The following is a 554,853-nucleotide window of genomic DNA, read 5'->3' on the forward strand; positions in this document are numbered from 1 at the left end:
TATCCACCTTGTCCCATTCATATGCAGATCCTGTTGCCATATGCAGATCCATCTGCCACTGTCTGAGAAACCACCTATGTTCAAACCTCTTAGAATCCTTAAGGGGTTTGATTTCATAGGTAAGGTCATCCAGCTTCTTAATACCTTGGAGACCCCCTTAACTTGTGTCCACGGTGACCATGGAAAGAGGAATCTCATCCAGGTAGCCAAGGTAATAACAGTCCATCTGCAAGCCTTCTTGTTCATCCTGAGTTGTCATCGGCAGATGTCAGGACCAAAAGACTCTCTTAGGCTGCAGTGGATAATGTGGATATGATGTTTGATGTTGACATGAGATGGCTTGTGCATAAGAAGAACCACCTGCATTTTGTACAAGTTCTCTGTGTTGACAGATTCCTTCAGTAATTGTTCCATTCTGCATTATCCACTGCACTCTCTTAGGCTGCAGTGGATAATGGACAGGTTATAGGAGAAACAGCCTGGTACCTGAATGCCCTTGCCTCTGTGCAGCTTCTTCCTGGCTGTCACCATCTCTGAAGAGATGTGGCACCTTGAGGGTCAGCCTTGAGAACACTCGACTGGAGCCAGCACTGACTGCCCAGGATTCAAGCAGCATGTAGGCTGCCCCCAGGGTGACCTGGCCATCTGCTCGGGGACATCTAATGAGAAGGATCCCAGAGTAGTCAGGTCTATACCATCTGCTATGGCTCCTTCCTACTAAGGAGAGAGTGACAGAGAAAAAGAGGTCCCTGGGTTGGTCTCCTAATGGGATTAGGTAACAGTTGGAGGGTCTGGATGTGAACTCAGCCAGCGGTGAGGTATGAGAGCGAGAGGGCTGGGGCCATAAATGCTACCATGGAACTGGCGGCTTACTGGGTCAGCATTTAGAGTAGGATTAATGTTTCCCCAGTGTCTGTAAGACCCTTCAGAGTCCACTGTCTGATGCTCTTTTAATTACCTGATTTTATTTTCCTTGCCCCAGCGGGTGAGAAGAGACGCTGCTCCTGACCTTGGGAGAGTCCCAGGGAGTATCCCCTCTGGTCCTTTTCTGCAGTTCTTCCCCAGGCTCTGGTAGGTTCTTCCATGCAAGTGCTGATTCCCTCTCAGCCGAAGACACAAGGGGCTTGTCTCTTGGTGCCCAATGTGAGCGAACACATATTTCAGATATTTTTAACCACTTTTGTACATAGTTCCACCCTTGGGTTGGGAAGATCCCCTGGAGAAGGGATTGGCTACCCACTCCAGTTTTCTTGCCTGGAGAATTCCATGGACAGAGCAGCCTGGTGGGCTACAGTCCATGGGGGTGTTGCAAAGAGCTGGACATGACTGAAGCGACTTAGCATGCAGCACTTCTGCTGGAGGAGGGGAGTGGTGGTCTTCCAGTTACTGAAAGTTTAACAGTCCATGGGGTCGCAATGAGTTGGTTACAGCTAAGCGACTCACGCTTTCCACCAATTAAACTGAATTTATCAGAGATGAACTTCCAAGGCAGGACATTTACTCCTTGCCTTCTGCCTGCTGTTTGTATTCCTCCCCATCCTAACTGGGCCTGCTCATCCCCAGTGGACTTAACACATTGGCTAATTTTCTTTACCCTGTGATAGTGTGAGCGTTAGACACGCTTTCAGTTCTACATTAGGGTTTTCACAGAGCATAGGAGGATAATTGACCCATAGAAATCTAATGATGTTTTCCTTTCCCCTTTGTTCTCTGCAGTCATAGGGTTTCACTGTAAGTGCCCACAGTTCTGCTCTCTCAGATGAACTCCCATTGACCTTTTGACTGTTAGTTCCATTCTTGTTATTTGTACGCTGTACAACACGATGTACCATGTTTTCCCTCTACTCACCATTTAATTGTGCATCCACATACAGCTTTTATTTGTGTGCTACTCGATCTTCCATCTTCTATCTGGGCCTATTTTTGTTTTACTGGAAAATAAACTTTCCTATGGTGCTGGCAACTGACAATGGACTCTGTTTTTTTCGTAAGGTCTTACATTAAAGTGCTTTTCTGAGCATGAACCACTGTTTAAGGCCCAATTATGTATGCATAGCACTATGGACTTGCACTAATTCCCCCTCAGAATCCAGAGGCCTCAGTCCCTTGAGGATGAGAAGTCTGACTTCACTGCATATCTTAACCCACTTGCAGAGAATCAGAGTTTTCTCTCAGAAATGGGGTGATGGGATGAGGCCATGTGTCTGTGACTTAGGGTTGTTCCCTCTTCCCAGGTATCTGGACTGAGGACCATGTTTTTCAGTGGCTTGAGGGAGAGGTGGTCTCCTTAGAGAAGCCAAGTACAAATTCCCAATTTCATGACAATATTCCCTGTGGTAGCTGTTCTTTCACTCAGGGAAGGGGCTAGAGGGCTCAGTGTGCCTGAACTAGGGCACACTCAGTACAGCCCAACCTCCAGTCCTGCAACAACGTCTTCAGGGACAGCCAAGAAGCAAGTGCTGTCACAGCTATGCAGTGTCAAGGCCAGGAATGCAGGCATGTACAACTGTGCCTAAGACACTGCAGTCCTAATGCATGACACAGACCTTACAGGGAGGGATATGTGGGCTGAGAGGAGTAGTCAGGGTCCCCTAGGAGATCTCAGACTCTACAGAGGGAGGTCAGGGCTATCAAACACAAGGCTGATCACAGGAGCAGGCATAGACGGAAGTTCAAGGCTGTTCCCTGTCAGGGCCTGGGCTTCCTCTCCTTATAAAAGTATCCCCAGCCCATTTCTGCCTCATGATTATGCTTAACTCAAAAACCTCTGAATTAGAAGGATGTGCTGCCATAGGAGGAAAACACTCTCCCATGCACAGAAGGCAGAGAGTCTCTTACTTCTGAACTGAAGTGAAAGTGAAAAGTGAAAGTCGCTCAGTTGTGTCCAACTCTTTGCGACCCCATGGACTATACAGTCCATGGAATTCTCCAGGCCAAAATACTGGAGTGGGTAGCCTTTCCCTTCTCCAGGGGATCTTCCCAACCCAGGGATCAAACCCAGGTTTCCCACATTGCAGGCAGATTCTTTACCAGCTGAGCTACAAGGGAAGCCCAAGAATACTGGAGTGGGTAGCCTATTCCCTTCTCCAGTGGATCTTCCCGACCCAGGAATTGAACCAGGGTCTCCTGCATTGCAGGTGGATTCTTTATCAACTGAGCTATCAGGGAAGCCCTACTTCCGAAGTAAGTCAGCTAAATCCATAGAAGAGACTCTTGGGCATCAACCAAGCTAGACAGCTCAGAGCATGAGCCGGCCAGCAAGCAGCACCTCACAGCACATGGTGGACGTCAGCCTGCACAGGCACCACACACCCCTAGCAGGAAAAAGACCCTGGTGGCGGTGGCTCTTGTCTTGATGCCACACCCATAGCACCAAGAGCAGCTGACACCAAGACAATGCAGAGAGACCCCCATCCCCACCCAAGCTCCACTGAGAAGTTGAGTCTGATGGTGTCCATACACACAGCAAGGGGCTCTGAGAAGCTGAGCACCTCTGCTGTTGAGGTATCTGTTGAGAGCAGGGCAGGCCTCTCAAGAACATCAGAAATGATGTACCATATTGACAAATTGAATAATAAAAACCATATGATCATTCAATAGATACAGCAAAGTTTTTGATGAAATTCAAAACCCATTTATGATAAAACTCTTCAGAAAGTGGAGATAGAGTGAATTTACCTCAACATATTAATAATAAAGGCCATATATAGCAAACCCACAGCAAACATCATTTGCAATAGTGAAAAACTGAAAGAATTTCCTTTAAGATCAGGAGCAAGCCAAGGATGTCCACTCTCAATACCTTTATTCAGTATAGTTTTGGAAGTCCTAGCCATGGCAGTCAGACAAGAAAAAGAAAGGAATCCAAATTGGAAAAGAAGGAAAAGTGTCACTGTTTGCAGATGACATGATACATACATAGATACTTACATGCAAAGATATTACCAGAAAGCTACTGGAGCTCATTAATTTCGGTAAAGATGTAGGCTACAAAGTTAATACACATAAATCTTTTGTATTCCTATACATTAACAACAAAAGATCAAAAATTGAAATCAAGGAAACAATCCCATTTACCATTGCAACAAAAAGAATAAAATACCTAGGAATAAGCTTACCTAAGGAGGCCAAAGATCTGTATTCAGAAAACTAAGATGCTGATGATAGAAATTAAAGATGACAAACAGATGGAGAGATAATACCGTGTTCTTGTATTAAAAGAATCAATATTGCAAAAATGACTATACTACCCAACACAATCTACAGTTTCAAAGCAATCCCTATCAAATCAATGGCATTTTTCACAGTTGTTTATTCACTAGGCTGTGTTAGAACAAAAATTTTGCAGTTTGTATGGAAATGCAAAAGACCCCATATAGTCAAAGCAATCTTGAGAAAGAAAAACAGGACTGGAGGAACCAGACTCTCTGACTTCAAACTATTACTACAAAGCAACAGTCATCAAGACGGTGTGGTACTGGAACAAAAACAGAAATATAGATCAATGGAATGTGATAGAAAGCTCAGAAATGAACCCACGCGCCTGTGGTCAATTAATCTAACAGTGGCAGGAAGACAATAGAGAAAAGACAGTCTCTTCAAAAAATGATACTGGGAAAACTGAACAGCTACATGTAAAAGATTGAAACTAGAATATTCCCTAATGAGTACACCAAAACAAACAAAATGAATTAAAAACCTAAATGTAAGGCTGGACACTAAAATTCTTAGAAGAAAACATAGGCAGAACACTGACACAAATGACAGCCGTATCTTTTTTGACCTACCTTCTGTTGTTCGGTTGCCCAGTTGTGTCTGACTCTTTGTGACCCCATGGACTGCCCAGCCAGCCCTCCCTGTCCCTCACCATCTCCCAGAGTTTGCTCAAGTTTATGTCCATTGCATCAGTGATGCCATCCAGCCATCTCATCCTCTGACCCTTCTTCTGCCCTCAGTCTTTCCCAGCATCAGGGACTTTTCCAATGAATTGGCTGTTCACACCAGATGACCAAAATATCCTAGAGCAATGCAAATAAAAACAAAAATAACTGGGATCTAATTAAACTTAAAAGCTTTTGTACTTCAAAGGAAACCATAAACAAAACAAAAAGACAACCCTCAGAATGGGGAAAAAAAAATTATGAATGAATCAACTGATAAGGGAATAATCTCCAAAATATACAGACAGCTCAAGTAGCTCAGTATCAAAAAGCAACCAAATCAAAAAATGGGCAGAAGATCTAAATAGACGTTTCTCCAAAGAAGACATACAGATGGCCAAAAACACATGAAAAGATGCTCAACATCACTAATGAGAATTGCAAATCAAAACTACAACCTCACACAAGTCAGAATGGCCATCACCGAAAAATCTACAAACAGTAATTGCTGGAGAGGTGTGGAGAGAAGGGAACTCTCCTATACTGTTGGTGGCATTGTAAATTAGTGTACCCACTATGTAGAACAGTGTGGAGGTTCCTTAAAAGACTAAAAATAGAGCTACCATAATGACCCAGCAATCCCACTCCTAGGTATATACCCAGAGAAAATCATAATCAAAGATAGATGCACCCCAGTATTTGTTGCAGTACTATTTACAATAGCCATCACAGGGGAGCAACCTAAATGTTCATTAACAGAGAAAGGGACAGAGTCTTAGAGAGTTCAATCTTCCAAGCCTGAACCAGGAAGAAATAGAAATTATGAACAGCACAATTACAAGCACTGAAATTGAAGCTGTGATAAAAAAAAAGCTCCGAAAAAACAAAAGCCCAGGACCAGATGGCTTCACAGGAGAATTCTATCAAACAATTAGAGAAGAGCTAATGCATATCCTTCTAAAACTCTCAAAAAAATTGCAGAGGAAGGAACACTTCCAAATTCATTCGACGAGGCCACCATCACCCTGAAACCAAAACCAGACAAAGACAACACAGGAAGGGAAAACTTCAGGCCAATATCACTGATGAACATAGATGCAAAAATCCTCAACAATATATTAGCAAACAGAATTCAGCAACACATTAAAAAGCTCATACACCATGATCAAGTTGGGTTTATCCTAGGGATGTAAGGATTCTTCAATATATGCAAGTCAATCAATGTGATACACCATATTAACAAATTGAAAGATTAAAAACATGATAATCTCATGAGATGCAGAAAAAACCTTTGACAAAATTCAGCACCCATTTATGATTAAAACTCTTCAAAAAAGCGGGCACAGAAGGAGCCTACCTCAACATAGTAAAGGCCATGTGTGATAAGCCTACAGCAAACATTATTCTCAGTGGTGAAAAACTGAAACATTCCCCCTAAGATCAGGAACAAGACAAGGGTGTCCACTTTCACCACTATTATTCAACATAGTTCCGGAAGTCCTAGCTACAGCAATCAGAGAAGAAAAAGAAATAAAGGGAATCCAGATTGGAAAAGAAGAAGTAAAGCTCTCACTGTTTGCAGATGACATGATACTGTACATAGAAAACCCTAAAGATACTATAGAAAATTACTAGAGCTAATCAGTGAATTTAGTAAAGTTGCAGGATACAAAATCAATACACAGAAATCACTTGTATTTCTATATGCTAACAATGAAAAATAGAAAAAGAAGTTAAGGAATCAATCCCATACACCATTGCAACAAAAAGAATAAAATATCTAGAAATAAACTTACTTAAGGAGACAAAAGAACTGTACACAGAAAATTATAAGACTGATGAAAGAAATCAAAGATGACATAAACAGATGATATTCCATGTTTGTGAGTAAGAAGAATCAATATTGTGAAAATGACTATACTACCAAACAATCTACAGATTCATTGTGCTCCCTGTCAAATTACTAATGGCATTTTTCACAGAACTAGAAAAAAAATTTTCACAATTCATATGGAAACACAAAAGACCCTGAATAGCCAAACCGGTCTTGAGAAAGAAGAATGGAGCTGGAGGCATCAACCTTCCTGACTTCAGACTCTACTATAAAGCTACAGTCATCAAGACAGTATGGCACTGGCATAAAAACAGAAATATAGACCAATGGAACAAGATAGAAAGCCCAGAAATAAACCCATGCACCTAAGGGCATCTTATTTTTGACAAAGGAGGCAAGAATATACAATGGGGGCAAAGAGAGCCTCTTCATTAAATGGTGCTGGGAAAATTGGACAGCTACATGTAAAAGAATGGAATTAAAACACTTCCTAACACCATACACAAAGATAAACTCAAAATGGATTAAAGACCTAAATATAAGACCAGAAACTATAAAACTTCAGTTCAATTGCTCAGTTGTGCCCAACTCTTTGTGACCCCATGGACTGTGGCATGCCAGGCTTCCCTGTCCATCACCAACTCCCGGAGCTTGCTCAAACTCATGTCCATCGAGTTAGTGATGCCATCCAACCATCTCATCCTCTGTCACCCCTGTCTCTTCCTGCCTTCAATCTTTCCCAGCATCACAAAACTCTTAGAGGAAAACATAGGCATAACACTCTATGACATAAATCAAAGCAAGATCCTCTATGACCCACCTCCTAGAGTAATGGAAATAAAAACAAAAGTAAATAAGTGGGACCTGATTAAACTCATAAGCTTTTGCACAGCAAAGGAAACTATAAGCAAGGTGAAAAGACAACCCTCAGAATGAGAGAAAATAATAGCAAATGAAACAACTAACAAAGGATTAATTTCCAAAATATACAAGCAGCTCATACAACTCGATACCAGAAAACAAACAATCCAATCAATAAGTGGGGAAAAGACCTAAACAGACATTTCTCCAAAGAAGACATACAGATGGCTAACAAATACATGAAAAGATGCTCAACATCGCTCATTATTAGAGCAATGCAAATCAAAACTACAATGAGATATCACCTCACACTGGTCAAAATGCCCATCATCAAAAAGTCTACAAACAAATGCTGGAGAGGATGTGGAGAAAAGGGAACACTCTTGCACTGTTGCTGGGAATGTCAATTGATACAGCCACTATGGAAGATAGTATGGAGATTCCTTTAAAAACTAGGAATAAAACCACCATACAACCCAGAAACCCCACTCCTAGGCATGTACCCTGAGGAAACCAAATTGAAAAAGGCACGTGTATCCCATTGTTCACTACAGCACTATTTACAATAGCTAGAACATGGAAGCAAGTATCGATAGTAGTCCATCGATAGATGAATGGATAAAGAAGTTGTGGTACACATACACAATGGAATATTACTCAGTCATAAAAAGGAATGCACTTGAGTCAGTTCTGATGAGGTGGATGAACCTAAAGCCTATTATACAGAGTGAAGTAAGTCAGAAAGAGAAAGATAAATATTGTATACTAATGCATATATATAGAATCTAGAAAAATGGTACTGAGGAATTTGTTTACAGGGCAGCAATGGAGAAACAGACATAGGGAATAGACTTATGGACATGGGGAGAGGGGAGGAGTGGGTGAGATGTATGGAAAGAGTAACATGGAAACTTACATTACCATATGTAAAATAGACAGCCAACGGGAATGTGCTGTATGGCTCAGGAAATTCAAACAGGGGCTCTGTATCAACCTAGAGGGGTGGGATGGGAGGGGGATGGGAGGGAGGGGATATATGTTTACCTATGGCTGATTCATGTTGAGGTTTGACAGAAAACAACAAAATTCTGTAAAGCAATTATCCTTCAATTAAATAATACATTTTAAAAAGATGTACATATATATACAATGGAATGGGGCTTCCCTCATAGCTCAGTCAGAAAAGAATCTGCCTGCAACTCAGGAGATCCAGGTTTAATTCCTGGGTTGGAAAGATGCCCTGGAGAAGGAAATGGCAAACTCACTCCAGTATTTTTGCCTGGAGAATCCTATGGACAGAAAAGTCTGACAGGTTACAATCCATGGGGTCACAAGAGTCGGACACGACTTAGCAACTAAACCACCACCACCCTGATGGAATATTACACAGTCATAAAAAAGAGCAAAGCAATGCTATTTGCAGCAACATGGGTGGACCCAGAGATTGTCAAACTGAGTGAAGTCAGACTCAGAAGGAGAAGATGATATCACTTATATATGGAACTGAAAAAAGGGTACAGATGAACTTACTTACACAACAGAAGTAGAGTCACATATATAAAAAACAAATTTATTGTTACCAGGGCATAAGGGGGGAGGAATAAATTGGGGGCTTGGAATGGACATATACATACTACTATATAAAAAATAGATGACTAATAAGAACCTACTGTACAGGGAACACTACCCAATACTCTGTAATGGACTATATGAGAATATAATCTTTAAAAAGACTAGATATATATGTATGTATGTATAACTGATTCACTTTGCTCTACACCTGAAACTAACACAGCACTGTAAATCAACTATGTGCCAGTAAAACTAAAAAAGAGAGAAGCAGTCAGTCATTATGTATCTCCTGATGGAGAAGACTTGTCACCCAAGAGGTAACCTACCCCAAACCATCTGGTCTTGCTGTGATCCAGATTTTGTGCCAACTTTCAGTTTGCAGTGAGAGTACACTCAATAGGTTCCCACAGGAAAAAATTTACAGCACAAAGAACCCATTTTCTCAACAAATAAATTGCAAAGAAACCTAATAGAGATGTAGATGCTACCTATGCAGGTAAGAGACAGGAAAAGAAAATAGTTAATGTAATTGACATATTCACAAAAAAATCACATGATCATCTCAATAGATTTTAAAAAATTATTTGACAAAATTCAACATTTATTCATGGAAAAAAAAACAACCAAAAACCACCTCTCAGCAAACTAGTAATAGAAGTGAGTTTCCCTAAACTATTGGGTATTTATAAAAACTCCACACCTAACCTCACACTTACTGTGAGACAGAGTGCTTTTTAAGATCAGAAACAAGGCAAGGAGCTCCTCTCACCACTCCTACTAAATTAAACATCATATTGGCAGTCCCAGTCTGTGCAATAGGCAAGAAAGAGAAATTAAAAGCCTAGATATTTGAAAGGAAAAGACATAAAATTCGTTGGCAGATGATGTTACCGAATGCAAGTTTAGTGTGCTTGACAGTGAGGCCAAACAAACCAAAACGTGGGAGTTTAGAACAGAGAAAGGTTTATGGCTGTGCTGAGTAAGGAGAACAGTTGGCTAAAGCCCCACAAACCCAGAACTCCTTGAAGGTTTTTATTGAAGTATTTTTAAAGCCCAGGTGAGGGAGGGGACTTTTTGCAAGGTTGAGGCCTGAGAAAACTCTTTTCACATAATGAAATATGGAGAAGACTGTGAAATTAACTTGGAGCATAGTTTCCCCCACTGTTAACAGGGAGGCCTGCATTTGCAGTCCTTGGTTGTGTCCATAGCACCTTGTTTTAATAAATAGGGAAACAATGGTATTTCAAGGCACTTAAAAGTTTTGGAGCTGAGATGCTACACCAAAATAGGATACTGCAGTCTGTATTTGCTAAAGATACCTAAATTCTTCAATGAAAGGACTTTGTTGTAATCCACAATCAATGGCATCCAATTTCCAGCAGTTGTAATACCCTCTGCAGTTCTCCACCATTTCTCTATAGTGTTCATTTGTTTCTTACTACCTTTAGAAGTCGTAAACATGGAAGAACTGAAAAATACAAAGCAGAAAACTTTCCACAATATTACCACCCAAGGCAACTACATTTTATTGTGTCTTATATCTTCTCCATGTTTTGAAGTTTCTGAAATTGGGATGCAAGTTATAATCAATGTGTACATTTAATTTGGTATTCCTTTTTCTTGAAAGTTGTTAAATCAGTGCTCAAACTTTATTTTCACCTGCCAAAAATATTCATTTTAAAGTTATTTCAAATAGTTTGGCTTTGAGTTCCGAAGTGCATGATACGAATTCATATTGATTCTTACTATGGTTTCAGTAGCAGGAAATAAAATGATGTGTTTCAAGTTTTACTTTCTCTGGAGAATATTTGAAACCACTTTCCTGCAACTTTTCTAAGAATACATTGCCTTCGACTAATTAATTTTTTTTTTAGTCTTTTAAAAGCAAGGTAGTTTTTTTTTTTTTTTAATGTATATTTATTTATTTTTGGTTGCTCTGGGCCTTCTTTGCTGTATGGGCTTTCTCTAGTTACAGCGAATGGGGGCTTTTCCTCGTTGTGGTGTTCCGGCTTTTCATCTCAGTGGCTTCTCTCCTTGTGGAGGACAGGCTCTATGCTAAGGGCTTCGGTTGTTGCCCCACGCAGGCTCAGGAGAGTGGTTCGCGGGCCCTCGAGTGTGTGGGCTTCAGTAGTTGTGACCCATGGACTTAGTTGCTCCACAGCATGTGGAATCTTCCAGACCAGGGATCAAACCCATGTTCCCTGCATAGGCAGGCAGGTTCTTATCTACTGTACCACCATGAAAGTCCTGACTAATTTAATTTGAAGTAAATTATTTTTAGGACAGGTTGGTGGCCGGCAAACCTATTTAATATTTTCTATTATTTAGAAGGGGGAGCTTCCCAGGTGACTTCATGAGTAAAGAATCTTCCTGCCAATGCAGGAGCCACAGGAGACGCAGGTTCAATCCCTAAGTTGGGAAGATCCCCTGGAGAAGGAAATGACAACCCACTCCAATATTCTTGCTGGGATAGTCCCATGGACAGAGGAGCCTGGCAGGCTACAGTCCATGGGGTCGCAGAGTCAAACACTACTGAAGTGACTAAGGACCCACATTATTTAAGGATATATTATTTTTATCTTCCACAGGAGCGAGTAATCGATGCCTACCCAGGTAATGGAGAGTGAAGGTAAATTTAGGTCCCACTGGAAAGTAGGACCTGGATGTCTCAGTTTATGACTTTGAACTCTTAATAACTCAGTAATACAGCTTTCTTACTGGCAAATATTCTAACGGTGAAATTAAGTGGTATTCTCGATCTCTCTATTTGAAAAAACAGTGATTATTTCCATTCAAGACCTGCTTTTCAGCTCTCCTACCTGTGCCGGCTCACGGTTTGTGCCGGCAGGTGGCGCTGTGTACAAAACAAAGCGACCACAGGGGCGATTCTCTCTCAACATGGAACCCGACCGTGAGAAATTTCTGGCTTTACTAGTTTATTTTTTACCTCACATTTCATAAGTCAGCATTACTTGCCATGTCTCTTATATGAATTTTTGTCTCTTGATACTCAAATCAGAAATATTACAACTGAGATAATATTTGTGTGATGTCTCATATGCAGAGCAGTTGTGCTTGGATTAATGGCTCACAGGCTGGCCCTGTTGGTTTGCATATATCAGTGTTTCCTACAAACATGCAAAAACGCACTATCTCTGGACACTCTATGCCCCAAACAGGGATATCTATGAATCCTGGTTTGTAACAGGATATTCCGTTGTCAGCTGACATACCCACAACTCCTTACCAAAGCTTAGCATTTGCTAGCATCCCACAGAGAAGAGCTAAAGCTCAGTAGGGAAATAGATTAAGTCGCATTCAGGAGCTGGGTTTCTAGCTCTCTTTCAGTCACCAGGTAACTTTAGGCAAGTCCTTTGACTCTGGACCTTCGTGTCTTGATGTATAATGTGAGGCAGTTGGCCTGCTTCACTTCTTGTGTCTTAACAAAAAATTATCGTATTACTGGATTCTATCATATTTGAGTTTTATTTAAAGTCTTCCTGAACTGAATAAAGTTTTAATGGAATTCCAAGTAAAACAAAAATCACCAGATAAACCACTGATAGATAAAATAGTTGCTCTATCCACATGCAGTAAGAGGAAAATAACTGCTGATTTTTATCTTTTGCATTGTTTAGCTAGCTTTGGAGGCCTGTCCTATATAATTGTTCCCGTTAATACAGAGTGGGAGCTTTCTTGAGTTTTTAATTCTTTTCTTGCTCTCTGAGTGCCTCAAAAAGAAGGCATGAGATGTGTGCTGTCTGGATGTGGGATGTTTATGTCTGGGTCACATTCATGTCTTTATTTTTCTTTAATGTCATCCCAAAAGGGAACAAGTATGATGATATTTCCCCCAAATTGTGCAAACCTAACATGGCTTTAAAGATCTGTATCTCTCTACTTTTTAATGCAGAATGTGGAACATATAATCTATAAATGTACAGTTGGTCGGTCAAACACTCTTCACCACCTCCACTCCATCCCCTGCCCCTGTTTCCTCTCCAAGGGCCTCACTTTCTTGACTCCACCCACTAATGCTCCTGCAGGTCCCCAGCTTGTCCTGCATTTGACATGGTTTGGCCAAGGTTCCAATCAGTATAGAGAAGTGATACCCAGTGAAGTGTTTGCAGAGATTAGACTCTGAAAATGTACAAACAAGTGAAAGGTCGAGGCCAGGAGTAGACAGGACACAGCCCCAGTGTAAGGAAAAGGAAATAGAACCAGTGAGATAAGTTAGCTCACCAGACTTTTATTTCCACGCTATAGATGTTCTCCAAAATATTTATAGTACATGGCCCATGCTTGTAGCTTTATTGCGTTGTCTGACCAAGCTAGCGATGATCGATTTAGACAGTTTGAAATGATTTCCTTGCTCCCCTAAATCAGTTCCTTGTTGGAAAGTGAAATAGATACCTAACAAGCATAATAAATTAATGAAAAGAAAACATATTAACATTTGTTGGCTCCTTACTATGTGCCAGTACAGCTCTTGGTCTGTACCTTCTCATCTAATGTTCACAGCCATCCTGGGAAGCAAGGGTTTGCTGTTCTGATTTTTTTGTCTGAGGAAAGTTTAAGTGCCAGACCCAGGAGGCAGTAATACAGAGAAAGGATGGCATCACTGCCTGTGGTCCCAGCCTCCCTCTTCCACTCCTCTGTTGGTGCTCACTCTGTACCAGCCAGCCTGGCCTCCACACTGTTCCTTAAACTCCCAGGCACACAGCTATCCAGGCCGTTTCCTTCCCTTCTCTGCCTGGAATACCCTTGCACAGCTGTTCATGTGGCTGACCCTCCATTGCCCTTAGAGCTTTGCTGAAACGGCACCTCGTATTGAAGTGTTCCATGCCTACCCCCACTTCCTGCCTATCTTGCTTAGTTTTCCCTCCTTAACTTTTACCACTAGCACAATATCTGTTTTGCTGATTTATTTTATCTGTTATTGTTCCCCTGTACCCAGAAGAGTGCCCGGCACATAGTTGTTGTACGATAACGTTTGTGGCGTGAATGAGTGAACACATGAACGAGTGCTTTCTCCACGATTCTGCCTCCTCACCTGCTGCTAGGGAGCAAAGCACGTTCCAGGGTTTTGCACATCCCACTGCAGGGAGCTTTGGTTTCATTCCTGCAGAGCACAGGTATCCCCTGCCATCCTGAAAGCAGATCACCCTTATGAAAACTGTAAGCTGAAATAGTGTAAAGTGAAGAAGTGGCTACCTTAGGACAGATCTTGCTAAGAGATGCACGAAATAAATGGAGATAAAGCATAGATGCTCACAGACACAGTTCAAAGTATGGCAGCTTGATGCTGAGATGCTGAGCATGGTGCCAGGAGGCAGCTCAGAGGTGCCCCTAGCCCTGCTTGGAGGGGGTGCTGCCCCCCAGTGGCTGCTACATACGAAGTCTGAATGCTGTTTTTGCCTCTCTGCTTTTTTGTTGAAGTAAAACTTCTCTTAGAATTTCTTTTGGTTAGCAAACATAGGTACTAATGTAGGTCTTTACTTTTAATTGGAGGATAATTGCTTTACAATGTTATGCTGGCTTCTGCCATACAACAATGAGAATCATTGTTATGGTCATAACCATATCTATATATCTATATATATATGTATATATCCACTCCCTCCTGAATATCCCTCCCACCCTAGGTCTTTCTTCAAAGAGATGTGGCATTAAGTAAATTTTTGAAAAGCAGGGGATGCCCATAACTTTATGTTAGAAAAATAATTCTTTGTTTCTGATCTCACTCTAAGAAGTGTTGGGACCTCCTCTGGTGGCCTGAGAAGCCTGGATAGGTGGGACTGGAGCCTGACTACGATGTTGGAAGACCCCGACCAGGAAGGCCCCTGCATAGCCAGCATGCCAGGTACTCAAGTGGGCATCCATCTGCTCTTCACAGTGGGAGTGACACAGTGGGGTGAAATAGCCACAAATATCTGACCTGCAGTACCGCCCAGGTTCTTGAATAAGCAGTAGGTTGTAAGGCCAGCAGCTGTCCCCTGTGTGTGTACGTACATGGTGCCAGAGCAACCCATTCTTTTCTCTGCTCCACATGCCTCTGCCCCGTCCCCTTCCACCTCCTTTAGCTGCACAAGCTTCTCCAAGCCCCTTGTTTGCCAGGCCACAGCTGGACACAGGGGCTTGGTTGCTCCACAGGAGCTTGTAGGCCAATGGGGATCGAAGACTGATTCACTAAGCAAAGTATTGTGATACAGAAACTCAGGGACACCTCTGGAGGGAGGAGAAGCAGACAGCTAAGATGAACCATTGAGAAGCTGCCAGGCAAGGCTTGTCCTGTCTTCTGAAACAAGGTTATCAGTGAATGTGCATTTTGAGTCATAACTACATTCTTTGCTAACTTTTTATATTCTACCTCTTAAAAACAATTAAGTTCTTTGCCCTGCATTCCTCAAACACTGTGTTTCTAGTTCTACATTTGTTGTATTATGTGCAATTACATGAGATGACATTGGAGAAACTTTAGAAAAAGATAAAAAGAGATCATTCTGATTTGGTACAAAGACTGAGGAGGTAGCTGCTATCTTTCTTAGAAGGCTGGCTAAACCTTTAGAATGTTTTCGCAAAGAAAATAAAGTTCTGACCTCTGATTTGGTACCTGAAGCGATCCAGAGCCCATTCATGGCTGATTATGATGCTCCAGGTTTAAATGTGTCCAGGCATCTTCATTTTTTTTTTTTTTTCTTTTTCTCGCAGCCCAGTGCTCTTAGAGGAATGAGCTAGCTCATAGGCAGTCTGGTCATTAAACAGCTAAAAGTTCCTCTTGATAGTCTATGTTAGGTAAGATGCTCCCTTTCTTTTTATTTCTAAAAATACATTAAGTTTAAAAGTCTGGGAAATACTTTGACAGGAAACCATAAGTTTATTCTAATCATCTCTGAAAGCCTGGCTTTGGTTTGAAAATGTCAACCCCCAGTGCTTGGAGAGTGTGAGCCTCTGCCCTCATTTCCTTTTCTGCCAGCTCTTTCCCGGACTCTTTTCCTGTCCTGACATTCTGCTGCAATTTCACTCAGTCCACTCTTGGCCTTTTGGAAACCTGACATTCTGTGCAAAACCAGGATATTTCAATCTCAATATTGTTGCTGTTCAGTCACTCTGTTGTGTCCAGCTCTTTGCAACCCCATGGACTGCAGCACACCAGGCTTCCTTGTCCTTTACTATCTCCCAGAGTTTGCTCAAATTCATATCCATTGAGTCTATGATGCCATCCAATCATCTCATCCTCTATCGCCCCCTTCTCTTCCTGCTGTCAATCTTTCCCAGCATCAGGGTCTTTTTCAGTGAGTCAGATCTTTGCATCAGATGGCCAAAATATTAGAACTTCAACTTCAGCATCAGTCCTTCCAATGAATAATCAGGATTGATTTCCTTTAGGATTGACTGGTTTGATCTCCTTGCAGTTCAAGGGACTCTCAAGAGACTCCTCCAGCACCTCAGTTCAAAAGCACCAATTCTTTGACACTCAGCCTTCTTTATGGTCCAACTCTCAAATTCATACATGACTACTGGAAAAACCACAGCTTTGATGAGACAGACTTCTTTGTTGACAAAGTGATGTCTGTGCTTTTTAGTACGCTGTCTAGGTTTGTCATAGCTTTTCTTCCAAGGAGCAAGCGTCTTTTAATTTCATAGCTGCAGTCACCATCCACAGTAATTTTGGAGCCCAAGAAAATAAAGTCTGCCACTGTTTATATTTTTTCCCCATCTATTTGCCATGAAGTGATGGGACTGGATGCATGATGTTAGTTTTTTGAATGTTCAGTTTTAAACCAGCTTTTTCACTCTCTTCTTTCACCTTCATCAAGAGGCTGTTTAGTTGGGGTAGCAGAGGGCCCTGTGTCAGAATGTGGATATGCCCACATGTGGCCAGGCTTGGAAAGCCCCAGATGCAAGGGAGATTCTGACATGTGCATCTAATTCTTCTTATTTATTAATTTATTTTTTTATTGAAGGATAATTGCTCTACAGAATTTTGTTGTTTTCTGTCAAACCTCAACATGAGTGAGCTATAGGTAAACATATACCCCCTCCCTTTTGAACCTCCCTCCCATCTCCCTCCCCTCCCCACCTCTCTAGGTCGATACAGAGCCCCTGTTTGAGTTTCCTGAGCCACACAGCAAATTCCCCTTGGCTATCTATTTTACATATGGTAATGTATGTTTCCATATTACTCTGTCCATACATCTCACCCTCTCCTCCTCTCTCCCGATGTCCATAAGTCCATTCTCTATGTCCATTTCTCCACTATAAATAAATTCTTCAGTAGCATTTTTCTAGATTCCGTATATATGTGTTAGAATACTATTTTTATTTTTCTCTTTCTCACGTCACTCTGTATAATAGGTTCTAGGTTCATTCACCTCATCAGAACTAACTCAAATGCATTCCTTTCTATGGCTGAGTGATATTTCATTGTGTATATGTACCACAACTTCTTTATCCATTCAGCTCTCAATAGACATTAGGTTGCTTCCATGTTCTAGCTATTGTAAATAGTGCTGCAGTGAATAATGGGATACACATGCCTTTTTCAATTTGGTTTCCTCAGGGTATATGCCTAGGAGTGGGATTGCTGGGTCATATGGTGGTTTTATTCCTAGTTTTTTAAGGAATCTCCATACTGTCTTCCCTAGTGGCTGTCTCAGTTTACATTCCCACCAACAGTGCAAGAGCTTCCCTTTTCTCCACACCTTCTCCGGCATTTGTTTGTAGACTTTTTCATGATGGGCATTTTGACCAGTGTGAGGTGATATCTCATTGTAGTTTTGATTTGCATTGCTCTAATATGAGTGAAGTTGAGCATCTATTCATGTGTTTGTTAGCCATCTGTATGTCTTCTTTAGAGAAATGTCTGTCTGGGTCTTTACCCCACTCTTTGATTGGATTGTTTGTTTTCTGGTATTGAGTTGTATGAGCTGCTTGTATATTTTGGAAATTAATCCTTTGTTAGTTGTTTCATTTGCTATTATTTTCTCTTGTTCTGAGGTTTGTCTTTTCACCTTGCTTATAGTTTCCTTTGCTGTGCACAAGCTTTTAAGTTTAATAAGGTTCGACTTGTTTACTTTTGTTTTATTTCCATTACTCTAGGAGGTGGGTCATAGAAGATATTGCTTTGATTTATGTCGAGTGTTCTGCCTATGTTTTCCTCTAAGAGTTTTATAGCTTCTGGTCTTACATTTAGGTCTTTAATCCATTTTGAGTTTATCTTTGTGTATGGTGTTAGTAAGTGTTCTAATTTCATTTTTTTACATGTAGCTGTCCAGTTTTCCCAGCACCATTTATTGAAGAGGCTGTCTTTGCCCCATTGTATATTCTGCCTCCTTTGTCAAAAATAAGGTACCCATAGGTGCATGGGTTTATTTCTGGGCTTTCTATCTTGTTCCATTGATATGTATTTCTGTTTTTGTGCCAGTACCATACTGTCTTGATGACTGTAGCTTTGTAGTATAGTCTGAAGTCAGGAAGGTTGATGCCTCCAGCTCCATTCTTCTTTCTCAAGACTGGTTTGGCTCTTTGTGAAGTGTGAAATTTTTTGTTCTAGTTCTGTGAAAAATGCCATTGGTAATTGGACAGGGATCACACTGAATCTGTAAATTCAATTTGGTAGTATAGTCATTTTCACAATAATCATTCTTCCTACTCAGGAACGTGGAATTTCTCTCATCTGTTTATGTCATCTTTGATTTCTTTCATCAGTGTCTTTTAATTTTCTGTGTACAGTTCTTTTGTCTCCTTAGGTAAGTTTATTCCTAGATATTAATTCTTTCTGTTGCAATGGTGAATGGGATTGATTCCTTAATTTCGCTTTCTGATTTTTCATTGTTAGTATATAGAAATGCAAGTGATTTCTGTGTGTTGATTTTGTATTCTGCAACTTTGCTAAATTCACTGATTAGCTCTAATAATTTTCCATAGTATCTTTAGGGTTTTCTATGTACAGTATCATGTCATCTGCAAACAGTGAGAGCTTTACTTCTTCTTTTCCAATCTGGATTCTTTTTATTTCTTTTTCTTCTCTGATTGCTGTAGCTAGGACTTCCGGAACTATGTTGAATAATAGTGGTGAAAGTGGACACCCTTGTCTTGTTCCTGATCTTAGGGGGAATGTTTCAGTTTTTCACCACTGAGAATAATGTTTGCTGTAGGCTTATCACACATGGCCTTTCCTATGTTGAGGTAGGCTCCTTCTGTGCCCGCTTTTTTGAAGAGTTTTAATCATAAATGGGTGCTGAATTTTGTCAAAGGTTTTTTCTGCATCTCTTGAGATTATCATATGGTTTTTATCTTTCAATTTGTTAATATGGTGTATCACATTGATTGACTTGCATATATTAAAGAATCCTTACATCCCTAGGATAAACCCAACTTGATCATGGTGTATGAGCTTTTTAACATGCTGCTGAATTCTGTTTACCAAAATTTTGTTGAGGATTTTTGCATCTATGTTCATAGGTGATACTGGCCTGTAGTTGTGATACTGGCCTTTTCTGTGTTGTCTTTGTCTGGTTTTGGTTTCAGGGTGATGGTGGCCTTGTCAAATGAGTTTGGAAGTGTTCCTTCCCCTGCAATTTTTTGAAAGAGTTTTAGGAGGATATGCACTAGCTCTTCTCTAAATATTTGATAGAATTCTCCTGTGAAGCCATCTGGTCCCGGGCTTTTGTTTTTTGGGAGAGTTTTGATCACAGTCTCAATTTCAGTGCTTGTAATTGTGCTGTTCATAATTTCCATTTCTTCCTGGTTCAGGCTTGGAAGATTGAACTTTTCTAAGAATCTGTCCATTTCTTCCAGGTTATCCATTTTATTGCCATATAGTTGTTCATAAAACTCTCTTATAATCCTTTGTATTTCTTCATTGTCTGTTGTAACCTCTCCTTTTTCATTTCTAATTTTATTGATTCTTCTTTCTTTTTTCCTTGATGAGTCTGACTAAAGGTTTAGCAATTTTGTTTATCTTCTCAGAGAAACAGCTTTCAGTTTTATTAATCTTTACTATTGTTTCTTTTATTTCTTTTTCATTTATTTCTGCTCGGATCTTTATGATTTCTTTCTTTCTACTAATTTTGGGGGTTTTTGTTCTTTTTTTCCAGTTGGTTTATGTGTAAAGTTAGGTTGTCTATTCAATGTTTTTCTTGTTTCTTGAGGTAGGATTGTATTGCTATAAACTTCCCTCTTAGAACTACTTTTGTTGCATCCTGTAGGTTTTGAGCTGTCATATTTTCATTGTCATTTGTTTCTAAAAACTTTTTGATTTCTTCAGTAACCTATTGGTTATTTAGAAACATGTTTTTTAATCTCCATGTGTCTGTGTTTCTTAGTTTTTTTCTTGTAATTGATATCTAGTCTCGTAGCATTGTAGTTGGAGAAGACGCTTGATATGGTTTCAGTTTTCTTAAATTTACTGAGGTTTGATCTGTGACCCAAGAGATGGTCTATCCTGGAAAATGTTCCATGTGCACTTGAGAATAAGGTGTATTCTTCTGCATTTGAATGGAATGTCCTGAAGATATAAATGAGATCCATCTCATCTAATGTGTCATTCAAGACTTGTATTTCCTTACTAATTTTCTGTTTTGATGATCTGTCCATTGGTGTGAGTGGGGTGTTAAAGTCTTATACTATTATTGTGTTACTGTCAGTTTCTCCTTTATGTCTGTTAGTGTTTGCCTTATGTATTGAGGAGCTCCTATGTTGGTTACATAGATATTTACAGTTGTTATGTCTTCCTCTTTGATGATCCCTTAATCATTATGTAGTGTCCTTCCTTATCTCTTGTAATCTTCTTTATTTTAAGGTCTATTTGTTCTGATATGAGGATTGCCACTCCAGCTTTCTTTTGCTTCCCATTTGCATGGAATATATTTTTCCATCCTCTCACTTTCAGTCTATAGGTGTCTTGAGGTCTGAAGTGGGTTTCTTATAGACAACATATATATGGGTCTTGTTTTTGTATCCATTCAGCCAGTCTGTGCCTTTTGGTTGGAGCATTTAATCCATTTAGATTTAAAGTAATTATTGATATATATGTTCCTATTGCCATTTTCTTAGTTGTTTGGGGTTGATTTTGTAGTTTTTTTCTTCTTTTGTATTTCTTGACTATGTAAGTCCCTTTAATATTTGTTGTAAAGCTGGTTTGGTGGTACTGAATTCTCTTAACTTTTGCTTGTCTGGAAAGTTTTTAATTTCCCCATCAATTTTGAGTGAGATCCTTGCCAGGTACAGTAGTCTTGGTTGTAGATTTTCCCTTTTAATACTTTCAATATATCCTGCCATTCACTTCCAGCCTGCAGAGTTTCTGCTGAAAGATCAGCTGTTAAGCATATGCGGTTTCCCTTGTATGTTACCTGTTGCTTCTCCCTTGCTGCTTTTAATATTCTTTCTTTGTGTTTAGTCTTTGTTAGTTTGATTAGTATGTGTCTTGGCATGTTTCTCCTTAGGTTTATCCTATATGGGACTCTTTGTGCCTCTTGGACTTGATTGACTATTTCCTTTTTCATGTTGGGGAAATTTTCAACTATAATCTCTTCAAAAATTTTCTCTACCCTTTTTCTCTTTTTCTTCAGGGACCCCTACAATACGAATTTGGTGCATTTGATATTGTCCCAGAGGTCTCTGAGATGATCCTCAGTTCTTCTCATTCTTTTTATTTTATTCTGCTCTTCAGAAGTTATTTCCACCATTTTATCTTCCAGCTCACTGATTCATTCTTCTGTTTCAGATATTCTGCTATTGATTCCTTCTAGAATATTTTTTAATTTCAGTAATTGTATTGTTTGTCTCTGTATGTTTATCTTTAATTCTTCTAGGTTTTTGTTAATTGATTCTTGCATTTTCCCCATTTTGTTTTCAAGGTTTTTGATCATCTTTACTATCATTATTCGGAATTCTTTTTCAGGTAGTTTGCCTATTTCCTCTTCATTTATTTGGACTTCTGTATTTCTAGTTTGTTCCTTCATTTGTGTAGTATTTCTCTACCTTTTCATTACTTTTTAAAAAAACTTATTGTGTTTGAGGTCTCCTCTTCCCAGACTTCAAGGTTGAATTCTTTCTTCCTTTTTGTTTCTGCCCTCCTAAGGTTGGTCCAGTGGTTTGTGTAAGTTTGTGTATAGGGTGAGATTTGTGCTGAGTTTTTGTTTGTTTGTTTGTTTTTCCTCTAAGGGCAAGTCTGAGTGAGGTGGTAATCCTGTCTGATGATGATTGGGTTTTTACTTTTGTTTTATTTGTTGTTCAGATGAGGCGTCCTGCACAGGGTGCTACTGGTGGTTGGGTCTTGTATTCAGATGGTTTCCTTTGTGTGAGTTCGCACTATTTGAAACTCCATAGGGTTAGTTCTCTGGTAGTCTAGTGTCTTGGAGTCAGTGCTCCCACTCCAAAGGCTCAGGGCTTGATCTCTGGTCAAGAACAAAGATTCCACAAGTGTTTTGTTATGGCATTAAGTGGGATTAAAACAAATATGCAAAAATGAGAAATCAAAGATGAACCCCAGACAAATGGAAGTTACAAAATCAGGCAAATAAGAATTAAAATAATGGAATATACACATATACATATACACCCATGAGCAAAGTCAAAACAGTCCAACAAAAATAAAGTACAGTGGATTGACCCGGCAAACAAAGGAAATAAAAAATTATATTTACCAGTTAAGAACGAAATTAACTAAAGCACAAACTGGAAAACAAAATTAAAGCAAGGTGTCAAGTGGTGAATAAAGCAATGAAAGCAAAGCTAACACATATGTTGAGAGGAAAGGAAGGAAAGAAAAGAAAGAAAGAACAGATATGCAAAGTTAAATAGAGGTAGATGAAGATTGATATACATTAAAGATTAACTGCAGGGGGAAGAGAACAGTAGAAAAAGCAAACAAAGGAATAAACGTAGAAAAGTAATAGGTTTAAAAAGTTAAAAATTAGAGTTAAAAAAAAGAGAAAAGAAAAAAAGAAAACCTCACAGAACTGCAAAAGCCCAACGTAGAGGCAGAGGTTTATAACAATAAAAAAATGTGACGGAGGGAAAAAAAAGCTCGAAAACTTAATTAGATTTCATAGTGCCAATGAAATTGACAACTACAGCAGAGTGGGGGTAAAGGGGGAAAAAAAGAAAAACAATCCAAAAGAATCTGCAGAACAAGCCAAAACATAATAATAGATGTTTTTCCTGAGTCACTGCTCTCAGAGTCCTTTCCCTCGCTGGGAGTCACCGTCCACCTCCCCTCCCTAGGATGCCCTCCAACACTGTGCTGATCTCTGGGCCTGCCGTGGGGGCAGCTCAGATTCTAACCTGGTCCTCCTCCTCTGTGTTCTTGCCTCCAATGTCCACAGCTGTCAGAACGAGTGTGTTTTCTTTTGTGGGAGCTCTCAGTGGCCTTTTATATATTCCATAGACAGAGTCTGCCTAGTTGATTGTGTGGATTTAGTCTGCAGCTTGTACAGCTGGTGGGAATGTTTTGGGCCTTCTTCCTTAGTCACACTGCCCCTGGGTTTCAATTGCGGTTTTATTTCCACCTCTGCATGTGGGTCGTCCACTGGGGTTTGCTCCTGAGGCTGCCCTGGAGGACTTGGGTTTGCCCCTGTGAGGGCCAGGTGTGGAGGTGGAGCAGCTGCTTGGGTCGCAGGGGTTCTGGCTGCATCAGATACGGAGGGGAGTCGGAGGCTAGGGCAGCAGGAAATACAGTGCTCTAAAAGGGTATGGCAACCGGTATTGGCCAATACGCTCCAATATTCTTGCCTGGAGAACCCCCCTCTCTGACAGAGAAGCCTGGCAGGCCACAGTCTACAGGACTGCAAAGAGCTGGACACTACCGGAGCCACCCTGTGCACACAGACACAAGACTCTTTTTGCCTGTGGCAGCTCTGCCCCAGTGAGAGTTGAGCGAGAAGGTGGCACACCTGCTTGGCTTGCGGGGACCCTGGCGGTGCCAAGTGTGCAGGGACACAGACTGCCTCCACCGCAGGAATTGTGGCCCTATCAGAGTCTTTTTTTGAGTCTCTTGTAGCTGGTGATCAGGAGGCCTATTTGGCCAGCCTTTCTCCATACCTCTGCCCATTCAGGCACTTAGAGGGCTCTGTTTCCTGGGGTCCTTCTCTGTTATTGGGGCGTCAGGCACATAAAGGGGCCCCTCTGACCGGGGTCCTACTGTGTAGGTCGTTGGATCAGTCACTTAAAGGAGCACCCTGGGTGGGGTCCTACTATGTAGTTCAGTGCATCAGGCATTAAATGGGCCAGCCTCTCTATTGTTCAGCTGCTGATGCTGGGGTGTGGGGAGAGAGAGACTATGATGATGGCTCCACCCCCTACGAGTGACTCAGCAGTATTGCCTTGCTTCCATGGCTGCCCAGCTTTCCTCCACGAGCATTTCCCATCATAGGCTCCTCCCTCACATCCCCTTGATCCGTCTCTCTGCAGTCAACAGCAGCCCTCACCTTGGGATTGCTCCACAATCCCTAAACTCCAGCTCCCAGTCGCTGCCCCTTCCGGGGGACCTGCGTGCCTGTCCTGGGTATGTGTGGCTGCGGCAAGGACTGTCTGATTCTCATGCCATTTAGGCTGCCACAGATCAGCTGTTTCACTCTCAGCCTTAAATGTTTCTTCTCTGACTCAGTTGCCCTGATGCGGGGATCAGACCCCTGCTTCAGTTCCCCCACCCGCGGAGGGCACGTCCAGTCCTACTAAGACTCCTGTTTTTCCCTCTAGTTCCTTCCTCTTACCCTGTTGTGCATGGTTCTATAAATTCTTTTCTGCTGGTCACGTACTCCTGTCCGCTCTCAGCTGGTGTTCTGCATGCACTTCTGTGTCTGAAGGTGTATTCCTGATGTATCCGTGGAGAGAGATGTGCTCCACATCCACCTGCTCTTCCACCATCTTGTTCTCTCCCTAATTCTTCTTTTTAATTAGTGGTTTTTCCTCACCTTCCCAGCCCATTTTCAGCGCTTGTTGAAGACTTTCTCTATATGTAGCCCTAAAGATGAAGGCCCTGAAGCCCTCCCTGTGATGGATCCAGAGATCCAAAGAATGACCTCCAGTGGCCCCAGGGGCTCCCAGGTGCAGAGCTCAGCCTGGGCAGCATGAGGTCAGTGTGATTCAGAGGGTCAGTTTTGTCCACACTTGTCCACTCGAGCATGGCTGCCTGAATGTAGCAGGTCTGCCTGGAGAGCAGCTTCCCAGGGCCAGAACAAGGTGAAATGACATGAAATGACAGTCACTTCCCCAGGGCCATGCGGTTAGGCCATGACGATAATAGAATGCAAACTCAGACCTGCCGTCTCTAAGTGTATGAGAAAGCACATGTCAGAAGTTCCTTCCAGATAGCTGGAAGGTCTGGAAGTTAACAGAACCTAAAGGACACTTGTTCTGTGCCAAGCAGGGTGTTGGCACAGCCACATTTTGTCCTCAAGCGCCTCTATGACGTAGGGCTAACCCCACCTCTGGCATCCATTGTGCAGATGAGGAACAGAGGCTCAAGCATGAATCACCACCCACGGTGCAGTCTCAGACTGCGGTTGGCCAGCCTGGCCCGTCCCACCTGGCTCGCTGTCCCTGTCACCACCTCCCTAGTATTATGCTAACACCAGTGGTAACGATTGTCCGAGACTGACAGGGAGCTCTCTGGCAGTTACAGCAATGCCTGCTTCTGAGTGGCACTAATGCTTCCCTGGTGGCTCAGAGGTTAAAGCGTCTGCCTGCAATGCGGGAGCCCCAGGTTCGATCCCCGAGTCGGGAAGATCCCCTGGAGAAGGAAATGGCAACCCACTCCAGTATTCTTTCCTGGAGAATCCCATGGATGGAGGAGCCATCCCATGGTTACAGTCCATGGGGTCGCAAAGAGTTGGACATGACTGAGCGACTTCACTCACTCAAGTACGGATGGATAGAAGGTAGCTTCTTTCTAACACTGGAGTCCCTTGCCAAAAACCAAAACGAATATTTTAGAGTCCTTGTGTCTAGATATGGGGTATATCTCCCCAAGTTGTACCTGTGGCACATGGAAGGCCTCCTTTCTCCAAGATTCCCTCTGTATGGCATCCGGGCAGGCAGAGAGGGACTGAACTGTTGGAGGGGTGGGAAGACACAGAAGGGCCATCTGTCCAGCCTTGTGAGCCCAAGAGTTGCATCCAGGGCATGTGTCTGGGGCCTGGGGCCTGGGGCTGGATGCTGCTAGGGCCTCTCTGACTTGCGCCACTTTGTAGCACTTTCATGCCCATAGCACGTGCGGCCCTCACTGGCCCCTGAGCCAGTGGTTGTATAGACCAGAGCACCAGGGCTGTGTCCACGTCCTTTAACCTCTGCAGCTGTCCAACCCAGCTCTTCTCAAGTGTGTCCCTATGTGCTGAGATGCTCCCCGCTGGGGGCCTCACCCCCGGTGGAGGCAGTCCCTATCTTCTGTGACTCAGTTCCTACTTCCAGAGATGAGTTCACTGGACACTTGGGCCTCTCATGGAACACAGGGGCTTCACCCAGGGCTAGGCGCCCTCCCCCAGACAGGCTTTGTGACTACCTGCAGCTGGGTCCTAGCTCAGGCTTCCATAATGAGATGCCATGATCTGTGGGACTTAAGCGGCAAACACTGATTTCCCACAGTTCTGGAGGTCTGAGATCATGGTGCTCATGAGAGCTCCCCTTCCGGCTTACAGATGGCCACCTTCTTGTGTCCTCATGTGGTGGAGACAGGGGTCTTTGGTGTCTCTTCCTCTTAGAAGAACACTAATGGCATCACTTGGACCTCACCCTTATGAACCCATTTGACCTTGATAACTTCCTAAGAGGGCCTGTCTCCAGAAACAGCCACCCTGGGGGCTATATGAGTTGAGGGGGGTGGGGGTACACACCTTTAACACAGTGAGTCTTGGTAAGATGGACTACCTTTGGTCTATATTTCAATTTTCTGCTACGAAGATCTAAGACCAGCTGACACTATAGGTCAAGCGTGTTTTGCCTTGGAAGTGAAGAGGAGAAATGCTGGGAGGTTTCAGGCTTTGCTGTTGTTCAGTCATTAAGTTCTGTCTGATTCTTTGCAACCCCATGGACTGCAGCATGCCAGGCCTCCCTCTCCCTTACCATCTGCCAGTTTGCTCAAGTTCATGTCCATTGAATTGGTGATGCCATCCAACCATCTCATCCTCTGTTGCCCCCTTCTCCTGCCCTCAATCTTTCCCACCATCAGGGTCTTTTCCAATGAGTTGGCTCTTCACATCAGGGGGCCAAAGTATTGGATCTTCAGCTTCAGCATCAGTCCAATGAATATTCAGGGTTGATTTCCTTTAGGTTTTTCAGGCTCTAGAGATAGTTGGATAATACAGTCCATGTTGGGGTCGTGAATGGAGCCTCAGAGCTGTGCATGTGCATGAACACAAGGGAGGGGAAAAACAGGAGAATGGGCTCTTCCTAGGTGATACACTCACCTCGGGCACCAAAAGTGTTCATCAAGATAAGGAATATTCTAGTGTAGTATAAAAAAATCAAAATTCATGCAAAAACTTCACAAGGGACAAAACATCAAAATTTTAAACCAAGACAGGATCAGTGCTACTGATTTTTCCTTTTGTGTCAGACTCCATTGTGGCTTAGCACAGGACTGCTTCTAATACCTTCACATTGACCACCCCAAGTGAACTTTTGTCTGATTACATTTGCAGCTTCTGATAGTGGGCCCACAGGGCACAGTGCATATGACTCCAAAAGAAGACAGGAAAGAATGTGTACAGTGCCTCCTATGTGCTTCATCTCCAAAAAAGTTCATGACCTAATCTGAGTTTGGGTGTGTAACTCTCTGAGAGCCATGAAGCACTTTGTAATGAGCTGAGGGTGCAGAGGCAAGAAGGTGAGGTGCAGGCAGGCAGGAAGGTTGTCTGCAGTAATCTAAGATTAGTGTTCACCATGTGGCTGTGGTCCACAGAATGCTTTCACACATGCTGTCTCCTTTCAGTCCGTCTTCTGTGGAGCAGTGACTACTCTCTTGTTCCAGTCACAGGGACGTGGTACCTAATACCTAGTTGGCACTCACTGCATGCACACTCTTTCTATGTTTTGAAATGAATATTAGTATATGCCAGCAATACTCCCCAGGGGGAGAAAAGGAAGAACCCCCAAAAGAGGATTTTTTAGCTTGAAAGTGTCAACTCAGAGGATCCACAGGAGCTCTGCAAGGCTGATTTTGTCTCAAAGAAGTTATTTCCCAATGTTAGTGAGCATCCTCTTCCTCCCATTTTTCTTCTGAATGAATGAATGCATTAATACATGAAGGCATGGATGAACGAGTAGCTCATCAATGGCAAGATAACCATAAATAGAACTTGGAAGAAATTCCTCATATAGGAGATTTTAGAGGTTTTTACTTGGCTAAGGAAACATAACATATATCTTATATTTCATATATTTCACAAATGTATGAAAACATTCTATTGAGCATCTTCAGAAAACACTGGGAGGGGCTGGCATGCAGGTCAGGAGACCTGATGGGCAGCTGTATGATGTTCACACTCCAGGGTTTGGATGATGTGAAGCATGAATGGTATTTCTCTTGGTCTGTCTAGCTAGAGCCTGCCCCACTGTTTTCCCCAGGCTAATCTGTGCCATACACTCTGCAGGGAACCAGTGTTGACCAACAGAGATAGCTCCTCTAGGTTTAGTTGTCAGAAGCCGTTGTTGACCCTGCACTAATTAATGAGGAAACAAAACATAGAGAAAACCTTGATCCTTTGCCCATGTAGATTTTAAAACATCCAGATTTCATTTTCTTTCTCTTTGACTTATAATCTTGGTGAGAATAGATGAGAGTATACACCCAAAAGTGCTTTACTAATGGACTTACTTGTAGAAAGGTGAGCAGTCTTGTAGAAGCCCCTGATGAGGTGGATGAGCATGGTAGGAATGGATGTGAAGGCGAGAGGCTGCGGGCGGACTGCATCTGCTATTTCTCCTGCAAAGCAGGTTCTGTTTGATCGTCTCGTTTATCTGAGCCACAGACTCCATGGATACAATTTAATTAGGAGTGCTTCTGGTTTTATGAGGATTAAGTTAAAAAAATTGTGTATGGAAAGAGTTGTTAACCTGAGGCCTCTTCTGTGCGTACAAAGGGAGGGGAGGGAGTCAACAGGCACTGAGAATTTTCCACGTCCTCCTCTGTGGTGACTGCTTTTTATAGCTCAGTGAATTCAGAGAAGGAAAGGACAAAGACAGAATGGGAAAAAATATTTACAAATCACATATCCAATGAAGGGAATCACATATCCAAAAACATAGAAGTTGCTATAACTCTATTTATATGCATATCTTCCTGTATGGACTGTGGATCATATCTTACTATGTTTGTTTCACCATTGCCTGAGTGTTGGTGGCTCACAGACTTGGAGCCACACAGATTCACAACGGAGCTAGGTGCACAGTGAAAGGGGAAGATGAATTTAGTGCTCCAGTGAAAAGTGCATGGGATTCCCCATCTCTGCAGCTCAGGAGAGATAGTCAGGAGATCAGGAGAGATAGTCAGGAGATCAGGAGAGATAGTCAGGAGATCAGGAGAGATAGTCAGGAGATCAGGAGAGATAGTCTGCAGCTCAGAGCAGTCACTGTCACACGGCCAAGTGGCACTGAGAGTGTTCCTTGGCAAAGGAGGGAACCAGGGTAGTCTGCTTCTCAGGCTCATCCCCAGCCCCTGCCTAGCCCTAATGAACAATCACTGGGGAAGGGCTCCCTCATGAAAAGATGAATTCCTTCATGTAGGATTGCTGTCGCATTCAACACCAATCACTGTTGGATCTGTGCAAACATTCTATAGGGAAAAGCAGTAATTAAAAATGACACAAAGAGGAAATGAAGATCAGACCTTTGAAAATTGTTGCCACATGGTCAAGTTATAATTAAGATGTTCACACACATGAATTTGTGGAAAAAAAAAATAGAGTTCTTTGAAATAAGACTGCAAAGCCTAGATGAAAGAGCTAAAAAATGAAAGAAAAGACAAAGAATAAGTTAACAGAGTTGAGAAAAGAAATGGAGAAAGGGAAGAAAAGAAAGACTAAAAAATGCTGGAAAAATAGGAGAGAGAGATTCACTGTAAAGAGAGTGAAGAATATCAATGACAAGCTTGAGACTGATCAGCAAAATTAGATTTTTTGAAAGTGTTCAAATTGATTTTAGGGAAAATAATACACATGGAAATCAGACAAAGAAGAATATGATTAATACAAAGGAAAAGAAAGGATAGTATTTTGCTCTACCCCCAAGAAAAAGTCCAGAATATTAAAAGAAAAAAATATCTAAAGATATAATTTAAGAAGACTTTCCTGAAATAAAGCTATAGATCTATATATTTTAAAAGGTATTTTATCCAAGGGAAGAAATGGATTCAAACCTATAAAAAACAGAAAAAATCTGGATTGTGCTGGACACGGTAGCTCTCAATGATCTCCCAGGAGCTGTTGTTCTACCGTATGGAGAAGGACAGTCTCAGCACATAGTTGCAGGGCTTGATAATCTGCGAGATATCACACACCCAGTTTTGCTTCTGCTCCTCACTCTCCTAGGTCTTGAGATCCTCTATCAGCTTGTCCTCCATGATGTTAGCACTGAGACCAAAGAGACCCTCCACCATCTTGAAGAAGTTGAGGTAACCCTCATGGTCGGCCACTGCCTCACAGTAGTATTGCCAGGTGGGCATTGGGCTGCCTGCAGGCCTTCCAACAGTACTGACAAGTTGACTGCTGACGAGCTCAGGGCAGTGGGCCAGGGGCAAAACAGCAGCAGTGCTTCACCCAGACAGCATGATAACTATACTCTGAACTGAATCCTGAATTTGTCTTGTTGGTCAAATGATTAAAATCTGCAGGAACTAAGACCCCCCCACCAGGTGGAGGATGGAATGAGGTTGACTCTCCTGACTTCAATCAATTAAAGCTTGGACACTGTTGATATATACCCCAATTCTATTCTGAGTTCACTGCTCAAGCCCCTTCGTGAACATGCATATATCCTTGGCGTAAAAATTCCCCACTTTTGCTGTTGGGGATACACTGCTTTGGGAAAGATCCCTAGGGTTCTCCTTATTTATTGTAAGAAATAGTAAATCCTTGCTTTCCGGCAAGGGGGGTAGGGGAGGAAAAAGAACAAATCCTAGTAAATTACTGGACTTAAAAAAATTCTGTTGACATCTAGATTCTTCCCCTTTCCCCAAAACTCGTTACTTCAAAGTGATTAAAAATTAATTTAAATTATTTATGAGTTTTTAATTATAGTTAAATCATTATAAACTGTTTAAATGTGCAATCCATAGAAAATTGGGTAAATCATAGGAGAAACATAAGTTTCATAGAATGAAAAACCTAATGTCTAATTGTGTAAAAGAAATTAGAAGAAAAAAATATAAGGTAAGTACCACTTCAGTTCAGTTCAGATCAGTTCAGTCGCTCAGTCATGTGCGACTCCTTACAACCCCATGAATCACAGCACGTCAGGCCTCCCTGTCCACCACCAGCTCCCGGAGCTTACTCAAACTCATGTCCATTGAGTCGGTGATGCCATCCAGCCATCTCATCCTCTGTCGTCCCCTTCTCCTCCTGCCCCCAATCTCTCCCAGCATCAGGGACTTTTCCAATGAGTCAACTCTTCGCATGAGGTGGCCAAAGTATTGGAGTTTCAGCTCCAGCATCAGTCCTTCCAATGAATACCCAGAACTGATCTCCTCTAGGATGGACTGGTTGGATCTCCTTGCAGTCCAAGGGACTCTCAAGAGTCTTCTCCAACACCACAGTTCAAAAGCATCAATTTTTCAGCGCTCAGCTTCCTTCACAGTCCAACTCTCACATCCATACATGACCACTGGAAAAACCACAGCCTTGACCAGACAGACCTTTGTTGGCAATGTAATGTCTCTGCTTTTCAATATGCTATCTAGGTTGGTCATAACTTTCCTTCCAAGGAGTAAGCATCTTTTAATTTCATGGCTGCAATCACCATCTGCAGTGATTTTGGAGCCCAAAAAATAACCAGTACTTTGTAAAATAATGAAAACCTTTTTTAATTTAGAGGGATGATTATTATGCATTTATCTTCACAGTATGAGGTTGATATTATTATTTCTGGATTATAGGATTAAAACAAAGGACAATGTGTATACTGCAAAATGGTGTTTAGAGGAAAATCTATGGCTATGTTATGGAGCAGCAACTAATGAAAGTAAACTAAGTATGTACTCAACTGAAATAGGCAGGAAAAAATATACACATGCACATGCACACACTCAAACTGGGTAAAACAGTGGGAAGGGCTGTGTAAAACTGAAAGCATATTTTCATATGTGGTGTTAAAGGATGTTCTAACTTTATTTTCTACATGTAGCTGTCTAGTTTTCCTAGCACCATTTATTGAAGAGACTGTTCTCCCTCTATCATATGATTTTGTCTCCTGTGTTGTAGATTAATTGACCATTGGTTCATGGATTCATCTCTTGCTGTTCTATCCTATTCCATTGATTTATATTTCTGTCTTTATACTATTACCATACTGTTTGGATGAATGTAGCTTTGTAGTATAGTCTGAAGTCAGGGAGCCTGATTTCTCCAGCTCCATTTTTCTTTCTCAAGATTGCTTTGGCTATTGTGTCTTTTGTGTCTCATACAAATTTTGAGATTTTTTTGCTCTAGTTCTGTGGGAAATGCCATTGGTAATTTGATAGGGATTACATTCAATCTGTAGATTGCCTTTTGACAATATTAATTCTGCCTTTCCAAAAACATGGTATATCATTCCATCTGTGTGTGTCGTCTTCAATTTTTTTCATCATCATCTTATAGTTTTCAGAGTGTGGGTCTTTTGCCTCCTTAGGTAGATTTATTTCTAGGTCCTTTATTCTTTTTGAGGTAATGGTAAATGGGATTATTTCTTTAATTTCTCTTTCTGATCTTTCATTGTTAATGTATAGAAATGAAAAAAAAATGCACAGATTTTGTGTATTAATTCTGTATCCTGCCATATTACCAAATTCATTGATGAGCTCTAAAAGTTTTCTGGTAGCATCTTTAGGGTTTTCTATGTATAGTATCATTTCATCTGCAAACAATGACAGTTTTACTTCTTCTTTGCCAATCTGGATTCCTTTTATTTCTTTATTCTTCCCTGATTGCTGTGACTAGGACTTCCACAACTGTGTTGACTAAAAGTGGTGAGCGGACATCCTTGAATTGTTCCTGATGTTAGAGAAAATGATTTCAGCTTTTCACTGTATAGTATGATGTTAGCTATCAGTTCAGTTCAGTCATTCAGTTGTGTCTGACTCTTTGCGACCCCACGGACTGCAGCACACCAGGCTTCCCTGTCCATCACCAACTCCCAGAGCTTGCTTAAACTCATGTCCATTGAGTTGGTGATGCCATCCAACCATCTCATCCTCTGTCATCCTTTTCTCCTTCCGCCTTCAGTCTTTCCCAGCATCAGGGTCACTTCCAGTGAGTCAGTTCTTTACATCAGATGGTTAAAATATTGGCACTTTAGCATCAGCATCAGTCCTTCCAATGAATATTCAGGGTTGATTTCTTTTAGGATTGACTAGTTTGAGCTCCTTGCAGTCCAAGGGACTCTCAAGAGTCTCCTCCAGCACCTCAGTTCAAAAGCACCAATTCTTTGACACTCAGCCTTCTTTATGGTCCAACCCTCACATCCATATATGACTACTGGAAGAACCATAGCTTTGGCTAAATGGACCTTTGTCTGCGAAGTAATGTCTCTACTTTTTAACATGCTGTCTATGTTTGTCACAGATTTCTTTGAAGGAGCAAATGTCTATTAATTTCATGGCTATGGTCACCATCTGCAGTGATTTTGGAACCCAAGAAAATAAAGTCTGTCACAGTTTCCATAGTTTCCCCATGTATTTGCCATGAAGTGATCTTGCCATAATCTTAGTTTCATGTGATCATGCCATGATCTTAGTTTTTTGAATGTTGAATTTTAAGCCAGCCTTTTCACTCTCCTCTTTCACCTTCATCAAGAGGCTGTTTAATTCCTCTTCGCTTTCTGCCACAAGGGTGGTGTCATCTGCATATCTTAAATTATTGATATTTCTCCCAGCAGGCTTGATTTCAGCTTGTGATTCATCCCGCTGGCATTTTGCATGAAGTACTCTGCATATAAGTTAAATAAGCAGGGTGACATTATACAGCCTTGACGTACTCCTTTCCCAATCTGGAACCAGTCTGTTGTTTCACGTCCAGTTCTAACTGTTGTTTCTTGACCTACATACAGATTTCCTAGAAGGCAGGTAAGGTGGTTTGGTATTCCCATCTCTTGAAGAACTTTTCAGAGTTTATTGTGAACCACAGTCAAAGGCTTTAGCATGTTCAATGAAGCAGAAGTAGATGTTTTTCTGGAATTCTCTTGCATTTGCTATGATCCAACAGATGTTGGCAATTTGATCTCTGGTTCCTCGCCTCTTCTAAATCCAGCTTGAACATCTGGAAGTTCTCAGTGGAATATCTGGATGTTAGCTATAGGTTTGTCATATATGACCTTTATTATATTGAGATATGTTCCTTCTGTGCCTACTTTCTGGAGGGTTTTTATCATAAATGGGTGCTGAATTTTGTCAAAAACTTTTCTGCATCTATTGAGATGATCATATGGCTTTTATTCTTCAATTTGTTGATGTGGTGTATCACACTGATTGGTTTGCAGATATTGCAAAATCCTTGCATCCCAGGATAAAGCCACTGGATCATAGTATATGGTCCTTTTAATGTGTTATTGGAGTCAGATTGCTAGTTTATTGTTGAGAATTTTTGTGTTCATCAGTGTTCATCAGTGATATTGGCCTATAATTTTTCTCTTTTTTTGTGATATGTCTGGTTTTACTTTCTGGGTGACGGTGGCTTCATAGAATGAGTTTGGGAGTATTCCTTCCTCTGTAATATTCCTTCCTTGTAATAGTTTCAGAAGAACAGATATTAATTCTTATCTAAATGTTTGATAGATAATCAATGAATATAGTAAAGTTGCAGGATATAAAATTAACACATAGAAATCCCTTGCATTCCTATACACTAACAATGAGAAAACAGAAAGCGAAATTAAGGAAACAATACCATTCACCATCGCAACAAAAAGAATAAAATACTTAGGAGTATATCTACCTAAAGAGACAAAAGACCTATACATAGAAAACTATAAAACACTGATGAAAGAAATCAAAGAAGACACAAACAGATGGAGAAACATACCGTGTTCATGGATTGGAAGAATCAATATTGTGAAAATGACTATACTACCCAAAGCAATCTATAGATTCAATGCAATCCCTATCAAGCCACCAATGGTATTCTTCACAGAACTAGAACAAATAATTTCACAATTTGTATGGAAATACAAAAAACCTCAAATAGCCAAAGTAACCTTGAGAAAGAAGAATGGAACTGGAGGAATCAACCTGCCTGACTTCAGATTCTACTACAAAGCCACAGTCATCAAGACAGTATGGTACTGGCCCAAAGACAGAAATATAGATCAATGGAACAAAATAGAAAGCCCAGAGATAAATCCACATACCTATGGATACCTTATCTTCGACAAAGGAGGCAAGGATATACAATGGAAAAAAGACAACCTCTTTAACAAGTGGTGCTGGGAAAACTGGTCAACCACTTGTAAAAGAATGAAACTAGAACACTTTCTAACACCATACACAAAAATAAACTCAAAATGGATTAAAGATCTAAATGTTAGACCAGAAACTATAAAACTCCTAGAGGAGAACATAGGCAAAACACTCTCTGACATGAATCACAGCAGGATCCTCTATGACCCACCTCCCAGAACATTGGAAATAAAAGCAAAAATAAACAAATGGGACCTAATGAAACTTAAAAGCTTTTGCACTACAAAGGAAACTATAAGCAAGGTGAAAAGACTGCCTTCAGAATGGGAGAAAATAATAGCAAATGAAGCAACAGACAAAGGGTTAATCTCAAAAATATACAAGCAACTCCTGAAGCTCAATTCCAGAAAAATAAATGACCCAATCAAAAAATGGGCCAAAGAACTAAACAGACATTTCTCCAAAGAAGAGATACACATGGCTAGCAAACACATGAAAAGATGCTCAACATCACTCATTATCAGAGAAATGCAAATCAAAACCACAATGAGATACCATTACACGCCAGTCAGGATGGCTGCTATCCAAAAGTCTACAAGCAATAAATGCTGGAGAGGGTGTGGAGAAAAGGGAACCCTCTTACACTGTTGGTGGGAATGCAAACTAGTACAGCTGCTATGGAGAACAGTGTAGAGATTTCTTAAAAAACTGGAAATAGAACTGCCATATGACCCAGCAATCCCACTCCTGGGCATACACACTGAGGAAACCAGATCTGAAAGAGACACGTGCATCCCAATGTTCATCGCAGCACTGTTTATAATAGCCAGTTCATGGAAGCAACCTAGATGCCCATCAGCAGATAAATTGATAAGGAAGCTGTGGTACATATACACCATGGAATATTACTCAGCCATTAAAAAGAATTCATGTGACTCAGTTCTAATGAGATGGATGAAACTGGAGCCCATTATACAGAGTGAAGTAAGCCAGAAAGATAAAGACCAATACAGTATACTAACACATATATATGGAATTTAGAAAGATGGTAATGATAACCCTATATGCAAAACAGAAAAAGAGACACAGATGTACAGAACAGACTTTTGGACTCTGTAGGAGAAGGCGAGGGTGGGATGTTTTGAGAGAACAGCATCGAAACATGTATATTATCAAGGGTGAAACAGATCACCAGCCCAGGTTGGATGCATGAGACAAGTGCTCAGGGCTGGTGCATTGGGAAGATCCAGAAGGATGGGGTGGGGAGGGAGGCGGGAGGGGGAATCGTGATGGGGAATACATGTAAATCCACTGCTGATTCATGTCAATGTATGGCAAAAACCACTACAATATTGTAAAGTAATTAGCCTCCAACTAATAAAAATAAATGGTAATATATATATGCTCATAAGCAACAATAAATAAATAAATAAATAAATGTTTGATAGAATTTGCTGGTAAAGTCATCTGGTCTTGGATTATCATTTGTTGGGAGAGTTTTGATCATGCTTTCAGTTTCAGTATTTGTGACTGGTCTGTTCATATTTTCTATTTCTTCCTGGTTCAGTCTTGAGAGATTATACCTTTGTAAGAATTGGCCATTTCATCCAGGTTGTCCACTTTATTGGCATATAGTTGCCATCTCCCAGAATAATGAAAATAAAAACAAAATAAACAAATAGAACCTAATTAAACTGAAATGCTTTTGAATTGCAAAGGAAACCATAAACAAAATGAACAGACAACCTTTGAAATAAGAAAAAATATTTGCAAATGATGTGAGGGACAAGGATTAATTTCCAGTTACAAACAGCTCATACAACTCAAAAAAAAAAAAGCAACCCAATCAAAAACTGGGCAGAAGGCCTAAACAGATATTCTGCCAAAGAAGACATACTTGGCCTCAAGGCCAAGAGGCACATGAAAAGATGTTAAACATTGCTAATTATTAGAGAATGGCAAATCAAAACTACAATGAAGTATTACTTCACGCTGGTCAGTATGGCCATCATCAAAAAACCTACAAACTGTAAATGCTGGAGAGGGTGAGGAGAAACGGGAACCCTCCTACACTGTTGGTGGGAATGCATCAATAAATTGATGCAGCTGCTAAAGAGAACAGTTTGGAGATTCCTTAAAAAACTAAAAATAAAGCTACCATGCCTGTGTGCATGCTCAGTGACTCAGTCATGTCCTACTCTTTGCAGCCTCATGGACTGTAGCCTGCCAGCCTCCTCTGTCCATGGGATTTCCCAGGCAATCCTGGAATGGGTTGCCATTTCCTACTCCAGGGGACCTTTCCAACCCAGGGATTGAAACTGCATCTCATGCATTGGCAGTCAGATTCTTTACCACTAAGTCACGGAAACCAGAGCCAACATATGATCCTGCAATCCCACTCCTGGGCATATATCTGGAGAAAAACTTGGTTCAAAAGTATACATGCACCCCAGTGTTCATTGCAGCACTGTTTACAATAGCCAAGACATGGAAGAAACCTAAATGTGCATCCACAGATGAATAAAGATGATATGATACATACATACAATGGAATATTACTTAGCCGTTAAAAAGAATGAAATAATGCCATTTACAGCAACATGTGTGGACCCAAAGATTATCATACTAAGTGAAGTTAAGTCAGAGAAAAACAAATATCATAAAATATCACTTATAGCAGAATATTTAAAAAATTATACAAATGAAGTTATTTACAAAAAAGAAATAGACTCACAGACTTAGAGAATGAACTTATGGTTACCAGGGGGTAAGGGCAGGGGAGAGGGATAGATTGGGAGTTTGGGATTGACATGTACATACTATGTTTAAAACAGATAACCAGTAAGGGCCTACTGCACAGCACAGGGACCTCTGCTCAATTATTTTGTAGTAACTTATATAAGAAAAGAATTTGAAAAAGAATAGATACACACACACACATATACATATATAACTGAATCACTTTACTTTTCACCTGAAACTAGCACAACATTGTTAATCAACTATACTCCAATGTAAAATAAAAACTTTTTAAAATTGAAAACATAATTTAATTATATAAACAGCATAAATGAATTAATCCAAGAGATAATGCTTTTAACAATTAAATAGACAGTTGTTGTTCAGTTGCTCAGTCTTGTCCAACTCTTTTCGATTCCATGAACTGGAGCATGCCAGGCTTCCCTGTCCTTCACTATTTCCTGGAGTTTACTCAAACTCATGTCCATAGAGTCAGTGATACCATCCAACTATCTTGTCCTCTGTCATCCCCTTCTTCTACTGCCTTCAAACTTTCCCACCATCAGGGTCTTTTCCAATGAGTTGGCTGTTTGCATCAGATGGCCAAAGTATTGGAGCTTCAATGTCAGCACCAGTCCTTCCAAGGAATATTCAGGGTTGATTTCCTTTAGGATTGACTAGTTTGATCTCCTTGCAGGCCAAGGAACTCTCAAGAGTCTCCTCCAGCACCACAGTTCAAAAGCATCAATTCTTTGGCACTATTAGCTAACCTATATTAGCTTGCTCCTTAGAAGAAAAGCTATGACAAACCTAGATAGCATATTAAAAAGCAGGGACATTACTTTGCCAACAAAGGTCTGTCTAGTCAAAGCTATGGTTTTTCCAGTAGTCATGTATGGATGTGAGAGTTGGACTATAAAGAAAGCTGAGCACTGAAGGATTGATGCTTTTGAACTATGGTGTTGGAGAAGACTCTTGAGAGTCCCTTGGACTGCAAGGAGACCCAACCTGTCCATCCTGAAGGAAATCAGTCCTGAATATTCATTGGAAGGACTTATGCTAAAGCTGAAACTCCAATACTTTGGCCACCTGATGCAAAGAACCAACTCATTGGAGAAGACCCTGATTCTGGGAAGAACTGAAGGTGGAAGAGACAGGGATGACAGAGGATGAGATGGTTGGATGGCATCACCTATGTGATGGACATGAGTTTGAGTAGGCTCCAGGAGTTGATGATGGACAGGGAAGCCTGTTATGCTGCAGGCTATGGGATCATAGAGTCGGACACAGCTGAGTGACTAAACTGAACTGAATATATAGGTTAGCTCTCTCTCTATATATGAGAAGGTAATGGCAACTCACCCCAATATTCTTGCCTGGAAAATCCCGTGGACCAAGAAGCCTGGCAGGCTACAGTCCATGAGGTCTCAAAGAGTTGGACATGACTAAGTGACTAAGCATAGATACATGGAAAAGCAAATATAGTAATATACAAAATAAAAATGAGAAAGAGAAAAACCTTTAAGGAAAGTAAATGAATCATAAAACATTTGGAAAGAGAACAGTGTCAATACTCCTATGTACCAAACTGCTTTTAATTAGAGATAGAAATTTTAAACAGTATTCAAAGTTCTGTCCCTCCAAATGCACCTCTGCCCAGATGGTTTCACAGATGAAATATCTGAAACTATTTATAAACATAGAATTTCAAAATACTCTATAAACTGTTCCAGTGCAGAGACAGAAAAATCTTCCACGTGTGTTTTTATGAGGTAGAGCAATATATTATTTTTAAAAAATGGACAAAAGTATCCCAAATTTAAAAACAGAATACAACTGCATAACAATACTACTCATTTTGATAACAAAAATTCTAAATAAAATATAGGCAAATGGAGTCCAGCATCAGAAAAAAGTAATATGTCACGATCATGTAAGTTTTAAACCAGCAACAGAAATGTTATAATATCAGAACGTGTATTAAACCACTTCATCAAAAATGGACAAAGCTATCATTTGATTTTCTTCATGACTATATTTGATAAAATTTAATATTCATTCATAACTTTTAAAACATACTCTTAATATAAAAGGAATTGATATAATTTTTAAAATAAAAGTCAGTGCTATGTCTTACAGTTTTGTTGTTGTTCAGTCACTCCATCATATCTGACTCTTTACACGCAATGGACTGCAGCATGCCAGCCTTCCCTGTTCTTCACCATCTCCCAGAGTTTGCTCAAACTCATGTCCATTGCCACCAAGTTAAGGACCAGGAGAGATTGTCAGTTCAAAAGTCCCATAATAGTACTTTTAAAGGGCTCATTCCTTAAAAGGGCTTGCCAAAGGTGGCACAGTGATAAAGAATATGCCTGCCAATGCAGGAGACACAGGAGATATGGGTTTGGTCCCTGGGTCAGGAAGATCCCCTGGAGTAGGAAATGGCAGCCTGCTCCACTTTTCTTGCCTGGAAAATTCCATGGACAGAGGAGCTTGGGGGGCTACAGTCTGCGGGGTCGCAAAGAGTCTGTACATGACTAAGAACATAAGCATGCATTCCTTAAAAGGGATTCATTATCTCATTACTGTAAACATACTTAACTTGTTTATAGACTTAATAACCTTTTCAACTGGAGGGAACTTCAATTTAAATGTATAATATGGTTGTAGTCTTTTATGTACACAGTACAGACTGTTGTGGGTCCTGCTATAATCATAACCTATAGTCTTTTAGACTAATTTTCTAAAGCTTAGAATGTAGTTTCACTCAAATGATGATGGAGGTTTGCAGTGGTTGTGTCTTTGCCCCTTCAACATACTGTTCTTGATGCAGGATATTTTCAGCAGCAATGTAATTACTAATCTACATTTTGTACCATTAAAAAAACGCAATTTTTTCTGGACCTATTGCTACATGAGACATTATCAAAGTATTTTCACAAAAGGCAGTATTGCCAGGGCCAGGCATCTCTCACCTGGCTCCCAGGTGTATCTATGTCTTGGGAACTCAAGTTTGTGCAACATGAGTTTAACTGGCCTTGACTGGGATAAAACTGGGAATGTACTTGGCATTGGAACAAGCCAAACAGGCTGGACTTCACAGAACAGACCCTCTTTTGTATGGTGCGATCTGAGGAAACAATCTGTTTGAATTTCCTAACTTGAGGGCAGTAATTTTTTCATCTTAACCATTAATAATTAAGATTTGTATCTTTATAGACTAGAAGGATTGGCTGCCTGGAGCTATCGATAACTGCCTACAGATCACATTGTTCTTTGTATTGTCTGAGTGACTCATTGCACTGAAATGCTGTGGGGCTGTCAGCCTCCCCCAGGACCCACTGGGCTGCTCCTCACTAGCCTGGCCCCCTGAATGGGCCCCGGCTCTTTCTAGCTGTGACAGTCTAGCTCAGGAAAGAAGTTCCACACCAGTCCGCATTTCTTACTGAGCAGAAGAACTTTGTACCCTGGGCAACTGCTTCCCAAATCCTCGATGCTCAGGTCTCAAAATCACTCTCCAGGCTCTCTGGGACTTACTGCTTTGTAGGAACTGGCTAGGCCCCTGAGAATGGCAGTGTGTTAGAGATGCCAGAGGTTTTCCCCCACCTCTTTCCCTCTTGATTTACTTTTATGACTCAGTTGTATGATTGAGTAAGGCAGGAAGAGCCAGAAGGTCAAGAACATTCTGACCTCAAGTTCCACAGTCTGCCTGAGTGATTTTTGGTCCTTTTTTTTTTTTTTAATTTTATTTTATGTTTTTTTAATTAGTTGGAGGCTAATTACTTCCCAACATTTTTTTTTTTTTTAATGTAGTTTCTTAGCACCCTCCTGCCGAGGTGGGCGGGGAGGGAAGTTGGGAACTTTTGTCTAGCTTTGGAAGATCTATGTTCACTTTCTACATCTGGGGTCCTTGTGACAGCCAGTGTGGGTTTACAGAGAGGGCTGGCTCATTCAGTGTCTGTAATTCCTGACTTCAGAAAGGCTTGTGTTGTGAGCCCTGTGGGCCAGTGATATTCATGATAAAGGAAGTCATCTGGAAGGTGGGTTTCCTTTCCATCTCTTCTCTTAACTTCTCCAGCTTGAGGGATATCTTGAAGAAGATTTTAGAAGACTTAGCTTTTTTATACATAATTTTATTTATTTATTTATTTATGACTGTGCTGGGTTTTCATTGCTGCGAGGGCTTTTCTCTAGTTGCAGCAAGTAGGGGCTACAGAAACTGCCTGTCAGGGAAATTTGGCACATTTCCCCTCGTATCCAGGAGTTTCTGTAATTATAGCTGGGTTCTGTCCACCCAACTTACTGAATCTGCAGTGCCGCACAGTATCTTCTAATTGATGATGCAAGATATCTGAATACACTAAACTTAAATCTTTGAGGAGAAAACAGGCTCATTAGGATTTATTCAAGGAGATACCAATTTAGCCTAAACATGCAGAAATGATGGATTCCCTAAGAGGCCGGCAGGTCTGCTGGCCAAACACCTGCGCAGTGAGATTCAGTTTTCAACACTGTCTAGGTAGACTGTGACAAGTGATTGACCTCTCCACATCTTAATGCCCTCCTCTGTGAAAGGAGGGTACTAGTACAGACTCTCCCAAGGGCCTCTGAGAGAAGTAAATGTCAGCACCTGCATACAGTAAGTGTTCTCTATGGGTTTAACACATGATTATCCAAACTGAATTTCAAGATTCAGTCACTCCAAGTATTTTTGTGCCAGACACAATCCGAGGGGCAGGGACTCAAGGATTTGAAAGTATGTCCACCAAGAAGACACGATTTTCCTGGAAGTTGGGAAATATTGATTTCTGGGGCATGGGCAAAGTTGTGGGCATCTTTTTTGCCCATTTGGATCTGCAGGACAGTGTGTATCTTCATGGGAAACTGAGTGGAGCCATTAATGATGAAAACATTGAATTAAAGTGAGGGTACCTAGGAAGAACGTACACCATAATTCCCAAGATTTTCTCAATATGTAAGAACCAGATTAGTCCTGGATTTTACTAAAAATGATCAGGTGGGTCTGATCCTGGTCTGCCCTTGCTACCTGAGTTCTGTCTCATCTCTTCACCATAGTGCTTCCCACAGAGCTTGGTACTCAGTAATTACGGAGTATAAATTGAGTACTGAGCAGGAAGAAGCCACTGGAATATGCATATGGATAGAAAGAAATCAAATAATAAAGTGAAAACAGCAGAATATTAACAGGTGATTCTGAGTGATCTTTGAAATCATTTGAAATTATTTCCAATGAAAAGTTTTTTAAAAGAAGCTATTATATTATTCAAGTAGAAAGATGACTAATAGAATTAGAGTTGTAGGATATGATTAATTTTAATGGTTCTTGTTGTTTTTCTGAGCTACGCTCTACATCTAAGTATATCTTGGACTTGTTCCCATGATGGATGTTACAAGAAATGCTAATTAAATTTAATAGAATTAATTATATATGATTTATAAATATTTAATAAATTAGAATTGGAAATAGCACCAGACAGAAATGTTGAAACAGACAGCCTTCTGAGATAAATTTTCTCTGCTTTCATGGATTGTATTAAGTCTGCCTGTGATAATTTCACAAGAAGGAACATTTTTGTAGCTGCTGATTCATTTCTTCTTGGCAGACAGAGCACCAACAAAGTTGAAATATTACTGTTAATCTCTTTTTATTTAGATGTGTGCTAGAAGAGTACTTAAGGCCCTATGGATATAAACCAGCACTTCTGTGTTACTACGAAGGCATAATTTATTTACTAGAACCAAATTACCTTGTAGTGAGGGGCAAAAAAGTGGAATTCTCAAAGTCTAAGCTGCATTCTCAGCTGACTTCTTTTTGAAGAAATTCTGTTTCAGCTTGGAGTCTTACCAACTATAATTATTTCCCCAGATGAAATACAATATTAATTTGCTAGGTCTATTGTAACAACATCCCACAGACATGTGCTGTCTTCCTGTTGTGGAGTTTCCAAGTACAAGATGGTGGTAAGGCAGGGCCAGGGCCCCTGAGGCACTCAGGAATGGTCAGTTCCTGGCCTCTCTCCTCATTTCCCACATCTCCTTGGCTTGTGGCAGCATAACTCCAATTTTTACGTGACGTCCTTGTGTGCACACCTGTGTCCAAACTGCCCTTTTTTTGTAAGGATGCACTTGCCTTGGGTTAGAGCTCACCCTCGTAACCTCACCTTAATTTGATCATCTATAAAATATGTCACACACACACAGGTACTGGGATTAGTACATGAGTATCTTGGGGAGAGACATAATTCAACCCACAACAAAGACATTTATGCTACTGCAGATAGTTGAAAATATAGGCTATATAGTTTTTAATTAACTCTAACTTTTTGAGAAATTTAATTCCACAGATCTGATCAAAGTAAAAGAAAATGCTCAAATAATTTCAAACTTTATATTGTATTTTATACAAATTTTGTATTTTACCCTGTGTAGATCTTCATTTAAGGAGGCTTTATTAGCATCTTAGTACATGTTGCTGGGGCTTCCCAGGTGGCAGTAATAGTAAAAAATCCACCTGCCAATGCAGGAGATGCTGGAGATGCCAGTTTGATCCCTGGGTTGGGAAGATCCCCGGAGGAGGAAATGGCAACCCCCTCCAGTATTCTTGACTGGAAAATCCCATGGACAGGGGAGCTTGGTGGACTACAGTCTGTGGGGTTGCAAACAGTCAGACACAAGTTAGTGACTGATCATGCAGGCACAAGTTGCTTATCATAAAATTTACAAAACCAATAGATCATCTGAGTTCTTTGAGAAAGATCAGTTAAAAACCAGAAATGAATTTTTTTTTAAATTGGAGGATAATTACTTTATATTGTTGTGTTGGTTTCTGCCATACAACAGTGTGAATCAGCTATATGTACACATGTATCCCTCCCTCTTGAGCCTCCTTCCCATCCCACCCCTCTAGGTCATCACAGAGCACCAAATTGAGTTCCCTATGCTATACAGCAGTTTCCCACTAGCTATCTATTTTACACATGGTAGTGTATATATGTCAATGCTACTCTTTCTATTCATTCAACCCTCTTCTTCCCCTTCTTTGTCCTCAAGTCTGTTCTCTACATCTGCATCTATTCCTACTCTGCAAATAAGTTCATCAGTACCATTGTTCTAGATTCCATGTATATGCAAGCTATTTTAAGCAGAATTTTTAAATAGGTGCATAATTGGACCTCCCCTAAAACCACTATGTGCTCCTAAGAGAGAGAACATAGTGATGCAGGAGGCCTCTGAGGTCAGAACTCCTCACTACCTCCTCCTCAGGTGAGCAACTCATCCCTGAGGGGTAAGATCATGTTAGAATCTCATAGGGACACCCTGGATCCATGTCACTGGACAATATTTTGAAAATGTAAAATTGAATTGAGTAAAAATTGAATCCATTTTCCTAGCGGATTGGACATGAGTGTCTGTCTTGGGTAAATTCTAAAGCAACAGTTCATAAATGGGTACTGCCACTTGTGTTGTCCCCAGTAACTCATCAGAAATCATGGAATTGATGGGTTTGGCCGTTCAGTAGTTTCAAGTGAGACCAAGGGGAGGAGAGGAGCAGATGCAGGAGGCTGGCTCTTGGTCAGAACCCACGCGCCCTTCCTGGTACCCCACTTGCTCTTTCTGGGTGGAAGAGAAAGAGTCCAAATCACAGCTAGCACCCATGGGTTTGCCACACCCAGGAAGGTTACCATCCACTGCTCTGTGTGGAGATTTATTTGATCAGATTGTCAGAATTCAAGTCAATGTAGAATAAGTTATGAAAATCTTCAGGACTAGGGGAACCCGTTCCAGGGTGGACCTTCTTCTCTTGGGTTCTCTCACTATTAAGTTTCTGTAGAGTGGAATTGGTTCAGTTCAGTTCAGTTGCTCAGTCGTGTCCGACTCTTTGTGACCCCATGGACTACAGCACGCCAGGCTTCGCTGTCCATCACCCACCTCCTGGAGCTTGCTCAAAATCATGTCCATCGAGTTGGTGATAACCATCCAACCATCTTGTCCTCTGTCCTTTTCCTCCTGCCTTCAGTCTTTCCCAGCATCAGGGTCTTTTCTAATGAGTCAGTTCTTTCCATCAGGTGGCCAAAGTATTGGAGCTTCAGCTTCAGCATCAGTCCTTCCAATGAATAGTCAGGACTGATTTCCTTTAGGGTTGACTGTTTTAATCTCCGTGCAGTCCAAGGGACTCTGAAGAGTCGTCTCCAATACCATAGTTCAAATAGCACTAAAATACTAGCCCTTGGCCTCAAACAACTAAAGACCTTAGAAAAGCTTTCTCTGCAGTTGGCTTGAGTTGAATCATTTTCCAGAGATTTGTGCTTGCCATGGCCTCTTTCTTGGAGTCTCTACTTTCATGAGTTACTGCATTTTTTTTAACCATCTCCTTGGCCACTGTTGTCAGGCAAGCAGCAAGGAAACTTGATTGTCAAAGTTCAGGAATGTGAGCTGACCTTTGAAAGACCTCAATAACACCAGTGCCCTGCAGAGGGTGAGCATTTTTCTTCAAATGCTGTGGATGACAAAAATTTGTAATTCTCACAGATAGCTGGTTTCTTGTGCAGAGGGGAGAGACTTGATGCTAGTGGAGAAGGCAGCAGTAGTGACAGTGGTTAGGACAGTATGGTAGGGGCAGAGGGAGAGACACCAGAAATAGACCCACCTCAAAGAGGCCAAGCTGATTTTTAACAAAGGTGCAATAGTAACTCAGTGGAGAAAGAATAGCCTTTTCAACAATGATACTGGCACAGTTGGACATCCAGAAGAAAAAGAAAAAGAAAGAAAGAACTTCAGCCTACACTTCACACCTTATATAAAAATTAATTGAATGGATCACAGACTTAAAAGAAAAAATGTAAAATGATAACATTTTTGAAAAAAAGAAAAACCAAAGGAAAAAATTAGCATGATCTATAGTTGGAAAAGGAAATGGCAACCCACTCCAGTACTCTTGCCTGGAAAATCCCATGGACGGAGAAGCCTGGTGGGCTACAGTCCATGGGGTAGCAAAGAATCGGACACGACTGAGTGAGTTCACTTTCACATAAAAGAAAAAATAGTTAAATTGAATCTCATAAAAATTTAAAACTTTTGTGCTGCAAATGACCCTACTAAGAGGTTGAAAGTACAGTCTACAGTCTGAAAAGAAACACTTGCCAACCACATATTCAACAAAGAACTAGTGTTTAACATGTATAAAGAACTCTCAGAATTCAACAGTAAAAATACAAATAATCCAGTTAGAAACTGGACCTCAAAATGAAAATAGACATTTCACTGAAGAGAATGTGAAGAACAAATAAACACATGAAAGGATGTGAACATCCCTAGCAATCTAAGGAAACGCAAGGTAAGACCACAATGATATATCACTACATACTCATAGAACTAGCTGAGCTAAAATAGTGTTACCGAACGCCAGCAAGGATCCTGAGACTGGATCACTTATCCCCCGCTGGTGAGGATGTAAAATGGTATGGCCACTCTGGGAAATGCTTTGGCAATTTTTTATAAAGTAAAACAGGAAAATATATGTCTCAGAAATGATACCTTTGATCACTTATCCCAAAGAAATGGAGACATGTTCACACAAAAACCTGTGCATGAATGTTCCTAGCAGCTTTATCTATAATACTCCTAAACTGGAAACCTCCCCAGTATCTTTTACTGATTGAACAGTTAAACAAGCTGCAGAACCTTCACACCATGGAACACTATGCAGGACTACTGATACAGGGAACAACCTGGGTGAGTCTCTAGAGAGAGATGCTGAGGGCAAAAGTCTAGCTTGAAAGGTTATTACATACCATATGATGGTGTTTATGTAACATTCTTGAAATGACAAAATTATAGAGATGGAGAGATTAGTGGAGGAGCTAATTAGGAGATTAGGGTGCAGCTATAATAGGGCAGCAGGAGGGATCTTTGTGATGGAGCACTCTGGATCTTGGCCATATCAAAGGTTGAGATATTGTCTTATAGTTGTTGTGCAAGATGTTACCACTGAGGAAATCTGGGTAAAGTGTACATGGTATATACTTATTAAAAACTCCAGTTATCTTGAAGTAAAAATTTTAATTTAAAAATAATTTCAGGTTGTTTTGGGGCTTCCCACATGGGGTTAGTGGTTAAGTACCCACCTGCCAATGTAGGAGACACAGTTCGATCCCTGGGTTGGGAAGGTCCCCTGAAGGAGGGCATAGAAACCCACTTTAGTATTCTTGCCTGAGAAATCTCATAGACAGAAGATCCTGGCAGGCTACAGTCCATGGGGTCGCAAAGAGTCAGACTAGACTGAAGTGACTTAGCACGTAGCCTGCACATAAGGTGTTGTAACATGCAAAATTAAAAGTATGAGCTACTTCCTCACACCTCCTTTCTCTAACCAGGCCCATGATATCCTTTTCCCCAATTATCTTTTAAGGATAAAAGTTCCAGAGCATGAAAGCATCTAAGATCCTCTGGGGGTGGACATCCTGAGTTGTTCTGATTTTCTCTCCCTAATGGGATCCAGGCCTGTCTTGGGCCCCACATCATCTGTTTCTACTTTCTTGTGTACCAGATAGGGGAGATTCTGTACCATAGTAGATTCTGTAGAGTAATTCTTGGAAGCTTAAAAATTCTGTATTTATCTGGAATCAAGGTAATATGTTTGTGTCAATAACCAAACATCTCCAGAAAGAACACCAGCAGGAAATGAGGGTGGAAGAAAGATCAGAAAATCAAGCCAAGTGGGAGAGATTCAGAAGCTCTGCCAGAGGCAAGGACCACCCTCTTGACATTATATCCCAGCTATCTGGCAACTTGCTCCTTTAAACATCATCACAGTTAGGCATATATTAGCCACGAAAAGCTCACCAGCATTTGAACAGCAGCATATCCCAGACTGAAATTGACCAAGGAAATGGAGTCTGTCAGGGACCAAGGAATCATGCTGTCCATGTGCACCACTTATAATTTGACCTCTTGACAGGGTTGGCTGACGGAATGTGTAGTTCCCTGACTTACTGGCAGGACATCTGCAGTCAGCAGTGTCTAATTTCTTCTCCCTCTGGATCCAGGTTTGCTGCCCTAGCCTAAAAAACAAATGGAAAAGTTAGTGTGCTGAGCAGGGCTAATTCTGGCATTCTTGAGACCAGACAACTTATTGAATTGAGGTAAGGCTATGAAAGAATGTATTTCCAGGGCTATTGAGATTCTCTCTCTACAGGACAAAATGTCTTAAGTTAGTTATAAATATAACAACCTGTTAGCTCAGTCGGTCACTTCCCTGGTCTCACTGGTAAAGAATCAGACTATCAATGCCGGAGATTCAAGTCTGATCCCTGGGTCAGGAAGATCCCCTCAAGAAGGAAATGGCAACCCACTCCAGTATTCTTGCCTGGGAAATCCCATGGACAGAGGAGCCTGGTAGGCTACAGTCCATAGGGTCACAAGAGTTGGACACAACTTAATGACTAAACAACAACAACAACATAACTCAGTCTCATTTTTGAAAAAGATATCATCACACCTGTTTATTCCATGGGCAAAATCCCTTCCAAAATAAACAGTCTAGCTTTGCATTCCAAGTAGATCTGGTTTAAGAGCAGAGTTGCCACTGAAGTTAGGAGGAGGTCTAGGTCCCAGCCTCCATAACATGCCATGTCAAGGACGACAGTCACGTAAGACAGACCATATAATCATGCCTCTGCCTCCACCATCCCTGTATTATGTCATCCTCCATGGTCCCCACATGACAGTGTCCCCACCCCCATCATCCTTACAGGATGTTGCCCCCCCATCCCATACAACCATGCCCCTTCTCAATATCCTCATTTAACTTTTCTTTGAGTTGCTTCACCTGCTTGGTGTGACCATTTTTGATTCTCCTGTTTGTATTCCTTGTGTCTCCCAGAATGATAAACAAGGGTCCAGGATGGGATGATTAGAAAAAACGATGTTCTGTGCTGGTTATTTGTGGCCTTTTTTTCCCCTAAACAAAAACTTGCAAGATCAGATAGAATGCATTTTGTAGATAAAAGTTGGATAACTATTGCTGAATTGCCCTCCATAAAGATTTTTCAATTTTATTTTCCCACCAGCAATGAGAGAGTTTCCCCTTCTTTTCAATGGTGATCTGTATTGGGGATTATCTTCTATATCTTGTTCAGTCTTATGTGATAACTAGTAGCTCATTGCTGGAATTCACATTGCCTTGATTATTAGTGACATTTAACATATTTTTTTATTTTTGTTTTGTTGTCCTTTTTTTTTTCCTTTAGTATATTGCTTGTTCATGTATTTGCAATATTTGCCTTTTGGTCTGATTTTAAGATATCTTTAATAGGTGTATTAAGCTGCTAAGGAGTTTCCCCCATGGCTCAGCAGGTAAAGAATCCACCTGCAATGCAGGAGATACAGGAAATGCAGGTTCGACCCCTGGATCCAGAAGGTCCCCTGGAGGAGGGCATGGCAACCCACTCCAGTATTCTCGCCTAGAGAATCCTATGGACAGAGGAGCCTGGCACACTCAGTCCATAGGGTTGCAAAGAGTCGGACACCCCTGAAGCAGCTGAGCACTCACAGCCTGCTAGGGGTGCTATTACTAAGTACAACAGATCGGGTGCCTTAAGTGACAGAAGTTTATTTTCTCACAATGCTGGAGGCTAGAAGTCAGAGATCAAGGTGTCATTTGGGTGAGTTTCTCCTGAGGCCTCTCTCCTTGGTTTGTAGACAGCTGTCTTCTCCCCGCATCCTCATGTCATCTTCCCTCTGTGTGTGTCTGAGTCCTGATCTCTTCATGTAAGAACACCGGTCAGACTGAATCAGGGTCCCACCCAGATGACCTCATTTTACCTTAATCCCCAACATATAAATCCTGAGCCCATGTCTGTCAGAATTTTAAGTATTCTATGTAGTCTATTTTTTGCCTTCTAAATTTATTTCTGTTGATAGCTAATACTAGGAAACTATTTTTTTATTGCTTGCCACATGCCAGGCACTAAGTTATTTACAAATATTAAGTAGTTAATCATCACACAGCCAGGTGAAGTAGGTTTTATTATTAACTTGTCCTGGGTCACACAACTAGGAGGTGGTGAAGCTAATATGTTTACCTGGGCAGTGTTTAACCAATATGCAATCCTGCCTCCCAGGGGAGAACCTTAGACATCCAGAGGTCTCAAACTTGCTTCCCTTTGGGGGTTGTATATTACGGAGCCTTTTCATCCCAGTAGCATGACACTGATTTATTTTTCCTTCTTCTATTTATATCACGTTGATTTGGAATTTGTTTAGGTCCAAGACTTTTTTTTTTTTTCTTATTAGCCATCAGTCATTGAGGACTTACAGTGGCCTGGTGCTGTGCTAGGGTACTTACAAACACTAATTTACTTAAGCCATACAATAACCAATTTTAGCAGACCTCCTGGTCATACACATGAGAAAAGATAAGTTTCCAGGAAGTTGTTAATTGTTCCAGTTCACATAACAAATCAATAGGAAACGGGTTAAAATCAAGATTTATCAGTCATCAGACTGTTACTCAGAGTCACCATTTCATTACTCAAAATCACCATTCTGACAGTGGAGATAGGATTCCAACTCTACAGTTTTCCCAAATGCTTCATTTGCCAGTTGTCCTTGAGCTATGTATTGTTATATTTGTTTATTAGTTTTACTGAATTGTCCTAAGTATCAAAAGACCAAATTTTATTTTGTGGAATTTCTAGTCTATCCATTCTATTTCTGCAAGAGATCACTTAAATAGAATAAATGCAATTCAGTGGACCAGGGTAGAATTCTGATATTTAAAGACTTTTTTTTTAAGAAAATAAAGCCTTCATTTTGTAAAGTTAAAAATTGAATCTTGCAAAATTAATAACTCATCTTCCCAAGTTAATAATTCCATGAGAAATGGTTATTCAAACTAAACCTTTGACGTCAGCTGGGCTGCTGTTTTAAATCCATTAAAAAACTTATATGCTCAGAGAAGAATTTACTAAGATTATGGAATTTAGAGTGTGTGCTCCTATTTTTTAATTCAAAATGGGTTTGAGAGGGAGCAGATGGATTGTGTGGAACATGCCCCTGGCATCCAGGGAAACGCATTCCATGCTGTGGGTCCAAGGAGACCAGGCTGCAGGCTGGGAGAGGCTGGAGTCAGGCAGAGCTGGGAGATCTTCAGCATCATCACTTATTGCACAGAACCCTGGGCAAGGCGCATGAGCACATTGCAGTAAAATTACCTTATGGGCAAAATGGGAGGAAAGTGAAACCTGTCTCAAAGAATTTTATGAGAATCCTTGATAATGCATGTAAAGCATACTGCACAGTGCCCGATGGCAAATGGCAGTTCTGCTGATTGAAGCTTGTTTGTTATTCTCTGTGTGCATTTACATGTTTGAGAATCAGAGGTCTCCAACAATAAAATTCATGATTGTTGTTGTTCAGTCGCCAAGTCGTCCCATTTTTACACGTATGAACTATGAAAGGGTATCCGGATGTGGGAGACCCCTGCATAAGCTGTGTTGCCTGGCGTGTGGCAGGTAAGATGTCTGTCCGTCACTGGAGAACACTCCTCCCTCCCCTGGTGGAGTCTCAAGATTCTGTGAAACCTATCTTCACCGAACGATGCTTTGTTTCATTCCATGGGTAGGAGTTGATAGACTTTCTTCACTGATTCATTCATTCCAAAACTATTTGTTGAGCCCCACTGTGTGCAAACATCTGTGAAAGACACAAGCATGATAAGACATGACCACTTTTCAAAGATACCTATTCTAGCAGGGGAAGCAAGAAACCAACAGACACCTTCAGGATGAGGCAGGGCAGGCCCAGCCCCAGAACAGGCAAGATAGACAGACTGCCACCTTGGCCGCAACGTGTGGCCCAGGTGAGTGCAGAGAAGTGTGCGCTGGAGGTGCACTGCTGGCTCTTCCTTGATGCTCTGCATAGCATGGAAGAGGAGGGTGATATATGTGTGGGGATCGAGGTGGTCTTAAAATTAAGAATGCTCCACTTTGACTTCTGGTTACCTAAGCCCACAGTGGTGTGATAATAGAAAAGATGACAGTGCCATGCATGGAAGCTTTTTCTCAACAAGGCCCCTGCTAGGCACTTTGTGTGAATACATTAATCTCTTATTGCTGCTGTAACAAATCACTGCAAACTAAGTGGCTTAAAAAGACAAATTTATTATCTCACAGTTCTGAAGGCCAGAAGTCTGAAAGGGGTCTCACTAGGCAGAAATTCAAAGTGGTGTCAGAGCCCCTGGGCACATGGGAGAAAGATCTGTTTGGGAAAATTTATCAGGAACCAATCACTGGGGGAGATGTAAAAGGAGCTTCCCAACACAATCTTGAGAAGCATCCATGTTATTGCACCAACAAGCTACATCTACCTCTACTGGTCTCAGTGGTTTTTAGTGATGGTTGTAAATAATTAGTTAGGCTGGCAGTTTTAGAACTTTGGCATAGGGCATGTTTTTGGCAGGTAGCATTGCATAGGGGTAGAAGGTACAGAGGCTGTAGGGTCAGAGGCCAAGTTCAGAGCCTTTCCTCCCCATCGTGTCAGTTTTGAACAACTCCAAGTTTCTAGGAGATGTGATTTCCTCGTTCGTAAAATGTGGACACCTCTCCTCCCTCCCCTGCTGGCAGAGGAAGCTGAATCCATTGTTTTTGTTGAATTTCTGGCTCACAGTTGGCCCTAGAGAAGTGTGAGCTGGTCTGCAACTTCTCTGTAGGACAAACACAATGAAAATGTTCTCACAGGGTGCTGGAGAAGGATTCGTGACCTTGTTGGTAGAATAGTGATTTGATGCTGATGAAATGCTGCATATGCAACCGTTGTGTTTTTCCACAAAGCTGTTGTGGTCCTAAGGCTCCTTGCAGTTCAGAGCCAGCTGGGAGGGCAGGGGAGCGGCCGGCCTCAGGGCCAGACGCACAGACCCTCTGAAGTTCTCTCTGTCCCCCCGCCCCTCTGAAAGTGCTATTCCCACAGGCGTTTCCCTACTTCTCTGAGAAACAGTGTTCTTTTCCTCAAAAGAGCCTTTCATTTCTTCCCATCCTGAATATCTAATTATTTTCTCACTGAACTCCCAGCTATGGGGGCCCTGCCAGGGTATTGCTTGGCAAGGCTAATTGGTTACTCTCACCTCCAGGCTTAGTATGCACCCTGACAGCCCTTGTTCCTTAACCTGGGGTCCTTTTCCATGTCACAGGCTGGGACCCTCACAGCAGTGTCAGCAGTTGGCCAGAAGGGAATCGGGAAACGGCATTTTCTGTGAATCTGACAGTGTAGTCACGTGAGAAAACTGGAAAAACAGCTTACAGGTTTACTTTTTGTTTTTATTGAAACGCTTTTAAGTGAAGTGGGTCAGACAAAGACAAATACTGTATGATTACACTTCTGTGTGGAGTCTTTAAGAAAGAAATTATAGCGACCAGACTGGTGGTTGTCAGACACAGGGAATAGGGGAGGGGGGTAGTCAAAATGGGTGAAGATGATCAAAAACTACAAATTTCCAGTTATTAAATATTAAATATGTCAGTCATGGGGATATAATGTTCAGCATAATGACATTAACAATACTTACTGTAAATTTGAAAGTTGCTAAGTGATCTTAAAAAATCTCATTATAGAAAAAAATTATGTCTATGTGAGGTGATGGATGTTAAATAGACTTATTGTGGTGACCATTTTGCAGTATATACAAATATCAAATCATATGTCATACACCTGAAACTAATATAATGTATCATGTCCATTATTTCTCAACAAATTAACTTTAATCATAGAAAAAAATGTCAGCACTTAATATTGCTAAAGGGAGTGAGTTCTATTTTTTCTTTTCTATTAATACTTGCTTCTCTCCATAAAAAGAAATGTTGAGATGGTGTATAAAGAAAACTGTAAGCCCTATAAGGTAATTAAGAAACTAGATTTGGAAATAAAAAGTCATAGAGGAGAAAGCAAATGACATCCAGGAGGAAAATAAATCACCGAAATCCAGCTGCTTTTGGCCATAATGAAGAGGAAACTCTATTGGAATATCTTTCAGCAGGAAACACTCCTCCAGCACTGATTTGAAAGAAGTTCCCTGGGTGGAACCTTGTGGAAGCAGCTCTGAGGACACATGGAACATCACTCAACTTGTCCTGTCAACTGTAGTGGACAATGGATAGTGCGTACTTTCTTGGCTTCAGTGCCTGCATGGCTTCCTGAGATGCCCCCCCCCCCACCCCCAGTGAAGGACAGAGCCTCATGTGCCAAACATTTTTGGTAGGTGTTCTTGCTCTTTTATTCAGAATGACACAGGGCATGTGGGTCCTCGGGTGCATCCACCTCTGTTCCGGACACAGGGCACTGACAGAAGACAAGTGCAAGCTGAGTAAACCGAATCGGCAGGACCAGCTGGGGTTCTGAAGGACAGAAGAAGAGTGGACTTGCTGGGCATCTAGTCCTGGAGCAGTCCAGCTCCCATAGGACACTAGACATAGTGCAACCCGAGAGATGGAGCCTGGAGCCCAGCTCCAGCCCCCTCCAGGAAGGAGGCAGAATGTAGCAGTACATTCCTGTGGGCCTAAGGAGGAAAGGGGCTGCACCACCAAGATCCATGGTTAACGACGAGGCTGAGTCTGAGATCCCTGCAGTGCCCCTGAGTGCAGCACCCCCAAAGCAGCGAGAAAAGAACTGGTTCTGCCTTGCCTGGGAACCCCAAAATCACCAGAGAGAGGTAGCTAAGAGAAAGGAAGAATAAACAAAACAAAACATCAACACAAAAACTTCCCACTCATAATCAGATGGTATTAAAAATTCAAAACACCTGAAGCCATCTGCAGCTAAAGAAAGGGAATAAAATCAACACTCAATACAAGAACTCATATATGTAAATATAAAACATGTTTGAAAAATAAGAAATTATGAAATAGAACTGTCATATATAAAATGCAAATGATTAAAAGCTTAGAAATTTAAGAAATTAAAAGTATAGCACTGACAGTAAAATAAAAAAAAGAGAGTTTAACTCTAGATTAGATACAGTTGAAGACAAAATGGTGAATTGAATACTATCATTTCTCCAGGGTCTAGCAGATTTAGCAAAGAGATTAAAACATATCAACAAGAGGTTCCAGGGATAGATTGTAGATTTCCCCCCTGCCAAAATAAGGAAGGGAGAAAATGGAAGTAAATCTACCTTGAAGATAAAACAACTGAGAAATTTTAAGCACTGAAGAAGCTCACAGGCCCTCAGATCAAAAGTGTTGTAAGCATCAAGCAGGCTGAATGACCGGGAGTCCACATGGTGAAACTTGGTACAGAAGCCTCACGTGTCACGGGTAAAGAGAAACGCTAAAAGCTACTGGAGAGATGAGAAAAGACAATGTACAACAGATGTCAACCAGACAACAGAGGACTTCTCATCGGGAAAAATAGAGGCCGGAGGCACTGGAGTGATATTTTCAAAGTGCCAAGGGAAAATTTTGATTACCCAGGACCCTCTGCCACATAAGCTAGCATCTAGGATGCAGTGAAGAGGAAGACATTTCAGACATATGAGAACTAGTCCAGTTTCCTACCCACAGAAACACACTAAAAGAATCATGAAAAGTTGCAGGTCAGTGAGAACAAAAGTGAATCCAGGCAGAAGTCATGGTATACAAGACCAAGGGTGAGGTCGGAACTTTATAGATTATATCAAAACTTAAATTGCTTATTGATTATACGTCTACAAATATGTGTTAACCATATGCAGTTATAGGTATATCTTGCTTCTTGACCCACATACAGGTTTCTCAGGAGACAGGTAAGGTGGTCTGGTATTCCCATCACTTTTTAAGAATTTCCACAGTTGGTTGTGATCCACACAGTCAAAAGTGTTCAATTCAATCACTCAGTGGTGTCCAACTCTTTGTGACCCCATGGACTGCAGCACATCAGGCCTCCCTGTCCATCACCAACTCCCAGAGCTTGCTCAAACTTATGTCCATTGAGTCGGTGATGCCATCCAACCATCTCATCCTCTGTCGTCCCCTTCTTCTCCCACCTTCAATCTTTCCCAGCATCAGGGTCTTTTCCAATGAGTCAATTCTTCACATCAGGTGGCCAAAGGTGTTAGCATAGTCAATAAAGCAAAAGTTTTTCTGGAATTCCCTTGCTTTCTCTAGGATCCAATGAATGTTGGCAATTTGGAACCAGTGTTGGAACCGATTTCTCTGGTTCCTCTGCCTTTTCTAAACCCAGCTTGTACATCTGGCAGTTCTTGGTTCACGTACTGCTGAAGCCTAGCTTGAAGGATTTTGAGCATTACCTTACTACTGTGTGAACTGAGTGCAACTGTGCAGCAGTTTGAATTTTCTTCTCATCGCCCTTCTTTGGGATTGGAGTGAAAACTGAGCTTTTCCAGTCCTATGGCCACTGCTGACTTTTCCAAATTTGCTGACACATTGAGTGCAGCACTTTAACAGCATCATCTTTTAAGATTTGAAATAGCTCAGCTAGAATTCAAAGCTAGAAACTAGCTTTGTTTGTAGTAATGCTTCCTAAGGCCGACTTGATTTCCCACTCCAGGATGTCTGGCTCTAGGTGAGTGACCACACCATCGTGGTTATCCAGATCATTAAGACCTTTCTCATTTAGTGCTTGTATGTATTCTTGCCACCTCTTCTTAATCTCTTCTGCTTCTGTTAGGTTCTTACTGTTTCTGTCCTTTATTGTGCCCATCCTGATTGAAATATTCCCTTGATATCTCCAGTTTTCTTGAAGAGATCTCTAGTCTTTCCCATTCAGTTGTTTTCCTCTATTTCTTTCCATTAGTCACTTAAGAAGACTTGTCTCTCTTTGCTATTTTCTGAGCCTCTTGATGAGGAAGAAAGAGGAGAGTGTAGAAGCTGGCTTACAACCCAATATTCAAAAAACTAAGAGCATGGCATCTGATCCCATAACTTCATAGCAAATAGAAGGGGGAAAAGTGGAAACAGAGACAGATTTTATTTTCTTGGGCTGCAAAATCACTGTGGACAGTGTCTGTAGCCGTGAAATTAAAAGATGCTTACTCCTTGGAAGGAAAGCTATGAAAAACCTAGACAGCATATTAAAAAGCAGAGATATCACTTTGCTGAGAAAGGTCCATATAGTCAAAGCTATGGTTTTTCCAGTAGTCAAGTATGGATGTGAGAATTGGATCATAAAGAAGACTGAGCACTGAATAATTGATGCTTTCAAATTGTGGTACTGGAGAAGACTCTTGGGAGTCCTTTGGACAGCAAGGAGATCAAACCAGTCAATCCCAAAGGAAATCAGTCCTGAATATTCATTGAAAGGACTGATGTTGAGGCTGAAGCTCCATTACTTTGGCCACCTGATGTGAAGAACTGACTTATTGGAAAAGACCTTGATACTGGAAAAGATTAAGGGCAGGAGGAGAAGAGGGCAACAGAGGATGAGATAGTTGGATAGAATAACCAGTTTGATGGATGTGAGTCTGAGCAAATCCCAGGAGATGGTGAAGGACAGGGAAGTCTGGTGTGCTGCAGTCCATGGGTCGCAAAGAGTCAGACACAACTTAGTGACTGAACAACAACTAAACAAGAATTATATGTTAATTGCCAAAGCAATCCTTAGGAAAAGAAGACAAAACAGAAGGAATAATCCTCCAAGACTTCAGACAATACTACAAGCTACAGTAACCAAAATACAATGGTACTGGGACAAAAACAGACATATGGATCAATGGAACAGAATATAGAGCCCAGAGATAAACCCACACACCAATGGACAATTAATCTTCCACAAAGGAGGCAAGAATATACAATGGGGAAAAAGATAGTCTCTTCAGCAAATGGTGTTGGAAAAGCTGGACAGCTACATGTGAATCAATGAAGTGAGAACACACCTTTACACCATATACAAACACAAACCAAAAGTGACTTAAAGATGAGTATAAGACTTGACACAAAGACTCCTAAAAGAGAACAGAGGCAAAACATTCTCTGACATAAATCATACCAATGTTTTCTTAGGTCAGTCTCTCAAAGCAATAGAAATATAAGCAAAAACCAAAAGGGGGTATCAAATCAAACTTACAAGCTTTTGCACAGCAAGGAAACCATAAACAAAATGGAAAGGCAATCTCTGGACTCGGAGAAAATATTTGCAAATTAAGCAACTGGCATGGGCTTAATTTCCAAAATACACAAACAGCTCTTAAAACTCAAAAAAAAAAAAAAAAAAAAACCCAAACAACTCAATCAGAAAATGGTCAGAAGACCTAAATAGATATTTCTTCAAAGAAGAGGTACAGATGGCAAATAGGCACATGAAAAGATGCTTGACATTACTAATTATTAGAGCAATTCAAATCAAAGCTACAATGAGGTTATCACCTTGCACTAATCAGAATGGCCATCATTTAAAAATCTATAAATAGCAAATGCTGGAGAAGCTGTGGGAAAAAGGGAACCCTCTTACATTGTTGGTGTGAATGTAAGTTAGTAGAATCATAATGAAAACAATATAGAGATTCCTCAAACACTAAAAATAGAGTTGCCATATGATTCAGAAATCTCACTCCTGGGCATATACCCAGACAAAACTATAATTTGAAAACATACATTCCCCCCAATGTTCATAACATTCCTATTTACAGTAGCCAAGACATGGAAACAACGTAGATGTCCACTGACAGATGAATGGACAAAGAAGATGTGGTGTACACACACACACACACACAAACACACACACATTTGTACATTCTAAGTCACTTCAGTCATATTCAACTCTTTGTGATTCTTTTGACTGTAGCCCGCCAAGTTCCTCTGTCCATGGGATTCTCCAGGCAAGAATACTGGGTTGAGTTGCCATGCCCTCCTCCAGGAGATCTTCCAGATCCAAGGATCAAACCTGTGTCTTTTGCTTCTCCTGCCTTGGCAGGTAGATTCTTTACTGCTGAGCCTCCAGGGAAGCCCACACCTATAATTAGAAAATGCAAAAGGAAAGATCCTATACCATATGTGTGTGTGTGAGCCATGAATAATTCCCAAATGATGAATATAAGAAAATAAATACATACCCTTTAGTTTTAAAAATTACTAAAAGTTATTGAAAGACATAAAGAAAACCTGAGTAAATGAGGATATTCACCTCAAATTAATGTATAAATACAATGAATTTCCAATCAAAATTCAAATATGATTTTATGTGGAACTTGACATTTGGCTATAAAACTGGAATGGAAAAATAAAGGCCAATAATAACTAAGGCAATTTTTATAAAGCTAGCAAAGTGGGAGGACTTAAATCTTAATTCAGTATGACTGTTACCAAAAACTGATTTTATTTTTCCCAGGTGGAACCTTTACACATTTATTCATTCATTCGGTTATCATATGTGTTTATTGCTTTACTCTGTACCATGCTCTGTTACTGGCTTTGAAAATAGATGAGTGGGACTTCCCTGGTGCTACATTGATAAGAATCGACCTGCCAATGCAGGGGACACGGGTTCCATCCCTGGTCTGGGAAAATTTCACATCCTGAGGAGCCATTAAACCCATGTGCCACAACTACTGAGCCCGTGCGCTAGAGCCAGGAAGTCACAGCTACGGAAGCCTCTGTTCTTAGAGCTTGTGTTCCGCAACAAGAGAAGACACCGCACTGAGAAGCCCATGCACCACAACTAGAGAGTAGTCCCTGCTCTTCGCAACTAGAGAAAGCCCGCATGCAGCAGCAAAGACCTAGCAGTGCAAAATAAATAATAAAAATAAAATTTTAAAAATAAATAATTTTTTAAAAAAAGAAATAGACGGGTGAAGAAAGCTAACAAAATTCCTTCCCCCGGGGCATTTACTTTCTAATAAGTGGAACATGCAATGAATGGAACATATGCTCTGACATTAAGTAGTGGTAAATGTTATGAAGAAAATAAAGTAAGTGGATATAAAAGGTTCTATTTTAGTAGAGTATGAATAGGGTAGGCCCTCTTTGATAAAGTGATATTTGATCAGAAGTCTGAAAGAGGTTAAAGCAAGCCATACAGTTATCTGGGAAAGAGAAATGGCAGGAAGAAGTGGCAAAGGCCTTGAGGTAGGAACAGAGTCAGCGTGTGAGGAATAGCAAGTCTGTGTCTGCAGCACAGTAAGAAAGAAAGAGAGAGACAGAGACAATCAGCAGACACCAAGAGACAGTGAGGGAGAGAAGGAGGAAATGAGATATGGTAAGCAGCCAGCAATCAGGTATCTTGAGAACATAGTGTAACTGTGAATTTTACTCTGAATTTGAGTAAGGAATAGCATGATCAAAAATATGTCTTTAAAAACATGACTCTGCTGTTCTCTCAACAAGAAGCTGTAGGGAAGCAAGATATGGAGGAAGAGAACTAATTAAGGAGGCCACAGAGTAATCCAAGCAAAAGTTGGGGGTGGTGTGGTGCTGAGTGGCAGTGGTGGTGGGGATGAGTAATGGCCGGCTGGGGAGGTCTGCTTAAGGCAGAGCTGTCAGGATTTGCTGACAGATTGGATATCAGCTACGAGAGTCCGAAAGCTCCATGGTTTTTAGCCTGAACAACTTGTTGAGCATGATGGAATGGATATTTTACCTGTCCGTGGGGAATCCACTAAATGGTGATCAGACAATTGGTTGTCTATATACGAAAGTAAATTAGATTCAACATCTCACACTACACAGAAGATTAAATTCCCCATGTGTTTAAGACCTAGATGAAAATAACAAAACTTTAATGTTTTTAAAAGAAGAAGAGGAAAAATATGGCTTTGTAGTAGGAAAGAATTTCTTAACATACAAAAACAAAATTTTAAAAATTAAACATAGATTTTTATTATTTAAAACTGTTTAACTCCAGCTTTACTGAGTTATAATTTACAAATAGAAATTATGTATATTTAAGGCGATGATTTGATATACATGTGCATAATGAAATGATTATCATAATAAAGCTAATTAACACATACATCACCTTACATAGTTATTTTGTTTGTGTGTGTGTGTGTGTGCGTGTGTGTAAAGAGAGGTTTTCCCAGGTGGCACAGTGGTAAGTAAAGAATCCACTTGCCAATGCAGAAGACTCGGTTTCAATCCCTTGGTTGGGAAGATCCCCTGGAGGAGGACAAGGCAACCCACTCCAATATTCTTGCTTGGGAAATCCCACGGAAGGAGAAATTAGTGGGCTACAGACCATGGGGTCACAAAGAATTGGACGCGACTTAGCAACTGAGCACACACGTAGTGAGAACAAAAGATCTACTCTCTTAGCAAATGTCAAGTATACAACACTACATTATTAATTATAGTCACCATGCTGTACATAGAGCTCCAGAAATTACTCATTTTTAACTAAAAGTTTCTGCCCTTTGACCAATATCTCCTATTCACTGTACTCCTGAGCCCCTGGTAACCACTATTTTCTCTGTTTCTGTGACTGAATTTTCTAGATTCCACACATAAGTGAGATCATACAGCGTTTGTCTTTTTGCCAATGGCTTATTTCACAGAATAATGTCCTCCAGTTTCATCCATGTTATTAAAAATGGCAGGATTTCCTTCTTTCTTATAGCTGAATAATGTTGCATTGTACCCGTGTCTCTGTGTGTGTGAGTGTGTGTGTGTGTGTGTGTGTGTGTGATATCACATTTTCTTTTTCCATTGACAGAAATTTAGGCTGTTTCTTATCTATTGTGAATAATGCTACAATGCACATGAGACTTTGGCTATCTCTTTGAGATAGTAATTTCATTTCTTTTTGATATATGCCCAGAAGTGAGTTTATTGGATTGTATGGTAGTTCTAGTTTTAATTTCTGGTAGTTTTCCATAATGGTTTCACAGATTTACATTTCCACCAACAATGCACAGGTGTTCCCCTTTTTCTATATCCTCGTCAACACTTGTTATCTCCTGTCTTTTTGATCAAAGTCTTTCTAACAGATGTGAGGTGATATCTCACTATGGTTTTAATTTACATTTCCCTGATGATGAATGATGCTGAGTATCTTTTCATATTCCTGTTGACCATATGTATAAGGAGTATGTCAAGGCTGTATACTGTCACCCTGCTTATTTAACTTATATGCAGAGCACATCATGAGAAATGCAGGGCTGGAGGAAGCACAAGCCGGAATCAAGATTGCCAGGAGAAATATCAATAACTGCAGATATGCAGATGACACCACCTTTTTGGCAGAAAGTGAAGAACTAAAGAGCCTCTTGATGAAACTGAAAGAGGAGAGTAAAAAAGTTGACTTAAAGCTCAACATTCAGAAAACAAAGATCTTGGCATCTGATCCCATCACTTCGTGGCAAATAGATGGGGAAACAGTGGAAACAGTGGCTGACTTTATTTTGGGGGGCTTCAAAATCACTGCAGATGGTGATTGCAGCCATGAAATTAAAAGACGCTTACTCCTTGGAAGGAAAGTTATGACCAACCTAGACAGCATATTAAAAAGCAGAGACATTACTTTGTCAACAAGGGTCCGTCTAGTCAAGGCTATGGTTTTTCCAGTAGTCATGGACAGATGTGAGAGTTGGACTATAAAGAAAGCTGAGTGCCAAAAAATTGATGCTTTTGAACTGTGGTGTTGGAGAAGACTCTTGAGAGTCCCTTGGACTGCACAGAGATTCAGCCAGTCCATCCTAAAGGAGATCAGTCCTGGTTGTTCAATGGAAGAACTGATGTTGAAGCTGAAACTCCAATACTTTGTCCACCTGATGTGAAGAGCTGACTCATTGGAAAAGACCCTGATGCTGGGAAAGATTGAGGGCAGGAGGAGAAGGGGCAATAGAGGATGAGACGGTTGGGTGGCATCACTGACTCAATGGACATGGGTTTGGGTGGACTACGGGAGTTGGTGATGGTCGGGGAGGCCTGGCGTGCTGCGGTTCATGGGGTCACAAAGAGTCGGACACGACTGAGCAATTGAACTGAACTGAGACTTTATTTAGAAAAATATCTGCTCGTTTTCCTTGCCCATTTTTAATTGTGTTGTTTTTAAGTGTTTTGCTATTTTGTATAAGTTTCTTATATATTTTAATATTAACCTCTTGTCAGATATATGATTTGCAAATATTTTCTCCCATTCCAAAGGTAGCCTTTTCATTTTGTCAAATCTCCCTTGCTGTGAAAAAGCTTTTGGAGTTGATAAGTTCCACTTGTTTGCTTGTGTGTTTGGTGTCAAATTCAAAACATCATTGCCAAGAACAATATCAAGCTTTATCCCTATGTTTTCTTCTAGGAATTTTAAAGTTTCAGGCATTACCTGAAAGCTTTAATCAATTTTGATTAATTTTTGTGAGTGGTGCAAGATAGGGGTCCAATGTCATTTTTCTGTATGTTGTTCCTGTTCAGTCAACTGGTATCCGACTCTTTGTGACCCCATGGACTGTAACATGCCAGGCTCCTCTGTCCTTTACTATTTCCCAGAGTTTGCTCAAATTCATGTCCATTGAGTCAGTGATGCTATCTAACCATCTCATCCTTAGGATTGAACCCATGTCTCCTGCGTCTCCTGCATTGAAGGTGGATTCTTTACTGCTGAGCCATTGGGGAAGCGTCTTCTGTATGTGGATATCCAGTTTTCCCAACATCATTTATTGAAAAGACTATTCTTTCTCATTGTATATTCTTGGTGCCCTTATCAAAGATTGTGTGTGTTAGTTGCTCAGCTGTGTCCAACTCTGCAACCCCCTGGACTGTAGCCCACCAGGCTCCTCTGTCCAAAAGATTCTCCAGCAAAGAGTATTGGAGTGGGTTGCCATTCCCTTCTCCCAGGGGTCTTCCTGACCCAGGGATCAAACCTAGGTCTCCTGCATTGCAGGCAAATTCTTTACCACCTGAGCAATCAGGGAAGCCCAGTTGATCGTGCATGCATCGGTTTATTTCTGAGCTCTCTATTCTGTTCCGCTGGTTCTGTAGTTATGCCAGTGCCATACTGTTTTGATTACTATAGCTTTGTAATATAGCTTGAGGTCAGGAAGTGTGATCCCTACAGCTTTGCTGTTTTTTCTTAAGATTAATTTGGCTGTTTGGAGTCTTTTGTGGTTCCATGCAATGGAATATTAAGATTTTTTTTTTTTTACTTCTATGAAAACTGCCATTAGAATTTTGATTGGAATTGTATTGCATCTGGAGATTACTTTGAGTAGTATGGACATCTTAACAATATTAGTTCTTTCAATAAAAGAACACTAGATATATTTCCATTTATTTGTGTCTTCTTCAGTTTGTTAAATCACTGTCTTGTTGTTTTCAGTTTACAGCTGTTTCACCCCCTTGGTTAAACTTATTACTGAGTATTTTATTCTTTTTGATGCTATTGTAAATGGATTTTTTTCTTAGTTTTTTTTCCCATATTTAAAACTTTAAAATTTTTCTCTGAAACAAAAATTTATACACCAAGTGAGAAGACAAGCAACAGAGTGGGGGGAGATACTATTAATACATATAGCTGGCAAAGAATTATATACAGGATGTACAAAGAATGCCTGTAAATCTACTTGAAAAAGCAAATCCACAAAAATAGGCAAAAGGCATGAAAAGGCAAAGGACAGGGAATAAAGTGCAAGATCGATGCTATAAATGAAAAGATGCTCAAAATCAAGGAAGCACATTAAAACAGCCTGCATTATCCTTCTATCACAATCAGCTTAGCACAACACAATGTGTGTTCTGACAACACAATGGTTAAAGTGTCTGACAACACAATGGTTTGACAGGAGATAAACAAGCAAGAAGATCCTTACATGCTACTGGTGATCATAGAGTCCCACAATCACTGTGAAAAATGATTTGGAGAGAAGCAAATTTTCTTCTCACACATGCTGTATAAGGAGAAAAATGGCATGCCTGTTGGTAGCTCTGTAAGAGCTGACACTTGGAAGCTTTGGGAGACGAAGTCCTCCCTGGGTTTCTGGTTCCCCTACATGACTTGCTGGCTATGCCAAAGAAACAAAGGCTTCACTGCACTTTACCCAGCCATCTTCAGGGCTATATTTGCAAGGGGGAACCTCAAAGAATGAGGGAACATTTCACCCCAGGACAAAGAGGCAGCTTGCCTACCGCCTGCCCCAAATCTTCAGGATCTCCAAGCTCAGTGGTCTTCTCCTATAACCCAACCCACTTCCTGTGCAGCTGACATCTGGCTCTCCACCTGTGGGTCTGGGGTGCTTAGGAAACCAGCGCAAGTATGCTAACACTCTGGTTACTGCTTTGTCTGTGAATAATGAAATCTCTCATTTCTGACCCAGGTATCTCATCTTTTCTACCAGCATCTAAGAGATTGCAGCAGCCTAACTTGTTAACTGCTAAGTGGGGTGAAGGGTTTCCCAGGTGGCACAGTGGTAAAGAATCCTGCCAATGCAGAAGATGAGGGTTCAATCCCTGGGTAGGGAAGATCCCCTGGAGTAGGACATGGCAACCCACTCCAGTATTCTTGCCAGGAAAATTCCATGGACAGAGGAGCCTGGTGGGACCCCATAATCCATTGGATTACAGAGTCGCATGTGACTGAGCGTGCACATGCACGCACACAAGTGGGGTGAAGCTTCAGACCCTTCACAGCTCTTGACAGAAGTCACTTAAATACCCGTCATCATCATGATTGAAGTGTACAATATGCTTGAAATGAAATGTTATACATTAGTTCAATTAAATGAGTTTTATCTGTCAGTATTATTACTGACAAAACATAAACATTGAGTGAAATAGTATGACAGAAGCACAAGATTGAGTGAAAAAAGCTCATTACTGAATGATGTATTCAGACAAAATTGCTTATGAATACCTTCATCTGTAGTAATAGTTTAGTAACATTCTGGGGAGGAAAACATTGATTTAAGGGCAGGGAGGTACAAAGGGGCTTCCATGGTCTCCGTATATCTTACTTCTTAGTGAAAACTGACACAAATATGGCACAATGTTAGAATTATGTAAGTGGCTCTTCTCTATATTTGAATAACATACATTCTCCATATTTGAAATGCTCCATACATTTATAATGCCACTGGTCATGGCATCAGTCTATTTCAGACCCACAGCACCTTTTCCTTCAAATATGAACATTGGTTCTCACAGTTCCAACAGAAATGTTTCAAAACATACTTATTTTTGTAGTGAAACTTCTCTCAAATTAAAACATGCCCCAACTCAGGATCCTTGGAAAAACATCACTTGTTCTGACTTGGAGGAAACCAGAGACACTTGTGCTTTAAAGAAAACCAGCCCCACCCCCACCCCCAAACCGTATGAAAGTCCTAAAGTGAAGGCAGAGATGAGTCCTTGCTGCTCCTTGACTGCACCTAATTACTCCATCTCTCTCCCAGGCCTTTGTCCCCGGCCTCCTGCTCTTATGGCCTGAATACAGAAAATGAACCCATGTGGACGTAGGTGCTGTGGACACAGGCTTTGATTTGGGAAAAAAGATGAACCACTCTGGGCTGTAACCTGATCTTTGCCCTTCTGCTGGTAAACAGTTGAAAGGCACTCAATACATCCTCCGCTTTTTAAAAGCAGAGCAGTGAATAAAAGGGCCGGAGGGTCCCGGCTTGAAAGGGGAACCATTCATCACCTTCAGGGGAAGTAGGGTCAGATTTATTCTCTGGTCCTCCCTCAACCGCGGCAGCCCAAGAAATATTCACCTTGTTTCGGTTAGCAGGCCAAGGGTCAGAGGTCAACAGGGCTGCTCCAGCCGGCCTGTGCAGTCCTGCAAACAGGCCACACAAGGAGATGCTGTTTAAAATCAGAATTCCTTTCACTCTGTGTAAGTTTCCAAAGCACGGGACAGTACTGAAGGGGCTGTTGGTCCTGCCTCTTGCTACATAGGACACCCGCAAGCTCAGATCAGAAGAAAAAAGGACATGTCCCTGGTCTGCCGGCTTCACATGGTCAACTTTCTCATGAAATTGTGGCTGGGCGCAGGCTTCTGCTACAAGATGTGAGTGGGCCGTTGGATGGAACATCGACTGGGAGATGAGAACCGGCATGACTATCACACGGTGGGTGGGAAGCAGGATGGGTGGTCAAACTGTGGCCAGCACTGAGATCTGATGTGTCCGGTGCGCCAGATTGCTCAGAATCAGCTGGCCTGATGGCCCGGGGACTCCCATCTGCAAGAGGATGAGAAAGCCATGCCCAGGCAGGTCCAGTCCTGAGGCTGGGCTGCGAGAGGCAGTGTCCTCAGTGGTTGTGAGGCCTTGTGGCACCTGGTGGGTCAGTGGCCACCGGCAGACTTGCGTCTTGGGCCCCAGGAGAGAGACCGGGCTTTAACTTAGACTCTGATCAGAACTCATAGCACTGGAACTGTGAAAGGGCAGCACCCAAGGACAGTGATGTACACAGAATAGAGCATGACAGCTGATTTGCTGAAGAAGGTCAGATAAGCAGAGAAAAACCTGACAGGCATTTTCTTGGTAACTGATGCTCAAGAGAAATTTCAGGAATAAGGCAGGCTCTGGAGGCCATTTGAATGGCCTCCTGCAATAGCACATGGGAGAAAACACATGAGAAATACGCATTTATGCATAAATCTTTATCAGTCTTCATTATTCTGTAGGAGGCAACCAAAGGCAAGACATTGCTGTGCCAAGTGGTATCGTCAGTTTTAAGATTCTTAGGACGCATTGCTGTATTGGTTTCCTAGGGCTGCCATAACACATGACCACAGCAGAACTGTTTAGGTCACAGTCTGGAGAGTGTAATCCAAGATCAAGGTGTTACCAGAGTGGCTCCTTCTGAGGCTGTGAGGGAGCTGTTCCAGGCTTCTCTTTGGCTTGTAGCCAGCCGTCTTCTTGCTGTGTCTCTTCACCTTCTCCTCCTTCTGTGTGCTTGCGTGCGTGCTCAGTCATGTCCAAGTGGGTTGTCATTTTCTCCTCCAGGGGATCTTCCCAACCCAGGGATTGAACCGTCATCTCTTGTGTCTCTGCATTGGTAGGCAGATTCTTTACCCCTGCACCACATGGAAAGCCCCCTCCTCCTGTGTATCTGTGTCCAAATTTCCCCTTTCTATAAAAGACCACTGGCTGGTTGATCCTTTCACAAAACGTAAGAGTGTGTCTCATTTCATACTGACAAGAATTGAAAAATGCACCAAGAAGGAGGAGAATCGGCTAGTTGAGTAAATAGATGAGCTGGTTCCAGCAGGATTCCTGCATCCTTGTCCACCTCAATGTAAGCATCCTCCCATTCAAATCCCAGCTCTGGCACTTTCTCAGTTCAGTCAGTTCAGTTGCTCAGTCGTGTCTGACTCTTTGCGACCCCATGGACTGCAGCATGCCAGGCTTCCCTGTCCATCACCAACTCCTAGAGCTTGCTCAAACTCATGTCCATCGAATCAGTGATGCCATCCAACTATCTCGTCCTCTGTCATCCTCTTCTCCTACCACCTTCAATCTTTCCCAGCATCAGGGTCTTTTCAAATGAGTCAGTTCTTCGCATCAGGTGGCCAAAGTATTGGAGTTTCAGCTTCAGCATGAGTCCTTCCAATGAATATTCAGGACTGATTTCCTTTAGGATGGACTGGTTTGATCTCCTTGCAGTACAAGGGACTCTCAAGAGTCTTCTCCAACACTGCAGTTCAAAAGCATCAGTTCTTCGGCACTCAGCTTTCTTTATAGTCCAACTCTCACATCCATACTTGACTACTGGAAAAACCATAGCTTTGATTAGACTGACCTTTGTTGACAAAGCAATGTCTCTGCTTTTTAATATGCTGTCTAGGTTGGTCATAGCTTTTCTTCTGGCACTTTCTACGTCTGATATTTTCCCAACCTCCTGAGGTCTTTGTTACCTAATAGGCAAAATGGAAATAATATTACCCTCCTCACTGGCTTTTCAAGGATTAAGTAGGATATTACAGTATCACACTGTGGTGTGTGATGGGTTCTTAGTGATGTCTGTGACTGATGCTCAAGCTCCCAAAGCCACTCTGCAAGGACCAGATCCTCCCTGTGAAGTAAACAAGTCATGCATCACTAAGCGAACCAGATGACCGGGAACATCAAGTTATTTATGTGGATTAACAGGTTTCTGCATGGAATAGGACTCTTCCTCTCATTACTAGTTTCATGTGTCAGTATTGAATCACACTGGGACATTCACGGACTTAAAATTCAATTACTTGTCATATTATTATTCAACCATTTCCTCCTTGGTAAATTTAATTTTTTCTCATTCTAATGAAGCTCCCTGGAAAAATCAAATCATAGCTTGTTTTAATGAGAATAATCAACCCATGATGGATGGAGCACAGAAAGGATGTGGGTTTGGAGGTCCCTAGCTAAGCTAATGATGGTGCCAGGTCTGTTTTATATTTGTCTTTGGTGAAAGGGTTGAGCTGTGTCCACTGCCCAAAACCTATTGTGGTCAGCCATGAACACTCATGGACCGAAAGGGTGAAACTGTAAAAGAATGCAAATAATAGTACCATTTTCTCAAAAACGATAGACAACTTTAACTCAATCATAACCTTCTATGTGTATATTCTCTAGAAATTAAGGGAAAAAAACATTTCTAGAATAATATATTCTATAATCAACTTATCCTCACGAAACAGATGATCTCAGATGACTCCATTCAAATTTTATTTTATTTATTTTTGGCTGTGCTGGGTCTTCATTGCTGCACGCGGGCTTTCTCTAGTTGCCGCGAGCGGGGACTGCTCTTCATCGCTCTGCACGGGCTTCTCATTGCAGTGAAATCCTCTTGTTGCAGAACACACTCTGTAGGCACCTGGGCTCTATAGTTGTGGCACACAGGCTTAGCTGTTCCTCAGCATGGGGGATCTTCCTGCATCAGGGACCAAACCTATGTTCCCTGCATTGGCAGGCAGATTCTCATTCATTGACCACCAGAGATGTCCCCATATACAGTTTTGAAGTGGGGTCTGATTCCTTTCCAGATGAAGTCTGAGTCTATCAACAACCTTCACTTTGTGGGTGTTGGTCACAGACAGGCAGACCCAGGCTGTCCCGCAAACTCTGGTGGAGCCCCACGTGGCAGCGGCACTGAGCGAGGTGTGTGTGATCCCGCCTCCCCAGCCGCTGAGCACCCCAGTCACCTGCAGCCCGGGTATGGCCCAGTGGGGTATGTTGACTCTGCCTGCTGCCAAGTGTCTGATCACAGAAAAGAGTTCCTCCCCAGTCGGTCAGTCCCTCAGGAGGCCCATCTCTCTCTCCGTCTGTCTCACAGACACACATGGACCTGCACACGTGCATGTATGCTTTGGGGGAGGATTAGGAAGAAGAGGCACATACACCTCCTCGTGGGTTGTGGAGAGAAGAGACAGATGTGAGGGTTGTGTGTGTATATGCATGTGACCACTTTTCTCACACTTTCTTAATTCCCTGGGTGATTTGCTTTAAGAAATTAACACTGATGAGATGCAGAAGTTTTATCATTATTGTTGTTTGTTGTTTTTGCTTTCCAACTATTGTATTTTGTTCTCAGGTGCAATAGAGATCCAATTGTTTGCTTGAATGAAGGAGAGGAAAAGGAGTAAGCAAGAGAAGAAAACAGTGGGGAACAAAAGAAACCTGATCCATTTCTGGGGAAAAAAAAATGTTATCCCTGCCTGCTATGAAAAGCTTGCATTCCAAGGGCAACTTACATTGAGATGAGAATGATGGTGAGTTTATCTCAATAACTGATGAGACAGCCAGCTAAAGGCTATGCCATCCTAGGCAGCTGAGATGCTTTGATAAGATGTAGGGGAGAAAGCCTGATTGGGAGAGAAAAGGATTCATTCTTGCAAGTAAGAGCACCGCTGGGCCTGGGAGCTGGAGGAGGGGAGCTGGGAGAAGAGGCAGGACACGTAGTGGGAAAAACATTTAGTAAACATGCTCTGTGTTCCAGGCACTCTAAAATGTATTATAAAACTTTCCAAGTTTTATAACAACTATAGAGTACATGAGGTTTTCTCTATTTTATGGAAGAAAAAGCTAAGGTTTTGAAAGGCTAGGTAATTTTCCCCAGAGTATTCCTAGTTTTTGGCACAACTATCCACTCAAAAACTGAAGCCAGAAACCTGGATTCCTCCTAGACACCCCCTTCCCCCAGCCCACCTTCTCCATCCAGACATTCAGTCAATGAACAGCCCCCTGGAGGTGACCTCCTAAAACTGTCCCACTGCCTTTCTCCTGTTGGCCACTATCTTGCTTCAGACACCTTGTTTTCCACTTGGATTTTTATGATAGTATCCCAGTGGTCTTCTTGCCCAGTTAGCTCTGCCGAGAATCAGGCTGTGCAAAGACTGCTGGGCTTCCCTGTTTGACTACTTGGAATAACTACTGTAAATTTCACTTTCAAAGAGATCTCATTCACCTCCATTCTTAAGAGGAAGCACGGTGGTCTCATTTCTAGTATATTTAGTATAGCCTTATGCACATGTCTGAAATCTCCATTTGCTCACCATCAAACTGAAACATGCTTTCCCGAAATCTAAAATAATTTAAAGTTTATTAAGCCAGGTTGGTTTTAATCTAGACATAAATCCTTAGCAACGAAGAACATTTTTGCTTTTTTATTTTTTTTTTAAAGAAAAGTTCTATTTTGTTTTACCTAAAACTTGGAAGACACACACATATTGATTCCTTTACAAGAATAAAGTAAATTTTAAGTCTACTTTAACTTTCCAACTTGTCATCCCCCAGCTAGAGCAGATATCTTTTCATAATGCATTTTCTGGGCCACAACCTACAGCAGAGACTGAAGCCAGGCAGGGCACAGTGTGAATGAATTATGGCATCAGCCTCCCAGGTCACATCTGCTTCCCATTCCATGAGCTCTGAATGGTGCTGTCTGTGTTCCTCAGACACTCTGCACCTAGAAGTTATCAATCACCCAGGAAGGAACAAACCCTAACATTCTCCTACTGCTTGGTGTTCTCAGCACTTGACAGGAAGCAGGACACAGAGCTTCATCTTTTGGAAGTATGGAAGAAATAAGTTTCTTTAAGCAGAAAATGTTGATGGTTTCATGACTATTCGGATGTGACTTTTGATCAACTCTTGCCTGCTCTGCCCTCTGTCTTGTATTTTATGGCTTCTCCATCTCCATCTCATTCTAGTGAGTATTTTACCACGCTCAAGGCATAATCCTTGTGTTTTACATCCCCATTTCGTTTTCTCCTCCTTTTGCCCACTTAGGTAGATATTGTTTGCTTGCTTCCCATGTGAGGCCACTGGGAGCCTGTGAGAGTGTCTATGCCTTGCCCATGGTCATGGATAGCAGGTGATGGAGCCAAGATCTTAGCGTGCTCCTTCCACTAAGCCATGCTGCTTTGAGGACTTAAGTCTCTGAAGCTCCTGAATATTCTTTCAGCACATCTAGAGCTGGGATGTATTTTTGAGATGAGATGGTTGCATTCCTTAATCTCCCTAGGGGGAAACTAAAGTTTTGAGGGACAGGCTGCTTCCAAGTTGAACAGACATAAGACTTGAAATCAGAGGTCCTCATTTGAATGCCCATTTTCCCAGATCTTGGTGATCTGGGCAAATCCTATAATCATCCTGAAGATCAGGTACTAATATAGAATTCACAGGAGTCAAGTGAAATCATCCTTTGAACAAGGAGGTCTTTAGTGTCTTTTTTTGGATGTGACTCCTGCCCAAGCGGGTCTTGTCTAGGGATAGAGGCAATTGGAAAGTAAATTTTAAAACATGCTATTAAAATTATTGCAAAACTCCTGGCACATAGTTGATTTTCCATAAGTGAGTTAACGTTGTTACTGGTTTAAGGTTTAACTATTGAAAACAAGACCATGACAGCAAAAGTGTAGAAGTGACTCTTAAAGGAGATGTAAGAGTTAAGACAGTCAAATGCAATGTGAAATCCTGTACTGGATTTTGGTTTGCAAATCTTTAAAAGATATTTTGTGGACAATTTAATAAACATTAAATTTCATAGGCATGATCATGGCTTTGTTGTTATATAGGAGAGTATCTTCGGTGAAGCATTTACTAGGGAAGGATCTGTCTGCCACCATAAGAAATAGTTCCATGGGCTTCCCTGGTGGATCAGACAGTAAAGAATCTGCCTGCAATGCAGGAGACCTGGGTTCTATCCCTAAGTTGGGAAGATACCCTGGAGAAGGGAATGGCAACCCATTCCAGTATTCTAGCCTGGAGAATTCCATGGACAGAGGATCCAGGCAGGCTACAGTCCATGGAGTCACAAGAGTCGGACACGACTGAGTGACTAACACATGCACACACACTCACATTAAAGAGACTGAGAAAGAAAGGGAGATGAACTCACTTTCACAGGAAACTAAAATGACATCCACCCCAACAAAGGTTCATGAACATTTAAAAAAGCCTTTTTTATTTTTCTTATTCTAAAGAAATAATCGTAGATAAGATATAACTTCTTTGCCAGTGGGTAGAAATCATGCACTACGTGAGATTGCATTCCAGAATCTGAACCTTGAACAGCAGTACTAAGAAGCTGAAAATGAGTCGAGCTGGACTCCAAGAAACTGTGTGGTTCTCTTGCACCTGCCCATCCAGCCCAGTGTCACAGCCTCCAGTCAAGCTTCTTCTATGTGCTGTGTACTCTGCTGTGCTTAGTCACTCAGTCATGTCCAACTCTTTGTGACCTCATCGACTATAGCCCATCAGGCTCCTCTGTCCATGGGAATTTTCCAAGCAAGAATACTAGAGTGCGTTGCCATGCCCTCTCCAGGGGATCTTCCCAACCCAGGGATTGAACCCATGTCTCCCTCGTTGCAGACAGATTCTTTACTGTCTGAGCCACCAGTGAAGCCCAGATTTCTTCTATAAATAAGCCTATTTCCCTGAGGGTGGCCAGGGTTGGCTCCTGTTCACAACCAAAGAAGCACAACAGATACAACAAAGAAGACATTGTTCAACTATAGATTAAAGGAGATTAAAGAGTAAACCTTCTTATCCCTTTCAATAGTCCCGTTACCCAGGATTTTAATTATAGGCTCATCTGAGTTTTTCTAAGCAATTAAACCAAAGTGTCCCTGCATATGCTGATATAAATCCACCATTCTGTCACTATCTAGAAGTAATAGTAGTAATGGCCAGCCTGCCCCTCCAATGGCCTGCTCCCAGTAGTTAAGCAGATCCCACACCAAAGAGGGAAAGTGCTCATCCAGATTGGTCTTGCCTGAGGTATCTCCATAATACCTCCCAGATCACCAACTTTGACTCACGCATGTGTCTGGTGGTCTCCACAAGTCTAGTCCACCGGCCAAGGGATTTGCTGCTGTTACCTTTAGTTGCCAAGACCCCAACACAGCATCTTGGCCTCAACAGAAATGCAAAAATAGTTATTAAATAAAAAAACAAATGAGCAAAAGAGTTGTAGCACCTGCAAAGATAGAACAAAACCAGTGGCATAATTCCAAATATATTATAGCCAATGACCATTAAAAGGGTATGCCAACAAACCTGAAACTTATATGGACAACTTTGTTGACAGAGGGAGTCCATAGAACTCACTTAATAGATAATCCAGTAGTTATTAAAGAATTAGGTCAATAACGAAACTTCAATGCAAAAAAAAAAAAATTGTGCAGTGTATGGAGAAGGTACTGTTATTTTTGTGTCAACAGTGGTTTGCAAAGTTTTGTGCTGGAGATTTCTCACTGAATGATACTCCACTGTTGTGGTAGTTGAAGTGTTGAAGTATTAACTTCAGCTGGGTAGACCAGTTGAGTTGATAGTGATCAAATAGAGACATTAATTGAAAACAATCAATGTTGAAGTTGACAGTGATCAAATAGAGACATTAAATGAGAGCAATCCACATTATTGGAGATTGTTATTTCTTAACTCTGTCTCTCCTCATCAAGGTCCATATTTCCATTATCATAGTTAAAGCATCACAATCTTTCTTTTGAATTTTTGCATTCTCATAACTTACCTCCTCTGTTCAGGTATTTCTACTTTCCATAGTTAATTTTTAAGAATGAAAATCTGGCTATTTGCATTCTTCTTAAAGCTCTCCTCCCCAGAACCTGGTTTTTCTATTTTATTGCCCCAGGTCCAGCCATACTAATCTTTTGCTGACTTGCCAGCATCACCCTCTCTCTGTGAGGGGCCCTTCGCACCTGCATGCATGTGATCCTGTACTAGCAGCTGGGATGCAGCATGAGCAAGTCCTGCCCCTTAGGCTGGGTGCTTTAGTAGGGAGAGACAAACAACAGACACAGAGCAAACAAACAGGGTATTTGGGGAACTCACGGATTTTACAAAGATAAGACAGGTAGTAGAATGGGGATTTCTTGAAGAGTAGCCTTAATAGTAGGATGAACAGACTTTTAGGGAAGATCTTAGTGATGATGAGGCAGCTGTGTAAGGATCCAGGGACGGAAGAAGAAAGGATGGTAGAGAGGAAATCTACTGGGTCCAGGGCAGACAGGTTCTTGTAATTGTGATGAGTGCTACAAGACTGGCATGGTGGGGAGCCATGAAGCAACAAGATGAGATTTGCCTTGGTGCCTCTGGGTTTGGGTGGAGCTTAGTCTATAGAAAGGCAAAGGTGGAGGCCGAGGGGATGACCAGGCATATTGCTATCATCCAAGCAAGAGCTGATGGCAGCTTACTGTGGCTTGACTTAAAGATATGTTGTGAAATCAAACTCAAAGGATGAGTTGGACATGGATGTGTAAGGAGGACAAAAGCTGATGTGATCCTTAAGTTATGGCATATTGGGAAAGCTGCACAGGAAAAATTGACAGTTCTCGTTGCCACAGCTATCTTCTTATTTCAAACTCAAGCAGAGATTCAGAGAGGTGGTTGGGTGACTGTGTGGGAAACTAGGAAGACAGGTCCAAGCCAAATAGATTTCTGACATTTGAAGACATGTTTCTTGTTGAGATAACCTGGGGGAGAGAGAGACAGTAGGAAATAAAAGCTGAGGGGGTAGAACAGCAGGTCAGACAGTAGTTTGAGAAGTCTGGGCAAACCTTGGTTCACTCCTACCACATTTCAAAAATCAGCTTAGAAACACTTCGCCTGGAAAGTGACAGCTGACTACAGGAGGCTGGAAGAACTGCCATCTCACCTACTCCTAAAGACTGTCCCCCACTTAGTAATAAAGACTTGCTTGCCTGCCCACCCACCCTGCCTGGAGGACCTGGGCTGTGGCTTCGGTACACAACACTTGTTTGACATCTGTCAATGAACAATCATGTCTGTCAGGCAAATCAGATAAAAGACTACAACATATGTGAAGAACTGTCAAAACTCAGTGGTAGGAAAACAAAGAACCCAACTAAAAAGTAATTGATAGACCTGGACTCTTCACCAAAGAGATCATTCAGGTGGCAAATGAGCACAGGAAAGATGTTCATCATCATTAGCTGTCAGGGAAATGCAAATTAAAACCAAAACGGGGACCACTATATCCCTGTTGGAATGGCTGAGATAAATACTGACAGTACCAAGTGCTGATGAGAATGCAGAACTGTAGATGGTTCTGTACCACTAGTGGGAATGCAAAATAATGGAGAAAACCTTCTGGAAAACAGTTTGGCACTTTTTCTTGTAAAGTTAGATATACACTTATCATATGAGCCAGCAATCCCACTGTTGGGTATTTGCTCTAAAGAAATGAAGACTTATATGAATGCAAAAGCCAGTGCAAATGTTTATAACAGCTTTATTCATAATTACCCAAAACTGGGAACCGGTCCTTTAACAGTTGAGTGGATGGAGCATTCAAACAAGGGAATGCTATCAGCAATAATAAGAAATGGACTAATGACAGGAGTAGAATGATGAGTCTGAAAGACATTATGCAAAGTGAAGGAAGCCAATCTGAATGGTATGATTCCACATATACAACACTCTGGAAAAGACAGAATTATAGTGACAGCACCGATCAGTGGTTGCCAAGAATTAGGGTTGGGGTGTGACTGTAAAGGAATAGTATGATGGCATTTGGGGGAATGACGGAATGGTTTTATATCCTGATTGTTGTGGTGCTCTGGTGTATAAATCTATACATATGTAAAAATTATAGAACTATATGCCAAAAAAGCTGATATTACTGTAGGTTAATTAAAGATGTATCATTTAAGTTTGGGGGTTTTTTAAAAATATTTTTGGCTGTGCCACATGGCCTGCAGAACTTCCCTGACCAGGGATTGAACCCATCCCACCTGCATTGGAAGTATGGAGTCTTAACCACTGAACCCTCAGGGAAGTTCTAAGATGCATCATTTAAAAATCATCATTTGCTGTACGAATGAATGGATGAAGTTTATTTGCAATCAGACTGACTTCTAGGATTTCCTAGTTACTTTGTCTTATTCTGACCAAAATGGGTGAACCTATTGGACTAGAAAGGAGAAATTTCCGAGGCAACCTATGGCATCAGTGTCTTCCTTTGATGTTAAACCACAAGACACAAGTTGATGTGTGTTGATGAGTCCAGAATTGTGGGGTTTTCTCAGGCCCTCGATACAGAGTTCTCTCTCCTGCAGGAAGACCTGAGTGGCTAGGACATAACAGTAATTGGACACAGCGGAGCTGGTCAGGTCCCCTGCAGGTGTGACTCTGGTTCTGAGATGGTGGGCAAAGCACTCCAGCCCTGACACCCGGCTTCCCTGCCCACAGAATGGATCGAAGCATTCTTAACTTACAAGGCGGTTGTGTGTGAAAGTGTTTTCCAAAGTGTGAATTGTCTGCAGCAAAGCAGAGGCTGTTGAGCATCCCATATCCACACACCTCTCGTTACCCTTACCAGCTCCTCTGGCAAAACATGGACAGGCCTCCCCTCCACTTGGACTGCCTCGTTGGGAGGCTGCCCTCATAGTCCCTGTAACCTGATTCCGTCTGTCAGGAAAGGCTGCGTCTGGGGGCTGGCACACTTCATTTGGGTTTGATTAACGAGGCTGCGGAGGGTCTTTGGGGCACAGCCGCTCAGATGCACACTTCTTTCCAGCACCAGATATGCCATTTATCTGTGTTTTCCTTTGGGGAAGAAGGAGGAAATGGGCTGTTAGTAAAAACACAGACTCACTTATTATAATAAATTATAGTGAAAAGTAAAATAAACATGACCCCACTCATAAAGGGTGAATCTGATCCAGAGAGAGCCTCAGGAAAGAGAAGATAACAAAGAAATAAGTAAAAGATACTTTCTCCTTGGTTGTTCCCTGGTACAGGCAGTGGTATTCACCACACGTTTAGGGGCACACAGGCTATTGTAGAGCAAGAGCGTCAACACTTAGGCCACCGAAATGCTACAGAAGTTTGATGTTTTTGTTGCATGAAGAGTTCATGCAAATTGTGGAAATCAACTCCCAATGGACAAGTGAGAGACAGATAATTCACCCCAGAGAAAAAGGAATTAGGGAACATATTAATACATGTGGGAAAATGTTCAACCTTACTGGTGATTAAAGAATGAAAATTAAGATAATGAGATATCTTTCATTGCCTATCAAGTTAACGAAAATGTCAAAATAAAATATGTAATGCTGGTAAAGTCAAGGAAACTTATGTAATGCTGATAGATGTATAAATTGATACAACTATTTTCAAAAGCAATGTGGTAACATGTATTAAGAACTATAAAAAACATGCATACCTTTTAGCCTGATGTTTATATCATTTAACCAGTAATCCATGTGAGTAAATCTGACCAAAAGAAAAACACTTAATGTATAAAAAGCATGGCCAAAAGAAGCAACTCTAAATACACCCGAAAAAATTATTTGTACAAAGTTATTCATCACAGTAAGTTTGGAAGTAAATTAAATATCCCTGAACTATTTTGCAAGCATCTGAAAAAATGGTGGCAAAGAGTTTTAAATAGCTTGTGGAGATATTTATGATATAATGTTGGATTATAAGGCAAGTTAGAAAGTTGTTTACATAGTACAACTTTAATTATACAAGCAATGCTTTATGGAGATCAAGACTCGAAGAAACTTGAACAAAACAGCAATAATGGTAATATTTTGAAAACTAGACATAACTTTTTAGTTCTAACCTGTTGGCCTATTTTTTTTTTTTTATGAAAATGTATTTTGGGGAGAAAACAAAGAAGGATTAAACATGAGCTCAGATCTTCCTAATCATCCATGGCTCATCTATCATTCATGAATGTATCTTAATCTTTCTTGAGCCTATTTATATGGTCAACCCCACGACCTCAGACTAATGAGTTCCTTACGATGTCACTGTTGTATAGAGCATGACTTCCTTTCCTACAGAGTCTATGTTTTAAGACTGTAAGGATGCACTTGGATCACATTGGATGTAGTAGCCGAATTGGGCAGCATCCATGATCCCAGCTGCCCAGAAACTTCTCTAGGTCCCAAGCACAGCTGGTAGAATGTCCCTTAGGGTAACCACTGCAGGTGTCTCGCAACATCCAGGAAGCCAAATATGTTTACAGTCTGCAGCCAGTGCTTCCCACATAGAGGAATCTTCCGTAGAGCCCACTCCACCTCTCCAAACGCCTCTGGTCTCTTGGTGCCTGGCCTGGCATTCGGAGAGGAACAGGACAAAGAACCAAGAGAGGGACCACCTCAGAGCAGTGCCCACGAGGAGCGGCCAGGCCTGAGCCCAGTTCAGGTGGAGTGCAAGCCCAGTGCAGGTACAGGAGCGCCTCTCTGCCCTTTTTTGGCCATGCCTCCTTTTGTTTCATGAATTTCTCTGACCGTGGCTGCACATTATGCTCTCCTCTTTGTGGTTTTCAGCTCTTCAGGATGCAAAATTACTGCCAAAAACCAAGAGAATTTCTTGACTAAACCATGAGCAAAAATATTTTAAATAAAGCATTTGCTCAGTCATGTTCATAGTGTCTCCACATAACAAATCTTGTGATCAGGGGACCCAGACTTGGCTCAGGACAGTGAGTCCAGGGACAAGGTTGATGGATGGATCAACTGGGAGCGACCCCTGACCTTTAGGGCCCAGCTACTTTGTTCCCTGTCAAACTACAGATGAGATTTAGGCATATACAAAATAAATCAGATTCAGTAACACTGAAAACAAAACCTTCCTGGTTGATGTTACTAAGAGCCATCAGATGCCAAAGAGAATAATCAGTTTCCTGGAGTGAATGTCTTTTTGTACTAAGTTGCCCAGTTCTTTCTTGACAAAGAAGAAAGTCAGATGGTCCTTAGAAGAAAATAAGGAGCCTGCGTGCTATGGGGACAGAGAAGAACCAAGAGCAAGGGTGTCATGGCTACAACCAACAAAGTGTTTGTGCTTTACTCAATCCTCAGAGAAACCGAGGTGGGTTCCCGTCCACCTTGCACAGGAAAAGAGCCCAGAGAAAAGTTGGGTAATGTCGCACAAGGTCACACAGCAAGCAAGTGCTGGAGCTGGAATCTCGGACAGGACCGAGTGTGGATGAGAGCTGAAACATTTGGGAAAAGCAGGGATTTCCCTGAAGAGAATCAGCCTGGGGCCCAGGGAGTCAGTACCAAACCGCAGAAGGGCAAGGGACTCGCTGAGCATTGATTTGGTTACAGGGTCAAAACAAGTCAGCGCCAAGGAGCGCGGGGCTGGGAGGAGCTGCACAGCTTCAGGGCTCCCCTCCTGCTACCCTGGAGCACCGGGCACGAATGGAGAGCTGGCCCTCCAGGACTCGAGTCACGTGACGCCACCTGGCCCCTCTCCTCTGTGGGCGTGTGACTTATCTCTGGGGACATCCCAAGCCAGGGACACCCATACAGCCGCCATCCCAGTCGGTGCATGGAGAATACATGCTGAGCAGAAACCCACAGCCTTCTTCTCTTGCTGACGCCAGCCCTCACACCAACCTCCCCATCACTGCAATGCTGCGATCCAGCCGGGGACCTGGCCATTACGTCCAGCCTCCATTCACCTGATTGGAACCATCTCCTGAGAACCACAGGGAGGGCTCAGAACCCATGAGCCTTTGCTCACTGTGTCTCTTCTAAGTGTTCCTATGTTTCAAAGGGGAAGGAAACTTCAACATGGGACAGCCTCTCCAGTTTTAGGTCTGGTTTGTGCGGCAGAGGCCATGGCCACAGGTCACTGCTCTTACCCACGGGGTATGTCTGCAGAGACATCTTTTAGGGCAAGGGATAGCACTGTCACTCTGGCCACTGTGCCAGGGCCACCCTGATCCTGTCACCAGGGTGCATCTTTAACCCCTGCTGACCAGGCTGACTGTTGTTTCTGGAGCCAAAAATATTATCACAAGGAGACAGGGAAGAGGCAAAGCAGTAAATGTGGAGCCTGTGAAAGGAGAACCCCACTCCGGGCAGGGAGAGTTTTCAAACCTCAGCACCTGGGTGTGGAGCCCCACCATCAGCTGCCTCAGTGAGGGGGCAGGCTTGGGGGGCCCAGCGAGGACTAGCACCTCTTCTCAGGAGTGGCTGAGGGTCCATGGGAGGCTGCTGCTTCTCTGAGACACAGAAGCCCCAGAACCAGCCATGCACAGGCACATCTGACAGCGAAAGGTGTTCTTAGCATTGCGGCTCTTGTCACGGAGAAAGCGACTATAAACTGAATGATTTCCTGTCCCTTTATGTCACCTCTGTCAGACACTAGGGAGAATGCCACTCTCTTGTTCCTGGCAGGGCCTGTGTCCTGTGGGACTTTCATGACCAAGTCACTATGCCAGGCATCTGGGAGCTTAGAAACTTTTCTGAGTCCAGACAGGAATCCATGTCCTTGAGGGGTTCCGTGTCTGGGGCTGGGAGAAAACCAGTAATATTAATCAGAGGAACAGGACATGGATTCCCTTTAGGAAGTGGGGATTAGCATGGAATGATGAAAACTGAGGGAGAAGAGACCCAGCAGTGTGTGGGGAGGGAAGGAAAGTTACAGGTTCACTAAGATGGTGAGAGAGGCCTCTGAGGCGAGGGCATTTCAGAGACTTAAAGGAGGCAGCCTGGGCAAAGCTGGTACTTTGGCCAGGGTCTCAGTGATCAGTACAGGCAGAGGCCCGAGGATCTGGGCAAATAGAAGACCACGCCACCAGAGAAGGCTGGAGAGGGGCAAGCTAAGGCAGGTGAAGCAGCAGGGCATGGATGGAAGGCTCAGGTGGGGGATTTTGGCTTTACTTGGTGAGTCAGGACCACTGCTCCATCTGATACTGGTTTTAAAAGGGCCTCTGACACACTTATGGTTACCAAAGAGGAGAGGGAGTGGGGAAGGGACAAATTAGGGGCATGGGATTAACAGGCTTCCCCGGTGGCTCTGATAGTAAAGAATCTGCCTGCAATGCAGGAGACCTGGCTTTGATCCTTGAGTCAGGAAGATCTCCTGGGGAAGGGAGTGGCACCCCACTCCAGTATTCTTGCCTGGAGAATTCCATGGACAAAGGCGCCTGGCGGGCTACAGTCCATGGGGTCACAAAGTTGGACATGACTGAGCGACTAACAGTTTCACTATATATAAAATAGGTAACCAACAAGGATTCACTGTACAGCACAGGGAATTAATATCTTGGAGTAACCTGTAATGGAATATAATCTGGAAAAAAAGCCGAATCACTTTGCTATGTATACCTAATGCAATAGTGTAAATCAACTGTACTTCATTCAATCAATCAATAAACGGAGCCTGTGAGCTGCTTATGGGGCACAGAGCGGAGCGGCGGCAGGAGACCCCAGAGAAAGCCATGAAAATGTGAGGGTGGGGGTGGTGGGAGTGACGTGGAAGGTACTGCAGTCCCTGTGATCTCCACCAGCTCAGTTGGGACAGGATGTTGCATTAGACAGAAATCAGGTTGAGAGTCAGACGCTCAAGTTCAGCGCTTGTTGTGAAAACCACCCAGTTTTGAGTGTATTGCTGGTATAGTGAGGTCTTTTGTTCAAAACTTTTAAAACACAGAGCCCCTTGGAAGAGGCATAAGACATCCCAGATGGAAGGAAGCTTCGGGGTCCTTCTGTCCACTTCTCACTTAGTAGATGAGGACAGTAAGACTCAGAGAGATGAACTGGTCCTTCTGAAGTCATACCAGTGAGTCGCAAATTTGAATTTGTATATGTGTCAGCTAGGGATGGAGGAGTGGTTGATAAGATGAAGATTCAGACCCTGTGGATCTCAAGTAGAGGGGGGCAAGTGATGCTGGGGGGTCTTTGGGATCAGGAGGACAGAGGGGGCCACACCTGAGTGGGAGACAGACCATCCCCATAGATACTGAGGATGTGATGGGGCCAGACCTGCTGCAAAGTAACTTCAAAGCTGTGAAGATCATCACAGAGTGCACCCCAAGTTCAGGGGATTGGGTTTGGACAAAAAAAAAAAAAAAAAACCCTTCTGTGGGCCCTGATGAGGCTGGGGATGGACGGTGTTCACAGCTGTAACCTCAGCATCTTTCCCAGGGCCTGGAGACCAGAAGGAGATGGGAACTGAGAGCAGTGGGATGAAGGAAAACTGAAAGGCTCTGGAGGTTTTGTATCTCCCTGGAGAAGGGAGGACTATCAGGCTCTCGCAGCGCCCAGGACCACTATGTGCCCACAGCGAGCAGCCCATCTGTCCTGCTGTGGGCAAAGAGCACACAGAGATGATGACCGAGCCCAAGGAGGCCTCTTACCCCAGGTGAAGCCAAGAGGGGAGCGGGTGGAGATTGAGGTCCCCCTGTAGGGAGGTCCGGCCTGTCTCCACCCTCTGACTGGGGACAAACTCGTTTCTTTGGGACCCAATTTGTTCCTGCTCACATCCTGTCTCACAGCCCTACAGAGCAGGGCTCACAGTCAGCACCCCCAACCCCCGAAGATAGCCCGAGTCTGATAGGCCCTGCTGGGGACGTTGTTTAAAGTGGCTGCACTGGTGCAGTGAAGCGGGGTCTCAGAAGAAATTGGGGGAAAGCCCCTCAATCTCTGCAGTCGGCAGAATAGTGGTCCCCAAAGATGTCCACATCCTAATCTCCAAACCTGGGACCTTTGTAGAAAGGCACTGTGTGCTTTAATCAGAAACAAGCAAATAAAAATACAGGAGACAGAAGCTACCAATATAAATGACACAGGGAACCAAGACACAGGTTGCCTTCCACCTTCCGTATATGGACTGTCCTTTTTTTTTCTTATGTAATTTAATTTGTTTATTTACTTTTGGCTCCGCTGGGTCTTCGTTGCTGTGTGCAGGCTTTAGTTGAGAGAGCAGGGGCAGCCCTCTAGTTGCAGTACTGAGATTCTCATTGCGGTGGCTTCTCTTGTTTCAGAGCACAGGCTCTAGGGTGTGTGGGGCTTCCGTAGTTCTGCTCCCGGGCTCTAGAGCACAAGCTCAGTAGTTGTGATGCACAGTCTTCATTGCTCTGTGGCACATGGGATATTCCTAGATCAGGGATGGAACCCAGTGGATTCTTTACCACTGAGTCACCAAGGAAGCCCTGTGCTGTCCCTTTTTCCATAGGAGCAGAATTGCTGTGTTAAATGGAGGAGAGCTGGCAAGGAGAGCTGCTGCCCTAACAGCCAGCTGCGCCACACAGCTCTGACCATGAGACACTAGGGGAATTTGCTGGGAGAAGTTTCTGGAATAGCTTCTTAAGACGTGAACAGAGCTTGGGGCCAGGCCCTTTAGCCTATTTTCCCTTCCTCCTGCTTTTGGACTGGAATGTGGATTTGAGAGCTGGGCCTCCAGCAGCCATTCTGACCCATGAGATCTTGGTAAGCCAGGAGGCAGCCGCTGCAGACAGAAAGCAGAGAAAGAGCGAAGGACCCCAAGCACTGAACCACATAGCTTCTTTGGATGCCCTGCCCCCAGACTGGTTCTATGAAAAAGAAGAAAATAAACTCTTACCTTGTCAAAATATTTTCTGGCCTCTGTTAACAGCAGCAAATTGTCATTCTAACTGATGTAGCTCACACTGGAAATAGCCTTCCACAAAAGTCTCTTAATAGGAAAACACTCAAGCTATATCCAGTGTGGCCTGTGTGATCCTGTAGTGAGGTCTGGGCCTCAGCAACCTCGGTGGGCCTTGCTTTCCTTGTCTGCAGGTTGGGCTCTTAGTGGGATTGAGTGGGAGGACAGTAGCAAAGCACGTAGAACTCTGTTTAAGATGTACTGAAAATAACCAGCTATTTATATCAGAAATGAGATGATTAATTCATGCTATGCTATATTCAGAAAGATAGAGTCGCCCTATACCAGAAATAGCAAAACATGAACAGGATGTACTAGAAATAATCTAGAAGCTCACAAGACACAAATGACTTGTCCCTGGACAGGCTGGCCTTGTGTTCACCTACCCCACCACCCAGCTCTGCCTTCTGACCATGCAGGCGTGGGAGAGCTTCCCACCCAGCAAGGCTGGCTAGCAGGGTCTGTGACTGTCAGCTTCCTCTGCATCTTGCTTTCTGGTCAGCCAGTGTCCTGGGCCCTCAGGGAGACGTGGCAGGGAGCCAAGTCCAGGGGAAGGCGTAAGGCCGGATGTTTCTTTTGCCACTAAGTGTCCTGTGTACATAGACCTCTGTCACCATTCAGATGCCCCGAGCCGAGGTGACAGGTGACAAAGCTCTCTGTCTCCAGCCCAGCCATCCTCCCTGGCATGAGGAAGGGTGTGGCTGCCATGGCTTGGGCAGACATGGGACTCAGAGCTCCTTCCCTTGGACCTACTCAGTGTTCACATCTCTGACAGAGTTGTTGTTATATAGTTAGTTCTTTAAGGATGAAAATTGGAGGTGGGGGGAGGAAAGAAAAGGATTGACAGAACCAAGTCAGAGGAAGGGCAAAGGGGTAGGAGAGGTTGGATGGAGTTGCCATATGCTTTGGGAATGACAGCCATGTAGAGGAGGGGTCACGACCTCTCAACACAGGCTGGGCCTCTGTGATTGCACCTGCTCTTATCTGCCATTCTGGCTGGAGAGGAGAGCATACCGTTCTGTGCCAGCCGGTTCCTTTGAAAGCATGAACAGCAGAGGAGGTGTACAAAGATGCTGAACCTCCACCTACTCTGAATCTCTGAACTTCTTTCTGGTTTTCCCACACATCTAATTTCTTGCAGTTTCTAATTTACAGAGACTGGACTTCAGGGCAGGATGAGGTCTTAGGCTTGCCTTGCCCACTCTGCCCCTATATAAGCTGCAGCAAATTCCTCAGTTCACATGAAAATTAGGTTTCAGGGTGCTGGTGAAAGTGGCCTCCACGAAGTCCGACATGATACGTGTGGACAGGAGAAAGCCCACAGGGACTGTTGGGAGGCCAGGTTCCAGGCCAAGAGTAAGAGGTGGATCCACCAGGAATGCAGTCATGAGCAGTGGCCTCCGGTGGGCCTCTCCAGACGTGCTGGGAGAGAGAGGAGGCAGGAGTCAGGAGGGAGTGCAACACACCAGGGAGAGGGTTTCTACGTGCTTCCTGTGGTGTCTGTGCTCCTGTGTGCAAATCCTGCTCCCTCAGTGATGAGCTGTGAGACCCAGCAGAAAGCACTGAACCCGCTCAACTATTTTTTTTCATTGAGATGTAATTGCCATTAACATTATATTAGTTTCATGTGGGGAACATAATGATTTGCTCTTGGTATATATTGTGAAATCATTTCAATGGAATGCTAGGTCACATCCCGTGAATAAGATCCTGCTGGGGATTTTGCTGGTGGTTCAGTGGTTAAGAATCCACCTCCCAACGCAGGGGACTCGGGCTCAATTCCTGTTCAGGGAACGAAGATCCCGTATGCCACGGGGCAGCTAAGCCTGGGCACCGAAACTACTGACCCTGTGCATCTGATCTAGAGGGTCCACATGCTACAGTGAAGAGCCCGCATGCCATAGCTAGACCCGACGCAGCCAAAAATAAAGTAAATAAATATTAAAAAAAAAATTTTTAAATATAGAAAAAAAGATCCTATTGAAACAACCATTTATGTTATTCCAGGTAAAAGGATAACTCACTAAATGACTTAAAATACTTAAAATGTTTAAATCCAGACAAAAACATAGGGCTTTACTTTTCTGGTATTATTTACATTTATTTTATTTGTTTATTTTTACTTGTAAATGTGCCTACTGGAAGATTTGAAATCACATATGTGGCTCACATTGAAGGTCAAGAGTTGTTGTTTTTGTTTAGTTGCTGAGTTGTAGACTGAGTAGCCTATTCCTTCTCCAGGGGATCTTCTCCTTTATCCGCTAAACTACCAGGGAAGCCCTTAAATTATATGTGTGACTCACATTTAAGGTTAAGAGTTGTTGTGTCCGACTCTTTGCCACTCCATAGACTGTATAGCCCACCAGGCTCCTCTGTCCATGATGTTCCCCAGGCAGGAATACTGGAGTGGGTTGCAATTTCCTCCTCCAGGGGATGTTCCCAGCCCACGATCAAACCCAGGTCTCCTACATTGGTACGCGGATTCTTTATTGCTGAGCCACCAGGGAAGCCCAGGGTTTTATTATTAACTTTCTGTATAGTCTTATTCAAAGATAAGCTGAGACATGTTAACATTTTTAAGAGTCTAAGCAAAAATCAATTTGAATTGGAAAGCGGTGGGGGAGCCGAATGGAGAGAAAGGGGAAGCACAAGGACCTGACTGATGGCTGCAGCTTGAGGCCCAGGTGGCCGTGTGTGGTTCGCTGTCCCTAGCATTTTGATTCATAACCTTGAGGCATTTACAGTTTAGATTTGAGGTTGCTGGCATAGCATCTCAGGCCATTGCCTCCTTGTTTACTTAATCAAGCAGCCCATTACTAAATGATCTCTGTTACTGATTAGCACCCATTCATAAAGCTGAATTCCTGACATTGCTCAGGTCAGTTGTAAAACTGCAGAAACATTAAGAATAGTTCAAGCATGTACTTTTGCTTTATATTAAACTGCAGAAACTGAATCATAGGTACATTGGGTGCTGACTAATATATTTCCATAAACTTATTTGTCTATATCACTGTATCTTTGGGAGGACATGATTCAACCCAAAACAGCATCCTCTGCAGGGTAGGCACATTATAACCAGCACAGAAGCCTCTGGGTTGTAATCTGTGAGGAGCCTCCAGAGCTCAAGGCCAGGAGGAGCGCTGACATTGCAGGAGCAGGTTGGTTCCCACTTAGGGTGTTTTTTCCCAGAGCAAGAGCAGCTTGGAAGTCAATGGTCCCTCATGTACAAGCTTCCCTACAGGAGATGTCTTTATTAGGAGCCCCACCTGGTTTGGGCTTCCCTGGTGGCTCAGATGGTAAAGAATCTGCCTGCAATGCCATAGACGTGGGTTCAATCCCTGGGTCGGGAAGATCCCCTGGAGGAGGAAATGGCAACCCACTCCAGTATTCTTGCCTGGAGAATTCCATGTACAGAGGAGCCTGACAGACTACAGTCCATGGGGTCGCAAAGAGTCAGACACAACTGAACGACTAATACTTCCACTTTCACTTTCCACCTGGTTTGTGGAAACAGCTGCAAGCACCTCTTGGCACGGCTGCCAATGGCTGAGAAGGCCCAGGGCTTGGGCGCCATTGTTGCTCCAGGGGTACCAGGGCCATTGGCAAAACAGCCTAGGGTGGGCCTGTGCTGATGAGAGGATGATGAAATACTCTCTAACACATTGGGAGACCTATTTGAAGGGACTGGAGGAAATCTCTGTGAATTATGAGTAGTGAGAGGCTGCCAAACAAAAAAATGGAACAGATGACCAAGATATTAAAATGGAAAACATGAGGAAAAAACTGGAAATATTCAGATTTCACTGCTCATAAAGAGGTAGAAGACAGAGTGCCATTGGGGCGCCTTGCTGATCCAGAGGGAGAACATGGGTGGGCCTTTCTACACAGGTCTGGGATGTGTGGGTAGAGGTGATGACTGCATATAGTAGACTCTTAGGCAAACTTTTTAAAAACAATTTATTTATTTATTTTTGTCTGTGCTTAGTCCTCGTTGCTGCTCAGGCTTTTCTCTAGTTGCAGAGAGTGGGGGCTACTCTCTAGTTGTGGTGTGCAGGTTTCTTAAAACAGTATCTTCTTTTGCTGTGGAGCACAGGCTCTAGGGTGCGTGGGCTTCAGTAGTTGCAGCTCCTAGGCACCAGAACACAGGCTCAATAGTTGTGGTTACATGGGCCCAGTTGCTCTGAGGCATGTGGGGTCCTCCTGGATCAGGGATCAAACCCATGTCTACTGCACTGGCAGGCAGACTCTTTGCCCCTGAGCTGCGGCCCCCCTCCCCATTTGGCTGTGCTTCTCCTTAGATTGTAAAGTACTTAATGCCTCTTGGTTCCAAGATTTAGGGACTAGTTGTCAGTTTCAGGGCAACAGAAAAGCTCTTATCATCATCCTACAACTATTATAAAAATCAACTTCAAACTTGGTGTAAGTCTGACAGTCATGCTAGTAACAAATCAAGGCTTTTAGCTGGGAATATTTCTGTTTTAAAAATAAAAGATTCATTAAAACTATCTCCCTGCAGGAAAATAAAAGGAAGAAACTGGCCTTAACTCCGAGTTTATGAAAATCTACCTGGAAAAAATTTGTTTGCAAAAATAAGTGCACCCACTTGAATAGCTATAATAATTATAGTAACAAAAAGACAATAACAAGTATTAGCAAGACTGTACAGAGATGGAAGATGTGTGTATTGCTGGTGGGATTGTAAAGCACAACAGCCACTGTGGAAAACAGTCTGGTAGTTCCTCAAAATGTTAAATATAGAATTACCATATGACCTAGCAATTCCATTCTGAGGTATACACCCAAGAGAACTGAAAACATATGCTCACCCAAAAACATTTACACGTTTAGCAGGATTACCCATAATAGGCAAAAAATGGAATCAACCCAAATGCCCATCAGTGGAAGAATGCAAAACAAATTGTGGCCCATCAGTGCAATCAAATATCATGCAGCCGTGAAAAGGAATGAAGGACTACCACTTGCTACACCATCAGTGAGCCTTGGAAACATTATGCTAAGTGAATGAAGCCAGATACCAGGGACCATATCCTGTATGATTCCATTTATATTAAAAACTCAGAATAGGCAAATCCACAGAGACAGTAAGTAGATTAGTGGTTGTTACGGTATGGAAAAGAATGAAAGGAATCACTACTAATGTGCCTACATTTTCATTGTGGGGTGATGAAGTATTGTGTATCATAGACAGATGAATGCTGAGGAGAATGAGTGTGCAGAAGCCCTCTGCTCACTAAAGCGGGGTAATCATATTCTAGTCTGTAGGAAGGTAAGCGCCTTCACCCTGGAGCATCTTTGTGAAATGAAGTGGACATGGCTCCAAGGGAAGAGAAAACCATAGCAATGCCAAATGTGAGACAGGCAAAGGTCCTGTACGTGGCTGGTGAAAGTTGCCATAACCACTTTGGAAAACTCTTGTGTAATGTCTACTAAATCTGAATATTGCACATACTTGAGCCCAGAAAATTTATTCCCAAGTGAAAGACCAAGAGAAATGCAAGCATCTGTACATCAGAAAGTACACATACAAATGCTGACATTGGCTTCATTTGTCACACCCAAAAATGAAGAAAAAGAAAACTACCATTAGCCACAGAACAGGCAGAACATGATATATTCATAAATGGGACATCAATTGATGAAATGAATGGATTGCTGCTTTGTGCAGTGATGTAGATGAGTCTCCCAGATGTGAGATCAACCCAGAGAAGCCTGGCAAAAGGCACACCTAGTGCATGAGCCCCATTATACAAATTATAAAGACAAGCAGAACTCATTGATGTCACTGGATTCAGGGTAATGGTTACCCCTGGGAAGTAGGAGAGAGCGTAACAAGAGGTAGGAGCCATGAGAGGACTCTGGGGTGCTGAGTGATGATGGTTATACATGTGTGTTTACATACAGTCTGTGACAATGCTTCAAACAGTATACTCATGACTGGTGTGTTTTTCTGTTTATTAAAATATAATTTTTAAGCTAAAATTTAAACTCTAAAGATAAGACGCTTGATAATGAAGTGCTTGGAACTGCAATAAACTTTGGTGAGTCTGGAGTTAATAGTGTTTTGAAAATAGCATAAAGTCCTAGGTTGCCCAGTCTCCCAAAATTCAAAAATTTCTTCTGTAAAACTTTTCATTTAGCCAAACTTTGAAAACTGAGACATTTCTAGTATCATAAATAGCTACAACCACATAAACAGAAAATTATGAGTCCTGTTTCAGCAGTCATTTTTAATCTTTTTAAAAACATTTTTAAAAGACCTGAGCACATCTGGATCTTCTAATCATAAACAACTCCTTTATAAAATGTCTTTAAAAAGCCCTTCTTCCTCAGGAATCAGATCTCTTTGTTGACTTTAACATTTGGAGAGAACATGTTAAGCTAAAATTTCTTAATGCATCCAGGTATTTGATTTTGTTTTATAGCCTCATATTTCTCTTTACTGGTTCTTGACTCCCCTTAGTTTTAATATGTTCACTTGTGTTAATGGTAGGTTTGTGTATGTGTGTGTATATGTGCATACATGTATGTTCATGTGGGGGGGGGGCGGAGAGAGGGAGAGGAGGTTTACAAAGCAATGGAGAGTGAAAGAATGAAAGAACTGGAATTAGAGAATTTTGTAGAGTGCTTTGAAGTCATTGTCTACAAAGTGTTGTATTAATATCAATCATTACTTTCAAACTATTCAACACAATTTTTTAGCTTACTTTTTAAGAGAAAGTCCTATAGGATTTTATTTTTTCACTACTTTTATACTTGCATATGTTGTTTGACTCTCTCAGCACATAAGCACTACTTCCTGCATTAGTCAAGAATTTCTGGATCCTGTGCTATAAACTGTTCCATGTATCCTTGGGCTTGGCTTGGGTGGACAGCCCCAAAAGTCTGGAAGAAAGTGACCCTGGTCTTAGCCTGATAGTCAAAGCATCGCTTCCCTCTCTGATCATTATACCTATAAGCAATCCTTTGACTCAAATTTAGCTCAGAATAGTTTCTTTTTTCATGTTAATATCGCTTATACCTCTTCCTCCTTTCTTTACTACTACAGTTCAATTGTTTAATGATATGATTAAATTTCAGTTCATTACTTTGAAACAAGTGCATGGCTTCTTGAGAAATGTTTAGTTTGTATCTTCTGTCATGTTCACCTTTGTGCCGTGTGTCCACTGCATGCTTCTCTCAGAACTCCATCCAGTGACTAAAACATCAACACACACACACACACACACATCAGGAGAATTAATTTTCTGGAAAGATAAAGTAGACACACATTTTTCTATTTTTTTCTGCTAAACACAACAAAACTCCCTCAGAATCATATATAAAACATAATAAGAAGATGCTGAAAGTAGACCAACTAGAGACCTCAGGACCAGAGGAATGACCTGGTGCTGTGTTCCCCTGAGTTTTCTTCTTGCTTCATATATCCTACACTGGGAGCTGAAGGAGATAGGTGCACATGAAAACAAAAACAAAAGTCTCCTCTTAAAAGCCAAAGGACTTGGAAAAAGCAAGACAAATTAGCAAGACAAAAAAAAAAAAAAAAAAACCCCAAACATTTAAAAGCAGCCACCATAGAAATGCTTCAAGGAACACACGTGAAAGAAATGAAAAAGGTAGGAAAAAGTGACTCAAATGACAGCAGCTTTCTTATCACAAACTATGGAGACCAGAAAAAAAATGGCACAATATTTTTGAAGTGTTGAAAGAAAGAAATATTGACCCAGAAAATAATGGAAAACTAAGAGACTTTATCAAAAACAGATCTACCTTATAATTATGGCTAAAGGAAGTTCTCTAAACAGAAATGGAAAAAATAAGAGGAAACATTGGAATTTCATGACGAAAGAAAGAAGAATGGAAAGAGTAAAAATACAGGTAACTGCAAAAGACTTTTTCTCTTGAGTTTTCTAAATTATGTGTGAGATTTAAAGGATAAATTACAACAGTAGCTAGTCTGGTTCTCAAACAAAATTATGTATGTGGCCCACATTATATTTTTCTTGAAGAATAGTGTTCTACATAGTAAAATGTGTAATAAATTGTTAAAGAACAACCAAAAATTAATGAGGAAAAGAGAAAATCCCAAGATCAAGATTCATGCCCCCAGTTGTTTTTGGTTTCCTAATCAGAACTGGTTAGCAGACACTTAGGTAAGGTAGGATATACTCAGCCCCTGGCCTACATCTCTCTATTTTTTCCAGAAAAGCATCATAGAAGAGGCTGTCAGCTGCTTTTATAGTCTGCAGTTACATCGTATACAATATGTCCTGTGTCAAATTGTCGCTCAAAAAGGGAGATAGGAATTTTCAGATTCTGATAGACTGTAGATGGCAATACCTAAATCATCTTCCCTTTTATTATTCCCATCCAAAGATATTCCTGATAAAGCATTAATAGCTCAGGAAACTGAAATTTCCAACCAGTAATCTATCAGAATAAAAGAGAATCCCCTCTAACTGAAGCATGAATAGAATCTGAAAAATAACTGCAGTGCTAAAGGGGAGACTCTGGGGGAGGTCTCACACCTTTTTACTGCACATCCTGCCTCTAACACCTGGGCTACGTCATGCAGAAATCCTGCTGTGTGCCCTGGGAGGTATGCAGGTTCAGACAGAGCTATGATCTGACTTCTTGGTGGTTCCTCCTTTTCAGCTCTCTTCCTCTCCCGCTGTTTCCAAGAGGAAATTTCCAGTATAACTCATGGGGCCTTACAATAATTCTTTAATGCAAAGAGCTTTTAAAAATTAAGTGTTTTCCACAATAAACTTTACCACTAAGGACATGTGTAGAAGGAAAGACAAGCAGCCATATAGAAAAATAGGAGAGGAAAGAGACACAGAGTATATTCATACCAGAGAAACTTTGATTCTGCCCATCTTTACCCCTGCATGTTTGTCCTATTTTAGGACATTATGGCAAGTTATAGTCAACCTCTTCAGAAATGAGTGACATTCGTTGCAGTAAGAACAGAAAAACAGGTTCATTACAAAAGCAGTAGAAATCTGGCTTCTGTGTTTAATGTCAAATAAGTTGATATTGCTTGCTTATTCTGAATATTGAGGAAATGTGAAATCTCCTTACACTTTTATAATAAGATTTCCTATTGCTACTCTATAAGCAGTCCAGCAGAGCTTTAATTTCCTTCTAATAGGACATTTAAGAATTTACCAGGTTGTGGAGAGTTCAAAAGTGGTCAGGCTTTCGATCAAGAATTCCTAATTCAAATCCTGTTTGCTACTGGCTAACACATGCTAATAAGGGGGTCATTACAGCTTTCCAAACCAGAACAGCACTGTGCAGGGTAATTGGCTTAGCCCTTCACCATCCGGCCGAATGCCTTCATTTGGCTCAGGGCTGCGGACGCGCCTGGCTGGATGTTAAATTGTGCACGAAAGAACAAACCCCTGCTTCGAAGCCCTGTGTTGGCTTTACGAGAGAGCAGCAGGGTTCTCTGGGAAAAAAAACAAAACAAAACCAGAACTGGGAAGCAGCTCTGGTGCCGGCCAGTCTGGTTGGAAATTACCAACCTCCTCGGTTGACTCCCTCCATCCTCCCCTTCTTCAGGTGCCCACAGTGGGGTCCCTGACCTCCACACTAACCTGCACTGAGGGCCACTGATTCTTTGGGGCTTGGTATTTTACCGTCTTCATCTCATCTGATCATCTCAACCAGCCTAGGAAGTAGTAGGACTGCCTCTTTACAGGTGAGAAACCTGAGGCAGAAACACAGGTAATGTGCCAGAGGACACCAGGTTTTGTATGGCACCATCCTCTTAACCAATGAGTGACACCATCTGTGCTTGACACTTTTTTCTAAAGCAACAGATGTTTGCACAGCTCTGAAGACTAGAAGTCCAAGATCATGGTGCCAGCAGGGTTGATCCTGGGGCGACCCCCTCTTCCTGGTTTGCAGAGGGCTTCCCAGATGGTGCTGGTGGTAAAGAATTAGCCTGCCAATGCAAGAGACATAAGAGATGCAGGTTCAATCCCTGGGTTGGGAAGATCCCCTGGAGAAGGAAATGGCAACCCACTCCAGTATTCTTGCCTGGAGAATCCCATGGACAGAGAAGCCTGGTGGGCTACCGTTCCTGAGTCAAAATGAGTCAGACATGACTGAAGTGACTTAGCACGCATGCTTTCTTAGCACACATCTCATCATGTCCTCACATGGCGAAGAGTAAGATCACCTCTCCGTGTTTCTTCTTATAAGGGTATTCAACACTCTCTTTTTATTTGACTCTTGAGTATTGTTGTTGCCATGTCTCAGATCCACCTGTAATGCCCACAGGTGATTCAGCAAAGGTAAATGTTCTGCAAGGAGCCAAATCAATGCTTGTGAAATACAGGCTTCCCTGCTCTGGATTAATCTACACTTAAAGTAGAGACGGTTCGGAAGAAACAGACTCTCAGGCTATACCTTATGAATTCCCACACTTGGTCTTCATAGTAGATAAACTTCTGATGAGAACTGGACAGTAATGGGCCCCTGGCTCTACTCCTGGATAAAGTGTGTTTTGCTGATTGAAGGCAGATTTATAAGCAGATTCATCATCTAGGAGGGGCTGAGTGGACATCCCTGATGGAAATGGACAGAAAGGGAAGCCTTCTCCTCTTGGCTGAGCAAGTCAAAGAAAGAATCTTTGACCCATGGGGGCTTCCTAATAATTATTTTCCAATCAAACAAAAACAGTTCTGTGTCAATGCAACAAACTATCAGCTGGGCTATCAGGATTTCTCTAGAGAAATAGAATCAGTAGGATATATGTATATACATATATATATACACATATACATATATATATATACATATACATATAATAGAGAAAGAGAGAGAGAGATGGAGAGAGATGGGGGAATTTGGAGGACCTGGTTCACATAGTCATGGAGTGTGGAGGAGAAGGGAAGCAAGTCTAAAATCTGCAGGGCAGGCCAGCAGGCTAGAGACACAGGGAAGCGTTGATGTGCCGTTCAAAGGCCGCCTGGAGGCAGAATTCCCTTTGCTCACAGGATCTCATTCTTTTTCTCTTAAGCCCTTCAACTGATGGGATGAGACACCCCTCCACCACCCCGCCTTTAAGAGGACCAACTGCTTTACTCAAAATCTACTGATGTAAAAATGCTTTGACAGTAGCATCTAGAATCATGTTTGATCAACTATCTGGGTACCACCATCCATAAAATTAGTCATTACACTCTCCAGTCTGAAGCAAATGTGTCCCCACAGTGACATTAAGGTGTCAGGCCCCAGGGGATTCAGAGTTTGGGGCTCCTTCAAGGGCAAATTTGTTCTTGAATTTCATTTTGCTTCATTGTTTCAGGTAGTCTGTGGGCAGGAGGGTGTCCTGGCAGCACTGATAAGGGGCTGCCTGGTACCCATGAGCATCACTGAGGTAGTGAGCTTGCTGCTTGCCTGAAGAATGGCCATCCTCCCTGCACTTTCTTCTTCCCAGTGGGATCCTCAGAGCTGGAGTGTTCGGACAATGTCAGATTCTGGAATCATGTTCAGGGATTCCCCCAGAGCCCCCTGTGGTTTGCCTGATGCCCTGGGTTGACACCCTGTATTCTCCCTTCTGACATTTACTTCTTTATCCTCTCTCTGCACGTTCTGAAGTAAACCCTGGGCAGATCTGGACGTGGATCCATTGTTCTCATAGACTAACAGGCTCCCTTTGTCTGTCACTGGATCAAAGGTAGGGGTAGGAAGGAAGGGTTGGGTTTTTTAAATAAACATGTGTGCGGAAGATCTTCACATACATTTTGCCTTGCTGGGAAGGCAAAGGTGATCTCCTCAGGAGATGGCTGAGCCAGGACACAGGAGCAGCTTGTCCCCCACAGGGACAGTGGCCTGGTGAAGTCACAGGGCCACACAAGATATTGCATACGTGAAAAATAAACTTTCGCAGTGTGAAGCTACTGAGATTTGGGAGATGTTTGTTACCACAGTAGAACCCAGCTCGGCCTGACTAATACATATGCTGGTGAAGACTGCATTCATGGCCAGGCTCCAGGCCTCAGGTTCCTCATGCACCAAAGGGAGGTGGGGAAAACTAAGTGAGGCTGTACCCGTGGAGAGCTTAGCATGGTGCTGACCCCACTCAGACAGATGCGTATTAGCCATTATTCCTCCAGAGTCCCAGCTCTGGGCAATCTGTCTCCAGTGGCCCCAGCACTTCCCTCAGGTCTGCATCCTGCTCGCCGTTACCATCTGTGCAGAGGGAGGGAAAGAGTGTAAGCTTGTAGTCCAGATGGGGGCCAGGTCTGCGGGGGGAGCCTCGGGAAGGCTGCAGCTGGCCAACTCCTGCACCAGCCCTAGCACTCCATGTGAATAACAAGGACCGTCAGCACTCGTCTTCATCTTTCCATAAATGCTCCACCAAATGAAAGAAAAGAATTTCAGGTTACTGGGGCCAGTATTTAATTATTGTGATTTATTAACACTAAGTACATAGAGCAGTGCCCTGGACATGACAGCCCTCATTCCCTAGCGAGTCTGGGAGTCTGGTTGGACTCCTGCCGCATCCTGCGCAATTCTTTTCATTATCATCATCCTGATTATTTACAGCAGTCCAGCCACTGGGGAGAAGGGCAATCGCTGTCAAGTTCACAGCAAGTTCAAGGCCTTGTGAGCAGCAAGGAAGATCAGAGGAGGCCTGGTGGTTGGGAAAGGGGGACCTGGTGCCCTGAGCATTGCCAGGAGCCGAGGCTCCACGGGCAGGAGGGGAAACGTGAAGTCGGAGACCTACGGACAGAAAGGTGGGCTGGCGTCACCCCTGCTCTCGGTCATCTCCTCCCCGCCCTTCCTCCTCACACTCAGATCTTGTGTTTATAGAACAGTTGTGTTCTGAGCACCCAAAAGGAACAAATCTCAAAATGTTGAGAACAGTGTAGGTGTTACAATTGTTTCTCTGTGAGGACTTGTCTGGTATCTCTTATCCACATGTTGTGAGGTAGTCCTCATTCTCACAACTCTAGAATTCCAGTATTATTTCCCATTTTATAGTCAAGAAAACTGTGACTCAGAAGCTTTGCCCAGTATCACAGAGCTTATAGGAGGCACAGAGAATCCATGTCTGTCTCACCATCTGTACTTCAGATAGTAGGTACTTCTTATTTGAACAGAATTTTGTTTGGTTTCTTTAGCTTTTGAAGCTTGTATCCTTCATCCCTGTCTTGAAGTGCCCGGAAAGAAAAAAAGTTTTTTTTTTTTTTTTAAGTATTTCAGTCCAAAATAGAGTGACTCAGGAGCAGGAAGAAGTCATGGTTTCTTCTAAGCCAGATAAGCAATTCTGTAAGAGCTTGAACATCTCAGCTGCTTTCCGCCCGCAGTTGTTTTCTTTTGAGAGTGGACTAATTGAGAAGGAGTTTTTTTTTAGGGAAATATAAACTTTGTAACTTGGGTTTTTAGGGCTAACTTATGGCTCCTGAATTCTAAGGAACTAGATGAAGGCCATTTCTGAATGAATGGAATTATGCTTATTGTCCCTGTGAATATCTAACACTGTCCAAGATATAACAGCTGACTCAGTGACACAAGAATAAAGGAAGACAAATATTGAAGGGAGGGGGTACAAAATATCCTAATACTTCCAGATAATATGATCGTCTATATGAAACATATTAGAGAAACAAGTAAAACTAATTAACCAATTAAGAGATTTCAGAGAGTAGTTGGTTACAATATAAATATCTGAAGATCAAAAACTTTTCCAGCACAGCCATTATCAGCAAGGAATAGCATTTTTTAAAAAGTACTTTAATTGCAATAGTAAGAAAAATAGAAATGCCTAGGATTAAACTTAAGGTTTACAGAGGGATATAAATGAATAATTTTATGAATAGAGAGCGATACAATAATCTGGGATTTTAAAAAATCAATACTGCAAAATAGGTAAGATAGTAAATGTTTTTCAGCTTTGTGAGCCATATGGTCTATGTCAGAAAGGCTCAATTTTACATTACAGCACAGAAACAGTACCAGAGGCAACATACATATGAATGAGCATGGCTTTGTGCCGATAAAACTTTATTTACTGAAACAGTCAGAGGGCCAATTTGGCACATGGGACAAAGTCTGCCAACCCCTGCTACAAATGATTATCTCTTTTCCTCTGGCAGAAAATTACAATGAGTATTCTGCTACTTCTAAACTATTCCCTCTTGAAATATTTCCTGAGGATAAATTCTTGGTATTTGGAATACTGGGCCAAGAAGAATAAAATATACTTATGGTTTTAGTTATAGATTACCACACTGCTCCTAAAATGCCCTCCAGAAATTTCAGGGCAACCAGTCTTAATGAGTGTAACCATTTCACACTAATATTACCACTATTGGAGAAATCTTCCTAACATTAAATTAATCAGTTTAAAATAGAACTTCTGCAATAATTATTGAGGGGCTTCCCTTGTGGTTCAGCTGGTAAAGAATCTGCCTGCAATGCAGGAGACCTGGATTCAATCCCTGGGTTAGGAAGATCCCCTAGAGAAGGGAAAGGCTACCCATTCCAGTATTATGGCCTAGAGAATTCCATTACTGAGAGGAAGTGTTTTTTTTCCTTTTGTATTTTTCAGAATTATCAGGTTATATACTTGGCACCCTTAGTCACTGAAATTGAAGAGGAAGCATTTTAAAGAGCAAATGTGCTTCAGTGTTTCTGTTGATATATGCAGTATGATCTATTTTGGGACCCATTAACCTCAAATATTTTAGTTCTTGTGTTATTTAAAGATGATCTTTTTATGTTTCCTTTAAAGGATTTACTTTGAAGACGTTAATTTAGCCAAGATGGGGCATTTGTAGTTTAGCTGCTATGAAGTTTATGAACATAATTGAAATCAGGATTCCCCGAGCAATGTTTCCTGGCAATTTCCAATGCACTTGGTAGATATTTTAGAGTGCCGCCCTTTCTAGACATTCTCATCCTTCCTGTAGTCCTCTGATGTGAAGGCCCTGCTCCCAGTGGAGATTAGATGAAAGAGCTGAGATGCAGTATGTGAGGAGACCAAGTATGTAGGACTTGCCCGTCATCACTGGGCTGTTTATAGCAGTTATGTTTAATACGAAGAATATTTTGATTGTCTCAGACCTGATTTTAAATGTAATTCTTTGCATTTTAAAAAATAATTTACTTATCTATTTCTTTAGGCTGTGCTGGGTCTTCGTTGCTGCACAGACTATTTCTCAAGTTGTGGCAAGCAAAGGCTACTCTCTAGTTGCGGTGCACGGCATTGTGGTGGCTTCTCTTGTTGTGGAGCACAGGCCCTAGGGTGCAAGGACTTCAGTAATTGCAGCACATGAGCTCAGTAGTTGCAGCTCCCAGGCTCCAGAGCACAGGCTCAGTAGTTGCGGCACTTGGGCCTCGCTACTCCACTGTATGTGGGATCGTCCCAGACCAGGGATCAAACGGTTGTCTCCTGCATTGGCAGGAGGGTTCTTTACCATTGAGCCAGCAGGGACGCCCCCTTGCATTTTATATTGATGTCAATCCTTAGGGATGAGGAATAGATTTCATTTTTCACTTGTCTGTGTCAAATGAATGGGTGCCTGGAAAGGGACCATCACAAAAATATGGTTGTGAAGTGACTGCAAGTTAGGGTTGAGACAAAGGCCAGCAGGAGTTACAATGTTAGAATGACCACAACACTCCTCCCCTGTGCAGTCCCTGCAGGAGCTCATTTTCCCTCAACAGCCAATGGGCTACTATTGTAAAAGCCATTTCTAAAATCCCTTTCAGCAGAGGCCCTTGGGAGTGCACCCAGCCGGAGGGGCTTCCTCCCTGGCTCAGCCTCAAGCCCGGTTACAACTAACATCTGAGAGGAGCCAGCTCCTTACAAGTCCTGTGATGGACAGTGTGTTACTGAGAGCCAGTTCATAGTGAGGATACTGGGGCATGAACACATATCCAGTCATGCAGCCAAAAAGACACTGGGCAGGGCTGTCCTGGGCCTGGAGCATCACACTCCTGGCATCAGGCTGTGAGCCACGAGCTGTGTGCATGGGAGGGAGTAGGGTCCCGGTCCCCAGCCCTGCATTCAGGCTGCACGATATCCCTTCTGCTTCCTGAGTTTTCCAGGACAGTCCTTCTTGCTCCCAGCCTTCTTGGAGGCTGAAAGCCACACAATCTCTTTTTTTTTTTTTTTCTAAGTTGCACTTCATTGTTTTATTGTTATTATTATTTTGGTTACTCTAGGTCTTCATTTTTGCAAGTGGGCTTTTCTCTAGTTGTGTGAATGGGGACTACTCTTAGTCGTGGTGCACGGGCTTCTCATTGTGGCGGCTTCTCTTGTGGAGCACAGGTCCTAGATGCAAGGGCTTCAGTCGTTGCACCACACAGGCTCAGCAGTTGTGGCTCCTGGGCCCTAGAGCTCAAGAGCTTTAGTAGTTGCAGCTCATGGTCTCTAGAGCTTGGGCTCAGTACTTGTGGCACACGGGCTGAGTCACTCTGCAGCATGTAAAAATCTTTCCCAGACCAGGGATCGAACCCGTGTCCCTGGCATTGACAGGCAGATTCTTATCAACTGTACCACCAGGAAAGTCCTGAACTGTGCTTTAAAAAAGCAAATAAACGACCTCTCATGAGGGGCCACAGTGTCTGCCTCATGAAGTTGTGACTGGTGGCACTGTCTGTCGATATGTGTGACATGGCTTTTGGTGCTGGAGACATTTTGACTCAGACCTCAGTTCTCAGTCTTGTCTCCCGGGATGTGGAGAGAGGACAGGTCTCTCCTGTGCTCACTGTACTTGCCTTCAAGATTCCCTCCCACCACTGTGAGCTGGTCTACACGCTATGGTGGCTGAAAAGTTTTGACACTGGCCACTGTGTGACCACAAAACCCACAGCAGCCCTCCTCCCATCCAGGGCCTCTGTCCAGGGGACCCTCTCCTCCCGTAGAGGAGGCCTGCTGCTCTGGGGAGGCTGCCCAGACGTTCAGGTCCCATAGGCCCAGGTCGTCTCTGTGTGGCCAGGGCTGAGAGGAACCAGCACCTCAGGCCAAGCTGTTTGGAGGCCCCCTGGCCTGAGAGTAGCCACCTGACCCTGAATTCAGGGAGTGATTTGACCCCAACACATCCATGGTTTGGATGGAGACCCAGTGTTTTGTTTGACCTTGACATGTTTCTCCAGATGCTGGGGTCTGGAGGTGGGGAGGTCCATCCCTGGCCCCTTGGGCTGCCCGCAGAGGCCTGGCCTGTGCCCCTCTGATCTATGGTGAGCTCTCACAGCGGCTGTCCACCCTGGCCACGTGGGAAAACTTCCAAGGAGGTTTTAAAACCTGATGAGCAAGCTGAAGGCCCACCTGCTTCCTCTGTCGTCACCCTGACCCTGGATATCAGTACTTTCAGGCTCCCCAGGTCCTGTGCTGGGTAGGAAGGGCTGGAAACCACTGACACCAGCAGATCTCCAACCACACTGAGGCCCTATCTGGGCTGCAAACTGGGTCATAGGAATAGTAAGAGCCCACTGACTTGTCGCTTCCGTCTCATGAGTGACACACATCCTTCCAAATATCCCCAAAGTGTTTCTCAGCTCTATTGAGGCAAGACCCTACCACCACACATGCTGGGCTGGGCATAGACTTGGGCAGAACGTGGGACTGTGAAACTGGTGGGGGCTGGTCACTGAGTGTGTGCCCAAATCTGTGTACAGGACTTGGGGAAGGACCCTGTCCACAGTGACTTAAGGCCTGGCCTCTCATCTCTGTGGGCTCAGCCTGAATTAGGACAGACCCCCATCTGTGCCCCGAATCTCATCTGATGTCTGTGGCTGCCTGTTGTACAGCTTACTGGGGGCAGCTGGCCCCTTGGAAGGCCAGCTCTCCAGGGTGCCCATCTGGATCACCCCTAGCAGAGAAGGAAGGAGAAGCAGGCTCATGGACAGGCTCAGGGTGACTTAACCTAAGCGTGGATGGAGCCAGGCCCAGCTGCAAGTTGGTACCTTTCTGTAAAGGATTTGTGTACTCCGCTCCTCCAGAGGCCTGTTTAGGCAGGAGGTGCAGTGAGAACAACATGTGAGCTCGGTGTGCTGAGTGGCCTGCATTCCCCTCCCCACCAACAACCCCCTCCCCCGGCCGCCCCACGCCTCCCCTCTCTCCTGGTGTCCCGATACCACTTCCTCCAGATCTTCCATGGCTTCCAGGGAACGTGGCTACATGCCCTCTACCTGCTCACCTTCTTCTCTGTGCCCACCTTTGAGACCTGAATTGTGTACCTCTTTATGAACCCTGCATATGGACCCTTCCCCTAAATGGTCCTTCGAGTCTACTTTTCACTTACTCCTACTTATTTGTGTCTGGACAGCCTGACCCTGTTGGACTCTGCATTGCTTGAGGCCAGTGCATCATTGAATTTGACTACTGCTCCATCCTGTCCCTCCAGCCAGGTTCCCGCCCCCAGTAGCTGGTGGCTGGATTAAGGAAGGAGTGAGGATGCCAGAGGTGAGGCAAAGGCCATCACTGTCCACAGACATGGATGTGCAGTACTGCCCTTGTGGGGGTCACTGGGGGAGCGCTCCTGGGCGTCTGACCCCAGGGAAGTGTAGGCAAAGGCCAGATCTGGCTCTCGGCTTCCAGTCTGGGCCGGAGGAGACTCAGGTCCCTGGCCCCAGGAGGGCTGGGCCAAACCAGAAAGGGGGTGGCCCAGGTGCGGGGTATGTGGTCCCCACGCAAGCCCTCACCGCATCACAGAGCAGCGGCAGAGTTTGTGTGCTGTAGTCCCCTCCACAGGACTTGTGACCATCAGGACTGCAAACAACCGTGCCCAGCTTTTTAAAAGTTGTAAGATTTTATCTTCCTGGTTTATTTGGGGGGGGGTGTAAATATTAAAAGAAACCAAGGATGATGTCCAAATATCATAGAGCCAAATGATGCCAGTGATGCAAAAATAAGTGAATGGAATTCTATGCAGAAAAAAAACACATAATCACCTATGAAATGTGTTTTTGGTTGAAGGTGCATTCTCTCTGCCTCCCTTAGCCTCATTTCATTATATGAAAAATTACGTATTTTTTTTAAACTTCTGTATATTTTCTATTATAATTGTTATAGATTTTCCATCTGACAATATCCATATTATTCCCCTGCTCTGCAGTTTCTTACAACCCTGTGCCTGGGCTTCTTTCTGGCAGTCAGCATATTTCACAGGAAAATCTTGAGCTCGGGTGCTCTCATATTTTAAACAGCCCTGATAGCCAGATTGTAATTAGGACTCAAGGAGACAGTGTACCAGTTTTGGCAGTACAGAGGCCCCAGAAGCAATGTTTCTGGGGGTGCCCCTGATTCCTTGATGAGGGGTCTTTTTCCCTGACCAGCTCTGTTCTGCTTTTCTTCTCTTGTAAAGCTATCTTTTCCAAGCCCTTTTTTCCCCTCCACCTTCTCCCTCCTCTAAGCTGTTATAGATACTTTCTAGGCACCTGCAGGGTAGCACTTATCTTTTTTCCTTGTCATCTTCTGGCTGCTGATCCTGTTCCCCAACCAGACACAGAATCCTGAGGGCAAAAGAGTTCCAAAGAAAACCTTTTCAGCATTTGACTCTAATGCATCATATGTGGCCTTTGGCCTGAGTTGATCCTTACTCCACTGTGCACCCCCACCACTAAGTGGTAGCCTGTTATTCTCTGTCACATTCAAGGCCATTGGCTGAGACCAAGGCTCCAGCTGAAGCCAAAACCATCCAAGCCAGTGTGTGCCCTTGACACTTCCTGGCTTTAGGAATTCTTTACAGTCAGAGGGCAGGTGATGGTCCACCAGGGGTACTTGGCCACAGCAGCTGCTCATCAGAAATACACTGGGCTCCTAGGTTCCTGGTTGGCACAGTCACTCAGACTTCTTCTAAAAGCCAGAAAAGGATGGCTAGATGGTTCTGGAGGCTGCCACTTCCCTTACCGGGTACCACTTTGGTCCTGAACTCTGTCTCAGCTTCCTGTTTGCCACCAGCTGAACTTGATTAAGAATATGTGGTTCATCTTGTTTGGTTGCCAAATCTTCTGTAGTCAATTCATGTACTAAATTGTATTCAGTCGGCCCAGGCAGGTATGAAAAAGTCCAGTCTAGTCCCCTCTCAGGCTGTGTTCTCTCCAGTGTGGTCTGACTTTAGCTTGATAAAGGGGATGGGGTCTCCTTTGTACCCACTGTTATGGAATGAACATTCAGAGGCTGAAGCCCTAGCCCTCAATGTGACTGTATTTGGAGACAGGGCCTTTAGAGAGACAATAAGTGTTAAAGTTAAGCCTCAACTGGTGTCATTATTAAAAGAAGAAGAGATATTGGAGCTCTCTCTGCATTCACAGAGCAAAGACCATGTGAAGATATAGCGAAAAGACAGGCGTCTATAAGCCAAGGAGAGAGGCCTCGGAAGAACCAACACTGCCAGCATCTTAATCTTAGACTTCTATCTTCCAGGACTGTAAGAGAATTGTTATTAAAGCCACCGATCTGCAGTATATTGTCATGGCAGTCCAAGAAATCTAAGAAGCATACCATGACCTTCTCCTCTACTTCCTGTATTCCTCATTCTTGCCTCTGGTTTCTCCAAGGAGGAGTTGGTGGAGGAAAAGAGACAAAGATTGAAAAGTCTTACTTTTAAGTGACTCAGTTAAGGCTTGAGCCCTTTGACCATGGCCATGTGTCATCTCTCAAGAGGCATTTTTGTGGATTCCTCGGAACCCTCTCCCACAATGGATGCTAACCAGCTATTTCCTGAGATGGGCAATGATCTCACCTCTGGTTCCAGGTCATCCATATTCATGTGTTTGCTCTGTGGACCTTGACTCTGTAGAGAGTTTATCAGTCAGGATGGTAAGCTGAATAGGTGAGCTGTGTAACAAACCCTAACATCTCAGTGTTGGGGTTAGACTGGACTTTTTAATACCTTGTTCCTGGACCCTTGTGGGTTACCTGGGTGCTCTGTTCTGTGTCATCCACAGGCCAGGTTCCAGGCTGAAAAAGCAGTCACCAACACCTCCTTGACAGCCATCACAACACAGAAAGAGACAAATCATTCGCTGGCCCTTAAAAGTTCTACCTGAAAGTGACCCACATCATTTATGTTCATATTTTAATAGTCAAAGCAAGTCACTTGGCCACATCCAACCTCAGTGGTATGGGACGGAGTGCAACCTCCTTGGTGCCCAGAAAGAGAGAAGTAGGTAAATGACCACTCTCTGGTCACATCTCTGCAATGGAATTCCAGAAAAACACCTACTTCTGCTTCATTGACTACACTAAAGCTTCTGGCTGTGTGGATCACAACAAACTATGGAAAATTTCTTAAAGAGATGGGAATACCAGACCACCTTACCTGCCTCCTGAGAAATCTTTATGCAGGTCAAGAAGCAGTAGTTAAAACTGGATGTGGAACTACTGACTGGTTCATAATTGGGAATGAAGTGTGACAAGGCTGTATATTTTCACCCTGCTTATTTAACGTCCATGTAGAGTACATCATGCAAAATGCTAAGCTGGATAAATCACAGGCTGGAATAAAGATTGCTGGGAAAAGTGCCAACCTCAAATATGCAGATCATACCACTCTAATGGCAGAAAGTGAAGAAGAACTAAAGAGCCTCTTGTTGAGAGTGAAAGAGGAGGGAAAGCTGGCATGAAACTCAATACTGAAAAACTAGATCATGGCATCCAGTCCCATCACTTTATGGCAAATAGAAGGAGGAAAAGTGGAAGCAGTGACAGATTTTCTTTTCTTGGGCTCCAAAATCACTGCTGCCATGAAATTAAGATGCTTGCTCTTTGGAAGGAAAACTATGACAAACTTAGATAGTGTATTAAAAAGCAGAGACATCAATTTGCTGACAAAGGTTCATATGCTCAAAGCTATGGTTTTTCCAGTAGTCATGTACAGATGTGAGAGTTGGACCATGATGAAGGCTGAGCACTGAAGAACAGATGCCTTTGAGCTGTGGTTCTGGAGAAGACTCTTGAGACTCCCTTGGACTGCAAGGAGATCAAACCAGTCAATCCTAAGGGAAATCAACCCTGAATATTCACTGGAAGGATTGATGCTGAAGCTGAAGTTCCAATACTTTTGGCTACCTGATGCGAAGAGCCGACTCATTGGAAAAGACCCTGATGCTGGGAAAGACTGAGGGCAAAAGTAGAAGGAGGTGGCAGAGGGTGAGATGGTAAGGTAGCTTCACTGACTCTATGGACATGAATTTGATCAAACTCTGGGAGATAGTAGAGGACAGAGGAACCTGGTGTGTTGCAGTTCATGAGGTCACAAAGAATTGGACATGACTTAGCAACTGAACAACAACTATCAAAATGGTTCAACCCTGACTCCGCATCTCACCCATGGAAACTCACACCTTCACCCCTCCACATATGTGAATGAACCATTCTCCAGCTACAATCTTCTCTTTAATGCTCCAGCCAGGCTCTCACCTTTAGATGTTTCCATGTGAGAATCAGATATGAGATCTTTTTTGCTCTCAATTCCTGGGGTCACCTGTCCAGCTCTCCCAGTGACTTGAACTGCCCCTCACCAAGCTGGTGGTTTGGAAGAGTGGAAAAATACCCCCACTTTCCCATGGAGGGAGACAAAATGTACAACACACCAATAAGTCTCTCCAAAATAATTTCTCCCGACTTTCTTATTTATCCTGGAAGAAGATGATAAGCTAAGAATCTCAAGACAGATCAAACAATACACAGTGTTTTTATCTACTGTATTCAACCTCCAGGAGTGTCTCTATAAGGAAAGTTTCATTTAGCATCCTATTATACACAGATTCTCAGACAGAAGGGATTGGAGTCCCCAACTCATCCCTTCCAGGAGGTTTCTAGAATCTTCGGATATATCTGAATCTTTGAATACTATCATCACCTCTATGAACAAATTCCAGGCTTAACATAACAGTCCTCTTCCCTAAGTAAGTAACATGCAAACATGCATACATCTAGGCATAAGTTAAAAACCTTGCTAGGCAGACAGCTGCCCCACCACATGAACTTTAGATTGCTTGGCTGGTCATTTGGAAGCTGGATTGATAGAAAATCTGGATGTAGAGTCATGAAAAGAAGATTGCAGTTATCCTAGCCAGAAAGTTTGGGGTCTGAATAAGATGAAAATAATGGAAACAGGAAAGTCCAGAGAGATGATGAAATGAACAGAATTTATTGATCTTTCTCATATTAAGTAAAAAGCTGCAACTTTATAAAAACATGTGAGTAAAGGCTAGAAGGTAATAACCATGATATAAAAGCCATAATGTTGAATGTTGATAGAATTTTGAGTCCTCTCACCCCAAGAAATCTTTTAAGTTGTTAGAGAACTTAAAAGTCAGGAATGTCTTCCAGGGGTTAAGGAAAAGAATCCATTTAAAGGAAGCCAAAGGTGTCCATAGACTCTGATAGCAGAGCTAAGCAGTTTACAATCCTTGGCTAATATATCTGGTTCCAAGTTTTCTGGTACTTAAAGCCAAAGGAGACCCCAGGTTACGCAGATTTAAATTTCTGACAACAGAAAACAGATGCCTCCAATTGTAGAGACTAAAAATTTCCTGGAAGGGAACTCACAGAAGGATTTATTACTACTTGTAGTAGGCAATACATTCCACCACAGTTTTATAAGAAATATTATTGAACTTCTTAGTACAAAACTCCATATGGGCAGAGGATGGGCCTGTGAACTCATTTCAATGACTTTTTCATGAGAAACTCGGCTCTGTGAATTCCGACACTCAGAGCCCAGAGGTGCAGGCAGATACCACCCCCATTAAACCCAGTCTCCCAGATTCAGCATCAGAGACCAGCTCTTGCCCATAGGAGAAAGGCCCAAGTCTGATCAGGGCACTTGCTTTAATCATCACATTAAGAAGCTTGGACTTTCCTAAATGAGACAGAGTACCATTGAACCAGTTTAATTAAAGAAAATAGGGTTGGATTTATGTTTCAGGAGTATCTCTGGTTGAATTATCCATTGTTAATTAGGGTAGGAGGGAGAGAACCCAGTTAAGCAGTTTTTTTAAAAAAGAGGTAAGACATAATGAGAATAGTCTGAACTAAGGCACAGCGTTGGGACAGAGAAGAGGGGATGGTTTTGAGAAATAAAATCAACAGAACAAAACAAGTGACTAATTGGATAAGTTGATGACAGAATCCAAGTAGACAAACAAGACTATTCTAGCCTAGGCTGCTGTGCTGCCTAAAATGAACACAGATTGTGTGAGGAGTGTGCACATGCAAAGCCAGTATATGTAGTTGATCCACTGAGGGAACCAGAAATGTGAAGATGCCTCAGGGACTCAGGTTCAGTAAAGAGACAGGGTTGGAAGTAAACTTTGGGGCGCAGGTGATCGGTAGGTGAGGGTTGCAACTTTGAGAGTTGATGAGATGACCCTGGGTGAGTGTGAGGCGGGAGAACACTTGTGGTGAGGACCAGCCTTGGGTGGTGGAGTGAGAGGTTGCAGAGGATAGACCAGAAAAGCAGGCATCGGCCAAAGTGGGGCCAGCATCCCAGACATCCAGCAGATTTGAGTGTCCACAGGGAGCAAACGCATCCCAGATGGTTCAGCTGCTGCTGCTGCTAAGTCGCAGCAGTTCTTTGTATCAGTTCTTTGAAATGGCTCGTTAAAAACACGTGTGTGTGCTCAGTTGTGCTCAGTTGTCCAGTTGTTACAACCCTGTGGATTGTAGCCCGCGAGGCCCTGTCCATGGACTTTTCCAAGAATACTGGAGTGGGTTGCCATTTCCTACTCCAGGGGATCTTCCTAACCCGGAATCGAACACTACTCTCTTGTGTCTGCATTGGCAGGCAGGTTCCTTACCACTGCACCACCTGGGAAGCCCTATTAAAAATATGGATGACTTTTTAAATGGTTTATTTCAAAAATAAAACTATGTGATGCCAAAATCTTCAAGATTTGAAATGAGAAATAAAATTGTATTCTAAGACTCAAGAACAAAGTCTTGCTTTCCTGTTTGCAAGCTTAATAGTAAAACACACTAAAAATATCCAAAGAAAAATAACTATAAAAAACAACACTCCACCCACCAACCTTCACTCTTTTTTAAAAAATAAGGAACAGCATTGTGGATTTTCTAAAAGTCATAAATTGTTTTTATATTTTTAAGTAATGCACTAACCACATGTTTAATATGAATAAAATATGACTAAAAAATTTTATGTGTTGCTCTTGGAAAATGCTGAATTTTCTACTTGTATCTAATATAAGCCAGTCCCTCTTTTAAAATAAGTTTCCAAAAAGATCATATTTAACTGTTAAAAGTTATATATCAAAGATAGAAGTGAGTAATTAAACCATTTGTCTTAAAAATAGTTCATGTCATAATAGCTCTGTATAAAACAGGATTAGAATCAAGTAAAGCTAGTTAATCTTCAAGCATTTTAAGATGGTATATAAAAAGCAAAATCCAGCTCTTCCCATCTGGCCTGCAGGCCTGAAGGACTGCTCAGGAAATCCTCATGCCAGGGGTCTGCATTAAGAATTCTTGGGTGTCAAGATCCTGGAATGTTCACACATTTTAAAAACCACCCTTCCCAAATGTTCAGTCTGAGAAAGGACTGATGACTTATGACTTATTTGGCAAGATACATCAAAGAAAAATGATTTTGATAATAGAGAGGTTAATATAGCTTTTTTAAAAATAGAAAGAGCATTTTAATTAGATTATTGCATCCCCCACATTTTGGTGGTTTGGAGCACATGAATGATAAGAGGAATCCCCTTGTCTAAGTTTCAATAATCAGAAAGTTCAGGTAAACAGACATTTCAGTGGTATTTGCAATTACTATTTAAGGAAGGGAGACAGGAAATGAACACTTGTTAAAATTCTACTGTGTCCAGAAACTTGTCTGGTTGCTCAATTAATTCTTAGAACAACTTTTCAGGGCAGGGATTATTATTCCTTTTTACCAGTGAAAAATAGCACACAGAGGGTTAAGATAAATTACCCACACTAACTGAAATATTTTAGTTCGATCCCTGCTCCAGAAAGATTCCACGTACTGTGGAGCAACTAAGCCTGTGCGCCACAACTACTGAACATGTGCTCTAGAGTTTGAGAAGCTAAAGTATGGAGCCCACGCGCCACGACTATCGAAGCCCTCGAACCCTAGAGCCTGTGCTCTGCAACAAGGGAAGCCACCGCAGTGAGAAGCCCAAGCACTGTAACGAAGAGTAACTCACAAGAAATCCTGTATACAACAATGAAGACTCAGCATAGCCCAAAACAAAATAAATAACTATTTTTTAAAAAGTGGCATATCTGTGCAAAGACATACACTACTGCCTTGAGGCTGTGTGAACCATATCAACAACATGGTGAATTCATCTGCCAAACAAAACTGAGCAAAAGACACCAGAAACACAATTATGCAAATGGAAAAGTTTATTAATACACAATTCAAAGCTAAGCTAAACTGAACTGCTAGGGACAGATATTTAGATGTGTGTTGTGCTCCGTCTCCTCAGCCATGTCTGACTCTTTGTGACCTCATGGATTGTAGCCCGCCAGGCTCCTCTGTCCGTGGGCTTTTCCCGGCAAGAATACTAGAGTAGGTTGTCATGCCCTCCTCCGGGGGATCTTCCCAAGCCAGGGATCGAACCCACATTTCTTACGTCTCCTGCATTGCAGGTGGATTCTTTACCCACTAAGCCACCTGGGAAGCCCACATACTTAGATAGTAGACTACAAAGAAAAGCAAGAGGATGAAGATCCCCAAATCAGGACAGTGGTCCCTGCTAGGGCAAAGCGGGGTGATCCACAAGGGACTGTCTCAGGGGCCTCCTGCCACAGGCAGGGCAACCACGTGGTAACTGTTGCTTAGATTACATTGAAAGTGTGTTGTATTTCACAATAAAGAGTTGGCAAAGCTCAAATACGTGTATATTTGATATATATGTGCAGATTTAGACATATACACACACTTCATAACATGTATCTTATATTTGCTTGTGAATATAAATGTTGCATCTGATTTTTTAACTTTTTGTCCTTTGACTTCAATACTTAGCAAAATAAACATTATTACAGTGAACTGAGGAGTTCACTTTACAAAGGAAGGAAAATCGGCCTGCCTTGGACTTGCCAGCTGGTTGTGGCTCAGGCTGGGCCATTGGAGGGGCAGAGAAGTGGGGGCAGACCAACATTCCAGAGGGGAATTTATGGCTTTGCCTGGACTAATAAAATGTGTGAGCTGCTTGCTCCAGGCCTAGGGCTCGCCTCTGTGAGCTGGGTTAGCTGAGGAATGCTCGGGTGTTTTGACAACCGTGAGAGCCCAGCGGGCGGAGGGGCTGCAGGACAGAGCCTCTCTGTGTGCTGGCCAGGCCCCAGGAGGCCCTTCTCACTGCTCCCCTTTTCTGACAGTGCTTAGACCTAAAAGCAGCCTCCTCCAGCTCTAAAACACCGGGACTCCTTTTCTGCTTAGAGGGAAGGCAATGACCTGTGCCAGTCCTAAAAGTACACGTTATTTCCTGCACGGCTCACGGCTCACCGGTTGCAGAAACCTTTCCTCCACCCTCCCTCTCTCGCAGGGTCACTTCAGCCTCTTCCCAGCACTGAGTTCAAGGCAGGACCTTGAACCCTGTGCAGCTCACCTGCTCTTTGAGCTCCTCAACCCAGAGCAACTTCTCTTGACAACGGCCCTGGCTCCACATGATGAGGTTACAAGGAGCTGTTCCAGCCTCCCTGAAACAGGACACCGACAGCAAATGCCTGGTGCTCTGGGCCAGCCTGTGACACCAAAGGGTGATCCCAGATGATGAGGTTAGAATACAGGACGTCCAGACCCTAACTGTCCTCCACAAAACACGTGCACACACTTTTCTAAGCTTGCCAGAGACCAAGCTGCTGCCCCTGGCGGCGTTTTAGTTTGAATTTTTTCAAGTTTAATTAATTTATTTTATTTTTGGCTGGACTGGATCTTCATTGTTACTTGGGCTTTTTCTTTAGTTGTGGCAAACAGGGGCTGCTCTCTACTTGCAGTGTGAGGGCATCTCTTGCTGTGGCTTCTCTTGTTGCAGAGCATGGGTTCTAGGCATGCAGGCTTCAGTTGTTGCAGCATGTAGGTTCAGAAGTTGGGACTCCTGGTCTCTAGAGCACCGGTTCAGTAGTTGTGGTGCACAGGTTTATTTGCTCCAGGGCATGTGGGTTCTTCCCAGACCAGGAATCGAACCTAGGTCTCCTGCATTGGCTTGCGGATTCTTTACCACTGAGCCACCAGGGAAACCCTGGTTTGATTTGAATTTTGAAGCACTTGAGTTTTTCAGCAATTGTTTCTCAAACTTTACCAATAATGAGCTTAATAAAATTGTCATTATTCAGCCCCAGGTTTTATAGTGGAGGCCAGGAGTTACAACATACTTAACAATGGTCTCTCTTAAATGCATGTCCTTATGCATCAACTGCCCAAAAGAAACAAATCAGTATATCTTCTCAAGTCTGCCATTTATTTTTATAAATTAAGCATAAAAAGCTGAGATCATTGCATTCTTATGCCAAAGTCTATTGACTTTAACTGGGGTTTAAATACTTTTGGAAGTTAAATCTTTAATCAAAGTGATTTCTTTGCTTTCTGAAAATAAAGAGAGAAATAAGGAGAATACGCTCTAATGTGTGAGCAACAACCAGCCCTCTGCCCAGAAATTTTCCAACATGCTGGACCCTGCACAAGTGGAGGGAGCAGGAACCTGGCTCCACGGAGGCCAGGAGGACAAGGACTGGTACAGTTACTGCTAAGAGTCACCATCTCCAGGCCTGCCTGCCTGTGTGTGCTCAGTTGTGTCTGACTCTTTGTGACCCTATGGACTGTAGTCCACAGAATTTTCCAAGCAAGAATACTGGAGTCATTGCCATTTTCTTCTCCAGGGGATCTTGCTGGCCCAGGGACCAAACCTGCATCTCCTGTGTCTCCTGCATTGCAGGTGGATTTTTACCAATGAGCCACTGGGGAAGCCCATCATCTCCAGGGTGTGGTTTAAAAGCAGGTGAGAGGAACACTTATAGTTCTTTCTTAAAAGAACAAGCTAACAAAGCTGAATCCAAGTTAAATTAACAGATTTCAAGAGAACCTTTCTCCCGCACCATTTAATCTGATGACACAGGTTGATGGTTTCTGATGTACTGACACTGGCATGCAAGACATCTTTAAACTATTAAGATGTTTTAACTCAAAAAGTCTTAAATGCCAGTCAGCTGTGTAAAGAACTGTGCATTCGAGGAGTCTCAACCCCTCTTTACCCAGAAGAGAGTTTGGATCAGGTGTGGACAGAGCCAGGTGAAGACATCTTCCTACCCTCCTTCCCTGGAATCAGACCCTGTGTTCATCAGCTGTGGTCACCACAGACAGGGTGGCCTAAGCAATAGACATTGATGTTTCATCATTCTGGAGGCTGGAAGGTCAAGATCAAGGTGCCAGCAGATTCTTTTCCTGCAAAAGCCCTCCTCCTGGCTGGCGTGACATGTTCTTGCTGTGTCCTCACATGGCACAGGGAGGGAGCTCTTGTGTCTCTTCTTGTAAAGACACTAATCCCATCATGAGAGCCCCACCCTCATGACCTCATCAAGCTCTAATCACTTCCCAAAGGCCTCATCTTCTAATATGATCACATTCAGGGTTAGCACTTCAGCAGATGAATCTGGGGACACATTGAGCCCATGGTAGAACCTAAGCATGACTGCCCAGGTTGCCCACCCCTCAAGACTCCACCCCACCTGTCCCTGAGTGCTTACCTGACTCAGTTGCTTCTGGGAAGGACAGAAGGTCTTACCTGCCCAAACAGGTGTTTTCTCCAGCATGGAGTTAATGTTTTATATCACAGTCATCAGTTCCTGACCAGTCTTCTCCACTATAATCAACAAGAACCCTGGTGCCCACTAGGTCCCCAGGACCCTCAGAGAGCTGATTCCACTCACCAAACCCCAACTCCATGGCCCATGGTGGTCCAGAGCCTTCTCACAGTTTCTGTGAGTTCCTGGGTATAATTCTTCATAGCTCTGCCCCATGCCCTGACCCACACGAACTCTCTCTTCTGACCTCATGTGGCTCTAGGAACAAAGTGGGGCTCAACATTGCTTTCACTGCAGTGTGTCCTGTATGTTTGCAGACCACATTGCTATTTACCTCGGAGCCGTCTACCTCTGACCACCTTCACCTCGCTGTCCCCACTTCCTCTCTGAGTATCTCCTCCCACTTGGAAAAAGTTGTTCTTTAGTGAAGACCAGTTCTGCCAATAGTCAGGCTTCTGGGTGTCTCAACTATGACCTTAAACAAGTTCAACCAGGAATTTTCTCCCAAAGGCTGTCTCCCTTTGAAGGACTCTCAGATCAGCTGCAAAGAGAATAAAAGGTGTTTCCATTTTATGTGTAAACTTTAGTCTTACTCCATCTTACCTCTTCTATTTTTCCACTTTTAGCTGAAGAATCATAAATATAAGAATTGTGTGTCACATGGAAAAGTGGAATGGCGAGAGCCCTGAAGGACTGAACCCAAGACCAGCGAGCTGACCACTGTTACCCCATAGGACCTTGGAAACACTCAGGCACAGAAATGACCAGCTGACCCTGCCAAGGGTTAGGGACTAGTTAACAAGGATGCCAAGCATGCCCCCTGCCCATTGGGACTAAGTCATTGATTAGAAATAGATTAAGGGCACCCAGTCCCTCCTTCCCCTTCCAATAAGCCATCACACTGCATTGTGCCTCTCTAGTATGGTACAAATGGACAAGAACACAGAAAAAAAGTCAGCTCCCTGTCCTCTGTGTCCTAACTAAGGTCTGCCACTACATAGCCCATGCTCAGGGCCCACCAGAAACCCAAGGGTGGGAAATTCATCAATGTATTACTGCACTAGCCACATGGGAGGAAAGAGAATGAAAAAAAGAGAGTGACCTGGTGAGACTGCACCATGGCAAGGCCTAGGGACACAGAAGGGCCAACAAGTCCCAGACCCATCTCCAGTTCTAGATGTGATTCATTTTTTCTACCATTATAAACTCTAATTTCAGTTCTCTCAAAAATGTACTTATCCATGAGCCCAAGCCCTAGAAGTGGAATCATGGCAAATTCTGTTAGCACAAATTCCGTCTCTCAGCATCTCATACGAGAGGCCAGGTACCTCTCTACTGCCTTCTAAATAGTCTCCAGTCATCCGTGACCACACATGCATCCTTAGTGACATCACTGACCACAGATCTGGTCAGCTTGGAGAGAGCCACAGTCTCACGTTGCAGGGTTCCCTGGAGGGCAGTAAGGATAGTCCCAAAGGCAAACCATGCAGGCGTTCCATCTCCACAAAGATCTGGAAAGTCTAGAAGTCAATCTGTGAATAAAGCCAGGGGCATTCTTCAGAGAAGAAAGAGCAGAAAGCCAGAAAATGGTAGGGCTTGCCACAGGTTGAACAACTGAGAAAAGACAGAGCCAGAATTCAACCTCAGGAGTTCTGAGACTAACTCCATGCTGCTGCTGCTGCTGCTGCTAAGTCGCTCAGTCGTGTCCAACTCTGTGGGACCCCATGGATGGCAGCCCACCAGGCTCCCCCGTCCCTGGGATTCTCCAGGCAAGAACACTGGAGTGGGTTGCCATTTCTTCTCCAATGCATGAAAGTGAAAAGTGAAAGTGAAGTCGCTCAGTCGTATCTGACTCGTAGCGACCCCATGGACTGCAGCCTACCAGGCTCCTCCATCCATGGGATTTTCCAGGCAAGAGTACTGGAGTGGGTTGCCATTGCTAACTCCATGAGTAACATTAAAATGTATATTATTAAGAAAAATATACATAGTATTAGCAACAAAAAATGAAATAGTTATAACATTTCATTACATTCTAACAAAAATGTAAAGTATCTAAATCAGGAAAATAAAAAAATTCAAAGAAGATCTGAATAGATGGAGAGGTAATCCATGTTTATGGATATGAAGACTTGATATTGTCAAGATGTCAGTTCTTCCCAATTTGATCTATAGATTCAATGAAGTTCCAATTTAAAAGGATGTCCCAGCAGTTATTTTATCAATGTTGACAAATTGATCCTAAAGTTTACATGAAAAGGCAAAACACCCAGAATAGCTAACACAATTAATGAAGGAAACAAAGTCGGAGGACTGACATCACTCAACTTCAAGATTTACTGTAGAACTACAGTAATCAAGACAGTGTGATCTTTATTGGTGAAAGAATGGCCAAAACAGTGAGACAAGATAGAAAGCACAAAAGTAGGCCCATATAAATATAGTCAACTGATCTTTGACAAGGAGCAAATGCAGTTTGGAGAAAGGATATTCTTTTCAACAAATGGTACTGGAACCACTGGACATCCATGTTTAAAAAAGAAAACAATTAAAAAAAAAAAAAAAACAACTAGACACAACCTTACACCTTTCACAAAAAATTAACTTGAAACATATCATAGACTTAAACAAAACACTATAAAACTCCTCAAAGATAACATAGAAAATCTATATGACCTTGGATTTAGCAATGACTTTTTAGACATGACACCCAAGATATGACACTTTGAAAAGAAAAACCAAAAAAAAAAACCTAATGAGTTGTACTTCATTAAAGTTTAAAACTTGTGCTGTGTGAAAGACTTTGTTAAAAGAATGAAAAGACAAGCCACAGATCATGAGAAAATATTTGCAAAATATATATCTGATAAAGGACTGATAACCAAAGTATACAAGTAACTCCATAAACTCAACAATAAGAAAATAACAACCCAACTGAAAATGAACAGATTTGAACAGATACCTCACTGAAGATTTGTAAATGGTTAGTAAGTATATAAAAAGATGTTCAGGGCTTCCCTGGTGGCTCAGTGTGAAGAATCCACCTGCCAATGTAGGAGACTCGAGTTTGATCCCTGGTCCGGGTGGATCCCATGTGCCGTGAAGCAACTAAATCCAGGCACCACAACTATTGAGCCTGTGGTCTAGAGCCTGGAAACTGCAACTACTGAAGCCCAAACATCCTAGAACTTTTGCTCTGCAAAAAGAGAAGCCACTGCAATGAGAAGCACCACAACTAGAGAGTAACCCCAACTCGCCACAACTAGAGAAAAGTGTGTGCAGCAACAAAGACCCAGAGCCAAAAATAAATAAACAAAAAAATTTATTTTAAAAAGATGCTCAACATCATATATCATCAGAGAATTGCAAACTAAAACAAGGCGATACCATTATACATCTATTAGAATGGCCAAAGGATGAAACACCAACACAACTGCTGATGAGGGTGTGGAGCAGCAGGAACTCTCTCTCATCGCTGGATGGAAAGTACAATGGTGTGGTCACTGTGGAGGACAGTTTGGCAGTTTTTTAGAGAACTAAACATACCGTGTGATCCAATAATCATGCTCCTAGGTGCTTACCCAAATAAGTTGAAAAGTCATGTGGAAACAAAAAGTTGCATGCAGATGTTTATAGCATAATTGCCAAAACTTAGATGCACCCTCTGTCTTTCAGTTAGTGACTAGATAAATAAACTGGGTGATACAACCAGAAAATGGAACATTATTCAGCCCCCAAAATAAATGCTACCAAGTCATGAAATGAAAAGGAAGAATCTTAAATGCATATTACTAAGTGAAAGAAGTCAATGTGAAAAGGCCTCACACTGTATGATTCCAACTATATGACATCCTGGAAAGGTGAAACTATGGAGAATAGAAAGTGAAAAGATCAGGGGTTGCCTGAAGGTGGAGAGAGGGAGGGATGAATAGAAGGAGGATACAGGGATTTGTATGGCAGTGAAAATATTCTGTACAACAGTAATAATGGATACATGTCATTATACATTTGTCCAGACCCACAGAATGTACGAAGTATAGCATGAACTGTAATATAAAGTGTGGGCTTTAGTTAATAATGTGCAGCGATCAGTTTCCCTGATAGACTGTCATTTCCTGAGGGCAAGATCTGGGTCCCCACTCCCTGTCCTCCGTACATGGACCTGTGGGTGTTCTCCATCTTAAACTTTCCTTTTAAGCCCATTTTTGGGCTTAAACCAAAAATGTGCATTTGAACCAAGTTGGCGTTGCCAGGGAGACCTGTCCTGATGAAGAAATGCCCTTTGAGGCATTGTAATGACCTGTTAGCAGCTCCTGTAGTCACAGCACTTTCTCCACTGCTGATTCTCACTGTGATAAGTGGGGCTGGGGCCCTGCTGACAGTTGTGATGACCCGGCCGGGCATTGGGTGGGGGAGATGTCCAGTCAGCACAGGGGGCTGCTTACAGCAACTGCAAACTAGCCTGGAGGTCTATGCAAGCAAATCTCCAATGAAGGGAAGCCCACCCCCTGAGCTTGGTGAGCAAGCACACACTCCCAGCCACTGGGATCATCTCCTGCCCTTCCGTGCTGTGTTCTGGGAGCTCCCCTCAAAGTCGGCACCAATTCTCCCAGCACTTTAGACAAGCACTGTTTGGTCCTGTCACCGGTGAATGGGTAGAGACTAACTGATGAGAGTCTTGAATCTCAGGAGACTCAAAGGCAACAGAGCCCTTTGTCCCCAGTGGGGTGGGAGGGGTTGGGATCACCCAGAGTGTCCGCTTCCCTGGAAAAGTGCAGCTTTGGTGTAATGGCCCCTTTGCCTCATCACCCTGAGAGGGCCCTCAGCACCCTGGGGAGGAGAGAGCAGAGCCTTGCCCCAGACCTCAGTTTCCCAATCTATACTCTGGGTTAACAACGTTCCTCTAGGCACTGCGAGACTGTCAGTCACACGTGTGGAAGCAGTCAGAATGTTCTGAAGCAATAGTGGAAATTTTTTGTTGTTTACTCACTCAGTCCTGTCCAACTCTTGTGACCCCATAGACTGTAGCCTGCCAGGCTACTCTGTCCCTGGGATTTCCCAGGCAAGAATACTGGAGTGGGTTGCCATTTCCTTCTGCAGGGGACCTTCCTGACCCAGGGATCGAATCTGAGTCTCCTGCATTGGCAGATGATTCTTTACCACTGAGCCACCAGGAAAGCCCTATAGTGGAAATTCCTGTCATTCAATCTTTAACTAAAAGTCACATAGACCTCACTCAACAGTTTTATTTTGCTAGTCAGGAATTTTAAATAGGCAAGTACGACCTCTAAGTCATCTGTGACTAATTTCCATTAAGACGGTTTCAGTAATTTGTGGAATTGCTACGTATTATCTGAAACAATTAGGCAAAAGCAGAGAGCAGAGGTGGGAAGGCCTGGGTTTCCATCTGTATTCTTCCCCTTTAGGAGTGAAGCAAAGCAAGTCACACTACTCAGGGCCTCAGTTTTCTCATCTGTAACTTGGGATGATTGAGCTTGCTCTGCGGGGTTGCAGTCAGAACAGCAATGTCTTTACCAGGGAGCCAAAGTGGAGCCTGAATAATGCTAAATTGATCAGCCAGCTGTTGCTTTTCCCAGTAATAAAAATGACTGATTAGGGGGGTGACTTTGCAGCCAAAATGATACGCAAACATCTGAAGCAAGTCTCTCAGGACATCATCATATCTTTGGTCGTTCTGAACCCTTGGAGAGTAAAGAAGTTCTATGAAGTCCTAAGAACCGTGTGGAGGTGTTCATTGAATCATAGAGCTGGAAGGGCGGTGGCTTCCACAATGCCTGAGTGCTTTAAAAACCCCTTTCTGAGGAAGGAAACTAATTCATTTGCCACAGTGTGTATCAATCAGGGCTCAGGTTGCAAGCAAAACAAATAAACTTTGGTAAACTCAAGGGCATTTATTCCTGCATCAGGTTACTCACAAAACCAAAAACAAGACTGGAGATCTAGGTTCGAAAACTGCACAGGATCAAGGGGCAACCAGGAAGCAGGCAGAACCCAGCTCCTAGCAGCACAAGCTGGAGGGAGAGGGGATGCCCCGGAGGTTTTCTGCCCTCCGCACACCCTCACTAAAACAGCTCTTCGCAACCCTCATTTCCTCCACAGTGTCTCTGTCTTTTTGCATTATTTAAGGAGTCTAGATCCATCCAGAGCTTTTAGTTTTCAAATGTTCAACTCTGCCAGTATTTTTCTTTACTTTTTCTGAGTTTCTTATCGCACTTACAAAGCCGCTTCCCCACTGATGTCATGTTTCTAAATCCCCTACAGTTTCTTCCATTAGTCTTGTGTGTTTTCAATATTTAATGTTTTCCTCTGGCATTTCCTTCTGAATGTGGTATGAGGTGGAGGTGTACTTTTATCCATCTTTTTTAGTAAATCCATTACACAGAATTCCCTAAACCCTTGGGCAGAAAACTCTGAGCACAGGACATATGTGGGAGGGACATTTAGCCCTTGTATGGCCAGTGCATTGAGAGGAATTAGGTACTAGTGTCAGCTACAACGGAAAAGGCAATGGCACCCCACTCCAGTACTCTTGCCTGGAAAATCCCATGGATGCAGGAGCCTGGTAGGCTGCAGTCCATGGGGTCGCTAAGGGTCAGACATGACTGAGTGACTTCACTTTCACTTTTCATCTTCATGTATTAGAGAAGGAAATGGCAACCCACTCCAGTATTCTTGCCTGGAGAATCCCAGGGACGGGGGAGCCTGGTGGGCTGCCGTCTATGGGGTCGCACAAAGTCAGACACGACTGAAGTGACTTAGCAGCAGCAGCAGTAAGCTACAAATTGGCACTTGCCATCTACCTCTACGAGGATTAAATCATGTGATGCTGCAGCTGCTGACTTTCAACACCCCTTGAAAGAAGCTCAGGGTGGAGATCAGAAAGGAGACACTCTGGGCTCTGGAAAAATTGACAGAACAGGTCTTCAGATAGTTAAATATTTTCAGAAATTGATTTTATGAGAGCAATTCTTGGATCTCCTCATATCTAGCTGCTACTGCTGCTAAGTCACTTCAGTCATGTCTGACTCTGTGCGACCCCATAGACAGCAGCCCACCAGGCTCCCCCGTCCCTGGGATTCTCCAAGCAAGAACACTGAAATGGGTTGCCATTTCCTTCTCCAATGCGTGAAAGTGAAAAGTGAAAGTGAAGTCGCTCAGTTGTGTCCAACTCTTAGCGACCCCGTGGACCGCAGCCTACCAGGCTCCTCTGTCTATGGGATTTTCCAGGCAAGAGTACTGGAGTGGGGTGCCATTGCCTTCTCTGCCTCATATCTAGAGAAGCACCAAAATCCTTCATGGTGACAACTGCTCCTTGTGATGAGTAGAAACCTTCTAGAAAAATATGTGCTTGATTGCATGTACCCCTGCTTCACCAAAATCACAAATATACTGACCTTTCCCCTACCTCTTTGGAGCAGTTTCTCAGAGCTATTTGAGGTGCTGTCTCCAGGGATATAGTCCTCATTTTTCCCCAAATAAAACTTAACTCACAATTCTCACACTGCATTTTCTCCCCACCAGGGGAATCTTAAATTACAATCTTTATTTGTAATTCACGTAGCACTTGCCATCAGGATGGTCAAAAACTTTCAGGCGATGCAGAAAAATATTGTTTCATGTTTTCAAGATATAATAAATAGCATTTAATTATTTCCCAGATGGAAAGGCTATACAATCAGTGTAGGGAATACACAGTCATTTCTTATATATCCAGTGAGTCTGAACTTCAGAAGAGGCCTTGAACCTTACTACTCAGAGTAGTCTGTGGATACTCAGCATCAGCGTCCCCAGGGAGAGGCAGATCTGGCTCAGTCTCATGTGTAGTCACTGTTCTTTTTCCCTGGGTCCTGGTGCATATAAGGTTTTATTTATGTCCTCCAATAGTGGCATCTTTGTTTCCCCCAGTTCTACGGAAGTTCTGTAATCAAATCCCCCTGACCTTCAAAGTCTGATTCCGTGGGATTCTCAGTCCCTCTGCCAGATGCCCAGGCTGAGAAGCCTGATGTGGGACCTAGAACCTTCACAACAATGTGAGAGCTTCTTTGGTACCACTCTTCTCCAGTTAGTAAGTCGCCCACCTGGCGGGTATGGGATTGGATTTCATCGTGATTGCACCCCTCCTACTGTCTCATGGCTTCTCCTTTGTCCTTGAATGTGGGGTATCGTTTTTGGTGGGTTCCAGTGTTCTCCTGTTGCTGGTTGTTCAACAGCTAGTTGCAATCTTGGTGCTATCACAGGAGAAGATAAGTGCATGTCCTTCTACTCCAGCATGTTGACGCTGTGCATATTTTTAAGTTGACATTAGAGAGCTGGCATGTAGCAGAGCAGAGAGGGGACAGAGGGAGTCACACACCCCACTCACAATGCTGGCTTCACCTCAACAGATGTGGCTCTCAGCCCATTCCCCAAATGAGTGGCCATGCTGTTTACTCCCAAACTGAGAAACCCTAGACAGTAAAGAGGGCCTTGAGCATTCACGACAGGACAGCTAGCATCCACGGAGACTCCGCCTGTCCCAGGCAAACCAGGATTGTGGCCTCTGAACACTTAGAGCCCTGAGTTAGAATTGCCTGTTCAAATGTAGTTTTCTGGGCCCCATGCCAGAGCTCCTGCCTCAGAATATCAGAGAGAGGGTCCTGAAAACCTGTGCTGATCAACTTCTTGGGAGCTCTAAAATACAGAAAAATCTAGGAGCGACTGTCTTGAGATGGCCAGTCCTCACATAGAAACCATGCATCTCGAACCCACCAAGGCCTCTAAGTAGGAGTTATTTCAGGAAGCCTTTTCTTTATTGCCTTAAAATGATGGTCATTTGGGAGAAGTTTCATGTTTAAGAATGCAAATTCAAAAAAAAAAAAAAAAAGAATGCAAATTCACCTTGAAAGAACACTGTGCCCAGGGATGTAGAAGACTATGTGAACTTGACTACGTTTCACTCTAAAAGAACAATTTCTAGTGTTGTGCCCTGGGATTTGAAAGCCTATGTGAACTTGACTACGTTTTCATTCCAATGTGATAACCTGATGGTTCTCTTTTGATGTCTGGAGTGAAGAAGAACTAGACAAGGTTGATCTGCGTTATCATCAGGCACAGTGGCAGTAGCCACAAAACAGCAGTCAGGCTGCCCTCATGGCAAGTCCCAGAAAACATGCCTGGCCTGAACGATGGAGGGTCTCTGTGAATGTTTCATTCTCTTGGTTTGGTCATCAGTCATCTCACCAGAGATGGCTCTTGCTCCTGACTCTTCCCTGGCCCCCTGGCCATGGGAGACCCTCTGAGCCCAGCTGCCCTGGAGGCTCCTGGCCCTGATTGCACTAGCAGGTTCTTACACCCACCCCTGGCCAATCTCAGGGATGGGAGAATGGTTTAAGTCAATCAGAGTCCACCCACGGGCCTCAAGGTGGGGTTACTTTCCGCCTTGGCACTTAGGCTATGTGGGAGCAGGGTGGACTCTTAAGCAAAAGCTAGGGTTCTCTTAAAAGTGGGAAAGGGACCTGTACATGGAGTAGGCTGTCAGCAAGCGTCACTACAGAAGTAGCCGGTAACTTCCTCCTGTGTGGCAGTTTGCAAAACCCTTTACACTTAGCATCTCATTTAATTCTAAACACACCTCTGAAGTCAATATTATCATCCCCATTTTTAAGGCAGGAAACCAAGGCCTCTGGAATGAAGTGGCTTACCTCAGTTTATGGATAGCACCCCTGCCCAGACCGTCCTCTTGACCCATCTCTTCTATATGTAGACCCTGGTCTTTCTATCATAGTGTGTTGCTAAATTCCACTCCCACTGGCCTTATATGGCTAGCTTGAGTCCTAAATAAGAGGCACTGGGTGTGTGTGCCCAGCTGTGTCTGACTCTTTGTGACCCCATAGACTGTAGCCCACCAGGCTCCTCTGTCCATGGGATTCTCCAGGCAAGAATACTGGAGTGGGTTGCCATTTCCTCCTCCAGGGGATCTTCCTCAGTTTATGGATGGAACCTGCATCTCTTGCGTCTCCTGCATTGGCAGGCAGATTCTTTACCACTGTGCCACCTGGGAAATATAAGAGGCACTGGAGCCACCTTAATTGCCCCATTCCCTTTCTCTGACATGTCCTGGTCCCTGGATAAGGATCCCTCTCCCCTCCTGCATTCTTTCCCCCACCACCCTGGTTGTTGGGCCAGGTGACTTTCTCAAAGGAGAGAAATCAACCTCCTCCCTCTCTCCTGAGGCACTCTCAATGCACAAAGCCCAGTGCCTGTATCCCTGGGAAATAGATTGATTTTCCGTTTAGCCCTTCATCCTGCTAGGTCTCCACAGGAAGTTTTTAAACGTTGATCCCTTGTGTGCTGTGTCTGGGTTTCTAAGTTGCTCAATTTGCAGACTCAGACCGGAGACCTAGGAAGTCTATTCTACTGCTTGAGAAGGGAGAGAAAGTAGACCGCAGGAGAAACCAGCAAAAACACAGGCGTGGGGACAGGCGAAAGAGCAGATTTAGCAACCATTCAATCCCTGATGTCAGACAAGCTCAGGGCAGGAGTGAGTGCACAGATCTTGCCCGAGCCTGAGTGTGTAGTGTAAGACCAAGCTAACCCACATGGCAGCGGGGCCACCATAACCCCCAGAGGAGGCTGTGGGCAGCTGTCCCTGGACTGCAAGCAGAGCCCTGGCCTGCTCTGGCCGCTGGTGCTGGAGGGCAGGCCTGCCTCCAGAAGCCTTCTGCACCTCTCAGCGTGTCCCCACTGTGTCCACGCAAGAGTGCCTCGTGCGTGGTTCCATGGATGTCCTGCTACTTGAGGACTCCCCTGAGCCTTTGCTGTGCCCACATGAAAGCACTGAATCAAGAACAAGGGGGGCCAGTTCTCCATCCTCACCCCAAGCACATCCAGAGTCTCCCACAGACCTCTGTGAACTCCTACGATCTTGGGGTGCTGGAAGTGCCAGAGAGAGGTGTACACTCTGAAAGTGGTGTACACTCTGGCATCAGAAGCCTGTGTTACCGTCGGTGCTCCATAGTATGGAGGGTCTTAGTGCCTACATGTTTATTCCTACCCCACACTGACTTCGCACAGCCCGATCCACTCTTGCACAAGTGTACACACACATGCACACACACATGCACATACACACACCCCGTCCTTAGCGCAGAAGACTAACTGAAAGCTACATCACGGCAGCAAGTCCGCCTGAAGTCACAGCTGGCCCCCCTCTGGTCTCCTGAGTCCTCTTGCCTCTCGCAGCCCCCATGCAGGGAGACTGTTGCCTGCTTGGTCCCCTCACCCTCCCCACACCCAGGTCGCTCCCTTTTGGCCTCCTCCCGCACTGACCTGCCCACTCCAATCTGCAGAGCAACCTTGCCCTCTCCAGCCCCTCCTCCCAGATACATTCCAAAACCTCCTTGTAAACACCAGCCGTTCTTTAACTTTTGTCTCGGGACCCCCTTTCACTCAAAGTGTGTTAAGAACTCTAAAGAGCTTCTGTTTCCATGGGTTTATGTGTTGATATTTGCCATAGTAGAAACTGAAACATAATTACTGTCCTCCACGGAATGCCAGGGATACCGAGATTCAGCCAGAGACATGCCTGAACCCAAGGCTGTGTGGGAAACTGAGGCATCGTTGCTCTTCACTGCTGTTTTCCATGTTCAATGGAAAAAAGACACCCATGTTTATATTAGTATCAGATATTCTCTATTTTTATTTTTTAAAATTATTTGTATTTTCTTGGCTGCACTTGGTCTTTATTGCTGCATGCAGGCTTTCCCTAGTTGTGGGGATGCAGGCTACTCTGTTGCGGTGCACGGGCTTCTGACTGCAGTGGCTTCTCTAGTTGTGGAGCGTGGGCTGGAGGGGCTGGAGAAGGTGGGGCTGCTCTGCGGAGGACTCTAGGCGCACAGGCTCCGTTGTTGTGGCACACAGGCTTAGCTACTCCGTGGCATGGGGGATCTTCCCAGATCAGGGTTTGAACCCATGTCCCTGCATTGGCAGGCAGATTCCTAACCACTGGGCCACAAGGGAAGTCCAGATATTCTTTAAATGAGAGCGCTGGGATTTGTACTCAGTGAAGATGGATCTTAGAATATTTTGGAAGATCTTAGACTACCTGATGACCTCAACCATGGCGCTTATAACATCTTTTTTTCAGGCCGTGTATTCCCTCCTATGCAATAAAATCAATTCTTATTGAAAATACTCCTGTAAAAAGATCACATTATGCTAACAATTTTACGTCATTTAAAAATTGCACTGGAAGTTTGTGTACTGTCTTTGCTCCTTGCTGGGTGTCTTATTACACTTCAGAGTAGAAAGCATAAAGCTTTGGCCCTCCCTCCCTCTTTGTAATCCTGTGCTTTGCGGGGGTTGTCGTGGACAGTGAGGGCTGTGGGCAGAGCACTCCGTCCACAGCAAGACTTCCAGCCTGAGGTGCTCTGCTTTGTTCCCATGTGCATAGCCCCCACACTGAGTGATCACCCCTGCTGTGTGTGCACAAATGTGTGAAAGTGTGTGGGTGTGTGTTCTATCCCATCAGCTTCTAACTGTTCTCCCACGCTTGTCCCTCCACAATCCCTTCTTTGCACTGCACACAGATGCTCCATTTTTGAAGCTGATCTTCTGCCACTTCCCCCTGCTACTGTAAAATCCTTGACCATTGCTCAGCTCCTGGCCGTGGGCCAAGAGACCTGACTGACAGGCGGCCCACTGTCAGTGGCCCAGTGGGGATCTCCACTGTCTGCCAGCCCCTTTGCCCCATGACAGCCCTCATCCAGGCTGGAATGGTCCACTGCCTCAGTCACTGTGCGGAGGTTGTATTTCTTCTCTGCCTCAGCTCCCTGATCCCTCTCCTCCAGCAAATATACAGGTCAGGAGGAGCCCACAGCTTCGAGAGTCTCAGCAAGGCCCCAGGCAGTCTGAATCCCTGCACCCTGGAATGTTTCCCTTCCAGCAGTAATGGAGATTCTCATTCCTGCTCTTGACTAGGAGATGTCGCTCTGTGTGGACCTGTCTCCCCACTTCTGCAAGGCAGCTCCTGGCCACAGCCAGGTGGGTCCTGGTGTGGGTTGTGCCCCAACCTGCCTAGACCAGGCCCCAGATGCGCTGACCACAGGCAGCGGGTCCCTCTCCCCCCAGAGTCTCTTTGCACCTCAGCGGCTCACTCCCCACCTACTCCTCCCCACCCCAGCCCCATCATGTGGCCACTTCGGTGCTGAGTGACTGTCTCAGTCTTAATGAGAACAATGAAGGTTAATTATCTTCAGAGTCTGACAGGTGCTTCTCAACACTTTTGCATAAAAAAGCAAGGCCACCCAACTGGCCTATGGGTTGCAGCATTCAGGAATCCTGTGGTGTTGTGTAAACAAATAAGAAAGGGCATATCAAAGGGGCCTTTTACAAAGGCCAGGGGAAGCTGAGGGAGCAGTCTGTGGCCTGTCCCAGTCGGGGGAGACCACCAAAGAGGTGGGGACTGGGATGAGATAGGAAGGCTATTCCCTCTGCCTCTTGCCACTCTCAGAGGCCAAGTGGGGAGATCCTGTTTTCTTCTTTCACTTCCTCAAGTGAACTGTGACACTCTTTTCCACATGATGGGGAAAAAAATGTTTTTGTATGTTTTCTTAGAGATGTAAAAAAATTTTTTTTCATATATCTTTAGGGAATATAGAGCCCTAACATCAAATGATGTGATCTGGATGTTTCCAGATAAACAAATAATTAGTTGATAAGAGGGGTAAAATAATAATTGTGGGTTTTTGGATCCTCCTATAAAGAAAGCTGAGCACCGAAGAATTGATGGTTTTGAACTGTGGTGTTGGAGAAGACTCTTGAGAGTCCCTTGGACTGCAAGGTGATCCAACCAGTCCATCCTAAAGGAGATCAGTCCTGAACTGAACTGAACTGACAGTCAGAATGATTGGTACTGACTTTGCCTTTTAACTTCTTATTTGGAGACAAAGGAACTCACAAAGACTGTAGCGAGGTCCTGTGTACCTACTCCCTGTGCCCCACCCATCTTCCAGAAATGTTCAGTTCCGTCTCTCAGTCGTGTCCGACTCTCTGCAATCCCATGAACTGCAGCACACCAGGCCTCCTTGTCCATCACCAACTCCCGGAGTTTACTCAAACTCATGTCCATCAAGTCGGTGATGCCATCCAGCCATCTCATCCTCTGTCGTCCCCTTCTCCTCCTGCCCCCAATCCCTCCCAGCATCAGGGTCTTTTCCAATGAGTCAACTCTTCGCATGAGGTGGCCAAAGTATTGGAGTTTCAGCTTCAGCATCAGTCCTTCCAATGAACACCCAGGACTGATCTCCTTTAGGATGGACTGGTTGGATCTCCTTGCAGTCCAAGGGACTCTCAAGAGTCTTCTCCAACACCACAGTTCAAAAGCATCAATTTTTCGGTGTTCAGCTTTCTTCACAGTCGAACTCTCACATCCGTACATGACCACTGGAAAAACCATAGCCTTGACCAGATTGACCTTTGTTGGCAAAGCAATGTCTCTGTTTTTTAGTATGCTATCTAGGTTGGTCATAACTTTCCTTCCAAGGAGTAAGCGTCTTTTAATTCATGGCTTCAATCACCATCTGCAGTGATTTTGGAGCCCCCAAAAATAAAGTCTGACACTGTTTCCACTGTCTCCCCATATATTTCCCATGAAGTGATGGGACCATACGCCATGATCTTAGTTTTCTGAATGTTGAGCTTTAAGCCAACTTTTTCACTCTCCTCTTTCACTTTCATCAAGAGGCTTTTTAGTTCCTCTTCACTTTCTGCATAAGGGTGGTGTCATCTGCATATCTGAGGTTATTGATATTTCCCCCAGCAATCTTGATTCCAGCCTGTGCTTCTTCCAGCCCAGCGTTTCTCATGATGTACTCTGCATACAAGTTAAATAAACAGGGTGACAATATACAGCCTTGACGTACTCCTTTTCCTATTTGGAACCTGTCTGTTGTTCTGTGTCCAGTTCTAACTGTTGCTTCCTGACCTGCATACAGGTTTCTCAAGAGGCAGGTCAGGTGGTCTGGTATTCCCATCTCTTTCAGAATTTTCAATAGTTTATTGTGGTCCACACAGTCAAAGGTTTTGGCATAGTCAATAAAACAGAAATAGGTGTTTTTCTGGAACTCTCTTGCTTTTTCGATGATCCAGTGGATGTTGGCAATTTGATCTCTGGTTCCTCTGCCTTTTCTAAAACCAGCTTGAACATCTGGAAGTTCACGGTTCAAAACCAGGAAACTGACCTTGGTTCAATGGGTGTAGTGCTGTGTCATTTAATCACGTGTGAGGATGTGTGTAACCACTACCGCAGGCCAGATACGGAATTGTCCCGTTACCACATCTCTAACCCTGGCAACCACGAATTTGTTCCCCAGCTATTCGTGTGAAAGGAAGAAATGGAAGCTCAGTGTGGGCAGAGGCTGCAGGGACCTCTCAGCAGAGAGAATGTACACGCAGCAAACATGCACATGGAGAGACAGACATGGTCGCTGGCCACGAGGGATGTGCAAACCACACGAGAGAGCTCTGAACACCTGTCAGAGCAGCGTGCACACAAACGACAACCTCAGATGCCAGGTAGGATGCAGAGACACTGGATCCCTCTAAACTGCTGCTGGGAAATTGGCGCCACTGCTGTGGGACTGATTTGGTACCAAATTAAATTGTTTCTCTCGCTTTCATTCTATAACACAAATTGTTGTTGTTGTTTAGTTGCTAAGTCACGTCCAACTCTATTGCAACCTCGTGGACTGTAGCCTGCCAGGCTTCTCTGTCCAAGGGATTTCATAGGCGAGAATACTGGAGTGGGTTGCCATTTCCTTCTCCGGAGGCTCTTCTCAACCCAGGGATCGAACCAGCTTCTCCTGCATTGGCAGGCAGATTCTTTACCACTGAGCCACCTGGGAAGCTCATAACACAATTAAATCTCTTCAATTCATCCTGATTGAAAGCCTGAGGCAATTCAACCTTGCAGGAAACCAGTGGTCCTTTAGAGCCAGGCATCACCCATCCTTCCATATGTGGTAACAATCTCCCCGTGGACTCTGAGCCCAGCCCCAAGCACCATGGTCTCTCTCACCTTTTCATACCTTTCCTGCTGTTCAGATATGCAGGAGCCCTGAGACCCCTTGCTGGTAGACTACAACCCACCCACCCCTGCCTGGAGCGCTGGGTCCCGTGGTCCCTGCAGCAGCGAGTCACCTCTCTTGACCTGCCCCCCTCACTCCACCATCCGCTGTTCTCTGTGCCATTGTGAATTTTGGCTGCATGTGGAAACCTCTCTCTTCTCTGCAAGATTCTCCCAGACCAGGCCCACATACCACTCATCCACATTCCCTGACCTCTGTGTACAGAAGGGGCTCAGTAACTGACATTGGTGAGCGAATCCTTTAATAAGCCCGGTGAGGAGAGTTTTCAGAGGAGGGAGCCATGGGTGGAAGCCTGGATTTCTTGCCAACACTGCAAAGGATTTTCCTCCTTACAAAACAATACCAGCTAGTGGAAAACTCAAAAAAATATAATTGAGAAAGTTAAAAAAAATTTAACCCCTATGCAGTCCCATCCTCAGTGCTGACATCGTGGGGCTGTAACTTTCCAGACATCTGTGGCAGCCTGAAATTTGCATGTGGCTAAGAGGAAGTGTCAAACTTAAGCTAAGAATAAAATGAATACCGAGAATGAAAGCAGGAAACTAGAAGCCGGAGACCAGCTGGGCCCACTGCAGATGGACAACCCAGGGGGCCGCAGGGTGGGGGGATGCAGCAAGGCCCAGCTGCAAACCCTACCATTGTCACCTGCTCTATCGGCCTCCTGTCAAGTGCACTGGGACGCACTGGGACCCTCACTCTGCTATTCTAAAAATGCACCCGATCTGTTTCAGGGTGGGGGAAAGATAAGAAAAGAAGCTTTGGGAAGTTTAGAGGCCAAAATATAATGTAAACTAAAGTGTTTACAGATAAAAAAGGAGAAATAGCATCCAAAACGGGGTCACAAGATTTTTGGCTAAGGACCAGGTAGTAAATGTTTTTATGCTTCATGGATCATACAGGCTAACACCAAACTCTACTGTTAAGGCTCATGCACGTCTCTGGACAACACAAACACGAATGAGTGTGTTCAGTAAAACCACACCTTCAACACGGGCTGTGGAGGCAGGTGTGACGCTGTCACACACCTGTGGGAACGACAGAGGAAATCATTACAGTAAATGGAGCCCTAAGTTTTCCAGAATATACAGAGATGCACCAACTTTACCGAATTATTTTCATGGCACCTGCTCTTTGTTTCTCCTGGACAAGTTGTTCTGGAAAGTTCCACTTGGGTGAGAGTGTATTACACAGGGCATGGCTCAGAGCTTTTTGGGGAGGGGAACACAACAGGTGCTTCTCACAGGTTGTACACAGTGTGCTGGACACATGGGCCCGGGAGAGCCTCAGGAATGAAATGTATTGTTATGAACATGACCTTGAAGGTGATGCAAAGTATGATAGCATTTCTTGTGAGCCGGCATAAGACAGGCTGAGCAACTCATTGTTTAGAGAGGCAGGCATGTTGCAATTTATAGTCAGGGAACTGATGAATGCACATTTCAGGTGGGAGCAGAGGACAGTGCTGGAGTGGCATCAGCTTCCAGGCCAGCACTAGTTGCACATGGAGTCCTGGCCTCAGACCTGGGCTTTGCAGCTTGCACAAAGTTAATATATTCCTTCCCATGTAATTGAAGATGACAGAAAAGAATGGGAGACCCATCCTTCCTGGAAGAGGAGAGTTTGTGATCTGTGCTCTTGGCTTTTCAGATACTTCTTTCTCTCTCAGTTTGATTTTTTATTATTTTTTTGCTATTGTCAGTCTTTGATGCTGCACTAGGGCTTTCTTCAGTTGCAGCAAGCACAGGCTTCTCATTACGGTGGCTTCTCTTCTCTTGCATAGGCTCTAAGCTCAAGGGTTTCAGTAGTTACAGCACTCGGGTTCCATGGCATGTGGGGTCTTCCCAGATCCCAGATTGGATCAAATCAATGTCCCTGGCATTGCAAGGCAAATTCTTAACCACTCGACCACCAGGGAAACCAGAGACTTCTTTCTTTAATCAAGGGCTGCCCCCTTCTCCCTTCTCCCCTACCTGGCTACACCTTGCTGCCCTGGGGACCTTCAGCATACAGGGATCCCACAGGAAGCCTGGAGGAGAAAGCTGAGCATTCCACAGCTGGCTCCAGAGAACTTGGCAATGTGCTGGTTTCAAAGGATAGCATGATGGCCATTCACATAGGAACAGTCTTTTGTTACCTTGTACACTGTTCAGGACCATTCCTGCCATGTCCTCTGGGAAGAATGGGCCAACCTGCAGGAACCACCTTATCCGCCCTCCTCATCATTGCCTTGGTGATGTGAAAAGCAGGCGATCAGACTCCTCACTTTCTTCCTACACCATCTTCCCTGTGCTTCTGCCCTTTCAGTGCATCCTTTCCCTTGACTGTAAAATCAGGAGGGATGTTAGGGAGACCAAGTGAGTTCAGGATGTGAATGGACTTCGCTGATGGTCTAGTGGTTAAGACACTGTGCTTCCAGTGCAGAAGGTGTGGATTTGATCCCTGATCAAGGAACTAAGACCCCACATGCTATGTGGTGCAGCCAGAAAAAAAAAATGAACTTCAGAACAATGCTTGACCCTATTCATTCAGTAAATATTTACTGAGCATCTACTATGCCCTAGGGACAGAGACCAGACCCAGTCTTCTGCGTTCAGTGGTCGAATGGACCTGCCAACATTCAGTGGTAGAACAGACCTGCCAGCCTCCCTGGATTCTGGAAGCACCTAGAGGGGGCACTGGCTTTATCCACTGCTACACCCGCAGGGTCTACACAGCTTCCAGCATGCGTCAGCGGCTTGGCACCATGGAGTCAACGAAAGGCTGAAGGCTGCCGCCCTATGGTTTTGGGTCCCTTGGGCAAAGCTCTGGGACTGTAAATTCCCTTGTGGGTTGCATGTGGGGAGGCTGTTGGCTCGGGGTGGGATCAGCAGGGAAGGGGAGGGTGCAGGGTGGGTCCCACTGGAGGGTGAGATGGGGCTGGATAGGCAGGGCCCACCCACCAATAGCCCTGAAGCTCATGGGGAGATGGGGCTTGGGGCGCACCCATGCCGAACCCCGTGGAGCTTGTGGTCAGGAGGCAGCAGCATCTAGGACAGGACAGGTCATACCGAGAGGGCCAGTGCTTCCAGTGAAGGGGGTGTGGGTTTGAGCCCTGATCAAGGAAATGAGATTCCACTTGCCCTGTGGTGCGACCAAAAAAAAGTGAAGTTTAAGACAATGCCTGACCCAGGGACACATTCAATAATAATGTTGGCACTCGGGGATTTCCCTTGTTCTGGTTCTGATTGGATCTGAAGAAGGGAATGGCGGCACTCAGCCTGGATGGCTGTGTTAACTCTGTTCACGTTTGTAAGCTGCATGGGGCTAATAAAAATACCCTCTTTATAGGTTTTTGTTGTTCAGTTGCTCAGTTATGTCCGGCTCTTTGCGACTTCATGGCCCACAGCACGCCAGGCTTCCTTGTCCTTCACTGTCTCCCGGAGTTTGCTCAAACTCATGTCCATTGAGTCGATTATGCCATCCAACTGTCTCATCCTCTGTCACCCTCTTCTCCTGCCCTCAATCTTTCCCAGCATCAGGGTCTTTTCCAATGAGTCAGGTCTTCACATCAGGTGGCCGAAGTATTGGAACTTCAGCTTCAGCATCAGTCCTTCCGGTGAATATTCAAGGTTGATTTCCTTTAGGATTGACTGGTTTGATCTCCTTACTGTCCAAGGTTTTAGTTGTCTTTTTCTCCCCTGATTTGCCACATCCCTGATGTTTGGTAATAACACCAATATCATTGCTATTAATTCATTTGTCACCTCTCTCCTCCCTCTGTGAGGTATTTTCTGGTCAAACAGAGCCATCAAGCAGACAACCCTCAGTACACATGGACATTACCCAGTCCAAGCCTCCGTGTGCCCTCAGAGTGAATGGGAGACAGCTCAGCCTGCCGGGGACAGCAGGAGGCCTCCAATGCCGCGAGTCATCTGCTTTCTGAACACCTATTAACCTCTGACATAGGATAAACAACTCTTCTTTTCCTTATGCGAGATATTTCCTTGTGCCTGATTTCTTCACTTCCTTTGAACAAACTAAATAACATCCCTGAGCCCTTCTCTTTTCAGGATGGTGGAAATGTAGTCTTTCCATTCTTGGGGGTCCCACCACCCCTCTGGGCTTTACTAAGGACTCTGAGATTTTTTTAAAAACTGTTATGAAGAAACATACATACATATGAAGAAACAGAGAAAAGGGCACAAAAAATCCTACTGAATCATCACAAAGCAGACATACCCTTGTAACTACTTCCCAAGCCCAGAAAGGGAACATCAGCAGAGGTCCAGGAGTCCAAGACACCCCCCAGGGTCCACCCTTCCTGTCCCCACAAATAACACTGTCCTGACTGCCAGAGCCGCCTTCCAGGGCCTTCCTCTGTTGACTTAGTCAGCACCCTGCTGCCCTGGATCACCTCCTACCAAGGCAAGAGTGAGGCAGTTGAGGCTGGTGCCTCACAGCCTGCATGGCACCCGAACCCTGAACCCCCAGAGGAACACACAAATTTCAGCTTTGCTTAGGGATCCTGGAGTGGCCCTCTCTGGGGTGTGGCATGTGGTGCCAGGTGACAGCAGCCTGCTGCAGGTGTCAGGTGATCTGTATCCCTCTCCCCTCGGCCTTCAAGGGGGTGCATGACTGGGCAGTCCCCCTGCTTCTCCCATAAGCGAAGGTGCCTGGACTCCTGCCCACACATTCCACGAGGGAGGGCTGGGCCTGTGGGAACCTCGGCAATCCTAGAATTTCACTGATTTCCTATAATTTTCAGTCCCTGCATCTATTTTAGGGGCCTGTTCTCAGAACATGGAGATGCAAATGTTTTACTCTGTTGCTATGTTAATCTTGAGTGTTGCAGTGACAGGCTTCTGGAGGGGAGGGCAGGGTGGAAAACAGGATTTAGGGCTCTGTGGACTTATTACAAAACCTGTAACTGCCTTAACAACAGTCTTGTGCCTTCATGTTTATTTTTTCACTGAAAGAAAAACAAAAATGTACTTTGTAACAGTTTGTGTGTGAAATGAGACGAAAGGAGAAATCACTTCAATAGTCAACGTTAAAAGAATGTCAGCGATAATTTTAGAGAATATTCAGCATATGTATCATCTATAGAAATGAACTGTCTCCCCAAATTAGGGAATTTTAACATTTTGATATTTATTTTAATATTTTGATATTTATTAATCCAAATCCAGTGATTTGGTTCCAAAATCTATGGCTATCATTCAATGCTACTCTAACTCATCCTGTGAGACAAGATAATTTAAATGCAGTTCATTTGGAATCACAGGTTTGTCTTAAGTACCGGCTACAAGATTACATGTCAAGCAGGATGGAGGGCTGGTTCTCTGTTCCCTCACGAAGCTCCAGGCCTTGTGAATGAAACAGATCACCCCCAGTGACCCTCATCTCACGTTCTTCAGGTGAGCGGGTGAGTTTAGCAGCTGGAGGTGGTAGAGGAGACACGCCCTTGTAAGGGGAAGTTTCCCTGAGTCTTCGCACTTGGGGGTGGCTTGGAGTGGGGCATATGGAATGTTCTAGAGTCAGCAGAAGGGCTGCAACAAATAAGAACATTACCAGGTAAGAAGCAGATTGTTTCTGGATGGGGATGGTGGCCTGGAAGGATTCAAGTAATCACCTGTGTGGATGGGGGCAGTTTCAGACAGTAGGGCACACGCCATGGAGATAGGCCATGGGGCTTAAAGATGTGAAGCTGCAAACAAGAAATAGGAAATTAGGTAATCAGAGGCAAGGATGAGGAGTTTCCCTCTGACTGTGCCTGTTTACTCTTGTTCAATTTCCCCTGGCCTGGAACTGGATTCGTTTTTAGGTAAACCACAAACCCAACCAGTCCCAAAGGACTTAGGACTCCCATAGCGACCTCTGGAAGCCTCTTAGAATTCACCAAAAACTGTATACAAAAAGGTGATCACATTTGCTGTTTCGTCGATAAGTTTTGTCCGACTCTTTTGCAACCTCATAGACTGTAGCCCACCAGGCTCCTCTGTCCGTGGGATTTCCCAGGCAAGAAGTTTGGAGTGGGTTGCCATTTCCTTTTCCAGGATATCTTCCCAGATCAGGGATTGAACTCTTATTCAAAATCTCATTTTCATCTTCCTTAAGTTTAGTGACAAGGCAAAGAACAGGAAAAAAATGTGAAGCTGCCAGTTTTAGAAAAAAATAAGACAATCAATATTCACGTAGCGCTTTAAGTGTTGCTGTTTAGTAGCTAGGTTGTGTCCGACTCTGCGACCACACGGACTGCAGCCCACCAGGCTTCTCTGTTGTTGGGAATTTCCAGGCAAGAATACTGGAGTGGGTTGCCATGCCATCCTCCAGGCATCTTCCTGGACCAGGGATTGAACCCATGTCTCCTACACTGACAGGCAGATTCTTTACCAATGAGCCACCAGGAAGTCCCAGAGTTTTAAGTAGTCTTTGAAAAATTGCAACCTCACAGTGTCCTTTGAAAGTCTTACCTCTTGACTTTATAGCTGAGAGAATTGAGCCTCTGGGATTCTCAATGGACTCCTGAAGGCCACAGAGGTGTGTGGATAGAGCTTGGGAGGGAATCCTGGGGCTCTGGCATCAGATCTCACACTTGGCGCCACCCTTCAGCTTGTTTGGTCCTCAAACTTCCCCTAAGGGACCTCTAATTACTAAGGCGTCAGGGATTGCACTGGGCAAGCCACTGACGTTTGTCTGAAGTATTTTAGACGACTATGATTTGTTTGACAAAATTCTTGTGAATAGGGCATTCACTCCATAATTCTTATGGGATTATTTTGAGGTTTTGAGTTGAAGGGATTATATTATGACCAGAGTCCTCCTGAGAAAACTGTAAACATCTAGACGTGACCTCCTGGAGCCTGCTGTCCTTTGGGATGTTTGGTGGCGGGAGGAGGGTGTGGAGATGAGGGAACTGGTAAGGGCTCAGAGGGGTCATCCTAGGCCTCGGCACCCGTGGCGTTACAGTGACCTTGGCAGGAATTCCACCTGCTGTTGTGTCATTTGAGTGACCACCAGCAAGCGGCTCTCTCTTGCTCTGTTCCGTGGGGTTAATTCCCTGCCTGGATCATGTCACAGGGCCTTTTGAGAGGGTTGTGGTGAGACTCACCACAGGGCTTTGTGCGGGTGCCTCTCAAAGGTGGTGTCTCAGTGAGGACTGTGATGGAAGACGGTGAGGCAGCTGGCAGAGGGGCTGGGTGGATATGAGGGTCCCATGTTCCCACCAAGCCTCAGGGAACAGGGCGGCAGTCTGGAAGTGTCACTCCAGGGTTGGCTGGGTCCTGGGCACGGGGAGTCCTGCCCCCTCGTCACCCACATCACTGAGGAGGGGCCCCCTCCCAGGAGTGGGGCCCAGGGACAGTGGGCCACAGAAGCAGCTGGGGATGAGCCCAACCGAGCCCTTAGCTCCCGAGGACCCGGGTGGGTCAGGATGGCCTGCACAGAACAAATGCAGTATCCACTGGGTGCCAGCCCCCTCCAGACGTGGTCACCATCACCTGCTTCCCACTGCCACCATCTTCCTGAGAAGGCCACGTTATTGCCCCTTCAAGTTGAGGACACAGCCTGTACTTGCCCCAGGTTCCGAGTGGCGGTGACTGATGTGGGCCTCAGCTCTGGTATTCTTCTCAGTGTGGAACCACTGATTGTACCTCGAGGCTCCCTCTCAGTGTAGGGGGTACAGGGGGCTTGGAGGGGCCCAGGCTGAGCTCCCCACTCTCAGGGACCTCCACTGACTGAAGGTGATGGGCCTGATCCCCAGTGCTCTGGTTTTCCAATGTCACTTTGCTCTCCACCCCTCCTCAGAGAGGGATTGGAGGCCAGGAGATGAACCTGGTCCCTGTCCACCTTCCCGAGGTCATTCTAGGCTCAGGCACAGCTCCCTCCTCAGTAAAGTGTGACTGGGGACCCTCTCGGAACAAAGCCAGTTTAACAAAACCATAGAGAGGGGGGCAGAGGCAGACCGCACAGGGTGGGATGGCTTTAAGTCTGGACATTGCAGCATGTGGTATATGTTTATCAATTTTAGGAAGTTGAGAAAATCCTCAGTCACCCAAGATGGGAAATGAGTAACTCCAGCCTCAGGGCAATGGCATAGGCACACCAGACAATCCCATGTTTCTATTTTTCATATTTTAAAAAAAATTTATCTTATTTTTGGCTGTGCTGGGTCTTTGTTGCTCTGCGAGGGCCTTTTCTAGTTGCAGCTAGAGGGGGCTACTTTCTTGTTGCCCTGGCTTCTCCTGTGGAGCAAGGGCTCTAGAGCCTCGCAAGCTCAGTTGTTGTGGCTCATGGGTTTAGTTGTTCCATGGCATGAAGGACCCTAGGACTTAGGCCAGGGATAAACCTGTGTTCCCTGACTGGCAGGTGGATTCTCAAGGCTTGAGGTGGCTGCAAACACAAGTAGAACATGATGCCTTCCAGATATCTTGTCACCCAGAGGGAAAGGCAGAATAAGTGCATGAATCCCACTTAAAAAGTGAGATTTTGGCAGTGGGAGGGAGGCTCTAGATGGAGGGGACATAAATACACTTATGGCCGATTCATGTTGTTGTATTGCAGAAATCAACACAACATTGTAAATGCGATTATCTTCCAAGTAAAAATAAATTTTAAAAAATGTTTTGATTTTCTAGCATCCTTGATCAGTGAGTTTTCATTTCTCATTGTCATGATGAACCCAAGGATTTTAAAGTAAGTGATGTGTCTGATCCATAGAAGTATTTTATTTTTGATACTCAAGTTGTTCCTTCTTTGACCACTGGAAGCCCCTTCAAGTTGGGTTTTTCACCTTTTGACCTGCCCTTCACAGTCTCTAACAGCTTCCAGTTTTCAGGGAAGATCAGATGTTCCAGACCAAACTCAGGCCAAGAATAAGTTATTGTCTCAGGCATCTTAGTGCCAGTTGATGGGAAATAAGAATTCAAGAGCACAGTCTGGGTGTATCCAAGTCACTATGCCAAATCTCCATGGCCACCATTTCCACCAGCAGTTCTAAAGCTTTTAGACCAGGACAGTCACCATGGAAGAACCTCTTGAAATGCACATTACTGGGCCCCCCTCTCAGAAGCTCTAATTCAGAAGATCAGGGTTCAATCTGTGCTCTGAACATGCTCCTCAGTAGTTCTCATGAATTGTCATTTAGAAGTTAGCTGCAGCAGGAAGGACCCGAAGGGACCTTTGCTGGTGAGGTAGTGTGTAGGAGGTTTTCTTTTTGACCTTTCGGAGAAGCAAAAATTCTACAAGATTACCAATAGTCACTGACTTCCCTGGTGGCTCAGAAGGCAAAAGAATCTGCCTACAATTCGGGAGACCCAGGTTCAATCCCTGGGTTGGGAAGACCCCCTGGAGAAGGGAACAGCTACCCACTCCAGTATTCTTGCCTGGAGAATCCCCATGACCAGAGGAGCCTAGTGGGCTACAGTCCATGGGGTTGCAAAGAGTTGGACACGACTGAACGACAAGCACATCAACAGTCACTACATACAGTATTTTATGCCGATCCTTGAGACAGAGTTTCAGAAAATGTTCTCTCTCCTGAGATATTTTCCTTTTTCCAGTTTTCCTGGAGTGGTGAGAGAGGTGAATAATTTATTGCTTTCTTTCAAAATCCACAGTTTGCTTATCATCTCAAGCCATCCTGAATGTATTTATGAATGAGGTGACAATCTTGAGATATAGACACGGTTTTGAGACAGCTTTCTAAACAAAAACAAGGGGAAATTTTTAGAATGAAAATCCATCTATCTCCTGCGGTTTGGTTTGATGAAAGTCTCACTGAAAAATCAAACCCACACATCCGCCTTGCGTGGAAGGGGGAACACAGAACTGAGGGGCCCCCCAGCATGGCTGAGACTTTCCCATCACTCTGGTCTCCATGGGGCTGCCTGGGAAGTTATGGATTTGTAGTCATTTCTGTTTCCAGTGTTTTGGGTTTTTTTTTTTTTGGCTGCTTCAAAATCCAGAAACATACAAGGTCTTCTCCCTTAGTGTGGGATTCTCCCGAAGATGAGAAGAGGGCCAGCCAGGACCCTCTAATTATGAAACCTCAGCAGACTGAAGGACATTTTAGAGACTGAAATAGGCCAGCTGGTGGGAGACTGTGGTACATGATGTGCCCTCCCTCCCTGGCTAAGGCATGGGACTGCTGCCCACCAGGGAACCTTTCAAGAGCAACTTCTTTCTCAACAGTGAGAAAAGAACATTTATTCTGGGTTTGGGGGCATGAGATGTGGAAGACAGAATTTTTATAAACTCAAAAGTGTACTCTGAAATGAAGACTCTTTCTGGAAATGAAGATAGTTGGGGGTCTGTGCTGTGAGCTCTTTCAGAGCAGAAATGGGAAAAGGGTTTTTCTTTTTTGTCACTTTTGCTTGATTTGGCAGGGGGAGGGCGCTGTAAGTGCCTCGCAGAGCCAACAACATAGCACCTGATCAGTAACTGCTGAAGAAATTAACAAACAAATGCTCCTTCGCTTCATTCATGATTAAACCCTTAGGTGAAGCTGGCCAGGACCCTCTCAGCAACATGATGTGACCTACTCATGGACACTCGCATGACCTGAAGCCCCTTTCTCTAACACTGTGTTTGCTTTTAACAGTGTCTTAACAAAATGCCTTCAGATTGTTGTTGTTCAGTTGCTAAGTCATGTCTGACTCTTCGAGACCGCATGGACTGCAGCACACCAGGCCTCCCTGTCTTTCACTATCACCCGGAGTTTGGTCAAACTCATGTCCATTGAGTCAGTGATGCCATCCAAGCATCTCATCCTCTGCCGCCCCCTTCTCCTCTTGCCCTCAGTCTTTCCCAGCATGTTTTCCAATGAGTCAGCTCTTTACATCAGATGGCCAAAGTAATGGAGCTTCAACTTCATCACCAGTCCTTCCAATGAATCTTTAGGACTGATTTCCTTTAGAGAATGAAGACTTCTATTTATTTGTTCCTTTTTGGTTGCACTGGGCCTTCGTGGCTGCGGTGGTCTTTCTGTAGTTGTGGTGAGGGTAGCTGCAGCGCGTGGGCTGAGTAGCTATGGCTCCGGGGTCCTCGAGTGCACAGGCGTCAGCAGCCGTGGCACACAGGCTTTGTTGTTCCCTGGCGTGTGGAATCTTCCTGGACCAGGGATGGAACCTGTGTCCCCTGCGTTGGCAGGCAGATTCTTATCCACTGTACCAACAGGGCAGTCCTGAAAACTATTTAGATAAGGCACTCCCCATGAAGTGGCAACATCACAGGGTGAAGCCAAAGCTAAGGAAGTGAAGGCCCCGAGCAAGGCCACTGAATGGAAAGCAGCTGCCGACTCCAGAGAGGTGGGGCCCTGGGCCAGGGAAAGGCGGCGGGAAAGACAACCGCTTTCCTGTTCTCCCTTGTACTGTTATCAACTCCGTTTGGATTTCCCACGAGTTTAGCTGGTCCAGAGGGAGAATCTATTTTAACATGTGCCCAAATCAAAGCCACCACTTGGCCAGCCCTTCCTCAGAGACAGACCGCAGTGCTTTGCTGGCAGCTCCATGCACTGTGGGTGGTTCCCGTCATGAAGCTGAGTCCACAGGCCTCTGGCCGTGCAGAGGAACGGTGATGTTCGGCTCCACGGGCACTTGGGGACCCACTGTTCCCAGTCTCACCAGCTCGCTTCTCTGTACCAGGAGGTTCATACTCTCCTCAGCGTCCAAACAGGCACGGTCCCTACTGGCTGACTCCTATGGGGACACTACAATTATTGCCCTTTTTGGGAGCAGAGGGCCCCCCAATGGGCTCTTTCTGATACTGACTGGAGTGCCGTCATATGACTGAGCCTTCTCAGTCTCCTTCAATCCATGGACTTACAGAGGGGCTTCCCTGCCTTTGGGTGGCATTTTCTGCTTTCCTGTGGTTACTGCACAGGGACACGCTTCCTCAATGGCCACCTCAGATTGGCTGCGTTCAGGGAGCTGAGGAGAACAGGTATAGAATAGGGACTCTGATGTTTGTTATTCAAGACACAGGCTCAGAGTCCCTCCTAAGGAGGGGCGCACTCTGGGATTCCAAGGCAGGCCTGAGAGTGTGGAATACAAGGTAATTATTACATTGAGGTTGTCTCCTTTTATTCCCAGTTTATTGAGCACTTTTTTAATCATGAAAAAACTTTGCATGTGTACAATGCAGACGCTTCAGTCATGTCCGACTCTGCAACCCTATGGACTGTAGCCCGCCAGGCTTCTCTGTCCATGGAATTTTCCAGGCAAGAATACTGGAGTGGGTTGCCATCTCCTCCTCTAGGGATCTTCCTGACTCAGGGACTGAACCTGTGTCTCCTTCATTGCAATTGGATTCGTTACCACTGTGTCATCGGGGAAGCACCCGCAAAGACTGAGTTTTGGCAAATGCTTATCTAATCAGTTGAGACAGTTATGTTGTGTTTTTAATTCATCCTGTTAATGAGGTTATTACATTGAATGATTTTCATATCCTGAACCCTTCTTATATCCCAGGACTAAATCTCAATCATGGTGTAAGTTTCTTTTAATATGCTGATGAATTCAATTTGCTACTATTTGTTTGAGAATTTTTGAATCAGTATTCATAGTGGACACTGGTCGGTAGTTTTCATTTCTTGTAGTATGTTTGGCTTTGTTGTCAGGCTAATGTTGGCCTTATATAATGAGTTAGGAAATGTTCCTTCTTCAATTTTTTGGAAGAGTTTGAGAAGAATTTGTGTTAGTTCTTTAAATGTTTGGAAGAATTCACCTGTGAAGCCATCTGGTGCTGAGTCTTTCTTTGTCGGAAGGTTTTTGTTAGTGATTCAATCTCCTTACTAGTTATATGTCTGTTCAGATTTTCTCTCTCTTCATCATTCAGTCTTGGTTGGTTGGTAGGTCGTATGATTCTAGGAATATGTTTTGTCTAGGCTATCCCATTTGCTGGCAAATAATTGTTCACAGTATTCTCTTATAATTCTTTTTATTCCTATAAAATTGGACATAACAGCCTCTCTTCTGTTTCTGCTTTTAGTTATTTGAGTTTTCTCTCTCTCACTCTCTTTGTCAATTTAACCAAAAGTTTGTCATTTTATTGACTTAACTAACCCTTGGTTTCATTGATTTTCCACGGGCTTCCCAGGTGGCTCAGTGATAAAGGATCCACCTGCCGAGCAGGAGATGTGGGTTAAATCCCCGGGTCAGGAAGTTCCCCTGGAGAAGGAGATGGCAACCCACTCCAGTATTCTAACCTGGAAAATCCCACGGAGAGAGGAGCCTGAAGAGCTACAGTCCATAAAGTTGCAAAGAGTCGGACATGACTAAAGCAACTTAGCATGCAAGACTTGTTTAGTGGCAAGAAGGGTGAAAGAAAGTTCAATCCAAGGGCTGGAGGTGCAAAAGAAAATTAATTCAGTCGACTGTCATAGCATATGTTAGCTCAGCCAGTACAATGATGAATTTCTAAAGAAGTTACAAACAAGGATTTCCCTGGCAGTCCAGTAGTTAAGACTTCATGCTTCAAATTTAGGGCTGAGGGTTCGATCCCTTGTTGGGGAACTAAGATCCCACATTCCTCAGGGTGTGGCCAAAAGTGAGTAAATAATTTTTTTTTTAAATAAAGAAGTTATATGCAAAATTTTTCCAACTTAGTTATACTTTAAGTGTCAGAGAATCTGTGCGCCAAAGCAGCTCTCCTGGTGGCCTCTGCCATGCACAGTTGTGGTGTTCACTGGCCTTGGAGCTTCTCCCAGGCCACTGTGGCCCATCCATGACCACTGATGTCTGGCTCACTCCTACACCCCAGCACCAGATACAGGACATAACACCAGAGATGGGCTTAACAAACACTTAGCCACTGGATGAAACAACTACTCTTCAAGCCTGTGCACCCAGCTTCATGTGTCACACGTTATGTTTTGGAGGGCTCTGTTGCTTTCCATCCTGCAGGATCCATAGGAAGCTGTCTTTCCCTAACCCACGGCCCCCAGCAGCTTCACGCTGGGTGGCAACAGAGCATGGGGGTTCTGGCTTTTCTCCACCCCACCCTATTTTCTTTTCCAGTGAGAAGCTGCCAAAGTAAAAAAGGATTCATCTAGTAACAGGGTCCTGATACAGCATCCTGCCCCCCAGAGATTGTTCAGGGGACAGTTTGTTCCTAAGCAAACTGTGTAAGTGAGTCAGGGACCTGGAAGCCCAAGTGGTTGAGGGGGGGACCCCTATATGAGGCCACCAACTAGGGATAGAAGTACACAGTCAGAACAGGGACACACACAGAGGAAGAAAGGGGCATTAGTGGAATGTTTATTAGGTTCCTGCTCTGGACCAGACACCATAGGAGTTTTATATATATTGTGGTTTTATTTTTCTGCCAGTCCTTCCAGATAGATGCTATAAACCCCTGTTAGCCGGGTTCTGTTTTCCAAAGCTGTGCATGGCAGCGCTGGGGCTCAGTCCAGCCCTCTCACCAAGACCTGCTGTCTCCTCTTGCTTCAGCAGCCTTGTGTTTTGCCATATCTTGGGGTTCTTCACCATTTGTGGAGATGCATGCTGCTCATTTTTTATATAATTTTATTTATTTATTCATTTATTTATTTATGGCTGTGCTGGGTCTTTGTTGCTACACAGGCTTTTCTCTAGTTGTGGCTACTCTCAAGGTGCGGTGTCAGCCTTCTCATTGAGGTAGCTTCTCTTGTTGCCAAACACATGCTCTAGGACGCATGGGCTCAGTAGTTGCAAATCCTTGGCTCTAGAGCACAGGCTAAATAGTTGTGGTGCAAGGACTTAGCTGTTCTGTGGCATGTGGGATCTTCCTGGACCAGTGATGCCTGGTCCATGTGGGATCTTCCTGGACCAGTGATGCCTGGTCCATGTGGGATCTTCCTGGACCAGTGATGCCTGGTCCATGTGGGATCTTCCTGGACCAGTGATGCCTGGTCCATGTGGGATCTTCCTGGACCAGTGATGCCTGGTCCATGTGGGATCTTCCTGGACCAGTGATGCCTGGTCCATGTGGGATCTTCCTGGACATGTGGGATCGTTCTGGATGGCATGTGGGATCTTCCTGAACCAGTGATTGAACCCACGTCTCTTGCATTGGCAGGCGGATTCTTTACCACTGGGCCACCAGGGAAGCCCCTATGCTGCCCCTATTTTTACAGAGCCACTGCCTGACAGAAAAAGCATTGGTGCCAGCTCACCCCTGGGCTAAAGTGGTGGCAATATAAAAGCAATTGGCTTTTTCCAGATATGTGATTCCTCCATGGGGCAAAGACCAGAATGGAGGGATCCATCACCTCCAGCTGGGGTGCCTAGTCCTCCACTGGGACAAACAGCAAATCGCACCAAGGCCCTGGCCCTGATGGCTGAGCTTCTGTCTATCCACACACCCAGGCTCTGTGAGGCCCGCCTCAGCTGTTGCCTCCACTGCTCTTCCTACTTCTCTCCCAGACCTGTCTCTAGGGTCCAGCCAAATGGAAGTATTTCTTGTTTTCCATGGGAATTTCCCATGGCCTTTGCTTCTCCTGTTTCATCTGCATAAAGTGGCAACAGAGAAAGAGAGACAGAGAGAGCCGTCTTTCCATACCTGCCCACTCTCTCATGGGCAGTCCCTCAGTAGGTGTTCCCTGACACCAGTGAGAATGACCTGTCCCTCTGGCCACCCACTCTATGACCTCTACCATGTGACCTCTCACCCATACTGACTTATAAACTGTGTGACAAAATCACTCCCATAAGTTGAAAGTACATTAAGTCAATTCAAATCACAGCCTTCTACTAAGAGAACAGGTTTGCACCTCCTAGACCTGAGTGCTGAACCTTTGTCATCACACACTCCTGGGCCTCCAGCATCACACATCCACAAACCTCTGCTATCATGCACTCTCTGGATTGCCAACGTTAACACATTTGCCGAGAAAATGTATACTGAGCTGCAGCAATACTGCAGGTGCTTGGGTGATGAACCAGGAGGAAAAGATAAAATACACCCGGTATTTTGAAGAAGACAAACACCCCAACAACTACAAAAAGGAATAGGAGGTTAGATTCTCAGAATAGAGGGACTGAGTAAGCTTGAAAATATAAGCTGCCTGGCCTCCCTGAAAATTAGGGAATGTGAACCAGAAATGACAATGGGACGCCATTTCACACTTATCCATTTGACTAGTCCTAAAGGAAATAAACCCTGGATATTCGTTGGAAGGACTGATGCTGAAGTTGAAGTTCCAATATTTTGGCTACCTGATGCAAAGAGCTGACTCATTAGAAAAGATCCTGGTGTTGGGAAAGATTGAACGTAGGAGGAGAAGGGGATGACAGAGGATGAGATGGTTGGATGGCATCACTGATTCAGTGGATATGAGTTTGAGCAAACTCAGTGAGATAGTGAAGGACAGGGAAGCCTGGTGTGCTACAGTCCATGGGGTCACTAAGAGTTGGACATGCCTGAGCTACAGAACAACAAAAACAACAATTTGACCAATATTAAAAGGTGTGATGGTCCTGAAAACTGGCCACAAAGTGGAGAAAGGGGCACCCTCACACTGTGGGGGGGGTGGCCCACAGTGCAACCCCCAGCAGGAGCTGCCTGCATTATGCTGGAAGTCCCGCTCCTGTGTTTGAGCCACACTCCTGTGCATGAGCCCAAGGAGATGCATCCAAGAGAGTTCACTTCCACTCTGCGAACACCTGGACACCTGGGCCCTGCCTCCACAGGAGGCTGGAGAGACAGAGAACAACTGATGATGGGGTGAGAATGAGCAGAGGGCACTTCAAGAGGAAATGGAAAGAAGAGCATGGCCAACATATGGTGGAAGAAAGAGCACGTGTGCATAGATGTTCCGAGAGGTTGACTTACTGGGATCTGTGGGGGTTTCAGGGTCAGATAAAGAGGATTATGTCAGGAGCACATAGAACCTTGAGCCCCTACTGAGGCGTTACAGCCTTCCCTGTAGCCTCCATGCAAAGCCATGGAGGTTTTAAGGTGAAATCCCCAGACCGTGGTTTACAGGAAATAGCGCTTGGGTAGTTTGGAGCCCGGAGGGTGGAGATGGGCACCAGTCTCAGAGGGAGACAGGGAACCTGAGGCCGGCCATGGAGGTGAGAATGGAGAGCAAAAACAGCCGGGGTTTTGAAAGTACAGTTGGTGCACGTGGACCTTTTCCTGGGGTAAGTGAAGTGTTTGCAATGACTGCCTTGGACTCTTTAGAGAAAATCGCAAAAGGTGGGGGGGGGGGGGGCAGGTTATGCCCAGAAAGACAAAATATCAATGCATGAATGTTGATTCGATGCTGTTTTAGGGGAAAAAAGAAACAAACTGTAACAGACATTTTAGAGCTATTGGGGAAATGGGAGTGTGGCGGAGTAGTAGATAATATAAGGGAATTATTTTGGATTTTTTATGTATGATAATGTCATTTTGGCTACTTAAAAGAATGCCTCTATCCTCAGGAGACATTTGTTGAAATATTTAAGTTATGAGCTGTGCCGTTTAAAGTTTCAAGTGGTTCAGAAAAAAGAAAATGAGAGAGAAAAAAAGAAATATTCACTTACAGAATTTTCTGGATTGAATACAGGATTTAAAAATATACCAGATTATTTTATTACTTGATTTAAGTCTGTAAACTTTTAAGTTCTGTACTCTTTTAATCAAAATTAGAGATAAATGTATTAGTTTCAAAAAGAGAGAAATACGAAGAGAAGTGTGGCAAAACATTCTTTTAAGGATTCTTGTGGTTGTTTAGTCCCTAAGTCATGTCCGACTCTTTGCGACCCCAGGGACTGTAGCCTACCAGGGATCGAACCCACGTCTCCTGCGTTATAGGTGGATTCTTAACACTGAGCCACCAGGGAAGCCCATTAAGGACTTTAAGTGAGGGGTATGTGGTGCATGTTTTACTATTTTTGCAAGTTTTCTCTATGTTGGCAGTTTCTCCTTACAAAAACATGGAGGGAGAATGACTGAATATAGTATTCTGTGTATAAGGATATGAAATTAAATATATTTGGTCATTTATGCTTCTGCACTGGACCTGGGTCTCTAAAATTTGTTTGTTACTAGTTTCCTCCATGAGGAATTTCCAAAGGTCATCTGGAATTTGAGAACTGTAGCAAATGGGACGAAAGTGAGGGAAGAAGGCGGCTGAGTTGGTCGCCTGGGAGCCAGTACGGAACGGAACCTGTCACCACCTGCTCAGATGCCGGCACAGAACCTGTAGCGACGACATTTCAATGGCATTCCCACCTCTCAACTTGGCTCTAGTCTTGAAACTTTGGAACCTGAAAGAGCTCATTTTTATATGGGATTTTCTGAGTCTGCCCAGACTGCCTGGGCCCCCAGTCTTCTCCCATAAACAGGCCAGGCCTGGAGGCAATCAGATCTCAGACACAAGCTTTCCTCTTTCTCTGAGTGAAGGCCACGGCCAATGCCAGAGTGACAGGAGAGCTGCATTCCAGGCCGCTGGCTGCCAGCGACTTGAGAAAACACTCTTGCCTGACACTGTCCTGAAAAAAATAATAATTAAATTAAAATGTCCTGATATTTAAAGAGCTGAGAGGGATGGTAGCAGCGGGCTGCTTTTTGCTTCAAAATGATTCAGTGTTGCTTTTTTTGGATGTTGTTTTTCAGTGGCTCAGTTGTGTCTGACTCTGCGACCCCGTGAACTGTAGCTCGTCAGACTTCCCTGTCCTTCACTATCTAGCTGAATTTGCTCAAATTCATGTCCATCGAGCCAGTATGTCATCCAGCCATCTCATCCTTTGTTACCCCTCTCTCCTCCTGCCCTCAATCTTTCCCAGTATCAGGGTCTTTTCCAATGAGTTGGCTCTTTGCATCAGGTGGCCAAGGTATCGGAGCTTCAGCATCAGTCCTTCCGATGAATATTCAAGGTTGATTTCCTTTAGGATTAACTGGTTTGATTCTCATTGCAGTCCAAGGGACTCAAGAGTCTTTTTGGATGAGTGGCTTTCTTAAAAGTGAGATTCAGGCCTTTGACACAGAACCTAGGGGATTCTGGCCCATGGGGCTCACGGCCGCCAGCCTGAGATCTGAGCCTCCAGTTCCAAATGGACAGAGCGATGGTCAAAGTATTAGGACCTGGCACAGAGGAAAACCCAGGGAACTTTTGGTGCTGGGCAAAATCCACAAGGGGATGAATCAATGGCTGTGTGACCTGGCTTGGGGCTCACAAGCTTAGGTCTCCAGAGGCAGTCTGATCCCGAGGACCTGGTCTCCCCTTCAAGTTCTCAATGTGGGCTCCACCCAGCAGGAACTTTTCTGTTGCAAAGAAGCCAAGAGCCCTGGTTTTTGTGTAAAGCCACCTGAGTTTTAAAGGTTGGCAACAAAATCAACTAAAAGCAGTGTGACACCACGTGCGTGGGACAAGCAAATTGCGTGCAGGACTGGATGCAGCCAGGGGCACCCATCAGCTCCCTCTTCAGCTGGTGACTGCAGCCCAAATCCCATTTCTGCCACTTGCAGCCTGAGAGAACAGCTCCAATGCTGTCTCCTCAAGTGGCTGCTGCGAGGACAGAGGGGACTCCGGAGAGTGTGGGGCCAGTCCTGACTGCCCCTGCCCTCTCCTTCTCTTTCTCTGCCATGCCATCTTGGCCTTGAGCCTCCACACTCTACTCAGAGTCTCCCCAAGCCCCAGTCCAAATCTCATCAGATATAATCCAGCCAGGTTCCTGAAAACCACCTTTCACCTTCCACAGAGGTTTTCAGCTCCTTGGTCAAAGGGCTGCCAATGTTTCCCACTGGGTTCTCGAATGGTGGTGTCCTTGAGTTCCACTGGGCCAAAAACACCTCCACCAGCACGCTCCTAAACCTCACCCCTCCCCTCCATCCACTTTTCACAGACATGAGAGGCCTAAGGCTTGTCATCCCCTGTATCCATCAGGTGAGTGGAGAACCCAAGCCTGGGTTTCAGAAGCTCAGAGATAGCACCTTCCTCATGGGCCACCTGGGGGCTGTGGATGGGCCATGCGCAGTGCTCTTGAAGTTCAAGTTCAGAAGTACACACCAGCTGGCCGCCAAAATAGAGCAGGTTCACTGCGGGGATCAAGCAGAGCCCTGGCCTCACTTCTGACCCTGCCACTGGCCAGCTGGTCATCCCTCTCCACCTCCTTCTGGACCACTCTCGCCTCAAGGCACACACAGACAAGAGGATTGTAAGAGCATTGCCACCCAGGAGTGTGTGGGGACCAAATACTCATTCACAGGAAACAGCTGCATGGAGAAGACCTGAGGTCCACGACTCCAGCATGGACAATCCCCAAAGGCTGTCAAGGGGTCAGAGAGGGTCTCCGATGGAAAGTCATTCTACCCGCACATGAACTCTCCATAGATGATTCATTCTTGGAAAATAGGATACCTGTTGTGGAATGAATGTTTGGGTCCCTCCAAAATATCCCTGTGTTGTAGCTGTCACCCAAATGTGACAATATTTGGAGGTGGGTAGGTGATCAGGGTTAGATGAGATCATGAGGGTGGGGCTCCCATGATGGGATTAGTGTCCTTATAGGAAGAGGAAGAAACAGCAGAGCGAGCTCTCTGCCATTTGTGGACACAGCAAGAAGGTGACAGTCTGCAAGCCAAGAAAAGAGTTCTCACCAGACCTGATGGGACTGGCACCCTGATCTCAGACTTCCCACCTCCAGAAGTGTGATAAATCAACATCTGTTGTTTAAGCTGCCAGGCTATGGCATCTTGTAACAGAGCCTGAGCTGACTAAGATAGTACCTAAACCCCAAACACCTAAACCCCAAACACCTCAACCCACACGTGTTCTGGGCTTGCATGTCTGATTCACCAGGATGAGCTGATGGCACACTTAGCCCAAAGAGAACAATCAGACTTCAGGCTCCTAAAAGGGGCTTCCTGGTCCTCCTGTTATCTAGAAAACCATGCCTACTGGTCATCTAGGAGACCAGAAGTGCACATGGAGCAAGAGAAACAAAGACAGAACCCTATAGCGGAGACTCTGGGCCCCCACCACCAGGGCCTGTGAAAGGGAGGCCTGTGAAAGGGAGGCAGGAAGGACAGTCACAACCATCTCAAGCACTGGCAGCATTGTCCAAGACCAATTTCTGCACAAATAGCATCATCTAACCACAGGTAAGAGCAATTTCAGGATAAGAAGGCCAGCTCAGCCTCCTGCTACATGGGTGACCCTATGGGGATGTGTCAGTTAACCTGCTAAGAATCTAGCAAGCAGTCGCTCAGCTGGTGATTATTCTCTGGTGTCCATATCCTGAGGGCAGTAGTGGATTCAACACAAAGTGGACAAGTTGAGGAATTGCATCCACCTGTCCCACCACTTGTTAAGTGTGAGATTTTGGGGTGGGCATCTGGATGTAGTGTAGAGGGGTGTTGTATGTCCCTTTGGCATTGGGGCAGATAATTTCTGGCTTCCTGTTGTTCCTGAGGTGGGTATGTCACCTGGGGAAGGCAGGGGACCAGTGGGCAGGGGCTGGCTATGTCATAGACCTAACTTTGGGGGTCACTGCATTTCCTCTTGTCACTTCAGAGAAACAGTCTATCATTTCTAAGTACCGGTTGATGCTGTTGTCCAGGGGTGTGGGACCCAACCATTGCTTCTCCTATGTATCATATGCTTTGAGGTTTCACTGGTAGCTCAGCTAGTGAGGAATCTGCCTGTGATGCTGGAGACCCCAGTTCGATTCCTGGGTCAGGAAGATCCCCTGGAGAAGGGATAGGCTACCCACTCCAGTATTCTTGGGCTTCCCTGGTGGCTCAGTTGGTAAAGAATCCACCTGTAATGTGGGAGACCTAGCTTTGATCCGTGGGTTAGGAAGATCCCCCTGGAGGAGGGCATGGCAACCCACTCCAGAATTCTTGCCCGGAGAATCCCAATGGACAGAGGAGCCTGGCGGGCTGCAGTCCATGGGGTCACAAAGAGTCAGACACCACTGAGCGACTGAGCACAGCACCAGCTTTAGTCTCGGTATCCAGCTTGTCTTGTGCTGACTTTAATGTTTGCTCAAGATGCAGCCTCATGGTTCATGTGTTGTGTAAGTGGCAGAGATGATGGGAAGGATATGGCTGAAGGTTCAGTTTAAAAACAACTGAGATAAAAAATAACAAAAGACTTCTTTGTAATTGATTCATCAAAACACATGAGCTGTGCATCAGTTGCACATGAGGCGATGGACACAGAAAACAAATACACAGCGCCCCAGGGTGTGGAGGACCCTGGGCCCCACCGACACACTCAGTGATGCCCAGGCATCTAGGAGCATGGACGTGCAGGCTGGCTGGCGGAGGGTTCTGGGAAGAATTCAAACAGAGAGCCAGGCTGTGCTGAAGCATGTGCTTTGGAAAAGTCACCTCAGCACAGTGGTAACAGGTCCAAGAAACAGAGACCGGGAGACCACCCAGGGGTTGTTGTCACTGTGGGAGGGATGTGCCAGGGCCGGGTGGGAGGGGATGAGATGTTCCACTATGTCAGTTAGTGGTACCGCAATACAGACCATGTGCATGCCTATGCCAGCCGTGCTACATGCATCACCTCATTTAATCCTGTGAGTTGGCAAATTGTGCCCCTATTTCACAGATGAGAAAACTGAGGCCCTGAGTTGAAAGTCACAGGTCACAGACCTGGTTAGGAGAAGGAAGAGCTGGTTATATTAGATTGGGACCCAGGTCTATTAAAACGCACAGGCACTGCCTGCCTAAGACAGACCTGGCTCCAATGAGCCAAGATGCCGAGGGAGACAAGGGAATCAGAAACACTGCCAAGGTCTCTTACCTGCAAGAACCTCCTGTCTGCCTGCCCACTGCCACACTGTAGTTCTAGATATTTATTTATTTATTTCTGAATGCCAATGGATATGTGTGCAAGTACATCCACACATGCACATAATTTATACATATGTAGTAAACATGCCAAGCACACACACTCACACTTGCCCATGCTCAGAGAGTCTGGGATAATGTGCCTGGTACACTTAGGAAATGTGTAAACCGGGGATTTGGGTGCAAGAGAGGGGGCTCCTAATACTTACATTATAGCCTTTCTGTAACATTTAAGGGTTTTTTTAGATTTTTAATTGGAGAACAATTGCTTTACAATGTTCTATGGGTTTCTGCTATACACCACCATCAATCAGCCATTAGGATACATATATCCCCTCCCTCTGAGCCTCCCTCCCACCCACCCCCATCCCACCTCTCTAGGCCATCACAGAGCACCAGGCTGAGCTTCCTGCATGTAACATTTGAATTTTTTGTTGCTCACATGCTCTACTTTTACAACATAATAACAAATACAATTTTAAAAATAAGTCTTCGAACGTGCTCTGGAGCCTGCATGCCACAACCTGAGAGTCTGGTGCAACAAAAGATCCCCCATGATGCAACTAAGACCAAATGAAGCCAAATAAGTAAATAAATAGATATTAAAAAGAAAAAAAATATCTTGGCTCTGAACCTCCATGTGAGCGAGAAGCATTCCTGCAGGACTGTCACGAGCGCCCTGCTCAGCTAGGCCAGGACTACTTGGGGGGACATGCTGCACCTCTGAGGATCCGATGCTCACTCAGTGAAGCCATGTGTTCTTAGAAAGCTCAGAGTAACTGCTTTGTCTCTGCCCCCAGAGGACTCATAGGTGCTCAGCAAACAAATGTAAGCAGTTGCCATTAAGAACTTGCTTCACTCTACACTGGAAAATCAGCTTGCTCTAAGCGGGGGACTCTCAAGGGTTTATGATTCCTGCCGTGAGTCTGTGTAACTCAGCCTAATGGTTAAAAAAGATGAAACAGCTGCTTTTGATTTTTGAAAATTCCCCACGCCCGACTGTGACCACACGGAGCAGAGCTGTTTTTGAAGTTGAAGTGGTACTGGATCTTTTCAAACAGCCAAGAGTGTATTCATGGCAGTTTCGTATTCTTACACAACCATTCACTTCCTGTCTCTATAGAACGGAGTGCTGAATATTAATCTGTGTGGATCTGTTCAGCACTTCCTGACTTCATTTGTTAAAAAACCAAGACTTAAAAAAAAAAATGCTTTGAGTTGGAGAGAAAAATCTAAAAGGGTCTGAGTCTAATGAATTCCCAGCACTGAAAAGAGTTAGCATAACATTCCTTCTGTGTCAATATTTGGCACTCCATACAGTGTTTGGACTGAAAGATTTTTTTAAAAAGAAGAAAGAGAAAGAAAGAGAGACAGAGGGAAAGAGAAGGGAAGGGACAAAGGAAGACAGCGATGAGCTCAGTTTGATGATTAAGATGAACAGTATTTGAGGAGAGCACCTTTCTATCGTGCCCTCACACCCGAATAATTTCTCTGTTCAGCTCTGCATCCTCTTGACTTCCCCTAACTTGTGCAGCCAGTAGGAATAAATTTATCCTTCTCTAGGGCTCCCCTTCAAGTCCTGCTCCCCACCTGGGCTGAGCTATCCAGGACTGAGGCCAGGGCTCTCTCTGCAGTGCCCATCTGCCCCCCACCACCCAGGCCTTGTGGCTCCACTGTCCCCAGGGTCCCAGCTGTGGGTCTGGTGAAGTCAGTCCTGGATCTGCTGGCTTGGGCAGCAGCGGCTTCAGGAGGGGCATTGCAGGACTCTGGAGAGTGAAATATGAGTTCAGTCTGCTCGGAGGCGTCTAGGAACATTTCCTCCCTCCTCATGTGTGACCAAGCATAGGGCCCGTCTCCTTCCCTCTAGCCTCTGGCCATTGTTGGGTGAGGGGCGAAGGCCAGGGAAACTCTGTGACTAGAAGAGGCCATCCCAGGATGGGCTGGGGACAAAGTGATGGAGGGACCCCAGGTGCTCCTGGGGTCCTGTAGAAAGCTCCACGCCCTCTACCATCTCTCTTGCCCATGATTCTGGTTGTGAAATTAACAGGTAAACCTGCTGCTCAGTGTAGGTCAGTGGGAGCCTCTAGCACCAGGCTCATCAGCTCTGGTGGAAGAAGGAAAGTCAGAGGTGATTGGAAGGGAAACTGCAGGTTAGGTATCAGAGTAGACTGGAGTGAGTGCTCCAGGCAAGGGACACATGGGCAGCAGGAAGGCACCAACATGTTGGTCCATTATCAGTGATCAGTGTTCAGGCATGTGTGAGTCTTTAAAGACACTTAGTCTAATTCTTATTATTTGCTTCACTGAGCCCCCTGCAGACTTTGCTGAGATGCTGCACACACAAGGGACACACTGCCCCCAAAGGTAACACTGGGGACTTCAGCATCAGAGCACCAACCTGAGTACAGCGTGTCCAGCTTTGCAAAGACTTGTACTGACTGCTGCTCACAAGCTCCCCGATGGTAGGAGATTTCTCATCTGCTCACAAAAATTGAGCACACACGTTGTGTGCTAGGCTTCAGGGAGGCAAGGTGAACCGCCCTTCCTTCCTTCAGGTAGTTTACCACTTGGCGGTGGGAGGAAGCTCATGGAAAAGCTCCTCCTGAAGGGAGCACGGAGCTCAGCACAATGCTGAGCACAGAGACAGGAGCATCACCATAACAGGGCCATTTACTGAGGAATCCACATCCCAGGTACTGAGAAACACTCGGCATAAACTATGTCCTTCCATCATCCCCGGGCATATCATTGTCCCAAAGACAGCTGCCCGCCTGTATTTGTCTCATCACGCGTGGTCTTGTCCACGTGACCAGTGCCACCCTCCCTGGAATCTAGGAAGGGATTACAATTGCTCTGACCAGGGAGGGAATACCAACAGGAATTGGGGGGCAGTAAATGCTCAACAAGGGGCTCTCTGGAAAAAAAGGTAAAACTCTGATGTGTACCACTTGCCAATTTCTGTGGTGTAAATATTTCCACCATGGATGGAGTCACATGACATTGCTGAACATGGAGTTGGGAAAAAGTGCCCGAGCTTACGCTACATGCTTCCACCATGCAGACAAAACAGATGGGAGTCACCCCAGAGCATCCATAATAGTGATACATAGTAAAATAATTTGGAAGTGATAGGTTTTGAGAATTTATCACTTCTATTTTTAATGATTCACTTAATTATAAGTTAATATAACTTAGTTTTTAATGACATGTCCATTTATCAACTTGAAATTTTAACAACTGGCAAAATTCCTGAAAGCTTAACAATCAGCTCTTGTGAACTTGTACTGTCTGGCACGGAGTACACACAGACAGAGAGAATTACAAGAAAATGCTTGTTTTATGTTTCATATTTGTACAGCTAAGTGTCGCAGGCCAGGCAACTTAAACAAGTCATGTATTCCCTCACACTTCTGGAAGGGGGCAGAAGTCCAAGATCAAATCTGATTTCTCCCATGGCTTCTCTTTTTGACGCATCGACGGTCATCTCCCTGGGTCCTCACATCATCATCCCTCCTGTGTGTATCTGGGTCCTGATCTCCTCTTCTTACAAGGACCTCAGTCAGATTGGATTAGAGCCCATTCTACAATCTCATTTTACCTTAGTCACCTCTTTGAAGACCCCTATCTCCAAATACAGCCACATACGGAGGTCCTGGGTGTTGGGAATCCAACATACAGATTTGCAGGGGACATAACTCAGCCCATAACACTGTCCCAGTCATCTTTTCTTAAAATATTTAATTTATAATTGTAAAAAGTTGACAAGCACATGGCAGCAATAGGAACCAGGAGGAACTCCTAGCACATCTGTCCCCAACTCACTCAGAGATGTGATCAATTATGGACATTGCGTGTGTGCTAAGTCACTTCAGTCGTATCTGACCCTTTGACACCCCATGGACTGTGTAGCCCACCAGGCTCCATCTGTCCATGGAATCCTCCAGGCGAGAATACTGGAGTGGGCTGCTCTCACCCATATGGACACTGCCAGTGGCTCAGGCGTGCCCTTATTCAACAAGAAGATGAAAGTCTAGTGGGAAACAAAGCCCTCCAGGTCGCTCCTGAGCTGCTCTGTGTGTCTCCTGCTGGCTTCTGAGTTTTCCCGCCACATCCCGCCCCAGAACTGTTTTCACATCAGTCACTTTGAAAGCTGTAACCTTCTTCTAGATCCCCTGGTCTCCTCAGTGCATTGCCAGTGCCCCTGACTCAACAAACCCGACCTGCAAAGGTGCCACACCATGCGGTCATCTGGTCTACCCACTCTTTGGCTCCAATGCCGTATTACATAGAACACTGAAGAGAGCAGGCTTGTTCTTCAGTATTTGAACTACTAGCTGAACTCTCAAATTTTCCATTCACCACAACATGCAAAAAGGATGATGGCCATGCTCCATACATGCACAAAGCATTATGTGAAAGTTGACCTTAAGTGCTGCTGCTACCCACACATACATATCAATATGAACTAGAAAGAGGATGACGTTCCTGCAGAAATGACCTTGATTCTTCTGTTTCATTACTTTCTTAGTAAATCACTCTCATCTTCAGCAGTTTATTATTGTGACAAGTAGCACTTCTCAAACTCATAGTGACCATGCTAGAGTGTCTGGACCCTGAGCTCCTAATGACACAGATGGAAGCCCTCAGCTGACTGCAAGATCTTACAGGGCCTGACACTGTGCAGAAGTTAGAGACTGAATAGCATGAACAAGTTGGAAGGTTCACTCCAGAAAGGAATGTTGGCAAGTAAAATTATTTACTTAGAGGTTGACATCTAGATTGGTCATTGGGACTTTCCATGCTATTTGGAAGAATTTTGGCATCCCAACTATGTGGCAAGAGGCGACCAGGGTAAAAAAGCTGTTTCTTGTCACTTTTGTTTGGAGAAATGAAATCTGCTTTGCTTAAAAACAGTCTTCACGTTTAATCAAGCAGGAACTGGAGGAAGTTACACAGGGATAGCAAATAGAGAGAAACCCTTCTCTAATCTTTACACTAAGGTCTCAGAAGCTAACAGGGCCAGGCCTACGAGGATACATCATTTAAAAATATTGGGAAAATGTAGTGTTGTTCACATTATGGGGCTTCCCTTGTGGCTCAGCTAGTAAAGAACCCACCTGCAATGTGGGAGACCTGAGTTTGATCCCTGGGTTGGGAAGATCCCATGGAGAAGGGAAAGGCTACCCACTCTAGTATTCTGGCCCGGAGAATTCTGTATTCTGTATTCTGGATTGTATAGTCCATGGGGTTGCAAAGAGTCAGACACGACTGAATGACTTTCACTTTCTTCACATTATGAAAGTAATACAAATCCATGGTGGAATATAGGAAAACTAAAAAAAAAAAAATGCAACTTGAGGTTAACAATTGTCAGTGATCCTACCAATCAGAGATAATCCTGGTTATCACTCAACATTTTCTTCCAAGATTTCGTCTAAGCATATCTTCATGTCTGTGAGTTTGTCTTTTCCAAGTAACTTTAAATAGTTTGAGCAAAATCTTCTGCTAAGAAAATTCTTTGAAGCCATTTTTAAACTAGATGTATCTAATTTGAGTCACATGGTACCTACTGCTGCTCCCTGGAGAGTCAGGCTGGCTTGAAGCCAGTGCCAGCTAAGTTCAAACCCTTTCTCTCTGTATTTCAGTTTTCCCTCTTTTGAAACAAAGACAGCAATAGCACCTACTTCACGGGGCTGTTGAGAGAATAAAACCAGTTAATGCTCCTAAGGCTCCCTGCCCAAGGTGTGTCCTCAGGTAGCACTTACCTGTTGTTTTATATCTTCTTAATATAAACAATGCTGCTAGGAACATCTTTGCACATAAATCTCAGGTTGTGTAGGTGACAACCTCCTTGGGTAGAATCTTAGCAGCAGTTTCATCACTGTCCCATAGAGTGTTCGAAGTGGGAAATGGCCTCCTTCCTTTGGAGTCTGCTGCTGCTGCTGCTGCTAAGTGGCTTCAGTCGTGTCCAACTCTGTGTGACCCCATAGATGGCAGCCCACCGGGCTCCCCCGTCCCTGGGATTCTCCAGGCAAGAACACTGGAGTGGGTTGCCATTTCCTTCTCCAATGCATGAAAGTGAAAAGTCAAAGTGAAGTTGCTCAGTCGTGTCCAACTTGTAGTGACCCCATGGACTGCAGCCCACCAGGCTCCTCCATCCATGGGATTTTCCAGGCAAGAGTACTGGAGTGGGGTGCCATTGCCTTCTCTGCCTTTGGAGTCTAGTGGTTATCAAAGGAAGTAGCTTAATTCAGGAGAGCAGATGCCAGAAGCTAGGTCCCTATGTGGGTCACTGGTTCCTCAGTGGGGCCATAGAGCCTAGAGTTAGGCAACATGGGGGCAGCACTGAAATTAGTGCTGAATAAACTATTTGTTAAACTAATGAAATTGCAGAGACATCTTCACTTCTTCACTTACCTTCACCTTGAGGGTAAAAGTGGAAATCAAGACCCGTTCCAGGGAAAGGCTTTTTATTACAATCAGTTTCACTTTTTTCTTTCTTTGAACATTTTGGGTTGCAACTACGGGGACACAAAATATGTTCCCCTTTTGCTGAAGGTCCCTGGGGTTGTCAGAACAGCCCTCAGAGTTGGACACTCAGAAATTTGGCTCTGAGATTTTAAATAGCGCATAACCACTGCTGAGGTGACAGGTGACCTAGCATCCACCTGGGCCCTGGGGAAGGGGTGGAACTGAGTGGGAAGAGTCCGATGGAGGAGGAGTGGGGCCCAGCTGGCCTGGAGAAGGAAATCAGAGCCACGGCTAGAACTTGCCCCATCCTGTGGCCCAGTTTTCTCACCTACAAGTCACATGCTTGAACCTCAGGGGCATGGTTTGCAAACTTAAAAAATATTTGTTTATTTATTGGCTGTTCTGAGTCCTCCTTGTTGGGTGCAGGCTTTCTGTAGTTGTGGCAAGCGGGAGCTACTCTCTAGTGTGTGCAGGCTTTTCATCGCAGTGGCTTCTCTTGTTGTAGAGCACAGGCTCCGTAGCTGTGATGTGTGGGCTTTGTTGCCATATGGCATGTGGAATCTTCCTGGGCCAGGGATTGAACCCATGTCCCCTGCATTAGCAGGTGAATTAGCCAGTTAACCACTGGGCAACCAGGGAAGTCCACAAACTTTTTAAAATAAAACCTTTCATTCAATCAAGCTGATACACACAAGAGCTCCAATGTTGAAAAATCAAATTCGTCATTTCTGTATATAAAACTACATGTTCCAGTTCAAAACACTTACACAAAACCAGTGAAGAGTGGCAGGGCCTGGCTGGACACACACAATGTGGCTAGAAGGCTGAGGGCCTCAGGCAGCCCCGCGGCTGACCCCCCCCCTCCTGTTAGTGACAGAACCCCAGAAGTCCTGGCTCCCAGGCGGCCCGGGGAAGGAATGTGGACTGTATCACACTTAATGGCTTCCCTCTGTAGAATAGGGTGTCTCCACTTAAAACCAACCCTGCAGCCTGCAAAGCTCATAAGAAAATTTTATTTTAATCAATAGATTATCCAACTGCTTGAGTTTCTTAGGAGATGTTTGATTTCCGGACGTGCTTGGAGGAATCCTGGGCTTGCTCTGTGGCCTCTGTGGCATGTGTGTCTGCTTACCTTGGTCCCTGCCCAGCTCCTTACTGCCCCTGCCCTCTAACCCTTAGCCTTCATCTTTTGTAAGATGAATGCATGCATGCATGCATGCATGCATGCGTGCTCAGCCGCTTCACTCATGTCCGACTCTGTGTGACACCATGGACTGACTATAGCCCCTCAGGTTCCTCTGTCCGTGGGACTGTCCTTGTGAGAATCCTGGAATGGGTTGCCATGCCCTCCTCCAGGGGATCTTCCCAGCCCAGGGATCAAACCTGAGTCTCTTATGTCTCCTGCATTGGCAGGAGTTATCTTTACCACTAGTGCCACCTGGGAAGCCCTTGTAAGGGGTGATGGGCATCTAATTTCAGGTATCTCATTTCTGAGGAATTACTTGCTCTTGATTGGGCCATTGGATGGGTCTGGGATGGTGGGGCAGAGCCTGGAGACTTCACCCTGGAATCTGGAGGGTTCACAAGTAGAAGGAAAACAGAATGGTTGCTGAGTATTTATTTATTTACTTGTTTATTTAGAAATGAAATGAATGCTGGTGGAAAAGACCATGACCCACCAGGCCCTGTGGTTAGCGGCATGGCCAGGAAAGGCCAGAGCTGGGCGCCTAGTTCCCGGTCAATGACTTGCTTCCAGGAAATTACACAACTTGGAGACACAAGTGGGCAGACAGGCTGGCAGTAAACATGGGGGGGGGGTGATGTTATGTTTTCTCATGAAAGTAAGAATGTAATTGGAGTCAACCCTGGGGGTCTCTGGGGTTTCTCAGGGCACAGCCCTGAGGAACCCAGAGTTTCTTTAGTTGCAACTCTGGTGGTGGGGTGGGCCTGGGGTATCTTAGGTGCTGTTTGGCAGCCTCTGGGCAAGCCGGCCTCCCTTCTTTGGGTTGGGGCCTGGGGGCAACTGCAAGGCCCCAAGGAAGTAGTGAGTGTAACACACCAGTGAGTACAGCCAGGCGTGGGCAGTGGCCACTTCCCAAGGGCTGGTTTAGGGGACACTCTTCTCCCTTTGTGGCAAGGCAGGTACTTATTTAAGCTCCTAAACCTTGTCTGTGAAAACCAACATACTTTGTTCGATGTTCAATGTTCGATGTTCGATGTTCTGCCTCGCAGATTGTTATTTATACTTATTTATACTTATTTAAGCTCCTAAACCTTGTCTGTGAATACCAACATACTTTGTTCGATGTTCGATGTTTGATGTTCGATGTTCTGCCTCGCAGATTGTTATTTATACTTATTTATACTTATTTATACTTATTTAAGCTCCTAAACCTCGTCTGTGAAAACCAACATACTTTGTTCGATGTTCGATGTTCGATGTTCTGCCTCGCAGATTGTTAAATCTCCTTAGTTGCTGAGGGTTTGCTTCCAGCCCCTGCAGCCACCACCTCCCCCTTCATGCCTCCCCACCCCACCCCCACCTCCCATATGAACCAATCATGCAGAGAGCTGGGGACCACCAAGAGCCCTGATCCCTCGCGTATAGATCTGCTAAGGAATCCCACAGTTCAGAATGCTTCCCTGGGATCTGCTGGGAATACTCCCGTCTAAATTCTTGAGCTAGTTTTAAATACACAGGATTCCCCTGTCCCCAATGAAAGACAGTCTTTAATAGAAAAGAAATGCTGGTTAATAAGGCTTCAGGAAAACAAAGCTCTTCTCTTAAACACACACACAGGTCTTTCTTAGGGGTAATTACCAAAAAAATTGGAAACTTTACTTTAAAAAGAAAAAGTGCATTCCTGGATCCAGCCCTGAAATCCAGAGGTCTGGGCTCAGGAATTCGCCAGTTTAGCCGCCCTTCCCCCCATATGATTTTGATGATCTGCAGGTTTGGAATCCACACCTCCGCAGGAGGATTTTTGGCCTCTGGGAGGAAGGGCCAAGGTGCAAAATCAAGCCAGCCTTCTCTGGTAGGGAGGTGGAGGGCACAGTGATCTTTGCTGTAGTGTTTTCTTCGGCTGCCCTAATCAAGCATCGGTCATATTCCAGATCTAAGTGGGCCCTGGGAAGCCAGGGGAGCGGTTGTGATGGTTACCATCTGCGCTGAGTTTTACACTCTTGTAAACAGAGCGCAGGATATGCTTAGTGCTCACAATAGCCCCACAGGGTTGGCTCGAATGTCATCTCCATTTTTTAATAGAAGAGGAAACAGGCTCAGAGAGGTTAACTAATTCACCAAAACCACACCGCACAGACTGCAGTGGATAACTGGTCACTGCAGGATTTCAAAACTAGGCGTCCCGCCCGGCTCCCAGTGCTGTGCCAAGTCACTTCAGTCGTGTCTGACTCTCTGCAACCCTGTGGACTGTAGCCTGCCTGCTCTTCTGTCCGTGGGATTCTCCAGGCAACAATACTGGGGAAGATTGCCATTTCCTCCTCCACGGGATCGTCCTGACCCAGAGATTGAACCGGCATCTCTTACACCTCCTGCGTTGGCAGGCAGGGTTCTTAACACTAGCGCCACAGGTGCCCACAAGGAGCTCTGAATCAAGTGGAGAAGACAGAGGGGCCCACTGAGCATAAAAACGTGTGGTGGCCAGTTAGGGGGTGCAGAGGCCCCCAGCGATGCAGAGAGATACCCAAGCAGAGGAAGAGCCAGATCAATTGGACTTTATCATTATTGTAGGTATGCCCACTCGTCCGGCATAGGGACCAGTTCAAACTTCAGAACCAACATCAACATGAAACATGCTTGCTGCCTGAGGTCAGAAAAATGTAATAGGTGGCCTGTGACCAGTCCCAGCACTGCCTCTCTTGCAGGTACAGATGGCAGTGGTGTCCTGTATCCAGAGTTCAGCCAGGGGTGAGGCAGGCCCTCACTGCGGGAAATGCAGGCATTCCTGAGATCCTACATGTGTGCTTTTAATAAATAAATCATATATTTCATTCTCAAAGGAATATATGTTTCAAAGAACCTTATGTTGACTAACTCTTTGTAAACCAGTACCATTTTATCACTGACTTCCCTGGTGGCTCAGATAGTAAAGAATCCACCTGCAATGCAGGAAAACTGGGTTTGACCCCTGGGTCAGGAAGATTCCCTGGAGAAGGGAATGGCAACCCACTCCAGCATTGTTGCCTTGAGAATTCCATGGACAGAGGAGCCTGGCGGACTACAGTTCCATGGGGATTGCAGAGAGTCAGACACCACTGAGCGACTAACACACATTCACACCAATTTATCAATAATTCCTGGAACTCATGTGTGTGTGTGGGTGTGTAGAGAGACAGAAGAAGGGCGAGTGGGGAGAAGCATCCTCTCTGGTTTTGTCTTTCTGCTCTCAGTTCCTAATTGCTACTTGCTCCCACCAGGCTGTGTGGGGTGCATCTGGGGCTGAGGCTGGAATCAGCAGGTGCTGCCCTGAGAACATCACCGCAGAACTTCTCCAGGGCAGGCCAACTGGTCAGGAGCCTGCAGAGAAGTTTCCAGAGTCCCTTTTCTACTCAGGGAACCCAGAGTTGGGTCTTCCTCGTTTTCTCTGATGGTTCTTTTCTAAAATAATTCTATTTATTTTTGGCTGGGCTGGGTCTGCGTTGCTGTGCAGGCTTCTCTCTAGTTGTGGCGAGTTGGGGCTACTCTCTAGTGCAGTGTGCGGGCTTCTCGTTTTGGTGGTATCTCTTGTGGCTCAGGTCCTACTTGTTGTTGTTCAGTTGGCCAGTTGTATCCGACTCTTTACGACCGCACAGACTGCAGCATGCCAGGCTTCCCTGTCCTTCACCATCTCCCAAAGCTTGCTCAAACTCATGTCTGTTGAGTCGGTGATGCCATCCAACCATCTCATCCTCTGTTGTCCTCTTCTTCTCCTGCCTTCAATCTTTCCCAGTATCAGGGTCTTTTCAAGTGAGTCAGTTCATCGCATCAGGTGGCCGAAGTATTGGAGCTTCAGCTTCAGCATCAGTACTTCCAATGAATATCCAGGACTGATTTCCTTTAGGATGGACTGGTTGGATCTCCTTTCAGTCCAAGGGACTCTCAAAAGTCTTCTCTAACACCACAGTTCTAAAAGCATCAATTCTTTGACACTCAGCCTTCTTTATAGTCCAACTCTCATATCCATACATGACTACTGGAAAAACTATAGCTTTGACTAGACAGACCTTTGTTGGTAAAGTAATGTCTCTGCTTTTTAATATGCTGTCTATATTTGTCATAGCTCTTCTTCCAAGGAGCAAGTGTCTTTTGATTTCATGGCTGAAATCACCATCTGCAGTGATTTTGAAGCCCAAGAAAATAAAGTCTGTCACTTTCTATTGTTTCCCCATCTATTTGCCATGAAGTGATGGGACTGGATGCCATGATCTTCATTTTTTGAATGTTGAGTTTTAAGTCAGCTTTTCACTCTCCTCTTTCACCTTCATCAAGAGGCTCTTCACTTCTGCCATAAGGGTGATATCATCTGCATATCTGAGGTTATTGATATTTCTCCATGCAATCTTGATTCCAGCTTGTGCTTCATCCCGTCCAGCATTTCTCATGATGTAGCCTGCATATAAGTTAAATAAGGAGGGTGGCAATATACAGCCTTGACATACTCCTTTCCCAGTTTTGAACCAGTCTGTTGTTCCATGCCTGGTTCTAACTATTGCTTCTTGACCTGCATACGGTTTCTCCGGAGGCAGGTGAGGTGGTCAGGTGTTCCCATCTCTGTAGGAATTTCCTGGCTCTAGAGCACAGGCTCAGTAGTTGTGGCACATGGGTTAGTTGCTCCGCAGCGTGTGGGATCTTCCTAGATCAGGGATCAAATCTGTGTCACCTGCATTGGCAGGAAAATTCTTTACATGACTGAGCCACCAGGGAAGCCCTCTCTGAATGATTCTTGAGGAATAAAATCTGGATAAAGCTAAGGGACAATGCTTACTTTGATTGATGAAGTGTTTTTAGTTCCAGATGTTTATGAAGAAAACCTACTTGGATATAAAATTGAGGGAAGTTTAAAAATCATTATCATGGTGCTTGCACTAATATGGGAATAGGCCCGAGCCCTTGGGAGCCCTGGATGAGCACTTTGGGGACCTGAGTACAGTGCAGGCTTAGAAGCAGGACAGAAAATTTGGGAGTGGGGGTGGGGTGTCTTCCTGCTGAAGTCCATTTCTCAACTGAAAATGGCATGATTGTCCAGAACACTGTGAAACTGTAGTCCAATTTCTAGACACTGTGGTATATTGTACAAAGGACAGAGCGTGAGAGGTCAGAAGGGTATTGTGGGGATGGAAGTCATCTCCGGATGTGCTGAGTGGTGAGGTGGTGCAGGCCTAGGGCAGGAGCTGACGCACGTTGGTGACACTGGGTTGTGACACTGGAGATGCCGCACAGATCCCACAGTGACCAGTAGACCTGCTGGCATTTTCTGGAATCAAGAAGTCTGCACAAAGTCTAAAAGGGGCAGGAGGGGCCTTGTCAGGCAGAGTGACAGGTGCCAGCCCGACTTGATTTTCTCTACATGGGAGTCCCGGCCCATCGCATGTCTACAAAGTGCTTCAGGGTTCTCAGCGGAAAGCTGCTGAGCAAACATAAAATGTCTGAGCAACTTCTTCTGCAATTCATCATTGTTTAAAGGCAAAGAAAAAGCAAAACAAAAACCACAGAGCCCCAGGCCGATGGTCTGTCTATTTTGGTATTTATTTCTATCATTCCCTCTAGAAATGGGAACAAGAGAAGGGACTAGCCCTCCCCAGTCCTTCCCCACAGCCCCGCGCCCCATGGGACCAGGTGAGGTTATCAGACTAGGTCTCTTAAGGTACCTGGCCCTCAGCCCCACCCCAGTCAACCTTCACGTCCCACCCAACCTCCACATCCACCCAAGCCAACAAGCTTTCCGCACAATCATAGCCTTGCGGCTGTCAGGGGGCGTGATCAGTGTCAAAGCCTGTGTGAGGCCTGCAGGAACACAGTCTCAGCTGTCCTTATGTAGGCTGTATTTCAATTTTAACAGCCCTATTTTACAGATTGGAAAACTAAGACTTACAGAGGTGTCGATGGTACAGCTCCGTGATCTCAGTCAAATTCCCCTGAAGTTGGAGAAGACTCTTGAGAGTCCCTTGGACTGCAAGGAGATCCAACCAGTCCATCCTAGAGGAGATCAGTCCTGGGTGTTCATTGGAAGGACTGATGCTGAAGCTGAAACTCCAGTACTTTGGCCACCTCATGTGAAGAGTTGACTCATTGGAAAAGACCCTGATGCTGGGAGGGATTGGGGACAGGAGGAGAAGGGGACAACAGAGGATGAGATGGCTGGATGGCATCACCAACTCAATGGACATGAGTTTGAATAGACTTCGGGAGTTGGTGATGGACAGGGAGGCCTGGCGTGCTGCGATTCATGGGGTTGCAGAGCTGGACACGACTGAGCAACTGAACTGTACTGAACTGAAGCTTATCATCCCCCTGTTTACCCCTCCCTGCTCTGGATCTTGTATCCTCCAGCTGGGCTCTCACTTCTGTCCCTGTGCTGTCCCCTCGAGGCCATGTCCTCCAATGCCTATGCCCAGGCTCCTGAAGGCCACCCTTGACCACACCCGGGTCTCTGTTTGGGGCCTGCAGTCTCCAGGAGTCTTCACCTTGGTACACTCCTAGTTCCTCTAGGGAGCCATCCCAGTGCACCCCCACCCCTCCCATGCCCCCACAAACTCTAGGGAATCTCTGGAAATGCCTCCCTACATGCCAGAGCCCTTCCTCATGACAACCTTATTTTTGTGAAACTGGGTGGTCTGCATTGTTGGAGGCCTTTAAGCTGAACTCAGTGAGCCTGTCAGGGACAGTAAAAGGGATATCATGGCATGTGGGACAGAGGCAAGGAACTCTTCCAGCTGGAAAATTCTGGGATCCTCAGATCACCCAACTTGGCCCATGGTATGTCAGATAACTCAGGCCCTGGCCTCTCACTGGGGTGATCCCAGAAGCCTGGGCTGCCGCAGGATGAGGGTAAAGGTTTGCTCAACAAACACACCATGAGTTCACCATGTTCAGCATACAGCACAGCTTTGGCTTGCATGTGAGCTCGGGAAAGTTCTGTTGGCTAGACGTTAAGTGAAGCATCTGATGTCATCTAATGGCCCTGTGCCTGATACATAGTGGGTGCCTGATGACCCTTCATTGGATACATGAATGAACAGATGAATGAATCAGAGAATGATTTCCATGACATGCTTTAAGCCAACAATTGGGGCCACTATATTTCTCTGGGCTGCAATAACAAAGTACCAGAGATTGGGAACTTTAGTTAAGTTTATTAATAGTTTATTTTTTTATAGTCCTGGAGGCTGAAAGTCTAAAATCAAGGCATCTGCAGGGTCAGCTTCCCCTGAGGCCTCTCTCCTTGGCATATCAATGGCCATCTTCTCCCTGTTTCCTCATATGGTCTTTACACTGTATAGTCTTTCCACTGTGCATGTCTATGTCCCAATAATCTTCTTCTCATAAGAAGAGATTAGTCTCCTCTAATGACTTCATTTTACCTTGGTGGTGGTTTAGTCGCTAAGTCGTGTCCAACTCTTTTGACCCCATAGACTGTAGCCTGCAAGGCTCCTCAGTCCATGGGATTCTCCAGGCAAGAATACTGGAGTGGGTTGCCATTGCCTTCTCCAGGGGATCTTCCCGACCCAGGAATCGAACCTGGGTCTCCTCCATTGCAGGCAGATTCTTTACTGACTGAGCTATGAGGGAAGCCCCCATTTTACCTTAATCACCCCTTTACAGGCCCCATCTCCACATACAGTCACATTGAGATAAGAGGAGTTAGGACTTTAACACATCAGTTTTGTGGGGGCACAATTCTGCCCATTACAGCCTCTGATTCGTCAGTCACAGGTAGAATGTGACTGAAGATGCCTGTGATCTGCAGAAAGAGATGCCTCATGGGGGCTCCTTGTGGAGCAGCTCCTGCTAGCTGCCCCTCACGTGGCCTTTCCCCTGTGCCCCGAAGCTCTCCTCCACGTGCTCATGTCCATGTCACTGGTGGCTTTGGCAGTGCCTGGGACTCTGTGCAACCTGCAGAGATCCCATTTCCCTTTCATTTTCAGTCTTGGTAGGCTCATTCCTCTGTTCTAACTCCCCTCTGAAGTACCAGGCCTGGGACTGCAGACCAGCTTCCAAATGTTAGCTTGAATCTGTGTGCCTGATGCAGAGTGAGAACACACAAACTGAAACACTGGAATTTGGAGCAGAGAAAGGTTTATTGTAGGACCCTACAAGAAGATGCGTGGCTCATGCTCTAAAAAATCCCAAACTCCCCAAGACTTTTGGCTAAGCACTTTTAAAAGCCAGATGAGAGAGGGTTGTTGAAAGATACATGATCAGCTAGTGCACAACACTCTGATTGGCGATGGTGAGGTACAGGGTGGTGTCACAGGATTTAACATGATCAAGTCTTAGGCTCCAAGAGGCTTGGGGCTATGAGCTCATGGTCATCAAGTAATTAACATCATCCATTTGGTGGTGGTGGATGGGGGGAGGGTTCACATCAGTAAAACAACTCAGGACATGTGCATCAGATGCTGTTATCTAGGTACTTTAGAGAGAAGCTTCAGCTGAAGATACGGGGAAGGGCCGGTCCTGGGAAGGCAATACAGGGTCTGTTCGGTTACACCAACAAGCTTTGCCTGGCCTTTCCTGGCCACAAACAGGGCAGGAGAGCACTGTCCTGCCCTGAGGACGTGATCTGTCTCAGGCCCTGCAGGTGGGTCTGACACGGGATATGGGAATACGTCTGTGGGTCTATAGGAATAGCGTCTCCGTGTCCACCACCCGGGCCCCTGCCCTACAATACCTTTATTCTTCTGTTCTTTGGTGGGGAAATATTGCTGTCCATGTGGCTTATTGGACCCTGGGCAGGTTGCTGAGCACTGTGTACCAGGCCAGGAGGTCCAAGCGCAGTCTGGCTCATGGTTGATCAGTCATGGTCAGGGAGCTGACCTCAGCAGGCCTGGAGGGGGGCTGGGCACAAGATCAGTTCTCAACTGTCCTGGGCTCTGTTGAGGTGGTCCCTGGAGCCTGCTGGGACCTGAGAGCACAGGTGGGCAACCCAGAGATGGACTACGAGCTCCCTTCTTACAGGTTCTGTTGGGGGAAACCCTGGGTCTTTTGGAGGCACCTGAAGATGGCGCTGTGCAGGGGTCATGACTTACCTTCACATGATTGTGAACTGTGCGCTGCTCATCCCATGGTATTTTTTAAAAATTTGCTTATTTATTTTATTTTTGGCTGTGCTGGGTTTTCATTGCTGTCTCCAGGCCTTCTCTAGTTGCAGTAAGTGGAGGCTACTCTCTGGTTGCTGTGCATGGGCTTCTCACTGCAGTGGCTTCTCTTGTTGCAGAGCACAGGCTCTAGGGCATGTGGGCTTCAGTAGTTGTGGCACATGGGCTTAGTTGCCCCGTGGCAGGTGGGATCTTCCTGGACCAGGGATTGTCCCCTGCATTGCAAGGCAAATTCTTAACCACTGGACTGCCAGGGAACTCCATTCCACAGTATTTTTGAATTAGGTGCCGAACATGAAAAAAAAAAAAAATTGAAGCATCATAGAATTGGCTTATTACTGATTTCAGCAATCTAGTAGGGTTTGCCATTTAGATACATACACAGGATAAAGGAAGAAGATGTGAATACATTTGTTTAAAATTAAATTGCTATCATTGTTATAAAACACTGCTTATAACTTCATTGTCTAATTTTGTAACATATAATGAGTAAAATGGATTATTGTATTTTTCCTTTTATGTCCGCCGGAGAAAAGTCAGATATTGTTATATTCTAAATTTTAATTAAATATCCATATTATCTTAAGTAATCGTGATATGTAAGTTTTAGCAGTTGACTGAATTATGCCTTTTTTCACAACATGTGTTCTGAACAAAAATTATTATTAATGCTTAAATGTATAGATGTATCTATTCATCCATTTGTTTCTGAGTCATAGATTTAGAAATAATATTATTACACAAGTGCTTTATCCAGGAAATTTCATTTCTCTTTAAATAAATGTAGAATTTCACTAAAAAAAAAAATAAAAACTTTTAAGAAGTGGTGAAATAAGAGGATGAAAGGGAAACTGAGGGAACTAGCTTAACACTTGCGTGAATTCCAGTTTGGACTAGTTCACCAGGCCAGGTAAGCATGTTTCTTTGTAGCCAGAGGTTCATAGGAAGTTTGGGGGCACTTGGGTTACTCTTGGGCTTCCTGGGTGGCAGGAGTGGTAAAGAACCCGCCTGCCAATGCAGGAGACATGAGACTCGGATTCGATCCCTGTATCAGAAAGATCCCCTGGAGAAGGAAATGGCAACCCACACCAGTATTTTTGCCTGGAAAAATCCCATGATAGAGGAGCCTGGTGAACTACAGTCTATAGGACTGCAAGAGTTGGACACGATGATTTAGCATGCTTGGGTTATTCTAAGACACAGAGGGGCCATCCATTGTGACAGCTTTCCACTAGGATATTTGCAGATGGGGAAGTACAGTTCTGCTGCCATCTGTAAAGGAGCCATTTGCTTCCTATAGCTTCAGTGGCATTTTTTAAAAAAATAGACATTTTATTTGGGAATTGTTTTAGATTTACAGAAAAGTTGCAAGGACTGTACAGAGTTCCATTTGGTCCCCTCACCCCAGTTTTTCCAGTCCTTGACATCTTACGTCAGCATGCCACATGGTCACAGCTAAAGAACCGGTACTGGGGGCATTATTCTTAACTCGATCAGCAGCTTACCCGGAGGCCACACCTCTGAATGTTCTGTACTATTCTTTCTCTGTGCCAGGATCCTATCCAGAACACCCTGTGACATTTAATCATCGTGTTCCCTCAGGCTTCCTTGCTGTGACAGTTTCTCAAACTTCCTGTTCTTGTTGACCTGGAGAGTTTTGAGGTCAGGTCGAGATGTGTCTGATGCTCACTCACAGTCAGGCAGGGATTCTTGGTTATTGGGAGAAAGATCTTGGGGTGCCATTCTCACCCCATCAGGTCAAGGGCACACACTCTCAACGTGACTCATCACTGGTGACCTTGATCACCTGGCTGAGGTCACGTCAGTCAAGTTTCTCCACTGTAGAGTTACTCCTTCACACTTGACTCTTTGGAAGGAAGTGCTAAGCACGACCCACACTCTAGGGGTGGTACCCATTGCATGTGTTGCAGCTATCTACAAAAATTATTTGGAATTTTTCTGTAAGGGAGTTTTGCCTATTCTCCCCATTTATTCATTCAATCAGTAATGGAATCATGGGCATTTAATTTTACATTTTAAATTACAGCCCAAAGCTATAGTGTTTATTTATTTTTTTGCTCAAATTGCTCAGGTTTGGTCACTGGGAACCATTTCGAGTTGATCCCTCTGCTGTGTTCCTTTGATGGGTGGCCTTGATCCTTTTGTTCTCTGAGCTCACATTTTGTTCTCTGTCCTGCAGCTCACCTCATAGGCTTCCTACCCCAGTTTTAGAACCAGCCATGTCCCCCTACATCTGATAGGGATGCAGAGCTGCGAGATGGAGTCCCTGAACACAAGGAACTAGCAGTCAGTCCAGCTAAAATGCAGGAGGGAGCGCCAAAGGTCACAGGGTCTCTGCTTCAGTTGGGGGGAATGACTTCCTGGTTAAGGGTCGCCAGCCGACCAGATGTGTAAGTTGAAGACTGGGGAGGCGGAGGTGATGGTGGTCAAAGATAACAATGAGGAGGGGAGGACAAGTCTACTCGCTCCTCCTTGAGGGGACTGTTATCTCCTCTTTGCTCCAGACATCTTGAGAAGAGCATGCAGATGGATCTGTGTATCCTGATTCTGTTAAGAGTGAGCTTGGCTGTAGAGGTAGAAAACCCCACGACTGGGGCATTGACTTGCACCAGATTTTCATATCACACACATCCTGATCACATCTGCTTAGGACAGTCTATCTTTCCTCTCTGCTCTCATCACATTTGTCCTGATGTTCTTTGCTGTGGGTTTCCTGGGCTGCTACTCCAAGTGCCACTCCAGGGAACCAATAGAAAGGAGCGCACAGGACCTCTGCTTTTCCCAGTGAGGCCTGCTTGTCACTGGGGAAGGGAAGGCACCCCCAGTACCCTCAGGATGGAGCCCAGTAGGGTTCGATCAGCAGGCTGCTCCTGGGGCACAAAGAAGATGGGCAGTCCTTCTGTTCTCAATATGGAGAGAGAGCCCAGAGATCAGTCAGTTCTTCCTGGGGTGGTTCCAGTGCTGGGTACAGCTCTGGGGCAAAGAGCATCCCAAGGGAGTGTAGTTGGCCCTGCAATAGTGACTCAGATCCCTCCCCAGTGACCATTCATTGACCTGGCCACTGGGAAGCAACACTCAGCCATCAGCCTCCTTTGGGGATATCTGAAGCTTCAAAAGCTGGCCTTGTCTGAGGTCGCCCCTGCTTTGGGAGTGGCTCACAACCAAGCCCGACCCTTGTGGCCCCAGGAAATTCCCAGCACTCCCTGGGGTGGGTCAGGGCACCACGCTTCCATGTCACCTGCCCTCCTGTCACTTCCCAGGGCATGATCCCCAATCCTGATCCCTGATCGTGACCATCTAGGATCCCACTTCCCCGGGACCGGGTGGGGCCAGCAGCACAGAGGGTTAATTTGTGTCCAGACAGTGTGTTCCTGGAGCCCACCTTGCAGAAGCTGGTGTGTCTGTGCATTTTCAGGGAGAGAGTACCAAGGTTCCATATACTTGCAAAAGGTTCTGGGGTATAGAAAAGGCAAGGCATTGAATTGTGTGTGTTGAGGGGGAGAAGGAAAGGGAGGAGAGGGTGATGGTCCCGGGGGGTCTAGAGGGACACGGTATCTTGAGGCACGTGCTCCCACTCCTGCTCTACCCGTTCCTCACAGCACTGTGGAGCCAGGCAACTATATCTTGTATAATGTTTCCCACTGCCCCTTTCAGGGTCTCTTTGGATAATATCAACTTTCAGGACAAAGGAATTAAAAAAAAAAAAAATCCACGTCATTGCTCATGTGTTACCTTTGATCTAACGACAAGAATGTATCAGACTTTTGCCATGGCCAAGACCATCTTTATGGCAATGACAAGTTTCTAAAAAGTTCTTTCAGAACTCCTGGCTTAGAAGAACCAGAGTGAAGCTGCAGAGGGGTTGAGGGGACAGAGGTATCAGTGCTTCTTGGCCAGCCGTGGAGTGCTGGGAAGGGAACTGCCACTCTTGGCATATGCCTGCTTTTCCCTCCTCTAAATTGGTTTGAGACTTTTGTTTTCAGATTTGAGATATTTTTGGATGGGTAAGGATGGGAAAAAATGTGCACTCCCTTTTAGATAATTGCTACATGCCTTGTTTTTGTTTAAATTCTTGGGAATTCAAAAGGTCAGTCTGTGAAATTCAGAGTCCCTAGACTCAGGACAGCCTCCTGGGGCATGGGCCACCCCTTAGGAGCCTCTGGGCCAGGTGTGGAGTCTGTACTTCGGTGAATCAAGGAACCAGATGCATGGGTTAGCAGAGAATACAAGAGGACACCAGGTCCAGGGTGTCTTCTACCTTCCAAAGACACAGTAGGTGTGAGGACGGACTGCATGAATGGATGTCTAAGTCACCATGGTCCCAGAAACACAGGTGAATCCCAGCTTCTTAGACGTGGAATTTTTTTTTTTCTAAGCCTTTATATATTTATTTTTGGCTGTGCTGGGTCTTCATTGCTGTGCACAGGCTTAGTTGCTCCTTGGCATGTGGGATCTTCCAGAACCAGGGATCGAACCCATGTCACCTGTGTTGGTAGACAGTTTCTTAACCACTAGACCACCAGGGAAGCCCTAGCTGTGGAATCTTGGGCAAACTTACCAACCCAGCTCCTACAAGTGGATACTGGATATTGCAATACCTCATGATACCTCAATACCTCATATTGCAATACCAGATTCATGTAGTCATTCAGCTAGTATGGCCTTGATGTTGTGCTAGATTTTGTGATGCAAAGATGCAAGATAGACTTGTTGGCTCTCATCACCACCATCACCCTCTGCCCCCCACCCCAGGGATCCTACTGGGAGAGACATTTAAGCAAAGACACAGCTCAGTACATTTGAGCTAGATGGATGAGCAGAGTATTTGGAAAAACAAAATTAGGGTAGCTTGTTGGCTTGATCGTCCTGGATCCTTATCATATTCTGTAGTTGACCCGAGAGTGACCTCGGGCAAGTTACCCATGAGTTTAGCCTATCAGTAAAAGGAGACAGATAGTAATATTACCTGCCTCTTTCCCATTTAGGGGTCAGCTGGCTGTGACCTCCCCACCTCCCCTGAGGCTCTTTCCCTCTACACCTCCTGTTTCATCCTGTTACCTCTTGGGCTGAGGTGTCCTAGAGGGTAGGGAAAATGCCTGCTCTGTTTCCCAGGCGTGGGGCTCAGGGCTCAGGAAGCTTTTGCCTCAGGGAATGAATGCCTTGCTCAGCTGGGAATGAGAGTCCAGTGATTTTGACTTCTTGAGAAATCAGAGCAGTGCAGTTCAGTTCAGTTTAGTTGCTCAGTGGTGTCCGACTCTTTGCGACCACATGGACTGCAGCACGCCAGGCTTCCCTGTCCATCACCAACTACCAGAGCTTACTCAAACTCACGTCCATTGAGTCGGTGATGCCATCCAACCATCTCAACCTCTGTTGTCCCCTTTTCCTCCTGACTTCAATCCTTCCCAGCATCAGGGTCTTTTCCAATGAGTCAGTTCTTTGCATCAGGTGGCCAAAGTATTGGAGCTTCAGTTTCAGCATCAGTCCTTCCAATGAATATTCAGGACTGATTTCTTTTAGGATGGACCAGTTGGATATCCTTGCTGTTCAAGGGACTCTCAAGGGTCTTCTCCAACACCACAGTTCAAAAGCATCAGTTCTTTGGCACTCAGCTTTCTTTATAGTCCAACTCTCACATCCATACATGACTACTAGAAAAATTATAGCTTTGACTAGACGGACCTTTGTTGGCAAAGTAATGTCTCTGCTTTTTACTATGCTGTCTAGGTTGGTCATAACTTTTCTTCGAAGGAGCAAGTGTCTTTTTATTTCATGGCTGCAGTCACCATCTGCAGTCATTTTAGAGCCCAAGAAAATAAATTCTGTCACTGTTTACATTGTTGCCCCATCTATTTCCCATGAAGTGATGGGACCGGATGCCATGATCTTAGTTTTCTGAATGTTAAATTTTAAGCCAACTTTTTCACTTTCCTCTTTCACTTTCATTAAGAGGCTCTTTAGTTCTTTGCTTTCTGCCATAAGGGTGGTGACATCTGCATCTCTGAGGTTATTGATATTTCTCCCGGCAATCTTGATTCCAGCTTGTGCTTCATCCAGGCCAGCAATTCTCTTGATGTACTATGCATATAAGTTCAATAAGCAGGGTGACAATATACAGGCTTGACGTACTCCTTTCCCGATTTGGAACCAGTCTGTTCCATGTCCAGTTCTAACTGTTGCTTCTTGACCTGCATACAGATTTCTCAGGAGGCTGGTCAGGTGGTCTGGTATTCCCATCTCTTGAAGAATTTTCCACAGTTTGTTGTGATCCACACAGTCAAAGGCTTTGGCATAATCAATAAAGCAGAAGTAGATGTTTTTCTGGAACTCTTGCTTTCTCGATAATCCAACAGATGTTGGCAATTTGATCTCTGGTTCCTCTGCCTTTTCTAAATCCAGCTTGAACATCTGGAAGTTCATAGTTCACGTACTGTTGAAGCCTGCCTTGGAGAATTTTGAGCATTACTTTGCTAGCGTGTGAGATGAGTGCAATTGTGTGGTAGTTTGAGCACTCTTTGGCACTGTGTTTCTTTGGGAATGGAAAGAAGACCGATCTTCTACAGTCCTGTGGCCACTGCTGAGTTTTCCAAATTTGCTGGCATATTGAGTGCAGCACTTTCAGGATTTGAAATAGCTCAACTGTAATTCCATCACCTCCACTAGCTTTGTTCACAGTGATGCTTCCTAAGGCCCACTTGAGTTCTCATTCCAGGATGTCTGGCTCTAGGTGAGTGATCACACTATCGTGATTATCTGAGTCATGAAGATCTTTTTTGTATAGTTCTTCTGTGTATTCTTGCCACCTCTTCTTAATATCTTCTGCTTCTGTTAGGTCCATACCATTTCTGTCCTTTATTGTGCCCATCTTTGCATGAAATGTTCCCTTGGTATCTCTAATTTTCTTGAAGAGATCTCTAGTCTTTCCCATTCTGTTGTTTTCCTCTATTTCTTTGCATTGATCACTGAGGAAGGCATTCTTATCTCTTGAGGAATTGGTCAAATCCTTCTGAAGAGATGGTGAATGATGGGAGTAGAATTTGAGCAGACCTGGCCTTGGTCCTCAGGGATAAAACAAGAGGTCTGCTGTGTCTCCTCCCTGGACAAGCTTACTTTGGATCCAGGGCCACAGAATTTTTGATGACTGGCTACTTTATTTATTTTTGGCTGTGCTGGTTCTTCTTCTAGTTGTGATGAGTGGTGGCTATTCTCTAGTAGCACTGTGCAGGCATCTCATTGCGGTGACTTCTCTTGTTGTGAAGCATGGGTTCCAAGTGCACGGGCTTCAGTAGCTTTCGGGCTCTAGAGTGCGGGCTCAGTACTTGTGGTGTACAGGCTTAGTTGAGCCATGGTGTGTGGGATCTTTTTGGACTAAGGGTCGAGCCTGTGCTTGGCAGGCAGATTCTTCTTTTTTTTTCTTTTCTACAAATGTCTGGGGTAGGAAAGCACAGCTTCCCAGCTCATGGTGGCCCCAACAACAAGGACCCTCAAGGGCTGATTTTGTCCTCCAGTCCTGGCTGAGGAGAAAAGGGACCTCCTGCAGCTCTATGCTTCCCTGGTGGCCCAGATGATAAAGAATCCGCCTGCAACACAGGAGACCTGGGTTCGATCCCTGGGTGGGGAAGGTCTCCTGGAGAAGAGAGACTACTGCCTACCCACTCCAGTATTCTTGTCTGGAGAATTCTATGAGCAGAGGAGCCTGGCAGGCTACAGTCCACAGGATCTCAAAGAGTCACGACCGAACTACTAACAGCTTCACTTTTACAGCTCTATGGGAGAGAGGCCCTGGCAGGCGGATTCCTAATCACTGGGCCACCAGGGAAGTCCCAGCTGGCGACTTTGAAAGAAGTCCATTCATGGATGATTTTCTTGCTGAGTCTCTCCACTGGTCCTGACAAGCTGTGTTTTTCTGCTCTGTGCATGGGCAGGATGGGCAGAGCTGAACCCAAAAGGCCGGGGTAGATTAAGGTGCTTCATTCCTGATTCACAGACAGTTCCTGGTAATTGCACTCTGAGATACGCCCACTTTTTCAGGTGGGAGTCCAAGAACATTTGGTCGGAGTGACAGATACAATCTTAAGTAGCTTCTGCAGGATGTAGAGTGGAGTACCTTCCCAGAAAGTCTTCTTTGTGTCAGGTGCTTTGTGTGTTCACAAGATAAAGTGCTGATGAAACTATTCTTTTGTACAGGGGGAATAGCACTTCTAATTCTGCACATGGGCATATGTCTTACAAGGGGTCTTCAAGAGCATGAAGTCCACTCCCCACATTTCACCAATAGGGAAGCTAAGGCCGAGGGAGTGATGAGGGGCCGTCTCTGTCTTGGGGGTGTTGGCATCTATCTGTGTTTCCTGCTCTGGATCCTCTGTCTGCACCCTTCTTCTTGTCCACTCCTGGCCTGATCATTTCTCCCCTTTCATTTTAAGAAGCTGCTGCTGCTGCTAGGTCGACTCTGTGCGACCCCATAGACGGCAGCCCACCAGCCTCCTCTGTCCCTGGGATTCTCCAGGCAAGAATACTGGAGTGGGTTGCCATTTCCTTCTCTAATGCATGTATGCATGCTAAGTCGCTTCAGTTGTGTCCGACTCTGTGCCATCCTATGGATAGCAGCTCACCAGGCTCCTCTGTCCACGGGATTCTCTAGGCAAGAATACTGGAGTGGGTTGCCATTTTCTTCTCCTTATTTTAAGAAGAGGTGATTTCTAAAATCTTTCCCCACTCCTTCTCTCCACTGGTCGGACTTTCCAGGGCTTCCAAAGCATCTTGGGTTTCCTCTGCCTCTGCCTTTTTGCTTTATGTCTGCATTACTCCCGGTAGCTTACTTCTGTGAGTTACAGGCAGGCAGCGAGATTTTGCTTTCTTACGCACAATACTTACAGTGCCGAATGAATGAATGAACGAAGAAAATGAACTAGTTGTGCAGGAATCAGGAAATCGTTTGCCCATCCGGGACCCACCAGCCCCCTGAACACTTTGAATCTGGGCTGCTCAACGGGTCTAATAATTCCCGGTTCCACCTGGCCAACTTAGGGAGGTCCCAGAGGCGCACGGGGCCCGGGGCGCGCCAGGAACGCGCCGCATTGTTAGGGCGAGGAGGCCAGGTGACCGGCCGGCCAGGGCGCGGCGGCGGCGATTGCCCGTGCCGCCTCGAGGGGGCCCTGCGGCGGGCGCGGCCGCGAGCCAGGAGGACGGGCCCGCCCGCGCACTGCTCGCGCTGTTCGGAGCCCTGCCTGCTGCGGCCATCGCCCCGCGGGACCGACCGCGCCGCCGCTCGTCCAGGTACTGGAGCGGGGGGCGCACCGCCAACCTCTTTGTTTCGAGCTGGCGCCAGCGTCCGCTCCAGGGGCTTGGGGCGCGCGAGCGAACGGAGTTCCGCGCGCATGGGGACCTGAGCTGGGGCGAGCGGGGACCGAGAACTCGGCCGGGATCCGGGGTACCAGGGAGCAGGACTTAAGGGACGGAGGCGGGTGAACGCGGCGAGGGCGCGGGAGGGCTCGGCCAGGGTCCCGGACGCGGTTTGGGGACTGGGGCGCGGGGACAGCGCTGGGGCGGGCGGATGCAGCCGGGGAGCAGGCCAGCTCGATCGGGGGTCCGCGGGCCAGAGCGGCACAGTTGCGGCGGCGCCCGGGTGAACTTCGCTCTCTAGGACGCGTCCCGACACTCCGCAGCGGAGAGCCGAGCTTGGAGCTGCAATAGGAAGGCTCAGGACCCTTCTCCCGCTCGTTGCAAGCAGGCTTTCCGGTGCGTCTCTCTTTCCCTTTCCCTGTGTTGGGCTGGAAGCGGGGGGTCCCTTGGTGCTTCCTTCCTCACTTCTGAAGGAGCGGGAACCAGGCCGGGGGCGTGCATGGCCGAGGCCACCTGTGGCACGTGCCTGCTGGCACGCCGGCGCTGTAGCTGACAGGCAGGAAGAGGGAGGGTCTGGGACTCGGTGGGCGCCGTCGGGGTCTGATAAATGAGCCGGGGTCGTTTGCTTGAACTGATTTGAAAATCTGTGTGGCGGGAAGGGGCTGAAGAGCTCCACTCCAATTCTTGAGACAGCGCTGGTTAAAAAAAATAAAAGCCTATGGGATGTGGGGCCTGCGGAGACCACTGTTGAAGGAGGTCACTGCCCACTTAGAAGCACCCCCAGACCCCTAGGGTGTCCCTGTCCTTCACACGCTTTGATCTGCTGGCAGTTCCCCCTCCCCCCAATTGTCTCTCTCTGTAACGTGAACCCATGATCATGGAGGACTCTAAATATACTGAAAATTTGATTGAAAATTATCATTGCATCGATGTCACTTAGACCTTCAGAACTAACCATCTTGGCATTTTGGTATATGTGGTCAGTGGATACTATTTTTTTGAAGTGCTTTAGTTCATTGCCTTTTGAAAGAGATGTTTCTGTCCTTGTGATTCTTCCCCTCTTTAGGGCCTGGGAGGTTATATTTGCAAATCAATCACCAAGTATTAAGAAAGGCATTTCTGTGCAGAGGCCTGGAGGGGCGAGGGAGTGGCTGCAGCTGGAGGAGAGAGGGGGCTTGGCCAGTCTGCAGGGAATGGGGGGAACTCTGTGCACTGGGAGCAGACTGTGGGAACTGGCAGAAGGCCAGACTCCTGACCTCAAAGACAAAGTAATAGTAATCTTCTTAATTTTACAAAGTAATAGTGACCCCAGAGGCAAAGTAACAGCATGGTCGTAGTAAATCCTACATATTTGCTGTGCTAAATGCTTTGCATATATGCATTGCATTTGCTCAAATAACAACCTTTGGAGGGAGCTGGGATAATTGCTCCATCTTACAGATGTGCAAACTGTGAGGCAAAGAAAGGCTAAATATCTTGCCCAAGTTGTTGCTCAATCAATGTGGGGGTGAAGCCCATGGTTTGTCCAGGACAGTGAAATTCCAGGGCCCTGAAGTTGCTGCTGCTTGTCTGTCAAGTGGATGCATGTCCTGACAGCAAATTTCTCAGCCGAGGTGTCACAGTTATCAGCAGCCGCAGCAGATGAATTATTTCTTTACAAACCCTGGAGATGATAGAAAAAGGAGTAGCCTCCGGGAGCTCCCCTGGATGCAAATTGACTTGGATTTTTAAAAAAATGTAGCTTTGGCACCTCTTGGTTTTAAATGGAGCTATTTTTTTTGCAAAGGTGACCCTGGGAGCTAAATGTCACCAGGTCAAAGTCTGTTCCTGGGCTGCAGGAGGTATTACTGATGGGATTAAAAATGGCCTGGGAAGAAGGCACAAGGCAAGAACAGAGAGGGGAAAGACTGAGAGGGGAAAGATTTCTGACCTACCATGTGGCAATGGCAGCTTGTACTCAAGGCCCAAGGCCTATTTTACAGATGAGTATGTTTGTTAAAGGGCAGAATGTTTAGGGACCAGATCAGACCCAGTCCTCTGGCTCTCTGTGCCTGCAGTACTCCTTCTCTAGGGTCTGCTGCTGCTGCTGCTAAGTCACGTCAGTCGTGTCCGACTCTGTGTGACCCCATAGACGGCAGCCCACCAGGCTCCCCCGTCCCTGGGAGTCTCCAGGCAAGAACACTGGAGTGGGTTGCCATTTCCTTCTCCAATGCGTGAAAGTGAAAAGTGAAAGTGAAGTCGCTCAGTCAAGTCCGACTCTTAGCGACCCCATAAGCCGCAGCCTACCAGGCTCCTCTGTCCATGGGATTTTCCAGGCAAGAGTACTGGAGTGGGGTGCCATTGCCTGGCATAAACCACCACCATGCTAGAGGACAACCTTTTGTCTCCCAACCACACCCTGCCCTGACCCCTCCACTCACACCTCAGACTCTTATGGAGGCCAGGTACAGGGTGTTCCTGCTAGAGAAACAGCCTCAAGCTGGTAGAAAGTTACTTTGTATCCCAGCCACCCAGTACACCCATAGCTCCCCGAGTAGAGAGGCTTCCTTACCTGGTTCTGCTTTGTCTTAGAAAGGACTGTTTTGAGGCTGGGTTTGAAGGGTCTGCTGGCAGCGGAAGCTGGAGAGCAGTGGGGTTCCGAAGGTATGCAGACCCTGAACCTAGGCTCTTTCCTGTGAGACCCGGTAAGTTAGGGGGATCATCAGTGACCTAGGGCTGGCCCTGTTCCCCTGGAATCCTTTGCAGTTGTCTCTATTGATTCATAACAAGAGGTCTGGCCAGTCGGTTTGTTCAATAGGCATTTTGTCAACTCAGAATAACTACCTGTTCCTGGCTGTTAGCAAATGTTTTTAGAATCTTCATGTCTTCATTATTGTCCAGGTTCTGAGCACTGCTCTAGCTATGGAAAGAGTTACTTCTGTTAACCCTCATGGCTAAGCAGAGGCAGGTGTGAGACAGTGTGATGTGACCGGATCTTCCCAGGGATGTCCATGTGGAGCTAATATTCAAACCCTGACTGTCCGACTGCGGGGATGTATTCTCCGTGCTGCCTCACTGCTTTTTAAAACACCTAGATGTTAAAAATCGATCAAAGTGCTGCTGAATGTGAGTTATCTTCTCTTAGGCTCAGAAGATGTTTTGGATCTTCTAGTATGTTGAGTCCTTAGACCAGGCAGATTTGCCACTCTGTAGTTATAAGTGGACGCAGCGTGGGAACACTTGTCTCCTTCATGTCTGTCCTTTTCCCATAAAAGCAGCAAACTAGAACCTCCAGGTTTCTGGAGCTTCCTATTGCACTCTGAATTTCAGGAATGTGTTTGGTGAGCACCCGCCCCCACCACCCCCCCCCCACCTTCATTTTGGCGTATGTCAGCCAGGTGTCTCGGCAGATCCATGAACTGGGCGCTCCTGCGGGGACACCTCTCTGTCCTGCTCCGTGTACACTCGGGGTCCCCACTGTGCGCCTGTCCCTCTTGCAGGGAGGCCGAATGTCTCCCACCTGCTGCCCCAGACCCTCGCTGGGGGCTCCTCTGCCAGGTAGGAGGGAGGAGCCAGTGAGGATGACCACCGCCTGGGGCCACTGTTGGGAGCCGTCAGGATGCCCTACGTCAGAATGCCCTACGGTGTCAATGAGGGGAAGATAGTCATCAGAATGACCCCTAGACATTTAAAGAGTTATGTTACTTTTTAAAAAAGGAAAGCAATGCTCTGGTATTAATGTTTGGTCCCAAATGGGCTAAATTACTGAAAAATTTATGTTTAACGAAAATTCCCTCTTGTGGAGCACTTCCTGATTGTGCCAAGGGGGAGCTCCCCAGAGACACCAACTCTGGGAGAGAAGGCTTTGCTCCTCCTGTTCTGCCGCCCCCCTCCCCCGATCCCAGCCTAGTAACCTTGCAAGATTAATGCCTTCTTCTGATGGTGTGGTCACCCATGCACCTGGGGGTGTTTACTTTCCACGATCAGATAGATCCTCACCCAACGTTGCAGGAAAATATTTTTATCTTTTTTTTCTGGAATGTACACTGCGACTCAGCGAGTTTAAGTCACCTGCCTGTGTCATGGGGCTGGTTGGAACTCAGGTCTGTCTGGGGACAGAGCCTGTGCCTGGCCCTCACCCACAGAAGGTGAGTGTTCCTTTGGTCACAGGGGCCTGAGCATGTGTAAGGAGGGGTTGGTGTGGTGTTGGGCAGGGTCCCAAAGTGGATCCCAGGGATCTCTGGTTCTCAATCTGCCTCAAGTGCCTGGCGGAAGCTCCGGAGCTCCCGGGTGCCCAGTGTCCACAGCTGGCCTGGGTTCCAGCCACAGCTGCTTCCTCGGACACAGCCTTCGTCCCTCTTCCTTCCTCCCTGGGCTGTGACTGTGGCATGTGGCCAACTGCCTGCCTTCCTCGTCCTCTTCTCCTTGGGGGAGTTGATCGCACTTAGTACACCTTGTACAGGCCTGGCTCTGTTCTGAGACTGAGGGCACATCTGTGGGAATTCTCATTCCAGACAGTTGGTGCCACTCCCGACCAGCTTGCACCCGTGGGCTGAGTCTCAGCTCAGGTGGGAAGGGTCGCATCTCTTTTTCCAGTGTCCCAGTGGGTGGCAGCATCACAGTGTGACCTGGTACCTCTTGAGTGTAGCTTTTCCAAACTGGTAATAAACAACAAACCCCAAAGGTTTAAAGACACACTCATGAGATAGGCGCCCCGGTGGAAGACGGCTAAGGCTCTGGAGAGGGGCAGAGGCAAAGGCTTTGCCTGCTCCGCTCTTCTTCCAGGGAGAGGCGGCTGCGGCCCGGAAACCCAGGAGCCGGGCTTTTCACCCCGGAGGATTTGGGAATCCGCTTCCCTCCTGACTCTGGCCCACAGCTGCTCTGCGTTGCATCTCACTCGTCGTGGAGCCTCCCGGGGCGTGGGGGAGCAGCCTTCATCTGGCCATGCATGTCGCCCCAGGGCCAGGCTGGGCCATTAGCTGGGGCGTCTGCGTTCTGTACACGTTCCTCCCCGACGACGGGGCTGCGGCGCTGGCTGCGGGAACAAAAGGGCTCCATTGACTCTCCTCCGCTCGTAATCCATCACCTTTCTCAGAGGTTTCCTGAGTGCTCACCCCTCACCACTGGTGATTTTGGACGCACATCAAAGGTACGGTGAAGGCAGCGTGCTGGGAGGAGAGAGCCGGGCTCTGGCAGCCACAGATCTGGGGTAAAAGGCACCCTTTGTCCCGAGGCTGCCCTCTCGATTCCCCACCTGCAGCCTGGGGACGTCACTGCGCTCCGAGGGGCTCACACCAGCGCTCCTCCTGGGTGCTGTTTTATTTGACTGCTGGGTCTCCTGTGTGGCCCAGGGCGTCCCTCCTGCTTGCTGGCTCTTGGGCCATCGCTTACTCTCATTCTGCCGAATTGTCACTCCCCACCACCCCCCCGCCCCCACCCCAGGGCTCCTGCTGAAACATCACTTCTGCATTCTTGGAGTCCCTATCTGATCCCTGTCGGGGGCAATCCTTTGTTATAACTGGAGGAGGTGGTGGGGGATGTGGGAGTCTCCTTTAGATCTTGGCCAGGTGTGTTTCCAGTTTGTCTTCTCTGGAAAGATCTGAAGTGGCTGGGGGTGGAGGACAGGGGACACACCTCTGCTTGTGTCCACTGGTGGCTGAGTGAGGCAGGACTGGCTCTCAGCTGGCTAGGTGCATGTTTTCTCTTGTCCTGCCCTAGGAGGGGAGGGGACATTTGTCATCCATGTTGCTCAGGGGTGGGAGGGGGTTCCCAGGTAATGGATGTGCCTTGGTTTCCTAAATTAATTTTTGACTCTTTTTCTACAAAATAGTTTTTGTGTAATATATTTTTTGTAGACTTGGAAAAAACAGAGAAGTGTTAAAAATGCAGGAAAAGTAGCCTAATAGTACCACCCATGGAGAAGTGTTTTCACCCTCTTGTATGCTGTGTGTGTTCTGTTTTTCAAGTTTACCAACTTGAGATCATACGTGTTAGCATCAGTGCGGCAGTGTAAGCACTTCCCCACTTGTGACTAACTCTGCATTCACACAAATGAATTCATTCATACAGTACAGAACCCAGTATGTACGTGATGACCATTTATTTGTCCTCTGGTCACTTGCATCCTTGTGTGCATTCTTGCATGGAGATTGGGCAAGATCCTGGCCAGTCATGTTCTTGGAAGGACTTCTAAGGTCAAAGAACATAAACTATTTTTGATCGTGGTAAAATGCACATAACATAACCATTTTCAAGTGTCCATTAGTGGCACTGGTACTTTCATATTGTGAAATCATCATATGCAGAGCTGTTCTCATTTTGCAAAACCAGCTCCATCCCCAGTAAGCACTAACTCCTCTTTCCTTCTCCCACAACCCATCAGCTTTCCATTTCTATGAATTTTACTGCCCTAGGTGCCTTATGGAAGTGGAATCATACAATATTGGTGTTTTGTGACTGGCTTATTTCACTTTACTTAATGTCCTTAGGTTTCATCCATGTTGTAGGATGTACCGGGATTTCCTTCTGGAATGATATTTCTTTTTTTTTTTTTGGAATGATATTTCATTGTACGTAAAGACCACCTTATCCAGTTTCCCTTGGGTAGACACTTTGCGTTACTTTCACCTTTTGGCTATTTCGAGTAACTCTTCCCTGAACATGGGTGTGTAGGTATGTGTTTGGGTCCCTGCTCTCACTTCTCTGGGGTATATACCTAGAAGTGAACACAAGCTTTTGGAAGTCCCTTGAAATATAAGGTCAAATTGCAGTTGAGAAACAGCGTGCTGGCTGAATCTTCTTGGTGCTCACCCGGCGTGCCTGAACTCCTGGCCGGGTTGGCGCCTGCTGGGAAAAACCAGGCCTGCAGGAAAAGGAAGAGAAGACTTTTTACCAAGCTATTTTGACAGATTGTATAAACTCAGTGATTAATGGAATGAGAAAGCAGGAAGAATGTCTTTCATTAAGGAAAAAAAAAAAGGAGGCTTTAGGGTTGCTTGGTTTTATTTTTCAATTAAAAGGGTCTGATTTTGTTTCTGGAGAATGGTTTTAATTTGGATAAATGGTTCAGTCTGGGACCCGCATGCCAGAACCTATGATGTATGAGTACATTTACTCCAGGTTTCCTCAGGAACAACACAGACCTGGGCCCTGCTCTGGCTTAGCCTTGGTGAGATGGCGATGAAGGTGGCTATGCCTTTGGGAGGCAACTCTCCTGATCAGTACATGGAGCCTGCAGGGCCGGATGCTGGTGGACGCTGGTTAATTTTTACCCTTTAAGAATGTATTCACCATCTCAAGTCAGGAATGCCAACTAGCAGGCCCTACCCCCAGTGCTGGAACATGTTGGACCAGGATTGCTGGCATCGTTTCCAGTGTGGGCATTTGCAGAGTTGGTTGGGCTTCAAAGGAGGTGGTTCATCCTTATATTGTCCCATATTACGGAGGCTTCCTGGCTCAGGCCGGGTTCAGGCCCTGGGTGCTGGGCTTTCTACAGGGTGTTCTGGTGGGGCTTCTTTGGAGGGAGATCATGGGCTGAAGGATATATCAGAGTCAGTGAATCCTGGGTGCTTGGGGAAGGATCCATCGGTTGGAGGGTCAGTGAGGGCAGAGGCCTTGGGCAGGAACTGCCTTATGTGTTTCCAGAAGAGGGAAGGGATTGAGGAAGGCAGAGGAATAAGAGGACACCAGCATTCAGCTCCAGAAACTAGGAACCTTGTGTCAAAGTCTTAGCCTTCCACGCTAATGGGGGTGGCAGGTCTCATGAGTGCTGGCCACCTTGGGGCCATGGGGGCTTGGGCAGGGAGCTCAGTCTGCACACAGGAAATGTGCATGGGTGCAACCACAGAGGAGGGACAGCTTACTGGGCTAAGTGGTCAGAGAACTGTGGAGCCTGAAGATATTTTAGCCCTGCAGATCCTGTGGCCCAGGATGAGGGGCGTGCCAACGTGATTGGGGGGCAGGAGTGAAGGTCACATAGGGGGACTGTGGGCCTTGATCTGCAGGAGAAGCGAGTGTGCACCCAGCTTTTAGGGGTGTGGGGCTGAGCCTACCCGACCCCAGGGCGCCCACCTGCGTGGCTCCTGAGCTGCCCTGCTGGCTTGTGGAGGGGCGGGGCAGCTGTGCACAGGCCCCTGAGGAAGGTGGTTCTTAGTATAACAAATAGGAAAGTCTTTGGGCTGAGGGCTGGCCAGGCTGATGAAGACTTTGGGTGAGATGGGTGACAGGCAACAAGACAGTGACTTCTTTTGCTCTTTGCTCCTCCCTGCCCCCATTTAAATGCAAAAAGTCCAAACTATAGGTCATCTGTAAGAGCATAATGCACTTTTATGGAACATGTTTCTTGTTAGAAAAACTATCATGACTTAAATGATGTTTAAACATTTGTAAAAGTTCCCCCATTCTCACACTTACAAATACGTGATCATCTTCCTCTTCCCTGCTTGGTTTTTGTAAGAGTTCAAGGTTTGGGCTTCCCAAGTGGCGCTAGTGGTAAAGAACCCACCTGCTAATGCAGGAGACAGAAGAGACAATGGTTTGATCCCTGGGTGGGGAAGATCCCCTGGAAGAGGATATGGGCAACCCCCTCCAGTATTCTTGCCTGAAGAATCCTGTGGACAGAGGAGCGTGGCAGGCTACAGTTCATGGGGTCACAAGAGTTGGACACAACTGAAGCGACTTAGCCCACAGTGTTAGACGTGTGGTGTGTATGTATAGACTTTTTATGCTGATGGTTTTCTCAAACCTATATCTTATCCTAAGCATTTCCCATATTTCTGCCGTGACTTCACAGTTATCACAGTGATGACCCTTACAGCCTTGCAGAGTGATGGCCATGCTTGCATGAGCTCCCAGCTGCTGGGCTGGATTCTTGTTAGAGCTGCTGCTTTCAGAAGGTGGAAGAAGCAGCCTCTGAGCTCTGGCCTGCTGGGGATCCGCCGGTCGCTGATTTTGTGTGTAGCCCACAGGGAGGTATGTGCAGGCCTGGCTGGGACACAGCCCCTCTACCTAGACTGCTTGTTGTGCCCCGAAGGGCCAGGTTTTCTCCCCTGCTTCTGGGCCCTGCGGGCAGCAGTGGGTGGACGTGAGTGCGGCCCTTGCCCAGTGAGGTCTTCACAAAGGCACCAGGGTCAGGGCCTGCACTGTGCCCTGTGATCTGCCGTGTGCTGATGGGATTACGTGCATTGGAGCTGCTGTCACACTGACCTTGGCTCTGGGAGGCTTTGTGACCAGGAATCTTGGCCAGTGTCCAGCTAGAACCTGTCAGGGCTGAACTCAGCTCTGCAACTAATAATGTTCTAGTGGGGTCCAGACAGGCTCAGCTCTCAGGTTTCACTGCCAAGATAAGTTGGATTAACGGGCTGGAGCTGACGAAGACTTTTGGCCAACAGTGATCTTGTCTGCTCTCCCTCGACCCCTGCGTTTCCCTCCTTCCTTCCATTTGGCCTCACTGGTTGTTTCTGATGCGTTCTGTCTGTGGTCAGGCCCGTGCACTTTTAGGATGTCAGCTTCTCTGTGTCTTCTGATGCTGCTGGAAATGGCACGGTCTAGCCTATTTACTCTGGGGCCAGGGTAAAAAGGGAGTGGGCTCTGCAGTGAACACTGTGGCCTGGGTCCTGCCTCTCTGTGTGACCCTGGGACAGACACCTTGCTCCTCTGAAGTGCTGCTGAACTCGGGGGGGTTGGTATAAAGGACCTCCCTGGGTTGTTGGGGTAAATGTAATGTCGTGTACACACTGGATTTCCTGGTGGCGCTGGTGGTAAAGAACCCTCCTGCCAGTGTAGGAGATGTAAGAGATATAGCTTTGATCCCTGGGTTGGGAAGATTCTCTGGAGGAGGGCATGGCAACCCACTCCAGTATTCTTGCCTGGAGAATCCCATGGACAGAGGAGCCTGGTGGGCTACAGTACGTAGGGTCGCAAAGAGTCAGACATGGCTGAAGCAGCTTAGCATGCATGTACATACTAGGTGTCTTGTCATTACTTTTCTTTTTACTTTATTGTTCAGTCTTTCTGGGAGCTGAATCCAGAAGGCTTTTCCGCCATGCCAGCCCGCCTCCCTGAGATAGAGCTCCTGGGAAGGAGGTGGGTCTATGGGGCCCCCGAGCTCTTCCCACCCAAGTGCATGTCCTCTGGGAGGGAGCCTGACAATCACAGGCTCACATTGCCCTTCTGATGCCCAATTAGCACGTCCTTGGTCTTCTGATACACTCTGGGGTTGGGTCGTGTATATGTTGTTTGTATCTCTCCTCACTAAAATCTGAGCTCTTCCAAGGACAGGAACCAAGGCTTCCTCTATCTTCTTGTGATAAGGGCTTTGGAAGGAGCTGAGGGACGGCTGTGTGACCTTGGTCAAGGTCTTTGCCTCTGGAGCCTCCCTACTGTAAGCCTTCACTAGAGGAGGGACAATTCCACAGCTAAGTGGAAACATTTGAGAAGCTGTTCTTTACAAGAAGAGAGGGAGGTGCGTGCATATTTTCCCAGGGTTTCATTAAATTTTTTTTTTTTTTCAGGGCCACCATTTTTTTCTTTCTGGGAGTTTTGCTTTGCAGTGTATTCCATGAACTTTCAGAGGAGGGCAGTTGACACTTATTTTACAGGCTTGAGAATCTAGCCCACTGTTATTTTCTTGGAAAGTAGCCATGTTTTAAGTTGTCATATTATAGAAAGTTGATGGTCAGTGCCTGCTAGGAATCCATGAGGGCTCCCTGACAAGAGCTGGGAATACAAAATTGTTACTTCACTATTTCGGTAGCACAAAAGAATATTCATTTTGGAGAGAGTGTGTTGTGGGGTTCCTTGAAGTCCACACTGTAAAATGGCAAGAATTATTTCCTTTGTCTTTCTCTCAGAATGGATTCCAGTCACTATACAGACCCACTAGCAATGTGTAATCTCTTGTCTGATATTTAAATGAGAGTTTTGTTCTTATAAAAATGTTGAGCATCCATCAGACTCCTGCTGAGAAAAGAGTCGCCTCTCCCACTTATCTGCTTTCTGCCCAGACTGCTCAGATCATGTTCACGAATTCTTTCTGTGGGACTGAGTGTCTTTTTTAAAAAATGGCTAGATTTTAGAGAGAAGTTTGGATGTGCTGTATGGTACCCTTGGTGCCTGGAGGCACATAACTCACGTTCAGATGATGATGGAAGAGTTGAGAGCAAGAGTGTGGCTTTGTTTGCCAGCGACAAGCTGGGTCTCTTCATCAGTTGATGCATCTGTCCTGCCCCAAATGGCTGGTGGCTGCTTCAGGGCCTTGGCCCTGGCTAAATTCATGGCCCCATGGTACATGACCCCCTGACATCCCCTGCTACCCTCCTCCCACCACAGACATCACCAGCTTCCATCTCCATGACGCTGTTCTCTTCCCAGCCTGATAAATGAGATGTGGTGTGCCAGCAGTTCATAGATCTCAAGCTGGCTGCTGGGAATAAAGGTACGTACCTGAGGGTGGCGATGGTGGGTGGGCTGACATTAATTATTGACTCTGCGTGAGGCTCTGTCAGAGGGTGACTCCATTGTTTCTTCCTTTGTTTGTTCATTCACTCCCTCACTTATTGCTCTCAGGCAGCTAGCGTTTACTGAGTGCCGGCTGTGTCCTGGGATATGGTTAACCCTCGCAAACTCAGCTGGGCTTGCTGTGGCTTGATGGCTGAGACATCAGCTTGGATGCAGCAGAACAGCGTGGTGATGGGGGTCCTTAGGACCATGGGATTGGGCTGGTGGAGGTCCTGAGGCCCATGGGATTGGGGGATCCTGAGGACCATGGGGATGGTGGAGGTCCTGAGGCCCATGGGATTGGGGGGCCCTGAGGACCATGGGGCTGTGGAGGTCCTGGGGACCATGGGATTGGGGGACCCTGAGGACCATGGGGCTGGTGGAGGTCCTGGGGACCATGGGATTGGGGGGCCCTGAGGACCATGGGGCTGTGGAGGTCCTGGGGACCATGGGATTGGGGGACCCTGAGGACCACAGGGCTGGTGGAGGTCCTGGGGACCATGGGATTGGGGGATCCTGAGGACCATGGGGCTGGTGGAGGTCCTGAGGCCCATGGGATTGAGGGATCCTGAGGCCCATGGGGCTGTGGAGGTCCTGGGGACCATGGGATTGGGGGATCCTGAGGACCATGGGGCTGGTGGAGGTCCTGAGGCCCATGGGATTGGGGGACCCTGAGGACCATGGGGCTGGTGGAGGTCCTGAGACCCATGGGATTGGGGGACCCTGAGGACCATGGGGCTGGTGGAGGTCCTGAGGCCCATGGGATTGAGGGATCCTGAGGACCATGGGGCTGTGGAGGTCCTGGGGACCATGGGATTGGGGGACCCTGAGGCCCATGGGGCTGTGGAGGTCCTGAGGCCCATAGGATTGGGTGGTGTTGAGGACCACGAGTTCAGAGCTGGGGATCCCTCCATCATAGCTCTCATTGTGTCCATCTCTAGTTACTTCTGACCACCTGATTCTGAATTCTCACTGTCATTTTGAGATTGAGGCCACATCTGTCCGAGGCTGTCTCTCTTGGGGCCAAGGGGCCCTTTGGCTCTTGTGTGAGAGGCTTTTTTGCCATCATTCGGGACCCTGGAAACTTAGCATCATCTGAATCTGTGCTTAAGGGTGAAAGGAAAAGGAGACAGACTGTTAAAGACGTACAGACAAACCCAGTGGATGGTTGTTGAACTTAAAAGACTGCTTTTCATCCAACCTCTTTTTTGAAAATGGTCACATTGGACAGTTGCATACCCTTCACCTTGATTTACTGCAGGTTTTTTTTTTTTTTTTGCCATTTTGTCACATTGCCTGTATCTCTCTCTATTTTAGTGATATCTCTCTTTATTTACATAACTTATGTGTGTATCATGAACTTCACCCATAAATACTTTAGCCTGTGTTTCTTGAAAACAAGGACACTTTCCTTTATCCCTCAACCTGAAGACCATGATCACTCTAAGCAATTTAATTTTGATTTGTTGACATCAGCTAATGTCCGGTTCTTACTTAGATTTCCCCATTGGCCCCCCAATGTACTTTCCTGCTGTCCTTAATCTGTTCTGAATCTCATCATGGCTTATGTGTCACACGGTGTGATTTTCTCTATCTGTGCCCTGAAAGTGGGAGCAGGCCACCAGCTTTCTCTATTTAATATTATTATTATTTTTTTTCATGGCTTTTTCCCCCTGAAGACATTTTTTTAATTAACTTTTTTTAAAATTTTGAGGTAATTTTCAGGCAGTTGTATGAAATAATACAGAGAGATCCTATGTATCTTGACCCAGTTTCCTCCTAGGAAAACATCTTGAAAAGCTGCAGGACTATGTCACAACCAGGATGTTGTCATTGATAGAGTACAGAACATTCCATCCCTACAAGGATCCTTATATGCCCTTTATAGCCAACCCTACTTCCCATCCATCTGCACCAAAACTTCATCCCAACAGTCACTAATCTTCAGGTCTGTAGTTTTGACATTTAAAGAATGTCACATAAATGGGATCATACAGTTTGTAGATTTTTGGAATTGGCTTCTTCCAGTCAGCATTATTCTCTGGAGATCCATCCAGGTTGTTGCTCTATCGGTAGTTCATTCTGCTTCATTGCTGAGTGCTGCTCTGCGCTGTGGGTTGACTACTGTTTCTTCACTGGTTGAAGGTCTTCTCTGCTGATTTGTGTCTTTAATCCATGAACATGGCATGTCTCTCCAGTTGTTTAGATCTTTGATTTTGTTCACTTAGCTTTGTGTAGATTTTAGCATGTAAGTCCTATATAAGTTTTGTTAGATTTACACCCAAGTAGTTACTTTTCTTTGAGTGATTGTAAATGGTACTGTATTTTTCATTCTGGCCTCCCTGTGATCATTGCTAGTACGTGAAAGTGAAGTCACTCAGTCATGTCCAACTCTTTGTGACCCCATGGACTGTAGCCTACCAGGCTCCTCCATCCATGGGATTTTCCAGGCAAGAGTACTGGAGTGGGTTGCCATTTCCTTCTGCAGGAGATCTTCCCAACCCAAGGATAAAACCTGGATCTCCCACATTGCAGGCAGACGCTTTACTGGCTGAGCCACTAGAGAAGAACAGTACTTAGAAGTACTATCAACTTATGTATGTTTATGTTGTAGCCTATGATCTCTGTCAACTCACTTACTAGTTCTAGGAGTTTTATAGATTGCCTGGGATTACCTATGTTGACAATCATGTCATCTGAAAATAGGGACAGATTTACTTATTCCCTTGCTTTGAGGTTTCGAAGAGCTGAGGGCAATTGCCTCATAGGACATGCTAGCTTGGATTTGAGTCTTTTCTTATCATTACATTCAGGATCACATAGGTGTGAGGTGGCCTACTCTGCTCACCTCATGTCAAGAGGTACAGTGTCTGTTGTCCTGCTCTTGGCCCTCAAAGCTTAATTACCTGGCGAAGGCCCTAGAATTCCTTGGTGTCAGGTATATCTTTTCCTTTGTCCCTTTAAGACTCTTGAGCATTCTGCTTTCTAACTACCACTCAATCAATGGTTCAGCATCCAAGGATAGTCCTTGCCTGAATCAGTTATATATTGAGATCATGAAATGCTAGACTTTTACCACTTAAGTACTTTGCAGACATTATCCTACAAGTAATCAGACTGTTAATTACCAATTGTCTTGCCTGGATAGAGTAAGAGAATTTTATTTATTGTGTTTCTTCTTTAGATGGTTCTGTGAGTTTGGCAATAGAAGAACGCTCTTTAGTTTGTTTTTGTGATGGTATTCTCAAGTGCTTTCCAGTGGCACTCTACATAACCTTTCTGGGACCATGTCTGTAGCTATCACTACAGCCATGCAGCAGATGTCTACCCAGGGCTCACTTGCCCAGCTCAGTCCACTGTTTGGGTGGGTTTGCTGAGAGTCTGTATTTTCTGACATATGTCTAAGTCAGGGTTTCTTGAAGTGAGGTCTCAGGACCAACATCAGCATCCCTGGGGACTGTTAGAAATTCCAGGTCTGGGCTCCACCATGCTCTGGTCTAGGAGTGACAGTTGCAGGGTGTTCAGATGCCCACTCAAGTCTGAGAACCACTGGTGAAGTTTATCCATTCTTCTGTATGAAGCACTAGCTCTGGAAACCCAGTGACATGGTTCAATCAGATATCTTTAAAATTCAGTTTGACTTTGCAGTAATCCACACATCTTTTTGTGTCAGGCTGTGGCTGGTAATTTTTCCAGTTCCTCTCAGGGGTCTGTGCCAGAGAAGACATGCGTTTATTTAGGAGAGCTCCATCCTTTAGCCAGCGGAGCCCCCAATTCCTGTTCCTTTGCAAGACTAGGACACCCAGCAGAGTGTAGGATTGGAGAGTGAGGTCAGCATTAACAAGTGTAAATTTGGGCATGTTTTCAGCATTCATTCATATTTCATTTTGTCCCCGACTGACTGGCTTGCTGCCGTAATGAGTGATAATCTATATTTCTGGAGGCCTTTGTTGCCAGCTCTTCTGGTTGAAGATAGTTTTATTCTTCATCAAACACATGAAGATGGAACTTCTTTTGTATGCAAGACAGTGTGCTCTTCATGCAAAGGGAGATGAGTTGCTTTGAGCTCAGAAGCCGAGTTTAGCTTTGTGCACACATGAAATGATGTAGGAAGTGGATATGTTCATAAGAGCAAAAGGAGGTGCTGTGGGAACTGATCGTGACTAAGAGTGAGGCAACAGAGAGCCTAGGGTTTAAAGCAGATGTTTCAGTCAGTCAAGTATATCAGATATCTATAGATACATGTCTATATAGATCTATCTATCATCTATCTAGATAAATATATGAATTTGAGGGGGCTGGTGTGTTTGAAGTTTGCATGGCAGGCTAGAAATTTCCATAGGTTTTGATATTACAGTTTTGCGTTGAAAACAGTCTAGAGCAGAATTCCTCCCTCTATCTTTTCCCTTTAGTTTTTTCTCAAGGCTTTCAACTGTTTGGATGAGGCCCCCCCAATTATGGAGGAAAATCTGCTTTACTTGATATCTACTGATTTAAATGTGAATCATATCTGAAAAAACCTTTACAGCAACATGTAGATAGACACTTGGTGTCATAATCTAGCTAAAAGGACACAGAAAATTAAGCATTACAGAGGAGAATCTGGACTAGAGACAAGATTCAAGTAGCAACATTACTATGTACTATCTTGGGAATCCTGGACAATTTACTTCCCTTTGAGCCTCTGAGGTCAAGGGCTGTTTAGGCCCAATGGCTGTTTACTGATTTATATAACATAAGTAGAATAACGAGAAGTAATGTGGACATCAGGCTTGGTTGATCAAGCAACTCAACCATGTGACTGCCCATAAACTCTCTTCTCTGCCTTTTTAGTTGTCACGGTCTTTCCCTGGTGGGCCTCCTGTGACTATGAGATGGCAGTCAATTGCCCGTTGCATACTTCTGGAGAGAGAGCATCTCTTCTTTGGCCATTCAACAGACGTCCTTGGGCCACAGAAGCCTTGCACTGACTGGTTAAGCCTAAGTTGTAGGTTTTTCCTGTGTCAGTGACTGTGGTGGAAGAGGGGAAGACTTATGTGGGTTGGTAAATATGTGCCAGAAAAGCTACCAATGCTGTCCCCTCGCTGGTTGGCCTCAGCCCAGGGCCCCCATGAGATAATGCACTCCATGGCACATGTGAGTACTGAACAAAGTGGGCTGTGATTGTAACATTCCCTACCTGGAAAAGCAGGGAAGGCCTTCTGTACGTTGGCTTAGAATAGACCTAGGTGGATGCCCCAGGAAAAGGTCCTTATTGAAAGGGACTTACTGGCAGGAGGGGTAGAGTTCTCTGTTGCCGATAAGTCCTGATCTGTTGCTTACTGGCCTGTGACCTTCAATTCCCTGCATCTCAGGGTGTTTCTCCCGGAAGACAGGTGATAGGGCCTCTGTAAAGGGTGTGTCTTAGCATGGTGGTCAAATAAGAAGTTGATGAAAGTGTATTTTCTTCCCATCACTTACGGAATGCCTCTCAGCTTAGGAGCTATTTTTACATATTTTGTCTCACTTGGTGCAGCTGGCACAACTGTTGATTTTGGAACCATTGTCATTGGCCAGGGGTTTGAGAGTCCCTGAAGGGTGAGTCCCAGGCAGGGGGTTCCTGGTTTCCCAGTTCTGATGCTGTTGTCCATAGTGATGTTTGCACAGGGCAGAGGGCCTGGCCTGGTGGTGCCCAGTGAGTCCTGACTTGGCTTTGAGGTGGGGGCAGGAGCAGGAACTGGGGTGGCCATCACGGTGCCCGGAGCAGGAGTCTTTGGCACTCATCTGGGTTCCTCCACCCCTGCTGGCAGCTTGGTGTGTAACTGGCCACTGATGCATTGTCTCCAGGCACTGATAGAGTTGGCCAGTCTTGACACCTACTTCCCTATGCAAAGTATTGATAAAGTGACAGGCCTTTAACTTATTAATACTGTTCTTACTCATCTTCAGGCAAATCTAAAAGAAGTCTTGTCTCTACACATAGCTAAGAGACTGATGACCTGTTCTGCAGGCAGTTAAGAATCCCACTGAAAAGCCACACCATCTCTAAGGGTGTCCACACAGCAGGTCGGAGACCTTCACCCAGTGACCCACTTCAGCAGCAGGCACCTCACCATGATGAAGGGTGTGAATGTTCAAGAGTCTGTCCCATCCACCACTGACCAGATAATTCTAATTCCATTTCTTGGAGTTTTTAAAAGTAATTGTAAATGGTGCCGGATATATTCTTTGCAGAATTTCATTGAAAGAAAGCGGCTCACTGCCATTTCCAAACTGATCACCAGCTGGGCCCTGCTCAGTGCATTGTCCCCTGGAGGTGAGGGTGTCTGGAGTGTTTGCCATCACTACCAAAACGGAGAAATATTCTATCAAAGTGCATTGCATTTGGGCCCCGGTTTCCTGTTGGCCTTGAGCAGCCACTCAGCTTGGCATGGGTGACTATGCCAGTTGTCTACTGTGACACAGACCGCCCCAGACTCAGGATTAAGGCAACAAGGTTTATTTTTTCTTGTGGTTGGGGGCAGCCTGGGGTTGGCGTGAGGGGATGGGCTGGGCTCAGCAGGGGGTCTGGCCACCAGCCTGTCCCTCCTCAGGGCCACTGGTCCTGGGTGTTCCTCAGTAGAGAGCTTTTGGGTTGAAGAGGGCAAAGGCAGAAGCTGTGGGCCAGCCCTGCCTGCGTGCCAGCACTTTCAGCAGCTTCTGTGGGCCACACACGGTGAGATCTATGCTGATCCAAGGTCCCTGTAGGGTGAAAAGTGTGGGGCGGTGTTTCTGAAATGCCGCTAGCCTCTCCCTTTAGTGACTGAGCACATTGTTTTACTGTTTGGCCTCTTGCTGATACCAGCAGTGCAGGCACCTCAGGAATCACCCAGCTCCTTCTGATTCTGAGCCTTGTGTGTGGGTGTGCGCTGGGGCCGCAGGACCTCTTCCTCCAGAGTTCCCTCCGAAAAGAACCTTCTGAGTGACCACGAGAGTCCTCCAAGAGGACAGGCCCCCGCCATGTCCTCCTGTGTCTACTCTGGGCTCTTCCTTCCTGCTCCTTCATCCTCCTGAGGCCAGTGGAGACCGGCTGTGCTGTTGGCCAGTGTCCTGGGTCAAGGTTTGCTTCTGAGAAGACCAGGGGTGAGCTTACGTGCTCAGCAGCACTTCCAAGAGGGGGGTCTCTGGGGGCACATGTCCGAAAGACGAGTCCGGAGGCTGACTGTGTGTCCCAAGGTCTGTGGGCCACTTGCTCCCTGGATGCCCTGATTCTGACTGTCAGCTGACACTCCTCTGAGCTGGTGGCCAGCTGTGAGGACAGGTGTGGAGCCTGGAAGATGCTCGGGGCTGTAGAGTGGCTGTCTTCCTCCGGAAGTCTCTGTAGCCTGAGGATGTGGAAGAATCGCTGTGTGATCCTGGGGCGGTGGGTTTACTCTTTGGAAGGGTCTGTTTCATCTATGAGCCGGGAGAGGAGGCTGTGAGGTTTGTGAAGATGATTCTTCCCTGGTGGCTCAGACGGTAAAGCGTCTGTCTACAATGCAGGAGACCTGGGTTCGATCCCTGGGTCAGGAAGATCCCCTGGAGAAGGAAATGGCAACCCACTCCAGTACTATTGCCTGGAAAATCCCATGGACTGAGGAGCCTGGTAGACTACAGTCTATGCGGTCGCAAAGAGTCAGACACAACTGAGCGACTTCACTTTCAGTTTCAGAAGAAGAGAGAGTATTTCCGGAACTGGCACGGCTCAGCTGAGAGCTGGGCCTCTGGTCTGGTGTCTGAAATCTTGCTGGTGTTTGTGTGGGAGTGTGGTGCTTGCATGCAGCTGTCCTAGGTGGGAACCTGCTGGGCAGCCCCTGGAGCCCAGGATGCCCAGACACAGGCCTTTTAACCACAGACTTAAATGTGCTTGTTATGTTCATCTTTGAAAAGTCCATGTTCTAAATCCACTGAATTTTAACTTTAGTTCCATGTTAGCCTTGCCAGATTTCCAAAATGATTTGAAAAGCGTGCGAAAGTATGTATGTGTGAAGACTGGAGGCTTTCCAGGTGGTGCTAGTGGTAAAGAACCTACCTGCCAATGCAGGAGACATAAGGACATGGGTTCGATCCCTGGGTTGGGAAGATCCCTTGGAGGAGGCATGGCAACCCACTCCAGTATTCTTGCCTGGAGAATAGAATCCCATGGACAGAGGAGCCTGATGGGCTATAGTCCATAGGGTCGCAAAGAGTCAGACATGACTGAAGTGACTTAGCACGCATGCATGCATATAAAGATGATTAAATACTCAAAGGGAAATACAGAGAGAAAGAGAGAAAATAGAAATCTGAGAAGCCCGTGTAGCCCATGGAAGGTCAGCATTCAGTGGATATTTAAAAAATTCTGTGTACCACAATGATTTAGCTGTGAGCCTCCTGGCAGCCTGCTGGGTAAGGGAAACAGTTGTTTCTAATTGTTTCATTGTATCTATAGGATAAAAATAAATGAACTGGAGAAAAACAGACAACAGAATCAGAAACAAGTTTTTCCAAGTCTGAATCTTGAGGGAATGCCTCTTTAGAGGCCCTGCAGAGTCCTCAGTCACATCCTGCAACTAACATAGTAGAGACGTGGAGCACACGCCTCTAAGAGCCTCAGTGCTGGCCAGGGGCAGTGCGACAAGCTCAGGTCTGCAGGAGGAACATCCCAAGGAACATAAGCATGCTGCTCCAAGTGTACCACTTAGATACAAAGATAAAACCCTGGAATGTAGTCCTTGAACTCTAGGGTCCCGTAGGGCCAAAAGACATTCAGATCTATTCCAGTCCCTTGTGCCTGTCAAGGTGTGTTTGCCCCTGCTGGCTTCCCTTGGGGGCACCATGGGGGCCCTGGGCTTCCCCTGACTGGATAGAACCTGCGCCAACACTGCTAATTCAGCACACCCTCACAGAGACCATCTGTGCTGCCTCCTTTGCGTTTTGCATCGTCTTCATCTGAAACTGATGAGTGAACAGGTTCTGCTGAGTAAGTGCTCTCAGGAGCCCGGAGCTGCTTGTCCAGTATGTTGATGCCGGCCACGTGTGTGAAAAATGGCTGGTGTGACTGGGGAAGGGAATTTCAGACTCCTTGTTAATTCTGAGTCATTTAACTTTAAAAGCTGTTAGCAGAGTACTGTTATTTTTCCATTGAACACAACTTTATTGTTTTGCTGGGACTATATTTCACTTTAACTCAGAAATTTTAGTGTCTAAACTGAGATGTGTTGACAGCATAATATGCACAGAAGATTTTGAAGACAGTACCAAAAAAAAGGTGAAATATCTCCTGAGTAATGTTCGTGTTGATTGCATGGTGAAAAAAATAACCATTTGGATATATTGGGTTAAGTAAAATATATCATTAAAATTGCTATCATCTGTTTCTTTTCAAAATGTGGCTACCAGAAATTGGAAAACTACATAAAATGTGGCTTGTATGCTATCTCCAGCGGGCAGTGTGGGCCCAGGGATGCCCAGAAGTCCTGGCTTTGATGCCCTCTTGACCTGGGGGCAGACAGGGTGCTGCCTTGTGGATCTGGGGGTCCGTCCGTGCACTGGACTCGGTACAGCCCCCTCCCGCTAGTGAGTTAGGAGGAAGAGGAGGACCAGGTGGTTGAGGCTGGGTCAGCAGCTGTCCTCTCAGGGACAAAGACGTGTTCCCAAGGCAACCTTGGATACAGGTGCCTAGGCCCTGGGGGGACGGTACACATTCGTTGTAGTTACTCAGTCAATGTGGATATTATTTAAATTTCTCTGATCCGTACTGTCACTCCCTTGATGGGGAGGTGACATTTCACAAGATTTTGGGAATGTTGGCTTTGAGAGTCCTTGCTCTTCTGAGTAGTTACTTTGTGGTGGCGCTAGCAGTAAAGAATCCACCTGCCAGTGCAGGAGATGTGAGACATGGGTTCCATCCCTCGGTCAGGAAGAGCCCCTGGAAGGGGGTATGGCAACCCACTCCAGTATTCTGGCCTGGAGAATCTCATGGACAGAAGATCCTGGTGGCCACAGTCCATGGGGTCGCAAAGAGTTGGATACAATTTAAGCGATTTAACACACATTGCCGGAAATCTGTATTCAGATTTCCCGATTGCTTTAAAATGACTTTTTTAGTAGGTGTGTTAGAATCAGGATCGTAACAAGGCCCCACACTGCACTGGCCTCTCTTAAGTCCTTATCCATCCATCTGCTCTGCAGCCCTCCTCTCTTGTAGAACACGCCAGGTGGCGAGCGGGAGGGCCTGGCATGGGTGGAAGGGGTGGGTGGACAGAGATAGATTGGGTGGGAGCAGCCTTCAACACCCTGTGATGTGGTGTTGAGGGAGGGTTAGGGGTCACGCCCTTGACCTTGATGGAGGCCTTGAAGCTGGGAGAGCAGGAAGCCTGTCCTCTCTTGCTGGGTGGGTCATGGTGATTACAAAGAGAGAAGGTCAGTTTCTTGTGCCGCCTCTTAGCTGGCAAGATGTCCCTATGTCCTCTCGTCTATCCTGGCCTCTGGGTCTCTGTTCTTGGTGCACGAGCAGCCTAGTCACTTCTCTGCGCCGGAAAGTCCTAGGGACTCACCAGTGGTGAATGTCATAACGCTGTCCCTGGGGGACAGCCATCCTGGGGTACAGTCGTCCTGGGAAATCTCCAGCCTCATTATATACATCTGAGCATGCTTGCTCAGTGTTTTGTATTTACTTAGCATACGCCTTGAAGAGTGCAGTAAACAGCCAGCTGGGGAGTGGTTTTGGGCTCTAGGAGGTTTCAGCCCCTTTTCCCATGCCCTGGTCAATGGGCTTGCTCCCGGAGGTCCTGCAGAGCCCCCTCCTTCTCTGTAAGGAGGCTCCGTCTGGTGTCAGAGCTAGATTTTCTCGCTGGGCTTGCACAGGGGGACACGCCAGGGGAACCCCCAAGCAGGCACTGAGGGATGGAGATGCGTGGGACCACGACTGAGGCCAGTGCCTCTGTACCGGTCACACCCCTGTCCTATTCCCGCTGAGTGCGGCTGGGATGATTCTGTCCCAATTTTTCTAGGGAGGAAACACAATTGAATTCTGCAAGTAAGTGAACGCAAAGGTGGGCCCCGGCCCTGTGTCCTTAGAATGAAAACCTGGTGCCCTTTCCTGCCCCACACACCATGTAGCTGTAGCAGGAAGTGTACCCGGTTGGGCTCTGTGAAATCTGTGCCTATGGACACTTGTGAGGAAGGTGGGGCACCCAGAGTCTGGGAGTTCCTGGTGAGCCTGAAAGGCGGGGCACAGATGGGAGCTTTGCATTTTGCCTCGGGCTAAGAAAAGAAGAGAAAACAGTGTGAGCAGAGGAAACATTCCTGGTGGGGATTACCTGGAGGTGGCCCAGCCCCTTTGATCTCCCGTGCCCTGGACTTGCTGCAACTTGCTACCATCAGGACAACAAATTCTCATTCCCCTTTTATGTTGGGAACCCACACAGGGCTCTGAAATTGGAAGCGCTTCTTTCCTCTTGCTTGCAGGAAGCATTGCCCTGTCTGAAGGGGGAAGACCTGCTGGGGCCTCGTTGATGGGGGTCGGATGGTCCTGAGGCTCAGGACTGATTGACAGAAAGATGGCAGATCTCCTGGAGGCCTGCTTACCACCCGCCTCCTACTCTGAGCTCCTGAAATAGGACATCCTTCCAGTTTGTAGACTTTCTCTGGAAAATTCCATGATACATGCTTTTGAACAGTGGGAGCCACCCCTTAGCACATGCTTCATTGCATTTTGGTGGAACAATTCTTTGTTGGAGGGTTTGCCCCAGGAATTGCACAGCATCTCTATCCCCTCCCAGTGAAAGTTGGTGACCACCCCACTTGTGGTGATGATTGAAAGAAAAAAGATCCCTTTTATTTCCAAACATCTTGGAATCACTCCAATTATTCGTGGCTAGAGAAATCACTCAGTACTTGAAAAAAATGAACTAGGATGAAAATAATTCCAGAGTATTATACAGGTTGTAAGGTATTTAAAAAAAATTTTTTTTTCAGTTTTTTTATACATGTATCAATATGTGTTTTACCAGGATGCTGGTTGAAATGTACTTCTTACTGTGTGTTGCTATCAGAAAGTTTGGAAAAATGTTGTGGACTGACAGGGGCGTTTTGGTCATTATACCTTGTGGATATTTTCTTGTGTTTGAAAGATTAAAAGACAGATATCTTTGAAGGGTAGGGAGGAGAACTAGGTTAAAAGAACTCATGTTTGGGAAAAAGGTCCTTGTGTGAGCTTGGCACAGGCAGGATTGATACTCGTGATTGAGGTAAAGGGCCCGTTTGTCCAGGGCCCTTCAAGTAAGACGTTTGCATTCTGTGTCTGTACATGGGTGTGAAGACCAGAGAGATGACAAAGTCAACCCTTTTGAATAAGATGCCTATGAAGTTTCCCAAACACAATGCAGCCCATGGTTGGCTCAAGCATTGTTCAGATTGGTGGGTGTTCCCAGGAAGGTCAGAGCCTCTGGGTCAGGGTGTCCCCCATGCTCCCCCTCCTGCTCTCGCTCCGTCTCCTGCTCTTGGCAGCCTTCCTGGGTGATTCAGCATGGGCACAGAGCCTGCTCCTTTTCAGGTGGGGGAGTGGGGGTAGCACCCTCCACACCAAGACCCATGAGCGTCGAACCCCGACCGGCCCACTTGTGGAAGGAGCCTCACCACTGGGGTCTGGTGTTCATACCAGGCATGCAAGAAGGTGTGGGTGGCCGGCCAAGGGTCTGCACTGCATGCCGACTTCAGAAATCTCATCTCATCTCCTCAGCCTTTGTCTGGGAAGTAGGCTGAAGCTTTATTTCACTCTGCTTAGGAAGTGTGGCTTCGAGGTTCTCCCACCAATGAGAGAAGCTCATAGCAGGGCACAGTTATCAGGTTAAAAAAGAAACTCAAGCAAATGATGAGCAAAGTCATTTTGTCCTCTCAGGTTGCACAGAACATTCCTGTGGTGACCCCTGATGCTCCAGGATGGGCTGTGAGCAGGTGGGGTGAGACGTGGCTGTGGACAGCCAGGACAGACTCTGGGGTCTGGGACCAGGGAATTGAAAACATCCTGGGTCTGCCTCAGGGTAGTCAACTTCTGTTTGATTAAGGATGACACGCAAATTCGTGAAGCGTTCCATATTTTTTTGAACCATGGCTCATTTAGAATAAAAACTCAAAACTCAAAAGGAATCTTTTAAAGGTCACGTTTTGACTTAAAAGTTTCTCCAGAAGCCCCTGCAGTGACCATGTTTAAAGTGGAATGTCTCACTGTCCGGTAGTCAGTGGGGTTTATTTTACAAAAGAAGGTAACAGGGTTCAGGAGGATCCGAATGTGCCCCTCACAAAAAAGCCCCACTTGCTTGCCTCCCCCTTTGTGGATGTGCGTGTATGTGCACACAGGCATGCAGGCAGGCATGTACACGTGCTGTGTGTCTGCACGTGTGCATCTATGAACATTGCTGTGCACACGTTGCATGCTCATGCTCACACATGTACACACATATATGCACACATGCATCTATGTAACGAGTGTCTTATGTGTACACATGTGTGCATGTGTATGCATATATATCTATATGTATTCATATGCAAAGCATGTGTATGTAATGCGTACATGTGTATAGGTATATGCACATGCCATTGTTGATTTCCCTCCCTCTTTTTTTCTTTTGGCTGCACCCGGAAGCATGTGGGACCTTAGTTTCCTGAACAGGAATCGATCCTGTGTTCCCTTCAGTGGAAGTGCGAAGTCTGGACTGCCAGGGAAGTCCCTGTCGATTTCTGAAATGGAAGCAGAGAGCCTTTTGGCGGAGGTTGTTGTTGCTATTGTTTTTGTTCCTCAGGCAAATCATTTCTGGAGCGCACTCACACACTGAACTCCAGACTGCTTCCTGGCTTGGCAAGGTTAATGTGAATGCTTTGAGCAGTTCTTTTATTTGTCAAGCCCCTGTTATTTTGTGAGAATTCATCTTGCAGCCAAAATAACCTCAGGGGAAAAATAATGAAAAAAAGAAATGAATGAAATGTTTCAGAAGAATGTGCCTGGAATGGGGTGTATGCAAATAAATAAGCTCGCTGCTCCTTTTCAATGTCTATTTAAGTGTTTCCTTAAAAAAAAAAGAAAATGATAAAGACACAACCACAACAGATACAACCACAACGCTGTAGTGTGGGTATGCGGAGAGGAAGGGAAGAAACCTGCTTCCCTCTACTTTGCCCTCCCATCCGTCTTTCTGGACGAAGATACATAGTTGAAGCTCTTTGCACAATGCCTATTAACGTGCCTTAGTAGAAATATTCTTTGTTATTACATTGTCTCTGCAATGTGAGGACTCATGTCTATGTAATATTTCCGGTTATGGATTTGCTCACTGGCATATTCTTCCTAGGTGCTGGGGTTACTGCATGGCTCTGTCCCTTTATGGATTTTGTTTCTCTCTCGCTGTGACTGACGATGATGACATAGCCCCTTCCTGCTTGGCACCTCTGTCTTCCGACACCTCCTTAATTGGAATTCACAGGGATTGAGTGAGCAGGGCCAGGAGCGTGACCATTTTTGTAGTTTTTGATCTGTATGGTCATTTCACTTTCCAAAGCGCTTCCCTGGACAATGAACTGTCTCGTTCAGGATGTCTCCTCATCGGAGTTTTGGGCCAAAATCTGTACGTCCCCTCACTCTGGTCTCTCTGCTTACATCAGCATTAAGCAAGACAGAGCCCTGCCACCCGCCACGTCAGAGTGGGTTTGGGCTGCAGAACCTCGGGCCTGGCCCCCGCCACCACCTGGTGCCAGCGACCAGCTGCCATTGTCCCTTGCTGGGGGCGCGTTGTCACATTCCTGCCACCTCTCCCTGCCTCCGTTCTTGTGTCACAGCACGGCCCTCCTGTGCTCACAGCACTCTGGTGAGCTGTTTCTCACAAGTCAAGTCCTTACACTGGCCTGGTCCCCTTCCCACCTCGGAGCCTGTTCTGTCCCCACCCCTGCCCTGGGCATGACCGGCAGGGGCTCCTGTCCACCTGTGGCCCTGGTGGTCCTCGGGCTTCTATGTCCGTGGCTTCTTCTCAGTCCTCTGGGTGTGCATGCATGCATGCCAAGTCTCTTAGTCTGTCCGACTCTTTGCAACCCCATGGACTGTAGTACACCAGGCTCCTCTGTCCCTGGGCTTCTCCAGGTGAGAATACCTGAGTGGATTGCCATGCCCTCCTCCAGGGGATCTCCCTGACCCAGGGATCAAACCTCTGTCTCTTATTATGTCTCCTGCATTGGCAGGCAGGTTCTTTACCACCAGCACTACCTGGGAAGCCCCTCAGTCACCTGTATATAAAATATCAAATCGCCCCCGATGAAGAAGCACCCTGCCGTTACATGTCCCTGGCATGATTTTCTGTCTTTTTCACTTGGCTTAATTTTTTCCCGAGCATTTGGCATATGCCATGTGTTGTCTCTGTTGCCTGCCTGGCTACCTCCTGGAATGTAGGCCCTGTGAGGACAAAGTCTTTATTTCGTTCATGTTCTGTTGCTGGCATCCAGCGCCAGCACATGGACACGTGGTCAGGGTCCTGAGGGGGATGCGCACACGGGGAGGGACCCAGCGGGGCCCAGGCTTGGGCCCTAGGCTTGTCTGTCTGCTGGGTGGCAGGGGGCCCTGTTTGCCTGTCAAGAAAGAGGCAGTGGGGGCACTGCAAAGAGTCAACTCCTTTGGGGGCCGGGTGTTCCAGGGAATGCTCCTTGTGTTTACGTGGCGCCCAAGGAGGCTGAGCCCTGGCTGCCCCTCTGCAGAGTGAGTTCACACTCCTGGGCTGGGAGTGAACCTGGAGGAGGATCTCAATTACCCCAGAACCAGTTCTCCTTCGGGGTGGCAAGATGCCCCCAACGTGGGGAAAGACTGGTGGGAACGATCAAAACTTAGATTCTTTTGTGCCTCTCTCAATATATCATGAGTATTTTCATGTCAGTGAGTATGGATCTGATCGCTGCTTTTTATGACGGTATACTCTTAAAGATTCCCGTGTGTTAGTGCCATCAAATTGTCTCAGGAAATTTTGTTGTTGTTCAGTCTCTCAGTTGTGTCCGACTCTTTGTGACCCCATGGACTGTAGCATGCCAGGCTTCCCTGTCCTTCACCATCTCCCAGAGCTTGCCCAAACCCATGTCCATGGAGTCAGTGATGCCATCCAACCATCTCATCCTCCGTCATCTCCTTCTCCTCCTGCCTTCAGTTTTCCCCCGCATCAGGGTCTTTTCTAATGAGTTGGCTCTTCATTGGATATTGGAGCTGCGTCCAGTTTCTCCTGCTATGCACACTTCTGTGAGGAATGGCCTTCCATCTAAATCTTGATCTACCCGTGTGCTCATTGCTTTAGAACATGTTCCTGTGTGGAATCGCACACCCCATGCATGTTTTACATGAAGAGATGTAGATTTTGTTTGCATGCGCCTTGCCGACTGAGACGCTGCATACGCATATCTTGTGCTTCTGCTTTGGGGCAGGGTCCCTGTGGTCTGGCTGCTACTGTCTTGCTTTGTGTGTTTCACTTTGCAAAGGGCAGTATGCTGAGCTGTCCTGCGGGAGCTGCTGGGTGGGAACCCCAGGGTAGCATCCCTGATTCCATTTCCAGCCTTCATTTATGCAGCAAACAGGCACGGGTCTTCCTGTGATGATGTGTGTGACATGCTTGGAGAGGCGAGCATGGGACACTATATGTGCTTAATGGGCTGGGGGCCAGTGGACCTCACCCACGTTGCTTTGAAAGGGCCCTGCAGGGAGATGTGTTTTGGCATTTGGGATGAAGGGCCTCCAGGTGGAAGGCAAGAGGGGAGACAGGAGACCAGGTGGGCGCCCTGCCAGAGGGGCCAGATGCAGCAACTGGGCTCTGCGCGGCGGGGAGACCTGAGGCGGTCAGTGAGGGGCCTGCCAAGGGCCTTGAGGAGCACGTTCATTCATTCATTCATCACTCAGTCTCTGCTTAGTGCTGATTCAGGCATGGGGAATCCCACGCCAGCCAGGCACATGGGGTCCCTGCCCTCTTGGCTGGACAGGCAGTAAACCCATCCACAATGCCCCCAGGACAGGAGTTAGGTAGCTGTAAGGACACTGAAGGATAACCAGGCCACATGAGGAGAGTGAGTATGGGCCGAGGTGGGAGGGCTATCTCCATAGGGTGTCATGCAAGGCCTCTCAGGGAGGGTAACGTTTTGGCAGAGATTTGAAGGAAGTGAAGAGTAAGCCGTGTGGGTGAGTTGCAGGTGGCAGGAACAGCAAGTGCAAACGTCCTGAGACAGCAGCTTACCGAGCAGGTGGGAAAGGAGCAGAGTTGAACAGGTCCAAGGTGGTCATGGGCTGGCTCAAATGGTCTATGGACCCAAGGTCAGAAGTTTGGCATTTTCTGGTTAAAGTGTGCTCGTGAAAGCTGGGGAGTGTGCTGTGCTTCCTTAAGGCAGGGCCTGTGGATGCAGAGAGCCAGTGAGCTTGCCGATAGGGGGCCAGCTGTGGTGGGGATAGAGACCGGAGAAAGGTCTTTTCGGGATTCATTTTGAAGGGCTTGCTGGCAGGGTGGCCGTATGGCACTTGTGAGGAGACAACCCAGAGTTCTGACTTGGGGGGCCGAGGTTAATGATGCTCAGGGGATGGCCCGGTGGAGGTGTGGAGCCAGTGATACCCGGGACTCAGCAGGTCAGAAGGGAAGGGCTGGAGGGGACGTGGGGTGTCATCAGCGATGATAGGATAGGCTGGAGGGGACAGCTGGGGGGAGTTTGCACACAGAAAAGTCCAGGACACTTAGAGGTGCCCGGGGGACAAGGACCATCGGAGGGAGATGAGAGCAGGACCCAAGAAAGAGAAGGTACCTAGGACATGGGGGCCTGGGAACTAGGAGAGGGACGTGTGGCACATGGGTAGCAGGCAGGTGAGCTGGCAACTGGGGTGGGTGAGGAGCAGCTGGGTGTGATGAGCTAGGTGGGGACTGGTGGGCAGTTTGGGAGGATGGAGAGGAAATTCTGGTTGTCAGTCCCAGGCATGGAACCCGGGCAGTGGACGTGGAGTCTAGCCAACCCTTGAAGGAGTTTCCCTGGAAGAGGATTATGAAATGAGCCATGATGGTGGCAGGGGCTGGAGGTCACACAAGGACCGTCTTTTTTTCTTTCTTTTTAAAAAAATTTTTGTTGTTGTTAGTCACTAAGTTGTTTCTGACTCTTTGTAACCCTGTGGACTGCAGCACACCAGGCTCCTCTGTCCTTCACTGTCTCCCAGAGTTTGCTCAAATTCATATTCATTGAATTGGTGATGCTATGTAACCATCTCATCCTCTGTCATCCCCTCCTCCTGCCTTCAATCTTTCCCAGCATCAGGATCTTTTCCAATGAGTCGGCTCTTCACATCTGGTGGCCAGAGTATTGGAGCTACAGCTTCAGCATCAGTCCTTTTAATGAATATTCAGGGTTGATTTCCTTTAAGATTGACTGGTTTCATTCCCTTGCAGTCCAAAGGACTCTCAAAAGTCCTCTTCAGCACCACAGTTCCAAAGCATCAATACTCAGCCTTCTTTATGGTCCAACTCTCATGTCCATACATGACTACTGGAAAAATCATAGCTTTGACTATACAGTCCTTTGTCAGCACAGTGATGTCTCTGCTTTTTAATAATTTTTTAAAAATAATTTGTTTTTGGCTGTGCTGGGTCTTCGTGCTACGCAGGCATTTCTCTAGTTGTGGGCTACTCTCTGGCTGAGGTGTGCAGGCCCTCACTGCAGTGGCTTCTCTTGCGGAACACGAGTTCTGGGGTGCACGGGCTTCTGTCGTTGCGGTGTGTGTGGACTCAGTAGTTGTGACTCCTGGGCTCTGAAGCGCTGGCTCAATACTTGTGGTGCATGGGCTTAATTGTTCCAAGACACGTGGGATCTTCCTGGACCAGGGATCCATCCTGTATCTCCTGCATTTTCAGGCAGATTCTTTATCACTGAACCACCAGGGAAGCCTGCAGGGGGGCTGTCTTTAAAGATGGGTGCCTTGCAGCCTCTGTGTCTGCTGGGGAGTCAGCACAGGAAGAAAAGTTGGTGAGGCTTGACTGCGGGGGAGCGAGAGTCAAGGCTGCTAGGAGCACCTGCTGTCATCCAGGTTTACACCCTGCCAGCTGGGCAAAGGGTCAAGACATTGTTACGCGTTTCGTTTGCCAAGGGCAACAGGCTCTGAGTGTTGGTGTGCATGGGGTGGCTAAGCACTGGTGGGGGCCCACTGTGGAGGCGGGTGGGTGGCAGCACCCCTTACAGAGGTTTCCTGGAGGCCAGACTGAGTGCTGCTTTCAGGTGGTGACCTTTGCTTGCGTCCTTGACCTAGGCCATCCCAAACTCATGCACAGTGGGTGTACAGTGGGCGTGGTCAGCTGATTGAACAGTAGATGGTCCCTAAGACCCTGCACTTGTGATAGAGGAGACTGGAGAGCTAGCGAGCAGAGCCCCGGACCTGTGCTTACAGGGGTCCACCCCCACCTACCCCACTGTAGGTGAGACTGTAGCAAAAGCATGCCAGTAATGAAAGATCCGAAGCCCCCTTCCTCCAGTGAGTGCTGACAATCTCTGAAAGTCCTGGTCTCTGTCCCGTCTACCAAACCAGATCTCTCTCCCTTAATTCCCAGCCCACCTTTGGTGGTCGTGACCCCGCTGGAGTCAGCTCCCACTCTTCCTGCTGCCACCACCACTAAGGTCCTGGTTGAAACACCCGTCCCCACTCTGCTGGCCTGTTTTGCAGGAGGTCTGCCCCCTCCCATCCCCCACCCTCTGCCCCCTCCTGCCCCTTTGCTAGTAAACCTCTGACTCCCCATATTCTCCACAGTCAAGTCTGATCTTGAGTCTGGCTCCCAGTGCCCCCTACCCCAAGCTTTCTCATCACTGGGGCCACTTTCCTCTTCATGCTTTATCAACTCTCTGTCCCTCCCACACAGTGAACTATGGGGAAAGAATGGAAGGGTGGTGAATGGTGCTGTGAATCATTGTCAATCAGCTAATCAGAAATCAAAGGGCAGCAGACATGAGGCCACAAGTTCCAAGGCCCAACCCAGGTGTGACCATGGGGTGTGGCCTCTAGTGACCACTGCCTTAAAACCTGGCATCTGTCTTTATTGATTTATAGTCATTCATTCCTCCAGTAATGTGTATCCGGCACAGCCTGGGTTCCTGGAGGACACGCATCGTTTATTATGCATGGGGGTGGGGCCTGGGGACACACAGAGAAAGCCTGTGATGGGGCAGTGCCCAGGCAGTGTGGCTTCTGTCTGACCTGGACAGACAGTGTCTGCCTCCGGTAGACGCTGATTCCTGCTCTCTGGGCCTGGATGGAGATTTTGCAGTCTTTTTTTTCTGAGTTGCAACAAGCATTGTTATTTATAGGAAATGCGCTTTTCATGTGCTGGAAGCATCTTGGGGCATGATCTGGGTGAAGGAGAGATTACTTCAAGTCAGGAGCATCATACCAGGCTGGGAAACTTGCTTTTGTTGGAATTTAAATCAGAGATTTTAATTATTAAACTCTCTTTGAGAACACATTGATGGGGCTGGGTGCAGTCCCAGCTCCATCGTGGCCTCACTGAGTTTGAGGGTGACCCAGATATGGGGGAGTCACCCCAAAGTCCTACCTTCCCCACAACAAGATGAGACCCAGTTGTGCCTGCCTCACACCTATCCTGGGACTGCAGATACATATTCACAGTGATGATGATAAACAGAAGCAATGTCTGCTTTTTAAAAAGACTTGAGAAATAGTTAAAACTTGTTCATATTGAGGGCTTCACTGATAGCTCAGTTGGTAAAGAATCCACCTGCAATGCAGGAGACCCCAGTTTGATTCTTGGGTCAGGAAGATTGGCTGGAGAAGGGATAGGCTAACCACTCCAGTATTCTTGGGTTTTCCCAGTGGCTCAGCTGGTAAAGAAACTGCCTGCAATGTGGGAGACCTGTGTTTGATCCCTGGGTTGGGATGCTTCCCTGGAGAAGGGAAAAGCTACCCACTCCAGTATTCTGGACTAAAGAATTCCATGGAATGTATAGTCCATGGGGTTGCAAAGAGTCAAACATGACTGAGCGACTTTTACTTCACTTTATATTGAAAATACCGCATCTTTCTCAGAAACTGTGATTTTTCTCCTCATTGTCTGCTTGGGGCCCCTCACCTTAGTCCTCCAAACTCTTCTGGCTGTGCAGGGACCCGTCTTAGCAGGAGTCATTGTTCGGTTGATAAATTGTGTCCAGCTCTTCTCGACCTCATGGACTGCAGCACACCAGGCTTCCCAGTCCTTCGCTATCTCCCAGAGCTTCCTCAGACTCATGTCCATTGATTCAGTGATGCCATCCAACCATCTCATTCTCTGTTGCCCCCTTCTCCCCTTGCCCTCAATCTTTCCCAGCATCAAGGTCTTTTCCAATGAGTTGGCTCTTCACATCAAGGGGCCAAAATATTGGAGCTTCAGCATCAGTCCTTCCAATGAATATTCAGGGTTGATTTCCTTTGGGATTGACTGGTTTGACTTAGCAGGGGAGGAAGAATATTTGGTGGGCATCACACCAAAGCCCCTCCGCTTTGGGGTGAACTGCACAGGGACTGTTTGAGGTCGGCAGTGAGCTGATTCTTCTCGTTAGCCTACAAAGAAACGGGAGGCCCTGGGTGATGACTACAAACCAGCAGACACACAGCAAGGAGTAGAGCAGGTCGAGTGCCCCGAGGCGCTGTCTCTTCTGCAGCCTCTGCAGCCCATCTCGGCCCTGCCTCTCGGAGGAGGCAACATTGGACCCTTGTGGGCCTACCCAGAGTAGGGTATCAGGCCAGAATCCCTACCCAGAGTTCCTGATGTGGTCTAGACAGATTTGGTCAAAGCTAGGGAATACTGGGCATTTTGGCTCACAGAACTATGGAGGAATGAAAAGACTGGGGTTCAATCCAGAGATGAAGCTTGGTGACTCAGAGGGTGCTCTGTCAGTGTCTCCTTTCCATCCACACCCTCCCTGTAGGGGCCAGTTCCCAGGCACGCAGGAGGGCTGTCTGGATGCTCTAGCAGAAGGGACAGGCCAGATGAGATGCCTCTATCCTCACACCCGGCCTGGGGAAATAACTTGGGTTTGGGACCACCCATAGGAGGTCGGCTCTGCTGTGACGGTGGAGCACTGCTCACTAGGTTAAACTTCCCAAAGCCTCCGCTGGTTGCCAACAGCTGGATGCCAACATCTTGCAGAACTGGGATTTCTGGAGGGGCTAGGGGCTTCCCTGGTGGCTCAGATGATAAAAAATCTGCCTGCAGTGCCGGAGACCTGAGTTTGATCCTTGGGTCGGGACGATCCCTTGGAGAAGGGAATGGCTACCCACTCCAGTATTCTTGCCTGGAGCATCCCATGGACAGAGGAGCCTGGCGGGCTTCAGTCCATGGAGTTGCAGAGTCAGACATGACTGAGTGACTAACACACACACACACACAATCCAGTATTATCACTATTTTGATGTTCGGGTTGTCCCAGGTCTGGCCAGGACAGCCTCTGCAGGCCCACTCAGACCCCTGGTCATGCAGCCCCACCGTTCCGGAAGCGTTCCCTTACCTTATGGCATTTGTACTATCCCTGACTCAGATCTGTAATCAGCCATGTCTCCGGGAGCCCTGATTTCTTTTACTGGGAAACAGGGATGTGGGTGCTGCATGTAACCACTACTCTTGGGGGCTGCTGTAGGTGCTCCCTCCCCCACCGCAGACAGAGCTGGGGAGTGTAGGCAGTTTATATGTGCCTCTGTGTGTATGGGTGCATGCCTGTGCATGGGTGTGTGTGTGCATGGGCACATTTGCATTGATTTTCACTTCTGTATCTGTGTCTCTGCATTCAAAACATGAGTTACACCAGCATCTGATTCCAGTCCCACAGCATGGCTGTCACTGAAATATTCTCCCTTCCTGTGTTAGTAAACTCCTTCTCCGCCAAGTGGTCCCAGGACACAGTATATTCACGTGGTTCCTCCTCTCTCACTGCCAGAGACTCCCACTGCCCTCAGGGTTGGGCCCTGGCTTGCCTTGTGGGGCCCCCTTCCTCTCCACGCCTGCTCTTAGGACGCGGACTCTGCCTGCCTGCCATCCATGCCCCAAATGCATGCTGTGCTTCCGTTCACGCAAACACCCTGTTTTATGGTCTCCTGGTTCTTTTCCTGACTCAAAAATGTCCATTTCTCTTCTAGGTCTCAGCCCACCTGTCATCTATTTTCCCTGAAGTCCCATGAGTGGGCTCACTGCCCCCCTCATAATGCCACATACAGACATTCTCACCGTCGGGTAAAGGAGAGTCATTTGTCACCGTAGTCCCTGCAATGCCAGGCACACAGGCTGCTCATCAGCATTCTGGGACGGCCTACGGGAGTGGCCTCCATTCAGTTAGATCCCGGACGGGCCAACCTCGCATCTCGTCTTAGGGTTGGACTTACTGCTGAGCTTGTGTCCCCAGGCCAGTCTGGGTTGGTGATATAGCCCTGAGGCCTGGTGGTGGAGCTTTGCCCTCAAAATCTGGACCCAGGCCCCCTGAAGTCCATCTTGTGCAGGAAGAACCTCCTTTGTTGGGGACTCGGTGCAGCCAGAATTCAGAAGCAGATGTCAGGCCAGCAAGAAGCAAGGAGGGTTGTCACTTTACCAGGGGCAGGCTAGGCTCGCAGTGCAATAGTGGGGTGTCTGGCAAGGCTGGAGTAGCTGGCTTGGTCCCTAGGCCAAGCTGGCCCCAAACCCTCATGCTTCAGCTTGCCTCTGAGGGGTGGTGTGGCAGGCTAGAGGGAAAGGGGGCTGAAGAGGGGGCCAGCAGGCAAAGCGGGGAGTCCTGGCAGGTTTGTGTTTGGGAAGTTCACTTGGGCTCCGGTGTTCTGGACTTCAGTGGACTGTCTGTGATCCCTGATTCTCACTGAGTTGTGATAGCCCACTGTGCTATCTATCATCTGTGAGATGTGATTGCATGCATGTATTTATTATTAATAATAAATTGTGGGTATTTTCTGAATGATGTATTTTTTAATTGAATCAGAGGAGATTCAGGTGTCCCTATGAAAACACCTGTCACCTATTTTGTCCTCCAACCTGGCAACCATGGGCCTAGGTACGCTGGTGATCAGGACCATCATTTCCAAGGGCCCCATAGAGTGTGCAGCCCCGTCCATGAGTTCAAGTTTTATCATGTTGCAAGTTACCTGTTTGCTATGATCGAGGTTCCTCCTGCTGGTTCCATGCGTGAGACTGGTGATAGATCCAGCTGATTCCTGGGAAAATGTTTGCCTTGTGTGCCCTCAGACAACATAAGAGTGGGCTTCTAGCTCAGCCTGTAGACACAGCTCTGGGCTCCATCTTGTTCTCAATAATGGGGACTCAAATCTGATACAGATGTGTGTTCTTAGGGATCCTGTGATCACATGGGGGTGAGGGATGTGTATGAAGAAATAGAACTGAGAGGTGTTTACAAAAACTAAAGTTTGACTCCTTTATAGAAAAAGTGAATAATGATGAATGAATCTAGAAAATAACAAATGAATGAATGAATATAGAGACAGATGAATATACTCTTATTTGAAGGATGAAGGTGAAATGAGAATGAATGGGTGGCTGCCAGGTCAGAAGCCACAATGATGTGTTTCTGGTTTTTTGGTTTTTTTTTTTTGGTGTGTGGTTGAAAGTCAAAGAGCAGCTTTGCTATTCCACCCCCAGAAATGGAAAGATGGGTATTTGGTGCCAGAACCTGAGAGGTTAATGTCGGCCTTTGAATTGATGGCTGGAATTTGCACATGTGTTAACCATAAAGGCCCAGGGTCTAGCCCACCCAGAGTGCTCTCCAAAGCTAAGACATTTGGAGTTGCAAGCGGAGTTGAAGATCTGAAGTCAGAGCATTAGACCAACACAGGGCATTAGTGCGGCTGTACCCTGGGCTGGGCATGGAGGCAGGCTGAGCCACGAGAGCACACGGCACAGCTATGCACACAGTGAGCCGGCAGGTCTGAGACCACCCAGCTCCCTAGGACACATGCTCCTCTGCATGCGGCCTCCTCTACGGGACCCCACAGAAGGGAGGAGGTGGTCTCCACTGAACAAGTCCACTGTCAAGGGACCCCTTCTCAGGAATGTCACCAGACCTTCTCATGGTGGAGAGCTAAGAGCCACTGGTCCATGAGCCCTGCCCAAGACGACTCAGTCTTGTGGGGTCTGACAGGCAAAGGGCCATTCTGTCTGTGGATCAGGCCCACCTTCCCCCTCTGTGCTGTGCTTCATGAGGCTAAGGGACCCTTCCCCTTTCCAGGTGTCTGGCTTCCTCTTCATGTGAGACCCTTTCCCCACGATCCCAGTCACCTTTATCTCCTTAAAATAAATTAAAAACAGGTTTTTAATTTCCTTCTAAAATCACAGACCCAGAGAGGAAACTCGGCTGTGATTTGCTGGGAGCTGGATGGCTCTCTGGATAGTAAGGACAGGGAGGGGTGCTGTGGATCCCAGACCCCAGCTACGGGAAGGCCCATTGGTCATTTCCTTTGAGCTTGCTGGAACCTCTACCTGCTTCTCATCCCACTTTGGCAAGGCTGCTCCTTGTTTTTCTTAGTTGAAGAGGCAAACTGGAAAGAAAACCTTTCTGTATTAGAGTTTTCCTTCTTTCCACTCCAGAGCCACTGTTTGCTAGCAGTATAGGTTACCGGTGATACTGACCATTACAGATGCAAGTTTACTGGACAATATAGAAGATTTAAAATCCCGAAAGCCAGACAGCCTGCGGCTTTTGATTTTAAGTCCCTGGATCTGCATTCTTGGAGAGGTCTGAAATCCTAGTCAAGCTGTACCCCAGCCAAAGGCGGGGGTAATCCAGTGGGAGGGCCAAGGGCGTTGGAGGGCGATGGAGGGTGAGCCCCCCACCCCTGTCCTAGGAGGCGTTTCCTCGCCACTTTTCTTGGGTTTGGCTGAGAAACCTTTTTCCTCTTCTCCGGAGCTGCGGTCAGGGGCGGGGGGAAGGGAGCGCTAATTCGTGTCAGATGGAGGGGCGCCGGGGGGCCGTGCGCTCATTCGTCTGGCTTTTGTTCGCGGCATCTGACTCCTGACGGCCGAGTGGACTTGGAGTTGGCGACCGCTTCATTTCAGGGCTCCCGGGGCCGAACTTCTCCTGGGACTCCCAGACACAGGGGCCCAGGAGGCGTACCTGCCGCGCATCGCTACCCGGGAGGGATCGGCGCCTGCCTCGGCCTTCCTCGCCTGGCCCGACCCTTCGCGGGGGCCCGGACGGCCATGCGGCTGCGCGCCCTGACCCCGGGGCCGCCTGGAGGGTGCGCGCGCGGGGCGCGGGCTCGCCGGCACCGGCGCCAGGTGAGTGGGCGTTCTGCGAGGGGGAGGGGCGCAGGGAACCGGGACCCCGGCGCGCCGGGAACTGGGAGCTGCGACAGGATGGAAGCCCTGGGAGTGGAAGCACTTTTGGGTTGGTGCGCGCGTGTGCTTGTGTGTGCCCGCGTACCCCGGTCTGCGCGCCGGTGTGCAAGTGTGTACGGGTGCCCTTGCACTCTTGTCTGCGCGTGCACGCTCGCGCTTGTGCCCTGGTCTCTGCGCGTGCCCGTATGTCCACGAGTGCGCGTATGTCCTTGTCTGTGTACGCGTGTCTCGTGTGTGTTCGTGTGTGCGCCTGTTACTTGAGCAGGAAAGAACGAGCGAGGGAAAGTAGAGCTTTGACTGGTGGGAGGCCGGCGCCCTGGTGGGCCCACGTGAAGTGGGAGACAGCTTTGGTCTTAATTTTTGAATCCAGCTCCCTCTTGAACACACTTCCTTGGCCTCCCTTGCTGGAATGGAAGCAGAACTTTGGCAGTTTCACGGACTCCCTTCTAGCTTGTGTTTCTTTGCAGAGGAAAAGGGTGCTGTAACTCTGTGGGTGTGTGAGGATGCTCCAGCGTTGTTGCAGAAGTGCAAGTTCCCCAGGGCCATGTTACAGCCCTTGGTCCTGGGACTGTCTTCCATGGCGCTTGACTTAAACTGAGCAGATGCACAGGCGGCTCCCTACTAAGTTCAACAGTCCCCTCTCTGAGTCTAATAATTAGGCATTTATTGCATTCGTTTTGCTGGAAACTTATGAAGGTTCTGAGGAGTGAGAAGTTGTCAGAATGTCAGCCATTTCACAGCACTTTGAGTTGTGCTCATTCTGATTTTTAGTTTAACAATCAAACACTACTCCTGAGAAGCTTGGGAACCGTGTGCGGAAGGCAGAAGATGTCCCCGTGCTCTGGGTCCCTTGGCTGCAGGCATCTCTGGGCAGGATCACTCCAGAGGTTTGGGGCCGGCTCTCCTCACGCCGGGAAGTTGTAGCGTTTAACTTCAGAGTCAGGTTGCTTGGTGATTTTGCTCAGTGCGTCTGCCCCCCTCGAATGCTACTGAAGGTTTCCCAGGTAGGAAAACACACACCGAAATCCTCTCTCCTGAAAGGAAAGGAGGCTTGGATTGTGCTGGTTTAGGCTTTGTGGGGGTAACTGTTGCCACTGCAACATTAGCCTAGAGAACTGAGCAGAGAGGAACTGTGAGGTTTTGCATTTTCGCAGAGCAGAGCAAAAGGTTACCCTGCTGCACGCCTGTGGAACACTTCCTCGCTCAGTTTTGCAGAGATTTTTCTTTCTAAAAAGAGACCTCACCATCAAGACCAGCACTAATTACCCTGAACCCCTCAGGGAGTCCTTGTAGAACTGGCAGCCTTGCTCTCTACCCTTCCCACTGTCTGCTCCTAACAATTAAATGCAATTTAGATTCCTGAACTGAGCCTGCTAAATGCTTCAGCATTTTGGCCTCCCCTGTCCCCCGTGCACTCATTGGGCCCGCCTCTTTGGGAGAAATGAAAGCACAGTATCAGGTGAAAACAAAGGCAGCCTAATCCCGTCTAGGCTCACTTCACAATGGAGATGTTATGTACAGATGAAGCGTGAGCAGATGTTATTACACTATCTGAAATGAATTCCTCCACCATCCAGCCACTGAAATGGCTTCGGCCTCCACACAGCGCCTCTGCTGTTTCCTTCCTCCAGGTTTCTAACTGTGGCCCAGCCGGCAGGAAAACCACAGGAGCACAGTGCCTCTTTCTCCCTGGTTGTAATAAAGGTATTTGTAAGGAATAAAACGTCACAGTATCCCCTCTTGGCTCACAGAATACAGCCAATTCATTCAGTCGACAAGTATTAATTGAGGGTGCCAGGCACTGTGCAGGGCCTTGGAAGACAAATAGATAAGAGCCTGGTGTCCTGCCTGTAGGAAATTACACAAAAGAGAAGGCTGTAAAGAAATAACTGAAATATAAGGGAGGAAAAGTGTGTGCCAGCTGGGGGATTATGATAGAGGGCTGTGTGTGTCAGCTACTTGAATGTCTACTCCTGTCTGAGCATGAGGCTGGAGTGGAGACTGGGTCTGAGCCCACATTCCTTATCCGTTGGCTACGTGGTCTTGATCTCGCATCCTAATATCTCCATTTGTAGAGCAGTGTTGGTTATGGTTACAGCCCAGAAGGGCCCTGCCAATGTCATGGACTTCATGATAGTAGCACCTTCATTCCTGTTTTGTAGGCACTGAGTTCAGGATCCCTACTATCGAAAAGTATATGGTCTCTTGAAAAAAGCAGGAACAAATATATAAACAAGTATGTAATAGCAGTGCATTGCCATGGTGTGTTAATCTATACACTATTTAGAAGTGTGTTATTTGAGGTCCAAATACTTAGGGGATTTTTACTGAGATCTTTCTGTTTCTGATTCCTAATTTAATCCCATTGTGGTCAGAGAACATATTTAGTACAACTTGAATACTTTAAAATTTTCTTAGACTTGTCTACTAAATATTCCATATGCATTTGAAAAGAATGGGTATTCTGCCGCTGTTAGGTCAAATGTTCTATAATGTCAGTTAGGTCAAGATATTGATAATATTGTTCAAAGCTTATGTATCCTTGCTTATTTTCTGCAGTAATTATCAATTATTTATAAAAATAATATTAATAATTGAGAAAGGCTATATTAGTTTGCTAGGACTGCCATAATGAAATAACACAGACTAGGTGTCTTCAACAACAGAAGTTTATTTTTTTATAGTTCAGGAAGTTGGAAGTCCAAGATCAAGGTATTGACAAGTTTGGATTTTCCTAAGGCCTCCCTCTTGCCTTAGTTTGTGTGGCCACCTTCTCACCGTGTCATCACATGGACTTTCCTCTGTGCCAAGCTTCCCTAGTGTCTCCTTTTCTTCATATAAGGACACCAGCCCTATTGGATTAGGTCCCTACCCTCATGGCCTCATTTTACCTTGATTACCTCTATAAAGGCCCTAACTTCAAACATAGTTACATTGGAGGTTAAAGCTTCAATATATGAATTTTGTGGGGACACAATTCAGTGTGGGGTAATGAAATGTCTGATTATCTATGTTTGCTTATTTCTCATTGCAATTCTGTCAGTTCTTGTTTCATATATTTTGAGAATTTTGTTATTAAACATGTAACTTTGTCATATTCTCTTGATTTTTACCCTTTTATCATTATGTAGTGCTTTTCTATATCTTGGGGCTTCCCTGGTGGCTCAGATGGATATCATTGGGGATATTCTTTAATCTGGAATCTACTTATTAATATAGTCATTTCAGCTTTTCTTTGATTGACACTAGCATTTTATATTTTTCTATTCTTTTTTAAAAAAATATGATTTGACAATCCCTGCCTTTTAATTTGGAGAAGGCAGTGGCAACCCACTCCACTACTCTTGCCTGGAAAATCCCATGGACGGAGGAGCCTGGTAGACTGCAGTCCATGGGGACACTAAGAGTCGGACCCGACTGAGCGACTTCACTTTCACTTTTCACTTTCATGTATTGGAGAAGGAAATGGCAACCCACTCCAGTGTTCTTGCCTGGAGAATCCCAGGGACGACGGAGCTTGGTGGGCTGCCGTCTATGGGATTGCACAGAGTCGGACTCAACTGAAGCGACTTAGCAGCAGCAGCAGCCTTTTAATTAAGATGTTGAAACTATTTACATTAATGTGATTCCTAATATATTGAGGTTTAAATCTATCATCTTGCTGCTTGTTTTCCATTTCTCTTACGTGTTCTTTATTACTGCTTTTTCTCTTTTTTTGCCATTTTAACAGTAATTGAACTTTTAAAATAATTTTGTTCTATCTTCTTTGTTGTATTTATTACCTACAACTCATTATTTTAGTTGTTGCTTTAGGTTTATGTTATACCTTTTTAGCTTGTCACAGTCTGCCTTCAAGTGATAGTGTACTATTTCGTGAATATTATGAGAGCCTTACAGTAATGTACTACCATTTCTCCTTTCCTGAGCTTTGAGCTGTTTTACCATAAATTTTACTTCTACTTACGTTAAACCTCACATTGTATCATTATCAGTTTTTATTTAAATAGTTAATTATCTTCTAATGAGTTTTAAGTAAGAAGTAAAAGACCTTACTTATTTGTCCGTGTAATTCACCATTTCTAGTGGTCTTCATTCTTTTGTGTAAAGCTATATTTCCATCTAATATTATTTTCCTTTTGCTCAGACTATCTTTAACATGTCTTGTAGTGTCAGTTAGTGATAGATTATTTCAGCTTTTGTATATTCTAGGAAGTTTTTAATTCACTGTCATTTTTGAAGTGTATTTTTGCTGGATTGGTCAGTTTTTTCTTAGTACTTTATATTGCGACACTGTGTTTTCACTTGCTTTTTTTTGAATGAGAAATCTGCTTTATTTTAATGCTTACTCCCGTGAGTGTCATTTGTGCTCCCCTGCCTCCCTGGCTGCCTTTAAGATCTCTTTTTTTTCAGTTGAAGTGTAGTTGATTTAGAGTGCTCTGTTAGGTTCAGGCGTACAGTGGTGATTCATTTATATATATGTATATATATATATGAATTTTTTTCTAGATTTACTTTCCATTATAGGTTATTATAAGATGTTGAATATCCTTATCTGTGCTGTACAGTCAATCCTTGTTGCTTATCTGTTTTATGTGTAATAGTTTGTTAATCCCTACTCCTAGTTTATCCCCCTGTTTCCTCCATACTTCTTTGGTAACCAAAGGTTTGTTTTCTATATTTGTGAGTCTGTTTCAGTTTTGTATATAGATTCATTTAAGATTGTTTCTTTTTAACTGGGTTTGAGCCATTTGGTTTTCATGTGCCGTATGTCGTTTCTGTCACATTTTTTTGTGTTTGAGATTTTTTTGAGTTTCTTGGATCTGTGGGTTTATAGTTTTCCTCATGTTTTGGAAAAGTTTCAGCCATTATTTCTTCAAATATCCCTCCACCCACCCATTTTCTTTCAGGGGCTTATAAGCTGCTTAAAGCTGTCCCGCAGTTCACTGATACTCTTTTTGTTTATCTGTCTATTTATTTACATAGGTTGTCTTTTCTTTTTGTGCTTTATTTTGGTAAGTTTCCATGGTGATGTCTTCAAATTCACTCATCTGTTCTACTGCAGTGTCTAATCTGTCAATAATCTTATCCAGCGTTTTAATATTTTTCATCTCAGATATGTACATTTGCTTCTGTAAATGTTTGTTTTGGATCTTTTCTTACCTACCTTTTTGAACAAATGGAATATAGTTATAATACTCTGTTAATATCTTGTGTGCTTACTCTTGTCAGTTCAGGGTCACTTTCAGTTGACTGATTATTCTCATTATGGGTTATGTTTTTCTGTTGCTTTGCATGCCTGATAATAAAAAAAAAATTGTTTATTTGTTTTTATTCAGCTGCACCAGGTCCTGGTTGTGGCATGTGGGATCCTTAGTTGTGGTGTTGGGATCCTTGCAGCATGTGGGATCTAGTTCTGACCAGGGGTCCAACCTGGGCCCCCTGTGCTAGGAGCGTGGAGTCATCGCTGCTGAACCACTAGGGAAGTCCCATGCCTGATAATTTTTGATTGGGTACCAGGCATGGTGAATTTTACCTTACTGGGTGTTGGGTATTTTTTTATTTCTACAGATATTCTTGAGCTTTGTTCTGGAATGCAGTTAAATTACTTGGAGAGACAAGGAGCGGTGCTCAGTTTATAGTTAATCATTCCTCACTTTTGAGGCAAGATCCTCCTGTTTTCTGTGCAATATTCCCTGAATCTTGGGTTTTTCTGGTCTGGCTGTGGGAAGGAGGACTATTTTCGGCTCTGTGTGAGCACTGTTTCCTCAAATGGTGGTTCTTTCCCCAGCCTTGGGTATCTTCCTCAAACAGGTGTGCGTACACACACGCTCTTCGGTACTGTGCTGAATGCTTCCGAGGGCCCCTCTGAAGATCTTAAGAGTTCTTTGCAGCTCTTTCTTCTACAGTGCTCTGCTTAGCGAACTCTTTCTTGCTGGCTTATTCAGCTTGAATTCTTAACTCTTTTCCTTCAGCCCATGTGGTATACTGGTTCCCCCTTCCCTCTCTACATCCTGAAAACTTTCTCCGTGTAGGAATTTAGAGACAGTCGTAGAGCTCACCTCATTTTTTCCTGCCTCTGAGGAACTAGATAGGTTCATTTGCCTTTTCATGAACATCCTATAAAGAGAACCAGTCACTGTGTGCTCATGTCTGAGTTCTTTCATTCAGCCTAATAATGCTTTTGATGTTCACCCATGATATTGCATGTATTAGTAGCTTACTCTTGTGTATACATAAGTGAATATTTGGGTATATGATAGGTATATCCATTTTATGAATATACCATGGTTTGTTTGTCCAGGTTCCTTGTGATGGGCATCTGGGTTACTTCCTGTTAGGGGCACTTTTTAAAAAGGTAGCTCTGATTATTCTCACACATGTCTTTGCGGACATATTTTTTAAGTGTCTGTAGTCCTAAGTGTCTGAGTTTTAAGTGTCTGTAGTTTTAAGTGTCTGAGTCGTAAGATTGGTGTAGATTTAAAAATATGTGTAGGAAATTGTCAAGCTGCTTTCCAAAGTAGCTGTACCATTTGTCTCCTTTCTCAGTGACACTTCATCTTCTCGATGAATTTTAGCTATTCTGGTGTGAGTAATGGCTTCTGTGAGTCCATGTGGATATTAGTTATGTTAGAATGCTCTGTCACATATCAGAAAATGGGAATATGACTGGTGTTTAGTTTCAAAGGCAAATTGAATTTTTATAAGATCCTCAGCTGTAGCTGTGAGCCTTGCTTGACACTACAAACATGGATTTGGTGGCTAAGTGGTCCATCTCCTTGCAGTGCCTGTGTGTGTAATGGATTCGATGTTGTACCAGGTTTAAAGAGGAACCGCCTGTCCTGTCACCCTGGTCTGATGACAGCGTCTCCTCCAGTACGTGAGTTCAGAGAGGCCAAGGGGCCAGGAAGGCCAGTGAGTTAGTGTCCTCTGCTATAATCATGCTGTTTGCTGATTGTTTCTTCCCGAGGAAAAAAGCATTAAGACTCTAGGCACGCACGTGGATTCTTTTGTCGCAGAAGTGGTAGCTGTAAGCCTGCAGTCTGGAAGCTGATCCACTATCACATAAGCCCTCCACCCGGGGGATTATGAGCTGGGCGCGTGTGGGCCGTCACCAGGGCTCTGGCACTGGGCGTGCAGACGGGGCATCCCAGGCTCCCGGGATCCCAGCCTTGGCAAGGTGCTGTCTTGTTTTGCTCTGTTTGCCTGGTCAAGTTCTTGTTTCAGCTCTTCACCAACTCGGCTGGATTTATTATCTCTTGAAAGGGAAAAGGAAGAGCAAATGGACTATCAATGGAAGTGCTGACACTTTCTCCCTTTATTTTTTCAGCCAGAAGAAGTAACTGCGAGTCTGCACAGTTTTAAGAACAAGGCCTTTAAAAAAGCCAGAGTCTGTGGGGTTTGCAAACAGATTATTGAAGGTCGAGGGATTTCATGCCGAGGTGAGTCCGCGTTGATCCTTCTCATGCCGATTAAACTGAAGCAAAGCAAACAGACAAAAACCCAAAATGAAACCTTCTTTCGGGAGTTTCCAAAGTTAAATCATGGAATTCCCCATCTTAACCTGAGTTTCCCTTCACCCTCGCTGGACTGGGATGAAACGTATTTACACAGATATATGCTCATGAGAAATTTTTCCAGAAAGAGCAACGTTAGTCTTATGGGAGGGGGCCAGCCGTGAGTGGCTCATGACTTATTTTCCTTCTGTCCTCTAGTGTCGGTAGCTTGAGTCATCCCCTTTTGTTTTCTGGTCTGTTACCAGAGTTTACAAATGAAATTTTTCTGTTCTTTTGAGTGACGGTTCATTGCGTTACTGTCCTTTTAGCCTGTTGTCAGGCGTTGCGCCAGTCCGTAAACAGAGCCCCCAGCTTCAGTATTTGGTGTTTAAACCCCAGGTAATCAATGCAACTTGCTATTTTTTGTTTCCATGGTAGTAAATCTGTATCACAGACTTGTGAGGAGGACTTCTCTTGTTTCCCTTGAACCCTGGAATTGTGGTTCTGTGTCACAGAATGGAGGCAGGTGGGGTTACCTGGGAGAAGGCTTTGGGCTGCTCTGGGCTTGTTATCAATGATGGGTTTGGGATTTTCTCCATAGAATAGTTCCAGGGCTGCCTCTAGGCTCCCCATCCTCACGGTGGACTCCCTGGCACATGGTCCCTGAGGGCTGCTTTGGAGTTAGGCGGGCTCAAGGAAAGATGCATGATGGCCACACTGTCGTGGAACCTTAGAGGGGGCGGGAGGCAGGTGTGTCCCCTCCTCGGAAGGGCCCGGCCACTGTCAGTGCTGACCATGCTGGTGCCTCGGAGCCAGCTCCCGCCTCTCCTTCCCTCCTCTGTGGCCTCCTGGAGGTGCCAGAAGTCCCCTCCCTGCCTCACCCCACACGGGTCTCTTGTTTCAGAGCTGACGCACCTGCTTCTCAGAGTGCATGGCACTCTCACCTTATCCTTGGATGCAGCCTGTCTCACAGGGCCTGATGGTTCCTCTCCACCTACAAAGGGGGAGCCAGGCCCTGAGGGCTGAGGAGTCACCTGTGGGGTGCACGTGGGACACGGATCCAGCACCAGGCCTCTCGGCACAGGCCCTCTCCCCACATCAGCAGGCCTGCTGTGTGCGTACACACGCACTCACATGCATGCATGCACACACACATGCTCACAGGAGCATACACACGCACTTGGAAGTGCAGAGAAGGGTGTGGCCAAGACAGGGCTGGGCCAGGAGTGCAGGCTGGCGCTCTGAGTCTGTTAGGATCAAAGTCTCTCTGAGTCCCTGATGTGGGTTGCAACATTGTTCTCTGGATGGCTGGTGCAAGGCCTGGCTGGGATGGGTGTGAGGTGCTGAGCTCACTTTCTGGTACTTCGCTTTGCAACTGTGATAATGATTTTCCTCAATGACCCCACCTGGATGTGCCAGGGCGATTCCTTGGCTGGCTGCTGTCCACACGTGCAGGTCATGAGCACAGACCAAGGTGGTTTAGCTCTGTAGGCCCAACGCCTCTGTTTCCCACATACAGTTAATGATGGCCTGGTGGCGACAAACAGATTGGCTCTTTGGAGAGTCAGTTTCCTTCTCATCTCTGTACAGCTGAGGCCTGAGTTGACTAAGGAGCTATCCCAAACATCCTTTTAAAACTCTCAGTACTTCTGCCTTAACCACCTACAAGATACAGTTATTCTCTTCAAAGTAAATGGAAGCAATGAGATATGGCCAGATTGGAGACAGTGGAGCCCCGCAGCCAGGCTTTCCATCAGGCCAGAGCTCCTCAAGGATGCTGACAGCCCCCAGTACCATCCAGGGCTTGGCACGAGAGCGCACATTCCAGGCTCACACTTCCTTCCCTGTCCTGCAGCTTCCCAGGCTTGTAGGGGCCAGGAAGGGGCCCAGAATATTCTTTGATTCTTAACAATCTGTCTTACGCGTTTATAGTTGTGATGTGTAGGATGTCAAGGAATTCTAAGAGGCCTGGCAGAGTGGTGTGGATGGCTTGTGGTTGTGTGTGCAGGTGGTTGTGCATCCTCTGGAATTCTATGGGGGAGGCAGTGAGATCTCAGGATCCCACTGGGTGCTGCACTGCCCAAGGCCAACTCGGCCCCAAGGACCCTGTGTGACACAGAAGAGTGGGAGGGCAGAAGGGTGGCAACAGGCTGGCCTTGTGCAGTGCTGACTCGTGATCTGTCTGGCTTATGCTTCTCTGGTCTGAGGATCACTGTGGTTCTGTTTTATCTCACAGTCTAGCCCCGTGGAAATCACTTTTTGGACCCACCTAGTTCTTTTTTCCTTGAAGAAAATCCTTCACTGGAGACTGTCCCATAGGTGCCCTCTGCCTCAGGGGGTTCATCTCCACGTGTCGTTTCCCCACAGGAACATTGCTACTATGTTCTCGTGTGGGGAACCCAGGGCTCACACGCTGTCACCCCACCACTTGGGCTGAGATGCTCTGCCTGGTTTGGAGGCAGTAAGAAGGGATCTGGGTCCGGGCACCGGTCCTGGGGCCGCCCTGCGCTCCTGTTCCCCTTCCGTGTGTGCACACCCCAGCAGACACGCCACAGTCCCCCTTCTCACCTGGCCTCCTTGTTTCATCTTAAGGCCGCACTCCTCTGCTCTGAGCCCTCCAGCTGAGGGGAAGTGTATGGACCCTCCCTGAGAGGCCCCGGATCCATCCCTCGTGGCTGGGTGGTGGCACTTGTCACCCTGAAGCACGTGGCCAGGAGCTGTGGGCTGGCAGAGGCCACCTTGGGGACATGTACAGCTCAGGGAAGCCACATCCTTGGCCAAAGGAATCAGCTGCCTGGCTGTGGGCACTGGAGGCTGTGCTATTGGGAAAAGTAAACAGGAGCAGGTCCTCCTGAAGGCCAAGGCCCAGGTCCTGGCAGAGAGAGGCCCACTGACATCAGGGATGCCTGCACGCCTGGGGCCCCACGTGGGTGGCAGGACAGGCAATGGGTGGCATGGAAGGAGGCCATGGTGACAGGAGCCCATGGAGGCATCATGCTCTATTTCTGGGTCCAGCATGGGGTATGCTCATAACATGGTGAATGTCAGCCCTCAGGCATTGAGAGGCTGGGGACTCACCTGTAGCATTGTTCGTGAGATATCTGCTGACTTCTCTCCAGAAAAAGGTGTTTTAGAACTCCCTCATTTGGTGGGCACGGGCTTCCCTGGTGGTGCTAGTGGTAAAGAACCTGCCTGCCAATGCAGGAGACATAAGAGACACATATTCAATCCCTGGGTCAGGAGTGTCCCCTAGAGGAGGGCATGGTAGTCCACTCCAGTATTCTTTCCTGGAGAATCCCATGGACGGAGGAGCCTGGCGGGGCTACAATCTGTAGTGTCATAAAGAATCAGATACAACTGAAGCAACTTGGCACTGGCATATGGTGGAATGTAAACACCTATGAGAATACTCAATAGGTATTGAGTACATAAATATGATAATATTTATGTACCTAGCTGTAATAATTGTGTTGATAAACAGTAGCTACTCTTTTTTGAAAAGGAAAGGACTCTATGTGCCAGGAATCTTTTAGACATTATCTTCTTAAATTAAATTGATGTGTGTGGGAGATCCAAGGATTGTGGTTTGACAGTCTGCTTCTCAAAAATGCCATCATCAGAGACATAGCCCCTGACACTGTCAAGGGAAAAAAGGCCTATGGCAGTGACCATAGGGATAGAAATGTGAGAGCTGGGTGTTTATATGTGTTGTTGCTGTGTGGCCATCTTCTTAGCTGTGCTTTTTGTCCGCATCCGAAGGCTGGGCTTTTCCCTCTTCCGCACTGCATCCCTCTGGACGGGCAGGGGCAAGATGTGGGGGTGCTGCTGGGTGAGGAGCCTGGCACGGTCACTGGGAGTGTAGACGGCGCCTGGCAGGGTCAGTGGTTGGCTCCTGCAGAAGAAGTTGTGGCCCAGGACAGGCCCCTTTCCTGGCCTTCTATTTGTAACCTTTACAATTTGCCTGTTCTGTCGTCCATCTCTAGGATCTCTTCCTTTTGTCAGTAAGCTATATAGATATCATAAAAAACTCAGACAATTTAGTGGTTTTCCCTCCTAATAATTTAGATGTGTGTTGTATACATTTGCACACTGAGCCAGTGTGTATGTGCAGTCTGTAGACATTGCATGTCTTTTCTCAGTGATCATGCAGAAGTAGTGTGAGGTCTTACTGGAAGGGCCCTTCCTTTGACTTGTTTCTGGAGCAGTAGGGAAGCATGGGCCCTGGAGACAGGCTGCTCGGATTCCTGCCCTGCCTCCCCGTGGTTGAGTTTTGTTTTAGAGTCATTGTGAGGAACAGATTAAATGCACGAGGAACATAGAGAGCCCTGATTGGCTCAAGGAAGTGTCTGGTAGTGTTAGGTGTTATTCCTGTTGGTTATGGTGTCACGTTGCTGATGGTGGTGATGATGGAGAAGGGTTAGGTGTGTATTCTGTGACTTTGGCTAATATTTTTTACTGTTCCTTTTTCTAGGCTTGTTCTTGACCTGCAAGTCACTTATTTTCACATTTTAGCCTATTTGCCACAGATTATTTTTATGTGGCTAACTTAGAAGAAAAACTTCATTTTTAAGAAGCTGTCGTTCGTACATAGAGGCTCTTTAACCCCTATTTCTCAAATTGTAACTACAGGCAAAGCCACACGGATGGCTGGTGAGCGATGGGGTTAAGTGTCTGGTTGCGGTTTGCCTCCTGCTGCTCAGAAACCCACTGAAGCGGTTCCTGCTCTGCCCTTCCCACCTGCCAGGGCTTTGAACAGGTAGCCTGTTCTCACTGCTCCACTGACGTCTCTTGGGTGGGTTAAGTGGCCCAGCTTCCACTGACAATCCTTCTACAAACCCATACTTGAGGACACTGGCATGGTTGATCATGATGTTCTAGTCCTGAGTGGGTGAGTCTTTTCCTGGGTGTCAAAAGTTGTAAGTTCTGCAGAACTTGGCCCTGCGGAGGAGATGAATTCAGAGAGAATGCAGTGTCAGATCACACAGAAGTGATGGCATTGGGAGAGATGGTTTGCCTGAATTTAAAAATGGAATAGGAGAGAACAGACTGGCATGGAAAAAAAAGAAATGCTGCAAAAGAGACAACTGTAGGGAGGAACCTGAAGGAAATGAAGGTTGGGAAAGAGAGCAAAAAAGAGGACAGAGGGGAAATGGGATGGAGGGGGGTTTTGTAAGGAATATTTGATAATGACTTTTCCCCTTTGGTTAACTGAACACATTAACTGCCTGCTGGAATAAAAATATGAGAAAGCTGTGACCTGTTTGTGAGGAGCTCAGAGTATGAGGGGGGGAGTCCTGTCAGTGGGGAGCTCCAAGTCTGAGCGGGGAGTCCTGTTGGTGGGAAGCTTACAGTCTGGGGAGGGGGGTAGTTCTGTCCCTGTGTGTGAGACTATCACAGTCTAGAGTATACCAGGGGATTACAGACAAAGCTTAGGGCTGAGTAGGCTGATCAGCAAGTCAGCACTTGCTTTGTGCCAGGTGCTGAATTAGAACCCCAGGACTTGGTGGCAGTTAGGACCATCAAGGCGAGGAAAAGAAGCAGGTGACCAAGCAGTGAATGTGGCGTTGGGCCCTCTGCTGTGGGCATATGGCCCCCCGTCTCATGTAGCTGGTGACTGTGCGTGTGGATAAACTGGGGCAGAGGTTGAGGGCAGGTTGGGGTGAGCTTGAGGGCAGAGGCAGAGAAACAGAGGTGACACCCAGGGCTCATCTCTCTCTGGGTAGATATGTGTAAAGTGTTGCATGATAAGCCTGAAACAGTGGCCTGGATTTCCAAGGCTCCTGGAGACTTCGGGAGGGTAGCAGTTCCAAGACAACAAGGAACAATGTGGGGCCTTTCAGAGCCAGATGCTCCAGACAGTTGCCGCTGCTGTTAAGAGTGGATTCCTGCCTGGGACTTTGGCAACCCGTCTAACCAAGGAATGCAATGCAGGCCCCAGGCTTGTGGAGGTGAGGATTCGTGTGTCATTAATTCCTAGAAACTTGTGAGACATGCACTGGCCACATAACCCCTTCCTGAGTGGAGAAAGACCCCTAATGGGAACTGCTGAGGGAGCCTTAGGGAGCTGACCGTGGACCTTGGCCTTGAACTTAACTCCGTCTTTCACTTGATGCTTCTCTGCTTTTCATTTTTGCAAGTCAGTGGAAAAGTGGTGTCTTGCTCTATTAGGTTTTTTACATTCCTCTGGTTATCACTGAGGCTGAGCATCTAAGAAGATACTGAAAAGATGTCTGTAATGTATTATTTATTTATTTTTGGCTGTACTGGATTTTCATTCCTGTGTGTGGGCTTTCTCTAGTTGTGGTGAGCAGGGGCTACTCTCTAGTTGCAGTGCATGGGCTTCTCATCGTGGTGGCTACTCTTGTTGCAGAGCATGGGCTTTAGAGCACAGGGGCTTCAATAGTTGCAGCACGTAGGTTCAGTAGTTGCGACACGTGGGGCCTAGAACACAAGCTCAGTGGTTGTGGCACACAGCCTTAATTACCCCACAGCCTGTGAGATCTTAGTTCCTGGACCAGGGATCAAACCTGCATCGTTTGCATTGACAGACGGATTCTTTCAGGTATTTATTCTTGGCTACACTGGGTCTTTGTTGCTTTGCACAGGCTTTCTCTAGTTGTGGCAGCTGGGGGCTCCTCTTTGCTGTGGTGCTCAGGCTTCTCTTGTGGTGGCTTCTCTTTGTTGTGGAGAACGGGCTCTAGATGTGTGGGCTTCAGTAGTTGTGGCATGCGGGCTCAGTAGTTGAGGCTCATGGGCCTTAGAGCATAAGCTCAGTAGTTGCTTAGTTGCTCCCTGGCATGTGGAATCTTCCCAGACCAGGGATTGGACCCATGTCCCCTGCATTGGCAGCTGGATTCCTATCTACTGCGTCACCAGAGAGATCCCTGTAATGTTTTACTTAGTAAACTGGCCTTTCAAATCCTTGGTGCATTTGAGTGCTCGCTTTGGCAGCCATAAGCTCAGTAGTTGCTTAGTTGCTCCCTGGCATGTGGAATCTTCCCAGACCAGGGATTGAACCCATGTCCCCTGCATTGGCAGCTGGATTCCTATCCACTGCGTCATCAGAGAGATCCCTGTAATGTTTTACTTAGTAAACTGGCCTTTCAAATCCTTGGTGCATTTGAAAAATGAGATGATTTTTTCTTCCTGATTTCTAAGAAATCATAGTATAGATATTATAATATTAATGTTTCTATAGTTAAATTAGGTAGAATTTATGCCAATTTTTGATGGATTTTGACCTACAGAAATGTTAGTTCCTTACCATTCCAACTTACATGTTGCAAGCATAGTGAGCAGTTGCTTGACTAATTTTGCTCATGGAGTGGTTGTCATGTGAAAGGTTTAAGGTTTGGATAGTTCAAATTTACCCATTATTTCATTTCATTTCTGTTTTTGTTTCTATTTAAGAATGCTTTCCCTTCTCTGGGGTCTTAACGATATTCTACAATACTTTATTCTAATATTCATTTCTGCTTTTCCAATTCTGTTCCAATTTCATGGTTGATTCATCTGGAATTCATGCTATTTAGGTTATTTTTCGTGAGTGAGCTGGTTTTCCCAGCATGATTTGTTGTGTGGCTCATCCTTTTGTAACTGAATATGACAGTTTCTCCCCTATACTGAATTCCCATGTGTGGACCTGTCCATTGCACATGTCTGATTTTACAGAGTTTGTACTGTACATACATAACCAGCCTGCCAGTGCAGGAGACATAAGAAACCCAGGTTCAGTCTCTGAGTTGGGAAGATCCCCTGGAGTAGGAAATGGCAACCCACTCCAGTATTCTTGCCTTGGAAAATTCCATGAACAGAGGAACCTGACGGGCTACAGTCCCTGGGGTTGCACAGAGTCATACATGACTGAGCACATACGAGCAACATTATAAGCGTTGTCATATGTTAGCTTTTTAGAAGTCATGATTTCCCAGTAGCCATTCTATATGTCATTTGTGGATATATACTTTTTTCTTCCTTATTGCTTCCGTAACTTCTTTTTCCATGGCAGAAAGGGGTCTTTGATATCGCTTTGTTTTATTCTTTGTTTTATTCCTCATTACATACAATAAGAAGAATGGCATTATTTTATGCACATAAATTGAGTGCATGTTATGTGTGACTTAGTTGGCTGGATCCCCCTAGCTGCTTCTGCATTCAGTCTATTTCAGCATGGTGTCAGTTAAGGTTCTTCAGCAAAACAGAACCAATAGGATGTATATAGAGAAAGAAATTTATTGCAAAGAATTGGTCCATATGGTTTGGAGGCTAAGTCTTATCTGTAGTTGGCAAGCTGTCATCCAGAAGAGCCAGTGTATAGTTCCTGTCTGAGTTCTAATCCAGAAGCAAGAGACGACCAGTGTGCCGGCTTGGAGACAGTTGGGAAGGGAGAACCAATTCTTTCTTACTTCACCATCTATTCTATTCAGGCCCTCAGTGAATTGGATGAAGCCCGCCACACTGGAGAGGACAATCTGCTTCACTCAGTGTACAGTTTCAAATATTTTTCTTGTTCAGAAACACCCTCCCAGACACACCCAGGATACTGTTTAACCAAATATCTGGGCGTCTTGTGGCTCAGTGAACTTGACACATAAAATTAACCATCCCAAATGTGTTGTTTCGGTTGCACTCTTTGAAGAAAATCCAGCTGTATACAAATATGTATTTGGAAAGGAAAGCATATTCTTTTTTGATATTACACCAAAACTCAAATGATAGTTTCTTAGTTTCCAAAGAAGACATAAAAGTGGCCAACAGATGCATGCAGAGGTGCTCAGCATCACTGATCCTGTTGTCGTTGTTCAGTTGCTCAGTCATGTCTGACTCTTTGCGACCTCATGGACTGCAGCACGCCAGGCTTCCCTGCTTTTCACTATCTCCCAGCATTTGCTCAAACTCATGTCCATTGAGTCAATGATGCCATCCAACCATCTCACCCTCTGTCACCCCCTTCTCTTGAGGGAAATGCAAATCAAAACCACAATGAGATATGACCTCACACCTGTCAGAATGGCTGTCAGCGAAAACACAAGGGAAAACATGCTTTGGTTAGGGTAGAGTAAAAGAACTTGTACACGGTTGGTTTACACGGTTGGTGGGAATATAAATTGGTTCAGCTATTGTGGAAAACAGTACGTAATTTCCTCAAAAAGTGAAAAATAGAACTATCATATGATCCAGCAGTTCCACTTTTGGGTATATAGCCAAAGGAAACAAAATCAGTGTCTTCAATAGATGTCATGTTGGTTGCAGTATTACTTACAATAGCCAAGACATGGAAACAAGCTAGGTGTTCATCAATGGATGAATGAATAAAGAAGATGTGGTAAAACATTATTCAGGTGGAAAAAAGAAGGAAATCCTGCCATTCACCATCATGAATCAACAGTGTGCTAAGACAAACAGAGAAAGATAAATATTGTACGGTATCACTTATATGTGGAAACTGAAATCTGAATCTGAGGGACCACCGTGGTGCTTGGCTTTTGGGTGGAAAGTTCATAATACTCGGGTCACCTGCTTACACCCCAGGAACAGTGGGCCCACCTCTCAGGACCCTCGCCTTAGCACTCGGGTGGTTTATGCAATTCAGTCTGATTAGTTCACCTTTGTGGATGTGAGGATTTGCCCTGTAATGGCCTGAGGCTCTTGTCATAGCCCAGTGGGCCATCCACCGTGAATATGTCACACCACTGTCACGGTTCCACACACCAGAGTTCCTTTTTGGGTTGAATTGGTTTGTTGATCTGCTGCGTAACCAGTTACTCCCAAAGTCAGTGACTTACTGTGGCAGTAGCTTCTGTTCTCACTGCTTCTGTGGATCAGGAATTTGGGAGTCACGTGGCCGGGCAGTGCTGGCTCAGCGTCTCTTGGGGGGCTGCATCATCTGAAGGCTCTCCTGGGGCTGGAGGACCTGCTTCCCAGCTGGCTGCTGGCGGCAGGCCTCAATTCCTTCCCATGGGCCTCCTCCCCAGGGCTGCCTCAGTGCCTTACACGTGGGCAGGGCTCCTCTCAGAGCGGTGGTCCAGGAGCCCAGAGCAGAGGCCACTCGCCACACCCTCCACCCTCCTTCCTGGCCACACGACCCGCTCTGTCACTGTGTGAGGGGACCGCACGGGGACTCGGGCTCCAGGAGGAGCCCTGAGGCGGTCTCGGGGGCTGACTGCCATGGGAGGTTGTGCAGTGTCCCGGCTGCTGAGTGGTCCGGCTGCCCCATTCAGCGTGTGTGGATGGAGCTTCCTCTGGGGCTGCGGGAGTCTTCACTGCATTTCCGCTAATTTTCATCTTCCCCAAAGGCCAGAGGGCCCCTCAACTGCCTTCGTCTCTATCTCTGTTCTTGCTGCTGGCCTCTGGCCCCTGGCTGGCCTTCTGTCTGAGATTTTAATCTGGTGTGAAAGCCCCTTTATTCCAACAGCTAGCCTATCTTGATTAGAAAATCACTCATCACCTTTGCTGGGTGGACCCATTAGAAGATATAGAATAAATATGTGTCTTTGTGAATAATTTTCACAAAAGCTAGATCTTGCAAAGATAATACCCCTGGCTGTTCCCTGCTGGAGTTCTAAGGATCCCCAGCCACAGGCTCTTTTTCTTTATTAGTTTGCTTCACCCTCATTCAGTCCCAGGTGGGCTGTGAGTTAGGGCTTTCAGAAAACACAGGGAATGAAAAGTTTGGGCCTTGAAGTGCTGACTGCAGTTTGGGACCTATTTCCTGACCTGAGGCCTTGTTCTTCCAGGAGCCCACACTTCAATATATTGATGCTGTGCTTTGCAGTTTCAAAGCAGGGTCCCTTGAATGATGGCATTTTGGCATCACCATAATCCTGGAAGAAAAAGAGGCCTGATTCCACCGAGGGCAGCCCAGCCAGGCTGGGCCAGAAAGCCTACAGGTCCTGTGCCCCCAAGCCTAGGTCCCTGTCCCCCATCCCGCAGTCACCTCATGGATTTATCAGATAGATGCCTGCTTGGAGCCCACGGGGGCACCTGCACTGCGCTTATTTGGTGCAGTTACTTCATTCCTCACTGTCTCCCTGTCCTTCTGTCTCTGCATGGGAGCATCGGCAGACAGGCCCCAGGGCCCTGAGCCGCTTTGGTGGGGGGAGGCTTTCATGTCCTGTAGGCACAGCTGCAGCCCACAGAGGGCGGGCCTGTGAAATCCGCATTGGTTCCGGCTCTCTCTGCATTGTTGGGGCCTCCGAACCAGCACATGCCTCTCTCAGTCCTCACAATGGCCTGGGTTGAAGGATCCCCCACAGGAATTTAGATGTGGATTTGTTCTGACAGTCAGTTCTTAGGTTGTCCGGAAGTGGAAGAAGCGTGGAACGCAAATGTCCAATTTCTCACTAATTTAAAGGCGCCGGTCCTGAGTCTTCTGGGGCATTTTCAAGTTTCTCTCCTTTCTTCAGGGAGAAGCTATAATTTCCAGGCAAACACTGATACTTTCTACCACTCAGCTGCGCTGCCTTTCTCCTCCCAAGGTGCTGATCTGGTGGCCTGAACCCCTGGAAGAGCCAGGGTGTTTGTAACTCCTCTCCAGAGTTCCCTGTGCCCTCTGCCACTGCTGACACTGCCGAGATGGCTGGGTTCCTGGACACATGTCCACCCACCCCCTCGCTCTGTTGAACTCAGTTTTGTGTCCTAAGCAAAAAGCAACCTCCTTCTGTCTGGACTTTCTCAAGATTTAGAGATGGAAATGTAGAAAGTATGGACAGACTGCTCAACACACCTTCTTTTTCCTTCTCTTGCAGCCTGCAAGTATTCCTGTCACAAGAAATGTGAAGCCAAGGTAAGTGTTACATTGCTCTCCTATGGGACTTCTGGAGCCGAATTGGCCCGTGTTGAATGATGTGTATAGGAGGAGACTGCATTGGATCATGGCCACAGAAACAAAACTCTTTAAGAAATGGCTGCTAGATGCTTTCTGATAGGGTGTATAGTTTTCATCTCAAGAATAAACTGAGGAGCTATGAAATCCATGTTTTTAATTATAGAAAAATAACTTAAGAATTTGGTTTCAGAAAAGAATTTGGTAATTTTGTCCTGGTGATGTCACAACCCTTTCTCCACGTCACATGATCCCTTCTTTCTAATCACATTGACGTGCTGCTGTTGTAGGGTAGGGGCTGGGGGCAGGTAGGGTCTGGGGCACATGGCTGGCCTTGGGGATTTTTCTGGTTTCATTTTTGAATGTAGTTCATAGATGGGATTTGGAGGGCTTCCCAGGTGGTGCTAGTGGTAAAGAACCTGCCTGCCAATGCAGGAGACGTAAAGATGTGGCTTTGATTCCTGGGTTGGGGAGATCTCTGGAGGAGGAAAAGACAACCCACTCCAGTATTCTTGCCTGGAGAGTCCCATGGACAGAGGAGTCTGGTAGGCTGCAATCCATGGGGGTTGCAAAGAGTTGGACACTGCTGAAGCAACTTAGCACGCACATACATGGATGGGTTGGGATTTTTAGGCAGTCACGGAAGTATGGGGACCCTGAATCAGGGAAGTTGTCCTGCATTTGGGCATTCCCTGGGAGGGTTAAATTGCTGGGTGGCCCCACGAAGCACTTGAGGTCTGGTGTGCTGGGTTGGGTGCAGGGCTTTGATTAGTGGGGAATGAGGAGGCCTGAAAATGACATATGGAAGCTGCAGGCACCCTAGATAAGGCCCTGGTTTTGTCCATGGGTCCCAGTGTCTGTATCTCTCGCACATTCCAGGTGTGATGTTACCTTGAGTGGGGCCAGGGCCCACGCATCACCTCTCCTTTTTGGGACCCCCTCAGATTCCCTGCAGGTCGCCCTGTGGCTGGAGGTCCAGGGAGATGGGGTTTAGAGAGTCTTGGGATTTTGTCACTGCTCTGGACCTCATGGGTCAACCTTTCCTGGTCCTTGGGCTCTTGAGTGGAAGGAATGTGTGCTGGAGGCTGGCTTTGTGGAACTGTGGGCTGGCTTCACGTGTGTGCTCTCCATGTGAGGATCCTGGTTTCCTCTACTCTCCTCACCATACAGACAGGCACGCACATGTAGTCACACACAGTCCACACTCGTCCATGCCCCATACATGCACACACTTCACACACATGCATGCCGTTTACTCATGCGGGCATGTGCACACACATAAAGCTAAAAAAGTTACAAGTGGCTCTAGCCCTGCTTTTTTTCAAGAAAGAGATTAAATGAACGAACTTTCTTATTAAACTTTTTCTTACTGAGAATCGGGACTCATGGGGAAGTGGCAAGGCTAGGATAGAGTACCATACTGCTCTGTTATCCAGCCCCCAAGCTGGCCAGCCACCCCCCCAACCCCACCCAAATCCCATTCTCTTCCGAGATGTCACATGATATGTGCTTTAGTCGGTTCAAGATCAGGTCCCGTGGTGGGGCTTTGGGGCACTTCCGCTGTCACTTCTGGTCTTGCTGTGGAGAAGGCTTCCCCTTTCTGTCCAGGGTCAGGCGTTCTTGCTCACTCTTACCGTTGGGCGTGACTGATTTCTAACCTTGGTTATTTTAGGTCTGCTTTGCCACAGATACGCTCTTCTCTCCATCGTGCTGTGTACTTTCAACCCAAGGAACTATGTCAGAGCAGAGATTCCTGTAAGCAGTGGAGGTGTGGACAATGCCACCCTGGGGGTACATTTCAGATTTCCAAGAGGGTTTTCTCCCATCTACTTGGTGGGGGTTTGGACGGAACCCCAGCCCCTGAGAGTCCCAGAGCCTTGTACTTCGGAGCTTGTTCCCCAGAGCCTCAGTTTCTTCATGTGTAAAATGAGCTTTGGGAGTTGGTGATGGACAGGGAAGCCTGGTGTGCAGCAGTTCCATGGGGTTGCAAAGAGTTGGACACGACTGAGCGACTGAACTGAACTGAAAATGGGTGAATAATACATCTACAATCCACTTGAATCAGCTTGCTTTTAGCTATTAATTAGGGTAGTCATTTAAATTTTAAGGAAGTGGAATGAGTTATATATAATCCACATCACCCCATGCGGCAGACAGAGGAGAGAGCCATGCCCAGAACCCTATTTGTCCTGTGTCATTGTGCATGTGTGCACACGTGCACACACCAGCACGTGTGTGATTGTACATCATGTATGTATGCCTGTGTGTACTTTCTCATGTGACACTCTGGCTGGCCACTCTTGACCCCCCGTTGCAGACTGAGCCCCGCTGCCCTTGGCACCAATTCTCACAGGAGACCTGGTGCCGGCCACTTAGGGGATTGAATTCTTTGGTTCAAAGAATATTCCAAAAGCCTTAACTATCACTGATTATGGCATTTCTAGCCACAGTAATTGGCAGTTTGCTCAGGATAGTTAAGCTTTTATTCTTATTAGATCATGGTGGAGGGGGAAATGTATCCGTATTCATTTTTTTTTTTTTGGATAGCGCAGCTTTGAATGGCAGGAGAGAATGCCACTGGCAATAACAAAGACTCTTCTTATTCCAGAACTATAATGCCGGTGCTGCTGAGCAGATCATAAATTCTCAGCCGCCCCTGAAGATAAGCACGGGGTAGGGTGGGGGGTGGGTAGTTCGGTCTCCCAGGAGCTGAGCCACGGCTCCCCCACATGGCTGGGTCCTTGATCACTGCACATCTGTGCCTAACTGTGTGTGTCCAGATTTCTTTGAGACTGAGAAAACTTAGGTGAAGCTCTGGTTGAAAACACAGGCTTTGATCTAATGACTGACTTGGGGATGGTGTGGTCGGTGGGTCCCCTGTGTGCTGGGAACATTGGAGGAGAGGGCACAGCACGCATGCCATTGTGTGGTGTGTTACTATGTGGTGAGTCCTGCTGGCATCATCACTGGCCCTGCTGCTGTCCATCAGAGGCTCCTGGCTGGGCCCAGGATGTTTCCTGGGTAGAGTTGGAGATATGGAAGGAGAGAGCCACCCTGCAAAAGAGGAACTGAACCGCGAACTGGGTGCTCAGGCAGGGGAATGGAGCCTTGAGCTAGGACCAGGGTCTCTTTCTTCTTGGCTGTTGGGCAGTATGTCCCCTCAGGCGAGGCCCTGCAGTCCAAGGGCACATGGAGGCAGAGGCTTGGGCTTTTATCCTCCTTGTCTGCTGGAGCAAGTCCAGTTCCCTGGAGCCTCAGTTTCTTCATGTGTAAAATGGGTGAATGATACACCTACAACCCACTTGAATCAGCTTGCTTTTAGCTATTAATTATGGTAATTATTTAAATTTTAAGGAAGCAGAATGAGTTATGTGTAATTACTGGGAAGTTTGGAATTCCAAATATCTTGCTCTCTGGGAGGCTGTGCTTGTTCATGGGTGCCACGTGAGCTGTTTGGGCATTGTATCTTGTGTTTTTTCCTGGCCTCTGGCTGACTCATTGGTAAGAGAAAAAAGGAAGTAGAAAAGAAAGCTGTTTCAGGAAGGCAGACGATGGTGAAGAGACACTTGGGGGACGGGGTCACTAGTGGGGCACCCCCTAGACATGGCAGAGATGGGGTTCCTTGAGCTTTGGTGAGAGGGTGTGAACACTATACCTCCACCAGGTTTTTGCAAATGTAAGGCCCCATATAGGGGCTGAGCTGTGAGTTGGCAGAAAGGAAAGAGCGAGAATTTTTTCATAAAAGTCCTGGTTGGTCGAGCACAGGTCCTGTGAGGGTCTGTGTGTTCATCACCCCAGGTCCTCACGTACACAGGCAGCTTAACAGTCTCATCTGAAACATGATGGGTGATTGTAATCCAACAGGGTGGTTTTGGGTGACATGAGATCAATAACGAAGTACCTAACCAGTAACTGGCTCCTAATGGGTGCTCAGAAGGAATGAAAACCAGCTACGGTGTTGAGGGAGTGTCAGTAACGTGCTGAGCTGTGGCTTTTCTAACTTTGATTGTCACAGCCTCCCTCAGAGGTCACTGTGTCCTCGTCCCAGCCTTACAGGTGACCCTGGGACTTGAAAGAGTCACACTGCCCACCGGGGAACAGGACCTGAGAGCCATGTCCTACCTGCAAACCGTGACCTGGCCTCTCATTGAATGTTTACACTTTTCCTTCCCTCCTCCTCCTACTCCTTGCACTAAGGAAAGAGGTGGTTAATTTTTAAACTGCCCAATTCAACAAACATTTCCTGATTTGCTGTCAGTCAGGCCCCGGGCTGGATGCCTAGATGTAGCTTGCTGACCTCAAGTCCATTTCGGCCTGCCGCCCATCCGGGACCGACCAGGTGGCGGGGCCAGTCCAGGTAGAGGATTTCACTTACCCACCTTTGGTAGACAGGTGGGTGCCTGTGTTGTGATATTTGACTTTTGATTTTTTAAAAATTGATAGTAAAATAATAAAATCAAGTGGTAAGTAGGAAGAATTTATATACCCCTCTTACCGTCAACATCCACACAGCCTGGTATGGTGCACTTATTGCAATGGATGTGCCAATATCGATGCATTATTATTAACTGAAGTCCATAGTTTATGTTAGGGTTCACTCTCGGTGTTGTTCATTCTGTGGACTTGAACAAACATATAATGACATGTTTCCATCGTTACAGTATCATTAGAGTAGTTTCACTGCCCTAAAAATCCTCTATACTCCACCTGCTCATGGAGAAGGCAATGGCACCCCACTCCAGTACTCTTGCCTGGAGAACCCCATGGACGGAGGAGCCTGGTGGGCTGCAGACCATGGGGTCGCTGAGTTGGACACGACTGAGTGACTTCACTTTCACTTTTCACTTTCACGCATTGGAGAAGGAAATGGCAACCCACTCCCATGTTCTTGCCTGGAGAATCCCAGGGATGGGGGAGCCTGGTGGGCTGCCGTCTATGGGGTCGCACAGAGTCGGACCCAACTGAAGTGACTTAGCAGTAGCAGCAGCCACTTGCTTATCCCTCCTCCTGCATAACCCCAGGAAACTGCTGATCTTTTACAGTCTCTATCGGTTTACCTTTTCCAGAACATTATATATTTGGAAGTGTACAGTATATATGGCCTTCCCAGGTGGCGCTAGTGGTAAAGAATCCGCCTGCCAGTGTAGAAGAATGCAAGAGATGCAGGTTCAGTCTCTGGGTCAGGAAGATCCCCTGGAGGAGGAAATGGCAACCCACTCCAGTATTCTTGCCTGGAAGATTCCGTGAACTGAGGAGCCTGGTGGGCTACAGTCCATGGGGCCGCAGAGAGTCGGACATGACTGGGCAGCTAAGCAGCAGCATACAGTATATAGCCTTTCAGACTATTAGTAGAAAAGTCACTTGACACATTTCATATTGCTAAAGGCATGTTCACGGCTGCGGCTGTCGTCCCATTGGAAACTGTTACTCTAAGGCCAGAGTCTGGGAACAGCCCCATGTGTGAATTCCTGCCGCCGGTTCTGGATCTGCTCTTCTGTCAACAAGCCACGGGCAGCTCTGCTGCTGCTGCTTGTCACTTCAGTCGTGTCCGACTCTTTGTGACTCCGTGGACTGTAGCCTGCTAGGCTCCTCTGTCCATGGGATTCCCCAGGCAAGAATACTGGAGTGGGTTGCCGTGCCCTCCTCCAGGGGATCTTCCTGAGCCAAGGATCGAACCTGGGTCTCCTGCATTGCAGGCAGATTCTTTACCACGGAGCCACTATGGATGCCCATGCAGCTGTGCTAGGAGAGTGCTATTTCACATAAGCATGGCGGTTTCCTCTGTATGAAAAATTCATGTTTTTAAACCCCAAACAATCTGATTGTGGGGTCGTGGAGCTCTCCTCCAAGGTGTAGAAAGTGGCCAGCAGGATGGAATCACTGTAATCTGGAGAAGCTCATCCTATGAACAACACTGCTGTTGGTGGTTCTGGTGCCACCTTTTATTTTCACTTCTCTGTGTGTGGGCCTCACCAGACCCTGCTGGGTCCTGGACGGACTGGCAGACATTATACGAGAGAAAACAGGCTTTTGAAGCTGGTGGTGGCATGTGGCCAGGTGATATGATCATGTGGCTGTGTAGTTGACTGTCTCATTCCTTCACAACTGATTTGTTCTCTAGTGCAGCCTTAGTTTAAGCTATAAAGCTATATTTATGTAGAATTAACTAGTCCTTCCCCAGAAAAGCCCAGAAGGAAATTATAATCTTATTTTGAAATAGATTTATTTTAAATAAATCATGTAATATACAAACATGCCCTTCTGCTTTCTCTAAACCATCACTTTTCATTCCACATGGCATAGTGACTAAGAAGGCGGCCTCCACACATACCTAATGTGAACCTGTACTCCCCAGCTGCACATTCAGCCTTTTGGCTAGTTACCGAATGTACTGGGGTCCTCTGGGGGTGGGGAGGGCAGCAGGAGGAAGCCTGGGCTGCTGTGGGTCCTAATGCACTTTGTTATTTAGACTAGGCCATTGGGGGCACCCTGGGAGCCTACTTTTGAACCACATCCTTCTCACTCCAGCCTGGGAGCGAAAGCCTTGGGTAGGGGTTCCTCTGGGGTCAGTTGTCACAGATTCTTGGTTGGCAACCTCATCTGTGAGGGGAGGGGCGCCTGAGCCTAGGCATTGCTCAGGTTTGCCAGAATACCTTTAGAAATCCTGGGAGCACGTGTGTTTGTGACTTCATTAGTGGCTTGGCTCCATGCTTCAGGGGAGGACTTGATGTTTGGTGGATCCCCAGGTGGATCCCGGCACTGGGACTCCGTGCTGGTCGCCCCTGCCTGCAGTCGTGCCTCTTCCCCAGGACCTGACTCAGACCAGAAAGCAGTTGCAACAGGGTTTTAGTTTAGTCGTTTTGTTTTAATTGATAACACAATGACTGGAATATGTGTAAAGTGTCTCAAGGTGACTTTTGAAGAGCCGCAGTCATTTAAATGTGTGTATTTGGGAAGGTTTGTTCAAAAACAGCCCTTCCCTCACCATCATCTTCGGCCAGTACAACTTATAGTCCTTTATAGAGAGACCACTTGGGTGAGGGCCCCGTGACAAATTAGCCATTGCTCTGTGTCCCCCACATCTGTAGGATTTGGGGGAATAGGAGGAATGATAGCAGTAATGTTTTGAAATTTTTTTTTTTTCCAGCAAATTGATCCCAGTTAATTATTGGAACTGCAAAGGGGAACTTAGTTACACAACAGACAATCAAATGCATTAAGCAAGCTTGCTTGCTGAGGCTGGAGACGGGAGAGGACAGGTGCCTTGCCTGCAGAGCATTAGGATGCGGGTGCAGCTGGGCCCTGCTGACAGAGCAAGGGTACCCAGGACTACTGAGGTCCTCAGTTCAAAGCAGATGTCACCCTTTGTGAGGAGGGTAACCATGGAGTGTGTGCTCGTCCTGGATCAGACAGCAGGGTGGGAGTCCGACTGTGAACTGTGTCTTATGCAGCCTGGGGCGTGTCGTGGAGGAAAAGCTGTCCTGGGGCCAGGCTGCTGTGGGCTCCTGTCACTCAGATGTAAAGAAGAACAAGGAAAAGCACTCACTGAATACTTCCCTCCTTTCTGGGTGTGACTGGATTCACTGGTTCATGAGATTCTGTAATAGATGATCATGTATTGATATTTCCCTATAACCTGCACTCCTTTTGGGAGAAGTAGAAAATGGAAATTTCCACATGTAGCTGTCAGAAACGTCTCCTAAAGCCATGAGACCTACAGGGGAAGGGGCCCTTGGACCTGGGGCTGGGTTCTGATGGCCCCGTAGCAGCTCTGTGAGTGTGGGTATCTCTTCCTACAAAAAGGAGTAAGGCAGTGTGCCCTAGATGCCCAGGGTGTCCTCTGTGCATCAGTAGATGGTCCTCACGGTGCCCTCCTTCCATGCCCATGCTTTCTGTTCTGGGTCCTAGCATGTGGTCTGTGAAGAGGCAGGTTCCTGGGACTTCCCTGGTGGTTTTGGGGGTGAGCTCCAACTCTGGCCAGTGATACGACCCATCCAGTAGAGCAGGTTCAAGCCAGCTCTTGTTCTCTGAGATCCTCTCTCTGCTGCTTTTCTGTCTGTTGTATCCTAAGCACTAGGTTCAGGCTGGGAGAGGTGACAAAACCCTGCATGACTTCATTGTCCCCTATCCCCTGAGGGTGGGCCTCAGGGATCTCTGTGGGTCCCATGCTTAGGGTGCTGGCTTTGGACCTATTTCCCCCATATCTGGACACCTTGTGCCTTGTGGCAGCTCCCCCCGCCACCCGCACTGCAAGCCACCTCCTAGCACGTGTGTCTATGGACCGCACCGTGAGGGTGAGGGCCTCCGAGAACAGAGGGCCAGCACTGAGGTCACAACCCAAAATGTGGCTCACCCAACCCTGGTGATGACCAGAGGGTGTCTGTGGGTGTTTCACGGGGGTCTGCGTTGGCATCTTCAGGCCTCTTGTCCAGAATTGCTTACAGTCATACACAGGGAAGGACATTTCTAATCAAGTTGCTGGTTTTACTTTTGTGTAGCTACTTCTAGAGGAGAGGTGTCATATTTAAAAAACCCATTTCTCCTTATTTAGCAGCAGGATAGAAATAATCACCTAAGCATTTGAGTCCCCGCCTTCACATTTTAATCTGTAAAATTAAACTCCAGTTGCACTCTGTGCTTTGTTTTTTCTCTAGGATAGCTATTTATTTTGAGCCAGGATTCAGGAAGTGCCTGCCTCCCGTCTTCCTTCAAGCACAGAAATAGCCCCTGGGATGCCCTCTGGTCACCTCTGGGTACAGCTGGCACAGTTCATTCTTGTGTGTTTCTAGGTGTTTTGACTCTGGCCTTCTCATGTGTCCTGTGTATCTCTGCACCTTTCAACTCTTTAGTCCCCCAGGAACTTCCAGAGCCCGCCGGCCTCCCTTCTGTCCTAGCAGAGCTGGGCACTGGGCTCTGGGCTGTCGGCCTCCCCTACCCCTGCTTAGACCATCAATAGAATAAACTCATAAGAGCTTCTTTTTTGGAGGATGGGAGGTAGACTGTGTGAGTGGCTCCCACAGGCTATGAAGTCAGAAATTCTGTCCTTGTAGAGGTTTTCTTCTTTACTTTTAGTAAGTGTTTTTTTTTGGGGGGAGTTGCCCGGCTGTAGGAGGCCCTCTGGAAGCTTAGTGGTGCCCAGCAAGGGTGGAAGCCTGTTCTGGCAGAGGAGGCTGCTGGAAGGAATTCGTGGGCATTTGAGGGAAGAACTGGCAGATAGGATTGGTGTCCTGGCCAGATGGGGACAGTTCTTAGGCTTTCCTTTTGGGATTCTGGGTGGAGAGTGACACCAGTAGCAAGATTTTGCAAATGTGGATGGAGGTTTAGCTTCATCAGGGTGAACTCCTGTGGGTTTAGTGGGACATGTTTATGTGGACATTCAGAGTGAGCTAGCTGGCCCTGTGCAGCCTAATGCTAAATTTTTAAGTTTTCCTTCTGAGATTTGATGATAAGTTATGATCTATTAAAATTTGTCATCTTTTTCTCCCTTTTCTTGTCAGTTGGCAAAAACCAGGTTATTCATTGTACTATTCTTAGATTCTTCTGACAAAATATTTTTTGAGAAATTTCCTTGGTATTCCCCCTTTGTGGCACGTACCATTTCCGTCCTTAAAAACTGTTGCTTCTGTAGGTGCCTTTTCTTCCTGTCCTCTTTGTAACAAGAAGGAGAGTGTTAAAAAGTCACGGGAGTGGGGTCATACCATTTCTAAGCTCTTCTCCTAAAAAAAGCAAAAGCACACAGAGTGTTTGTCCTGAATTTTTGGTGCAGCTCCTGACTCTTTGTCCTGCTCCACCCAGCTTGTCCAACGAAGTGTTGTTATTTAGGCTGTTCTGGTTGAGATGTTTAAGCCTGAGGGAAGGGTCCTTTTTCCTGTGTTGCTGTCTGCAAAGACCTCCCAGCCTTGCAGGTGTCCTTGTAGAATGAGAGAAGGAAAGAGCTTGGTGCCTGCTGCAAGGGAGAGGGGAGGGGAGGGAGGGGCTAAGTGGGGGAAGAAGGGAGGGAGAGGGGCTTGCTGTGGGGAAAGGGGAGGGGCTTTCTGGCAGAGAGGGCGGGGCTAAGTGGGGAAGGGGAGGGGCTTACTGGGGAAGGGGAAGGGCTTGCTGGGGGAGGGGGAGAGGCTTAGTGGGAAGAGAGGGAAGGGGAAGTCTTGATGGGAGGAAGGGCTTGGTCAGGGAGCAAGAACCTCTATCTTATCTGTGGGTCTCCTGAAGAAGGAGCCTGTAGTCCAGCCTTGAAGTAGGGGCATGACTGGGTAGGAAGGGAAAGGTGGGCTTTCTCAGCAGAGGAACCAGCCGAAGGGGCTCAGAGAGGAGAGATGACCCTGGGCCCCTGTGGATGGAGAGGGGAGGTGAGCGGGGAGTGGAGCTGCAGCGCAGAGTCCGACACTGTGCTGGATCCCTGCGCTCCAGGCAGCAGGCACCTTGGGCCAGTAGGCACCCTGGGGTGGGGCTGCTTCTTTCTTGGGGTGCCTGTGTGATGGGAAGCACCCCTGCCTTTCTGGGGGTGACAGGAGCAGCCCCCTAGAAGCATGCATGCAGCTGTCCTGTGTGGGCATGCGGGCCGAGCCACACAGGAGCAAGCCAGGGCAGGCTGTATGGAGGTGCCGTTTCTGCCCTCCTGTTGGGTGTCCTTGGGAATGTCGCCACAGGTGCTTGGGTCCCATCCCGTCGTCCCCATGTGCCTTCTCATCAGTCAGGATCTTCACCTTTATTTTGAGCGGGAACAAAGCAAAACATTTTGCTTAATGTGGTCCTTTACTTGCTCAGACCACCAGTTGCTTTGTATTCTCAGCATTAACTGCCAGACATGCCATCTAAACATATCCTTCCCAGAAGCACGTGGAGTTCTGGGGAGCCGCGTGTGTCCGTGTGGTCACGGGCCATGCTGTGGGACAGCACCTCTCAGATTTCCTTGCCCCTCCCAGGCCTGTCTTGGTGAACAGGGGGTCAGGGAGATGCCCTCCTGTTCCTCCACCTTGAATGTGATGACAGAGGCAGTCTTGCTGCTGCAGCTGCATCCTCAGGAAATGCCGTCTGACCACTGCTGTAGGATGTCTGTGTTGATGGAGACAGACAGAATCCTCCCAGCCCGACAAGATGGTCCTCTTGGAGGGATGGGAGTTTCCATCACAATCTGATAGTGTGTATCTTGACAGCCTTTCCTGATATCTCTAAGTTCACATCCCTCCTGTAAGGTGATAGTATCCATTTCACAGTCGAGGAAGACTGAGTTCAGACAGCAGGGGGCCACCTGAGTCCCTCAGGCCAGTTGGGAAAGAGCAGGGGGCATTCTAGTAACTGAATGTCAGTCTCTGAAGCAGAGTCCTAAGCTTTTTCTGTTCTTCCATAGCTGACTCTGTGGCACATGAAACTAAGATATATATTTTAAAATAAACTTTTGCTTAACAATGAAGCATGCATTCAGAAAGATCACTGATCATAAATGTCCAGCTTGATGTGTTTTGATGGTGGGTGCATCTGTGTGGTCACATCACAGGTGGGGATTTGGTGGGTGCTCGGCACTTTGCAGCCCTTCTGTGCCACTGGGGCCCTCCACTTGCTTGCACGCAGCCTGAGTTTGCTGGCCTTTGCACCTGAAGCAGTGGACTCCCAGAGTACACACTCTCTCCCCCATCTTCCTCATCCTACCGCTGACATCTGAGCCCCTCCTCTGTCACCATGTGGTGCACCCAGTGCTTTTTAAAGTGCCTTGCCTGTTGGGACACAGTGAAAGGCGGGGGGTGTTCTGCCATGCGTGGGCTTCTTGCAAGAAATTATTTGAAAAATAAAAATAGTTTTTAGAAGACTTATCTACGGGAAACTATAGTGAAATGATCCCAGTGATTTTCCTTCTCTCTCTTCCACCACCCCCACCACCCCCACCTGCATCCAGCGGCTGTGGGGGGACAGACGGGACCAATAAGGCTTAATTGCATTTGTAGGGCGATGTGTTCTCATGCGGATTAGACAGGCTAAATTGGGCTTTAATTCTCAGTGGGAGAACAGTTTCCTGAGGAATGTGAACCTAATTAGGGATTCCAGGGTCACGCCTGATAAAGTTAAGGAAAAGTGCTTGAAGCACTTTTGCTTGAAGGAGGCAAATAAGTTAATAAAGCCTTGAAGATTGGCATTTTGGGAGCCATCCCTTTGCATGGAGTCTGTAATTCTTTGGAGGTTTGTGTTGGACCCTTCATTGGAGATCCCCCCGACCAGAGGAGCATTTTTACAGACCACCTGCCCAAATCTGCCTGGATAATATTGTGAGAATGGCCTTCATTCCCCATTGGCCCTCTCAGGCCTTTGATGGTGGGTGCTGTGGACTGAATGTTGCCCCATCCGCAAATGCATAGGTAGTTACTGCAACCCCTAGGACTTTAGAATGTGAGTGGACTTGGAAATAGGGTCTTTTAAGAGGTTTTGTTGTTGTCCTTCAGTCCCTCAGTCCTGTCTGACTCTTTGCGACCCCATGGACTGAAGTACACCACGCTTCCCTGTCCTTCACTATCTCCTGGAGTTTGCTCAAACTCATGTCCATTAAGTTAATCATGCCATCCAACCATCTCATCCTCTGTCACTTCTCATGCCCTCAATCTTTCCCCAGCATCAGGGTCTTTTCCAGTGAGCCGGCTCTTCACATCAGGTGGCCAAAGTATTGGAGCTTCAGCTTCAGCATCAGTTCTTCCAATGAATATTCATGGTTGATTTCCTTTAGGATGGACTGGTTTGCTCTCCTTGCTGTCCAAGGGACTCTCAAGAGTCTTCTCCAGCACCCCAGTTCAAAAGCATCAATTCTTTAATGCTCTGCCTTCTTTATGGTCCAACTCTCACATCCGTACATGACTGCTGGAAAAACCACAGCTTTGACTAGATGGACATTGGTCAACAAAGTGATTGTCTCTGCTTTTTAATATGCTGTCTGGGTTTAAAGAGGTGGTGAAGGTATAATGGGATCCTGTGGGTGGCCCTGACCCTATACAACTGGTGTCCTTACAACAGGAAATCACATAGAGGGAAGACAAGGTGAGGAGCGAAAGTAGCTTCTGCATGCCAGTGAGAGAGGGCTCAGGAGAAATCGGCCCTGCTGGCACGTCAGTCTCTGACCCCCAGTCTCTGGGACTGTGATGACACATTTCAGTCGTGTGAACCGTCCAGGCTGTGGTATTAGTTATGGCGTCCTGAGCCCACTAAGACAGCAGACACGCTCCCTCTTAGACTGTGAGCTCTAGGGGAGGGCAGCTTTCCTCTTCTCATCATTCTTCCCCTAGTTATAATAAATGGTAGTAATGGAAATAAAGATAATTGGACTTTTATCTTTTCTCAGTCATCTGTAATGGTCACAGAAAACATCTTGCTACTTTATCAATCAGTAACATGAAATGAAAGAAGTAGAAGCTGTGCAGTCATACAAGATAAAGATGATAATGAAGTTTCTGCTCCTTCTCCCACCAGATTGCTGCCCTGTGCAGAGACAAGGGAGGTATCACCCTCACCCCATTACTGTGAAGTCCCGTCAGCCAGTGATCCACCATTACTGTAAAGTCTCCTTGGCCAGTGTATCCACCGTTACTGTAAAGTTGCCTCTGCCAGTGTATCCACCATAACTGTAAAGTCACCTTGGCAGGTATATCCACCGTTACTGTAAAGTCCCCTCAGCCAATGCATCCATATCTGTTTCTCCAGCTCCTGGTCTGGAGTATGAGGGGGAGAAGGTGGCCTGTGACTTAACAGGCTGACGTGGAAAAGAAATTGCTTCAATCTTGATCTCATTGTGAGTTTCCTTTGCAAAGTCTTTATCTTTGCAAAGATAAAACAGAGGTAAACTTTACTCCAGATTTTGCACAGCCTGTGTTAGAATTCAAATAACTGTGCTAAAGTAATTTTATTTAACGATGCAATGTGTGCCTAGAGCGAGGCCTTTGTACTTGGAGTAGCTCAGCCGACTGCCTTCACTCCTGCCTGCGAGCCAATTGGTTCACCCCGTTCATTCATGTTGCATTTCTGTGATGGCGAACGGGTCTGTCTCTGCACAAGTGTTTTCAGTTTCTGAATGCATTTTGATCATTGTTGGCTGCTGCTGTTGAACCGATCCTTCTTTCCAAGATCCTGGTGTGGGTCAGATCTGCTCAGGCTGGCTTGATGCCAACCTGGAGGGATTCACCTCTGGGCAGAATTATCTGGGACACAAGTGGGAATAAATGGCAGGAGGAGAGACCAGGCTGGAGACTTTGGTCGTGGCCTCTGAAAACATGGTATGTGTCACACGCTCTAGGGCACATGTGTCTGTGGGCTTCTGGGGAGCTCGTTCACGGGACTCAGCACAGTTGGGATTCTCAGTGGTTCTGGAGGTTAAACTCTCCTCCATGCACACAGTGATGTGCAGAGCATCAGTGATGCTTTTGGGGAAGCTGGTGAGAAAAATGTCACTCTTTCTGTGGCTTTGTCCAAAGTAAAATTTAAGAAGAAACAGTGACAACAGAGCTGAACTCGTCATTTCGTGGTACCCCTGAGGAGGAAAACATGCAAGAAGGAAATCTCTGTGAGGCACATGGACACTTGAAGTGTGGTCTCCCTCCAGGTGTCATCTCCAGACATGAGCAGAGGTGCCCGTGGGCTGTCAGAGGCGGCCTTATGCCTCCGGAGAAAGTGCCTTGCTGCAGACCTGGGCTCGGCCCTGGGGCATCCACTAAGTACCGTGGTTCTTCAGGGTAGTGAAGTGCTGGGCTGGGCTTTTGTACTGTGTACACACATGCACACTCACACACTCAGGTAGACACACAGTCACATAGGGACACACACACACCTCTCACCCACATTCTCATCCTTACATGCTCATTCACAGACACTCATGTGTTCTCACACACTCACTTCTTTACACCCTCGCGCTCACACACTCCCCACACTCGTACACCCCTCCTCGGCCCTCCCTCACCCTCGTGTACTCACCTGCACCCCCACTTCCCAGTGCACAGTCACTCTGGGTGCAAGGGCCCCTCGTCCCACCTCTGTCCTGCTCACCTGCCCACCCGCTGGCTTTGGGACAGGGAGCTGATACCAGCAGGCAGCCGGCGCCACGTCGCCAGGTGTGCCGGGTGCAGCCCTGTTTGTTTGTGGTTGCCCTTGGTAACGGTGACTCGGCCCCACACAGAGCCGCGACAGGCCATAAAGTCCCGTCTCTGGGGCCTCTCTGGGGCTTCCTTAGTCACTAGTGGGCGCTGGCTCAGCTTCCCACCCTGTCCCTCCCACATCATGTGTCACCTGCACTCCCAGGCTCCTTCTGGTGAGAAAGGGGAGACGTTTCTATTAGGAGAGGAGTGTGGAGTTTGGCCCCCGTGGCCACCAAACTAGAAGATTGTGCCCGTGTGGCCTGGCCTCTTTGGGACTCAGCGCTCTGGGCACCGACAGGACGCTCGCCAGCTACCCAGGTCGTGCAGGCCGGTGAGGGCCGGGGAGGAGGACCTGCAGGTGCCCTGGCCCTGCTGTGATTGAGCCACCCGCATCCCCGTGAGGTTGCCCGGCTGGAGGTGACGCAACCCCGTGTTCGTCCGCTGCCGCTGATTCAGGCCACCTCACACAGCAGGCAAGGGGCTCAGAGAGGGGAGCGCTGCCCAGTCCCTCTGAACGTGGCGGCCATGCACTCTGGGAGCTGTGGGCCTGCTCTGTTTTCAGCTCCATCTGTGAGATGGAACTGGCCCTGCAGAGGCCAAATGCTAAGGCAGCACCGTCTCCTTCATGCTGAGGATGGCCAAGGCCACCTGCAAATGACCGAGCACCGTGGCATTTCCTGTTGTCAGATGAAAATAGCAGAAGACCCAGACGGCACAGTGAGGCCTGTGATCAGAGGAGACGGGGAGAGAAAGCAGGTGAGCCTGTCCCACCGTCCCTGACCCGACCTGAACCCAGGATGGCCGCCCTCGGCACGGTTACCTGGTGTCTTCATCCTGAGGGGCGAGGCAGGCAGAACCTGCAGCCGTGGGGGCTCCAGTGCTGGATGTGGCTTCTCCGGAGAAGCCCTGGTTTCTGTCTCTGGTCAGGCTGCAGGCTGCTCCTGGTGCGGAGCAGGGCGTTCCACGTGAGAACATGCCGTGTCCTCACTGTTGATTGCTTCATGGTTCTGCCAGACTGTGGTCAGCTGCCTCCCTCTTTCTTATTCTAAGGAAATGTGTGAGATTTCTATGTGGTTCCCATCCTGGGATTTGGTTTGAGCCACATTGAAGGGACATGTGTCAGTGTGTCCACTTGAGGAAGGTCTTTACTACGGTAGGTGTTTGTAGTTCTTGATGTAAACATTAGTTTTCTCTGTATGGAAAGGTTGCCTTCCTCCCAGACCATCCTCTTTTATCTGAATTAGTACTTGTGCATTTTTGTTTGCAAATTCATTCTAATTCGAGGTTCTTCTGCAGACATGTGCTGTCTGCATTTCACAGCAGTGTTAAAACAGACAGTAGGGCTGGTAATCGATTCCCTGGACCAGAGGCTCTTTTCTGGCAGGAATCCAGAGCTGTTGCTTGACATTTGCTCCCCTGAACTGAGGTGCTTGCACCCCTGAAGTGGGGAGCCCCATGCCCTAGCTCACTTTCTAATGAAGAATATAGTTTATGCAATTTGTGGTAGCTGGTGTCTCCTCCTGAGGACTTGTCTTTTTTAACTGTTGTTTTCTGTGAAGGACAGTGAGTGCCTGACAAGAGAAGGTACTTAGTATAAATAAGATGGGGGTGTTGATTGCATAGCTCCTAAGTGATGTCGGCCTTCAGTGGGGCTTATTGTGATGGCCCCTGGAGGTGGGATGTGGGGAGCCCCACTGCATGGAGCCCTCTTTTGTTTTCTGGAAGACACCCTGGGGCCAGGCCTGGTGGTGTCATTGCATTTCATGTGGCTCTAGGGGATGTGGGAGATGCAGGACATGCTTGACTTCTGGATGGTCCTCCTAGTGATTGCTCTTTTTAAAACTTGAACTTCTGATGTTACATAGGGCTTTTGCTTTTGCTCTCTTAACAAACACATCTTCCAGGTAATTGCTGGACTTTATTTTTCAGGCCAGTATCAGACTTACAGAAAAATTAGACAAGTAGTATAGAGAGTTAACCTGTGCTCACTTTTCCTCCTAATTTCCCCCATGATTAATACCTTGCATTAGTGCGGTACACTTGTTATATTTGATGAGACAATACTGATGCATTATTAACCCCAGTGGCTTCACTGGTGGCTCAGATGGTAAAGACTCTGTCTGCAATGTGGGAGACGTGGATTTGATCCCTGGGTCAGAAAGATTCCTTGGAGAAGGGAATGGCAACTCACTCCAGTATTCTTGCTTTGATAATTCCATGGACAGAGGAGCCTGGCGGGCTACAGTTTATGGGGTCATGAAGAGTCAGACATGACTGAGCGACTAACACTATCACTATTAACCACAGTTTATAATTTACATGGTGTTATACATTTTAGGATTTGAACAAATGTATAATGACATGTGTGGCTTCCCAGGTGGTGCTAGTGATAAGAAAAACCCACCTGCCAGTGCAGGAGATGTAAGAGATGTGGGTTTGATCCCTGGGTTTGGAAGATCCCCTGGAGGAGGGCATGGCAACCCACTTCAGTATGCCTGCCTGGAGAATCCCATGGACAGAGGATCCTGGCAGGCTACAGTCCATGGGGTTGCAAAGAGTTGGACATGACTGAAGCAACTTAGCGCACATGCCACGTAATGATTTATATTCACCACTACAGTAGCACAAAGAACAGTTTTCCTGCCCTAAAGCTCTACCTTCTCATCTGTCCCCTAGTCCCTGGCATCCAATGATCTTTTTACTGTCCCTATAGTTTGCTTTTTCCAGAATGTCTCAAAGTTGGAATCATATGGTATGCAGCCTTTTCAGATTGGCTTCTTTCATTTAGTAAATAAGTATTTAAGGTTCTTGCATATCTTTTCATGGCTTGACAGCTCATTTCATCAGCTGAGTTGGTATTCCACTGCATGAAATATGGGTAGTGATTTGTCAAAGGCAGGAGCTCTGATTGCTTGCACACTTCTCACCAGTGTGCGAAGCATTTAGTGAAGCACCAGGGCACGAGCCTGCACCAAGTGAGCATTGTACACAGGATGAAATTAATCACCGTGTTCCATGACCACGCGGCTCGTTGTCTGACCGCCAGCACACATAAGCATTTGTGCATGTGTTTCCAAACATTGTTCCTGCTTCCCTGGAATTCTCAGTGTAGAGTGAAGCAACCCTCAGCTCAGTGATTCTGTACTATGAGAGACGCTGCTAAGTGTATGGGGAGGGGGGCTGCCAGGTTGAGAGGAAGAAGATGGGGTGCCAGGAGAGAGGTCCCCTGTCCCAGACAAGAGCATGAGTCAGAACCCTGGTGGAGTAATGATCTGTCCCAGACAAATGAATGACTGTGTATCATGCTCCTTGAGGAACTTCGTAAGATAAGCAAGAGAACTATAAATAGGTGCCATGGCAAGAACCAAGGGTGCACTGCCGCCTACTCCAGCCCACAAGGACAATTAGTCAGATCCCTGGAATTTCTGCTGCCATTACACATTTTTAGAAAACTCTTTGAGGATTGAGCCACAAGGGGTCTGGGGGGAAGAAAGCCAGGAGGAGCTGAGTCCTGCTTGCAGGTGCTAGAATCCTGGCCGTTCAGAACTGCAGGAAGCAAGTCTGATTTCCTCACTTGCTGACAGCCCTTTCTGCTCAGGGAGGGCTCCCTGTTCCTGAGAGGAGAAGCTGCCCTGTGTCAGCCCCTGTTCTGAGCACCACAAGCTCTTACTGCCTCCAGTTCTCTGATGAGAAAACCAAAGCCCAGAGTGGTTAGAGCCCAAGGTCCCATGGCCAGGAAGCGGTGGAGCCTAAGACCCCACCCCCACAAGGCAGACTTGAGAGCTGGGGTGTTATCCCACTGGGTCTGTCATCCTGGGCACCCGTAACTGTGTTTCTTCTTTTGCAACTGTGGCCTCATCACATTGGTCTATGTGTCTTTCTTAATGTGCTCACATCTGCAGGGGCCTGGGTGGAGTCAGAGGGACTCCTTTCCCACTGTCTCACGTAGTCAACTCCAGCCTAGAGTGAAATCTCCACATTTAGACTCTGATCTTAGTTCCATTTGTGGAAATAGTTCTAGAAAAGGCATTCGGTTTTATAGAGAATGCAGGCCCTGAGTGTTTGTGAGATGCTGGGGCAGCTGGAAGACCCCCAGGCAGACCTCCCTCCCCTCCCTGTCCTGGCCCTGTTCCCTGTGCTCCCGGGTGAGAAGGGCTTTGCCCTAGGTCAGAAGTTCCTGGCCTGGGAGTCTCCTAGGCCTTCCAAATTAAACATGAGCGTCCTGTATTTATGAGCGGTGGGCATTTCTGTTGAGGAGAGGTCCATGGTTTTAATGACGTTCTCTGAAAGGGATTAGGACTTTATGAAAGTGAACAAAAATCTGGACTCTGTAAACTCTAGGTCTTTGTTGTCTTGAGATCCTGAAACTGTGACCGTGAATGTGGTCAGAGGTGCTTTCAGGCTTGGGAGCCTCACCTGATTGTGATGCTGAGTTTCTTCTTGAGAGAACCCACCGTTTATCGTGTTTCTTCTCCCTTTAGGTGGTGAGTCCCCACTGTGCGCAAGTCCACCTGGAACAGGTAAGTCATTGGCATTTCCTAGAGACTCTTCCTGCTGTGCCCTCTTTGTGGATCCTCTTCCTCTGTTTTAGCTGTGGCTTTTGTTCACAGAGCTCTGTGGGGACCCTGGACCACCTTGCATTAGCTGTTTGCATACTTACCTAAAGATGGGTGAAGCATGCACTCCTTTGTAAGAATGACTTTTCTGATCAGTTAGTTACTTCAGGAATTCATCTCCCAGAGCCCCGAGTTTCCCCTGCTGTAACACAGAGATGCTGCTTGTGCATTTTCTTAGTGATAACAATGTGGGCAGAGCACTTGTGTCTGGGGTGTGTGTGTAGAGAGCACCATGTGTTGGCGTTGGAACAACAGGAAGCTCTGACCATCTTTCTATCAGATTGGAGGTAAACACAATGATAACACTTTCACTTTGGCAAATCTTTATCCTTGTCTGCTTTCTAAATGGAAACGTTCTTTGAATGTCATTGTGCATCTGGGTGTTTTCTTTGCTGCCTCCCACCTCCTTACTGCCCCCCACCCCCCTGGTTGTGAGGCTGGGGTGGGGGAGGTCAGCCTTTTGTTAATAACTTAGTAGCGGCTTGTAGGACACCTGGCTTGGTGCACTCCAGGACAACAGGATGCCGACAACCCTCTTCTCACTGCAAATTGGAAGTGGCTCGCTTTCCCAGCCTCACCTGTGAGGGGAGGAAACAGGTGTGCCCTGGTGCCTCCTCCAGAATAATATTAATATTAGGTGTGTTCTCTGTGCTTTCCAGTCTGGATGTGGTACCATGCCCTCAATCCCGGTTTTGCCATATACAGATTCCAAAGTCCTGCTGTGGGTTTTGCCCACCTTCCTGCTTCCGGGGCCTCTGTTGGCTGAGAGCCCAGTGGCTTCTAGACCCAGAGCTGGTTTTTCCCTGGAGCAGCAGTAGACACCCTCCAAAGGGCTCAGCCCTGTGTTCTGCATGTGACTTTCTCTCCTAAAATGCAGGAAGTGCTGTGTCCCCCAGGCTGCTGGAGAAATAAATAAATGGTAGCCTGGCCTGTGCTGCTCCATCTGCCTGTGCTGGGCAGGGTGGTGTAAATGTGCCAGCTTTGTCCGGTGGAGATTTAATGAAGGGCTTTCAGGTACACGGTGTCACTTCTCAGGGCAGAAAGCCCCAAAGCAACTTTTTCTCTCCTGGCCCTGCATCAGTCAAGAACCTTCTAGCACCATGACTTGGCATTTTGGATTGGCAAGGGTGGACCTCCAGATTACAGCAACAGCCCCCATGTCACCTTGGGAACCAGAGGGCTGTGTGGGTCCTCACCAGGCCACTGAGGCCATGGTTCTATTTCTCCCTTTGTTATAGTGATTGAGTACCTGCTCTGTCTTAGACATGTTTGCCCAGAGGTCACTTTGGCTCACCCACCTGAGACACGAAGAACCTGAGAAAAGTTAAGTAGCATTCCCAAGCCACAGACATTGAGAGGCCTTCACCTCTGATCTTGGCTTCTTTTGCTGGCACTTGACATTGAGAGGTGAGACAGGTTCATTGGCATAAACAGTAATAGTTTAAAATCAAGGATATACCATATTTTAAAATCCAGGATAACTGTGCAGGGAAAGACTCATTATTTGTCAGTGGAGCTCAAGAGGAAATCAGTGGTAATTTAGTGCCTCTGGGGTTCAGACCCAGCTTGGTATTTCATTCTCAGAACATCTCTATTTGATGGACATTGTGAGTGAGTACCTTCCCCAAGGTGGCATTGCTCACCTGTGGGAAAATGGTCAGAGGAGATGTGGATCTCAGGTGCCCAATGGCCAGGCCATCCCCCCTCTCTTCCCAGTGCTGCTTGAACTTATACAGGGTCCCCCCATCCCCCCAGCTTCATCCTCTTGGGTTATCAGTGGTCGTGGGGACTCATCAGCCTTTCAGGTTTGGGAGAGGGAGCTGCGTCCTTATTCACCTGAAGCTGTGATGGTGGTCAGCTCTAGGGTGTGAATGCCCCTCCCACCCATCTGTGAGCAGCCCTCTGACCACTTTTGTGCCTGGGACCCTTCACCTGGCGATCACCTGCTATGCAGATGTCACCTGAGAGCAGAGAGTCCTTCTGGGCAGTGGAGGAATAACTACACCTCAGCTCTCTTTAACTCTGAGCCACTAGGTCTGCCTGAGTTTCTGGGGCCACAGCAGCCTGGGGCATGTTTCCTTGAACACACTTGGGCATAATTCACTGTCCTCACCAGAGAGGAGAGGTCAGTGATGGGTCGAACCAGCAGGATGTGACAGCCTCCCATGACTGCGGCCGGGGGCCCTGCACTTGATGAAGTTATGCTGTGTGAGAGTCTTTGCCGGACAAGGCACCTTTGTGACTGCCTGGGGTGTTTGGGACAAGGGATTCAGGGACCCTTCATGTGTTTGTCGCACTCTGAACCCTTGGCTGTTTGCGCTGATGCTCATTTTTCTAGTTTTTTTTTTTTTCTGGTAGCAGATCTTTAGTTTATTGTGATGCTTTAAAAGGTGGATGTGAAGTTTGGCTAAAAATGGCAGGCAGTGGGGCTGAGCAAAAGATCTGGGAGGCAAACCTCCTTTTGTAAATGTTAACTTAGTTGATGAAACCATGCAGACAGGCTCCAAGTTTCTTGGAAGCCAGTGTAAAAAGGAAACCACATTATCGGCACGCGCCTTATCAGCAAGGAAGGGGATAGGCAAATCAGTGGAGAAAGTGCCCTGTGGAAAATTGTGCAGGGTGTTGACTGCGTGGGGGACAGGCGCTGAACCACAGCTGCCCAGAAAAATGCTCCCGCCTCGTCCCAGATCGAGATGAATTACTGTTTTAGAGGAATATCAGATACGAGCTTTGAAGTGCATCTTATCAAATCCTTAGGCACTCTTGTGGCTGTGGCCGTGGGCACGGCGTTTAGAAAAGGATAACGCCTGCTTCACTGTCTGTTTGAGTCACACTTGTGGACTTCCGTGGCATGCGTTCTGCTGGGTTGTACAGTGGATGCGTCACTGTTTCTCTAGGTGATCGTGATCATTAGTGATGGGAGAGGTAGCCAGACTCTTCAAAACTGAGTCACTTGTATGCTCTAGCTGTTTCTGTAGATCTACATGCATGTTCATAGGCACATCCAGCACAGAGTACAGCAGTGATTACAAGCGTGGGCTGGAGTCGGCTCAGGGTCCCCCCTGGGCTGTGACAATAGAGAGCTGCGTGACCTTGAACTGAGCCCTCTTCTGGGCTCTGCTCTCCTCTTCTGTAAAGTGGGGATGCTGCCACCTTCCTCGCCGGTCATTGTAAGGATGATGGGATGAAGTAATGTGTGAAGATGCTTAGCACTGGCTCTGGTGTAAGGAAAGTACATAGTGCATGGGGAAAATCCTTATTTGTTGTTCAGTGAAGTCAGGAGGGCGATAAAGGTCTCAGTTCCCGCCGCCTTTGCTGTTTGTGTTTTGGTTTTGATCCCTGTTCTCTTGCCATCTGCCGGGGAGAACCAGTTTGATCGGTTTCCGAGTGTTCCCTCTGCTGCGGGAGGGTGAAGGCACCTTGACAGGCTCTTCTGAGACCTTGATTCTTGTCATCTCTCATTTAGAGACTTAGAGGAACTCAGAAAGCCCATGGAAAAGAGCCTGTCGTCAGGATGCAGGTGGCGTGAGAGCCTCCAGATGGTGGCAGGCGGATTGATTACAGGATCTTTTCACGACACAGGCCTCATGGAGCTCTGAACTTGGCCTGACAGCTTTTTACTGACGTGCGAGGCAGTGGTGTTTGTTTTTCCATGTTATCTTTGCCCTTCCAGTGCTGCCCAAGGGGGTGGATTCATATCAGTGCACCAACGGAAACTCATTCCTGGGTGCAGGTGTAGCTTTCGCGGGGCCCCTGTGAGTCCACGTGTGTGAACCACCCACACAACCACACCCACGGGAAGCTCTCATGGGCCTCTGTCCAGGCTGGAGAGGCCCCGGAGAAGCCAGTCCTGCGGAAGCCCCTCACTGCTTGGTGTCTGAGAAGTTCATTCTTTTTGGAGCAGCTGCCTTCCTTGAAAGAGGCCGTGTCCCCGCCTTCCGGGGCCACGTGTGGGTGGCGGTCAGGGCAGTGTCAGGCCCGGCAGAGGACGCAGGTGCAGGCCTTCACCTGGCGGCTGGCACGCACACAGGCCATTGTTTTGCTTGGCCATTGTGGTTTCTCCCACTGGAGGAGAGGTTGTATAAGAATAGCTTCTGAAATTTGAGCCAGCTGTTTACTGAACTCGGGCGGCTTTATTTCTCCTTGTTTAATTAAAGTGAAGACAATGGGTGGTTTCTGCCAAAGGTGACATTAGGAGTCACATTACACTGTCTCAGGCTACAGTTTCCAACCTGCCTTCTGACAGCTACACCTTTGTATTTGTGTGTATGTGTGTGCATGCTTAGTCGCTCAGTCGTGTCCGACTCTTTGCAACCATGGACTGTAGCGCACCAGGCTCCTCTGCCCATGGGATTCTCCAGGCAAGAATACTGGAGTGGGTTGCCATTTCCTCCTCCAGGAGATCTTCCCGTCCCAGGGATCGAACCCGGGTCTCCCACATCTCCTGCATTGGCAGGCTGATTCTTTACCATCTTAGCCAATGGGGAGCCCCTTGTTCAATGAGGTTGGCTTAAACTCACAAAGTCAGAGGAAGTGGTCATGAAATGACGTTGACAGGAGGGCCCCGTGACTGTTGAGGACACGTGCCCATGAGTATGTGCTGTCATCATCACGGTTCCCACCATTCACCTGAGACAGGTTCTCTCAAAAGTATTGAATTATTTCAGTAAGGTTGCCTGCCAAATTGGATAATTAGGAGTTTGAGATAGAAGGAAAAAAATATACTCTGATGATATTCCCTTTATTTTACTGCAAAATTAGGTGACAACAACAGATTACAGGCTTTCTGTTGGTACTGATTTGTGAAGAAGTGTTACTGAAGTTCATGGAACCTTGTGCCTCCTGCTGACTCCCATCCACAGCAGGCTGTCTGTAGGAATTTCTTGTTCTTGTCTGTAAGTTCAGGTATTTGATTAAATGCTGCTTATTCCTGCTCATAGGTTGTTTTTACTTGTGTAGTGAACTTCAGAAGCACAGACATGGGTCTGCATACCACAGCAGGGTCTTAGCTGAGCGATAGATGCTATTTTCTGAAAGTCAAAAACACCTGTACGTGTGTGCCTACACACAGGTAGGGATGCACAGCTGCCCCTTCAGAGGCTGTCTGTCTCATTAGAACATATTTGCCCAGAATTGGTAGCTCAGTGAGTAAAGAATCTGCCTGCAGTGCAGGAGACCTGGATTGGGAAGATCCCCTGGAGAAGGAAATGGCAAACCACTCCAGTGTTCTTGTCTGGAAAATCCTGTGGGAGGAGCCAGGTGGGCTACAGTCCATGGGATCACAAGAGTCGCACACAACTCAGCAACTAAACCACCACCACGATGAGATTAATTTGTTTCAGGCCAAAAGACACTTGCAAACTTCCCTGTTCTTTAAGCCCTCTGACCTTAGAGAAAAATCTCAAGAATCATGTCAAATCAAAGGCCAAGTCTTCCATTTGGTCAGTGGAATGAAACTTAATATCTATGTTTTTGGTAAAAAGCCAGGTGAGACTCAAATAAAAATATACATGATGCCATATTCCCAGAGTTCAACCTTGAAACTAAGTCATCTATTGCTCTGCACCAGGTAGCCTGTCTATACAGGAATGAGTCATTTGAGGAGCCCCGTGGAAGACCCTTGAAGGGATATATGGAGGCTGAAAGGCCCAGTTAGGATGAGAGAAGCGTGGCAAGCACACCTAGACTCAGGGGGCTGGGACATGCCCAAGGTCACATAACTAGAAATGGGGGGCAGGGGTGAGGCCAGAGCTTGTGGCGCTATCTCCACTGGAAAGGCAGGGTGCTCTAGCCCTGAGGTGCTGCTGAGGGTCTGTGTTTGCTCCAGGGGAGCCCAGGTCCTATTTCTCCAGTTGCTGCATCCCAGTGGGTGGACACGCTGGCTGCTTCTGCGTATTCTCAACAAGCATGGATGGACAGGAGTGCCCGGGGATTTACAGCTTGGGGGAGCAGTGGGAAGCATTGAGAAAATGCTGGAGTTAAGATGCAGTCTGGGGGCTCCCTGTTCCTGAGATTCATGTGCCCTGGGGACCCAGATGTTTGCTAGCCCCACCAGGGGAGCTCAGAACAGGCCAGGCTCCTGGCCTGGGTTGATGACTTTGTTACTTCATTTCTCAGTTGCTGGTTTGTTGTATCTTTTTCTCACTTCAGAGTCCTTTTTGAAGGCTGGGGAGCTGGACTGGCATGAAGTCAGTGTGAGTCCACACCGGGATGGGAAGACCTCTTCCGTTCCTTTCGGGAATCTGCAGGACCCAGGCCAGACTGGTCAGGGCCAGCCGGTTCCCGTTACGGAAGGGCCCCTGACCTTTGCCCGGCCCCTGCCTGCAGCTACCCTCAACACCTCCCCTAAATGCTGCCCTGAGCTATCCCCGCACCTGGGCGTGGGTTCCTGTAGATCTCCAAGGGAAGAGGCACTTGCCTCCAACCTTTTCTAACCCCAGGCCAGACTTTGGTCTACCCTAACTTTGATTTCACCATTCTCTTCCACATCTGAAATAACACCCAGGCTTTGGCTTTTTTTCACCTTTGGGGGTAGAATTGCCAGGATTTCTGGGAAGGTGGCCTGGTGAAGAGGCCCTGATGGTGTTTGCAGTTCTTTAGTGGGAACTCCGGGTCAGCCACGCGTAGGCTTGCCTCAAGTCTCAGTTCAGGGACCTTTGAGAAAGAGGGACAACCCTCCACAAATTAAGGGAAAGCCACCCTTTTTGGAGCTGGGGTTTGAGAGCTGGCGGCTCCCTGCTGTTGCCAGGCCTGCCTGCGGGTGTGAGGAGAAGGCTGCACATTAACCCGTGGCAGCATGGAGCCCGGCTAATGATTAAATCCCACACCGGCCGCCCGCAGTCACACCGGCAGTTGCTCGCCTGTGTCTGTTCCTGTCCCCGTCGGATGTCAGTGTCCTCCGCACGTCCACCCAGGTGTGACACATGCAGCCCGGTGTCCCTGTCCACCCTCGTCCTGGGTCCCCACGCCCCGTGCTCTGGGGTGACGGCGGTCAGGTCGCCAGGGCCAGCAGCTTCCAGAGTGACAGCTCCTCTTCCAGGGGTGGGCCTTCTGAAATGTTTTCAAGGAAAGACAGCTGTCCCTAGGTCCAAAGGCTGGAAGTCTGCAGTGGATAAGAAAACTCAGGTTGAGTGTCATTTATTTTCTTTTATGGCCCTGAGTCCATAGCAGTCACTGGATTTTAAGTGTGGGAGGGACGCCTGAAGACAGTGGTTCTGTGTGATTGGTGGTGGAAATAGCAGTGACTACTGAAAGGGAAAACCAACTGCTTATTTTTTCAATGCCTTGAATTAGGATGGAGGAGAAGCGTCATATTACCATAGCACTTGAATTACCTGAGTGTATTTTTACCTGTGAGGAGAGTACTCCTTTAAAAAAGCACAACAGTGAACTCCCCCATATAGAAGTCTCCGCTGGGGAGCAGTGGCCGAGGGGCGGAGTGACCCTGGCTGTCAGTTTAGGATCCCAGGTTGGGGAGTCAGATTCTTCCCCAAATTCTACATGCCCTTGGGCCCTCCACCTGGCCCTCTCCTGGGAGCCAGGGAGCATGGGGATCCAGGGGCCTATCTCCAGAACTGGGTCTGGAGAGCAGGTATGGAGCCCAGGACTGGGACCTCTAAGTGTTGCCTGGCTTGCAGTTGTCACAACTTTCAGCTTTGTGACTTTGAGACTTTTGCTGGGGTGCTAGGGAACCAACTCGTGAAATTTGGTAAAGAAAAGCAATCAAGCATTTAAGCTTCTTTTCATGTTTGATCTATACCTCAGAGTTAAATATAGATGAAGGGAAAAAGTCTTATTTGGTGAGGAATTCCGGCTGACAAATGTTGAGAAAGGGAGAGTTAGAATAGCCATGTTTCAGACCGCTAATAAGGGCGAAGCAGCTGGCTCTAGGACGTGACCTTCTGTAACTGCCTTGGTCACAAAGGGAAGCTGGTGGGGTCATGTGGGCCTCACGTGAAGGACGTTGGAACATTGATTACATATTTGCCCCTACCAGAAATCAAGCCAGAATCAAATTAAGCCAGGCCCACCCACAACTTACAGGAAATACAGGGCCAGAGAGATCTGAAAAATAACTCCAGAGAGGTCAGCAAAACCCAGAAGGGGGAAATTCTACTGGGTAAGAAGAACCCCAGTTGTTTTCAAATACACTGCAGGAAGAGGAGGAGGAGGAGGAACTGTTGTAAAGGAACTGAAGAGACAGGTTAAATAAACATGGTAAGACTTGATGTGGATCCAGTTAAAGTGTCAGACTGTAAAAAAACAAAACCAAAACAATACTTGTATGACAGGGACGTTGGAACATTGATCACATGTTTGTGTACAAATATGATGATGTATTTGGTTTATATTAAGGAATGATTGCTAATGATACTGGTATTTTGTTGTCCTTTTTTTTTTTTAAGTCTTTATTCTAAAGATACCGAAATACTTATTAGATGAAGTGGTATAATGTCTGGGGTTGGCTTTACAGTGGTTCAGTGAGGGGCTGTGGGGGTGAGTGTGTGGATGCAGTTCATTTGGGGGTTATTGGAAGCTGGGGCACCTGAAGCTCTGCACCTGTGTCTCCCAGGGTTATTATGCAGGATGCAGGTAGTGTAGGCACAGAGCTCAAGGTGAACAGGTGATTGAGGCCCAGTGGCCAGTAACTGTTTTTTAGCATACGTGTCACCCACCATGTTTTGAGATACACTGCCAGCTCCCCACCCTGCATAGTCATTTTCCATGTGTGAAGGCTCAAGGCTTGCCCGCCAGTGGCCAGTGTGACCTTGTGACCTGTTGGCCTCTGGAAGGACACTGTGTCTGCTTGATGAAATGCTTCACTGAAAGCCTGCTGTGTTCATCAGCACAGGACACAGAGGTGATTGATACATTGCTTTCTAAAATGGCAATGTTTGCTTCATAAAGCTTTTTAAATACGTTCTACATAAAAGTGAGTGTCAAACTAGCCAAGGGCATTCTTCCTCTTCTCTTCGAGAGATTTATACAGCTTCCTTTCCAAAGGGGTTGATGTCCAATGAGTTAAACTCAATGTAACAAACGACTTTGGAAAATTAAAGAGTTAAAATGGACTTGGAGGTTTATGAGGAAATGAGCTCCCTGTCCTTGGGAATATTCAAGTAAAAGCTGACGGCATTGCTGCAGTGGTCATTCCAAATGTGACTGGGAGATTGCGGTTTCACGTTGAGTGAAAGTGACAGTGAGGGACGCTTTAATAAAGTCATCTTAGTATGTGGTAACAAGGTTTTAGTACAAACCAAGCAACGCACAAATAGTTTAGTCAGTGGTCCTCAAAGTGTGATCTCAGCCCAGCAGCAGCAGCAGCAGCAGCATAAATCTGGGAACTTAGAAGCACACATTCTCTGACCCCACCCCTGACCCCAGATCTCTTTTCCTAAGCCTTCTGGGTGGTTGTGCTGCCAGCTGAAATTTGGACACCTGATCTAGAAGGAGATGTCTTCCAGGGGAGGGCCCACTCTGAGCAAGGCTGGCAGGTTGTGGGAGCTGAGCGTGGGGATGACTGAGGACTCTGCAGCCTGGGGTGTGGGCGAGGGTGCTGGGCTGCCTCACTGAGATCCCTTCCTCCTGGGAACAGTCTCTCACCTCCAGATGCCCTTCCTCTCTCCCAACGTTGTGTAGACAACATTGTGGTCCTTTTATCTGTATTCTAGAACACAGAGCCAGCTTCTTCAGAGTCTCTGTCTAAAAAATGCTCCAAGCAGCTCAGTGTGTGGCATCCTCAATCCTCAGGTGAGAACAGAGCTCTGGCAGAGACAGTGATGTGTCTTTAAAAGGAAGCGTGGCAGCATTCACCGCTCAGCCTGTCGTCCAAGGAGGCAAGAGAACTCCAGAGCTTAGCTTCCAAAGGAGCGTAAAGCATCCTCGGGATAAAGAAATGACATCTCGTAAACGTACAAACGTGACTAGGTTAGACTGTGATTAGGATTCTTTTCATGATATTTATTGGGACAAATTTATTATGTGGGGACATTAGAATTGGGAAGTTTTCCAGGTGTTTCTTAGGTGAATCAAAGATTTAATCATCTACAAATAAAAACAGGTTCAGTTACAGTCACTCCTCATTATTTGTGGATCATATATTTGCAAGCTTGCCTATTTATGAAAACTTGTTTGTAATCCCCAAATCAACACTCACTGTGATTTTGTGGCCATCCAGGGACATGTGCAGAAGGGCAGAAAATTTGAGCTCCATGTGGGCACTCACCAGCTGTGTTCCTCAAGGTGCCTCTTGTTTTAGCCCTCAGAAGAGTAAACAGGGGTTCTTCTCAAGGTGTATTTATATTTAGTGCCACATTTTGGGAATTTTTTTGCTTTTTGGTCGTGATTTCTGTTTACAATGGCATCCAGCTATAGTCCTGAAGTGCTGTCTGGTACTTCGAGGCACCAGAAACCTGGCCAGTGTCATGGTGACTTTTTAAGAACATGACAACCTTGAATGAACTATAGTTGATCAGTTATTGATTAGGGGTCCTCAGACCTTTTCCCCTGACTTGCCCATCAGAAGGAACAAACCCTTACTCACTTGCAACTGCCTCCCCCTGAACCTGTGGTGAACAGTTCATGTACAAACCTGAGAGGTGGCCAGGAGAAAGCCAAGCTGGAAGAAATCCATGGTGGAGGGCTGAGTGGTCTGGGCTCTGGGGCAGGATGGGCCTGCCGGCCAGGATACTGCCCCCGCTGGACACCCCAGGGTAGACCCACCTCTCCGCTGCTGAAGCCCTGTCTCTGCAGACAGCGTTCGCCCACCCAGGCTGAGTGACCCTACTCCAGAGCTAATAACACAGGTCCTCACCTTCTAGAGACATGTCCGGTCTCTTCTGGAGCTGCTAGGCACTCCTGGGCTGCTCCTTCCTGCATTGTTCATATCCCTGGCTGGGGCTGAGAACGCTCCTGTTGGGAATTTGATGGTGTCTTTGAGACCTGAATCCCCAGGCTCGGGGTGTTCTCCATCACCATGGAGTAAGGAGTAAACAGCTTGTCCTTGGGGCGCCACACCTGGCCCTGTCTACTTCCCCACCAGAACTCACTGCCCCTCCCCATCGTGTTCCTCTCTTGTGATATGCAGGAGTTGGGCTTGGACCTTCTCTCCATCAGGGCCCTCTGATGGTGAAGAGTCTTTGAGCTGATACTGCCAGGAGCCATGGGGACATGTGCCTCTTGACTTCTCCAATCCTCGGGAAGCCTAGAGGCTGCCACCCTTGACCCATTGCACAGAGTTGAGAGCTGATGCTTCAGTTCAGTTCAGTCACTCAGTCTTGTCCGACTCTCTGAGACACCATGGACTGCAGCACACCAGGCCTCCCTGTCCATCACCAACTCCCGGTGTTTACTCAAACTCATGTCCATTGAGTCGATGATGCCATCCAACCATGTCATCCTCTGTCGTCCCCTTCTTTTCCCACCTTCAATCTTTCCCAACATCAGGGTCTTTTCAAATGAGTCAGTTCTTTGAATCAGATGGCCAAAATATTGTAGTTTCAGCTTCAACCTCAGTCCTTCCAATGAATATTCAGGACTGATTTCCTGTAGGATGGACTGGTTGGATCTCCTTGCTATCCAAGGGACTCTCAAGAGTCTTCTCCAACACCACAGTTCAAAAGCATCAATTCTTTGGCGCTCAGCTTTCTTTGTAGTCCAACTCTCACATCCGTACATAACTACTGGAAAAGCCATAGCTTTGACTAGACAGACCTTTGTTGGCAAAGTAATGTCTCTGCTTTTTAATATGCTGTCTAGGTTGGTCATAGCTTTTCTTCCAAGGAGCAAGTGTCTTTTAATTTCATGGCTGCAGTCACCATCTGCAGTGATTTTGGAGCTTAGAAGAGTTCAAAATTCTGCTGACGTGACAGGTAAGGGGACATGTGGCCCAATTACCCCTCACCCCCATGGTCCCTCTCAGGAACCCCCTGCTGTCCTGTGAGGACTGAGCTGACCTAAGACAGACACTCCAGCTCCCCAGCTCGGGGTGTCCATTGTGTCTGGCCTGGAAGGAGACCCCACGTGATTTCCTCCAGAGCAGGCCGCTCCCAGGGACATCCTGCCAAGGACAGGGCTGTGACAGTCTCCCATAGCCCTCCCTGTGATATTCTGTGAGAAGAAATGCAATATTCTTGTTATGAAATAATTGATTAAAAAAAAAGAAAGCCTGCCTGTTTAGATGTAGTTATAAAATGGGCCCATGTGAGTCTTCCTCTTAATTTAAGGGACGTACCAGACTATTTCATAAAATGAAATCTGCTGGATAGCCTCTAGTGTGGGCAGCTGGAGGGGAGGGTCTGACAGTGGGGGATGGGGGATGGGGCTCTGGTTCTGGGCGGCTCGTGGTCCAGCGCTGCCTGCTTTTCCTGTTGTGACTTTGGGTGTCAAGGGAGTGAGTTGAATGTAGCCTCAGACAGGCTGGGTCACCTGTAAAGCCGCAGTGTCCCCACAGACTGACGTGTGTCCAACCACTACCTCCCTTATCCTTTTGGCCTCCTGGAAACTTGGCACCCAAGGAACATGACATTTCAGGCGCTAATGGAGGCATCAGGCGCCTGCTTCTTTCTGGTCCTGCCATGCTCTTTGACTTTGACTTTGTGTTTGTTTCTTGGTTTCGTGCTAATTCAAAAGGACAGAAGGCAGGCAGGCGGGTGGGTGGGCAGATACCTGCTAGGTTCTGGGACACCTGCCTTCCCGAGAATCCCAGTAGGTTTCCTGGGAGAATTTAGGAGGACGGGGGTGGGGGGGTGGGGGGGCAGCTCTGGCTCTGCCCTTTCTGATCCCCACCCCATGCTGGCACCAACAGGATGCAACCCCTGCCCTGTGCGGTCCTTCCTGACCCCTCTCTGGTTCCTGCAGGGTCCTGGCAGGAGGCCCTCAGCTGGAGCCCATGTACGTGCTGCCACCGAGCCCTCGGCTCCTCTGTGGGACTGGCCCCCCTGGTTCCTGTGCTCCCAGCCTCCCCGCTCCTGCGGAACCACTCGTGGGCCACATCAGGCCAGGGGCAGGAAGGAGCACGATGGGAGGAGGGCACTGCTTGTGGAAGGAGAAGCTGGCCGTGCTCCCCAGTGCAATGAGTTCCTCCCCAGAAGGATCTGCAGGGCCTCCACTTGCCCTTGGCACTGAGTCTGTCCCTGGCGCCTCGCCCGAGCTTGCTCCTGTCCTCACTCTGCTTTAATGGGACTGTGAAAGTTACATGGAGCGTTGAGTCCTGACTCTGGCTCCCACGCTCTGCTTCCTGGGGGTGGCCGCTGCCTGCCCTGCAGACCTCTGCCCACAAGCCCCTCTGGGACATCAGGCTTGATTGTGAAAGCACTGTTTCTGCTGCCTGTCCTGGGCCTCCCTCCCTCCCTTCATCAGCCTCCAAGTTCCACGTGGTTCAGACCAGCCTACACATCTCAGAAATCTGAGTATTTGGTGACAAATAAGCATAGACACAGTCTCAGGACATGACTTAGCGACCAAACAACGACAAATCTTAGTGTGAACAAAACCTTGCTTCTCATAGTTGAGCTTGGGGGCAGAATGACGTTACCTTAGCTCAGTTGGTGAAGAATTCGCCTGCAATGCAGGAGACCCTGATTCGATCCCTGGGTTGGGAAGATCCCATGGAGAAGGGAAAGGCTTGCCCACTCCAGTATTCTGGCCTGGAGAACTCCGTGAACTGTATAGTTCATGGGGTCACAAAGAATCAGACATGACTGAGTGACTTTCACACACTTTTAGTTTCCTAACATCAGAGGGGTGTGTATTTTTCTAGTAATCCAGGGTGATTGTTGCCAACTTGTAGGAGTGTTAAGAAAAAAATTCTCAAGGTGGGCAATCCTGCTAATGAATCTGTTTCTGGTCTTCTCATTCTGGAAGGGAACAATGTTCTGCTGGCTGTCTGACGTTGGGAAAGTTTCTTTGCCCAAGTCTTATTTCTTTGAATGGAGCTGTGGTCTTGGCAGGTTACTGCGTTTAGTGTGGGCTTGTGGGGAAGTTTCACTTCCATGGGCCAGTCCCTCCCTGGCACCCAAACACAAGGATTGAACGCAAAGCTGAGATTTATTTAGCTTTTATTATCTGCTAGATGCCATTCTTAGCCCTGCATGTTTCCTTATTTAATCCTCCCAATACCCCCACTTTCCAGGTGAGAAAACTGAGTCACAGAGAAGTAATTTCCAAAGGTCAGACAGCTGGGGTCTCACCCAGGCATTAAGGTTCCAAAGCAGGTACACTTCACCCCTGAACCCTACCAGCCAGGCAGTGAGTAGGTGAATGAATGAGTGAACACATGAAGGCCTTTGTGTTTGAACTGGATGTGGCTAGTTGTTGCCTTTTAAAAGATTTTCATTTATTTTTTTATTTTTATGGTTACGCTATGTGGCTTGCAGGATCTTAGTTCCCCAACCAGTGATCAAACATGTGCCCCCTGCAGTGGAAGCATGGAGTCTTAACCACTGGACCACCACGCAAGTCTCTCAAAAAGTTTTAAGATGTATTTTAACTCTGTTTTCCTGGAGAAACAAACAGAACGTGCAGAGCTGTTTCAGTTGGTCTCCTTAAGAGAACCCCCTCCCCGGTCCCCAGCTGGGTGATGACATTTGTGCACAGCCACAGGCCCTGTGCTTCCTTGTGAATCTGGCTCTGGTTATGCAACGTTCCTTTTGTTCCTTTTTACGGGACCTTTTCACAGCGCCAGTTTCAGGCTGGTCAGCATGGCTGGGAGCAGCACACAGGTCCGGCGACTCTGGGAAGCTGGGGGCCGTGAAGTGTCCTCGGGCCCTGCCAAGTTCCTGGTATGGCAGCTGCGAAAGGTCTTTCTCTGCTCTTTACCCAAAAGGTGGAGGGGGCGAGGGGAGGTGGGAAGCAGGGGTGCAGCCCAGGGATCCCGGTGCCACCCTTCACTGCGAGAGTTGGGGGCCGTGAGCCTGGGGAGGGAGGCCTCTGCTTCGGGTTCCTCACTTTGCAGGGGGTGGGGGGAATCTCATTAGATACTTCCATGGGGTGATCTGGGAGGGTTCCGTGGGTGAGAACATGTGTTACCGAAGCCTGTACCTGGGCGGGTGCAGCGTGTGAGTCCCACCCAGCCAGTGAGCAGAACCCACCGTTTATGGTCTGTGGGGACAGGCTGTCCTTCACCATCACTGGGTTGTCTGAATTGATGCTTCACTACCTGGCTGTTTGATGGACAATTTCTTCCTAATAGCCAGCCACCCTCTATTTCATTGATTCCATATGGTACAAACTTGTGACGGTGTAGAGAGTTGCTCCTCTTCAGATGCTATTCTTTTAGCTGATGAGTCAGTTTAAGCCACTTAAATAATAAATAAATACACCCCATTTAGTTTTATTATCCTGAAAATAAAGCTAACTAGGTATTCATTACTGAAATGTAAAACAGTATCCTCCTGCCTCTTAAAATGGCCAGGTCAGCCCTCTGTTGCTTTGAAATGACTGCTGGGCTTATTCCTTCCCTCATCCTGCAGACCCCAGTGCTTTGCTGCCTGCCGTACTGTGTGGCACGGGGACATCGTCATCCCCCCAACATAGGCGTGATTCTCCCCTGTGCCAGGCCCACAGTGTGTGTATGTGTGTGTGTGTGTGTGTGTGCATGTGTGTGACAGAAACAGGTGCTGTTGCATCTTCACAGGGAAGCATCCGTGGCCTCCCCTCCTCTGCTGACATGTGTGCACTCCCCACAAAGTGGTTCTTTTTTTTACATTATTTTTTTATTTGGCTGCGCCCGGTCTTAGTTGCAGCATGTGGAATCTAGTTCCCTGAGCAGGGATTGAACCCAGGCCTCCTGCATTGGGAACTCAGAGCGTTAGTCACTGAACCACGAGGGAAGTCCCCCGAGTGGTTCTTATTGAGGCACTTCCGTTCTCGTTTTCCCCTCACCTCATCTCATGGTTTCCCAGAAAACACATTTGTTGCTGTAAATGTTGATGCATTTACTCTCTGCTGGGCCCTGTTCTGAGTGTGTGACTGGCCTTTGCTGCTTTAACCCCACAGCCACCTTGCAGAGAGGTTGCTGTATTTTTCAGCCTGTTTTCTGGGTAAGGAGCATGAGGCGCAGAGACGGCAAAGTGCCTGCTCAAGGCCACACAGCGGGAGCATTTGGAGTTCTGTTACCTGTTCTTAGAGAGTGGAGCCTGGTAATTCAGGGACTCCTTGTGTGGCTAACCCTGGCTTTGTGTCAGTTGGCTGGCCCTGTGTGGCCCTGTAGTCACAGCTTCCTGGGGCAGGAAGGGACTCCTGCAGAAGCCTGGAGGATGGCCACGGCGAGGAGTGCGGGCAGGGGTCTGTCCCTGGTCCCACTACTTACTCCTGTGTGGCGGGTCTTGCTTTGCCTTTTCCTCCACTTTCTTGCCCTGGGGATTGGAAGGTGACAGAGCGCATAGCCTATAGCCGCCGTTGTCTCCACCCCTCCTTGCAGTCCAAATCTGATCCCTCTAGTAAGCCTTTCGGTGGTCCCCTCGGCTCCACTGAGGCCCTCAGGGATGTGGCATCTGTGCTGTGTCACTCCTGTGTTGGGTTTGTTAAGCACCATTTTTTGTAGAAGCCTATGGGAAGCCAGTGATCTGCCTCTCACATTGGCAGATTATCACTGGCACTCATTACTGGCGACGCAGGGTCTTTTGGTTTGGACGTGGTTGCTGGCTGTGACAGCTGCTCCCTCGTCCACAGCCTTTGATGGCACTTTTTGCATCTAGAGTAAGGCCTTCAGGGTGTTTGTTTACTGTGATACATCAGCTACACCTTTTCCTCGAAAAAGTATAAGATACTTGGTGTCCTGTCAAGATAGCAGAGGTTTGAATATTGATTCGAGATGCTGCAGGGATATTTGACAGAACCAAGTAAACCTCAGGTCAGCTGGGAGCCCAGGGTCCTGGAACCCTGTCCGCCCTGGGGAGTGAGTGACTCTTAGGAGATGTTGCCCAGTGGATGAGGATCCCGCCTCCCCGTCTCCTCCAGACACCCCCATGTCTGTGAGCACAGGGGCCACCGGGCACTGTGGAGAACTGTGTTCATCCAGCCCAGGCGGGGCTGGCAGGGTGTGTGCCCAGGGAGCACCAGCACTCTCACTTTGGACTTGTGCTTTGGCCTTCATCCCCACTGGGCTTCCAGCTGCCTTTTCACCCCAGTGGTCCCCGCCAGGACCCCAGGGCACCCTGTTCTCTCCCTCTGTTGTTTGGAAGTATGTGGCTGGCCTACATCTGCTCCCAAATGGTGGCTGACCTGTCTGAACCCCATCCTTTCCTTCTTAGAGAGGCACAGTTATCGGGGCAAAGCAATTCCCTCCCAGAGGTGCTTGGGCCAGAGTCACCAAGTGTTCTGGATTGATCCTCTGCTGGTCTCGGCCAGTGGCGCACCCATCTCTGTCCTCTGTTAATAAAAGTTTGCATCGGCATGCAGATGTCGTTTTGGTTACTATCCTCAGTTGAAAGATGGGCACCTGACAGCAAAACTGCTGTTGTCTGTTTCAAATATAAAAATAACCCCATTTGGAAAATAAATGAGTTTTAATCATTTGAAAAATATGTTGAACAAGAGAGCCCCCAGGCAGGTCATTTGATTCTTTATCGGGTGGATGGCTCGCTAGTCTCTGCCTCGGAACCATGGACTTGGGGATTTTAGGGCTGGGCCGGGCCTTCTGAGCACTAGATCCAAAAGCTGTCATTTTATCGGAAGAGACTGATGCCCAGGGAGGCCAGTGGCTTCATTGGAGTCCCAGGACCACATACTGGTCCAAGCAGATGTGCTCTGGGCCTCAAGCAGCACCTTTAAGGAGAAGCAGCCCAGGCCTGTGGGTTACCTTTCACAGGTTAACCTTTACCACGGATCCCACCTGTGTCTCTTTCCTTCTTCCTTCTTTTTCTTGGTACCTTTAGAAGTTGCAAGCTGTGATTAGCACGTGCCAAAGGGGACACAGGTGAAGGAGGCTGGGCGGGGTGGAGGCGGGTGCTGCACTGCCCTGGAGACAGGGAGACTGGGAGGAACTGGGAGGTGGCCGAGTGGCTTTCACCCGGGACACTGGCGCTGGTCCACAGAGGGTGGTGGTGGCCTGCAGGTGTCAGCCTCCAAAGGCTGTCCAGGAAGGCAGGCGGGCAGCCCTCTTCTTGCAAAATAACAAGAGAAAAGGAGTTTGCAGCACACATCTAGGGGTCCGGGGTCTACAAGTAGAGAGGTTTCCTTAGTCTTCTCCAAGGTCAGGATGCAGGATTACTTATGAGCAAGGAACCGTCTTCAGGAGACTTCAGCAAGGTAGTTCTCAGCCATTTTTTTTTATTGTAATATAATTGCTTTATAATGTTTTAATTTCTGCTGTATAACATTGTGAATCAGCCATATGTATACATATATCCCCTCCGTCTGGAGCCTCCCTCCCTTCCCCCCGTCCCACCCCTTTGGGTCATCAGAGAGCACTGATCTGAGCTCCCTGTGTTATATAGCAGCTTCCCACTAGCTAGCTATATTACACATGTTAGTGGATATATGGGCTTCCTAAGTGGCGCTAGTGGTAAAGAACCCGCCTACCAATGCAGGAGACATAAGAGACATGGATTTGATCCTTGGGTCAGGAAGATCCGCTGGAGGAGGGCATGGCAACCCTCTCCAATAATCTTGCTTGGAGAATCCCATGGACAGAGGAGCCTGGTGGGCTACAGTCCATGGAGTTGCAGAGTCAGACACGACTGAGTGACTCAGCAAAGTACAATGTATGTATGTCAGTGCTACTCTCCCAGTTCGTCCCACTCTCTCTTCCCCCCCCCCCCCCGCCCCCCGTGTCATAAGTCTACATCTGTGTCTCTCTTCCCACCCTGCAAATAGTTCCGTTAGTATCATTTTTCTAGATTCCATATATATATGTGCATTAAAATAAATCAGACATTCTTAAAGCATGAACTGTACTGTGGTGATAGATGAGGGCTTCAGCTTTTTAGCCCCAAGAGTAGATAAATTCTTTGCTTCCAAGTAAAGGCGCATAGAGATGTCACGTGTCACCTTCCTGACAAGTGCGGTGTTTGGACAAGTCGGGCTGCTTCCAGTCGGCGTGAGGCGTGAGCTCCCTGAGCAGCCACGGGGCTTCTCTCCCATGTATCCGGGTCCCATCCCTGCTCATCATTGGCTTGGTTCCAAACACAGCCCCAGAATGAGGTTCTCCCCTGCTGCAGGATTTCGTGCCCATCAGATCTCAGAACCTGGCTTAGAAGTGGTGACTCACTCATGATTCCTCTGTCTTCCTAGGCTTAGGGCTAGACCTGCTCCCCCAGGAAAAGCTCCTCTAGCTTCACTGGTTTCAATCTGACCCAAGGACAGGCTGGGCAGGATGGGCTGCGGACCATCGAGGGCCGGGGGATGGGAAGAGTCCATAGTTTTGGTGTCAGAAGTTGCTGCTGCCTCTTAACTGTGTGATTCCATACACCTAAGAGTCCTGAATGCCGTTTCCCCAGCTGTGAAGTGAGGACGGTCATGTCTTACTGGGCTTCCTGCTGAGAACCAGGTGGCTGGCCATGAACGGGTCTGCTTCCTGACCTTGGTCTCCTGTCGCCTCTTACAGGATGGTGCTGGTGGAATGTTGCTGTCTTCTCTAGGAGGGGAGGGGGCGCTGCATGGTCTGTGGACACAGGCCCTGTCTCCCCAGGCACAGCTGGCTGCTGAGGGGTGCAGGAAGGCAGGAGGCTTTCTCTGCAGCCTCTTGGAGGCTCTGGACTGGCCAGAGGGCCTGCCTTCTTCTTCCTAGAGAATCCCCCTCCTCACTCTTGCCCTCCTGCACCTGTTCTGGCTGCACTGGTTCCCTCGCTGGTCTCCAAGAAGTTTGCAGTCCCACTGCAGGGTCTTGGCACTGGCCACGCCCCCCAGTCCTATCCCCTCACGTGACCTCCCTCAGCCCACCTCCCGCAGCCCCTCCACGCTAGGCTGTGGCTACACCTGCCTCCCTGCATGCTCCTCCCCTGAGGGTTGTCAGGCGCCTTGCCGGCAGGCTGGGATAGAGTCAGTATGTGGGGGTTCCAGCTGCTGCCATCCACTTAGGTGATGGGGGGCTGCTGGAAGGCATAGAGGGCCGGCCTTCAAGGAGTTCGCTCTCTGTTTACAAACTTAGACTTATGGTTGGTGTCAGACTGTCTCGAGTCGCTGTGTGTTACTTCAGTCTAACTTGGTCTAACAGCTCAGGCTGCAGGTGAAACTGAAATACTGTGAGGGTAGGCTGAGGCCTAGCTTTCTGATTGTATTGCTTGTATGTAGGTATGTATTTTTTTACTTATTTTTCATGTGTTTATGTGTGTGTCTATCCTTTGTTTATCTATCAGCTCTCCAACCTGTTTATCATCTCTCTGTTGTACTATCTAGCTGTGCATTTATTGTCTAACACATCTGTCATGTGAAGGGCAGTGGCGTTCAGGACTCGCTGTGGGTGAGGGCTGGCTTGGACCCTCTGTGGAGCCGCGGGGCTTTGAGGCTGCTGCAGGGAGTGTGGGTGCTGCCCCTCCAGACCCACCCTCCCTGCCCTCCTGGGGCTTGAGGTCCAGAAGCTGCTCAGCTTAGTGGCTTCTGGAACAGGAGGTATCTCTTGCTCATGTGCTGATTTGGGGAATTACAGGGCAAAACTAAGTCGGTTCTCTTGGACCTTGAAGCCATACCACAGGAGAGTGTAGAATGATGGCGGCTTTTGGAGAAGGCTTTGTAGCCCCCTTGAAACTCAGCGCCCGTGTGTCAGGAATGACGAGGGAATTCCCCACAGTGTTCAGGAATGACCCTCACAGGCTAAGCAGTGAGGCGGGGTCGGCCTGGGGGCGGGCAGCTGGGCCTGGTCGTGTCAGTGCTCAGACATCAGCAGGCGGGGCTGGGCTGCAGGACCCCCATGGCGTCCCCTCCCTTCAGGGTGGTGTTGTCTGCTCTCCTGCTTTGCTTTGTCACATAGGTTTGCACAACCTGCTTACCAGAGTTTGCAACTTCCTGGTGAAAATGCAGAGACGTTTGCAAATATCAGAAGACATAATCAGTCCCTTGTGCTGGTTGATTGGGAGCGGTGGTCTCCAGCCAGGTTTACATACTCACCTCCAGGGCTGGGACCTACGTATGTTTAATTGTAATGGAGTGTGAATGCACTACTGTTCATTTATTTATAAATTATGTACATGTCCCACATTGCAGAGATATTGTGTGCCTTCCTTATACACATTCACAGTATAAAGCAAAATGGAAAGTGCATGAACTGAAGGAACGGTAGGCAGTGCTGTGTGCCTTCGACTGGGGACAGTGGTTCTCAGATATGGGGATGTTTGGAGTCAGGTTAGCTTAAAACCAGCTCTTCTGGAAACTTGATGATCTGCCAAGACAAGTAGCTGAGTCCTAAGGGAGATGAAGTCCTTGGGATGAAGGCCAGGCTGGATGGCCCTGTGCACAGTGTTCAGGGCCCGTGGCCTGGCCGTGGTGAGGGTGGTTTCAGGCCCCTGCAGCTGTCATGCAGTAACCCTAGGTAGGCCAAGAATGTTTCGGTTCCAAGATGCTCAGTGGCTCCCTCACTGTCTTCCCTCCAGGACTGTCTGAGTTCTGTCACTGGTGGGAAGACCTGAATGCCACACCAGGAGCTGGCACCTCATCTGAGCTGACCCTGGTGTTGGCGCTTTCTCCAGTTATAGAAGTAAACTGTGTTCTCGGTAGAAAAGGAAAAAAGTGCACGTGGAAGAAAAAACAAGAAAAAATATGAAAAATATGAAAAAAATATGAAAAAAACCCAGAAACACGCTGCTGCCCAGGCAGCCTGCACACTGATAGACGTTTCCAGGTGTGTGTGTGTGTGTGAGTCACGCACTCTGCACCAGGGAGCGACCGTGTGGCTGTCGTGACTGTTAGTGCTCTCGCTGTCACACATCGCGGCGTCTCTCCAGGCCCACAGGTGTGTCACCGTCTGTGAGCCCCATGATTTATCTAATGTAACTAAGTCGCGGGGTTGAGCTCTTAGGCTGTGTGTTTTTCCCTGTTACACACATCATAATGCAGTGAGCAGCCTGGTCCCTAGAGACTTACGGACTTTCCCAGTAATTTCCTGAGTCATTCCTCACATTGCTGTCATGTGTTTCAGACCTTTTAAGGGCTTTTTGTATCTATGGACAAGATGTTTTCTAAAATGATGAATAAGTTTACATTTCATTTACATTTTAGCAATACTTTAAAAAAATATATTTTAGATTTTAATCTTTGGTTTCTAATGGACCTCCCCCCAAATCTCATTGTTTGGAGTCCATATGGCCTGAGCCATCAGAAGTCTGGGATGGTGGGAAGATGGGCAGGACCGGTGTGGAGCCCAAAACAGTACAGACATGGGGTGTGAGGCCTGTCGCCCACTGGGAGGTGGTATCGGAGGCTGGGGACACTGGAACAGTGGAGGGCAAGTTCTGGTACCTGGCACCCATGGGGACCATCTCAGTTGGTCCCCAGACACCTCTGCGAGAGGAGGAGATGAACTAGAGGCATGTGTCCTGGCCAGGAAAGACCAGCCACTGCGTGTGGACACCCAGAGCCCACTCTCACATCTGAGCATGGAGGAGAGTGCCTTCCAGGTCCTGCTTTTGTCTGGGGTCCAGGTCGCGACCTCTGCAGTTTAGGGTTGGCTTGGCCACACGCTGTGTAATTTCAGGAGGTCATCGCTCTCATTGATCCCTGAAATAAACTTGGTATTCACTCTTCATCCCTTCGCTTCACACTGGGGGAGCCACTGTGAGCCAGATGCCCAGGTGGGACCCCAGGTGAGGGGGGATGTCAGGTCCTGTTTGAGAAGGGTTCCCCAGGGCCAGGGTGGGCAGGAGCAGAAGGGGGTGCCGGGGTTCTGTCCACCTTGGCCAGCTCTAGCCTGCTGCATGGTCACCCCTGTGTCACCTACTCAGAGTGTGTCCCGGACTGATCCACAGAGCGGTGTCCATGAGACGCAGCAGGCAGGGAGGAGCTCACAGAAGGCAGGAGAGAAGAGCCTCCTGAGAGGAAGGTGTTCGGGGGAGCCGAGACAGGGGCATCTGGATTCTCCTCCCACTCTGCCGTTTTCCATGAGACCTTACACCTCTCTGCGGCTTGGTTTCCCCCCTTCTGAAATTGGGAGGTAATTTCTCTCACAAAGTTACTGGATTCATCTCCTGAAATAGTGGCTATAGAGGAGCCTGGTGGGCTACAGTCCACAGGATCACAAAGAAGTGGACACGACTGAAGTGACTTTAGTTCGCACACACGCCTTGGAGTTTAACACACCCACTCACACACCCACACAGGGGTTGTGTAGACTGTAAAGTAATTATAACCTGAAGTTTTTTTCCCTGTCAGATAAGCTTTTCAAAAATAGAGTGGTAAAAATTGAAAATTCTCTCAAAATCAATAACTGGTTCTTTTGAGCAGATATAACAATAATGATGTAATAGTGGCCAACATTGATTGAGGGCTTCCTGTATACTGGGACAGATAGGCCATGACCAAGGACTGCTTACCTTGCCCTGACCAGGGGTCATGGGAACCCGCCCTGCTGTTGATTAGTGGAATTGTGTCACTTGGGATCTGAGGTCTTAGGGCTGAGATGTCCTGATAAGCTGGCGACCCTCCCAGGTGATAAGATGAACCAATAGTGAAGGGTCTGACAGCGTTTATGATCATGTGAATCAACTGCCATCCTTCCTTCCCAGTGGGGTTTGCAATGTGTGGGCTGGCAGCACAGGAGATTTGAGAATGATCCTTGTCTTGTCCTTTGCAGGCTCCAGGGGCATCATCAACACCTGCTTCTCTGTGCTGTGACAAACCATTCAGGTGAGTGTCCATCACTGAAGCCACTTCTGTGCTTCTGGCCTTGGGTCAGCTCTCGCAGAGGAAGCCCAGGCACGGTGTTACTTTATTCTGTAGTAATCTTAATGTCTTTTTCAATTTTAAATATAAATGCTCAAAGCTGATAAATATCATGTATGTGTCTCTTTCTGGAATGTAATGTCCCAGCATTAGAAACTTTGGTTGTGGAAACGTCCAATCAGTAATTATGTTGCTATGATTTGATTGTGAAATGTAGCATTGGGGAGAGTTCTAGAATTGACTTCAGCACATGAAAAGCTCATTATTTTTTAATAGGTCAGTGTTGCTCAGTCTTGTTCAACTCTTTGCGAATCCATGGACTGTAGCCTATCAGGCTCCTTTGTCCATGCAATTCTTCAGCAAGAATACTGGAGTGGGTTGCCGTTCCCTTCTTTAGGGGATCTTCCCGACCCAGGGAGCGAACCTGAGTATCCTGCATTACAGGCAGATTCTTTACTGTCTGAGCCTCCAGGGAAGTTCCTGTGTCAAAAGATGTGATTTGATTTTTTAAAGTAAACAGACTTCTTTTACACTCATATCTGGTGCATAAGGTAGAGAAAAATATCTTGGTGATTGTTGGTATTTGAATAAACCAATTAAAAAAAATACATTTATGATACTGGATATTTGAAGATATTATTTATTTTGGGCATCATAATGGCATTGTAGATATTTCTAAACATATCTTTGTCTTTTAGAAATAAATGCAAAATTACTTATAGAAGTGACATATAATATCTTGGGTTTTTTCAGGGCAATCACAGTGGGGAAGGGGGTAGCAGGGAGTATGTCTGTGTGTCCATTTTGAAATTGGATGATGAATACTTAGAAGTTTGTTTAAACTATTTAGTATACTTTTGAATTTTTTTCAGAATTAGGAGAGAGACTCATGTAATAGGAGTAGTACCCAAACAATAGCTATGAGCCCCTAAAGCTGGTGGTGGGGGATTTGATAGATTAAAACCACACTCCCGTGACTGTCCTGCACCACTCCATGGATTCACCTGTCTTTGAGGTTGACCCCATCACCTCTCACCTGGATTTTTCACTTTCTATTCCTGACAGCACCTGCAGCCCTAGAAGGCTCTTCCTGGGAGGGGCTCTGGGGCCTGTGGTCCCCATTGCACAGTCCTAGTGATGAGGAAGCAGAGCCTGGATGCTGCGTGCTGGAAGCATTATCCTGGGCTCACCAGGCTGCAGGCTGTCCCCACCCAGTGGCCCTCACTAAGTCCTCCCCTCTGCTGGCTTCATTGCATGGCGTTTTTATCCTCTTCCAGACCCCATCCTCCTGATACCTGATGCCTGCCCTCCAGGTTAACCCAGGTGCAGTCTCAGCAGAGCCAGCACACAGCTCTTCTCATATAGACACCATCCCTTGCCTCCCAGCTGCTGGAATTCCCTCCCAGCTCCTCCTCTCTGCAGGACAGGCCAGCCTCCTCCCTGGGTAGCAGGCCTCCACATCTCCCCCAGGATGGGGCCTACAGATGTGACTAGGCACTTGTTGATGTCTCCCAGCCTTGGCCTCTTGCTCTGCCATCCATCTGTCTCATGGGCTTCCTCCCTGCTGCCTACACCTGACTTGACACTCAGAGTAAGGAATGCCTCTCCTTCCAAGATCTGGGCTCTCTGAACTCGTGCCCGCCCATGGAGGCCCTCTCTCTGCTGGCTTACCATCAGGCCTGCCCCCTACCAGGCGCCTCAGTGTGTTCCCCGATTGTAGCTAGTAGTGCCCCGGTCATAACCATTAAGGAAGTTTAGCTTTGTGCCCTCCTGTGATGAGAATCAGTAAATTCCCAGAAGCCTGTCATCAGGTCTAGATGTGAACAGTGAGCACATGTCCCTCCTGGCACTTGGCCCCTTTCCTGACAGCCGCCTGTGTGTCTCCCAGGCCTGCAGGGCTGAGCCCCGCCATGGAGGACGGCCGCGAGCTGGATCTCACCTACATCACCGAGCGCATCATCGCCGTGTCCTTCCCCGCGGGCTGCTCCGAGGAGTCTTACCTGCACAGCCTGCAGGAGGTGACGCGCATGCTGCGCTCCAAGCATGGGGACAACTACTTGGTGAGTGGGGGACACTGAGCATGAGGGAGGCGAGGGACCCTGAGGGTGGGGACTGTGAGATGGGGGGACCTTGAGCCTGAGGATGGCCAGGGGACGCCGGCGGGGATGGGGGACTGGGGGGCGCTGAGTTTGCTGAAACTTGATGAGCTAAGGTGTCCATGTGTGGGGACTGAGGAGCCTGCGGGTAGGAATACAGGCCGGTTCCTCTGCAGCTGGCTTCACAGACGGTGGTGCGGGGAGGGGGCCCGCCACAGGGAGGCTGTCCTGCCACGTAGCCCGCTGTGCAGTGGAGCGTCTGGGCTCCTCGTGGAAGCGCAGCCACCCCAGGTCGTGGCCCATGTGCACCCCGAGGACCGCCAGCTTCCTTCCCTGCTGCTGGGGTTAGCACCCCTGCCTCTGAAGTGAATCCGGGACTGGAGGGTGGGCATCCAGAACTATCTTCCACCCCAGCTCCCTTTCAAACAGACGTGAGGTTGTTGAACGGAGCACAGGTCTGAGGAAGGTGCTGTGCGGTGCTTAGTCACTCAGTTGTGTCTGATTCTTTGCGACCCCATGGACTGTAGCCATCAGGTTCCTCTGTCCCTGGGCATTCTCTAGGCAAGAGTGGGTTGCCATGCCCTCCTCCAGGGAATCTTCCCAACCCAGGGATCAAACCGGGGTCTCCCGCATTGCAGGTGGATTCTTTACCAGCTGAGCTACCAGGGAAGTCCACTGTTTCTGGCCCATACAGGGATCGAACCCATGACCTTGGCGTCATTAGCACCTCACTCTAATCAACTGAGCTACCTGGCCAGTTGAGGAGGATGAAGAGGACCAGTCTTCCTGAACGTCCTCTTTCTCCACCTACCCTTTCTTGTTCCCGAGGCCCTGGTCCGGCAGGTGGCTCTGTGGCTCTGTCTTCCACTATTTGAGTTAGATGACAGCTCCTCCTCCCCTCCAGACCTGCTGCTAGAAGCCCTCTTTATCTCCATAAGGCAGCTAATCTTTACCCTAAACTGACAAGGCAGTTATTGTCATCCTTATCGGTCTCTTCAGATGTCTAAACGGCTGGGCGGGTGGCCCTGGAGGCAGATAGAGGGAGGTGACTGCCCAGTGGCTTCCAGCAGCCCCTGCCCAGCCAGTGGCTTTCCCACTGTCCTCAGCATGGCCTGATGACAGGCAGGGAAGGTGGGGTCCAGCCCATGAGATCGTCCCACCCGATCCTTGATCACAGCTGCAGGAATGGTCTCCTCCTCCTGACACCCAGCCCAGGGAATGGGGTGCCTCCTCCCTCCTCCCCCGCTCGCTGCTCACCGAGGGCCTGGGACCTGAGGCCTGGGATCAGGGGGCTGGGGGCTGGGGGCTGGGGCAGTTCCACTCACAGTGGTGGTGCCTTGTCAGAGCCTGAGTTCACCTTGCAAAATGGTGAGGGTGTGGGTCCTCACCTCATTCGAGGATAAGGACCTTTTTGAAAAGTGGGAGGAAAGGTGTGTGTGTCTTCCATGGAGCCTGAGTTGAGAACCCTGGGGTGGACGCAGTTCTTCCCCACTGCACATCTGAACTATGTGCTCTGACAAGCACATGTGGAGGCCGATCACTGCCCCCGCCTGCCGCCAACACATACACACAGCTGTCTGGTCAGGCCACAGGTGTTGGCTCTCTGAGGCAGGTTTTAATGGAGCCCATGGTCCAGGGTGCAGCTAGTTCTGGGGTAAAGGAGCTGTGGACCCCATCCCTGGAGCACGCTTCCTCTCAGGTCTCTTTAGCGTCTATCTCTGAAGAGAGAAGCATGTGGAGCCCCTTCTGCTCCTACACTGTCCTTAGTTTTTCCTTTGCCTGAGGTGTGATCAGGTTCCACAGACAGCTCTGTTTCTCTGTGAGCCTGGGGCTCTGGGCTGGGGCTTCCTGAGACCAGGCCCCCTGCAGGCCCAGGGCGCTCCACCCCGTACCTTGTTCTTCTGAGGAGCCAAGGCCAGTCCTGTAGGACGTGTATGCTGTCCTCAGAAGTGTTAGTCGCTCAGTCGTGTCCGACTCCGTATGACCCCATGGACTGTAGCCCACCAGGCTCCTCTGTCCATGGGAGTCTCCGGGCAAGAATACTGGAGTGGGTTGCCATTCCCTTTTCCAGGGAATCTTCCTGATCCAGGGATCCCACCTGAGTCTCTTGCATTATAGGCAGATGCTTTACCATCTGAGCCGCTAAGAGGTGACTGTCCTTATTATCTGTTTTGTTTTTCATCCCATGACGATTACATATCTATACATTTCAGTCTTTTTCATAATCTGCCAAATCTCGAAGGCAAAGAGCCTGTGAGAATGCAGTTGTTCCCTTTGGTCTGAGGACAATGATTAGTCTAATAGCTTCTTATTTCCCCTTTGTAGGTGTTAAACCTCTCGGAAAAGAGATATGACCTTACAAAGCTTAACCCAAAGGTAGGACCTTAGCCCTTTGTATGTTCTGAGTTTTGTTAAATGTCTGTGATGCTTATCCTGCTCATGCAAAAAGGTATGTAGCAAGTCTCTGTGGAATATGACTTAATGAGGGCTATTAGGAACTGTTCACATTCATGGCTTATTTTTTTCTTAAAATTTTTTAGTTTGAAGTAGTTATAACGTCACAGGAAATTCTAAAAATAATACAGGGTGATCCCACACACCCCTGACCCAGCTGTCCCCAGTAGTACTGTCTTGCATGACTTGTAGTAAAATACTGATGGCAGGAAGTTGACGTTGATACAACCCACAGACTGTGTGCAACTTCCACTGGGTTTACATGTAACAGGTGTGTGTGTGTGTGTGTGTGTGTGCGCGCGCGCGCGCGCGCACACGCGCGGTTCTCTGCCATCTCATTCTATGTAGATTTACGTCACCACCACCATAATCAAATCCAGACATTTTTACCTCCTTCCTGCCCCCTCTGTACAGCACGCTCTCCCCTTCCATATATTATTCTTTTTAATAACAGATTTAGGGGGGAATTTTTAAGACTGTGTAAGTGTAAGCTGTGGTATATATGATATATATATACACACATACTGTATTTCATATGTTGGAGTATTTTGAAGCCATTAGGATAAGAAAATAGTATGGTAAATTGCCTGTTTTATTGCTCATTAACAAGGGCAGAATATGTATGATAGTATTTTAGCTATGCTAAATAGAATTTATGTATGATAGTATTTCAACTACATAGAAGAAGAATAAGGGATTCATCAGAATGATGAATCAGCTGATCACTGATACAGCTGATCACTCTGCATGGCTGAATGGGTGTGTGCCTTTGCCTGCTTCCAGCATTTTTCTGAATTTTTCCATCAATACATAATTTCTATTGCTTTTATAATAAGACAGAGCTCTGCCTCCCCTCCCTTCTTAAAAAAGGAAAGGAAAGCAAAAATAACAGCCTTACATGGCCCGCAGACTTAGAGGTGGGGGTGTGTGTCAAGTGGCTCAGAGTGTGTGTTTTGGGGCACAGACTTTCTTTGTTCCTGAATTGTAACCAAGGTTTGAAGGCCTCCTCCCTCCCTCCTGGGCACATTCCTCTCTTTTGAGGAGTGTCACGTGTGATAGGCATCTCCCTCCCCATAGTTATCTCCCCTTGTGTGGGGGAATGGCTCACCGCATTTTCCCAAACTGCGATTTGAGTCTGAAGAGAGGAATTTTGGCAGCAGCTCATGCCAAGAACTCCTGTTTCAGATCTTGCCAGGCCTGGGCCTCTCCCCATGAGCCATGCACCATTAGCAGCTCCTGAAAGCCCTTTCTAGAATTGTCATTCCAGCTGCACAAAAGCAGATAAGACCAGGGAGTTGAAGTCTCATGGGGAAAATATAATCCTTCATATTTTTCTTTCCAGTAAAGGAGCCGCGGTTCCACTAAGTTTTAGAAAAGGAACACACAACGTTGTTCTGTATTATAAAATGAAATATTTTGCTAAATTTAAAAAAAAAAAGGTCTTGAGATGGCTTCATAGGGCTTCTTGGAGATGGACACCAGGAAGCCTCCTCTCTTTTCCCGTAGATTCTGGACGTGGGCTGGCCGGAGCTGCACGCACCACCCCTGGATAAGGTGTGCACGATCTGCAAGGCGCAGGAGGCCTGGCTGAACAGTGACCCCCAACACGTGGTCGTCATTCACTGCAGGGTGAGCACCCATCCGGGGGCCCAGGGGGACTACCTCTTCACTCTGATTGCCTGCTTCTTTAGGGGTTTGTGATTAGGTTTTCATACGTATCCTGAGGGGAGGGAAATAGTTATCCAGCCTCCTGGAGTCTGGCTTCAGAATGTATAGGATTGAGGTTCCTAAATGCACAGTTGTACATGGTGATGCTAAGGTGGGGGCCCCTGGGAGGTAATCCTTTCATTTTCATGCGTTTTTTGTTTTTCACGGAGAGCTCCTGTTTAAAAAGCAAAGGGCACTGTTAAGGCGTACAGCATTGGACTCTGTGCCACCTGAGTGATGCCAGTTGATTGGCATGAGACTGTGGGCAGGATGCTACGGCAGAGTCATATGGTCCTTTCCGAGCAGGCCAGCCTGGTGGGGTGGACGTGACATGTCCACGCTCACAGGGTGGCCGCGGGGATGTCAGCACCTTGTCCTGGCTTCCTGACCTGCTAGGCACCCTTCTCCGACCTCCTGGAACTGCCTCTCCTCTTACTTCTCCGGTTTCTCAACTGCCTTGGCTTGTTCGTAGCCTCTTCCTGCACTACCCTGGATTCCTCAAATCTGATGCGTTTTGCCAGACACCTGAGCTCACCCAGCATGTGGCAGGAATGCTCTGAGAGAGGTGGGGGTGCGAGGGGTGGGGCTCCATCCCAGAAGAAGGGGTCTGCCCCCTGCTCTGTACACTTTACACCATCAGGACGTTTCGAAAATATAGACATTTCCTCCTTGAAAATATTTCTTCCTTCAGACTTTTCATACTCAAAAGCTGTACAAAAGCCCTTTGCATTATGGACCTTAGCGTAAAAGAACCTTCCTTTTGAGTTATCAGACTTTCCAGGTGAGTTTCCTGCAAGGGTACTGAATGAGGAGGGCAGACAGCGGCTGACAGTGTTCAGAGCTCCCACACGGTGAATTCGATGGTCACTTGGCTGAGAGGGAGAGCCTCTGGGTGCACACACGGTGTTTGCCACTCTCTGCTTCTGCTGCTTATTCTCACGTCAGATTTGCTTACATTCTCCCACAAACAGCCAGGGAGCCCCATTAGTTCTCAAATAAATTAAGTTAACTAGAACTTTTATTCAAGGATTATGTTATGTTAAGGTGCTTCTCTCCATATTTGTATTTTGATGCAAGCTTAAAACAAAGAAAGAGACTCTTTTTTTTTTCTTTTTTAAACAATTCTTGGCAATTAAAACGAGCTCTGTATTTTTCACTGGGTGTGGCCTGTTGATTTTTACATGTGAGGATACTGCTGATGGGCGTCTTTTGCCCAAGCTCCCTTCACAGGCCTGTGAAGCAGTGGTTTCTGAACCGCCCAGAGCACTGCAGTGCTCAGCGCTGGGGAGAAATGCCCACCTGGGGCACCCAGACCTGCTGCCAGCTGTGTCTCCCAAGGATTCTGGCTCCTAGACCTTGAGGTGCACCCCCTTCAACCATCATTCCATTTCAACAGTTCACTTTTTTAATGGACTGAATTATAAAACTATTTATAATGTCTGGGCCACAAGTGATGAACTTACCACATAGAGTCCCTTAAAACATCCTTTTCCTAAACTACGCTTGCCTTTTGGGAGAAGTCTTGGTAGTGGGATTAACCGGGAACATGTTGAAACTTCTTGGAAACCATTTGCTCATCTCTTGTCCTATTCTGGTGGCCTGTGAACCCTTCCGGCGATGATCCAGGAAACATGCCATGAGAGAGAAGCCCTCTTAATTTGAATTTACAGATGTTGACTTCAAGAGAAATTCACCGTGGTTGCTGTGGGGCTGAGACTGCTGACTTTCCCCTAAACCTGCCAGCCCTGCAGAATGGGCTCTTCCTGCCCACGAGTGCCAGGAATGGCATCCTGGCCTGGGGAGGGCAGATAAGGACCAGACTGTGTGACCCCATCTCCCTGCTGGATTCCCAGGGTGGTGTCTGTGTATGCTCGTCCTCACCCTACCCACGCTAGTTTTGAGTAGAAACAGCCTGTGGTTCTTCTGGACAGTTTCACCCCGTCCATATTGTTTCATCTTAAGTTGTTGGTGGAGGATACTCACTGGGACTTTTGTCATCAGTGATTTCTCTTAAGAACAGATGAAAGCTGTTCAGGCCCTAAAGAATGTAGCTTGTGCTTAAAGACTTCCTGTCCATAATGAGCAGCATTAGAGACGGTGGCAGTGAAGTCCTCCATGTGCCTGACTTGATGGAGATGTTGTTCCCTGCTGGTGAATTTATATAAGAAACATATCGTAACTGCGTAGTTATAACTACAGGTGCTAGGGTTCAGGACCGATGGTGTGTCTGCACTGAGTCTCTGAGGCATGCACTCAATGCTCACGAGACAGAGAGGAAAACCCTCCTAGGGGATAGTCACACACCGGGATTTTGACCTGAATTTCCTTTATCGTTCCTTTTTAAGAATAGATGAAGGATCTGTGTGTTGGTGACGCAGCCGTTGTGGCCCATGTGATTCCAGATCACGGGATGTTGACTCTTCTTGAGAGAACCTAAACAGGGCTCTCCAGGCTTTGGGGCCCCACAGACTACTCCCACCTGCCACTGAAATCACCCCAGATGCACCGAAACTAGCAGGCGTAGCTGTATCCCAGTCACATTTATTTGTGGACACTGACATTTGAACTTGAAATGATTTTCGTGTGTCATTGAAATACTGTTCTTTTGATTTTTCTTCAACTGTTTAGAAATGATAAGACAGCTTTTAACTCCAAGGGACACAGATGGTGGGAAGTGGCTGGTGGGCTGTGGTTTGCTGATCGCTGTCCTGGGTCGTGACAGTGTGTTTCGGAAGGTAGCAGTCCACGGTTCTGGTTGAGGTGGTCCCATCACAGAGCTGCGGTGCGTTCAGAACCTTCTGTCGGTGATGTTGGTCTGAGGTCCTGCTGGGTTGCCTTGTCTGGGCAGTGCGTGTCTGTGGTTATGGACTGAGTGATGCATTTTCCATAAAGCTGCTTCGGAGGGGCGTCCTCTGTGACAGCGCAGGGCTGGGTGGGTGGTGCCCAGGATGCTGTGATGCGGCAGCACCCTGAGATTGGCTGTCCTAGTCTTCTGGACTTCTCTGGGCTCTGTGTGTAGACCTCAAAGCCCTCAGCTTATAAGTGGGGCATGCGGGTCTCTCTCACTTGGGTGATTAAGTCACACTAATGGCTTCCACCCAACAGTTTTTTTCTGGCCTCACTGGGAAATGAGGAACTGACTGGCCACCTCTGTGCAGACCTGACCTCGGGCGTGTCCTCAGATGGCCTGGTTAGCACCTGCTCCTGCTGTTAGTACCCCACGTGTGTGTTCTCTGCTGAGCTGGGTGCTGCCGTCCCTCAGAACAGGGACCAGAGGAGGGTAATGCTGGCTTCCCTGTCAAAGCAGGCTCTTTGCCATCCTGTGAAGGAAGCAGTGCTTTCCTGTTCTAATGACCTCTCTTCCATCTCCTGCAGGGTGGAAAGGGACGCATCGGCGTGGTCATATCATCTTACATGCACTTCACCAATGTCTCGGCCAGGTAGGAGGAAAGTGTCCTCGCTGCTGTGGGCGTTGGGATGCTTTGAGGCTGGGTGGGCAGGAGGCGGACCCCTCGGAGCTGACTTGGAGACCAAGGCTCGTGTCCCTGGTGCCTAGAAACCCAGCTGCAGCTGAGGGTGTACGCTCAGTGAGCAGCTATGTATGATTCACATTGAAAACTTCAGGGAGGCCTCACCGATAAAGCGAGTGCACTGTCAATCTGTGACAAGGCTGATGGGGACAGACATTACCATTAGTAAAACCAAAGCAGTGCTTCTCACTGGACACCTCACATTCTGCACATATCCATGGCGACGGCCACGGCCGCTGTGGTTTACATGCACTGGGTCTCTGGGAAACACTTTGCATATTTCGTTTTTCTTGCTCAATCCTCCCAAGTAATCCAGGAGGGAGTAGTCATCGCTCCCATTTCACAGATGAGGAAACTGAGACTTGGCGGACTTAAGACTGCTCAGGATCTCATGACTTATGAGCAGGAAGCCAGGTCTGGTCCGGTTCTCAGGAGGTGCTGCCATGGGCATGGGGTTGCTGCCCGCAGGAGGTGGGTCCCGTCCACTGGGGAGGACAGGCACTGTGAGGCCCGTGAGTGAGGCCCTAGCTGCATGCCAGCCCTCCTGGCGCTGGGTACATTGGTAAACCCAGAGGCACCCCGAGCACACGTCTCCACTCACACTGAGATCCAGTTCAGAAACATCGTTCTTTCTGGGTGTTGCATCTGCGTTGGCCCGCTCTGTTCAATGGCTACTTTGTGAAGTATGAACTACTCCATTCTGAGGAAATATAAGCCTATTCATATTAGTCGATAAACCCTTTCCTTTCTAGCATTAAGGAATGAAATTTGACTTTCCAGATGTTTTCTGTGGAAACAAATTGGAGAGCTCATGCCTGCCAGGCAGGAAATCCAACCCTCCAGTGAAAGTCAGATCCTTTCTTGGTGATAATAAGCACTTGTGTGTGTGTGCCAGGCAAATTGAGATTCCCGTTCACGTCACATCCCTCTGGTCAGAGAGCAGATTTCACCTGGCGGACTCTGGACAGAGGCCACCTCACATTTGTGCCCACAACAGCACAGCTTTGTCTGGAACCAGAGTTTCATGTGCCATGGACAGTCCTGGCATTTTTGGAGAGCGTGGAGACTGGGCTTTTTTTCACTATAAGCTTATCACTGATACTCTCTCTAAATGCCCCACTTTTTTCTGAATAACTAAAGTGTGTCTCAGCTGCATGTGTTAGGCAATTCACAGGAAAGGATCTAAACTTCGGGGTCCTCACCTGGGAAGCAGGGCTGATGGCTGTTCCTCACAGGGTTTTGTTGACAATTCCATGTGTTGTTGCATGAAAGGCACTGCAGCATCAGTGCTGGTATGGGCTGATGTTAATCCTGCTGGTACTAGTAGATAAGATCGTATTAAGTGCTCTTCGCTAGAGTGAAGTGACACTACCAAGACTTTTGTAACACGGCTTTCTGAATTAACACTTTCCTCATTGGCGGCTGCATAGTTTGCTACTTGATGAATAGAATATTATGTGTTTAAGCATTTACCACTATTGCCTATCCAGGTTGTTTGCAGTTTTTCTTTAGAGTTTCAGTTGCTTCTTTCTAATGACTTTGTACACTGAAGTATGCCCTGATAACAAATTCTCATCATTGCATCTTTGATCATTTCTACTATTTCTATTTTCCCCTTAGATAGTATTCCCACAAATAGTGTAATCGTAGGGATTTTTGAAGGCTTTTGTCACATACTGTGTCCAGATCAAAACAGACACTTTCAAGTCACAAAGTGAAGTAAGAAAAACATTCTGGTACCAGCACTAGGAAGATAAGAGTTCATAAAGATAGAGTCAGTGCTAATATTATGAACACTGGTACCGATATTAACGAGCTTCCCTGGTGGCTCAGATGGTAAAGGATCTGCCTGCAATGCAGGAGACCCAGGTTCAATCCCTGGGTTAGGAAGAGCCCCTGGAGAAGGGAATGGCTACCCACTCCAGTATTCTTACCTGGAGAATCCCATGGACAGAGGACCCTCATGGGCTGCAGTCCATGGGTTGCAAAGAATTGAACATGACTGAGTCACTAAGCAGTGATATTAACGCTGAACATAAACAGTGACCAAAATGCATTGTCAGCATTTAATAAAACAAGTGAATTCCAGAAAAGGGAACACTTAAAAATGTATAGGTGAATATGTGATTATACTTTTCACTCTAAAAAACACGTGCACCTGATATGTTAAACATGCTGTGCTTAAGTGACCCTTGCTTTTGTGCAGCCCCACCAACCCGTCCGTTATTTAGACAAAGTTGTTATCTTCAATGGTTGTCTAGGTAGTTAGGACACCAGGCCTGTGCCCACCTGCGAGCAATGGCAGGTGGGTGCTTATCCTGTCAGGATAGTATCCTGTGATTATTCTGTGTTGTACATGCGGCACAGAAAGTGCCACATGCTAGGATCAGGTGCTACTATTTCAGCGGGGGACTTCAGGCCTGGCTTCCACTTGGCCCGGAACATCTTCTTGGAGGAGATGAGGCCTGAGAAGAGATGCTAAAGTGGGTGTGCCCGAGGAGGGGATGTAGCAAAATGGAGCTCTTAGTGGGTGCCAGCTACTCAGAACATCCTCAGGGCCTGTCCCTTGTTACTCCCCACCTCCCACCCAGCCGTGGCCATGGAGTTAAATCTCTCTCTGTCTCTGCTTCCCCAGTGCTGACCAGGCCCTTGACAGATTTGCAATGAAGAAGTTTTATGATGATAAACTTGCAGCTTTAATGCAGCCATCCCAGAAACGGTATGTATCTGTCCCACAGCCAGAGGGAAAAGTGGAACGAGATCGTACATTTAAAAATGTAGGGACGGAAGATACACCCCCCTGACCAGCCATGATTAGGAGGCAGGGATTGTTGGTGTCCAGTGGTGAGTGACAAGCCACCCTGCGTGGGGATGCAGGGAGCCCCTCACCCTGGCTAACTCCGGTGTGGTCTCAGGGCTCCCTCCCCACACGCTTGGCCATCAAGTCTCCTGCACTCCCAGCTGTTGTTGGTGCTGGTTGGATCTGGTTTCTTTCTCCTGACTAGGGGTCTGTGAACTGTGTCTGTAAGGGGCTGGATGGTAGATGTGCTGGGCTTTGCAGGCCAAGTGGTCTCTGGCACAGCCCTTGTAAACAGAGGGGCTGTGCGTGGTAGGAAGCCAGTGAAAGCAGCTTATTGCCAAAAAAGCTGTCGACACACTCAGGTTCCTAGTTGGCCAGCTTCAGAGGCCCAGGATTCCTTCTCCTTGGTCTCAGGCCCATGTCCCCTTGTCTCCTGCTTGGCATGGCCCCTGGCACATGCTGCGGCGGGACCCTGGGGAGCGGATACTCTGGCTGCCGGCCCCCAGGTGAATCCACGCTGTCACCAGGCCCAGGTGGAGAAGAACCGGAGGAGGGTCAGGTGCATGGCCTGAGAGGGGCCTCAGCCACGTCTTCCAGACCTACTTCCTCTGCGGATGGGGACATGGAGCCAAGAACACTGTGTTTTTACTTCAAAGCAAATGGCAGGGCATTTGCTCAAGAACTGCCAAGGCCATCACCAAGACGGATTTCCTGCCCCTCGCATCTCTTCCCGCCAGGGCCAGAGGGCTGGGCCAGTGGACTTGGGAGGACTGGAAGCATCATTCCATCCAGGGGGCAGGGGCACAGGGGGTTTTTGTCCAGAGCCGACTTGAGGTATTTCCACCTGGGAAAGGGATTTCAGGGGTCACCAGAGGCACTGCCTGCTTTGTTCTGGGTGTTCCCATGGCAGGTCTGTTTGTGCTCAGACCAGAGTGTGTTGTGGATGTGGGATGGTGGGATGGAGCCTGGCTGTGCCCTGCTCTGAGCAAAGGCCCCATAGGGCGTGTGAGTTGCCTTGGAAAAGCCAGCATTTTATTAGTATTAACAGTTAAACAGCCCCTTGATCTATTTTGAACCATTAAGTGTCGTTTCTTGGTTGAGCAGTTTCCAGAATGGTTACATTCATGTGAGTCTCTGTGTGAGATGTGAGGGAAAACAGGGGGTGACCCACCTCAAAACTCAGCACACACCAGGGAAGGATATTTGCCCTATTTTCTTCTTTTTATTCTTATTACTTACTGCAGCTTTAAAAAAAAATGTTTATTTTGTATTGGAGTATAGCTAATTTGGGCTTCCCTGGTAGCTCAACTGGTAGAGAATCTGCCTGCAGTGAGGGAGACCCCAGTTCAATTCCTGGGTTGGGAAGATCCCCTGGAGGAGAGCATGGCAACCCACTCTAGTATTCTTGCCTAGAGAACCTCCATGGACAGAGAAGCCTGGTGGTCTACAGTTCATGGAGTCACAAAGAGTCGGACACAACTGAATGCCTAAGCACAGCACAGCATAGCTAATTTAACGATGTTACAATAGTTTCAGGTCGACAGCAAAGGGACTCATCGATGCATAGGCATGTGTCTGTTCTCCCCCAAACTCCCCTCCCATCCAGGCTGCCACATAGCATTGAGCAGAGTTCCCTGTGCTGTACCATAGGTCCTTATGGGTTATCCATTTTAAATAAGCAGTGTGTACCTGTCCATCCCAAACTCCCTAACTATCCTTTCCCCTATCCTCCCTACCCCTCCACACCCCGGCAACCTGTAAGTTCATTCTCTAAGTCTGTGCATCTGTTTCTGTTTTGTAAATAAGTTCATTTGTATCAAGCCTTTTCAGATTCCACATAGTAATATAAGGGATATCATGCGATGTTTCTGCTGCAGCTTTTTAATAGCATTGAAGGAGTGTGGAAAAAGGGAAGTATCTTCTCACTTTAACTTGCCCGTGGTTCTCCCGCATGATTGCACAGCAAAAGCTGTAGTATTGACATGGATCGGGGTGGTGTGGGTTAAGCCTAGCATTTCGAGGCTGATCTTCCTGCTCCCTCAGAATAGGGGATCTTATCTGACAGCACCTGCCTCAGAAGATGCTTGCCGCCTCGTAACGGAGCAGGTTAATGACTGAGTGAAAGAATAGGTACGTCTGGAGGAGTATTTGAGACCCAGAGGACGTGCAGTGACCGCTCATATGGGGACAGATGATGGGATCATCACTGTGGTCCCAAAGCCCGAGGGGGAGCTCTGCAGGCTATTTTAGGACTGAGCTCAAGAAACCTTTTCAAAAGCAATCTCGGGATGAGAATGGATTAATTAATTAGAGTACAGACTTATGGACATAGGGGCAGGGGGAGGGAGAGGGTGAAATGTATATAGAGAGTAACCTGGAAACTTACAATACCATGTGTAAAATAGATGGCCAATGGGAACTTGCTCTATGACTTAGGGAACTCAGACAGGGGCTTTGTGACCATCTAGAAGGGTGGGATGGGGAGGGAGATGGGAGGGAGGTTCGGGAGGGAGGGGACACGGGTGCACCTGTGGCTGATTCTTGTTGATGTTTGACAGAAAACAAACTGTAAAACTATTATCCTTCAATTAAAAAATAAATTAAGAAAATAATGGGTTTATGAGCTGGAGAGGCTGGAGGCCCATTTGGCGGATTCTCAGTCACTTTGTGCCTCGCTCCTAAAAACCATGGAGCAGTTGACCTGTGGCAGCCTGGCCAGCAGTGGCTGTTGGAGGTTGCTTGCTTCCAGCAGAATTCCTCAGGCAAGAGCACTTATCTCTCCTTGCACCTTTCGCCTTGAGCAAGCCTCAGGAGCAGCTTGGGTTCACCCCCAGGTGACCTTCTGGGGGGTGATGAACCTTCTGCTTCAGAGAGGCACCCGTGACCTTGGAGGCCCTTTCACTTTGACAAGTAATTAAAGAAAAACCTCCTACAGCCTTAGTTATCAACAGCATCATGGAAGTGATGACTTAAATGATGAAATTTTCTGACCTCCTTTTCTTCTCCCCTTTTCCTTTCCTTCTGTGAAGGAGTTAGGAGTGAGTCCCATCACTTTGGGTTTGTTTAGGGGGAAGAATAACTGGTGACTGGCTCTTTCTTTGGGACAGCAAATCTCTCCTGAGAGTTAGGGGAAAAGAGATACCCCGGAGGTCCTGGGTGAGGGTTGTTCCCGTGTCCCATGAGGTAGAGGAAGAGAAGCCAGAAGTCTGGGCCTGCAGAAAGCAAGATTGGATTCCTAGGTGTTTCTAATAGCTGGAAAAGTTCCCCAACATTGCACCATTCTTTGATACTTAAGTCCCTTGAACAGCCAGGAGATTAAACCAGTCCATCCTAAAGGAAATCAGTCCTGAATATTCATTGGAAGGACTGATGCTGAAGCTGAAGCTCCAATACTTTGGCCCCCCGATGCAAAGAGCTGACTCACTGGAAATGACCCTGATGCTGGGAAAGATTGAGGGCAAGAGAAGGGGCCAACAGAGGATGAGATGGTTGGATGGCATCATTGACTCAGTGGACATGAGTTTGAGGAAACTCTGGGAGGTGGAGGACAGGGAAGCCTGGCGTGCTGCAGTCCATGGGGTTGCAAAGAGTTGGACACGACTTAGGACTGAACAACAACCACAAAAACCCCACAGTCCTCTTTTTTCCAGGTCACACTCAGGTGGCCTAGAGCGGAGCTTCTCAGCCGCTCATCTAAGAGACTGATGAAAGAGTTCTGGGACAGCAGGATGAGGCCACCCTGAAGAAAAACTCATGAAAAATTCATTTTACTATAAAAGGTTTTCTTTGCTTCCCACACCACACACAGTAATTGGTGATGCATAGAGAGGAGATTTGCTTGATTTATGGTGTCGTGTGTCCTATCACACACAACCAAGAGTGCCTCCCTGGACTGAGACCACAGTCACTGTGGGATCTGGAGTTTCAGGTTTGCCAATGAGGGTTGCCTGGAGGAAGGCCCCCGAGAAGGGCAAGGAGCCTGTGCCGTCCCCCTGGGCCGTGTCGACCTGCCTGGGTTCCGGGTGGCGGGCTGGGGTGACAGGCGAGGCCCCTGGGCTTACATTAGCTCATTTACGTCGGCCGTCAGCCACGGCTGGGGGGAGCAGACAAGGGTGCCATCCCCACGCTGTCCATACACTTTACAAAAATAAATGTACAAATGACCCTTGTCACCTGTCCCTCTCTTAGGAGGTAGATAGTGACATGAGTTGGTGTCAGGTTTTCTTCAAAGGCCATTCTGATGGCAGTCAGGCTGCTAACAAACGGTATGCTAACTTTTGCAATATCATAAAATCTAGAACTTGTATCAAAAGCTGTACTGTATCCTATGAACAAGTAACCAAAAATGACTTCAGCTCCACAAAGTTAGGCAGTAAAATTGCTGGAAAGTAGCACTAACTAATAGAAAATACCCTGAAATACAAAATAATTTTGTGTTATTTCCTTATTAAGAAAGCATGTGAAGGAAGGAGTAAGTTGCATTGTACAATATTTTTGTCTTTAATTTACCGATGAATCCATATAAAGCAGATTTTTATAAAGGGCAGATGAGAACTGTAGACCAAGAGCTTGATTGCAGTGGTTCCACGATGAACTGGTCAGAAGGGCAGGTGTCCGGGATCGCCTTCCTCCCCTCTGTCTCTAACCCCATGTGAGTGTGAGCCCTGGTCTTCCAGCTCCTACTTCTCTGGGGATATTGACACCGCTCCTCAAAGAAGCATCTTCTCACGCTCCTTCTGGCCACTGGGCGGCAGTGCTGGCCAGGCTGTGTCAGTGCAAGGGGAGGACCTTCCATGTTTGCATCAGAAAGTGAAACGGGGACCTCCCTGGGGGTGCAGAGGATGAAAATTCACCTGCCAATGCAGGGAAACCGGTTTAATCCCTGGTCTGGGAAGATCCCACATGCTGCGGGGCAGCAGAGCCCACGTGCCACCGTTAGAGAGCCCGTGTGCCGCAACTGCTGAGCCCATGCTCTAGAGCCCGTGAGCCGCAACTGCTGAGCCTGTGTGGTATTAAAGCCCCTGAGCCTAGAGCCTGTGCTCTGCAACAGGAGAGACCACCACAGTGAGAAGCCCACGCACCGCAATGAAGAGTAGCCCCTGCTCACCGCAACTAGAGAAAGCCTGCGCGTAGCAACGAGCTTCCAGTACAACCAAGAAGAAAAAGTGAAACAGAAACTGACCACCCCCTGCCTTCCGTGATGCCTGGTCTGTGCTCTGGTGGATCCCTGAGATGTCCAGACTGAAGGGCCATCTTGCCTGGAGTGGTCAGTGCAGGCTGAGCAAACGGCCAGGTGCCCATGGAGTAAACACACCGGCTGGGCCGCTGACAAGGCCAAGGCAGCGGGTTGTGGGGTGACCAGGGCTGCCCAGCACTGGAGGAGGGGAGACTGCTGTCCAGAGTGGGCAGGGATTCCCAACCCCAGTTCATCATCCCTTTTCGTAGGCTTACAAGCAGGGGGCCGGAGAACCCAGAAATCTGCAGTGCATGGCATTTAGGTGATTAGATACTGGTGCACAGGTCACCTGAACATTCCCGTGTCTGCCCACAGTGGAATCAAGGCATCTGTTGTTCAGGTAGAAGATAAAATGAGAAAGCCTGTGGAGCCATCTGGTGGTCAGAGCCCTGCAGCCATGGCCTGGCTTCCTGGCCTCAGGACCCCCAGGGCTTCCATCTGGTCTCTGTGGCTTGGGTGAGGGAGGTTTTGTCCTCTTCGGAAAGGGAAGAGCGATTTGCCACCAGGAAAATGTGAACACCATCAAGGGCACCTAGGTTGAAGCTAGCTTTTTTTTTTTTCTAAAAGGATGGCTTTTAAGTAGAGTTTTTAAACTTTATTTTTAAAATTTATTGGATATTTCCTCTTGTTCAGTTTGCTTTGTATGCAAATTCAGCTGCTTGAGATAATGGACTGCATCTGAATTGCTGGTGTAAATTAGATATTTTTAAAAATTTAGATGTACTTGACAAATGACATTGTGTAAATTTAAGGTTTTTTTAAATTTTTTAAAAATTTATTTTGAAAATTGTTTTTAATTGGAGGGTAATTGCTTTACAATATTGTGTTGGTTTCTGCCATTTATCAACATGAATCAGCCATAGGTATGCACATGTCCCCACCCTCTTGAAACTCCATCCCACCCCTCCAAGGAGCTCAGCCTGGTAGTCTGTGACAACCTGTTCATTTTATTTTTTGACTGAGTGGAATCTTTATTGCTTTGTGCAAGCTTCCTCTGGTTGCAGCAAATGGGAACTACTCTTTGTTGCAGTGCAAGGGCTTCAATAGTTGTGACACACAGGCTTAGTTGCCCTGTGGCATGTGGACTCTTCTGGGACCAGGGATCGAACCCATGTCCTCTGCATTGGCAGGTGGATTCTTAACCACTGCACCACCAGGGAAGTCCTAAGTTGTATGACATGATAGTTTGGTGCATTCATATATTGTAGTATGATTGCTATTGTAGCCATAATTAGCACCTCTGTCATATTACATAATTATACTCTATTTTTAGTGGTTGGAATAATTAAGTTCTATCTCTTAGCAAGTTTGATAATTATAATACAGTGTCTATATTTACTGTGCTCATGCTGGTATTCTGTCGCTTCAGTTGTGTCCAAATCTTTTGTGACCCCACGGACTGTGGCTCACTAGGCTTCTCTGTCCATGGGATTCTCCAAGCAAGAATATTGGAGTGAGTTGCCATGCCCTCCTCCAGGGAACCCACGTCTCTTGCGTCTCCTGCATTGCAGGCGGATTCTTTATGGCTAAGCACTGGGGAAGCCCATACTTACCATACTGTGCACTATATTTCTAGAGCATATTTACTGCTCATTGTAAGTTTGTACCCTTTAGAAATTCTGTCCTGTCCCCAAAGCCCCAACCCCTGGTAACTACCATTTTACTCTGTTTTTGTATGTGTGGCTTTTTTAGATTCCATATATGAGTGATATTATACCACAGGGAGATATTACCTCACACTTATTAGAATAGGCAGTGGTCAAAAGACAAGAAAAAACAAGTGTTTACGAGAATGTGGAAAAAAGGGAGCTTTGTGCACTGTTGGTGAGAATGTAAACTGGTGCAGCCACTATTGAAACGAGTGTGGAGGTTCCTCAAAAAATTAAAAATAGAACTACCATATGATTCAGCAATTCCACTTCTTGGTATATTTCTGAAGGAAATGAAGACAAACTCTCGAAGAGATCTCTGCAGTCCCGTGTTTCTTATTCACAATAGCCAAGATGTGGAAACAATTTAGATATCCTTCAATGGGTGAATGAATAAAGAGTATGTGGTAAAAATGTACGATGGAGTGTTACTCAGCCACAAAATATAATGAAATTCTGCCATCTGCAACAACATGGATGGACCTTGAGGTCATTATTCTCAGTGATACAGGTAGAGAAAACCAGAATTTTTTTAACCTAAGTGGGCTGATCCTGAGTAGCATTCGGTCCTAGGGTGTTTGTGTGGGGGATGTCCCTGCTCTGTGGGGAGTGGACTAGAGTGAGCTGGCTGCAGGGTATGGAGGAAATTGTGCTGGCCACACGGCCTGGTGATTCAGTGACTGCTTCCTTCCTGCGCCTGCGTGGCTCTGTGAAGGCGTTAGAGATGTACAGAGATGTTGGATGTCGCGGGGTTTGCGTTTGCTCAGGAATCATGCACAATGGCTAGAGAGAGGGGCTGAGGGCCGGGCAGCATCTGCGAGGTTGGCGGGTCTGTGGCCTCTTGGGTAGGTGGACCCTACCACTTTGTGCCTTGGGAGAAACCAGAGAGGAAGCACTTCTCGGGTGGACTCTTCTCTCTAGTGTCAAGCACCCACGCAGGGTGCGGGTGTCAGCATGGCATACAAGGCTGTGCGTGGTATTGCGAGAGAAGAGGTCTCCCAGAACACCGCGGACATGCTCATCCTGCCGCTGAGATGGGCGGTGAGGAGGAAGGGCGCAGAGGAGATGGAAGACAGGAGGGCGGGGTGGCTCAGGCGGCGGGGGAGCCTCACAGTGAGATGGGGCATCCACAGGCTTCCTGTGGGCTCATCGTGTGGACTCCAGCCTTCTGTAGGTTTCCTAGTGTGAGCAGAGAGTGCAGTGGGTGGGACTGCGAGTTAGACTGAGTTACCTTGATGTAGTTTGGTTCAGAGAGCACGCTCACGTGACTACAGGTCTCTTGCTTTCCCATTCTGGGTAGGGGACTGTGACAGTCCCAGGGTCTAGCCCTGCCCGGCTCCGCTTTCCATGGACAGAGGTGATGCCACCTGCACTTGGGGTGCAGAGCAGGAGGCGTCATGTGTGGGGGCTCACGCCCAGGAGGCACCTTTGCTTGTGCTTCCAGATCACTGGCCACATCAGTGTGGGAGGCCCAGAGACTCTCGGTGGGGTTGTGGGCTTAGCCGTACTCTGCAGGGCGTGGGCCAAGCCCTGGCGTGCAGACACCCCTCCTTGCTGTGAGCGGTTAGGGTGGGTCCTCCCGAAACTCCCGGAAAAGCAGGCGCGTTTCCTCCTTTCCCCCCGACCCCACCCGCGCTCCGAGCTGTCGTGGGAGCTCTAAGCTGCTGCCCTTTGCAGGTATGTGCAGTTTCTCAGTGGGCTCCTGTCAGGAACGGTGAAGATGAATGCTTCGCCCCTGTTCCTGCATTTCGTCATCCTGCACGGAACCCCCAACTTTGACTCGGGTGGAGGTGAGTGGCTCCCTCAGGGTGGGGTCTGGAGATGTGCTGCCCGGCACTGGCTCCCAGTTCCGTGTGTTTATAGCTGAGTCTGTCTATGTTCCAGTGTGCCGGCCCTTTCTGAAGCTCTACCAGGCCATGCAGCCCGTGTACACATCGGGGATCTAGTAAGTGCCGCTGCTCTCTGGGGACTGCGGGAGAGCCAGGGAGGGGCCTGCTCCAGGCTGCTTCTCCCTTGGGGGTGTGGCAGGGGTGAAGCCTGGGGAGCCCAGAGGAGGGGACAGAAGGGGAGCCATGGGTGGGTGCCCCATCACCCTGCCTGGCAGGTGTCTGCTGCTGCTACCCAGCTGGCTGTGCGAAGACGCATGGCCAAAGGGAGCCGGGGGCAGGAGAGGGTCCCCCACCATGTGGAAGTAATCATATCGGAGCCTGCGACAGGGCCATGGTGTTTTGTCTGTCTCTCCCCTTGGCAGTTTAGATAAAGGGCAGGCAGATGTTTCCAGAATATGTACTAATTCTAGACTTATTTGATTTGCTTTTTTGAGAGTTTGGTTTAGCGTTTTATACACATTAACAGAAAATGAATAAAGGTTAAAAATGTGTTGTCATCACTCAAAACGAACTGTTATCATATGTCTGGACCTGTTGGACCCTGGCATTGGTGACACTTGGGCCGTGCCACCCTCTGCTAACCACAGAGGCCGTGCCGGCAGAACCCCGGTACTCCATGCTGCGTGCCCCGCCATGCCCGGGTCTGGGGTGGGCCAGTGACCACTGGCACTGACGTTGCTCTCAGGACCCTGCCTGGCCCCATTGCTTTTTTTATACTTTTTAGACTCATTTTCATAGGAAAGAGTTTGAGGAATTGGGATTCCTGGGCCAACCAGGATATTTTGTCTAATTCCAACTATGGGGTTCCTTTTCTCAGAAGGTGTTCTCTCCATTAAATCATGAAATTGTATAATGATGTTCCTTCTCCTTTATTCCAAAGCAATGTTGGCCCAGAAAACCAAAGCAGGATCTACATCGCCATCGAGCCGGCCCAGCTCCTGAAAGGGGACATCATGGTGAGTGTCATGGCCTTGCCCCTGCTCTCCCAGGAATCACTGGAAAGGGAAAAACAAGCTCATCTTAAAGCAATAACATCAGACCCTGCCCCCCAAAAGCCTGTAAGAAGAATGGAAAGTAGCCTTTACCTTAAGGAAATCAGTTGATTTTCTGAGTAAACCTGTTTTAATAAAAGAACAGAATAAATTGTTAGAGCCATTTGCTATGTGCACCCTTGAAATTAAAGTCCTAACTCAACCACTACTCTTCCTAGGATTCCAGTTCCCCGAGCATAATGCGCAGTCTTAAAATGACTAGGCCTTCCAGGGGCAGGCGCAGACATAAAATATTCATTGTTAGTGTCTAAGTGGGAGATACAGCTAGCGTCTTGCAGTTTGGCTTATGAGTGAAACAGTGATTTCTCCAGGTAGTTTTGATTCTTGCGTCTGCTGCTTCTTGGGGGAGACTAGCTTCTCCACCTTTGCCTTTTATCTATCTTGAATATTAAAAAATGCATACATCTAAAATAATTTAAGAGAAAATTGTCTGAAATAATGAACAACTTTGAGGCATGTGTGTACTTCCCACATGCATAGACTAGCTCTCCTGTAATCTATTTTAGGCCTCGGAGGATACCCTGTGACAAGAAGATAAGATATTTCACAAGTTGACTTTTTATTTAAGTGACTCAACCAAGAGTTTATAGGGTTTTCATTGTGCATGTGTGTGTGTTTGTGTGTGTGTGTTATCAGTCTCTCAGTTGTGTCCAACTCTTTGTGACCCCCTGGACTGCAGCCTGTCAGGCTCCTCTCTCCATGGAACTTCCAGGCAAGAACACTGGAGTGGGTTGCCATGCCCTCCTCCAGGGGATCTTCCCAACCCAGGAGATCAATCTCTGTGTCTCCTGCATTGGCAGGTGACTTCTTTAACACCACACTGCCTGGGAAGCCCGTAGGATTCTCATTAGTTTTCCAATGAGCCCTGGCTCATTGGCCGTGGGGCTCCCCCTCCCAGAAAGAGCCCCTGATGTGGGCTACTGGCTACAGGTCTTCCTGAGGCAGCCAGTCCAGAAGCTGGTGGGGGATTCCCTGCATCTGCCCCTTCTCTCTCCTCTTCCTCCCACCTCCTTCCTTCCTCCGTCTTTCTGTCTTCCTTCTTCTCTCCCTCCCACTGTCTCTTGCCTCCCTCCTTCCTTTTGCACCATCAGTTTATTTGTTCAGCGATCCTTTTTTGAGTGTTCTGAGCTTTCTGAGTTGGGCCCTAGCACAGAAAGGAAGGGCAGGACAGAGGGACATCTTTGCCCTGGAGGAGCCTGGTTGGGTGCATGGACATCAGGAGTGGGATCCAGTGGCACTGCAGAGTGGGTCCTGATGGCTGAGGCTGGCCGACCGGGAGGTTCAGGTGGAAGTGCCCTTGGAGATGGGTGTGAGGCCCTGGCTTGGGGGTGCAGCAGTCCCCAGGCCTTGAGGATACCCTTGTGGAAGTTAGTTGTCTTGGGAGGTGAAAGCCAGATTGTGCTCTTTTGTGTGGCCTGAAAATGCACTGAAGCACCTCTTAAGGGTAAGCTTTCTAGGACTCTTGACTTAGAGGAGTAGCAAGGATGGGAGGAGAACGTGCCTGGTCTCCAGTGGAGGGAAGGAAGCCCTGCAGCTCTACATGAGCAACAGCAGATCGACACAGCCCACGGGCATCAAGCAGAGGATGGGCCTTGAGTCCCATGCCTGGGCTCCCACCAGATCTACAGCTTAATGGGGCTGGGTGGCCTCAGACGGGTCCTTATCCAAGCTTGCCCCCCCCTTCTGCTGCCTGAGGCCTGTAAGCAGACTTCATGGGGATGAGATTGAACTGGGGCAGCTGGAAGGGTGTGAAGGCTACGTAGTATCATTGAGGGCCCGCTGGTGGGGCCACCACCTGCACTCCTGGAAAACCCCTCCTCCAGCAGACCTCACCCCCACAAGTCTCCCTGCTGTCCTAGGGCAATGGGGGCACACAGCCAGCCCGCCACCCTGGACCAAGGTGTCTGAGAAAACATCACGTGCTGGAATGCAGTCTGAGCAGGCGGGTGGGGTCTTTCTGAGGGGACCTGGGTGGGAGGTTGTGGTTTGGCCCTTGGTAACTGGGAGGCAGGTCTGGGAATGGGCGGGGCGGGTGAGGGGAGCAGGTGGGTAAAGGAGGTGGTGGCAGACGTGCTTGGACGTGGTTCCCATGAGCTGGCGCGGGTATGGTGCCAGGAGCCATCCCTGGGCACGCGGTGCGCTTGTTGAAGCCACAGCAGGAAGGCTCCCACCTGTGAGTTTGGGACGCTGTCTCCTGCATTGTCTTCTGATGAAAGATGCTGCCTGGGGCACGCACACGGCCACATGAAAGGTGCCTGTCGTGCGTGAGCTTGGCCCCTGGCTCTTTTCAGGTACATTGGTAAGTGGCTTCCATCCAGTGGCTTTGGGGACTTGCCACCTTGCCCTTCCCTGTGCCTTTGCTACCTCTTTGCAAGAAGTCCGAAAGTGTGATAATTAAGTCCTTCTCAAGAAGTTTCATTTCCAGTGCACGCTGATGAGTCTGCTCAGTGCCCATTGGGGCCTTCTGAAGCACCAGCTGCAGGTGAAGGTGTTGGGCCAGCGAGGGTTTGGGGACCACCTGCCTGAGACCTCTGGACCCAAACGAGGCCGGGGTGGGGATGTAGGGTGGACATCAGTGTGGCCGGGCGTGGTCAGTTTAGAGCCGTCAGACTGGAGCCTTCCTCTTACAGTGCTGGGAGCTCATGGCCTGCACGCAGGGTCTTCAAGGGGAGGGGAACCCCACCCCCCAAGTCACAGGAGAACAGAGATGGGTGCAGCACAGGCCCGAGTCAGAGGAATGGCAAGAAGCCTGGCGTGGTCCTCAGAGCACGTGGGCCGCACCCTGCTCAGAGGAGCTGGGGAGGAAGAACTGGCGCCTCTCCACTGGGTCAGATGCCTCGCTCCGTGTGAGCACACTGCCTCTGCTGCCCGCTTTCTAGTCTGGGTTTTAGGAAAGGACAGGTCACGCTCAGCGGCCCCTGCCTTCTGCTCTCCCCCCTCCCCCACCCCCCAATGGCCATCTTCCTGGTGTTCGCCATCACGTGGGTGCTTGCTCTTCATGGGGCCTCCTCTTCCCTCAGCTCCGCCTGTAGCCCCTCCTCTCCGGGTGGTCCCCGGCTCCTGGCAGGTCTGCTATCCTCTGGGCAGCCCCCTTTCCCAAGTGCTGCTCCTTCTGGCAGGAGCAGCTGCTCCGAGGGGTCCAGGCTGCCTCTTACTTGCTTCTGTCTTGGGTCCAGCCCCCTTGGAATCCGTTCTGTGCTTCCTAGGACCATCCCCCCCTGTTCCCCAGACCCCGAATGGGAGCTTCCTCTCGGCGTCTGCGTGCCCCATATCTCATCAGTCATGCAGCTCCTTTACCCCGATATGTCCTAAATCCCAGGACTGCTTGTGCCCGCGAGCCCTGTGCCTCACTGCGTGACCCCATCCGAGCACGGTGTTCTACTGCCTGGGCCCAGCATCCTCCCCACAGTGGGAAGAGAGGGTCCAGGCTCCTGTATGTGGCCTAGGAGCCCCTCGGTTTACTGCTTCCTCAGTCACTTAGCCCCAGAGATGCTGGATTATCTGTCTTTTTCTGCACAGGGCCCCAGGTCCCCTCTTTTCTGTGGGTCTTGCTGGTGCCGCCTACCCATGTCATCCACATTGGACACATGGCTATACCTCTCTTAGGCCACATTTGATGATCTCTCATAGGTGGATGCCGAGCCCTTGAGGTGGGTGGTTGACTTGTCCCTGCCTCTCCAAAGCCAGTCATTGTGCTTCTCAGGGGTGGCAGCTCACCCTTGCTGTGAGCCCAGGGTGCCATTGTCCCCACCTTATTGCCTGGAGCCCGCCCCCAAAGGTGGGAGTCCTTGGGCAAGTTCACACTCTAGCATGCCCTGAAGGCTGCTGCTTGTGTGAGGGGACAGCTTGACTGGATGAATGATGCTGCGGGAAGCTGAGAGGTCTGGCATTCAGGTGTTCTGTTGCCTGGGGGTCTATTAAGGGGAATGTTTCCTGCCCTGAAGGTAGCCTTTCCATGAATTTTTGTTTCCATCAGCAATGGGGGCAAATAGGATCTCCCAGATCTCATCATAGGAAATGCATAACTTGATAAAACCAGCCCCTTCCTGCACCTCTGTCCATTCTTAACATGGAGTATTTTTGGATTGCATTATTATTTGATTTATACTTCCTGTGTTTACAGTTCATTTTTGTACACTCTGCACTTATTTTTTTGCAGCGTTATCAGACGGGGGAAGGGTGATACGGGTTACAGCTGGAAGTGGGTAATTTTCCATCCCACGGGGTAATTTTTCCTTGCTTCATTTGTAGAAATGATTACCCAGGAGGTTTAGTTTAGTTGTTGATCTCTGTGAAGCCTCCAAGTGGCTCTAGCCTCTTGTATTAGTTTCCTAGGGCTGTCATGACAAAGTGCCACAGACTGGGGGCTTAAACATCAGACATGAATTCCCTCACAGTGCTGGAGGCTGAAAGGCAGAGATCGAGGAGTTGGCTGTGCTGATTTCTCCGGAGGTCTCTCTCCTTGGCATGCAGATGGCTCTCTTCTCCCCAGGTGCTCATGTCATCTTCCCTCTGCATGTGTCTGGATCCTGGCCTCTTCTTTAAAGGACCCCAGTCAGATTGAATTAGGGCTCACCCATATAACCTCACTACCCTCACCACCTTTAAGACTTCAACAAATGAATCTTGAGGTCACAGAGTTCAGCCCATAATATCTGTGTCCATTGAGTAAACCCATTCTAGAATAAATCATCTAGTCAAAGGTCCGTCTAGTCAGAGCTATGGTTTTTCCAGTAGTCACGAATGGATGTGAGAGTTGGACTATAAAGAAAACTGAACGCTGAAGAATTGATGCTTTTGAACTGTGTTGTTGGAGAAGACTCTTGAGAGTCCCTTGGACTGCAAGGAGATCCAACCAGTCAGTCCTGAATATTTATTGGAAGGACTGATGCTGAAGATGAAATTCCAGTGCTTTGGCCACCTGATGGGAAGAACTGACTTATTTGAAAAAACCCTGATGCCAGGAAAGATTGAAGGTGGGAGGAGAAGAGGATGACAGAGATGAGATGGTTGGATGGCATCACTGACTCGATGGACTTGAATTTGAGCAAGCTCCAGGAGTTGGTGATGGACAGGGAAGCCTGGCGTACTGCAGTCTATGGGGTTGCAAAGAGTCAGACATGACTGAGTGAACTGAACTGAACTGAACAACTGAATAAGGTTAATAGTGGAGTCAGGTACCAAGGGTTATCCCGCACCCTTGGCTATGACTTGTCACCAGTGTTCATTCATCCCCTCTTTCATTCCCCATAACATATCTCCTGAACCAGGTAATATGGTGGTTGTGAATGGTGAGTGAGATGTGCTGGTGGTCTCTCTCGTGCCAGGATTTGGTGTGTTCACACATGTGTAGAGGCGGGAATTGAAGGCTCACAGGTGGGAGAGGTGATTTCCATGTGTCTGAGGAGGAGAGACTCTCAAGGGGTGCTGACAGCACTGGCCAGGCTGGAGGACCAACCCCAGGTATCCCCACACTCAGAACATAATCTCTGGGGGACATACTGTATTGTGTGATCTGTACACGCTGCTCCTCCAAATCCCAGGACTGTTGGTTCAACCTGAAAGTGACCTCAGGGCTCAGCACAGGGAAGCAGACGGTGGCAGAACATTCCCTGGTGTTGGCTGAGCATCTGGGGAGCGGGGAGCTGTCTCCCCTCCTACCGTGCAGGTCAGCTCTGGTTTCCCAAGGCTCTGAGGCAGGAGAAGTACCCAGTCTTAGCCTGACTGTGGGAGACCTGCTCATTTCAGTTTGTCCTGTCCTTCAGTTGTAGTCAGTTATTGCTTGATGTGCACCCCTGCGCACTCACGGGCCTGCCTTCAGTGGAGAAAGGAGGACATGGAGAATATGTCAGGGCCTTTCTGTGTTAAAGTTCAAGTATGTAGGCATTTTCATTTCTCATCAAGAATTTGGCAACCGTCATGAGTTGGACCGAATCCTGCATTGCAGAGAATGCTTTTATGGGTTTCCCACCCACAGTCGCAGAGGGTTCGGCCGGGCTGTCTGGCGTCTGCAGAGCCTGCCTCTGCTCCAGAAGGTGGAAAGCAAGCTCCCGGGGAAGGTGTCCGAAGGTGACACCTTGGTCACCATTCTTTGAGACAGCATGCTGTCTTTTGCCTTTTTTTCCTCCTTGATTTTGGTAAATGTCAGCCCTGTGCATAGATAAACCTGCCTCTTTCCTCATGCGGGATTGATTCTCTGTTGAGACAAGCTAGCAAAGGTTATAGGGGTCAAGTTTACAAGAAGTAAGGCCTTGTGATCTCTTTGGGTTGGGAACACTGTAGGGGAAAGTGGAGTGGGCTCCACCTGTCATTCCTTCGACTTGGGGGCTGTTGAGGGGGCCGTTACTGCTGAGGCCAGGGTGACATCCACCCATCGTCTGGCTTCACCTAAACACGGCCGGCCTGTCCCCACACACCCTCCCATTGCACACCTGACCTGCCCATCTTTGCAATGTGCTTGTACTGAGGTTCGGATGCAGCCTCAGGTATTCAGTAAACACATTTCTGTCAAGTGGGAGGGCAGAGCGTTTGTGAGCACAGCCATGTCGTTATGTAACCTCGCTTAGGAATTCGCGTGGGCCTCAGCCCTGTCAAGAACTGGCCGTGGTCCAGGGCCCCAATGAGCTTGTAAACACTTTCCCATCCACATGCCCCGTCTTGCTGCCCCTGCTTGTGCAAACCCCATGGCCACTTAGGTTTCATCCTCGTGGTTGTGGGGCTCTGTTGCCTGGCTCTGGCGACCTGACTCCTAAACAGAGGGGACCCTTCTCAAGGAGCTGTCACAAACAAACAACACCTTAGTTTATTGTTTCTTGCTAAGGGCACTTAAGTAAGAAGAGGGAAAATGAATGCATCCTCAGCCCCTCTGGATCTGCTCCTGTTGGGCGTCATTACGGGATGTCTGTCGTGCTATATCGCCCTGTGACTTGCTGTGCGTGCATCCTTCTCCTTCTGCTGGGAGTCTCTGAGACCTGGGTCGGGCCCGATCCATTCTGTATCTCAGCCCAGTGGATCTGTGTATGCGTGCTCAGTTGTTTGAGTTGTCTGACTCTTTGCGACCCTATGGATTGTAGCCCGGCAGGCTCCTCTGTCCCTGGGATTCTCCAGGAAAGAATGCTGGAGTGGATTGACGTGCCCTCCTCCAGAGGATCTTCCTCACCCAGGGATTGAACCCATGTCTCCCATGTCTCCTCCACTGCAGGCGGATTCTTTACTGCTGAGCCACCGGGGAAGCCCGCAGTAGATCTTGTATTGTTTATTCACAGCTGTACTGCTGCCGTCCTAAAGGTTTAGGGAGTAAGTTATAGTCTTGCCACCCTCTGAAATCATTTTCACCTCCAAGTGATATCATGGTTAGTGTTGGCCCTGGATGATGTAGGTCCTGTGATTTAGGAGGGCAACCACTAGGCTTGCTAAACCTTTAAGGGTGTGTGGTTGTGGCTCCTGTTTGAGGACATGCGTTTCTTGATGCCTGTGTAGACAGCCAGCAGGCCCACAGCAAAGTGGAGTGAAATTGTTTCTAGTGCAGATATTCTAAAATCTGCAGGGGATTTTGTGGGGGGCAGGGGATTGATGTGTTCTTAGAAACTCGCTGGGGAGACATGGGTAAATAAAAGCTAATGCTGAAGGGATGAAAGGGGTATTACAACCTTCATCACTCTAATCTTTATAAATGCTACCGATACTTTGTACCTTAAAAGGAGCATTTGGGGCACTCCTATTAAGCAAAATGCTGCTGATTCTTTCCATGGAGTGTTAAGAGCATGATTCTGGTCTCTTGTCACCGACACAACTAACATTTATTGACTCAGATGATGAATCATTACTGACCCTCAGGAGGTGCCAGAGTTGGGGCTCCCCTGGGTGGAGGTGGGTCCATCTCCTCTCTGGTCGGAGCTGTAGGTCCCCATGCGAGGGAGACGCCTCTGGTTTTCTGTGCCTTCAAGAGATAGCTGGGGTCATTCCTGAGGTGGCCAGGAGGACTGGAGCGGGTGGCAAGTACAACCGTGATCAGTGGGAAGAGAATATGATGAAACAGCGGGCAGGACTGTGGGGAGGGCTCAGGTCTCTGCCAGGCGTCCCCAGAAGCCCCTCAGGCAGGGCGTGTGTATGCAGAGGGCGGATGCTCTGTGGCAGTGGCATACCCTGCTCTTCCTTCCACCCTGAACCCTTGTCCCGTGAAAAACTATAGTCTTTAGACACTAGAGTCACGCAGGGCCTGGGAAGGTATCACTGCCCCAGGACGACTGAGAGCTGGCAGCCAGCTGGTAGGGAGGGGAGGGTGAACCCATCTGGTGTTCCTCCCCTGCTCCAGGGCACGTGGTGACCTCTGCCTCCCCCCTCCTGGTGCCTGGAGTGGGCTGGGATTCGTGTCTGATGAGTCACCCTGTGTGTGTGTGTGTCTGTGTGTGTCCGTGTGTGTGTGTGTGTGAGTCACCATGTGTGTGTGTGTGTGTGTGTGTGTGTGTGTGTGTGTGTAGCTGCTGTGATAAGCGATGGCTGGGATTCACGTCTGATGAGTCACCCTCTGTGCGTGTGTGTGTGTGTGTGTGTGTGTGTGTGTGTGTGTGTGTGTGTGTGTGTAGCTGCTGTGATGAGCGATGGTGAGACCAGAGGAGGGGAGACCATGAAGCACCTTGGGTTCTGGGAAAGGTGGGGGTCGGCCTGGGGGTTTCTGGTTGGGATGAGCTGTGTACATCAGGAGCTGGCTGCAGGATGAACCGTTTAACTCAGAGCAGGAGGAAGGTTCCCCCAAAGGGAGCTGTGCTTGAGGGGCATCCTCCCTCACCCTTAGGTGCTTCTTGACCCAGCTCCTGTGGTGCGCTGTGTCCACCAGGGGCTCTGCCTGCCCACAGAACCTGGTGCCAAACTGGGGGAGGGGAGCTACTGGCTCTATGAGGTGTGACCCTGTGGGCTATCCTGGGGCTACCTCCCTCAGGGGCTTTCAGCTTCTGGAGGGAGGCCTTGTTGTTATTTTACAGCCTTGGTTCCCCTCAGTATTGATAAAGGCTTCAGAGTCAGACTGGCATGTGCCTGAAACTCTCTTACTTTTTCTACAAGTCTTCTCCCCCTTTCCCTCACTTCCTGGGTAGCAGTGGAGAAAGGCCGACAGAGAGGGTGGGTCCATCATCCAGCAGAGACAGGTGCGTGGGGTCATGTCGTCTCCGTGGGGCTCTTGCTGCAGCATGTGTGGGATGGGGGCCTTGGCTCAGCGGTCAGTATGGTGTGGGGCCCCTACTGAGCGATCCTTGTGCTGCAGGGGCCTTGGAGGGGTGAGGATGCAAGCAGTGCCTCGAGAAGGAAGACTGGGGGCACAGCCTTTGGTTGGACCCTGCTGAGGAGCCAGAGACCCTGGATGAAGTGAGAGAGGATTGTGACTGGAGATCCATTTGCTGTTGGAGAGTAAATGGAAGTTGTCAAATTCCTAAAGAGTTCTCATGGGCTAGTTCCAGATGCCAGCCCTGGACAGGGGCCTGGAGGCCAGGCCTAAGTCTGGATTCCCACCAGCCACGTGTGCACAGGCCGCCTGGCGCCTCCCGCATAGTGAATGCGGGGCTTGTGTTTGTCAACATGAATTGCTCCCCTGACAGTCTGTGTACATTTCTTCATTTATTTATCAGACTGTTTCCTTGTAGATAGCACAGAGGTAAACGACTTTGGGGTTTGCCCTAAGGGGCAAACCAAGGGGCTCCTTGGGTCTTTATGTTTTCTCTCGAGTGATGGTTCTTTGGTTACTGAAGGCCTGGTCCCATCACTTTGTGGCAAATAGATGGGGAAACAGTGGAAACAGTGACAGCCTTTATTTTCTTGGACTTCAAAATCACTGCAGACGGTGACTGCAGCCATGAAATTAAAAGACACTTGCTCTTTGGAGAAAAGCAATGGCAAACCTAGACAGCATATTAAAAAGCAGAGACATCACTTTGCCAACAAAAATTTGGATAGTCAAAGCTTTGGTTTTTCCAGTAGTGATGTATAGATGTGAAAGTTGAACCATAAAGAAGGCCGAGCACTGAAGAATTGATGCCTTTGAACTGTAGTGCTGGAGAACACTCTTGAAAGTCCCTTGGACAGCAAGGAGATCAAATCAGACAATCCAAAAGGAAATCAATCTTGAATATTCATTAGAAGGACTGATGCTGAAGCTGAAGGTCCAATACTTTGGCCACCTGATGTGAAGAGTCCACTCACTGGAAAGGCCTATGATGCTGGAAAAGATTGAAGGCAAGAGGAGAAGGGGAGGACAGAGGATGAGATGGTTGGATGCCATCACTGATTCAATGGACATGAGTGTGAGCAAACTCCGGGAGATAGTGAAGGAGAGGGAAGCCTGGCGTGCTGCAGTCCATGGGGTTTCAAAGAGTTAGACATGAGTGAGTGACTGAACATACACACAGAACAGTCACCCGCAGCATCTCCCGAATCGTTGGTCTGGACCATACTTGCTGGGACTGCTTCTCATTGACCTGGCACAAGATACCTGAAGCCCATCTCTTTCCGACCTGACTCTTTTGTGAGCATGGCTGCCTGTGAGGTCCCTGCATGCCCAGCCTCCCTTCCTCCTGGGCATGCACAGTGCAGGGCGTGGCCTCCTCCACTCTGGGTATCTGATGGCAGAATCCAGCCTGCTTCTGGGCTTGAACCCCTGGGGACCCTGGAGAGGAACCTCTGCTCTACTTAGGAGGGAGGATGGGTCCCCTCTCCTGCAGTATACCAGTCTGCCGTGGCCTTCCTGCCCTCCTCGTGGGCAGCCCTACCCCCAGACCCCCAGGCAGGGGGGCCCCCATGGAAGGATGAGAAATGGTGCCAGGGCCCCTCCTCCACCCACCCTTCCCTGCCAAGTGCCCAGAAGGGGTGCTTTCACCCTGCATATTGGCACCATCACCCCAGAGGCCTGAGCTGTTCCCAGAGACCTAGGGCCTTGGAGCCACAGCCTGAGTCCAAGTCACGTCCCTGGTGATTCTGGACACTGCTGGCCTCAAACTGTCATTCCGGACGTCTTGACAGCCCAGCTATGGAATATACATTCCAAGGCCTTTTCCCTTCCCCTTCCTTCTCCCTTCTTGCCATCTTTCTCTCTCTCTCAATTATAGCACACAACATAAATACTGAGCAGAGTATGGAAAGTAATGACTGCCTGCTCCTTTCACGAGAGCAGAAAGGCTTTAAGGTAAAATGTGGAGTGTTTTGATGAAATTAGGAAAAAGAGGCTGTGCAATTTCATTCTTCAGATGTCTTCCAAAGTGGAGGTATGGTCTGTCGGAGGCTAGGGACCGTGGGATTCCTGTGCTGTTGGAACTGCACCTGTGTCCTAGCCGAGGACCAAAGCAGTGGTGTTTGCAGGCGGTCTCCCAGGTTGGGACCCGCTGGCGGCCTGTGCACCCCTGCAGGAGCCATCCTCAAGGGTGAGGCTCCCCGGAAAACACAACCCCTTTTACCCCAGGTGAAGTGCTACCACAAGAAGTACCGCTCGGCCACCCGCGACGTCATTTTCCGCCTGCAGTTTCACACGGGCGCTGTTCAGGGCTACAGACTTGTGTTTGCGAAGGAGGATTTGGACAACGCCAGCAAAGGTGAGGTCCTTCCCTGGGTCCAGACTGAGTGTGGGGAGAATGGGCCCTCGCTGGGTGGCCCCCGGGAGCCTTGTGTGTTCCTTTCATTGTTCTCCACTACTGCCCCCACCCCCATACCATAAACCAGCCGATTGACAAAATTATTACCAGTCTCACTAGAGACTGATGGTAGTTCCAACAAAGAAAAAGATTCTAGAGAAACAGTAAAAGTACTAACATCTTCTTTGTCATTGGTGTGCTGTTGGAGATTTGGGAGTGGTGTTGCCCTGGTAGGAATAGAAGGACAAAATTCATTTATTGTCTTGTCTCCAAATTTGTTGAAATAGGATTTCTTTTTTAGATGACCGTTTTCCTGATAACGGGAAGATTGAGTTAGTCTTCTCAGCCACTCCTGAGAAGATTCAAGGTGGGTAGAACACAGAATTCCGGCGGCGGGTGGAGAGGGCAGCAAGATGCTGACCTGGTTGGGTGGTGTGTATGCTGGAGTCTCTGTAGAACCTCCCACCTTTGTACATAATTGGAAATATTTATAATACATTAAAAATAGAATATTAGACAGTGGGAAGGTGTTAACTTAGAGACAGTAGGGCCCAGGTAGGTCAAAAAGACCCCAGAGATGGTGTGACTTGCCCAAAGAAGGGCCCAGAACTTCAGGATTGGGACCATGACTTGATGCCCTATTTACTTCTCCCCTCAAGAAACAACCACATATTTTTAAAGAGGACTAGAAATATAGTAGAAAGACTGCAAATATTTGTGTGCACAATAGACTCCTTTCTTCTAAAAATACATTGAAAGAGAAAGCAGTCTCTTTACTGTGAAGACAAGTGGCTCATTTCCATCACCGAGATTATATTTGTGAAAGTTTTAATTCAGTTTTTAATAGCTGTGGAAAAGAAGCACCCTATTTCTGTGCCCAGTGCCATAGATTGAGGCATGAAAAGTTAAATGCAAGGCTGTGGGGTAAGAATCCTCCTAGACGCCTCAGAAAGGCAAGAGCCCAAACCCACCCCTCCCGTCCACCAGCCCTGAGGCTGCTCCTCAGGGTTCTGCTGGGTCCTTGACCTGCAGAGCTATCCAGGTGATCCCCTCGTGCAGAAATGCATCCAGAGCACAGAGCCTCCCACCTGGTAGACAGAGGACCAGTGTTCAGCTCTCCTTCCTGCCAAGTGGTTTGCACTATTTTTCAGTTCCAGCTCAGATTGCTGGCAGGCTTGTGGGAGAGGGTGTGGATCTGGACGCTGGGCTGGCACTCAGATACAGAGGCTGCTCTCTGCATTGCTGGCAGGTGCCGGCTTGACTGGGACTAACACCCTTTGTCCACCCCTGTCCCTTCCACCACCCTGCAGGATGTGAACATTTGCAGAATGACCACAGGGTGATTGTGGACTTCAACACAGCAGACCCGCTAATCCGCTGGGACTCATACGAGAACCTGAGTGCAGATGGTGAAGGTGAGTCTTGTTACCCGGCTATCAATTCCTGGAGAATAAAACCCAGAACAAGCAGCCTGTTCACCTTTAGACTGAAAATCTCCTTGCAGCCTGCTTGGAGACTGTCAAGCGTCCACACCATTGTGAGTCTGAGGGCACTTGTGAGAATCAGGCTTGGTGAATTGGGTTGAGCTTTGACAAAGCTGCATAGTGATGGTCAGTTAGTGAACTTGTCATCTAGAAGCTTCCTCACTTGAAGCTGTATGTCTGTCTCTCCCTTCTCCTCCCTATTGTGGAACGGGAATGCCTGGTGCCTGAGCACTGGCAGTTTCCTACTATTGGGGAGCCCCATGGGCAATAGTTTTGTGGGTTCTATTTCTGTTTGCTCATTACACTGGTGTCCAGGTTGTGTGGCTGCGTCATTTAGTCTCTGTTTTGTGAGTCTGTCTCTCCCAAGCATATTCTCTGTTTGCCACGGGACCTGCAGTTTGAGTCACAAGTGTCATGAAAGAGTAAAGGAATGGAGGGTGGCACCTGCCAGGTTTATGGAAAGAAGCCTCTGGGGGTCAGTTTCAAAGAGGAGGGATCAGACTTCTTCCAGGCGCTTGAGAACACTGGCCTTTCATCTTTTTCAGGCACCAAATTGTGAACAGACCTGATTTGGGAGAGACAGTCAAAACAATTTTGTCCAGTTAGTTCCATCCAGACATTAAATAGCCAGAAGCAAGTGTTGTGGCGGTGACTGCACGTGTGCCCATCTTTGTGCATCGCTGGGATTGCAGGGACTGGCCGGGGCTGTCTGTGGTCCACTCAGGGCGGGCATGAGGCTCCTCAGCTTGTCCACCTGGAGAGTCTGGGGTCATGTCAGTATTTCTGTGATACAGACCATGCTGCTGTTTAGAGGTGAAGCCCTCATCACTCCTGTGCTTCAGGCACGGTTTCTAAGTGCTGTATGTGTCAAGCCTCTGTACACACGAAGCGCCATTCCCATGCCCAGTTCATCCACCACACTGCATTTTATCGGAGGAGGGTCCCAGTTGCTTTTGATGTTTTTTTAAGAACTTGCAAATCTACTTCCCCCCCCCCCAAAATTGAGGGATAGTTGATCTACAGTATTAGACAAGTTACAGATATACAATATCGTGATTCACAATTTTTAAAGATTATACTCCATTTATAGTTATGATAGAATATTGGCCATATTCCTATGCTGTGCAATATATCCTCATGGCACATTTATTTTATACGTAATAGTTTGTACCTCTTAATTTCCTACCCCTGTCTGACCCCTCGTCTGTTGCACTTGTTCCCGGTGGAGCTCACGGGGGGTTCTGAGTTCTCACTGCTGTAGGTGCTGCGTGGATGGCCCCTGCTGCCAAGGCCCTGCAGACCCTTGCACAGCCACCTTCCACAAAACATGCAGTTTCCCTCATGTGGAATCATTACCCTTCCTGAGGTTCCCTCCATCTCCCCAGCTCTCCAGGCTCCTCTGTGGGGCTGAGCTGCATTGGTGAACTCATTGCTCATTCCCAGAGCCCTTAGCTCTCACTTGGAGCCTCAGTCCCTGGCTTGGGTTCCTGGAGGAGGGCACCACTGACACCCCCACTCCTGTGAAGGCGGGGGGCGTTGGCTGGCAGGAAGCAGTCTCAGCCATGCTTCCCTAGGGCAAAACTCTCCGGGGTTAAGGAAGGTTTGGCAGCCTATGGTTTTGGCTAGAAAATGATGTCTTTTGGCCCTCCCTTCTCTGTGCACTTCCATTTCTAGTCCCTACTGGTTAAAACACACACACACACACACACACACACACACACACACTGACCTAAACTGTATTTGTCTCTGCTGTCCCGGAGTGGAGCCTCCGCAGTGACCTTCAGTCAAGGACCCTGACCCCCTGTTATATCTGAGCAAAGTGTTGTGCCTCCTCCACCAGCCGTGAGCTCGTTCACATGTGGACACTTGATTCCAGATGTCCTGTCTTCATCACGGAGACTCAGTTCTCTGCTCCCAGCTCTGGGGCCTGGAGGGATCTGGGGCTCCCACTGCCTCATCAGTATTTCATGGGACTTTCACTGTCTCAAGGAGAGAAATGGACAGTGGGGGTGGACAGTGGGGCAGCCTACCAGAGCCTCTCACGTGCTATTTCATTTGATCTACGTAAGACCCTGTGACCCATTTTAGAGATAAATGGTGCAGTACCCAAGAGAAATCAAAAGCTGGACTTTGGTGAGGGGTCCTGGTAGCCTTCTGGGGCTGTGCACTATTGGTGGTCACAGGTGAAGCTGGGTGAGTTGTCGTGTGTTCGAGATCATGCAGGACGGAGACTGTGGAAGTGGGACACAAGTCTGGGCTGGTTTGACCCCAGTGTTATTTGGTGCAAACCTCATCCTTCCAGCTGAAGACCTGCTGGTCCCTGGACCAGAGTGAGGCCTGCAGCACAGCCCATGGTTGGGCATGAAGCCTTGCTGTGCCCCTCCTTTCCTCTGTTCTTGGCTTTAACCAATGAGTACGTTTCTGGCCACAGGTAGAGCTCGTGGATCCAGGGTTGCATAGACAGGGGCTGCTGTCCCCCAGGTACCCCCCCCTGATACTTCAGGTCATTGGCTTCCCAGGCAACCACAGTTGCCCAGAGCTCCATGGGGGCGGGCTGCAGAAAGGGGGCCTCTGATTTCTTGTCACTTTCGCAATAAGACCCAGTCCTGTTACTGTCCCATGCAGGACGCTCTACTGAGCTGCCGGCAGTCAGGCTGCTGGTGAGGACAAGTTGGGTCCGGAAGAACCGGCCACAGGTGTGTGCAGTTACAAGTTCTGGATCATGCTGTGATATTTAGGTGTTGCCATTTGGTGGCGCTAGTGGTAAAGGACCTGCTTGCCAATGCAGGAGACACAAGAGATGTGAATTTGAACCTTGGGTCAGGAAGATCCCCTGGAGGAGGACATGGCAACCCACTCCGGTATTCTTGCCTGGAGAATTCCATGGAAAGAGGACACTGGTGGGCTACAGTCCATAGAGTCACAAAGAGTCAGACACAAATGAAGTGACTTACCACGCATGCACACTTTGAAAATGTATTTGAAAGCATTTCTCCCCAGAAACTGTTGTCAGGTGTTGAGATTTGGAAAAGCAAAGCACACTTTGGTGACTTATGCAAAAGAGGGTCCACTGGAATCCGGCAGATCAGACCTTAGGTCTTTGCTCTGCTCTCTGTCCAAGGTCGGGCTCCTCCCTGGCAGAATGGGAATGCTGCTGGCTGAGCTTCCAGAACGTAGCGGCTGCATCATCTGTGTCTGACCACTGTAGCCACTCACTGAATGCTTCCACTCTCTGTACCCAGACTGAGAAGAATTGCTTTAGATCCTGCATCCTGCGAAACCTTCCTTCACATTGCTTGCTTTGACGGTTCAGAGCAGAGTAACTGCTTTAATACAGCCCAGCTATCAAATGCCAATGACATCTTGCTCAGATCTCAGGAAGCACCATCCTGTGCTCTCTTGATTTTCAGCCTCCAGCTCCCTGGCCTCGCAGGTCCCCTTCCAGGTGTGAACCCGTGACCTGGAGTTAATCCTGTCTTGGTAAGGGATTTCGGGCAGTGATTGGGATGGAGAGCAATGGCTTCATCTAATCTGAAATACAGGAGTCTCACCATTTGTGCTGGGAACCATAAAGTCCTTTAGGTGTTAACTTTTTGAAGTGGATTGGATCCTATCAGAAGAGTGAGTGCAGTGTTGGAGGCTGTTAATGAGTCATAACTGGCCCTGAGCTGCAGTCTCAGAGGTATCAGAGAAATTGACTTGAAATTCATGTCATCTGGACGAGTTTGCATGAATTAGCCCATGTCAGCCTCCCAGTGAAAGGTTGCAGCTGCAAGCTGTGACCTGCTTACAGTTTATTTCCTCCACTTGGGGACCCCTAGCCTTCCTACCTGAGAGGGTGGAGAAGGGAATGGCAGTCCACTCACTCCAGTATTCTTCCCTGGAGAATTCCATGGACGGAGGAGCCTAGTGAGCCATAGTCCATTGGGTTGCAAAGAGTCAGACATGACTGAATGACTAATACACACACACACAGCCTGCCAACGATGGCTGGAGGCCTTAAGTAGCATTATCCCAGGAGAGCCAGTGAACAGAAGCATTGAGAGTTGGCTTAATTTCACTGGGGTCCTTGGCTCCCAACCTGCCCACATCCCTCAAGCTGTGGGACCCACCCTGGGAGTGAGCATGTCCTGTGCTCTGGGGTAGGGGTATGAAAGGCAGGTTCAGCCAAGGGCATGTTTATCCAGCTCTCACTTTCCTCCTGTCCTTTATGGCCAGTGTCGGCAGCGCTCCTGCCCTTTGATGCTGCACCTGCTTTAGCAGCGGCTCCCTGGGAGGCCTGCCCATGTCCTGCATCCTGGCTCTGGAGTGCATGTCTCTGGACTCGGTCACTGGCATTCTGCCTTGGGGACCAGCCCCTGAGTTCTGACTGCCAGTGGGTTCTCCGAAAAATGAAACTAGGAGTGGGCCTGACCTCCTGGTCTCCCTAAGACCCCAAGTCACACAACTTCTACAAACCCCAGCCCTCTCTCTCCCGGCCCCAGGTGACCACCCATCTTCCTTCTCTATGATTTTCCCTTGTATGGACATTTCACGCAAGTGGACTCCTGCAGTGTGTGGTTTTTCATGACAGGCATCTTTCACTCTGCATGATGATTTGAGGGTTTGTTCAGTTTTGATACATCACTCCTTTTTTATGGCCAAATAATGTTCCAGAGTGTGACTAAACCTCAGTGTGCTGATCCATTCATCAGCAGGTGAGCATTTGGGTTTTTTCCATCTTTTGCCTCTTGTGGTTAATGCTGCAATGAACCTTCTTATACACGTTTTGGCCTTAGGCTGTTCTTTTATTGCCCATCTTTTCTACTACTTTGTGAAATTTCCACTTCTTTTAGTCCTAGTTGGTTTTCCTTTTCTGGTTATTTCTTCTGTCTTTATGGGTTTCACATTGGAATCACAATGAACCTTCTGCAGGTCTCCTGTCCCACTTTGCCAACTACTCCCAGGAATATTCAGGAAACCCATCAAGTCTTTCCTGTGTTAGCTATGTAACCTCATGCACAAAATTCCATCTCGGTACAGTGGAAAGTTCTGAAGCCTGTCAAAACAGTGAGCTGCAGAACTGCCTTTTGGCCTCACATCAGCAGAGCCTCACAAGACCACGTTGTTTCAGGAGAAGTTGACAGGAGCAGCCTGCGTGAGCTCTGTGTGGTTGAAACCCACAGGTAGGAGCAGAGGGAATATGACAGTGTTTTGGGCTGAGTATTAGAGGCCGGCAACAGCGTGACTGCCGAGACCTGAGGCCCTCGCTGATGCCACTTGCTGTGCGTTCATGAAGGCTGTTGCGGCGCATTTGTGAAGCCGCTGCCAACATGAGGAAGACCCACCTTGCACCCCACACAGTGGGAAAATGAGCCTCATGAAAGACCAGCCTCCTTTTGACACACAACTAGTCATGCTGGCTCTTTGCGTTAGAAAGAGAATGGAGAAAAGAGACCACTGGCCAGTGTACAGATTGGTTTTCCTCTTTGTTGGTACCTTATTCTGTTGTTTTTTCATACAGTTGTCAGCTTTGGGGTGCAAAGGTCTGATTGTAAGACTGTCCTGTAGGAGACTGGGTCCCGCTCTGGGCATGGCCTTGGCTATAACGTGGCAGGGCCCATTGGTCTCAGTCCTCAAACCAGATCTTTCAGATTTCTGTTTCTAATTTATTTTCTTTTGATGTGAATTCTTTGAAGAAAAACATTATGTGATCAGTCAGTTGCTTCCTGGGCTCCCCTGGTAGCTCAGCTGGTAAAGAATCTGCCTGTAATGCAGGAGATCCTGTAATTCCTGGATCAGGAAGATCTGCTGGAGAAGGGATAGGCTACCCACTCCAGTATTCTTGGGCTTCCCTGATGGCTCAGCTGGTAAAGAATCCGCCTGTAATACGGGAGACCTAGGTTCGGTCCCTGGGTTGGGAAGATCCCCTGGAGAAGGGACCAGCTACCCACTCCAGTATTCTGGCCTGGAGAATTCCATGGGCTGTATAGTCCATGGGGTCGCAAAGAGTTGGACATGACTGAGTGACTTTCACTTTCTTTCAACTTAGTTGCTTTCTTGATTGCAGTGACAGTGTTATTTGCAGAGTGGGCACAGTCCTGTCAGGTCCCTCGATAGGAATGGGGGTTGGTCAGGACCCTTACTGAGCCCCAAACTGAGTAGACCTTCTTGCACAAGAAGCGCTTTATGTCCCGCAGTAAAACAGATGTTTTCTCCTGAGCACAGACATAACCTGTGCCTTGGTGGTCATTTGGGGGTTTGTTGGAGAAATCTGTGTCTGTGACGTGCTTACCATATTCCATCTCAGGCTGATTGGGTGGCGACACTTGTGAGGGTTCCAGTTGTGCTGTGGAAACCTGAAGGCGTCCAAACAGCTTTGCTTGTTTGCTCTGGTGTGTCACGTTCATTTAAGGCTCAGAGCGTGTGACTGTGCTTTGACCAACAAGCAGTCAAAGCAGAGGGGTGAACTGTTGGCTGAAGCCCACCTAAATTGCATGCGAAGAGGCCTGAGGTGCAGAGGCGCTGCTGGGCAGAATGTGGAAGTCTGGGTGTGCAAGTAAACGCTGAAAGATGGGCCATGTGTGGTTAACACTGACTGTGAACTTGGCCCTGTCGAGCTTGAAAGAGAGACACAGCCCCAGGACATGGAGACTGTAAGGTGAAGACTTCACAGCTGAAGACTCTGTAGCTGAGGGACACAAATGATGCTGAAACTGGTTTGTAAACCGAAGCAGGTTGGTGCTGGCTCCACCTGTCAGTTTGCCAGCTGAGAAGTCTTGGGAGTGAACACAGGTCTCGCGGGGTGGCTCTCCAGTAGAGCCTTTCCCCGCCTCCTCGGCCTCCAGGGTTCAAATTTCATTAAACCTGATTGCAGGAAACCCCACCCACATGTTTACATTACACTGGCCTTTTGGTGGAACCAAAGTCCCTTTCTTAGCTAACAAGGTCTTCTACCTTCTGGACTGCCTGGAGAGCAAGGCTGGGTCCCTGGCAGGGGAGACACGCCCCCACCCCGGGATGCTATGTTCTGGGGTTGTGGGCTAAACAAGCTACAGGGCTATTTGGAAGCAAGGTAAGCAGGGAGTGTGTGTATGTGTGTGTGTGTGTGTGTGTGTGTGTGTGTGTGTGTAAAACAAGCTACAGGGCTATTTGGAAGCAAGGTAAGCAGGGAGTGTGTGTATGTGTGTGTGTGTGTGTGTAACAAGCTACAGGGCTATTTGGAAGCAAGGTAAGCAGGGAGTGTGTGTGTGTGTGTGTGTGTGTGTGCGCGCGCGCGCGTGTGTGTGTGTGTGTGTGTGTGTGTGTGTGTGTGTGTATGGCTTCTGCTAGGGGAGAGGGTGTCCGGTGGTAAGTGATGAGCAGAACAGCAGCTTTAACCTGGCCAGAAGGAAGGCCAAGCAGAAGACTGTTTATTTGCAAGCGAGAGGAGTCTTAGCTGCTTCTGCCTTTGGAGGATCAGCGATGGTTTGAGGTGAGGTTTATGTGCAGGAGCTCATGGTCCGCTCCGTGGCTGGCTGGCTCAGGTGACTTCTGAGTGGGCCACAGGGCCTCCTGTTTCTTTGGCCAGCTGGGGCTCAGGTGTGTTTCCACAGTGATGAGTGCCTGGGAGGGAATCAGGTGCCATGATAAGTGCCCTCGATGGGACGCTCCAAGCTGGGGTGCTGGTTGGACAGGAGAGGGGGCCGCCATGGGAGTGTCCCGCCGACGTTGTTTGTGCCTGCTGTCTGGGGCACGGTCAGCGTGGCTGGGACACGCCTGCCACAGCCCCACGGTGAAGCCTAGCCTCTGTTATCGCTGCATTCCGGGCCTCACCCAGAGGACTGCCAGGAGCGCTTGGAATCCATGTGGCTCCAGTGTCCCAGACGTGGGCTCTGCTGTTGGCACGTTCCTTTCCACGAGCCATGTGCCTCTCTGGCTGGAACACCCCGCTCCGCCTGCTCTCACTATTTTTTTCCAAGAATTTATAGCCTGCCTCGGTTTTAGAAAACATTTACACAGAGCCCGGCTTGGCTCCCAAGGGAGCGATTTCCGTCCGCTCCTCTTGGCAGGCCAGGTGCCTCCTTCCTACTTTAGGTGCCTCCCCGTCTGGCATTCAGGGGGACAGTACTGGGTTTGGGGGTTTGGGCAGGCGTTTGCTCTCAAGGTGTGAGATGGCATGTCCGGAGAAGCTCCGTGCTACATGGAGTTATTTCTGGAACTTGGCCTGGGGAGAGCTCGGGCCAGGCTTTCACAACCCTGGGGTTCTGAGCTGTTCGTAGCATTGTCTGTCTTGTTTAGAAGAGAAGGGCACGTTTCATCTCACCTGGGACAGTCCAGTCACCCATCTGTGCTGCTGGGCACTAAAGGTCGAATTCTCAGAGGTCCCAGTGTGGCCATCCTTTCTTAGCTCTCGATTTTTTTTGGAATAGGAACTCGTTCAATATACACGCAAGGGAGCCTTTAATTAGCCCAGAGGCGGAACCCCACTGCAGTAAAATAAAAGCGTGCTGTGTTTCCTCAGAGGTTATAAATGCTGCAGTTATAAATGTCCCAAGTGGGAAAAGAGAGATCTCAGCGTGAGTGACTCAGTGAGATGACAGGGACCCTCCTGTGAGGCCGAGCCTGGGTGTTTCTCCTGATCCTGAAAGTCCTGCGACCCCCACAGGCCCCTGAGAGAGGAGGTGTCCCTGGGACACTCCCAGAGCCTCCAACAGCTCCCTTCCTGGCCAGAGGACGTGGAGGGTCACTGACCCCGCTCATCCCGGCCTCCTGCTCTGGGCCCACGCCTCAGACACTGGAGTCCCGGTGCCCCCTCTGCCTGCACGCCACACAGCAGGCACTGAGATGCTCAGTGCATGTCTTGCGGTGCTGGGCCAATGCTCCAGGGCCCATCCTCAGAATTTAAAGCTGGGCAGTGTATCACTGGTTCCCACACTGGCCAGTCAGAGCTGATGCAGCTGGTTTGGGAGAGATGGTCTCTAACCACTGGGTGAGGGGCCTGAGCGGTACAAAGGTGAGGAAGGGCCCTGGGTATGCATTGAAAGATCCGTCAAAGTGTTGCTCATCCTGCTGCTGGGCCCTGCGGAATGGGATGAGGCCCCCACAACTGCCTGGATTCAGCTGAAGCGAGTTTGTGATGAATCCACCAAGACAATGCAGAGCCCCTGGCGTCACTCAGCTAGCTTACTGCTAACTGCTTTTGTCCTTGTGGCCATTAGTCCCGGAGGAGGCTGAGGAGCAGAGCGGACTAGGTGGCTCCAGCAGTGTTGTACATCTGGCGAGAGCTGGAGGTGGGCTGCTTAGGCAGCTGGAGGGCCCTGCTGTGCCCCACAGGAGATGACTTATAGACTCTTCAGGGGGTATTTTTAAAATTCCATCTTTTACTTTAGATCTCTATTAAAAAGCAATTCTTCAACGTAATTCCGAAGTGTGAGGTCAGTTAGGCTGAGTTAAGGGTACTCCTTTACGGGACCCCATGAGACACTCTTATTCCCTGGGCTCTGGGCTGGAGGACAGATGTGGGGACTTGCAGAGACAGTGTCCCTCATCTCTTCCCTTTGTGTTGGTCTCACTGAATCACCAGGATGATCCTGGTGATCACTTGATGATCCAGGATCATCAAGCACCCCATTGCCAGCCAACTTCTCCAATAAGGGAAGTGGAGCTCAGAGAGGTTGAGTAACTCACCCAGGGTCACACAGCTGTGGGCGGGATTTTTAATTAGGATTCACACCCAGGTGGATTATGCCAGAACGTCTAGAGGGGGACTGAGGATGTGCACATAAATCACTCCAGTGAAAAAGTTAAAACAAGCTGTGTGTCACAAGGCAGGGGTGGGGGTGGAGCACAAAGGGACCCTGACAGCTACACTGAAGACAAGAGAACTCGCCACGATCTCACTGAGTCTAGGAAAAGGAAGGAAGATCCTGAAAGAGAGGGAGAAGGTGGAGGAATTCAAGCAGTGGGGGGTGGAGATAAGGCGAGGGGGGTGGGAAAGGTGGACACAGCAGGGGCCCATTGCACTGTGAGCCTCATTTCTGGCTTGAATTCATGATCTTTTAAATCATTGAGGTATAATTTACATAAAGTAAAGTTCACTCTCTTTACTGTCCAGTTCTAGGAGTTTCACTTCCCACCCTGAAACTCCCATCACAGCCACAGTAAGAACATTTCTGTCACCCCACTCACCCCTGATGGCCCTTTGCAGCAGCCTGCCCTCCCTGAGCCCGTTTCCCGATCTCTCCCCAGGATGTCAGTTGAAGTCTTTGGAGTCTGGTTGCTCTCAGTACCTTGGATGTGGATGCAGACAATGGCATCATTTCTTTCTTTCTTCTCAGACACTTTTCCAGGGATGACTGTGGCTGTGAGACTTCCATGAGGACATATAGGTTCTGGTATTGGGACTTTTTGATAGAGTGAATTGGTTTAGCTGAGTGGCCTCAAGCAGAGAATCTTTAGAGCGAGCTGGAGATGGTTCATGTGGGGCTGCCGCAGGAAGTAGAAGTGACTGACAGTGGTCAGCAGGCTGTGCCCAGAGACACAGCCTGTCTCCTCGTGAGTCAGGGTGGGTGGGGAGCCTTTCCTTTATCAGGGCTCCCAAGTGGCTGTGGGTGCGGTGGGTGCGGTGGGCGTGGTGGGCGTGGTGGGCACAGTGGGAGGGAACTGAGTGGTCCACCCGGGAACAGTTCCTTAATTTTAAGGACAGAAATGCACAGCCTGCCATGAGCTCCCGCTACTGCAGCCTAGGAAACAGACATAACACTGCCATCATCAACCCAGCAGCCTCAGAACACAGGCTTCTGTCCCGACAACGAACCATTTCAGGAGTTAGGGAGGAAAGCAGGGTGATTAAGTAGTTTCTAAGGAGTGTGTGTGTGAGAGAGGGAGAGGGAAAGAGGGAATTGAAAAGAAAATATTTAGGCAAATTCCTTTCCAAAATTAAATTGTTAATTTCACATTAAAGTGGTTGGTCAGGTTTAGAATTCCAGTGTTTTTAAAAAAACAGAAAGCATGGATTAGGGAGTGAAACAGAGGTAGATTTGCATTCCAGATGATTCCAGTAACCTTTTATTATGTTAAATATTGGCATAACCTCTCTGAGCTTCTGTTTTCTCATCTTATAGAGGGTTCTTTACCATTAGGGCCACCTGGAAAGCCCGTCCTGGCACATAGGAGATTCTTAAAAAGAGCCTCTGTCTTTAGAATGTCAGCCCTATTGCAGGAGAGGGTTGTTTCCTGTGTTCTGCCCTCTGATGAGAAAAGTAATGATTCTCTGTAACCTCCCCTGGATGTAGCCCACACCTGAGAGCAGCAGCTTCTGGGAACATCCCTTCCTGCAGTCTTGCTCTCTCTTTCTGTCTCTGCTGACCCATCTGATGCCGTGAGATGTGCCTGACGCCCTCCATCTCTTGTTCCTGTCCGTATTCCCCAGGCTGGTTCGTCGCAGCATATGATTGGGACTTTGCTGAGTATTCCATTTCAGTCTCCAGTAACAACTAACCAGCAGCTATGGTCAGTGCTTAGTAAACTCTCAATGGACGTTTCCTGGAGAGGAGTTTTCTGTTTTTCTCCAGTGAAGACTTGCAGGGAAGATACTGTTAGCGCTTTTGAAATAAAAAGTTACTTTTTAAAGCAAACCTTTCACAATAGTAAAGCATAAGATTCATAGATTCAGTATTTGAAAGAAAGAAAGATTTCAGCGAGCTTAGTGTATCTGTCAGGTTTGCTCTTTTGTTTCAAATCGATTTTTTTTGTTGGAAGCAGGGCTAGGGGATGGTTGAACTTAGTACAGAGCAGTTCTACACCTTTTTGGGGCCCGAGTGGTTGGTACTTGAATGGAGGTGAAATTGAGATGTTGCCTTCCCTTTGGCCAATTCTTCACATACCTGTGAGCACATACCTGTGAGCACAGGTGGGCATTGGTTAATCTGTGTTCAGTCAGGTTGGGAAGGAATGTTTTCATTTTTCTTCCTGTCTTCTTCATTTTCTTTGCTTGCTTTTGAAATATTTTGGGGGTGTCTCTGTCCCTCCTTGTGAGATAGCCCCCACTCAAAAGTCAAGTGGGAGCGGGCAGGGAATCGTCACAGGGTAGCTGGGGTGGAGTGGCAAGTCTGTCCGACAGCCTCTGCCCTTTACTGAGGCAGAGAATGTCCTCTGGCTCTTTTTTCCTTCTGGTTTGTTTGTTTTTTTTCCAGATGAGAACCCCCCTGGTGTGTCTTTCAGTGGGAGCAATCGGAGCTGTAGTTATGTTTGATTTTTAACCAGGCCCTGGCTGCAGGGGAAACATTACCAGATAACTCACAGGCCAGCTTTTGGAAGGGGCTCTGGGTTCTGTTCAATGGGGTGGGGACAGCGGGAAGGGACGGGGCACAGAGAATGGTTGATCTGCACTGGGACAGGTAGAGGCTGTCTCTTGTCCTGCATCTGCAGCAGAAACGCTGGGGGTCCTGGGTGGCTCACATCCCAGTCTGGTGATTGGGGTCTCCATTTGCAGAATGAGGATTAAGTTCCTTCAAAATCCCCATGAGCTGGAAGCACAAAATTATAACATGTCATTTAAATATATGAAAGGATGCAAGGGGCAGATGAAGTGAACGACTCCACCTTCCACCCTTCACCCACCCAGTGGCTCTGATAGCACTCTGCGTTCTGTGATGGAGCAGAGCTTCACAGCCCCAAGCCTCCTTCACCTGAGGGTTCCCACCCTCCCTTCCGCTGGAGGCTGGCAATGGTGGCAGTGGTGGGACCCCATCCCCAGCCCTTCCAAGCGTCACCAGAAGAAAGTTTGGCTTCATCAGTTCTCTGAAAATTACTTGTTGCATCAATCACTTTTCCAAATCTCATTAAAAGAGGTACTTTGCCATCAGTTATGTCAGAATGTCCTTGAAAACTGACCAAAGTTTTGGGGGCTTCACAGAACAGGTTAGGGCTTGTGTCTCATTTTCCATGGAGGGTTTGGCAGTCAGTCATGCAATGACTTCCTCCCCCAAACCCCCCATATAACTTTTGTCCCTGGTGATTCTGTTTTCATTGCTCTCACCCTGCAGTTTTCACATGGGGTCTCAGAAAACAAAATTCCAGCCCAGTGTAGGCAAGGTCATTCTTTCTCCAGGTGTGGTTTAGAGGGGCCATACATAGGTGGGGACACCCTGCCCGCCCTGAAGCTGTGGGAACTAACCGACTCAGAAAAGTCCACCTCACAGGTGGCAGGAGTAAGGAGACGGGGAATGGCAAAGATTCAGTGTCATTGTTATGCACCTACTGTATGTCAGGACCCTCATCACACCCCCAGTTCCTGCGGCTGCACAGATAGCGTTCAGATGTCCCTTGGGCCTCTGCCTATCCAATAGGTACATTGAGTCATGTTTAGGCTCACAACTCGTTTTCTTTGACATTTTGAAACCCTCACATTGACTTCAGCACCTTCCCAGTCTTATTGGGTGGCATTTGAAGGCCCACTAAGTGGGTCTGTGCAGTCTACCTGGAGAGGTTGTTTTGGTGTCTGGGGCGTGGAGACCCTGGGGCTGCAGGTCAAGGGCTGTGGGCACTTCTGCCATCAGACCCTTGCTTGTTTGGATGGCTGTCGTTAGTTTTTTTTTTTTTTCCTACTGAGACAGCAGAGCATCTTTCCAAAATAGTTCCCCAGGTTTTATCATGTAAGAAGAAGCCAAAACATTCAGTCTCTCAGTACTCGGGGCCCACTGGGGGGTCCCTAATGCTGGGGATACCACAGGTATCCCCAGATACAAAAAACAGATCCCTTCCCTGCAGGAGCCCATGTTCTTGTGGGGGAGACATTGGTAAGTCTGCAGTATATCTGGCTGTAGGTGTGTGCCGCAGACAAACACCCAGCAGGGACAGAAAGGAGAATCCACTCTGAGGAGGTGAGAGAGCAAGCCAAGATAGCACTGCAGGTGGAGAAGGGCATGAGCAAAGGTCCTGGGGCAGGAGCGTGCCTGCTGTGGTCTGAGTGGTGGACAGGAGAGAAGTGAAGCAGCACAGTCAGGGGAGGCCAGGCCTTGTCCACCATGGAAGGAGCTTTTAAAAATTGTGGCTACTCATATTAGGAGTAGCCTGGTGACTCAGTGGTAAAGAATCTGCCCGCCAATGTGGGAGACGCAGGAGATGTGGGTTTGATCCCTGGATTGGGAAGATTCCCTGGAGGAGGGCATGTCAGCCTACCCCAGTATGCCTGGAGAATCCCGTGGACAGAAGAGCCTGGCAGGCTAGAGTCCATGGGGTCACAAGGAATTCACAGCACCCATGAATTCACACATTGGGAGCCTTGGGCCTGTGTTTTTTACACATGTCCTCTAATTCTTACAAGTGCCTTGAAAGATAAGACTGACTATTCCCTTTTATAAATAAGGGGCTTGGACGGTGTAAACGTCCTGACCAGGAATGCACAGAGTAAACGCCGAGCAGGAATCCCACCTGCAGATTCAGGGAAACTCAGTCCGAGTCCTTCTGTGGAGAATGCAGGGCAGGGGCAGTGGGTGCCAGAGGCCCTTCTCCCTCCTTGCCTCCCACACCCTGGGATCACAAAGCATGGTACAGCGGGGAGGCCCCTGGACAGCCCCCCAGGGGCCCGGTGCTGCCTTTGGGAAGATTCAAGCTCCTACAGAGTGATTTAGAAGTTTTGATGGGTCTGACTTTGAGGGCTCACTGATTTGGTTTGTAAAGTTTTCCTATAGATATAAAAGGTATTGGACATTTTCCAACATAAAAAGTAACCTGCCCGCATGGTAGGAAGTTTAGAAAGGAGTCTGTGGTGGGGTTTGGCTCCATCCCTCGCTGCATACCCTAAGAAGCTCTGAGGGTCCATGAGACGAAGGCCTAAATGTTCCGTGCCTGGCCTCACACAGAGCCGGTGTTTTGTCAGCGGCACTCGGGTTGTTTTTAACGTGTTTATTATTATTTTAAGATTTCTAATACTAATAAAAACAGTAAGATTGGGATTACTTGTAACTCTGCAGCCAAGGGAATATCTTGTCCTGTTCCGCTTCCTGCAGGCTCTTGTGGACTGTTCTCCATGTGAGGCTGGCCACGGGGCTCTACTCAAAATAATTAACAGGCACTTTGGGGCAGTGCCTGAATGTAAATCAGAATTTTTGTACAGCTCGTTCTTGGCTTCCTTTTTTCCTTTAATTCATTGTGCCAGTCCGTTTTCATTCAGATTGAGGGAGGAGGACTGGAGTCATGGACGCATGGACATCTGTTTCTAAGACATTGCCAACTCCCTGCCGGCTGTGAGGCTAGTGGTCTGCCCTGGCCACCCCTGGGCCTGGCGCTGTCCACCCCTCCGCTCTGGGGGGATTGAGATTCTCATGGAGCAGAGTGTCTTCTGCTGCTCGCTCAGCAAAGCAAAAGGGGAATACCTGATTCCCCAGGTCTTGCCTTCATTTTGTTGGCCACAGCTGGTGAAGAAATGAGATGAAAGATGCTCATCTGTGTGCTGTGACTTTCAGTGTCCGTGTTTGAGTTTCATGTAGGGCACAGGCATCCCCCCACTGTGCACGGCTGGGGCAGAGGACTTGAACTGGTGTCTGTCTTATGCTCCAGCTCCCACTTCACCCACGGGCTGTTCTGCGTGAGCCCAGAACATCCTAAACACAGTGACCTAGTGACTCACACATGGGTCGATTTTTCACTTTGACAGTTGGAAGCGTGACGTTTGCAGGTGTCCCCTAACTTGGGGCACTCATTCCGAGGTCCTCATGTGCGGAGCTGGGTTCAGCAGTTCCTCCCCCTGGCACCTTCGGGTCACTCGCTGATGCTATGCAAAGCATCATGACCGGGTGCCACCTGTCTGTGGACAGGCCACGTGCAGCAGGGGTGCCCAGGCTATGGAGCCAGAGAACCTGGGTTTTGGTCCCACCTGGGCTTCCCACAGCTCCCCGACCTGGGAAAGTTACTCATGCTCTTTCAGCCTCAATTCTTCATCTTTACAAAGGGAATATGCTAGAAAGTCAGAGAAAATACACTGAGTGCATACCCCGTGATTGGTGCTCTGTGACCACCAGCTGTCGTTGACACCATTCCCTAACGACCCTACGGCTGCATCTAGTTCCTGCCTCTTACTTAGACGCTCACGTCCAGTTGTCTGTCTTGCAGACTTGGTTTATTTACTGTATTTTGTGTATCATTGCTCCCCCCAGCCCACCCACCAGGCGCTACATTAAAAGGAGGGTCCCGAGGTTCACACCAGCCTGTATCCCTGTGTCCCGTGTCCCCCGTCAACTTCTCGCTCTGCTTCTTCCTCTTGTGCACAGTTGAGATAAAAAGGAAGCCGGAGTCTCATGTGCTCTCAGTGTAGCAGCCCACTACAGGTCTCTGTCCTGTAGTGTCCCCCCTGTGTTTTTTTAAAAAGCTGAAACCTGCTGATGGTGGAGTGCATCAGGGCTAGAGCTGGGTCCCTCAGAGCGGCTCCAGGCCCAGTCGCCGCTGGAATGCAGCGACTCCCGGGGCCACAGACACGGGTCAGGCCCTCTGCGGCTCCATTATTGTGGTCTGCCTGTAGTTTCACAGTTGGGAAAGCAGGGAGGCAGAGGAGGATGCAGTGGGGAGGTGCTGACCGCGAGCTCTCGTGTGCTGTTGAGTGCCCTCCCAGCTCTTTGCTGTGAGCCAGCGAGTGGTTGTAATTAATAATAGTGGCAGAGGGTTCCACTCTTCCCATCTGCATTGGGGGCCTAATTTTGTTTCTCTTGGCCGTCCCGGTGCATGGAGATCAGTGCCTACCCCTCTGTGTTTTGAGGTCCTGCTCTTCCTTCGTGGGCACCTTCTTGGCCCAGAGATGCTGCGCTTCCAGGAAGGCAGGCCGGAGACCAGTTCCTGTGCTTTCTCTTTTTGATGAGCTACATGTTGAGATTCTAGCGGATCTCAGAAGGTTGACAACAGCAGGCACCTAAGTCAGATGTTCTGTTTACTAAGGATTTGTTACCCAGGCCCCTGGAAGATGCCTTGTAGGTGCTGACAGAAGCTCTCCCCTGTCTTATGCACAGTCCATTCTTGGGTCTTGGAGACTTGTGAGTGGAGCTGTGCTCACCATTCATACTACAGATGAAATGAACAGTGAGCCCTCAGGGCAAGATGACTCTGAGTGTGAAGAAGCCCAAAGATTCTCTAAATGACCCTTCTCTTTGCATACAAAGGTAGGGCCTGAAGATGTTTGATTATTCAGATTTCTTTGTGGGCATTTGCTACGCAGGAGTACATGTAGAATTTTTGGATTCTAGAAGAGCCTTTGGCCCTGAACATCCTAAGTTATGAATTTGTTTATTTGTTTAGACAAAATATAGATGTGTTCTGAGAGCCCAAAGCCCCCTTTCATCTTTGACTTACAGTCTGTCTCTCATTTCCTCCCCACCAGTGCTGCACACGCAGGGCCCCGTGGACGGCAGTCTTTACGCCAAGGTGAGAAAGAAGAGCGCCTCAGATCCTAGTGTCCCAGGTGGGTCTCCCGCCGTCCCGGCCGCCAGCAGCCCAGACCACAGCGACCACACCTTGTCTGTCAGCAGTGACTCGGGCCACTCCACAGCCTCGGTGAGGACCGACAGGACCGAGGAGCACCTGACTCCAGGACCCAAGAGGGGCCTGAGCCCCCAGGAGAAGGCCGAGCTGGATCAGTTGCTCAGTGGCTTTGGCCTTGAGGATTCTGGAAGCCCCCTCAAGGATATGAGTGATGCTCGCAGCAAGTACAGCGGGACCCGCCACGTTGTACCGGCCCAGGTCCACGTGAACGGAGACACCACCCCCAAGGACCGAGAGACGGACATCCTGGATGACGAGATGCCCAGCCACGACCTGCACAGTGTGGACAGCATTGGGACCCTGTCCTCCTCGGAGGGCCACCAGTCAGCCCACCTGAGCCCCTTCACCTGCCACCAGAGCAGCCAGAACTCCCTTCTGTCTGATGGATTCAGCAGCACCGCTGGCGAAGATCAGCATGGCGCTCTGGCCCCGGATCTGGGGCTCGCCGCGGAGCCCCTGTTCGAGCGAGAGCGGGCTTTCGGGAGCCGCGAGCCCAAGCAGCCACAACCTGTGCTCAGGAAGCCCTCCGTGCCCACCCAGACACAGGCCTATGGGCCGAGCAGCTACTCCACGCAGACCTGGGTGCGCCAGCAGCAGATGGTGGCCGCTCACCAGTACAGCTTTGCCCCTGACGGGGAGGCCAGGCTCAGCGGCCGTGGTGCAACCGACAGTTCCGGCATGCTGCAGACACAGCCTAGGGTCCCACTCACCCCCACTCGGGGGGCCAGCAGCAGAGTGGCCGTCCAGAGGGGCATAGGCCCTGGGCCACATCCTCCCGATATACAGAGACCCCCTCCCGGCAAAGCAGCCTTCAAACCCAGGATTCCAGATGTCAAAGTCGTGAATGGTACTGGCCCGGAGCTGGGCGCAGACCCGTCCCCGGGCTCACCCACCCTGGACATCGACCAATCCATTGAACAGCTCAACAGGCTGATCTTGGAGCTGGACCCCACGTTTGAGCCCATCCCCACCCACATGAACATGTCGGGCAGCCAGGCCAATGGCCCCATGCCCCCAGAAGTCATGGGAGGCGGGCTGCGGGCAGGTGGCCGCCTGCAGGACACAGAAGGCCCTGGCAGGGCCCCAGTGAGGCAAGGTGAGCTGGGGTTTCATGGGATACACACTTGTCTGTGTTTTGCAGAATAAGGTTTTATGGAAGAGCTCTGGGCTCATCACAGAGTCTGAAAGAGAGGAATGAGGACAGCTGGGGCCTTGGGTGCAATCTTGTAAGGACAGGCAAGTGACCACACCGTTTAGGTGTGGACAGTGGCCACGAGCTGGCCACCCAGGGAGTGGGGAGGCTGTTCATGGGGCAGCAAGCTCGAGCTAGAGAGAGAGGGCTGTGGGGTGGGTGGAGGTGGGGAGTGGGAGGAGTGATGGAGGGGTAGGTTCTGGGAGTCAGGGCCTAGAGGCTTGGTAAGGATCCCAGCCACCACGGCAGGCTGCAGGGCCCAGCGGCAGCCCCAGCACAGCAGGGACGCGGGCCCTGAGGGTGAACCTGTGTGCACCCTGCAGCCTTCAGGGCTCTGCTGCGCAGGAGGCGGGCACTGTGCAGGCTCTTAGAACGTGGTTTGTGCAGGGCCAGGGCTTCCTGCCCAGCTGCGAGACCTGGGAAGGCTGGGGGTGGCTGTAGTGGACAGAGGTGACCTCTGGCTATATGGCCGAGTGGATGTGGGAGCAAGCATTGGGTTCTAGCCTGTGCTAGGCTTTCCATGTTGGAGAGGCACAGGCTGTGGAGCCAGGGCGGCCTGGGAGGATGCCCCGCAGGCAGTGGGCACTGGGACAGAGTGGGTCAAGGAATAGTATGTGAGGCCATCGGGGGAGTGTGTGTATAGAAACTTCCACACAGAGGAGATATGGCCAAGTCTAGAAGCTTCCACATAGAGGAGACAGGCCAAATCAGTTGTCCAAACCTGGGTGCTGCTGAGGTCTGGGGAGGCTTAGGGAGGGGTGGAGCTGCAAGGACCCAGGGGTCACCTTGGGGGTCGAGAGTGTGGTGACCAGTGAGACCAGGCCTCCCTGTGTTTGCATGTAGGTGTGCATCCACATCTTTGGTGTCAGCTGGTTCCCTAAGGATCCTGCCTCTAAAAGTGAAGATGGGAGGTGGGATGAAGGAAGGATTCTGTAGCTTCCTCCTAGTCCTGAGTCTGACCCCGAGGGCTGAGCCAGGGTCACTGATGGGGCAGGAGTGCTGCTCTTGCCACTGGGATTGTTCTGGGCCCTTTTATCTCAGGCCCCTTAGCTGCAAGAACAGATCCCGTCTAACAGTTGCGTTTCCAGAGGTGTCAGGACGTGGCCCGCCTAAGGTCTCATAGGTGGTTCGCAGGACTCGGCCCTGTGGCTGCACACAGAAGCCCTGCCTGCTTTGCAGTCAGACAGGGTAGATTTCAGACCCAGCCAGGTCCCAGATGGCTTGGGAAACCTGAGCTTTGCAGACCTTGGTCCTGTCTGGCTGTGCGTTGGCTGACTGTGTGACTTTGGATTAAGGGTGTAGTTTCTGAATTTCATTTCGCTCCATCTACTAAACCCTATCACATAACTGGCTGGTGGAAAGGTGCAGGCAGTGCTGGTCTGCAAGCCCCTGAAGGGTACCTGGATCATAAATGTGATGATGCTATGACATCCTGGCTTCCCTGGTGGCTCGATGCTAAAGAATCCGCCTGCAATGCAGAAGATGCGGGTTCGATCCCTGGGTTGGCAAGAACCCACTCCAGTCTTCTTGCCTGGAGAATCCTGTGGACAGAGGAGCCTGGTGGGCTACAGTCCATGGGATCGCAAAGAGTGGGACACGACTGAGGCAACTGAGCTCGCACGCACGCTGTGACATTCATTTCCTTTCCCTGAGTACCTGGGCCCTTGGATATCAGAAGCTTGGGAGTTGGGAAAAACTGAGAGAGCCTTCTGGGAGTACGTTATCAGACTTGAATATGTAGCTGCTGGACAACAGTAGTAATTGTAGCAACAAAACAGATGGAAGGATTTGGATATATGAACTCATTTAGTCAGATACATTCAGGAGATTCTGACTTTAAAAAAAGTTTCAGTGGGAACAAAGCTATCCGCATCCTGTCTCTTACCTCACCAAACCTACTTAAAAGGAATTTCTTGGAAAAATTAAAACCAGAAATCTTTTTTTTTCCCTTTCTTGAATTAAAACCTCCTTTGAGATTTGGAAGAGGTTGGGGGCGGCCGAGTGTATGGAAGAGAGAAGGATTCTAAGCTCAGGTTACTGTCTGACAGCTCCCTTTAGTTCATTTGTTTTCCAGTGGATGGAACATAGCCCCGAATGATTCTTCTGTCTTTTAACAGTAGAACGTAGAGCCTGGGGTTTTAGAAAGTCCCTTCATCTCCTCCATCCTTTAGTTAGCTATACTTAAATTACTTGATAAACTCATCACTGTAATTACTGGAATTTTAATTTTGATTTTAGATCTTTTCTGTTTCCTGGTCTTATAAAGTAATGACATTTTTAAAATGAAGGGACTTGAATACGTCAACAGACCTGTAAAATTTCAGCGAATGTTAGGTTATTAATTATGCAAATTCAGTTAAGAGTGTTTATTAATCCATTCATATTTGTTAGGAATCTTGGGTATTTGTCAGTTTTCTTGTATACTTGTAAAACTATGGTGATGTCAGGGGATGAGGTATAAATAAACATGGACACTAATCTTCAGAGACCTTCCTGAAATTTGGGCATGAGCTTCTGGTAGGACCCCTGAGCAGCGATGAATACCCTCCAGCTGGGAAGCTTGCAGCTCGCAGCATGAGGACTGGCCTTCTAACTTGGAGTTCAGCTTTCAGTTTCAGAGCGAGCTCCTGTTTGAGGACAGTGCCAAGCCGGGAAATGCAGAGCCTTGGAGACGCACACCACATTGATGAAAAGGATCTGGACAGTGTAGAGGGTTTTTGGAACAGTCTGCAGGCGGATATCTGGCTCTCATTCTGGGACGTCTTGTCTTGCTAGAAATCCCATCTAAAGAATATGCATGTCTCTAGCTTTCAGCCATTTGAATTGAGATGGAGAGAGAAGTTTCTTCTCTCCCTGGCTGGTATAGAGGACACTGGAACCCATTTGATTTTAATATCAAAATGTCATCCGAGTATTTACATCTTTCAATTGCAAAAAAGCTAGACCAGCCAGCAATAGGAAAAAATCACTAGATGGCAAGGAGAGTCAGCTAATCAACTGATGCTGAGTTGTGGCACCTTTCAGAAGGTTCGGGGATGCTGGATCCCTGTGCTTTGAAGATGTTCAGATCCCCATCGCACACTTCCATCCTCTGGATGGGGGAGGCCAGGGCTGCCAAGCTGAGCTGGTCCACATGTGGTTCTTGGCTCTACCACGCTGAGTAGGAAGGGGACATTGAGTCTGAAAGGCTCCGTGATATTTGCAGGACAATGGCTTTTACCCCACAGATGCATCGTCCCATGTCTGTGTGCCTGAGGCTCAGCCCTATTGATGTGGGTCAGTATCTGACCAGAGCGGCCCCAAGTCTTGCACACAAATGGGAAACAGGCTGGAAAGTTCTATGAAGCTGTATTTTCTACATGAGAGCCTCCTTGGCCTGCCGCACATCTTGCCCCCAGATGCTGACTGCTGCATGGTGTGTCTTAATTCTGACTGTAGAAAAAGGTTTGTCACAGAGACTTCAGCATCCTGAAGTCAGTGAAATCCTTCCCTCTTTGCAGAGTGTGTCCTGATTATGAGAAAGACCACAAGTTACCTGGTGGTAGGGAGTTGGGGGTGGTATTACCTGGAGCTCCTCCTGGGGCTGGCTGCGTGTCCTGCACACCTCACATTGCACCAGCTCTTCAGGCAGCAGCATGTCTACCAGGCTCTGGTTATTTTTGAGATGACAGTTATATGCGAAGGCCAAGTATTTTCTGAGAAAGTCTACCTGCAATCAGCACAATAATAATAATGGTGAGGATGGTGGTGGTGGTAGGGTTAATGATGATAGTGATGGTGATGGTGATGATAGTGATGGAGGTGAGGGTGACGATGGTGATGGTGGGGGGGTGGTGATGGTAATGATAGTGGTGGTGAGGGTGATGATGGTGATGGTGGTGGTGATGGTAATGATGGTGATGGAGGTGAGGGTGACGATGGTGATGGTAGGGGGGTGGTGATGGTGATGGTAATGATAGTGATGGTGATGGTGATGATAGTGATGGAGGTGAGGGTGACGATGGTGATGGTGGGGGTGGTGGTGATGGTGCTGGTGATGATAGTGATGGTGATGGTAGTGATGGAGGTGAGGGTGACGATGGTGATGATGGGGGTGGTGGTGATGGTGATGGTGATGATAGTGATGGTGGTGAGGGTGACGATGATGATGGGGGGGTAATGGTAAGGTGATAGTGAGCAGTGCCACTCAGCACGTCCCCTGTTCTTGGCGCTATGTCTGCATCACCCCTGACGTTCATTCCCGATGAATAAACAGGCTTCCCTAGAAGCTCAGTTGGTAAAGAACCCACTTGCAATGCAGGAGACCCCAGTTTGATTCCTGGGTCAGGAAGATCCCCTGGAGAAGGGTTAGGCTACCCACTCCAGTATTCTGGCCTGGAGAATTCCACGGACAGAGGAGTCTGGCAGGCTACATGGGGTCGCAGAGTTGGACACGACTGAGCGACTTTCATATTCATAGTGTATAAACAGCCTCCATCTGTCTTACTCTGCATCCTATGGCTGAGACCTAATTCCACTAAACTCAAATTCTGCTCCCAGTTCAAAAACCCCCGGAGGGCCGTGCCAGTGACTTCTTTTGTTTCCTGGCATGTAGTAATGTTTGTAAATAGAGCAGATGTGGTGCTGGTGGAAGTGTAGGTGACCCTCCAAGAACTCATGTGTCTTCGCTGAATTGGCTTGGAGAACTTAGCGAGGTTCATCATGGACTGGGTAGGAAGTCGGCCCTGGCCCATGAGACAAGAGAATAGCCCTACAGTGGTGGAATCTCAGAAAGCCTTGGGCGGCCTTGTAAAATGGGGTGAAGTGTGGAGGCATTTCATTCCGTGCAGGTGCTCAGCGCCTCTGTGGTTCCCCTGCTCTGAGCGGACACCAGACTGTGCTTCAGCCACTGCCATCTGGGCGCTGCTGGGGCCTCGTGTTGCCCCACCCCCGAGGTTGCCCAGCTGCACTGCATCCCTGCTCAAAGGTGGGTTTCTTAGATCACATCCTTTAAGTGAGGGGAGATTTCAACTGATAATACCAAGTAACAAAAGGAATGACTCAATATGTGAAGTTTATGATTCCATGGATGGCAGGCGGCCAGCTCTCTTTGCTCATACCTATGGGCTCCTTGTTTCCTATTGTCAAGATACTTTATTCATGGCACATCAGCCCCCCCACCCACAGTTGTCGGCTCCTGGCTGGCCCATGTTCAGTTCGCAAATGGCACTAGGACATTGTGCCAGCGCCCCTCTTGTGCTTCTGTGGACACAGTCATCCCTGCAGGAGTGCCCGTCCACTTCAGAGGTCTGATTTATGCTGAAGGAGAGTCACAGTAACGAGTATCAACTTACAGTCCTTGATAGGGGAAAGCCCATCAATTTAAATTACACGTTAAACCCCAGCCAGAGGGAACCAGTATGAGAACCCAAGGTCCTCAGCCGTGGGTCCACACCATGAGCACGGGACCTCCTGAGCGCGGGTGGGAGCCGCGGCGGCAGGAGCCCACGGGGTTGTGACAGGAGATCGGGGCATCGGGGAGTAGAGAGCAAGGCCTTTCCCGGGGAGAGGTGGGTGGGGGCTGTGCAGACACTGGGGAGAGGCCGGGCCCAGGTGCGCCGAAGTGCAGGTGTGTTCATGGATCGGGAATCTAGGTGCACAGAGAAGGAGGAGAAGAGGGAAGAAGGGGTGAGTGTGGACACAGAACACATTCTGAGACAGAATGCCTGCCTTCAGGATTTCCTCTGTTCCCCGAGGCCGCAGACCCTGAGTCGGGGAAAACTTTCCTGGGCTGACCCCAGCGTCACCTGGGGCAGCAGGACCCAAGCCTGCCGTGGACCCCAGCCAGCTGCTGCGAGGCTTTGGAGACAGCCCCTGTGCTTCCAGGGAAGCCAGGCTTCTCAGAACCAAGACGCCTCCTCCAGGATAGCCTGCTTTCAAGGCACTCCTGGTTCCTCTGGTTGAACGAGGTGGAAGATGACGTCCCGTCACAGAGAGGAAGCCTGAGGTCAGAGAGGGCGGGTGACTCAGACTCAGAGTTGGCCCATGGGCCCTTCCTGTGTTAGTTCTTAGGCATTTCCGGGAAGAGGGTACCGGATCAGGGTCAGAACCTGCTGCCAACTGTGTGATCTGGGGATGTATTGAGCAGAGAGTGAGGGCTCAGGGCTTTTCTCTCCACCCTTAGGCCTTTTCTCATCACCTTCCAAGACAGGATGACCATTTGCCGGTCAGGGGTGGTCCTGTGTCCAGGGGACAGGATCTGGCATCCCTGCAGAAGCCGGCTGCAGTTCTGTGTTCTTGGGAGGAGAGGGGTTGGTAGGGCCCACCCTGGCAGCTGCAGGCAATATCAGTAATAAGAGGGTGAAGGATGAGTTCCGCTGGTTTCCTCTGGGGAACACAAAGTGAAGGACTAACTCACTGAAACTAGGTTTTGGTTCTCTTTGGGTGGGTTTAGATGGTGGGTGCTATGCTCACAAGTCTAATGCAATCTGGATTTGGGTTCACTCATGTTGTCTGAAGAGCTCTAGCAGAGTGGAGCTTAAGGAAATGTGTCTATGTTTCCATACCTCTTCAGCATCTTCAGCTGAGTCACTTTTATTCAGTATTACAAGATGAGAAAGTCAAACAGAGATCTGTTGCAGAACAGTCTGAATATGCTTAACATTGAACTCTACATTTAAAAATGGTCAAGGTGGTAAATGTAGTGTTATGTTTTCAACACAAAAAAAGGTGAATACATTTTAAAGGCTAGAGTAATTTCTTAATTGACCTGCTCTGTGTATGCATATTTACGTCTCATGGAGTCTGTCAAGTTATGGCTCCTACGTGGGTGTCTGCCTGACGCTGTCTCCTCCTCCACTTCCCTCTCTTCCTCCTCCCTTCCATGCACAAGGTCCTGATCATGCAAGTCTGGAAGCGGCTTGTGGTTAGAGTTTCTGGCTGCCTGCTCTGATCATAGTCCCTGGAACCAGTTAATCTAACTCCACCTTCAAGCCTGCCCTCTCATTGCACGCTGAAACCCCCTGTACCTTCAGCTGTCCACTAGAGCTGTTCCCACTGAGCAAGGTAGCAAGCGTCCTTGGGTCGGCGAAGGCTTACAGGGTACCATCGGTGTCCTCATGACAGCTCTGGATGTTGTTTTCAACCTGAGCTGGAGCGTTGTTTTCAGGCTGTGTGTCATGCTGACCAGTCTCAGGACAGCTGCAGGACGCCCTGGCCCCCAGGACGCACAGGAGCAGGGAGCCGCCGGGCACGGTGCTCCCCTAAGGGAGCCTGAGGAGGCCTGGAGCTCCATTCAGTGGCCTCCACCTGTCAGGGACTCTCTGGGTTGTCATAGGTCAGTCTAGGGTCACATTCTCTCTGAAATGCTTTCCCAACCACTGTCTCTTCCCCACATGTCCAGACTCACTGCCCATCTCCATGGACAACACTGACCTGTGACTGTCCCCTTGCTCTTCTGTCATTGCCCCCCACCCCCCACCCCACGCCAGTCATGAGCTCCTGGAAAGCAGGAGGAACCAAGAATTATGGTTGCGGGGAGCAACTTCCTCCTACCCAAGCCTATCAGGGAGGGAGCCAGGGTAAAGGAGATTGTGGAGCGATGGCCAGTGATCCCAGGCTGAGGGCTTTTGGCGATGTTCCTGGGAAGGACTCTTGCTCTCTATTTGTTGCCACAGGCGAAACTGCACTTTCTCCATCTGAGAGGTCCTGTCACTGGAGGTGAGCGGTAGGCGGGGTATTCAGGTGCCATCAGCAGTCCAATAGGAGGTCCTGCCTGGGGTTACGGAGAAGGCAATGGTACCCCACTCCAGTACTCTTGCCTGGAATATCCCATGGACGGAGGAGCCTGGTAGGCTGCAGTCCATGGGGTCACTAACAGTCGGACACGACTGAGCGATTTCACTTTCACTTTTCACTTTCATGCATTGGAGAAGGAAATGGCAACCCACTCCAGTATTCTTGCCTGGAGAATCCCAGGGATGGGGGAGCCTGGTGGGCTGCCATCTATGGGGTCGCACAGAGTCGGACATGACTGAAGCGACTTAGCAGCAGCAGCAGCCACGTGGCCCTTTCAAACTGATGCTTTAGGACCATGAAGAGCGGTGGACAGACAGATGCTCACAAGCGCACATTTGGTGATGGAGTTGACCTGCCATGTTGCAGGGAGCTCTGCACACTTCTAATTTGGGAAAGATTTTAGAGTGAGAAATGCATGGTCACTGCTGGAAGCTGTCGTTGCAACTACTATCTTTTGTTTCATAAAAAGCATGTTATAAATTTGAGTTGATGAATCAGTTCCTTTTGCTCCAGTGACCCTCACTCACCAGCAGGCGGTTTGAGTGCCCCAGGCGGTCACCCTGACAGGCGTCTCCCCATGTTCCTGAGAGGCCGGGAGGTGTGGCTTCTTCTACCTGCTCTGCACCACTTGGGCCGGCCTACAGCAGTGGTTCTCAACCCCTCAGGCCCACCGTTCTGTGTTTAGAACATCTGTTATCTGATGCCAACTTTACTACCCTGAAATCAAAGTCACAGCTTGTGTAAACTACTTAAACACAATTAAAAAATATATATATAACACCCTAACACTCATGTTAAAGGATAAATTTTTTAAAAAGCAATTTAATTTAGTGTACATCTCAAGGTGAAAACCCTCAGGCAGACCAGCCTGGGAAACAAAAATAACCCACTCAGATCTCTTTTATTGGAGAAGAATGCATCTATTGTAAAATTTACCATTTAACTCTTTAAAATGTACAATTAAATGGCATTAAGCACCTTCACAATGTCATATAACCATCCCCTCTATCTAGCTCCAGAGCACTTCTGAAATTTCAAAAGGAAATCTGTACTCAATGGCAGTCACCCCCATTCCTCTCTCTCCCAGCCCCTGGGAGCCCCAGTTTGTTTTCTGTCTCTGGAGATTCTCCTCCTCTGGGCATTTCACATAAATGGGATCATAGGATATGTGTCACCTTTGCAGTCAGGCCGCTTCATTCAGCATAAGGTTTTGCAGGCTCATTCATGTTGTAGCTTAAGGCTGAGTGATATTCCGCTGCATGGACAGCCCATAATGTGCTTATCCAGTCATCTGTGGATGGTGACCTTTTGGTGACTGAATAGAGCTGCTGTCAATGTTCACGTATAAGTATTCATTTGAACTCCTGGCTTCCCTGGTGGCTCAGACAGTAAAGAATCAGCCTACAATTCAGGAGACCCAGGTTCAATCCCTGGGTCAGGAAGATCCCCTGGAGAAGGAAATGGCAACCCACTCCAGTATTCTTGCCGGGAAAATTCCATGGACAGTGGAGCCTGGTGGGCTACAGTCCTCGGGATTGCAAAGAGTCGGACATGACTGAGCAACTGACACTTTTCGTTCTTTGGGGGTAATACCAGGAGTGGAATTGCTGGCCCGTGTGGCAGTTCTTTGGTTAACTTGCCAAGAATCCGCCCCCTCAGATGTTTGAAAGTCTGCTTTGGTGACCCCCTGGCCTCACCTCTGGTATGGGTGGCTTGTTTTCAGAAGCTCTGCCTTATGTGTGGTAGAAATCAGCTGGTCAGTACAGGTATGACTGAGGCTCACATATGCCTTCACTGGGGAGAAGTGTTAACTTATGTCATCCTTGGGTAGATAGTGCCAAGACCCCCTCTTGCTCAGAATAAAGAGGTTTATAACAGCTCCAGCCGAGACAGGCCTGGGAGTCACAGCTCTCTTGGGTTCTCCTTGCAAGTCTTGTGTGTTATTTCTTCTCACGGCCCATCGGCCATTCGGGCCTAGGGCCACATCTGCCTGCGTCACCTTCCACTGAAGGTGGGCCCAAAAGTGGACAGTCCTAGGGACCATCCTGAGGTGCACTGTGGGAACATCACAATTGCTGAAAGATGAAGTTTGTGAGGAGAGGCCAGTAAGAGCAAGTGATGGTAGTGGGTGGAAGGAGAAGGTAAGAATAAAATAAATTCAAATAATCAAAAAGGAACCCAAACTCGGCACCAGCCTCTGCTGTTGGTGTCTTAAGGGACCGGAGTCATGCAGGGGGCCAGGAGTGGTCTTGCCTTTGGTTGCTGTGTGACTTTTTACACCTGTGATGTAAATTACAAGCTTACTCTGGGTAAAGCATGAGCATATTGCTGAAATTTCTTATAGTAGAAGGGAATGCTTCCTAGCTTTTTGGACACAATCAGTTTCCCTTTTAAATATGTCATTTTAGAGGAAGTGCTACCACCGAACCAAGCACTTTGCTGTTCCCCAGTGGAAAGGATTTTCACTTTTGTAATCCAAATGGTAGGCGTCCTTTCCTCGGCCTCTTGGTTTGCTTTGGCTGGAGTCCGCTGGTGAGGACTCCTGAGGCTCTGGGCTCCGTTGGGTCAGAGAGAGATCCCAGGGGGTGAGGCTGCTCCCTGAGCTCTTCAACATTATTCTGCACTCGGGCTAGGAATTTCTAAAAGGCATCACCCAGCCCTTTAAGAATATACCCTGCAGGTGAATCAATTCCTGTTTCAGCTTAAGGAGGGAAAAGCTCCTTACGTCATTGTTGAATCACTCTGGGAACATTTAAGCTGGGAGGAGTGTTGGGGTTTCTCGTTGTCACTTTCCCTTTGCCAGTCTCTCTTTAGAGGATGCACATGTTTATTTGAATGAGCTGAAATCAGGAGGCCTCAAACTTAACTCAGGAGCCAAATAATCCAAACGAATCCTTGGTGATTGTTTTTGCTCCTAGGAAGGCGAGGGAGTTTCCAGAACCCACCGTGCAAGCCTTGATGACGCAGGCTTCATTCTTATATGATCGTATAAAGATAAATAGATTAAGGGTGCTTTACCTTGCAGTGCCCCAGATAGAAGATGAAGGTCATGTTCTAGGAGGTCATGAGTTTTCATTCACTCATCAGAGCCGGCATTTGCCACCTGGTTGCACAGCACACTCACCTGGGAACTAGACAAAATGCAGGTGATGAAAGTGCCCATGCAGCTTCCGCCTCCAGAAGGTTTGGTTGTATTGGCCTGGGTGGTGGCTCAGGGGTCAGAATTATCTTAAATGTTCCCCACTTGTGAAACTCCAGTGTGAATCCAAGGTTAAGATGAGCCCTGGATCTCAAGCTTGTTTTTGTGTTGGAAACATGAGAGTTTAAAAAAAGTGCTGACGCCTGGACCTCACTCCTGAAGGTTGTGACTTCACAGGTAAGGGGTGAGGCCCTAGAGTCAGGGTTTTTAATGTGATTTTAATGTTGAGTCACATTTGAGAATCACTGTTTCATATTCATGTTTCATCTTGGGCCTGTGGCCTAACCTCCCGGAGGCTGTTCCACTGTTCAGCGACGCAGGGGAAATTCTACTTGCTGTAGAGCTTTCAGCACGGATGGGTGTTCTGTGCCAGGGTACCGGGCGGTGACTCCCAGTGCTGGCCCCAGCGCAGGTCCAAGCTTTATTTGAGCGGGTAGAGTGGGTCACATCAAGAACCTCACTGGTTCTCAAGTTCATTTTTAAATAGGATCAGATAGTTACCCAGATAAATCTGAATCTGCCCTAGCACAGTGCAAGGAAAATCTGTGTGTTTGAGTTATCTATGACCACATGATTTCACTCTATCGCATAACTGGGAGTTCTCTTTACTTAGGTGAAGAGTAGCCAAGGGGCTCCTGGCTTCTAAAAATACAGTTTTCTAGTGAGTGATCTGAGAATGTCACCTCTTGAACCTCCGTTGGCTCAGTGGTAAATTGGCAACCATGGTGCCACCTTCCTAGTTAGGCTGTATTCAGTCCCAGGTGCTAAGTGCTTGGCGGGCACCCGACTTCTTGGCCCCAAACCCCCACTTTTCCAGGGCTCAGTGGGTATGTCCGGGTGCCCCCATATGAGGACTGGCTCTCCTGTTCTGTCTTTAGCAACCCTGAATTTTCCTGCACTCACTCCATGCCACTTTCTTGTGGTGGCCAGTGTTAAGGCTGCACTGCCCTGATCCCGGCAGGGCTCCATCCCTGTGGGTGGCCTGAATGACCGAATGGCCAAGCCTTGCTTGTCTTTCACACTCAGAGAGCTCCTACATCCCGTAGTGACGCTGAACCCTACCCCTCAGCCTGGCTTGGACTGAGGCGACAGATGCACTCAGGCTCAGCATGTGTTATTTCTCTGTCTATGACCCCAGCTCCACCCATGAATAAGGTGAATCATTGAAGCACTGAGATTCTCGGGCCTTTGAGAGTAGCCGTGAGGGGGGCACCTGAGACCACCCGCCTCCTTTCCTGCCTGGGTAGGTGGATCTTGAGGCCTGGTGTGCATCATGTCCTGTATCAGGAGGAGAGGAGAAGGATCTGAAGACATCTGACTGCCCAGCGTAGGCACTGGCTGGAGTGGGCCGCCTCTGGTTGTCTGGCCACTGCAGACCATGTCCCAGTGCTGCATGTTGGTGGGAAAGTGAATCCTGAGGACGAGACTGGCAGGCAGCGTTTTGTTCAGGAAGAACTGCTCCCCACCAGATGCCCCACGGAGACCCGTGGCTGAGAATGTGAGCAGGGCTTGTGCGGGGACGTGCGGGTCACTGGGATTGTTGAAATGGAAATCCTAGGTTTCCATGGTTTCTGTGCTGATTCCTACCGCTTCTGTGACTTGGAGGGCAGTGGGGTCCTGGGGCCTTTTCTGCCTGCTGCACCAGGGCCGAGCGGGGCAGGGGGCGGCACCGGATGCCCTTTACCTGAGGAAGGCCCCAGGAGGGGGCAGTTTGCTGAGCCTTCTGCAGGGACCCGGCCATCGTGGGCACAGGGCTCAGTGAAGCAATTCTGTCCTGCTCTCACTGTCTCCTTCCTCTTTTTTCGGATTTCACTTCTCTGAGGGCATGCTCAGTCGCTCAGTTGTGTCCAGCTCTTTGCGACCCCATGGACTGTAGCCCACCAGGCTCCTCTGTCCATGGGATTTTCCAGGCAAGAGTACTGGAGTGGGTTGCCATTTCCTTCTCCAAGGGACCTTCCTGACCCAGGGATCGAACCTATGTCTCCCGAACTGTCAGACAGCTTCTTTGGACTTCTCTACTGAAGAGGAAAAATTTGGTCATAGCCAGATTTATGAGTGGTTTCTTTACTACAGTTCTGAGTATGGGTTTGAAGCATTTCTTATTTAACTGACTAAATGAAATGGAATCAAGGCACTCCCTGGAGAGGGTGGGCAGCCTGCCTCCAACTGCTGTTGGATGACTCAAAGGGTGTGATCCCAAGAGGCACTCCCATCTGAACCTCGAGGACACCCTAGTCCTGCTGTCTGTAAATTAGGGTAACTTGTACAACTCCTCTGAGCGTATTGGTGCAGAAAGCCACCTCCCACGGGATTGTCTCTGTATCTAATGGGAGGGTCCAGTGGACTTGTCAGAATGATGTTTGTTAATCAGACACCAGGCACGTTTGTGTTTGTGAATCTTCACATAGAAACTAAACACAGGCACAGAGCTCAGGGACATTGAAGGCTGGGCTCCAGACCATTGTCATAAAGCAATTATCACCTCAATAAAGTGATTCAGGTATGTTTTTGGTTTCCAAGTGCATATAAAAGTTTTATTTATACTATTCAGTTCAGTTCAGTCGCTCAGTCGTGTCCGACTCTTTGTGACCCCATGGACTGCAGCATGCCAGGCTTCCCTGTTGATCACCAACTCTCAGCTTTCTCAGACTCACATCTATTGAGTCGGTGATGCCATCCAACCATCTCATCCTCTGTTGTCCCTTCTCCTCTCTTCTTCAGTCTTTCCCAGCATCAGGATCTTTTCTAGTGAGCCAGTTCTTTGCATCAGGTAGCCAAAGTATTCGAGTTTCAGCTTCAGCATCAGTCCTCCCAATTAATATTCTGGACTGATTTCCTATGGGATGGACTGGTTGGATCTCTTTGCAGTCCAGGGGACTCTCAAGAGTCTCCTCCGAAACCACAGTTCAAAAGCATCAATTCTTCGGCGCTCAGCTTTTTTTATGGTCCAACTCTCACATCCATACATGACTACTTGAAAAACCATAGCTTTGGCTAGATGGACCTTTATTGACAAAATAATGTCTCTGCTTTTTAATATGCTGTCTAGGTTGGTCATAACTTTCCTTCCAAGGAGCAAGCATCTTTGTAGTCTGTTAAGTATACAAGAGTGTTATGTTTTAAAAAAAAAAAAAAGTGTTCATACCTTAATTTAAAAATACAAAACAAAAAAGTAATCACAATAGTAATATCCAAGAGCACTGAGTACAAATTACCATCACAAATATAATAATGAAAAAGTTTCAAGTATTGTGAGAATTACCAAAATGTGACACAGAGATAGAGTGAACCAGTGCTGTGGGAAATGATGCAGTAAACATGCTGAATGCAGAATTGACACAAACTTCCATTTGTAAAAAAAAAAAAATAGTGTCAAGTGCAGTAAAGTTCTGGAGTGTACTGTGTGTGGAAGGGCAGGTCTCAACCCAAAACCCCGTTTTCCTCGTCTGCAAAAAGATGCAGTACACCGCCTTAATTTGGTGATTACGGGATTTTCTCTGTGAGCCCGCGTGCCCGGGCCTGGCTGTTGTGGGGAGCCTGGGTGGTGGTTTGTCACTGGCCCAGCAGAGGTAGGCACACGTGAGCACATCCCAGTGCCACAGCAGCGTCATGCCCCCCCCTTCCTTGTTTCTCCAGGGGTGTCACAGTGGGGTGGAAATGGTGCTGGGGTCCCTCCTGTCTGCACTGCAGTCTGAGAGGAGGGCATGGTCTGTCATCTGGGGAGCCTGGCCTCTGATGACTCTGGTGCCTATATCTTTGCCCCTTTAGGAAGGTCAGACACACCCTGCCGGGAGAGCGATGCCTCTGTACAGGGCTTCCCAGGAGGCACTAGTGGTAAAGAATCTGCCTGCAATACAGGAAACATAAAAGACACAGGTTCTATCCCTGGGTTGGAACATCCCCTGGAGGAGGGCAGGGCAACCCACTCCAGGTTATTCTTGCCTGGAGAATCCAATGGACAGAGGAGCCTGGTGCACTATAGGCCATGGGGTTGCAGAAAGTCAGACATGACTGAAGTGACAGCACGCACACGTGTCATCGATAGAAAGGAACACTGCCATCCTGCAAGTCTCCCAAACCACCAAAGCTGAGATTCCCCAGACCCTCTGCCACATCCCCCATAAAGTGAGTCTTCATTGGTTGGGGCATGGCTGAAGGATCTATGATGTTTCTTACACTGAACAGTGGGGCAGTGGATGTTGACTGTTGGTGCTTGAATTAAGCTTTCCCCTGCCCAGAATTCCTCACTGTTAAGAGTCGAGCGGTCATGCTCAGGAGCCTCACTCAACCCTGCACCTCTGCAGGTGGTGTGGCCTTCAGGGCACTCTGGCCCTGACTGGGGGTGTGCACGCACACAGGGCTTGCACACACCTCTTGCATGTGCTCAGCCATCGTAGGTCACACCCAGCCTGGTCCTATCCCAGAGCCCCGGGCACCGTCCACGGCCTGGTCCTACCAGAAGCTGCTTCTGAAAGGAGTAGGCAGGCTGTCAAAGCTGCTGGTTGCCTGGGCTGCTTCCTCGCCTGCCCTGTGACTCTGAGGATGCCCCTGGGTTTCATGTCCACACATAGTAGGCCCTGTGGCTCCCCTGAGCAACCAGTGTGGACCTGCGATGAAACACCAAGTATTTTTTGGCACTTTGAAATAAAAAGTTGTACTGGTTACAATTCTGATATCACTATACCTATACACTGGAATTGAGCAAATAAGCAGGTAAATGATTCATGGTGGTAACAAAGAATGGACAAAAATTTTTTCTTAAAGATGCAGAACAACATATAAAGAAGGTGACCATTTGTATAGACAAGTGAATATGTAAACCTGTTTGTGACTCAAGAAAAGATTTCTGTGTCTCTGGTCTGAGTGGCTGTTACTTCCTCAGACTAGAGCAAGGTGCAAGCACTCCGACCCCAAAGTTGACCACCTGTGCCTTGAGAAGAGATGGATTACTAGGGCACAGGCCTCGGACCAAGTCCCCGCGGCTATTAGGCAGCCTGGGTTCTTTCAGTCTTGTTCTCCTTGCTCACTCAGTGATGAGGAAGAAGCCTCGATCCTGGGTCCCAGCCTTTCTTTGTTCCATATGCTTCCTGAGCACCCTTGGTGGGCCGGGCAGTGTTCTTGACCTTGGGGAACCAGCCAGGCACGACTCCCTGCTGGCGCTGACGTGAGAGAAACAGATGGGACATGGACAGTGGTCATTTCACCCAGTAAGAGGATGGGCTTCGAAAGGGTCATGCTGGGTGATACAAGTCAGACACCCAAGGACGTGGAGTGTGCTATTCCATGTACATGAAGTGTCCAAAGTAGGCAAATCCATAGACATAGAAAGTAGATGAGTGGTTGCCAGGGGTTGGAGGTCGGGGATGGGGAGTGAATGCTTAATGGGTATGGAGTATGACTTGGGTGATGAAAATGTTCTGGAACTAGAAAAATTCAAAATACAGAGTGCCTCTGAGAAGTTTTAAAGTTGGTTTTAATTGAAGGTCAGTGTTCTCCATGATGAAAGCGCCTGCAGCCCACTTGTCTCTCTCCTAACAGGGGATGAGCCACTCGGGGGAAGATTCCGGAAGCTGAGCCTTGAGCAGTATGATAATGAAGCTGGGGAGCAGCCCACCTTCTCCAAATGCAGCTGGGGAAAGACCACCAGTTCAGAACAGACTCCAGGCCTGGTGCCTTTTCTCTCCCCAGACAACGCCAAGGAGGTATACACACTGCTACCCAGAGCCTGGCCTGAGCCCTGTCCCAAGTCACCATTTCAATTCCCCACCCAGCTTCGTCCCCATCTCACAAACATGGTTCCTCCCTGAAGGCAGGCCTTCTGGTTGTGTGGGATCCCCCCTCTTCCGAGAGAGCTGTTGCCGGCATGCACTTGGTCATCTGGGTCTCTGTGTTCTATCTGTAGAATGGGGACTGAGGGGTGGGCCAAGTATGAGATGAGTCGTGAGGGTAGAGGTCTCAGAGCTCCATGGGTGGACAACAGCGGCAAAGGGCAAACGGAAGTCATCTTAAAGGAGCCCGAGTCCCTGACCCAAAGCTTCTTGGGATCCCTGGGAGGGAGGAGGAAGAAATATGGTCACTGTGGATATGTGTCCTTTGGGGAGATCTACAGAGTGTTTTTGAGAAGCCATACTTAAGGCTTTTAATCAGAATTGAAGTAAGACAGGTCGGCAACCCCCCAACGATGAACCTTTTGAAATTAGGGTTTTGTTTATTCTCAAAAGTGGAGAAGTTGGAACCCAGAATAGACCAGAAAGGAAAGTTGCTGAGAACCAGTGTTAATATCTGGGATATATCCTTCCAGCCTCTTTTCTATGCCTGTGTGTTTAATTCTTTGGGTATTTTACATATCTGTAAACACATTACAGATGACGATTCTTTTATCCTGCTTTTTTCATATAACACTCATTTCCCTCTGCTATATAAACTCTCTGCCATCTCTACTTACGAGCTGTGTAATGTTGACCACAAAACACTTCCTTCTGCCTTGACTGTTACTGAAGTTTCTTCCAGTTGTCCATGGCTGCCTCCTGTCACCAGTCTTAGAAGAGGGCTGGCTCAGTGAGGGCCAGGAGCCCTAGCTGTCTGGAGGTGGCCTTCACCTGACTTCCACTTTGCCAATTTCAGGCAGTGATCACCACGTATCCCCCAGACCTGGATGTGATCGATGGCAGGATCTTCTCTCCAACCAACAGTGGCAGTGAGTCCATCTCTCCCACCCCTGCATTTCCTGTGTCTCCAGAAACGCCATATGGTAAGAAAGAAGCAGAGCTCCCTGTGTGCAATCCCACCCCTTCAGAGCAGAGAAGGGGACAGCTCCTCACTCTGCCTTCTTTTCCAGGGATAACAAGCCCACGTTACTCTCCGTTCAGCCCATCCGCTCCACAGATGGGCAGCCCCAGCGCTCTGTATAAAGGAGCTCATGGTAAGACACCCACCTCCTTTCCTCTGCTGTGGACGTCCACTCATGCAGAAATATTTCTACGTGTGTCACACCTAAGAAATGTGCTTCTGGCTGGGGAAGATGCAGGGACACAGCCTGCAGCCTGCTGGGGGTAGGAGTGGTGTTGACTGTTCCCTTCTGTTCACTCAGCACTTTCAGGTGTTGATGGGTAGGGTCGTGGTGTTCTCAGCAGCCGAACATCAATACTTTTCACCTTCTTGTAGCATTACTTGGAGTTGAAAGAAGAAACTGAAAAACCCGACCCACCCTTTTCAGAGAAAGTCAGGGCTACTTTTGGAGAGCAGTGAGCTCCCCACTCTGAAAGACACGGCTGTCCTCGCCCCTTGCCTGCTGCAAGGCATCCCGCCTTTTATGTTCACAGAGCCCTGTCCTGACTCCTCACGTCCTCAGCCACCATCCTGAATCTCCCCAGTTGATGGCCACTTCGGGTTTGTCTGCTGCACCCTGCCCCACGTCTCCCAGCACTTCACATACTTGTGGGGTCTAGTTAGCCTGGGCACCGGCCCTGGGAAGGGAGCGTTAACACCGTGGTGGTGGGTTACTCAGCACTCCTTCCTGGTATGGACATTGCCCAGCTCCCTTGAGAGTCCAGGAAGGCCTTGCCCTGGGCAGGTGGAGGGGGGATGGAGCCCAAGCTGAACTTACATTTTAGAATCGCTCTTCTCTGTAACTGGGGATTCCTGCTGTTCTGCCCTGGGGAAGGTGAGTGAGGGTTCCCTTTGCTGCTCATCAGATGCGCTTTGGTGGGAGGGGGAAGCAGACTTTGTATTTAAATACTGTCTTTTATGCAGAGGAAGTTGTAGTGATGACAGCTAGCTCCATTTTCCCTCTTTCTCCAGAGAAAACAAGATCTATGTATCATTTAATAGGAGGGCCATTTTTCTTCCAAAGTTTCCTTTAAGGTTTTAGGTTGCTTCATGTCTTGGCTATTGTAAACAGTGCTGCAATGAACATTAGGGTGCATGTATCTTTTTGGATCATGTTTTTCTCTGGATATATGCTCAGGAGGGGGATTGCAGGGTCAGATGGTAGAGGAGCTGTTTAATCTTAAGAACACCTTCTGAGTCATCCATATTTTCATGCTGGCAATCCTTGAGGACGTTTGCCCAGGGAGAGCTCAGAGGCATACACACAGCACTGACTGGGGGTCCCATGTGCTTTGCAGTGTATGGGGGGTATGGCTGAGCCCTGAGACACAGTGATGGTGGTGGTTGCTCCCATGACTATATTCAACACTCTTCTCTACAGCAGGGTTTCTGTTTCAGTCTTATAGTGATGTGTGATGGGGAAGAGCCCTGAACAGAATGGTGGCACTCTACCAATTTTTATTGGTTGTTTACCTGGTGAGGAGATCTGAGGGTTTGAAGGATGAATAGGATTAAATAGGAGTTAACTAGGGGAATGGAGAAATAGCAGGCACAGGCCCTGTGGCAGAGGGTCCTTCAGACCAGGAGAGGATAGACCAGGGGTCTGCAGGGCCCTGGAGGTGTGAGCAGAGGCCCAGCCACAGCTGTTCTCTGTAGCTATGGAAGGTTGTGGTATGGCATCTGCAAGCAGTGCTAGGTCATTAATAAGGCCTGAGACAGGGAGGCAACTGCCCAGGCTTCTGTTTTCATATATTGATCGGTCTGCTGTATGTGGAACAGCAGTTGGAGTGGGCAGTGGGATGGAGCAGCTCTGACAAAAATGCTTTCAGAAATGATGGGAAAAAGTGTGTTGGATTTGTGGGAGATTCACAGGTCAGGTAGTGTAATCAACTGACCCTATCAGAATGGATTTGAGCTTTGATGACTTTTTGATTTTGTTGCTATTAAGATGTCAGTTATGTTCTGGCTTCTTTTAGTTAGTATGAAGCTAGTGTAACACTAACCATGTAAAATTCCTCTGTGTGTGTTATTCCATCAGCCTGAACTTGGTACCAGGTTAGTCAGTATAAGGGCTTCCCAGGTGGTGCAATGATAAAGAATCTACCTGAAATGCAGGAGACCTGAGTTCATTCCCTGGGTTGGGAAGACTCCCTGGAGAAAGGAATGGCTACCCACTCCAACATTCTTGGCTGGAGAATTCCGTGGACAGAGGATCCTGGCAGGCTGCAGTCCATGGGGTCACAAAGAGTTGGACATGACTGAGCGACCAGCGCTAGTTAGCATAAACCCAAATGTGTCAGTTTATTTCCCAGACAGCCAGCAGACAAGTGTCAGGGAGAAACAGCAGGACACCAATTAAAGGTGGTAGAGACACATTTTATTTGGTACTGTTGGAGCAGGGTAAGGAGCTGAGCTCAACTCCTAATGCAGCAGAGACAGCCTAAGAGCTGTGCCAGGGTCAGGGGATGAAAAGTTACCGAGAGGAACATCGAGGAGAGGGAGATTATTGCCAAACTGGCCCAGCAGGACCCTGCTGAAAATAGGCTTGAGCATCAAGGGTGGGGATGAGGAGCTTCATCAGCGAGCAAGCAGAGGAGATGACTCAGCAGAATCCTTGCCAAGACTGGGCCCTCCAAGGACAGACATCAGAGGCCAAGGTCGAGGCCTTGTAGAGCAGCTCCAGGACCCTATCTCGGGTTTGGTCAGGGAGAGTTTGGTCATGGGAGAGGCCCGCGGTGTCCCCTCTCACCTGGCATCTCTGCCCTCTGCTCGGGGTAGCACACGTTCTGTCCTGTGGCACTTAGTTTAAGCCCCTAGACTCCAGTGCCAGGGGTCTCAAGAGCCTCCAGCTCGTCCCATGTCACACGCACCTCATTCCCACCCCTCACCTCTGCAGTGAGCAAGTGAACAGAAAGCATGCTGAAGTTTCCTGGTGATAAATGGTGGGTCAGAACCCACCCCATCATGTTCCTGTTGCCTGTGCCTGTGTCAAGACAACTCCTCTTTTAAGTTACAGTACTCACTCCAGGAAAGTGAGGGATATTTAAATATTTACTCAAATAATGAATACTTAAATATGAATTCAAATATTGTTGAATATTTGAATTATCCTAAGCAGTGTGCTGTAACTCAAAGAGATGATAGCTTCAAGGACTGGGGACAGGTAGCGGGAGATGGCTGGGCCATTGTAGGCACTGGGAGGACAGCTGGCACCAGGGGCTGGACCACGTCGCAAGGGTCTGACGATACTGTGAGCTCCATGAGTAGACCAACAGGTCCTACCCACCTAGGACCCTCAAGCAGAGCCTGAAGTGGCTCCCCTTGGGACGGTCTCCAGTGCATCCCTGACACAGCCTACATTACTCCCTGGGAGACATACATCTCTGGGAATGCTACCTTAGAAATCCCAGGTATGAGTCTGTGATATTGTGATTTATAATAAGAAATATATATTTAGTTTTATTTCTGCCACCAAACTCCTAAAGCCTTTGGAATTTCTTAAGTGATGAGAACATAAATGTGATTTTTGTCATGTTAATGAGATGACTTTTGGAAAAGATGGGGCCATGTTGCCAAGGGAACCGACCTTGTGATCAGAGAGTTGGAACTCTCAGTTTCCCCCTCCCCCCAACCTCCAAGGAGGGGAGAGGGCTGGAAGTTGAACCAGTTGCCAGTGGCCAATGATTTAATCAACCCTGCCTATGTAATGATGTCTGTAGAAAAATACCAAAGGACAGAGTTCAAGGAGCTCCTCAGTTGGTGATCGCCTGGAGATTTGGGGAGAATGAGGTGCTTCGAGACAGCATGGAAGCTCCATGCCTTTTCCTCTCTCTCTAGTCTGGCTGTTTGTAGTTATGTCCTCTTATGATAAACTGATGAGTGAAATGTTTCTCTTGAGTTCTGTGAGTCACTGTAACAAATTATTGCAACCTGAGAAAGGAGTTGTGAGAACCTCTGATCCCTAGCTGGCTGGTCTGAAGGGAGGACAGTCTTGTGGGACTGAGCCCTTAGCCTATGGAGTCTGATGCTGTCTGCATGGATGATCAGAGTCGAGTTAAATTGTAGGACCCCAGGCTGGTTTCAGAGCATTGCTTGTTGGTGTAGGGAACCACCCCGGGCATTGGAGTTGAGTGCAGAACATTTTAGAGCCCCAGAAGGAAATGTGTTTCTTGAAAGCAAAAATATTAGTAATAGATTAGGTAAAGAGGTCATTTACTATCAACCCTTATGAAGGCAAAAGAGAGAATTATGAAGTACAAGATGTAAATTACTGTTATTCCTATCTGAAAGGCTAAGTAGTCTTGATGACATTTTCGAAATAAATGGGAAAAAAAAATGAAGAAAGGTCTCATTGAAACTGTATGATTCTGATATAGCTCAGCTTCCAACTTTGAATAATAATAGGGTTTTTTTTAAATCGAGATAAAATTCACATAAGTGAACCATTTGTAGTGGACAGTTCAGTGGCATTTTGTGCATTCACAATGCAGAGGACCATCATCTTTAGTTACAGAACATTATCTTCACCTGATGGTTTTACAAGTGGGATTTAGGGAACATTTGGGGAGCTTTCAATGAACACGATTAACAGCATTAGTTTACTGAAAGGGAAGGCCTTTATACATTTTGCAACTTATAGTTTGCATACCCATGTTTCTGAGAGGAGGGCTGGTGTTTTCAGGGCCCTGCCTGGGGCTGTGGGTGGTGATGTGAACGTGGAGGAGGGGCTTTGACCCAGGACTGCTCTGAGCTGCAGGAAGGAGGCCCTGGCCTGCAGGGTATGGGGTTTGCTGTTGAAATCTCTTGGAGTTGGTGTCAAAGGGCAAAAATGGGTGACATTTGCTGCAGGGAGGAAGAAAAGGAGTATCCAGGAATGTCTTGAGAGAGAGAGATTAGTTTGAGGCAATGCTTTATTTTTGTTTTTAAAAAAAAAGTTGTCATTCTTCAAAGCTTGACAAACTGTAAAATACTTTTCCCAGACCTCCCCTTTCTTCCTGTACCCAGCTCTGTTTTGTTTAGAAATTTTATGAACTTTTAATGAGAATGTTTATAATAGGAATAAAAACATGTGCTGAATGTGAACATGTGTGACATTTATGCAAGTCCCTGATTACTTTGAATTTTGCAGAGCCTAAAAACTGATATGTGTGTGTGTATATATATATATATGTATATATAACATGTTTACATTGAGGTACATATGTGTATGTAGCTATGTATAGGAAGGCCCACATCTGTATACACATGTGGTATACTTTGCATTCTGTGCAAAAGGACGCCTGCTGGTCATTGTGGCCCAGTGTGACTGCCAGGGTTAGTCACTGTTGTTCCCCCCACTGCCACCCCAGATTTAGAAAAGGAAAAAAGGAAACTTGACTGCTTCAAAATATATTTAAAAATAAACAGCGGTGTTGGGCGGCTGGAGGTCAGCCTGCAGCAATGGCCTGTGAATGTGTGGTCAGCAGTCTGCAGAGATGAGAACACTCATTCGCTTGAGTGGAATGAAGCTCAAAACATGCAAGATGCTGGCATCCTGTGTTGACACCTCATCCACCAAGCAGGCCGGCTTGGAAGGGTCCCCACGTGAACTGACGATTTCCCGGTCGTGATGAATGCCATCTTTTGTTTGCTTCTTTTGCGTTTAGAGGAGTCTTTGTTTCTCTAAATTTATTTTATCAGCTCATGTCATCCTCCATCTGGTGGACTGCTCTTGAATCTCAGCCTATAAAACTTATTCTGATGTGCCGCCAATGGGTTTTTGCTGCTCTCTTAATGCTGAGCCCCACAGGCCAGTGGTCTGGGAGCAGGCCCTGGGGTTGGTGACAGACACATGTGGGTCCTCAGTCACCACTCTACAGTTCTTGCACTGGTTGCAGACCTCTTAAGACAGTTTTTAAACTGAAGCAAAAATAATACTAGCAGTATTGTGCGTGATATTGGGCTTCCTAGGTGGCTCTAGAGGGGAAGAACCTGCCTGCCCATGCAGGAGATGTCAGAGACACGGGTTTGATTCCTGCGTGGGGAAGACCCCCTGGAGAAGGAAATCACAACCCATTCCAGTATTCTTGCCTGGAGAATCCCATGAACAGAGGAGCCTGGCAGGTTATGGTCCATAGGGTTGCAAAGAGTCTGAAATGACTTATCATGCACACACACACACACACACGTGCATGACATTGGACAAGTACCCCAAACTTGTCTTACAGTATGGTTTTTAAGTTCCAAATACACTTGGTCATGAATGCATTTCCAAAGCCCCGTCATCTATCACAATTTTGCTCTGCCGCAGGGAGACAGACGTGGGTCGGTCCTCAGCCCTGGAGTGAACTGCAGGCTGCTGACCCTCTGCCATGGTCTGCAGTGGGTGTGGGGTCTGCAATCCCTCTACAGACATGGGCACCACTTTGGCCCGTGTGTTGTTTTCTCTTCACCTCTCTGAACGGGGACAGGATGCCTCTGAGAACTGGGAATGACTTGAAAGAAAATGCACGTGGAGCCCTGGCCTGTAACAGCTGAGATGTTTTCTTACTAGAAGCATGCTCCCGCATGCCCCTGGCAGTTTTTCCTTTCTTATAGAGGCGCTCCCTGCCTTGCAGGGATCGCAGATTCCTAGCATGGTGTGACGTGGGGGTGGCTGTCCTGGTGAAAACTCCGCATTCTGCTGGATACACTTGGGGAGATTTTGGGTTATGAGACCTGAGAAGGGTGAAGATTTAATTCTGGCATCTGCCTTTCACCCTTGGTTACTGGGTGTGGTCCAGCCGGCTTGGTGCTTTTGGAACCTGGTGCCCCCAATTTATAGTGCCTCCTTGACAGACAGTGACACTGGGCAAACCACCCTGATGAAGTAAAGAAGCTTTATGTGTGGTTGAAATCCTGTCATGTGTTAGTATGTTTGCATATATGTATTGCATAGCACACATATGCACCGTGGATGTATATATTCACACATTCACAGTTATGCCCAGACCAAGGAATTTGTTGCTTTTTGAGCACTTATTACATGCTGTGCACTTGTATATGTGCCTGTATAGAGAAAGAGCAAGTCTAAAAAACACAAAAGCCAGGGGAAATGAGAATTCCCTAGTCTGAAAAAAAGGAAAACCTTTTCTATGCTCCAGGGCCTGGCACGTTCTTGATGGACATCTTGGGGTGAATGTCACATGCCCTCAGGTCTCAGTGGGTCACACACTAGGACAGAGGGACCTAGGGATGTTGGAGTTAGATTTCCTGGAGGAACATGGGGTTGGACTGCTGTGAAGTCAGTGTGTAACTGAGGTCCTGGGGTTGACTTTTTGTGTTTGTCTTTAATTCCTTCTCTGCACAAGCAGACCATTGAATTGGATCCTAGAACGCCCAGAGCAGTGCCTCCCCAGGTGCTGGCGGGCAGGTAATCCCTGGGGAAGCAGCAGGAGGGTGTCAGAGTGGCCCTGAGGACTCCTGTCTGATGTACCATTATTTGGAGTCTTTCTGAGATCCCTCCTAGTTCTTTTTCACTAGGGCAGAGCCCGTGCTGAAGACCTGCGGGTCCTTGAAAGTCTCCCCTCCGTGGTCTCCGCTCTCCCCTTCAGTGTACATGGGAGAAGCCCGCGCTGGTCTTAATGGCCCTCTTTCTCTGAAGCAGCTTCTTTGTAAGGCTTCTGAACTTCCTTCACCATGTCATATACTGTTTTAAGGGAGATCCAGCAGATGCCCCATTATTGGGTGGAGCAGAGGCCCTGGATTCTGTTTCATTAATTTAATGCTGGGCAGGGCAGAGTGCTGAGAGCTGACAGCACAGCCCCCCAGAGGACCTGTCAGGCCGGTGGGCATGTCAGGGGCTGGCGGGCGCCTGGAAGAGACCGACCAGATGGTGCCTTCAGATAGCACATGTCCTGCTGGAGGCGTAAGACGGGGCTGTTGAAGGGGACCCTCCCCTGTGCCCTTTCAGGTGCCTCAGCCACCAGATTGGCACCCTTGCCTCCTCTCACAGTTCTCTGCCCTCTCTTACATCCCAGACAGCTGAGCCTTTCTGAGTCTTCCTCTCTCTCTGCCCTCCCGCCTTGCTCATCTCATGGCAGCTCAGGCCTCGCCCTCCGGCCTCACAGTTGCTGACGCCATCCCCACAGCGACGGTTCACAGTTCCACGGTCACCTCTCCTGATGTGGCTGTGACTGTGCTGTGTGTTGGAGGGACAGCCAGCCTTGCCTCGTCAGGTGAAGGAGATCCCCGCTGTCCCTGGAACAGCCCGCCTGGCTCTCACCTCCCCTCATCAGGGTGAAGGGGGTCCCCGCTGTCCTGGAACAGCCTGCCCAGCTCTCATCTTCCCTGGAATGTGCTTCCCAGTGGGGTGAGCAGGGTGGGGGGCCAGCCTGCAGGAAACAGGAGCCTGGATTGGGGTTATGTCCTTCTCCCTCTGTAGCTTCCAAAGTATTGTCTGCCTGTGCGTCACTCATCAGGACATCCCGGCATCTGACATAGAGAGGGTTCTGGTCATGTGTTATGTGTTGTTTTCTAACAAGTTAGTAAATAAGTGAGTGAGTAGGGGAGAGGCACCTTTTACTTAAAGGGAGCCAGGCATGCAGTTTGCTGCTAGGAGTGTGGAGGGAGGCGGCAGGTGCTGGCAGCACAATGGCTGGCCTGACCTGTGCAGGGGAGGATTGGTATTGCCAACAGTGGACAATCTGTGTGTGCACTTGATCCGTGATTCCACTGGGGGTAAGTGGGGACCTTGCAGGTGTGAGCACCCATGGGTACCCCACCTCACACTGAGCCAGATCCTAGGTGCTAGGTGGGGACATCACAGTTGGAGAGGCTGTGTTTTCTGAGTGTGACTTTGCATCAGAATCTCTGCCACTTGCAGCATAACCACATCACCTTAGTCCCCATTGCCCCAGCTAAGCAGAAGAGAGAAAGGAAAAGGACAGACAGACAGACAGATCTCCGGAAGGTTATAAAGTGTCCTCGATCCCCACCCGAGTTGTTCCGGTCGCAGATGCAGCAGCACAGACACAGCATCCTTCCCCTCCGCCCAGCCCCTGGACCGCCCCAGACTTACCAGGCCCACAGGGTCAGCCAGCCCCAAGGGAAGGACCCACCCTGGGGAGTGCCATTGCATCACTGCCCTTCCTGGGCCTGACTGACTGCCAGACGGCCGCCTTCCTCTCTGTCCAGGGAGCTGTGGGCCACGGGAAAGGCCCGTCCATCCGCTGGCTGGGCCTGCCCTGGGCTGTGCTCAGGCATTTCCTACAGATCCTGTGCGGGAGCTGCTGCCCTGCAGGCACATAAACAAGCCAGAGGAAGTGCCCTGCTCAGACCTTGGGGCAGAGGGTCCTTGGGATCTTCTTGACCTGTAACTTAGGGAGGCGACCCAAGGGTCACAGGTGTGCCTGTGTCTTCTGATAAGAGGCGTGTGCCTGTCAACTTTCACCAGGATGATGAGTGGGTCAGAGGGTCACGCCGGGGCTGGGCAGGTGTGACTCAGCCCAGGATGGTTGGAGCGTGTTCTGGAAGCCTGCTTGCCTGTGCAGGTGCCTCGTCCCATTGTGATGTGCTGAAGGCAGTGCCAGTGCCAGCCCACCAGCAAGAAAGGGGCCTCCCAGCAGTGATATGGGACCTTCTGTCTCAGGGAGGACTTTAGGGTAAGTGGCGTCAGCACTAGGCTTTAACAGATGAGTTGGATCATGCCAGATCTGAAAGGCAGGAGAGGCGAGGCGTGAGTGGCCACTCCCCTCTGTGCTTGGTGGATATAAACCTGGCCAGGCAGGTGTCTGCTGCCTGGAACTTCAGTCTCAAAGGCCACACATGGGACAGAGCCTCTCGACCGTGCTATATGGACTTGTTACTATCAGATCTCAGGCCATGAGATATGGAGCGTGAACTTACCTGACTGAGGGGGATGATGTCCCAAGTCTTATACAGGGTGGGGGTCACTTGAAATGGGCTTTGAAGAGTATATAGGAGTTCACCAGATTACTGGGTAGTGGGGCTGGCCTTTCAGCTAGAGGGAAGAACATGAGCAGAGAAGAGGGAAGAAAAGGATAGAATTTGTTTAGGTCCACCAACAGCCTATTGGTGGACTAAGCTATCAGCCAGGTGAAACAGGCTAAGTGGTTGGAAAGGAGACTCTGCAGACTGGGTGTGGTAGGGTGTGGGAGTGACTGTGGCCACGAAGAAAACGAGGAATGTCCCCCAGGCTACCCTGGGCAGGGGATGGAGTGAAGGGCTTAGGGCTGGTGACTGGGGCAGATGAGAGGCAATGCCCCCACCTAGGGGGAAGGGACAGGGGTGTGGAGCCTGGCTGGCTGGTGGGGTGCAAAGCTGATCAGGGACTCCAGTGGTTTCCAGAAGTTTCTCCTTTGTGAGCGTCGGATCCCAGGGAAGCCAGTCTGCCTTTGGGGGAGGTGGCTCTTGAGGCTCAGTCGTGGACAGCAGGCTGCCCTTGGGGGTGCGGGTTGGGGTGTCTGTCTCCCCGGGGTCACCAGCCACACATGCATTAGCTGCTTGTCCCTTGAATAGCACTGACTCTGGGGCTGCAGCTAAGCTGTGGAGGGTTTCAGCTTCAGTTTGCAAGAGATTAAAAAAAAGGGAAAAGAAATGAAAAGGAAGCAAACCGCGCAGTGCGAGGCGGGGCCACTGCCGTCCGAGGCACTGAATGGGCAGGCCGCCCGACAGAGCCAGCAGCCGCCCAGCAAGCCCGGATTCTTTCCTCGGACGCGCTCTCCCTGCCGCCCTCTGAATGGGCCTCCTCAGAGGTGGCCGCCCCGCGTCCCGCCCCGACTCCCCCGGGACGCCGGAACCCAGAGTCGCCCTGCCCCGGTGGGTGGGGGACTCCACTGGGGACAGTCCTGGGAGCGCCTTCGCCTGGCCCCCCGACCTCCCTGGCTGGCTGTGGACTGACCGGCACCCCGAGGTGCCCAGGTAAGTGCCGGCTCAGTCCCTGCTCTCTGCAGCCTCTGGCCACGTCTCCGCTGATGCTGAAACCTGAGCTCTGGGCAGTGGGGGAGGGGAGGCATGTGAGTGGGAGGAGGTGGGATGCCAAGTCCTAGGGCCAGGAAACAGGGAAGACAGGACTGGGGAGGAGGGTGACTCTTCCTAGAGTCCCCTGTCACTTGAGGACAGCCCTCGGGTCCGGAGGCTATGGGGCAAAATGCCCCAGCCCCAGAGCCTGTAAGGCTCCTCCTTCTAGAAGAAAGCCATGCTTTGTCTTTGCCGAGACTCACTGGGGCAGAGGAAAGCCTGGTTTACAGATGTGCGGCTTTCCGGAGGAGCCGGGGCTGCTTCCCAACACAGCACATTCTTTTGCTGCAACTGAGCAAGCCGGCCTGCCCAGTCCCAGGGCTGTCCTCCACCCCCAGAGCCCCTGAGGGGTCTCGAGCTGCCCCGAGGGCGGAGGGCCCCCAGGCTGCACCCAGGTGCTCCGGCTTCTTAGGAGGAGCAGTGCTTTTACGGAACGCAGACAGCCCGCCTGAGGAGCAAAATCGGGCTTTCACAATGAGTTTTACCGTTGTCTTGCCCACTGTTGGAGCAATCATAGGGAAGATTTTAGAGTCCAAGACTGTAAAACAAGACACAGTCACTGAAATAACCTGTTTGCAGCACTAGCAGAGCTTCTGGAGGGTAGAGTGTCTGGGTCCTTCCCTGCGTGGGTCCTTCCCTGCGTCTTAGCTCTGGGACCTCCGAGGTGAGCCGGGCAGCACCGTGGGCCCAGGCTCTGAGGGCAGCATAGGCCCAGGACATACTTGGATCAAGGGGCCACCCAGGGGCATCTGTACCCGAGGACCCCTTAGTATTCCGTGTCCTGCTGACCCTGGGCTGACAGAGTGCTGTGTGTGTATATTAGCTGGAAGGATGGGGGTGATCAAGAGGAGAGAGAGGAACACTACCTCTAAGAAAGGCAAGCCCAGGTCAGTGAGTGGTCCTCCTTCTCACTCTTGCCAGCCTGAAAGTCTTGTGTGTTCTCTCTTTGAGGACTGGGAGGATTTCCTGCAATTGAATGGATGATAATGTTCAAATAGAGACATTTGAACAGAAAATGACAGAGACGTCATTTTAATACAGTATATACACGATGGTAGGTTTCCATGAATTCCATTTGTTTGACAGTATATCAAAACTTACCTGGTTGGGATGGAAATATTTCTCTAACTCCAAAGGTAAATTTAAGAGCATTTCGGTCCGTTTATATCAGGAGAGTGAGGTCTTTCTCTCCTGTTGGTGACGGTGGTTGGTGGGATCTGGGGAGCCAGCCTCAGGTGGGGCCTCCTATGGACGTTCTTTTTAAGTGGGAGTCAAGGTCCTAGGGCTGCAGGCGACTCCCAGAGACCCTGAGCCTTCCCACATGAGGGGAACTGGCACAACAGGCTCTCTGAGATAATGTAATGCTGTATTTGGAGGAAAGAGGCGGATACTACAGGGTAGGGTTATTCTGTTACATTAAGGTTGCTGACTTTGAGCTCTCCCTTGTGGGGTGCAAAGGAGTCTTGTGGAAAGAGCATAACTTCCCAGTCATAGAGATGAGGTGACTGCCTTTGAAAAAGTTCTGTAACCTCACCACTCAGCATCTCGTTCATAAGGCTAATAAGTCTGCACATGGAAACCTTTTTCTGAGGATAAATCAGCTATATATGGCTTAGCACAGTGCCTGGCATGTAGTAGTAGGCACCCAGCAAAAAGCAGCTATTATTCTGATTTCTGAAAAGTTGCTGTGTGTGAAATCATCAGGATTTTAAAACATCTTTGTGAGAAGTCGTGAACATTCAGATTTGCACCTGTAGCCACCACAGCATTGCTCTGAAAGCATAATGTGGGACTTGGGTTTGATGATCTGCGTAAGTTCTAGGCAAGCAGTTTACACATTACAAACTGTTAATTGATAGTCCGACTGTTGCCTACTTTGTCTTTTCTCTCTCCTACCCTTCAGTTTCCCCTTCCTATATTTTAAGAAAGCAATAAAATAACGTCCAAAGGCATAACACTGCTTAGGTGAGGAGAGTTGGAATCAGGTAGGTTGGGTGGTGATAGTGGTTTTGTGTGTGTGACTGAAAGGTGTTGTTAAGTGCCCTGGAGGCTGGTCTGCAGCTGTCAGTGGCGTGTCCAGAGTTGGTTCTGAGTCCCAGTCACTCTACAGAAGGCTTCCTTTGACAGTCTTTACTCCAGGCATTCTCTTGTGACTTGAAGGTAACAGAATCACAGTTTACAGTGGAGCTGGGGTCCAGAAGACCCCCTTTCACAGACCACACTCCTGTTTCCTCCTTCAGTGCCACCACCCACTTTATCCTGCAGATTTAAGGACACTGGACAGAGAATTCAGGGAACCAGTTCAGCTTCCAGTTCTCCCACTAAATACCAGGAATCTTTTGGCCTGAGAAAGCATCCTCTGATATCTGATAGTGCTTACTAGCTTCAGGGCAGGCACGTAGTGGAAAAGGTGGGCGGGGACCAGCCACTCCAGGTAAATAAATGAAATCCAGGTAGGATTTTATAAACTCAGAATGAGAAACAACAGAATGAATTGGAGGGATTTTGGTTAGGATATGAGTAGGAAATGGCAACCCACTCCAGTGTTCTTGCCTGGAGAATCCCAGGGACGGGGGAGCCTGATGGGCTGCCGTCTATGGGGTTGCACAGAGTCGGACACGACTGAAGTGACTTAGCAGCAGGATTCAACTGGGTGGAGGACCCAGGCACTCATGGGGCTGCTAGCTTTCCTGGGTGACTTGAGTGCACATAGAGAAGCTTCTAGAATGCCACGGGACTCCTGAACAGCTCTGAGAAGGTGCCAGAGCAGAGTCTCCCATAGGACAAGATTTGATCCCAGATGGTATGGGTCTCAGGGTCCCTGCCTGATGTGTCTGTGGGTGGAAATAGGCCTGATGTCACCCAGCTATCCCCCTGCCTCAGAGCAGGTGCTCTGAGGAGCTCTCATAGTTTTCTGATTGTCCTGTAGATTGCACTGCGTGTTCACTTTCTAGTTCTTGGTGTGATGAGTGGGTTTTAGGATTTCTCCTGGGCTTTCTTGATATTATGTTGTGAGCTATCAGTTCTGTCTCATCTGGTCTTCTTGTTTGAGTCAGTGCTCCTACCCAAGTGCAGTTCCAAGGCTGCGTGGATGTTCAGATGCACTTTCCAAAGACCTTGCTCACTCGGGGGAGGAGCTAGTGTGGCTCCTGCTCTGCCCTAAAGTGAGGCTGGGTTGGGGAGAAGGCTGGCTCACCCTGCACCCAGCTGACTCCGCCCTGGTGGGGAAGTCCGGGGCTACCTCCTCCTGTGGGGTGGGGTTGATATGGAAGATCAGCCTTCCACTGGGCCTTGCTAAACCCGTGGTGGGGGTGGGGTCCTGTGGGTGTTGGGTAGGAATAGGGCTGGCCGATGTTGCGGAAAAGATTTTCTATTAGTCCACTCATTTTCCTTTGGTCAGTTTTGGTTCTTTGGTTAGATGAGCAGGCTTTTCTGGAGCTGTTTTTGCTGACAGTTCTGGGATCTACCTGAGGCTATAAGGAAGTCAGGAAACTCAGCCTGGATGGTGTCCTTCCTCACCTCCCCTCTACCCCCCAAACCCCCCCACCCCACCCCACCCCCCACCCCAAAGTGTTCAGGTCCTTCTTTCCATCTGTCAGAGTTCCCTGTATGAGTGGTTGTGTGATGTCTGGGACTGTAGTTGTAAACACAAGGGCCGGAGACAAGTGGGGCTACTGCGTCTTGGCCAGAACCGCAAGTTCCCAACATTATTATTTTCAGCACTGCTAATTCAGTGAACACTCACTGCGCAAACACCTCCCATGTGCTGGGTACCCGTGGACACCAAGGTGGAGCAGGCACAAGACCTATGGCAGGGACTTCACTGGCTGGTTGCAGAAGGGATGCACAGGAACCTGAAATATCCAACGAAAGGACAAGAGATACATAACAAAGTTAGTGGGGAAGAGGGATTTGGCAGAAGGCCTTCCAACAATCAAATCCTTGTGTAGAACGTGAAGCCGTTAGCTTGAGACAGAGTCCTGTTTCCTAGAGCAGATGGGGTTGAGGTAGCACTTGGACAGAGTTTTATAATAAAAAGATAAAAACAGAAGAATACCTGTTGCCACCTCACCGCTAAGAGGGAAGAAGGGGAGGCTCAGTCCCAAGGCCATAGCCCCAGAAACCTCCTGAGCAGGAAGTGGGAGTGGCTCCAAGGTCATCTGGTGGGGGGACCGAGACCCCTGGTGATCACCCCCCCAGAGCACGCCTCAGCCCTTTGAAAGAGGCACCATCAACTCATGTTCCTGCAGAATCAGGGGCAGCATGGACCCGATTTCACCAGGCCATGGAGACCCCTGGCCCCTGTGTACCCACTCCTCAGCGCTGCCACCTCTGGGAGACACCCTTGTCCTTGTGGGGAGACACCGGGCCCACCCTGGGGATGAGAGATGATCTCGTGCATGTAACCCAAGGTAAATGGATTGTCAGATCGCCATCCTTTTCTCTGTACCACAGAAAGAGGAAACTGTGTTCCTGGAGTAAGTGAGAGCAGGCCCTGGGCCTCAGCTTCCTAGGTCTGCCCAGGACATCATACCCCTGAGGTTTGTTTTGAGGGTCAAGGAAGCCTGTTAGGTACCACAAAGGTAATGATTATTGATAGTGTGTTGATAATTTATGAAGAAAGCTTGCTTTTTCTGCTCACATGGTGAAAATCCAACTTAAATTATGCTGCAGCGCCTGGCACTGCAGGGAGCCACCTGTGTTCACTCAGGACTTCTGCCTGGGCTGGTTCGACCTAATGAGGATTCATGGTGCTGCGCTCGGTCTGTCATCAGGGTGATTTAGAAGGACCAGGTGAGACAAGGCTGCCTGATTCAGAGTCCTGGTTTTAGACCCTGAGCAGTGATAATCTCTGGAAAACAGCAGACTTCAGGCTTCTGAAATCTGGGGAGACATTGGCCGCCTAGGGCCCCAGTTACTGTGTGGGCATGGGGCTTAACCAATGTGGGACTCCAGGTCCTGCAGGGGTGCTGAGAGGTAAAGTTCCTATGAGGATATCTTAGAATTGTGTCCTTAAATCCTACACAGGAAATAGGGCTTGCCGGTCACAACCAGACACTCTCTGACTCTACAGGAGGCTCTTAAGCCCTGGCCCTCTGTTGGAATATGATTGTGAATCTCCATGGTGCAGTGCTGATGAGAGGATGATCTCAGTGCCGATGAAGGCACCTCAGGGCTCCTATGTCAGTAGTCTTCACCAGGCTGATGGCTCTTTCCGGAGAAAGTCCAGGGCAAAGTTTAGCATGAATGGTGATGGTTTAGTCGCTAAGTTGTGTCCGACTCTTGCAACCTTATGAACTGTAGCCCACTAGGCTCCTCTGTCCATGAGATTTCCTAAGCAAGAATACTGGAGTGGGTTGCCATTTCCTTCTCCGGTGGATCTTTCCAACCCAGGGATCGAACCTGGGTCTCCTGTGTTGGAGGCGGTCTCCTGCATTGCAGGCAGATTCTTTTACTGAATCACCAGGGAAGATCTTAGCGTGAATGCCACACCTTGTTTCCACAGGAGAGCCAGAGCCCCTGGGGCTTCTGCCTGAAGGAAGGAAGCAGTTTTTCTGAGAATTTAAGACTTCTAACCCAACAGGGAGTCATGGGTGCAGCATCTTCACCAACATAGATGGGGCCTCATCGCTGCCTTCTGCTGACAGCTTACCTGTTCCTGGGTAAATCTAGTGGCTTGTTAGGGTGACTCCCCTCTCTGTCATCCTCACCACCCGCTTCCTCTGCAAGTGAGTTACACAGATTCTCCCTCTGCTTGGAAAACACTTTCTCTGGATTTTTTTTTTTTGGCTCAGCTCAAGGAAAGCCTCCCTGTTTCAATGCCTCTTTTCTTCTCTCTGGCGCCATCTCGCCCCATAGCCTGACAGCTGCTGTAAACATTCTTGTCTACCTGGATTCCTGCTGGATTGGAAGTAGCTTTTCTTTTCTTTTTTTAAATAGAATCTTATTTATTTAATTTTAAATTTTTGACTGTGCTGGATCTTTGTTGTTGCACACTGGCTTTCTCTAGTTGTGGCTAGCGGGGGCTACTCTCTAGTTCTGGCGTGTGGGCTTCCTTGTTGAAGGCTTCTCTTGTTGGGGAGCATGAGCTCTAGGGTTCGTGGGCTCAGTGGTTGTAGTTACCCCACAGCCTGTGGGATTTTCCCGGACCAGGGATTGAACCTGTGTTCCTTGCATTGGCAAGTAAATTCTTAAACCACTGGAAGTAGCTGTGAGGCAAGGATCTTGTATCACTGAGGCTGCTTTCTGTTGCAAGTATCCAATCCTAACTCAAACGTGAGTAAAGGAACAAGAAAGGAGGACGTATGATTATTCACAGGAGCCAAAAGGTGGGAGCAACCCAAGTGTCCCTCCACAGGCAAACGATAAACATATCATGATTCATCCATACAATGGAATGTTATTCAGCCTTGAAAGGAAAGGAAATTCTTACACATGCTACCACATGGATGCACCTTTAAGACACAGCCAGACACAAAAGTACACATACTGTGTGATTCCACTTAGGTGAAGTACTTACAGAAGTCAGACTTATAGAGACAGAAAGTACAAAGGCGGGTGCCAGGATAGCGGGAGGAGGGGATGCAGAGGTAGTGTTTAATGGGGACAGAGTTTCAGTTTAGCAAGATGACAAGAGCTCTGGAGTGGATAGTGGTGACGGTGGCCCAACATGTGAATTGTACCTTAACGCCTGTAAACTGTGCATTTAAAACTGGTAAACCGTGTTGTGTCTATTTCACCTCAATATGTTTTTTCTAATGGAAATATACAAGTGAGTCATGGAGAGCAGTTCTGGCCTCAGGTTTGGTGTCGTGAAGCCTCATTCCTCATTTCTCAGTTCTTGTGGAGACTCCCTCATCCTCGTGCTCTGGGAGTGGAGGTCTCTGGTATCCCCAGGACCTCCAGCCCCAGTGCTGTTAAAGTCTAGCAGGAAGGAGGGAGTTTGTTTTCCTGAGAGCTTACTCCAAAGCCCATTTTTGAAAGATGCTCATTCTTCACAGGTTGCTAAGAGTCCTAGTTAGTCGCTTGAGAAACTGGCCTCGCTTAGTGCATCATCAGAGTAGAAACTGCTTGGAAAGACTCATTGTGAAGAAAAAACAGTTTCCAACGTTGCCACATTAGAATTCCCTGCACAGCACCAATGAAATAGGGGCAAATGTGTTTTCTTTCCAGTATGTTTGACTCAAAACCTCTGAATAGAAACAAGACGTCTTCAAAGAATAAGAAGAAACAAGATCCCGATTGTAATGAGCTGTTTTATCTGCATTTTCTGATTCTTCTGTGTTATTGAGTAGAAGGAAAACTGTGGGAATAATTCCAGTTTGGATGAGATCTTCATGGAAGGCTCTCCCATCTGTTAACAGACAGGGGCCCTGACTGCAGTGGTGGTTGGGGCACGTCAGCTCTGTTGGAAGCATGAGAATGTTGATGCTTCTAGAAGAAAGACATTTCATTCCTGGGAGAGCGCTCCTCGTACTTACTGGAAATGGTGACCTTAACCCATAGAACACATTCATATGATGTGACTCTGACATAAAGACTTATAAAAGAAAAAAAACTCAAGATCTAGAAAGTAGGTGTTTATCCATGTGGGGGCAGTTGATCACTTCCTTCTGTGTTTGTATTTATAAGGCTAGAGATACAAGACTTTGATTTTTGACAAAAAAAAGAGATAAACCTCCTATGCAGCGTTGTGTTTTCAGTCTTCTGGGGTTTTTCTCTGATTGTCATTATATCTGGCTGTCTGCTCATCTTTCCCTTGCTCTCAAGAAGACTGGTTAAATGGTCTGCTATTCATAGACAAATAGAAAAGAAAAACTACAAGATAAGGGCTCCCTTTAAAAGTTATGACTATTGAACTTCCCATACAGTCTTGCATTTAAAAATAATAGTTTAAGTTTAGAGCTGGACAACAGAAAAAGGACTATTTTACCTATGAAATGTTTTCTGTAAACATTATGGTAACCATAAAGCAAAAATCAAGAGCTGAGACTTGAAACATGAAAAAGGGCATGTATGCTTAGTTGTGGCCTAGTCTTTGTGACCCCATAGACTGTACCTCACCAGGCTCCTCTATCCATAGAATTCTCCAGGCAAGAATACTGGAGCGGGTTACCATTTCCTCCTCCAAGGGATCTTCCCAACCCAGGGACTGAACCCACGTCTTGTGTCTCCTGCATTGGCAGGCAGGTTCTTTACCATTAGCGCCACCTGGGACTAAGTAAATCACCACAGATGGAAACCGCCAATTTACAGAGGGAAACAGAAGCAGAAGGAAAAGAGACAATGGAGAAGTAAATCTAGAGCTAAAGAGACCCGAGAAATCATCCTGCTTGATCCTAATTGATGGGATTCTGTGGCTGAAGAACCTGAGATCCCATAGGTTGAGAGTGTATTCAGTGGCCCATGACTCATGGCAGAGCCCAGACTAGAACTTGGGGGGTCTCTGCTCTCTTTCCCTGGCAGCCCCGGTTTCAAACCCAGAAGTAGAGTGAAAGAAGAGAAAAATTTGCTAATGTTTCATTTTGCAGAACTCTCAAATGTTAGGGAAGGGAACTTCCTGATTAATTACATCATCCCAGGAAAGAGGGACAGGGGGGATGGAGATAGATAGATTATAGATATGAAAGACAGGTATTAAAGTTCATATAAAAGATTTAATGGCAATTTGTCCTTATTAGGAGTAAGTAATATATGCGTGAATAATTTTTATACATTTTATGGTGGTTTTTTTTTTTTTTTTAATGTAACTGAGAAGACAGGAAATGTTGATTTTCTTTCCTGTAATGTCACATGCATTAGTAGTGGTGCCTGCATCCAAGAGAACAGTCGTACGGGGATGAACCTTGCCGTTCGGGCCCCTCCTTTACCTTTGATGCCTGGCCATTCCCTCCTGTGAAGGCCTTAGCCTCTGGGTCAGGTGGCACCAGGCTCTGGAGGACAGTGAGCTGAGAGCAGCACAGATTCCCTTTCTTCTTGTTAACTTACACCATGTGATGTAAATAGCGGTGACCAGAGAGCAAATGTTCCCCAGCTTCCCACAGAACCTCCTGCAGTGGCCCGCATGAAAGCATAAAAATAGACCTTTTGGGAAAGAGCCTGTGACCCTCTGTCACTCTGTTCTGGATAAAGGAAGTGCAGGAAGGGGAAGCCGAGGGGAGAGGACACCGGACATCCTGGGAGCCCAGAGGGAGAGGCAGGCGCCCTCCTCTCCGCCCTCAGCCCAGCACCATCTGCTCAGAGAAAACCAGGAAGTGAGGGGGTTGATTTCCAAACACTGGAGGCATTATGTGGGCTCCTCTGGGTGTCAGCGGGGAAGAGAAGATGCGGGAGTGTGGTGGGGAGGACCAGACCTGCGGCTTTGCCAGGAGGATGACCTAAAAGAGCCCAGATCCACTTGGGCACCAGGGCTCCGGCGTGCAGGGGGTGTCCAGCAGTGTCCGTGGAGGCCCTAGTTCCCCCGCACCTGTGGACACACCCTAATGGCAGCCGTGGCCCTGGAAGCCTCACTGTCCGGGAGCCCCTTATGTCGTTGGTTTAGGACAAATGGACATGCTGTCTGTGGTGTCCAGGGCGGGGAAAAGGCAGCTGGGACCAACGCCTGCAGAACTGCTCTCATCTCGAAATTCTTATCTGCTCCCACGGCTGTCACTGCACCCCTGAGCCTCCTTCTGGGTCCAGAGCTGAGAAGACAGAGCCCTGACCCCGAGTCCCCAGTAGGCAGCAGGGCCCATGGACGGTTCTCCTTTCAGAAATTTCACATATTGTTCAACTGTGAATGGCAAATGTGCAAGCTGAACAAAAACCAGTCAGGATACATCCTTCCTGCTCTCAGGGCACGCACACTTTGATAAATGAGGCAGATTCTTGCAGAAGGGTCTGCAGGCTTGACTCACGTGACTGGTGTCTCCGTCTGTACTTGAACTCAGATTTCAGGGTCCTTCTCCAACCGTGTGGGACCCCTCTTCTTATGGAATCTTCTAGATTCCCAGTGGGGCTAGGGGGCAGTGCCCCACTGCTTGGAGAATGAAGAGTGTGCCCTTACCTCCCACGAGGCCCCATTCTTGGTACCCTTTGCATCTCTGAGCACGCGGAGGGACCAGGAAGCCGGGACTTCCACTCTGAAGTGCTGGGCCACCCCCTTAGGGGTTAAATCCTGTTGCCCTGGCAGGGGCTGATCTGAGCAGAAGGCACCAAACCCAGCCACGTGCCCCAGAGCTGGCTCTAGCTGCGTTAGGAACAAAGCCACTTTCACGGGAAGCACTGTGCTTGTTGTTTTCTGGAACAGGCAGCGTGATAACAGCACAAAGTGGGATCTCATTTTCCTTTGGCTTCTTCTCCTTTGCTGGGCCTCCTGTGCGCCACATGAGGGTGGTGTAGGATTCCTGAGGTAGCTGGGATTCCTATGGCCCCTGGACTCGCTGACACGCAGGCCCTGTCCCTGCATGGGGACCACCGAGAGCAACCTCGGTAGCAGAGGAACTGACCCTGTGACTATGTACTGTGTGCATGCTCGCGCCATTCGCTTGTGGCCCATGACATACTCAAGCAGCCCTGAAGCAGGTGTGCTAGACTTAATGGATAAACTGTTTTTCTTTTCTTTTTAAAAATGTTTTATTTATTTATTTTTGACTGAGCTGGGTCTTCACTGCTGCATGCGGGCTTTCTCTGCAGCAAGTGGGGGCAACTCTCTAGTTGTAGCACTTTAGCTCTAGGGCACGTGAACTTAGTAATTGTAGCACACAGGCTTGGCTGCTCAGCAGCCTGTGGAATCTTCTTGGACCAGGGATTGAACCCATGTCCCCCTGCATTGGCAGGTGGATTCTTAACCACTGGACGACCAGGGAAGTCCCAAACCATTTTTCTGATCCTTGACATGCTGGATCTGTGCTGCTCCTTCACGTGGGACTGTAGGGCTGATGGGCACAGCGTCCGCTCACTTCTCGCCAGTCTCCTGAGCCATATCTGCATCCTTTGTCCTGCCCTGTCCTTTTCCCTCTGCATCTCTGCTAACTCATTCATAGCATGACTGACCTGAAGCTCCCACCAGCTGCCAGTTCAGTGAAGGGGCCAGGAGTGAACAGTGGAGGCTCCTCTGACCCTGTGAGCACGAGTCCACGGATGGTGCCCAGTGCGCCGTTATGCACATACCCTTTGATCTATCAGAATCCCACCAGCCTTCCAAGATACAGTCAGATACCACTTCCTCCAGAAATCGAACTCTCTCTAGATAGAAACATTTCCTCCTGCAGGTCTTTCTGGAGCTCACAGGCTGCAATTCACATGCTCCCTGATGCAATGCTGATTTGAGTGCTAAGAGCTAGCTGGTGCTCAGCAAGTACATTTCTGAAGTAGAAAATGAACACAGGCGGATGTAACTGAAGATGTAATTTTGTCATCAGGAAGAGAAGTGTGGGTGCAGCGGAATATCTGAAACACCATGCATCTTTGCTTTTCTGTCCCACTTCAATCAGAAATATTGAAGGCTGGGCTTTGGAGACCATCCTCTTGGTTAATTCATTCAGCAAACATTTATTTTAGAACATTTGCTGTAGGATGTTGTGCTGGCAGGGGGGCAGTTAAACAGCATAAGGAGGATGACTGCATCTGCTCTAGGAATTTATAGGTGAGTCATAGCAGGAGACACACTAGCCTTGTGTGTGACTCTGACATTAGCACACCCAGCTCTGAGTGATCATGGAGCGTTTGCAGCTGGGTGCGGGCAGCATCCATCCAGGGGCTTACAGTGAATTTTGTACCAATAGAACAGTAGCACTCGACTTTTCTGTAATCAAAAGTTTACTAAAGGTTTAAAAGAATTAACACAGAATTTGGATACCACCCTCCTCCCAAAATGGGACAAGTGCTCTGTTTAAGTTTGTCATTGATTTTCAAAAGTTTTACTATTAAATAATTAAGTGTAGTTGTCTTTTACTTATCCTGCTTAGATTTCATGATTTAAAAAAAAAAAAACAACTTGTGGCTTTAGATTTCTTTAGTCTGTTTCGGGAAATTCTCAGTAAATATATTTTCCAGTATTGATTCTGCCTCACTGAATTTCTCCACCCCTTCTTAAACTCCAGTTATACCTGTTAGAATTTTTCATCATGTCTCACATATCTTTCTCCTCTTTTCCATCCTTTTCCTCTGATGGCTTCAGGCTGGATATTTTCCTCTGGACCAGTCATCATTTCAGCTGTCTCTAGTCTGCTGTTACAATCATTGACCTAAGACTTAATTGTATTAATTGTGTTTTTAAGTTTTAGGTTTGCTGTTTGATTATTCTTAAGGGACTCCAGGTCTCTGGTGAAATTCTCTCTTGTCTTATATTTTCTGAAACATTTTCAGTTTGGTGCTGAATTGCTTAGTCAGTCAGTCGTGTCAGACTCTTAGTGACTTCATGGACTGTAGCCCACAAGGCTCCTCTGTCCATGGGGTTCTCTAGGCAAGAATACTGGAGTGGGTTGCCATTTCCTCCTCCAGGGGATCTTCCCAACCCAGGGATTGAACCTGCATCTCTGGCATCTCTTGCATTGGCAAGTGAATTCTTTGCCACTAAGCCACTGCAGCTTCCCTTTTAAAATTTGTGCCTTTTAACTCCAGTGTTTGTATTACCTGTGGATGTGTTTTCCTTTTTCTTTTTTCATTTTTTGTTTTGTTACCTGGAATGCCTGATCAGTTTTTTAAATAAATATTTTATATTGTGTCCAAAAATTATAGATAAATTGATAGATGGATAGATAGATGTTAGATGGTTGGATAAATGGATGGATGAGTGGATGGATGGATAGATAGGTGGATGGACTGTGATGGATAGAGCTCAGTAACATGACTAATGTGAAATTTTTTCAGCTTTATTATTTTCTGATCAATCCTCCCTTGTTTTAAGGCAGAAAGCAAAATAAATTATATTTCTCATAGTGTTATTTTATTATTTATTGACTATTGTAGATTTGTCTAGTTCTCAAAAATTAGTTTTTAAAAATATTTTGCATATTTTAAAAAATACGCAGAAATAGTAGCGATGCTAGACTGTAAGCAGGGTGGACATCTGGTCAGTGGAACATGTGAAGTTGCCTGGGGTTTGTGGGGTGTCAGGCAGGGTTTCCTGGTGTTTGGCTTCTCATCCTCCCTTGACAAGAGTCAGGCCAGGTGGTCTTTGCACCTCCTGGGGGTGAAGACATTGCAGGCAGGGCTGTGCTAGCGGAGATAAGTGTTAGCTGAAAGCACATGACTCATCAGTTGCTCACCCACCCCACAGCTGCTAGTTTGCACTTTCTTTGGTTTGCATGGAGACCTTGCCATTTCTAGAGTGAGAAATGGTTTATCTCATTGGGGCGGTAAGTGTATCAGAGTAAACTGGTCCTCAGCTTACTCACTGATGATACCCATGAGTATGTGTTGATAGCCGCAGGGACCAGCCAGCTATTTCCCCTTTGGAAATGTTCTGGGAAAGAGGAGCCTGCACTTGGTGGAGTCAGGTCACCTCCTTCTGCAGCAGAAAGCTTCGCAAGTGGCACTGTTGCTTACAGTCTGCTCATGTTTCCTTGCTCCAGAACCCCGAGGCTGCCCTGAGATTCTCAGTCATTCTGTGGGGATGTCAGAGAGCCCTGTTGGACCCAAACCCACGATGCTCCGGGCCGACATGCCCACGGCGCCCTCCTTCCAGCGGGCATTCACATCCTCCTGCACCATTTCCGGCAACAGCCCCAGCCAGCGGAGAGGGAGGTAAGGTGGTCACTGAACCAAACACAGGCTGCTCTTACAGACCCCAACCTGAACACCACAGAGGGAAGGGGCAGGGGTCTCGTCCTCCACACGACACTGGGCCACCTTGTGTACTGACAGCCATCAGTCTTCAAAAATGTGTCAAAATAAAAACTCCTGTGTCCACCTTCACTTTTAGCAGGTGGGGTGCTCAAGGAACACGCCGCTCTTCGAGTCTGGGCCCAGCAGCCAGTTAAGGACTTTGAAGGCATTGTCTGAGCTGAGGCTGGAAAGGGGGTACAATGGTCAAGCTAGGAGGGGGCCTGCCCAGGGCTGCAGGCTGGGAGTGGGGAGGGCAGGCAGGATGCACTGCTCTCGGGGGAAAAAAGGAATTTGTGCTAGTGTTTGGGAAAGCCTGGGGTGTAGAGGGTCATGGACAAACAGAAATGTCCTATTTCTGCTTCACAAAGGACTGCCCTAGTACAAATTCACATGCTCAGGGTAGGAAGCATTTCTGTGTCTTTTACTTGGGGGCACATTACTCTGCAGTTATCACCCTGAATCCCACCTCATTTCTTTACAAAAAAAGGGGCATGTTGCATATCAAGACTTAACATTACACACACAGCAAATACATGTTTGCTAGTGAGATATACGTGTTACTTGTCTTTCTATATTTATAAATATAGTTTCTAATATTCTTTTTATAATGAAGTTTACTCATTTTTAATTGAAGGATAATTGCTTTACAATATTGTGTTGGTGTCTGCCAAACATCAACATGAATCAGCCATAGATATACCTATGTCCCCTCCTTCTTGAACCTCCTTCAGGATTCTTACTGTTGGAATTTCCCATTTCTGATATGGTAATCTCTTGTGTTTTTACTGGTATCCTTAATCAGTCAGTGGTCCTGCAAGCCCTTATTGAAAGTCGACAGTGTGGGACCGATGTTGGGCCTGGGGAAGAAGAAAACGGGAGAGGGGGTTTAAGCAGATACCTGGTTGGTGCCTGTGTGTTGGGACCAGAGGAAGGACACTGCTAATCCCCGTGCTCACGTGGACACGGGCAGGGAGGGCTTCAAAGTCAGGACACAGCGGAGCTGTGGCTTGAACTGAAGAGAAGAGGGGACTTTGCAGGTCAGAGTGGGAAGGAAGAGGCACACAGGCTATAGAGGCAGGGAGGGCCACCTCCTCTCCCCGAGCTTGTGGACTGAGCATCTGGGGTGAATGGTCAGGTGGGAGGCTGGAGAAGCAGGGCCTGAGTTCTTATATTTGGGGAGCCCCATGCTGCTGCAAGGGGAACCTCAGTACCCTGCCTCTCGTCCCCGTCATGTGGGAACCTATGCTAATTCCAGGGCTAATTAGACTAATTCCCCTAATTAACCAATGCTAATTCTCTGGATACGTCATTGTCTCGCCATTTGTCTTTTGAACAGCCCTTCCTCAGCTGAGCACCAGTGGGTGGAGACCAGCCCCAAGTCCACGCTGACCCTCCTGGGGGGCAGCCGGCCTGGCAAGGATGGCCCCGTGCGGCCCCACTTCCCGCCTGCCGACCTCCAGACATCCTTCCACGGCCCCGAGCTGTCCATGGCGGAGCCGCCGGAAGCTCTGGGTCCCCCGAGCAGCCAGGCCTTCCTGAGCTTCAGCACTGCCCCCATGGCGGGAGGTGGGCTCCCCGCCGGGGAGGACCCTGGGGCCTTGTTGGCCAATTCCCACGGAGCAGCCCAGGCCCCCAGCAACTCACTGACAGCAGCTGAGGCTGCCGACAACAGCTTCCTGTCCCACGGCTTTGTCACGGTGGCGCCTGGACACAGCGGCCACCACAGCCCGGTCCTGCAGGGCCCGGGACTGGCTCTGCCCGGGCAGCCGCCCCTTCCTGAAAAGAAGAGGACCTCAGAGGGAGATCGGTCTTTTGGCTCCGTCTCGCCATCCTCCAGCGGCTTCTCCAGTCCTCACAGCGGGAGTACCATGAGCATCCCTTTTCCAAACATCATCCCGGACTTTTCCAAGGCTGCCGAGGGGGCAGCACCTTTCCCAGGTACGTGCGTCTCCATGGGTAGGGCCCATTCTTGTGCTCAAGCCTGCCCTCGGGCAGGGAAGCACCTGGGGTTACGGCTCGGCCAGCCCAGTGAGCACCAGTGCTGTTACTGGGCTGAGTGCCTTGACAGAAGAATCCATAGCCTTCGGGGGCTTTTCCATCTCACTGTAACAAACATAAAGTTAGTTACTCAGTTGTATCCGGTTCTGTGACCCCATGGACTGTAGCCTGCCAGGCTCCTCTGTCCATGGAATTCTCCAAGCAAAAATACTGGCGTGGGTTGCCATGCCTTCCTCTGGGGGATCCTTCCTAATCCAGGGATCAAACCCACATGTCCCACATTGTAGGCGGATTCTTTACCGACTGAGCCACCAGGGGAATCCTAGCCTAGCCCAAAGGAAAATAGCAATCTAGAGCTGCCTCTTAATTCACCTGGGCTTGCCAGGTGACCCTAGTGGTAAAGAACCCTTTTCCCAGTGCCGGCGACTCGATCCCTGAGGCGGAAAGATTCCCTGTAGGACGAAATGGCAGCCTGCTCCAGTATTCTTGCCTGGAGAATCCCATGGACAGAGGAACTTGGTGGGCTATTGTCCATAGAGTTGCAGAGTCAGACATGACTGAGCATGCACGCACTTCTGCATTTATTCATATTAGATTTCGTTCAACAGCAGAAAATGCTGGTTCTATAGAACCACAGTGGTTCTATCTTTTTCCCTTCCACTTGGAGTCAGTGCTCTGTAATAGTAAATAAAATTAAAAAAAATGCACTTGAAATTTAATTGTCTAATGTTTCAAGTGTAGAAGAAAGGGTTAGACACTGATGGGAGTGAGGGACCCCAGCCTTGCTCTGCATGCTTCCTGTCTTTCTAACTACGTGTGGGTGAAATGGGGAGCCCAATCGTGGAGGCGTCCTGCTGTCTTCGTGTTTTCTGTTATCAAACAGCCACTCCCTGCTCCGTGTCAGGCTTCTCCCCTGTAATTAAATAGAGTGCTCTCACCTGGGGTGGGACTTTGAGCTTCTAGGTCCCTTTGAGGTGAGAGGTTGCAATAAAAAAACGCCCTTCACAGTTACTGTTTTTAAATTTTGTTTTGCAGATAATCCAGGTGATAAGCACGTGTCTGTGAACTTTGTTCAGGACACATCCAAGTTCTGGTACAAGGCGGACATCTCCAGAGAGCAAGGTGCGTGGGCCAGATGAGGACCCTGTGTGTAGGGTAGGAGTGTCGGGGAGGCATCGCCTGGGGATGGATGAGTTAGAGCAAGGCCTGCACTTCATTACCCACCTCGGGGGAAAGGCTACGACCTTTAAGCTTTTATTGGAAAACATCATCCCTAAGGAGGGAACCAGCCAGGAAGGGCACCAGCCAAGGTCATTCCAGTGTTGGGGGTGTAATTTCTGGTGGCTTCCAGCAGCCAAGGTCTAGCCGGTGTTGCCCACGATGGCCGCAGATTGTGATGAGTGTCATGGGTCCCAGCCTCAGGGGAATGTCAGGGGGAAAAAGTGTCTTTCCTATTAATGGGCATTAACCTGCCTGTGTCACATCAGAAGGACAGACTGCTGGCAGCCTTAGCCCAGTTCTCGCACACATAGCAGAGTGACTCTGGGTGTGCAGTTCAGTCTTAAGATGCTGACAAATATGAGAAATGGTCAATACTGTTGAGCAGCTAAGTTGCATGTCACTTTTTACTAGAAAATGAATGTAAGAGATGTCCCAGAAGGAAGCTGGCATGCCGTTAGTGGTGGGCCCTCTGGGACAGGACCTTAGGCGATCAGCACTCACTCCTTCAGCAGAAATTCCTGAGGTCCCTGCGAGGTGCTATCGTCCTCCCTGGAGGTGATGCCTGTGGGCTCATCACTCCCAGGCCTCTCTTGGAGAGGATGACATGGAACTGGCTAGGGGGCTGGCAGACGCTGGTCAGGATGCCCAGGAAGGCGGTTCCCCAGGGTGGCTGGGGGTGCTGGGCTGAGAAAGGGGATGGCGGGTCTTCCAGCGGCCAGGCGTGCTAAACACATGGTGAACTGCTGCTCTGTGCTGGGATCTCAACTTGGGGAAGAAAGTGAGAACTGCTCTCCTGGGGAATTCCTCAGAAATGCCTGGATGTGAATAGTTAAATGGCTGGAAAACAGCGCCGTCCAACTTTTTCATAGAAATTCTTATACTCAATTAGGCAGATAATAAAAATGGTAAGAATGTGCCTTTCTTCCCATGAGCTCAATGGACCCATTGTCATGTCGTGTGGGGGGAACCCTCTTGGCCCGGAGCTGCTTCTGAGTCCCTGAATTGGCCTTTGTGTTGTGGGCGCTCACCACGTCTCAGGCTCTGGTGTGGCCAGATGCTCCGTTCCTGTCCCCTCCCTGCTCTGGTTGCAAGAGTCCCCTTAGCTCTAGTGCCCAGTGCCTCATCCAGCCCACAGACCCTGAGAAGTGCTCATTGAGGACCTTGTTCTAGAGTATTCTACACAGACCACCCTACTCCAGCGGCTCAGCCTTTCAGACCAGGGTGAAGGCTGGGCTGGACTGTCTCCTTCTCTGAATAAAGAGGCAGGCTTGGTTGGAGTGCGCCCGGCAGGTCCTGCAAGACAGGGGTGGCACAGCCTGCCTCATAGCGTGTGGGGGAGAGACTCTGGGTGGAGGGAGCCTCCCTTGCCGGCATCTGCTAGGCAGTAGGAGTCTTTGTTGTCATTTGCCTAATCTTGCTATGCTTATTCGCTCATTTATGTCCGACTCTTTATAACTCCATGGACTGTAGCCCGCCAGGCTCCTCTGTCCATGGGATTCTCCAGGCAAGAATACTTGAATGGGTTGCCATGCCCTCCTCCAGGGGATCTTCCCAACCCAGAGATCCAACCCAGGTCTCCCACACTGCAGGTGGATTCTTTACTGTCTGAGCCACCTTAGCCATGCATTTAAAAATATTTCTTTGGGGTGGACCCCATCTCAAAATAGCTAATATATGCATGGAGCATTGATTTTTCCAGTTGAACTCCAAAAGTGGAACCTCTTCTATTTTCTGGATATTTTGTGCAGACAACACCTACACAGACGAATGCTCTGGTGGATGTGCCAACTTCACCAAATGGAAGAAAGCCTCTTGTGGGTTTTGTTGTAACTGCTGGGATGTGCCGTTTTCTGGAAAAACTGTGATGAAATTTCAGGAAGGTGCAGGAGGGGGAGAAAACCTATAGCCTGTTTTGGGGCACAGCTGTTCACATATTACTATGGAAAGGTTAGTTCCTTGGGAGTTTTTGTAAAGGTGAACCTAAAAACCTCAGGAGAAAAGGGGCTCCAAAGTAAAGTAGAAAATTTTTTCTTAATTTATTTATTTTTGGCTGCACTGGGTCTTCGTTGCTTTATGTAGGCTTTCTCTAGTTACAGCGAGCCAGGGCTACTTTTCATTGCGGTGGTGCATGGGCTCCTCATTGTGGTGGCTTCTTTTGTTGCGGAGCGCAGACTTTGGGTGCTTGGGCTTCAGTACTTGCAGCACTTGGGCTGAGTAGTTGTGGTTCACGGGCTTAGTTGCTCTGAGCACGGCATGTGGAAACTTCCCAGACCAGGGGTCAAACCCGTGTCCCCTACATCAGCAGGCGGATTCGTATCCACTGTGCCAGAAGGGAAAGCCTAAAGTAGAAATTAAGTATGACTGTACCAGCTGCGCTCTCTGGTCTCTGCTCCAGCGTCCTTGAAAGCTCCAGCTGCAGGGAGAGAGGTGATAAGGATGCGGCTGCCGCCCCTGCAGCCACGCGGCAGACCTGGCCTTGCCCCTGGAGGTACACTAGCTCATTCACACAACTCAGCAAGGGTTCATTTCTGTTTCAGAAACAATGAGTCCAGCATGGCCCTCAGGCTCTCTTGTGCCCAGGTGGCCTGGTGATGGGTGGAGAAGGGGAGGCCTGAGAGGGGAGAATGGGCCAGAGAGGAGCCAGCCTTCCCTCTGCCACCCAGAAGTCTGCTGCCCACGAGGCCAGGGCACTTCTTTGTACCACAGTGAAGTAAAATCATGACTTACAAAGAAAAGGCTCTGGTGAGGTTATCGCAATTGAAAAAGATAACTTCTGTAAGTGATCTTTCCCCTACTTTAAAAAAATAACGTGTTCAGCCCCCATAATCAGAAAACATGTTATGAGACAAGACCTGCTGCATGGGCCTGGCTCCCTGGTGTCTGCTCCCCACCCGTCTTGGGGTGCCAGAGCAGCAGGTAGGCTGTGGCTCCACATGTCAGACTTGCACCCCTGGGGTCACACCAGGCCCCCTCCCCTTAGAGAGCGTGTGCTTTCCTCTGCTTCTTCCCCACCATGTGCATAAGCTCATGCTTAGGGCCGTCCTGCCAGGGGCTGGGGCAGTGCATGGAAGAAGGTGTAGAAGAAACTGGCTGTTTTGTCTGCAACCAAGCAAATGCCATGTTGTAGGGTTGGGGCTGGAGTCAGGGTACACAGAGGGCCTGGAACAGGGGGCTCTCTGGGGTTATTTCCTGTTGCTGACGGTGCTTCCAGCCACTCCCGGGTTAATGTCCGGTCCGTTCTACTCCAGACAGGGCCTTGGGCTCTACAGAAAGGCGGCATTCCCATGGCTATCATTGTGTAGTGCTTTATACTTTAAATCCCTAGTTTTCTTTTCGTAAAATGTATAAAAGAAATCTTGAGAGGTGTTCTGGTTACTGGAGAAAATTCTCACTGGTGTCTGGGCCGCATCAACTTTAGGATACTGTGACACTAACCCATCCCTCTTTTTTCCTGTATCCTGAGCCCAGAACCTGGGAGGCCGGACTTTGAGCTGCAAGGGGAGGGATATTAGAGCTCCCTGTGTTCCAGCCTCACTGGGGCAGATGGCAGGGGCAACGCCAGGTGCATTTCATGGCCCTCATTGGCCACATCAAACAGGGGTTCACAGCCTCGTCCAGACTGGAAACAACTGGCCACAATCGCCACCCCTGCCTCAGAGCCGCGGGACAAAGGGCCACCTATGGCCATCCCCTGGGCCAAGTCTTGGGACTTTATTAAACATTCAGTAACTTTGGGGGCACATCCACAGTCTTCAGAAAGTATGATTGGGAATTTCTTTCCTCCTATGAAAAGTTGAAAGTGCATGTTCCAGAATCTCTAAGAACAATGCCACGCAGGGAACCGTAGGACAGGGCCACGGCGGGGACCAAGGGGTGGCCCTGCCTGACCCCCTGCTCCTCGCGCTGTGTGCGGAGGCCTGGGCTGGCGGGAATCAGGGGGCCTCGGCTCCTGGGCTGTCAGGTGGGGTCGTCACTTGGGCTTCAAAGATGCTGCGGGGTTAACAGGAGTTGAGTGTGGAGGCAGCACCTTTGTGATCTGAAGGACGGGCCACCCTGTGCCCCTGTGTCTTTTACAGTCAGGCCCCCATGGAACTTCGGGTCATTGCAGGCTCCCTTACCCTTGTCATGGCCATAAGTGGGGTCAGGCCGTGGCGTCCCCCGCAGACACTCATGTCTCTCTGCTCCCCTCCGCAGCCATCGCCATGCTGAAGGACAAGGAGCCCGGGTCCTTCATCGTCAGGGACAGCCACTCCTTCCGAGGCGCCTACGGCCTGGCCATGAAGGTGGCCACACCGCCGCCCTCTGTGCTGCAGATGAACAAGAAAGGTGGGTCCTGCTAGGCTCAGCGGGCCCTCGCCTGCCAGTTCCCTTCGTCCCCATGAGGTGGTGGATGACCTGCAACAGCACTCATAGGTTTTCCTCTTAGTATTTATTTTTTTCAGGTATATTTTAGTAAGTACTGTCCTAACTCAAGAAGAAAGATTAATTTTTTTTAATTTCCTTTTTCTTTTTTTTTTTAACTTGTTTTGATGGGTGATCCATCCCAGTGTTCAGAGCAGTGAAGCAAGGCCTCTGATCAGAAGTCTTTGTTTCCATTTTCAGCCCTGTCTGCCTCAGTCCCTCTTGCCTCCTGTGGGTAAACATCTGTAATAAATTCCTCTGTCTTCTCACTATCTATTCAGTGCACATGAATAGGCATTTTTCCTTTTCTCTTACATAGAAGGTGGCATACAGTATACACGGTTCTTGTTCCTACACCCTGTAGAGTATTTTGATGGATTGAAGATGAGGCCAGTGCAAGCCTGAAGTCTTTAGATTCTCCCTTCCCAGGGGAAAGGACAAAGACTTCCTCTATCTCTTGTCCAACATTGCACTGATGGCAAATTCTAGCTGAATAATGTGTAGTGCAGGCAGGTTCTGACCTTTGAAATGTTTTCGGTCAGGAACATAACCAGGTACAAAAGAGTTTGCGATGCCTACATGCATAGGTAAACATTATTATGAAGCCGACACGTATGTATCCAACCACAGGTGACAACCTTGTGGGGAAGCCCCTATGTGCCCTTTTCTGTGTTTCATAATCCATCACCACCATGGCTTTTTGGTTTCCAAGGATACTGGATTTAACTAGTTAAGGCCCTTCCAGTGACCCCGTGTCCTTCTGACATACCCCCGTTAGTCCGTGAGTGCTCCAGCTTTCTGAAAGCAAGTGTGTTTTAGGCTTACCTTGTACTTCCCATCCTCCAGCCATTTCTCTAAAGATCCTTGGTTCTTTATATTGGGGAATAGTATCTAGAAACCAAAATCTAATCTCTAGGTTTGCTCTTTGGTATCAGAGTATCACTCCTCCTCTCTAGGACCTGAGCTAGGGAATGTGAAAAGTGAAAGTGTTGGTCACTTAGTCGTGTCCGACTCTGCAGCCCTGTGGACTGCAGCCCACCAGGCTCCTCTGTCCATGGGATTCTCCAGGCAAGAATACTGAAGTGGGTTGCCATTTCCTCCTCCAGGGGATCTTCCCAACCCAGGATAGAACTCATGTTTCCTACATCTCCTACATTAGCAGGCAGGTTCTTCATCCAACTAACGCCACCTGGGAAACCCGTTGAAAAAAATTCCTGAGCTCATGCTGATAACCACCCTTTCATATATAATATCAACAGGTCTTTTCTTACTGCTCCCTCAAGGACAAGCTTGGTTCCCAACAAAGCAATAGACTTTCTCCTTTCCTCTGTCCGCTAATATATGGCTTCTGGTTTATTCTTTTTTTTTTTAATCTCATCCTGCCCGCTGTACCTTTTTTTTTTTTTTAACCAACTATGCCACAAACTCTAAGGAACAGGAAAAGATTCTTTTCCCCTAAATGGAGATTGTGGGCTGGAATGTCAGCAGGTCACATGACTCTTCCTGGGGCACCTGGGCTCACCTGGGTGAGGGGAGGGTGGACCAGAATGAGCACAGATTCTGCCCCCTTGGTGTTCATGTGGAGCTTTCAAAGCTAGGTCAAAACTTTTTTTTTCCTGCATGTGTTGTCTTTTTTGGAAATACAGACGGTGGTATATAATTCTTAACCTCCAGGCGTGCATCCTGCCTCTAAGGTCAATATTGATTCAGTCTTCAGGCGAAGGCAACAAAATAGAGGATTTTAGAATAGCAGATTTCTGGACATGCAGTGTTGCTGATGTCCCCTTGGTGAAATTGTATCTGGCTGCCAAGTCTTCAACCAGCCCTTGGATCTGGCATTTGGATTTCACAGTGTAAGGACAGATCTGAGAGGAGAGTTGACTAAACCAGGAAAAAGCCCAGCAAGTCACCAGCCACCCCTGGTACCCCGGAGACAGAACAGCGACAGACGTGTGGCGGGGGCTGTTCTCCAAACCCCTACACAGCTGATTTCCCACTGAGTCACTTCTCACCACTGGCATCCAGACCACACTCTGGGTCTCCCTTCAGTTTAGAAGCCATGGATCATTTTCCTCCCACAGCTGAATGGCAAAATGTTCTTTTCCCCATTTTTATTCAGTACTGCCTTTTATGGAATCTGATCATTTCCTTTCCTACCAGCTATACTGCCCCTGCGAAATGCTGACACTGATGTTGATACTTGTCACTGTTGTTTATAATAAGCATTATCAGGGAACCTGCTGTGGGCCAGGTGTGGGGCCCAAATCTGCCTCTAGCAGATCCGGCCATCAGAAATGCTAGAAGTTACAGCAGACACGTTCCCATGGAAACCCGTTCCCATGGAGACACATTCCCAGGGAGGGTGCTGAAGGAGGTAGGACAGAGACACAGCACACAGTGTGAGGGTCTGTGGGATTCATTAGCACAGAGCAGAGACTTCTTTCTCTTCTGTTATTTGTACTTTTCCACCACCAGACAGTTTGCCGTTCTGTGGTTTTTCAGGATGCACTTTCTTTTTGGGCTTGTGGGCTGGCATGAACACAGTGTAGTAGCAGCATCATTAGAGGGCTTGCTTTCAGGAGGGGCTTGGGTACCTGACTCCTGGCTAAATCTTACCCAGATCTCTGGCACCCGTCCAGCTCTTTCCAGTGATTCATTCTTGGACATCATGCTGTGTCTGGGTCCTTCTAAGCTCTCCTTCTTAGGAGGTGAAGGAGCTGGAGGTCCACGTTCTCAGTTCTTAGCTGCTCATTCCCATAACTGGGAATTCCGCAGAATGTTTGAGGCTCTTTCCCAAGGATTCCTCCACCTCCAGTCATGGTCACTGGAGGGAGTTCTAGCTGCCCGTCCAAGCAGTGCTCAGCCACTGTCCTGTAATCCAGCTGCTATTCCTGGAGTGGTTGTTGGCAGCCTACCTGTTGCAGGGGCCAGATTCTTCTCTGTGCTCTCTCATCCTTCCATGCTCTCATTTTAAAAAATACTCTTCTCTTTCTTTTAAATCTCTCCCCACAGCTGGAGATTTGGCCAATGAGCTTGTTCGGCATTTTTTGATTGAGTGTACCCCAAAAGGAGTGCGGTTGAAAGGGTGCTCCAATGAACCATATTTCGGTAAGTGGCTGAGCGCCTGACATGGTGTCTGAACCCATGAGCTCCCTCTGCTTGGTCCATCACTCTGCTGGGGCTTCACTCAGAGAGAGCATCTACTTTTCATCCCCATTTTTAGGTCCCTCAGTTATCATTTCTAAAATAAACTGTATATGAAATTGTTCTTAAAAGCATTCTTAAAAAAAAAAAAAAAAAAAGCATTCTTAAAACTAGGCAAATAAAATGCACCGTGCTAGGATTGGAAATGCAGGTTCCATCAGGTATGGTCCATGCAAGCGAACAGAGAAATATGGACAAGGTTGGGAGTCCACCAGGCACAAGGAAAGCACAGATCCCCGGTGAGAATAGATATTTTTCGACCCTGCAGGCGTGTCCAAAAGATGGCATGCACTCACAGGCAGAGCTTGAGCAAACCAAAGCATCATCTTACACAGATAATTTGGTGGTGCCAGTGGGAGCAGTCTCAGAATCAGCAGACTGTGTGACTTTTTCTTTATAAATTGGCAATGGCATATCTTTGGTGAGAATCATCTGTAGTTCCCGTTACCTGCCCCTTCGCCGTCTGCTAAACTTGCTACTCCATTGAAGCTTTGCACAAATTCCCACAGTTATGGAGTATGCAGGTTGCTGAAAATATAAGGTGTCATCCTATACAGCAGCCTCCTTTCAGCAGATGAATTGGCTGAGCGATGCAGTATTTAGGGCTGTGCTCACTCCTGTCTGCTCTTCATCCATTCACAGGGAGCCTGACGGCTTTGGTGTGTCAGCATTCCATTACGCCCTTGGCTTTGCCCTGCAAACTGCTCATTCCGGATAGAGGTACGCTGCCGGGGCCCCTGGGCTGCTCTGGCTCTCTGTGTGGGGTCATGCACAGGGTGTTGGAATCCATAGAGATTCGGTGAGAAAAATCAGACCAAAACTTCCTTTCCATCACATGTCTGTGGGTAAACCCTGAATAGGTCAGGTCAGGTAAGAAGGCTGCCCCTTCAGCCTCCGTTCATATCTTTATATCATGGCTTTGTGAAAAGCTCCTGTGGAGCAAAGATTCTGTAGCTCAGAAGTATAAAATACTTGGACTCAGAGACCTGCAAGGTCATTTACATTTCATTTTTATAATTCTACAAAATCAGAAAACTGTTGATATTGTTGACTTTAGGTGCTAGATGAACTATTCTCTTTACCTCTGTGTTTGTTTCAAACTATCCATGATAAAAGTATTTTTAAAAATAGCACCCATAGCATATGATCAGGCATATCCCTGCTTTCCTAGGCCATCTCGAGTTCACATAATTGCATTATGTTCCATAAAGATGATTAATTTAAAATATAGGCAGATGTGACTTACCTTTCAAAATGTAATTGTTCATATAAATTAATTCTTAGATGAGAAGGGTAATTTTCTGGCCTGTGCCATCCCAGATTTTGCTTGAAATGTGATGATGGCTTCTCTGGGTGCAGCTCTTGTCGCCAGGAGGAAGGCCCAGCTCTGCAGAGCCTGTCTGTCACCCTCTGGGACGCAGTCATGAGCATCCACATTGTCATGCATTTTCTTGCTCCTTCTTCCTGCAGATCCGTTGGAGGAAATAGCCGAAAATCCTCAGCAAACGGCGGCCAACTCTGCGGCCGAGCTGCTGAAGCAAGGGGCAGGTCAGTCCTTGATGTGTTTTCCTCTCCTACTGGCTCCTGGGCAGAGATGGGATTCCTTTCTTGCCTGCAGTCTGGGTTCCTTTCCTTGGTGTGTCAGGGGAGGCTTCCTTCTGTAGAACCCACCACAGGGCTGGGCGGGGAGCGGCGGGGCAAGTGTCCTGGCAGCCGGGCCAGGACCCCACAGGCGGAACAAGACCAAATTCAGTGGTATAAAAGTCACAGCCTGTGTTTCATTCGGGGAAATGGTCAGATAGACTGTGGGTAATGTGCCCCTGCAGCGGATATATAGTAAAGTAGATCAATGAGTCCACAGTTTGACCCAGGCTGACACCAACCCCCAGACAGCGAGCTACTGGTGGCACTGTTTTCTTATTAATAGATTTTATTTTTTAGCACAGTTTTGGGTTCACAGCAAAATTGAGAGGGTGCTGCAGAGGTTTCTCATATACCCGCCGCCCCCACACATAGACACAGCCTCTCTCAATTAACAACATCCTCCGTCAGGTGGGACATTTATTAAGAGTTGATGAACCTACCCTGACCCATCTCAGTCACCCGGAGATGACATAGTTTACATTACTGTTCACTCCTGGTGTACATTCCATGCGTGCGTGCTAAGTCGCTTCGTTTGTGTCCTACTCCTTGAGACCCCATGGACTCTAGCCCGCCAGGCTCCTCTGTCAGTGGAGATTTCCCAGGCAAGAATACTGGAGTGGGTTGTCATGCCCTCCTCCAGGGGTTCTTTCGGACCCAGGGATCGAACCTGAGTCTCTTATGTCTGCATTGGCAGGCGGGTTCTTTACCACAAGCGCCACCTGGGGAGCCCATGGTTTTGGACAAATGTTTAATGACATGTACCCACCATTGTAGTATCACACAGAATAGCTTCACTGCCCTAAACTTCCTCTGTGCTCCACCTGCTCATCCCTCCTCCCAAATCCTGGCAAACCAATCCTTTTATTGTCTTTGGTTTCACCTTTCCAGAATGTCATATGATTAGAATCATACAGTATGTGGAGCCTTTTCAGATTGGATTCTTTCACTTAGTATTATGCATTTAAGAGTCCTCCATGTCTTTTTAGGACCTTAGAGCTGTTTCCTTTTAGTGCTGAATAATATTCCATTGTCTGGATATACCACGCTTTATCCATTCACCCACTGAAGGACATCTTGAATGCTTATATATTTTGGTAATTGTGAATAAAACTGCTATAAACATCCACATGCAGGTTTTCATGTGGACGTAATTGTCAACTCCTTTGGATAAGTATCAAGGAGCACAGTTGCTGGATCAGATGGTAAGAGTATGTTTATTTTGTGAGAAACCACCAAACTGTCTTCCCAAGTGGCTGCACCATTTTGCATTCCCACAGCAATGCATGAGACTCCCTCCTGTTCCACACCCTCCCAGCAGTTGGTGTTGTCAGTGTCCTGGATTTTGGTCATTCAAAATAGGTGGTTAGTGGTATCTCATTGTCATTTAAATTTGCATCTTCCCAGTGACATGGCGTGGAGCAGCTTTCATGTACTTGTCTGCCATCTTCATATCTTCTTTGGTAAGGTGTCTGTTAAGGTTGTGTGTCCATTTTTCGATAGGGTTGTTTGTTTTCTTATTGTTAAATTTTAAGAGTTCTTTGTATATTTTGGTAACAGTTCTTTGTGAGATTTGTCTTTTGCAAATACTTTGTCCTAGGAGGCAGCTTGTCTTCTCATCCTCTTGACAGTGTCTCTCAGAGCAAAAGTTTTTAATTTTAATGAAGCCCAGTTTATCAATACTTCTTTTCATGTATCATGTCTTTTGTATCTAGAAAGTTATCACCAAAGTCATCTCAGTTTTCTCCTGTCTTATAAGAGTTTTATAGTTTACATTTTACATTTACTCTGTTCTATTTTGAGTTAATTTTTGTGGTGGGTTTAAGGTCTGTGTCTGGATTGATTGTTTTTGCATGTGGATGTCCAGTTGTTCCAGCACCATTTGTGGAAAAAGACTGTCTTTTCTACATTGTATCTCCTTTGTTCCTTTGTCAAAGATCAACTGACTATATTTATGTGGGTCTATTTCTGGACCCTCTATTCTGTTCCATTCATCTATTTGTGTTATTGTTTCACCAATACCACACTGTCTTTTGATTACTGACATTTTGTAGTAAGTCTTAAAGTCAAGTATTAATAGTATCAGTCCTCTCATTTGGTTTTCAATACCAATTCAATATTGTATTGACTTCCCTGGGTCTTTTGTTCTCTGTATAAACTTTAGAGTAGGTTTGTTCATAGAGTAAGTTGCTGGAATTTAGATGGGGATTTCATTGCCTCTACAGATCACGTTGGGAAGAACTGACATCTTAATTATATATTGAGTTTTCCTATTCATGAATGTGGAATATTTAGATTAGTTCTTTGCTCTTATTAGTGGGAGTTTTGTAGTTTTCCTCATATAGATCTTGTACATACAATATTTTATTAGACTTACACCTATTTCATTTTTGGGGTGCTCATATAAATTGGGATTGCGTTTTTAACTCCAAATTCCTCTTGTTCTCAGGGAAGTGATTAACTTGTATATTTACCTTATATCCTGCAGCCTTGATGTAATTGCTTATTAGTTTCAGGCCAGGCCATTTTTGCAGTGTTAGACGCATTCCTAGCGATCCCAGCTTAAGAGGGCCGTGGACAAGCCACAGGGTTCTTGTGGGTGTGCCCTGCATCTTGACACCAGGGGCACTGTACTTTATTTCTGTCCTTCTTAACCCGCCTTCGTCATGTGGCAGCGCACCTGCCAACAGGTGTGACTGCTGCCCAGTCTCAGAAGTTGGGGTGGAGGCGGAGCCAGTTGCTGTTCAGGCCTCCAGGGAGACTCTCCCAAAGGAAGCCAGCCTGGGTGGGGACACAGCCCGGTTAACGCTCCAGTCACAGGAAAGCACTTTCGCTTCTGTTTAGTGACTATCTAGAGGCCTTTAGAGATGGACTGAAGATATCCCTACTCACTCTCAGAGCTGCATCTGGCAGAGTGGGGAATGAGAGCAGCTCCGTTCCTGGGGGGGGACACATCCCTGGGGAGTAGCCAGGCGAGATCTCGGCTCCTACACAACTGAACTTGAGGCAGAGTCTGAATGTCCCATGGTCACAACAACCCATTAACTTATGCAGGGAGCTATGCTCAAAAGGCCTTCAGGCTGTTTACAAAGCCTCATTCACAATCAGCTATTTGCCTCTCCAAGGGGTGATGGTAATGGACAAGCCCTCAGCCCCCTGCAGTGTGGGGATGGGACAGGCTGTCCCAGCTCTTTGCCTGCAGACTGTATTCTGAGTCACTGCAAGTCTTTCGTTCTCAGCAGCTCTTTCTGGATGCCTGTGCTTTTAGAACTCCATGCAGGGTGGATATTTAGGGTCCAGACGGCACGCTCCCCTCTCAGGATGTTTCCTTAACTGCAGGTGTGGTTGGGCTCTTTTCCCACCTGGACCCACACTGAGACTGAGGCGGTGCCTCCAGTCCCCCCTTCCCCCAGGGATGCCAGGTATAAATAATGCAGCAGAGCTGGAAACGCATCCTGACCAGTGGGCGAAGTCTCCTTGGCTCCAGTGCTGGTGTGTGTGTCTCTGAGTCACTCACTCTCCACGCCTTTGGAATTAGAAATAAAGGGTGCTTGCCTCAGATACACTTGGCCACGAATTTATGCACGTCATTCATAAGCCCCAGGGCCCTTGTGTTTGGCAAACGCATTAACGCCGCTTCCCCCTGTGTCTTCCAGCCTGCAATGTGTGGTACCTGAACTCCGTGGAGATGGAGTCCCTCACGGGCCACCAAGCCATCCAGAAGGCCCTGAGCATGACCCTAGTCCAGGAGCCGCCTCCCTTGTCCACAGTCGTGCACTTCAAGGTGTCGGCCCAGGGCATCACCCTGACGGACAACCAGAGGAAGTGAGTGTGCCCGCGGCCGGGCTGCTGGGGTGGGCGCGCAAGGCTTCTGGCCTCACCTGGGGTTAGACCTCCTACCAGCTCTGCCCAGGCCCCTGGACATGTGGTGGTCACCCCGGCAGAGCTCTGCGGTCCAGGAACAAATCAATGACCTGGTCAGTCTGTGCTTTATCCTGATGTTCAGTATGTCCTCAGAGACACATATAAACTATTAACATTTGGCCCACATGCTGATTTTTTAAGGAATCAGTAAAATTTTTTAAAAAGACACAGAGATCTTTGAGTATCTCTTTGATACACACACAGTGTGTATGTAATCTGCAAATGCAAAGATCTTATAAGTCATTTCTGCAAAAACACTCAGTGACTATGATAGACTCTCCTCATTTTTGCTTTAGTGTCATTACTTCTAACAGTTGGTTATCCTGTTTCAGGTAAGAGTGTGACCTTGATAGATATTATTTCAGTAGTTAATGTTAATATATATTATGTTAATAGATATAATATAAAAGAATAATTTATGTTAATAATTATTAACTATTATATAGATACTGTACAGTACTATATCTTAGTTAGCAACATTTGAAATCTAGGCAGCATCTAGGCAGATGCTGTTTCAGTTTCTAGGGACTTCCCTCCAAGCTGTCACTGAATGGGTTCTAGATGCGCAGATTCATAGAGAGGGGGGCACTTGTGGAGCCCCAGCCGGAGCACAGAGCAGGGTTAGGTGCCTGGACAGAACAATGGCAGACATGCTCCTTCCAGGAGCAGAGCCTTTGACCTCAGGATCAAAGGCATTTCAGAGGCAGTTTTGTATTTGCTATGGAAACAGCCTGCTGTGGTTAATGAGGGAGCCCGATCGGCTGCCCTAAAAGCAGAGTGGTGGCAGGAGCTTCGAGGGGTAGGCCTCCACCAGCCCCCATGCCGGCTGGAAAGGCAGCGCCCACCCCAGCGCCTGAGGAGCTCTTCCCAGCATGACCCCTGCTTCAGAGCTAGTCCTGGGCTTGGGAGGGGCTCTGAACCACTGCTCTCAGGATGAAATAGGTGGGGAGTGTGGGATGGGGTGTGCGTCCTGCCACTCAAATTGGGGTCCTTGTTCCCCTTTTGATCCGAGTGGTCCGCATAGCAGGTCCCGCATGCCTTACACTCGGTTCCCTCACTTTTCAAGCTGCACCGAGGTAAGTGTCTTGGAATGTTTGTGACTCGAATGAAATAGACACAAGCTGCCAGCCTGGCTCAGCCGAAGCATGAACATAGGGTCGGGCGGGACAGCACGGCTCCTTCCTTTGCAGCCTCTATTTTCTTCTGCTACCGGTGTGCTCTTTGTGAACCTCTAGTTTCCCCTGGTGCTTACAAAACCCTGGGGATGGTCTGCCCCCACAGCACTCAGGATCTTTCTTTTTGCCAGAGACAGAGCATGCCTGTACAGCTGATGCTGGATAAAGGGGGCTGTGTCCTCAGCATCCCCCATGGAAAGGTGTCTGGCTCTGCCCGTGCCTCTCCCTCATGCTGGCCTCTGGGGACACCACCTTCCTCAGGAGGAGGGGGCACTTGTCCAGCCGGAGTGGGGCACACGGGGCTGGCCAGCTCAGAGGAGCAGGGAGGGCTGGCCGTGAAGCAAAGGACGAGTGACCGGGGCTGGGACCAGTACAGAGGGGTCCTCTGATGGTTCCCCCAGCAGCTGTACTGGCCTGGCATTAGCAGCACCTCCCAGTAGATTTAATGTGCACAGTTTACAGCAGGCCGTTAGATCCCTCATGGGGGTGACTGGGCTCCTCTGGCAGGAGAATGTTGGGCTATACTGAAGCCCTTTTCACAGGCAGTCATCTAAGGCTCTAGACAGTTGGTGGTTTCCTGGGATGAAGGCAGGAAGGCCAGGCCTCACTCAGTTTGATGCAGTTTCTCCATTTTGCTCCTCACGGTGCTTGCCTTCACCCCAAGACTTGCTCCTTCCCAAGCACCAAGCTTCATATGTCTGCTGATTTCTAACAAATGTACGCTCTACTCTTCTCTCCAGATGACCAGTAAAAGCATAAAATAGGCTTCTGTCCCCCCAAACCTGCTCATGGGGGGCCCTCCTAGGGCAGCACTGTCACTGCAAGACCCCAGATGGGCTCATGCTCCCCTGTGTCCCTGCAGGCTCTTCTTCCGGAGACACTACCCCGTGAGCAGCGTGATCTTCTGTGCGCTGGATCCACAGGACAGAAAGTAAGATGCCCGTATCCCTACTAAGCGATGCACGTGCTTCCTTGGTTTTTTAAGTTAATAAAGAAATTAACGTGACTCTTCTCTTTCTCTGATTTGCAAGGTGGGTCACAGACGGCCCTTGCTCGAGGTACGTTGCCAGCCCACTTTTATCCTCTCTCAGTTGACACTCACTCCACTCCAGGTCTCCAAAGAGGAGGATGACAAATAATGCTTATGGGTTTGAATTTGGCTTTAAATGAAAATGCAAGTGTTCTTTTTATGCAGAAAGGGCCTGCCGAGGGTTAACTTTTCTGTTTGCTCTTCTCTGAATGAGCAACACTTCCATTTGACCCATAAAATAGGGTATAAATAGCATGAAGCAGATTGCCTGGCGTTTCCAGCAGTTGAGGAGGGGGTTGGTGTGTTAGGAGGGAGGGCCGCGTGGGTGCAGTAGGCGTCAGTGCTTCCCAGACGAGAGGGAGCGTGGCTGTCCCCCAGCCCTGCTGCCCGTGTAACCTCAGATCCTCCAGAGCTGTCTACATCCCCACAGGTGGGCATCTCCATGTCACCTAAATTTGATGACCGCAAATGTCTCACCACAGGAGCCCTTGCCTGGGATTCCGATTTTGTGTTTGTAGCTTTGTCTTGGCATCTGATAAAGTGCTAGGAGGCCTCCCCAGGTCCCCAGAAGGGGCAGTACCCCCCCGGGCCACCCCAACTCTGGCTCTTAGGACCAACTGCACTCCCCACACGTGGGCTGCGCTGCCCTGGAGGGTCGCTTGAGAGCCATCGGCCTGTCCCTCCTGTGGGGTGGAACCCACTCAGGTCAGATAAAAACATCCTTCATTTCTCTGAGAAAGAGAAGAAGGACCTTAGATAAGGGATAATCCAGGGATTTGGGTTTGGATAATGGTAGTTATTGTGTTGTTTGGGCCTCACAAAAGCTTATTCAGAAAAAATAGATTGTGCTGTTCTTTTAGACAGTTTCCTCTCCTGCACATATGTGGCCCGGGCAGGGAGGCCCTGGTGTGTTTTTAGAAGCCCCATCCTCCAGCCCCAGTGGCTGGGAGTGTGGGCATCTAGGCAGACCCCCCCCCAGCCCCAGGAACTGAGACTGGGGTGCTGGCATCCGCAAGTGTGTGTGCCTGTCTGCGCCCGTCTGCTCTGATGGTGTGAGGAGAGAACAGGCAGCTCCTGTGGTGGAGCAAAGGCCCTCCCCAGAGACTCGGGACTGGTGCCCAGGAGCTGACGGGTCTGGAGGGTTCCAGCCAGGCTAGACCCACGTCTTCAGCTCAGGTCCCAGTCTCATGGCCGGCCCTCCCCAGCCCTGCCCCTCAGGTTCCTCCCCTGCGAAGTCTGGGCACAGCATCCTCCCTGCTGCCATGGAGGGGGTGTGCGGGCAGGTGTCTGGCAGGGGATATGGTCCCGAGATTTTGGAGAGGTGGTAGTTAGAGGCGATGATGGTGAGGGAAGAAGCGGAGGCATGCACCCTGTGGGAGGGATGGGCCTCGGCTGGCATGCTGACCCACCTTTCCTGTTGCAGAGTCTTTGGATTTGTGGCCCGGAAGCAGGGCAGCGCCACGGACAACGTATGCCACCTGTTTGCAGAGCACGACCCCGAGCAGCCGGCCAGCGCCATCGTCAACTTCGTGTCAAAGGTCATGATCGGCTCCCCTAAGAAGATCTGAGCCCTCACAGCCCAGAGACTCCAGAGGGGCTGACGTGACCTTGGTAGTCCAGCACCAGGAGGGAAAGGGGCTCCTCCGACTGTTCAAACACGAGAACAAACAACCTTGCCGCCTGTGGCCTCAGTTGAGGGGCGCAGCTCATGGATGCATTTCTGTAGCCCAGTGCTTTCTGGGCAGAGGAAGTTGGACATCAGGTGCACCCATCCAGTCACCGCTTGGGAAAGAACAATTCAAGGAGATGTGGGGACCCCTGTTCCTCACACTCTGGTGTTTATGGGAAGGAGGGGAGCCCAGCCCGCTCCCCGTGACCCTGAGTGCCTCATCACTGCCATGTCAGAGCACTCCTGGCCAGTGGACATGCCAGGGCCTCTGTCCTCCCACAATGGAGATATTGATTAACCTGAGAAGGGGATGCATGTTGGTTGAAGGTTCGTGCAGGTCAGGCCCTCCTGGAGCACTATGGCATCGTGGGCGAGGGGAAGATGTGATGGGCGGTGAGGACAAGAAAGGTCACATTGGTCACGGTGAGGCTGGAGTCCAAGCGTGGGGACAGTTCCCCATCTCCGCTCACATACCAGGTCTGAATGGTGCACTGGGCCGTGAGAGGAAAGTGAGAAGATAGGAGGAAAGCCTCATTTCCATATAATTTATATTTTACTTGTGCCACGTTATTTATGATAATAGTTTGCCATTGTTATGCTGTACTGGTGTCTACATGCTGCCGTCTGCCAAGGTCAGGGTTCTAAGACGAGGTCTACCCCCGGTCAGGTGTACCAGGAGTGCAGAGTGGACTCTTTTGGCCATGCTCTCAGCTGTCATTGCCCGAGGGCGGCTGCCAAAACTGGCTTTGCCTCAAGCAGCCTTCCGAATGCTTGACCATCCATATTTGGTTTCCACAAGCAGCCTTTCGAGTGCTTGACCATCCACATGTGGTTTCCTGGCTGCAGATACAGCCTTTCTGGGGAGGAAGGTCTTGAGGGGTGGGACACGATTAGTTTGAGACTCAGGCCTGCTCTGCATCGCTGTCCTCGGCCGTCGGGGCCTGGGAAAGATCACCGCGCTAGAACCGTTCACCTGCAGGAGTGCTCATCTGTCTCCACCCTACCTGTTGTCTCCCATTGGGATCCATGTATTCTGGCACCTGAGCAAGGGGAGGTGTTCTAACACTGTTTCCCAGCTCTTCTGCATCATCTTAGGCACCAAATCAGACAAGCTGTTTATGCCGATGTGCATGTTGCTAAGCGGAGGTCTGTCCACCTGAATTTGTCAGTGGTCAGAGGTTTGGGAGAAGCCAGTGGTCCTGCAGGCTCCCCAGAGCAAGAGACAGAGCTGCACAACATCGTCATAAAGCCCCCGTCTCCTTCCCCATCGCCCCAGACGTTCACGCCGCAGCTCTCCATCCCTGGAGAACTGTCCATCTCCTCCGCTTCCCAAATCAAGCACCAGCTCTTCAAACACCAGGAATCACCGCAGCAGTCATCACGCTAGTGTTTGGAAATGTGCTCTGTGGATTCTTTGTTTCTCAAGTGGGGCAGAGACAGTCAGCGACAGCAGAGGTGGGATCCACCGAATCCAGTGGGCACCATTTGTGTGTGTGAGTGTGTGTGTGTGTGAAAGCAGGTGGGTGAGTCCACTGTTTAGCTCCTAGTGATGCACCAACACAAGTGCCTCGTTTTTGTGCCAAATGTTTGCCTTGGTCCTTGTGGACCCTCTTCTCTGACGCATGGCGGCATGGCCAAGGAAAACGTGCCGGCATCTCCCAGAGGCCTGATGCCTTGGTTGCTGGGGTGGGGGCGTCTAGCATTTCAGTTTTTCATTTACAGCAGAACTCGGTGAAGAGGAGCAGAGGTTTGTACTGGCCCCCGAAGGGGCCTCCTCCTGAGATGCTGGTCCACAAGTTTGACCCAGAGGCTGCAAGCCAGGTCCCTTATCCTTCTGACAGAGGAAGAAAGGGCTCATGAGGGGTTCCGGACTTAGTAGCATCAACTTCCCCAATCACAGAGGGACCTTCTCCCGCCCCTGGCTGTCCTCGTCCAGATCACGCAAGCCATGACATTTGGTTTTTAAACTGACTGGCAGCTGAGCCTTTTACTCTCAGTGGTCAAGGAAGTTTCCTCCCAGCAACTGGCTCCCTCTGGAGTAAGGAATGAAAGGAATCGAGTTTCCTGGTTTCTGAGGAGCTGGTACAACAGTGTGTTACATATGCATAAAATGGAACAAGACGAGTCCATGAACTTTGTGCTCAGACCTTGGGCAGCCCCACCACCAACACTGGCTCTAGGCAGACAGGGAAGGAACATCCCCAGGCATCTGGGGTGCCCATGGGCACAGGGGTACTGTCCTGGATTGTGCACAAGGACTGCACCCCACTAGCATCATAGCCTCATAGCCAGAGCCTGTTAACCTGCTCATTAACCTATGCTGTATTCCTCCAGTGTTAACCTGTAAACGTATTAAGTCACATTGCATTTAAGGGTCTCCGTGTGTATTCTTGGCATCAGAGACCTCATTGTCTCCTTCTCTGCCTTACCTAGTAGTGGATATTTTTACTTTTCTTATATTGTAAAGAATATATCCAGTATGTAAATGAATGTTCTATAAATCCTTTGTATAGTCATTTTCTCTGCTCTTTAAATATCACCTCTATTCAAAGTATAATAAAAGTATAAACTTGATAAGCCTCACTGAGGCAAGCATTTGTGGTGTTAGATGGAAGTACCTGACAGGGTGTGTGCAAGTGTGGATGGGTGTGTGTGCGTGTCTGAATATGCCTGTGTGTGTGTATCTGGGAGTTTGAAGGGGATTGTGTATGAAAGAGTGAATTCACTTACAAACATATTCTATATTTTTCCTTCAGGAATATAGTTTGATTTCTGCCCAGAGACTTGAAAATTGTATTCAGATTTTAAGAATTTAATAATGACATGTGGTATTGATCATAGGTGCTGCTACGTTTTTGATGTTGATATAAAGCCCCTAATCCAGTAGCTGTAGGAGGAAGCTCCTAGTGTAGATCAGCCTCTAATGGGGCTTCCCAGGTGTTTAACCAGAGAGGATGCTGAATCTGAATATAAAAAGTCCAGTTGTGTCTGACTCTTTGTGACCCCATTGACTGTAGCCTGCCAGGCTCCTCTGTCCATGGAATTCTCCAGACCAGAATACTGGAGTGGGTAGCTGTTCCCTTCTCCAAGGGATCTTCCCAACCCCGGGATCAAACCCAGGTCTCCCACGTTGCAGGCGGATTCTTTACTATATGACCCACCAGAGAAGCCCCGAAAGTCCAGTGGGTTCACTTATTTTTTTTCAATAGATGCTGGTGACAGCCCTAGCACAGCCCTGTAGGCTCTCGTGAGCTTGGGCTCATCCCCCAGCTAGGTGGAGCCCCACTGTGCTGGCTTTCTGCCCTCTAGGGTAGGTTTCTTTCCTCAGCTGGAGCAGAAGAAGCCAGGGGGATTAAGCCACTTGGATGGTGGCCTCAGTTCCACTGGCTATGCCAGAGCCTGTAACGAGAAAGGAAGATGAAGCTGGGTATGACCAGTGCGTGTGAGATTTGGGTCCTGGCTGTGATGCATACTGGGGCCAAGGCCTGTCCAGGCTCAGGACTGAGGCGACCATCCACGTGGCTTAACCCTCAGGGCTTCTTCTGCTCCAGCTCAGGAAAGAAACAGAACCTGGGCCCATTTTGGTTATGGACTGATAAGGAGCTGGCCCTCTCCCCAAACCTCAAAAGTTCTCTCACAGCTGGGTATACCTGTGCAGTCTTCTGCTTTCTGCTCTGCTGACATGTCCAGGGGGCTGTGCTGTGAAGCGGGACCTGCCGTGGCCCCAGGGTTGGTGCTGAGAATGGAAGGGAGAGCAGGTGGAGGTGGCTTGAATCTTATCCAACAGAAGGTTCTCACTAGGCCCTGGACCCTTGACCAGTGTCACAGCAGGGAGTAAAAGCGGAGGGGCTCTGGTTCTACCCATCTTACAGGTGCACTTTCAAAGACACGTTCTGGATTTGTCACCACAGCCCTAGACTACAGAGAGAACTGTCAGAGACCCAATGCCCCCAGGCCTCACTTGACAGCCCTTGCCTTAGGGGGGCTTCACCACTCCCTGTTCATCACTCAGCCACATATCAGTGACTGCCCCTTTGCCCCACCCACTGGGGTCCTGGACCTATCAGTGACAGACCTCCCTTGCCCCGCCCACTAGGGTCTTGGACCTATCAGTGACAGACCCCCCCCTTGCCACCACCCACTTGGGTCTTGGACCTATCAGTGATAGACCCCCTTTGCCCCGCCCACTTAGGTCCTGGACCTATCAGTGACAGACCCCCCCCTTGCCCTGCCCACTTGGGTCCTGGACCTATCCGTGACAGACCCCCTTGCCCCGCCCACTTGGGTCCTGGACCTATCAGTGGCTGTCCCCCTCTCATCCTGCCCACTCATGTCCTGGATCCCTTAGTTATGGCCCCTCACCAGCCTCTTGGGGGCCATCAGTTCTGATCCTTCATGGTCCTGGTTTTTTTGTCTCCTAGAGGTTTGTGTGTGGTCTCCAAGGTGGTGGTATGAACTGCCCCCCACCGTGGCCCAGAGGTCACGTTTCACAAAGCAGGGGCACTGGAGCCCGGCTCAAGACTGAATTGGAGCTTCCAGGTGGACCTGGGGTACAGGGAAGGGACATTGCACGACCTGGGAATGGGCTGTGTCTGGACACATTTGAGCTGCAGCGTTGTTGAATTTGCAACAAGAAAAATGGTCCAAGAACAAATGACGTTGAAGTTCCTGAGGAATCAGACCACAGCCCAATCACAGCCCAAGCCTGGACTGGGGTAACAGTAGGGGTTTGGTGGGCTCCCCCAAAGCCTGTCACCTGTGAGGGTCCTAGCAAAAGGGATTCTGCCACAACGACCTGGTTGCCAAAGCCTTTTGTCCTTGGGAACCTGAGACTTCCTTCCCCATCCCAGAGACAGACACCGGGGTGGTGGGGGCACAGGCAGGGGTCCTGCCCCCTCCTGGAAGCACTCTGTCTCCCACAGACAAGGGATCGCCCACAGTAAATGCCAGGCCAGGGAAGGCTCTCTGAGCCTCGGGCCTGCCAACCCTCCGCCCCTCAGGCAACCCTACAGGGGCCAGTGAGAGCCTAAGGGCAGTTCAGTTCAGTCCATTTCAGTCGCTCAGTCGTGTCCGACTCTCTGCGACCCCATGAATTGCAGCACACCAGGCCTCCCTGTCCATCACCAACTCCCAGAATTTACTCAAACTCATGTCCATCGAGTCGGTGATGCCATCCAGCCATCTCATCCTCTGTCGTCCCCTTCTCCTCCTGCCCCCAATCCCTCCCAGCATCAGGGTCTTTTCCAATGAGTCAACTCTTCACATGAGGTGGCCAGAGTATTGGAGTTTCAGCTTCAGCATCAGTCCTTCCGATGAACACCCAGCACTGATCTCCTTTAGGATGGACTGGTTGGATCTCCTGCAGTCCAAAGGACTCTTCAGAGTCTTCTCCAAAACCACAGTTCAAAAGCATCAATTTTTTGGTGCTCAGCTTTCGTCACAGTCGAACTCTCACATCCATACATGACCACTGGAAAAACCATAGCCTTGACTAGACGGACCTTTGTTGGCAAAGTAATGTCTCTGCTTTTTAATGTGCTATCTAGGTTGGTCATAACTTTCCTTCCAAGGAATAAGCATCTTTTAATTTCATGGCTGCAATCACCATCTGCAGTGATTCTGGAGCCCCAAAAAACAAAGTCTGACACTGTTTCCACTGTCTCCCCATCTATTTCCCATGAAGTGATGGGACCAGATGCCATGATCTTAGTTTTCTGAATGTTGAGCTTTAAGCCAACTTTTTCACTCTCCTCTTTCACTTTCATCAAGAGGCTTTTTAGTTCCTCTTCACTTTCTGCATAAGGGTGGTGTCATCTGCATATCTGAGGTTATTGATATTTCTCCCAGCAATCTTGATTCCAGCTTGTGCTTCTTCCAGCCCAGCATTTCTCATGATGTACTCTGCATATAAGTTAAATAAACAGGGTGACAATATACAGCCTTGACGTACTCCTTTTCCTATTTGGAACCAGTGGGTTGTTCCATGTCCAGTTCTATTGCTTCCTGACCTGCACATAGGTTTCTCAAGAGGCAGGTCAGGTGGTCTGGTATGCCCATCTCTTTCAGAAATTTCCACAGTTTATTGTGATCTACACAGTCAAAGGCTTTGGCACAGTCAATTAAGCAGAAATAGATGTTTTTCTGGAACTCTCTTGCTTTTTCGATGATCCAGCGGATGTTGGCAATTTGATCTCTGGTTCCTCTGCCTTTTCTAAAACCAACTTGAACTTCTGGAAGTTCACGGTTCATGTATTGTTGAAGCCTGGCTTGGAGAATTTTGAGCATTACTTTACTAGTGTGTGAGATGAGTGCAATTGTGTGGTAGTTTGAGCATTCTTTGGGATTGCCTTTCTTTGGGATTGGAATGAAAACTGCCATTTTCCAGTCCTGTGGCCATTGCTGAGTTTTCCAAATTTGCTGGCATATTGAGTACAGCACTTTCACAGCATCATCTTTCAGGATTTGAAATAGCTCAACTGGAATTCCATCACCTCCACTAGCTTTGCTCATAGTGATGCTTTCTAAGGTCCACTTGACTTCACATTCCAGGATGTCTGGCTCTAGGTGAGTGATCACACCATCGTGATTATCTGGGTCGTGAAGATCTTTTTTGTACAGTTCTTCTGTGTATTCTTGCCACCTCTTCTTAATATCTTCTGCTTCTGTTAGGTCCATACCATTTCTGTCCTTTATTGAGCCCATCTTTGCATGAAATGCTCTCTTGCTATCTCTAATTTTATTGAAGAGATCTCTAGTCTTTCCCATTCTACTGTTTCCCTCTATTTCTTTGCATTGATCGCTGAGGAAGACTTTCTTATCTCTCCTTGCTATTCTTTGGAACTCTGCATTCAAATAGGAATATCTTTCCCTTTCTCCTTTGCTTTTCACTTCTCTTCTTTTCACAGCTATTTGTAAGGCCTCCTCCGACAACCATTTTGCCTTTTTGCATTTCTTTTCCATGGGGATGGCCTTCATCCCTGTCTCCTGTACAATGTCACAAACCTCCGTCCATAGTTCATCAGGCACTCTGTCTATCAGATCTAGTCCCTTAAATCTATTTCTCACTTCCACTGTATAGTCATAAGGGATTTGATTTAGGTCATATCTGAATGGTCTAGTGGTTTTCCCTACTTTCTTCAATTTCAGTCTGAATTTGGCAATAAGGAGTTCATGATCTGAGCCACAGTCAGCTCCCGGTCTTGTTTTTGCTGACTGTATAGAGCTTCTCCATCTTTGGCTGCAAAAAATATAATCAATCTGATTTCGGTGTTGACCATCTGGTGATGTCCATGTGTAGAGTCTTCTCTTGTGTTGTTGGAAGAGGGTGTTTGCTATGACCAGTGTGTTCTCTTGGCAAATCTATTAGCCTTTGCCCTGCTTCATTCTGTACTCCAAGGCCAAATTTGCCTGTTACTCCAGGTGTTTCTTGACTTCCTACTTTTGCATTCCAGTCCCCTATAATGAAAAGGACCTCTCTTTTGGGAGTGTTAGTTCTAAAAGGTCTTGTAGGTCTTCATAGAACTGTTCAACTTCAGCTTTTTCCGCATTACTGGTTGGGGCATAGGCTTGAATTACTGTGATATTGAATGGTTTCCCTTGGAAACGAACAGAGATCATTCTGTCATTTTTGAGATTGCATCCAAGTACTGCATTTCAGATTCACTATTCACCAAAAGCCTGAATAGTCAATGGGAGTGCTGCCCCTGCGCAGGTCCATGCCTGCTGACACATGAGACTTAGTCCGGATCCAGGGTCTCCTAACATAACAGCCAAAATAGCCAGGATACAATAGAAAATTACCTTTTGTACCAGGAACCAAGAAATTTACAGCCTGAATGAGAAAACACAATTGACTGAGGCCAGCATCCAGATGAATCAGGTTTTGGGATTACAGTATCTGGCCAGGATTTAAAGCAACCGTTGCAACAATGCTTCAACAAGCAAGTCAAAATTCTATTCAAACAAATGGAGAAATAGAAACAGAGCCACAGCAAAGAACTAGAAGTCATGAAAAAAGCCAAACAGACTAGGTTACAAAAATGTATAAAGCAAATTACAAATCCACTGGAAGCTCAGAAGCAGAGTGAGGATGATGGAGGAGTGAATCTGGGAACTTGAGGACTGAGCAATGGTGAGTTCAATCTAATTGGCAGAGAGTTGAATACGTGAGGGGACCTAAGGGACAACTGTTTGTTATCGCTGAGTCTTAGATGGTGAGGGGAAGGAGAATGGGGCTAAGGAGAATTTGAAGAAATGACCCAAACTCTCCAAATCCAGCAAAAGACACGGATGTGTAAATTCAAGAAGCTATGTGAACCCCAAACAGGAGTCCAAAACAGCAACAACAAAAATCCATGCAAGACTTTTCATCATGAACTTTATGACAACTAAAGACAAAGAAAAAATCTTGAAAGCAGCCAGACAGAAGTGATGTCAGATTATGTATATTGAATGACAATGGTGGATTTCTCATTTTAAACCACAGACGCCAGAAGGAACTGACACATTTTTTAAGGCCCAAAGAAAAGAAATACCAGCTGTGAATTCTATGTTCAGTGAAACTACCTTCAGGAGTAAAGGGATAATAGACTTTCTCAGGTGAAGGAACTAAAAGAATTAGTATTTAGCAGGGCTCTTCTTAACAATTTGGCTAAAGGAAGTTCTTTGAACAGAAGTACAAATGATGAAAGAAACTTGGAGCATCAGTAAAGAAAACAGAACAATGGAAAGAATGACAGACCCTGCTTTTCCTCACAAGCATTATAAATAAAAAATGACTGATGATTGAAACAAAAATTATTCCACCATCCAATACTCAAGACAGTGATATTTCAAAGTGAGGAAGGTAAAGAGACCTCAATGTAGGTGATATTTCCACACATCAGACCAAGTGGTGAAATGCTGATACCAGCAGATAATGACAAATCACATACACAGATATGTAGTAATAGGTTACATTAAATTAGTGATTAAATTAGTAATTTAACAAGCAGCATAGAAACTATGCAAAAATGTATACTTTATAACTCTAAACACATCAAAATGAAATCTTAAATGAAAACTAATAGGAAGGCAAGAAAACAGAAACAAGGAAACAAAAACAAAACAATAGTATATCAGAATTTAGTCCTATATCAAAATTTAGTCCTTTGATGTAAATGTTTGAAGAAAAACAGATTGCAGAATGAGAACGCCATTTACAAGACATTTCAAATTCAGTGACATAGGTAAGTTGAAATTACAAGAATGTAAAAATATATATCTTGCCAACACTAATTTAAAAAATACATGAACCACTCTACTAATACCTGAGAAAATATACTTTAGGGTAAAGAATATTACTAGAGACAAGGATGGACATTATACAATCGTAAAAGGACTAGTCCACCGGAAAGACATGAGGATCCTAAATGGACACTCATCAGAAGCTCAATACATGAGGCCAAAACTGGTTGAGCTGAAAGGAAACAGACAAACCCACAGTACAGGTGGGAACTCAACACGTGCTTCTCCGCATCTGATAGAACTATTACACTGGAACTGTTTATAATATGATAGAATAGTATGGACAGAAAGTCAAGAAGGATATGGAAAGCCTGCACAACATAAGCAACCACAGGATCTAACTGACAAATCCTGAACCCCACTCAGCAGCAATATACACATTTTTTCAAGCACCTGTGGACCTTTCACCAAATAGACCATAAATTGAGCCCTAAAGCAGAGGATGGTCTTGATCCCTGTCTTCTGTACAATGTCACGAACCTCCGTCCATAGTTCATCAGGCACTCTGTCTATCAGATCTAGTCCCTTAAATCTATTTCTCACTTCCACTGTATAGTCATAAGGGATTTGATTTAGGTCATATCTGAATGGTCTAGTGGTTTTCCCTACTTTCTTCAATTTCAGTCTGAATTTGGCAATAAGGAGTTCATGATCTGAGCCACAGTCAGCTCCCGGTCTTGTTTTTGCTGACTGTATAGAGCTTCTCCATCTTTGGCTGCAAAAAATATAATCAATCTGATTTCGGTGTTGACCATCTGGTGATGTCCATGTGTAGAGTCTTCTCTTGTGTTGTTGGAAGAGATCCAACCAGTCCATCCTAAAGGAGATCAGTCCTGGGTGTTCACTGGAAGGACTGATGCTGAAGCTGAAACTCCAATACTTTGGCCACCTCATGTGAAGAGTTGACTCATTGGAAAAGACCCTGATGCTGGGAGGGATTGGGGGTAGGAGGAGAAGTGGACAACAGAGGATGAGATGGCTGGATGGCATCACTGACTCGATGGACATAAGCCTGAGTAAACTCTGGGCGTTGGTGATGGACAGGGAGGCCTGGTGTGCTGTGACTCATGGGGTCACAAAGAGTCAGACACAACTGAATGACTGAACTGAACTGAAAGCAGAGGGAATCCTGGGAAAGGGCGTAGGTCCTCTCTGGGCCCTTAGGGTTTCTAAGACCATCTCAAGTTGCCTAGATCCTGGAGAGTTGGTTAGGAAAATAAAACAGACATTGGTTGAGCACCTACTGTTTGCTAGGTGCAGTGCAAACCCTTGCCATTTGGCTTGGTTTATGGGTTTAAGCTCCCCGCTGCAGAAAAGTCAAGGAATCCATACAGCACAAACTTGAGTGGGCCCGGTGGGAGCGTGCTACCTGCCATCTGGGCCTGGGTGTGGGCCCCATACAGATCCCCTCAGTGCCACAGGTTGAGTCTGCCAACAACCTCGGCCAGGAGCCACTGAAACTGGCGTATAGTTACACAACAGCTCCCAAATGGGGCACAGACAAGTTAAATGATCTTAGCTGCTACAAATGAACAGCTGCAGACAACTGCGAGCAGGGTTCTGGGCCCATTTACTGAGAATGAAGCTCAGGGTCAGAAAAATGTATTGACCACAGTCTGGACACAGGCCTGGTTGTCTTTCTTTTTTTTAAACTCTAATTTCTTTCTGTGTCAGAGCCCCAGCCAGGCAGCATGGGAGGCTGCAGGAAAGAACCCAGTCAGCGATTCCAGAGCCTGTGTCCTCCCTGTGGCCCTGAAAAGACATCTCTGCACACTCTCCCCAGTGAGCAATCTCCCGTGAACTGGTTCCCTCCTTCTGCACTTTGCCTTCCATTTGAACTGGAAGAATCTAGCTGAAGCCACACCTGCAGTCTCCCAGGATGTGCTGAAGCTGGCGGTGGCTGAGAACATCGTGGGCACCACCGCCCCCTAGTGGCGTCATCGCTTACTACAGCAGTGTGTGAGTGTGTCAAGTCACTCAGTCCTGTCGACTCTTTGCGACTCCACGGACTGTAGCCCACCAGGCTTCTCTGTCCATGGGATTTTCCAGGCAAGGGTACTGGAGTGGGTTTCCATTTTCTTCTCCAGGTACTACAGCAGGCACAACTGCAAAGACCAGTGCGGTGTCTGTTAGCTGCTAACCTATAGATGGAGAGCATGTGAAATGAAAAATAGATTGAGTTGTCTTAATATGAGGAGTTTGGATGCTGAAGCCTAGTTGTCTGGCTTCAAATTTTGGCTCTCCTGCCTATTCACTCTGTGACTTTGACAGGCTACTTGACCAGACCATCTTTTCTCATTTGTCAGATGGAAACAATAGTAGTGCTTATGTGATACTGATGTCCTGAGAATTAAATGAGTGAACAGGTTAGAACAGCACCTGTAGGGAAGTGGCATGTAATCATAACCTATAATTATCTTTAAAAAATATTATTACAGTCTTTAATCCTTGATAGACCAATTGCTGGTATTTGCAGATTAAAGTTGAGACCCACTGTACAAAAAGTGAGGAATTTCCCTGGTGGCTCAGAGGGTAAAGAATCTGCCCACAATGCAGGAGATCCGGGTTCGATCCCTAGGTGGGGAAGATCCCCTGGAGAGGGAATGGCAATCCACTCCAGCGTTCTTGCCTGGAGAATCCCATGGACAGAGAAGCCTGGCGAGGTCTAGACCATGGGGTTGCAAAGAGTCAGACACAACTGAATGACTAACATTTTCACTTTCATCCTTCATAGTGGTGACTCCCTAGTATAAGAGTGGGAAAACTTCCAAATAAAGGTACTGCAGTGGCTTAAAATTAGATGGTCAGGATTGGCCTCAAACTGCTGGGGTTGAGAAGGTTTGCATCTGTGAGTGACTAAGGCGGTGGTCTGGTGGTCTTCCTGTCTTAGCATGAACAGGAGCTGGCCCAGCAAAGCTTCCACAGGAAGGAGAGGGCATACCTCACTCCCTTCCCTCCTACACTCCCCTGCCCCACCAGCCAACCTTTCTGCTTCCCCCCATACCCCGCCTCTGTGTCCCAGTCATCCTTGTTATCTGATCACAGGTATAAAGAGATACCAGGAATGAAAACAAAAGAAACCTCCTTTATGAGGTGTTGAAAATGTTCTAAAATTGATTGTGTTGACAGTGAATTGTAGGGAAGATATGAAAAACCATTTACACTTTGAATGGATGAAGGGTGTAATGTGTGCATTGTATTTCAATAGAGCTGTTATAGAGGTAAAAGTGGAAAGAATCTAGAAGACCAAAGACAAATGTGAGAGTCCTGGGTGGTATATACAGCAACCCAATATCTCTGCGTGGAGAGAGCAAGGGAAATCAGCCTGACAGCTCGGGAACCTCTGTGGCCCTGCCACACCCCCCGAAGCATCTGCCTCCCAGGCTTGCTAACCAAGCAGAACTGTGCTTCCTCTTACAAACATGCTCCAACTGGGAAATACAGAACGCCTGCAGAGGATGAACCTATAACCACAGTGGTGGCCTCCTCCTCTGTGACGTGGGAGCCCTGGGGTGGCCTGTGCAGGGAAGTGAACCGGGGAACCCCTGGGGTGGGGAAAGGGAAGCTGAGAGACAGGAAGGGAATCTGGAGAGAGGCAGGCCTCCCACAATGCAGTGGGGGGCTCTCAGTGGGGTGACCTGTTCTCCAAAAGACCTGGGTTGAGTTTTCAAACTTCACCTTTGATTAAAAAACCCAACACCAGCAGGTGGAACTTCCCAGTGGCACATAGGTGGGCATTACCACTTCAAATGGGGCTTCCCAGGTGGCTCAGTGGGTTAAAAAAAAAAAAAAAAAGAATCCATCTGCCAATGCAGGAGACTCAGGAGATGTGGGTTCGATCCCTGGATTGGGAAGATCCCCTGGAGGAGGAAATAGCAACATCCATCCAATATTCTTGCTTGGAGAATTCCATGGACAGAGGAGCTTGGTGGACTACGGTCCATGGAATTGCAAAGAGTTGGACACGAGTGAGCACGCATGCACTTTACTGCCTCAAGTCAGGCAAGGAGGAACCTGGTGTGTTTTCAGCCATCCTTCTGTCATTGGAAAACTACAGGTGGGAGAGCTCAAGCACAATGAAGAGGAGACTGGGAAAATCTGGCAGAGGCTCAGGCTTGACCAGATGGTGGGTGGGGCTCAGGCCTGGGCTGCAGGCTCTACTGCAGGGGGACACCTGTAGCCGGGAGAGAACCTTCAGCCTCGCACCTACCTCAGCAACCACCCAGCAGGATGGACGGGTCTGAGCCAGGAGAAGCGGTAGGTGGTCAGGATTTATCGGGGCCAAGGAGGGAGGAAGTGATTTCCAAAAGAGAGAACTTTTGCCCAGGTCCAGGGAAGTGCAGGGTAGTGGGGGCATCCAGGCTGTGAAGACCCTGCAGAAGGACATGGGGAGCTCAGAGTCCAGCTATGAGCACCTTCTGCTCTCCTCGCTCTTCTCTCCCAAGACTCCACCTGAGGCTCCAGCAACAAATCCCGAGGGGAGGTGAATGACTCTGAGTTAGCCCGGAAAAGTGAATTCTCACGAGGCCCTGCATGTCTTCAACACCAATTGGCTTTTGCCATTAGAAAGAGTGGTATTTTATGTATAAACATGAGCAGAGTAGTTCCTGGGCCTGCCTGAGATGTCAACTAGCACCCGCTCCCCCTGAGCAGACATGAAGGAAAAAGAAAGACAAAAGCAAGGCCACTGTGCGATGACCCCATGAGTCCTGCCTTCTCCACTTCGGTTGTACCTTGGAGGGCAGGTGACGGGCAGGAATATGTGTCTTTCTCAGCAGGTGTGCTGCACATACAGAGCTTAGGACCTGCCAGAAGCTGAGGAGAAGTGTTTTGGAGGGGAGGACTTTCCTCCTCTGTAAGATGAAACTACCAAGAAAGTTACCTCTCTGGATGGTGGAGCCAACCAAATAACAACTGTGGAGGCACAGCTGCAGATCACATCGCATTTAAGAACAGAGAGAAAAGAAGCCAAGGAGATACCAATGAAAGTATTTTAACACCAGTTTAAAAAGAAATGTGACTGTGCTTGGTAGAGCATGGACACATATTTTGGAGGCGTGCACTGACGAGTCTCCCCCTTTTCCAGTGCTCTGCACATGGGTGGGTTTGGGCTGATCAGTCCTCATTCTTATGATCATGGGCGTCAGACTCCATGTCTTCAAAAGGCTGCAATGAAGATGGAATGAGGTTGTGTATAAGAAGAACCAGTGCAAAGCCTGGAACATGGTGATCATCCCCATCATCAGCATCACCACCACCGCCAGCATCTTCACCATCATCGCCATCAACATCAGTGTCATTGGTGTCATCTTTCCTGTTACGAGGTGTCAGGTGTGACAAGCCCCCAAACCTGCTTCCTAGGAGTTGGAGTGTGGGGGTCAGATTGGGAGTACTTGGTTCCCTCCTCTGTTAGGCCCAGTTGAATGGAAAGACAAAGAGAAGCAAACTGAAGTATCTGAGGAGTCCTGACACACGGTGTGAGTGTAGTTCCAGGGTGTCTGCTTGCTTCCCTGGCAAGGAAGCAGAATTACTAGATCTCCTGGCATATAATCAAACATGTGTTTGCATTTTACGTATGCTTAGTCTCTTAGATTGTCCTATTATCCACCTAGTTATCCAAAGGAAAGCGGGAAAAGATATGTGGGAATGGACATCGTTACAGATACTGTAAAAGTGAAGGTTGGAAAAAAAATGGGGAAAAGATTTGAATAGAAACTTTACCAAAGAAGACAAATCAGCACATGAAAATCATCTCAACATCAACAGCCATTTGTCACTTAATTGCTAAGTTGTGTCCAACTCTTTTGTGATCCCATGGACTGTAGCCCACCAGGCTTCTCTGTCCATGGGATTTCCCAGGCAAGAATACTGGACTGGGTTGCCATTTCCTTCTCTAGAGGATCTTCCCAGCCCAGGGATTGAACCCGGGTGTTTTGCATTGGCAGGTGGATTCTTTACTACTGAGCCACCAGGGAAGCCCTAATTAGGCTCTAGAAACATGCAAATTAAAACTACAATTAGATATGATTCCATCACTCTTAGGTGGTTAAATTTTTTTAAAAATGCCAAAGAGGAACTCCAACTCATTGCTGGAAGGAATGCAAAAAGCGTGTGGACACTTAGGAAAGATTTCGTACAAGGTTAAACATGCACTTACCATATAACCCACCAAACCTGATCTTAGGAGTTTACCCAGTGGAAAGGAAGGCCTCATTTCTGGACAGAGGCCCATGAGTTATCTGAGCAATATTAGTCTTTAAACTTTAGTTAGCATTTACTCTGTGTCAGACATTAACTCCTACAAGTCTCAAAACAATCCATTGAGATTAAGCCTGAGCAGCGCTCCCCATGCTGCTGTCTGCACCCGCCCTCCCCTCCTCTCCCTCCAGCTTTATGGGGCCCCCTCACCTGGGAGGTAACAGAGGTGCACCTCTCCAGGCCAGGGTATCAGACAAGGGCCGCATATGCTTTGTACAAGCACAGACAGTTTACTAGGGTAAGAAGGTGGAAGGAAGTCAAGGCGATTGCTGATCTTAGCTCTCTGTGACTTGGAGGGTCTTTTGTGCTCCCAGAAGCGAGGCTGGTCAGGGCTGCAAGCACTGCTGTGGGAAGACCCTTCTCTTCCTGGCTTTGTGGGAGCTTCTGCTCCTGGAGGGGACTGTGCCCCCGGCTCAGAGGGTTGCGTCCTGGCCCCTTATGCTCCCCTGGCCACCACTGAATCCAAGGATTCTGGAGGAGGGGTTCTGCTCTATAGAGCAGCTGTGAATGTGTGCATGTTTGCTTGTGTGTGTGTGTGGTTGTTTGTGCTTGTGCATCTGAGGTCTTGCTTATCACCCTCAAACCTACAGGTGAGTGACCAAGGTGGGCCAGGAGCGACACTGACTACAGAGTTTCAGGGCCCCCCGCTCCTCAGCGGTCAGCAGGGACCAGGCTGGGAGGGTCAGCTGGGACCCCAGGTCGTTCCTTGCTGCTGGCAGCGGGGTGAGGAGATGCTGACACAGCCTACACTTCACAACCACCAGGAGGCGGGGGTTGAAGACATATTAACGTTGATTTAGAGAAAGTGCGCAGTGCCTTTGCAGGCTCCTGGGGGTCGGCCAACTGCTGTCCACCGTCTACACCCGCGGGGTGGCTGGCTGTGTGTGCTTTCCTGTCATTGCTGGCGTATGTGGAAGCACAAACACCGTGGAAGAAAGGCTTGAGAAAAAAACACGAAATGGTATCTGTAGTTGTGCCAGAGTGGGAGGGTTCCCCCCTTTTTCTGTTCTTTATTTTTTTGTGTGTGTGTGTGGGGAGTATTTTCAGAATGGTCGCTCAGCAGATAAAGATTTTGCCTTCAATGCAGGAGACCTGGGTTTGATCCCTGGGTCGGGAAGATCCCTTGGAGAAGGGAGTGGGTACCCACTCCAGTATTCTTGCATGGGAAATTCCATGGACAGAAGAATCTGGTGGGCTACAGTCCGTTGGATCGCAGAGTCAGACACGAGTGAATGACTAACACAACGATAAAATGCTATTAAGAAAAATCCTCTATGCTGCGTAGGGTCCCGGAGTGGCCGGCAGGGGGCGCGCGCCATCGGGGACTCGCGCCGGGCAGTGGGGCTCCCGGGAGGTGCGCGCGCAGGACGCGGACCCGGCCTAGGGGTAGGGGGCGAGGATCTCGAGCGGAGGTGGTTGGGGGCGGGGGGCGGTCTGTGGACAGCCCACTCGGTCCTGAGCACTGTATCGGTAGTAGCCCAGCCTTGTGAAGAGCCTTTTGGGGAGGAGGGGGCTCCAGCTGAGACCTCAGGGCTGGGGAAACGCGATGCTTGGTGTGGCAAGGAGATCGGCATTCAGAATAGTCGGGAGCCCTAAGGAGTCCTCATCCTCGCCCGAACCCCGCAGGGACCCGCTCAGCGAGGAGAGAAGGTGGCGGTTCCTCTCAGAGGCTTCTCGGGCTGGGCACGTGTCGGTGCTTGCAGGTTTAACTCGCGGGATTGCACATGGCGTCTCCATTCCACAGCGGAGGGCCCAGCAGAGCTCGGGGCGGTGGTGGCGGGGAGGAGGCGGGGGCGGCATACATTCTCCGCCTCCCCCATCCTCCTCAGCTCTGCAGAAACGAGGAAGAAGAGCGATTTCCTAGACGTGTCGTGAGTTTTAAGTACAGAAACAGAAGGGGGGCATTCTATACGCGATGACTGTGGTTGTGAAGCTGTAGGGTTTGCTGAGCATCTAAGTCTTCCTTTCCCTGTAAGGTCTTTTGTAAGAACGAACCCCAGAGGGCGCCGGTTCAGCCCAGCTGCTTTTCAAGTCCGGAGGGCAGAGGGCAATGGCCCCACGTAGCAGGGCTCTCCACTCCTTGATTCCCCTTCTTGTGAGTAATTTGGCCTCTCTGGTGGCTCAGGTAAAAGAATCTGCCTGCCAATGCAGGAGATGCAGGTTGGATCCTTGGGTTGGCAAGGTCCGCTGGAGAAGGAAATGGCAACCCACTCCAGTATTCTTGCGTTCTTGCTTGGGAGATCCCATGGACAGAGGAACCTGGTGGGCTACAGTCCATGGGGTCCCAAAGAGTTGGATAATACTGAGCGACTAAACAACAACAACAAGGGTAAAGACTCTCCTTCCCGCGGGGCACAGGAGTCCTGTGACCTGGCCCTGGCCTGGCTGTCCTTTGGGACATCACCCGTTCCTTCCCCATCTCACGGTGGATGGCTCTGTGTGTGAGAGAATACCCATGCGGTAGTCTCTGGGGTCTGACAGGCCCCCACGAGGACTTCTAAACCAGATGGCTTGTCTTGAGTCATCCAGCTGAGTTCTGAAGGCTCCTCTGAGCTGCTATTGTTTGCCAAGACCCCCCCACCCAGAGTCCTCCAGGGGTTGCCCTTCCTCCTGTCTTCTGTATCTGGTGTTAAAAAGGAACACTTGGGGTCATTCCTTTTATGACAAGTAAAGACCTTGCATTACAGTGACCAAAATGGTCACAACATGGAAATATTCTATTTGTCTCTTCTGTGTGTATTGCCTAGAAGGACTCTATTTACTTTACACGTTTACTCACTGCAATCACATTATGATCCTAAAATACAGTTGTTACAGGAAAATCAGGATAAATACTTAATTCCTCCCTCCCTTTTTACTTACAGTTTTCAGGTTGAGTTTATTTCTTAGAATCCTCCCATGGTGAACAAGTAGAGTTTTGTTTGTTTTAGTACCTTTCTGAATTCCTCAATTTTTAACACATGTGATTTGTTTCCACCCACCTCTGTGACTGCTTTTCGCCTTTAATGTTAAAGAATAAGAAGTGTGAATACACAGCAATGTGAAAGTGAAAGTCTCTCACTCGTGTCTAACTCTTTGCGACCCCATGTGCTGTATAGTCCATGGAATTCTCCAGGCCAGAATACTGGAGTGGGTAATTGTTCCTTTCTCTAGGGGATCTTCCCAACCCAGGGATTAAACCGAGGTCTCCTGCATTCCAGGCAGATTCTTTACCAGCTGAGCCACCAGGGAAGCCCAGGAATCCTGGAGTGGGTAGCCTATCCCTTCTCCAGGGGATCTTCCCGACCTAGGAATCAAACTGGGGTCTCCTGCATCGCAGGCAGATTCTTCACCAGCTGAGTTCCCAGGGAAGCCCTGATATACAGCAAGGGCCATGACAATGGGCATTCCAGTTGTTCCATGTTCCATTTCTGGAGTTCAGCTCTAACGGAAGCGTTAAAAAACAGGTTTGAATAAAAGCGTTATGAACAAAGATGTTGGTTGAAGTATTTTTTAAAAAATGGAAGATTGAAAATATTCTCATTCTATAGTTCAATAGTTATTTAGTAAAATAGGGCACATCCATTTGATGAAATATTATACTCTGATTAAAATGGTCATTCTTAAAACTGCATAACAGTGTTAGCACCTTTATGGAAATATATAATATACATACAGCAATATTCACCCAATTTAAATGCATTCAGTAACTTTTAAAAAAAGATTTATTTATTTATGGCTGAGCTGGGTCTTTGTTGCTGTGTGTGGGCTTTTTCTAGTTGCGGTGAGTGGGGGCTCCTCATTGCGGTGGCTTCCCTTGTTGTGGAACATGAGCTCTAGGGCATATGGGCTCAGTAGTTGTGACCCATGGGCTTAGTTGCTGTGTAGCATGTGGAATCTTCCCTGAACAGGGATCAAACCCATGTCCCCTGCATTGTCAGGAAGACTCTCAGCCACTAGACCACTGGGGAAGCCCTAAATGTGTAGAGTTAACTCCTAACACATGCGTAACAGTTGTGCAAACATCACAATCCTGTGTGGGTTCCCATTGCCCTCAACTTCCCTCATGACCCAACTGTTCCTCTCACAGATACTGAAGAAAAAGCTTGTTCGTGAAGGGTCACAGCAGCACTGTTTACAACAATGAAGATGTGGAAACCATTCAAATGTCCATCAACTGAAGAATGGGTGAAAACTGTCGTATGGTCACACAGTGGACTATCATTCAGCCCTGAAAAGGCATGAAGTACCAGCACATGAAGCAATGTGCCTGAGCTTCAAAACATTATGTTGATAAAAGAAGCCAGATGTAAGAAATCATATATTATAGAACCGTATTCATAGGAAGTGTGCAGAATGGGCGAATCCACAGAGACAGAAATGGGGTCCATGCTGCTGAGGGCTGAGGGAGGGGGAAACAGGAAGTCACTGCTTATGGGCACAAGCTTTCCTTTCTCAGTGATATAAACGGTTCTGAAAGTAGAGAGGGGCTCTCGTTACACAATGTTGTAAAGGTGCTAAATGCCACTGAACTGTACACTTAAAAATGGTTGAACATGTTAGTTTTACCACAATAAAAAACAATAGCCATAAATGAATGGCTTTTGGTAGCCTCTTGAGAAGTAGAGTGATACAGTGGAAAGATCTAAGATTTTAGATGTAGGATAATTTGATTACCACTCTACCACTTCCTTTCTCTGTGACCTTGGGCAAACCTCTTGGAACTGGTTTCCTCACCTGAAATATGTGGTAAGCCAGTGTTTCTGGGTGGGTGAAATGAGATGACACCACTGAAGTGGAAGCACAGATGCTTGACTTACTTTACGATGATGAGTAAGACAGATTTTTTTGGAGGAGGAGGAGGAGAAGAAAAAAGGACCATGCAGAGTACACCACGAAAAGAGCAAGACAGATAGGTGTTCTCAGTGATTTTGTATCTCACAGTCACCGAGTGCTGGGCCTGCCCCTCACTTCCATCACCCTCATCCCCAGCTGTGTTCCTTTGGACAAGTTGCTTAACTTCTCTGTCTGAGTTTTCTAAAGACTAAAGTTGTGATGATGACTGAGGACTGGCTAGGCAGTGCTAGTGTTATTGGTTTCTGGTGTTCTTGTCTTCAATAAGGAGAGAAGGAAAGAAGGAACATGGTTGTAAGCTTGATAATCTCTGGGGGTGTTTTTGTTTTTTCATTTTTCAAACTGGGATTAAACTTCTCTGTAACATTTTACAATTATACTCTGGTTGGTGGTCACTGATCTCTTTGGAAGAGCTCAGAGCTCACAGAGCCCTTTTGGACACCATGAAAGAGCCACCTGCCCACAGGATGGTGTTGTGAGGATTTACCCAGACTGTGGTCTCAGTGACTGTCTGACACAGACCTGGAAGGGAACACAGAACATTAAGCTGCAGGTTACAGGTTTGGGCCCCACCACTTTTGGATCTCAGATCCCTCCAAGTAAAGGAGGAGATTCTTGGCAGGCTGCTATGGCATTGTAGTAGGGTGGATTAAGAATGTCCCATGCAGTGTGTGGGATGGACTTATACCAAACAGTATTTGTTGCTCACTTATTTATTTTTTTGCTGCAAAAACCTTTATTGTTTCCATTTTGTCCAAGGCTTGAGAGAGGTCTTGGGGGTGTTAAAAAGCTGCCTAGTGGCTGCAGAGATGGGCTTCAGGAAGCCCCGACGTTAGCAGGGGGCTCCTCAAAGGCCACTGGTCTCAGAGACTCCTAGTCATGCTTGAGGGTGAACCATTTGAAGAGATATTCACCCAACCCAGCCTGGGAACCAGCTGGCCTGCGGAGGTTGGTCAGGTGGTCATCAGCTTCTTGATGAGTTTCACCTCCTCACGTAGGAAGTGGTTCTCCAGGAGGTCGCAGAGGTGGGGGTCTGCACTGGCAGAACCCAGGCCATGCAGATCCAAAAGGGCCTAGTTCAGATTCTTCTCTGTGAGAAGGGCAACTTCCATAGCATCCTGGATTTTACCCCACTCATCTTGAGATGGCTTCTGCACGTTCAGGAAGAGGGCATGGCTGCCGCCCTGGATTTGCATTCGCAAGAGATGCTTGCTGCCCTTGTACTTCTCCTTGGCCAATTTGTGGAAAAAAATGGCCCACACCCTTCCTGAGTCACATCGTCTTGGTCAAAATAGAAGCCCAGAGACAGGTAGGTGTAGGAGTCCCACAGATGCTTGTTGACCAGGTGGTTGACGGCGGCCTCCACCTCAGTGGAATAATTCTGAGGAATCTGGGAGCTAGTGGTTGATCGGTAATAAGGAGTTAAGCTCAAAAACTTGTGGCTGGTCCCAGTAATCATGGACAGCAGAGTAACTGATGCCAAAAGTTGTCACTGGAATAAAGGTTCGGGGATAGTCGGAGGCTGGAGCAAGGGGCATTCTTGGGTCTGTTCCATCTAAGCACTGCTGAAGCAAGAGACAAATCCCTAGGACTGCCAAGCGCACCTCCTGTGGCTCATTGAAATTCAAGTTTAATGGGCCCTCCTGAACTCTCCCTTGCTGGCTGTGGCGGCCCTAATAGGCTGGAGCTGAGGTTGGCATGGGTGTGCCTAGGTTATAAGGCAGCTGCTGTTTTGGGCCCAATTCCAGGCCCACACACAGGAACCCCTGGGGGGTAGGCTGGCTTGGCCTTCCCACCTCTGAGTTTCCTGAGCCCAGGGCCATGGCTTGATGCAAATTAAATGTTGAAGAACCAGCAGAGGCCCTGGCATTTAGAGTATCGAGACCAAAAAAAGGGGAGGCCAGGAGAATGGAGGAAGGAGGGAGGAAGGAAGGGAGGACGGGAGCAAGGAAGGGAAGAAAGAAGGGAAGTGGGAGGGAGAGAGGGAGAGAGCAGGCCCTTCTGCACTTTCAGAGCATCCGTTAGCTGAGGGACAAGGTCACAGGTTCCAGACTCGTGTCCTCTGGGGACCATCGTTGAGAGCATGCTAGTGAGAGAGTTGGCGTCCAAGAAAAGGAACCACATGGCAGGTCACCTTTGTAGAGGCTTGCTGAGCTCACAGGAAGCGGGCATTTGATTCGTGGTGGGATGTTGGACTGAAATGCTCAAGTTTGTGAACATGGAGCTGGGGGATCCTCAGACGCTACCAGCTGTCCTGGTGAGCCAGGTGCCTTCTTTGAATGGCCGTGGAAGGAGCAAGGCTTTGTGGAAGGCAATGTTTCCTAAGCGGGTTGTTTTTTTTTTTTTTTTTTTTTTTTGGCTGCTCTGCACGGCTCACAAGATCTTACAGGGACTGAACCCAGGCCCCAGCTGTGGAAGCAGCTGGAGTCCTAACCACCAGCAAAGTCCCCTAAGTGGGGTTCCTGCTGCTTCTATTTGTGCTGCTCATGTTGGCCCCAGAGCCACGCACCCTGTTGGCACCAACTGCCCCACTGCCCGCATCATGGCTTCCGGGCTCCGAGAGGAGGTGGGGCTGGGGTGTCTGAAGCCTGATGCTGTCACCTGGAAGAGAGTAAAGAGGGGCCTTCTTCAGATAGAGAGTCTGGAATTTATTTTACCTGTGGGTCAGTAGAGGCAGGTGTACTTTGGCTGTTAGCACAAGAGGCTGCCAGGAAGGCCAGTGATGAGCCCACATAGGCACCTGGGCACCCTTGAAACAAAGGTCATGGATCCCAGGGGGTGGCTGCCCTCTGGGTCAGCCAGCCCAGGGCTGCCTGCTTCATGCCTCTGGTCCCAGCTGAGGGTTATTGGTGCCCTTTCCAGCTCCAAGGTGGCCCGGCCTGGAAGATGAGATGGGCCACTTAGTGTTAGGGGAGAAAGAAATTGTTTTCCTTCTTTCCAGACACTAGCAACTCCATGAGATGAGCTGTTCTCTTCTTCTAGAGCAGTCGTGACTTAGAGCTGGGCTTCTCACTCTATCACCCTCCCACCTTCTCCTGCGCCTGGTCCATATCAGTATTTCACACTGTGCTGTTTTTATCCAATGACTGTGTCTGACAACCTGCAATTCCCCTGGATTCTGTGGCCCCATTCTATGGATGCTGTTCTTTCCTCTAAAGTCCTGGCTCTTTCCAAACACACTAGCTTCCTGGTTCTATAATCTCTGCTTCCCCGAGTGTCGTCTCTCCCAGCCTGGACCCTAGGCTGTTTCGTGGCCTTTGATAACCTGAATGCTGTCTCAGAGCCCTTCTTATGGTGGAGACCCCTCCAGCTGTGTCTGGGCTTGGCCATCTCCCTGTGGGGCCACGCCGTGGGGCCTCTACTGGGGTGGGTGGCACTCACTGACTCCAAATCAGATTTTCCTTTGGTATTTTTGGGGAGGGAGCTGTGTGCTGTGTCGAAGGTGAGAATTTGGGTCCTGCCCCCGGAGCCGACCAACTGCGTCCAGGTCTTGGGAGGGTGTCTCTCACCCACGGACTGAGTTGAGTGACATCCAGACGGCAGGTCCTCCCCGCTCCTGCGCTGGGCCATCCTTCCTGCACCAGGGATGCTCCCTTGCCCCCTTGCCCTGGGGGTTGGGCCCTGCTGGCTGCCAGGGTTTTCTCTTCATTACTTTCATAGGACATTGTCCTTTCTTGTGTCAATGAAAAAAATCAGTAGATCTAAGGAAAAAATGGAAAATTTTATTTGAGCCAAACTGAGGATTATAACCTGGGAACAGCCTCTCAGAAAGCTCCAAGAATTCTTCTGCCTATTAGAGGTCAAAGCACAGTTATGTAAGTTTTTGAGACAGAGGGCTGTATGCTACATGATGCATTATTGACAATTTGCACAATCCAGATCTCCATGGACAAAGTGATGGTGGGTCATGGGTCACCATGGCCCCTTACAAGGTTAAGAAGGAAGGTTCTCTCCTAAGGGGTCTGATCAATGCAGATGTATAACACACACTGGAGGCAAGGGAGGAGGCCCAAAGGGGTAAAGAAAAATTTATGTTTAAATTTTTTTCATCTTGCCGTAAAACATGAATTTTATTTCACCAACTGTTTCTGAAATAAGGTAGTACCTTTAGTAGCAAAGCCCCTCCTTTAGGGCTTCTATATATCTCAGTTGCTCCCACTGGGCATTCTCCACCCAGAGGTTGCACCTGGGACTCAAATCCCCAAAACTGAGCAAGTTGCTCACCTCTGCTGTGGGTGCAGCATCAGTCCTGGGGAGTGCTGCTCACTGGCCATCTCATGGGAGAACAATGGGGTTTTTAAGTGTTGTTGCCTGTGAATTATTAAACCTCAGTTGGACCACTGACCTGCCCTGGAGGCTTCGGCATGGATTCCCTCAGTCCTTGTCTGTAGAAGATGAAGTCTGGACCATTTGATCTGGGCTGTGTGTTCTCATACCCCTCGGTGTGCAGGGAGAATTGATGTGAAGGTGTGCACAGCAATTTAAAGCTTTGCCCCCAGTTGCTGTGTGTGTATGTGGGGGGAGCAGGTAGAGTTGAGGGGATACACACCAACAAGCAATTCAGATCTAACAGCCTGTCCCCACAGACAGCATCAGATCCCACAAGACTGCCCCATCCCCCAGCTCAGACTCCAATGGAAACTTCAGGTTGTCACCTGTGCTTCTGACCAACCTGCTCCAGGGAGGCCCCCATGACCCCCTCCTCAGGTTTGATTAATTTGCTAGAGTGGCTCAGAGGGCTCAGCGAAACATTTTGCCCACTAGATTACCAGTTTATTCTAAGAGGATATAACTCAGGAACAGCCAGAATGGAGAGATGCAGGGGGCAAGGCATGGGGAAGGACATGGAACTTCCATATTCTCTCCAAGCACCCTACTCTCCCCAAATCTCCATGTGGTCTTCTACTGGGGAGCTCCCTGAACCCTGCCTTTCTGGTTTTTTCCTGGAGGGTTCATTACATAAGCAGGATTGATTAAATCATTGGCTATTGCCAGTTGATTGATTCCCCAGAGGTCAAGGGAGATGAAACTGAAAATTCTAACCTTCTAATCACAGGACTGGCTCCACTGGCAACCATCTCCCATCCCCGGAAGCTTTCCAAAATCACTAAATTTTAAATCATTAAAAACAAACAAACAAACAAAAGCACTCCATTAATGTAAAAAGAGACAACTACTGCTTTCTTCACTTAGGAAATCTCAAAGTTTCTAGGAACTCTGTGACAGAGATGGGGACAAAACCCATATATATATATATATATATATATATATATGAAGAGGGCATGGCAGCCCACTCCAGTATTCTTGCCTGGAGAATCCCATGGACAGAGAAGCCTGGCGGGCTACAGTCCGTAGGGCTGCAAAGGGTCGGACACGACTGAAGTGACTCAGCATGCTTGTATATATATGTGCTGTGTGCTCAGTCACTCAGTCGTGTCCGACTCTCTGTGACCCTGTGGACTGTAGCCCGCCAGGCTACCCATGGGGATTCTTCAGGCAAGAATACTGGAGTGGGTTGTCATGCCCTCCTCCAGGAGATCTTCCCAACCCAGGGATCAAACCCAGGTCTCCCTCATTGCAAGCTGATTCTTTACCGTCTGAGCCACCAGGGGAGCCCAAGAATGTTGAAGTGGGTAGCCTATCCCTTCTCTAGAGGATCTTCCTGACCCAGGAATCGATCTGGGGTATCCTGCATGGCAGGTGGATTCTTTACCAGCTGACCTACCAGGGAAGTCCATGCATATATATATATATATATATATATATATATATATATATATATATGTATGTGTGTATATATGTATATGTGTATATATGTGTGTATATATGTATGTATATATGTATATGTGTATATATATGTATATGTATTATTATATATACATACATACATATGTATATGTATAATATATAATCACAGTGTCACACAACTCCAGGGCCATGAGTAGAGAAGTCCTGGAGTGGACTGTCCACAAATCTCTGAGTTTCTCCATGTATTCAATTCCATTTTAGGGCAAACTATTTCTCTCTTTTATGCATATTTCTCATAATGAACCAAATTCTGAAAAATATGATTGCTTGGCTCTGTGGAACTTGACAGTTCTAGAAAATCATGTCACTCCCCAGTGAACCATAAAAAAAGATGAATCCTACATTTTCTTACCGTACAATAATAGACTTTTTTTTTTCATGTTTTCTGCCCTCTCTTCTATTACTCAGAAAACAGATATTCCTTAAAAGCCACCACTCTGTGGTATTTTCCTGAACAAATGCATGCTATAAGATGGTAGAACTTTCTATCATGGGATAAAAACCTAGAATTGGCTATAGCAAGGGAAAATGTTTGACCAGTTTCGGGATCCAGGTTTTACAAGCTGTTTCTGTGGTTGGTGATGCAGTCCATGGAGTCAGTTATGAAGATCACTTCTTCCAGGGTGGGGGGAGCCTGCCAAGACTAAGGCATCTTCCAGGGACAGCCAGGCTGCCTGGCTTTCTAAGTAGCTGTGAGGGGTGCCCAAGTGGATCACATCATGAGGGCTGCTCAGACTTGGGGTTCACTGGGATCAAGTTAGGATGCTGTGTTCCTCCGCCACCACCAGTGGATGCAATAGAAGCCATGGAGACTGCTGCTCAACAGAAGCCAACTTCTCACATTCCACGTTCCTGGGGGGCCTGCCGCTCTGTCCTGCCAGCTGCAGGTCAGCCGTGATGGTGTCTTGATCCTCCTGGTCCCCGTCCATGACTATTCTGCATCCTCGGTCAGGGATGGGGCCTCTCTCTTTACTCGGATCTGGGACATCCCCTTCTCATAGCAGAGGGAAAAGAAGGCACCAAACTTCAAGTTGAATGTTTCCAACAACATCAGCTTGAATCTGGTCACCTACCACATCTGCTTCCATCCCAGCATTCCTGGCAAATCACAGGAGGAGAGCACCGCTGGGCCTAGAAGCACGTGGCATCTAAGAGGCCAGACACTGAACCATGTGTGGCCGTGGGTCACAGTTCCCTTGAACGAGCAGGGCCAACTAACTGGGACCAGGATACAGACTCCCATGTGGTCTTTTGGGTGCTGATGGCAAAAACCCAACCTCAACCAGGCTGAAAAAGGAACACAAAAGAAAGCCAGAGGTACAGAAAGAAAAGCAGAGGGTCACCCCACTCCAAAGTTTCTCTGCTTTTGCAGGTCTGACCAAGAGTTAATGACCCAGCCTCCACGTTGGGTGTCTAGAGGAGGTCTCACCTTCACTGCAGTGACCCTGTCCCCTCTCGAGCCGATGGTCACCAGCCCAGCTCACATCTTCTCCGAATCAAGCTTTCTCCAAATCAGAATTGCTTTCCCCAGGAGCCCAAAGTTTTTTGCTTAATGTTGAGTCAAATCAGGGTCACCCTTCCTGGATTCCTCCTGGGGTCAGAGGAATGTTCTGATTAGCCAGGTCCAAGGCCACACTGTTAGAATCAGAGGGACAGGAAGAGGGGAGGATGAGTCCAGAACCCAAACTTTCTTCTTAGTCCCTGGAGTCAGTGACCACTTTGAGACCAGGCAGATCACTCCTGGTAGATTTTATAGCCAGTATAAATAGTATATATTTGCATTGGCGACTAAGAGGCTCAGAGTCAATATTTTCCCTCCAATTTTATTTTGAATTGTGCAAGCCTCATGGAGCTCAGTTCCACATGACCACCGCTCATGTCCATCAGTCGTCCCAGCCGTCCCTTCTGATGTCCTCCTGAGCACTGCCCAGTGCTCACCCACCTGGGACCCCATAAAGATACTGGTGCTTTGAAAATTAAGTCAGATGATTGTACACTGGAAATGCTTTTGTTTTCTTCCTTTGACTCTGAGCAAAGGATATTGTCTTAAGTTAGTCTTGTCCCCTTTAAAAGAATAAAGAAGTGTCCACTAGGATATAGAGAATTCTTTATTTTATACTTCTAAAGACTCATGGGGAAATCGACAGTTCTTCCACAGTTTCTCTAGTCCTAATCTTGAATATTTTCCATGGAGAACAAAGGTCTGAGGCCACTCGAATAACAAGATTTAATTGTGGAGGAAGAAAGGGAAAGGAAAATAAAAAATCATACACAACAGTGCTGTCAGTGTAACCAAGGTCCGTGAGTACCAATAGAAGTCTCAGACAGACCCTGGTGGTTACCACCAGAGCTTCTGGAGCAATTGTGGAAGGCAGGCAGGTGTTCCCCTGTCCTCGATGGCCGTGCCTCTGAGAGAAGCTGTTTGTTCATCTTTGTTTTCCTAACACCGGTATGATCCCTGGGACATGGTGGGTGTCAGGTGAATGTTGGAATAAATGTTACTAATCTAGCACCCATATCACCCCACTCCAACTCCACCTCATTTCCCTGTCCAGTGCTTATCAGTCACTAAGACCCTGATTATACTCCTTGTTCGTCATCTGTTTTCTCCAGAAGAAAGTAAACTCCTGAAGGTGGATTTGGCTTTGCTTCTTACTGGTTTCCCTCCAGTTTGCACAAGGCCGGCCCACACTGGGCTTTCGTTAATATCTGTTGACCAAATGGACAAAGTGAGGTCCTCCCTCTTATAGGTGTCCTCTCAGAGGGCAAGGTGGGTTGTGTGTTCTTCAGGGGGTAGCGTTTACATTCATGGAGCACCCACTCTATGACCAACTGTGTGCTTTTTCACATCATCATGGTTATTGAATCCTCACACCAACCTGGTTTCCTCTAGCCCATTCGTTCCATTAAATCCACTTCTGTTCTTACGTGGCACTGAGCTAAGATGTCAGGTGTTAAGGGAAGCTCATTTCTTACTGGGGACAGGAAGATCTTATTTTCCTGCTTGATGGCACTTATAAGAAAGATAGCAAGTATATTCTGTCACTAGGGAGGAGGTGATTAGTGCCAGTGCTCAGCCGCTTACTCTGTAACTCTTTGTGACCCCAGGGACTGTAGCCCATGAGGCTCCTCTCTCCTTGGGATTTTCCAGGCAAGAATACTGGAGTGGGTTGCCGTGCTCTCCTCCAGGGGATCTTCCCAACCCAGGGATCGAACCTGGTCTCTATGTTTCCTGCACTGGCAGTTGGGGTGGATTCTTTACCACTAGTGCCACCTGGGAAATCCTGGGGAAGAAGTACTTATGGAAGATCAAATGCTCTATTAATTATTTGGAATGTTGGTCAGGAAGGGCCACCATGGATGTGAGAGGCAGACAACCTAGCTGCCATTGCAGAGCACCACAGGCTGAGGGGCTTAAAACAACAGACATTGGTCTTCTCGTGGGTCACAGAGCTGGAAGTCTGAGATCAAGGTACTGACAGGGTTGGTTTCTTCCACAACTTCTTTTCTTGCAGATGGCTGTCCTCTTGCTGTGTTCTCTTAAGACCTTTTCTCTCTGTGTGTTTGTGATAGGGACAGAGTAAAAGGACAACTTAGGAGATTAAATAGTTATTATCACTGCTGCTGCTGCTGCTAAGTCGCTTCAGTCGTGTCCGACTCTGTGCGACCCCATAGATGGCAGCCCACCAGGCTCCACCCTCCCTGGGATTCTCCAGGCAAGAACACTGGAGTGGGTTGCCATTTCCTTCTTCAATGCATGAAAGTGAAGTCGCTCAGTCATATCCGACTCTTCGCAACCCCATGGACTGCAGCCCACCAGGCTCCTCTGTCCATGGGATTTTCCAGGCAAGAGTCTCACTAGGGGTTCATAATAGAGAAAAAGTATGGAGACTCCTGTAGATTAATGATCTATCAAGAGCTGGCTTGTTTAACAACAGACCATGCAGACTTGCTTGGCAATGAAACCATGCAAAGGAAGCATGAGACATGCCCAAAGCGTAAACAATGGTGGAATGAAGCCTACATCCTGTGCATTGAAGTCAACAAATTAATGATCCTTGAGAAGGGGACTTTTCTGCTTGTACTAAGAGTAGAAATATGGGGAAAGGTGACATTTTACTGAAACCTGAGATGATTTACCATATTTTAGTATATGTTATCGCCTTTTTGCTCTTTTCCATAGCTTTATGACAGTCCTGGTTTGACCATGTAGGGACAAGAAAACTCCACTGCCTGAGGCAGAGGAGGAGCTGATGACAAAAACTTGACATCTACTCAAATATGAGCAAGAAGGTGGTCTTCTTCCCCTCCCTCATTTTATTTGATTATAAAAATGTAGCCCACCCAGCTTTTGGGGGATGGCACTCCCTTACCTGCTAACTTGTATCTCTTACAAGTGTCCATCCGGTACTAATAAACTCTTTCCTTATCCATCTCTCTGCCTTTTGCTGAATTCTCTCTGCACCAAGAGAGAAGAATTTGTGGTCTACTAAGACCCAAAAAGCATTGGGTGGTTTCATTTTTCTGCTCTCTCTCTCTTTTTATAAGGACACCAGTTCTATTGTATTAAGGCCCCACCCTTTTGACCTCATTGAACCCTAATTATTTCCTTAAAAGTCCCCTATCCAAATATAGTTACATTGAAGGTTAGGGATTTGCCTATGAATTTGGGAGGAGACACAATTCTACCCATAATGATTATCCAGCAGTGGGGAGCCTGCCAGAAGGCAGGCACATAGAGCTCCGTGGGAAGACCAAGGGAGGGGAGATTATTTCAATAGAGCAGCCATGGGTGTTAAAACACAAGGATAAGTCAAGGTTGCGTGGCAGTGGCTGAGATGGGATGAAACTGGAGAAATAGGAGGGCCTGGAATCTCACCTGTGGAGCGTGGGGACTCTCTGGAGTCCTGTAACTAGAGAAAAGACTTGGTAAGATTGATGGTTGAAGAAAGTCAGTCTGATGACCATTGAGGTTTCTCTGGTGCCTAGCCACCCATGTGCTTCTGCCAGGGAGCACCCCAGAGGGAGCCCAGAGCCAGCTCTGGGGTCTTCTTGTGGCACCAGTGTGCCATCTCCTCATCAATTGTCAGTGGGGAGCAGAGGCCTTGGTTCCCTAGTGGCCTTTCAAAGAAGTTGCAAAACACTGTGAGGGCTTGTGGGAACCCAGGCCTCTCCTACCTTCCCTTTTTTGTAAACAAAGAAGCTGCCAAAATGGAAATGCTTTCCTCCTTGTTCTTCTTTCAAAGGGTGATAACGTGAACTATCCATCATTTTTATTTCAGAAAGATCGACACTCCTTTCACCATTGGCCCATGCACTTTTGTCCCCATCAACAATTGGGTCTGGCATCTACTGATGTTTATTTCAACTTCATAATTAAAGAAGAATGTTAAGTGTGTAACTCAACTCTATTCCAAATGCTAGAATGATCTGGAACAATGTAACCCCTTGAGAAAAGCTTAGGAAAGGAAGAAAAAACCAAATAACAAATTTGGAAATAACAGATCATCTCAGTTTGGGACACTTGCAACTTGCCTAGACTTTTCTAAAATCAATGATCTGAAAATCAGCAGAAAGAGGTCAATTGTAATAGCAATTTCAGAATAACCGTTAGAAACCAAACAAAGGAAAACATCTGGAGATGATGAATAAGAGGATATGACAATCTGCATAAAAGTGACTGATGAGTAAATACAAGAATTCAGCCGCAAACTATCCTGTTTACTCATTTGTGCCAAATTACAGAATTTTAAGACAGAATATTAAGAATTTAATAACTTTCTGAAGTTATTTCTCCATTGATCTCCAGTAGCATATTGGGCACCTACCGACCTGGGGAGTTCATCTTTCAGTGTCCTCTCTTTTTGTCTTTTCATACTGTTCATGGGGTTCTCAAGGCAAGAATACTCAAGTAGTTTGCCATTTCCTTCTCCAGTGGACAACATTTTTTCAGAACTCTCCACAATGACCCATCTGTCTTGGGTGGCCCTGCAAGGCATGGCTCATTGAGTTAGACAAGGCTGTGGTCCATGTGATCAGTTTGGTTAGTTTTCTGTGATTGTGGTCTTCAGTCTGTCTGCCCTCTGATGGAGAAGGATAAGAGGCTTATGGAAGCTTCCTGGTGGGAGAGACTGAGGGGGAAACTGGGTCTTTTTCTGATGGGTGGGGCTATGCTCAGTAAATCTTTAATCCAATTTTCTGTTGATGGGTGGGGCTGTGTTCCCTCCCTGCTATTTACCTGAGGCCAAACTATGGTGGAGGCAGAGAAAAGAAGGCTTTACCTTTCTATGAAGAAAGCTGAGCACCGAAGAATTGATGCTTTTGAACTGTGGTGTTGGAGAAGACTCTTGAGAGTCCCTTGGACTGCAAGGAGATCCAACCAGTCCATCCAAAAGGAAATCAGTCCTGAATATTCACTGGAAGGACTTATGTTAAAGCTGAAACTCCAATACTTTGGCTACCTGATTCTAAGAGCTGAGTCATTTGAAAAGACCCTGCCCCTGGGGCTATTTGTTATGATGAAAGTGAAAGAAAGTGAAAGTGAAGTCACTCAGTTGTGTCTGACTCTTTGCGACCCTGTAGCCCACCAGGCTTTTCTGTCCATGGGATTTTCCAGGCGAGAGTACCGGGGTGAGTTGCCATTTCCTTCTCCAGGGGATCTTCCCAGCCCAGGGATCAAACATGGGTCTCTGAATTGTAGGCAGATGCTTCATCCTCTGAGCTACCAGGGAAGCCCTAGTGTTTCGTTGTGACGGGGAATGTCTAAATGAGATTATAGGTGTGATGCATATTTCCTATAGTTGTTCCTCTTAATGCATTTCTCTAGGTGTGTGCTGTTTTAGAATATTAGCTTCTCTCAGAGAGGTGAGGAATGGCAATTCAACTCTTCACAGCATCATCAAAACACCAGAACATGTTCTCATCAAGGGGATACACATTTTCTGATGGAAGTAAAATGGAAGCGTTTAACGTGTTAGTCACTCAGTTGTGTTCGACTGTTTGCAACCCCATGGACTGTAGTCCACCAGGCTCCTCTGTCCATGGAATTCTCCAGGCATGAATACTGGAATGGGTTTTCATTCCCTTCTCCAGGGGATCTTCACCACCAAGAGATGAACAGTGTCTCCTTCATTGCAGGTGGATTCTTTATTGTCTGTAAAATATAAATGGCTTGGCAAAGGTGAATGTCAATTATATCCCACCTTTTTTGTAGAAAAGAGAGCTGGGGAGTTGGAGGCAATAACAAGAGGCTTTGGATGGCTGCCCAGCGTGAACCCTGGAAAGGCTGAGGTGTGAGTTGTTCTTGTGAGGGAAATGGCCAGGTTCTGGGACAGAGAAAACTGGAGCTGGCTGGGAGGGAGGCCCTGCAGGAAAGGTGTCCGGGGCGCAGCTCCTGGCAGCACCTTGCTGAAGTTCAGCTGACATTGTCTGTGATGCTCTGAGGGGTAGGTCTCCTCCACGAGGCCACTCCATTTGGGAAACCCACGTCCCAGGAGAAAGCCTCATGCTGGTGGCTGTTGTGGAACTAAAGGGTGTGAGTTGACAGGAGCAGAGCAGAGGCTATCAGGGGCAAGGCATGACCCCAGGTCTGAAGGTGGGTGGATGGGGAGGGGACCAACGGAGTTTCCCAATGAAGACAGGATACAGAACACTGAGTCATTTTCACTTCATGCTCAAGGAGTGTGACCCTACAGGGATGGTGGTAGTGTTTTAGTGACTAAGTCACGTCTGACTCTCTGACTCCATGGACTGCAGCCCGCCAGGCTCCTCTGTCCATGGGATTTCCCAGGCAAGAGTACTAGAGCGGGTTGCCATTTCCTTCTCCAGGGATTTGGAGAAATACAGTTAACTGATGCCTGGGGGATTATAAATGAGAAAGAAAAACTGAAATCTCATCTACTGTGTACACAATTCAGATTTTGGAATGATCAGCTTCACTGCTACCCAGGAGAAAATATATTTTGGAGGGGCATGCAACCTCTGTAATAAAATCTGATGGCCTTAGAACCAAAGCAAAAAACAAACAAAAAAACAGTGCAGAATACATAAACCTGTCTGCAACATGCTCTATGGCAACTCAGGCAGGAGGGCCAGCCAGCTCCGTACTGCACTCTCCCTTCCCTGGGCCCATGGCTTTGCTTTCTTGCAACATCTGTCCTTTCTCTGAGGCCACTCTACACAGCAATTTTGGGTTCTTACCTAAGACTTTGACCAACATAATCCCAGAATCACCTGAGACCTAGCAAATTCTTTAAATCCTACCCCTCCACCCCCACCCCCCACACACATACCTGTGTGTGCCTGTTCATGTGTGGGTAGAAAACGCTTTCATTCCTAAATTGAAAGCATTTTTTCTCTTGTATATTTAAAAGCTTTGGGCTTAGGACCTCAGAGGAATGATCAGAGCAGTCAGCATGGGCAGTGTCCAGTCTGAGACTGTCCCCTTGGGCCTTTGTTTCGACACCATGCTCTGAACACAGATTAATTGGACCCTGGACTGTTGTAGTGAAAATGGAAAAAGAAGAATGAGTTTTTCTTTCAGGAATGAGCTTTTCTTTCTTTTCTTTCTCTTTCCTGAGAACAAAGAAGATAAAGAGAACAGTGAATAGGCCTGATCATTCCTTGTTTTCACTTCAACTCTTCCTAATCTGTAGTCTATAACTTAAATTTATAGTCCTCAAAACTAACCTGACACTATGTAAGTTATATCCACACCTATTATCCTTTAAAGTGTGAGAGTGAAAGTGTTAGTCACCCAGTCGTGTCCGACTCTTTGCAACCCCATGGACTGTAGACTGCCAGGCTTCTCTGTCCGTGGGATTTCCCAGGCAAGAATACAGAGTGGGTTGCCATGCCCTTCTCCAGGGGATCTTCCCAACTCTGGGATCAAAGCCAGGTCTCCTGTGTTTCAGGCAGATTCTTTACTGTCTGGGCCACCAGGGATTACCCTTTAACTCTATGTTAATTATGTCCTGTCCTTTACCAAGCTCTTCAGATCACCCCTTGTAGCTTTTTGCATTTCAGAAAGAAGGCTGCAGTATAATAAACCAGAGATGGATGGACACAATTACTGGGCTACCTGATGCCAGCTATGACTGTTTGGAAACAATGCAAGAAGAATATTCGAGATTCTTATTACTTTGTTCCTTATCACCTCCTCTTCCCCACTGAGAGCCCCACCTATAAAGTCTCTCAGTTCCCCTTGCGGGGCAGTGCACAGTTCTTGAGGCAGTAGTTTGCTGTGTTCTCCCCTTGGCTCAGTTCAGTTCTGTTCAGTTTCTCAGTTGTGTCTGACTCTCTGCGACCCCTTGGACTGCAGCATGTCAGGCTTCCCTGTCCATCACCAGTTCCCGGAGCTTGCTCAAACTCATGTCCATTGAGTCAGTGATGCCATCCAACCATCTCATTCTGTCATCCCCTTCTCCTCCTGCCTTCAGTCTTTCCCAGCATCAGGGTCTTTTCCAATGAGTCATTTCTTCACATCATGTGGCCAAAGTATTGGAGCTTCAGCATCAGTTCTTCCAATGAATATTCAGGACTGATTTCTTTTAGGATTGACTTGTTTGATCTCCTTGCAGTCCAAGGGACTCTCAAGAGTTTTCTCTAACATCAAATTCAAAAGCATCAATTCTTCGGTGCTCAACTTTCTTTATGGGCCAACTCTCACATCCATACATGACTAATGGAAAAACCATAGCTTTGACTAGACTGACCTTTGTTGGCAAAGTAATGTCTCTGCTTTTTAATATGCTGTCTAGGTTGATCATACACTATTTAGAAGTATGTAATTTAGTTGCTCTGTATTTGGGGAATTTTTCCAGATTTCTTTTTGTTTTTGATTTCTAGTGAGAAATTACCATCAGTAAAGAAGGATGTTACAGTCATCAGTGATTGCAAGGCTTCCCTGGTAGCTCAGCTAGTAAAGAATCTGTCTGTAATGCAAGAGACCTGGATTTGATTCCTGGGTTAGGAAGATCCCCTGGAGAAGGAAATGGCAACCTACTCCAGTATTCTTGCCTGGAGAACCCCATGGACAGAGGAGCCTGGCAGGCTACAGTCCATGTGGCTCATAAGAGTCGGACACAATTTAGCAACTACCACTACCAATTTGAGCTGGTGAGCCCTTTGGGAATGCAGGAAGAAGGATACCCGCCATCTAACAGCCATCAGACTACAGCCACTCCCTACAGTGAGCCCTGAGGAAAGGAAGCCCAGGACCTGAAAGCAAGATACTGGTCCCAGATAGGTGAGGTGCATGTGAAAGGAATGCTTTCAGTGAGCCCAGACTCTTGCTTTTTCTCATAAATAAACACCCACTAAATTCCTTTACTTGGATATTTGGTTTTCTTTAATTAACAATAATCTTTTGATGTTCAGACTACCTGCCCCTTATTGCAAAACTTTTATATAACCTGGCTCCTCCCCTTGCCTCCTCAGAGCTGTTCTCTCAGGGTTACTTGAAATGCTGCCTCCCGGGCTTGAAGTCCTAAAATTTCCTTTGAATAAAAAACAACTTGCAACTTGTAGGTTGTAAATATTTTTAAAGTGGACATGAGGTTAATTCTGTCTTTGTTAGAAAACGTAATATGTATGATTCAAATCTTTTACATTTGTTAGTGTTAATTTTATGAGACTGCATATACTTCATCTTGGCGCATGTGTCTTGTGCTTTAGAAGCTGTATTCTGCTCTGTGGAATGAATTGTTTTATATATTTCAGTTAAGTCAAGTTTTATTTTATAGAGTTTTTTAAAATTATTTTTTTAAATGATTTATTCCTAGTTGGAGGATAATTGCTTTACAATATTGTGTTGGTTTCTGCCATACATCAACATGAATCAGCTATAGGTATAACATATGTCCCCTTCTTGAACCTCCTTCCCACCTCCCACCTCACCCCACCCAGGTTGTCACAATGTTTTTAAATCTTTTGTATCTTTGCTGAATTTCTGTTTCCTTTTTGTAGTGAGAACTAAGGCCAGAGTATGGAAATTTCTAAGTATAATTGTGAATTTTCTTATTTCTCTTTTCACATATATCAATTTTCACTCATGTATTTAGAGCATGTTTTTAGGGGCATCTCTGTATTTAGGATTATTATATCTTCTTGGTGAATTCATTATTATCATTGTGTTGGATCCATATTCATTTCTGGTCATTTTCTTTGTTCTGAGTCTGCTTTTCCTGATATTAATATGGTTCATGCAGCGTTACATTTTTTAAACTAAGCATTTAGTTTTCAAATAATTTTAGACCTATGGAAAAATTGATTACTTGGCACTCACTAGTTTTACTACTCATATCCTTTTTTATTGCTCCAGAATCTAGTCCAAGATACCACATTGTCTTTGGTTATGCGCCCTCCCTGGTCTGCCCTGGTCTGTGACAGCATCTCAGTCTCTTCTTCTTTTCCAAGATCTTGATAGTTTGAGGAGCACTGGTCAGATGTTCTGTAGACTCTCCCTGAATTTTGAATTTATCTGATATTTTTCTCATTGTTAATCTGGATCACGGATTCAGACCTTCCTGTGATTCATGCTGTTTTTAACACTGCGTTTGAAATGGGTTTCCATGCCACTTGCTGTCCCTTAACTTTTAAACTTGCTCTCCCTAATCCTGCTGCTTTGCCAGAATGAACTGCACCCCAGCTTCTCTCTGAGAAGACAGCTCCTCTTGTCTCAAGCACAGCCCCAAAGCCTCCTCGATGAGGTTTTTCTCTACCTCTCACTCCAGAAGGCTGGGGGTTTCCTGAAGAGTCTGGTATTTCAGTGGGCCTATTTGTCACGTGTGTCTTTCTCTGTTAGACTTGTGGGTACCTCAAGGTTAAGAACTATGTCTTACTGATTTTTATGTTCTCTCTGGCCTTCCAAAGACTGGCCAGCTAGCACTTACTACTCAAAATGTGACCCATGGACCCTAAACATTGGCATCATCTAGAAGTTCATTTGGAAAAGGAAATGGCTACCCACTCCAGTATTCTTGCCTGGGGAATCCCATGGACGGTTGAGCCTGGCATGCTACAGTCCATGGGGTCACAAAGAGTTGGACGCGACTGAGTGACTAACACACAGACACACACACACACACACACACACACACACACACACACACACAAGTTCACTGAATGAAAATAATTAGGCCTTACCCAGGCTGGCTGCCCTGGGGTGGTTGCTGTATTTACTTGCCCAGGCGATTCACATGGAAACCACCCTTTGGGAACTGCTGATGCTATCAATGCTTCACTAACTTTGTGTTCAATGGTTAATAAATAAATGATGGCAGCTAGCTTTTCTTCTCCCAAGTAATGCAATTGGGTTTGAAAGGGACAAGATGAAGGGGCAAAATAGGTGATTAAATAGTTAATCCCACTAGGGGATTATAAATAGAAAAATATGGGAAACTCTGATAAGTTAATGATTACTCGAGAAAGCAGGTTTATTTAACCACACAACCAAGCAGGCTTGCTTAGCAACAGAACATGCAACAGAAGCATGGGACATGTCCCCAAACAGTAAAACAATGGTGGCATGAGACCCACATCCTGTCCAGTGACTCAATAAGTTAATGACCCTCAAAACAGGCTCTGTGCACACAAAAAACAATCATTGATGGGAAGATGACTTTCCAAAATGAAAAACCCTCATTGTACTGAGACCTGAAAATATTTTTCCAAAATGCTATGACATTAGTCCTGACCTAACTATATAGGGAGGGACAAGTAAACTTCCTTACCCTATCTGGGGGAGGAACTGATAATGGAGAAATGACGTCTACTCAAGAAAGACAAAGAAAGTCTTCTCCCGTACCCTGCTTTTACTTTGCTTATAAAACTAAAGCCCAGTAAGTTCTCGGGGAGCAGCATTTCTCACCCACCTGCTTGTAAGCCTCATCAGCGTCCTGTTCTAATAAATCACTTCTTATCTACCACTTTGCTCTCGCTCAATTCTTCTCGGTGCTGACATAAAGGGCTATGGCAGCGGAGATCTTTGGCGACCCCCTGAAATGACACCAGTCAGTTTCAGGTTGGTCTCATCTATGCTCTCTCAGGTCTCCCAGCAGCCAAAGTCACACATTCACAGTGGGGCTAATGATAGATGTGCCATCTGGGCCAGTGGGATGTTCTGAGTCTTTCCTTCTTCTCGTATCAAATAAGAGTGATACTCTTTGCTCCCTGGACTCTCATGAGTGTTAAATTAGATAACATGTATGAAGCAGCTAGTACCATTTGCTTGGCGCCTGGTGCGGACTAAACAATGTATTTGCTTTTGTTTCTTCAAGGCACCTGGTAGTCTTGTTTATTCCTAAGTAAGCAGATTCACTTCTGTTGTAATCAGTACATTCAGTTCTTGTTTTCAGGCCATTGACTCCTGGATATAAATATATCTGAAGGGATGATAGAGAGCCTTCCAGGGGAATTTTTGTTCACCACATTAGGACAGCAGTCCCATGAACATCTGACTGCCCCAGAACGCATGTTCTACCTAGAATAATTCTAATCTGCCCACAATAATCTCAATTTTGAGTATATCAGAATAGGCTGGGAATTTGTGCAGACTTCTCTCTTTCTCAAGAGTTGGCACTTGTTATTCTGGAAGGAAACACTAAAAATATAGCCTCCCTTGAAATTTCAACACCTCACATCACAATAATCACTTGGTTTACAGAAAAATAAACTTCCCCAATTCCCTTGACACCTCTTACTTTGTTCTTTGGACTCTTGGATGAGTGGATGAGCAGAGAACAAAGGTCAAATGATCATGCTGATCTTTTCTTGCCGCTTAGGGTCCCTTCTGGTACAACTGACTCCGACTTTATTGGGCGGATTGGGCAGACTGAGAAGACAGAGTTTCAGTATTTAGCAGTTTGATCATCACTCATCCTAGAGTGTGACTTTAAGTAATTTCTCATTCACTCAGTGGCCTCCTTTTGGAATGTCATTGTTTTGCTATTTGGAGCATTCTCAGGAAAACAAATGTGTGCTTTGGCTCACCATTATAAATGTTATAGAGAAACAAAATCATAAATTTATAAAACATTGAAGTTGAATAGAAAGGTAAAGTGTTTTGTTCAAAGTTACAAAGCTTGTTTGTGGATGAGTCAAGACCAGACCTGTTTTTTGTCTCTTAGTTCAGTTCAAATTTTTAGATATTTTATACATTAAAGTTATAGCAATCAGAACAATCCTCTGCCCTCTCCCCTGACCCCACGCTACCTGTCATAATATGTAGCTGTGTGAGCAGTAACTGTGGGAAATTTTTCTGCTTCAATATTCTCAATATAATATTGGGAAAGTTTTTCATACTATAATGAAAGTACCAACGAGCAGCATATGTGAAACTCAATCATAAGTCAAAAGAATATATCTATTTGACTAAAGCTTTTGTAAGAGAAAATTCCTTTCCCTCATTGCAAGGCTCTATACCATCTTTCTAATTCAATTCTTTTCTCATCAACCTCATGATAACTCACAGTTGTGTCCGACTCTTTGCGACCCCGTGGACTGTAGGCCACCAACCTCCTCCATCCATGGGATTCTCCAGGCAAGAATACTGGAGTGGGTTGCCATTTCCTTCTCCAGGGATGATAACTCACAGCCCATAACAAAACATGGAGACATTATAGGAAACTGCAAGTCTGCCCCTGTGACTTTTGCTCTAAATTTAGATGGTTGCCTTCAGAAACTATAAATATCTAAGCTATTTCTTATGTCTTTCCCCATGTCAGGTTTATGGAAATTACATAATCTATGGGTCATCTAGAAAAATTATTGCTTAATTTGTGTATTTATTCAACATGTTTACTAATTACCTAATGCCAGGTTCTCTGCTACGTGCTGAGGACAAAATGATGAACAAAAGAAGACAAGGCATCATTTCTGCCCCCATGGACTCTCTGAAATGAATGTTAGTGTTCCCTCAACTTTCATAACACAGGTCCTAACCTACGAAGAACTCATAGGGTTATGAGGACCCCATAGTGGATTATGAGGTCCAAATCCACTATGGCTGGATTTGGAGGTGGGCCTCTAAGGAAGTATTTAAGATTAAATAAAGTAATGAGGATGGGGCCCTGATCTGATATAATTAGTGTCCTTATAAGAAGAGACACCAAAGCATGCTTTCTCTGTGTGTGTGTATGTGTCTTGTGAGGACATAGCTAGAAGGAGATTGTTTGCAAGCCATGAAAAGAGCAGTCACCAGACACTAACCCTGTTGACACCCTCATCTTCCAGCCTCCAGCACTGTGTGAAACAAATGTTTATAATTTAAGCCACCCAGTCTTTCTAGTTTGTTATGACAGTGCTGGCTGGCTAAGGCATGGGACCATATTCTAGCAAGGAGAATGAACGTTACTCTTGGAGTCACAATATGAGTTTCAAGTTATAACTGCAACAAGTACTACAAAGGATGTCTCTGTGGAGATGTCAGGGAAGTGGCCCTGGGGAATTGAGACTGGGCTGAGCCCAGAAAGAAGAGGAGGTTTCCTTGCCCAAGGTGGTGGTATGGGGTGGTGCCCATGGAAAGACCCTCTTGGGCAAGTTCAGTGATGGGAAGGAGAGAAGTGTGTCCAAGGGACTGGACAAGAGCAGTGCAGCCTGAATGCAGACAGTGACTGGGAGTGGGGCCACAGAGGAGGCTGTAAGGTTGGCGTCACTCACACAGTGCCATCTGCTTCATGGATGTTTGTGTTTACCCAAGAGAGATTTGAAACTGCTCAAGTGTTTAGAACAGAGTCACCTGATCAGATTTTAAAAAACTTGTTCTATGTGTGTAGTGCCTAGAAGGGTGTTCAGAGCCAATGTGGGAACTGGTGAGAAGGGTAAAGTGAGGTTCAGCAGTGTCCTGATGGGTGTCACAGCACAGGGGTGGGAGTGGGTGTCCATCTGTCCTCAGAATGGCAGAGCAGAGCAGAGATTGGTATGGCTAGAATCCCAGGACTCCTAGCCTCTGGCCCCAGGCAGCCCCATCTTTGGCTGCTCAGTTTAGTTCAGTTCAGTTGCTCAGTCGTGTCCGACTCTTTGCGACCACGTGAATCGCAGCACGCCAGGCCTCCCTGTCCATCACCAACTCTCGGAGTTTACTCAAACTCATGCCCATCGAGTCGGTGATGCCATCCAGCCATCTCATCCTCTGTCTTCCCCTTCTCCTCCTGCACCCAATCCCTCCCAGCATCAGGCTCTTTTCCAATGAGTCAACTCTTTGCATCAGGTGACCAAAGTACTGCAGTTTCAGCTTCAGCATCAGTCCTTCCAATGAACATCCAGGACTGATCTCCTTTAGGATGGACTGGTTGGATCTCCTTGCAGTCCAAGGGACTCTCAAGAGTCTTCTCCAACACCACAGTTCAAAAGCATCCATTTTTCAGTGCTCAGCTTTCTTCACAGTCCAAATCTCACATCCATACATGACCACTGGAAAAACCATAGCCTTGACCAGATGGACTTTTGTTGGCAAAGTAATGTCTCTGCTTTTTAATATGCTATCTAGGTTGGTTATAACTTTCCTTCCAAGGAGTAAGTGTCTTTTAATTTCATGGCTGCAGTCACCATCTGCAGTGATTTTGGAGCCCAAAAAATAGTCTGACACTGTTTCCACTGTCTCCCCATCTATTTCCCATGAGGTGATGGGACCAGATGCCATGATCTTAGTTTTCTGATTGTTGAGCTTTAAGCCAACTTTTTCACTCTCCTCTTTCACTTTCATCAAGAGGCTTTTTAGTTCCTCTTCACTTTCTGCCATAAGGGTGGTGTCATCTGCATATCTGAGATTATTGATATTTCTCCCAGCAATCCTGATTCCAGCTTGAGCTTCCTCCAGCCCAGCGTTTCTCATGATGTACTCTGCATATAAGTTAAATAAACAGGGTGACAATATACAGCCTTGATGTACTCCTTTTCCTATTTGGAACCAGTCTGTTGTTCCATGACCAGTTCTAACTGTTGCTTCCTGACCTGCATACAGGATTCTCAAGAGGTGGGTCAGGTGGTCTGGTATGCCCATCTCTTTCAGAATTTTCCATAGTTGATTGTGATCCACACAGTTGAAGGCTTTGGCATAGTCAATAAAGCAGAACTAGATGTTTTTCTGGAACTCTCTTGCTTTTTCGATGACCCAGCAGATATTGGCCGTTTGATCTCTGGTTCCTCTGCCTTTTCTAAAACCAGCTTGAACATCTGAGGGAGGTTAAGAGGGTGGTTTAGGTGGTGTGCTCATTCATGGTCCCTGTAGGTCATGGGCAATACGAGGGCCCCTAGCACTAGCTGCTCCACTATATCAGGCCAAGCTTTGCAACTGCCAGTTGCAAACACACCCAGTGTTTCACTGCTGCCCAAGGAGCAGACATGCAGCTTTCTGTGAGGTCTGGGGAAGCCTAGAAGGGATTTAATGGGAATAGCTCAAGACAGCAACCTGGAATCTGTCTCCACCTGGGGCAGACACTTCTGTTTGCAGCTGACACATTCTTGCAGTGGTTTTCAGGCTGGCAGCAGAGTGTCTTCAAAGTTTGAGTTCTATCATTACATTGATAAAACTTGGTAAGAAAACACTTGATTGAATTAAAATAATCCACTTTAATGCATTTTGGTTGGTGTTCTGAATCTGTAGTGTATTTTCCATTATATTTTCTGCATTAAAAACTAGAATGTGAAGAAATGTTGCTACATTTTGTGTATTAATCTTGTATCCAGAAACCTTGTTAAACTTGCTCACTTTTTTCAATAATTTATTGTTATATTTTCTATGTAAATGGTTGTATCATATTCAGATACTGACAATTTTAGCTTAAGTTTTTTAATAAGACAACTATTTTCATTTCAATCTTTTTTTCTGTTTTTCTCATTAAGTGGAAAATGGTGATAAATGGACCCAAACAGAAATCCCATGCTGAGGACTGAAGAGTTGCCCCATCAAACTTGAACCATTCACTTCATAAGATGGGCCCCAGAGGGAGGCAGAGAAATCCTCACAGGGAAGATAGTGATCATAGAGACCTTAAAGGTGAGTAGAAGCTCGATGGAGAAAGGCAGGGGTGGTGTCACATGCAGAGGAAATAGTTGTAGGATAGTTTACCCATATTTTTATTACTATCTATGTTTTCGCTCTTGCTTGACTATTGCTTCATATTCGGTCCCTGAATGGCTGCTTTTTGAAATATGAGCCTGTGATATTTTATTTGAGATTTCTCTATATGATCAGTATATGTTTTCTGATGTATCAATAGCATACATAGTTTTCAAAAAAGATTTTTGTATTTCATGTATAGAATATAAAGATGCTTAAAACTCAATGTTCAATCTATCATTTCATTTCCACTTTATTTTAATGTTTTATATTAGCAAGTCCTTTGCCCAACAGAAATCTTTTATATTTAGATTTAATTCTTAACTCTGTTAGGAATTTATTTTGATAGGTATATGGGATAAGAACTTATTATCTTTTTGATTACAAACTGTAAGTCATTTTCCTAATGTAAAATGGCCCGTATCCCATTTTTTCTAATGGATCCTTTAACATATACTGAATTCTTACATACATTAAAGTCCACTCTGCTCATTATTTTATTCTCTTAAAATCTTCTAGAACAAGGGAAAGGTCTTAAAGTCTGAAAAGCCAGAATGAAACCTGGAGCATAGGCGGTACATAAGACGTATTTATTGAATAATGTGTTAATATGCTTGTTCTTGATGACAAGACTTCACAAAGAAGGCTTAAATAATGGAGCCTGTTTTGTGATTCTACAATAGTAAGTCCATGGATATGTTCTCCATTGCTCCAGTCCTACAGAAATGACCCATCATAAACAGAAGCAGATTTACTTTCCCATTCCTGGACCATCTGTCTTTCCTAAAGTGGTTCATAGAAGGTGAAGGCTGGGAGATCTCAGCTGAGCTCCTGGCTTATGCTGGAGGGAGAGCCAGAATTAGAGAAGCAATGCTTTTCCAGAGTACAGTTAGCTCTGACGCTCACCATAAAAATAATTTACTAAATGTTAGAAGGGGCTGAACCTAATTAGGGACAGCAGGAAGAAACCACGGCACTGCCTTGCGAGCTGCAAAGCCTTGCAGCTTCCAGCAATCATGGCATCGTCATAATGTCTGCCACAAATATTATTCTTGGAATCTAAACGGAGGTTCCTAGAAATCAGTGGTTTGGGGCAGGCTTCTGTTTTGCTGCAAATAACCATGATGTGTTACAGCTGCCTGTGGTCAAGTTGCCTCATGGATGTCAGGGTTGAGAGGCAGGGGTGGAGGTGAGTGGCACAGAGTGCCACAATGTGACTCCACACTGTCATGTAAGGAGCTGAGGGCTGCATACCAAGAATGGTGGCTCAAGCAATGTAAGCCCCTGGGGCCAAGGCTGGCGTTGATGGCTAAGTGCTGTAACAGGGTCAGGCGTGGTAGTTAAGCAGGCTGGGATATTGGCAACCCTGGTGGAATAGGGAATAGGAGTGGGAAGAAGCAGGGAGACTGACCTAGTTAGAGAGAAAGCCCCTGGGAGAAGCAAGCCCATAGCCTGGAAACACATAACCATTTCTCTCTCTCTCTCTCTTAAACTTTAATTTATTGTGGTAAGAACTCTTAACCTGAAGCTTTCCCCTTTAACAAACATTTGTGTGAGTAGTATGGTCCAGTAGACTATAGGCATGATGCTCTGCAGCCAACACATAGTCATCTTACTTGACTGAAACTTTTTGCCTGATGACTAATAGCTCCCCATCTCCCCCTCCTTCCTGGCAGTCACCACTCCCCTCTTCCATCCTATGACTTTGACTAATTTAGCTTCCTCAGAGGAGTGAATCATGCAGTATTTGTCTTTCTGTAGCTGGTTTATTTCACTTAGTGTCATGTCCTCCAGGTTCACATGTGTGTCTGTGGTTGTATATGGCAGAATTAGCTTTTTTTGGAATTCTAAGAGGTGTTCCACTAGTAATGCAGCAGAGAGGGAGGGAAGGATGCTCCTCCTGGGCATCTGTTACCAGATCTGGAAGGCCCCGTTATCTGGACCATGTCACCTCTACCACTCCAGTTCCTGATCACAACTGCTTGGCAACTTCCCTCCCCACCATGCTGATAAAATATTTGATCTCAGCAAGTAGTTACTTTTCTTTGCCACATGTACCTCAATGTTACATGTGTACTGTAAGAATTAAATGTTTGATCTGAGGGGTTTGAATCATGACTAACCCAGGAGTTAGGACAAGTACTCCAAGCTATATCTCTTAGGTCATGTCTAGACTCTTTGCGACCCTATGGATCGTAGCCTGCTAGGCTTCTCTGTCTGTGGGATTCTCCAGGTAAGAAAACTGGAGTGGTTGCCATGCCCTCTTCCAGGAAATCTTCCTGATCCAGGGATCAAAACTGCATCTCTTACATCTCCTTTATTGGCAGGAAATGTTCTTTGGGTTCTTTACGATTAGCACCACCTGGGAAGCCTCAGGACAAGTACTGAAAACCAGAGAGACCACAGGGTTTCTAGGGAACCACGGGGTGGGGGTTGGGAGAGGAGAGGGAAGACAAAAATGGAAGACATTGCCCACCTGTCCAGAAATAAGAAACTTCTGAGGATAAGCACTAATACAGAATTTCTGAAATAGCAACATTATTTTTGATGTCTTTAGAAAAGGCTGGAGGGAATTAATTTCCACAACTAAGCAAAAATGTTTTGGGATCGCAGGCTAGATGTGACATTCTCAGTTACTGCCTGTTACCTGGTGCTGGACTTCAAAACTGCTGTCAGTTTCAGTTGCATGTGTCCAAATGTTTCCTGATACAAAATTATACTGTTCATTTGGGAAATGTGACCCTGTCATTTTTGTCTTATTTTCATTTATGTTCAACTAGTGATGCTGTGAAAGTGCTGCACTCAATATGCCAGCAAATTTGGAAAACTCAGCAGTGGCCACAAGACTGGAAAAGGTCAGTTTTCATTCCAATCCCAAAGAAAGGCAATCCCAAAGAATGCTCAAACTACCGCACAATTGCACTCATCTCACATGCTAGTAAAGTAATGCTCAAAATTCTCCAAGCCAGGCTTCAGCAATATGTGAAGTGTGAACTTCCAAATGTTCAAGCTGGTTTTAAAAAAGGCAGAGGAACTAGAGATCAATTGCCAGCATCTGCTGGATCATTGAAAAAGCAAGAGAGTTCCAGAAAAACATCTAGTTCTGCTTTATTGACTATGCCAAAGCCTTCGACTGTGTGGCTCACAATGAACTATGGAAAATTCTGAGAGAGATGGGCATACCAGACCACCTGACCCACCTCTTGAGAAACCTGTATGCAGGTCAGGAAGCAACAGTTAGAACTGGACACGGAACAACAGACTGGTTCCAAATAGGAAAAGGAGTACATCAAGGCTATATATTGTTACCCTGCTTATTTAACTTATATGCAGAGTACATCATGAGAAACGCTGGGCTGGAAGAAGCTCAAGCTGGAATCAAGATTGCTGGGAGAAATATCAATAACCTCAGATATGCAGATGACACCACCCTTATGGCAGAAAGTGAAGAGGAACTAAAAAGCCTCTTGATGAAAGTGAAAGAGGAGAGTGAAAAAGTTGGCTTAAAGCTCAACATTCAGAAAACTAAGATCATGGCATCTGGTCCCATCACTTCATGGGAAATAGAAGGGGTAACAGTGGAAGCAGTGTCAGACTATTTTTTGGGCTCCAAAATCACTGCAGATGGTGACTGCAGCCATGAAATTAAAAGACACTTACTCCTTGGAAGGAAAGTTATAACCAACCTAGATAGCATATTAAAAAGCAGAGACATTACTTTGCCAACAAAAGTCCATCTGGTCAAGGCTATGGTTTTTCCAGTGGTCATGTATGGATGTGAGATTTGGACTGTGAAGAAAGCTGAGCACTGAAAAATGGATGCTTTTGAACTGTGGTGTTGGAGAAGACTCTTGAGAGTCCCTTGGACTGCAAGGAGATCCAACCAGTCCATCCTAAAGAAGATCAGTCCTGGGTGTTCATTGGAAGGACTGATGCTGAAGCTGAAACTGCAGTACTTTGGTCACCTGATGCGAAGAGTTGACTCATTGGAAAAAACCCTGATGCTGGGAGGGAATGGGGGCAGGAGGAGAAGGGGAAAACAGAGGATGAGATGGCTGGATGGCATCACTGACTCAATGGGCATGAGTCTGAGTAAACTCTGGGAGTTGGTGATGGACAGGGAGGCCTGGCCTGCTGTGATTCATGGGGTCACAAAGAGTCGGACATGACTGAGCGACTGAATTGAACTGAATTGAGTGAGAAACTCAAGATGGTGGAGTAGAAGGACGTGTATTCATCTTCTCCTGAGAAAATTCCAAATTTACAACACACTGCTGAACAACCATCAATAGGAGAATTTTGGATCCCACCAGAAAAATATACCCTACGTCCAAGGGCAAAGGAGAAGCCCCAGCAAGACTATGGGGTGGGGTGGGGGGTGAAATTGCATTTAGAATCAAATCCCGTACCCACCCCAGACACTTGGAGGGCTCAAACAAAACCTCGTGTGCACCAGGAGACCCCACAGAGACTGAGCCAGTCCTGTCTTTGAATGTTTAAATGTCTCCTGTGGAGATATGGGTCAGCAGTGGCCTGCCGCAAGGGCAGGGGCTCTGGGTGCAGCAGACCTGGGTGTGGCATAAGCCCTCTTGGAGGAGGTTGCCATTAACCCCACCATAGAGCCTCCAGAACTTACATAGGACTGGGAAAACAGACTCTTGGAGGGCACAAACAAAACCCTGTTTACACCAGGATCCAGGAAGAAGGAGCAGTGACTCCACAAAAGACTGACCCAGACCTGCCTGTGAGTGTCCAGGAGTCTCTGGTGGAGGTGTGGGCCAGCGGTGGCCTGCTTCAGGGTTGGGGGCACTGAGTGCAGCAGTGCATGCATGGGACCTTTTGAAGGAGGTCACCATTATCTTCATTACCTCCATCATAGTTTGGCCTCAGGTCAAACAACAGGGAAGGAACACAGCCAGGTCCATGAACAGAAAATTCGATTAAAGATTTACTGAGCATAGCCCCGTCCATCAGAAAAAGACCCAGTTTCCCCCTCAGTCTCTCCCATCAGGAAGCTTCCATAAGCCTTTATCCTTCTCCATCAGAGGGCAGACAAACTGAAAACTACAATCACAGAAAACTAATCAAACTGATCACATGGACCACAGCCTTGTCTAACTCAGTGAAACTATGAATCATGCCTTATAGGGTCACCCAAGAATTATGGGTCATGGTGGAGAGTTCTGACAAGATGTGGTCCACTGGAGAAGGAAATGGCAAACCACTTCAGTATTCTTGCCTTGAGTACCCCATGAACAGTAGGAAAAGGCAAAAAGATCAGACACTGAAAGATGAATTCCCCACGTCAGTAGGTGCCCAATATGCTACTGGAGATCAGTGGAGAAATAACTCCAGAAAGATTGAAGAGATGGAGCCAAAGCAAAAACAATATCCAGCTGTGGGTGTGACTGGTGATGGAAGTAAAGTCCGATGCTGTAAAGGACAATATTGCATAGGAACTTGGATTGTTAGGTCCATGGATCAAGGCAAATTGGAAGTGGTCAAAGAGGAGATGCCAAGAGTGAACATTGACATTTTTAGGAATCCGTGAACTAGGAATGAGTGAATTTGACTCAGATGACCATTATATCTACTACTGTGGGCAAGAATCCCTTAGAAGAAATGGAGTAGCCATCACAGTCAACAAAAGAGTTTCAAATGCAGTACTTTGATGCAATTTCAAAAATGACAGAATGATCTCTGTTCATTTCCAAGGCAAACCATTCAATATCACAGTAATCCAAGTCTATGCCCCAACCAGTAATGCTGAAGAAGCTGAAGTAGAATGGTTCTATGAAGACCTACAAGACCTTTTAGAACTAACACCCCAAAAAGAGGTCCTTTTCATTATAGGGGACTGGAATGCAAAAGTAGGAAGTCAAGAAACACCTGGAGTAAGAGGCAAATTTGGCCTTGGAGTACAGAATGAAGCAGGGCAAAGGCTAACAGAGTTCTGCCAAGAGAACGCACTGGTCATAGCAAACACCCTCTTCCAACAACACAAGAGAAGACTCTACACATGGACATCACTAGATGGTCAATACTGAAATCAGATTGATTATATTCTTTGCAGCCAAAAGTGGAGAAGCTCTATACAGTCAGCAAAAACAAGACCGGGAGCTGACTGTGGCTCAGATCATGAACTCTTTATTGCCAAATTCAGACTTGATGAAAGTGAAAGAGGAGAGTTAAAATGTTTGCTTAAAACTCAACATTCAGAAAGCTAAGATCATGGCACCAGGTCCCATCACTTCATGGCAAATAAATAGGGAAACAGTGGAAACAGTGGCAGACTTTATTTTTTTGGGATCCAAAATCACTGCAGATGGTGACTGCAGCCATGAAATTAAAAGATCCTTGCTCCTTGAAAGAAAAGCTATGACCAACCTAGAGAGCTTATTAAAAAGCAGAGACATTGCTTTGCCAACAAACGTTCGTCTAGTCAAAGCTTTGGTTTTTCCAGTAGTCACATATGGATATGAAAGTTGGATTATAAAGAAAGCTGAGTGCTGAAGAATTGATGCTTTTGAACTGTGGTGTTGGAGAACTCTTGAGAGTCCCTTGGACAACAAGGAGATCCAACCAGTCCATCCTAAAGGCAATCAGTCCAGAATATCCATTGGGAGGACTGATGCTGAAGCTGAAACTCCAATGTTTTGGCCACCTGGTGCGAAGAACTGACTTATTGGAAAAGACCCTGATTCTGGGAAAGATTGAAGGCGGGAGGAGAAGGGGACAACAGAGGATGAGGTGGTTGGATGGCATCACTGACATGATGGACATGAGTTTGAGCAAGCTCCAGGAGTTGGTGATGGACAAGGAAGCCTGGCGTGCTGCAGTCCATAAGGTCTCAAAGAGTCAGACATGACTGAGCGACTGAACTAAACTGAGTGAGAAACTCAACCTGAGTTTTACTTGAAAGTTACTTTTCATGTAATGATCACTCATTCCCAGGACAACCGAATACTATATGCTGTTTCTATAGGGTTTCTGGTTAGGGATCATTTTTTTTTTTCCTGTAGATTCTTGGCCTGGAATTTTATAGTAGAAGACTGAAGAAAACATGAAAGCAGAAACAACACTTTTCAGATAAGCACACTTTTGAGATAAGGAGAGGCAAGACCAGGGCAGCAGAGAAGGCCATGTGTGGAGCAGCAGAGGAAAGGGAGATGGAAAAGGAAGAAGAGCACCTGCAGGACAGGTGGGCAGGGCCTGAGTGGCCCCTCACAGAGGTCCCGGACTGAGTATGGTGCCCACTCACAGCAGTGCCCCAGACTCTCATGGACCTGCAATCAGCCTGAACTGGCAGAGAAGAAACACCATGAGTTTGCATTTGGCAATTGTTATGGGCCTAATCATGTTACCTCCAAATTTGTATGTGGAAGTCATAATCCCTAGGACTGCAGAATGTAACTGTGTTTGGGGACAGGGTCATTAAAGAGGTGATTAAGATGTAGTGGAGTCCTAACCCCATAGGATTGATGTCCTTATAAGAAGAGGAGATCAGGGGACCTCTGTGGTGGTGCAGTGGTTAAGATGTCACCTTCCAGTGCAGGGGGTGCAGATTTGATCACTGGTCAGGGAGCTAAGATCCCTTGCTTCATGGTCAAAGGACCAAAATGTAAAACAGAAACAATGCTGTAACATAATCAATAAAGCCTTTTTTTTTTTTTTTTTAAAAAAAAAAAGGAGATCAGGATCCAGACATGCAAAGCAGGACAACCATGTGAGGACACGGGGAGAAGACAGCCATCTATCTGCCAAGAGAAGAGACCTTTTGAGAAACCTACACCTTGATCTCAAAATTTTAGCCTCCAGGACTGTGAGGGAGCACGTTTCTCTGTAGTGTTTGTTATGGCCATGGGAGCCATATCTTATAAGGGACGTAAGACTGCTAATAACCATTGAGAGAGGTCTACTGTTGTTGGGGCTGGGCAGTGACAAGCAGATTAGGGGAATTAGGGAAATTCCTCACTTCATGGTTGCTGAGAAAGGTTTGAATTTGAGGAAGAAATTCTTTCTGGGCAGTTTGTCTCACTTCCTCTCCTTTTTTACTAAATAGTATATTCTAGGCAAGTATTTTATACCATTTGGCTCCCCATGAGGACCCCAGTATGGGTCCCGACCCAGGTTGTCTTGAAAGCTCCAGGATGCTGCTTTTTCCCAGGCTCAGGTACCTCTGCAGTTGAAGCAAAGTCTGCTCACAGCTCTGGAAGCACTTCAGCCTGGGTCAGGGTTTGGGGGGCTCCTGTGTCTGCCTAAGTTCTGGGGTCATCCTGGGCACACTCTTACTTGCCTGCCTTGTTCACTGGGATGTGATAACATGGCCAGCTCTTGGCAAGTAGCCGGCCCCTCCCCCCTCCCCTCCATAACTGCCCTCAGACTCTCTGCTCTGTGGGGTTCTCTGCTACTTCTGCCTGCCCATCATCCTGGGCCATGGACTCAGATGGATGGGAGTTCAGGTGTCAGCTCCTTTTGGGGATGGTGAGTGAAAGTTCTCCGTCTTGCCTGACTCTTTGAGACCCCATAGACTGTAGCCCACCAGGCTCCTCTGTCCATGGAATTCTCCAGCCAAGAACACTGGAGGGGATTGCCATTCCCTTCTCCATGGGATCTTCCTGACCCAGGGATCAAACCTGGGTCTCCTGCATTGTAGACTGTCTGAGCCACCAGACCAAAGGACACCCTATCAGCAAGCAGTGCAGTCTCAGTGGTTCAGGAATCCCTCTGCTTGGCCAGGACCTGGAATGTCCTGGAAAAGAGATACCCTTGCTGAAGTGGGGCCTCCGGGTGCAGGCAGATGGGAAGACCGAAGGCCAGCAGGAGGGAGGAAGAGGCCTTTAAACTAGGGACCTTGACTCTGCGGCTCAAGCTCTATCTGCATGCAAATCATCTGAGGACTTTCTGAAAAAGGTTCTGGTGCAGGAATAGCCATGTTGGCATCCTCCCCAAGCCGTCCTGAGGCAGGTGCTCCCCAAACCCCTTTTGAGAAACACTGCCCAAGCTAGTCCACTGTTGTGATTTCTTCATGGGCAGAGTCTTCATGGCCACACTTTGCTTATTTCCATGAGGATATATATTTGTGACTTAAGAAGAATAAGAAGTATAAAATACAGAGCAAAAAATAAAATAAAATAAAATAAAATAAAATACAGAGCAGGACTTCCCTGGTAGTCCAACGGTTGGGAATCCTCCTTGTAATGCAGGGGACATGGGTTTGATCCCTCATCTGAGAGGATTTAACATGCCTCGGGGTGGCTGAACCCACATGCCATAACTACTGAAGACTGTGTGCCTAGCGCCCGTGCTCAGCAACAAGAGAAGTCACTACAATGAGAAGCCTGTGCTTTGCAACTAGAGAAAACTGGAGTGTAGCAACAAGGACCCAGTGTAGCCAAAAGTAAAATAAATAAATGAAGTAAATAAATAAAAACAAAATACAGAGCAGATTTAAGTTGAAAAGTACAGATGAAGAAATGCAAATTGTATCAGTGCCTGTGCCTTGACTCTTACCAGGCCCAGGGGCTGGTCAGCCTCCAGTGCCAGTGCTCATGGGACAGAGACAGACGAGAGACATGTGAAAATAGTGAAAAGAAATGCCAACAAGGCAATGAAAGGTGAAGAATCGTTAAAGGAAACAAGTTTTAAAAATTGAGTGGGTAAAATGATAACTCTAAAACAAATGGTGAAAAAGAGGGTTAGCAAAATTCTAATAAGAATCAGCTAAATAAATAACAAAAGCAAAGAAATATTACTGAAACTAGTGAAATGGAAAATTAGCCTAGAAATCCATCATGAAAGAAAAAGTATTAGGAAACTGAGGGAAGGAAAAATACCTGGGGCACGGTGGGGGCTAAAAAAGAACTAAATGAATATAAAATAATTACAAAGAAAAACTGATGAACATGAAAAGACTGCTTGTCTTTTACTCTCTTTTTGAGATGGGGAAAAAATGGAGAAAAGTAAAATCAGCAAACTTGACAATTAGGAAGATGGATGGTAAAATGATAAGAATGCAAAAGGAAAGCAATTAAAAACAGCATAAATCAGAAACACGGAATTTATGAAACATGGCAGAGTTACAAGGGTTAAAGAGTTTTTAAGACAGAATAAATACATCCTCAAAGATTAGGAAATGAAAACAAACACACTGAAAGAAAAATATCCCAGAGTTTAAAGCCAGCAAGTGGAAGGTGTCCTCAGCTTGTCCTTGAGTGGGGACAGCTGGCTGGGCCTGGCATGGGGCTGGAGCGGCCTAGATGGTCCTTACCTCAGACTTCACCTGGCACCTGGGCCTGAGTGACACTCCAGGCAGTTTCTGCATTTGTCAGGGGGAGTACTCTTGCCTGGAAAATCCCAGGGACGGAGGAGCCTGGTAGGCGGTAGTTCATGGGGTCGCGAAGAGCTGCAGTCCATGGGGTCTCAAAGAGTTGGACATGACTGAGAAACTTCACTTTCACTTTTCACTTTCATGCATTGGAGAAGGAAATGGCAACCCACTCCAGTGTTCTTGCCTGGAGAATCCCAGGGACGGGGGAGCCTGGTGGGCTGCCGTCTATGGGGTCGCACAGAGTCGGACACGACTGAAGCGGCTTAGCAGCAGCAGCAGCAGCAGCTGCCACCTGGAGCAGAAAAACACTTTCAACCCTGTATTGCCCTGTATAGGGATGGTGATAGTTTATGTGTCACTTTGGCCAGGCCACAGTGCCCAATAATTTGCTCAGACTCCTGTCTAGATGTTCTGGAAAGATATTTCTAGACGTGATTGATGTTTCCAATCCATTGACATTAAAGTAAAGCAAATAACCTTTCATAATGTGGGTCTGTGTGTGTGTGTGTTCTGACTTGTGTCAGAATGTGGTGGAGACCCTGTGGACTGTAGCCTACCAGGCTCTTCTGTCCATGGGATTCTCCAGGCAAGAATACTGGAGTGGGTTGCCATGTCCTCCTCCAGGGCATCTTCCTGACCCAGGGATCAAACCCACGTCTCTTATGTCTCCTGCATTGGCAGGCGGGTTCTTTACCACTTGTGCCACCTGGGAAGTCCCCATAATATAAGTAGGCCTCATCAATCAGTTTGAAGATCATCAGAGCAAAGTTTCCCAAAGAAGGAGTTCTACTTCAAGACTGTGAGAGAAAAACCCTGCTTCAGTTTCTCAGATTCATTGCTGCAACTTCAACTCTGAATTTGCAACCTAAGGCTTGCCCTGCAGATTTTGGACTTCCCAGACCCCACAATTGCATGAACCAGTTCTCTTACAATCTCTCTTTCTCCTATTGATTCTGTTTCTCTGGAGAACCATCTGATATAACAATTATTGTCTGCATCTTGTCTCTATAGTAGCTGAGACTCTCTGCACACGAGAAACGCTAAGGCCCCTTGTCTCTTGTAGGTGCAGACAGGCAGTGGGTCCCAGTGGCCCAGGCCCTGAGACCCTGTGCGGTGGGGACATCTGACTGTGGGCTCTGACTCAGGACTGGTTCAGCAGCTTTTTTCCTATCTGTGAGTTGGGAATGCTTGTAGGGCATTTATGATGATTCCAGATACTACGCTGATGAATATGTTGGATACGTCAAAGACACTTAGGAAAAGGTGCTGAGTCTTGTCATTGTGAGTTCTTTCCTGGTGCAGGGTAATGAGATGAGATGAGCAGGAACTAAAGAGGCAGGGAGGGGCTTCCCTGGTGGTCCAGTGGTTAAGAATCCTCCCAGCAATGCAAGGGACACTGGTTTGATCCCTGGTCCAGGAAGATCCCACATGTTGTGGGGCAACAAAGCCCATGTGCCACAACTATTGAGCCAGCACTCTAGAGCCCCTGAAGCATAGATCCTGAGCCCACAGACTGCAACCACTGAAGTCTGCAAGCCTACAGCTTGTGATCCCGAACAAGAAAAGCCACTGCAGTGAAAAGCCCTCATGCTGCAACCGAGAGTAACCCCATTTGCTGCAACTAGAGAAAGCCTGTGCAAAGCAATGAAGACCTAGCGTAGCCAAAATTAATAAACAAATCTTAAAAAAAAAAAGCAGCAGAATGCACAAACTCAGCTCTTCTATGGTCCATCTCTTTAGAAGCAGCCCTTGGTGGAAGTGAAAACTTCTCTTCCACTTATCTGTTTTCTGGGGCTATCAGACCCTATAAGAATGAAAGAATTAAGAAAGTTCCAATCAGAGGAGGCTTTGGTGGTTTTCAAATAAGAGGGCACAGCCAGACATTTGGCATGTGGGCTCTCCTGGGCAGGAAAGAAAATGACAAGGTGGATTCCACATTCCTGACATCCACCTCCCAGTCCTGGGCTTTGCAGAGAATGCTTGTGGCATTTGTTACTGAGCGAGGGACTCTGGGATGATGGTGGTGCATCCCACTGGGTCTCCTCTCACCTGGGCAGGAGGAAGGCTGACTTGAAAAAGGTCAGGTGGCCTTTAAAGATACATGATCAAGAGAGAAGAACCATACCCATTCAGAAGCATATGAGCTCTGGGCTTGGTTTTTCAACCACTCAGTGGGAATCTTAAGGAAAATGGAATGAATAATAACATGGGTGTTCTGGCCGATTTTCTTAAAGGGGAGCTCAGGGCTGGGTTTCTTTAGAACAACAGGGATGAGTCATGCGCTGGGAGCCCTCCCAGTCCTGGTCATGAATGTGGACTTGTTCCTTCTCCTCCAGTCTCCCAGGAGTATTGACTGTTACTCTGAACTCCCACAGTGACCTGGAATCTATTGATGAATGCAAGCAAATCTGGCTTCCAAACGTACTTAGTTTAGGGATCAGGTGACCAGCTGGGGTAGAATCCTAGGGGTTATTGGCAAACCCTTCCAAAATTTGGTTTCGAGGTTGAGAAAAGCTAAGCTGAAGGCTTGGGGAGGCAGCCATGGAAGCTGGGGTGGACTGAGCAACTAAGAGGACTTCCGGGTAGCAGTTAAGTTGGGCACCAAGGGACAGAAACATCAGCTGGAGGAGGAAGAAAGCATCAGGAGAGTTCACTGCTCACCTTACAGACAGGTGAGTGTATGGTCCAGGGCCATGTGGGCTGAATTAAAGGTAGAGGCTGTAGATGCGTGGGAGCTGGATTCTGTGTGTTGAGATTCTCTGTGCAAAGCCAGCTGGAATCTGCACTCTGCACTCCATGGCCAGATCTTTTTTAGAATGTTTTAATTTTTTTAATTTAACAGTGTGGCTACTAAATCACCATAATTACAGTTCAAAAATACTTCTTTCCTTCCAAGTGAACAGTAGATGAAGGTCACTCTCTAACCCAAATAACTAAACTGCAAAATATGTGAAAGGCAGGATTTGTTCTGAAACCAAAACCACAAATTACAATTATGAGGAAAGAAGTGTTAGAGAAATGTTTGACACTGATATTCGTGTCAGCAGTTGACCAAGTCAAATAAAAGTTTAACTCCTCAGTGTTTGTTGTAGAGATTGCCAGTGCCCTCTTACATCCTATTCTCCACTCCTTGCTGGGCACAGGAAGATGCTACCTCTCAGCTCCTCTGCTGGTAGGTGGTACCCCGCTCCCGCTTCTAGCCCACAGGCTGCAAGCAGAATTACCAGGTGTCACTTCCTACCTGTGGCAGTTGAGAGCTCTTGCTGGCTATGTCACCCGTGGAAGTCCCCTGCTGGGGTGACAGACCCACATTTTGGAAGCTGCTTGGAGTTCAGAACCACTGCTTAGAAGGTGGCTGCTCAGATGCACAATAACCTTTTGCGTGAATAGTCAAGTTTTGTTCTGTAGAGCCATAGACATTTTAGGTTTCTTTGTTATCAGTTACAAATTAGCCTGCCTTGACTAATCCAGTGTTTGTTGGAATGTCAGGGGTATGTGTAAGCAACTCCATAACCCCTTAACTGAAACTCTCTGTTTGCATGCCTTATTCTTCATCTCTTTATTGAATAAACTCACTACTTGGCAAGACATTCAGGATACTTTGTACTTTCTTCCCAACCTGCTTTTTCTTTTGTCACTCCCAACACAAATGCATCCCAGTTCCACTTGGCCACACATGCTCTGCTTGCCAGCCTTTAAAAAAATTTTATTTAAGTTAATAAATGTAAAATTTCCCATTATCAGTCACTTATTAAAAAACAAGCCCTTATTTGTAAATTACATAGCCTGTCTTTTCTCTATAGTATTGCACATTCCAACAATAAACTTATCCAATGCTTCCAAAAATTCACTAGCATTTAAATAATATTCATAAAGGGAATAATTTATGTGAAATTTTAATATAAAAATTCATGTCAGCTGTAATATGGGATATTGTATTATGGAATATTTTTAAAAGCAGAACACATAGTGGTTAACAAGCCAGCAGTTTTCACCTGGCTTTACTTTCTGCTTTATTTTTACTACCTCTCTCACTTCCTAACTATGAAAGCTGTTCTTGCCAGTCTTTAAATATTATCTCTGTAGGCTTTCTCCTGCACCTCTACATTCTTGCCCATGTTGAACCTTTGAATTTGTCAATACATGCTACATTCTTAGCTGTGTTTACTGAAAGAATAGTCCCCTTCAAAGCCAAGTTCAAAGATTTCTCTTTTGAAGCCCACACAGCTCTCAGGGACTGAGGGCTGACTCTCTATACCCTCTAAGCTACTGAGTTACACTTCCATTCTGGGGTCAATCATACTCCATGGTGGTCAGCTAGTGGCCTCTGTCTTTTCAACTCTACTCTGAATTTTGCAAATGAAATAGGAATGCAGGGAAGTATAGTCTCGTGCCTGATCCATGAGATATTGAAAGATTATCAGGTTTAAAGTTTTTCTTTTCTTTTCCTCTTTGTAGAAATGTGATGGTCACAGTTGTTATAATTATTGTTAGACATCCTTCCTGCCCTTAAAGATCTCAAGTCAGTGTTGGGAGTTCAGGCTGAGTCAATCAAAACAGCGTTTAGCTATGAGAACTTGAACAAGTTGGCTTTTTATGAACATGGTTTTAACCCCTCAAAATGGGGTAAATGGGGCAAATAATGTTGTCATTGTAAAGGTAAATGCTGTCCTATCTCTAATACAAGGCCTGGCAAGGCATAGATTTACTGAACGGTAATTGTGACTAGCATCTTTGATGAAGCACAAGCTGGAATCAAGATTGCCAGAAGAAATATCAATAACCTCAGATATGCAGATGACACCACCCTTATGGCAGAAAGTGAAGAAGAACTAAAGAGCCTCTTGATGAAAGTGAAAGAGGAGAGTGAAAAAGTTGGCTTAAAGCTCAACATTCAGAAAACGAAGATCATGGCATCTGGTTCAATCACTTCATGGCAAATAGATGGGGAAAGAGTGGAAACAGTGGCTGACTATTTTTTGGGCTCCAAAATCACTGCAGATGGTGACTACAGTCATGAAATTAAAAGACACTTACTCCTTGGAAGGAAAACTATGACCAACCTAGACAACATATTAGAAAGCAGAGCCATTGCTTTGTCAACAAACATCTGTCTAGTCAAGGCTATGATTTTTCCAGTAGTCATGTATGGATGTGAGAGTTGGACTATAAAGAAAGCTGAGCATGGAAGAACTGATGCTTTTGAACTGTGGTGTTGGAGAAGACTCTTGAGAGTCCCTTGGACAGTGAGGAGATCCAACCAGTCCATCCTGAAGGAGATCAGTCCTGGGTGTTCATTGAAATGACTGATGTTGAAGCTGAAACTCCAATACTTTGGCCACCTCATGCGAAGAGCTGACTCATTTGAAAAGATTCTGATGCTGGGAAAGACTGAGGGCAGGAAGAGAAGGGGACAACAGAGGATGAGACGGTTGGATGGCATCACTGACTCTATGGACATGAGTCTGAGAAAACTCCTGGAGTTGGTGATGGACAGGGAGGCCTGGCATGCTGTGGTCCATGGGGTCATAAAGAGTTGGACACGACTGAGTGACTGAACTGAACTGATCTTTGACTGTGATATTAAAGCAAGTTTGCTTCCTGTGCACTGTGCCTCTCTTTTCATGGTAGGGGTATGAGATGCAGTGACTTGAATTTCATCTTGGAAAGGGATCTGAGTATTGTTTTGTGGAAAGACAAGAAGATCAAGATCTCAGCAGATTCTTCCAAAACACACCTGGGCAGCTGCAGCTGGAGTCACCATCTGGTTATGTTTTGATGATGCACATCTTCCAGGGTCCATGGGAATCTGCAAAGTCTAACTGGTGAGTGAAACTGGGAAGAGGGCGGGGGCTGATAGGAATCTCTTCTCCTGGTTCCTTCCAGCACTGCATATGCACATTAGTGTCTGTGGGCTCCCTGGATGTAGTACTGCTTTTGGCCATATTGGTTCTTGTTTACTTTCTTAGAAAAAGTAAGTTATTGCTTTGAAAGTTCATTTCTTCTTACCCAAGAAAGATGATAAATATTTTCGCCAAAAGTAATGAACATAAATGTTCATATGTGCTTTATTCATAATAACCAAAAACTGAAGACAACTTACATGGTCATCAAGAATGGAGAAGTAAGTACTGATATACTCATGGTATATACCACTGATGATATGTCTCACACATGGATGAATCTTGCAGTCTTTATATTGAGCGAAAAAAAGAAAAGGCAGAAAAAATATTCCATGATTTCAATGTTTAAAAGACATAGTGATAGATGTTAGAAAAATAGTTACCCATTGGAAGGGTGGGGGAAAGTTAATTACTGACTGGGATGATGCATACAGAAAATTTCTGGGTGTTCTGCTAAATTTTGATCTGGGTGGATGTATCCACAGTGGCGTACATTGATATATGTAAAATTTCACAGAGCTACACTAAGATTAGCTCACTTCATGTTAAATCTCCATAAAAAATAAAATGAGAGAGTGAAATAGGGAGGAAGGGAGAGGGGAGATAAGAATGGAGGGAGAAGCAGAGTGAGAGAGGAAAAGACTAAGAGGAGAAAAATTAGAGAAAATGAATACTAACTTTTTTACCTTGTCATTATCTATTAGGTTCTATTTACTCTGTATGAAAAAATTCTAAATGAAAGTAACCAGACAAATCACCATTTTTAAAAAAAATTGAAGTTTTTTTTAAAATTTACAATTTGTTAGTTTTTGGTATACAGCAGAGTGATTCAAATACATATATATCCATATTCTTTTCCATCATGATTTATCATAGGATATTGAATATAATTCCCAGTGTTATACAGTAGGACCTTGTTTATCCATTTTATATATAATAATTTGCATCTGCTAATCCCAAACTTCTCTCTCAACTCTCCTTCCCCTTGGTAACCACAAGTCCATTCCTTATGTCTGTGAGTTTGTTTCTGTTTCATAGATAAGTTCATTTGTGTCATATATCAGACTCCATATATACATGTATATATATATATGATGTATATATACCTGTATATATATGATGTATATATCATATATATGATGTATATATACATGTGTGTGTGTGTGTGTGTGTATATATATATATATATAATATCACATGGTATTTGTCTTTCTCTTTCTGATTTACCTCACTTAGTACGATAATCTCCAAGTCCATCCATGTAGTTACAGATGGCATTATTTCTTTCTTTCTCTTCAATAACTGAGTATTATTTTACTGGATAAATGTACCACATCTTTGTTCATTCATCTGTTAATGAACATTAAGGTTTTTTCTGTATCTTGACTACTGTAAGTAGTACTGCTATGAACACAGGGATGCATGTATCTTTTCTAATTATAATTTGTCTGGATACATGCCTAGAAGTGGAATTGCTAGATCATATGGTGACTCTGTCTTTAGTTTTTTGAAGAACCCCCATACCATTCTCCATAGTGGCTGCACCAACTTACATTCCTACCAACAGCATAAGAAGTTTCCCTTTTCTCCACACCTGCTCCAGTATTTATTTGTAGACTTTTTGGTGATGGCCATTCTGACCATAGTGAGGTGGTACCTCATTGTAGTTTTGATTCGCATTTCTCTAATAATTAGCAATGTAGAGCGTCTTTTCCTGTGCCTATTGGCCATCTATATTAGACAAATTATCTTAATCCTGTGATCCCTATTAACCCCAGATTAACCCTATCTTAATCTGAAAAAGAAACTGGGGACTTAGGTCTGTTTGGAAAGATGGAATGCCCTACAATTGCTGGAAGCTGCTGATCTCTTTACCACATACCCTGCCCAGGATTAGAGCTGCTGTTTTCCACTTTTCCATCTATTGATATCCTTTCTGTCACAAAATTTAATCTAATCAGATCTGGAACCAGCACAGGCGTGATAATCTATTCTGCTAAGATAGACTTCAGTGTTGGCTGTGCTGTGGTTGAGCACCCAAACCCACCCATGGGGAAGCCTGTCTCTGAAAGAAGTCCTGAGACTCTTGCAGAAACGCTGTGCTCTCACCAGGCATCTCATACAGATTGTTTTCTTGCTGTATAATTAGGGCGTTGTCACAAGACACTGTGACACATTTCTCTAAAACCAGTTTTTCTGTCAAAGCAAAGCACTACGTACACAGTGAGAATACTTCAGCAAGGCTTTCAAAGTGAGTGCAGTATTCATCAAGTCTACAAACAACAAAGGTTGGCACGGGTGTGGAGAAAAGGGAACCCTTGTCTGCTGTTGGTGGGAATGTAAATTGGGGCAGCCACCATGGAGAACTGTGTGGGTTCCCTAAAAATCTAAAAGTAGAGCTCGCATATGATCCAGGAACCCCCTTTTAGGGTATATATTTGGAAAAGTTAAAAACTTAATTTGAAAAGATACATGCACTCCAATGTTCATAGCAACACTATTTACAATAGCAAAAACATGAAAACAATGTATGCCCATCTATCTATCTATCTATTTATCTATCTATTGATCTATCTATATATAATGGAATAGTATTCAGTCATTGAAAAGAATTAAAGTCTGTCATTTGCAACAATGTGGATGAACCTATGGAATATTATGCTTAGTGAAATAAGTGAGACAAAGACAAATACTGTATGATATCACACATAGAATTTAAAAGATAACACAAAGGAATATATATGCCAAAAAAAATAGATTCACAGATATAGAAAACAGTTACCAAAGGAAGTGGGAGACAGAAAAATTAGGGGTATGGGTAACAGATACAGTCTACTATATGTAAAATAGATAAACAACAAGGGTTTACTGTATAGCTCAGGGAAATATAATGCCTATATTCATTATAATAACCTATAATGAAATGTAACCTGCAAAATTACTGAATTACCATGTGTTAGAAAAGACCCTGGTGCTGGGAAAGATTGAAGGCAGGAGAAGAAGAGGATGACAGAGGATGAGATGGTTGGATGGCATCACTGACTCGATGGACATGGGTGTGAGCAAGCTCTGGACAGATGGTGAAGGACAGGGAAGCCTGGCATACCTCAGTCCACGGGGTCTAAAGAGTCAGATACAACTGAGTGACTGAACAGCAACCATGCTCTACACATGAAACCATCACACTTCAACAAAAAACTTTAATTTTGTTTCTCACTCACCTACTTTCTTTTTTTTTTAAATGTTATGCTATTTTTTATTGTTAAAAATTGTGTGCAGGACTTCCTTGGTGGTCCAGTGGTTAAGGATCTTCCCTCCAACGAAGGGGACACAGGCTCGATCCCTGGTCAGGGAACTGAACCCTACATGCTGTGGGGCAACTACGCCCATGCACCACAACTCCTGAAGCCTGCATGCCACAAGTAGGGCCAGACACAGCCAAAAAAAAAAAAAAAAGAAAAAATTTCTGGGCACATTTCAATGCATACATTTATTGAACTGATCTAGACTAGGGAATGTGAGGGGTTTTCTCTGTGTCACTCAGCTACATTTTGTTTGGCTGAATGGAATGTGAAATATATCATGTTCATACCAAAAAGAGTCCAGAGAACATAATGCAAAAGGAGAGCCTTTTCATGGGATCAAGTCAGGCAGGCTTGGTAGAAAGGCAAAGAATTAGAAAAATGCACTTACTGGCACTAGGAAATGAAGTTGGGAGGAGTCTGGGAGGCTTCATCACAGCTCGGGTTGACGAGGCAATGGCAGGCTTGCTGGTCTCTGAGTCGTGGGCCAGCTCCAGGCACAGGGCTGATCCACACATTTCATGCAGAGTCCCAACAGAAGATGCATTGCTGACCTTTCTGATTTACAACTCTTACACTAAAGTCATCCAGATTTTTATTTCATGACTCAAAGTGACTTTGGTATTTTTAATTTCCATCTGCTGCCACTCAGCTTTTCAGAGCTGATATATTCCCTGTGGACAAGGTCAGACACATATGCCCCTTGTATTACTCATGAGGCTTTGGCCCCAAATCCTGATAGAGTCCTCTGATTTTAACCCCTGAGCCACATGGAGCTAAGGCTATCCTGGTGGTCAGGAAACAGAAGAGTCTATGGACACCATGGGAGAAACCAAGTGCCATGACTCTCAGTGCACCTACTCGCCCTGTGCTTACCATCCAGTTTTAGCGTTAGAGACTTTAACACTATGATTTTGAAAAATAGTAAACTCAAGGCAGCAAAGAGAATCGCATCTCTCCCTAAGATTTAGAAATCACCGGTTCTGCTCTTCATAGCCCAGTACACCTAAGAAAGTGTGACACCTTCCCTAGCAAAGGAGGCTTGTGCCACTTTAGTAGTCAATCGAAGAGGTTGAGAGAAGAGAGACAGGAACAATCGAAAACAGATGAATCCTCAAAGATGGTCTTTAACATGAGGATATTATGAGTGCGTCATCAGAACTCTAAGCTTAGCTTCAGCCCAATAACATCAGTCCCCACCACTTAGTCCTTTATGCTATAAGTACACTTACTTTTAATCAGTTTCACCATCTGGGGAACATCTTCAGTATCAGTTCAGTTCAGTCACTCAGTCATGTCTGACTCCTTGCGACCCTATGGACTGCTGCATGCCAGGCTTCCCTGTTGATCATCAACTCCTAGAGGTTACTCAAACTCATGTCTGTTGAGTTGGTGATGCCACCCAACTACCTCATCCTCTGTCGTCCCCTTCTCCTCCTGCCTTCAGTCTTTCCCAGCATCAGGGTCTTTTCAAATGAGTCAGTTCTTCAGATCAGGTGGCCAAAGTATTGGAGCTTTCAGCTTCAGCATTATCCTTCCAATGAACATTCAGGACTGATTTCCGTTAGGATGGACTGGTTGGATCTCCTTGCAGTCCAAGGGACTCTTGAGTCTTCTCCAACACCACAGTTCAAAAGCATCAATTCTTCTGCGCTCAGCTTTCTTTATAGTCCAACACTTGCATCCATACATGACTACTGGAAAAACTGTAGTTTGACTAGACGGATCTTTGTTGGCAAAGTAATGTCTCTGCTTTCTAATATGCTGTCTAGGTTGGTCATAACTTTTCTTCCAAGGAGCAAGTGTCTTTTAATTTCATGGCTATAGTCACCATCTGCAGTGTTTCGGAGCTCCCCAAAATAAAATCTCTCACTGTTTCTATTGTTTCCCCATCTATTTGCCATGAAGTGATGGGACCAGATGCCATGATCTTAGTTTTCTGAATGTTGAGTTTTAGGCCAACTTTTTCACTCTCCTCTTTCACTTTCATCAAGAGGCTCTTTAGTGCTTCTTCGATTCCTGCCATAAGGGTGGAGTCATCTGAGTATCTGAGGTTATTGATATTTCTCCCAGCAATCTTGTTTCTAGCTTGTGCTTCATCCAGCCCAGCATTTCTCATGATATACTCTGTATATAAATTAAACAAGCAAGGTGACAATATACAGCCTTGACGTACCCCTTTCTTGATTTGGAACCAGTCTGTTTTTCCATGTCTAACTGTTCCTTCTTGACCTGCATACAGATTTCTCAGGAGGCAGGTCAGATGGTTTGGTATTCCCATCTCTTTAAGAATTTTCCACAGTTTGGAGAAAAATAAAAGACCCAATCAAAAAGTGGGCCAAAGAACTAAACAGACATTTCTCCAAAGAAGACATACAGATGGCTAACAAACACATGAAAAGATGCTCAACATCACTCATTATCAGAGAAATGCAAATCAAAACCACAATGAGGTAGCATTACACGCCAGTCAGAATGGCTGCTATCCAAAAGTCTACAAGCAATAAATGCTGGAGAGGGTGTGGAGAAAAGGGAACCCTCTTACACTGTTGGTGGGAATGCAAACTAGTACAGCCACTATGGAGAACAGTGTGGAGATTGCTTAAAAAACTGGAGATAGAACTGCCATATGACCCGGCAATCCTGCTGCTGGGCATACACACTGAGGAAACCAGAATTGAAAGAGACATATGTACCCCAATGTTCATCGCAGCACTGTTTATAATAGCCAGGACATGGAAGCAACCTAGATGCCCAGCAGACGAATGGATAAGAAAGCTGTGTTACATCTACACAATGGAATATTACTCAGCCATTAAAAAGAATACATTTGAATCAGTTCTAATGAGGTAGATGAAACTTGAGCCTATTATACAGAGTGAAGTAAGCCAGAAAGAAAAACACCAGTATAGTATACTAATGCATATATATGGAATTTAGAAAGACGGTAATGATAACCCTGTACACGAGACAGCAAGAGAGATATAGATGTATTGAACAGTCTTTTAGACTCTGTGGGAGAGGGCGAGGGTGGGATGATATGGGAGAATGGCATTGAAACATGTAAATTATCATATGTGACATGAATCGCCAGTCCAGGTTCAATGCATGAAACAGGGTGCTCGGGACTGGTGCACTGGGATGACCCTGAGGGATGGGATGGGAGGGGAGGTCAGGATGGGGAACACATGTACACCCATGGTGGATTCAAGTCAATGTATGGCAAAACCAATACAATGTTGTAAAGTAAAATAAATAAATAATTAAAAAAAGAAAAGAATTTTCCACAGTTTGTTGTGATCCACACAGTCAAACACTTTGACACAGTCAATAAAGTAGAAGTAGATGTTTTTCTGGAACTCTCTTGCTTTTTTGATGATCCAGTGGATGTTGACAATTTGATCTCTGGTTACTCTGGCTTTTCCAAATCTAGCTTGAACATCTGGAAGTTCACGGTTTACGTACTGTTGAAGACTGGCTTGGAGAATTTTGAGCATTACTTTACTAGCGTGTGAGATGAGTGCAATTGTGTGGTAGTTTGAACATTCTTTGGCATTGCCTTTCTTTGGGATTGGAATGAAAACTGACCTTTTCCAATATTTCCTCGTAGTATTCAATGTGGAGAACCATAATTTATCAAATAGGTGACTGGATAGGTAGGTAGACAGACAAATGTGTAGATAGATAGATAGAGAATCTTATGAGAAATCAGAACGATGCAGGAGATGCTGTCAGCCTGAGGATCTCACGTGCTGCAGTATAGTCCTCCTCTTCAGTTAGATAGCATTTCTCTCTTAACCACTCTTCTCATGCTCCCCCTCTATACTACTCAGTTCAGGTTGCCACAGCAGGGCATCACAGACCTAGATGCTTATACAAGACTTTTTTTTTTTTCTCAATTTTGGAGGCTGGGAGTCCCAGATTGAGGTGCAAGCTAGGTTGGTTTCTGGTGAGACCTCTCTTCCTGGCTTGCGGATGTCCGCTGTCTCCCTGTGTCCTCACCTGGCCTTTCCTCTGTGGGTGAGTGGAGAGAGATCAAGAGAGCTCTAGTGTCTCTTCTTCTTTTTTTTCTTTTCTTTTTTTTTTCTCTTCCTCTTTTTTAAAGAACATCAGTCTTATCGGTTATAGACCCCTTGATGACTTCATTTAACCCTATCTCAACATGTTGACTCATTGAGGGCTAAGGCTTCAGACATGAATTTTGGAGGGACACAATTCAATCCATAACACAGTCCAATTCACTTGATTTGTGTAGATTGTCTCAACAAGTGATTAATTGAAAGGAAGATCCTGAGTGATGTGGGAGGAAATCGCACAAACCACACAGGTGAGATTGGCATTGGAAACCAGGGTCCTTTTTCCCTGGAGAAAAAAGAGGAGAGAAGGCATGGATGAGAACAGGACGCCTGGTCAGGGAGGTCAGATGGGGTGGGAGGGTGTCTCATGTGGATAGCCCTCATCTGTGACAACTTTGCAAGTGACTTCCGCTTTTTGAAAGATGTTTTACAAATTAATTGTCTAAATAGGAAGTAGCCGGTGGTGATCCATGTATCTCAAACCCAGCAACTCTAGCATAGAAAATAAGTCACCACGTGATGCAATGAGCTCTGTAATACACATGTGCTTTGAGAAATCATATGAATAGTTGTCTGAGCTCTAATACTATTGAAATGTGATCTAAAAGTCCAAACAGAAGGAAAGCTTTCTAGGATGCTTCCTTCTGCCCTCTGACATTGTGATAAAATTTAACTGCTTTGCATGGGTGGCCCTTGCAGGCGGCCCTTTCCCCATGGAAGGTTAGAAGACCTCCCCTCTGGTTGGGAGACATGTCTGTCTACTGTCTGTTGTTACTGTCTTACAACATCATCGTGTTTCCATCAAATCAGTGATGCAGATTGCAGAATTCCAGACTGGAGAAATGAAAAAGAAATTGGGAGATGTCTGGGCATCCGTATTTGTAATTTCCAGGCATGCAACATTTCATTTATTTTCAGAAAGAAGTGGCAAAACTCAGATGGCAGTGACTTCGTGAAGCTGTTTTCCAGTGAGTGTGTGACATGTGATTTTCACTTGCTGAGATCTCCTTCCTGCCTCATCATCAGAGATTTTCTTGAGGGACTCCTGCACTGCCAACATGAGGCGAACCTTCCTTTCCTGCCTGCCTTCAGTTCAGGGGAAACCCTGCATGCTGCAGGAAGAAGGCTAATCTAATTCCCACTGTTCCCAACCCTGGTATATCACTGTCAGAGGGAGGCCTGAGGACAGGGTCATTGAGGAATGGGTCATTCTGAGTCCCATTCTACTCAGAATCGGTTTCGAGGCATTTGGAAGGCACGGCCCCTGCCCCACGGCTGCTTGGCTGAATATCTGCATCCGTCAGACACTATGGGACTCCTATCTTTCCCAGGGAGCTTCCAGGCCATCTGATATGGTCTAAATGAGGACGAAGGGCCTGGTCACATCTGTTCATCTAGACAGCTGAAAGCCAGGGCTGTTCCCTCTCTTTCAGCACATGTGAGTAAAGAAACTGCAACTTAGCTTTCATGGATAATAACTTTTATAGGAACATGGTGTACATTCTCTGGTTTGGTGGGAACCTGCAGTCTTTAGGGGCTATTCAGCCACCCTGAATGTGAAAGAAATTGAGAGTAAATTTTGTAATTTATTTCCTGAAGTCCATGGATTCACTTAGGCTTGGCTGATGTTACATGGCCACTCGGTGGCAGAGTGGAAATTTAAACCCAGTCCACTGACGTCTAGTGGCTTTGTTTTTCTACTCTACCATATTACCCTTGGTAGTAAAAGAATGAATTCTCTGAAGGTTTCCAACTTGAGAGACGGCAAGATGGCAACCAGGGAGAAAAGGACTAGGCCACTTCTAATCTCCAGCCTCTGCCGCATATGCGTTCATGTCTCCCCAGTGAGGACAATGTCTTTGGATGTTGAACTCTTCAGGAATCTTTGGACACATCTGGGCACAGAATTCATAAGTTCATGACCCTTGAGGAAACCAGCACCAATCATGTAGCTGTCCCAGAAGAGGGATTAGCCCCATGTCCCACCTCTCAGCTGGTCTCCCTTTATATGGGAGAGGACAGTGCTTGGTTCAACGTCACAGCCTGTTACAGACTGCGGGGTGCTGGTTCTGGGCTCCGTCCTCTCCATTGCGATGAGCTGCCTAGGGGAGGAAACCGTTGGCCACACCTGTCCAACTGCCCTGGGGCCAAGACTTTACCTCCATCCATTCACCAGGAGGCTTTTAAGTGGTGCCTCCCATGTGAAGTGTCTCAGGACGGTGCACAGTTTACACTGCAGTACCCAAGGCTGTCAGCTTACACACCCAGAGCCTGGTCTGCAAAGGCAGGACTGCTGATGTGGATGTCAGATGGCAGAAGACTGAACTGGAAAGCCAGTGTGGTGAGGGGCCTAAAACCCAGAACAAATAAAGGATTGTTGGGGGGAAGTAAGGCAGAACGTGGAGGGAGGTGATCACAGGTATCTGACACATGGAAAATCAGCCCCCCGAGGGCAGCTCTGGGTGCAGGTGGGACCCACGTAACTGGGTTAATAGGATCCACTGTAGGATAAAGGACATATTTGAGCAAACCTTCTGGGAGCTGGAGGGAAGTCGTGCAATGACATCATCAGGGCAGTGGGAGTGGAGCTGAGAGTGCTGGGGGGCATGCTGAGGGGCTGGGCGCCGAGCCCCCCCTCCACAGGAGACCCTGGGCCTTTCTCTTCTTTTCCCCACTGCTGTGAGGGAAGGTGTTCAGGGAGGCTGTGCTGGCAGCGTGCACCTGTTAGGGAGCTGCTAATCCCTTTGTTCCGTAGCTTTGGTAGCCACACTCCAGTCTCAATTATTCAAGCTAAATATGAGTGGTTCAGGGGCCAGAAACAGATGTTTCCACCTGGGTGGAAGCTCTGCTGCAGGCCATGGGGCAACTGCAGGACTTACTACTCTGGGAAGCAAAGCTGAACCAGTGCGGTGTGGGGGGGTGGGGGATGGGATTGCGGGGGTGAAATGAGGTGGGATATGTGGGTGAGGGGGGTGGGCTGTGCAGAGCATCTCTTTCAAATCTGGCGAGTCACTGGGTTTGCTTAAAGGGTCTCTGCAAGGAAAACCAAACAACTCCATAGGAAATGGAGAAAAATTAAAGCTGCAGAGAGAGCCATCTAGAAGCCTGCCGAAGAGTGTCAATCCAATGGAGCTCTCTAATAGAGAAGAGACAAGAGTAACCATAGCAATAGCATACATAACAGGCCTAGCCAACAGTCAGTCAGGCTTGTCATTTGGTCAAGGTCTCAGCACATGGGATGGGATTCATCTGGTTGACTTTTGAACACTAACTCTTAAAGCAAAATGCCATGCAGCAAGTTCGAGAAAAGCTTTTGTGTGAAATCAACGAGAAACCTGCTTTCCAAATTTAATAGTAGTAGTAGTAGTAGTAGTAAACTTATTAATTAGGGGTCAAATTTAATTTTGTTGTTGGTGCTGTTTAGTCGTTCAGTGGCATCTGTCTCATTTGCAATCCCACGGACAGTAGTCTGCCAGGCTACTGGCAGAAAATCCCAGTCCATGGGATTTTCCAGGCAAGAATACTGGAGTAGGTTGTTATTTCCTTCTCCAGGGGATCTCCCCAACCCAGGATCGAACCCTCATCTCTGGCGTGGCAGGCATATTCTTTACTGCTGAGCCACCTGGGAAGCCTATCGAGTTTAATTTATCAGTACTAAATTTCTCCTTAAATATAATGTAGACGATAACCCATGTGCTACTTCTGAGATGGAGACATAACATAGAGGATACAATTTAGACATAAGATATTACTATTTAGGAGACATCTCCATTGCTGAGGGCAAAGACTAGAAGATTGCCTGAGAGAAGTGGCTAGTCCTTTATACACATAGTGGGCTGTGCTATTCTGGAAATGCTGGCCATGGGTCTGCCCTGGGGTTGGATGGGAGTCCAGTCATCACATAAGCCCCTCCAAGGGATCCAGAGATGTGATGTGGCCCTGGAACACACATAGGTAGGGAGGGATGGATGAGGCCCTGGGTTTATGAATGAGCTAAGATCCCACTTGATGATTCAAACTGAATGACAGCCCGGGGGGATTCACAGTGATGAGTGGGCGGGCAGGAAACCAGGCCCATTGGGAACATGTCTTTTAGTCCAGTTCCTGACTGGGGGGGAGGAAAAGTGGAGAGTTGCACAGTTCACGAGGAGCAGGAGCCCCATCATCTCTGTGCTTTCCACCCCAGCCACAAAATAGGAGTGAATTGTGAGTGAGTGAAAGGATGAGTTTGTACAGAGTTCAGTTCTATAACATGATCCCTGCCAAGCCCCTGTTCTCTATCCCTATCTCTGTTCTGGTCTTAACCTCTCTCTCCTTCTCTCTGTGCCTCCCCCCTTTCTCTCTGTCTCTCCCTCTCTCTGTATCTGAAGAATTTTTGTCTGGTCCATGTCCCTCAAGAACTGTACCCCAGCCTGTAACTTGGTAGAGTCTTTAACTGGTACCCTTTTTGCTCCTGGAAGGAAGGCTTCTGGGATTCAAAGTCCTGGATGGTGCAGCCTACCCACAGACGTTTTGGTTTACATTTTCTACGAGTTCTGCCAGTTCCTTTATGAGTTTTTATGATTCCTCTTTTTCTCTGGACTCTGCTGAGGGACTGATAGATGGCAGAGGCCTCTGCAGGTAATGAATCCAGCTACCTTGATCGTGATTCCTGCTGACACTTGCTGGCTCAGAGCATCCATGCCTTGGGGATGCAATAAAGAAACAAGAGAAGTGATGGAAATGGAGGGAAGACCAGGCGGGTCACGGAGGACTGTGCGGGAAGGGCCCTGGGTCTTGCCGGACACACCAGCTGACGGGGCAGAGAAGGAAACTGCTAATCTAAGGGCAAGCACTGCATGTGGGCAGCAGAACCAGAAACTGGGTCTTCTGGTTTCAATCAGGAAACAATTAAACACTTAAACAAATAAGATTATTTCCAACAGTGGCTGGCCCAACCAGGAAAATAAAGCCAGGAGAAGTGATAGAACCTAGGCAGAGTGACTCTTTTAAGTAGAATATCAAGGAGCAGCCAGTGATGAACAGTTAAGGAGAGGAGACATTCTGGCCATGGCAAGACCTGGTGCTCACACTCGGGAGTGGGTGCTGTGTCTCTAAGTGCTGGAGGCCTGGAGTGGGGTGAAGCTGGGGACTGGAGAGCAGCAGGGGTCCCTGGTCTGTTCTAGCTGTGGGCCACAGCACAGAGCAGGAAATGCTCCATTTTTGTCTCAGTCAGCTGGCTTTGATGGGGGTCTCTGAGCCCCTCACCCCAGATCCACTAATATGATAGAAGCCGGAGATGCAGCACACACTTCCACTCCTGTCCCATGTCCTGCTTGCATCCCCTTAGTGGACCCCAAATGGTGCTAGGGACCCTGAAGGATACTGTGCCTCTCACTGGGCCGGGCACTAGCGTAGGGAGATGAGGGATCCACCTCTATCATCTGCCAGTGCCAGCAGCTCCCAGGCTGTGGTCCATGCCTGGGGTGGGCTCTGTGAGTCCTGTGTAACATAAAGGCTGTCCATGCCCTTAGAAAAGTAAGAAAGGACTCCACCAAGTCTGTGCACCTTTGGGTGGTATCCCAGCACCTGCAGGAGGGGCACTGAAATGCTCTCCCTGGACGTGTAGTCAGTGAGGGCCAGTCCTTGACTGCAAGATTTTTAAAGATGTTGAGTTTCTCAAACCATCCCACACCCTCCACGGATGGTGGTGCCCTTCAATTCAGAATGGTGGAAACCTGAAGACATTACTGGAGTTGGTCTTGGTGGTCTGAGCTCCCCCTTGGCAAAGGGCTGGTGATTCAGAAACAGCCTTTGGACAAGGAGAGAAATAGAGAGAGACAGAGAGACAGAGAGAGAGGGAGAGAGAGGGAGAGAGGAAGAAAGAGCACCCTGAGCTGTGTTCTCCCTCAGAAAGTACCTGGCACTCTGGAGGCAGCTCCAGGGCCAATATTTAGAAGCTATAAATAAGGTCTGTGTGGACAGGCCTACATGAATCATGGGAATGCTGAACTCGGGGAGCTGGAGTGGAGGGGGAATGGACTGAGTGCTCTTCGCAGGGTAGGTATCCTCCCTTCAGGAAGAATTCAGACAGGAGGAGGGTCTCAGGGGGACACACACCATGAAGTCAGACATACAAGTCCTTTGTAGCTTAGACCTCTGAGCCTAATCAGTTCAATGCTGCTGCTGCTGCTAAGTCGCTTCAGTTGTGTCTAACTCTCTGCGACCCCATAGACGGCAGCCCACCGTCTATGGGATTTTCCAGGCAAGAGTACTGGAGTGGGGTGCCATTGCCTTCTCCGAATCAGTTCAGTATGTCTGACTTAACCAGAGGGAGGGTGAGCACAGGTGAAGGCAATAACCCCCACGGTGGATCCCTCATGGTTGTGTCGGTAATGCCAATGTCCTTGTCCATCAGCGCCGAGACCATCCCCTTCTGCAGTAACCAGAGCCCCTGTGCATGCCCCGTCTGCACCAGGCCACACAGCCACACTGCTTCATTCGCCCCAGGCAGCCACACCACTCTGTTCAGCCCACACCTCAGAAGGACGTCACACACACAACTAGCAGGTGTGAAAGGAGACAGAGGTGGGGGGGGAGGCAATGTGTGCTCAGTTTTCCTCAAGTTGGGGGTCAGTACCCTGCATTCCTGGGCTGTATACAGTCTCCACCTGTTTCCCTAACTAGAGTTTTGTGAGAAGATCCATGCCACCTCCATAGCTGCATATATATAACCTGGCTTGGTCTTCCGAATGGACACGTTGGGGAGGACCAGGGGCTAACTGGAGAGGGGAGTGGGCAGAGTTGGTGGAATGGATCAGATGAGCCTGTCTGTCCCATTGAGGAACTCAAACCTTCTGCAGTGGAGAGAAAAGCAGAGGGCTGATGGGACTGGATCTCTGTCCTTGTCCTGGGTCGGTGAGGGGCAGAGCGGTGGGGGTGGGTGGGGTGGGGTGGTTAGCTTGTTCAAGATCCCAGACCAGGGTCAGGAATTCAGATGGGCCCCACCGTACCTCGTCCCTTTCAGGACCCCTTTTCCTTTCTTGGGCAATGATGGAATTACCCAGAGAGTGTGCTCAAAATGCTGAGTCTCAGGCCCCCACCAGACATCCTGAAATGGACTGTTCAGGAAGGGGCTTGGGAACCTTCATTTTAACAACCTGCTCATGGTTGGGATGTCGTGAAGGCTTGTGCTCCACAACATTGCCCTGGGGAGGCTCAGGTATTTTGGAACTCTCAGCCCGGTGCCAGAGAGTGTCTGAGCCTCATCTATCTAAATCCTTCTCCAGATTAACTCATTTGTGGCTGTTTTCCATTACCAGCTTCTTTGAGCTCAAAACAGAAAAAATCCTGTTGGTTTCTGGCCCATCCTCTGTCCAGCAGATGGCGGTCTCTGACCAGGAATCTCATGGACCAGCCACCATGGGAAACCGCTTCCTCTAAAGAGCAGTTTTCCTGGGAATGTCCAAGAAAACCCAAATTAGACAACGTTCTATATTATTCCCTAAGGAAAACTTGTCTAATGAAGAGGAAATGCTTTCTCTCACACAATTGAATGCGGATACTTTTTTTGGTTTCTGCCAAACGAACACGATGACCTTTGATGTCAAATTCCTCATGATTCCGTTGATTCATGCAGAGTCTCAGGGAACGCACATCTACTCTCATAGAAGATCATTTCAGGAACATTTTATTCAAAGTCACCTAGGTAATAAAGTTATCTAAGGCATGGCTTCTCCCGGTTCACCTTGATTTTTATCTTGTCATTTTCTAAGAAAATAGAAAAAGGCACTGTGTCTTTGGTTACTGGGACAGCTCTGACTGGGTCTGCCAGGTGGGGTGTGGGTTGGGTTACTTTCCTGAGAGAAAAAAAAAACCTCCAGTGAATATGCTGTCAGCTGCTGCAGAATCTTGGGAGTAGAGGTGGGGGTAGCGTAGAGGTGGCAGAGTGAGGGACAGGGGAGAAGGAGCTGTGAGAACCAGCTTTCACTGGTTTCCTTGGCTGGGAGGAAGGAAGAGAGAAAGGGTCTTCTTTCTCCACCTACCAGGCTCTTCCGTGGATCTTAGGGAAGATCCCTCCTCACCCCTCCTGCCCTCTCCCTCCCCTTCTATCCCCTTCTCCACCCCAATTTCGCTCATGTTCTATTTGTACTTTTCTGTGGGGCTGCAGCGGGAGCCAGGCTCTGTGATTGTGCAGTAGCAGCAGGGAAGGATGGGTTCCATGAGGATGTTCCTTAGTAAGAGGTGGGTTCACATCGTTCATTCTCCCTATGTGAGTGCATCCTGAGTGGCTTCAGTCTTGTCTGACTCTTTGCCACCCCATGGACTGTGGCCCACCAGACTTCTCTGTCCATGGGATTTTCCAGGCAAGAATACTGGAGTGGGTTGCCATGGCCTCCTCCAGGGGATCATTCTGACTCAGGGACTGAACCTGCATCTCTTAAGTCTCCTGCACTGGCAGGCGGGTGCTTTACTACTCTCGCCACCTGGGAAGCCCACTCTCCCCATGGCTGGGGTTTAAATGTCCTGGTGTCTGTGCTGAGTGAGGGGCACCCTCTGATGAAGTGAGTGTGGTGGCACACCCTGGACACACCTGTTTAAAGGAAACAGCCTGTTGATTTCACCCGAGACCCACGGTCTAGGGAAGCCATGACCGGCCTGTCTTGCTTCCATGCTGGGAGATGTATGTAGTGGCAGGATTTCTCAAATCCCAGAGGCTCCATAGGCTGTCTTCATCCTCAAAGGAATAGGTCAAGTTTTCTAGACAGTAAGACCTTCTCAGGGCTTCCCAGGTAGCTCAGCGGTAAAGAATCCACCTGCCAGTGCAGGAGATGCTGGTTCAATCCCTGTGTCTGGAAGATCCCTTGGAGAAGCAAATGACAACCCACTCCAGTATTCCTGCCTGGGAAATCCCATGGACAGAGGAGCCTTGTGGGCTACAGTCCATGGGGTTGTGAAAGAGTTGCACATGACTTAGCAACTAAACAACAACAATAAGATGCCCTCCGTCTTGGTTCCTAGTCCCTCACTCAACTCAAACTTCTTAACTAAAATCGTCTGATCCAAGCAGCACACTCACTCAGCACCCACTCTGCCCTCATTGTCTAGTCCCGATTTTCAAATACTCCCCATGAGAAAAATGACTAGAGTTCTTCCTCACCTGCAGGACCCTGGTGTCCCTGTTCCATTTTCACGACGAGCACCTTGCTTCTTGTGCAAGGGTGCAAAACCAGGTCTGCCTCTGCCCATTTCCCTCTCTTTTGTCATTGCTTTCCTTCTGCTCAGCTACTGTCACATCATGCACATTTTCCTTGTCTTCTTGGTCTCTGGTGTATCTGTTTTGTTTTGTGCTGTTGAGCTGGTTTCCCTCCCTGGATGAACACTTCCTCAGGGCAGGGGTCCTCTGCCTTTGAGATCCCCAACTGCGGTAGCTCTGGTTCGGCCTGGGCTTCCCTGGATGGGAGGGGACCACCGGCTCTGCCTCTCTTGTGGCCCCGATCAGTAGCCAGTGAGCCTTCAGTTCAGTTCAGTCTCAGTCGCTCAGTCGTGTCCGACTCTTTGCGACCCCATGGACTGCTGCACGCCAGGCCTCCCTGTCCGTCACCAACTCCTGGAGTTTACCCAAACTCATGTCCATTGAGTTGGTGATGCCACCCAGCCATCTCATCCTCTGTCATCCCCTTCTTCTCCCGCCATCAATCTTTCCCAGCATCACGGTCTTTTCAAATGAGTCAGCTCTTCGCATCAGGCGGCCAAAGTATTGGAGTTTCAGCTTCAACATCAGTCCTTCCAGTGAACACCCAGGGCTGATCTCCCTTAGGATGGACTGGTTGGATCTCCTTGTAGTCCAAGGGACTCTCAAGAGTCTTCTCCAACACCACAGTTCAAAAGCATCTATTCTTCAGTGCTCAGCTTTCTTTATAGTCCAACTCTCATATCCATACATGACTACTGGAAAAACCATAGCTTAAGTAGTCAGTGACCCTAAATCAGCAAAAAAGCACAGACCTCCCACCCCCAGACCAAGCCCACGGGGAGAAGTTGAGCAGGAACAGGGAATGAGAGAGAGAGCTGCTTCTGCTTTGCCCTCCCACTCCCTGAGTTTATGAGGGGTGCTTGCTCGGGTCTAGATGTGTGCTGGACAAGAGTCCAGCTGACAGGCAGGCCTAGGCTGCATCCTGACACTGCTGTGTGTGGTCCAGCGCTGCAGAAACCGGGAGTCTGCACAGTGGCCCCGTGGAGCGTGCTTTGGAGACTGGGCTACCCTGAGGGAAAGCTGCTTCCTTGGGGATCCTCAGGCTTCACGTGTAAAGTGTGCAGAATCATGCGTCTTTTACAAAGGCATGTGTGGATCAGAGCAGCGCATCTGAGTCTGCAACATAGAAACAAACATCAAAACATCATACAACTTCCCTCCTTACATTTTTGCAGCACCACTGGATGAAGCTCCTCATTCACCATCAAACTGGCTGGGAGGTGCTCTAGAGGATGGGACTTCCACCTGTGCACTTACAATGAAACAGAAATGATAGGAAATACAGGGGTCCACAAATGTTGATTTGAGGTATATCTAAAATTGAGCGTTCCCCAGTGGTGCTAGTGCTAAAAAAATCCACCTGCCAATGCAGGAGACCATAAGAGATGTGGGTTTGATCCCTGGATTGGGAAGATCCTCTGGAGGAGGGCGTGGCAACCCACTCCAGTAGTCTTGCCTGGAGAATCCCTTGGACAGAGGAGACTGGCGGGCTACAGTCCACAAGGTCTCAAAAGAGTCAGACATGCCTGAAGTGACTTAGTGCACACACACACACAACTAAAATTACACATCTCAATTGTGTGGTACTTGGCTGAGTAGGTTTGTATGTGTAAACTTAAATGTGGCCCCAATTATTCCTGTTGAAAGCAGCAGGCGGATGCAAAAGCACTAGGTTCTGGATTGAGTTAAGATGAGGTCATTAATCCAATGTGACTGTGTCCTTATAAAAAGGAGATGATAAAGGGACACAGGGAGAACTTGGCCTTCTGAAAGCCAAGGAGAGCAGCTTGGAACTGATCCTTCCCTGGTGTTTGAGGAAGTGTGACTCTGCCTGATTACAGACTTCTCGTCTCTGAAACAGTGAGACAGTATATGTCTCTTGTTTAAGCCACCCAGTCTGTGGTCTTGTGTTACGGCAACTCCAGCAGATGAATGTGCTGTGTTTTCCTGAATGACCTTGACTGTGAGTTGTCAGTGTATGAAGGATTCGACTACATAAGATATAATCACAGCTCAAGGTGGTAAGGGCTGAAAAGATACCTCCTGTGAAGGAGATTTTGATACAGGGCTTTTGGACGTGATAGAAAGACTTCAAACCTTCCTATCCCTCTTGTCCATCCTTGAGTAAAGTTCTCAAGGATGACTAAGAGAGAGCTGGGATATAGAATGTGATCAAAGGAAGAGCATCCCCTTGGCCTGATGACATGGCCAGGTGACATGGCACTTGTGTGTTGTCATGGGATGTGAGATCCCCAGGTTACTAAATGTTCCTTTACAGGATAACTTTAAACAACTACACAAATCCAGTTTTATTACATGACAGTTTTATTTTAAGCAATCTGCTTGGCCACTTAAGTATTCTCATCTTTTTTTTTTTTTCAAGTACAAAGAACTTAGATATAGGCATTATTATGGCTAAATTGTCATGCATATTTGCATTTGTGTTTTAGAACAAATTAGTTCCAGTATAACCTTAAATGTCACAATACATTTAACTTATTTTTTACTGCTGAGGCCATCTCTCTTAATGGGGGGAGACCAGAAGAGGCATGTTCAGGAGAGTCAGCAACTACTAGGGGTGTGTGTCTGGGGCAAGTCCACACCATCCCCTGCCACCAGGGAGAGGCAAATGGACACAAGAGTGCCTTGTAAAGGCAGGTAGTTTAACTGTCCATCATTGGCCCTGAAAACTGTCCACATGACTGGAGTGAAACAAAGTCCTTTGGATTTTTAGCTGTGAAAGATGGAAAGTTCTGGCAGAGTGGAAGAGTCAGATGGAAGAGTCAGGCAGAAGGAAAGCACGTTTCTGCACTGCCCTCAATCTAGAAGACCCACCTATTCAGAATGAAAAATACCCTGCGAGGCCAGTCACTGACATGAGGTCTGTTGTCTTGGATACTGGACACAGGCTAACCTGCTCTGCTAGAGTGGGGGCCACTCCGTGGCCACAGCGGCCACCAACAGCTGCTTGGCTGGATTTCATGGTTCTGCTGCGGGGGCTCTAAATAAGTGGATTATTTACTGAAACACCACCAAAGCAGGTCCCTCTTGTCTGGTTAGCACTCCACACCTGAGCCATGCCAGTCAGTGCTGCAAAGCATTCCTACTGGGAGACAGACGTGAGCTCTTCTGGTGTCATGCACATGGAACCGTGGTTGATACATGCAAACTGTGATAAAGACCATGGCCTCGGGCATGAGTTGCTACATTCAATTTGTTTCTGACAAGTACTTACAACTTCTGATTGTCAGAGACAAACACTTGCATTTCAGATTTCACCCTGGGGACTTGGCATAGAATGTATGTTTACGTCTTCATCTAGAAAATAGTATTCCTTTTCTTATCTATCATAAAGTTTAAAATTGGGGAAAACTTTTAGACAGTTTACCTTCACAAGATCAGAAGATCAAAATAAAACCTTACCTTTTTACTTGTCACTTGTTAATCTTTTTTATAGACAGCATCTTCAGATACAATTCACATACCATTCACTGATTTAAAGCATACAGTTTGATGGTTTTTAGTGTATTCACAAAGTAGTGCATCCATAGAGATCAATTTTACAACATTTTGGTCACTCCAAAAAGAAACCTGTACCCCTTAGCTGTTCTTCCACTTTTATCCCAACATTGCCCCTCCCCAGCAACCCCATCCCCACCCTCCACCTCTGACTCGCTGATCCTCAGCCTTTGGCAACCACTCATTTATAGTCTGGCTTTACTGCCAACTCTGCATATTTTATGTAAACAGAATTGTACTGTGTTTGTTGTCTGACTGGTTTCTTTCACTTGGTATGTTTTCAAGGTTCAACCTTGTAATAGCCTGTGTCAGAAATGTGTTTCTCTTTATGGTCAAATAATATTCTATTTTATGGATATATCACTTTTTGTCTATCTGTTCATGCTTTAACGAACATTTGAGTTGTTCCCACATTTTGCCTGTTATGAATAATGATGCCATAATATTTATATACAAATTTTGGGATGGACACGTTTTCATTTCTCTTGGATCTATATACCAAGCAGCAGAAATGCTAGTTCACATGATATCTCTATGCTTAACCTTTTGAGGAACTTCTGGACTGTTCTCCAAAGTGCTCTACCAGTTTACATTCCCACCAGCAGTGTATGAGAGTTCTACTTGCTCTACATTCTTGTCAACATGACACTGACTTTTTGATGCTGGCCGTCTTGGAGAATGCAAAGTAGTGTCTTTTGTGGTTTTAATTCTTATCTTCTCAATGGCTAACATTGTTTAACATATTTTCATGTACTTATTGGTCATATACATATCTTCTTTGGAGAAATTCTATTCAGATCCTTCGCCAACTTGAAAATTTGGATTGTTCTTTTATTCACATTATAATCTTTATAATATTTTTTGAAATGTTTCCTGTGATTATTTTCATGGAAGATCTATGGATCTTTCTTCTTTCCCAGAAGTCATGAGAATGGCTGAAATATTAGGCAAGCACTCTCTCTCTCTCGCACACAAAGCATATAAAGTTTAATTACTAGAATGTGACTTTTAACACATATATCAAATATTGAGTCAGCTGTTCTGTGTGCTACTGTTTTCTAGGCCATGTCAGCATTCACTTTGCTCACATGTAGCTATCTGAGTTATGTGTTGATGAGATAATAAATTAGTACGGAATCATTGAAGAGTGATTAGACAGTATTAATCTAAATTGAAGGGCTTCCTTGGTGGCTCAGCGATAAAGAATCTACCTGCCAATGCAGGAGACGAAAGTTTGGTCCTTGGTCTGGGACGATCCACTGGAGAAGGAAATGGCAACCCATTTCCATGGTGTTGCAAAGAGTTGGAAACAACTTAGCAACTGAAGAACAACAATCTATCTATATATTTTATTTCTTTATTTAAAATCTTCCTACAGATATACATATGTGCAAGTACTTATTTGAAAAAATGTTGACCACATTTCAGAAATAGCAGAAGAGTGGAGAAAACTTAGAGTTTCATAGCTATCAGAGAAGGTAAATAATTTATGGATCATCCCTATACTATGAACTATTGAAAAGAAAAGAAAATAAATAAAGAAAGAAATAGTGTAATCTCCAAGCATATTAATTTACAAATAACACAAGGTGCAGAATAGTGGATAACATAAAAAGATCTGTCTAAATGGAGCTACCTATACATGTTGTTTAGTCGCTAAGTGGTGTCCAACTCTTTGCAACCCCATGGACTGTAGCCCACCAGGCTCCTCTGTCCATGGGATTTCCCAGGCAAGAATACTGGAGCGGGTTGCCATTTCCTTTTTCAGGGGATCTTCCCCACCCAGGGATCGAACCTGTGTCTCCTGCATTGGCAGATGAATTCTTTACCACTGACCCACCAGGGAAGCCCACCTCTACCTATACCTGCCTGTGAAAGTACAAAATATTTCTGAAAGAATACACTCCTGTCTGTTACCAAGAGAATGTTCATAGGTACTGGAGGGAAATGGGTGTGTTATTCACTATATATCCGTTTGATTATTGCATTTTATCACAGCATGTATTATTTAAATAAAATATTTTTAACATGCATTTAAATAGTCATGATACTTTTCAAGTTTTGAGACTGTTGTAGAATTCTAACAAATTAAATTTGGTTTCCTTTACTTAACTTAGCAACTATCTGCAGAACCATTCTTGTCCCATCTCTGCCTCACCCTCTCCCACCCCCGCTGCATTTATTGTTCAATGAATTCCCAGACCTCATCTCATTTTACCGATTTTCAATCTGTTTCTTTTTGCTGTGATGCTTGGCTTGTGGGGCTTCCCTGGTGGCTCAGCTGGTAAAGAATCCCCTGCAATGCGGGAGATCTGGTTTAATCCCTGTGTTGGGAAGATCCCCTTGGGAAGGGAACGGCTACCCACTCCAGTATTCTGGCCTGGAGAATTCCATGGACTATATAGTCCATGGGGTCACAAAGATTCGGATATGACTGAGCGACTTTCACTTCACTTTGGCTTGTGGGATCTTAGTTCCTTGACCAGGGATTGAACCCAGCCCTCAGCAGTGGGAATTCAGAGTCATAATTCCCTGGACTGCCAGGGAATTCGCCCCATTTTCAATATTATTTAAAAGATAAGAGTCTTTTTAAACAGAATAAATGATGCTTTAACTAATACTTAAACTAATTATCAGCAATTTCCACCATTAACATGTATCTGGCCAAGGTTTAAATCTTCCCAGTTGTCTCATCAATGTTCTATCTTTGTAAGGTCCAAACATTGTGCTGACTCATGTTTCTCTCATCATTCTAATTTTTCTGTTCACCTTCCCTCTCATCTTTTTTTTTTTTTTCCTTGAAATTTATTTGTTGAAGAAACTGGAACATTTGTCTCGTGGTCTTTCCCAATTATTGGACATAACTGCCTTCATCCTTGTGTTCAATTTGGCCATATTCCTGCTTCCTGCCTGTTTCCACCTGACCTGATCTGTTCAGGTCAGGTTCCTCTGCTGGAAGGAATCCTTGCTGACTGCGTCACTGTGTTCTCCCCCAGTGCCATGGGGAGGAGCGGAATTGCCTCCCTAACATCGAGTGTGACCAGAGGGACAGTTGAGGTCAGCTGATCTGTGCCTTATAAAATGACCCACCAGCTGTTTACCTAAGGGTTTGAACAGCCATTAGTTATTATTGTCATAGCTATTTCACTAGGAATTTCAAGGCAGTTATAGCCTATTCTATTCTTTCTGTATGTTTTGGCTTAAATATTTCAACTGAGACACAACTCTTAAGACAGCAAGATTAAAAAAAAAAAGAAAAAAGCAAGCTGAATGTGTTTTTCTTTTTTCAAAACAGTTTTCACAAGTTGTAGGAGGACGAAGAAACACAGGAAGCTTGTGTATTTTGGCATAATTGTTGTGGGGGCTGAGCCCCTGCAGGCTGTAATCCACTGTGATGTTAATGGAGACCTGTTGTGTGCCCCTGGCATGTCATATCAGACAAAAGCCTGGCAACTGGGGATAAGAAAGAGATCACTTTAGCTCTGCCTGATGCCATCAAATGGAAAAGGAAAGGAGCCCACCACAGTGTTAGGATGAAGAACGGAGAGCCAAAATTTGCCCAACTCCAACAGAGCTCTGTCCTCTAGTCCCTGGTTTTTCAAAGGCATATGCTTAGGAACTCACAGGATAACTTAACTGGGTTTGGAGAGAATTGCCCGATATCCCTATGTTTAAAGAAATGTGTCTGGTTATGTTGCATTTAAGAGTTTCAGTCCACAAATGCTGGTGTGTAATGAATGTGACATTATTTATTCATCCTTGAACACCATTTCTTTTTTGAATCCTTCAATTTCTGAAACTTAATGCTTGACAACACAGGGTCTCCCCACCCTCGCCTTTGTTTCCCAGAGGATGTCCTGGGCTTAAGGATTGAGGATTTTAGTAGTGGTTTTCTGGGCTGGTAGCCACGGAAGGATTCTTAATTCTGCCTCTTCTTTGATTGTGGACACACATTGTCATGACTGTGTTCTTTAAAGTTCATGACCCTTTCTCATCTCTGGTTCTGAACTTCTGAATCTGGCTGAACTTTCTTATAGTTCTATGTTCTTTTGGGGGCAGACAGGAAACCATTTACATTTCTGCAACCATTGGTGGCTAGAAGTGGTCCCAGACTATTCTAGGCTGCTACTCCCTTGAGAGGCTGGAAATGGGGCTGGGGTGGGGGGAGGGTGGGATTGTCAAGGTTCTGCCCTCGGCTTTCCCAGACTTTTCCAGCTCGTTCTTGTCTCCTCCTTGTCCTGCCTTGATGTGGACTCAGACTCAGCCCCCACATCAATTATGCCAAAATATTCAAGCTTCCTGTGCTTCTTCATCTCTTTCTTCCTCCTACAACATGGAGAATATTTTTCCCGTTCTGGAGGGCAGGGAGAGTCATCCCATATTTGTTGACTTTTGAGTAGTTTCTTTTGTATTTTGTGCTCTTCTATAAAAGCACTTCTTAGACACAAAAATGTATCATCCTCTAACTCAAATGTCAAAAGGGGAGCAGAAGGAAACAGTAGGAATAAAATATGCTTCAGTGAATATAGCAAAATAGACCCCAGCATATTTGTTGTTCAGGTTGCTGTACCTCGAAAGAGGCTGCTGTTCTGTTCTACAGATGATTAGAACATCCAAATGCCCTGTGGCCATTCAGTTCCTGCAACTAAGAACCCTGGAGGTCCAGAGCAGAGAGCCATGGGCAAAACAATTTAGATCACAAGGATTTTTTTTTAATTAATTAATTTTAATTGGAGGACAATCACTTCTCAACACTGTGGTGGCCCCCGCCACACAATTACATGGATCAGCCATGGGCACCCTTGCGCCCCCCTATCCTGAACCCCCCTCCCACCTCCCTCCTCACCCCATCCCTCTGAGTTGTCCCAGAGCACCGGCTTTGAGTGCCCTGCTTCATGCATCAGACTCGAACTTGGAAGGATGTTTTTAAATTTCCTTTTATCATTCATTTTATTCTGTTGTTGAGATGCGTGTGGAAAGGTGTTATTTGTAAGCAGTGGCAGAAAGGCCAGAAGTGTTTAAACATCCACAAAAAAGATGTGGTGAAAGTTTGGACCAAGGAGAAAGGGCTCCTTCATGGTTGTGAAGTAGAAGGAACTCACAACAGACAGAACCATGGTTCACCTAAGAATGGATTCCATTCCCCTGGGTCCACGGGGCCCCAGGGGCTCTGACAGGCTCTTCGCTTAACAGTTACAGAACTAAACACATTGGATTTTTACTGTGTGCCAGCGCTTGGCTGAATTCTTCACAGGGGTTAATTTATTTATTCTTCACAACCTGAGAGAAGTGACACAGATGGTCAAACATCACAGAGCAGGGTGGAGCTGGCTTCAGCCCAGGGCTGCCTGACTCCTGGGCCCACGGTCCTCAGTCTCCAACGAGTGGCATTTCTGGTTGTCGTTGCAGATGCAGATGGGTCGCCCGTGTGGCACCAGGCTCTGGAGGACCCCAGCTCCCATGGAGTGTCTGTGTGCTCGGATGTGGGGAGAGGTTCTTCATGTTGCTTCAGAGAGCATGTCTGGGATTTCAAACAGCAGGGACGATAGATGGAACCATGTTCAGTCAAGACAGGGAATGGGTAAAACATAAACATTTGTCCTCTAGCAGAGAGCAAATTTGGCTGCTATTTACACTTTGACCTCATGCACTTTATTATCTTTTCTTTTTTTTCTCTTTTATTTCTTTTGGTTTTTTCCTTTTTCACAGGTATGAGGTTTACTTTTAATTAAAAAAAGTAAGGACTTCTAACTTCCTAAAGGAAAAATTCTTTCCATCCATGACATAATTTCAGTGGCTGTCAGTCTTTTTAAACATTTTTATAAATTATTTTTTTGGGCAGCACCACCCAAAAAACTAAGATGTGGAATCTTAGTTCTTTGACCAGGGATTGAACCCATGCCCCTTGCACTGGAAGTGTCGAGTCTTAACTACTGGACCTCCAGAAGTCCCAGATGTCAGTCTTCTTCTTTTTTATTTATTTATTTATTTATTTTTTATTTTTTTGTCATATATTGATATGAATCAGCCATAGATTTACACGTATTCCCCATCCCGATCCCCCCTCCCATCTCCCTCTCCACCTGATTCCTCTGGGTCTTCCCAGTGCACCAGGCCTGAGCACTTGTCTCATGCATCCCACCTGGGCTAGTGATCTGTTTCACCATAAATAGTATACATGCTGTTCTTTTGAAATATCCCACCCTCACATTCTCCCACAGAGTTCAAAAGTCTGTTCTGTATTTCTGTGTCTCTTTTTCCGTTTTGCATATAGGGTTATCGTTACCATCTTTCTAAATTCCATATATATGTGTTAGTATGCTGTAATGTTCTTTATCTTTCTGGCTTACTTCACTCTGTATAAGGGGCTCCAGTTTTATCCATCTCATTAGGACTGATTCAAATGAATTCTTTTTAACGGCTGAGTAATATTCCATGGTGTATATGTACCACAGCTTCCTTATCCATTCATCTGCTGATGGGCATCTAGGTTGCTTCCATGTCCTGGCTATTATAAACAGTGCTGCGATGAACATTGGGGTGCACGTGTCTCTTTCAGATCTGGTTTCCTCAGTGTGTATGCCCAGAAGTGGGATTGCTGGGTCATATGGCAGTTCTATTTCCAGTTTTTTAAGAAATCTCCACACTGTTTTCCATAGCGGCTGTACTAGTTTGCATTCCCACCAACAGTGTAAGAGGGTTCCCTTTTCTCCACACCCTCTCCAGCATTTATTGCTTGTAGACTTTCGGATAGCAGCCATCCTGACTGGCGAGTAATGGTACCTCATTGTGGTTTTGATTTGCATTTCTCTGATAATGAGTGATGTTGAGCATCTTTTCATGTGTTTGTTAGCCATCTGTATGTCTTCTTTGGAGAAATGTCTGTTTAGTTCTTTGGCCCATTTTTTGATTGGGTCATTTATTTTTCTGGAATTGAGCTGCAGGAGTTGCTTGTATATTTTTGAGATTAATCCTTTGTCTGTCTCTTCATTTGCTATTATTTTCTCCCAATCTGACGGCTGTCTTTTCACCTTACTTATAGTTTCCTTTGCAGTGCAAAAGCTTTTAAGTTTCATTAGATCCCATTTGTTTAGTTTTGCTTTTATTTCCAATATTCTGGGAGGTGGGTCATAGAGGATCTTGCTGTGATTTATGTCGGAGAGTGTTTTGCCTGTGTTCTCCTCTAGGAGTTTTATAGTTTCTGGTCTTACATTTAGATCTTTAATCCATTTTGAGTTTATTTTTGTGTATGGTGTTAGAAAGTGTTCTAGTTTCATTATTTTACAAGTGGTTGACCAGTTATCCCAGCACCACTTGTTAAAGAGGTTGTCTTTTTTCCATTGTATATCCTTGCCTCCTTTGTCAAAGATAAGGTGTCCATAGGTCCATGGATTTATCTCTGGGCTTTCTATTCTGTTCCATTGATCTATATTTCTGTCTTTGTGCCAGTACCATACTGTCTTGATGACTGTGGCTTTGTAGTAGAGTCTGAAGTCAGGCAGGTTGATTCCTCCAGTTCCATTCTTCTTTCTCAAGATTACTTTGGCTATTTGAGGTTTTTTGTATTTCCATACAAATTGTGAAATTCTTTGGTCTAGTTCTGTGAAAAATACCGTTGGTAACTTGATAGGGATTGCATTGAATCTATAGATTGCTTTAGGTAGAATAGCCATTTTGACAATATTGATTCTTCCAATCCATGAACACGGTATGTTTCTCCATCTGTTTGTGTCCTCTTTGATTTCTTTCATCAGTGTTTTATAGTTTTCTATGTATAGGTCTTTTGTTTCTTTAGGTAGATATACTCCTAAGCATTTTATTCTTTTTGTTGCAATGGTGAATGGTATTGTTTCTTTAATTTCTCTTTCTGTTTTTTCATTGTTAGTATATAGGAATGCAAGGGATTTCTGTGTGTTAATTTTATATCCTGCAACTTTACTATATTCATTGATTAGCTCTAGTAATTTTCTGGTAGAGTCTTTAGGGTTTTCTATGTAGAGGATCATGTCATCTGCAAACAGTGAGAGTTTCACTTCTTCTTTTCCTATCTGGATTCCTTTTACTTCTTTTTCTGCTCTGATTGCTGTGGCCAAAACTTCCAACACTATGTTGAATAGTAGTGGTGAGAGTGGGCACCCTTGTCTTGTTCCTGATTTCAGGGGAAATGCTTTCAATTTTTCACCATTGAGGGTGATGCTTGCTGTGGGTTTGTCATATATAGCTTTTATTATGTTGAGGTATGTTCCTTCTATTCCTGCTTTTTGGAGAGTTTTAATCATAAATGAGTGTTGAATTTTGTCAAAGGCTTTCTCTGCATCTATTGAGGTAATCATATGATTTTTATCTTTCAATTTGTTAATGTGGTGTATTACATTGATTGATTTGCGGATATTAAAGAATCCTTGCATTCCTGGGATAAAGCCCACTTGGTCATGGTGTATGATTTTTTTAATATGTTGTTGGATTCTGTTTGCTAGAATTTTGTTAAGGATTTTTGCATCTATGTTCATCAGTGATATTGGCCTGTAGTTTTCTTTTTTTGTGGCATCTTTGTCAGGTTTTGGAATTCGGGTGATGGTGGCCTCATAGAATGAGTTTGGAAGCTTACCTTCATCTGCAATTTTCTGGAAGAGTTTGAGTAAGATAGGTGTTAGCTCTTCTCTAAATTTTTGGTAGAATTCAGCTGTGAAGCCATCTGGTCCTGGGCTTTTGTTTGCTGGAAGATTTTTGATTACAGTTTCGATTTCCTTGCCTGTGATGGGTCTGTTAAGATCTTCTATTTCTTCCTGGTTCAGTTTTGGAAAGTTATACTTTTCTAAGAATTTGTCCATTTCATCCAAGTTGTCCATTTTATTGGCATAGAGCTGCTGGTAGTAGTCTCTTATGATCCTTTGTATTTCAGTGTTGTCTGTTGTGATCTCTCCATTTTCACTTCTAATTTTGTTAATTTGGTTCTTCTCTCTTTGTTTCTTAATGAGTCTTGCTAATGGCTTGTCAATTTTGGTTTATTTTTTCAAAAAACCAGCTTTTAGCTTTGTTGATTTTTGCTATGGTCTCTTTAGTTTCTTTTGCATTTATTTCTGCCCTGATTTTTAAGATTTCTTTCCTTCTGCTAACCCTGGGGTTCTTCATTTCTTCCTTCTCTAGTTGCTTTAGGTGTAGAGCTAGGTTATTTATTTGGTTTTTTTCTTGTTTCTTGATGTAAGCCTGTAATGCTATGAACCTTCCCCTTAGCACTGCTTTTACAGTGTCCCATAGGTTTTGGGTTCTTGTGTTTTCATTTTCATTCATTTCTATACATATTTTGATTTCTTTTTTGATTTCTTCTATGATTTGTTGGTTATTCAGAAGCGTGTTATTTAGCCTCCATATGTTTGAATTTTTAACAATTTTTTTCCTGTAATTGAGATCTAATCTTACTGCACTGTGGTCAGAAAAGATGACTGGAATGATTTCAATTTTTTTGAGTTTTCCAAGACCAGATTTATGGCCCAGGATGTGATCTATTCTGGAGAAGGTTCCGTGTGCATTTGAGAAAAAGGTGAAGTTGATTGTTTTGGGGTGAAATGTCCTATAGATATCAATTAGGTCTAGCTGGTCCATTGTGTCATTTAAGGTTTGTGTTTCCTTGTTAATTTTCTGTTTAGTTGATCTATCCATAGTTGTGAGTGGGGTATTAAAGTCTCCCACTATTATTGTGTTACTATTAATTTCCTCTTTCATACTCGTTAGTGTTTGCCGTACATATTGTGGTGCTCCTATGTTGGGTGCATATATATTTATAATTGTTATATCTTCTTCTTGGATTGATCCTTTGATCATTATATAGTGTCCTTCTTTGTCTCTTTTCACATCCTTTATTTGAAAGTCTATTTTATCTGATATGAGTATTGTGACTCCTGCTTTCTTTTGGTCTCCGTTTGCATGAAATATTTTTTTCCAGCCCTTCACTTTTAGTCTGTATGTGTCTCTTGCTTTGAGGTGGGTCTCTTGTAGACAGTATATATAGGGGTCTTGTTTTTGTATCCATTCAGCCAATCTTTGTCTTTTGGTTGGGGCATTCAACCCATTTACATTTAGGGTAATTATTGATAGGTGTGGTCCCGTTGCCATTTACTTTGTTGTCTTGGGTTCACGTTTATACAACCTTTCTGCATTTCCTGTCTAGAGAAGATCCTTTAGCATTTGTTGAAGAGCTGGTTTGGTGGTGCTGAATTCTCTCAGCTTTTGCTTATCTGTAAAGCTTTTAAATTCTCCTTCATATCTGAATGAGATCCTTGCTGGATACAGTAATCTAGGTTGTAGGTTATTCTCTTTCATTACTTTCAGTAGTCCTGCCATTCCCTTCTGGCCTGGAGGGTTTCTATTGATAGATCAGCTGTTATCCTTATGGGGATCCCTTTGTGTGTTATTTGTTGTTTCTCCCTTGTTGCTTTTAATATTTGTTCTTTGTGTTTGATCTTTGTTAATTTGATTAATATGTGTCTTGGGGTGTTTCGCCTTGTGTTTATCCTGTTTGGGACTCTCTGGGCTTCTTGGACTTGGGTGGCTATTTCCTTCCCCATTTTAGGGAAGTTTTCAGCTATTATCTCCTCGAGTATTTTCTCATGGCCTTTCTTTTTGTCTTCTTCTTCTGGAACTCCTATGATTCGAATGTTGGGGTGTTTCACATTGTCCCAGAGGTCCCTGAGGTTGTCCTCATTTCTTTTGATCCTTTTTTTCTTTTTTCCTCTCTGCTTCATTTATTTCCACCATTTTATCTTCTACCTCACTTATCCTATCTTCTGCTTCCGTTAGTCTACTCTTGGTTCCCTCCAAAGTGTTTTTGATCTCATTCATTGCATTATTCACTTTTAATTGACTCTTTTTTATTTCTTCTAGGTCTTTATTAAACATTTCTTGTATCTTTTCAATCTTTGTCTCCAGGCTATTTATCTGTAACTCCATTTTGTTTTCAAGATTTTGGATCATTTTTATTATCATTATTCTAAATTCTTTTTCAGGTAGATTCCCTATCTCCTCCTCTTTTGTTTGACTTGGTGGGTATTTTTCATGTTCCTTCACCTGTTGGGTATTTCTTTGCCTTTTCATCTTGTTTAGATTGCTGTGTCTGGAGTGGGCTTTCTGTATTCTGGAGGTCTGTGGTTCCTTTTTATTGTGGAGGATTTACCCTGTGGGTGGGGCTAGACGATTGGCTTGTCAAGGTTTCCTGGTTAGGGAAGCTTGCGTCAGTGTACTGGTGCATGCAATTTGATTTCTTCTCTTTGGAGAGCAATGGAGTGCCCAGTAATGAGTTTTGAGACGGGTCTATGTGTTAGGTGTGTCCTTGGGCAGCCTGTATGTTGACGTTCACGGCTATGCTCCTGCGTTGCTGGAGAATTTGCGTGGTATGTCTTGCTCTAAAACTTATTGGCTCTTGGGTGGTGGTTGGTTTCAGTGTAGGTATGGAGGCTTTTGGACAGTCACTTATTACTTAAAGTTCCATGTAGTCAGGAGTTTTCTGGTGTTCTCAGGTTTTGGGCTTAAGTCTCCTGCCTCTGGATTTCAGTTTTATTCTTCCTGTAGTCTCAGGACTTCTCCAACTATACAGCACTGATAAGAAAACTTCTAGGTTAATGGCGAAAAGATTCTCCCCCGTTAGGGACACCCAGAGAGGTTCACAGAGTTACATGAAGAAGAGGAGAGGGAGGAGGGAGATAGAGATGAGCAGGAGGAGAAAAAGGGGGACTCAAGAGGAGAGAGACAGATCCATGCAGCTGTCTGTTCCCAGAGTGTTCTCCGTAGCCCCGTCACCTACAAAGATTCATAGAATTGGATTGGGAAGAGAAGGGGAAAGGAGGAAATAGAGGTGTTCTGAGGTAGAAAACAGAGAGTCAAGATTGGGAGAGAATAATCTTCGGTTTAAAAATAGGGCTTCTCTTCTTCTTTTTTTTTTTTTTTGTAAGGTTATAGTGTATTGAAAATGAAAATTAAGGAGTAGTAGAGGAGTACTAGAGGACTTTAAAAGAAATAAGAGAAAAAGAAAAATAGAAAATAGAAGAGAAAAAGGGAAGAAAAAAAAGAAGAAAAAAAAGAAAAAAAAAAGAAAAAGAAAAAAGAGAAAGAAAAAAAAATTTTTTTTCCCCCCTAATTAAAAAAATCGTAAAAATCTATGGAAATGAAAGTTAAGGAGTAATGGAGGAGTAATAGGGGATTTTAAAGGAAAATAAAAGAGAAAAAATAAAAAAGAAAAAATAATAAAAAAGAAAAAATAAAAAAAGAGAAAAAAGTAAAATTATATCTAGGAGTTTCTCTGGAGCTGTTGCGGTCAGTGTGGGTTCGGCTCAGTTTCAGATAGCTCCTCGTTCCAGCTTACACTTCTCGATATCTACAGGCCCCTTCCGGTGTAGTCGGTGTTTTCTAGAGGGATTTTAATCTGTTGCACCAGTCCCTTCTGAGGCGGTTCCCTTTGTTTATTTGGCTTCTGTTTGCCGGTCTCTTCAGAGCCTCATTTCCGCCCTGACACAGGCGGGCGGAGGTGGACTCTTATTCAGGTAGCTAGTTACGTCGCTCTGCGGGGCAGGGAGGGGCTGGCGCTGCAGGGAGGGGCTTGCGCCGCGGGGACGGGCTGGCGCTGCCGGGAGGGGCCGAAGCCGCTTTCTCCGTCTGCGCTGCCCAGGCTCCCGGCTGTTCTATATGGAGCGCGGCCGGCGCTGCACGCGGTTCCAGCCCTCCGGTGTTCCACAAAAGCGCGGAACGAAAAGCTGCGCGTGCTCTCTGTGCCTTCCCCGTCAGAGCGGTCCAGGCAGCCAGGGGCTTGGTGGGTGCACTCTCCCCAGGTGTGGCGCGCCCACTCCCTTCCGCGGACCCAGTCTCAGTTTCCGCCGGCGCCGGTCGGGTGCCTGCGCCCTGTGTCTCGCCACGACCTTCCCCTCTCCCCTGCCTCCTGCCTCCGGCGGGGCTGGGCCGGTCCGCAGCCTGCGAGCTCTTCTCTGGACTTTCTCGGTCTCTTTGTTCTGCCGAACGGCCGGCAGTGTGTTCCGGCCAGTTAATTTACTCTCTCTCCTTTGGTCTCCCACAGTTCAAGTTGGCAACTCACAGAAGCTCCCTCCGATTGCCCTCAGGGCACTCAGGCCCGGACCCTACTCCAAGCAATGCCGCCTAAGAGTCCCTTCCCCGGACGGATCTCCGTCCTTAGCTCTTTTGTCTCACTTTTAATCTTTTATATTTTGTCCTACCTCCTTTCGAAGACAATGGGCTGCTTTTCTGGGCAGCTGATGACCTCAGCTAGCGATCAGAAGTTGTTTTGCGAAGTTTGCTCTGCGTTCAGTTATTCTTTTGATGAATTTGTAGGAGAGAAAGTGGTCTCCCCGTCCTACTCCTCCGCCATTTCTAACAACTATATCTCCCTCCTGCTTACAATGGGTGTGTTATATGATAGGTTAAGATCACAGGGCTCCTAGAATTTAACTGCTACTCTAATGAAGGTTTCCAAGTGCTTTTTATGGCTGCCCAAATACCACATGCATTTGTTACTAGATGTACACATATAAAGGATGGCACCCCGGGGCAGTGAAATTGATGTCACACTATTATTTCAAATTTATGTTTTCACAACTTTGTTATTACACCTAAAGGTATTTCCCCCTCCTTCATATTCTCATGGCATCATATAGCTGTTTTCTTTTAATGAAAGCATACCATAGCATGTGAAGCAACGTTATACCCAGAATTTAATAAAATTAAAAGAGAGAAAGAGAGTGTGTGTGTGTGTGTAATAAAGTGGGAAAACAGGGGTTTAACATTGAGACGCCTGAATTCAAGCTCTTCCAGGTTCTAAGCATGTGCTCTTCATTTTGGACAAGTTAATTCTCTTTTCAGGTAAAAATAAAAATGCTTAACTAGATAACCTCCAATTAAACTCCTAATTTTAATATCTATACTTTTCTGAAATAAGATCCATTGGGAGAAAGTAGAAAACACAGGCATCCTGGATTTTGAGAACTAGTCTGTTATCGTGGAGCTGTGTGAATTTTTGCACATTTATCCTAGTCTGGGGCTCAAAAGGTTTATTAACAAAAAAAATGGAGAGAATGAGTGGGGTCATTCTCTGAGACCAGGGGTCTCTAGGTGCCCTGTAAACTGTCAAAGTACTTCATTCTACTATAGGCATTCCATCACTTTGTCAAAGGTGTGGACTTTATTGTAAAGCTGTATTTCTGAAAATTCGTTTTAAATTCTAGATAAATCATGTGAGTCTCATATACAGGAATAATACCATTTCTTTTCCTAGTTCATTTCTGGGTTTATATAATTTTATGAATTTTACTCTGTTTTCATTTCTCAAGTGTGTGTTTGTGTTTGGCAATACAAGAAATTTGGACATTTTTGTGGTGTGGATCAAAAACAATTTTTATTTCTATATATAAAACCAGAAGCTAGAAAAACTCTTGGTATTTAAAAGCAAATCATTAAATTTTTCTACATTATCAATAAGTACAGCTGATGGAGAGTTACTTCTCCTTGGGGATAAGTAAGAATAACATAACAGGATGCCAATGTCTGTGATCATGCATATGCCATTAACAGTGTCCTCCTTTATCCAAGACTTACAAGCCTTAAATAAATACCAAGTATAGAAGTAGTAGGCCCTGGAGAAGTGGATAGCTATCCACTCCAGTATTCTTGCCTGGAGAATTCCATGGACAGAGGAACCTGGCAGGCTACAGTCCATGGGGTTGCAGAGTCAGAGGGCAACTGAGTGACTAACACTTTTCTTAGAAGTAGTAAGTACCTCAAACATTTTCAGGATTGTCCCCCACCCCATTTTGAATAAATGGATTCAAGGAACACTTTTCAGTAAATAAAAATTGAAATAAATAAGCTCATCATCTGTTGTATTGGGGTAGTGACTGCCACATCTTTTCATCATCACAGTTGGCTTTTGTGGTTGAGCCCCTAAATTCTAGCTATTCTCACCAATTTTTTAGGGAGCAATCATACAACCAAGTGGAGAGCTCTGTCTGCTGACCTTGGGTTTTGTCAGTTTCCATGCATCCTTCTGTGCTCTTTGGGGGAGATTGTGCTTGAGGCAGCAGGGCTACTGGGTTGCGAGCCCAGGAGGGCCTCAGAGAGTCGCTTACAGATGTTATCATGCTTTTTCACTCCTAAAGGGAGAAATTGATTGTGAATCTATTTGGAATGAAAAGAATGAAAGACAATGTGTTTTGAGATAATTTCACTCATGGAAACTTGTAATATAAACACAAATACTTATTGTGTGCCTGTCACTGATCTAAGTACTGAGGACAGAAAATCATTGACACTGTAGAGCTTACCTCCCAGAGGAGATTATGGCAAACTAGAATAATCAATTACTCTATTAGAACTTGACTTTAATTATTCATATGGATTCATGTCTATTCATTTGTTACTCATTCAAAACATATTACTAAGGATAGCATAGTTTAGGGTAAGAACATTTGTGAAGCAAAAGACAGATTTATGGGACCAATTTAATCACTTGCCAAGTGACTTTTATGTTACTCACAAGTCTGTTGGTTCTGCTGCTCTGGGCTGACTGGGAAGTTCTGCTCTGTGGGTCTCTTATAGTTGGTGCATGGGTCTCTCATATACTTGGTGATTGCTGGGTTATGGACTTAACTAATATGGCCCCAATGTGGACACCTGGCTTTTCCTCCAGCAGACCAGCCCAGGTACATTTCATGGTGTTGTAGATTGATTGCAAAAGTGACTTCTGTTTTCCATGCTCTCCTGTATCCATATTGTTTTTATTAACTTTATTTTTTTTTAAAAATTATTTATTTTTAATTGGAGGATAATTGCTTTACAATGTTGTATTGGTTTCTGCCATACATCAACATGCATCAGTCATAGGTATACATGTCTCCTCCCTCTTGATCTCCCCGCCACCCCCCGCAACCTCCCACCCCCTTCCACCCCTCTACGTTGTCACAGAGCACCAGGCTGAGCTCCCTGCACTATACAGCATCTTCTCATCAGCTATCTGTTTTACACATGGTAATGTATATATTTCAGTGCTACTATCTCAGTTTGTCCTACCCTCTCCTTTCCCAACTGTGTCCATAAGTCTGTTCTCTAGGTCCTGTCCCACAAATAGTTTCATTAGTAGGATTTTTATCCATATTGTTGTGGAAACTTTTTCATCTAGAGGTCAATCCCCACTTCTTGAAAATGGACTACAAAATAGAATCAAGAAATTGAAAGTGTTCAGCCTCTGGCCCTCTGAGTCAAGAGGCTGTCCTTCTGCGTTCTCTCTTGCTTCTCTGCTTTTACCAGCTGTCCTTGCTGGACCCCCAGACATGTGTGATCAGGAAACCCAGGCAAGATCAGGAAACCACACAGATCATCTTTAGTCAGCCCATGGCTGACACTTGAGTGAAGCTCACAAACTTGGCTCAGACCAGCAGAACTGCCCAGCTGACCCATAGATGTGAGGGAAATTAAATGCTTGTTGTGGTGTACCGCTGGAACACTTTAGTCATTTACTATACATTCATAGTGTGCGGTGACCAGTCATTACCCGGTCCATCCACAGCCATGTAACAGCGTGTACTCACGTTCATCTTTGCCTGGACTAGACACAACAGTGAGGGCAGAACCTCATGGTCTTTCCCCTTTCAATGCTTTTCCTTGTGGTCTGACCTGTGACCTTAGCTTTGACCTGGATTTAGTGTCCTGGACTTTCTGGCTTCTTATTAGCAACTGTTTGCTGATTGTCATCTATATGTCTTTTCTTTCCCAACCTGATGGAATTCTCTATTCTTTCCTTATGTGTCCCCTTTCTTATTAGATTAGTCAGTATCATTGCATTCCTATCCTGCTTAACTTTCATTTTCATTGATGAAATGGGAAAAGTAGTACCTGCCTTTCCCAATACTACAAAGTTATTCCAATGATCAAATGAAATGATTAATTCAAATGGAGTTAATATTGGGTACCAGGAACTCTGTAGGACAGCAGCATAACTGAATCCTGGATGCTGCCTTTAAATAAAGAAGGAGAACATGCACATATTTCATGTACTTCATGGATTTATCCTGATGTGGATATGTTCTTTATTTCTTCTCCTCCTCCAAGTTCCATTGGTGTGGATTAATGTGAAAATGAGATTCTTTGTAATGGATAGAAATCTTTACTAACTAACCTTTCCCCATGTTAGGAAATGAACCTAGGATCAGTAACAGGGGGTGAGTGGTGGTTTCTTTCACAATTTTTTGGCTCTATCATCAGAATTTGCAAATATCTTGCAATTAAGGAAGGGAAACAATAAGTCCAATAGAAGGGAATATACATCAGAAGTCTCCTCAGCAGACTCCAAACTGCTGACAGTAATCATTTCTTACTCTATTTTCTGTTTTGTTTTGTAGATGGAGGGTAGCTGGAAATGTCTGCATTTAGAAATTGAAAATGCAATTTAGGAGTCATGTCTTATAAGTGCTTACAAACACCAATTATTATTTTTTAAGCAATCTCATAAGAGGTATGCCAGGGAAATATTATGCAAAAGTTTGACTAATTATGTGTAAAATTGTTCTAAGTATTGCTGAAACTAGTGAAAAACTGGATTCACTCTAATTACCCAGCAATAAAAGATTGTTAAAATAATATATGGAGCATCTAAATAATGAAACACTATTAGCTATTAAATAATTTTTAATAGAAATCTCTGTGCTTTATATCTTCACTTGTTTTTCTTTTGTATCAATATCTGAAAAATAATATATACAATGTTAATAGTGTGTTTTCTTGGTGTTGGGATTTTGAATAATTTTAATATATGTCTTATATTACAGATAATGTATTGTGTAATTTAAAAATTTAAAAATCTGTGTAATATAAAGATAGAAAGACCACTAAATATATGGAAATAATTTTTCTTAACAGTAGTTAAAAAAGAAACCTTCCCAAAGTGCATTAATCTACTCTCCAAACCCCCTTAACTTGCTAAATAAAAGAAAAGCTTTTAGTTCTATGTAGTAGAAATAAAGAAATACAAAGCCTTCATTTTAAACTGAGATGACCTTGGTTTAGTTTGAACTATACATACATACTCAGCACATAGCTTAGTTAAGAAAGCCCATTAGCTTTTAGCGTTGCCAATATCACGGTTCTCTTTTCAAGGACACTCTTTGTAAGAAATATTTTCTTGGCCCTGGACATTAAGTAATTATTAACAGACATGTTGCACTTAATAGATTGTGGTCCCAGCTCCAGTTTATAAAAAACTTGACCGCAGCTCTAAAACACCTCATCATTTGGTGGGGTGACTTGCCCTAGAAACTAAGTCTGAGCCAGACTGGTCCTCACTCACTATGCTGGGCCCTTCTACACACACAGGGCTTGGGGATCCTATTTAGACTCAGGCCAGGGTGAGGAAAATTCAGATATGGCCAAGAGGGTCTTAAGACACAAAACCACTTTAGTAGGGAAATCTCTGGAATCTATCAGGAGTTCCAATTATGCAAAAAGTGACTCTTGCTATGATATTTTTGCAACGGTGAGGGGACAAGCCATATTGACTGCAGTCTCTACACTGATTGCGCTTCTTTACAACTGGCTTCTACCTCAGCTTACACCAAACTTCTTGTGAGCACAGCCTCCACTGACTGACTTCCTCCTGAGTCCTCAGCTAAACTGGCTCTGATCTCTAAACCCAGCTGCACAGCCATCTGACTGGACAGGCTCCTTTGAAAGTGGTTGAAGAATGTCTGGTTATTCCCTTTCTTGTCATACTTTTATCACATTCAGCTTCCCTGAATCATTTTTCAGCTCTGACCACGCCTTCATTCATGAAGCTCTTGTGCTTTGGCACATGAAACTCTGGTTCTTATATCACTTCTTCTCTGCCTCCTCCATCTACTGCTGAAATGTCGCTGTTCTCAGACTTCTAGCTTTGGACACCTTCCATTCCCACAATGTATGTTCTCTCTAGTTTACTTGTGTGGACTGAATGCTTGTGTATTCAGATCCTGCAGATCACATTTGGACTCCTAACCCTCAAGGTGAGAGTATTAGGAAGTGGGTCTTTGTGAGGTGCTTAAGGCATGAGGGCAGAGCTTCAAGAGTGGGATTAGTGCCCTTATTGAGAGAATCCAGGGAGCTCCCTGGCCCCTTTCAACATGTGAGGACACAGCAACACAGCATTTTGTTTTGTCTATAAACAAAAGGGTTCTCCCTGCACCCCGTATCTGCAGGCACCCCTATCTTGGGCTCTCAGCCTCTTGAACTGAGGAATCAATGTCTGTTGTTTCTAGCCCATCCAGTCTGTGGCCTTTCTGCTATACCAGGCTGAACAGACTAAGCTATCTTAGCTTCTCTTGACTTCAACATCCACCTTCATCTCCTGACTGACAGACTCCTGTCCTCTGGAGTTTCTTGTGAGTACCAGGTGGAAACTTTCATGTGCCTGCAGGACATTTCCACAGGGACATCTCACAATAGCTCCAGGTGGACCCATCGGCTTCCCCACAAACCTCCCCACAATGCTGGTTTTCCCATGATCTCATCGTCAGCGGCATCCTGTCCTGAGGGGTCCATCCTCCTGAAAACTCCTCTTTCACTCAACACAGCCTTCACTCTCCCGTCTTCTCACCGACTTTGGCTCACTTTACTTCTGACACGTGTCCTGTTTCACCTACTTCTTTGCTCATTACCACTGCCTTCTCTTCATCTGGAGTGCTCCTAAAGCCTTTGGTCTCATTTTCAACCTATTAGATACTCCCTCCTCAGACGACTGGTTTAGTTGCCTTGATATCTTTCACAAACAGGCCTTGATCATATCCCTCTTCTCAGACACTTTGCTGGCTCCTTGCTGCCTGTAATATATGGTACCAACCCTTCTTCAAGGCTGCTCCCAAGAGGATCCAGCCAACACTCCTCTGCTGTGTTAGCTAACTTATGGGCAGCTTTGCCTCTCCATCCTGCTGTCCACATTCCTCCCTCTACTGGAAATATGTCTTTCTTCTCCTGTTTCTACTTATTCTAATCCAAGTCACCCTTCTTGACCTAACAAAGTCAACTAATGACCAAAGAAATACTGGGACTTGGGGACAGCGGTCTGAGTCCATTTCATATGCTGATTTAGGGACACTTGGGGATTCCTAGAATTGCAAAAATGACTTTCTTAAGTGAAACTATCTCATGACAGTCTTCAGCTGCTCTTGTCGGGGAGAGCAGAGAGCTCTGAATAATGTGAGAAGAGAAGTTACAGGGAATGACCGAACTCTACAAGCCGCCAATATCCCTTACTATGATCGTGTAAATGGGATAGCTTTTGTTGTACAGTGCATTTTTAAGCACAATCATGGGGATTGTTGCTGTCAATAAATTTCTAAATCAAAATAATTAGAACCAGTTTTCCTAAGAGTTATTTCTCAAGCAATTTCCATGACTCCACTAGGCTTAAAAATAACACACGGATCGGACAATGGGGAATAAAGGAGAAGCTTATCATCTCTAGACAAGTGCAAATCCAACACATTCATAAGAACAAGTTAACATAATTGCAAAGTAAGATGCTAAGTGGAAGAGAGATGTGTGTGGAGAAAAGGAGGAAACTAGAGTTCATAAGCTGAGAGCAAGACTGATTTCTTCTATTAGCTAAAAAAATACATCATTTGATCCCATTGGGTCCCAATTTTGCTATCTAAAAATGATATTTAGGTATTCTTCCAGATCTAGTATACCATGAGTATCAACTTATTTCAATGCAGTTGTGTCTCTATTAACTGCTGTACTAGTTTCTGCTTGAGATTTAAGGATAAATAACTCATGGTCCTTTGCCTTCAGACAATTACACTCTAGTGAGGGAGAATGGTACTTACAAGTTCTATTCTCTAACAGAGGTAGATTGTCATTGGCTATATATCAGAAACACAGCCAGGAAAGGAGTCAGCTAAGATATGCAAACATGAGTGAGTAAGGAACCATTCTCAGGGGACATCTACTTGTGGGTCTGGTGGTTGAGCCTCAGGCTCTCTCTCTTGGAACCTGTTACATGCAGTTTGTTTTTTAAATTAATGACTTTAATAAAGATGTAACATTGGCTGGATGCTGGAGGAATAGTAAATATGATGAAAGACATTGTCCAGAGTATTAGTCTTCTAGGACTGCTATAACAAAGTACCAAACACCGTGGGGCTTAAACAACAAAAATTTATTTCTCACAGTTCTGGAGGCTGAAAATCAAGGTGTTGGCAGGATTGCTTCCTTCTGAGGCTTCTCTGCTTGGCTTGCAGACAGCCATCTTCTCCCTATTTCCTCACAGTTTTTTCCCTCTCTGAGTGTCCCAATCCTAATCTCCTCTTCTTAGAAAGAAACCAATCATACTGGATAAAGCCCATTGATATGACCTCATTTTAACTTGATTATCTCTTTAAAGACCCTCTCTCCAAATGAGGTCACCTTCTTAGGTCATTCAGTTCAGTTTGGGTTAGTAATTCAACGTATGGATTTTGAGGGGACACAATTCAACTTTTAGAATCCAATATTAGAAGAAACAACTAATACAGGGAGTTCATAATAAAGGGAGTCACTTCCTAGTGAACAGTGAGGTGAAATAATTAAACACACCTGGATACAGGTCTCAACTTGCCTCACATTCGGTTCAGTTCAGTTCAGTTCAGTTCAGTTGATCAGTCATGTCCAACTCTTTGCAACCCCACGAACCACAGTATGCCAGGCCTCTCTGTCCATCACCAACTCCCGGAGTTCACCCAAACCCATGTCCATTGAGTCAGTGATGCCATCCAACCATCTCATCCTCTGTTGTCCCCTTCTCCTCCTGCCCTCAATCTTTCCCAGCATCAGGGTCTTTTCAAATGAGTCAACTCTTCACATCAGGTGACCAAAGTATTGGAGTTTCAGCTTCAACATCAGTCCTTCCAATGAACAACCAGGACTGATCTCCTTTAGGATGGACTGGTTAGATCTCCTTGCAGTCCAAGGGACTCTCAAGAGTCTTCTCCAACACCATATTTCAAAAGTATCAATTCTTCAGCGCTCAACTCTCCTTATAGTCCAACTCTCACATCCATACATGACCACTGGAAAAACCATAGCCTTGACTAGATGGACCTTTGTTGACAAAGTAATGTCTCTGCTTTTTAAAATGTTGTCTAGGTTGGTTATAACTTTCCTTCCGAGGAGTAAGCGTCTTTTAATTTCATGGCTGCAGTCATCATCTCCAGTGATTTTGGAGCCCCCAAAAGTAAAGTCAGCCACTGTTTCCACTGTCTCCCCATCTATTTGCCATGAAGTGATGGGACCAGATGCCATGATCTTAGTTTTCTGAATGCTGAGTTTTAAGTCAACTTTTTCACTTCCTTCTTTCACTTTCGTCAAGAGGCTCTTTAGTTCTTCACTTTCTGCCATAAGGGTGGTGTCAACTGTTTATCTGAGGTTATTGACATTTCTCCTGGCAATCTTGATTCCAGCTGTGCTTCATCCAGCCCAGTGTTTCTCATGATGTACTCTGCATATAAATTAAATAAGCAGGGTGAAAATATACAGCCTTGACGTACTCCTTTTCTTATTTGGAACCAGTCTGTTGTTTCATGTCCAGTTCTAACTGTTGCTTCTTGACCTGCATACAGATTTCTCAAGAGGCAGGTCAGGTGGTCTGGTATTCCCATCTCTTTCAGAATTTCCCACAGTTTGCTGTGATCCACACAGTCAAAGGCTTTGGCATAATCAATAAAGCAGAAATAGATGTTTCTCTGGAACTCTCTTGCTTTTTCAATGATCCAATGGATGTTGGCAATTTTATCTCTTGTTCCTCTGCCTTTTTTAAAACCAGCTTGAACATCTGGAAGTTCACAGTTCACGTATTGCTGAAGTCTGTCTTTGAGAATTTTGAGCATTACTTTACTAGCATGTGAGATGAGTGCAATTGTGTGGTAGTTTGAGCATTCTTTGTGATTGCCTTTCTTTGGGACTGGAATGAAAACTGACCTTTTCCAGTCCTGTGGCTGGAACTGCTGAGTTTTCCAAATTTGCTGGCATATTGAGTGCAGCACTTTCACAGCGTCATCTTTCAGGATTTGAAATAGCTCAACTGGAATTCCATCACCTCCACTAGCTTTGTTCATAGAGATTCTTCCTAAGGCCTACTTGACATCACATTCCAGGATGTCTGACTCTAGATGAGTGATCACACCATCGTGATTATCTGGGTCTTGAAGATCTTTTTTATACAGTCAGCAAAAACAGGACCAGGAGCTGACTGTGGCTTAGATCATTGCCAAATTCAGACTTAAATTGAAGAAAGTGGGGAAAACCACTAGACCATTCAGGTATGACCTAAATCAAACCCCTTACGATTATACAGTGGAAGTGACAAATAGATTTAAGGGACTAGATCTGATAGACAGAGGGCCTGATGAACTATGGACAGAGGTTCATGACATTGTATAGGAGACGGAGATCAAGACCCTCCCCCAGAAAAAGAAATGCAAAAAGGCAAAATGGCTGCTGAGGAGACCTTACAAATAGATGTGAAAAAGAGAAGTGAAAAGCAAAGGAGAAAAGGAAAGATATAAGCATCTAAATGCAGAGTTCCAAAGAATATCAAGGAGAGATAAGAAAGCTTTCCTCAGTGACCGGTGCAAAGAAATAGAGGAAAACAATAGAATGGGAAAGACTAGAGATCTCTTCCAGAAAATTAGAGATACCAAAGGAACATTTCAGGCAAAGATGAGCTCAGTAAAGGACAGAAATGGTATGGACTTAACAGAAGCAGAAGATATTAAGAAGAGGTGGCAAGAATACACAGAACTATACAAAAAAAATCTTCCCAACCCAGATAATCACGCCACACATTAGCTGTGTATTATGTGGTGCTGCCAAGACTGGAGACCTTCATCTGCAAAATGTGAGCAACAACCCTACATTAGATAGGAGTTTTAAGTTCAACTTCTGAGATAAGTCCAGGAATATTAATAGGATGCTTGTATAGAATGTAACTTTGAAGTTCCCCATCAGAAAGTATAGACTAACCCTTATTTTTTACCTTGGCGGCATAAAACTGAGCATGATCTGGGATGATGCGTGTGTGCATGCTAAGCTTCTTCAGTTGTATCTGACTCTTTGTGGCCCTATGGACTGTAGCCTGTCAGGCTCCTCTGTCTGTAGAATTCTCCAGGAAAGAATACTGGACTGAGTTGTCATGACCTTCTCCAGGGGATCTTCTGGATGTAGGGACTGAATCCGCATCTCTTATGCAAGGCAGGTTCTTTACACCAGTGCCACCTGGGAAGCCAAAGAAATGGGGTAGGAGAAGTTTGCTTGATTTAATTATTGATTGAAACCTTATCAGAACTTAATTTTCCTAGGTATTATATAGAAATTTCATGCAAAAAACTATTTATCACTGGTAATGACTCAACAAATACTACTGGGAAAAACACTAAATACTTTTCACTTCTCATAGCACTGTGTGTTTTCATTCTTAAAGAAACAAAGAAGATTTGGGGGGAAAAGGAGGATTAAAAAAACCCCTAGTGATTGTGATAACTTGCACTCATTTATTTTATGCAGTTTGCTTTGTTTCTATCAGAAAGCATTTATTTCTAGGTATAATTGCTAGGTGGTTTTGAACACTAATTTTTATCATAATTTTATTGAACAATGGGATTTTCATGAAGGTATTAAGATTCCATTTTGAAATGCTACTTGACAAATTTTTGTTGATATCATTACAAATTTTATAAATCTCCTCCCCCCGCCGTATCCATTTAGGCTCAAGGTACATATACAGAAAAGAAGCATCTAGTTTCAGTATGTTCCAAAACAAGTCATAAGCATTAGGAAGCACAACGAGAGACCATATTCTGCTGTGGACAGAATCTGGGCACTTCAGTCAGGCAGATATTCTTCCTTTTTGAGAATCATGGCTACTATTTATGCATTTTCTCTTATGCGCCAGGCAACTATGAAGGGCAGACATCATATTTCAAGTGTAGGTGAGGAAACCAAAGATCTGACAGTTTGGGTTATTTGCATCAATTCACTAGCTGCCATTCCAGTATTCTTGCCTGGAGAATTCCATGTACAGAGGAGCCTGGCAGGCTATAGTCCATGGGGTCGCAAAGAGTCGGACATGACTGAGCGACTATCACTCATTCACTCACTAGCTGAAAGGTAGGGAAGGTTAGAACCCTGTTTTCCAAATCCAAGGTTGGTACATCAAGCTTGAAACCCAGTTTCTGACTTAGACGTCACTGTACAAGGGGCTTCAAAAAGGAAGGAAAAAACTTCAAAATGAGCTAGTGCTGCAGAAAAGCACTGGTCTTTAAGGGAGTGGATTGCTGTGAGCTCAAGACTAACAAATGACCTTACCTCCTGGATCCGCCACTTGACACTCAGATCTGAGTTCTGTGAAGTGAAAGTTGGGTACAACATGAGGAAATGCATATAAGAACTATTTAACTAACAAGTTTTGTAGTGCATTTGAAGCAAGCAGCTCACTTACATGACATCTTTAATGCAGATGGTGTTTCAGAGAGGGCAGGGGTCCCTTTGTCACCACCTACCCCTGTCCTCACTCCCAGGCAATGAATGATGATTGGTTTAAACTAATTATGACCAGCTATGCCAGTCCTGTTCCTGTTGGCCAGATTCTTGATTTAACAATTTTCCTGATGGGCACTAGTGCCGCTCCACGGTATTTCTGGTTCTTCTCATTCTGGAACCTGGTTCAGCTGCAAGTCAACCTCACCATAAATGTGTATGTGGCGTGCAGTTTTCTTCAGTCAATGCGGTATGAGTAGAATCTACGTGTGCCGATGCTGGCTGGAAGCTTCTGATGGTTGAAGTGAGAGTCTGAGGTCTTCTTTCCTTTTGCTGTGGCAGCCGATATGGTTCCAGGCAGTAGACGACTCTCCATCCTGGGTCTCTGAGTCGGGAGAGTATAGAACAGAGGTCCTGCTGAGTTCAGAGGAATACATAACAGTAAGAAGATATGGACCTTTGTGGTTCTCAGACACTAAAGCCCTAGGACTGTGTGCTATCACAGCATTTCCTCATCTATCTTTATTGATGCCAGGATAGGCTTGGCTGCTGTTCCCTCTTTTTCCTTTCGGACTGAAGTGATCATGATGCCTGGAGGTATTGAAGCCATCTTGACAAGTGTGAGGAGAAGTGAAGATATTAAGAGTTTAAGTGGGACGATAAGAAGAGCCTGGGTCTTTGTTACCATTACTGAATAGATGACCAACTCCAGGTATTGCCCACCTCTTAAAAAATATTTAAGTTCTTGTAACTGGCATTTTCTACTACTGCAGTGAAACGTGCTGCCCTCTGGCAGCGACACTGACGGACTGGCTGATGGACTTAGGGCTGCATCCTGAGGAAGTGGCGCCCAGTGGGGTGATTGTGTCCCTGAGGCCATGGTTGTGAGACCTGATGGTGCCCAGCCAGATGCAAGTGGGTCTGTGGGAATCTGTGGGGAGGCGTGTGCAGTTACTGTGTTTGGTGTGAGTGGTCCATTTGTGGATGACTCCATAGGTTAGAGATGTGAGGGGAAACTCTAATTTCACCCTGGTTGGCCCAGCGGTAAAGAATCGGACTGCAATGTATGAGTCACAGGAGGTAAGGGTTCTATCTCTGGGTTAGGAAGATCCCCTGGAGGAGGGTATGGCAACCCACTCCAGTATTCTTGCCTGGAGAATCCCCATGGACAGAGAAGCCTGGTGAGTTACAGTCCATAGGGTCCAAAGAGTCGGGCATGACTTAAGTGACTTAGCAAGCATGCATGCATTAAATATCCTATAACATTTTTTGATCACTTGATGAAAGCAATAGATTAGGATGGTAAATGTAGGTTAATATCTCTAACAACTGTGTTTTTGTCCAGTTCTTATATAAGTGCACATTATGCTTTTGATAACATAATGTTTGGCGCATAAGGTTCATGGCTTTTAAATCTGTATCATTATTTTCATCAAAAGAGATGTTATTCTTCATACTCTTAAACAATTTTGCCCTAGATTTCTGCTTATCTCACAATGATTATCATGCTTACCATCATCTTTATTTTGTTGTTCTGTGTCTTTCCTATAATTTATGTTTATGTTTTCCTGTCATTTCATTTTTGGCCTATCTACTTTAACTATATATATATGTGAGAAAAGAATTGTAATTGGATTAAAACAAATCCTATATATATATATGTATGCAAAGAATCATAATTGGATTAAAACAAATCCCATATGGGGATTTGTTTATGATTATGATGTTTATGCTTTGTTTATGTTATGATGTTTATGATTCTTTGTTCTTTTATATATAGCATTTAAAGCAATTGCTTGACATATGGTTGAAATTGATCACATTTGTTTTTTTGGAACTAACTTTCTGGCCCAGGCGTTGTACAGGATACTAAGAGTAGTCCAGTAAATCATGCCATTTCAAACAGGAACAACAACTATAACAAAATAAACAAAAGGCCAATAATGCTGGTTTTTCTTTGCTTATGAAAAGCACTAAGAATTACCTTTGTGGATTTCTGGGAAGAGGTTGCATACATAAAACAAACACTTGTCAGTAAGCTTGTTATTTGAACCAAATGAACAGCCCACATGAAAAATTTATTTTATTTGAGTGGAACTGTGACAGTGTCACTCTGAACTAATGATACTGGTGCTGCCATATTGCATCTGGAGGAGACATACTGAATGTTATTTTATTTCTTTGGGAAGAAATCATTATGCAAAAATTATGTCTTGGACTGAAATTTCTTATGTTTGGCAATAGTCCAGGAGAGAAAATTTTAATTCCAAGGGTAAATACTATTCAGATGGGAGTTATTAATTAGAAGGCACATTGTCATCATAATTTAAATATATTATTTATAACATAGCAGACAAATGAAACTATTGTTTAAAAATTACCTGAAATGTGTCTCTCCAATTGTGCTCCAGGTTGGTTCTTTAATGCTTATTTCAGCCCAGTGGGAGTTCGTAGAAAGGCCCTGCTGTTTGACATGTCTTTTGGCTTTAAAAAGAGATTAAAAGTTAATCAAATCTATGTATTCATACAAATGGATGCTATGGTTCAGGCAACCTGGTTTAGACAGAGTTATGGCACTCTTTCCAAAGTCACTGTGGAAGGTGACTGCAGTCATGATATTAAAAGACACTTGCTCTTTGGAAGAAAATTTCTATGACAAACCTAAATAGCATATTAAAAAGCAGAGACATCACTTTGCTGGCAAAGGTCCATCTAGTCAAAGCTATGGCTTTTCCAGTAGTTGTGTACAGATGTAAGAGTTGAATGGTAAAGAAGGCTGAGCCCAAAAGGATTGATGCTTTTGAATTGTAGTGCAGGAGAAGACTCTTAAGAGTCGCTTGGACAGCAAGGAAATCAAACCAGTCAATCCTAGAGGAAATCAACCCTGAATACTCATTGGGAGGACTGATGCTTAAGCTGAATCTCCAATACTTTGGCCACCTGATTCAAAGAGCCAACATATTGGAAAAGACCCTGGTGCTGGGAAAGACTGAAGGAAGGAGGAGAAGGGGGAGGAAGAGGATGAGATGTTTGGGTAGCATTACCAACTCAATGGACTTGAGTTTGAGCAAACTCTGGGGGATAGTGAAGGACAGGGAAGCCTGGCATACTGCAGTCCATAGGGTTGCAAAAAGCCAGACATGACTTAGCAACCAAACAACAATGGCTCCCCCTCAGGATTTGTTACTATAGCCAGGCTCAATGTGGATACATCCAAGTTCAGTTTGATTGAGTATAGGGTGAATAGAGGCAATAGAAAGGGGGAAAAATGGTATATCCTGTTACAGCTGGAGAAGTATGTGTTTGATTCTCTAGGGAAGTGCTTCTCAAAACTTTCCACCAAGGCATATCCAAGCAGAACTAGAGAGTCATTTTGTACACTGCGTGTAAATGTCCACTCCAAGTGCAAATTTGCCTTGAGCATAATGTTTTATTTTGAAATTCACTTTTATAGTCTACAATATGTATGCTTGATTGAATGCAAAAATATTATTATAAAAGAACCACCAGTGAAAGTAATTGAAATCTCTCTTCATATCATTTAGAAAGATGGATACAACATTGAGCAGGAAAACAGGAGGGAGGGGGAGCTCCTGGGGAGAACCATGCTTAAGAAATGTGGGATAAAGATGGTGAGAAGCAGTCAGAGAGGTAAGAGGCAGAAGTGAGACGGCAAAGGAAGGGGACCAGACAGGAGTATCAGAGCAATCAGAGAAAGTGAAGAAGGGAAGGCTGAGATGGGGCAACTGGACTTGACAATGAGAATACCCTTGGGGCTTGTAGAGGCAGCTGTTTCTGAAGAATGATTTGGGAGAGAAAACTCCCAAATGGGTATTGTGGAAAAGGTAGAGCTAGTTGATGTTTCTCCAGTGGGATTTGAAGAGGAGCAGGAGGCAGAGAGGAGCAGGAGGAAGGCGAGATCCCTCCAAGACAGAGTGTTCAGCAAACAGCTGCATATAAGACAAGCACAAATCAGTTATATTTTTACATTTGGGGTAAACAATCAGAAAAGGCAAAAAGTCATTATTTACAATTGCTTTATAAAATATCAAATATGTAGGAAAAAATCTAGAGAAAGATGTGTAAGGTTACCAATATATTAACTCTTCTCAAATTTATATATAGATTAGAAGTTTGTCAATATTAGTGTTTTTACTTTAAATGGATGATTCTAAAATTTGTACAGAAAAATTATACATAAGGAATAATAAGAGGATGAGAAGGGAGGCAAGACATCTTTCTCTGTGTGTTTCTATTTTCTTTGTAAAGAAGATGACCATGTCACCTGCTGAGAAGGAGAAGAAAGGACTGATTTTGTTAATCTAATCTTTCCTCCTCCTCCCAACATCCCTTGCTTTTGTGTCCAGTCTCGGTCCTCGCTCCTCAGACCATGTTTTGGTTCCTTGTTTACCCTATGAGTCTAGTTTTGCCTTGTGACAATGGTCTCCTCTAGGATTCAGGTCCCATCCTGAACCTGACATGAACTCTGCTGCTCCCAGAAGCACCTTGGATTCTTGTTTGTTTCTTACAGGGTGAGCATTGCTTCTCCCATCTGTTTTGTGGTCATCCATGTGTTTCTTCTCTCTGGCTCACTCTAGTCCTGTTGAGAGCAATTTGTTTACCTGCCTGGTGCCCACCTCCAGTGGGTCAACACCTGTCTTTCCCCACCTGCTCTAACCACCCTCTTTCCCTCTGATGTTTGTCAGCATCACCCTGAGACCTCTGACTCCTCAGATAATTTCTCTATTGGACATGGGCATCATAAGACAGTGGGTCAGATGGATGGGGGGTGTCATCATCTGAGCCTGTTCCCCAGAGAAGGGGACTGAGAGGCTCTGCAGGCAAAAGTCTTCCAGGGCAGATGTCCTGGCACACTGCAGGCTCAGAAGTCTCAGTTGGCCTGGGAATCAGCATCTGAGGGGGTCAAGTGAGGCTTTTAGATGCAAGGGTACTCAGGGATGAAGCCTCTTGTGTGGGGAGAAAGCTTCCTCTGACAGGCAGTGCTGAGTATGGTTCTATGCTGACTGCTGGTCATAGGGCCATATTTTCTTTTTTGCTTTAGTTGTTGACAATTTGCTCAATATTAGGCAATAATATTATGTAGACTTGGCAATATCAGCCTAAATAATCTGTTCATATAGTTCAAGATAAAATCTATAAGATATGCCTTCATCTTCCATTTTCCACTTTTCAGTTCTGCTTAACAGTACTGACTGCCCCTTTCATACTCTGAGATGCTCACACTTCTGTAACATGTTGGTCTCCCTTTTCTGTCTTTTTAGAGGTGTGCTGGTGGGGAGGCAGGTATCCACCCCAATGCCTGATATAAAACTTTTCCCAGATTGTGCTTAAGAAATCTTTGCTGTGTGAATGAATGAATAAAATACAGAACTCAGTACTGAGAACTTCTGGCCAATGTTTTATGAGCTTTTATCTTTTCAGTGTCTTATTCAAAGTCAGATTTTTAAAAACATCTCCATTCTTTTATTTTTTATCTTTTTAAAATGTATTTAATTGGAGGCTAATTACTTTACAATAATATAGTGGCTTTTGCCATACATTGACATGAATCAGCCGTGGGTGTACATGTGTTCCCCATCCTGACCCTCCCTCCCATCTCCTTCACCATCCCGTCCCTCAAGGTCATCCCAGTGCACCAGCCCTGAGCACCCTGTCTCATGCATTGAACCTGGCAGGTGATCTATTTCACATATGATAGTATACACGTTTCAATGCTATTCTCTCGAATCATCTCACCCTTGCCTTCTCCCACAAAGTCCAAAAGTCTATTCTTTACATCTGTGTCTCTTTTGCTGTCTCACATATAGGGTCATCGTTACCATCTTTCTTAATTCCATATATATGCATTAATATACTGTACTGGTGTTTTTTTTCTGACTTACTTCACTCTGTATAATAGGTTCCAGTTTCATCTACCTCATTAGAACAGATTCAAATGCATTCTTTTTCATAGCTGAGTAATACTCCATTGTGTATATGTACCACAGCTTTCTTATCCATTCGTCTGCCGACGGACATCTAGGTTACTTCCATGTCCTGGCTATTGTAAACAGTGCTGTGATGAACATTGGGGTACATGTGTCTCTTTCAATTCTGGTTTCCTCGGTGTGTATGCCCAGCAGTGGGATTGCTGGGTCTTATGGCAGTTCTATTTCCAGTTTTTTAAGGAACCTCCACACTGTTCTCCATAGTGGCTGTACTAGTTGGCATTCCCACCAACAGTGTAAGAGGGTTCCCTTTTCTCCGCACCCTCTCCAGCATTTATTGTTTGCAGACTTTTTGATAGCAGCCATTCTGACCAGCATGAGATGGTACCTCATTGTGGTTTTGATTTACATTTCTCTGATAATGAGTGATGTTGAGCATCTTTTCATGTGTTTGTTAGCCATCAAAACATCTCCATTCTTAATACCTTTGTCTTCCCTCTAAATTCTTGCAGAGAGGAAGATGAGTGTACAGGGAACAGATATTTTATTTTTTCCATGAGAAGGAGAAGATGTCCCCTGGGCACACAGACTGTCCAAAGGCCTTTCATCCACCTTCTAATTGTTGCCAGACAAGGGAAGTACAAGCATGACCTTCAGCAAATTTCACTCAATGCCTTGTGTCCATGATTTCTTTCCAGGAGTCCAGCATCTGCTTGGTTCTAGGACATAGAGATGGATATTGGTAATCTCACCTCAAGACTTCAACAACTCTCTTTACAAAGCAATGATATCTTCTCCATAAAGAGCAGTAGAAATGGTTGGGATGCAAGAGAGGGAACAATTAGGGCAGGTAAAATTTCAGATGGGGTTTGATAAATGGCAAGAAGAGGAGAAACCTGCCTAAGGTGCAGAGTTGAAAGGGAGTGAGGTGTTGGGGATGGGGAGTAATTTCCTGAATGAGGGGCAATGAAGTTGGAGGAGTAGGTTTAAATAGGCCTTGACTGTGCAGTTAAGAACCTCAGGTTTAACCTGAAAGATATAGGAGTCACTAAATAATGACATACTGAGGATGAAGCTGAAACTCCAATACTTTGGCCACTTGATGCAAAGAGCTGACTCATTTGAAAAGACCCTGATGTTGGGAAAGATTGAGGGAAAGAGGAGAAGGAGATGACAGAGGATGAGATGGTTGGATGGCATCACTGACTCAGTGGACATGAGTCTGGGTGAACTCCAGGAGTTGGTGATGGACAGGGAGGCCTGGCGTGCTGCAGTTCATGGGGTCGCAAAGAGTCGGACACGACTGAGCGACTGAACTGAACTGAACTGGGTGATGACAGTTAGGAGCTGGTTTGATCCACTCTGGTTTTTAGAAAGACTATTTGAGCAGGAAAGGCCAGGACACAAAGCAATGTGAAGAGAGTACAGATGTTTCATCTTCCCCAGCAGGATCGTATGTGCACGTACAAGGGTGGGTGGTTCCAGCTCAGCCAGCCTCAGCTAACAAGCTGCTGTTTCTAGCTGGTATCTGTCTCTCCGGGTGAAGTTGCTACTAGGCAAAGTTTATGGTCGAGTATTACATTTGAATACGTGACTGCTGACAGTCACAGCGCTGACTGCTCCATCTCTGTCTCTGATGCTATTATGTCCATCTCTCCTCCATTGAGAGTCAACTTTATCAGAAGAAGCAAGAAGACAGGTTTAAAGAGAATAGCATGGCACCAGGGCATAGAAGGCACTGGTAAATTAGAACATTGTCTAACCAGGTGCAGAGTCCCTGGTACATTAAGTAAGTGGGACTCGAGCAGCAACGCTGTTCCCCTAAGTGTATCTGGTCAGCCAAACAAGGGTGAGCTAGTAGGATAATCCAGGACTCCTACACCAGTGGTTTGCAATCATGCCTCATGGTTCTTACATCATTAAGTGCCACGAGGTATGCACATCCATAATTTTTGACATTGACTCAGGCCACAGTCAGAATGAGAGACAACACCAGGAAGAGCCACACTTAATTATTCTATTCTTTTGGGGCTTACTCAAGCAAAAGCATATCCCCAAGTAATCTACAAAGAGGTGTTTTTTCCAGTATTATTTACAATCTTTCAACTGTAGCAGTGTGAATGTGACTATTAGTGCATAAGTTTCTGTGACTTGATGGCTTGTTTGAAAAAATGCCCATGTTTCTCAAATAAATAAATATAGGTACCCCAGTGTCCACTGCTTACAATAGCCAAGACATGGAAACACTCCAAGCGCCCATCAACAGACAATTGAGAAGGCATGGTGTATTATATATACAATGGACTCTTACTCAGATGTAAAAAATAATGAAATTTTGCCACTTGTACCAACCAATGGGTGCAATAGGTCCAATGGGTGGACCTAGAGAATATCGTGCTAAGTCTTTGAATAAGTCAAAGACAATTTTATATAATGTCACTTATATGTAGAATCTAAAGATAATACAAGTGAATATATATAAAAAGTGGACTCACAGACATAGAAAATAAACTTATGGTTAACAAAGGAGAAAGGGAAGGAGGGAGGAAGAAATTAGGAGTACAGAATTAACAGGTACAAACTACTGTACATAAAATAGATGAGCAATAAGGATTTACTGTATAGCACAGGGAATTACATTCCATATATTGTAAATAACCTATGATGGAGAATAATCTCCATTATTCTCCAAAAAATAGAATTATTTTACTGTACAACTGAAGTTAACTTAATATGTAAGTCAACTCTACTTCAAGAAATAAGAAAATAAATGTCTGCTCTGCAATCTTACTTGCTGCAAAACAAGCAGTGTACACTAAATGGACTGAGGACTAATCAGGTTTAAACGGCTTCTATTCAATTTCTCCATGTGATCCTTCCAAGTCATTAGCAATGTTCTGCTCAGCAAGCAGACTCCAGCAGGTCCATAAGAAAAGGTCCATGGGTCGCCTAACAGCAAAATGGCACATGCTCTGTAATCAGAGGTTCACACTGGTCTGTGAGTCAAAGTGGTGATTGTTGGCAGGTAAAATAAACAAGAGGTGAGTTACCACCGATTCTGAAAACATTGTTATTCCCAGGAGTGACTCTCCAAAGTTCCAAGAATCAGAGGGTTTTATTACATTAAAAAAATTAAATGTGTTTATAATTTGTTTCCATTAGATCAAGTATGAGACTGATTCATTTTCCTGCTAAAGCTCAGAAGGGTGTTTTACAAGCCAAATAAAGAATGAGCAGCACATGTAACAACAGAGCTCATGACTAGCTGGGGGTGGTTTGAAGAGCAGTGTTTTGGTGTCAGGGAGTCCAGTTTTGTCCCCTTCCATCGATGGGGCCTCTCCAGCCATAGTTTGATCCTCTGAGAGGATTTCCCCAGCCTGAGTTGTGGGAGGGCCTGATAACTGTCAGCACTGCCATCCCTTACCTTCCTCCCTGGGATACTGCACCCTCTTCCTCCCTGGAGTCCCCACAATCACCCCCTCTGTGCTTCCAGCCCATCTCTGGGCCCAGAAGAACCTGGAAACCCAGTTTACACTTCATGAGGGGCTTGTCAGGTCAGCGCCCTGGGGAAACTCACAGTCATAAGGTGTTTTGAATGGTTGAATGGGCTTCAACCTCAGAGAGATGAACTGCTTTCCACAGGGTTTGCTATAGTCTGAGTGTGCTAAGTCACTTCAGTCATGTCTGACTCTTTGAGACCCTATGGACTGCAGCCTGCCAGGCTCCTCTTTCCATGGGATTCTCCAGGCAAGAATACTGGAGTGGGTTGCCATGCCCTCCTTCAGGGTATCTTCCCAACCCAGGGATCAAACCCACATCTCTTAACTCCCCTGTCTTTTCTGCCACATAAGGACACAGTTAGAAGCTGTTGTCTATGAAACCAGGAAGGAGGCCTCACTCACCAGACACTAGATCTGCTGGCTCCTTGACCCCTGACTTCTAGCCTTCGAAACTGTGAGAAATAGGTCTCTTGTTTATAAGCCAGCTGGTCTGTGATATTCTGGTATAGCTGTCCATTCAGACTAAGATAGACAGGAATTAGCTGATCCTGGATTCATACCTCATGCTGAATGAAGTCTGGTCCTGCCACTTTCTCATCTGAGGTCAGACACACCTGCTGCTGGCTTGACAGAGGACAGTGTGGCCCTGGATGGGCAGTTTGGGGAATGAATAGTGACAACAAAGTCCCAGGGGACTGCAGCCCATCTGGCCTGCCTGATTGCCCATAATGAATCTTTCCTTGATGATGGAAGCCTTCTGGAAGGAATTCGGAATGCAGAGGCTCTGCCAAAGAAAACATTTTTTCTGGCCCCTAAACCTGCCCTCCTTGGCCCCTGTCTGAGCATGGGCTGAGCAGACCATGCAGCGGTCCCACTGGATGGGGAACTCTCCCCCTGCCTGTGGCCAGGACTCCCAGGAGAGAGGTGCTGAGTTCCCCCAGGTCAGGCCACCGGGTCCATGGCTGAGGTCACCTGTGCTCTACCTTCCATGGCACCTGAAAGAGTTGCCCCTTCCAGGATTTCATTGCAAAATTTTGAGGGAAGGAAATGTGTCCAGCCGGATGAATTGATAAGGTGGCTGAGTAAGTATGGGTCATGGAACCATAACAGCGAGGAAGAAAGTCACAAATCAGATTTGGATGCTGGGGTCTGAATGCAGGTAGAATGAAAACAAGGTCATTAAAAGGTTATTTGTTTTCTTAAAGTGTTGGCCAGCATCCTAGCATTTTCAGCAAGTGAAATGGGCTGTCAGTGGCCATTGGGGAGGAGCTGAGGTGTAACAATTTGGAAAGAGGCTGGTGCATCAGGAACTGTATCCTCAGCCCGCTGAGTGCCCCTGCACATGGGTCACTGAGTGAAGGGTGAGTGAGAACGGGGCCTGAGACCCAGGGCAGAACATTAGCTCAGCTGATGAAAAACTCAAGCAACCTCACCACAATAAGTCATTGTGAGGGTAGCTCTTTTCTAAATATCAGGACTGCATACTTCATTTTTTTTTGAGAAATGCCATGGCTTAGATCCGTCTCACAAAGTCTTCACAGCTGCCTTAAATTTAAGTCCTGACTTTCAAGGCTGACACCCATGACTTACGTCTACTGAGCTGTCAGGGCTCTTGTTTACTCTGCTAGAACCCACAGACCAAAGTGGAATTGTGCACCCCTTTCATATTTCTGTAACTTTGCACTTCCTATCTGCCCTCACTGAAAGATTCTGTTTGTTTATCACCGGGCAAATTCTTGCTCTCATGTTCTGCCACCCTTATAGAGTGTTCTCCAACTCAGTTGTCCCCCAGTTTGTATCCTATAACATTTAATACAGCCCTAAGGTCCTTATTATTTGGTTCTCTAAATAATTCTGCATTTATATATCTTTTCTAATTAAAAAAAATAGGTAGCATTGATCTTGGTGGTAAAGAATTCACCTGCCAATGCAGGAGACACAAGAGATGTGGGTTTGATCCCTGGGTCAGGAAGATCCCTGGAGAATGAAATGGCAACCCACTCTAGTATTCTTGCCTGGGAAATCCCATGGACAGAGGAGCCCGGCGGACTACAGGCCAGAAGGTTGCAAAAAGTCAGACACGACTGAGCAACTAAACACAGTGGCACAGCACACAGCCCTGATCCAGACCTTGCTATGTGCCAGCCACGGTGCCAAGCACGTTGCATGTATCATTTTACTTACTTCTTGGAGCAATTCCTTCAGCTGCTGATCTTCTCATATCATCCTTTCACAGGGGAGGAATGGGCACTTAGTCGTGAACTTGCCCAAGGTCACATATAGGAAAGATTAGAGCCCAAATTCAAACCCAAGTCATCTGGCCCTGGAGGTGAAATGCCTGGCCACTGACTTGTCAACTCTGCGGGAGGCTGAGTTCTCTGAGGGTTGGGTCGGGACTTACCCCTGACCTTTCCCATAAAGACCCAGATCATCTTCATCTTTGGATGAATTCCCCCACCTTTCCCAAATGTCAGTGGCACAGATAGCCACGCAGCTGCGAGAAACATCTCCTTCCATGCACTTGGATGGACATCCAGGCATTGAGGACTTTCCTCCCACCCCATCATGTGGGGGAGGGAGAGCAAATTCCAATTTCCTTATGGTCGTTTCTTCAGTCTCTTCGTTTGCAGGGTCAGGGGAGGATAGGCCAGCAAGCCCCTCATGCATCTTTCTGAGCAGATGTGTGACTGTTGATCCCCTCAGGAGTCAGAGTTCCATTTGGGCTGCATCCTGGTGCCAATTCTAGGATCGAGCCTGAATCATACTGTTCTCTGCTAGTATCACTGCTGCCCAGATCCAGGGCCCACCCCCAAAGAGAAGAGAGTGTAACTGATGTTCTCAGTGCTTAAGGTTGGGGGTTTTGGTGTCTTGACTGCTTATGTAGAGTGATAACAACAGCAATAGCAAGAAATGACCACCTGTCTTCCGGGCATTAGTACTGGGCCTGTGGCCTCTAATAATCCTTTGCTCCTCCCCATTGCCATGGGCTGTATTATATATGAGAAAATTAGACTTTGGGGATTAAGTAATTTCCCATAATGTAAAAAGTTCGTGAGTGGTTGACCTGATACTAAAGCCCATGCTTTTAACATAATTGGAAAATGCCTCCTTTCCTTTCCCTCCTTCCCTCTCTTCCTTCCTTCCTTCTTTCATATATTCCTTAGGGTATGGCCATGGGTCTGGTTCACACCAAGACAAACATGCCCTTGCTTGGAAGACCACTATAGCATGAGGCCCCAAGAAGGTGGCCCCAGGCTGTACAGGTGCAGAGGGAGGGCAGACCCAGGGGAGAGAATGGGTGTGGGAGCAAGTGAGGCAATGTGCCCAGGAGGAGGTTCTGGAGTGGCCAGATGAAGACCAGGTGCTAGAGAGCCTGGGAGGGAAGGAAAGAGTCTAAATCTTGTGTTCAGGATAATGAAGCATGGGCTGGACAGAGCAGTGGAGCAAGAAGGAGGAATAGCAGCCTTTGAAGAGGGTCAATAGGGCCCTGGTTTTCACAGATGGGACAGCTCTGAGATGGGAAGAGGTTTAAAGCAGAGGGTGAAAATTAGGAATTGGGGTCCATGAGTTTAGTTTGACTCATATCATGCTTCTGCTGTAGTTTTTGTTTTATTTTGCATTTTAATTGAGCCAATTGAATAACCAACAGATTACACATGGAAGTCTGGACTTTTTTTTTTCCTCTCTTCTCTGTAAATCAGATTGGCTATGTTTGGCATGGACTGCAGTGGGTTGACGTGTTTGTGGCCATTTTCCAAGGGCACGGCTCCCTTCTCCTGGGCTTTACTCAACCTCTAGGGCACCAACTCACCAGACAAGAGGTGCTTGTCAGCCTGCCTGGGCCTGGGGCATTTGAAACTGATTCTAGCCCTCAGGTGTGGGATGGGTTAGTGTCTGAAAGGAAGGCAGTGAAGATCATTACAGGTGAGAAGATCCTTGCACTTGGCCTGGAGTGCTGGCTGTGTCATCCTGACAGATACTGAGGTCCCCTAGGATGTGAGTAGGAGTTGAGGAGGTGATCCCCAGCCTGCGCTTATCATGGAGGATACTTAGGATAGCCATGTGGGGCGAGGATGGGTAGAGGGTGAACAACCAGATACCAGGAGCTTCAAAGGACATTTTTACATGCAGATGGAAAAGCAAAGACATTTCACAGTTTACATTCTACTCAAATACAAAAAGAAAAATGAACAGATTTATTTGGCGATTAAGGCTTTAATTGGCCTGAGGGGGGAGTCACAGTGTGTCCAATTGCTAATGTTGTTTTGTTCCTTTGGATTTGGGTTAAAAATGCAATTTATTTTGCTTAGGGACTTTTAGGGATTTTCCAAGGCTAAAACCATTTAAGTGTCAATCATACGGCAGGCAATCTGCTCTTTCTTTATCATACTTTAAAGTCATATGATGAAAACTTAGGGAACAGACTTGGGAATATAATACAATTGGACTCCTTTAAATTGAATATATGTTTTCTAAACCCCAATAGATCATTTCCAGGAAAAGAATGGCTGTGATATTGTACTTATTGTTATAAAATTAGGTAGACAGAGGGTTGCTTGTACTATTCATGGAAAATAGCTGAGTCACAAATGGGAATTGCTAAGACTTTGTCCCATAAGTAATGCTGGGTAACTTCTTCAGCACTGAACTGAGTTTCAGTGATTTCTTCACCCCTACCCCTCAGTTCCCACCAGCATTGTGGTAGGTGTGGGGAATGCCAGGTCACAGCCTGCCATGACCTGATTCTTAACTGCCAGTCCTTTCTCCAGTGTCATAGCTGCCATTTGGGGTCAGATGAAAATGAAGCATGTTAGAAAGTGTCACATTCTTGGCTTTATCTCGACCTTCTAACAGAGGAAAGTGGACGGTGAGAAGCCTCTTCTTTCCTATCTCAAAACCCATTTTCACAGCTGACTATCATAGGAGCTGATCTCTCAACTATGTATTTTCCATGTACCCAAACTCAACATTTCCTAAACTGACCTCTTTTGGAGACTGTCTTAACTTGAGCTTCCTGAAATATCTCCTGAAATCCTATGTTCTAGGGGTTCAGCCAGTTGTCTCCTTTGCACTCCTCTGGACAAGAACTGCCCTGGCCTTTCCTGCCCCCAGACCATCCTTCATATACAGGTGGTGAATATATATATATATATTCCCAATAAAAAATTACCAACATATAAGAAAAACCCAAATGGGTCAGAAATAGTAATATACAAAGTATGCAACAAAATATGTGTGAATACCTTCAAAACCTCAGTGTATAGAAGGACTTACAGTGTCTTAGTTAGAGGCAATAGTGAAGGATTGATTAATTTGACAACTTACAAAGAAAAATGTGTTCATGGCAGAAAGTACCAAGAATAATCTTGAGTCTACACTTGCAACATATGTCACAGATAAGGGAACTAATATTCCTTATTTATAAAGAACATTTTAAAAGAATCTGAACGTTTTTTTGCAGGAACTATTTTTATCATGCTAAAATATTTCTTAATGATCTGGCAATTATTACATGAAAGAGAGTCCAGAACACAGATTTATGACTGTACTAGCCCTGTCCTTGATGAGAGACTTATGAATTATGTACAAAACATTATTCCCTAGGGTGGAATTACTGAAGGTCAAAGAGGATGTGAACTTGCTAGAGCTTAGTCCTGCCTGTCTAGCTGCTTCCATCAGTCCACAAGCATAATTTAAGCCTTTGAATTTAAATAGTTACAATGGTTTGAATGCTCTTTCTCAAATGCATCAGCTCAAATTTTGGTCAAAAGACAGCTTGCCAATCACAAATTCATCTACTTTTGTCTTTTTGGACATATGTTTGGACAAGACATTCAGAATAATTTGAAGTTATTATTATCTTTAACCTAAGTCTAAAAATCCTATAAAAGTGGCTACACATGTGTGCTCAATCACTCAATCATGTCCGACTGTTTGCAGGCCCATGGGCTGTAGCCCGCTGGACTCCTCTGCCCACGGGGTTTTCCAGACAATAATACTGGAGTGGGTTGCCATTTCCTTCTCCAGGGGATCTTCCTGACCCAGGGATTGAACCCATGTCTCTGCATTAGCAGGTGTATTCTTTACCACTGAGCCAACAGGAAAGCCCATAAAAGTGGCTAAAGGAGATTTAAGGACTTCAAAACCTTGATGATATACATGTTGGTGAGTCTCTGGTGAAATGGATACTGTTATACTTCTGTGCTGGGAAAGTGGCACAGTCCCAGATAGATGAATTTCCAAAATACATGTGCATTTATCCTTTGGCTCAGCAATCTCACGTCTGGAAATTTTCCCTAAAGACACACCTCTAAAATACAAAAATGCATAAGCACAAAATTATTTGTTAGCATTGTTTGTAATTGTAAAATATTGGAAATTACCAAAATGTCCAACTATAGGAGAGTGAGTTTAAAAATTTGGTACTTACACAAATGAGAAATATGCAGCTGTATGAAAGAATAAGAAAGATCTATATGAAGCGTCTGCAGTAAATTCTGAGTCTCTGTTTACTAAAATAGGAAAGACTATCAAGGAGAACGTATAGTATGCTGCCTATTCTGATGAAGAAAGGAGAAATAATAAAATATACAGGTATTTGACAATTTTGGCAAAAACAAAACAGAAAAGCACTGGAAGGATAAATCAGAAAACAGGAAAATTGCTTCTAAACTGGGTGAGACCAATGGTGTTGAAGGGTCAGAGGAAGGAGTTAATTTTCTGGTTATGTCTTAAAGGATTTTGACTTTTAGAAACATTGGTATTCCACATATTCAAAAATAATCTTAAATAAACAATTATGGGGAAAAATCTAATACTGAATACAATTAGTAATAGATGAATATAAGTCTACTTCATACACACAGTGAAGGAAAAAAATCAAATGCAAGTAGCTTGAACATTGTAATTCGATTGTAAAATGGCAGTCTTAACTGCAATTAGTTGTGCACTCTTATTAGTAAGTCTGGGTTTGTAGTGTTGTGTGTATAGCAATTCTGAAGCTATTTTAATGTAGGATAAAGCAAACAATGGTAATCACCATAGGATTCAGAGCTTTCATTGGAATAGGGTGGTGGCAAAGAAAGAAATCATAGTAATGGAGGTATTGGAATGTGTGTGTATATTTACTTATCCACACACACACACACACACATACATGCATATGCACATGTATACACACATATACACACAATTTTTGTCTTCTGAAAGTGTCAAGAACCAAAGATATCTCAGGAGCAAAAAAGTCCAGATCTTGGTATTAAAAAAAAAAAATCCAATTTTGATTATCGGTTTTAAGTCTGGGGGGATGATATCTTCAGCTTTGTTCTTTTCTTTTTCTCAATATTGCTTTGGCAATTTGAGATATTTTGTGGTTCCATATAATTTTAGAGTTATTTGTCCTAGTTCTATGAAAAATGCCATGAGTATTTTAATATGGACTGCATTAAATCTATAGGTTGCTTCAGGTAGTATGGCCATTTTAACAATATTAATTATTCTAATCCAAGAGCACAGGATATCTTTCTTTCTATCATCTTCAATTTCCTTCATCAGTGTTAAACAGTTTTCTTTCACCTCCCTGGTTAAGTTTATTTCCAGTTATTTTATTCTCTTTGATGCAATTTTAAACAGGACTATTTTCTTGCTTTCTCTTTCTGATAGTGTATAGAAAAGCAACAGATTTGTGTATATTAATCTCCTATCCTACAACTATACTGAACTTATTTATTAGTTCTAATAGTTTTTGGGTGGAGATTTTAGGGTTTTCTATATAAAGTATGTCATCTGCAAATAGTGAGAGTTTTGCTTCCAGCTTGGCATGATACTGGCACAAAAACAGACACAGTAATCTATGGAAGAGAACAGAGAGCCCAGAAATGATCTCACAATTAAGCTATAAAAAGGGAGGCAAGAATATATAAAGGAGAAAAGAGGATCTCTGTAATAAGTGGTGCTGGGAAAACTGGACAGCTAAATGTGAAAAAATGAGATTATAACATTTCCTCATACCATATAAACCATAAAACTACTAGAAGAGAACATAGAATACTCGTTGACATCCTTTGGATTTGTCTCCTAGGGCAAAAGAAATAAAAGCAAAAATAAACAAAAGCAAAAATAAACAAAAGCAAAAATAAACAAATGAAACCTAATTAAACTATTAAGTTTAAGTTTAAACTAATTAAATAACTTTTTGCTGTTGTTGCACAGCAAAAGAAGCCATCAACAAAGTGATAAGACAAGATTTCTCCCAACCTACAGAGTGGGAGAAATTATTTGTAAATGATATGACCTACAAGGGGTTAGTATCTAAAATATATAAACAAGTCACATGACAACTCAGTACTTTTAAAAAAACCTAATAAAATATGGGCAGAAGACCTGAATAGACATTTTTCCAAAGAAGACATACAGGTGGCCAACAGGCACATGAAAAGATCCTCAACATTGCTAATTATTAGAGAAGTGCTAAAAAACAACAAAAAAAGTAAGATATTACCTAATGCCTGTCAGAATGACTATTATCAAAAAGTCTATAAATAGCAAATATTGGAGAGGATGTGAAGAAAAGGAAAGGTCTGTGGGAATATAAGTTGGTCCAGCCACTGTGGAAAACAGTATGGAGGGGCTAGTTAGAAGTTTGAGATTAAGAGATACAAACTACTATGCATAAAGTAGGTAAGCAACAAATATATATTGCAAAGCACAGAGCATTACAGTTGTTATCTTGTTTTTTTTCTTTTTAAAAAAATTGAAGTCTAGTTGATTTCCAAAGTGTTACTTTCTGCTGTACACCATTATCTTGTTTTCACTTTTAATGGAGTATCATCTGGAAAAATACTGTATCACTATGCTATCTTCAGTAATTAGGTAGAATGTGAACTGATAAAGGTGAGGAGAGAGTGGAATTTTTTTTACAATAATGATTTTGCAATCATCACAAGATAATTGATTTGAGCAGGAATTCATCAACAGGTTCTAGTTCTTGGAAATAAATTGGTTAGAAGTAATCTCCCAGCAGTTACAAAGGGGAAAAGTTATTGCAACGGAGAAACCAGGCAACATCTTTCCCAGGGTCAAGATTGGCAAAGGGCAGATGGGTGATGTGTGCCTTTGATCATGATCCCCTGAGGATGACACAAAATCACATTATTTCTGGTAGAGAATTCATGAGGATGCATCCAATGAGTCAAATGAAGAAATGTTATATGAAATATCTGATCTATTGTTATCAGTGTTGTGATAGGAAGTGTTCTAGATTAAAGAAGACCAAGGAACCATGATGGACAATGTGGCGTGTCATTCTGGAGTGAATCCTGGGCTGAGGAGAAATATGCTATAAAAACAACTGAAAAAAATTGGAATATTGACTGTAGGCTATTTATGAAAATTATATTAATATGAAAAATACATATTACATTCATGAAAAATTTCCTGAATTTATGAACTGTATTATAGTCATATAAAAAGTAAGATCCTTGTTTTAGGAACTACATGCTGAAGCATTGAGTTAAGCGGCAAAATGAACACAAACATTCTTAAATGGTTCAGAAAAATAATATTAATCTACAAAGATAGAAAGACTGAGGACTCTAAAATGGCAAAAATATTACAAAAATGGTGAACCTGTATAAGCTTTCTCTGTATTGTTCTTTAACTTTTTAATAAGTTTGAAATTATTTCCAAAATTAAAAAGTCAGATAAATAAGTAAACCACTCTCTGACAATGGCATCCCAGTCAGGAGTGGACACATGTCATTCAGTTGTGCAAAGGTCCTTGCATTACCAGGCAAGTGGCTATGGTACAAATTAACATTGGACTTTACTAAGTTAAAAATTCATGTCACAGTTTCTAGGAAAACCAGTAAAACAACAGAAAATAATATTTGATTATGAAAATAATAGAGGAGAAAATGGAATAAAAAATAGTCGGTCCAAAATAAGGCAAGATGAGAAACTGAAAGCAAGATAAAATAGGTGGAAAATAGTAGTATAAAACAAACAATGAGATGAAAAGTTTAAAAACTACCATGTCAGTAAACAAATTAATTGCAAAGAGGTGAAATTCTTCAAAACAACAGCTTAAATAAATAAAAGACAATGATATGCTATTTTCTCTCTTGCAAAATTGAAAATAAAAAGAGGGAAAAAGCTGTATTCCTGCCGGGTATCTGGAAACAGATTATAGTTTCAAATTCAGTGATCTGAAGACATTTTAATAAAGGAAACATTGATGATTGTGGATGTGGTTAATGCATTACAGTTTGATTTACTATATGAATGGAAGATGACTTTATGTTTAAAAATGAAAATAATTAACAACATTTACATAATAAAGGAGGCATTTTATATTATTGTTTTAATCAATGTAGAAAAGTTTTGATAAAATTCCATAGCTGTTTATGATAAAGTTAGAAACTAGGTAAAGAACAAAGATTTCTCTTTTTAGGAGAAGATATTTATAAAAATTTTATATCAACCATCATCCTTACTGATGAAAAGACTATTGGGGAGGAGATGTGGCTGCCTTCTACTACTTGAACTGCTCAACACTAGGTATCTTAGCCACTGTAATAAGGCAAGTAAAAGAAATAGGTGCATGGATTGAAAAGGGAGAAACAAAGCAATCTTAATCTTGAGATAACATGATTACAGATACAGAATATCTGAAAGAATCTTCATGGTAATTATTAGAATGAAAAGAATATATATACATATGTAGTGTATGTGTATATATGTATATATATATATATATATATAGATATATATCTGAATCATTTTGTGGTACACTTGAAACTAACACAACATTGTAAATCAACTATACTTCAGTAAGAGAGAATTAAATTTAAACTTCAGTGCTTAACAATAAACATAATGAAAGTCAGGAAGAAAAAAAAAAAAAGACTTCATTACTCCAGAAAGCAGGAGGAGAACAAAGACACTGGAGTGAGACAGACCTAGGTTTGACTCTGACACTTACTTGGCGTTTCTAACTGGAGCCGTAGAGGCAGGCAGCCCCTAGGGGTGTGGTGAGCTCCCAGGGCTCAGTGGCTGCGTTTTCTCCACTAGTTTTGACTGAGTGGGAAAGGCAAGGTGGAGGTCGACATTCCCTGCATTTCCTCCCAGATTTGGGCCTCCTTTGTGGCAGGGGCAGGGGCTGGTGGCTTCCTTCTGTGTCTCTCTGTCCCTCGGCCTGGGGTGCCCTGCATTGGGGTATCCACAGGGTGGCATAGCAGTGAAGCAGTCCCAGGGTGATCGAGCTGGACATTGAGTGAGGCTTGGGTGGCAGGACCCATCTTGTCTCCGCAGTGGTGGCCCAGGAATACCACGGGCCCCCAGGCCCACTCCCCGCTTCCTTTCTCTGGAGAATAGCTGGCAGCACGAAATGCTCACTCCAGTCCCTCACCGGCTTCGAAGGCAGGAAGGCAGTCACCTCTTCCCGTTGCCCAGTCAGTAGTTGCCCAGTACCACCCATGGGTACTCGGAAGTCAAGGGACCTTGAGAGACACTGTACAATGAAGCGCAGCATGACCTTTCCTGAAAGGTCAGCAGCCTTTCCTGAAAAAGCAAAAAATAGTTTTTATAGCACCTTGATTATATATAAGGCTGAAGCTTATGTTGAATAACTATGTGACTACAGTTACATAGTCTTTAGAATCATCACTTCAAATAATTTTGTATTTTGTTCTTAAGTTGTTTCCCTTGGTAAGCAACTTGTTGGCCCTTTAGATCGCTTGTAGTTTTCCCTTCATTAACCATAATATTATGCATAAAATCTTTGTACACATATATATGCCTTTCCCACATTTCACACACCTCTGGATAGAGTTCCAGGAATTGCAATGTCTGCTAAAATGGTGTCATCCTTAATACTTAAATGTGTCATTTTGTTCTGTATCCACTCAGCAGTTTATGAAATGCCTCTTCTACCAAACTTGTCAGCAGTGGGTATTCCATTTTTAGAATGTTTTGATAATTTGGTCAGTGATCTAAGTATAAATTGCTGATTGCTAATTTAAAAAGTAGCTTGCATGAAAGAATAGTTTTAAAATTCAGTTATTGGCCACTTATCAAAGGGACCCAACATGTACCTCCATAAATAATCTAGAGATGTTATTTTTACGTTGTGTCTTTAATTATTACATCAAATTATACTGTGACTGTCAACATATTTTACACAAAACCTATTTTTAAAAAATTGTGATTTGCTTGTGAGGTTTTAGGGGAAAAAACTTTAGCCTAAAATATAAATGGAAACATGGAACATAGAAGCGCGAGGAACAATGAATTTCCCCCAAACAGCTTGAAGTAATATCAAAAACTTGATCTCATTTTAAACACAACTGTATGGGGTTTCTGGAACTGATTTAAGAGGTCTTTGAAATGGTTAGTCCTTACATCCAGCACATACATAAATACCCACATCAGAAATGCTACAGCTAGAACAAAAGAAGCAAGGTGCAAAAATAGTGTTCTGGGAGAATTTCTCCAAACATTACCACATTTGCTTCAACATTTATTTTTTCTTGAAGAACTTCTTTTGAGAGGAATCTGGACTACTCAGACCCAATTGCAATTGACAGTGGTTTGCTGTACTTAACATGGCTGTGTTTTAGGAACAATGCCTTATTATACCTACTTCTGGGAATGAGCAGTGCATTTTAAAAATGGAGCAGTCCTTCCTCATCTAAGGGTTTTCTTTTTATATAGTCTGCCTTCCTGAACACAACTGGTCTTCTTGGATGAGCATGAGGATTTGGGATAGCTTTCACTGACTCTGGCGGAGTCGCTTTCCTGCATGCCCCATGAATTCTGGCCGTGTGGACGGCAACCACACGGCTCTATGTCTTCAGCTTGACTGCTGAGTGGTGCCTGTCTCCCTGGGAATGGGAGGAAAGCTGGAAGAGCTGGAAGGGGCTGTGCGTGGCTCAGAAGATGGTGCTTTCAATCTGGCTGTTTGTTGGTTTTAAGTCACTATTAAGTGAGTTACTGCCCTTTCAGACCTGTACTTTCTGGGTTTCTATATTTGAAAAGTGTGGGGATTATATCATATGACATTTAATGCCCTTTCACCTCTATCTTTCCATAATTACTTGACTGTTGCAATTACTGAGGTCTTGGTATTTCTTTACAATTTTTTTTTTTAGATTAACCTAGAAATGTGTAGAAATAGATCTGTTTAATTTGTTCATGTTTTTCACAAGCAATTACTGAGCTTCTGCTTTGTAGAAGGAATTCTGACAGTGTGGGATATAATTTAGTAAATTTACTTGGTTTCTGCCTCCCAAAGCTCATGGTTCCTATAAGGGGAAAAGCCAAACATTATTTTGGCAGAACTCAGTAAGTTCAATAGGAAATGCATAAATATGGTCTGGGAGTGTTGGAGAAAAACATTCAATTCTGCCTCAAGTGTTTTAGATTTCCCATCCCTGAAGCATTTGTACCTGAGCTGAACTGTGAACAGCAGATAGAATTGCCAACAAGATGCAAATAACTACAACTGGCTGACTTTCTTCTTGGTTTAGTTTCTGTGTAGTTTTTTGGTTACTCTAAACAATGTCATAAATAAAATTGTGTATATCTATATTGAAATCTGTTTCTACATCTCCATCTAGTTACCTCCCTCTATGTTTATCTCCATGCCTGTATCCATATCTATGTCTATACTGAGTAGGGAATAATAGGGGCAAAATTGAGGCCTGGAAAAGAGAATATTCTGACCACTCTGGAGACTAGTGGTCTGGAATGAGAGACTGAGCAGCAGGTAGACTGTGGAGCTCTTGGAGTGATGGAGCCAAGGGGCTTCACACCGTTCTGCACACTAGAATGTCCTTGGGTGGCTTTTATACCACTGATTCTTGGGCCACACTTTGCATTAATGCAATCAAAGTCTCTAGGAATGGAAGTATTTGTTGTTGTTCAGTTGCTAAGTCATGTCTGACTCTTTGTGACCCCATGGACTGCAGCACACAAGCCTCTCTGTCCTTCACTATCCCCTGGAGTTTGCCTAAGTTCGTGTCCATTGAGTTCATATCCGTTGCCCAAGTTCATGCCTTTCAACCATCTCATCCTCTGCTGCCCTCTTGTCCATTTGCCCAGCATCAGGTAGAGGCATTAGTACTTAAAAAATTCCCCCAAGTGATTTTAACTTGGAGCCAAGCTGTAGGATCAGTACCTGACCATAGGGAACCATTAGAGATTTGGATCCTGTGGGCAGTATTTCTGGTGTGTGTTTTAGGAGGATCCTTCTGACAATCAGCCTGCAGAGAAAGGAAAGCAAAGAGAGGCAAGAAGCAGGATTAGTACCAGCAGGAATCAGTGAGTGAGGCTGGTGGTGAGGGTTGCAAGTGATAGAAGCTCAGAAGGGTCCATTGGCAGGTATGGCAAGGAATTCCATAAAGGGGGAAGGAAGAGGCGGGCTGGGGAATGGAGGCTGGAGCCCCTGGATAAAGAACAGTGTTGTTAAGTGAGACAGACAGAGGGGTGCCTAAGAGAGCCTGAGGAGGAAATATTTGCTATCTCAGAGGTAGAGGAGACAAGTTCTGGGGGAAACCTTTGGACTGGAGGGAAGCGTTTGGGAGTCATGGATTCAGGGGTTGTCAGGCTACAGGGATAAGTGTGCCCCCAGTCCCCCAGGAGGCAGGGACGCCGGAGGCACCTGCACCTCCTCAGCTCAGGGTCTGGTGGGGGGCACGCCCCATGTCTCTACTGGACCCACACCTCAACAGGGTGTGCGAGGCACCTGACCTTCACTAGAAGACTGATTTCACATGAATGATCCTATTCCACAGAGTCCATAGACCTCCATTCCATTCTTTCTGAAGTAGAAGATTAACAGATGAATGACTCAGCATTTAAAGGAAGAAACGAACAAGGAGGCCACTTTGTTGGCTGCTTCCTGGACACAGAAAGTGCCCTTACCACTCAGGTGCCTGTATGCAGTGTCTTGAAACCCAAGAAACTAGAATTGCTCTTGATCTGTGAGAACATGGATGGGTCACACCATCCCTGTTTTTCTGGATTATTCTCTTTTCTTATCTCACTCTCTTTGTTGAAGTTTTTTGGTTTCTATAACCACAGAGAAAGGGAAAATGTTATCAATTTTGAAGCGAGACAAGTGGATAGCAGACATCCAGGAAGAAAAAAACCCAAACTGAAAATGTTTTAAACTTAAAATGTTTTAACAATTTAGGGATAATCCTATCCTAAAGTGTCTGAACCAATGGCAGAATTGAATATGCTTCAAATATATATATATATATATATATATATATATATCTGAATCACTTATTATACACCTGAAATATTATAGATCAGCTATATATTCCAATAAAAAATAAAGATGAAAAAAGAACTGGATGGTTTTCTGACTCACTGGGACTTGTCCTCAGCCCATTCATCCCCTACTTAGGAGCTGGGATTGTTTGAATGTTGCCCTATGGAAGCAGAGGTCACTTCCCTAGGTGTTTTAGACGCTGACTGAGACTATTTGGTCACCTGGGTACAAAATGTAAATCTTCAGCTCTAAGGTTCTGGCATTGGAGGAGATAATAACATTCGGCTTTGTGCATGTGTGTCAACTCATAAGAGCTCTTGGGTGAGGAAGAATGAAGCCTTGTTGGTCTTAAGCAAAAAAATATATCAAGTTATCTATCCTGAAATGCTTCTGTAACAAGAGGTAAATTTAGACATACTGTGAAATCTCCCCTTTTGAGTCCTGGAAGAGGTGGATGCATGTGTATGTGTACATGTACGTGTGTGTGTGTGTGTGTGTGTGTAATATGGGAGTCCAGTGGTGAGGGTCTCGCCAATTTTAAACAATTGGCATCTTTGTTTAACTGTTAAATTCCATATTCTTGCCAAGATCCAGCTCTGCAATCACTAAACCCTCCAGCATCTGCTTTCTTAAAGTCCTGGGGCGCTTATGCACTTTCTGGTGAAAGTCAGCATTTTGCCAGAGTGCGAGAAGTGATTCTCAAATTCCAGGGACTCTTCCAGAAGTCTGCTTCTTTAGTTTAGGGGCCTCAGAGCAGCTCACTGCATAGGGCTCCCTTTGTCCTGTGCCCCTAGAAACTGAAGGTTTGGGCTTCATTTTTGTCATCTTGCCAGGTGGCCTCCATTACCCTGCAGGGCTCTGGGCTCCCCTTCATAATTTTTAAAAAATTAATTAATTAATTTTATTTCTGGCTACACTGGGTCTTCGTTGCTGTGTGCGGGCTTTCTCTAGTTGCGGCAAGTGGGGGCTACTCTCTAGTTGCTGTGTATGGGCTTCTCATTGCAGTGGATTCTCTTGCTGTTGAGCACTGGCTCTAGGAGTGCAGGCTTCAGTAGTTGCAGCTCTCGGATTTAGTTGCTTCACAGCATGTGGGATCTTCCTAGACCAGGGATCGAACCTGTGTCCTCTGCATTAGCAGGAGGATTCTTAACCACTAGACCACCAGGGAAGTCCTTCCCTTCATAATTGCTTAGCTGTCTCTTTTTTTCTTTTCTCTGATCAATGATATAAATGCAAAATATTGTGAAAATTTCAACCTCTGTTCACAGTTATATTAATTCTCATTTACAGAATGTTTCCTCTTTCTAACTTAGCATACCCTGAAACTAATAGTTGAGTCCACATTTACTTGAGTAATCCCAAATATTATAGGTTCACATAACCTCAGGTATTATTGATGCTTTTATCTCAAAGATGCAGAGATCAGGGCTCGGAGAAGTTGTGACTTTCCCAGGCCAGGTCACCACAGTTTTAGTAGGCGAGGGTATCTTTATCTCCAGATTTTCTGACCCTGGTCTACTGCTTTCCTCAATACCATTCAGCCCTAGACTGGATTTGAGGGCATATAAGTGAGATGTCACCCATTTTCTGATATTCCATGAGGCAGTTTGCTCCACTTAGACCCAACATTTGGTCCTGAATTCTTTCCCGAGGATAATCAACAATTTCCCATTAATCCTGCCAATGAGGATGCGGGTGAGGGCTGGGTGACCCCATGCAGGTGAGGGAGCGATAGACTCCCTTGTCAATGCTTGTGCCTTACAAACCCACTCATCATTGTCCCAGACCTCGTCAGGCTTCTGGGAACCCATGGTTACCCTTTGGGTTCTCTTGAGTTAAAAGAGCAGATCTGTGACTGTTTAAAAAGGAGAAGTGGTTTTCTCTTTGAGAAATTGAGTTCCAAAGAACAAACAGGAGGCAGGCACTAGAGGATGGGGGAGTTGAGATTGTTCAAATTAGGAAGTGGCTATTGATGCTTAGGGTGCAGGATCTGATGAGCAACCCGGTGCATGTGTTGAAAAACTCTGAAGTTTGTGAAGGAATGAAATGAATGAAAAACTCTGGAACTCCTGAGGATAAACGACTCCTGCTAACTGGGTTTGTTAGCTAACCAGTGATACTTTGAGATGGAACTGTCCAGGTACTTTTCACATAAAACTGAGTATATTTTAGTCTTTCTTTCGGGTTTATACAGTTCGATGCCTCAGGGTGACCAGACAGAATGACATTTCATTTTGTAGTTTAAGATCGTCGGGGTGCATGACACAATCTATAGAAAAGTGATCAAGAAATCTTAGTTGTCTCTGAAATGGACTCATCTGATAAACAACAGGAATATCCCTGATTGAAAGTCTCTGTTGTCACATGTTGGGAACAGTTCAGGTATACAAATATTCACACACAACTCAGAGACAGAAACATTCAGATGCTCACATAAACATACATGCTTTCACACATACACATTCACACACATTCAACACAGGCACTCACAGTCACACTTAAATACACCCAGAAACAACACACCCAGGTGCTCACGCTTACACATGTACCTCATATACACTCATGCTCTCACACATATGCTCCTACATACCCTCACACCCTAAAGATACTCTACTATAAGCATACACAGATACACGCATGACATACACACATGTTCACACATATGCATATATACACACTCACACTCTTAAAGATATCCCCACACAATATACTCACGTGTGCACTCACAGTCATAGGTACACTCTTTCACACACTCACATTCTCTCACACACATAGACACATTCACACACATCAGAACACACTCATACACGCACTTCACATACACACATATTATATACACATATACACTCACAGATTCTCATGCAAACTCAAACATACAGACTCATGCATACACACACTCAAACATAAACCTTCAAACACACATTCACACACCCACTCACTCTTTTAAAAAAAAATTTTTTTTCTTTTTTTTTTCCACTCACTCTTTTTTTTTTTGTTTGTTTGTTTTTTTTAAATTTTTTTATTAGTTGGAGGCTAATTGCTTCACAACATTTCAGTGGGTTTTGTCATACATTGATATGAATCAGCCATAGATTTACACTTATTCCCCATCCCGATCCCCCCTCCCATCTCCCTCTCCACCCGATTCCTCTGGGTCTTCCCTCCACTCACTCTTAAAAGTCAGGCTGACCCCAGACTTTCTGTGGTCATCCTGATGAATTTTCAACTACACGTGCTTCGTGGTTTCCATCAGCTCAGCACTTTTAGAACTAATCCTTAATGGCAGTTTTCCCCAGATATTCCAACTCAAACCATTCATCTTTCCAAGGAACTTCCTGTTATGTGTACACAATGAAACATGACTGGAATAATCAGGCAGTGGATCCTCGGGAGAAAGGATAACAAAGATGCAAAATGAAGCACAGGGAAGATATCCTGGGTGTCACTGAATGAGGGCCAGATAGAAAGTCTTATCACAGGACCAGTTCCAGGGGAATAACTGGGAACAAGTTCCTCAGCTGTGCCAGTCTCAACTACTCCTTTGTAATAATGGTTTCCTGGGGCCCACCATAGTCATTTTTAGGAATATTGTGGGAGTTGACGATACTATGCATGTACAATGACCTCGTGCATAGCAAAATGCTACAGTGCCATGAGGAGGGAGAAGATATTAAGCAGGGACAATTATTTAAGAGCGAATCTCAGAGTTTCCCATTAAAAATGTGTCACCATTCAACTTGCCATCAAATATTTAATGGATTTAGGTTTCTAAAAGTTTTCAAATAAAACATATCACTGACTTCCTTCTGAGCCTCTCTTAAGCACCTTTATTGGAAAGCTTAAATGACCCAGACTTTCCTGGCAAGGGTCCCCTCATATTGTGGACCTGCTCTCTTTATTTTACTATCTCATTTCACACCAGCCCTACAAGTTCATGCGATCTGATGGAAAGCATTCTTTCCAGAAAGCTCCTGCTCTCAACTTTCAGATGATAGACTGTGAGGACACACTTTTATCTACCAGAGACAACACACGGTTTGAATACCATTGTGCTGAGACAGAACACAGGTACCAGGTAAATCATGGTAGGCCCAGGTGGCCAGGCTCACCCTTGAAGGACTAACAGAAGAGGCAAGAATCAGATTCTGAAAGACAGAGGTGTCCTTCATGAGCTGAAGGGCAGTTACAGAGCAGGAAACCCTCAGTGGTGATTCCACACAGTGATGCCTTAGCAGCCCTCATTCTGAGGGCATCTGATGAGTGCCCTAGGTGTGAACGGACATCTGGCACTTCAATGACCTGCTGATGCCCTGAGATGGTGTCACTGTGATGGGTCTCCATTCATAGGTGGGGAGACACACCCCAGGTTTGAGCACGGGTGCGTGGGGGGCTCATGACCACCCAGCTGCTGCTGCAACTGCCACAGAGCCTCCTAACGTGCTCACAGATGCAGACCTCCCTGAGCTCGGAGCTGTGATGAAATTCAGGGGGCCAGGCACACTGGTCACCTGAGCAGGTGGGCTCCTGCTGAAACTTCCAGGACTCTGGCTCCACCCCTCAGTGGCCTCTAAGAGCAGAGGGGTGATGGGGGGCTTTGGCAAACATCCCTCTCTCCCAACAGCACAGAAGGACATAGAGAGATGTTGGGTGCCCCTGGAGAGGGTCATGGCTGCCATCCCAGATGAGGGAGTGGGAAGCCTTTTGCATGCTTGTAACTCTGTTCCCATAAACATGAGTAGCAACACTTGAGCTGAGAAAGTCTGGTGTCTCCCCTCGGGGGCATCAAAAGTGATGTAAGGGGCTAAAGCTGCCCTTCAGCCAGGCCTGGAAGGAGCGCACCGGCTGGGGGTGGAGTGGGGTGCAGGGGTGGGGCCAGCTCTCCTGGCCCTCTGCTTCTCTGCAAGGGTCCTGTACAGAAGTCATCACTCACGGGCTCTGGGCAATATATCATGCACCACGCCCCGCAGAGGGGGGCCACAAGAAGCAGTTGAGCCAGGGACATAAACAGAGAAGGAAAGCAGGACAGTGCAGGGGCCGGTGGCTGGCTGTGGGAACCGGAATGGAGAGTTGGGTTGGTGGGCCCTGGGAGAGAAGAGATCAGGGAAGGCGATGGAGCATGGCATTGGGGGGTGGGTGCCGCCCTGTGGGGCAGGAAGAGAGGTCCACCCTGGCAAGGGACGTGGTGGGGGGGGGGGTCATCAGGGGAACAGAGAGGGTCCTCTTAGATATGGCCCTGGGGTGGTCAGCCAGAGCTCAGGCCTGAAGGGCTGCCAGGAGAGACCAGAGAAGCCGTTCCAGTGACCCTGGGGCAGTTCCGGTGACCCTGTCCTGCTGCAGCCTGTGTGTACTTTGCTAGGAAGATTCTAGCTGAATTGTACCTTTTCCTGGGACCCAGCAATTCCTCATTCTCATGCAAAAACTAGCACTTGGCCTATGTAACCCTGCGAGGTGTCTCCCTGGGTCTGTTCTACTACCCCTGAGTGTGGCTCAGCTTTATATTCTTCTGTCTCCTGCACCCAACCTGAAGTGGATCAGCTCTCAGGAGTTGGCCAGGAGGAAGCAGAGATGCTTGTTATGATCCACTGGAAGTAGAACCATAGTCAGAGGAGCAGCCTGGCCACTGAAAGATCTGCTTTAGACGAAGGCTTGGAAGGTGTCTGCACACAGAGGAGAGAGGAGACTGGACTCGGGAGCAGGAAGTGAGTCTATGAGCAGAATCACTGTGGGATCCTGAAGAGGAGGTCATAGGTGCAAAGGCTCATTTGAAAGGCTACTGAGAAAGGAGTCATGGAGCCAGGAGGATAATACAGTGAATCTTCATCAGCTCCTTGGAACCACAGAACCCGAGCTCCCAGAATGAAAACTGGAAGCATGTTCTAGACACTTGAGCACATGGAAAATGGATGGGTTTTTCTACCATTTTTGATATTTGTTTGGAATACTTTAGACACTGCACAGAACATAGGCTGCATGCTCCTGGGGTTGGCTGGCCAGTGCACTCCTGGGTGGAGTCAGTCTGCCAAGGTTGAGCACACATTCATTCCCGCTTTCTTGTCATTCAATCCTGTGAAACGAGTGATGCTCTTCCCATTTTGCAATTAAGGGTATGAACCTCAGAGAATTTGTGTCCTCTCCCTGGAAAATGACAGAGAAGGAATCTGCATACTAATGCGAAGTTTAAATTTCACTGCTTTATCTCTTGCCTTGTGCTCCATTAAAGAAGAATGACTTCATTTATGGGGGGGAAGTATCTGAAACAAAGCACTGAGCTAACTTTTTGACTTCTGGTTGGTTAAATCCTTGACGTGATTTTTCTCTCATTATTCGATTTTATTTAGGAGGCAAGAAGGCCAAAGCAAAGTTCAGTTTTCATTATGTTTTGTTTCAAAGGAAGAAAAAATATTTTAAAATTTGAGTTATTAAAAAATTCTTTCTTTTTTTTTTTTTTTATTAGTTGGAGGCTAATTACTTCACAACATTTCAGTGGGTCTCATGTTGTATGCTTGGGGGAGTGGGTGCTGTTTGCACATCCTCACCACTAGATGGCGATGTCTGAGCGTCGAGCAGAGCCCTGGGCGGTGGGCTCCAGTTCCAGCAAGGTCCCTGGGACGGTGCCTGGAGGGTCTGGTTCATTGGTCAGCAAAGTTCCCTGCACGTAAAGCAAAGCAACGAAGATGAAAGTTCCTGGTGATTTTTATCCATGTCTGAAGCGCAGATTAGCTCCGGTCTCTATACCCGTGCTTGGGAAACCAGCAGTGTCTCCTAGTCATACCTTAACAGTATGTGTGTCGTGCGCATGGTCGATCTGAGCAGCCGACATGGATGTGATTGATGATGGGGCTGCGACGCTGTGCCTGGTGGGGACCCAGCCCTCCTTCCCGGCCATGACTGGTTTTGCTGCCCTGCTCCATTTTTTTTTTTGCTGGGACTTTCAAGGTTTGTTGCTGCTTCACCTGCCCACCACAGACACATCCAGTAGACACCCATCTTTCTGCCCTTCCTCTCAGTTAGGCTGCACGCTGGGCCCTGTTGCAGGATTCTCCTGGCCTTTTTGCTCTATAGCCAGATATGCAGGGCCTTGGAGTCTGCGATCAGGCTCCGTGACCCAGGAGCCCTGCTGAGGGACCTGGTGCCTTTGGATCCAAGGAGGTTCCTGCCTCTGACTCAGGGAATCCTGGAAAGGGAGCATTTCAGGACATCTAGCTCTGCAGAGGTCATTGTGCTACTTATCTAGCGGTGAGTTCTCCTAGTTCCCACCATTGCACCACGTCCTTGTGGTGCCGGTGTGAGTAAGGGCTGATTCATGCCTTCCAGAAGCCGACAGTCTGGTCACAGGAAAAGGCAGAGAGATTCCCACAGGAATGTGTGTTGGAGGAGAAGCACCTACAACTTGAGGGAGGAGTGCTGAGGGAGAGGTGACCCTCTGTCTGGAGGATTTGGGCAAAAGGCAAGACCCCTGCAAGGTCTTTGAAGGGAGGGCCTCCAGGCAATCACCTGCTTGAGGGACTGCTCCCCTCCCACTTCTTCCTCAATGTTTCCTCTGCCTCCCAGTCTGACTTCCCTGCATGGTGGTTAGTTGAGGATGGAAGGGTTCCTTCTGAGCGAGGAAACCCAGAAACCCCACCCTCTGGCTAACCTCCTGCTCCCCTTCTTTGACAGGAGGGTCCCAGTTGCTTCTCCTTAGGGGGAGGGGAGGTTGCACTCTCTGGTTGGGCTGGAGCTTCACCTGGCCGTGTCCTCAGAATGTGGACATTCACTGTTCAGAGGGACCTTCCCAGACTGGTCTTGGTCCCCACAAGGTTAAGTTCCAGGATCTGGCTGCAGGTTTGGAAGGTGTTGAGCCACGTAGCTGCTTTGGTTCGAAGTGTCAGGTCGTTAGGTTAGAGGAAAGTTCTGTCCACTGGCTGGCCAGTTCCTTCAGTGTCCACTAGGGCTGGGAGAGTGAGATCTGATAGTAAAGGGTGTCTTTTACTTGTCTTTCCTCTGTGGATAGCCTCTGATAAAGAGTCTTATACTCTGCCTGGCAAATAATCTTTTCTTTTGTACGTCATTTCAAAGAGAAAATGTATTCATTTGTACTTGAAATTCAAATCTTTTAAATCATTCATAGACCAGAAAATTGAATAGATAGGTGTTGATTTGGGTGCTTTGTTGGCAGTTGGCAGCTGTGAGGCTGTTTAAGCTGCCTTTATATTCTGATTTGACCTTATACCAATTATCTGAATAGTAATGAGATGAAAATTGCAGAACCTGATGGCTGAAACCACGCAGATGTGTGCTCTTCCTCTGCTTTGGTTTAGTTGCCCTGGAGTACAGCCCTACCCAATGTGATGTGAAGTAGCACCCACATTTTGGCCAACTTGGGCTTGACAGTGACGTTCTCCTAGTAATGGAAGGCCATGCTCTCTGAGTGGGGGCCACAGAAGGTCTTGCCCATAGATGACTGGGGGGTTCTGGCAGGGCTGAAGTGACTGCCCCAGCACAGCCTTCAGTTCCTTTCTCAAGAGCAGGAATTGGGGGATCCTGGGGATACCCAAGTGCACATTTCTTGTGTGGTAATTGACCTATGGAGGGATTCATGTCTCACTAGTCTATCTATGGAGGCACCTGTATGCAAAAGGACAGACACACAAGATCTTTAAAAATGAAGAAATATCTCAGGCTCCATTTGACATAGAGTTCTGTTTTTTAGCAGACCTAGTAAACATAACTAACCTGTGGTGAATGAGTGAAAGCCTGAGCGGTGCCTCCCAGGGCAGGCATATTCCCAGGGAGGCGTGGGCATCAGGGACCCCTGATGGACTGGCACTGGTCAGCAGGGAGTGACAGGATCTGGTAATGAAGTTTTGAAGTTCAGCGACATCCTCACTATGTGAGTAATCTTGGAAAATGTGTGTTTGTTATCTGACAAAGCAGGTAATTATAATGAAAATGTCATTTAAAACAACTATTGCTTTTGCACACCCAATTTTCCCAGGGCTAAGGACTTTCTGTTCATCAACTGATTTACTATAAACCCAAGAGGTGGGTGGGGCTGCAGGGCACAAGGTGAGGTTTGAACTCAGGATGCCTCTGTCTCAAAGGGTGGTTGGGGCATTATTCACGTTTATGAAAGTAGCTCAGGCATATGTATGAATTTGCCTACCATTGTACACAAAACCTCCTCCCAGAGAAGGGGATCAAGGTGAGAATAAAGGGACTTGTGGTATACCTGACACTGAATGAAGACCATGTTGCATTCAATGAGAGTGAGTCATACAACCAGTGATCCCTCATATAGAAATACATTTTAAGTGAAATCATGTTGTATGATGAGTAACAAGTCATTGATCACACTAAATGCCAGGATAGGGAGGAACTTCAGGAGACTGGAAGAGTAGAAATCATATTAGCAAATGGGGCCGTAAGCAAAGGAAATGATAAGAAATACAAAAATGAGTTCAAAGAACTAACTTTGAATAAGAGCTCACAAGAAACTGAAATTCCACCGCAGGTGTTCCTGGGGGAGAGAATGACGCTTCGCTTTCGTGGATGACAATTTTTAATCTTGAACAAATCTTGTAATTTTGTCTGGCTCAATGCTTCTCCCAGAAGACACCAATACAGAACACACTAGTCTTTTTTAACTTCTGAATTTCACATACAAAATGTTTCTTTGTGGGGCTTGTTTATCTTAACAGGGTGTATGTAACTTCTCATTCCTTCTAAGGCAGGATGTGTGGACATCTGACTCTGCTGCTGGACTTTTAGGTTTCTCTTAATTTGACTTTTGCAGTATTGCAACAGACACTGTCCTGCTCACTTCCACATGGAATGTGTGAGTCCATCAGACAGACTCCTAGAAACGGAATCTGAAAATTCAAGGTCACACATGCTTTGATAGGTTTTCCAGTTTGCTCTTCTAAAAGACCTGGATATTTTCTACTTTGACCAACATGTGTCAGATTGTATGCATCCTTGCCCCGGATGAATATTATCAACCATCTAAATTTTTGCATATCTGAAGGAGAAAAATTCTCATTTTTGTTTTAATCTGCATATTTCTAATTACAGGTGCTTTGGAGCACATATTTTATGGTTATTTGCTCCTTGCATTTCTTTTTCTATGAATTATTTGTTCATATCCTTTTCCCCTTTTTCTATTGTAATGCTTCTATTTTTCTTAATGGTTTATAGGATATTTTTGTTCTGGAAATCTAGGATAGCTTTAGGCTTTGTGGTTGCTAAAGCTGATCAAGTTTAGAGGACCATCTGTAAGGAAAATAATACAAAATTAGAGAATAATGTAGCTACTTACTTCCAGCTCCTTGCCCGACCTTGGGATGAACCCACATGAGTAAGTGATGCTGAAGCTTCAGCTGCATTAGCTTCATGATGAATCCCACTTTTCTAGAAGGTGCTCCTTTGTTATGTTTGCAGCAAATATCTTCATTGTAAGGACACTGTAATTTTTGTGCTTGAAAATTGGCCAATAGCTTCCATTTTAATGGCTGGGCTGATAACTTTTCTTCTGGGATTGTGGCTTCTGTCCCTCTCGGGTTTTACAGGTTTCCTGGGACACAGCGTTGCCCGGCTGGCTTCTGTGCCCACTGCTCTGGCTTAGCATGGAAATAATTATGGTGAGCTTAAGTGACTGGGGAAGAAATGATATTGTATTAACTTAAGAATGTGAGTGTCTAGTCCAAAGTCATGGAAACTGCCCCATGCCCCTCCTGCCCCTGGTACTTGTTGATTCTGAGTCTAGAATGGTGGGTTGCTAGAATACTCAGCACCCTCTCCTCTGCCTGGCGGACTGGGCTGTGAGTTCCCTGGGGTTGTCCCTCATAAGTCTGTTGGCTGCTTGTTTCTCAGGAGTGCTGTAAAAGTTTTGTTTGGCTAAGGACCTTAACTTTTATTTTCCAGTGCTCTTACAAAGTTTTAAAAGATTTTTTCTGGCAAAACAAGATTTCCGTCTTGATGAGAAAGGTGGCTGTGCTTTTAAGACAGTCTTAGAGCTGTTCTCTGAACTTGACTTCCTCAGAGAGAGTGAAGACAGGTGTGGTTCAGAAGAAGAGGAGTCAGTAGGTTGAGTGGACTAAACCAGTCACTTTGAACACAGTTTATATTTTTATAAGAAATCTATTTTGCAACACAAGTTGGTACTTCTCTTGTCACACACAGAACTGAAACAAGAGCATCACAGAAAGTGGCTTACCTTCTGGGGGCCAGGCAGGCTGATGGTTGCCCTTCACCTTCCCTCACTTTCTCTTCCCTCTTCTAATCTTTCTCTTTTGTTTATTTCATTTCATCTCAGAACACTGGTTGCTGCCCGTTGAAGTGAACTGACAATCTCTGACAAGCCATGTCCTGCAGGCTAGCACATGCAGCTCTGTGAGTGTAGAGTCTTCTCTGGAGAAGGAGGGGTTTCTCCTGTTTCAGGACCTGACCTCAGTGACTGACCAGGGAGCCCCTGTCCATCCCCATCTTCCCTGCTCCCTCCTCCTGCAGCCTCCATTCTCCACTTCCTCAAACACACATCCCTCTGCCAAGTAACCCTGCAGGCCTGGCTGCCTCCCTGCATCAGGTGAGGGCCTCTAGCCTCCTTTGTGAGCCAGTAAGAACTTTTGAGAAGAGTCTGGCTTTTTTTCTCTTTTTTTCCTTTAATGCAAGTTTTTAAAAAACAAGGAGCTTGATCTTCCAAGATAAGATTTCCTTATATACTGCAGGGCCCAGGAATCTCAGCCTTAAGCCCTGAGGCTAACTGACATGAATTGATGTGGAGCTGGAGGAATTACTGGGAACAGTGGGTGATGGGAATTGTGAACACAGGTCAGAAGCTTATGATGTCTGGGAGGGTCCCAGGTGCTTCGCTTACATCATTCATCTTTACAACAATTATGAAAGTAACAAAACCATTTGGAGTAGAGAGCCCAGGGCACCAAGGGACTGGTGAAGGCTGAGAACTGGTAGTCAGTGTAAGCTCTTTAAAAACAAATCAGACAAATTTGGGCTCAGCTTTCTCTTTTTTTTTAAAACTTAAGACACAAACAGTATATAGCATTTTCATGTTTTATGATATCTGCCTTCCTCAAAGGGAACCCAGAACTGATAACTGATTGCTATTTGCAAATGCTCTGGTGGTTTCCTGGCTCCTTATCACTGGTTGACCAACCTCACCCTTGCCCCCCGACCCCTGAACCCTCCAACCATTGTCTTCCATCTCTACCCTGTCCATTTTCTCCAGTCTTAGCCTGGATAATGTGTATGTGGGTGGAGAGGGGTTAGGGTGAAGAGTGGCTACATTTTGCTGAAAATATGAGCAAGAAATTCCAACGTTTGTACATCCAGGGCTAACATTTTGCCTGTAGGATGAGGTGGACTTATGATTGGATGGCCAAGGTGAGTAAAAGGAAGACAGGGGGACCCCAGCTCATCCTTGCCTCCTGCAGGGCAGTCAGTGATGTTGAATGAGTTACTTCCACATCCTGAACCTTCTGTGGTGTCTTCCTGTATAAAATGTGGGCCATAATCAGAGATCCAAGTAAATTAGGAAGGTGGGAGCACCTAGCTTGGGGTCTGGTTCCTATGTAGTTTTATAATTGTTCTGCAGCCCAAGTCCTTTACAGGCCCCAAGCCATTGGGCTGCTTGGCTATTAATCTGTCCCTGGGAGAACATCTAGGTGAGTTGCCCTCACCCAATGGGGCCAGTCCATTTCCCCACTGGGACTGGGGGAGCCCATCCCAGAGGTGAGATATACAAGGTTCTTCACGCTCCAGTCTAATATACCAGCCCATTAGTGCTGATTTTTATGTGGGGATCTTCTTCTTTTCAGGCCCTATAGCAATGAACATTTTGGGTTTTGGTCTCCAAAGTCAAGTAAGAAAGCTGTGCTCCCTACACCCACGGTGAAGACAGCCAGAATGCCTGCATGGGGGGATGGCTCCAGGCTGAGCCACATGAGAGCTGTCCCAGCCCTGCCTGGAGAGTCCTCTAGAGTCAGGAGCCATCCAGCTCCAGCTCCAGACCAAACAGATTAGGAAGAATATAAGCAAAGCTGTAGGATGCAGCACTGAAGTTCAGGAAAGGTCAAGCCGCAGTAGACAGATGTCCAGCTCCTCCAGTGTTTATTTAGTTTTACAACATTGGCGGCACCAGCAGGGGATCAGCGAGACAGACAGGGATGGGAACAACTCCTGTCCTTTCCTCTGTCCTTATCAGGATGTCCAGCTCTTCTTAATTCATTATGAGTGGGAACACCATTTTCTGACCAAAAAAAGTTTTTTTTTGGAATCAAATAGAATTGTCTCCTTAAACCGAAGGGAAAACCACATTACAGCTAAGACTAAATACATTCTTAAGATTTTTTTATTTGGATAAGCAACATAAACTCATATGATAATGTCATTTTTGTATATATTCAATGTTTAGATTTAAGAAAGTCCTTTCGTATGTGTTATTGGTTCAGTCATTCATGTACATTTCCTGTGTGCCAGACCCTGGCCTGTGAACTAGAGATTCAGCTATTGTTGTTTTAGTTGTTCACTCACTAAGAGATTCAGTGCCTCTCTTTTTGGTAGCTCTTACCACCCTGGGGAAGACAGACATGGCAAACAATGTTTGGCAAACATTATAGAGAGATGGGTATAGAAAAGATGGGGAGAGAAATGAAAACTACTAACCATCTAGAGTTTGGGCAGCCTCCCAATTTGATAAGGGGTTAATATCCAAAATATGGGAGAAGGCAATGGCACCCCACTCCAGTACTCTTGCCTGGAGAATCCCATGGACAGAGGAGCGTGGTAGGCTGCTGTCCATGGGGTCTCTAAGAGTCAGACACAACTGAGCGACTTCACTTTCACTTTTCAGTTTCATGCGTTGGAGAAGGAAATGGCAACCCACTCCAGTGTTCTTGCCTGGAGAATCCCAGGGACGGGGGAGCCTGGTGGGCTGCCGTCTATGGGGTTGCACAGAGTTGGACACAACTGAATCAACTTAGCAGCAGCAGCAGCAGCAATATCCAAAATATACAAACATTAATAAATTTATTTACACATACTTAAATAAATATAAACATATATAAGGAACTTGTGTAACTCGACAACTAAAAATAAAAACAACACAATTGCAAAATGGACAGAAGACCTGAATATATATTTTTCTAAAGAAGACATACAGTTGGCCAGCAGGCACATGAAAAGATGTTCAGAGAAATGCAAGTGAAAGTCATGAGAAAACCATAAGGTACCACTTCACACTTGTTAGAAATGACTACTATCAAAGAGATTAGAAATTACTCATGTTGAAAGTGAAGTAGAGAAGAAGGAACACTTGTGAACTGTTGGTGGGATTGTAAATTGGTACAGCCACCATGGAAAACAATATGGAGATTCTTCAAAAATTTTTAAAAATTTCCATATATCTGGCTATTCCACTTCTGGGTATTTATCCAAAGAAAACAAAGACATTAATTCGAACAGCTATGAGGGGCTTTCCTGGTGGTCCACAGGTTAAGAATCCACCTTGTAATGCATGGGACATCAGTTTGATCCCTGATCCAGGAAGATGCCACATATCATGGGACAGCTAAGCCTGTGTGCATCACAACTACTGAAGCTTGTACATTCTAGAACAAGAGAAGTCACGGCAATGGGAAGCCCATGCACTGCAATTATAGTGTAGCCCCTACTTGCCATAACTAGAGAAAGCTCTCATGTAGCAATGAAGACCCAGCATAGCCAAAAGAGTTATAATAAAATAAATAAATAAAAATTTAGAAAAGAACAGATATGAAAATCTCAATATCACTGCAGCATTGTTTACAATAGCCAAGATATGGAAATATCCTAAGTGTCTGTAAATGGATGAATAGATAAAGAAGATGTATAATAAAGGAATACTATTTAGCCATAAAAGGAATGGCATTTGGATGGAGCTTGAGGCTATTAATGCTAAGTTAAATAAGTCAGATGGAGAAAGACAATTAATGTATTATTTCATTCAAATATGGAATCTATAAAGGTACCCCCCCCCCAAAAAAAAAAAACACCAACGAACAAACGAAATAAAGCAAAGCATGCTCACAGATACAGAGAAAAGATTGGTGGTTACCAGAAGGGAAGGGGCTTCAGGTGTTGGCAAAATAGGTGAAGATGGTCAACTGTATGGTGATGAGTGGTAACAAGACCTGTGATGGTGCTCACAGTGTAGTGTTACAGATGTCAAACTATAAAGCTGAACACCTGAAACTTACATATATGTGTGTGGGCATATCTATGACTCATAGACTGAATTTCAAAGGACAATATGAATTCAATAGGTAAGAAAAGAAGAGGAAGTAAGTATAGGCAGAGGAAAGCGCAGGTACAAAGGCACAAGGGTTGAGACCAAAAGAGCAAGGCATATTCTTGGAAATTCCAGCACCTGATATGCATGTAGTCTGGGTGCTTTTAAAGTTGATTTTGGTGTGAAGAGTGCATGTGGTGGTGACTTCAATGCTGGGAAGGACCATAAAGAATTGCAATCATGCCAAAGAACTTTACATTTATCCTAAGGGTAATGCGAAGGGGTTGAGCTGTAGAAAACATAGAATTTCATATATGCCAAAGCATTTTAAGATATGTATTTTATTAAGGAGGGTCATTCTGGTTACAATGTGGATCAAAAAATGAGGCATACTTGGGCGAGCGTGATGGTAGAAAGAAAATGGAGAGAGGGTAATGTGAGGAACACTGAAGGTGTTAAGTTGATCAGACTCAGCAGAAGGCTGATTGGGGTAGGCAGGAGTCTTGCTTTGGTCTCCGGTTGAGGATCTCTTGCACAGCAAAGCTCTTGGAGAACAAGGCAGTTTTTCCCATTCTTGAAGACCTGTTCCATCACAGTACTCAACCCACCATTGGAATTCAAGATTTGTTACAAAGATCAAGGATATCTCAGGATCAGGGAACATGGGAAGGTCAAGTGTGTGAGGAAAGAATAATGTGTGTAGACATGTAAGGATTGAACGTTCGTCTGGCAGTAGGATGTGTCAACCTCTGAATGTGGAATTACCTGGAGATCTCGAGTGGGGAAATTGTCAGTGTGAGGCGGTGGTTGGAGGCTGGTCTGGGAAGGGCATTAAAGAAGAGACTCAGGCCAAGAGGTGGCAGGGGTTGCAGACTTAGCTGAAGAGCTCCGGAAGCAGGAGAAAAATGCAGGAGATGGTTTCAAAAGTTGAGGAAATAACAGGTTTTTTTTTTTTTTTTTTTTTTAATTCCAAGTAAAACAAAAGGTCCCTGGGTTACAGGCACAAGTGAAATTTGATACAGCAATCCTGAGTAGCTCCAAGGTGAAAGAAACCATCTTGGTTAGGAACCAGATCCAGAAAGGGCAAAGATCATATTTAACTCAGCAAGGACAGTTTCATCAGCCAAGTAGGGAAAAGAGATTCCAGAAGGCAGAGGACTGGTGAGAAGTGAGGTAGTGAAGGACTCATGCATAGTTTGTTATGAAGGAAAAGATGTTGAATACCTAGAAAGTGACTAGGTTAACAGAGGTTGAATTTTTTTCCTTTTTTTTAAAGTGGCTATTTTGAATGTGTTTCTATTTTAAGGGGAAGCATCAGAAACAAGGAAGTAACTTTGGACCAAGCAGAACTGAGGGTGGTGGTTGAGTGGAGTTGAGGTCACAGAACCTATGACAGTACCAGCCTGGGGAGGACAACACCCAGTCCCTGGGCCCGGACATCGAGGAAGATGAGCACCGTGAAGGGGAAGTGAGCAGAGAGGTAAGCTGGTACTTCAGGGTCTCCATTTTTCATTATCTGTATTCTTTTCACAAGTTCTTAACACTTACCTTCATTTTACAGTAAGATTAAGAAACATCCCCAAGTTTGTTCAGCTAGTCATAATAGAAGTAGGGTTTTCAATCAAATGTCTTTTGGCTTCAAATCCAATGAGTTTTCAGAAACTAATCAAAATGTTAAGAGTGGTAAGCACGTATGAATGTGCACATATTAGATGTACTATTGACAATACATGAAAATTCATTTCCACAGGGCTTATTTTTTCAATTTTTCTTTGAAATCATCATCCACAGTTATGCCCAAATAAGCTTTCTAAACCATAGCTCTGATAAGACTCCATCTATAGCCTCAAAACCGTGGACGGTCTCCTATTTCCTGAAGAATCAAGCCTCAATCAAGCAATATGGCCCCAAGACCCTTTGCAATCTGGTCTATAACTTATCCTTCCAAACGAACTCAGGATTCAACTTGCCTTTCTGAGGATTAAAAAGGTACCCTTTCCTTGAAATGCCTCATGCCTTTATTAGAAAACTGTCATACTGATTTTTAAAAATAAAAATAATTTTATTGAGATGTATTTTATATGGCAAAATTTCACCCATTTTAAGTGTAAATTGATGACTTCGGTAAATTTATAAAGTTGTGCAGCCATTAGCACCATCTAAACAGAAGTGGTTTAGAGTACTTCTAATACCTGGAAAATATTCTTATTCCTATTTGTAGTAAATCCCTAGTCTTGTCATTTCATGTAAATGAATTATACAATATGTAGTCTTGCATCTGACATCTACCAAAATATTTTTGAGGGTCATTCATGTAATATGCATCATGATCCATTTCTATTTTATTATTGAATAGTATTAGATTATATTTTAATTCATATGAATATACCATATTTTATATATGCAGGGAAGTGGCAACCCACTCCAGTATTCTTGCCTGGAAAATCCTATGGACAGAAGAGCCTGGTGGGCTATAGTCCATGAGGCCACAAAGAGTTGGACATGACTGAAAGACTTAGCACATCACAAGTTAATGGACGTTTGGATTGCTTGTACATTTTATGTGCTTGCACTATGACTTCTACTGCTATGATCATTTGTATACAAGTTTTTGTTTGCACATATGTTTTTATTCCTCATTTCATTTCAGATTCTCTTGGAGTGAACTATATGTCATGTGGTATATTTACATTTAATGTTGTAAGAAAATATCAAACTGTTTTCCAAAGTGGCTGCACCATTTACATTCCCATTGCAATGTTTAAAAGTTTCATTTTCTCCACATCCTCACCAACACTTGTTATTATCTGTTTTTAATTATTATCATAATTATCCTAATGGGTACATAGTGTTACATCATCTTGATTTGCGTTTCCTTAAATACTAATGATGTTGTCCATCATGTTTTGTTGATCTATGTGTCTACTCCTCCAACAATACTATACTGTCTTAATTACTGTAACTATGTGTGATAATAAGCCTTAATACCCAGCAGCATGATTCCTCCACTTTATGATTCTTTATCAAGATTTCTACTGCCATAGTGTCTGCTTTTTCATATCTGTTGTAGAATAAACTTGTCCATATCTAGAAAAACCTTGCTCAGATTTTGTAGGAATTAGCTTGAAAATTGGGTTCAATTTAAGAAGTGTCATCTTTTCTATGTTGACTGTGCCAATCCTTGAACACAGTATGTATCTCCATTTATTTAGGTTTTCTTTGAGCTGTTTCACCAGCATTTTGTAGATTTTGTTGTACAAGTCCTTGACATGTTTGTTAGATATACACCTAGGTGTTTTATTTTTCTTGGTTGTTGTAGTTGTATTTTGATTATGGTTTCCATGTGTTGGGTGGATTTATGCCATGGTTCACGCGTGAGGCATTCTGGTGGGGAGGAGGAACTATGAGGAGGATGTGAGGAGGAAGATGTGCTCTCAGGTCCGGCCTTCATCTCTTCTCCTCTGTGATCCTGGGTAAGGCATTGACACTTGTGACAAATGATACCTACCTCACAGAGGTCAGGACAACCCAAATTCTATTTAAAATGCAACCACTTATTGACTACGACTTATGTTAAAATTAGGTTTAAGTCCCAGGACATAGATTACTGAGCATCTTTCAGTTTCTGGAGGAGTGCCTGGCACACAGCAAGCAGTAAGAATGTGTGCAGAGAATGGACTGAATGAATAAACCATATGGTAATTTCTACCATACCAGGCCTTATTGGACTGGTATAATTTCCACTTTTAATAGCTGTCCTCTTTATTAATAAAAAGCTTTTAGATGCCACTTTGTAAATGAAGAGCAAGGATCATAAAACCTGGCTTAGGAAGAAAAACCAAACAAAATGAACTATATCAGGACATGCATAAAAAAATAAATAAAAGCTTGGAGGTAGGCAGCAGCGAAATGATGGACAGAAGAGGATTGAGCAATAAGAGATGAGAGGCCTGTAGAGGTTTAGCAGCCAGTGAGAAATTCAGGTTTGGGGCGGGGAAAGAATCTCAGAATGAAAACATTCAAGTTTAATTTTTTAAAATCTCCTTTTTTTTTTGTTTTGTTTAAAATCTTCTGTTTATTGCTAAGTTATTGTCCACCATTGTCACTGAAAGCATTCGTGGGAATTTGGAATCCACATATGCTCCTTGTGGATGAGCAGTAAAGAGGGGTCAAGAACAGGCAAGAGGTGAGAAGAGCCACATCCCCCGGGAGATGAAATGTGCAATTTAAAATGAGGAGAGTTGGAGCTGCATAGAGTCAGATATCAGGAAGTGGTGAAAATCTTGGAGAAAGCAGGGATTTATGCCAGTTTAATGTGGACCTTGTAGGACAGACAGCATGATATTAATTGGCACCTATGTTTTCAAAGACACACGGGAGAAGGGTAGGTGGATGTGCGCCCCTCAACCCTTCCTACCACAGTTGAAGAGTCAGGAAGCCCCAGAGCATGTGCTTGAGTTGGGTGGGTGGTGGTGGCCAGTTTTCTCATCTGTAATATGGGACAACATATATACTGACTGTATAAGAGTGTGCTGAGACATAGATTCATACATTTTTTCTTAAAACCTCTTGACTGTGGCCTATGTTAGAATTATGTTTAAGTCCCAGGGTCCTATATTGCTGAGCATCTTCCAGCTCCTGGAGGAATGCCTGGCACACAGTAAGCAGTAAGAATGTGTGCAGAGAATGAACTGAATGAATAAATGTGGGTACTTTATCAAATCCTCAGACCTTCTTTGAAAGACTCAGTTCTATCATTTTAAGCTGGCAATGAGCTCAATACTGTAAACATGCTTTTCGAATTCCCAAATCTGTTACATAAACTAGCCAAAACCCTCTGAAAATGCAATTATGAGGGGTAGGGGAGGAAAGAATGCTCAGGATCATCTCAAAGTACCTGCAGAATGTTGTCTTTACCTTGATCCTTTTCTACATTAACCCTTCCCAGCTGCTCTGCACATGAGTTCCGTGAGAAGACATGGTGAAAATGTCTAAGAAGCTAGAAATCATCTCCATGCAAGGGAAAAGCTTGAGTGCTTTTAGCGTTGCCATCTTTGCAGACACATATCTTGTTGTCCGAGGTCCCAGAGAGACAGTCACTGGAAAACGGGTTGAGCAAAGTGTCCTGTGAGCCAGGAGATAAGTGAAGTTGCCTAACACAAGCCAGGCCTTTGACATTTGTTATTTAGATTTAGAAGTTCTTTTAATGGTCAAAATATTTGCTTTTCCTTTAGATGCCTTCTAAGAGAGTTTATCTTAATGCTGAGGCTAGCTGGGGTTTCAAGTGGAGCAAAGACTAGGGTCACACAGAGCGGCCTTTTCTCAAACAACTTTTGTGAAGGAGCAGCTGTGGTATCCATTGCAAGAGGCCTGACCAGAGAGGAGGAACAAGGGGTGAGGGCTGAATGTGGCCATTAGCAAGCCTCTTAGTCACTCAGGGTCTTGCTTTCATCAGGACAGCGTGGGCTCTTGGATTTCCATGTCTGAGTGTCAAGACTGGCAGGAGAAGGAATAACTCATGAGAGAGCTGTAACTGGTGACTGCCTGCAGGGTGCATGCCAAGGTGTGGGTAAATTCTCATCATGAACTTTTCTAATTTAATTCTAGAGCAACCTCGTGAAGCAGATCAGAAGAGAGCACTGGTTTTACAGGTGAGACTTCAAAGGCCCATCAGAGGCAGATGGCTCCAAATCAGTCAGGTTCACATGGGCCCAGTGATTTGGGAGCCTATGCTCAATGAGAAAAATCACGGACAAATAAATCATTGCAACCTCTCAGAGTCAGTTTTTAATTAAAGTGAAGTGACCTAAATGCAAGAACTTCAATATGCATCTAAGTGGTTAAGGGTTATGCCATTGACAAATTAACTATTTTTTTAATTAATGTTTGAAAATTGACTTGTTTTGGGTCTTTTAACTTTCCTACAATATGGTGGCAATTATTACTTTGACCGTATAATAGAATCTACCAGTTCCATTAAAATGCATTCATTTAGAATGTTTTTTAAAAACAAATAATAAAGAATTATTCTCCTAAATGAAGAATTGGCTCACCCCAAAGTCCTAGCATTCTCTTCTTTAGAAGGCTAGTCAAGGAAACTGTCTTTGAGTGGATCCATCTTATCTGCCTCTTTCCTTCAGGCAAGAGAAAGCACACCACAACAATAATGTACTCTTTAGAGCCTGAGTTTTTCTCATAGCTTCACAAAAGCTACCCAGTTGCCCTCCTGGACTGTGAAGCATGGAATCAGGAAGTTAAGGACCTGGCATAATCTGGAGTCAAGGTTCTATGGTCCTGTCCAGGCTGGAGGCCACTTCTCCAACCCATACTCTTGCCGACATGCAGCACTGGTATCAAATGACTCCAGCCTCTGTGAGGCTGAAGCTGACTCTTGTCTGCTGCAAGCCCTGGGCAGCTGGTTCTCCGACCGGTGCAGGGAAATAACTCTCAGGACGTGAGAGCACCTTTGGTCTATGGCAGCCATAGATTTGAAAATAAAGTTTAGAATTGTAATTTGCCAGTTTAAGAGTAGAGAAAATTATGAATATTTGCCCATTCCTTACACTAAGTTTTAAAGCTTATGACCTCTCAAATAAAAAGAAACTTCATGACTTTGATATCCAACTACAAATCCATGTATGTTATACATCAAAGACCTTTCACATAGCTGAATGCCAAGAATGGCTGATATGCCAAGTTGGAAAATGTTTCCCATGGGGCTAAAAAGTGAAAAGAATTGTTTAGTCACTAAGTCATGTCTGACTGTTTGCGACCTTATGAACTGTAGCACACCAGGCTTCCCTGTCCATCATTAACTCCTGGAGTTTGTTTAAACTCATATCCATTGAGTCGGTGATCCCATCCAACCATCTCATCCTCTGTCGCCCCCTTCTCCTTTTGTCCTCAATCTTTCCCTGCATCAGGGTCTTTTCCAATGAGTCAGATCTTCACATCAGGTGGCCAAAGTATTGGAGCTTCAGCTTCAGCATCAGTCCTTTCAGTGAATATTCAGGACTGTTTCCCTTTAGGATTGATTGGTTTGATCTCCTTGCAGTCCAAGGGACTCTCAAGAGTCCTCTCCAACACCACAGTTCAAAAGCATCAGTTCTTTGGCACTCGGTCTTCTTTATGGTCCAGCTCTCACATCCCCACATGACTACTGGAACCATAGCTTTGACTGTCTGGACCTTTGTTGGTAAAGTGATGTCTCTGCTCTTTAATACACTGTCTAGGTTTGTCATAGCTCTCCTTCCAAAGAGCAAGCACCTTTTCATTTCATGGCTGCAGACACCATCCGCAGTGATTTTGGAGCCCAAGAAAATAAAATCTGTCACTTTTTCCTACTTTTTCCCCATTTATTTGCCATGAAGTGAGGAGACCAGATGCCATGATCTTAGTTTTTTGAATGTTAAGTTTTAAGCCAGCTTTAGTGAGTATAAAATTATAAGGCCAGAATTTGATTATAGAATTATAAAACAATTTGAATATCATTATCTTAATTGAATTTTAAGTAAAACAGATCCAAATTTAGAAAAGTTTCTGAATTTTTACAAGTCTTTCAACAAAGACAAGTGTACATTTAATGTCCTTTCTGATAGCTGGCCTCATAAAGAAATTAAAAATATACCATAGAAAATGTCCTGTTGATAAGAGATAGTTGAATCTATTTTATCTTTTGAGACAACCCAGATTAGTTTACCATTTTAGAAAATTAACCAGTATACAGACCAAGAGCTATCTGATTTAGAGTGCAAAGCCAGTGGTCCCAGATAATTGCTGTGTTTTTGGTTTCAGGAGGCTCTTTTGGCTTTTCTGAACCATGCTCTCAGGGGCCCAGCTGTCTCCTCATAGCCATAAGAAGAAGAGATTTTAACTTAAGAATTTATGAAGAAAAAAAGAGAAAAAAGAGTTGACTGAACTCAACTGAAGCCTCCGGTTTTGAATATGTCTTGAATGTTTGCACAGTACAATCAGCTTGGCTCAGTCCCTGGCCCTCCTCCGTCAGAACTGTGGGAGCTCTTTGCCTGCATGGGTAGTTGATCAGCTTCTGTTGAGGCCCAGAGATGAGCTTGACAGTGATGGCTATCTTGTGCCATCCTATGCTGAGATACCTACTTTCCTACGTTGGGATTCCTATTTATCTTTGGGAAAAGTCCGTGGTGGCTACAGAGACTCTAAATCCAAATTTGAACTGATTATCTATAATGTTATGAGGGTGGCTCATCCTCTTGGTCATGCTTTATTTAATGCCTGAAAGTGAAAGCCAAAGTCACTCAGTCATGTCCAACTCTCTGTGACCCCATGGACTGTAACCTGCCAGGATCCTCTGTTCATGGAATTCTCCGAGTCAGAATACTGGAGTGGGTTGCCATTCCTTTCTCCAGGGGATCTTCCCAACCCAGGGATCAAACCCAGGTCTCCCACATTGCAGGTGGATTCTTTACTGTCTGAGCCACGAGGGAAGCCCTATTTAAAGCCTGCCATATATTTATTCTAAAGGGGAAAGCTTTCCACTGGTGGGGAGAGTCCTACCTGGTTCTGTTCTCAGAGACACATTTGGACCTCTCTTTCTCCTCTTGGAAATGTCCTGATGCCTTGCAGTGACCAGTCTCACCTTCTGCCTTCTAAGCTGAGACAGTCTCAGCCTGATAGGCTGTGAGCTCAGCAACCATTATGATCAATGGTTTCCTCCCTTCTGATGTTCCCTTCTTGCCGTGGAAACATATAGAAAATACTCACATGTGTTATAAACCCAACAATGCTATGCTCTGATTATTTTATGCAATCTAATGTCTTATGAAGTATGTATGTGTTTCCTGGTGCACTCCATCTCTTTCTGTGAGTTTGGATTACCATCTTGCCAGTATCACTTCCTTTCCACCTGAAGGACATCCTTTAATATTTATTCCTTGTAAGGCAGTGTCTTGATCAGTTCTGGATGCTACAGCAAAGAACCATAGGTTGACTGGCTTATAAACATGAGATATTTTTTCCTCAGTCCTGGAGGCTGGAAGTCTGAGGTCAAGTGGCCATCATGGTCAGGTGCTGGGGAGAGCACCTCTTTTGGGTTGAAGACTGCCTACTTCTTTTATCTTTACCTTGTAGAAGGAAGGCAAGAGGTTTCTTTGGGGCCCCTTCTCTAAGGTCATTGATTTCATTTGTGAGGGCTTGATTCTACCTAATCATTTCTAAACAACCCAACCTCCTAATGCCATCACCTTGGGGGTTAGAATATCAGCAGATAAATTAAGGGGTCACACACGTAACAGGTCAGCTAGCATGGAGCTCTCTCAGTCTTTGGCTTCTACTCTGAAGCCTCCTCCTTTCTTTCCTCTCCATCCTTTCATTCTCGGTTAGTCTCATGAGAGCATCTGGTAGCCATCCTGCCTTTCAAGCAGTCTTCAATCAACTAGAGCAGAGATACACTATGCAAGCTCTGGTCTCCATTTTCACCGTCATTCAGTCCATTTATAAGTCTAGACTTTCTTGTCACTGTTTTCCCTTATGGTTTCTGCTTGGGTCCTCTTCCCAGGGGTTCTCATCAGTACCCCCTCATTGTCCTGAAGAGGGAATTTGATTGATGTGTTTGCAAGATGTACAGGCCTGGACCACAGCAGTCCCATCCAGACTGGTGTGGACGTTCCATCGTCACACACAAACTTGAATGTGAAACCCCCATCCCTTCAAACCTTGTGCCTCCCAAGGGGTCTGGCCTTTTGGGGACAGGGCTCTCTCCTCCACAGGCTCATAGAGCTGCCTGCTACTGCCTTTATTGTCTTTGATTGTTGTCTGCCCCGAATCTGTTTTTAGTTCTTATCTTTGGATTTTTATTACATAATCACAGCTTCAGATAAATGCAGTTTTATTTTTTCCAGTCTGCTATATATATTTAATGTCATATTGTATTGACAATAACTTTCTCAACAATGTTGACTCATCATGGTGTTATTGGAC

At 46.4% G+C, this 554,853-nt stretch overlaps 1 protein-coding gene, 2 long non-coding RNA genes, 1 other non-coding gene and 1 pseudogene across 12 annotated transcripts; 1 reads left to right on the forward strand and 4 right to left on the reverse strand.

Annotated features, from left to right (window-relative positions):
• Positions 1–77,322: 77,322 nt before the first annotated feature.
• LOC122674812 lies at positions 77,323–86,418 on the reverse strand. Of its 3 annotated transcripts, none has more exons than XR_006335046.1 (4): positions 86,172–86,418; positions 85,482–85,686; positions 80,029–80,078; positions 77,323–79,409 (listed from the first exon to the last, which is right to left on the reverse strand). It is a non-coding gene; the product is annotated as an uncharacterized LOC122674812 (long non-coding RNA). The 3 variants fall into 3 exon arrangements; XR_006335047.1 differs by having other exon boundaries at positions 85,482–85,706; XR_006335045.1 differs by lacking the exon at positions 85,482–85,686.
• Positions 86,419–137,475: 51,057 nt separating this feature from the next.
• On the reverse strand, positions 137,476–138,711 carry LOC122674156. The gene is made up of 3 exons (XR_006334918.1): positions 138,614–138,711; positions 137,773–137,847; positions 137,476–137,689 (listed from the first exon to the last, which is right to left on the reverse strand). It is a non-coding gene; the product is annotated as an uncharacterized LOC122674156 (long non-coding RNA).
• Positions 138,712–179,139: 40,428 nt separating this feature from the next.
• LOC122674994 lies at positions 179,140–179,277 on the reverse strand. The gene has a single exon (XR_006335151.1).
• A 1,575-nt stretch (positions 179,278–180,852) lies between these two features.
• On the forward strand, positions 180,853–401,358 carry TNS3 (tensin 3). 7 transcript variants are annotated; one of them, XM_043872501.1, is made up of 31 exons: positions 180,853–180,992; positions 226,194–226,305; positions 238,107–238,144; positions 257,766–257,804; positions 281,623–281,675; positions 283,600–283,771; positions 286,133–286,183; positions 287,768–287,890; positions 291,344–291,408; positions 294,134–294,217; positions 302,861–302,973; positions 303,068–303,128; positions 303,953–304,028; positions 315,568–315,697; positions 316,038–316,103; positions 317,047–317,151; positions 334,550–335,806; positions 352,416–352,579; positions 353,502–353,628; positions 353,716–353,799; positions 378,260–378,431; positions 379,849–380,450; positions 381,546–381,632; positions 385,926–386,057; positions 389,145–389,240; positions 389,979–390,056; positions 390,807–390,884; positions 394,634–394,802; positions 396,939–397,007; positions 397,108–397,134; positions 398,530–401,358. In XM_043872501.1, exons 6-31 carry the CDS (start codon positions 283,622–283,624, stop codon positions 398,672–398,674), a joined length of 4,311 nt encoding a protein of 1,436 aa, XP_043728436.1. In that variant the 5' UTR covers positions 180,853–180,992; positions 226,194–226,305; positions 238,107–238,144; positions 257,766–257,804; positions 281,623–281,675; positions 283,600–283,621; the 3' UTR covers positions 398,675–401,358. The 7 variants fall into 7 exon arrangements, with proteins under 7 accessions (XP_043728436.1, XP_043728432.1, XP_043728434.1 ...); XM_043872497.1 differs by lacking the exon at positions 180,853–180,992 and adding an exon at positions 218,431–218,806; XM_043872499.1 differs by lacking the exons at positions 180,853–180,992; positions 257,766–257,804 and adding an exon at positions 218,431–218,806.
• An 18,666-nt stretch (positions 401,359–420,024) lies between these two features.
• On the reverse strand, positions 420,025–425,888 carry LOC122673867 (annotated as a pseudogene).
• Between the last annotated feature and the right edge of the window lie 128,965 nt (positions 425,889–554,853).

This window comes from Cervus elaphus, chromosome 18 (assembly GCF_910594005.1).
Source record: "Cervus elaphus chromosome 18, mCerEla1.1, whole genome shotgun sequence".
Classification (NCBI taxonomy): domain Eukaryota; kingdom Metazoa; phylum Chordata; class Mammalia; order Artiodactyla; family Cervidae; genus Cervus; species Cervus elaphus.

Coding starts and splice junctions, on each gene's coding strand:
- TNS3 (XM_043872496.1), top strand. CDS start 253,810: ATGCACTCTGGGAGCTGTGGGCCTGCTCTGTTTTCAGCTCCATCTGTG. Junction 378,432..379,848: donor CCCAGCCAGCGGAGAGGGAG/GTAAGGTGGTCA, acceptor TCTTTTGAACAG/CCCTTCCTCAGCTGAGCACC. Junction 394,803..396,938: donor CTGACGGACAACCAGAGGAA/GTGAGTGTGCCC, acceptor GTGTCCCTGCAG/GCTCTTCTTCCGGAGACACT.